Source organism: Hemiscyllium ocellatum, chromosome 2 (assembly GCF_020745735.1).
Source record: "Hemiscyllium ocellatum isolate sHemOce1 chromosome 2, sHemOce1.pat.X.cur, whole genome shotgun sequence".
Taxonomy (NCBI): domain Eukaryota; kingdom Metazoa; phylum Chordata; class Chondrichthyes; order Orectolobiformes; family Hemiscylliidae; genus Hemiscyllium; species Hemiscyllium ocellatum.
The window spans coordinates 139,808,496-140,385,211 of NC_083402.1; the positions used below are offsets into that span (position 1 = coordinate 139,808,496).

Here is a 576,716-nt window from a genome sequence, read left to right on the forward strand (position 1 = left end):
GAGTCTCTGGGATGAACCAAGAAAGGCTTACAGATTAAGTCCACAAGGGATTCCCTGGGCTGTCTCAAATCTGTACTTTCAAAATTATCCCTTTCATTGTCCAGGTCAGAGGCAATGCCTTTGTTTGCTTTTATTCTTATCTATCCAGTTGTAGTCAGAACAGTCCCAGAGATGTTTTCTCTTCCCAACTTTGTAGCATTAACCATGGAGTGCCCCAATATCTGTCCTCGACTCTCTCCTTGAACTCACCTGCCTGGTTTTATATCACAAATATTGCTCCACTTCCACATGTATACTGATAACACCTAACTCTTCCTCATGACCACCTCTGTTGCTCCGCCTCCCCTCATATCTTTATGTCAGATTGCCTATCTCGTATCAATTCCTACAATAGCTGTAACTTCCATGGTTAAATATCAGTCGGCCAAAGCCATTGTTTTCAGTCTCTGCTATGAACTGTTCACTACTAATTCCATCCTTCCTCCACTCACACTGTCTCAGGTGGAATAGACCTATTCACATCTTTTGCATGGTATTTGAATCTTAAATAAGCTTGGATCCTCATTCTTTTCATCACAAACAACATCAATTTCTTTCTCAGTTAACATTGCCTACATGCCATTAAACTCTTCATCCATCCATTTGTTACCTGCATACTTGATCAATACCAAACTGTTTTGTTTGTTCTTCTATAAATCTCATTGTCCTAATCTCTGCTGCCAATATCCTAATATCTACATCACCCCTAATCTTTTACTTCTGTACTCATGGACCTACATTTAATCCTATTCTCCAAATGGATCGAATTTAAGATTCTTATAGTTTTGTGTAAATCCGTTCTATAGTCTTGTTCTTCTAACCTACTTCACTCCTATAATGGTACTCTATCTCCAAAACCACGTACTTTTCTGACTCTGGTGTTTTGTTCACAACTCTCCCCTTCACTCTATCACCAGTACGTGCCTTCAGCCATCTAGGCCCTATATTCTGAAATTTGCTCCCTGATGCCCTCTGCCTCCCTCTCTGTCTTCAAGATGCTCGTTTACACCTACCTCTTTAACAAAGCCTTTGATCTTCTCATCTTGGGCTTGGGGTGTATTTTAGTTTGATAATGCCTCTGTGAGGTGCCATCTTGAAATGTTTTTCATCTGTTAATCAGAACCCTTTCTCTGTGATATAAATTGTTGTGAACATTTGAAATTTGGCATTCTTACATTTATCCTGAAAAATGAAAAGCGTCAGATCTTTTTTTTTAAATATTCGAATTGCATACTACCATACAGCCATTTTATAAATGCAAGTTGTTGCTAATATGTAAATGAGGTAACACAGTGCAGGGTGAGTAGTTTATCTTTAATACCAGGGTATTAAATTTTTTATTTGTTTGGGCCACATAGATCGATACAATTTAACATTAGAGACCAGATAAATGTTTAACTCCTAATTATTATATTGTACAAAAATCTCAAGATCAGCGTACAACATACAGATCCTGGGATTTTGATATAGGATTTATTAATAATATTAAAAGCCCTCTGGCAGGAATGGGGTTGCGCAGAAGGTAAAAATACCAACTGATCAACATACTGATTTTCCAATGCCATTTTCAGTGAGTGAATCATCAAGAAAAGGACAGGGTGGTCCCAAAATTCTGCCTGATCTGAACTTGTTGATGGACACATTCTGATTTTGATGGATGTGCAAAAGCTACACCAGCTGTATCCGTACAAACCAGGTGAATGCACATTGGTCACTGAGGAATTAGGTGGGCCCCTTGAGGTGTTGGGTAGTATGGGTGGGGTTTTAGCATTGATATGCAGCTACCATTGGATCAGTGGAAGCTGCTAGGAGAATCGGATGTAAGTGCTTGGTGTTGAGAAAGTTGTTACCCTTCTAGTATCACAGGGCAAAGAGAAAACAAGGCTGTGAAACAGAACTGAGAGGCCCCTCGAGCACAAAAAAAGCAGCTGCTGACAAGGACGGGGTCATGCCTCTCAGATTTCGGATTGGTAACGATAAGAAGGAAGGCCATAGCTCAAACATGAGGAGAGAAGCATTTGGAAGGTTTGGAGTCCACACCCCAGCAGAAAATTTACTAGGGTTGGAGGGTTTGAGCTATAGGGAGAGGCTAAATAGACTGGGGCTGTTTTCCCTGGAGCATCAGAGGCTGAGGGGTGACCTTATAGAAGTTTATAAAATCATAAGGGGCATGGATAGAGTAAATAGACAAGGTCTATTACTTGGGGTGGGGGAGTCCGGAACTAGAGAGCATAAGTTTAGGGCGAGAGGGGACAAATTTAAAAGGGACTTAAGGGACAACATTTTCATGCAGAGGATGAATGTGTTTGGAATGAGCTGCCAGAGGAAGTGGAAGAGGTTGGTATAATTACATTTAAGAGGCATCTGGATGGATTTATGAATAGGAAGGGTTTAGAGGGACATGGGCCAAGTGCTGGCAAATGGAATAAGATTAATTTAGGATATTTGATTGGCATGGACGAGGTAGACCAAAGAGTCTCTTTCCATACTATATATCTCTATGACTCTGTGTTGGAGACAAAGCTATCTCGTCAAGAATAGGAGACTGTGACTCTCCAAATCATGTTCAAAAAGATGAATAGGAAGGGTTTGGAGAGATATGGGCCAGGTGCTGGCAATGGGACTAGATTGGGTTGGGATATCTGGTCGTCATGGACGGGTTGGACCAAATGGTCTGTTTCTGTGCTGTACATCTCTAAGACTCTATAACTATATCCCATACCAAAAAGATTGCACCATGCAGCACTGCGCAACATAATCCCTGCAATAGCTGTCAAAATTACTGTGGCCTTTGCTTCTGCTTTTTTCTACAGATCATAACACCATCTCACAAATGGTGCATTTCACAGGTTAAAAGGAAATGTTTCAAAGACAGTCTTGAAGCCTCCAGGTTTGCTCTACTGACATCAATGCATGGAAACAGGTACAGAATCAGGAGTAAAATGGCTGAGATGCTGCCTAACCTGCTGTGCTTTAACCAGCAACACATTTTCAGCTGTGATCTCCAGCATCTGCAGACCTCATTTTTTACTCGAAGACATCATCAAAGGTGAGCTCTTCCAACAAGAGCAGTCACAGAGCACCAAGAGCTGCTCAAAACACTGCCACTTGATAGCTGATATTATCAAGTCATTACAGGAGGTCAACTTAGAATGGAAATGAGGAGACATTTCTTCAACCAGAGTGTGGTGGTCCTGTAGTATTCATTGCCACGGAGCGCAGTGGAGGCCGGGACGTTAAATGTTCTCAAGGCAGAGATTGATAAATTCTTAAGCTCGCAAGGAATGAAGGGGTACAGGGGGAGTGAGGGTAAGTGGCGTTGAAATGCCCATCAGCCTGAGTGGACTCGATGGGCCCAATGGCCTTCCTTCCACTCTTATGTCTTATGGCCTTATGATGTCCTCACTGAGGAACAGCCTGCAAGGCTAAGGTGGGGCTCACAGGCCATCAGTGAACCCGCAGCCTACACTGACACCTCACAGGGTCCAGCCATCAAAAGGTGACGAACTCGATGGTGAACCTCATTGAGATGGTCTCCGAGCAACCCGTCACCTAGCAACCGCCTTCCCCAGGCCTCTCCGAGGGCCGCCTGGCTCCGCGAAGTCGGGGGTCAGAGGTCAGAGTCGGCGGGTGATCACCGGAGGGGGTTTCTCGGTTCCTCTGGAGGTGAGTCCGGGGAGGGGGGAGAAGGAAACACCAAGGTCCTCAGGCCTTGGGGGTCCGGAGGTGTTTTTTAAACAGTTATTTCCGGGCCCAGGCTGTGGTGTGCGGGTGAAGGCCGCGGTCTGGCTGCTCCGTCTGTCTCCCGGGTGCCGCGGGAATCCCTGTCCCACCGGCCAAGGCGTCCTCACGGCGGTGTAATCCCCGCCGCACAGCCTGCCCTACCGGAGTTTGACTGCCCCCGACATCCCCTGACACCACCCGCCGTTCAGCCCGGAGCTGGCGGTGTGTAACTGCAGCTTGGGGAGGAAAGAAAAACATCCGTTAACTTCTCTCCTTGCTCAGGGAGTGACTGTCAAAGTCAAGGGAAGTGTGAGGAAGTAACCGCAGATCAGAATAAAGTGGACAGAACCCACTTAAGCTTGTGAAGTACAGTACATTATATCAAAATAAGTCATACTCAATGAGGGAATCCAACTCCCGCGATTAAAAACTGAAGTGTTTTACATGAGCGCGAGACGTTGGGATGCTCCCTAATGAATTCTAGAGATGAGTGACTGTAGATTATTATAATACATTGCGCAAGAGGAAGAGCAATCATTTAAGCCTAAAACTTGCAAAAAGGCATTGCCTTTTTGATTTGGCAATTAAATGACATCAGGTTTGATTGTAGGGACTATTTCATGGATCTTAATTGAATGACCAGTGAGAATTATTCTTCTTCCCATTTTGCATAATAACGTCTGGGCTCTTCTCCTCTTCCCTGGATGTGTTCTTGAAACCCGTCCTGACAGCATATCCGTATCGTCATGTGGGCTATCTATTTTTTACTCCTGTGGCATTGCACAACTCTGAATTGCTTGATTGGTGACTGGCTGATCAGCTTTCATTGTCTGAAGGTCTGCAATTCTCTTATTAAATCTTGTTGCCTTGTTTCTCCTCTTTCCTGTTAAGATGTTCCTTATAAGTTATATTTTTGACCAAGCTTTTTGCATAATGTGATCATTTTAAAAAATTATTTAATAATATAACCATTGTTTTCATTGTTAATGGTGCTATATAAATGCAAGTGGTTGTTGGAGTTGGATGCACAATTTAACATAAAAACTACTTATAATTTAATGGTTGTTTTTACAGTAAACACATTGAGAACAAGCAGCTTTTTCAGAAGAACTGGAAACATTTGGATCATGGATTATTACAGCCTTTGCACTTCTTAAGCATTTGTGGTGTTTGACTTGGTCTGCTATTGCTTTCAGCTGAAAATGTGTTGCTGGTCAAAGCACAGCAGGCCAGGCAGCATCTCAGGAATAGGGAATTCGACGTTTCGAGCATAAGCCCTTCATCAGGAATTGCTTTCTCCTTTTGAGTCTTAATACAAGTGCAAATCCACCAAATCTTTTGAGAAAATGGAGAGTCCTTCCTATATTAAGGAATGTTACAATCACTGTCAAGCAATTCTTCAGAAACTTTACGAACAGCGAGCTATAGGTTTATTTTGTGATATTGCAGTTGTTGTGGAGGGAAAGACTTTTCATGCTCATAAAAACATCTTGTCTGCATACAGCAGCTATTTCTATACAACCCTGAGCAAGAATAACCAGGAATGCACAGTTGTGCTAGATACAGTGAGCCTGGAGGGTTTTAGCCATTTGTTAGAATATTTTTATACTTCTAAGGTCCCAGGTTGTCACATGAATGACTTCCTTTCAGCTGCTCAGAGTTTGAATGTTTGTGTACCAGTAAAGCTTCACGTGGAGAATAGTGGAATTAATGGTAATGGCCAAATATCAGACAAGGAGATCTGTAAATTAAGGAATGTTCTTGTAAGAAACCAAGAAGTGGAAGACCTAGAACTGCTTAAGAGAGTGAAGGAAGATAATTCTGTGCGGGCGGCGAGTCCATCTTGCAAGACTGAATTGAACAATGAATCAATTGTTAACAAAAAGGTTCACAGACCATGCTTGGCCGAAATCAAAACTCGATTGCAGACTGCCAGATTAGCTAGAACAATTGTTTCTAGCAGAAACCCCAGATGTCTAAAGACCAGCCTAACTCGTGTGAATGGGAGAGAAGAGAATCAAGATATTATTGCCAAATCTGAAAATTGTAAGGTTCCATGTCAGTGGACGAAAGTGAGCTTAAGTGGATCTCAGAGAGAGGCTGGACCTGAAATACTAAATATTGCTGTGGGGGAGAGAGACTCAAAGAGTGGTATACATGATAGTGTCAAAAATAGCACCAGTGTTTTGCCATCTTTGAGTATGGAATCTTCGCTACTGATACATTGTGGGAGGCCAAAACGATCAAAGGGGAAACCACAGAAGGATTCTGTATTAATAACCAAGAACCTTTCAGGAGATGGAGATGACATTCTGGAAAGGAAACAACTGAGATGTGAAGGTTGTAATCTGCTGCTGCCATATACACTCTACCGCTCTCATCAGGTTTCTGCTGGTGAGGAGTTGTTCAGGTGTAACATGTGTGAGAAATTGTTCAGTTACAGGTGAGTTACTGCTTCTACAGAACTCTGGGTTATCTCCATTCATCAAGTAAGGAGAATTTTGTTGTGCAGCCAGTTAGTATTTTTTTTTAATACATGCTAGAATGTGGTTAGTACTGGTATTTTTTGCCAGAATGATGGTGGAACATTACCTTGAAACAGTTTGTTCCAACTGAATAACGTTTTAAATGATTCTTAATTATCTATGATATTGGCGTGGGGCTGGAGTCGCATGCAGAACAACTTAGCTGAGGATGCCAGGTTTCCTTCCCAAAAGGATATCAGTGAAATATTTGGATTTTCATAACAGTATGACATGTTCTGTGTCACTTTTACAGTTTCAGATTTTTGAAACAAGTAACAAAATTTAGTGTCTCAGACTAACGGCCACGATGGGATCTGAACTCGTGTTCTCTGAATGTTGGTTCAATAACATAGTCATTACCATTATTGTGGTGATCTTTAGTTCTGTTAGTGTACCCTAATTTTCCTGTTTAATTCTTTTCTGGATTTTGGTGCAATCCTTAGTCAACCCTGTGTTGCTTATAGAAAAAAAGAATGGAGTATTGGCCCAGGGTTATGTGCATGCACATACAAACACACAAGTACAGCGATGTGTTTCTCCTACAACTTCCAGTTTCAATCCTTCCAGTTAGGTTTGCATCCACCTTCCGGCACTAAAATGGTCCTAAATAAAGTTATGGATGAGATCCATGTAAAAGTGCTACATTACATTGCCTCATAGTTTCTTTGTGGTTTTTACACAGTTAGCTTAATCATTCTCCAATAGTTTTCTTTTATTGTTCAACTTGATTAGGTTGTCTTTCACTTGTTTAACAGAGGTTCTCCAGCAATGGCTTCTCTTCCCTTACCTGCACTGTCATCCTGGGTTTACGTCTCCTTATCCATATCTATATCCTATCATCCTATCTCATCGTAACATTAGGTCGTACGATTCCACATGTATGTTGATAACATCAAATTCTATTTCACCACCACTTCTCTCAATCACTTCACTGTCTGTGTTCTCAAAACTGCTTATTTGACCTGATTCTTGGAAAAGCTGCAGTAACCTCTAGCTAAGTGGTGGAAATACCAAAGCCAACACCGGTAAGCCTGGCCACTATCTCAAGCTGAATCAGACTGTTTGTTTGAAATCTCAATGTCCTGTTGTAGCTCCAGCTAAGCTTCTAACACCATATTCTTTCCATCAAAGAGATTATTTACTTTCATCTCTGTGCCATCATCCAGCTAGGACCCTACCTTTGAAAACCACATCAATGTCTGTTCCATCTTCTGATTTGACTATTCAATGAGCATCTGAAGATGCTATCCATGGACAGATGAAAAGGGTGGGCATGCAGGATTAATTAAATTGTTTTTCCAGTGAGTCGACGTGAACATGACAGGCAAAAGAACATTTTATTCCAATGCTCCGTTTGTCAATCTTCAAATTTCACCTTGTGCAAACCTTTGCTCATTCATTACTCTGCTTCCCATATTCTAACTTTAACTAAATCTTTCCCCACTTGCGCCATCACAATCAACATTGTTGACCTGTGTATTTCTATGTTAAATTTGCTGTATTGTTGCAAGCCAATGCGGGCATTATGCTATTAAAAGTGTTTTTTTAAATTCATTCATGGGATGAGGGCACTGCTGGCTCCCAGAGGGTTGTTAAGACTCAGTAACATTGCTGTGGGTCAGGAATCTCATGTGCAGAACCAGGTAAGGATGGCAGTTTCCTTCCCTAAAGGGTATTAGTGAACCTGATAGGTATAAACAGATAAAATAATTCAATGACAGATGTAGATTGATTAATTTTAATATTTATGAAGTTAACTTTGAGTAAAAGCAAAATAAATATATGGAAGAATGGAGAAATATTAGTGCACATTACCTTTTCTGGGAGAGAAAGAAATGGAAAGTAAATTGGGAAACTTGAATCATCAAGCTCTTATATCGTAGGATGTATATTTTCTCACAGCCTCTGGTATCCTGATAGATCACTTGTTCAAGAAATGCTTGGGCAAAGGCAGACACCAAGTTTGATGGCCCTGCTCTCCTTCCTTGTACCAGATACCAAGCATAGGAAGCTTGACCAGTCAGCTTGTTACATCTGTCAATTTTGACACCAAATGTTATGCCATTTTCTTCCCTACTCCTTCCTTTCATGCGCAAATCAGTAGATTTATTAGTAAGCAATTGATTTTGCACACTCAGTAAAGCATTCAGATTGTTTGGCGCCCTGAGCACCTGCAGTTTTATTTTTGGAAGATATTCTAGCAGTTAACAAAATGGATGATTGAAAGACGTTGTTTTTCCAGTTGTCAGCTTAGCCAACACCAGAAAACCCACCACAGCAAGAAATCCTATCAGTGTGACCAGTGTGGGAAACAACTCAAGTCCATGGAAAAGCTCCGCGACCATGTGGCATACCATGGGGATGCTAGGCCCCATCAGTGTAGCCTGTGTGACAAAGCATATAAAGTGAAAAGTAAGTATGGTTAAAATGTTTTTAGGTGAATGGGTTCTGTAATCATCTGGTGAACTTACCATTTTATTGAATAATTTAGTACATCACTATGGTGAAAATCCACCTAAATCATTTAGGAGCAAGATTCTATGTAATGGATAGATTGCTTGTCATTCACTGTGCCTCATTTCCTTTTTGTTAATGTCAATGGTAAAAAAGACTGAGCAGAGTTTGATAAAATGTCATAGATTTCAGAAAGATTTTGAGATTGTGTGTGCAATTCAGGACTTAAGGCCTTAACTCATGCCTTCAGTAGGATTCTAAAATCTACAAAACAAAATTGATAGATTCAGTGAAAATGCAAAACTGTAGCAAATAGAGTTTAAAAGAATAGAATTAGGTACGTTCTAAATGGTGGGAGAAAGTGAGGACTGCAGATGCTGGAGATCAGAGTCAAGAGTATGGTGCTGGAAAAGCACAGTGGGTCAGGCAGCATCCGAGGAGCAGAAGAGTCAGCATTTTGGGCATAAGCCTGATGAAGGGCTTATGTCTGAAACGTCGATTCTGCTGCTTCTTAGATGCTGCCTGACCCGCTGTGCTTTTCCAGCACCACACTCTCGACTTTCCAAAGAGATTTGGGCATCCATATAAGAAGAAAGGCGAATTAAGTGTTGGATTTTAAGAGGACTCAGACAAAATGGGTGAGTGTAGAAGTCATGTTAAAGCTTGTAAAGGTCTTGTTAGATCACATCTGAAATACTTTGCAGAGTCAGTATAGTTTTATAAAGGAGCAACAATGTTTGAAAGACATGTTAGAGTTTCTTGAGGATGTTTTTAATGGTAGATAAGGAGAAACTGATGGGATGTGGCATACTTGGATTTTGAGAAAGCTTCCAAGAATGCTGCTCACTGGTGCTTTATAGACAAAAAATTGGGATAATTACTGGCGTGGATGGAAGATTTGTCAATAGAACAAAAACAAAGTAGGAATAAATAAATTACTGTCTGGTGTTATTAGTGGGATACTATAAAACCATGAGATAGAGGAACAGAAATTAGGTCAAACAGCCCAACAAATCTGCTCTGCCATTCAATCATGGCTGATAAATTTCTCAACCCCATTCTTCTGCTTTCTCCCCATAACCTTTGATTCCTTTCATATTCAAGAACACGTCTATCTAATCTTAAATATACTTAATGACCTGGCCTCCACAGCCTTCTGTGGCTGAAGAAGTTTCTCCGTATCTCTGTCTCTAAAAGGTCTTTCCTTTATTCTAAGGCTAGGTCCTCGGGTCCTAGTCTCTCCTACCAATGGAAACATCTTCTCTGTCCAGCCCATTCAGTACTCTGTATGTTTCAATTCAATTCCCCCTCATCCTTCTAAATTTTGCCAAGTATTAACCCAGAGTCCTCAAACATTCCTTACTTGTTAAGCTTTTCAGTTCTGGGACCGTTCTCGGGAGCCTCCTCTGAATGCGCCCTAGGGCCAATACAATTTTCCTCAGACATGAGCCTAAAACTGCACACAATACTCCAAAACCAGTCCGATCAGAGCCTTATCGAGCCTCAGAAATACATTTCTGCTTTTATATTCAAGTCCTCTCAAAATAAATACAATCTTTGCATTTGCCTTCCTAACCACAGATTCAACCTGCAAGGTTACCTTGAGAGAATCCTGGACTAGAACTCCCAAGTCTCTTTGCTCTTCAGACTTCTGAATTTTCTCCCTATTTAGAAAATAGTCCATGCCTCTATTCTTGCTACCAAAGTACATGACCTTGCAGTTTCCAATGTGGTAGTCCATCTGCGCTACTTTGCCCGCTCTCCTAACTGTCCAAATCCTTCTGCAGCCTCCCTGCCTTCTCAACACTACCTGTCCTTCTACCTGTCTTTGCATGGTCTGCAAACTTAGCCAGAATGCCCTCAGTTCCTTCATCTAGATCGTTAACGTATAAAGTGAAAAAAGGATCAGTGCTTGGGGTCCCAGCTGTTTTTCAGTCATATCATGATTTGGATGTGGAGACCAAATGTCATATTTCCATGTTTGCAAATGACACAAAACTGAATGGGAATGAGCATTATGGGGATGATGTAAAGAGACTTCAATGGAAACTGGACTGGCTGAGTGGACAAGAACATGTCAGATGAAATGTGTGTGTGTGAAATTATCCATTTTGGAAGGAGGGTTGGAGTACAGAGTATTTTGTAAATGATTAAAGTTTGGAACTGTTAATTTCCAAAATGACCTGTATCCTTGTTCGTGAATCACTGAAAGCAAACGTGCAGTGAAGCAAGTAATTAGAAAGCCAAATGGTATGTTGGCCTGTTTATGCAAGAAGATTTGAGTACAGGAGTAAAACTTTGTTGCTTCATTTGTAAAAAATCTGATGTATAATGTACAGTTTTGATTCCCTTACCTGAGGATGTCTTTCATAGAGGGAATTCAAAAGAGATTCACCAGTGTAATTCCTAGGATGGTTGGACCGTCCTCTGAAGAGAGATTGAGAAGATTGTACTCTCTAGAGTTTGCTTAATAGGTTATTTAATAGAAATTCATAAAGAATTCATAATTTATAAAGGGCTAGACAGGGTATATGCAGAAAGGATGATTCCCTTGTTTGGAGGAGGGAGTTTGAATGAGGAAATTAGGGTAAGACTAAGCCATTTTGAACTGAGATGACACGCAATCTTTGGAATGTTTTAACCAAAGGGCTGCAGGAGCACAATTATTGAGTATGTTCAGGATAGAAGTTGATAGATTCAAGATACTAATGACATTGAGATATGGGGAATAGTTCAGGAATATGCCATTGAGGCAGATTATCAGCAATAATCTAGAATGGTTGTGCAGGTTCAAGCCACTGAATAGTCTGCTCCTGCTTCAGGACTCATCCTATGTCTAGTTCTGGACACTGTACCTTGGGAAGGATGTATTAGGCATGGAGGGAGTTTGTCATAGATTTACCAAAGCGATGCTGTGACTCTAAAGGTTAAATCATGAGAGATTAGACAAGCCCTTGCTTTATTTCTTGGAATTTAGATGTTTAAGGTATGCTTTTGATTGAAGTTTCCAAATTTTTAAGGGGACCTGATGGGGCAGTCAGAAAAAAACTAGTTCCACTGGTAGGGAAGTCTAAGACTAGGCAAATTAAGTTTTAAAAAAAAAAAATTAGATCTTGACCTTTCAGAAGTGAAGTTTGGAAATATTTCAGTATGTAAAGCGTGGCAGAAGTTTGGAATTTAACTCCGCAAATAACAAATGATAGATCACTTTTTGTATGGATTTCTGCTAAAAATGTAGTTAAATTGAACAAAGCCTCAAATGATGATTAGGAGTAATATGTAATTGTACCACTGAGGGTAGGAAGTAAATTCTGGGTTGGTTAGTGACACTCTCATTCCAACAATGGTGAATTAAAAATAAAATCTCCTGTGGGATGTTTATATAGACAGGCTAACCTTCTGTTACAGTGCTTTTTCTGGTCTAATAGCATACCAAAGTAAGATGTGAGAGATCATTTGGTAAAAGTGGCCACATGAGTGAGCTACTGGAAAATGGTTAGTATCTTTGACCAATATTGTAACGGACTTCAGCAACTGTGAGATGTTTGATATGTGCACAGAACCTGTAAAAATATGATTTGATTTTTGAAGTTCCTGTGTATTCAGCACTGGAAATGCACTGAAATCTAACTGGTGATACTTCATTAAACAGGAGTTAAAAATATATTTCAGATGATCTAACCCAGCACATCCGTGTGAAGCATATGGAAGCATCAAAGGGAAAACCACCCCTGGTGCAGTTGTGTGAATTCTGCGGTCAGGCTGTAAAACACTACAAGAGCCACAAGATTTTCTGCAGGTACAGTAAAAAGAACTGGGGTTCCTAGATGGTGGGCAGTTGATGAGTTGTACCAGCAACATCCAAGAAAATGTAAGGGAAACTAAACTTACAAAGGTTGTGAAAGATACTGCCTATGTCTCTCAATGCTTTTGAAGTATAGTTACTGTTGTGGAAATATGTACGCAAAATTCCACAAAAATGCTGTAATAAGTGGCCAGATAACCTATTCCAACAATATTGGTTGAGGGACAAATATTGACCAGATCTGTGAGAAAGAGATCCTTGCTTCAGGAACATTCATATCCACCCAAAACGGCAGCCAGGGCCTCAGTATAATGCCTTATTTTAAAAAAAAAGCATCTCCAAAAGTGACAAACCCCCTCTATATTGCACTGAAATATCAGCCGAGATTTTGTATTTGAGCATTGGGCACGAGACCTGAATCCCCAGACGTCTTAGTCAAGAATATGATTTCTACTGTTTAGCTACAACTAATACTTAAATTATTGCATTTTGAGGTCAGGTTTCATAAAGTTGGACTGTTATTCCTTTGAGCTTAGAAAGTTGAGGGTTGATCTGATTGACATCTATAAAAGTATACAGATTTTTTTTTAAAGTGCTGGAAATGAAATAACTATCTCCTTATGTGGGGGAAATCGAGAACAAGGGGCCACATCTTAAAACTGAACAAACACCATTAGAAGTGAAATCAAGAAGCACTATTTCGAAAAAGCATGACAGAAATCAATCCCACTGTGCAATGGATTCTGGATCAATTAGTATTCAATATTAACAGAATAATGGATATTTGTCAGCTTTGAGGAATATGTTAACCAGTTTTGTTCTAATGGGATAGACAGACGCATTCAGATAGTGAAATGGCATACTCCTGTTCCTGTTGCTTTGGCGTAATTTTTTAAATTTATAAATGATTGTGGCAAGACTGTGGGATTGCTGCTATACCTTTCTTTCCATTTTGGTTCACAGTGGCATTAAAAAGTTCCAGTGCAAGTTCTGTCTGCAGGCGTTTTATCGCTTGTCAGAGCTGAAGAGGCATACATGGACCCACACAGGGGAGCTGCCTTATCAGTGCCGTGTAAGTATTGCTCAGGATCAACAACTATGTAAAGGCAATGGTTTATTGTAGCCAAAATAGAAATTGCTGGAGAAACTCACCAAGTCTGGCAGTATTTGTGTTTGGGGGGGTGGGGGGGGTGGGAAAGTAGAGTTAATTTTTTTTCAAGTCCAGTGACTTCTTCAGAACTATTAGCAGCTAGGAAAAGCTGGTATTTATGAACAGAAGCTGAATAAATGATTGTAAGATCTAAGAATGAGAAAATGGGGTTGGTCTTGTTGGATGAATTGACCATGGGCCTAGGATTACATAGGAATGGGTGACTGTGCTAAAAGGAAAGTTAAAAATCACGCAACACCAGGTTATAGTCCAACAAGTTTATTTGGAAGCATTAGCTTTAAAAGCGCTGCTCCTTCATCAGGTGGTTGTGGAGTACAACGTTGTAAGACACAGAATTTATAACAAAAGTTTACAGCGTGATGTAACTAAAATTATACATTGAAAAGGACCTGGATTGTTTGTCAAGTCTCACATCTTTTAGAATGACCATGTTGGTTTCAATTCTTTCATGTGTAAATTGCAAAACCTTTTTTTAAAAGTTACATTCTCCAGTGAACTATAACAATTGGTGTCCCAGATAATGCAACAAGGTGTCCTGTCTGAGACTGTCTGTGCCACAATGGTCAGACTGATTCTAATCTTAAGAACGGATTTACAGAATCCTACATGGATTCATGCATTTTTGAGCAAAATAAAATGTAATTCTGCAAGTACAAATTCACCCCACAAACTTGTATGTGTGCATGTGTGTGGACAAGCACCAAACCTCAAACAGATTGTTCGTAGTGAACTGCCCGGCTTCCAGGGCAATACCATACAACCTTGTCACAGTAGATGCTGCAAGCCGTGTCAGAATGTCGATGTGGATACCACCATTACACGTGGGGACACCTCCCACCACGTACGTGACAGGTACTCATGCGACTCAGCCAACGTTGTCTATTTCATATGCTGCAGGCAAGGATGCCCTGAGGCATGGTACATTGGTGACATCAAGCAGAGGCTACAGCAACGGATGAATGAGCACCACACCACAATCAACAGACAGGAGTGTTCCTTCCCAGTCGGAGAACAATTCAGCGGTCCATGACGTTCGACCTCGGACCTCTGGGTGACTGTCCTACAAGGCGGATTTTGGAACAGGCAACAGCGAAAAGTGGCTGAGCAGAGGCTGATAGCTACGTTCGGTATCCATAGGGAGGGTCTCAACCGGGACCTTGGGTTCACGTCACACTAAAGGTGACCCCATTGCACTATATATACACACAGACAGATACACCTACAGACACACACTCACGCAGACCCTCTCTCATACGCTCACACACCCCCTCTCTCAGACTTAAACCTCTTTACACTCACACTCGCACACATACATACACTGTCACGTAACTCCCCCCAACACGTGCGTGTGCGCGCACACACATGCGCACATACACTTAAGTTTATGGGGTGAATTTGTACTTGCAGAATTACATTTTATTTTCTCAAAAACTGCATGAATCCATGTAAGATTCTGTAAATCCGCTTTTAAGATTAGAATTAGTCTGACCATTGTGGCATTGACAGTCTCACACAGGGCAGTCACACCTTCAATACCTTATCGGGGCCGATATGACATCAATTGTTAAAGTTCGCTCGAGAATGTAACTTTTAAAAATGTTTTGCCATTTACATATGAAAGAACTGAAACCAACATGGTCATTCCAACAGATGAGAGACTTAAACAATCAAAGTCTTTTATCAATATATAATTTCAGTTACATCACACTGTAAACCTTTGCTATAAATTCTGTGTCTTACAGTCTTATACTCCACAACCACCTGATGAAGGAGCAGTGCTCTGAAAGCTAGTGCTTCCAAACAAATCTGTTGGACTATAACCTGGTGTTGTGTGATTTTTAACTTTGTACACCCCAGTCCAACATGGGCATCTCGAAATTGTGCTAAAAGCAACTTATGTTGCAATAGTACTAGGTGTGAGTTGGATTAAAAGTACGGAAGGGTGGAATCAGGTCCCTAAACTTTGATCTCAATATTGAGTCCTAGAGGCTGCAGGTTACATCAGATGGTAAATGATGTTTTTTGATCTTGCACTGAGGCTTGCTGGAACAGCACAGCAAGCCTTGCCAGAAATATTAGCATTGGAACACCGCGGTGTGTTGAAATGACAGGCAGCTGGAAGCTCAGAGTCACTTCGGTGGACCCAGGCACTTTGGAAGGGTTGGGTTTGTACAAAGGCGATGGTTTATTGCAGGTTGGGTTTGCGTGTAAGCAAGTTTTTCACAAATGGGTTTTGTGCATGGGTTAATTGCGGGAGGGCTTTGTGTAAAGGTGATGATTTTTCACAAATGGTAATTGTGATGGTTAATTGCAGGTAGGGTTTATGTACGTATGATCAGGTGGTTGGTATTGTGTTAAAGTGATGTTTACTCACTTTGTTTTATAACAAACTGAGGTTATGTGTACCATATGCCATTATCAGGTAGCGTACACCTGGATCGGATTAATAATCCAGCTGCATCATGGGCCCCATCTCCAGCTGCCTAATAAGCAAAGTTTTATTTTGCATAACTATTAGTGTATATCCTTCAGCTGAGAGAAATTGCCAAGCCAATTGCAGCTGAATTGCCATGCTATTGTACTGTAGGCCTATGCTCATTCTAACCTGTCTAGAGCCTTTGTACCTACGTTTAATTTCTGCTGCTGTGTCTTATGGTCTTATAGCAGGAGAGTGAGGTTGAGAAACTTACCAGCCATGATTGAATGGCAGAGCAGACTGAACGGCCAAATTTCTGCTCCTATGCTAATGGTCTGTAGCATCTGATTTGGACTTGCAGAAAAGTTCGGTCTGAACCCATTTTTCAAGAAGTGAAATATCTCATTGTTTTTGGTCCAACTTACCCAAAATTTGTGGATATACCTGGGGCCATCTGAGTCTGGCCTGCCTGGCCTGTATAGCGTTTGCTACATCAGACCATTGAGTTTTTGGAGGAGTTATGAAGCTGAGTATTCTGAAATGTGGCTGCTATTTCTGAAGTTTCTTTTCCTCCTCTAGTGTCCACAGTATTTATATTTGGTTACAGAAGACCACACTCTCTTAATAGCACAGCAGTAGGTTTATTGTCTACTTAAAATCATGAGGCATAGTGATTGTGACATTTACACAAATTATATGAACATCTGCCAGTATATCGAGCCTTATCTGCAGCATTAAACAAGACTGGCATGCAATGATATTCATAGGAAGCACAACAGCCAGTAAAAGAATCCACAGCAGTGTGATCATCTGTTTTACTTGGCATTAATACGTATTGGGGGATAAATATTGGCCAAAGCACTGATCTTCTACCTCCATCTGAGAAGATGGGCCAGTCCTGCTCCTCTGATGCTGCCTGAACTGCTGTGCTTTTCCAGCACCACTCTACTCCAGAATCTGGTTTCCAACATCTACACTCAGTGTTTTTACCTAGTTGATTTTAACATCTCGTTGAAAGGCAGCACTCCCTCAGTCTTGAATCGGAGTGTCAGCCTAGATGTTTGTAGTAGAGTCTCTGGGGTGGAGTTTGAATCTTCCAGTTCAGGTGCAAATTGTACCATTGGCTACTGCAAGGGTTCAGACAATTGCCCCGAATTGGAACTGGGGAAAATGAGATCAGGGTTCCTGCTGCTAACTGCTGTCCTATTAACCTCTGTTGAAAAGTGCCTTTGTGAAGCTTCAGCAAGATCAAGTTTTATGATTTTCATTATGATATGCTATTTTTTATCATACAATGTTATTCCACAAGCCAATAAATTGAGAGGACGCTCAGCAAACAGGACCACAATTTTCACGTATGCGATCTTACCACCGTGAAGTGTAAAAACTCAACTTTACTGAGATGCAGATACCTCCCAGCTTTGTACGGAATATTATGTGATTACATGTTGCAATTGCTATATTGCTACAGTTTACTCTGCGTTAAAATTTGAATTTCACAAAGCCTGATGCTATCTTGCTGATAGTGCAGTGTCTGATTGTGTTTGTACATCTGTTATTCCTGTTGTATAAAAATGTAACCTTTTAACTTAGTGAAACTGATTGAACCCCTCATCAGTCTAGACTTCCAAAAGGTGCCTCATGGGAGGCTGCTGGGTAAGGTGAGGGCCCATGGTGTTTGAGGTGAGCTGCGGGTTTGCATTGGGGATTGGCTGTCTGACAGAGGTAGAGAGTTGGGATAAAAGGTTCTTTTTTTGGAATGGTGACAAGTGGGGTCCCACAGGGTTCAGTGTTGGTGCCATAGCTGTTCACTTTATATATAAAATGATCTGGATGAAGGGACTGGGGCATTCTGGCGAAGTTCGCCGATGATATGAAGTGAGGTGGACAGGTGGATAGTATTGAGGAAGTGGGGAGGCTGCAGAAAGATTTAGACAGTTTAGGGGAGTGATCCAGAAAATGGCTGATGAAAGTCAACGTGAGCAGGTGCAAGGTCTTGCACTTTGGAAAAAAGAATACATGCATGGACTATTTTTTTAAACGGTGAGAAAACTCATAAAGCCAAAGTACAAATGGATCTGGGAGTACTAGTCCAGGATTCTCTAGAGGTTGGTTTGCAGGTTGAGTCCGTGATTAAGAAAACGAATGTAATGTCATTTATCTCAAGAGGGTGGAATATAAAAGCAGCAATGTGCTTCTAAGAATTTATAAAGCTCTTGTTAGGCTCCATTTAGAATACCATGCCCAACTTTGGGCCCCACACCTCAGGAAGGACATACTGGCACTGGAGCGTGTCCAGTGGGGATTCACACGGATGATCCCTGGAATGGCAGGCCGAACATATGATGATCAGCTGAGGATCCTGGGATTATATTCATTAGAGTTTAGAAGGTTGAGGGGAAATCTAATAGAAACTTACAAGATAATGCAGGGCTTAGAAAGGGTTGGACGCTGGGAAGTTGTTTCCGTTAGGCAGGGAGACTAGAACCCATGAGTACAGCCTTAAAATTACAGGGGGTCAATTTAAAATGTAAATGAGGAGACATTTCTTCAGCCAGAGAGTGGTGGGCCTGTGGAAATCATTGCCACAGAGCTCAGTGGAGGCTGGGATGTTGGGTATCTTCAAGGCTGAGATTGATAAATTCTTGATCTCGCAAGGAATTAAGGGAGTGCGGGTAAGTGGAATTGGAAGGCCCATCAGCCATGATTAAATGGCAGAGTGGACTTTGGGCTGAATGGCCATGCTTCCACTCCAACATCTATCTATGTCGAAAAACAAACATTAAAAATGGATAGGGAAGCTCCAAGTGCTCCTTCAAAACTGTGCCATTCTCTCAATGGCCTAACAGCATAACTGTGCAGTTGGTATCTCATTACAGCCAGGTAATGTCGTGAGGGGACAATGAAAAAGCAGAATAACAACTTGGCCAATAAGAGTGAAAACCCAGTTGCAGTCACGTGCAAAAACTCTGGCGACTACCTCCTCTTCCTCCTTTTTCTAATTCCTCATCCCAAACCCGTGATTCTCCATTCATTTCCCAAGCTTCCTGTCACACTTCTCACAATGTGTCCCTAGTCTAGCTGAAATCGCTCACAAAGTTAAAAAAAAAAGTTAATCAAACTGAACTGTTCTGAAGAAAAATCATTAAAGGCTTATATTGTCCCAGCCAACACTGGTTGGTTGGCAGGTCTTCATTTTTGCTAGAGAAAAACCAATGTGGGAGGACCTCTTTATTGATAAGCAAATTAAATTCTGGTTTCCATGGTGGAGTAGACCTTTGTCAATAAGACCCGATGATACCACTTTGATTCAGGCTATTTGTATTTTATCTGTTATTTGAGCTATCCTGCCAGCCTTCATCTTCCCTCCATTTTATAATTCCTGAGACATCAATTTTGTTGTTCACTCGTACACCAATGCTGTTGGGATACCCTTGCCATTATATTGTAGGATAACCTGGTGACTAGGGCTATCTTTCACAATTGTAACAAGTAATGTCCAAAATAAGATAAAATAAACCCTATACAGAGCAACCTCGATTATCCAAACATCAATTATCTGAATTTCGGATTACCCGAACAAGATCTCAAGTTCCCAGTGTGGCTTCCTTTGTTTCCGTTTAGATCAGTTATCTGAGCAAAATACTCCCAGCCTGTCTTGTCTGGATAATCGAGGTTGTTCTGTACACCTATCAGTTAGAGAGGGAACAATGAAATAAAAAGAGTGAAAGTAATTTATTTGCTATTGTAGTAAGAATTAAAATAAAAAGCCAGTCAGGAACTATTCAAGTTGCAAGACCTTCATGGGGCAAATCATTTAGATAATGTATTTTTTTTCCCAAATATCTGGAATGTGTTGGTTGGAATAAAAGTAAACTAGTTTCTGATTGGTTAAATCCAACCAGCACACATTTTTGATTAGTGAAAACACTCTGACTTGAGACTTGAGCACATAACCTGAGATGAAACGTGAATGAATCATTCAGGTACTGACTCATTTCTGCCACATATGATATTAAACAGAGACCCAGTTTAGCTGTTGAGATGGGTATGAAGGATCCTATGGTAGTTTTTCAAAGAGGAAGGTGAAGTTCTCTGAATCTAACTAACATTTACCCATCTGCCAGCATCACTAAACATATTGGTTATTTGTTTTACTGCGCTTTCAAGGAAGGTGCAAGACACAAATTGGCTATTTATTTATCAACGTAACAGTGAATACATGTCAGAAGTACATAAGTGGTTAGAAAATGCTTTCTGCTGTTCTGAAAAGTTAATTTGGTGCTGTGAATAATATTTTAATTTGGACTTGACCATCTTTGTTTGAGACATAAGTTGATGTGCATAAAGTTCTGGTTGAAATGATCTGAATTGTCCAGACCGGAGGCCTGTGACCAGTGGAGTGCCACAAGGATTGGCGTTGGGTCCACTACTTTTCGTCATTAACATAAATGATTTGGATGTGAGCATAAGAGGTATAGTTAGTAAGTTTGCAAATGACACCAAAATTGGAGGTGTAGTGGACAGAACTAGAGGGCATAGGTTTAGAGGTGAGATGGGAAAGATATAAAAGAGACCTGAGGGGCAATCTTTTCACGCAGAGAGTGGTGTGTGTATGGAATAAACTGCCAGAGGAAGTGATGGAGGCTGGTACAATTGCAACATTTAAAAGGCATGTGGATGGGTATATGATTAGGAAGGGTTTGGAGGGATATGGGCCAGATGCTGGCAGGTGGGACTAGATTGGGTTTGGATATCTGGTCGGCATGAACTAGTCGGAACAAAGGGTCTATTTTCCATGCTAGACCACGCTGACTCGAATTGTCATTGTATGGCTTCAAGTGATATATTCTATTCTCTGGACTATCAGACTTATATAGACAACCAATGTTTCTTTTGTGACCTAGAGTTTCTGATTTCTAATGCTGACTCTTTCTAATTTTGTTGAACTGAATTTAATTGTTGTCAGCTTAGCAAGGGAATAATTGTCATCTATGAGGTAGCCTTGAGTTATGTCATGTGCTACGTTTGAGTCCAATTGGCCAGTTTGAACCTGTTTTCCCAGCACATCATTAAACAATGTGAGATAAAGTAAGATAAATATTTCCAATGTGAGTGATGTAATCAACCAGATAGAATGTTGCTGTGGAAATGCTTGTGTCCTTGTATGTCATATTTGAGGAGAGCAACTGAGTAGAGGAGCCCTGATAGAAGGCTCCACCTAGAGGAGCAGCTGAGCAGAGGATCCAAACATGGGCAGTTAGCAGCACTTAGAGGGATGGGTGAGAAGAAGACCCTGAGACAGGCATTCTGGAAGATAAAGTGAACAGAAAGATGATTGGCTTTCCTCTCACTCCCTGTTATGGTGAGGTTTGGAAATACAAAGGGAATGCTTGGTTATCAGAAGAGAACCAGACAAGTTGTACAGGACTCTGCTGAGGTCCTGCTCACTAATTGGATTTCCATTTTTATGAGGACATTAATTCCTCAGAGGAGTGCAGTCAGAGCCAAGTTCGTGGCACCAAGGATGGCTCACTTGTACAGCTGAGGAGGAAGAAGTAGAGAGGAGCAATAGTGATAGGGAATTTGTTAGTCAGGAAAATAGATGAGCGTTTCAGTGACCATGGATGCGACCAAGATGGAATGTTGCTTCCCTGAGCTAGGAGATAAGAATGTCATATTCTAGCTGCAGGACATTTTTCTAGGCATGAGTGAACAGCCAGTGATGATAGTACTTTTTGATTTTTATTCATTTGTCAGATGTGGGCATCACTTTGCTCACACCTAGTTACCCTCCAGAAGGTGGTGATGAGCTGCCTTTTGAAATATAGTAGTTATTTGCTGAAGGTAGATCTACATTGCCCTTGGGAAGGGAATTCCAGGATTTTGAGTCAGGGCCAATGAAGGAATGGTGAGTGGCTTGGAGGGGAACCTGCAGGTGATGGTGTTCTTATATATCTGCTATCTTGTACTTTCCAGATGGAAGTGGTTGTGGGTTTGGTATGTTGGTATTAATGACTTAGATGACCTCTCAAAACTGTATTTGATTATTTAACCAATAATCCCACATTTCAAAATTGCCTCAGTGACAGAATAATAGATGTTTTGGAAAGAAGTTTCCAGTGTTGTTTCACAGGCCTTAGTTGTTGACTCTCTTGCTTCTTTTTGTATTTATTAATGGTTTGCACTTAAATTTGTAGATGATTCAAAAATTAACCAGGTAGTTGATCGTGAAGTGGGTAGCTGTAGACTGCAGGAAGATATAAATGATTTGCTTGACTGGGCAGAAAAGTGACCAATGGAATTCAATCTGGAGAAATGTGAGATGATGCATTTAGAGACAACAAACGAAGCAAAGAAACACAACAAACGGGAGGATTTTGAGAGTGGTAGAGGAAGTCAGAAAGCATATCCCCATGTCTTTGAATGAAGTGAGGTGGTTTTAAAACAAAACACCTGGAGTGCATTCCTTTACAAGATAAAATATAGAATACAAAAGTAGGTATATATGCTGGAATTGTATAGAATGCTGGTTATGCCATAGCTAGTATTTTGTGTACATTTCTGGTCACTGAGAGGAAGGACATAATTGCTTTAGATGGGGAACAGAAGTGATGTGCAGGAATGTTGTCAGGGCTTGAAGATTGCAGCTATAAGGAAAGACTGGAAAGACTAGGTGTTTTTTTTAAAGAATAAAGGAGGCTGTAGAGTGATTTAGTTGCATATTTGTCATAATTTGGAGAAGAATTTGTACTGTTTCCCTGAAAAGTTCTCCCCATTTGTTTGCTTTCTCCAGTGATTAACATTCCTGGAGATTTGGGCTTATGAAGCATGAGTTTGCCTTAGATGGGATAAGCATTCCAGAGACTGGACATTTGTCTCTTTTCCTTTCATGGACCAAATGGGATCCCTGGATGCTTTCTTCCTGGACTTCACTGGCTTGAGTCAACGTTTATTGCCAGTTCCAATTTCCCTTGAGAAAATACTGGTGAGTCACCTTCCTGAACCATTGCAGTAGCTCTGATGTGGATACATCTACAGTGCTTTTATGGAAGGAGTTTGAGGATTTTGACCTGTGATGGTGAAGGAATAGTAATATGGCTCCAAGAGGAGGACTGTGAATGGAGGGAAGTGGTGATGCTCCCTGATGTCTGCTATCCCTGCTCCTCTAGTGGTGGAGGCTGTGGGATTGGAAGGTCCCATCAATGGAGCCATGGGGAACTAAAAAGGTTCATCTTGGAGATAGTGTATATACTGCAGTCACTGAATGCTGGAGGTGGAAGGCATTAATGTTTAATGTGATGGATAGGGTTTCAATCAAATGGGCTTTGTCCTGGGTGGTGTCCAAGAACTGCTTAAAGTGTTGATGGAGCTACACTCAGCTAGGATGTAGAGAATATTCCATTATTGTAGATGGTGGACAGGCTTTGAGGGGCTATTAGTTGCTGTCTGCAACATTCTCATCTTTTACCCCTTCCTGTGGCTGAGCGTTTAAATCTCTGGTCAATGGAAATCTCTGTGATGTTGGAAGATTCAATGATAGCAGTACAGTTAAATGTCAAGGAAGGATGCTTTGGATTCTCTCATGTTGGAGGAGGCCATTGTATGCACTTTGTGGCACAAGTGTTACTTGTCATTTAGGTGAAAACAATGACTGCAGATGCTGGAAACCAGATTCTGGATCAGTGGTGCTGGAAGAGCACAGCAGTTCAGGCAGCATCCAAGGAGCAGTGAAATCGACGTTTCGGGCAAAAGCCCTTAATCAGGAATAAAGGCAGTGAGCCTGAAGCCTGGAGGGATAAGCTAGTGGAGGGTGGGGGTGGGGAGAAAGTAGCATAGAGTACAGTGGGGGAGGGGATGAAGGTGATAGGTCAGGGAGGAGAGGGTGGAGTGGATAGATGGAAAAGGAGATAGGCAGGTAGGACAAGTCCGGACAAGTCATGGGGACAGTGAGCTGGAAGTTTGGAACTAAGATGAGGTGGGGGAAGGGGAAATGAGGAAACTGTTGAAGTCCACATTGATGTCCTGGGGTTGAAGTGTTCCGAGGTGGAAGATGAGGTGTTCTTCCTCCAGGCGTCTGGTGGTGAGGGAGCGGCGGTGAAGGAGGCCCAGGACCTCCATGTCCTCGGCAGAGTGGGAGGGGGAGTTGAAATGTTGGGCCATGGGGCAGTGCGGGTGTCCTGGAGATGTTCCCTAAAGCGCTCTACTAGGAGGTGCCCAGTCTCCCCAATGTAGAGGAGACCGCATCGGGAGCAACAGATACAATAAATGATATTAGTGGATGTGCAGGTAAAACTTTGATGGATGTGGAAGGCTTCTTTAGGGCCTTGGATAGAGGTGAGGGAGGAGGTGTGGGTGCAGGTTTTACAGTTCCTGTGGTGGCAGGGGAAAGTGCCAGGATGGGAGGGTGGGTCGTAGGGGGGCGTGGACCTGACTAGGTAGTCGCGGAGGGAACGGTCTTTGCGGAAGGCGGAAAGGGGTGGGGAGGGAAATATATCCCTGGTGGTGGGGTCTTTTTTGGAGTTGTGGAAATGTTGGCGGATGATTTGGTTTATGCGGGAGCACAAGGTGGCGCCAATGCAGTCATCAATGTAGTGGAAGAAGAAGTGGGGAGTGGTGCCAGTGTAATTATGGAAGATCAACTGTTCTACTTAGCCAACAAAGAAACCAGCATAGCTGGGGCCGATACATGTGCCCATGGCTACCCCTTTGGTCTGGAGGAAGTGGGAGGATTCAAAGGAGAAATTGTTAAGGGTGAGGACCAGTTCGGTCAAACGAATGAGAGTGTCAGTGGAAGGGTGCTGTTGGGGACGTCTGGAGAGGAAAAAACAGAGGGCTTGGAGGCCCTGGTCATAGCAGATGGAGGTGTTGAGGGATTGGATATCCATGGTGAAGATGAGGCATTGGGGGCCAGGGAAACGGAAGTCTTGGAGGAGGTGGCGGGCATGGGTGGTGTCTCGAACGTATGTGGGGAGCTCCTGGACTAGAGGGAGGATAGGACAGTGTCGAGGTAGGTAGGGATGAGTTCAGTGGGGCAGGAGCATGCTGAGACAATGGATCGGCCAGGGTGGTCAGGCTTGTGGATCTTGGGAAGGAGGTAGAACTGGGCAGTGCGGGGTTTCCCGACTATGAGGTTGGAAGCTGTGGGTGGGAGATCTCCTGAGGTGATGAGGTTCTGTATGGTCTGGGAGATGATGGTTTGGTGATGGGGCGGTGGGGTCATGGTCGAGGGGGCGGTAGGAAGAGGTGTCCTCGAGTTGGCGTTTGGCTTCAGCAGTGTAGAGTTCAGTGCGTCAGACTACCACTACACCCCCTTTATCCGCTAGCTTGATGGTGAGGTTGGGATTGGAGCAGAGGGATTGGAGGGCTGCGCATTGTGAGGGTGAGAGGTTGGAGTGGGGGAGGAGGGTAGACAGATTGAGGTGGTTAATGTCCCGGCAGCAGTTGGAAATGAAGAGGTCGAAGGCAGATTATAGGCCAGCGCGGGGTGTCCAGGTGGATGCTGTGTGTTGGAGGTGGGTGAAGGGGTCCTCGGAAGGTGGGCGGGAGTCCTGATTGTGAAAGTAAGCTCGGAGCCGGAGGCGATGGAAGAATTGTTCGACTTCACGGCGTGTACAAAATTCATTGATGTGTGGACGGAGGGGGATGAAGGTGAGTCCTTTGCTGAAGACTGATCGTTCGTCCTCAGTGAGGAGGAGGTCTGGGGAGATGGTGAAAACTCGGCAGGGCTGGGAGCTGGGATCTGGTGTGGATGTGGAGCTGGGAGTGGGGGCAGAACCTGTAACTGGAGTGGGTGTGGTGGTTGGGGGAATGGGGGTGGAGTCATGAGCAGGGGTAGTGTTCCCCTCGGGGTTCTGGGGATAGTGACAGTGGGGTCTGTGGGGGCCGTGTCAGCAGAATGTAGGTAAGTGGCGCTGGTGGGGGCGGAATTGGTGGTGACCAGTAGGGGTGGCGGAAGTCACTGAGCGTGTGGCATCAGTGATGATGTGAGGGGCAGAAGTGACGTCACGTGTGATGCATGGGGAATTGTGAGGGGTGGAATTGGTTGTGGGAGTGGCCATGATGGGGCAGAGGTGACATCATCAATCGGCATGTGGGTATCAGCTGCATGGCTAATGGCGTCTGAGTAGTTTCCGAGGCCAGGGGAATCTTCTGGAATGTTGAGGAGCACTGGTTATGGAGGTGGGCAGATAAAAGTTTATTGTACTTAACAGTTTTTGATGTTTGAGATGGAATTGAAATACTGTTTGTTGAGGGTATGAATTCTCCTGAGGATGTAGTACAGAGTGGGTCCTTTGCAATTCTGAGAGTGTGTGGCCCTCAGCTGAGGCAGGGCTGAATGTAGAGTGGTTAGGTGCCGGTGCATTGCTGCGAGTGTGGAGCGGATGATCTTGAAGGAGAACTGTTGCTGGTGTTTTTGAATCTGTTGTCTGTACTGTTTGTCTGAACTCTGCTGGTTTAAAGGTGGTCCGGAGTCCGTGTGGGATGAGTTGGTTATGGAGGCAGGCACTGAGGAAGCAAATGTGGCTGTGGTAGCGAGTTTGTTTCACGACATGGTTGAAGAGCTTCAGGGCAGAGGAAGCGACCTGGGAGTTGTGGTGGGAGAGGGACTCCCTGAGATACTCGTAGAGGGAGGAGGAAAACTTCTTCAAGGCAGGCATCCTTGCAAGAAGATTCGCAGTAGGGTTAAAATCAACGAGGTAAAAACGATGACTGCAGATGCTGGAAACCAGATTCGGGATTAGTGGTGCTGGAAGAGCACAGCAGTTCAGGCAGCATCATGCCTAGTGTTTTGGCTGCTTCAGTATCAGAGGGGTGGCAAATGGTCCTGAACGATGTGCAATCATGAGCAAACATTGCCACTTCTGACCTTTATGATGAAGGGAAGGTTCTTGATGAAGTAACTGAAGATGGCTGGGTGCAGGAAGCCAGCCTGAGGTGTAATACAGAGGTGTGCTGATCTGCAACAACCACAGCCATCTTCACTTTGTACTCAGCCTAACTCCAATCAGTTGCGAGGTTTCCTCCAGTTTTGCCAAAATAACTGGGACTAGATTACCTGGTTTAACAGGAAATAGTGTGCTTACAAGAGGCATTAAATGATTTAAAACCTTAAAATGATTAATTTCTTAAAAATGCAATTGCCCTTACTTAAAATTATATTAGTTATGATATCTACATTATTTTCAGCGTTCCTAGATCTCTGGTAATAACCTCTGAGCACAGATCTGCTTTGACTCCTTATCAAGAAGTGTCTTGATTTTAAAATTTTCATCTTTTCATGTTCTTTCCTGCCTTTGGTCTCCCCTACCTCAGTAATCTCTCTCAGCCCCACAACCCTCTGAGACAATTGTACTCCTGTAAATATAGATTGTTATGCACTCAATGCTAACTGCTTCACGTCGGTGGCCATGTATTTAGCTGCATTTCCCTAAGTCCTGGAATGCCCTTCCTTCACACCTCAGTCTCTCTATTCTGTTTTCCTCTTTTAATATGCTGCTTAAAGCTACTTGCTTTCTTTTTCAAGCTTTTCATCTTTGGAATGATTTTCTTGCATGTTTCTAATGTAAAAGATGTCACATGAATGTAAGTTGTTCACTGGCATTCAGCGATACTATTCCTGCATCACCTGTAACAATTTGGGTTCACATGCTGCAATCAAATAGCCCCCACAATATTCCTGCAGTAATATGTTCAGTTGCTGCTTTCCCATCTTCCCACTCTTTCCTATCATTTAGGTAATTTTCCTTCACACCCCAGCAGTAATCTTGCGTTCTGGTTATGCACTAGGTCTGTGGAAAGCGTTGCCGTCATCCAAGTAACCTCAAGAAACACATTAGAACAGTTCACAAAGAGGAAATCCGAGTGCAGATCGACAAGGAGCATGCCTCTCCGAAACTTCTCAAAGACTTTCTACCTCGAGAGATGGAGAGTGATTGCATGGTTAAGGGAAGCGGTAACTTCGTGGACAGGACTGATACTCGATTGAGTGGATCAACTAATTCTACGATATCCTCTTTTGGAAATGCCATAACAATCCCTGATGCAGTGTCTAGCATGCCACATGTGGTCTGCACTGCTCCTGATAATCATAATGCTATGATCCCGCCTATATATGCAACTGTCTCCACTGCTTCAGAACGACACCATGATAAGATGATTAGTCCACTTCCGTCTTTCAAGTCTCTCCTTACTAGCCCCCATGTAGATTTGCTGCAGAATCCATTTCACCAGACAGCAACCTTAGAGCAGAAGCACCAATAACTTTGGAGATTGAATGATGAACTGGGGGAAATGCACAAGAAATTATCTGCCAGGTCTATGCTTAATATATTCTTCCTTTTGACTTATGCAAACTGTGGCCTGCAAATTGATGGAACAGCTGAGACATTTGTTGCACTTTCATATAAAAGTTCTGCTACTGCATTATATTTATTTGCATTAAGTGTTTGTATTGCAAATACCGTGTTAAGATACTGAAAGCAACAAATGCTGATGATCACAGCGGGTCAGACAACATCCATGGAGAGAGAGCAAGCTAACGTTACGAGTCTGGATGACTCTTCATCAGAGCTGAAGTATAAAGGTGAAGGGACAGAATTTATGCTATTGTTTTCAGTGGCGGGGTGAGGGGGGGACGGGATAATGGGTGTAGGGTGTTGATGAAGAAAAGATGCTGATAGTTCAGATTAAGTGATCAGAATGTGAGAATGGCAGAACAATGGTGTGTCACCTGCCAGAATTGAAAGGACAGAAAGTGGAATGCTGGGAGGGGAAATAGGAGTTAGTTTACAATTTAAAGGTGTTGAACTCAATATTAAGTCTAGAAGGTTGTAAAGTGCCTAGTTTGAAGATGAGATGTTCCTCCAGTTTGCGCTATGATTCACTGGAACACTGCAACATCCTGAAGATAGACATGTGAGCAGGGCACTGTGTTAAAATGATCAGCTGCAGGAAGATCAGAGCCCTGCTTGCGCACAGACCAGAGGTGTTCTGCAAAACAGCCACCCAATCTGCACTTGGTTTCTCTAGTCTAGAGTAGACCACAATGGATGCAGTGAATACAATACACAAGATTGGAGGAGGTCCAGGTGAAATGCTCCTTCACCTGGAAAGACTGTTTAGGCCCTAGGATGGTGAGCAGGAAGGAGGTGAAGGGATAGGTATTGCATCTTCTGCGGTTACATGGGAAGATGCCATGGAGAGGTGTTGGTTGTAAAATGGACTAGGGTGTCCCGGAGGGAACGATCCCTGCGAAATGCAGATGGGGAGTGAGGGGAAGATGTTTTGTGGATGGTGTTCTACTGGAGTTGTCTGAAATGGCAGAGAACGATCCTTTGAGTGCGGAGGCTGGTGGGATGAAAAGTGAGGATAAAGGGAACCTGATCATGCTGTTATAAATGATGGGAAGGGGCAAGCGCAGAAACACAGGTGATAGGTCAGATTCGGTTGAGGTCCTGCCAACTACAGTGGGTGAGAAACCACAATCATGGAAGAAGGAAGCCATGTCAGCAGCATTGTTTTGGAAGGTGGTTTCATCTGAACAGATGTGAAGTAGGTGAAGGAACTGGGAGAATGGGATGGAGACCTTGAAGGAAGTAGGGTGTGACGAGCTGTCGTGAAGATAGCTATGGGAGTCAGTGGCTTTGGTCGGACAACATCCATGTAGAGAGAGCAAGCTGATGTTTCCCAATTCAGTTTCCAGCAACTGCAATATTTTGCTCCGATGCCTTTGTTAAGATAGTTTTCCTCCACATGGATCTTAAAAGGTTCGTTGAATTGCTGTCAGAGCTCAGTTCTAAAAGGAGATGGACAAGTGACTTAGTCTCAACAATCTTGCCTCTTGATCCTCTTTCCCTCTTAAGGTAAGGAAGTCTGGTAAAGTATTGTTTCAATTCTCCAGTGTAACATACAACAAAAATCCATCACTGTATTCTTGAAAACCTGCTGAGATATGGATTTCTTAGAAATCTGTCCATGTATTAAGAGCTATAATGGTGTGGTTATTTTGTTTGCTATCCTTTAAGGAGGTGATGGCCTAGTGGTATTATTGCTGGATTGTTATTCCAGACACCCAAGCAATGTTCTGGGGACCCAGGTTCAAATCCTGCAACGGCAGATGGTGGAATCTGAATTCAGTAAAAAATTGGAATTAAAAGTCTCACGATGACCATGAAACCAAAATCAATTGTCAGAAAAACCCACCTGACTCACTAACGTTCATTAGGAAAGGAAGCTGCCATCCTTACCTGGTCTGTACTACATGTGACTCCAGACCCACAGCAATGTGGTTGACTCTTAGCTGCCCTCTGGGTAATTAAGGATGGGCAATAAATGTGCCTAGCCAGTGATGTTGTCATCCCATTAATGGATAAAAACAAGAGTCATCATCTACTACAAGAAATGTGGGATACTGGATATTGTGAGCTGGGTATAAACAGTGGTTTTTTTTGATGGGATGTGGGCTGTGTTGGTATTTGTTCATCGCTACTTGCCCTGAGGACAGTAGCTGTAGATGTGAGTCACATGTGGGCAAGACCAGGTGGGCAAGACCAGGTAAAGATGGTAGGTATGGACACAGAGTCGAAATTGGATTTGTTTTTTTCTTTCCCAAGTTAGATTTTAAAATGCTTCTTCAAAGAGAATGTCAGGTATGTTCATTGCAGATTTTCCTGTTTTGAAGGTTAGTACTGACAATTAATTTGTCTTCCCAATGCCCTAAACAAGTTAATGTGCCTTTATTTCCAGCAATTGTTTTGAAATGTAGTGACTTTTACCCGTACAGTGAGGGAGGTACAGTATGCTGTACACAGGTCCAATTATAGTCTGAGGTTTTGAGTGTAATTTTCTTTTTAGAAATCATTGCTAGTTCTTTGGATACTGGCTGGACTGGGATATACTGCCCAACCCTAAATGCCCTGGAAAAACGGGGGAGGTGCTGCCTTCTTGAATTGCAACAGTTTGATATCGGGATACCAAGGGCAAAGCTGCTTTGCTGTTTTGTGGCTGAGCTGATTGACCTCAAAGAACTTTCCCCATCTTCGTAGCAGCAAATCTTTCAGCTGATTCCCATTGAACCTAGTTTTGCTATAGTTCCTTTATGCCATGTTTAGTCAAATGCTGCTGGATGTCAAGGTGAGACACTCTCTCTTGCCTCACTTCTGGAGATCAGATCACCTCAGTTCGCCATGTCGGGACCAAGACTGATATGAGGTGAGGAGCTGAGTGGCCCTTTTGAAATCCGAACTGAGCACCAATGAGAAACGTGCACATCCTCAGCAAGGGACACTTGAAAGCACTGTTGTCGAACCCATCCATCACTTTGGTATTGATTTAAGTGTTGATTGATAGGTAGCAATTGGCCAGGTTGGATTTGAGCTGCTTTTTCCACATTGCCACATAGAGATCAACAGTACTGGAACAGCTTAGCTAGGAACACCGCCAGTTCTAGGATTTGGGTCTTCAGTACTATTGCTGGAATGTTGTCAGGACCTATCGGCCATTTTTTTGATGTCACATGGAGTGAATCAAATTGGTTGAAGGCTTAACTTCATGATGCTCTTGGATGTCAGAAGCTTCTGCATTGTCTGATTTCATCACTAAAGACAGGGATATTTGTGGAGGCTCGTTCTCTTTTGTTTAACTGTCCACAGTTGTTTTTGACCAATGTGGCAGGATTGCAGAGCTTAGATCTGATCCTTTGGGTTGTGGGATCATTTAGCCCTGTCTATTTTCTTGCTGCTTGCTTTGTCTGACACATAGGTAGACCTATTTTGTAGATTCATGACATTAGGGCATCATTTTCAGGCAACTCTGGTGCTGCTCCTGGCATGAACCATGGTTGATCTCTGCCAAGTTTTTCATGGTAGAATGTGGGATAGATTAGGTTTATGAGATTACAGATTATAGGGCGGCACAGTGGCTCAGTGATTAGCACTGCAGCCTCACAGCGCAGCGACCTGGGTTCGATTCCAGCCTCGGGTGACTGTGTCTGTCTGTGGGGAGTTTGCACATTCTCCCCGTGTCTGCGTGGGTTTCCTCCGGGTGCTCCAGTTTTCTCCCACAGTCACAAAGATGTGTAGGTCAGGTGGATTGGCCATGCTAAACTGCCGATAGTGTTAGGTGCATTAGACAGAGGGAAATTGGTTTGGGTGGGTTCCTCTTCGGAGGGTCGGTGTGGACTTGGAATGAAGGGTCTGTTTCCACACTGTATGGAATCTATTCTAATCTAAACTAATTGTTGAATACATTTCTCCTGCTGCTGATGGTCACAGTGCCTTGTGGATGACCACTTTTGAGTTGCTAGATCTGTTTGAAGTTTGTTGTATTTTGCATGGATGTTATCCTCATTGTGAAGATGGGACTTTGACTCCACCGTGACTGTGCAGTGGTCATTCGTACTCCTATTGTCAAGGGCAGATGCTTTTCCCTCCTTGCTTGCTGCACAACCAGCCTCGGAGCTGGTGGAGGAGCTACTTCCTGAACAACTTGGCCAGCTCACTGGTGTGACCAAGCCACTTTTATTGAAGGACATTGAAATTTCTCACCCCGAGTACATTTTACAACCTTGCCACCCCCCGTACATACTGCAAATGGAGCTCACTATGGAGGAGCACTGATTGATAAACTGGGGGGGGGGGGGGAGTGTTACATGGTAATCAGCAGGAGGTTTCCTTGCCCATGTTTGACATGATCACATGAGATTTCTTGGGTTTTGAGACAGAGTTGAGGTCTTCCAGAGCAACCTTTCTGATTGCATACCGCTATGATACTATCACCACTGGGTCAGACGTGCCAAGTGTCTGGGCCATTATAAGGTCTGGGTCCATGAATATGGTTGTCAGGCTGTTATTTGACTGGATTTAAGTTTGCTTGCTGAGCTGCAAGGTTTGTTTTAAGATGTTTTGTCACCATACTAGGTAACATCAGTGAGCAACCGGAGGTTCACTGATGATGTTACCTAGTATGGTGACGCAATGTCTGAAAACAGACCTTCGAGCTCAGTGAGCCAACTTAAATCCAGAACCTTAACCTGAGCTACAAATCTTCTCAAAACTGGCTGTTACCTGACTAGTCTGTAAGAAGGCTGTCTCACTTTTGGAACAAACTTCATATATAAGTAAGGAGTACTTTACAGGGTTGTCAGGGCTGAGTTAGCTGTTTCTGCTATGTCGATTAATGCCAGATGGTCCATCCAATTTCATTCCTTTTGACGTAACTGAGTGGTGTGAATGCTATTTCAGAGGGCATTTAAAGTCAATCTGGAGTCATAAGTAGGCCAGACCAGGAAGGGATGACATATTTGCTTCCTTAAAGGGCATTAGTGAAACAATTGGAATTTTGTGACAATTGACTGACTCTTAGTACGCTGATTTTTGTTTTAATTGAATTCAACCATACGGTGACACGGTGGTTGTGTTTAGCACTGCTGCCTCACAGCACCAGAGATCCAGGTGCAATTCCATCCTTGGGTGACTGTGGAATTTGCACATTTTCCCCATGTTTGTGTAGGTTTCCTCCTCATGCTTCAGTTTCCCCTCTCTGTCCAAAGATCTGCAGGTCAGATGGAGTGGCCATGCTAACTTGCCCATAGTATCCATGGATATGTAGGTCGGTGGATTTTCCCTGGGAAATGCAGGGTTACCGGGATAAGGTCAGAGGGTGTGTCTGGGTGGGATGCTCTTTGGAGGGTTACTGTGCACTCTGTGGACCAAATGGTCTGTTTCTGCACTCTTCTATCTTCTGTGGTTACATTCTGACCAATGCCCCCTGAGCACTGGTGTGGGATCTCTGGATTACTGGACCTGTGTCGTTGCCACTCGCTACACCACTGCTACGCCAACATATTTATGTTGTAGAAACAAAATGGTATAATATTTAAAAATGAAGTAGCCTAGTAATGATCTTTGAGAGGCTGGTCACATTATTACAATAGCTTCATGGGCAATACTACCACATTATTGGAATTTTAAAGACATTCAGTTTTCAAAACTAAAATACTTACATTTTAGTAAAACCTCGATTGTAGTGAAGGCTTTTTTAAAATTGTAATTTAAATTTCTATAACACCTTTGATGTAAACCTTTACAAAGTGTTTTATTAAACAAACTTTTAACTTATTTATTTTGTCTACTTTTTAATCTAAGATTTTGTACTTGGGTACCTTGTAGCTAAGATGGTGCCATGAATGGTGACATTATAAACTTTTTACTGTACTCCCATATATTTGTACTTGAGTACACGTGAAAATAAAACCTAATTCTAATTTAAAGTTTGACATGTGTCAGAAGATGACAGACTGCGTATATCACTTCTGTATTGGTTTTCAGTGTTGTGGTGAGAGAGGCCTACTTGTGAGCAGCCGTTCCTTTTGTAACTGGTGTAGGTGTATGGCCTTGCCTTGAGGCCATTTTGACCTTAGGCAGACCTTTTCCACTCTGGTCATTTCTTTTCTTGACTGCTCATCTCCCAGCACTCCAGACACCAGCAAGGACTTTCCATTAATTAACTGACATCCAGCTAAACTTGTGTTCTCACAGATGTCCTTGTATCACAGATCTGGGTGACCCCTTGGTCTTGTGCCAACAGCAAGCTCATTATAGGTCTTTGAGGATGCAGCTAAATTCTATTCTGCGCACACTACCTAGTTATGAGCTCGCTAAAACTCGACAGCAAACATGGGGATCCATGCAAGATGGTCTACTTCTATATTCTGCATTCAACCTCACTGAGTTCCTATTCTTTGTTTTAAGCTGTTCAGCTGATTTTCTTGGCTTGTGTAGGTTCTCCACTCTGCTTTTTAAAGTTCATTCACGGATATGGGCATCACTGGATACGCCCGCATTTACTGTTCATCCCTAATTGCCCAGAGGGCAGTTGAGTCAACCATATTGCTGTGGGTCTGGAGTCACATGTAAACCAGACCAGGTGAGGATGGCAGATATCCTTCCCTGAAGGACATTAGTGAACGAGATGGGTTTTTCCCTGACAATTGGCAATGATGACATGGTCATACTCTTATTTCTAGAGTAGTACTGAATTCACAATGCACCATCTGCCATGGTAGCATTTGAATACAAGTCCCCAGAATACGAATAAGGTCTTTGGATTAATAACCTAGCGATAACACCGCTAGGCTACTGTGAAGGAACGCTTTCAGAATACCAACCTGATGAAAATGGAGTGTTATATTTTTGGTCTGCTGGTCCACACTTGATCTCTGAAAACTTTGATATGACAGCTTTGATACTGTTGGTGACGTCATCTGTCAACAACCTCTGGAGTGAAGTTGCGATGTTGATGCAAGGTCTTTAGACCTGGTTCATATCTTTGACCTTCCTGACATTGCAGGCCCAGGGAAATGATCAATTAATTGCTGCAAATGAGTTTCGGTATGGGCTGTTGGCAGTGTCATCAAACAGCAACTTGAGGACGTGATTGTTTAGTAGACATTTTTGTCTTGGTGTCTAAATTGCCAAGTTGAACAGTTGTCAGTTATGGGATGCAAATTGACACTGATTAAAATTTGACATGGTACTGCATGAGTTATAATGACAAGTGACCAAAAATCCTCATCAAAGAGGTACATTTTAAAATGCCTCTTGGAGGACTATAAGTGAAGTAATTTGGGAGGCTTAGGACCTGGGCAGGTGAAGGCAAAGCTGCTGGTGATGGAGTGGTTTTAAAATCAAGAATATGCAAGCTGCCAGGATTGGAGGGTTGTGGGAATAGAGGAGGATGCAGAGAAAAGTTAAAATGAGGCTGCAGTGATTGTAATGAGGTCAGCCACGTGGACCTCACTGAATGAGTTCCCTGATTGGGGCCTGTTAATCTATCAGCCAAGGCTCCCTGATTGGATCAGATATAAATACAAGTGTCAGATTTCCTGTTGACTCACTCTGAGAGCTGGATCAGTATCGAGGACTCTCCATCTGTACAGAAAGGGTGACTTGGTGACAGGATACTGGCCTCTCTGGAGTTATTTCAGAGGTCATGCATGGATTTGAAAATAAGGATAAGAATTTAAAAATTGCAGCATTTCTGAACAGTGAACATACAAATGATGTTGAATGGGACTTAGTGTTGCAGGATTTTTAAGGAACTCCAGTTTATGAAAGGTGAGAGATGGGCAGAAAATTGACTGTTCTGACAAAGGCACTGGTGATAATTTCAACAGCAGATGAACTGAAGTAAGAGCAGTTGGATGATGATCCGGAATGATAAAAGCTGGGAAGTCCAGTTACAGGATTCTGAGTAGAATGCCCTGGCAGTGTACAACGTGACTATGAACATCACATTTATTTCAAAGATGCTTGATATTTAATATTACTTGGAGCACTTAAGTTTTGAAGCATTGTGGAAAGTAGATTTATTTCATTTTGTGGAAATATCTGGACTTCTTTGAAAGTTTTTTTTTAAAATTCACCTTGGGCATTGAGAGTTTTTTGTTAATGTGCCCTGTGAATCCCATGACTGCTGATAATAGCTTGTGTTGCTTTAAATCCCTGTCCAGGCTGTTTTGAACAGTGATGGGCTTGAGGAGATTCTGGTTTTCTCTGGTTCAGTTGGAGGGCAGTCTGCTAAGAAGCTGCTGACTTGAAGAAAAGCAGGATTCCCAGCTGATGGCTTACAGTTCTGCAAAGTAAACCCTCTCGTCGAGTTTAGTATGCAACCTACTTGTTCTTTCGAAAGAACCTATGAAGATGGCATTTCCTGAGCAAGTTGTGTCTGTAGAATTTTTTAAAAATGATTTTTAATTGAAAAGATTTTTAAAAAATTACAACAAACACAAAACAAAACAATGCAAAACAGAACAAAGAAAAAAAACCTAGATCTACATATTTTTATAGATGTTGATTTTTTATATATGTGTGAAGAGGAGATACCAGGTCCATCTCCACCTCTGTCCCCAAGACCCTCTCTATATCGCCTACCACAGCACTCCAATATGTCCAGAGCATGTGGCAGGACCAAAGATAATGAGTGAGAGTACCTGTTACTCATTGTGCATTTGGGACATGTTGGAGATACTCCCACTTCAAATTTAGAGAAATGATTCAGAGTCAAGTGGACAATTGCAAGGATGAGTCCTATTGCAAATAGAGATCCTTCTTGCATTTTCCCAGATATCCTCCATGCCTCAGAGGAGATCTCAACGCCCAGCTCCCTCTCTCATACCTTACAACGCCGCTGAGTCTCATCCGAGGGGCCCTCTCCCAACAAGTGATTAGTGATTACCGACAGAGTGTGTTCCCAGCACTAAGCACCCTCTTCTCTGTGTCGGATCTGTAGGAAGCAGTTAAAAGTGCAGTCGTTTTTTTGAATGAAGTCCCTAAATCGAAACAAAAATCGAAGAGGTTCTTGCTGGGTAACTTGTATTTCTTAGCTAACTGCTCAAAAAACATCAACGTCTCCCCCTCACGTAAGTCACCCAGGCAAGACACACCCCTAGCTGCCATAGTTTAAACCCTGAGACCATCAGCCCTGGTTGAAAACCCAGTATACCAACTATGATTGTAAGAAATGACATTTTGGCAATGTTGCCTTCACTCTGCTGCACCCTCCATGCTTTAACAATATTAGTAACTATTGGGTTATGGTAATATTTCTTAACTGTCCTCTTGTTCTCCAAGAACAGTAAGTTAGTAAGGAGGCACTCTGCCTATCTATAGAATTTTAGAGATGATTGTGCATGGTTACTGACTTGACCAAAAGTCAGAAGGTCCAAACAACAGATTGCTGCACAACTCTATGCTTTATCCTTTTGCCTTCAATAATAATAGGTCAGAATGCCTCCTTTTCAGAAAGTCAGTCTCTGTAGGGAATTATTTTTCTATTTTCCTGAATTTGTGTGGTTTGGGCATATTTAGAGAGAGACCAGCATTTATACTTTTATACTACTGACACTTTTTAACATTAACCATGTGTGAAGAGGAGATACCAGGTCCATCTCCACCTCTGTCCCCAAGACCCTCTCTATATCGCCTACCACAGCACTCCAATATGTCCATTGCACCTTTATTTAGTAAATTTTGTTTTGGTAATTAACCAGTAATTGTTTAAGAAATCTGTGATTTATCAGAATTTAAACAGCAAAATATTTAATTGGTCACCTTGGTAATTTGAAGTTTTTATTTCCTGTAATAACATGTGAGGTGGTGAGACTAGCGAGGTAGTGAGCATGACCATTTGCACCTCCAACCTTGTATATTTAGAATTTTTTTTATACTGACTGCTAGTAGGATCAACTCATATTTTAAGGGTGTGCAGAGGTAACTCTGAGCATACTTCAAGTACAATAGCAGAGAAGATCTTTCCCTGAGAGCAAAGGTTGGAATTCCTTATTTTACCTTCATTCTTACAATTTAACTAATATTAACTTCAGTATAACTTGGAGGTAAGATTCTAAAATCTAGATGCAAATATTAGCTATACCTGTGCCTAAACAGGAGGAAACTGTTGCACACATTGAAATCAGGATTAAAATAGAAAGTACTGGAAACCCTTGTAGAGAAATAAACAGTTAACATTTCACATTTGATGTCTTTTCATTATAACTTCCTTTTGACTTTGGGCAATATTATAAACAGGCAATAATCGGATCAACTGCATGTTACACATCTATTCTGTTGACATTGTTCTGTGAAAAATTTCTGGATGATGTTTTGTACAAAATTCATTGAGGGAATTTAGTGTGTGTAACTTAGGAGAATTTATAAGCAAGTAATAAGTTTTGTGGGAGAGAAGTTAAAGTGGATTGACATCAGTAATGATCAGCAGAATGGTTTTGTTGTAAACTTGCTGAATGTGGTTCGACCAGAATGATCTTCACTGTATCTGCACTGCCTGCTCTCGTACTCCATTTCCTCACCTACCACTCATCATCTTCCCATCTGACTCCTCCTTGTAAGAGGATGAGCTTACAAGGATAATCTAGAGAATCGAGTAAGTTAATTTTTAAGGATTGGGGCACTTTCATAATGAAATAGTCCTTTTCTTTCCCCCCCCCCCCCCCCCCCCACTCCAAAACCAGCTAATCTGCAAAAATATACTGCTTCGGATGGTCTCCTGGTCCCTGGAAGGTGCAGTATCAAAGAGTGGCGTTTTTATTGAAATTTCTTTTATCACTATCCTTTATTCCACCGATCTAACAGAATGAGAATTATCTGTGGAAACGTGAGATACCTTAAAATTTCTTCAAGTAGAAGGTTCTTTTTGAATATCGTTTATTTTTAAGCTTTGCTATGTTGCAGTTTCATATGAGAATTGACAGTTTGAAGATTTACAACTTGATGTAGGTTTGCTCGCTGAGCTGAAAGGTTTGTTTACAGACATTTCGTCACCATACTAGGTAACATCATCGGTGAGCCTCCGGATGAAGCACTGATGGCAAGGCCCATTTTTTAATGTATGTTTAGGTTTCCTTGGGTTGGTGATGTCTTTCCTGTGGTGACATCATTGCTCGTGGTGATGTCATTTCCTGTTCTTTTTCTCAGGGGGTGGTAAATGGGATCCAAGTCAATGTGTGTGTTGATAGAGTTACAGTTGGAATGCCATGCTTCTAGGAATTCTCATGCGTGTCTCTCTTTGGCTTGTCCTAGAATGTGTTGTCTATCCACTTACAAGGCATGGGTCCTACTGCAAATCGGGATCCTCCTTGCATTTTCCCAGATATCCTCTCCTCCAACACATCCATTCCTGGGACAAGCCAACCAGAGACACGCACGACAATTTCTAGAAGCATGGCGTTCCAACTGGAACTCTGTCAACAAACACGTTGACTTGGATCCCATTTACCACCCCCTGAGAAAAAGAATACAAAATGATGTCACCAATCCAAGGAATCCTAAACAAACAAATAAAAAGTGGGCCATGCCACCAGTGCTTCAGCTGGAGGCTCACTGAAGATGTTACCTAGTATGGTGACTAAACATCTGAACATGAATCTTCCAGCTCAGTGAGCAAACCTACATCCAGAACCTCAACCTGAGCTGCAAATCCTCTCAATTTACTATTTGAGTTTTATTTCTCATTTGTTAGTTAGGGAAATGTGTGTTAAAATAGAGATATTACTAACAGTTGGCATCCTCTGGATCTAGCCTGCATTATTAACCATGGAAATGGAAAGGAACCACACAAAAAGCTTGTGCTGAGGTGAGAGAGCAGATAAGGAGATCCACTATCTCTGCTTGACCCTGGAAACTGCCGTGCATCTCATTGGATGTTCTGTTTGCTGAAGTTTTGTTGTTTTAGGGTATAAGATAGGTGGTTCTGGTGACTACACTTACATGAGTAGAAGGTAAAAATAATGACTGCCGATGCTGGAAACCAGAGTCTAGGTTAGAATGGTACTGGAAAAGCACAGCGGTTCAGGCAGCATCCTCGGCAGGTGGGAGGGGGAGTTGAAATGTTGGGCCACAGGGCGGTGTGGTTGATTGGTGCAGGTGTCCCAGAGATGTTCCCTAAAGCGCTCTGCTAGGAGACCGCATCGGGAGCAACAGATACAATAAATGATATTGGTGGATGTGCAGGTAAAACTTTGATGGATGTGAAGGCTCCTTTAGGGCCTTGAATGGAGGTGAGGGAGGTGGTGTGGGCGCAGGTTTTGCAATTCCTGCGGTGGCAAGGGAAGGTGCCAGGATGGGAGGGTGGGTTGTAAGGGGGTGTGGACATGACCAGGTAGTCACGGAAGGAATGGTCTTTGCAGAAGGCAGAAAGGGGTGGGGAGGGAAATATATCCCAGGTGGTGGGCTCCATTTGCAGGTGGCGGAAATTTCGGCAGATGATTTTGGTTTATGCAAAGGCTGGTAGAGTGGAAGGTGAGCACCAGGGGCGTTCTGTCCTTGTTACGCTTAGAGGGGTGGGGTCGGAGGGCGGGAGGTGTGGGATGTGGATGACATGCATTGGAGGGCATCTTTAACCACGTGGGAAGGGAAATACATGAGTAGAAGGAATAAGGAAAGGGCCAGATCTTTTTACTCAAACAATAACAGTGAGTAGTAGAGTTTTCAATTGTGCTTGGGTAATTTAGATATGCAAGCAAAAAATTATGAAGTCTCACTTACATGTAAATAAAATTTATGATTCATCAATTAGTCACTTTTGAAGACCTAATCCAGAGGAGCTTCAAAATTAATTACGAAGTCATCAGGCTCCCCTCATCTACTTCCGGAGTGGCAGCTTCATGTGGCTTCTAACCAAGATTCAAAGAGCACAGTGAGTCACGCTGACACAAGATCACTACTGAATGATCCAGACCTTGGGACCCTTGCTTCAGTACCAGTGTTGTCTCCTCTTACAGTGGAAAACATTAGAAATGTTGAAAATAAGAGAAGAACCCCATTTAGCTCATTGAAGCTGCTTTGCCATTAAATAGGATTATGGCTGATCATCCAATTCACTCCCCTGGTCTGACCTTCTTCCCCCTACCCTTTAAACTCTGTAGCCATAAGAGCTATAACTAATCCATTGAAATGATTTGGCCTCAACTGCTTTCTTGGCAGAAAATGCCATAAGCTGAAGATATTTCACCACTAGTTGAAAAAAATGACTCCTCCATATGTTTAAAAGCCTTCATGTTTTCCCTCACTTAGATAGGATAAACAAAGTGCATCGCTTCATACTAATCCAAATTGAATTCCATTTGCCATTGATCATCCCATCCGACCAGTCCATCAATGTCTAAGGCTATCCTCACTGTTTACAACCCCAATTTTTGTGTTATCTGCAAACTTACTGATCAGCCCTCCCACATTCAAGTCTAAATTTTTTTTTCATACCACAGACATCCTCTTGCTCCATGCACAAGTTTCCACTGTGATTTTTAATGGGCCCTAATTATCCTTAATATACTTGTTAAATAACTGAAGACCTTCCTTTATTTCGCCTGCTGTTATTCTTTCATGTCTCCTTTTCTTTTGCTCTCCTAACTTCCTACTTAAGTTTACCCTTTTACATTCTGTACTCGAGGGCTTCTGCTATTTTCAGCCATTGATATATGCAGTAAACCTCCTTTTTCTCTGTTCAATTCTATATATCCTTGATAGGCAGGGTTCACAGAATTTGTTGGTATCCGATCTCAGAACAGAATGAGGCCGATTGGCTGATCATGGATGTTAGATGTTAGAAAAAAAAGTTGAGTACAAAAACTTTCTTCAACTTCTATATCCCTTACAAAAAAAAAGTTACATGTGTAATCACTTACAACAGCAAGTACTGGAATTTATAATCCTACTTGAGAATCTATAATGACCAGCAGTAATCATTCAAACCATGTCCTTAACTGTGAAAGGTTGTGACATCATTCATTCAGAGCTCATTCAGTAATGGCAGTGCTCAGGTTTATGCCAATGTTCAAAAATTCTTTTAAACTGCAGTGTTCTTTCTCCTTATTTGCTTTGACATTTGTGACAGTTCCAATGAGCTTGACAATTAATGAGTTTATGCACTTTCAATGCATCATTTCATGCCTAATTTTAATAATTTCAAAGTGGTTTGCCTCTCCTGAAGGTGGTCTAGACCACATCCAAAACCTCTTCATAAGGTTACTCCAGCTATCCAAACAAATTCACAATTTTAGAACTGCTCCTACCTGTTCTGATCTATGATGTCGTATCTCACAAACCTTTATCAGCAAAATTAGGCATGAGTGGGGGCAACAGCTGATTTCTATAGGAACTGCTACTGAAAAATGCATGCACACAAACCTCAACCAGACATAACTCTCTTCCTCTCCCTCCACCGCATCCAAAAAAGGGTAGGTGCCTCATTTCCAGGCTCGTACCATTTTCTCAGTGATAGAGAGCCTCTTTTCTACCTTTCCTGCCAACTCCTACCTGGATCCTTTACAAACGATCTGTTGCTTGCCAGAATCCTATACATGAGTTATACTGATTTCCATCAGGACCCTAATACAACATTTCTGCAATTAGATATGCAAGGATAGTAAATACAAAGTCTTTTGTTTAAAGTCTGGTTGAAGAATTGTAGCTCGGGTGTCCGTTGTTGTGGTTCTGTTCGCCGAGCTGGAAGTTTTTGCTGCAAATGTTTCGTTCCCTGGCTAGGGAACATCATCAGTGCTATTGGAGCCTCCTGTGAAACGCTGCTTTGATGTTTCTTCCGGTATTTATAGTGGTTTGTTCTTTCCATGTCTGTGAGCTGTCTGTGGGAGAGGTTTTTAACCCAGGTTTTTGAAACCTGAAAGCAACAACACCCCCAGATTCTACGGACTACCCAAAGTACACAAACCAGACATCCCACTCAGACCCATGGTCAGCGGATCCAAACACTCCATACAATCAACACAGGAATTCTTGGACATCATCAGGAATACACACATAGACAAAGAAGAAACCATGGTATCATTCGACGTGACGGCACTGTTCACATCAATTGACAAAACCCTAGCCAGAGAAACAATAGCCAACCTACTGGACATACATAACAGAACACAGGAGGCCGAACCTATCAACAAGGACGGCATACTTAAACTACTAGACCTGTGCCTCACCACACACTTTACATTCAACAACCAGATATACGAACAAATCAACGGAACACCCATGGGATCACCAATCTCGGGACTCATAGCAGAGGCAGTTATGCAAAGGTTAGAACATACAGCCCTACCACAAATCCAACCCAAACTCTGGATCAGATACGTAGATGACACCTTTGTAATCATCAAAAACACAGAAATAGAAAAAACACACCGAATCATCAACGCCACACTCACAGGAATACGATTCACGAGAGAAGAGGAAAAGGATAGCCAACTCCCATTCCTAGACGTGTTAGTAGAGAGAACACCCAACGGAGAATTCACCACAAGGGTACACAGGAAACCAACACACACAGACCAAGTCCTAAACTATGAAAGTAACCACCCCAACACACACAAACGAAGCTGCATCAGGACACTATTCAAAAGAGCCACAACACACTGCAGTACACCAGAACTGCGAAAAGAGGAAGAGGAACACCTATACAAGGTATTCGCCAAAAACGGATACCCACGCAACTTTATCACCAGATGCCTAAGAGATAGACCACGGAACGAGGACATGCCACAACCAAAAGGACTAGCCACACTACCATACGTCAGGAGCGTCTCAGAACTGACAGCCAGACTACTGCGACCCTTAGGACTCATAACAGCACACAAGCCAACTTCCACACTCAGACAACAACTCACTAGAACAAAGGACCCAATAGCCAGCACGAGCCAAACTAATGTAGTTTATAAAATACCATGCAAGGACTGCACAAAACACTATATAGGACAAACAGGAAGACAGCTAACAATCCGCATCCATGAACATCAGCTAGCCACAAAACGACACGACCAGCTATCCCTAGTAGCCATACACTCAGACAACCAGGAACATGAATTTGACTGGGAAAACACTACCATCATAGGACAAGCCAGACAGAGAACAGCCAGGGAATTCCTAGAGGCATGGCATTCATCCACAAACTCCATTAACAGACACATGGACCTGGACCCAATATACAAACCACTACAGCTGAAACTGACACCCGGAAACGGCAAGAACATCCATCAACAGACACATCGACCTGGACCCCACATACAAACTACTACAGCTGAAACTGACACCCGGAAGCGGCAAGAACAAACCACTATAAATACCGGAAGAAACATCAAAGCAGCGCTTCACAGGAGGCTCCAATAGCACTGATGATGTTCCCTAGCCAGGGAACGAAACATTTGCAGCAAAAACTTCCAGCTCGGCGAACAGAACCACAACAAAGTCTTTTGTGTTTAATAGTTGATCAGATGAGCACAGAGATTTTTCCCTCATGTTCATTTATTAATTTGCAGTCACAGAGTAAAGAAATCTTTTTAAAAAATTAACAATCACTACTCTCTTATTAAAATATTTTACCTCATCAACTTTCATGTCCAGAATACAGATTACATCTATCCATGACTCAGTCATCTGTTGAAACCATCAACCACATCTTAATTACATCTAGACTCCTTTCAGGAACTTTTGGCTGATCCAAAATTCTGCTGCTTGTATTCCAAGGTGCACCATGTCTGGCTCCCCCATCACCTGAACGTGCTGAACAACAATGGGCTCCTGGTATACCAAAACCTCAATTTTAAAATTCTCATTCCTCCTCAGTCTTGTCCTTCTCTATCTCAAAAAAAATCCTTAACCATACAAACTCTCCAAGATGCTCTTCTAACTCTGGCTCTTGCTAATCTCTGATTATAATTGTTTCATCACTGGAGACTAGGTAAATATTGTCTCTTTCTCTTTCCACATACGCTACCAGACTTGAACTTTCCAAATTTGCTTTGTTTTTATTCCAACTGGCTTGCCTCCTATTTTCCAGTGTAATTGATCTGAAATTCTGTTACCCACATTCTAATTCTTATCAAATTCCACTTACTCCTTATCCCCATGATTACTGCCAGTACAGCATTAGCTCTCCTTTAAAATTCCTTATCTTCATGTTCAAATTCTTCCATAGCTTTGTCCTTTCCAATGGAAACTATTCCTGGTTGTTTAACAATAACTTGCATTTATATTGCAAACTTTAATGTGGAGAAATGGCTCAATTTGTGTATTCAACCTGAAATGTACACTTGAGACAAGAAAGACAACAGATGGAAAGTGAGAAAAGTTTGGTCTGAGATGAATTTAAAATAGGGACTATCTTTAGAAATAAATACAGGTCAAAGGACAAATTCCTTAGGATGTGGATGGGAGAAGGCATAACCGTCATCATAGGACAAAAGGACGGGTTGCTAGATTTGTAGATGTTTGGGGAAGTTTGTAGATCTTTTCAAACAACAGTCTCAGGAAGTGGAACACAAATACAGGCTTTCTGGGCCAGAGGTAATGACACTACCATTATGCCTCAAAATTGTTTCAGGGAAGGTTGCACAGTTGCAGGAGATACAGAGATAAGAAAGATTGAGATCATGAGGGGATTTCAGTTGTGGGCATGTGCATTTTGAGGCTTTATGGAACTGAGGACCTCTTTTGGTTGGCAAGACTTGGGGTGATGGTAGAATAGGACACAGGCAGTGATAGTTTAGATAAAATAAAGTTTATACAGCGGTCAAATCAAAGCAAAATACAGCGAACGCTTGAGATATGAAATAAGTGCAGAGAAACAATGTTAACATTTCAAGTCCGATCTGATCCCAGTCACAAGTGATTGGGGAGGGTGCGGACTGGTATCGCACTTGTACAGCTGAGGTAACAAATTAATGGATAAAGGCCCCTGTGCCAGATAGGTTGAGCTAGCCATGTAAAAAGGCAACATCACTGAGGTGGAAGAAAACACATCATGGAAAGTTCGTAGTTTGGAAGCTTAGCTTGGGATCAAATACGAAGGCAACATTGTAACCAGAGATAATGGTGAAAAGGGATTACACAACTGGATAGAAAGGATATGTGTTTCGTAGTGGGGTAAGTGAAGAGGTGGTTTGGCCTTCACACCATTTAATTGGAGAAGATCTGTGGCTCACGAGACTAGATGTCAGACAAACCTGTATAGAGCCTAAAGGGTATCGCCACTGTACATTTGCAGCCTGAACCTGATGCCTCGAGATTTGTTGATATGGTGCAGCAGGCAAATGATAGAGGAGACATCATTTACCGATTCTAGGTGTACACTAAGGACAGAAGTTTGTATCTCTCTATGTTACATTTTTGTGGTGGCGAGTATTTAATATCTGCCCACCTCCATGCTCATTAATTTTGTGGTGGAAAGGCAAATGGACAGCAGTTACTCCCTGCCTCTAGTCAATGCCCTTAGTTAATCCTACACAAGGGCGTCAGCCGTGCACTGCTGGTAGTAACCCAAAGCAAGGGAAAACATCATACAAGGAGGACAAGCTTTGTTTGCAGCCTCCCAGCAGCGGTCCTTCATTCAAATACACTCAAAGGCCAAATTGGGGATCTGGCATCAAAACGACAGAGGGACATGTGCACTGCTCTCTCATTAATATATGGCATCGCTAACCAGGCTGGCCTTTATTATCCTCCCTATTGAACTCAATAAGGTGATAGTGAACTACCTTGTTGAACTGCTGCAATCCATTTGGTGTAAGTACACATACACCACTGAGAGATGTGTGCCAGAAGTTTGACCCAGTGGCAATGAAGGGACGGTGATGTGTGGAGCAGAACTTACATGTGGCAGTGTTTCCATGTTTCTGCTGCCCTTGTTCTTCTAGATGGGAAAGGTTGACAGTTTGCAAGACGGTGTAGAAGGAACCTTGGTGAGTTTTGAGGTGTATCTTGTAGATGGTATGCACTTTTGCTGTTGTGTTTTGATGGTGAATGGCATGAACACTGAAATATTAAAATTAAGACGCTATATCATGGCTGGGTGGTGAGTGGTACTGCAACTCCACTAAGTTGGAGGTTATTCCATCATTTTCTGACTTGTGTCTTGAAGATAGTAGACAGGTATTGGAGAGAAGGTGGTGAGTTGCTCACAGAATCATTACACTGTAGGAATTCAGCCGGTTGTGTTGATGCTGGGCTCTGAATGAGAGATACAGGATCTCACCAGTCGCTGAAAGTCATGGACGAATGAATGTGCACTCTTTCTGATCTGTCACCTGAGAGTGTGGTAATTTGAGGGATAGATGGACAGAAATGTGGTGTTCCCCTATGTAAGATCAGGTTGGAGTGCCAAATCAAGACCAGGGAAGTTTCAGTGGGAGTGCTTGACAGAGTGTCAGTTCCAGGAATTCATTTTGTTCCTGGGAATGATTTGGCAGGATCCAAGGTGGGAGTGACCAAAACTCTTAAGATTCAAAACAGAAATATCCTGGTATTTTCCCAGACTATGGTAACAAAATCCCACTATTATAAGTCACAGCACAAAACAAAAAGATAAAGATGAAGGAGTTGAGGTTCAGTTAGTGGATACTCAATTTGACATAATGGTGCAGGAAAAACCTAAACAGGCAGAGGGTCAGACAGAAGTGTTTAATTCTGAAAGGTTAAGAGACATGCAACAGCAAGACAGGGCAATAAAAGATATATATGTGGATGCGTACTCAGAAAAGGAGGCAGAAAATATTCTGAGGATTATTAACTGAAACATAGAATCCCAAGACAGAAATGGAGACCATAGCAGGTTAGCGCAGAGGAGAAATGAGCCAAAGTGCACAGAATTGTGTTGCCGGTAGCATACAGACAGGAAGTGTTACAGGTAGCACATGAACTACCTGTAGAAGGTCACCTAGGGGTACAAAAGACTTAGCCTAAGGTACAAAAACATTGTTATTGGTCTGGAATGCACAAGGTGGTGGTTAACATTTGCTGAACATGCCAAATGCTAGGTAAGCCACAAGCAGTAATAAAACCAGCACCGATGTTGCCAATTCCTGCATTTCAGGAACCTTTCATGCGGGTTATAACTGATTGTGTAGGTCCCCTTTTGAGTACTTGTTAACCATAATGGAAGTGTTTACCTGATTTCTGGAGGCAATTCCATTATGGAGTATCAAGGCAAAAAAGGTAGTAGAGGAGTTAGTAGCTTTCTTCACACGGTATGGACTACCCAGAGAGATTCAGTTGCACGAAAGGTCAAATTTTACTGCTAGGCTGTTGAGGTGGTTATGGATAGCTTAGATATACAGTATCTAGTGCATATCATCCTGAATCCCAGGGATCTTTAGAAAGGTGGATTATATTAGATTAGATTATCTACAGTATGGAAACAGACGATTTGGCTCAACCAGTCCACACTGGCCCTCCGAAGAGTAACCCAACCAAACTCATTTCCCTCTGACTAATCCACCAGCACTATGGGCAATTTAGCATGGTCAATTTACCTGATTTGCACATCTTTTGGACTGTGGGAGGAAACTGGAGCACCTGGACGAAACCCATGCAGACACGGGGAGAACGTGCAAACTCCTTACAGACAGTTGCCTGAGACAGGAAGCAAACCTGGATCCCTGGCACTGTGAGGCAGCAGCACTAACCATTGAGCCATCGTGGCATTAGATGTTGAAGACCATGTTGAGAGCATTTTGTCAGGATTACCCGAATGATTGGGATAAAGGCATCCCATTCGTATTGTTTGCTGTTAGAGATGCCCCAAACTAATCTACTCAGTTCACTCACTTCCGAGTTAATATTCGGGGCATGAAGTGAGAGGCCCTTTGAAATTAATGACAGAAAAATTGACAGGACCAAAGTTGGAGATCTCACACTTAGATTATAAATCAGAGGTGAGGGAGAGATTAAATTGAGTAGGTGAGTCAGCTAAACAGCACCTAATGAGGGTACTGTGTAGAATGACGTAAGTGGCAGATGAAAGCTCTGAGACTTGGAAATTTTCCCGAAGGGCTGACATATTAGTACTGTCATCAGTGACAGGAGATCCCTTCAGGTTTAGTGGTCCCTATCAAATTAAGAAAAAGTTGAGTAAGGTGAACTATCTAGTAAAGATACCAGAAATTGTGTTATACTTGAGAGAAAGAACTGGAGAAACAGGTGCTAGTTACTGCACCACAGAGTGAGGATTCAAATCCAGATGATGCGGATTTTGACGTGCCTCAAAATAGATTAAAAATGAAGTAGTCCTTGAGGAGTGGAATTAGGTTAGTAAGCTATCTGTCTCAGGAGTATAGAACGCAGTTGAAAGATTTGTTACTGCAGTATAAGGACATAGTTAAGAATCAAATGGGGAGGTCTAATGCTGTTGTACATGAAGTAGACATAGGGAATACTGCTCCAATAAAACATCCCTATCGGCTTAGTCCTTTCAAAGCCAGACAGGTCCAGATGGAGGTGGAGGCCATGCTCAACAAGGACATCATCGAATCAAGCCAGAGAGTGTGGATTTGCCAATCGTCTTAGTTCTCAAACCAGATGGGACTCAATGATTCTGCGTGCATTATAAGAAGGTCAAAGCCATTAGACAAAATCGGACTCATATCCAATACCTAGATTGGAGGACTGTATTGAAAAAGTTGGACAAGCCAGTTACATAACAATGTTGGACTTGCTGCGTGGTTACTGGCAGGTACCTTTATCAGAGTCGACAAAAAAAATTTCTACGTTCGTAATCCTAAATGGGCTATATCAGTTTAAAGTAATACTCTTTGGAATGAAGAATGCACCCGTCACATTCCAAAAACTCATGAACAGAGTAGTGGCTGGGTTAACAAACTTTGCAGTCTATTTGCAGAGCTCTTTTAATGTCACCGAGAAGCAAAACTGGTGATAAATAAAACAGAATTCATGAAAGCAGAGGTGATGTATTTGGGGCATAACATTGGTCATGGAAGGTTGACCCCAGGGAATGCAAAGACGAAGGCCATTGAGGAATTTCCATGCCCAACATCTAAGAGGTGCTTTGATTCTTAGGACTCAGCGGATTCTATCAGAACTTTGTTCCAAACTGCAGCAGTGTAGTGGCACCATTAACTGATTTGCAGAAGAAGAACACAATGTTTCGATGGACAGAACCATGCCAGGAGGCATTTGACCATTTGAAATCAATATTAACCACCAAACCAGTTTTCGCTACCCCAAACTTTTCAAAATCTTTTAAAGTTGCCATCGATGCTAGTGACATAGGAGTTGGAGTTGTACTCCTACAGGATGATGATGATGGGATTGAACTGCCAGTTGGTTACTTTTCAAAGAAGATTAACATTCACCAGAGGAAATACTCAACGATCGATAAAGAACTACTGAGTTTGGTACTAGCCTGACAATGTTTTAATGTGTATATCACGAACAATGTGTCGGAGATAGTGGTGTACACGAATTGGAGTCCCCTTACATTTTTAGAACACTTCAAAGACAACAATACGAGACTATTTCATTGGCATCTTATGTTACAGACATTTAATTTAAAAATCATACATGTTGCAGATCATTAGAATGTAATCGCAGATGCGTTATAACGGATTTAACTGATGAAATTTAGATGAGATTTATCTGTAACATTATATACATATAATTTATATGGGAAGTAGTTAAGGTGAACTTAGATTAAAGTTATCGATATGTTAGGGTAATGTGTTTAAAGAATAGAAAAAAAAAGCCATCTTTTCATTATGATGATTCAATTTTTTAAGGGGGGAGGTGTTATGAAGATGTGGGTATACTGTACCTTTTGAGAGAGTTAAAAGCTAGCAGAACTACCTGACAGCACTAAGTATTCTCAATAAGATACAGTGTAACAGGTGGTCCAGCAGCTGGGGTAGCTGGTTGCTTGGAGACAAAAACAAAGATGAACTAGGACAATCAGTTTAAATTATACCCCCCAAAAAATCAAACTCCAATTAAGTTTGAATTGAGTATCTTGACAATATTAAAAGCCAATGACACAATCTGATTTTGGGGGTGTAAGACTGGGAAAAATTGAACAATTGTAAGAGAACTGCCAAAGACCAATAGATGTAGGCTGCTAGTGAGAACTCTCTGAAGAGGTACCTGTCCAGAGAAAAACATCAACACTGACCTAGAGAGCAACTCTACACAGGGAAATAAAGAGAAGATTCGACATCTGGCTCTTTTTAAAATTGAATTTTTCAGTAAACCTTATTCTGAGGTTTTATCGGACTGGTATTATAGAAGGGAAAGTAAAAGGTAGGTTTGAGGAAGGATTTGTAAATAGTTGTTAGTTAGTTATTCTCTGTTATACTTTAAGAAATAAAGTTGGTAATTTTTACTTTAAATAACTCTTGGTCTCTTGAATGTTCACAGATTACTGCATGGGATAAATCTTTTCTGTGTTGCTTTGTTTAAATTAAGCAGGAGAGTTTACCCCATGTCAGAACAGGTAGCACTCAAAATGTGCTACAACCACTCTGTGACATCACTGAACCTAGCACCAGGAAAACAACATGCTATCTGTGCAGTCATGTCTACCATGGTAAAAACACCCATTTGTTCCCCTAGCTACTGAAACTCCCATCACCAGTGCTCTCCCATACAGAGAAACCGCAGAAGTGGAAGTTGTTCAGCCATCTTTCTTGACTTGTGTAAGTTGTGAATGTCTCACTAGAATTAAGTAGAAAAAAAATTGATAAAACATGAGATGTTCATCATTTTACTAGATGATTGCCAGTGTGATGGAAAAGTGACCAGCTCTACATATTGCTTGAACAAATGTATAATGCAAAGATAAATGATGAAATATTTAATAATTTGTAAAGTGATAGTACAAGCAATGATAATCACTCTTTACTGGTTATAGGTAACCAAAGGAATAAACATATACGAACAATTAACTAACCAATTCACTTGCAAGCAAAAATGGCAAGTTGATCTTTTCCTTTACACTGTAGGACAGGGCTTGGTTTAGAGGCTGTACAGATACTCTGCACTCAGCTTTCCGTCCCCAGTGTGGCAAAGCGCAATCCAGGACAATACAAAATTTACTCACCCACCCTCCCTCCCTTTGGATAAAACCTAGCACTACCATTAGCACTACCTAATGGATTGCTGACATCTAGAGCTCTTTATATTGGTGAAAATTCATGAACTCCATATCATCGTGAATTACTACAATGATTTTTACATTAAAAATATTAAGTGTTGAACTGCTGCATAGCTGTCCTGTCCCTGGAAACAAAAGTAACTATTCAGTATTCCTACTGGATTGCAGATTCCTGAGATTTAATTTTAGAATGTTTCTGGCACTTTTTTTTCTTTTTCTCTACTAAAGTATTCTCCGGGACTGTCAGCATTCTGTCTCTGACGTGTACTTTTCCTTTCTTAGCCCTTTTGCTCTTTTTGCTCAACGGCTCGATAGTCTCTTCTCTGTGCTTTTTCCTTCTGTTCTTCCACTTTTTCTTTGTTGTATCTAAATGGCTATCATTTTGTGTGATATTACTACGCATAAACAACAGAGGGCTCTGCTGGGTTTTATAGTGCGAGGCATTAGTTTCTGCTGACTTGGCTGCAACTTCTCTTGGAAAGTCCTTTTCAGGACCTTGACTAAAGGTTTTGGGACAGAGGGCAGTCCGATAGCGATGCTTTGCTTTGTAATTGGCTGTCCTGCTATTTTGCATGAACTCTCTTTCCTCCTCCTTGACTCTTTCTTTCTTCGCGTTTCTCCCCTTTCTCTTGAAGCATGAATATCTGCTTGCAGTATCTTTGCACAATCTCTTGTTTGGAAAACTGGATTCAATGAACCCAGCATCTTTCAGTTCTGGAGAGAAAATAATCAAAATTGATGTTTGAGAAACCTGACTTCATTTTTTTTATATACATGTTATGATAATATCAAATTTACAAGGTATAAGGTGAAGGTTTAATTCTATTTCATGCATTTCAACCAGGTGTATAAATATGTATATTCTCAAAATGGGGTGACACTGATACTCATTGTCCACTCCTGGTATTCTTAAGGGTTTTGAGAATAGCATAGCATTGGGTTGGAGCCAAATCAGTTACAGAACAAAGTGACAACTTCTCTCCCCTTATAGGTAACTGCTGGACCCATTAGGTTTGTACAACAATCTAGCAGCTTCATTATATTTTTTGGGTGTCAGTCCACACCTGATCAGATCTATTGAACTTAGTTTCATCATCTGTCATAATGGGAATTCAACTTGTGACTTCAGAGTTGCAAGTCTGATTCAATATCAATAGACTATCATGTTACCAATACTAGGAATGCTAAGTTGTACCAACTTTGTTTGCATTCTCTCAAATATAAAAGATTGAAAGTGAACTAATTGAGATGGTTTTCTTTGAAGGGAGGAATCCAGAACATGCAGATAGAAACTTAGAGCTGGGCCATTCGTGAGTTAAATCAGGGATGAGTTTTAATTTTCTTTTCACAACCAAGTGGTTGAAATCTGGAAATCATCCGAAAAAGACTATGGATACTGGGTCAATTAAAATGTTTAATATCAAGAACAATAAAGTTTATAGATTTAAGGGTAAAATTGGCAAAGGAAGTACAGGAGACATGAGAAAAACTTTCTTACAGCTAGTAGTTTTTAAATTCATTCATGGGATGTGGGCATTATTGGCTGGGCCAGCATTTATTGTCCATTCCTACGTGCCCTCAAGTCGGTGGTGAGCTGCCTTCTTGAACTGGTGCAGCCCAGAATAATTGAAACCTGGAGTGTAGTGCAGGTGTGTTCAAATGAGGTGATTAAAAGAGAATTTTATTACAGTCTAATGAATTGCAGGGTTTTAGGGACTAGCTGAGGAAATAACATTAGGGTCATTGCTCATTTCGAAAGCAGTCATTAGTATTTTGAGCAATTGATCTCCTTCACTGTCATTCTGTAAAGTCACTCTGGTTTATACAGGCCCTCCTCTTCGGTCTCTTTTGATATTGTTCTTTAACCAGTTGTTTGCAGGCCCATGGCAGTGGCATGCTGTAGGTGCTTCTCAGATTATCTTCCATACATAATGCATTTGAGATTGTAAACTGAACCTGTGTACCTCCATTCCATAGTGCATGATTCGTAACGTAATTATAAAATAAAGAATTCACGACTGACCAGTTTATTTACAGAGATCGAAATACTTATATGTCCAACATGGAAAGAGACTAACCTTTAACTCTCTTCTTTATCCTCTGCTCTCTCAGCTTTATGTCATGCTTTGTATCATAGTAAGACACAAATGGTGATGTAGGAAAGATATGCCTCTGCATCAATTCGTTTGAACATTCCTGCAAATCACCAAAACGTTGTTCTTTAATAAAAGGATAAAGTCTGTGCAAAATTTCACTTCTCTCCTCCACAATTATTGTGCCAGTTCATTTGATGTAATTAGTAACTGGCAATTTCAGAGCTGCAAATGTGCAGTTACATCTGTATACATATACTTTGGTAAAAATTTCCCAAAACAGTAACAGTTTGGATTGTACTTTTGAGTTCACTGGATTTCTGGCAAGCAATTGGAATAATTTACAATTAGTGGGTTTGTTTCTGCAAAAAGACATAATTTGAAGCACTTAAATTATGGGATTTTAGATAATTCAATATTTGAAACTTACATGGCCATAATGTCCTCTTTTTGCACAATTATAGCAATATATGGATTTTTTTGCGATTGGCTGAGAAAATCCATTCACGATTGGTCCTTGGTTGATCTGGAACATTCAAAGTGACAATTTACAATCTGAAGAATCATTTAAAAACACTAACTGAAATACCTGCAATAAAGAGGCACTTAAACAAATAAAATGTCAAAATAAAAACACTTGTATTTTTGGTTCATCTACAGAACTTTTTTTAAAAAAACATTTTGGCTATCCAGCATTATCAATGTAAGTACACCACGATTAGATGCAGCATATGAACCCCTAAACAGCAAGATGCCTAAAATCCAATCTTGAAACAATGTTAAGAACTTGACTTCCTTGTTAATGGACAGCTTGCTGTGAACATAATATGGAAACCTGTGTGTTTTATAAATATTTGAAACAGACTCATTGAGTCACAAAGCATGAAAACAGACCCTTTGGTCCAACCAGACCATGCTGACCATAATCCCAAACTAAACCAGTCTCATCTGCCTGTGCTTGGCCCCATATCCCTCCAAACATTTTTCATGTCTTTATCCAAATGTCTTTTAAACACTATAACTGTACCTAGAACCATCAATTGCTCTGACAGTTCATTCCATACATGGACAACTCTGTAAAAAAAAGTTGCCCCTCATGTACTTTTTAAAATCTTTCTCCTCTCAGCTTAAAAATGTGCCCCCTTGTTTTGAACTCCCCCATCCTAGGGAATAGATCCTAGTCATTCAGCTTATCTTACCCCTCATGATATTATAAACCACTCAGCCCTCAACCTCCTCCACTCCAGTGGAAAAACATCTGTCTTTTGAGTCTATTTTTATACCTCAAACCCTCCATTCCTGGCAATATCCTGGGAAATCGTTTCTGAACCCTCTCCAGTTTAATACTATCCTCCGTATGGCGGGGCAACCAGAACTGCACACAGTGCTCCTGAAAAGGCCTCAACAATGTCCTGTGCAACCTCAACATAACATCCCAACTACTGTACTCAGAGGTCTGAGCAATGAAGGTCAACATCCTAAAGGCCTTGTCAACCATCCTATCCATTTGCGATGCAAACTTTAAAGAATTATGTACGTAAAACCCTAGGTCTTTCTGTTCTACAACACTACTCAGGGCCCCATTATAATTGTATAAGTCCTGACCTTGTTTTTTTACCAAAATACAATACTTCACATTTATCCAAATTTAACTCCATTTGTCACTCCTCAGGCCATTGATCCAATTGAGCAAGATCTTTTTGTAGAGGAAGGTGCAGGGCTGTGAAGAGCTTGATCAAACAGCCAGGAACATACATTGAGTTTTCGCTTTTAAACTATAAGTTAATGCTCCTAGTGCTTATTTTTGAAAGGGGCTTTCACTACAAGGACACGTGCAATAATTGTTAGATATATTCAATTTCTCCCCTACCAAATTTGTTGTTAAACGTAAGTCTTTTTCAGAGATAAGAGCAAACCAAATTTGGCCAGGTAATGAACTCCTTGCTCAACAGAAAAGGGATCGGTTATCTGTAAACATGATTCTTATTGGTCTTATGGAGTAGGGGGATTACTGCAAGGCTGTGTCACTGGCACTTCTACTGCTGTGAATTACATGAATACAAAGTTCACACAGTAGACCTAACAATGAGTTTACAAACAAAATAGTGAAACCTTTGACTTATTACTTGCATTTGCATAGGAGTGATAGTACTGATTTATTACATATTGTTTTTGAGCAGGTAGTGAACAAATTGGTATTCATCCCTTACTTGTTTTCATGGGATTGTGACATAATTGGTGACTGATACATGGCTTAGCAGTGAGATTATTTTGCTTCTCTTTAAATTCAGTACTTCAATTCCACATCATCAATGGTAAACCATTCAAAGCACTAGTAGTCACACCTCACAATACTATCTTTTGCTGACATCTTAGAAGTAGTCATGACTGCATTATCTGGTGAAAAGAATCAATGTCTGCATTTTTACCATCCTGGACGTGTATTCCACATTTCAGTCAACAAATTCATACATTACCCATGCCCAAAGAAGACACCTGCACAGCACCATTTTTCACCAACTGAGATGAACACTACCATTTACTTACATCAGAAGGTAAATTCACAGTATTCCTCTGCATTAACCAAAAGGAAAATGTAGCAACCAACAAGATATCTTTAATAAATCTCAGTTAGAAAAGCCTGGTTTATCACTTGTCAGAAATACGCTGCTGGGATCACACCCAAGGTATAAAGTTCTCAGTTATATTTAATTGTGGAGCTGAGTTAGGGGACTGGGTCAGTTTGGGTGGAGGTAAAGTTTGATTCACGCAAGCGCTTTCAAATTGTTAAATGAGCATCCTACCACTTGGAAGGGTATGGTTGTCCAACTCATTGCATCTTTGTTAAAACTGCAAGCGGGTGGGTTTGGACCGATTTGGATTCAGATCTGAGAACCCTCTTAATTATTGCATCCCAACGGATTTAAAGCCATCTACTTTTGAGGGGTTAAAGTTCCCCATGATAGCTACTTTTTTTCAATATTTAATTCAAGGAAACTTTTTCTCATCCAGTACTGGATGTTGACATGCCAGATTAGATGCAGTCAATGGGTTGAAAGAGTTGCTGTTAAGCTACAAATGGGTGTCAATTGTGTACCCATGGAACCTATTGTCAAATTATGCCTCAGAGGGGCAGAATGTAGATGAGAAAGTGGATAGGCCAAGGATAGATGATGGTACTGCTGAGAAAACAGTGTGGGAGCTAGAGGAGAAATGATTACAGGTGAATCTCTGGCTTTGGATTGGATTAATAAAACAGAAGTGGGGACAGTAGCTGAACGCAGATGGCATGGTCAACTTTATTAAAAGTTGCAAATATGTCAAATGGATAAGTAGTACTAGGCTGATACAGTACTGTAGTAAGGGAGAATCCTGATTAAGGAGAGGGTCAAACAGGGAGCTTTAGCAAAGATGGGCGTCGATCACAGGAGGAAGCAAAACTTCGAGAGGAGGTGGGGTGATGGTTTTGTAATGACCAAGTAGCTATTTTCAGGAAAAGGCAATTGATGATGGCAGCTTTGAATGCCAGTGGATACCAGCCTCAGTAATCGGTAATGGACTGCAAGGTATCATTATCAATATTGCTTAGCATTCGGGCCAGATGTGAAAGCTGCATTATTAACAGTTTGGATTAGATTCCCTACAGTGTGGAAATAGGCCCTTCAGCCCAACCAGTCTACACTGACCCTCCGAACAGTAACCTATTCAGACCCATTTCCCTCTGACTAATGCACCTAACACTATGGGCAATTTAGCATGGCCAATTCACCTAACCTGCACATCTTTCTGTGGGAGGAAAACCGGCGCAGACACTGGGAGAATGTGCAAACTCCACACAGACTGTTGCCCCAAGGCTGGAATTGAACCTGGGACCCTGGTGCTGCGAGGCTGCAATGCTAACCACTGAGCCACCATGCCGTCCTTAAACCTTTAATGGGATTAAGGTCAAGAGAACAGGAGGTGGGTCTCATAGACAAGATAAGCTTAGAAAGTATTTGAGGGCAAATGAGATACGGAAACAAAAAAGGTCAGGATTGCATGATCCCTGCCTGCGGAACAAACCTAGCTACATCATTATCTGCAAATTTCCTCCTAGCTTATTTTTGTTTTACTTTTTGGATACAAAGTCACTCAGTTTTCCATTACGAGCTTTACACAGGTGGCATTTGTGTATTTTCAGATGTACTAAACAGATAGATTTAAAAGGTTATAGTTACATTGAGCTGCCTCAGTTAATTCAGTGGCATCCTCCTAATTCCCTTGTGCCTGAAACCTTTCTCCACAGTAGTAATGGTGATAGGTTCATTATATTCTGCCATCGCAATTTAACTGCAGAAGTCGTCGTATTTTCTAAACTGAGCACACATCATCATACCAAAATAGAAGTGTCATATCTGGGAGTTAGTATTTTGACAGTGTTTAGATATTTAATAAGGATCAAATTAAGTGGAAAGATCTTAGATGACTTTATAAATTCATAATCACTTGTAATATCGTATGCACTTGAGATGCATCTCTACACTGGGGAAGCAAAAGCAATTTCCTGCCAATAAAGCACAAAATCATCATTTACTTTCTACTTGAAACAGCACACACTGGTTCCTACTCAAATCTAAATGTCATCTTTTGTGACAAAGGGTCAAGCTTGTTCAGTCTATCCTCAAAATATTGCTCCCTAATGGAACTTTATGAAATGTTTCAGTCAATTTCCGGATATTAATAACACTAAGAATTAATTTACTGTTCCTTAGGAACACAGGGGACGTAGTAGTGATTCTTCAACTGTAAGTGCAGGGTACGAATTTGTAAAGGAATGAGGGAACACTGAAATTAAATTAAAACTAATTACTTTATTGCAAATCAAAATATTTGACCACTGAAAAAATAAGCTGCTTTAATAAAACACAATTTGAAAGTATATCTTTCAAAATGTTTGTAGAAATTGTTCCAAATGCAATAGAGAAGTAACAACAAGATGAAAAGTACACCTGCATTTGGATATCAAGATTCAAACAAAGAGGAAATAGACAATGATTAATTAGTTGTATTGTCATCTACTAAACTAAATATTTCACGAATTTTAAAACCAAGATTAAAATCTGAAATAAAGGGTATTAAAACTAATTACTATTCCAAAAACAAAACAGATGAACAATATTTGCGGTGTCATGTAAGGTCTAGCCTGTTGTTACCTACTGAACATTTAGGAAGTGATCAGAGTAAAAATATAAAAATCAAAACATAAACTGTTTACTGAAACCTCTCTGATGAACATTAACTGCACAGGCTGGGGTAAACCAAAAGCTGAGATGAGCACAGTACTACAAAATGAAACAACGATGGTGAGTGTATTGAAACAGAAATGAGGGCTCTCTGAGGGTCTCGCAGAATATGAAAATGGTAGTGCAAAATTGGTCATTTGATGACTGGATATCTTAGTACAAAATACAATCTCAATTTGTTGTAAAATTCAACAATTTATTCCGAACATTCAGGGATAACCTGGTTTGAAAAACAGTTACAGATTTAACGCTCAATATGACATTAACTGATGTTTTATTTTATACATTTATAATTTGGTTAAGCAACTCTTGGAAGATTTTCACCATGAACTGAATGAGGACAAATGGTGTTAGGAAGTTATGATTATACTTCCTGTGTGCCTCACTGCATTGGCAATTTTGCCTGGCACTACTGTCCTACATCAATACTTTTCTGAGAAAACGGGTTATGAACGCTTGGCATAGCAAAGGGCTTGTGCCATTATAAACAAATGTGCATTTACAAAGCAGCTTTTGTATTCTCACGTTTCAATGTACTCCACAGTTAAATTATTTTGACTTTGAGCCACTGTCATCATGTGGGCAAATGCCTCGGACAATATTTTTAAAATTGGGTCCGATGGCAGTCGCGATTAGTGTCCTGATGACAAACTGAGCAAGACTGGAATGTAAACAGTGCAGGTGTTAGGATCATTAGAAATGTAAGTAGTAGGAGAACAACAACATTGGAACAATTTGAGCAGCAGGAAGAAAGCATTTCAGAAAGTTCAATCAGGCAGTGGAAACAGTCCAGGTAGAATCAAGAAACAGTGAGGGCTGCAAGACACTGGTGGAAGATGTCTGCAAACCTTCTGATAGTAGCAATATAATGGAGAATGTTTAAGGATACCCACAAATATCTAGTTTGTAGGTTGTCTAATTTTAGAGGTAATGTTTGAGTCTGGGATAATTATTAGTGTAAAGGTAAGGTAATTAAAATGTTGGTTTTAGGTAGTTGCCAGAAACACGGGGAAAAAGGGAGTTTAAAAGGTTTAGTAGGGTCAGATTGCAGAGATGTAGCTGCAAAACAAGAGACAGGCTTACAATCAGATGACTGGTAGGTTTGAGGATAGCCCAGATGTTATTATTGGAGATGGGTGGAGCTTAGAAATTCTCTCTGGTTTCAGTTTTTCTGGGTGCTTCAATGGAAGAGGTTTTTAGTTGCAGTTTGGAACTCATTCATTTCCAGCTCACAGAGAATTTAGCCAAAATAAATGGCAGGTAGACCTGCCCCATAAAGTAAAACATTAACTTCATCACTGACTGTGTGGAAGGCAGATGAAGCTTAATTTCAGTGAGGAACAGAATCTGGAAGCTAGACTGTTTTAAACTAACGAGAGATTCTACAATAGGTCTCTTAACTTCCCTTTCTTCTTTTTATTTTTGCTCTTTTTATAACTTTCTCTTCCTTCGTTTTCTTTTCCTTAAAGCCTGAAGAGCGGTGGGTAAAGGAGGCCTCCAGCAGCAGCGGTAGCAATGCTAGGGACACAGCTCCACCCTAGCCCTGAGTCTCCCAGCAAGTGAGGAGCAGGTGCTGGGCTGACTCTTTGCCTGGACTTGCAGGCTGAGCTGAGGCTCCGGGTCTGTAGCTAGGCCCAGGCGCCTGAAGGAGCGGAAGCATTGGCAAAAGGGTCAGACAGTGGACCAGTGGCAGCATCTGAAGGAGTGTAGGTTGGGAACAGAAGGTACAGAACAAGCAGTGAGAAAGATGAACTCTATTGCAGTTAAATCTTGCATTATATTCAGTGTTTTAAGATGGTGCTGGAGTGTGGTGAAACTTTGCAACTAAAAATATCCTTCACTATTGTTTTATATATATATATGTAACAGCTAATCTAAATCCAGTGTCATATACGTAACCAGATTATCTTGGAAATATTGGAAAAGTAGTCTGAAAAGGTGAGAGAGAGTTTTACCTCTGAGTATAGCTGAAGCTGAGGAATAATCTCCAGATGACAGTAGCACACAGATTGGTGATTCTGGGTGTTCCCTATAGGGGTAAATAACTTTGAGACTGATTTGTCACACAAAGGGATTTTTGGGGACATAAGAAATAAACTGGAGTGCATAACATATATGGTTATAAACCTTATTTTATAGTTAATGCTTATTTTACTAATTTATTTCACAAACAATAACATTTGTTTTGTTAAAACGTGAAATGTTGCGACATTATTCTACTGGTTAAAACAAGGTAGTTTTATTTCTCTCTAACTGTTGACAGTTCCTAACTGGATTGTAACAATGCAAAGATCAGGGAAGAATGTGGCGTAGAAAATGTGGTTTCAAGGGGAGAATTTAATTGTCACATAGATTGGAAGAAGCAAAACAGCTCACGTAGCAAAGGGATTGTATTTCTAGAATTGAACAAAATCAAGTTTTTGGAACAATATGTGTTACAGTCAACAAGGGAGTGTGTCATATTAAATTTAGCAATGAGTAACAAACCAGAATTAGATAAAAGAGTAGGGGAACATTCTGCAAGTAGTGAACTGAACATTGTGCAACCACCAGTGAACGTGCGCACTTCTGACCTTATGATGGAGGGAAGATCATGGATGGAGCAGCTGAAGATGTGTGGGCCTGGGACACGACCCTGAGGAACTCCTGCGAAGATGTTCTGGAGCTGAGATGACTGACTGCCAACAACCACAACCATCTTCCAATGTGCCAGGCGTGACTCTAATCAGTGGAGAGTTTGCCCCCTGATACCCACTGACTCCAGTTTTGCTAGGGCTCCTTGATGCCACACTCAGTTGAACGTGGTCTTGATGTCAAGGACTGACACTCTCACCTCACCCCCTAGAATTCAGCTCTTCTGTCTGTGTTTGAACCAAGGCTGTAATGAGATCAGGAGCTGCGTGGCCCTGACAGAACCCAAACTGGACATCACTGAGCAGAAGCTGCTTGATAGCACTGTTGATGACACCATCCATCACTTTACTAACGATTGAGAGTAGACTGAAGGGGCAGTAATTGACCTGGTTGAATTTGTCCTGTTTTGTGTATACAGGATGATTTAATTCAAATTAATTTATTGTGACACAGTTTACTGAATGAATTCTATATTGATATTTTAATCTTAATCAAAGCATTTAAAAATCTATCAAATTCATAGCCTTCAACAAAGAGTTGATAAATTTCAGTCTTTGGCACTGGCATCACAAGGATCCCACTCTGGATCAGATGTGACACTTTCAGTTTTATATTCATCCCTCCACAAGACAGTACTGTAATCTCAATCCATTTTTATTTTTTACATAATAAAAATGTAAAAAAAATAAATTATTTTTTATTTTAAATTTTATTTAATTAGTGAGATGCTGAGGAGCAGGAGATTTGATATTTCAGGCATAAGCCCTTAATCAGGTTTATGCCTGAAATGTCAATTCTCCTGCTCCTCAGATGCTGCCTGACCGGCTGTGCTTTTCCAGCACCACACTCTCGACACTGAACTCCAGTCTCTGTAGTCCATGCTTTCTCCTAGTGACACTCATATCCCAGGAGCTAAACAAGAAGAGGCTGAAGAAAAACCATGGAATATTGCACAGTGTCAAGGAAAGTTTGGACACCAACACTTCAAAGGGAGTGATGCCATTCAAAAATGAACTGCAATCTCCTGTGGGTTGTGTCCAAAACTGCAGTCATGATCAGAGTTGAAGGAAAGGTTGCTTGAGTGAAAGACACAGTTATGTTTTATCCTTTTGTGAATATACAGTTAAGAGGTTAAAAACCAAATGCACCCCCTAGTTCTGTATGTTTGTATGCTACTTTATGGTTCAGCTTCTTATGTGCTCATGTATGCCGGGAAGCTCCCACTCAACATTTCTCTCTCTGATAGCTAAAAACAAGTGGTCAGCAAAGTCACTGTTGAGGGAGACAGCTGCAAGCCTCCAAACACTCAACTGATAAATTTGACACTATCAGAATCATCAATCCGAATGCTGAAACTTTCAATCTATTCATCACGGTCAAGCAGAAACAGATTTGTATTTTCTTATAATTTTACATTTTAGACTCACCCCTCAATTCTTACAAATAGTAAATTAAATAAATAGCCAATTAATCTGTGAATAGGATGTTGCTTGATGAAATAGTAGTTGTGAGGTGAACACTTAAGGCTGACCATTGATGCAAATACAGCATTCTGTGACTAAAGAGAGGGAGGAATTAATAAGCCAAGTATATGCAAAAATATTACACTTGGGGCCGAAGATATGGGTTGTCCTATAAGGCAGGTCAATAATTTTGCCACATCATAGGTAGAAACTATTTACTTTGATGCAGCAATCCAGACCGTGTGGCTACAATCTAAAAAAACAGATCTAGGACATCTAGGAGTGAAATCAGAAAGCATTTTAATCATACAACTGGCAACAGAAATATTAAATTTATGGAGATTGAAACTGAAATTTCAAGACTATTGATAGATTTTTTAATTTGCAGCCATTTCAAGAAATATGGAACAAAAGGAGTTGAGTACAGATCAACCATTATCTAATTAAACTGAAACAGGCTAGGAGATAAATGTCCCAGTCCTGTTTCTTAGAAATAGTAAATTAGATAAATAGGCAATTACTCGGTTTAGAGGATGTTGCTTGACGGGTGAACATTGATCAAGACATAGGGAGAATTTCTAACTTTATTAACTTAATGCTATGGAATCTTGTACATTGCCATAACATGTAGCTGGGACCTTATTTTAACATTTAATTTGAAATTAAGCATCCAAGACAACACAGCATTCCTTCAGTTCTGTACAGAAATGGGAGCCTAAATTATATGGTTATGTAACTGGAATGGGGTTTGAACTTATTACCTTCTGTCTCAAGAGATGAGGGCACATTTAACTCAGTTGAGCTGATTACTCATAGACATCTGGAATGCTGCATTAAATATTTCCAAGAAATCCATTCTTCAAGGATCTCAGACTGAGAATAACCAAACCAATAAACATTTGATGACAGTTCAATGAAGTTACTGAGGTAATTCAATAGAGATAGATTATTTCAACTATATTTTTAAATGAAACCCAACTATTTGGAACAAATCAGTTTTATACAAGCAGGGATCCTTTACAAGATCCACACAACTGCAATCTTTAAAAGAATCATGCAGTACAAGAAATGGTCTCCACACAATGAAGGTAAATTATGGAGAACATTGGTCTTAGATGGAGAGAAATGGAATGATATAAAGGGCTTAATTTCCCACTAAGGCAATAACTGAATGATTTTCAGATAACACTTCTGTAGTACAATTCTTACTGTTTTATTGAAGCTAATACACACAATTAGAAAGGCTGTTTTCTAAAACATTTTATCATAGAATTTGGAATCAGCTTTTGTTTTTATCTTCCAACTCAGATGGCAACTTTGGATAAGATCATAAGATAACAAACTTTCAACATGAAGTACCAGCTGTTATTTAGTAAATAGCACTCTCACCTCAAAGTCAGTAAATAATAAAGTCCCACTCCAGAAATCTGACAATTAAAAACAAACTCCAGTGCAATACTGAGGGATGCTGTTGGAAATATCAGCTTTGGTTGAGGCCTTAACAGACAAAGCTCTATTGGCCAGCTCAGGTGGGGACACAGGATTGCATGTCATTATTTAGAAGACGACAGGGGTGTTCTCCCTTTGTCCTGGCAAATATTTATCATTCAACCAACACTCCATGAAATAACAAATTTAGTCAAAGTCGTATCAGTATTTGTGTAATCTTACTGTGCGCCGTTTGGTTGATGCTGTTCCCAAATTACAACAGGGCCTACACTTCCAAAGCATTATATTGGATGTAAAGGGCTGTTGAGAGGCCATGAAGGACACTATAAAATAGGGGGTGGGGGAGGGCTCTTTCTTTTAAAAACACTGGCAATACTATATGAAAACACAATAAAACGCCCAAATAAATGTGTGGATTTACAGTATACCATGAAAATTGCAAATTTACATGCATCCACATTCAATTCATCCATGACAAGATGTTAATAAAATTAAATTATCTGCTTTCTGTTTCTCATTGAAGAACAATATATTCCAAAATTTATCTGCAGGCACAGATAGAACAAGGGAAAACGATCTATTGGTGGAAAAGCTTCCATGTTACAATTTTAACAAACATTTAAATAATCTGGACTTGCAGACTGATATCTTGCAGATTACCACACTATCAAAATATAAAAGTAATAAGTCAGTAGATAGCAATACCTATGAACGATTCATCCTATCTGCTATCCTTGGTGAAAGCTTTTCATGCACCAGTAAACTCAGTAAATATCAGAAGATAAAGCGTAAGCCAACTACGCCATGGATTTGCTCCTAATGTCTCCTGAAAGTGCAGCCCGATGCGATTACAAATGATTTTCTCCTAATGTCATTTTACATAACCCTTTTTCTGCATGAGTAGTTACAACGGAATGAATGAATGTCATTAAAACAGTTAATCATTATCTTGCGACACTAGCCTCCCTCCCTCTCTCACATTGGAATCTCCATGACAAAGAACTAGGGGACAAAATGCATGGGCTGTCTGGGCAACCCATCTTCGCAAGTAATATTTTATGTAAATGTACTTGTCGGGCAGTTCCCTGGGTGACCTTGAGCTGTTCATATCAAAACTGACTTCAATCCGATAAGCATTCTCTTCAAATAAAACTCATGATTGCATGTGCTAGCAGGTACTTTTGACAACAGGCATACAATATACACAGTATCACGTAGGGATAATCATTTTACACTGAATCTGTTTTGGACATCAGTCAAGGTGCACCTGGCCAAGCTCCGTCACTCTTGAGACCAAAAATTTAAATCCCTTACATTGAATAAAAGGAGAATTTATATTGGGGCACTGTTTAATAAACAGTTTCAGAAATAACTGGACTTTGAATTCTTACATAATGTTGACGCACTGCTAGAAGAGTATTTTTACATGTTAAATGACTAATTATTTGATCAAATAAACATAATCTAAAGGAGAAAAGAGTAAGTTGTGATAGAGAAGGTTACAGTTAAAGTATGATTCACTGTAGGCATCAAATTTAATCTTAAAATTAGGATGTTTGTTTGAGCATAGAAAAAGCACAATCAAATCTTCAGCAGGGTTAAACCTTGCTATAAACTTTTAATGAACTATGTTGTAGGGAGACAATCAAATAATGCAGTAAGTAAAACCTGAAAACTTGAAATAAAACATACAGCAGGTCAATTATTATCTACCAAAACTTATGATGAACAGTCAACATCATTAATATAACAACTTGACTTGTCTTGACATGTGCTGACAGATCTGTGGTTCCCATATTCTTTGTTTAAATTAGTAATGTTGTTTCATTTAGGTTTAATGTCTCCTTAAGTCTTACTTTACTTAAGTATTTTTGTCATCTTAATCTGTGATTTCATACTGCACCTGTTTAAATTTCAAATGAAAGCATCAATTCCTCTTGCTCACTCACTTTCAATTCCAATTGCATACTGGGTGGTGAACATGTGCAAATCAGTCTATAGTTAATGTGGTTCTGTTCGCCGAGCTGTGAATTTGTGTTGCAGACGTTTTGTCCCCTGTCTAGGTGACATCCTCAGTGCTTGGGAAACTCCTGTGAAGCGCATCTGTGATCTTCCTCCGCCATTTGTAATGGTTTGAATCTGCCACTTCCGGTTGTCAGTTCCAGCTGTCCGTTGCAGTGGTCGGTATATTGGGTCCAGGTCAATGTGCTTATTGATTGAATCTGTGGATGAGTGCCATGCCTCTAGGAATTCCCTGGCTGTTCTCTGTTTGGCTTGTCCTATAATAGTAGTGTTGTCCCAGTCGAGTTCATGTTGCTTGTCATCTGCGTGTGTGGCTACTAAGGATAGCTGGTCGTGTCGTTTCATGGCTAGTCGGTGTTCATGGATGCAGATCGTTAGCTGTCTTCCTGTTTGTCCTATGTAGTGGTTTGTGCAGTCCTTGCATGGGATTTTGTACACTACATTGGTTTTACTCATGCTGGGTATCGGGTCCTTCGTTCTGGTGCGTTGTTGTCTGAGAGTGGCTGTTGGTTTGTGTGCTGTTATGAGTCCTAGTGGTCACAGTAGTCTGGCTGCCGGTTCGGAAATGCTCTTGATGTATGGTAATGTGGCTAGTTCTTTGGGTTGCGTCATGTCCTCGTTCTGTTGTCTTTCCCTTAGGCATTTGTTGATGAAATTGCGCGGGTATCTGTTTGAGGCGAATACATTGTATAGGTGTTCTTCTTCCTCTTTTTGCAGTTCTGGTGTGATGCAGTGTGTTGTGGCCCTTTTGAATAGTGTCTTGATGCAACTTCTTTTGTGTGTGTTGGGGTGGTTGCTTTCGTAGTTTAGGACTTGGTCTGTGTGTGTGGCTTTCCTGTATACCTTTGTGGTGAATTCTCCGTTAGGTGTTCTCTGTACCATCACGTCTAGGAATGGGAATTGGTTGTCCTTTGGTTGAATTCACTAGAGAGGACGAAAAGGACAACCAACTCCCATTCCTAGACGTGATGGTACAGAGAACACCTAACGGAGAATTCACCACAAAGGTTTAAAGGAAAGCCACACTCACAGACCAAGTCCTGAACTACGAAAGCAACTACCTCAACACGCACAAAAGAAGTTGCATCAAGACACAATTCAAAAGGGCCACAACACACTACAGCACACCAGAACTGCAAAAAGAGGAAGAAGAACACCTATACAATGTATTCACCAAAAATGGATACCCGCGCAATTTCATCAACAGATGCCTAAGGGAAAGACAACAGAACGAGGACATGCCACAACCCAAAGGACTAGTCATACTACCATACATCAACAGCATTTCCGAACTGACAGCCAGACTACTGTGACCACTAGGACTCATAACAGCACACAAACCAACAGCCACTCTCAGACAACAACTCACCAGAATGAAGGATCCGATACCCAGCATGAGCAAAACCAATGTAGTGTACAAAATCCCATGCAAGGACTGCACAAAACACTACATAGGACAAACAGGAAGACAGCTAACCATCCGCATCCATGAACACCAACTAGCCACGAAACGACACAACCAGATATCCTTAGTAGCCACACACGCAGATGACAAGCAACATGAATTCGACTGGGCCAACACTACTATTATAAGACAAGCCAAACAGAGAACAGCCAAGGAATTCCTAGAGGCATGGCACTCATTCACAGATTCAATCAATAAGCACATCGACCTGGACCCAATATACCGACCACTGCAGCGGACAGCTGGAACTGACAACCGGAAGTGGCAGATTCAAACCATTACAAATGGCGGAGGAAAGAACACAGAAGTGCTTCACAGGAGGCTCCCAAGCACTGAGGATGTCACCTAGACAGGGGATGAACGTCTGCAACACAAATTCCCAGCTCGGCGAACAGAACCACAAAAACGAGCACCCAAGCTACAAATCTTCTCACAAACTTTGAGTCTATAGTTACCTTAAACCAAACCATGCCATTTACATAAGTTGCTGACCAAATTTGCATTCAGTAACAGTTTCCACATTTAAGGTGTATTATTAGTAATCGCAAAATAAATATATCAGCATATCCACAAAGGGTTGCGATTACAATGATTTGCCATTTTCAACTAATTTGTAAAACATATCCACAATGCCAGGTACAGCAATGGAAGGTTGAGTCTCGGGAGGGCATCAGGTTGGGTCCTAGCTGGCATCTGTTGAGCTGGTCAGGTCAGCTCGGGGCCTTAGGACTTGTAAGGGTTCTGGGCAGAGGGTTTGTTTTGAATGTGTGCACTAACTATAGGATCATTTTAGTAGATACTCAGGAGTTATGGACTTGTAGGGCCAAAGGGCCTGTTTCTACACTGTAGGGAATCTAATCTAGTGAAGGGCTATAGTGACAAATTTACGTAAGGAGATTCTATTATACATGTGTGTGTAAGAAATTGAAAGGGTTTACAGAATGTGAATTTCAAACTTGAATCTTGGGGAACATTTGCAAACTAGGACAGTAGGAATAGGCAGGAATACAGGAACTGGCTTTTTTGATAAGCCAAAGTTTATTAAGACTGGAAATTGGAAGGCTAGCCAGAAGAATGCTGGAATAATAAATACTAAAGGTGATAAGAAAAATGAGAATTGTAGCAGAGGACAGACTGAGGCAGTTATGAAGTTGGGAACAGGGGATCTTTGAAAGAGAGAAGATTCGTTTCTGGAAGCTCAGTTTGAAGTTATTTCAGGAGTACAAGGTTGAAAATAGCCTAGCTCAGTTTGTAGAGTGATCAGAAATAGGAATAAAGCTGGAACAAAAAAAAGGCAATTTGTGGCGAGGGCCACAGGTAGTCCAGATATTATTGATGTAACTGGAAAGATTGAGAAATTTGAAAAAGGACCAGAACTGGGTATAAGTGATTGTGACCCTGGACATTTGAGAGTCATGTCAATTTTAGTATATTGCGCCCATAGGTATTAGCGAGTTTTGAGAAGATTTGTAGTTCAGGTTGAGGTTCTGGATGCAGGTTTGCTCGCTGGGCTGCAAGTTTGGTATCAGACGTTTCATTAGCATACTAGATAACATCACCAGTGAGCCATGTGTGTGTCATTTTTGAAGTTACTTTTTTTTGGATGCTGGCCTGGCTATATTTTAGTCTGCTGCTAATTATTCTGAAGTAGTGGAGGCAGATTTTCTTTGTTACAATGCTAATTTTCATAAAATCATCATATTTAATCTGTATTTTTAAATTTAGATAAATGAAGGGAGTCATGTGGCTTGAAGTAAGATTGACAATAAGCCTGGGTGAGTTGAATGTAAAAGACTTAGACTGACAGGAGGTTCAAGGTATTTAAGTTTGGAGACAATGGCACCAGCCTTTGGATTTGCAATAAGTGAACTGTGATACCTAGATTCTCACTTCCGAATCAAGTGGTGTCAATAAAAAAAATTCAAAGCTCACTCCACCATTCTCCAAAAACAGTGCACAGATTTTAAGGGAAGGGGTGGGTGGGTGGAAGGAAGGCTGGAATCATACCTACTACCCCACAAAAGCAAATCAGAGGTGCTGAATACAGAGGGAAGCCAGATATTTTCTTAACATTAGGGCATCCACCTCTCATCTTACACTAACTACTCCAATGCATTCCAGCTTACTTAACCCAATGGCTCCACACAACCTGCATACCATTTCATAGCTGACCCATCCCATGGCACCTTATAGCCCATACGCCAACTTCTGAACCTAATTCAACAGCCTTTGTTCTTGCACTCATTCTGCCAACTCAGTTTGTATCCATCACAGACCTTGGGAGTCTTGCTGAAAATATAAGACATCTTAAATATTGATTACAGCTTACACTATATAAAAACTAAGTCCTATTCATGAAAATCTGTTCAACACACAAACATTTGTAATCAGAATCCCACAAAGACAGCTAATCTTTTGAACTGCCAGTCACGTAGTGAACATATAACCCCACTTTGATGATAGATTGTGGAAAGCAGCCAAATATTAATAATGGTACAATGATAACACTTTGGGATATATCAGCAAACAACTACTGAAACTGCCAGAATAGATTTTTAATTTATAACTCAAACAGATGTGAGCAGTTTTTAAAATGGTATTAAAGGGCTAACAATTAAATAATTTGACAGCTTCACAGTTTGATAGACATATGCAGCTTTCAGGAGAATTTACAACCTCTCTAAAGATTTTTACGTCCCACAATGAGGTCTGTTTAAACTCAAAAGTGCATGCAATTGACCCTGCTGAGTTCAGGTTTTTCCCCACGTGCAAGTCACTTCCTACCTTCTTTCTTATACTGCCAAAGTAGAACCTGTTGGAAACAATTGCAGGGCTTCTGGAACAGGAGTAACACTTGTTGTCATGGAAAATTTGTGGAATTTTCATGGCTGCAGGAAAATCCAGGGCTTCTAGTTTCTCAAAGGTACACGAAGGTATTGAATGTTGTAGGGGAGGAGGGACTGAGTCATCAGAACAGACTTTATTGCTAGTAGTGGATTTAAGGAATTCTTCAAAGACTGAGGAAAGCATTTGGAGATGGCCACTCCAAGTTACCGTCGGTGAAAATGGAGGATATAGGAATCCACTGGATGCTGTGATCAAGCGTGACCCTTTATAATGGAATGTAATGCTATGGGGAGTACAATATGTGATAAGTATAAAAACAAAATGCTTCTTTCTTGTTTAAAGTGCACATTGCCCGCTAAAACAAAACCGTGCTTTTGATCATTTAAAATGTATTATTTCATGGGATATAGGTGCTGCAGGCTATGCCAGCATTTATTAGCATCCCCAAGGTATTGGAGAAGTTTTGGAGAGTTGCTGTTCTGCATTTTGTATAAACACTGTTGTCACTGTGCTTTAAAGGTGAAGTGAATGAATATTAAAGTTAGTGGCTGGGATGCTGATCAAGCGGGTTGCTTGATCCTGAATGTTCAGCTTCTTGACTACAGCTGTACTCACCCAGGCAAGAGGAGAGTATCCTTTCACCCTCCTGATTTGTGCCTTATAAATTATGCACAGATATGCAGAATACAGGTGAGTTACAACTGCAGAATTCCTAGCCTCAGCCTTGCTCTTGTAGCCATAGTATTTATATATCTGGCCTAGTTTAGCTTCTGGTGAACGGTAACCCACAATGTTGATAGTTTGGGATTCAGATGTTAATTGCATTGAATGTTCAGTGGAAAAGATTAGATTCTCTCTTGTTGGAGATGGTAGCTTCCTAACATTCATGTGACATGTATGTTACTTATCAATGATTGGCCCAATCCTAAATATTATCCAGGTCTTTGCTGCATATGGGCACGGACTGCTTTAGTATTGTGAGAAGTCAGAATGATACTGAAAGTTGTGTAAACATCCGTGAATATTATTACTTCTAATCTGATGGAGGACAGCAGGTCATTAATGAAGAAATTGAAGATGGTTGGATCTTGGACACTATCCTGAAGAACATATCTGTTGTTTTATTTGTACTCCATTTCCTTTGCAATAAAGGCCATTATGATACTTTCCATTCTAATTGCTTTCTGTGTTGAGACCATAAGATACAATAGCAGGATCAGGTCTATTGAGTCTTCTCTGCATTTTAAACTTGGCTGATGGGTTTCTCAACCCCACTCTCCTGCCTTCTTCCTGTATCCCTTGATCCCTTTACTATTCAAGAACCTGTCTGTCTTAAATACATTCAATGACTTGGCCTCCATAGACTTCTGTGACAATATATTCCACAGATTCACCAACCTCCGGCTGAAGAAATTCATCCTCGTCTCAATTCCAAAGAATAGTGTCTTCACCTAGAGGCTGTCCCCTTGGGTCCTGGTCCCTCTCCTTGTGGAAACATCTTCCCCATGTTTACTCTATTCAGGCCTCTCAGTATTCTGTACATTTCAGTCAGATTCCCCCCCCACCAATCCTTCTAAAATTCATCAAGTACAGATCCAGAACTGCTCCTCATTTCACAAACCCTTTCCTGGGATCATTCTTGCAAACCTCTGGACCCCCTCCAATGCCAGCACATGGTTCTTTAGATAAGGGGCCCAAAACTGCAATATTCCAAACGTGTCTGATCAGAGGCTTATACAGTGTCAGTGGCATATTCCTGATGTGCATTCTCCCCTTCTCAAGACAAATGCTAATGTTGCAATTGTTTTCGTAACTGCCAAATGAACCTGCATGTTAACCTTAAGAGAATCCTGAATCCCAAGTCCCTTTGTGCTTCGGTTTTCCAAAGCTTTTCCCCATTCAGTAAGTAGTCTACACCTTCATTCCTCCTACCAAAGTGCATAACCTCTCATGTTTCACATTGTATTCCATCTGCCACTTCTTTGTCCACTCCACTAGCCTGGTCATGTCATTCTCCAACCTTCCCATTTGTTCCAAACTACCTGTCCCTCCTCCCATCTTTGTCATTTGTAAAACTAGCAATAATGCTCTCACAGTTCCTTTGTCCAAATCATTAATATATAACATGAATAGTTGTAGTCCCAACACTGAACCATGTAGACCTCCACCAGTTATCAGCTTCCATGCTGAAAAATATTCCTTTATCCCTAATCCCTGCCTTCAGTCAGTCAGCCTTCTATCCATACTGATACCTTCACCCTAATACCATAGGCTCCTTTCTTAGTTAGCAGCCTCTTGTGTGGCACCTTGTTAAAGGCCTTCTTGAAATCCAAATACAGTAGATCATGCCCACCAGCTTTCCTTTGTCTAACTTGCTCGTTACCTCCTCAAAGAATTCTAACAGCTTTGTTAGAATAATGACTTCCCTTGAAGACGACATGCTGACTCAGCGCTATTTCACCATGCACATCCAAGGACTCTGCGATCTCATTCTTAATAATGGACTCTGAAACTCACTCTTGTACAAGTAACTGTAGCCTTCCTGAACATCAACATTCAAAGCTTCACACCTTTTACAAATATTCTGCTTTGCTATTTTTACCGTTAAAATGAGTGATCTCACATTTTTCCATATTACGTCCCATCTGACACCTCATTCCCCAGACACTTAACCTGACTATGTTTCTTAGTGTCCCCTTTATAGCTTATGTTACTATGTAGCTAAATTATCGTCAATAAACTTGGATGCACGAGTTACAGTCTTTTCAGCTAATTAAATCTAGATTGTGAATAACTAGGGCCCCAGCATGGGTCATTGAAGCATCCCAAACATTATTGCCTGCCAACTTGAAAATGCCCTGTTTATCTCTACTCTGCTGAAAATCTGTGAACCAATTCTCCATACCTCAAGGAAATTAATAAAGTAGTGAATCAAGGCCAATACTCACCCAAACTAGTTAAGCAAGATCGCTATAATGAAGAAAAAGACACAAATCCCCACGGCCAGATGGTTTGCACCACAAAGGACGTGGTTGAGAATGTCATAAGTATAAAATTCCTAATATCTCTTGGCTTGGACTGAGAAATTGTGCATGTTAGTTTGCTATTTACCATTTTGTGACTGAAGGAAACCAGGATGTTGTAGACCAATTAGCCTAACATGTGTTGTCAGAAAATTGTTGGAATCTGCAGTTAGAGTGTCAGAACACCTTGGAAATTTTCAGCTGATCAGAGACAGCCAATATGAATTTGTAAAAGTCAGGTCATGCCTGACAATTCTGAACCTTTTTTTTGAAAAAAAAGGTGACAAAAGTAGTAGAGGGGAGAATATGTAAGATTGTTATTTAAATGGACTGCCAGAAGGCATTTAATAAAATCCTTGTAAAAGCTATTAGCTAAAGTTGAATTTAACACAAATTCCTGGCCTGGTTAGGAAATTGCTCAAGTGGCAGGAGACAGGATGTAGGGATAATGGATGGCATTTTAATTTGCAGGTTGTGACTAATGGGGCTTTACTTTTAGGCTCCACAGGGGCTGGAAATGAAGGTTGGTCAGCTCTATAAAGAACACCTTCTCGTGGTGGACAAGAGGACCAACGCTCCCAGCACACCTAATGACACTCTCAGCCTGCTATAGACTGCCCTATAGAAGTGCTGTTTCCCACTGTAGTGACCTTGCTCCAAAAGCAATCTTTCAGTTTACAATTTTCAAAATAAAATGGTCAGAGAGAGGGTGCCTCCATTTTGAAGCTCTCTCCTTTACACAACTTTCAGTACAGTCTGCTGCTTCTTTGAACTGGAAAGCCTCTGTTTGGCTCTCTAACCTATTTTCCAATCAACCTGTTCGGAGATGCTGTTACACTTCTCTAGAACAGGTAGGAAACTCACCCTCTGGCCATTAACTAGCCAGACTGGGGAAAATGAGTGACTGTTTCTCCTATATTGCAGGCTAATGATCCATAATTCAGCCTAAGTTAGGGATAATCCTACCACAGTTGAGGGCTCATCATTCACTATAAACCTATAACAATTTAAATGGTGAAATAGAAAGCTACATATTGCTGGTGATACATTGTAAATGGAAGCATAATATATTGATGTCTCTTTAACTTTAAGGGGAAAAGCTGTGACAAATCATTTTAACGCAGTCAAATGTGAAGTCATTAACTTTGAACTGAAAATATACTATTGAGCACCCACATGGGCCCCAGCTATGCCAGTCTCTTTGTTGGCTACGTAGAACAGTCCATCTTCCGTAGTTACACCGGCACCACTCCCCACCTCTTCCTCTGCTACATTGATGACTGCATCAGCGCCACCTCGTGCTTCCGCAAGGAGATTTAGCAGTTCATCAACTTCACCAACACATTTCACCCCAACCTTAAATTCTCCTGGACTATCTCTGACACCAGCTGCTCCTTGGATGCTGCCTGAACTGCTGTGCTCTTCCAGCACCAATAATCCAGAATCTGGTTTCCAGCATCTACAGTCATTGTTTTTATCTCTGATACCTGCCTCCCCATCTCCATTAATAACGACCGACTCAACACTAACATTTTTCACAAATCACAGCTACCTGGTTTACACTTCTTCCCATCCTACCTCCTGCAAAAATGCTAACCCGTATTCCCAAGTCCTCAGCCTCCGCACTATCTTCTCCCAGGAGGACCAGTTCCACCAGAGAACACACCAGATGACCTCCTTCTTTAAAGGCCATAATTCCCCTTCCCATGTGGTTGAAGATGCCCTCCAACGCAGCTCATTCACGTCCTGCACCTCCGCCATGAAGCCCCACCCCCCAACCACAACAAGGACAGAACCCCCCAGTCCTCACCTTCCACCCCAGCAACCTCTGCATAAACCACATCATCTGCCGACATTTCCGATACCTAGAAACTGACCCCACCACCAGGGATATATTTCCCTCCCCACCCCTATCCGCAAAGACCGTTCCCTCCCTGACTACCTGGTCAGGTCCACGCCCCCCCCAACAACCCACCTTCCCCTCCTGGCAGTCTTCCCCTGCCACCGCAGGAATTGCAAAACCTGCGCCCACACCTCCCCCCTCACCTCCATCCAAGGCCTCAAAGGAACCTTCCACATCCAAAGTTCAACCTGCACTTCCACAAAAGTCATTTAATGTATCCGTTGCTCCTGATGCGGTCTCCTCTACACTGGGGACGTCTTCTTGCAGAGCAACACCCACACCAGTTAACCCCACTGTCCCGTGGCCGAACACTTCAACTCCCCCTCCCACTCTGCCAAGGACATGCAGGTCCTGGGACCCTCCATTACAGCCCGATGCCTGGAAGAAGAATGCCTCATCTTCCACCTGGGAACACTTCAACCCTAGGGCATCAATGTGGACTTCACCAGTTTCCTCATTTCTCCTCCCCCACCTTACCCAAGTTCCAACCTGCCAGCTCAGCACCATCCTCATGACCTGTCCTACCTGCCAATCTTCCTTCCCATCTATCCGCTCCACCCTCCTCTCCAGCCTATCACCTTTATCCCCACCTCCATCCACCTATTGCATTCTTAGCTACCTTCTCCCCAGTCCCACACACCCTCCCATTTACCTCTCCACCCCAGAGGCTCCCAGCCTCATGCCTGATGAAGGGCTCCTGTCAGAAATGTCGATTTTCCTGCTCCTCGGATGTTGCTTGACCTGCTGTGCTTTTCCAGCACCATTCTAATCTTGACAGGGATTTGAATTCAGGCCTCAGAATTTCTGATCCAGTAATATAACCTCCAAACCACTTTATCTGATACATATGCAAATCAAGGCCAGTACATTACTGGCCCTTGATTTTCATGGCTGCTTCCTCTCCTTTTCTTAACTACTGCTTCTCTTCCAAAAACTTCTCAGCACTCATTTCATGCATGAAGTCCCTTTCGTGTAATTCCCTGACCTCCACATTCCATTTGCTTGACCCCATGCAAGTTACCATCATCAGCATTCCTCTCTCCTTTATTAATGTATCAAGTTCTATTGAGACTGCTGTTACCACCCATTTCTTCAAGATATCCATCATAAGCTCTTCATTTTCTTCAATCTTCCCTTTCTTTCCAAATTCCTAGAGGGGTTTATTTGCCTGTGAACCAGACTCACAGTTCTGCCACCATTGAATATTCAAGATTCTAAAATGTGCTCCTGCCTGCTCATGTTTTCCAAACTCCCATTCTATACAACTGACTATAGCTTTCAATTCATCTTATATCTACTCATCTATGTCAAGTAGATCTATTTATCATCCACGACATTAACCTTTCTAACCTTTGCCGTCATATGGCACTGACCTTGCATAATTCTACTCATTTCTGATATGATGTGGACACTACATTGTCTCTGTCAACTTTTTCCCTTGCTGCCTTTAAGGTCATGTCAATCTGCACCTTGTTTACCATCTACTTGATCTGCTTTCTCAAATAATCTAGGAGCTCAATGTCACCTATCTCATGTATGCTGATAGAGCTAGCTTTACCATCTGTATTGCTGCAAATCCCATTTCCACCCACTCCATAACAAAACCTGCTTGATCCTTAAAGGTTCCTTCAACTTACTATTGGCAAAATGTACTTTTATTGCTGGCAACCTCATGCTTCCAACTCCACAACTGTCTCAGTTGCTACTTTAAGTTGTCTGAAGGTCATGCAGTGTCTTGACACACTGCTCAAAGCTGATGTCAGCTTCCTTGTTTTATCCTATTTGTTTACTATCATCCTTGCCATTACCTCTAACTCAACCATTACATGAAAACAAAATCCAAAATGTTGTCACCTTGAAAGGTGAAAATCACCTACACTCTTGCTGGAAGTACCTCGTCAACTCTGCATAAATTTCAGTTCATCCTAAATGCCACAGCCTGCATCCATAGCTACAAGAATCCCTCCCCCACCTAACACACTATCCAAAAAAAACACTTCCACAGAAACTCCAGTACCTAAGCTCCCCACAACCTGTGTTCTATGAACTGCAAAATTCTTATGACCAATCTGCTATTGGTAACCATTATTTCAGCTACTGTGTTGCTGCTCTGTCATATTACTGCCTAGTCTCCTCCTCTTTGCAATCTCATTCAGTTTTCAAAAACTTTCTCAAAATGTTGACTGTGTTCTTGGTCTTCTACCCTAATCCTATTTCTCTCCTCCCTTCCTGCTTCAGTTTCACTGGCCCAAATTTTTTGAGGAGTGGCAATTACTGGATTGCCATTCTTTCCCTATTTCCTGTGTTATGACCAAGTTTTGTGCTTCCACCTAGACCGGTGGCATTGGTAGCTAGCACTGTTGCCTCACAGCGCCAGGGACCCAGGTTCGATTCCAGCCAAAGGCAAATGTCTGTGTGGAGTTTGCACATTCTCCCCGTGTCTGTGTGAGTTTCCTCCAGCTCTCTCAGTCCAAAGATGTACAGTTTAGGTGGTATGGCCAGGGATGTGCAGGCTAGGTGGGCTAGCTAGGGGAAATGCAGGGTTACAGGGATCGGGTAGGGACATGTCTGGGTGAGGTGCTATTTTGAGAATTGGTGTGGACTTAATGGGCTTGTTTCCACATGGCAGAAATTCTATGATTTGTTCCCAGATTCTTCAGAAATGCACAGCCTATCTGAAATCCAATCATTGTGCAAGACAAGCCACTCCCTCTCTTCATGGTGTTACCAGTTATTCTGGTAAGAGCTTAAATATCTTAATATTAGTTTAAATTGTGCTATTTCCAATTCTGTTTCATAGCTGAAAATATTTTCAATAGTAACTACAATTATTAATTATCCCAGGGCCAGCATTTCTATATCTTCATGAGTTCCACCCTACACTCAAATTCTTGTCCTAGTTAAGAAATCAGTCAATCTAATACTATTGGAAACCTACCTTCACTGATAAACATTTTAGGGCTGCTACAATTCCATGCACTATAAGATTGGCCTTACTGACAACTTTGTAAAAAAAAAGGCCCTCTTGCCATTTGTTCAATTTATGACTTCTATGCTGAAACAGAGCACAAAGTCATCCTGCAGAATAACAAACATCCTGATAAGCTAATTTTGTGCTGTATATCACAGACTAATGAACTGCCCTGGGATAGTCACCTGCGGTCCTAAAAAGTACCCATTCTACTCTAGATTCACCTGGAAGGGTAAGGTAACTGAAGCGTCTGAGTTACAAGTTAAGCTAGTTATTTCACACTGTTACTGCGAATTGTGTTAGTCATAAATCAAATACTGCTTCTTATAAAAAGGTATTCTGTTTATCTCACAAATTAGTAAGGAGGTATATGAATTTCAGTACCAGTGTGATGCCAGGTATGTAGGCTGTACATTCCAAAGAACAGTGGATTGTATCAAATACCACATGTTCAGTTATTCACAACATAAAAGGAGTTGACATAGTCAACCAGTTCACATTTACAAAACTTGCAAAACAATGTCTGACATTAGATGAGAATCCACAACTAGACAATTTGCTGATAATCCTTAGGTGTGAAGGATTACATTGACAACCAATTTAGATGGTCATTCAGCCTCAGTGCAGCATACTGGTGTACACTGGAAGCTACATGTATTAACACACAAGGTCCAGGTCTTTGCAGACAGGAAGAACATGTACACATACTGTATCTGTTACAGCTCAATAAAATAGGTAAGAACCATTTGCTGGTCCATTCCTCAGGGCAATGCTTTGACCAAACAGACAGTCTGCATGGTTTAAAATTAAACAAACTGGCAGTTAAAAGTTAATCATTAATTGGTGCATTCTCCGTGGCAACGTGTCTGCCAGTCAGAGTGCATGTGCCAACCAGTCAGTGCTGACCTCTCAGACAGCAAAAAAATGTTGAATTTCCTCTTAAATTGGTATTATTGCACACTTTTGATGAGTGTGACAAATAGCTTGACAAAATGTATCTGCCATCAATACTGAATATGTTGGTTTACTGTTGACACTTCTCATTCCTAATTTTCAAACTCCTCATCCTCTGACAATGTTCAGCCTCCCTCCCTCACAGCCAAATGTTCAGAACCCCCCCCCCCCCCCCCCCCAGCAATGATCATATTTCCCTCAACACCAGTGCTGTTCTGCCTCTCTTTTTCCAATGGTTTTAACCTCATGTCCATACTCTTGACAGTGTACTGTTCCCTACTTCACGCCAACGATGTTCACCTGCTCCCTCACTCCTTAATGCCCACACCCCACAATCATCCCTTATAATGCTCCTTGACATCATCAGTGACAGTGTTCAATCTTCCTCCCTGACTTACTTTAGAGTTACCTTGACTTATTTTAGAGTTAAAGCCTGAGTTTATAAAGCTTCCTATGGAAAACTCCAAGCAAATCCATGTAAAAGCCAGGATGAGTAGAGTGTTTCTGTCCATCTGCAATCTCAGCAGGGTAAAACTGGCATTCAGAGCTTTCAACACCCCTTCCTCATCGATGTGCTTAGGATCCTAAGGCACATCAGCAACTTCAGTTGAATGGGATGCCTCTCACTATAATCGAAAGATATAGTCTTTGTAAACCCTATTAATTGTAACAGCACTTGCTTTATGTGAAGAACCTGAATTCCAATCTAGAGTTATGCATAACATAAATATCCTGAGCCTGCCTTAACTTAGGTATGACTGTATTTAAGTTTAGTGCGATTTAAGGAATACTCCGTCCTTGTTGTGACCATCATCTCAAAATAAAATCATTTAACCACCTTCCCAAGCACAGTTGCATAGTATCCCCTGTCCTAGGAAACAATAAAGACAGACTTGCATTTGCACTTGCATGAGTTAAGGATGTCTTAGTTCTTTATAGCCAATGACCCATTTTGAAGAGTAGTCACTGTTGATGAGGAAGAGGGATAAGTCAACTGTAGGTAATCAGGGAAGTTAAGGACAACATACAATTTGAAGGAAAATATATAATGTAGCAAAGATTAATGGTAAGCAAAGAATTGGGGAAGTTTTAAAAAGTAACAAAAAGATGACCAAAAATGATGAGGAAAAGCATAAACTTTGAGGGTATACTTGCAAATAATGTCAAGCTACACAACAAGAATTTCTTCAAGAAAGGATGGGACTGGAGAACTAGTAAGGGGGTGAAAATTATTGAGGGGTTAAATAAATACTTTGCATCAGTTTTCACAGTAAAAGACACTAACAGCATTACAAAATTACCAAACAATCGCTGGGAGTTGGGAGTAATAAACACGCTATCAAAGTACTAAGGAAACTAATGGCATAAAAGCCAACAATTCCCTTGCACTTGATGGGATGCATTCTAGGGTTTTAAGGGAAGCATCTAGGACATTTTAAGAGGAATAATCTTCAAAGATAGTGAATATACTGATAGAAATGTTCCAGAAATCTTGAGGTTCAGGAAAAGTCCACAAGGATTGGAAACCTGATAACGGAACACAATTATTCAAAATGGGAGGGAGACAGAAATGTTAAGTATAGGCCGGTTAGCTTAATATTTGTCTTGGATACGTTAAAGGCAATTATAACGGATGTAATAATAGAGCATTTAGAAATAGCTTATAGAATCAAGTGGCCATGGCTTCATGAATAAATTTGCTTTCCTTTCTTGGTCAGAGTATTGAGTACAGGAGTTGGGAAGTCATGTTACGGCTGCACAGGACATTGGTTAGGTCACTATTGGAATATTGCGTGCAATTCTGGTCTCCTTCCTATCGGAAAAGATGTTGTGAAACTTAAAAGGGTTCAGAAAAGATTTACAAGGATGTTGCCAAAACAGCTAGATTGGGTTGGGATATCTAGTCGGCATGGATGGGTTGGACTGAAGGGTCTGTTTCCATGCTGTACACCTCTATGACTGTATGATTCTATAAATAAAAAGCAGGATAGAAAAGGCAAACTGGCAATAGAGTTAAATTTCCAAAAGCACTGCACGAAAGGCTATTTAACAAGAGCCCATGGTGTTGGGAGAAGAATATTATCATTGATAAAGGATTGGCTAACCAATGGAAGACAGATAGTAGAGATAAAGGATAAATTCTCAAGATGGCAACCTGTAACCAGTGCAATGTCATAAGGATCAGTGTTGGTGCCACAATTATTTATGAAATATATTAATGACTACGGTGATGAAAGGGAACGTCCTACAAGTTTGAAGAGACACATAAATTTGGTTAGGGGTAAAGATGACACAAATAGGCTACAAAGAGCTATAAACCGGTCAAGTGGACAAAAGCTTGGCAAATGGTATATAATGTGGGAAAATGTGAGGTTACGCACTTTTGCAAGAATAGAGGAGCTGGAAATTATTTAAATGTAGAAAGTCTGCAGAAAGGTGCAACACAGAGATTTGAGGATCCTCATGCCTGAATCACAAACAGCTAGCATCCAAGCTCAGCAGGTAATAGGGAAGACGAATGGAAAATTGGCCTTTATTTCAAAGAGAATTAAGGTATAAAAATAGAGAAATCTTGCTAAAACTGTAGGAAAAATTAGTTAATCCACAGCTGGAGTACTGTGAACTGTTTTAGTCACTTTATCAAATAAATTATGCACTGACATTAGAGGCAGTCAAAAGGAAGGTTCATGAGTTGATTCCAGGAATGAAGGGACTTTGTTTTATAGACAATACAAGCAGGAGTAGGCCATTCTGCCCTTCGAGCCAGCACCACCATTCATTATGAACATGGCTGATCATCCTCAATCAGTATCCTGTTCCTGCCTTATCCCCATAACCCTTGATTCCACTATCCTTAAGAGCTCTATCCAACTCTTTCTTGAAAGTATCCTGAGACTTGGCCTCCACTGCCTTCTGGGGCAGAGCATTCCATACACCCACCACACTCTGGGTGAAGTTTCTCCTCAACTCTGTTCTAAGTGGCTTACACCTTATTTTTAAACTGTGTCCTCTGGTTCGGGACACACCCATCAGCGGAAACATGCTTCCTGCCTCCAGAGTGTCCAATCCTTTAATAATCTTACACGTCTCAATCAGATCCCCTCTCAGCCTTTTAAACTCAAGCGTATACAAGCCCAGTCACTCCAATCTTTCAGCATAAGATAGTCCTGCTATTCCAGGAATTGACCTCGTGAACCTATGCTGCACTCCCTCAATAGCCAGAATGTCTTTCCTCAAAATTGGAGCCCAAAACTGCGCACAATATTCCAGGTGCGGTCTCACCAGGACCATGTACAGCTGCAGAAGGACCTCTTTGCTTCTATACTCAATTCCTCTTGTTACGAAGGCCAGCATGCTATTAGCTTTCTTCACTGTCTGCTATACCTGCATGCTTGCTTTCATTGACTGATGTACAAGAACACCTAGATTTCGTTGTACTGCCCCTTTACATAACTTGACTCCATTTAGGTAGTAATCTGCCTTCCTGTTCTTGCCACCAAAGTGGATAACCACACCTTTATCCACATTAAACTGCATCTGTCATGCATCCATCCACTCACCTAGCCTGTTCAGGTCATCCTGTATTCTCCTAACATTCTCCTCACATTTCACCCTGCCACCCAGCTTTGTGTCATCAGCAAATTTGCAAATATTACTTTTAATACCTTCATCTATATCATTAACGTATATTGTGAAAACCTGCGATCCCAGCACTGATCCCTGCAGCACACCACTGGTCACCACCTGCCATTCCGAAAGGGAGCCATTTATCACTACTCTGTTTCCTGTCAGCCAACCAATTTTCAATTCATGTCACTATATTAGGCTCTCTGAAAGTCCAGGTATACCACACCCACTGGATCTCCCTTATCCATCTTCAGAGTTACATCCTCAAAAAATTCCAGAAGATAAGTCAAGCATAATTTCCCCTTCATAAATCCATGCTGACTCAGACCTATCCTGTTACTGCTATCCAGATGTGTCGTAATTTCATCCTTTATAATCGACTCCAGCATATTTCCCACCATTGAGGTCAGACTAACTGGTTTATAATTCTCTGTTTTCTCTCTCCCTCCTTTCTTAAAAAGTGGGACAACATTAGCCACCCACCAATCCGCAGGAACTGATCCTGAATCTATCGAACATTGGAAAATGATCACCAATGTATCCACGATTTCTAAAGCCACCTCCTTCAGTACCCTAGGATGCAGACCATCAGGTCCTGGGGACTTATCAGCCTTCAGACCTAATAGTCTCTCCACCATTTCCTTCAGTTTTAAATGAGGTCTGTACTAATTGGAGTTGAGTGTGTGGTGCTGGAAAAGCATGGCAAGTCAGGCAGCGTCCTTGACGTTTCGGGCAAAAGTCATTCATCAGGAATGAGGTTTGTGAGCCAAAGGGGGGGAGAAGGTAACTGAGAGTTGGATAGTAGATGATGATAGGTTTGGAGAGGGTGGTGGAAGTGGATAGATGGGAAGGAAGATGGACAGGTAGAACAGGTCATGAGGGCAGTGCCAAGTTGGAAGGTTGGATCTGGGATAAAGTGGAGGGAAGGGAAATGAGGAAACTGGTGAAATCCATATTGCTCCCGTGTCACAAGGCGGAAGATGAGGCGTTCTTCCTCCAGGTGTCGGGTGGTTAGGGTTTGGTGATAGAGGCAGCCCAGGACCCGCATGTGCTTGGCGAAGTGGGAGGGGGAGTTGATGTATTCAGCCCGGGGCCGTGGGGTTAGTTGGTGCGGGTGTCACCTCCATCGCCAAACCCTAACCACCCAACACCTGGAGGAAGAATGCCTCGTTTTCCATCTTGGGACCCTCCAACCACACGGGAGTAATGTGTATTTCATCTGTTTCCTCATTTCCCTTCCCTCCAGCTTATTCCAGATCCAACCTTCCAACTCGGCACTGCCCTCATGGTCTGTCCATCTTCCTTCCCATCCATCTGCTCCACCCTCCTCTCCAAACTATCATTACCCCATCTTCATCTACCTATTGCATTCTTAGCTACCTTCCTCCCAACCCCCACCCGTTTATGTCTCCACCCCCTTGGCTCACAAGCCTCATTCCTGATGAAGGGCTTTTGTGTGAAACGTCAATTCTCCTGCTCCTCGGATGCTGCCTGACCTGCTGTGCTTTTCCAGCACCACACTCTCAACTCTGATCTCCAGCATCTGCAGTCCTCACTTTCTCCTATACTAACTGGAGTTTAGAAGAATGAGAGGAGACCTTCTGAAGCATACATCTACATCTTGACAAGATAGATGCTGAGAATTTGTTCGCCCTTTTGGGAGAATCTCAGACCAAGGGGCATAATCCCAGTGTTAAGCATAGGTCATTTAAGACAGAGATTAGGAATTCCTTCTGAAAGTAATGAATTTGTGGAATTGATTATCGCAGAAGATGTTGAGGCTAGGTCATCAAGTTTACTTAAAGCTGCGATAGACCTTTAATCAGAAATGGGATTAAGGTTTATACAGATAAGGCAAGAAAGTGAAGCTGAAGTTGATCAGATAGTCATGAGCTCATTGATTGGCAGAGCAGATTTGATGGGCTGAATGGTCTACTTCTGCTCCAATGTATTCTGGTCTTATGGAAGCTAGATCTATATACTGATCAGAATTTTGATTTTAACATACATGAAAATTGAGATGGTGGTAGTGTATGGTAATATCATTGCTGTTGTGATCTATAACCTTAGGCTTTCACCATGGCAAAAAGTGAAATTTGATTTCAATAAAAACTGGAATAAAAAGCTAACTTAAATGAAAACTATGCCAATTATTCTAAAAACATGAATACTTCACTAATATGCTTTAGGAAAGGAAATCTGCCATCCTCACCTGATAGGGCCTACATGTGACTCCAGACCTGCAATGTAGTTAACTCTGGGTAATTAGAGATGCCCACACCAAGAGAAATTTTTTTAAAACGGCTTGTGTTAGCAAACAGGAGTGCTGCTTGGCTTTACTACAAAAAACATAGATGTGTTTACTTCAGACCAACAGTCACTTTAATTGCTTTTGTTTGTTCGATTTAAAAAGGTGTTAAAGAAGCTGTTTCTTATCAAAGAAGACTTTTTTTTTGCTATTTAGCTCTTGTGAGGACTAAAGACTCTTAGCATAGCCCCAAGTCCCTTAAGTAGTTTGTAACGTACCAGTATAACAAACAGCTTGTCCCTGACACATTAAATATTTGCACTCTGGTACATTGCTCTGGTTGCACACTCAGCCTTTGGCTGAATGAATAGCGAGACAAAGCTTTAGTCTTCGAAGAAGATGCCACAAACCCCTAACAGATGTTAAACACTTGAAGTTGTTGTTTTTGCTTCTGTGCATGAGTGGACTTTGCATGAGGAAAGCACATGTTCTTTGTCATTATTGTTTGTCCTTTGTTTCTTTGGTCCAATGCCTATATAATGCCAGCTTTAAAAGCATTACTTGGTCCCTGGAGCCTTTTGCTCTTCTTAAAAGGTCTGGGTGAATTCATAGTCCATTACTTTAGAGTGAAGTGGAAGACAAATATTATATGATGTGATTAATCAACTGTAACACAAAAGCAAAATTCTATGTAAAGTCAGAAAACCTGGAGTGATTTTGGAGTAAAACTTAAAGCTAAAAAGAGTCAGGCTTTTTCTTGCAGACTTTAAATATTTTGTCCAGCAAAAGAGCACAGAAGCTTTGCTCCTTCTGATTCACAGGAGGCTGCAGTAAGAATGAAAACTGGGCCAACTAAAGTAGATCAGAGTTTCCAACAGGAAAGCACCTTCAAATGATTAAACCAGTTTTCTTGACTACAACATATATCTTATTATCAGTAAGTGAAGTTTGACAAAGGAAGAATTATAACAAAGATGTGCTTCTAATGAAATCAGTCTCACAACATCATAGGATAATGTTTTAAGTTAACAGAGATAACCCTCTCAAATCTAAGACAGAATTTCAAAGATGTAAAATTCACTCGAGTTGAGTCAAAATCCAGGCTGACACTTTTAGCTAAGATGTCAAACCTAAGTATCATTTGTCTGGACAGAGTTGTAAATGTTGCATGACACTATTTCAAGACAATCAGGGGAAATTCTTAGAAATTCTGACCATTATTTGCAGTTTGCAGGATCTTGCTACGTACAAATGGCAGTGCAATAATGTGCCTTGCACTTAAAGAATAATTCATTGAATGTGAAATGGTTTGGAATCTCCCACAGATGGGATAGGTTGTTGTAAACAAATAACCAATTTCCCTCTCACCCATTAGAGTTAACAAATAATGTCCATTATTGATGACCCTTCAATCAAAAGCAGGAAAAAAGCTAGACTTTTCCAGCAATCTCTCTGTAGAAGATAGTACAAGTCATCAATATGTAATCCAATTTGAATAAACTCCTGGTAGGACCAGTAAAGCAGTTCAGTATCAAGTTGTATTAGCGATATTCTTGAACATTAAAGAAACTTATACAAATAGCATTTTTGAACTTTTTTTTCCCCAGTAGAAGTGAGCTGACTTGGCATGGTTTTGTTGCATATCTGTAATTGAAAAGTTAGTGGTGGGCTGCCTTTTTGAAACACTGTCTGCAGTCCATGTGGTGTAGGTATACCCACAGGACTTTTATGAAGGAAGATCACCATTTTGATCTTGTGACAGGCACAGCAATAACAGTTCAAAATCAGAATGGTATGTGGTTGGAGAGAAATTTCAGATGATGTTCTTTATCTGCTGCCTTTGCCTTTCTAAACATTTCAGGTTGCAGATTTGGAAGTGCTGTTAATGGAGGCTTGGTTTTTTTTTGGGAACACATTGCAGCTACTGTGCACTGACGGTGGAGTAATAACGCATTTAAGGTGGTGGATGGCATGTTGATCAAGCAGAATTTTTTCTATCACATTCCTGACTGGTGCCAAATAGATTGCTCAGTGCTTGCCTGGTATGAATGCAAATTGACCCAGACTTTAGAACAGCCCAGATCTTGCTTCATATGGTATGCACTGCTTCAGTATATGAGCTGCTGCAAATAGTACTGAAAATTGTACAATGATTGGTAAATACCCCTATTTCTGCCCTAAAAATGGAGGGAATGTCAGTGATGAAACAGCTGACGCTTTGGGTAGAAGACACAGGGGCATTTTTTAAAAAGGTGAGACAAGACAGATTTAAAAAGGAAATGAGAGAGGGTAGTTACTGTTTGGAATGAACTGCCACAGAAAGTGATGGATGCAGGTACAGCCACAATGTTAAAAGACATTTGGATAAGAACATGAATAGGGAAGATTTGGAGGAGTATGGGCTAAATGCAGGTAGGTGGGACTAGTTTGATTTGGGAACACGGTTGTCGTGGACTAGAGATTTACGAATTTTAGAGTTCAGGCAGGAAGGTTCAGTTAAGGCTACAAACAGGGGGGATCCAAGATGGCGGCGACCCAGCAAGACTGAGTCCACAGTGCTCTACCCAAAACTTGGGAAAAGTGGGCTATCCACCCCCACCACACTCACTAAACCATTTATAATAGTTGTTAACCTTAAATAGTTACCTATTAGTACATTTAAATAGTCTAATACTAGCTGGAAAATGAGTAAAGGGAAGGGAACGGGCGGCTCTAAGAAAGCAGGGACCCCTCCCCCACCCTCTCCCTCTTCAGCTGCAACAAAGGTGTCTTCAGCTACTTCAGGAGATTTACCAATGAAGATGAGCTTTGAGGAGATGTTTGCCAGGTGGGAGGCGAAGATTGATGCTTTTATCGATGAGTCTCGGCAGAGCAGAGAAGCACTATCAGCCGAGCTGCAGAAGCAGGGCAGAGACATTCAGGAATTGGAGTGCCGAGTCAGAGAGGTGGAGTCGAAGGCCGCAGCCTCAGAGACTGGGATAAAATCAACAACCGACCACATCCGTTTTCTCGAGAATCGAGTCCAGAACCTAGAAAACCACATTGATGACCTCGAAAATCGATGTCGTAGAAAAAATATTCGGTTGTTGGGCCTGCCTGAGCAGGAAGAGGGAGGTCAGCTAACAGCATTCTTAGAGCATTGGCTGCCACAACTTTTAAATCTGCATAATGGATCAGGCCAGGTAAGGGTAGAATGGGCTTACCGGGTCACAGTACGTGGGCCCGGCTCAACCCAGCGCCCACGCCCGGTCCTGTTCCAGCTGCAGAGCTATAGGGAGAGGCAGATGCTCCTGGAAGCCTCAAGAAATCTGGGAAAAGATCCCCAAGCTATGACCCACAAAGGATCCAGGATCATGCTGTTCCAGGACTTCTCACCAGCTTTGGTCCGAAAGAGGAAGGCATTCGATGAGGCGAAGAAGCGTTCAAGGGACTTAAATATCCAGTACTCCTTACGATATCCAGCGACGCTACGCCTTAGCCACGAAGGATCCATATATAACTTCGGATCACTGGAGAAGGCTAAGGAATTCTTGGACTCTCTTAAATAAACTGTAAGAGATTGTGGACGCTGGTCTGCCTTTCCCATTATTTTGGTTTACATCCCTTCATCTTTTCTTATCTTTCCCCCTATGTGTGTATGTATATATATATATGTTGGGGCGTTTGGTTAATGTTGATGGGGAGAGGTGGTTACCTTATTCTATTTTACTTCTGTTTTTAGGAGCGGGGTTGTTTTTCTTTCCCCTGTTATTTTGTGGTATTATATTTAAGTATTACATGTTGAGATTGTAATCTTATAGTTATATATGGTATTAATATTCCCAAATATATTTAGATGTGGGTGTGGGTGGGGGTGGGGTGCTCACTGTTAACTCTAGCTTTATATTATATTTGAATTCTCCTCATTTTATTGAGGAACACCTGGGTCAAGGGTGGGGCACTGGTTGGAAGAGGGTAAGATGGACTGTGGGAGAGGAAGTGACGCTCCCTGGGAACAAGGGAGAAAATCTCCAATTCGGAATGTTTTATATTTTTTATACTTAGAAAGAGTTTTTTGTTATATTGTTTTGAGTGTATCAGAGAGTCTTTACTTTTGTAAATCTTGTATGCTCCATGCTCGGGATGTTCTAGATAGGGTTTCCCCTCTCGAGGGGTCTCGGATCTGTCCAGATGATTATGGCTGAACAGTCGGTTAAGTGGTGCACCTGGAATGTCAGGGGGAGTAATTCGCCAGTTAAAAGGAAGAAAATATTATCAAATCTTAAGGAGGAGAGAGTTGATATAGCTCTCCTACAGGAGACACACCTGTCGGATAAAGAACACTTAAAATTACGACAGGGCGGATTTGATCAGGCCTTTTTTTCCTCTTTTAATTCAAAAAGCAGGGGAGTCGTTATCCTTGTCCGGAAGAACTTCCCTTTGAAAATTCTAAATCAGATAAAAGACGAATGTGGACGATATATTTTGATTAAAGCCCTCATAAATGGAGAGGAATATGGGATCTTAAATGTGTACTGCCCCCCAGCACACCCCTTTAAATTCATAACGGAAGCTTTTTCAAAACTGATGGCCTTTGGTGCCCGTCATACAATTATAGGGGGAGACTTTAATTGTATTATGGATCCGGAAATAGACAGGATTCCCAAGAGTGCTGCTGGAGTATCTCCCAGATCTAGACAACTGGCGGACCTGAATAAAGAATTAGGATTGGTAGATGTATGGAGATGTCTCCATCCACAGGGTAGAGATTTTTCTTTCTACTCTAATCCACATAAATGTCACACAAGAATTGATATGTTTTTTGCCCCATCGATTTTTCTAAACTCTATAGCAACCTGTAAAATAGGTACTATAGCAATCTCTGACCATGCCGCTGTATACATGGAAACTAAGGTAAAGAACAATGGGACATTTGCTCGGCATTGGCGTATGGACCCCTTCCTGATAAAAGATAGCAAATTTTTAAAGTACTTCTCCCAAGAACTTAAAACTTTTTTAGAAATTAATACTGGTACGGCTAGCAATCCGTCAATGATGTGGGAGACCATCAAAGCTTATGCACGAGGTTTGATCATCTCCTATTCAGCGACCCAGAGGAAAATGAAGGGAGAGCAACAGCGTCTGCTCGAAGCTCGCCTAAAAGCAGCCGAAACAGCATACGCTGATAGACCTTCTATCACAAAATTGCAGAGGATTACAGCTCTTAGGACAGCTTTAAACACCGCGCTTACTCAAACAGCTAAAAGGGAAATATTATTTGCGAAACAAAGATTATATGAATATGGCGACAAACCGGGTAGATACTTAGCATTTCTTGCAAAGAAAAAGAAAGCCCCTCAAACTATTCCGACCATCAAGGAAAGTACAGGTACCCTGACTCATGATCATAAAAAGATCAATGCGACCTTTAAAGAATTTTATTCTGAACTATATAGATCGCAGGATTGTGAAGATAGAATTAGGAGGATGCAGTCATTTTTTAAAAATTTGACCTTCCCGGGCCTGACTCCGGAACAGGTGTCGGCCCTAAATACCCCTTTAACAGTCCAAGAAATACTTGAGGCAATTAGGCAACTTCAGAGCGGAAAAGCACCGGGCCCGGATGGTTTTCAAGCTGAATTCTATAAAGAATTTACAGGAATATTGGTTGACCCACTTATGGATATGTATAATTTTGCGCATAGTCAGGTCTGTCTCCCGCCCACGCTGAAAGAAGCAAATATTTCTCTTATCCTCAAAAAAGGAAAAGACCCAGAAGATTGTGCATCTTACAGACCAATATCCTTACTAAATGTAGACTTTAAAATTCTCTCAAAAATGTTAGCACTAAGACTAGAAAGGGTACTGCCATATATTATAAAGGAGGACCAGACGGGATTTATTAAGGGCCGCAGATCATCCAATAATATCAGAAGAGTCTTGAATATGATCCAAGCCTGTCATCAGGGAAAGATACCAGGAGTAGTAATTTCATTGGATGCGGAAAAGGCATTTGATAGGGTTGAATGGTCATATTTATTTTACACATTGGAAAGGTTTGGCGTTGGACAGGTGTTTACCAAATGGGTTTCAACATTGTATAATGACCCCAAAGCAGCTGTTATTACTAATGGGTTAAGATCGGATGGCTTCAGTGTGGGTAGGGGCTGCCGTCAAGGATGTCCTCTCTCACCATTGTTGTTTACACTGATAATCGAACCATTAGCAGAAGCCATCCGGACTGATCCTAATATAACGGCCCCGAGGATTGGTACAGGTAAACACAAAATTACCCTCTATGCAGATGACGTTCTCTTATTCCTCAGTAATCCTTTAATGTCAGTGCCTCGTCTAATTCAAGTTATTAATACATTTAGTGCATTCTCAGGCTATAAAATTAATTTTTCAAAATCGGAAGCCATGCCAATGGGCGGTCTGGCTATGATACCCCACTTAATGGACGGATCCCCTTTTCCCTTCCGTTGGTCCCTGGAGGGCTTCTTATATTTAGGTATTTTTATCACGCCAGTATTTGATCAGCTGTATAGGGCTAATTTTGTACAATTAATGGAAAGGATAAGGCAGGACCTCCAGAGATGGAGAGACCTTCCGATTTTCTGGCTAGGGAGAATAGCATTAATTAAAATGAATGTTCTGCCCCGTCTCTTATATCCTATGAGAATGCTCCCGCTGATGCTGCCAAGGCTAGCCCTACGTAAATTATATGGCTGGTTGGGCTCCTTTATTTGGAACCATAGACGGCCCCTTATTAAGCTGAAGAAGCTACAGCTTCCACAGGCAAGGGGAGGACTGGACTTCCCAGACTTTAGGAAATATCAGTTAAGCTCCCTACTAAGTTACATAGCTGATTGGGTTTCATCTGATCCACAATCAATTTGGCTGGATATCGAAGCCTCCCAAGTAAAATACCCACTTATTAACCTTTTATTTTCAGATAAGAGGAAAATCATTACAGACCACTGTAAAAATCCCATAATATTAAACACAATTAAGGCCTGGAATATAATGCGGCAAAATGAGGGTAACTCACATAAAACATCCCCCCATGCACCAATAGTAGGCGCATGGGGATTCCAACCGGGGATTACAGATGCCACCTTTAAACTCTGGAGATCCAGGGGCATCTCATGCTTAGGGGACCTATTTAAAGATGGGATCCTGATGTCCTTTGAGCAGCTGCGTCTGAAATTCGGAATACCTAATGGGGATCTCTTTCGATACTTCCAAGTTCGAGATTATATACAGAGGAAGACTACATTAATAGATAGTCTTTATAAATCAGACAGAGAACGTAATGTCTTACGACCAGCGGGAGCATCCTCCGTTAGTACTATATACCATTTGCTACATGATGGAGTCTCAGGAGACATGGATGACCTGCTTAAAACATGGGAGCAGGACTTGGGGCTAGAAATCTCTGAGGATATGTGGAATGACATTTGGGAAAATGCTAGAAGAATTGCTATCTGTAACAGAACTCAGGCTATCCAACTAAAGATACTTCATAGGGCCCATATAGCTCCGGCTCGACTGGCAAAATTTAAGGCAGGAGCATCTCCAATGTGTCCTAAATGCAAAATAGAGGTGGGTACTCTTGTACATTGTCTGTGGACTTGTCAGAAAATCCACAGATACTGGACTAAAGTGGCAAATACCCTGACAGAAATTTTAGGAACGGAAATTAGGGTGGACCCTGTATCTCTCCTTTTGGGCTTTTCGAACCTCTCATCTCTGGATATGCATGGGAAGAGACTATTTTCTATTCTCTCTTTCTGTGCAAGGAAAAATATTTTGGTGAACTGGGTGGCTGAGGGCCCCCCTGGACTTTCAAATTGGCACAGATTAATTATGGAATATATCCCCCTTGACTTCCTCACAAATATGGTGCACCGAAAGACTGAATTATTTTATAAAATATGGCAGCCCTTTTTGAATTATATAAATGCAGATATTTCGGCTATCCTAACAAGGGCTTTTATTTAGTGAAGATTTCAGACCGGGCTGCTCCGGGGCCCCTTGGGAGAGGAATCCTGCGCGAATACGGGTTTTATTATATTTGATGTTTATACATTCCGAGCATGTAAGAGACTTAGGTGTACACCCTGGTTAGTTATAGGTTAGATTAGTAGAAAGTTGAGTTTTTTTTTCCTTTCTTTTTTCGTTTCTTTTTTTTGTTTTCTTTCTTTCTCTTTTCTTTGTTAAATTATGACTATTGTATATATGATTTAATTGTACATCAATGTTTGTATTTGAGAGTTTTGTTTATTTTTGTAAATTTGCAAAAATGTTAAATTTCAATAAAAATATCTACAAAAAAAAAAGGCTACAAACAGATTAGCCATAATTTTACTCATTGGTGGAAAATGTAAGGGGTTGAATGTCTTCTCCTGCTTCTATTTCTTTATGGCCTTATGCTTTTAGATTTCTGCACACGTTTAGTATCACCAACACCTTCCAATATAAATATGAATTGAATGGGGTTCCAAAACAACAAGAGGTTGCAAGGCTGAGTTTCACTCCAGAATTCAGTGCATAATTCAGGCTGCTCACTCCAACAATGAAAATGTGCTGCATTGTCAGAAATGCTGTCTTTTAGATAAGATGTTACCTATTGCCCCTCTTTAAGTGACGATAAAGAAAAGGCATGGAATTCTACAGTCCTGGCAAATTTCTTTGACACACCAAAAGCATAAACAAATTGTTCATGCATTTCTTGGACTTTTCACTGTACAGGTAGATGGCTGCATTTGTCTACACAGCAACAGTGAAAGGCAAAATTAATTCAAGGGCTGTGAAGTGTTTTGGAATGTAATAACAATGTGATGCTATGTAAATGCAACCAGACACTGGACTTAACAGAACCCATTTCAGGACCCTTCAAACCAAGTGGAAGCAAGCCATCCTCGGTCTTGACGGACTGCCAATGAGGAAAATATAAATGCAGTACCTTTTCCTGATACCTTCTGAAGCACAGAGTCCTCATTAGTCCAGCTGTTTGATATGCAGCTTTCAGAATTGTAGCTGCGAAACAATAAATTTTACATCATCCTTTAGATAGAGGGTACAAAGTAAGTATGCAAAACAGATTGAGACCTTAACATTAGCTTCCTACAGTCTGCTAACATCACAGCCCATTTGCTGTACTGGGACCTTCATTATGTTTTCAAAAATAAAACAAGGAAATTACTTTGGGAGGTTAGCATTTGATTGAATCTAAATATTTCAACTTAAGTAACAGCAGCTAAACTGGCTTTAATTCTATGCGAATTATGCAAATGACAGTGTTTGTGAACGTGTGTAAGTTCGAGTGTTACTGTTTGTGTGAGAGTGAGTGAATTTGTATTTGAACAGATGAGTGCATGGGTGTGCATGTATGTTTATTAACAGGGCTGTACTTAGGGGTGTGCCAGGTATCAAAATTAAAACAGCTAATTATTGTGACAATTGATGCAAGCATCAGTGTCCTTGCATTTTAACATATTTGAAACATTCTCAGACAGTCCAGTTGCACTGTTAATTTAAAGTGTTTTCTTTAAAAGATCAGCATTCTCCAATCAGGAAATTTTGCAATTAATCTGCGTGAGTTTTTCAAATCTCTTTGTGAAACTGTATTTTTTTTTGCTGATTTTCACAACATTTTTGCATCGTTTGAATTTTTTCCCCTCTATTTTGAGGGATAAAACCCAAAGTTTAAATTAAGTTGATTTGTTGTATTGTATTATGTATTGCATATTACCTAGTGCTGTACTGTACATCCTCACATTCACTGAATAATGTTTGGGAGATCAGCTAGTTTTGTAATCAGGTATGGCCTCTGCCAAAAACAAAGTAAACTGAGATTCTTATTTACAATAAAATTCCCTAAATGTCCACTGATACCACACTGTCAGCAAGAAAGGCATGGTATGAAATGGAACATCACCCTCTGACACAAGATAATCCCTTATTCTAGTGGTGTTCCATCTAATGGCACTGAAGTTCCAAAATGCGGTCAAGATGCTTGGTCCATTAGATTCACAGAAGTAGGTGGTGAGATGTTTGAGACACAACTTGGAGCCAGGTACACAGCAGTTAAAAACCCCTTATTACCCCACATGCGATCCTCATGCATTTTAAAATATGATATCCAATCATTTTATTGCAGGAAGAAATTAAAAGAGGACATTAAAGTATGTTCTCAAGAATGACAAGCACTGCAGTCATTTAAGAGGTAAAAAAAAGTGGAGACATGATTGAAATACTTATCTACCACTGTAACAGTCACATAAGCACAATAGCATTACAACAATGATATATGCTCTAATATACAGTAAACGCTGTCACCAACAGGGTGAATGACCTGAATGCTGAACTCATTGTCACTAGGGTGTTAAGGTCTGTCAATTGAAGAGTCTCGTGTCCCTCTAGATAATAGCTAACCCAGCAAGCAAGATACAGCACAAACATATCTCTAAAAATATGCAACTAGGTGGTTACATTCAATCATTTAATTTACGCAACTTAAGCTGACACAGTCAATCATTTACTTTGCAAACAGCTCATGAATTTGAAGTTACAAATGATCACTGCACAAGAAATTTATCCCATTCAGTAGGAATAACTGCAAAGTACAGATTTCTGTACCCAATCTGACTTGTAGTTTTCAATTAAGAACAATTGTTTTTGAAAAGGGAATAAAACACAAGAAAATAAAAACTTTTCAATGATATTGTTTAATAGATCAAAAAGTATTCTGTTTCTATATATTAATAAGATTTATCATTGTAAACACATCTTGGCCTTTGTGGCCTTGTTTGAGCTTGTGATTCCTTTTCACACTTACAGCAGCAGATGGACTGCATAAATAAGCACAGTGCTCTGAGGCTACAGACCAGCCGATAACCCTCTTCAATTTCCATGCCAGCTTCTTCCTTTGTAATTCAAATCTGGCCAGAAACTGGCAGCTATGAAAACTGAAACAAGCACTGCCACAAATACCTTGTAATGCTATCGACCTTGTCTGCCCATGCAGTAAGAAAAGCGAATGCATATGTGTCTGCAGTCATCCAGATAACACAACTAATTTTTGGATAACAGAAGCCTGGTCTGACTGTGCACCAAAGCAGTCATTACCAGGGAGAGCAGAAATAAGTCTCTTCAAATACAGGATGCATTTAAAACCACATACAGCAGCTCAGCCACTTTCAAGACTGCTTTCATTACCAATTTTAATTTGCTGCTTCAGTTTGCCGGCGAGATAAACTCTTTAGTGCTGTTTTTTAATCTGTTTGCCACATTTTATGTTTAAGATTATAGTAATATCAGAGAGTGGAAGGAATCCTTTTGTAGGAAATAAAGAAATAGATCCTCTTATCGGAAGCAATCAGAAAGTTCATTAATCACTGTGGCTTTGTGCCCTCTAAATTGAAAGGTTAAATAATCCTCTCAGGAATATTTCTCAGCACCTCTGCTGATTGTCCAGGAAGGAACAGCCATTCAAACACTCTGGATCACTGACAGAATATTTTTCACCATTTTGACCACAAACAATACTGGACAAATAGGCTGATTCTGACCGAATTCAATTGAGGTAAGTAGCAGGAGGTAGATTTTGTGCTTTAAACCAACAAAGTAGTCTAATACTGTAAAAAAAAAACAAATTTAAAGGTGAAGAAGAAATTCTTAAGTAACTCCATGGGAGATGACTGAAGGTTAAGCAGGTAGTTTTTGTTTTTAGCAAATACTGACTTTGTAATTACTGAATGCATGATTCTGTAAAGTCATTAAAAATATGAAAAATCTAATCGATTGAATTTCTTGGAATATCACTCAAGAGCATAACAGATATGTGGAACTGATTGAAATGGTTCAAATATAATGAAGTCTGATACTGAAGCGACAGTGGTTATAACAAGTCCTGAAGCTCAGTTTATAGGATTTAAAACATACTATTGCCCTTTTTTTGCTGAAAAATATTAAATGAGGGGTTCGTATTTTCAATGGATTCAATTAATTTGTTTAATTGTTGCTTTCTTATAGAACACCAAATTAAGCCAGGGATTGCTGCAAAGACACGGTCTCAAGAATTTGACCTTGCTACTTACTGGAAACAGTTGTATAGGCATATCTGACCACGGATTTTGCATTCTGAACACATAAACCAGCAACCCTAATTTAGCAACTGATAATCAACTCTGTGTTTGAACACTTGCCCCCTTTTATTGCCACCAATAATGCCACTTCTCAAACTTCATTGTGTGAAGGCTTGCAGATGCTACCTCACTTCCAGTACCTTGCCAAAATGACAAGTGATAATTATCCATATGCTCATCTTGAACAGAGCATTTAGTAGACTGTTCAAATCAGTTGTGATTCTGTCATACCTGGAAAGACCTGCTGGAAACAAGGGACATGTTTCCAGAACAAATGAGGTTTTAATAAAAAGGCAACATTATAGAGAGAAGAATTGCCATAAAAGTATGTTTTTAGTAAAATAACGCAAATGGTTCTCTAATTGTGCCTTAATAATTCACATCTATGTAACTAACTTTCATTCCCCCATCACCAGTGGACCAAATCACCACTTATTCAATACTTCACTTTCATTTTATGATGTCAGTCAGGCAACATTGATACATTAAAAATCAGACACCCAAACAGATGGCTTTTGAAGGCAAACCCTTACTCAATACCTACCCAATTAACGTAAGGAAGTTTAGTTGTTCCCATATTTTGTCTGAGAGTATTAATGAGTTTATACAAGTATAAGATTATCAATATGAAACATTCATAATAGTAAAAATATTTCTCAATCATACCTTTAATTAAAAAGAGGTACTGCGATCCCTTCCACTGACACCCTCCTTCGACTGACTGAACTGGGCCTCACTCGTAACTTCTCTTTCCAATCCTCCCACTTCCTCCAAACCAAAGGAGTAGCTATGGGCACCCGCATAGGCCCCAGCTATGCCTGCCTCTTCGCGCCTACTTGCGGAACGTTTCAGAGAACATCTCTGGGACACCTGGCCCAACCGACCAACCAACCCAACCACCCCGTGGCTCAACACTTCAACTCCCCCTCCCACTCCACCAAGGGCATGCAGGTCTTTTGACTCCTCCATTGCCAGACTCTAGCAACACAACAGCTGGAGGAAGAGCGCCTCATCTTCCACTTGGGAACCCTCCAACCACAAGGGATGAACTCAGATTTCTCCAGTTTCCTCATTTCCCCTCCCCCCACCTTGTCTCAGTCCCAACCCTCGAACTCAGCACCACCTTCCTAACCTGCAATCTCCTTCCTGACCTCTCCGCCCCCACCCCCACTCCGGCCTATCACCCTCACCTTAACCTCCTTCCACCTATCGCCCCTCCCCCAAGTCCCTCCTCCCTACCTTTTATCTTAGCCTGCTTGGCACACTTTCCTCATTCCTGAAGGGCTCATGCCCGAAACGTCGATTCTCCTGCTCCTTGGATGCTGCCTGACCTGCTGCGCTTTTCCAGCAACACATTTTCAGCTCTTGTGTAATCCCATAGCTATGTGAATCATGGCTCATCTGTTGCAGTCGTCACCTCCAGGTCTGAAGAATGAGAGTTTAAGTACTACTCCAGAATTTGAAAACAAACATCAGAGCTAACACTCCAGTACAGTACCGGTGAAGTGCTGCATTATCAGAAAGATTGCCTTTCGGATAGGACATTAAACTGAGGCACAATTTGTCCTTAAGTGATCATAAAATACCCCATGGCACAATTGTGAACAGCAGCAAGAATTATTGCTACTGCCCTGACCAATGTTCAGTCCAAGATCAATATGACAAAAACAGATCATCTGATCATTATCCCACATCCATCTGCTATTAGCTGCACTCCACAAGAAACCACAAAAAGACATACAACTTAACAACCATGGCATGAGCAACTGACAGACTACTGATGTGAAATGTGGATTTTGAATTTTAAAAAAGTTCTGTTTCTCCTTTTGCCTTTTACTTTCTTTACCTTTCACTGACTTCACCCCCATTTCTTAAAGCCTCCCTCTCTCTTTTATACCCTTCAATCTCTCTCATATATCCTCATTCTAGGACTCCATGGTTTGTCTCCTCCTTGTTATCACAAACCACCAAGAAACATAACAGTGACCAGATATCAAAATACTTCTCAGGCAGTAAAATGTCTTTGGGATGATGATGATGATTGTGAAAAATCCCCCTATTTGATAGTCCTCTTGATTTGTTCAGTAGCATGCTATGCAATCTTTCCTAATCGCTGTGATTCTTCAATATTCACTATATCTTTAAAGACCATCCTTAAAATTCATGTTTTGACCAAGACTTTTATCAGTTATAAAACTCACTTTCTTCAACTTATTGTCTTTTTCGTTTGAGTACCTTAGAATGCTTCTCCATGTTAAAGATGCTCTAAAAATGCAAACTGTCATTATTATTTTAAAGCCCTAGTTTTTAATAGATTATGTACTCTCACCAAGTCGTTTCTCTGGTAAGGCCTTCATCTCAACTTCTAAAGTTAAATGGATAGAAGTGTATTGTGGCCTGCTCTCATGTGCTGAAACTGTTCTCCATTCCAGGGTCATCCTGGAATGAAAAGACAACACCTAGCGCCTTTTCTCTACTGCAAGCAGTCTTTTTAAACCCTTCTATCCTGTCCCTCCACCCTTGCCATTTAAAATATAAAGAACTCCCTCTCCTTGTCCATGTCTGCACCCTTTAACAACAGTTGACCATCCTCATCAAATCCCTCTCCACTATCACTAAGCTGCTTTTACCTGGTTTCATTCTTATTTATTGAATCATAGCCAGAATATCAAATCTAGCCTTTTTCTTCCTGCTTCTGCACTATTACCTTCAGTATCACATAGAAAGGGGTCAAGACTTTTATTTCTCAACTACAAATTGCACTTTGATGATAATATCTGAAAGCACAGTTTAGTTTTCACACATGTGATCATGACACCCAGTTTTTCAGCATTACCTCACCCATCACATCATTCAACTCCTCAACTGCTGCTAACTATTGGACTGTTTGCTCAACATCCAGTGCTGGATCAGCAGAAATTTCCACCAATTAAATCATTCAAAGACTAAAGCTATTGTTTTCAATTCCCAATCAAAATCCCATTGCCCAGCTATCAATTTCATCCCTTTCCCTGGAAACCGTCTGAGATTATACTACATTGTTTACAAATTTGACACCATATTTGACCCCTAAGTAAGTCAATATCATATTTGTGCCAATACTGCAAAGGAGGATACCTCAGAGTACAATGGGATCTTGCTCAGATGGGCCAATGGGCTGAGGAGTGTCAGATGGAGTTTAAATTACATAAATGTGAGGTACTGCATTTTGGAAAAGCAAATCAGAGCAGGACTTATACACTTACTGGTAAGGTCCTGGGGAGTGTGGCTGAACAAAGAGACCTCGGAGTGCAGATTCATAGTTCCTTGAAAGTGGAGTCACAGGCAGATAGGACAGTGAAGGTGTTTGCTATGCTTTTCTTTATTAGTCAGAGCATTGAGTATAGGAGTTGGGAGGTCATGTTGTAGCTGCATAGGACATTTTTTGGAATATTGCATGCAATTCTGGTCTTCCGATAGGAAGGGGATTGTGAAACTTGAAATGGCTTAGAAAAGATTTACAAGATGTTGCCAGGTTTGGAGGATTTGATCTATATGGAGAGGGTGAATAGGCTAGGGCGGTTTTCCCTGGAGCTTCAGAGGCTGAGGGGTGATCTTTATAGTGGTTTATAAAATCATGAGGGGCATGGATAGGACAAGTAGACAAAGTCCTTTTCCTGGGGTGGGAGAGTCCAGAACTAGAGGGCATAGTTTTAAGGTGAGAAGGGAAAGATTTAAAAGGGACCTAAGGGGCAACTTTTTCATGCAGAGGGTGGTGCGTGTTTGGAATGAGTTGCCAGAGGAAATGGTGGAGGCTGGTACAATTACAACATTTAAAAAGCATCTGGATGGGTATATGAATAGGAAGGGTTTGGAGGGATATAGGCCAAGTGCTGGCAAATGGGACTAGATTCGGTTAGGATATCTAGTTGGCATGAACAAGTTGGACTGAAGGGTCTGTTTCTGTGCTGCACATCTCTATGACTCAGGACCACCTATTTTCATAGCCGTAGCACTGCCCTTCCCTTAGGCCATCTATTGCTGAAACACTCACTCATGCCTTTGTCATCTTGAGACTTGACTATTCCAGTATACTCCTGGCTGGTCTCCCACATTTTACCACCCATAAACTTTTACTTATCAAAAACACTCTGCAGCTCTGTTCCAAAAGTTAAAAGAAATCAATCTGCAGCAAATAATAAGCAAAATATATGCAAACCAAGAACTTTCATTTCTAATTAATGAATATTATATACATTTAGATACACTAAAAACACAAGACGTTTTATAACATGGGAGATATGTCTCAATGTCGGCAAAACCAAGGAACTCATTATTGACTTTCAGCGGGATATTACTCATGCCTCCCTATACATTAACAGCACAGAGGTGGAACAAACGGAGACTGTCAAGCTCCTGGGAGTGGTCATCCACAACAAGCTTTCTTGGACTCTTCACGTAGACGCACTGGTTACAAAGGCCCAACAATGTCTCTTCTTCCTCAGGCAGCTGAAGAAATTTGGCATGACGGCGAATACCCTTGCTAACTGTCATAGGTGCGCCATCGAGACCATTCTGTCTAGATGCATCACTACATGATATTGGAACTGTACCATTCCAGATCGGAGTCAGTTACAGAGAGCAGTGAACTCGGCCCAGACAATCACAAAGGCCAAACTCCCATCTACAGAATTCAGTTTCCATGCTGTGCATCTCTATGACTACTTACCAGGCCCGCTGTCAAGGAAAGGCAGGCAGCATTCTCAAAGATCCATCCCACTCTGGCAATGTATTTCTACAACCTCTACCATTGGGGAGAAGGTACAGAAGCCTGAATATACACACCAGCTGGTTTCGAAACAGTTTCTACCCTACTGTTATTAGAATACTGAATGGACTCACAAACTCTTAACATCTGCCTGTACCAGTGTTTTTGTTTTTATTGCTGTTTAACTATTGTTTACTATCTAAGCGAGTTAACTCTGTGATTGCCTGTATTGCTTGCAAGACAAAGCTTTTCACTGTGCCTCGGTACATGTGACAATAAATTCAATTCAATTCAAGATGGTTATGCTTTATACTGTCTCTTTTAAATTGAAACACAATGTCCTGGAAGGAGGATAGTGAAAATCAGCCCTGAGACAGACCCATGTATTTGGTTGCCATGGAATATGTGACCCTGCCAAAATATATAGAAAATTATGTGCCAGTTTTCACACATTGACATGAAAGTGGTTGCAGTAGGGGTATCGTCAGGTGGTTTTTCTGCACACACAGTGGAGATGAAAACTGCTGCTAGCAAAAACAGAGAAAATAGTTATTTTGTGTTAGCTTCGGAGAAAGATGCCAGGAGAAAATGCTTGTCGAGATTCAATGACTTCAATGCTGGAGTGGGCCTTGCTGCTGAAAATCAGTCTTTGGATTTTGTTTTTACTTGTTTATGATTATTTGCACTTTGCTGGTTAGGCCAGCATGTATTGCTCATCAGATTTGCCCTCAAAAAGGTGGTGGTGAGCTGCCTTCTTGAACTGCTGCTGTCCTTGGGTTATAGGTATACCTGTCGTGCTTTTGGAAAAGAAGTTCCAGTATTTTTACCCAGTAAGAGTGAAGGAAAGGTCAGCATGGTGTATGGCTTAGGGGGGAACTTGCATGTGGTGAGCTTCTCATACATCTGCTGCCCTTGCCTATCGAGGTGGTAGAGGTCACTGGTTTGGAAGGTGCTCTTAAAGTTTTCTTGGTGAGCTGCTGCTGTGCTACCACTGTGCATCAGTTATGAAGGGAAAGAAGGTGATGGATGGAGTGCTAATTAAGTTGGCTACTTTGTCCTGAACAGTGTCAATCTGAGGGGAGGGGGCAGTGGGTGGAAATCAAGCAGAAGGTGGTTTACTTGCACATGTTTGACTTGATACTATGAGACTTCATGGTGCCTGAAGCCAATATTGAGGATGCACAGGGCATCTTGCTCAGTAATATATAACACATGCTGCCACCTATGGTGGTCTGTCCTCTAATCAGACCGGACACATCAAGGAACAGTGATCTTGAAGCTTGGGGTATAGTCTGCAAGGTATGATTCAAAGAGTATGACCTTGTCAGGCTGTTGCTTGACTATTCTGTGGCAAATGTGAAAGCTTTCTATTGATCACTGGGCCTCGTGTATTCTAAAACATTATTGGCTCTAGATTGGCAGAAGAGATTTAGTTACTTCCAAGGCTGCCAGGAAACGAGGTGTACTGTCTCTCAGTGGCTTCAATTCTCCACATTAATTGATTTATCATCTAAACAAATTTCTCAAGGCCAATCCAAAATAACCATGGGTTCCAATGGTCAAAGTGCTATACATTACGATCTAAATTAATCAATGCAACTTTTGCTTACTTAAGAAATAATACATTGCTACCTCCTAAAGTTAACAATCCTGTCTGGAAGTAGCTAATTTCATTAGTTTTTGACCTAAAGACTTAGCCCCACTCTGATGAGTAAGTTAAAACTGGAATTTGTTCCTGCTGGCTGAGAAGGCAGCATTATCAACCGAAGCCGCTATGGCTTTAGACAGTATGATCTCTTAGCTACTAGAAACACTATAAGATGCTACAATGAAATAATTAACATTTGGATGTACTCATCAAATATATAATTCCTACACTGGGGTCTTGTGATACAGTGGCAGTATCCCTGCCTCTGGCTCAGAGTTCAAGCCCCACCTTGCTCCAGAGATGTGTCAATAACATGTCTGAAGAGGTTGATTAAAAATATCTGTATTCCTACAAAACAAGTTCATCCAGCAGCTTGTCCGAACAATTTCAGCTCTAATATAATCTGGCACCCTTTTCCTTGAAGGAATGTGAATAGAGAAATGGTCACCAATCGAGCATGTGCTGATGTCCTCATGCTTCCCATGTCTAAAACATTCAACAGATCAATCAATCATTTGTGTTTATTGAACGTGTCACTTTTGAGGGAAAATTACTTAAAAAGGGAGCAGGAAAAATCAGTTGATGTAGTATATTTCGATTTTCATTCAGCAGTAAGTTGAACTCGAGATTGTTATACGAGCACAGGACTTGTAGAATTTATAGGGAACAATGTACTGCATCAGTTGAGGATTAATTGAAAGGATCAAAAATGAAGAGTAGGAATAAATGATTGCTTTTCACAATGACAGTAGTTGATGTGAGGATCAATGCTTGGGCCTCAGCTCCCAGCTGATTATAACCTACATCAGAGACTTAGAATTAGGGGATCAAGTGTAATGCATAAAGTTTGCTGACACTTTAAAGCCAGGTAGCAAAGTAATCATTGAGGATGACAAAAAAAAAGACTGCCAAGAGGTATATTGAAATTGAATACTGCAAATGGTAAAAATCTGAAATAAAAACAATTACCACCAGAAATACTTAGTAGATTTGGAAGCATCTGTGGGGATAGCAACAGAGTTAATGATTCAAATCAACAACCTTCTTTAAGAATTCGGAAAATTTAGAGTATCATCAGGTTTTAAGCAAATTAAAAGGGAGGTGAAGGAAAAAAAAAGAGACAAAAAGCAGGTCTGTGATGGAGCAGAACTCAAGAAATATTAAAAGATATGATGGTGTAAGGCCAAACAGAGATGGGACAAGTAAAGATACAAAAAAAGTGTCTAGAGGTGGTGAGAATGGCAGCATCATGTACAGCTGCTGTTTGAAAGCAAGGCAGAAAAACCAAAAAGAGATGCAAAAGGTATGCCGAACAAGAACAGCATCACCTCTATCAGCAGGTTTGGTGTCAATGTTAGAGAACATAATGCTGTAAGTTCATAAGGAACCAGAAGGAAAGATGGAAGCACAGAAATTGAGGCAGCTAACTTCAAATGAACAGTTCTTAAATAAAAACAAAATTAAAGCATAAGAATGTGAGGTGAAGATCAAGGGAGAATATTGGAGACTAGGAAAATGATCCACTGTGCAGGGGAAGGGAACTGGCTAAAGAAGTGGTTGCAGAGGTGATAGGAGAACAATATTGTGTTGAACTCAAAATGAATGTGATGGGTGCTTAAAATGATGAGGCTGAGGCCTTCACTGCTCACAGATCTTCAGGGTCAGAAAGCAGAAGGTCAAAGATAATCTGAATACATAACAAGAGATGTCATTGGAACGAGGGACAGATGAGGTCAGGAAGGACGTGAAGGGAAAGAGGATCCAGAGGAGGGTGAGTATCCTCGAGTTGTTGAATCTTTCAATCCTTGACAGGAAGGGAACATGCTTTTAGATAGACTGTCAGACGAAATTAAGCTGGACAAAGGTAGTTTTATGGTAGTGCAAGTTAGTGCAACTCAGAGAGAGAGATTGAAATCATGCAGATTTTAAAAAATGTATTCACAGGATGTGGTTGTTGCTGCTTAGGCCACCACTTATTGGCCATAACTACTTGTGGTCATGGTAATGAACTGCCTTTTGAACATTGTAGGTACGCCCATAATTTTATTGGGGAGTGAGTTCTAGGATTTTGACACAGTGACACTAATGCAGTAGTAATATAGATCCAAGCCGAAACAACGTGCGGCAAGGAGGGAAACTTTGTTCTTGGGATATGCACTTTTGGCAAGGCCAACTTAAATTGCCCACCCCTAATTTCCAAGGGGCAGTTAGGAGTCAACCACACTGCTATGAATCTTGAATTACATGTAAGCCAGACCAGGTAAGGATAGCAGATTTCCTTCCCTGAAAGACATCAGTGAATCAGATTGGTTTTTATGACAATTACATGGTTATATGGTCATCCTCATTTATTCCAGCATATTTTTATTGAATTGGAATTTCACCATCTGCCATGTGGGATTCAAACTAATTTCTTCAGAATATGAGCTGGAGGTTCTGGATTGCTAGTCTAGTGACATTCCACTACATCACTAATTCTCTGGATGTGGAAGAATGAGATGAAATCTCATTAAAGCATGCAATTTCTCAAGGGCTTGACAGTGGAGATGCTGATAACTTGTTTGTCCAGGCTGGAGATTCCAGAGCTCGAGTTGATAGTCTCAAGTACAGGGGGCTTGATCATTTAAGACTGAGATGGGGTGAAGCTTCTTCTCTCAGAGGTTGTCAATCTTTGGTGTGCTCTATTCCACAAGGCAATGGATTCTCAGTTTGGAGAAAGTGAGGACTGTAGATGCTGGAGATCAGAGTCGAGAGTGTGGTGCTGGAAAATTACAGCCGGTCAGGCAGCATCCAAGGAGTAGGAGATCAGACATTGAGCATAAGCTCTTTATCAAAAAAAGTCAGCTTTGTAGAGAGAGTTTAAAACAGCCTTTCCAAGACAGCAAGTGACTAGAGTTAAGTGACTGGTAAGCTTCCTGAAGAAGAGCTTACGCTCGAAACGTCAATCCTCCTGCTCCTTGAATGCTGCCTGACTGGCTGTGCTTTTCTAGCATCATACTCTTCAAGTGGATTCTCAGTCAATGAGTGCATTCAAGACTGAGATTGGCAGAGTTTTGAATACTGAAAATGTTATGATCTCAGTTAATGGTAAAACTAGGCATTTCAGATTCCAGACAAAAATCAAAATTGAAAGATGATAAAGTTTAGATTTGCAATTTGGTTACAATGGTGGTCAGTCACTGTACAATTCACGGGTTTTTGCCCCCAGAGGTGATGCAAGTAGGAAAAATTTCTAAACGTTTAAACTCCTGAGGTTGTCCACAACTGATTCATTAGCACATCATCTTTGGGCTTTTCAATTAGTCTCCAACATAGAGTCATTGTTCCCACCTCCCTCACTGAGACATTACATAACCCAGCTGTTTCAGGGTTATTGTCAACATTTGCTACAAGCTCATGGCTAGAAGATAACGAACAGTCATTTCGGAACAAATACTTTCCGATCTTCTCTCCGCAAGGGAATCCGCTTGTGCTTTGTTTAGTGTCCTTTACAGCACAGCAGTTAACATCAGGAAGTTAACAATAGGAGGTGGAATAAACTTGTTATCTTCTTATTCATTATAGCACCAAATGTTAGAGTGCTGCATTGTATCAATGCTATTGGAAAGCCACTAGTGCTCATCTCATTTTACCATATCCTTATCCTATAGGCAAACTTGACAGCTTTCATTTTTACCCCACAGCAAGCATTTTCAACGTACAATGTACATGAAAAATAACAATATATGATTACTAACAATACCTTGCATATGAAATCAGGAATTTATTACTGATGCACTAGAATTTCAACTACAATTAGATTCTTGCAAGTGACTGGGGATTATCAACATGAAGCAGAAATCCTATACCGTTGGCCACCGCAGGCTGCAACGTGATCAGTTTTGAAACTACTGCTTTTGAGCATCATGATTCACAACGTAAACAACCATAGCCAACCTCAGTGGTGCTATGAAAAGCAAAACAGCAAGTTTGAGCAAGTTTTTCAATAAATTTAAAAGAACAAAGTCACCACCAATATCAACTCCAGTAAACAGCAGGATACAACTGTGTTCAACCAAATGCTATTGGGTTACAAACAATGATTGTCAGTATACAAACAATTGTCAATTCTATGTATACACATATTATGCATTATTACGAAGTGCACTGCAATCATTACATCCTCTTCACCAACAAATACAGATTGGGCATAAGCCCCACTACAATTGGCCCAAGAATTATGAAGTGCTCCCACAAATTGCTCCATGTGCATAAAACACACAGAATGCCACACTATATTTTCTATTCAAAACACATTTATTTTTAACTTCTTTTGTATAATTATGTCAAAACACATTCTTCACCTAACTAAAATAGAACATTTGAAATTAATTTTCATTTCACTAATCCTGCTTGTGCAATTTGCATCTTGAGGGGAGTGGAAAATCTAAAGAGTGGCAACCAATACAGCAATCTTTTCAGAATTATACCCTTTAGGTTATATGAACCATCCTAACTTTTTGTAGAACTTCATAGCAGGAGAAACAATTGGAAGTTTAATCACTGTGGAAAATGCAGCAACCAATTTGTACACAGCAAGGTCCCCAAAATACCATGAATTAGTCAGTTGATAATCTGTTTGCTTTGATATTGGCTCAGAGATAAATATTGGTCAGGACACAGATTCCACTGCACACTTTGTAATAATGCCATGGATATTTTACAATGATGCTAGGTGCATTGCTATATTGTCGCAGGGCTTAACTTAAAATTTCCATCTAAAAGATTGAGTCTCTGAAAGCACAGCACACAGTGTCAGCCTAGATTATGTACTCAAGACTCCACAGTGGGACTTGTGTGCACAACCTTCTAACTCAGTGGTGGGATGGCTATCCACTGAACCATGGTCAATACATAATCAACAATTTAAAAAAGCTGACCACACAATAACCCAGTTAAAAATTGAAAAATATGCAGCCAAGTGACAATGGATGGACACTCAGAAGACAGATCCTGGAACAAGCAGGTCATGGGTTCTCTCCTCAGATTTCACTGAATCACAAGGTCTCTAATTCATATGGGTTGAAAACTAAAGAGGTCCGTCAATCATAAAGAAGAGGGAAACGAATCAGTGAGTTGAAGTACAGCACTCACAATACTCCCAGCAATTAATAAGAGCGAAAGAAAAGTGACAAACGATTAGTCTACGATAAACAACAACTTCACATTTCAAAGAGATCAATCAAATTTGAGATTTGATGTCTTATTGCTTCACGCTGCCTCCAATCCTTAGTTGTCTATTACCATGGATTCATTCTAAATCTATCAGCTCAGAGAAGTGTCTCTGCAATGTGCTGTCCTTGCCCACCCAATAAATACTCAACGACAATCCCATCTCTCTAAGCACTTTTTCATTTACGCCTAATTCGACCACTTGCTTCTTCCCAGTTCCAACAATCTTGATCCCTTGTGTAGCACAGTTAGTATTTATATATTGTTGTATTAATGTAAAGGTAATAACTAGCCAAGAAGCAATTCAATTAAAAGCAAAGTATTGCACATGTTCATGCTAGACTTCTGAAATTAAAACAGGAAATGCTTAAGAAACTCAGTATGCCTGACAGCATGTGCAGTGATAGAAACTGAGTTACTGTTTCCGATCCAATGAAAAGTATATCTGAAGAAGAGTTTGAGTGATTTGAAATGGTAACTTTGCTTCTCTCACCACAGATGCTATCAGCCCTATTTGAGTTTTTACAGTGCTTTCTATTTTCATTATCCAAGAAGCAATTGTGATGTGTAGGTATTTCAGGAGGCCACATTCACAGCTGCACCTGAGAGTCTTCCCACATGTGACAGTACAGTGGCCTAAAGCTGAATTCTTTTCAGGCAGCATGGCAAGCCGTACGAAACATAAAGAGCTTCAAGCTTTGAAAGTCTGAAGTGTTTTTCATTTCTAACATATGGGAATTAGGAGACATAATAACTATGATGGCAGCAAATGTTTGAGACCAACTTTAAAACATTTTACATTAGTTTAAACCTCATTGGAAAACTGACCTAAATTAATTCAGGAATGTGAGAAAGAAAAACTGAGTGCCTCATGCAAAAACAACAAAAAAGGAATACTGACTGGCATAGCAATGAATGCATAGTCACAACCCACGATAAACTGGGAAACTGATTATATAGTCTGAAGAGTTTAAATTACATTGTATACTGACATTCAATAGTTTCCTAAAAGGCACTAGTAATGAACAGCTTGTCAGCTGCATCCTTTTCTGGGCAGGAATTGAAGGATTCTAGTTATTTAACTGTGAGCTTACTGAAAATGACGCAGGCAAAACATTTGAAAGATTCAGCGGTTAGCTCAGTTTGTGAAAGAGTTATGCCAATAGTGTATGTTCAATTCTCACACTTGCTGAGGTTATCATGAAGGACTCTCCTTCTCAACCTCTGAACTGAGATGTGGTGACCCTTGGGTTAAACCACCACCAATCAACTCACTCTAATGACAGAGTGATTCTATATTCTGGCTTTACTTCTTTTAAACTAGCCAAAATCAAAACATTCGGCTTATCAGTATGAATTTCAAGGCCTCAGGTATGAATTAGGTTAGCCAATTGATAATTGTAACAAGGTTGCAAAACGCAGCCAGAAAATGTAAGCTTAAGGATACAGATCAAAGGCAGATAAGATCAAATAAGTTGGACATCTGTGCACCCTGAGATACAGAAAGTTCGAATCGGAAAAAGGACAAGCTCACAATATTGCGTACTGTTGACAAAATCAGAGCACAAAGCCACGAGCAGACAAATGTCAATTTTGAATAACCAAGCAGGTTAGCCTTCAGTTCAGGCAAGAGAAAAGGTAGCAGGGTGAATGCAGTGAAATAACAACTGAATGCACACCAAATGGAGAAAAAGAAGCTCAAGAGCAGTGGATGACCGCAAATTTTAAAACTGAGGAATCAGTCCTACATAAGCTCACTCTGCAAAGATACTGGAAAGACCAAGCATGAGAGAAATAATGTACAAAATGAAGCATGAACATAATAGGTGACTCACTGGTGCTAGAGTAACATGATGTTTTTTTAAACATTCATGGGATATGGACATTGCTGGCTGAGCCACGGCCCATTGGGGTATAGGTATTGCTGGCTGGGTCACAATTTGTTGTCCACCCCTAGATGCTGTCAAGAAGCTGGCAGTGAGTTCCCTTCTTAAATTGTTGCAGTTTCATTGATGGAAGTACACCTACAATCCCGTGAGGAAGAGATTTCCAGGAGTTTGACCCAGCGAATGAAGAAACAGCAATATGTTTTGAGTGCGCAGTTTGGAAGGGAGCTTACAGGTTGTGATGTAATTTTGTCCTTGTCTTCAAGAAGGTAGTGGCCATGGGTTTGGAAAGTGCTGTCTAAGGCGCCTTGATGAGTTTCTGCAGTGCATCTTAACACTTGGCATTAGTGTTAAAGAGAGTGAATGATTGAGAATGTGGTTCCAATCTAACGCACTGCTTTGTCCTGGATGGTGTCCAACTTCTTGAGTTTAACTCATCTAGGTAAGTGGGGAGTATTCCATCAGACTCCTGACTTCTGCCTTGTAGATAGTAGACAGGGTTTGGGGGAAGTCAAGTGACGAGCTACTTGCTGTAGGATTCCTAGCCTCTGACCTCAGTATTTATGTGGCTAGCCCAATGGAGTTTCTGGTCAATGGAAAACCCCAGAATGTTGATAATAGGGTATACAGTGATGCCAATGTGATGTTAGATTAGTCTTGGAGATGGTCATTGCCAGCACTTGAGTGACATGAATGTTACTTGTCATTTTTCAGCCCAAACCTAGATATTGTCCTTTTCTTGCTGCATTTGGTCAGTTATAGTTTCAATATCTAAGAAGCTACAGATGATGCAGTCATTAGCAAGCAACCCAATTCTGACTTTACAATGCTGGGAAGGTAACTAATGAAGGTAGTTAGATCTAGGACACTATCCTGAGAAATGACAGCTCTAGTGATGTGATAGGACTGTTCCTACCTCTAGATCAGGAGGCCCAAGTTCAAGTCTGATCAACTCCAAAAGAAGTGAAAGAATATCTCTGAACTTGTTTGACTAGAAAATACATACCCTGAGATGTCCTGGAGCTGAAATGATTGATCTCAAACAACCAACTTCCTATGAGCTAGGTATAACTCCAACCAGTGGAGACGTTTCTCCCCAGTTCTCGTTGACTTCAGTTTTGCTAGAATTCCATTATGCTACACTTGGTCAAATGTGGCCTTGATGTCAATAGTAGGCAATCTTGCATTTCCCCTGGACTCCAGGGTGAATGGGTACAAAAGGAAACTAAAACATATACGGGCAAGGAGTATTTTGTTCCGTTAATCGAGTGCCAGATAACATAGTTAGCCAAACATCAGGATCTTGCGATCTTGTTCAGATAAACCGAGATTCAATTCATCAAATGCTGGATAATGGACATTCTTTTGTATACAGAAATATGCCACTAAGTCCGAGAACTCATTAGACATATGAACCATATAATTACATGAAAGGTTTGGATGCAATATTCCCCAGAGAAAAAAAAATTCAAACAACCACTCAGATGAAGGAGGTCAGAAATAAGCTCACAAAACCAGAGCACAATGTAACATCAGACTAAAATAGACTTTTCCGCAAAGTTTGGAAGAAAATATTTATCATAGAAAAGGTTTTCTGGAAGTGAACAATGTCATGTTAACAGCTTATGGGGGAACTTGGATTTCACATTTAGGAACAATGTGGCTGAGGGAGGCAAAGTAAAAGATGTTAACTGGATGTCTATGTCATTATAACAGTTCATAGAGTCACAGAGATGTACACCATGGAAACGGACCCTTCGGTCCAACCCGTCCATGCCGACCAGATATCCCAACCCAATCGAGTCCCACCTGCCAGCACCTGGCCCATATCCCTCCAAACACTTCCTATTCGTATACCCATCCAGCTGCCTTTTAAATGTTGCAATTGTACCAGCCTCCACCACTTCCTCTGGCAGCTCATTCCATACACATACCACTCTCTGTGAGAAAAAGTTGCCCCTCAGGTCCCTTTTATATCTTTCCCCTCTCACCCTAAACCTATGCCTCTAGTTCTAGGCTCCCTGACCGAAGGGAAAGACTCTGCCTATTTACCCTATCCATGCCCTTCATAATTTTGTAAACCTCTATAAGGTCACCCCTCAGCCTCCGACACTCCTGGGAAAACAGCACCAGCCTGTTCGGCCTCTCCCTGTAGCTCAAATCCTCTAACCCTGGCAACATCCTTGTAAATCTTTTCTGAACTCTTTCAAGTTTCACAACATCTTTCCAATAGAAAGGAGACCAGAATTGCACACAATATTCCAACAGTGGCCTAACCAATGTCCTGTACAGCCACAACATAACCTCCCAACTCCAGTACTCAATACTCTGACCAATAAAGGAAAGCATACCAAACGCCTTCTTCACTGTCCTATCAACCTGCAACTCCACTTTCAAGGAGCTATGAACCTGCACTCCAAGGTCTCTTTGTTCAGCAACACTCCCTAGGACCTTATCATTAAGTGTATAAGTCCTGCTAAGATTTGCTTTCCCAAAATGTAGCCACTTCTCAGACCATTAGCCCATCTGGTTGAGATCCTGTTGTAATCTGAGGTAACCCTCTTCGCTGTCCACTACACCTCCAATTTTGGTGCCATCTGCAAACTTACTAACTGTACCTCTTATGCTCGCATCCAAATCATTTATGTAAATGACAAAAAGTAGAGGGCCCAGCACCGATCCTTGTGGCATTTCACTGGTCACAGGCCTCCAGTCTGAAACAAAACCCTCCACCACCACCCTCTGTCTTCTACCTTTGAGCAAGTTCTGTATATAAATGGCTAATTCTCCGTGTATTCCATGAGATCTAACCTTGTTGATCAGTCTCCCATGGGGAACCTTGTCGAACGCCTTGCTTTGGTCCTACAATATTGGATTGAGCCTTTGTAGATTACTCTCATTAACCATAGGTGAGTGATGCAACACTTAGGGTTGAAGATAATTCAACAATGAAATGCACCCCCTGAATAGAAACAAATATACTCAAAGTGTTTCAATGCAACAACCGGAAAACGTTATACTCGAAATTGAAGATAACATACAGGAGAAAAGTCTGGCATTTTAGGACATAAAAAAAGTGTTACTCTGCTTCCACAAGAATTGGAAACATTCTTGGTGCAAGAAGCAAATTTAATAATGTCCATAACTCAAGTTCCACCTTCAGTTGAGTCTAAATATGCCAATATAGAGAGAGCGTGCTTTGGCAGTTGCATGTAGATAGGAGAAGTTCATACATGTCTCCATGGGAGGCAGTTCACAGTGGGGATTGATTGCTGTCCAGTAGCACAGATCTACAAGAAACATTTGTGCAATGCAGAGGCAAAACCAAAGAGGTTACTCTTGAGGTTTATAAAATATAATTTTATTCTGAAATTCATGACAAGAGGAATGGTGCTGGCAGATATTTCATCTTGGTTAATTGCCATAAGGGAAGCAAAAGATGAGAGATCTAGTCAGAAAAAAAATCACCACCTACAGGATGCAAAGAAAAGGAGCTACAGATACTCTTTTAGCGATTGATCTGGGATGCCCTCATAAGACACAGCTGGCAATATGGCTGTACTGCTTGATCAGATGACATGTCAACAGATCTAGAATAATCATTTCCAAAACAATGCAGGAAAATCGTCTCGAAAAGATACATGAAGGGCACATGGGAATGGAAAAATTAAAACTCACAGCTAAATCAGTTAAGCATTGAATAGATATCTACAAAGATATTGAAAACATGGTGACTACATGTACAGTGTGACAGACGTGAAAAGTATAGAAAACACAGCAAAAAGATGACAGATAGCTATTTAAGCGTCACATAGATCATGGCAGATGGGAGGAGCTGATTTGTTCATACACAGTTACGAATGGTGTCGAGAGTGGGTTGCTGGAAAAGCTCAGCAGGTCAGGCAGCATCCGAGGAGCAGGCTCTGATGCTGCCTGACCTGCCATGCTTTTCCAGCATCCCACTCTCGTCTCTGATCACCAGCATCTGGAGTCCTCACTTTCTCATAATCAAGAATGGTGCCTTATAGAAACAGACTGGTGCTCAAAGTTCGCTTTCATTCGTAAGATGAAAGACGTAGTTTTATCCAGAAGATGAAGGGCTTGAAAACCAAAACAATCAGAAGCTCTGTTTATTGAGCAAGGGAGTTCAGAAACATTAATATGTGACAATGCACCAAAACGTGCCTCCAGAAAATTGAACGAATTCACTGAACAGCAATATCATCACCTCATCACCATACTACTCTGAGACATGAGTTTATAGAAAGACGATCAAATGAATTTTTACGAAATGCCAAAAGACAATCCAAACCAAGATTTATTGTCATTCCCATGGCTCTCAAGGTTAAAATGAAATAACCTACAAAACTGCTGAATGGAATAAAATATAAAGCTACTCTTCCAAGCAAAGGTGACCAGGAACATTTCACTGAAGCACAAGAGAGAGGAGGTCAACACTTCAGCAACCATAGCAATTGTTCCCTGAAGGATTGAATGGACAAAATGTACATATTCAGGATCCAATTGAAAAGCCGGGAGCCCAGCAAAAGTTGATGCTGAAACAGAGACCTCCAAGGTCATACATAATTTAGACAAAAACCAGTATGCATATGAGAAGAGAATCCATATTTGACTTGCACTTGAGCTGGTAAACCAGATGACGACTAACAACAACATGGAAAACTTTACTATCCACGGAGACACATGAGCAACAGCAAGCAGGATTCCTGCAACACCAGCAGCAACATTCATAATGCTGTTTGTGCAGTATACCAACTCACCACTGAGAACAAACAGCAAATCAACAAAATGGAGATATAGGTTACCATCTAAACAATACTGTGAATAAAAGTTTAAGAAATTAATACATGCTATAAAGATGCAAAATTCTGTGAATGCTGGAAATGTGAAATAAAAACAGAAAATACTGGAAACATTCAGATCAGGAAGCATCTATGGAGATAAAAATTACCCTCTGAACTGAACAATGGATAATGATTTCATGTATTCTCCATTCCTATTTCATTTTCTTTCTCCTTGCAGATTGGATTTTGCTCTATATTTTCTCTCAGTTTAGCTTTAGTCAGCACCAGCAGGACCACACTTTCTGTAAACAAATCTTTTGTTTCTTTACTTTTCCTATTAGCATTCACTTTTGCTCTGCACCACATCACTTTTGTCCTGCCTTCTGCCTCATCACAGATATTCACTCCCTTCTTTTGCTGTCCTCTACCTTTCACTGGTATGAAGCCTGTAACATAGCAAACTTTTCCAATTTTAAAAAGTAATTGAACCGAAACATTTAACTTTGTTTCTCTGTCCATAGATGCTACCAGACTTGCTGAGTATTTCTAGCATTTACTGCTTTTAAAAAAAATTTCAGTGAAGCACATGCTTGAATTAATAGCAACAGTATAGGCAACAGTTCTCGTTCAAACTCTTTCTTCAGCTTTCCAAAAAATATTTTTAAAGACGGGTCACTTGTAGCAGCTGGGATTAGAGAATTATATCCACAATAATAATAGTTAAGGGAAAGAAACAAGGAAACAGAGTGACACAAAAAACTTATAGAAGTAGATGAACAGATAATTTTAGGCTGGGAAATAAATGTCCATTAAATATTAGCTGTTATAAAAGAAACAGACTTTACAGTTCCTTATTGCATTCCCATGAAACTCCCCTGAGCAGATTAATCGATGTGCATTCTCTTCAACACAAGGTTCCACATACAGCAACAGAAGAGATTGAAAAAATGTCTTATGTAATTTTTCTTCCAAGGAGCAAATCACTTTACAGCTAATGAAGTATTTCTGAAATCTAGTTACTGGTGTAATATAGGAACCACGGCAGTCTGTGCACAAACTCCCATAAACAGCAATATGATAATTATTGGACGGGATGTTTATGATATTGATTAGGGAAAAACACAGGTCAGGGAACTGGGGATAACTTCTTTACTGCTCTCTGAAATAGGGCCATTTCCATCCTCACAACTGGAGTGGTTGTGTGTCACGGAGGGGGAAGGGGGTGCGCATGTGTGGGAAATGCGCGTGTCTGTGAAGGGGCTATGGGCTGTGTGTGCGCATGTGGGGTGTGTGTTCTCTCTTTAACATTTCATCTGAAAGCTGGCAGCTCTTACAGTGCAGCACTCATCAGTACTGTACTGATGTAAACTGACTCAGATGAGATTGCTGCCAACTGAGCCATAGCTAATACAAATTCCATCTCTAAGTCCTGTGAAAAAGGTCACTTCTCATTGAGTACTAGCCTTTACTTGTGAATGACAAGAACTCTGGTGTATTCGGTCTAATCTCTTGAAGACAAAACACAAATACACTCCATATTTACTCCAAGATTAGAGATGAAAGTTACCATCAAAATTAAACAAATATGGCTAAAACGTATGAAAGGCTCAAATTATCAAAAATAAAACAAATTCCTCTCAAACAGAAGCAAAAGCATTTCACAAATGCTCAAAAGATACCCATCATAAAAACTACATGACCACATTACAATCCAGCATTTTACATATAATTTGATAGTTAGCTGTGGATTACTATTCTTTTTTATAGGTGAAAAAGAAAAGATTAACGTGAAACAGATATATTTTCTAAAGAAAAATTTAGGAATGCAGTCCCACCAAAACAAAATTTAGCCTTGGAATTCTTGACAATGATGCAAGGAATATTTTCACCAGTAGATGGCACTGTGGATCTTAATTACTGTACAAACCACTCATTTGTGTAAAGCGTAGTGTCTTTCCAGAAATTTCACATCTTTTTTGCTCAAAATAGAATTTAGTCCAGACAAATATTTAGTTTATCTTGGCTGATGCTCTCACAATCTCACCATTTGCATTTCCTTATCGCAATATCAAAGCTAACTACAAATCTTCTTTCAACAAATATGTGAAAAGAAAACATGCATCTGAACCAATTATGAAACAGTGCAGGTGATACAATAATTGACAAAGAAAAAAAATGGAGGAGTAGCAGCCATGATAGTGAAGGATTACATAAGGACAATAGTGTGGGAGGATCTAGGCTCTAGATCGAGAACTAGCACTAATATAGTTGGACATTAGGGACTAACAAGGTTCAAAAATATTGATGGGGCTAATTAATAGTCCCTTTAACAATATGTATAAATTGGACAAAGCATTAAGCAAGAAATAATAGTCATTTGTAACAAAGGCAATATAGTAAGTGGGAAGGTACTGACATAATGGTAATACCACTGGACCAGTAATCAAGAGGCCCAAGCTATTGCTGTGGGGACAAGATTTAGATCTCACCATGGCAGCTGGTGAAATTTAAATTCAACTAATAAATTGATATTAAAAGCTGGTACAATGAAGCCATTGTCAATTTTTGGAAAAACCGCACTTGTTTCACTAACGTTTTTAGAAAAATGAAATCTAAGTGGTGTGGCCTCCATATGATTCCAGACCCACTCTTCAATGCCCTCTGAAATGGCCTAGCAAGCCACTAGATATATCTAGTTTAGGAAAAGTGAATAAATCAGACTGACCACCCAACAACCTTGATGCTGAAAACAAGTAACAACAGCAAGCCCAACCTTGTCGATCCTCTTGATATCTAGGGGCCTGTGCCAAAGTTGAAAGATTTCATAATCAAGGGACTGTCTGATAAAGTCATACTCACCAAAACATACCTTACAGACAATGGCGCCAACACCACCATCAGCATACCTGGATAAAGAACATAGAACAATACAGCACAGACAGGCCCTTCGGCTCACAATGTTGTGCCGAACATTTGTCCTAGCTTAAGCACCTATCCATGTACCTATCCAATTGCCGCTTAAAGGTCACCAATGACCTGTCATTCGTACTCTGCCATTCCCACAGGCAGCGCATTCCATGCCCCCACCACTCTGGGTAAAGAACCAACCCCTGACATCCCCCCTATACCTTCCACCCTTCACGTTAAGTTTATGCCCCCTTGTAACACTCTGTTGTACCCGGGGAAAATGTCTCTGACTGTCTACTCTATCTACTCCCCTGATCATCTTATAAACCTCTATCAAGTCACCCCTCATCCTTTGCCGTTCCAATGAGAAAAGGCCTAGCAATCTCAACCCATCCTCGTACGACCTATTCTCCATTCCAGGCAACATCCTGGTAAATCTCCTCTGCACCCTCTCCAAAACTTTCACATCTTTCCTAAAATGAGGCGACCAGAACTGCATACAGTACTCCAAATGTGGCCTTACCAAGGTCCTATACCGCTGCAACATCACCTCACAACTCTTGAATTCAATCCCTCTGCTAATGAACACTAATACACCATAGGCCTTCTTACAAGCTCTATCCACCTGAGTGGCAACTTTCAAATGAACATAGTCCCCAAAATCCCTCTGCTTCTCCACCTTACTAAAAACCCTACCATTAACCTTGTATCTCGCATTCTTATTTGTCCTTCCAAAATGGACAACCTCACACTTGACAGAGTTGAATTCTATCTGCCACTCCTCAGCCCAGCTCTGCATCATATCTAATTCCCTTTGCAGCTGACATCAGCCCTCCTCACTATCCACAACTCCACCAATCTTCGTATCGTCTGCAAATTTACTGACCCACCCTTCTACTCCCACTTCAAAATGCCCAACACATCTTCCTTCCTAACAAATATCTCCTCTAGCTTACTAGTTCATTTCATACTCTCCTCTTCAACAATACGGTCCCTCTCATTTGTAAATACTGAAGAAAAGTACTCATTCAAGACCTCTCCTATCTCTTCCGACTCAATACACAGTCTCCCACTACTGTCCTTGATCGGACCTACCCTCGTTTTCGTCATTCTCATGTTTCTCATATATGCATAAAAGGCCTTGGGGTTATCCTTGATCCTACCTGCCAAAGATTTTTCATGCCCTCTCTTAGCTCTCCTAATCCCTTTCTTTAGCTCCCTCCAGGCTATCCTGTATCCCTCCAACACTCCGTCTGAACCTTGTTTCCTCAGCCTTATGTAAGCCGCCTTCTTCCTCCTTACAAGACATTCAACCTCCCTTGTCAACCAAGGCTCCCTCACATGACCATCTCTTTCCTGTCTGACAGGCACATACATATCAAGGACACGTCGTATCTGTTCCTTGAAAAAGTTCCACATTTCAACGACATCCTTCCCTGACAGCCTATGCTCCCAATTTATGCTTCTCAGATCCTGTCTTGCAGCATCGTGTTTACCCTTTCCCCAGTTGTAAAACCTGCCTGGTTGCACGCACCTCTCTCTCTCTCCATAATCAAGGTGAAGGTCACAGGATATGTCCTACACCACCAGGAAGACAGACTCACTGAAGGTGGCAATACATTCATTGTTATATAGTTGGGAGAGAGTTTCCCTGAGAGTTGTTACAGAATATCACTTGAAGCTATACAATGACAATTGACTCTGAACCCCATGTAGTCATAGGGCATCAGATCAAACACCCTGGGCCAGAGAACCAACTGCTGATTACCATCTATCCCTTCCATTTGTGTGATGAATCAGAGTTCCTCCATGTTGAGCACTGTTTGGAAGGGGCACAATGGATGGTAGCAGCACACCTGGTACTCTGGGAGACTTCAACGCTCATCATCAAGATTGCTCAGCAACACCACTACTGATCAAGCTGGCTGTGTCCTAAAGAATATAGTGGTCAGGCTGGATCTTTGGAAGATGGTGAGTGAATGAACAAGTACACGACTGTATTGATAGGAGGGACCACTGCATAATCCTTGAGCTGGCAAAGTTCCAAATTCACACTGAAGATACCATTCATTGTGATGTGTGGCACTACCATGATGCTAAATGGAACAGACTGCAAACAAATGTAGCAACTCAAATCTAGGCATCTATGAGGTGCTGTGGATTGTCATCAGTAGGAAAATTGTATTCAACCACAAGATGTAAACTCTTGAGCTGGCACTTCACCATTACCCTTGAGTTATGGGTCAACACTGATGAAATAATAACACAGGACAACTTGCATCCAGCAAGCAATAGACACAGCTAAGTGATCCCACAACCCATGGGTTAGCTTTATAGTCCAGCCATATTCAATCGTGAATGGAAGAGGACAGCTAAACAGATTATCTGCAACAAGTAGAATCATGAAGAGGAGATCAAATATGCTGCGGATTAGCGGATAAGCCATAATTTTATTTAACAACAAAGCACAGTCAATGGGTGAAAGGCCTACATCTCATAGCCTTTTGGTCATTAGCTTCAAAGATGTCAGTCTTCAGGCAATCTGATTCACTCCACATGATGTCAAGCAACAGCTAAAGGTAATAGATACTGCAAAGGTTAAGAGCACTGACAATATTTTGACAATAGCACTGAAGACATGTGCTCCTGAATTAGTTGCACCCATAGCCAAGCTCTTCAAGTCTGACTACAATATGACTACCCAGCAATGTGGAAAATGTGCACACAAAAAGCAGGATAAATCCAACCTGGCCAGTTCGTGTCCCAGTTTACTCTCAATCGTCAGCAAAATTAAACAGCATTCACAGCAACCTTCAGCTGTCAGTGCTGATTGGATAATTCATGTCTGCCCCCTCCAGTGATCCCCAGCGTCACAGATACCAGTCTTCAGCCAATTCAGTTTACTTGATGTGATATCATGAAATGGCTGGAGGCAATGGATACTACAAAGGCTATGAAGAAGTGAGGACTGCAGATGCTGGAGATCAGAGCTGAAAAATGTGTTGCTGGAAAAGTGCAGCAGGTGAGGCAGCATCCAAGGAGCAGGAGAATTGACGTTTCGGGCATAAGAAGGGCTGAAGAAGGGCTTATGCCCGAAACGTCAATTTGCCTGCTCCTTGGATGCTGCCTCACCTGCTGCGCTTTTCCAGCAACACATTTTTCAGCTTCTACAAAGGCTATGACAAATGGCTGACAACATTCCAGTAACAGTACTAAAGACGAGTGCTCCAGAACTTGCTGCTCTCCAAACCAAGGTGTTCCACGACATTAAATCTTGAATGAGCAGAAACATGACTGAAATTGTAAAAGCTTTATGGATATGCTTTCAGCCCCAAGTTAATATTATGTAGGAATAGGTACATTTTTAGTACGAGAGAACAAAGTGAAAAAGTGGGAGCAGGGGTAAGCCTGCTTCTTCTTTTAATATATTTCTGACTGATCTCATCTCAACTCTGTTCAACTCAACATTTCTTACCATTTCCCATAACCTTTTAACCCATTGCTAATGAAAAATCTGTCTATCTCCTCTTCAAAATTATTGAGTGCCCTGGTGTCCTGATATTGAATTCTACAGATTAACAATCCTTTGAGAGAAGTTATTCCTCTTCATCTCGGTTTTAAACCTACCACCCCTTATCCTAAAACTACGACTTCTTGTTCTAGATTACCCCACAAGGAAACACCTGCTTTACATCTACTTCGTCAATTCCCCCTTAGCATCTTATATACCTCAATGAAATCTCTCACCCTGCTAAATTCAAGCAAGTATGAGCCTAAACCACTCAATCTCTCCTCATAAAACAAACCTTTCATCTCTGGAATTAATCTTGTCATATCAAATATGCAATATCATTAACAAAGCTTGCAGAAACCTTCTAACTTGCATAGTTATAGGCTGAGCTAGTTAAGGACAGGACTATACGAGGGAAAAGGTGAAACGTGAAAGCATGCCTACTGATAGAAGACAAGCTCAGAAGAGTACTGACCTGTGCAGAAATGCTGAAGTTGTGAATCAACAGCTAAAGCATATTCATAGCAGAACTGAGCAAGTCTTGCAACATGATGATGGATACTCCAGACACAAAGGGCAGGAAACAAATATTGCACAAGACATCATGCAAAACAGACCACGTTATGTCCAGTGTAGGGAAACCACTGTTTTCACTGCAACAAGCTGAATCATTTTGCACATAAATGTACGGCTGAAAGGAAGCACAACAGGTACAGATGGCCAATGGAGAGATATTGGCTGAAAACTCTAATGAATTTACCATTCAATGGATTGGTTAAACCAAGTTGACAGGTGACATAGTTGGAATGAGGTTGGTGGAAGACAAAATGCCAGACAGACACTTGTGCGTCATAAAATATCACACCTTCACAGACATGTGCAAAGTGGGTCACAATATGGCAATCCAAAAATTAAATGCTCAAAAGTAAAGTTAGACTATATGATAGAACCATAGTTGCTCTGAGAAGACAAATTATTCCACGAGGCCATTGCAACAACATGAACGAGGATCTGAAGTTCCGGATACTAAATGGCAAGAAACTGCCACCATTATAGATGAAGCATGTCTAAAGCTTGGATTGGTAACTCTCAATGTACCAAAAAAGTGTCACAAAACATAATACTATTGGCCTTGGTACAGAAATCACAAATAGAAAGGTGTGTTCACAGGGTGAGGATGTTTTCCAGGAAATATCATCTTGAAGTTTGATATGAAGGCAAACCAATTCAACACCTTCCAAGCAAAGTAACCTGTTCCTCTCAAGGAAAAGCAAGACAGAAGAGCTAGAAAAATAGTGAGTAACTAAGTGACAACTTGAACAAAATGGATTAGCAGCATGGTAGCAGTGAAACAACTTAGAAAGTTGAGAAAAATATCAACAGACACCGTGAGATAGTTAGTGAACATTCTGGACTGGAGAACCTGCTAGTTTCTGGATGCAGAGACACAATGGAAGAAGTCATTTCTAGCCATGATCAAAATCTGGTGTGACTGCTTGCATGAGCTTGCCAGGTAAACCTTGAAGAAAACATTCCAATTTAAAATGTCCAAAACGAAGTGGATGTGCCACATACTGACAGCAGGTGGTGACAGCTAATGCAGCAACTAGCAGATCTAAAAGCAGTGCAGCAAGATTGTAAGATGTCAACTATTTCGCAAAATTCTTGCTCAATTTATCCTGAGTGTAACCAATATGCCAACTCATGGTCAAGGATGTGCAGTGGTACTGGAGTATGGAACAAGAAACAGCATTCACTAAAATTAAGCAGCTGGTGATGACAATGCCAGTGCTGAAATACTACAGTGTAAATGAATAAGACATTCGGCAGTGTGATGCAAGTAAGACAGGACTTGAAGCAACCCTAATGCAACAGTAAACTAGTCCTTTTGTATCCAGGGTACTAACACAAACTGAAAGACATTACATCCAGATCAAGAAACAGTGCCTAATTATTACCTTTACTTGTAACTACTTTCATCAATGACTACTTGGATGAGACAAAGCGGCACTCATGTCTGACTGCAACCACTTCAGTGCATTGTCCTCAAGCCACTAATGATAAAAGATATCCCAGACAGAACATGGATGAAGCTCGAGTAGATTTCTGGACTCTTGCAGGAACTGATCGTCACGTCACAGTAGACTCCTATCCTGATTATTGGGAGATTTGATTTAATTTAATTTATTACTATCATGTGTACCAAGGTACAGTGAAAACTGTTGTTTTACATGCTTTACCAGCAGATCGTACAATGCATCAGGTAACAGAACAAACTGCAGGATACAATGTTAAAGCTGCCGAGAAGATACAGAGAGAGATCAATATTAGTATTAGAGACGTCCACACAAAAGTCTGACAACAAACTGACCAGTGACTTCAATGTCTGCCCTTGAGACGGTCAAATGCCTAAAAGCACACTTCAGCTATTATGGTATCATTGACATTGTCACGAGCAACAATGGCCTTCGATTCATGAATGAAAAATTCAATACTACGCACCATCTCCAAAATATCACTGGTCAAATGGAAAGGAGACAGCAATGGTAAAAGTCATTAAAAATGTGGAATAAATCCCACATAGATGTATATAAGGCCTTGAGTGGAGGAAGACACCTACTGAAGGCATGGAAAGTAGCCCAGAAAGATGACTAACATTTTGCCATGCACAAATTATTCTTTCAATAGCAAAGAGGCAACCGAAGCCAAAAGTAGTAACAGGTGAGTGTATTTGGGGGTGGGGGTGGGGAGGGAAATCAAGGTTAAATAGTAGAAAGCCAAGTTTAATTTTGACAAGACTGCTAAACCATTGCCAGTGTGTTGGAGAGCAAGTCAGGACACAAACAATCAACAATTTTAACTGTGACCTTTACTGTACATGGTGCAAGTGAATGACTAGGTAAATGTCACAACTGCAGGTGCGAATGCTGAATGGCAGAAGCTCTTTCTCAACTGCAGATGGCTAAACAGGAAGAGGTGAATGCAGAACTGACGCAGAACACACATCAACCATCAGACCCAGAGGTCCACAGCAACCCTACACCAGAAACAGAACAAAGACTACCAAAGCAACTACAAATGACACAGGAACACCATCACCTGTTGAAATACTCAGATGTACAGGGAATGACAACAACACACAGATGCTCAGTTAAGAAACCAGCACAATTTAATGACTGTGCAGAGACTAATGGAAATAACAAGCTGCCAAAGCATGAGAACAGTATATATATTTGGAACCTTAGGTAACTAAAATTGTACATAACAAAGCATCCACTTTTTGTGTAAAAACAGAATGTTCGGATTGAAATGCAATCAAGTACAAATGCCACAGCCATGCTATCACTACCATGAGGCACACATCTTAAGCTTCACTTCAACATAGTCCGCATGTTGAACAGACTGCTGTGTTGTACACACAAAGAGGCAGGTAAAGATAGCTCAGATACAGAATGCTTATGTACTAGCAGAATGCTGGGTCATTAAATGGCCTGTTCCCATTATTACAAGCTTAAGTATTTGCATTAATGCATAATTTCTGTTCAAATACATAACAGCATGGAAAATCCATACACTATATTTGCAAGGTTTCATCGTGATGTGACTGTATCTCAGCATACAAAGATCTATACTTTAAGATACAAATGGTTTCTGCTAAGAGAAAGTGAGGACTGCAGTTGCTGGAGATCAGAGTCGAGAGTGTGGTGCTGGAAAAGCACAGCAGGTCAGGCAGCAGCCAAGGAACAGGAGAATCGATGTTTCGGGCATCCGCCCTTCGTCAGTGAAGTGTTTCTGCTGTACATATTTACATGGTACCAAAGATTTTCATTAGTGAATATATTTCAAAGTCCAAATTTATTGAACTGTGTTTCCCATGCAATCCATTATATATCCCAGAATAACCTACCACATACTATATATGTGTCTACACTGCAATACATTATGGTTATTTTAAGTTTTTTTTGGAAGTTTTAATTCCTATTGTCTTCTGTTGCTATGCGATAGTTGAATAGAGATAGAACAACATGAAATCCAGTAAACACAGTATACTCTTAAAAATGTGTAGAGTATATTACATTGAATCACAACTATATATTGCTTGTTTGGTGCAAATCAGAACAGGACTCATGAACAAGTAAGCAATCTTAATGCATATCATACTATCACTGGTACCTCAGTGATGTTTCAAAATAAACAGTTGGGTGATTTTCTGGTTAAATGCTCAACTTAAAGAAAGGTAGAGTATCAGAGTGACACTTTTTCATATTTCCCGCAGAAAACATTACACGTGTTGCATTTATTTTCAAATATTGATGAACTGAGTCTGGGAAAGCATACATAAAAATAGCTAAACTTGTTTAAATCTTGTTAGAAGAGTAAAATATTCATTTAGAACAGACTGTTTTCTTTGTTATGCAACTGGAGTTCAACTTTGACAGAGCTGTTTGAAAGTCAGTACTATGTTTTTATCATACCCAAAAATCAGCTTTTTTTCATTTTTTTAGTGCTTTGCATTGCGGGCCTGCTTATTTGATGAGGAATTCCAAATTCTACAATTTTTTTTCAGAAATACAATTACAGAAAATCTGATAGAAAAACAGATTTATCAGAAGCTGTTCAAGTCCTCCAGCTCCTCAGAATGTTAATTCAGACCCTGTCTTTTTAGAAAATGACACTAATGGAACATGTCCTGCAGTTAGATCTTTCTTATTATGACAGTGTAACCATCCCAGTCTCTTAAAATCTGACACTCTTCATGCTCACAATTTTGATTTCATTTACACACTCTTCAAGAAAATCGCTATTTTTTAAAGTGGGTCTGAGGGGCTTATTTGAGGACCTTTTCACCTGCTGCTGTAAGAATACAGACATACCCTGGGGTACATAGATCACAGAAACAATAGTGACGTAGAGTGATTATTGAGACATATCGACTGAGGAGGACATAACCAATTTTAAACCTTCATATATTGTGGGGGTGTTAATTTAATACACTACAATTTGCAGGGCGTTGTTTCCAAATGCAACTGACATAGTTGTTTTTCATGTCACCATGGCATTGAGTGTATAACTGTTTTGACATAGAGGATGCAACCAACAGCTATACTTTACCATCACTAATAAAAAGCATGCAAATCATTATTCATATGGTCTCCTCACGCAAATTAAAGTTTACAAATCACTTAATTAAAAAGAAATCAAAACATTGGAAGTTGGGGAGGTTACAGATACAGATTAAGATAAAAGAGAAGTAAAACAGATGACTTTATTTATGGGTCAATGTTACAGCCAAAAATGTTTAATGTTACATTGACTTTATTGGTCTAAGACTTGTCGTATGAATTGTGCTTTCCTGCAAAAAATCTCATATCTTTAGAACTAATTAAGGGAAGCTTCAGGAAATTCTTTAAGATGACATGTTCGAGAAATAAATTTTTTTTTAAAAGGGTCATGTTGCTTTGAGACTCAAGTCCATTCTGCATGCAGGTGAAATAACACTTTTGTTACATCCAGCAAAAATAAATCTAATGACCTCAGTGAGTAACAAAGGTATGCCTAATTTAGAAATCAAAAGCATTACTACAAAAGGTACTTGAATTGTGCATGAGAGATCATTAGTCATTTTAAAAGGATTTGACTGCATTAATTAAAAGCAATTATGGTCTTATGAAACAACTTTTAAGAGAATTTACTTCATATTGGTCTTTTGGCAAAGGCATGACATCAGTTGTTTGTGAAATTTGAAGTTACATTAATTAAATCAATCTAATGCTGCATGATATAGATCGTAAAATTCATCACCGCTATTGCATTAACTGAAATCCATGGGGATTTCCACATTTTCTTTAACATTTTAGCACAATAATAAATGGTATTCTTCAATATTGAGTTTAAGGTTTTTCTTGCAGAAGTGAGGATAGAAGAGAGTCGGAATGTCACTTGAGGTGTGTAATTGCAAATACCTGTAAAACCAAAAAGGTGGAAACAGAATTCTCCTTGAATATTCTGAATGGAACGAACTACACAAAGACATTCAGAGGTATACTGTCCTTTTCTTCACAAAAAAAAAATGAAATGAATGCAATCACAAAAGGACAGAGTCCCATCTATTTGTAACAGGTACATGTGCAGCCTTGGTATGTAATTACCAGTGCTAACAAATATCCATTTTATTCAACGGATTCTACCTGAACAAACATGACCAAAAAAAATCTGTAAAATGATACTGTATTTCCTACTCAACCAAAACACCACCACTTTTTTGACACACCAAAGTATCTGCACCAGCATTCACATACCAAATCACAGAATACAAAATTAAAATTACTGATTTGTCTGTGATGATTCATTAAGAAATTTAAAAAGAGGCAAATTTTACTTCTGTTAAATTAAACTGAAGTTTTAGTAAAATAAATTACCGTTAAATGATACTGTCTCCATATTTCAGGACAAGCCTGTAAGAAAAGGGAAAAAAAACATCAAATGTGATACATCAGCTTAAAAAGATGAATGTTTTGGTCTAATAAACATCTTTGTTTGAAAAGTAGTTAGAGTGGATTACATTAAAGCTTCATTCTATGACTCTATAAATGCAAACATTACCAGTCCAGTCAACAGTTCTAATAGCATCATAAAGGAACAAAATAACTAATTTTGAAAGTAAGTATTTTAAAACAAATCAGTGGAGTGTTCAGTATTTGGAATCATAGCAAAATTGCTATTGGTTAACAACCCACTAAGTACAGATAATTCCAATTTATCTCTCAAACTTTCTTTGAACTTAAAACAAGGAGATTTCATGAGAAATTCTCTGTTAACAAGTAACAAGTCCCTGCAAAGAAGAGAAAACTTTTTCATACAAGCACTTCAAACATTGCTACATCTGCAAAATAGTATCTTTATTTTCAAGCAAACTAGCTCGCTCAATGCTAATAAGTTTGCTGTTTCCTATTCATTAATTAAGGAATGCTGAAACTCAGGGATTTTTTGATCCAATTGCAAATACCACAATACACTTAAGTAAAAGTGCCATTGTGGGTACTCATATTCTTATATTCTTGTTTACATTGTAAAATGTAAAGAACTATTTGAAACATTTTTTTTTAAAGTTATGGAGTGACCAAAGCAATGTCCACTGATTGTATAATTTGTTGAATATTTATGGAAATACTGAAATTCCTATAGCAATAATTTTTACATTAAAATAATTATGTTGCTGAGAACAAGACTTTTTTTATGTGTGTCTTTAAAAGCAACAAATATTAAGAGAATAAAAGGTGGAAGAATTTGTTTGCTACAGTCAAGTAGATAGGAATTCAGCTTTTAAAAAAATAACATTCATTGTAAATAAAACTTCTGTTCTTATATGTTCAAATTTTTCTTCTCACAAATAGCAAAGGAAATGCCTTTGGACATTCCCTTATTTTTGCTTACTGGTAGTCTTTCAGGATGAAGTAATTAGGATTTTAAACACAAATAAAGTCATCCTTAGTGTACTAAAGACAACTACCATCTAAATTTTCGACACTGATTTTGCGTTTTAAATATTCAGAAAATAATTATTTCCTCCTGTTTGTATGTGGAGTTCCTAAAGTATAACTGGTGTTTAAAAAATACATGATCAGCAAGGCATGTGATAGTTTAACCAGGCTACATTTACACAAAAATGTGTAGCAGTTTAGCTGCAGGAACTCCAGGATTGCAGTGGAGGACGACGGATCCAGGCCCATGGCTGAACGAGAAGCTGGACCTGTTCCAAAGACAACCTCACTTTATTGAGATAAGACTATAAGATGAACATTATTATTTTATTTTTCTGGCTCTATATTGTGCGTTTTAAGAGATCAGAGAGAGGCGACCCTAAACAACACTTCTCACTGTATTTGGAGTAAATACACATTATAATAAATCAAATCAAATCACTGCAGGTCAACATTTAGAAGATACAAAGGATAAAATACTCTCTGGAACATTCATTCATTATCACTAAGCTTGTAGCAAATTGTACACAGTTTATTTCTCACTTTAATTTTGGGAAATTGGTTGATCTACTTTTTCTTGCTGTATGTTCATCTTAATACGTACTGGTATAATATTACAGTTACTAACAACATTTTCTTTCCATTCTTTTCCTATAGCGACAAGTGAACATTATAGTGGGATGACACAAATACATGAAATGAGTGATGCCGTCCACCATTTATTTAAGCTTCTTTACGTGCTCATGAAATTGGAATAGAATTGTTTATCTGCCTTTATGTTTAATTTTGCTTTCTTAAGGTTAGACTTCAGCATGCTTTTTGAAATTTTACTTTTCTATTTCTATTCTGTATACAAAATATATGAACCTGTAATATTGGCAGGAACTGCACACTTCTCAGCTTTCAATATTTCCACACAGAATATTTATTTCAATAGTTGCAGCATTGCATCGGCTTGTGCCCTTTCTTTGTATAATTCATCATGTGTAAACTACAGTTTTAAGATTAAAATATAGCTTTGTGCATCTGTTGTTTAATTCCTACTTCCCTATTCTCCAATGTGAACATCAAAGAAAATAAAACACTCGATTTTTAACAGGCCCCGACAGCTGACAGAGACTTGAGTGCTCAATAGACAGGGCCCTTGCCACCAGTTCTCATATTTCCACAACAATGAACAAACACAAAACACCACTAAACGGCCTTTCCTTCTTTCAGCTATCCTTAGACAGTTGTCTGTCTTGTACTAGAGGACCTTTATACAAATTCCTGCTGGGAACAGAACACATGAAATCTTAACCTACTGTTTTGTGACTTACAGGAAAAAAATTCCCAAAATGCATTTACACTGTATGTATATGCAACCACAGATAGGTAAATTAGCAAGAATTCTACTCTGCCAGGAGGTCTCTGGGAGAAAATGTAGCTGTGATGACTGACAGGGCTTTCAGAAAATATGTTCACAATCACAGACAGTGAAGGCCATGACCTAGATCGTTTAAGAGCTTGTCTTGTCAAATTATCAAAAGCTTCTTCCTTTCTGAATAAAGAGTGACATAAGTGAGTGTCAGGAAACTGCACACTGACAAGTAGAGCATACAATAACAGAATGCACGTCACATACATGCATAAGATTGGTACTGGTAATGGCAGGTCCTAATGAGTGAGCGGCTTGCCCAGGAGACTTGGGACCCTGCTGCTATATCCGTTCCACTCAGAAAGAGTCTTGCAGCACTAACTGATCTGTGGCCTGGCACCAGAACTACAATCACTGCAGACAACTTACATTTCTATTTTTACTGCAATCTCTGGTGTTTTGTCAGCTTTGTTTTTGTTAAGGATGCCCTGCTGCATGCTGTAAGTCAGCTCAACACAGCAAGGTCAAGCCCTCTGGAAGTTGCTTTATGGGAAACAGTGAATTTGTTTTACACTTCAGTGCAGTCACACATCTAATCAATATATACCCATAAAATCTAAATATCCTAAAAAAAGGTATTTTGAGATGGAGCTGGTGTTTATTTGTTATTAGAAGTAAAGTATGAAATAATAAATCTCAACCTAACAATGCATTTACATTAATTCATAAAATGGCAACTATAAACAAAAGAATTACAGCTATAAACACAAAGGAATACATATAATCTGATTCCTTAGTGATAGAATTTTAGGAGTTCACAAATGTTCACCTCACCTTAAATAGCAGTTATACCACTGATATTCTTTGTTTCTCTTACGAATAGAATACTCACATCAGCATTGTGCCCAGTCATCTGACAGCGACGACAATGTTTTTTCCAATGTGCCTTTTCAATACAGTTCCGAAACCTGTGCCCAGGCATGTTGCAGTTTGTACAATATTTCTCCAAACATTCTCTCTGATGATGACCTCTAACCGCACACAAACAACAAACTGGCAATTTCTGCAAGTAAAGAGTATTTAATATTTTTAACAAACTCTGCAGATTATAGAATATTGCCTTGTAACAGATATAATAGGACAGAACTGCCATTCAGTATTAGTTTTCTGTAGCTTTTGTTCTAATTACTTAGGGACAGTTCATGCAAATTCAGGTATGATAAGAGAGTTAAAAAGAATCTATAGGTATTGCAACATCATATTTATAATTTCAGCAAATAAAAACCGATGTAAAATGCAGTGAACTTGTTGGGTTCAATGTTAAAATTAAATCCAAGTTCCTTTAAAAGCTTTTGTTTGATTGTTTGATGGAAGTGCTTACCATTTCAATAGTGTAGTCCATTGTTTTGGGTTCTGACAAACTAGTAACTGATGGGATTAAATTCTGCTGTTGATCGGTCTGGTTCTTATTATATATACTTGACAGATGTAGTAGTCTATTATGACACTGGTGGATTGTCCATGTAGTTGCTCATAAGTCAAAGGATCTACTGTTCTAGAATAATCTATACATTACACTACATGAAAAATGTATTGAGATGACAATCAGAAGAAAACAGCTTCATGGTGCATACAACTGTACTGAACTTGAAAAGAAAATCAGTTCAGAAAAAATGATGAAACAGCCTGGCCAGAAATAGGGTTGAAATTAAGTGGAAAATAATTCAAGATAGGCAAAATACATTGAATTAGACATCACAGGAAAATTGGGCTATCCTGGGCTAGCTTTTCAGGAATAAATGAAAAAATGTATAGAAGCAAAAAAGGAGCTACATCAGTAAATAAAACTGCTGAAATAAGTGACAATCAACTAGAAGAGCAAGTTGCTCTTGCTTGAACATTTTTGTGCATTCATAAGAATTGAAAGGAAATAAAAAGACAAATCAAAAGTCCATTTCAAAACAGGCTAGTGTAAAACGCCATTGCAAGGAATATCAACTGTTTTGATTTGTCTACACAATTTGTTGTGACAATTGTCATGGGGTAAGAATAGTAATCCCAAAGGACAAGTGGGGTGAGTCAGATGCAAAGGTAATAATGTTTAATTCTCAAATATGATCACAATCTACCTATCACTGGATGTGAGTACCTATCACTAACAGAGATGAGTAAGGGGACAGGCAACCTCCTCTTAGGAACCGGGTACTAACATCTTTTAAGGATGGGTAAATGTCTTTATTGCACTGCTCGTGGGACAGGAGATGCAGCAGTGCTTTCCCAGATCCAAAAACCTATCTCCACGTGTTCCACCAATCCCTGGGATGGCAGATTCATTCCCATGATGCTCAAATTCCAAGGTGATGTTAAATTCACCATCCTCTACTCTAAGTTTCCTGTTATCTTAACCCCTTATTTTCAATGTTCATGTCATCCCCATGATGTCCATTTCTTTCTCCATTCATGATATTCAACCAAACTGTGATGCCAGATTTGCCAGAAAGCCGTTGCCAACTGCTTTCCAACCTGATTGACATATTGATTATTTGGTGAGAATTATTTTCAAATAAATGGCAGATGCTCTGCCATTAACTTTGGCACAATCTGTGGGAAACCTGTAATTTATATGGATGTAAATTAGGCTGCCTCAATAAAAAGATGGCTTTAAAAAGTCTTTGGATTATTTCCAAACTGCTGGAATATTTCCAACTTACTGGAACAACAATGTGGCAGTAACATAGCGATGTCAAAGTAAGATTGGGGACCTCATGGAATGTGCCCACTGGTTTAGCTTGTTCACCAAACAAAAATGTACAGAAATAAATAGAGAAAATAAGAGAGAAGGCAACAGACTTAAGGGAGATACAGATGAAGAAATTAAGTGCAGGAAATAGTGGATTTGGAGAACGAGGGAGGAAAAAGTACAAGAACGAAAATCATTCAAAACAGTGAACAGAAAAATACTGCAAACCAGTTCAGCTTGGGAATTACTGCATTCACCCTTGAGAAATTACTGAGTGAAGTTCAAGGATACGCATGAAAAATATACAAATGTTCTTGATCCATGAAGTAATAATCCAATATCATTTAGGTATACAGAATTTAAATATTGCTGAAAAGGGCACATTTTGTCTTCATCTTGCAGTCATCAGGACAATTTCCAAAAAAAAATCAAAGGGAAGACAATGTTTATAGTGTATGAAAGTACAGTGTTATGGTGAATTCTGATAGGTAGGGCATTACCACATAGCTGGTACCAGCTAATGATGACTGATGGTTAAACCAGACAGGTCAAGCTATTACCCTTGAAAAATGAGAAAAGATAAACTAAAGGTAGCTTGTGGTGTTCTACACACAACAGGTAGAGCTCTGGAATTGCATTATGTCAACATTCAAGAGCATTTTACATTCTACATTTTGGATACACAGACTGATATCTGTGGCAATTGTAAGAAGTTCCAAAGTCAGTATAAACAGTAACAGAGGAAAGTAGACATCCTTGTCATGTGCTCTTATTGACAATGCAAGACAAAAAAAAGCCATAGAATGCAACTAAAGTTAAAAGGCACATGCACAGAACCCTTTTCTCAAGAAATCAGAGTTGAAGTCAAACTACATCATAATTTTCAATTTGGTTGTGAACAAAAGATCTTCTCTTCATCCAAAGGGTAGGTGCACCTAAGTTTTCTTCATTTGAGAAAGTAGTAATTGCCTTTTACAATGGTCTTTAGCACCATCTGAAGCACTGATTCCATTCCAAAGGCAGTACTATCAACATTACTACTGAATTTCAATTGCAAGTAAAGTAGATCTATAGCTGACATAGTGACCAAAGAATTTATATTTTTTGAAATGAGTCCTCCTGCTTCTAGATGGAGTTGGAAGTCTTTTCGCATCAACTTCTGTGGAATGTATGAATTGGATATGCGTTCCTTTGCACATGTTTACTCATCTCTGGCACTTCAGCTACAGAATGTTCCAATTGTTGATACAGATTCATTTGAGCTCTGTAGAATCTGCTGTATGTAGCATTTCTTTTCCAATATTCTGATTGGTAGATATGCCTGGATAGGTCTACTATCCAATTTTAACGGAGGGTTCTGCATCACACTTGCCCAGGCCCTTACGGTCTATTCTTTTGCCATGCTTCAGTTTGTTTAATCTGCCCATCACAAACCTCTCTGATTTTGTTAATCATCAGTCAAAGAACTAGTAGATAATTAAAAACATTACAAATTCTGTTTGAAGAGATCTTAATAACAGTTAGCCTTTCGTAGATCTCTTTGTTCTGTTTTAAAGGAAAGTTCAGAGGTGAATTCCATGAGAGTTGATCTCAACCTTTGGTTTTCCTTTTGAGTTTTGGCATGAGCACTGTTTATGAAGTGCCCACCTAATTATCTTCAGGGATTCTCAATGGATGTTCCAGAGCCTCACAGGTCACTTTCACTACTTTGGTCTTTGAGTGCAAGTGGAAAGGGGGATTTCAAAAATCAAATTATTGTTCAATCTGCATTGCCTCGATTTCTTGCTTACAGCAAAACAAGTAAACATGAAGGAGACTAGATTGTGAGGGGAGATCGTAATTTTCTTATTGTTTATGAGCATAATAGAAAAAAAAAGCAGTGTTATATAACCTTTATATCTTTAAGACCATACACTTTATATACTAGAGTAAAAGACACAATCTCATGTAAAAGTCAACTCCCAGTTTTTGGCCAAAATATCTGGAATTTCCCATGTATCGCGTGTAAGAGTCGATCCTATGTTATTACAGCTTTGCTCTTGTTTTATGGCATAGTAAAATTTTTATGCCTTCGTTCCTTCATGCGGGATTCGATTGGATGTGCAGCTGTTGATAATTTTTCGTGGCTACAATAATCAGTGAGACTGTATGAGAGTCAAATGTCTGGTTAGCTTTTATTTCAGATAAAAAGTTAAAATATTATTTGAAAAACTAAAACAACAGTAGACAAGAGAAAATGGAGAGAATTGGAAGAATTTGGCATGAAAAATTAAGACGCATCACATCAGAGTCAGGTGACAATGTCCCTTTGCGTGTAGTTCTATTCGTTTAGAGATCAATTAGGCTTCTGCTCATAATAATTTGGACTGTAGCATGAATTTCAGCCCCTCAAAAATAGTACCCAAGTAAAAGTCGACCTCATAAATATAGCCTTAAGAAATTGTCTAAAGAATTCGATGTACACGAATATATACAGTAAATTGGGAACAGGAGTAAGCCATTCAGCTCTTGAGCTTGCTCCACTATTTAATCAGATCATGGCTGATCTGACATTTCTCAAATCCATTTAGCTGTGGTTTCTGTGTAACCCTTGATTCCCCTACTGATCAAAAATCTATCCAATGCAGACTTAAAGACAAACAAGGACTCTCACCTCACAGGTCCTTCTGGTAAGGAGTTCCAAAGACAATCAACTCTCAAAGCAATTCAGAGACTATGACCCTGGTCCTAGATTCGCCCATGAAAGGAAACATCCTCTCACAGCATTTACCCTGTCAAACCCCTTAAGAATATTATACTTTTCAACGAGATCACCTGTCATCCTTCCAAACTCCAGTGAGTAGGATCCTAGCCTGTAGCCTTTGTGCTTAAGACAATCCATCCATACCTGGGATCATCCTAGTGAATCTTTAATTTAATGTTTTTGCTCAACTCAAAGAGTTATCCTAAGTTGTCCTACTTTCCAAGAGAAAAATCTAACCTGCAATCAGAAGGAAGCCCTTGACTACAATCAATTGACGTTTGGCTACTTCTTTAAAGTTAACGAAGAATAATGCTAAGTATTTGTAATATATGCATGCAGGTTATTCACAATAACCCTTATCAGCCCAAAGGGATCATAACTTACTTTCTGTGATCCTTAAGATAGTTCCATTTTGAATAGAACAGATTAAATATCAGTGTTAGAAACTCATTAAAATTAGGATATTTTTATATATCCTATTATATATGTATGTATAGATACATCAGGATACTCCTCTAAATTTGTATTCCATAAAAAAAGGCGATTCCATCTTAATCCACTTAAGTGCTGCATAATTTTGAAGTGCTTGACTGAATTTGTGGTTTTCTTCACATTCCCAGAGAGGAGTTTAACACAGGGATCACTAGCAATTGCAACTCCGTTTTAACTCTGAATTTTCAAACTCTTAATTAATAAATCTAATCCACAACATTACAGTGATCAATATGATATTTAACATTTTCAATCAATGTAATGGTTTATGAATGGAAAGGTGCTGCTCAACAGCAAGCAAAGATTTGCACGAGTTGTTCATTGATATTGGCACCAGCACAGAGGAAGAGGAAGCCTGTTCTGATGGGATGGGCTACACTAAATCACACTGGGACCAGAGGCCTGGCAAACTGCATAAATAGGGCTGTTGGACTTTAAATTGCACAGTGTGTCGGGGTGGGGTGGCAATGTTGAGCAGAGTTACTCAAGTTTCCAGAACAAGTAGTAGAGCTGAGGGTATGGAAAAGGTCAGGAATCTAACTTCACACACAGCAGATAAGGTTACAGCTATGGGAAGGCTGCGGTCAACACAGAACTCGGTGTTGTACTTAAATGCACGCAGTATACGAAACAAAGTAAATTAGTTTGTTGCACAATTGAAATTGTGGTTATCACAGAGACATGGCCACAATACAAATTTAAAGGAGTATCCTGATATATCTATACACACATATATAATAGAATATATAAAAATATCCTAATTTTAAGGAGTTTCTAATGCTGATATTTAACCTGTTCCATTCATAGTGGAATTGTTTTAAGGATCAAAGAAAGAGTTATAATTCCTTTGGGCTGATTGGGGTTATTGTGAATAACCTGTATACATACATTGCAAATATTTAGCATTATTCTTCTTTAACTTTAAAGAGGTAGCCAAACGTCAATTGGATTGTAGAGTTGTGAACTAAATATCCAAGGATACACATTCTAACAGAAGGACAGGCAGAGGGGGCAGAAATGCCTTGCTAGCAAGAAATGAAACTGATTGATAGCAAGAAGTGATAATAGGGTCAGAAGGTGTAGAATCTGTGTGCGCACAGTTGAGAAAGGAAAGAAGACCCTGATGTACAGGTGCCCTAACAGTAGTCAGGATGTGGGGAAGAAAAGGCATGTAAGAAAGGCACCAGTACAATAATCAGGGGGTCTTCAAAGTGCAGATGGATTAGAAAAATCAGGTTAGTCGCAATCTCAAGAAAAGGAATGCCTACAAGTTGGGGTTTTTTTTGGAGCAGCTTGTGGTAGAACCCACTAGGAAACAGGCGATTCTGGGTTTGGCGATGTGTCCTGAGGCAGAATTGATTAGGGAGTTTAAAATAAAGGAACCCCTAGGTGGCAGTGATCATAATATGATGAATTTATCCTGCAGTTCGAGAGTGAGAAGCTGTAAGTGAGGGATCCGATTAAAAAAACATATAGAATACTGACAGGCCTGGATAGAGTGGATGTGGAGAATAGGTTTACATGAGCAGGAGGGACTAGGACCAGAGGTCATGCACTCAGAATGAAGGGGCAACCCTTTAGAATGGAGAGGAGGAGGAATTTCTTCAGCCAGAAAATGGTTAATCTGTGAAATTCATTTCTGCAGAGGGCTACGGACTTTAACATTGAGTGTATTTAAGACTAGATGGATAGGTTCTTGATTGGTAAGGGGATCAAGGGTTACGGGGAGGAGAAAGAGGAATGGGGTTGAGAAACATATGAGCCATAATTGAAAGGCAGAGCAGACTCAATGGGCCAGATGGCCTAATTCTGCTACTATATCTTCTGGTCTTATGGTTCACAGAAACTATAAGCTAATTCTTTTGATGTGAATGTCCCCCATAGAAGACTTAAAACTGGATAACAATTTCTATTGCTTTTTCCCACTGGTAATTAAAAATGGATAAATAAAGTTAAATATGTAGATTATTGCTTATTACTTAAGTTGATTACAGTTTTATATCTCAACTGATCAGAACCTACAAATGCAAAGTTTTCTAAATTATTGACATAATTTAATGATATTTTTGAGTAGATGCAATTATGGGAGGTAGATACAACGAAAAACAATATGATAATCCTTACTCTATAATTATAAAACTAATATTTCTACACTTACAAATTTACAATATTACATGAGATTCATAGTATGGAGACAGGCCATTGAACTCAATAGGTCCACACCAGATGTTTTTGCAACACTTGAGCCTCCCTAATCCTCCTTCATCTAACCTCAATATATACTTCCATTACTTGCTCCTTCGTCTAGCTTTGCCTTAAAATGAGTTCACCAATGAAAGCACACGCTGGAACGCCAAAGAAAATCCTGAATTACCTAATGAATTTATTAGCATCAATTTATATTAATTCTGACCTTGCCCATCAGTGGTAGCCTCTTCTTGATTTCTACCCTTTATATCCTATCATTATCATAAAATCTTTGGCTTCTCTTTCCTAGAGTCAAGAGTCCTAGCTTGGTCATACTTTTTCCTTTCAGGTATAACCTCTTAGTTTGGCATCATTCTGAAAAATTGTTACAACATCGCCAGTGCTATGATACTTTTCTTAGAATGTGGAAACCAGAACAGTACACAGTAGTCTAGATGTGGCCCTAACAAGGTTCTATGTTTAACATAATCTCAATCCTTTCCATTTTTATCCTTCAAGAAATGGCTTTTTTTTTTAAAACTCACATTGCTACTTTTAGTGATTTATGCATCCATACTCCCAGATCCACCTTGTTTAAATATGGTCTCTGTGTTCTTCCTATGAAAATATACCACATTACATTTATCTATACGGATATTCATTCTGGACAAATTGGCACTTTACTTACTCCCAGCCAGTCCAGCAACATTCTGCTGATAATTGCTGTGATATTTGCTATTTAGGAATGTAATCAACACGAGTTGGAGCTCAAACTCTACTCTGATGTCCCATCCCAAATCTCCTTAGGCTTGTGGTTCTCAATGCTGGGCACCTCAAACAACTAATCACTTTTCTGTTGTGTTGTGATGAAGGTGTTGATTTTATTCATGATTTGTTCTTGCCATGTTCGGTCTTCACTACTCCTTGTATTTCTACTGTGCATTTGGGCTTCCCACTGTTTTGGTGAGAATTATATTTCAAATGTAGAGAACAGTCAGAGTCAAGTCCATTGTGCCACAATTGGCTCTGCTATTAAGGGCAATAGGAGGAAGATGAGGAGTATTAATAGTGATAAGAGAATCTACGTTAGTGAAACATAAGGCATTTTTGTGACCAGACACCTTGGAAGCAATTTTCCCTTTCCCAGAGGTAGCTTAGAGAGGAAGTGAAATCACTGGATGAGTTGGCCTTAAGATATTCACCCATTTCTCGCCATCTCACCAATTAAGTGCCAGGCAAGAAGGTCCACTGGAGACTTTCTCAATTCACCAGCCACTAAGGCCTTAAGTTGTCAATTAATGGTTACTTAAAGGTCTCAACTTTCCAGCTTCCCAATTCTCTGCCTTCCCAAAATGCAAGAAAAGCGGTTGGTTTCCCAACTGAGTAACCAAGAGTAACCTGCCTACTGGGTTTAGGTCAGATCTCCATATGCCCCAATTTGGGAACAATGAGATACGTGGATGAGATGGCAAGGAATGGCCTCAAAGCCAACCCCTGTGCTTCTCAGTCACAACGTCTCATTTCCCAGCTCCCTGTCCATTAAGCATTCCTCGCCATGAGAGAAGCAAAAGACCAATACCCTCATCATTAGGTCCCCTAAAGAGTAAGTCTTGATCAATAATTGTAGGTCATAGAAGCTGCCAGCCTCTGTTCAGTAGATTCTGGTAAGCCACTAGACCACTGTTTAAGGCTACGATAGGTCAAGAAGCTCATTTATCATCTCTTAACAAGCTAATTGGGAAACAATCTGGCAAGCTCTCACGGCAGTGGCCACAGTGACTTAGTTGACATCTAATACACCCATCCCCAAAACAGGTCTGGAAAAGGGAAAATTGCAGCCATAATCCAATTGATAAATTGTCCCACTAGTGCCAAGATCAAGGATGTCACTGAGCATCTGTAAAGCACTCAGAGGTACAGGTGAACAGCTAATTCACTGTACAAAGCAGTAACAATGACATAAGTAAAAAATGGAATAAGATTCCGCAAGGTTATTTTAAGGAGTTAATAAAGAGACTAAGAAGCTGGCCTTCAAAGATAGTAATCGCTAAATTATTCCTAATGCCACCCACCAGTCAGTGCATAGAAAGGAAGACAGAATAGATTAATGCATGGCTGGACTGATGGAGAGAGATTCAATTTGATTTATTATTGTTTTACGTGCTCTACAGGCAGATCGTACCATATAAAGTACATCAAAGATAGGAATTTGGATCTTTGGGACATTGGGACCTATACAGGTTGGATGGGTTGCACCCAAATAGAACCTGATAAATGTCCTCATCTAGAGTTCTACTGGTGCTGTTGGGGAAGGTTACAAATGACCATTTACCATGTAAAAGTCAAATTTTTTAAGATTATTTTTTAAGGTTAAAGAAATGGGGTCTACTTTTACATGGATACTACTTTTGAGGGGCTGAAATGCATGCTACAGTCCAAAAGCAGAAGCCCAATTGATCTCCAAATGAATTTAAAAAATGAATTACAGTAATTTCACGAATGCTAGAGGAATTGAGCTCAGGTGAGCTGCACACAAAAGGTTGTCACCTGATTCTGATGCATTTAAAACCTTTTGCGCCAAATTCTTCCATTCCCTCAGTTTTCTCTCATCTACTGTTGCTTTAGTTTTTCAAATGAACATTTTAACATTTTTATCAGAAATAAAAGTTATCAGACATTTGACTCTCATTCAGACTCACCAATCAACATAGCCGTGAGAAATCATCAACAGCAACACAGTAATTATAGTGAAGTAAATTCATATACCAGTAGGACTATCTTGTACAGGAAATAATTGTGATAAACCTTGTAATTATAGTGCTTACTTGATAACGAATTTAAGAAATCCATAGTCTAACACTGGTGTGAATTGTGCATCAAAAAGAATTCATTTCCACATCATAATTTATGTACAGGATAATACCTTGACTGATAAATGTTGATCTGTTATCTGTGAAGAATTAGGGTTGACATTTACATGAGATATGGACATTTCCAGATTTTTTCGCCAAAAATAGGGGATCGACTTTTAAATGAAGTTGACTTTTATGTGAGTATACACAGTAACATGGTCAGGAGCTAGGAACTGGGGTCTAGCTTCAGGAAAGATAAACAAGGTGCACAAAAATCTGGAAGGGACAAACACCTCTCAAGTATTTTGTGTGTAGTAAAACTGTTGAGTAGCGTAGCAATATTAATATCAAGTTTACAATGCACACAGTAAATGCTCAAACTTGGTGACCTGCAGTTGCAAGTAGTCATGTGTAAATGTGATATAACTGCAACAATACAGAACTGGCTCAAAAAGAAAGGGGACCAGGTCATAAATATCCCAATGTCTTCAGGAAACGTAAGAAAGTGTCAGGTAATAGACTTGCCAGTAATGTTGAAGTCTTAAGAATAAAAGGGCAAGAGGGAACACAGCACTGTATGAAGTTGGTTACATGATAAGAGCGAGCGTGGTGGTGAATAGTTGCTTCCCAAACCAGAGGAAGGTATGCAGTTGGGACACTTAGGGATTGTACTAAATATGCTCAAAGTGAGTTCAAGGCACAATTTCAAAATTTTCAGACAGCATAAGCAACATTGTGAAGTGAGGATAATGATGATAAGACTCTGGCTAGACACTGAAACATAATTCCAGTCCCTCTTAATTTTTTTTTAATCTTCACATCCCTCAGTAATCTTGAATGGACCCACACTGATGGATTATAAAATTTAAGCATAGCTCATCTTCCCTGTATCAATTTTAGCTCATCCTGCATCTCACTGACCCCTCTCCAACTGAGCAGAAGGAAAAGAAAGAAAGCAAAAGGAAAGGGAAGGAAGGGAAAGCAAAAGAAAGGAAGGGTAGCACAGTAGGTAATTCCACCTGCAGCTCCTCTGCTCAGCCCATTCTTTTTCTTTTTATCTCTCATCCCTTCTTTTGACGTCTGACACCTGGCTCTGGCCTTCGACTCTCAGCCTCTGAGCTGGAGTTAGCAGTCAGTGGGGACCCCGGCAAACATCACCCTCAGCGGGGGTCATTGGCAACCAGCAGCCCAGCGCAGAGCATAATGGCAGTGGCCCAGTGTGGGAGCAGGAATGGTGGCCCAGACCAAATCGTGGCAGCAGCCAGCGGTCAGACTATATGGAGGCCCCCGCATTGATCTGCTGCAGACAGCCGTTGGAGAAAGATTGTGATGCCTGTCTTTTTAACTTTTTGTTTTGCTGACTGATGTTTATATAGTTATAGCTGTAATGTAACTTTTTCTATTATGTAACTAAGGATTGTACCATGTACCTTATACCTAAGACGGCGCTGTCAGTGGCAACCTATAAACTTTTCACTGTACTCATTTGAGTATGTCATAACAAAGCTAACTCAATTCAAGAAGGAAAAGCAAAAGGGAAAAGGGGAAGGAAGAAAGAAAGAAAGAAAAAAATGTTGGTCGAATGGTTGCGGGAGTCAACTGGAGGAAAAAAGCCATATGATAACAACTAAACATCAAAACAAAATGTGCATCACAGAACAGTAGATAAACTGTCTTCACCTCAGGTGAATAAGCCATGTAGTTAAAGCAGTTAAAGGAAAGAAAGGCAATACAGTGAGAGTGCTAAGGGGGCAAGGTTTAAAAACAGAAATATTGTCAGCACAAGTGGAATAATTGTAACAGAATGTGAATTAAGAAGAGATTATAATAAAAATCAGGTTGAGGCATTAATTAAAATCAACAGCTTAAACAAGCTATTAATCAGATTCAAAATAGGAGAATCTTTCTTTTGAAAATGGACTGACAGACAAGACATATTGCTTGCATTTCCTGCGCCATATAGAAACTTCAGGATACTTCATCAGTCACGGGAGAGTTTCTTCATGTCAGAATCATGAGCTTGAGGGGGAGTTGGAGTCAGGGCAGAACAGCAGGAAGGAGGAGAGTTTCTGGATTGTACATTTCACAAGGTAAGCAGCCCAGAGGCACAAGGAGTTCAGGATAGTAGGTGGATGGGCATTTGAAAGAGAAGGAAGACCTGGGAAGTGCAGAGGTCTCTGGGGTGTGTTACACTCTTCGTGTTAGAGACTGCTGGAGACAGGATACATTAGCAGAAAACAGAATATATAGGACAGAACAACAAAAAATGTAGCAAATGCTACAAAGCTGCCCCTTTTTTCTTAAAGCTGTTCCTTTTCTCAAGGATACACTGTGCCTGATTTTTTTCAGAGGGGTCATAAAACACTCGGGGCTCCGAAACAACTGGGTTTGGTACAGAGATAAAAGGGTACTGACGGCTTTTTTGTTTACACGTAAACAGATGAGACTTTAGGCCAAAGCCTTTATGTTTTAGAAGTAACTAGTATAAGTGAATCCAACTTGTAAATCCAAGGAAAGTGATGGGACCACACAGAGTACCAGGATGTGCACTCAGAGCACGTGCAGAACAACTTGCAGAGATCTTCTCGGACATCAACCTCTCCCTGCAGCAGGCCACTGTCCCGGCCTGTTTCAAGAGGGCCAACATCATCCCTGGGCCTAAGAAGGCTCATGCAGCATGTACCAACAATCACAGCCTAGTGGCCCTAATTTCAGTGGTCATGAAGTGCTTTGAAAGGCTGGTCATGGCATTAATCAACTCCAGCCTCCCCACTGCTCTTGACCCACTCCAATTTGCCTATCTGACCAACAGATCCATGTCAGATGCCATATCACTTGCCCGTCACTCCTCCCTAGATCATCTGGACACCAAGAACTGCTATGTAAGAATCCTACTCATTGAATGCTGAACTGTAGTCAACACTATTATCCCCTCGAGACTGATTAGTAAACTTAGTTTCCTGACCCACAGGACACAATCAGTGAAGACTGGGGACAATATTTCATCCTCACTAACACTCAACACTGGAGCCCCTCAGGGGTGCAATACTCAGCCCCCTACTGTACTCACTGTGTACCTATGACTGTGTTGCCAAATACCAGACTAATGCCATTTACAAGTTCGCTGATATCACCACCATAGTCGGTCAAATCTCAGATGGTGATGAAACAGACTATAGACGGGAGGAGGAAGACCTGGAAAAATGATGCACTGAGAACAACCTAGCTCTCAATGTTGGCAAAATTAAGGAACTCATTACTGACTTTCAGCAGGATGTTACTCGTGTCCCCCTATACATTAACAGCACGGAAGTGTAGAGTGTGTCAAGATCCTGGAAGTGGTCACCCACAACAAGCTTTCTCGGACTCTTCATGTGGATGCACTGGTTACAAAGGCCCAACAATGTCTCTTCTTCTTCAGGAAGCTGAGGAAACTTGGCATGATGGCGAATACCCTTGCCAACTTTTATAGGTGCGCCATTGAAAGCATTCTGTCTGGACGTATCACTACCTGGCCTGCTGCAGGGAGAAGTTGAAGGTGTCTGAGAAGACCTCTTCAACTGTACCATTCAACATCGGAGACAGTTAGAGAGAGTGGTGAACTTGGCCTGGCCAACCTCCCCACCCATAGAATCCATCTACCAGGCCCGCTGTCAGGAAGTTTATCTTCAAAAAGAACAATCAACATATGAAATGGGCTACTGATAAAATAGTGGAGGTAAAACCCTGGAATCACTTAGAACAATTGGATACTGAAGTGTAGGGGCTGTATGATCATTCTGGATGATGAAGCAAAATGGACTGAATGACGTTCCCTTACTTTAGCTATTTTATGAACCAAAATTGAATGATAAAGCAAGTTGAAAAATTAGAAGAGATTTTCCTGGGTGCAGAAAATAACAAAATTGGGCAGGTACTTTTTAAACCAGCACATGTTGTGCCTTATCTACCATATGAAACAAAAATGACCTCGCTCTCCACAGCAGTATGGAATCAGAGAAACAGTCAGAATGAAAATGGCAATTTACTGTAATGATCAGTAACATTTCTTCTAAGCCAGTGCTTCCCAAATATTTTCCTGTGAGACTCTATTTTAATGTTTCAGAACTTGTGAGACTCATAGCCAGATTGAGGGCATTAGCTCCTGAGCATGGTAGAAGTAGTTCATTATGGTGGAATTGCTTAATCATGAGCGTGCTCTTTGCACAAAAAAAACTACCTTTCAAAGACTTTTTTTGCAGTATCAATTGAGTGTCAGAGATCTGTTTGCTAGACCACACCCTCCAAGAGAAAAAAATGCAAATGTCAATGGATCACAATACTGTTAGCATTCAATCTTAGGGTTTTGTGATGCAGTGGTAATGCCCTTACCTCTGGATCAAAAGGTCTAGTTTCAAGTCCCTCCTGCCCCAGACATGTGTCACATGTGTAGAGCCATCACTGCTGGTCATCTATTGATAAGGCTGTCATCCCAAAATCTCATATTAAGGCCCACAGTTTGAGAAGGCCCTGTTCTAAGCTGTATGGGTGAACAGTCATGCAGCAATTCAGAAATTATTTTGCAGTGTGACAAACCAACTTTCTATTCACGATGTAACTGCACAACAATCTTAAAGGAACAGCACATTACTGTTGCACAAAGGGAAAACAAAATTAAAGAGAATGGCATTAGCAGAAAATTCTCAGCATTTTAAAAATCATGCATTAGAAAACAAGTTCATATTCTTCACTGATATTAATATAAAGGACAATCTGTTTCAAATATCAAGCTATTACCTTTTCAGACGGGCAGTTTTTGGATATGTGCCCCAGTTTACCACAGTTCCGGCAGTCCAAGGTTTTATTTGATGTATAGTAACGATTGTGATGTTTCCCAAATAATGGCTAAAAAGAATCAAAAAATAATTATTAATAAGACACGAAACATGGTAAAAATGTTAACATCTAATTTTATTCCATGATTATTCTCACAAGTCTTTATGTTTTTTTCTTCTCTGAAGTTCTTAATCTCAGAGGACCATGATTCCAAAGTGCCAATTCTTTATCTTTGAGCTTACAGAGCAAGTGCCAATAAGCCATTTGATCATAAAAGGTCACTACACTGGAACCCAATTCAACTTTTGTCCAGCATTGATAGGTAAGCACCAGACAGAGGCAACCACCCTTTCAGAATCAGCAACCTAAAATGTTGTCTCTGCTTCCCAATCAGAGACCAGCAGTAACACTCCAAATGCAGCTTCTCAGACACTGAAGCAGTCCATATTCAAATTCGCAAGTCAGGAGTGTGACGGAATATTTCCCACTTGCCTGGATGGGTGAAAACAAGAACAACAATCAAGAAGCTTGATTCCATCTAGGACAAAGCAGGCTGTTTGATTGGTACCATATCCATTCTCTCCACTATTGGCACTCAGTTTGTACTATTTACAAGATGTACTGCAGAAATTTACCAGAGATCCCTAGATAGTACCTTCCAAATCCACAACCACTTCCATTTGGAAGGACAAGGACAGTAGACATACGGAAACACAACACCGACAATTTCTCCTTCAAGCTGCTCACCAGCCTGATTTGGAAATACATGATCACTCTTTCACAGTCAGTAGGTCAAAATCGTGGAAATCCCTTCCCAAGAACATTGTGGGTCAACCTACAGCACGTTCAAGAAAACAGCTCACCATCAACCGCTCAAGGGCAGTCAGGACAGGCAATAAACACTGGTCAGTCATGCCATGACTGAATAAAAAAAATGCAGTCCTGGCTTAGATCAATCAACTCTTTACTGAAACTTGCCAGCTTTCTGGATTATAGATTTTGATTTCAGATTTATATAAACATAATTCATTGAAACATTATGTCCAGAAAAAATTTTTATTAATGCCTATCCAGTCATATAAGAGACAAGTACTTTCAGAGTAGTGTTATTAGGGCACTATTGCACAATGAGTTTTTACAGAAATACTTGAAAATTGGATTGGTTTATATTTGAAGGGTAGTCAAAACATTGATCTGTTTCACAATCAAAATGTGAATTCTTTACAAAAACTGTGGGATAGATGCATTCCCTCGCCAGCTATTTTCACATTTTATTAATCCTGTGTTCAGAAATCTTCGAACAAGAAGATAACATCTGTTTTATTGTGGGCTCACAGTTTTCTTTTTGATAATGCTCATCAGTTTCTTTGACTAGTTCCTCTTCAGTTACTGATGGTACCCAGTTTCCTATCTTTTATTCCCTCATCACATTGTTATTATCAAATAATTGTTTTCTTGGTAAGAATTCTTTTACCAGTTGCCACTGTTCTTGGTTTGGATCACCAATGAAACAAAAAAATACAAAAGGATTAAAAAGTGAAGAGAAGTAAAAGAAAATCAAAAAGAAAAGCAGCCTAAGGAAATGCTTGCAAAATGTAACGATACAAATAATTTTGTGGAGAGCTTATAAAAACCCAAGTGTGATAACAAAGACAGCAAAAAAGCTGAATAAATATATTATTAAATAAATATAAAAGAGACAGCAAGGCTGAGTGTACATCAAATCTGAAGAAAGCAAAAGCCAGAGAAAGCTCATTTGTTTAATTTTTAATTGAAGGATGCAGTTTGTTTTAAATGGGTTCTGAATTTATGCCATCACTCCGAAAAGTCAAAATTTTTCTAACATATGTTCCTCTGCAAACTTAAAAATCTAGAAAATAAAACTTTATTACAGCTCGGCTGGTGAATCTTCAATAGGAAGGGAAAGAGCTGCTTTTAGCAAAACCTAGGCTAAATACTTATTAACTGAAAATTACAATCACTATCGTTTTCTTAATCCACAAACTTATTCTTAAAACAGCATTTTTAAATTCTACCTAGCAAAGCATTTTAAAAAAGCTGCAGTCCAGCCTTCAATTTGCACTCATTAAGACACTTTATTTTTCTAACTAGTTGCTTGCCAAATGAGGATCTTAATGTATATCACAGATTTATCATTTCTCCATGTGAAAAGCAGGAGAAAATAGAAGAATACAGAATAGGTTGATTTTCATTACTATGGTAATTTAGTAAAGGTATAATTTTAAAAATCCTTATAAACAGGATTGATCAACTTACCTTTAGGTCTTTTTCACTGATGAACCACTGTTCATGAAGATCACCTAAAACAAAAACAATGGTTCATTAAAATTAAGCCCACAATTTGATTTTTAAAAATTGTTAGTATCCTTCACAACAATGATTCCAGAGACATCAAACTTGAAAATTTCTAGATTAAAATGACAATACTCACTGGAGGTTGGTACATAACATAATGGAGGCAGAAAACATTCACAAACTACAGTACAGAAATAATTTATCATCACCATATTACAAGTAAAAACTTTTCAAAGCTGCTTGTTTGTAATCATAAAATAACATTTGATTGAACAATCTACACCACAGAACTGAATTATTGCAGCTGTACTCATAGAAGACGACAGATTTTAAATGAAAGTGCAGATTACAGAAACAAGGTAATTTAAGACATTCCGTAAAGGAAGGACGGTTCGAAACAACACAAAGACAATTCTGATTACTTTTCACTTCAGAGTTTAGAACTCAAAATTTCAGCAGGAATATTTTAATATGGATTTGCTTTCGTAACTGTGGACAATTTCTGTATACAAGTCTATCTACATGCAACATGCCCAAAAAAAATAATATTTTTAATGTGGCATAATTACTACTGCTGGTTTTGTAATATACATACATAACTTAATAAATCAATTCATAAAAATACCATAGACAAGCATAAATTTTTTTTATTTTCTAAAATAAAATCAGTAAAATTACTCTCCAAACTGGACTCTTGAACAGTATGAACTGAAAGAAGATCCTTGTTTGGTGGTCGTCATACCTGGATTGGCTCCATATTTGTTACATTTTTGGGAGCTCAAATATCAATAGAAAAGCAACTCAACATGTAGTAAAAAAAATCATGAAATGATTGTGCTCTGCTAAAACAAAATCATAAATTCATCTTTGCTGTCAGCATTTACAGCATTTTGCAGGGTCAAAACTGCAAGAATCCCTGGAGCAGAATAGCACCTGAATATATGTGAACAGAAAATACATATCACACGTCTATTGGTGTTATAAATTGCTGTGAATGAAAAATGGCTATTATGAGTCAATGAAACTGAATCATTACAAACCAGAATTTCTTTCAGTGATTTCAATAATGAAAATTTATCAACACAGAAAATGTAACTTCTGCTAAAACTGACCATTTCTAACCACATATTTTAGCAACATATCAGAGTAAACAGTTTGCTAGCATGGGGAACAGGCTGGCAAGCGGGCATTAATAAGGTATGTTGTCACAGCCTCATTCAGTTGTATCCCAGACTGCTGAGATTCGCACACAATTGAAGTTGTACATTTTTCAATGAATATTTGACATATTTCTGTAAATGAACAAAAAGATGGCTAACAACATTAATAATGTACATTGATTAGGACTTCTCAAATAAACAGTATCTTCCAGATTTGTTGCAGCAAAATTTTATAACCAAATTACTGTTTTGAATATAAATATACTGTTTTGAAAACAATTTTCACAATTAAAAATCTAACATTCATACAGCTCTTTCGTCACCTTCTTTGGCAATAGCACAGTTTTGGTTTTAAACAAATTCATTCTCATTTTATATATTTATGAATAAACAAACTAAAAATGATAGAGACCCCAATTTAGCCTGTTATTAGTTCAGCTTCTCAAAAATTGGGAGACTCACAAAGAACTTCTTAGCTTTTCACCTTGTTCAAAAACACTTTACTAAAAAGATAACATTTAAAGAGAAAAAAATTGAAATGTAATGCTTTCACCAGTTTTCACAACAAACTTACAAAATATGGAATGAAGCAATATTTCTATGCAATAACACTTAAAACAAATGCTATCTCCATGGGCAAATACTATTCAGCCTCATTTCAAAGGACATCACAGAAAGGCAAAGGTGATTGCTGTTTCAGCAGTATGATATTCAACAATGTTTGAGCATCTGCCCTCTTTTGAAGCAAGATAGAAAGAAGTCACTGTTTCTATTAATTGCCCCCAGTAATTACAAGAATTGACAAAAAGTGCATTTTAATGACTTTTTATTTTGGGTTCTGGGATTTTTAAAATTCATATTTTATTATTTCAAGAGTGAAAACAGAACAGCTTTGAATACTTTAACATAACTTTCATATTTATTATCTAACAGCCAATGGGAGCTTACCTATTTTCATCACAAAGTAAACTTAAAGATAGCATTACACTACTGTAAATGTTATGTCCGAAACCATGTTTTGCGCGCACACACATATATACATATTCACAAAGGGTGATTATTTCCTCTCCAAATTGTTATGTTTCTCCTTTATAGCATTTAAGGAGACCCTGAACTCTTATCCTTGTTTCTGTCCCTCTTTTTGCTTGGTTGTCCATGAACTTGCGAGATGAATCTTCTGAGTGCTTAATGGGGGAGCAGGGGGACTTTCTTCCTCTCTTTGCATTTTAATATTCATATACGTAACTGCAGGGTTATGTAACACTAACCTTGCCTTGGAAAGAGGTTTAATTTTGGTCATTCTCACATCTGAAATTGCTAGCCTTCTAAACTTGCATACAACGTTCGCTCTGTATTATTGGAAACAACTGCAAATCAGAGGGAGACAAAGAAGTTCAGCGTTCAACTGTTTCTCCGGTCCAGTGGGCAAATATTCATCCTAAGGAGGCCTCAGAAGGACAGCTGATCTGTCACTTCTCAAGATTTCTGCAGAGCCTGGACTATGTATGAGACAAATATTTTCAACTTTGACATTATATCATCACATCTGTTAGGAGGATATCATGCTTCCTACCTGGATGAAATGTATGTCACTATACGGTTGATTACTTGGCAGTAATGGCCTCAATCTAATTCATCAAGAATTCCTTCAAACTACAACTTTTCTTTTCGGACAGTAAAAAATTATATTTCAAAACTGTGCAGCATCACCTGAATTAATATTGTAATTATTATGCCACGCAAAACATACATCACAACAAATCACGCAAATAAACAGTTGCACAAATATTCACTTCCCACTCCCAAGTTTCTTATCTTAGCTGCCATACTAATTCCACAAGCTCCTTATAGATACAGAAAATCGTCTTTTCTGCTCTTCTCATGGAACTGCTCAAGGTTAGGGCCAAGGTATAGGCACCTGGCTGTTTTTTTCCCAGTCACTAATGGAGAGATGAGAATGTCACAAATAGAGGGAAAGATTTTTTTTTAAGAATGCTTGCTGACAAAGTGGTTGTATGTCTTCAGTTATGAAAACATTTAATTTTATTTGGACACGAAGCACACCTGTGTTTTGTTGATAAACATTTCAAGAGTCCTGTTCATCACTGCATATGACTAATTTTTTTCAGAAGGTCCCACCCAATATGATTATATGTTTATTAAATACAGTTAATTTGTCAGCAGATCTCCAGTTAATGTAATTTGCTGCATCTGTAATGAAGCATGTAGCAAAATGCACCCTTGCCCTAACTAACTAGCAGTCTGTGTCCAGCATTTCTGAATATAAAAGGAAGTACTGCATGGCTTCTGCCAATCACACAAATGCTGCAGTTCAAAACATGACCTATTACATTCTATATTCCTGACCACTGCATTTAGCGAATGACCCAAATATTTTAGACTATTTGGTCCTTGCAGATCTGCATTCTGGATATTGAACAATGTCTCTTGAAGTGTCGCCATTATGTTCCATATTTCTTGCATTTGTTGAAAAGGTTCCTATTATTATTGCTTCAATGTTGTTTTTATTCTATTCATTCATATAATGTTAAACTGTTGTTAAGTATGCTGAATAAACAGAAATCATAAAGAGTAAAGAAAACACCTATTTTACATCACCCTGTATTTCTTTCCCATTGCTGTACAGAATGTTTAAGGTAGGGCAGCTACAAGAGGCCTACCTTGACATTGTCAAATTTCTAATCATTAGCCACAAACAATAATGTTGCTTATGATATAAGACCTCTACAGTTTGATGAAATAAAAAGGTATGAGTAAAACATCACTATGGTGATTAATTTAACTATCTAGAAACATTTGCACATTTTTAAAAATTATACCGCATTCGACGGCTCTACATCACACAAAATGGGCAGAAAATGACAGACATATGGAACAGGTCTCTGTCAAATCTTTTCAGAACCTATATTTGATCACTTAAAACTTGATGGTTTTTCCAAATGTGAAAATGGAAGTTGCACTATTTTTATCCATTTTCCAGCAATTTAATGTAAATTTGAACAAAAAACATACCACAATGTAGTCTACCTACTTTCTCCTAAATATTTTCAGGTATATTTTAGGGCAGTACCATACCAGGCACTGACTATATAATCCATGTTGCCAGCACTAATTCTGTACAGCTACTCTACAGTTTTAGTCTTTATAATAATATAGATTTCAGCCCACTTGAAAGTTATAATCTGAATTCAAATTCTGGTAAAGTAGTAAAATGCTACAGAACTTCCCCGATTAAACTTCTTACAGCAAACTGAAACCCTCACAGTGATTATGTATCTTTGTGTGCTGCAGAAAACAGCCAATTCCAATGACTAGCTAAGTTAGATTTTAAGGTTTAAATCTGGTTGGTCACAGTATGTTTTACAGTTACTGTGCATTATGCTTTGCTCTTTATTAAACTGAATGGAATTGATATATATCATGGTTATCCACCTAATGCTTCTTTTGATGTCAGCTTAAATAATTTTGGGAAGACTAAGATGACACTTTGATCCAATTTTCTGAATGGCATTTGCTAAGAATTGTAAAATAATTTAATTTTCTGCACAGCAGGATAAATTCAAGCCTTTCTAAATCATATTGAGGAAGAAGGGTCCTACCAAAAGCTTCCAAACAGAAATAGTTTTACCAGTTGCCAAATGAAGGAACTTGACAACTTCAAGGTAAACCTGTTCCATAACCTCCTATTACTTTGTTATGTTAAATATTTTGCATAGCAGACACATACGATGCCAAGGCATATTGTACTTATGGACACATGCAATAGCATTATTCCACCATATTAGGAACTAAGTTGCAACCTTTCATCTGGAACATCTATATTTACCAGAAAACCTTGCATGGATCCAGTATGTTTAAATGGATAAATATTTATAAAGTAACTATGACGATTTAGATTTCATGCTATAACATACCATAAAGTTACACAGTGTCTAAGGTGGCTAGATTTATTTCTGTAAAGGAACATGTTTCTCCAGAAGAGAAGTATGTCAATACAATATAATGGCTGGTGTTCCTTTATGGAGCTTTCAAAATGCAGCTTTGACAGGTGAAACAGGCCTATGGTCAAGTATTGGAAATCACCTCATGGTTCCTTCTTAGTTTAACTGATGAATGTGACAAAACCCTACTGGTATGATTTAGTGATCTGAACATTTAAGACTTCTGATTGACCAAGTCATTAACTCATGTCGGTCTGGCAGCATCTCCACAGATGTTGCCAGACCTGCTGGGTTTCTCCAGCATTTTCTGTTTTCATTTTAGATTTCAAGCAACCACAATGTTTTTGCTCTTAATTGACTCAGAGTTTGAGATTAGTGGTATGAGAATAAATAACAGTAGCTGAAAAAGGCACTACCACCAATAATGTGGATCAAACTAACAAAGGCACAAATTAAAATTAGTCAGTTATATGAATTGAATATTGATATTCAGAAATTGAGAAAAAAAGCTTACATACTGCAAAGTGGAAATGAAACTAGAAATGTACTTACACAGCAAATTTGCCCACATCTGAAGAGGAAAGTCCAATCATGTATACCTAGGATCTGCAGTGTTTATTTTTACATTCATACCATAAATATTTTCAGAGTAATGAGCTCAAATAATTTAGATTTTAAACAATTCATAACAATGGTGCTTTATGTTTAGCTGCATTTTGACCCAGATTACTCAATGTAACGGTAGAATACTGTGTTTACTTTGGATCATCATTTTAATCTGGTAGAGACAGAGTACTGTAATACCTACACTGAAATGGAGTGATTTCAGAACTTTGCACAACTGAGAGGGCCTTCCCATCAACATGTATAGGTTGGAAATTTGGGTGCTAATCATTAATGGTTGAAAAACTCTGTGCTTATTTCCAATATGCCCACTGGCAGGTGAGGTTTCTTGACTATAATCAATGTAATCTAAACAACTTAATCTTCCTTTTCGAAACAGGTTAAAATAATGCATCAATATCAACTGTACACTTAGGACTTAATATATTTAATGCTTGTTACATCACAAGTCCACTAAAATAAATTACAGTGTTCTAGTTGTTAAAGCATTTTTCCACAAATTGTTGACAGCTTTCTATATGAAATTTATAACTAGTAATCACTTATTGTTTCAATAAAACAGTACCTAAAAAGAGTAAATCATATTAACTGCTTTGCAACAGCATATCAGACCAGACTGTACAATATCATGTTTAGTGAGGAGTGGTAAGTAAAACCAAAATGGCATACTAATCTTTGCTCTTGGATTTAGTAGCATTAATTATTGCATAGAACAAATAGTTGTCTCAGCATTTTTAAAACCAAAAAGCTTTCTCTTCTTTTGTAAAGTTCCAATATATCTGGCTTTGATAATTATTTATATTACATGCCACCATATATTAACATATGAAATATTAACAAAGATATTGGTTTCTTCCAGAAACCAGAAGAGTTGACAATTGTGTTAGATTTTCAAAACTAGTGTTATGAATGGATAACTTTGAATAAAACATTGATTACCATTAAGATTAAAGCTGCACAATTAAAAGAACAAAGAAGTGTGCCACCATGAATAACGCACCTTTATTTCTTCTGGTCATGCAGACGTCATTTGACGTGACATATTTATGGGTTGCATATAAACAATGCAAGCCAACTCTTCATATGTACATTTCCTCTTCCACCTAAACCTTACCTTTGCTTAGCCTCTCTACAAGAGGTTCCAGCTGAAATATAAAATTTATGAAGTGAAAAATATTATGCCCAAAAATTAGAATTACCATTCAACATACAGCTTAACTGAATATTGGTGGAAACGAAAAACATTTTTACTGTTCCATACACAATTTACTTATCATTCTGATACAAAATTTTTCCCACCTACAAAATGCATTAGGATTATGAAAAGGGTTGGTTGGTGAAATAAGAAAATCAAAATGAGCAATCCAACCAATTGGTCAGAAAGCTATGTTTATTTGGAGTTTTCCTTTCGCTCAGTCAACCTATTTTTTTTGTCCAATTTGATTTCAATCTATCAAACTGGCAAGTTGCCACCAATATAGCTCAGTCAACAAGATAAAAACAACTCCTGACTAACCAGGGTTATTCCTCATTCATGAAATCACATCGCTGGTCAGATCCAAATTTTGACATTTAGAGAACATACTGTGTACAACATTACAAATCCATGCAGATAGACAGCAGCTAATGAACTTGAGAGACTTTTCTGCATGTGTACTGCTCAACTCTTAACGGTTTTGTTACTGCAAAGTAACACAAAAGCTATGGGGAAAACACTTAACTTCACAAAATCTTTTTAGCTAAACTTTACTCACTTTCAAATATCAGATTTTCTAAGTCCCCCGTACCTACCTCACTGTTAAACAAAATGTTGCCCTGATGATCCATTTTTCTGCAATTCTGTTAACAAGAATGGGTCTGTCCACTCACATCCACACCTGACAATCATATAAATGAGCTCCTTTACAAGAAGCTCCACGAAAAAAAAAGATGAAGACGATACCACCCTCCTGGTACAATGCAGTAATCCCCTAGCACTACTGAATGACACATGCACATGGGTAACTTCCTGAATCAGGGTCACACTGGTTGGATTTGATTCAATTCACTGACTCTCTGTAAAAGACAATGTAGTGCACTGTGTAAACAAGGACAATGTTCACTTTGGACCCACATAAATTAGTCCAGAATGAAATACTTTAAAATGCCATCCAGATGTGGATTTTGTCGATTCAGACACTCTACACATAGGATATAAAGCTTTTCAATCTTCAATATATTTATAAACATACCATTTTATTTCCCCTAAAACACCAATTCTCCTCTTAATGTGCAGTGAAAACAATATAAATTGTTTAGGAACATATTACTGGCATTTGATACTGGCATAAACCATTGAAATATATTTTGCACTTTGGTTAGAACAGCTAAAGAATTTGACTTGGCGGTGCAGTTTAAATTTGTAAATGTGAAGCCAAGGACACCAGAGCAAACTATAACTTTTGTATGTTAGAACAAGTACTATAAACTAGATGTAACATTTGTCTAAACTCAATGACATATTCAAAAAAAACGTTTTATAAAATATGGACGTAGAATGAAAGGGACCATGCATTCCCTACATTCCATGACAATCTTTCAAAACTTCATTGACCTTCAGTGTCAAAATCCAACAGTGATGTTCATGCAGACTGGCAAATTCAGAATCATACCAGAATGACAGGGTGGCCTTGGTCTCAAAGATCAATGTTACATTTAAAAAACAAAGCATCATCTTCACTACACATCACTACTTTAGAGACCACAGAAATGTGAAATGGTCAGTCCAACCATGTAGGCATGGGAATTCTTTACATAGCTCATGCACTCTTTATTTTAATGTGGGATCACCGAGTGCTGAATCATGCGTGTAGAAGCAGCAGAAAATCAAACTGATAGTCAGGAATGTAAGTCGTCACATAACATAAATAAGTTAATATTAGATTTATGCATTACGCACACGCACCTATCTGCCATGGCAGTGCATGGGGAATCAAAAACAAGAGTACTGAGTAAAACAGGTGGCAAAACTGAAGGTGAATTTGCACAGAGGTAAATCAGTTCTCATTCTTAAGTAATACATTGTCTTTATTTCATATATTCCATTACAAATTTCTTATGTCAACACATTATACTGGGATTTCTTATTTAAGTACATAATTTTGTAACCACATCCTCTCAAGTGGCAGCACTGTAACATCTGGGAGGACTGGATAATTTCAATGTGACAAAGCTTGCATTGGAAAGTGTAATTACAAATGTTGACAATGGATTCTTCATGAAGACTATTGTCCAGAAGTGTGCAAAGACCTAAGACTTACATGCTTACATACAGCATAACAATGAAATCTAACCAGAAATGAATATGCTACTTTTAACTCATTGAACTGAAAAGCAATAATGCACAAAAGAACGAGCCATATCAGTGCAAAAGAAAGAACGGTGGATGCTGTAAATTTGAATCAAACACAGAAAATGGAGAAATTCAGCATCAGTGGAGGGAGAAAGTGTTAACATTCTGAATCTGATATGGCTCTTATTCAGAACCACAAGAGATTGGAAAGTGGTGCTTTTGACAGGCAGAGGAGGGGCAAGGGGAACAGATGGTGTGGAGGCCGATTGCAAACAATAAAGGGCTTGCTGGCTGGTATAAAAAGAAATAGAGGTGTAAAATAGGTGTGAATTAAGGTGGGGAAAGAGTGAAAATGGGTCTTCTTGGCTGAGAGCAAAGTAAGAAAAACACAAGCAAGACATGGGGATAGGGAGAAGAATGTAAGAAAAATGGAAGGCATTAGATCACTGTCTGAAGTTGTTCAATATAATATTGAACCCTAGAGGATGTAAAGTGCCCAAGAGGGAAATGAAGTGTTGTTTCTTGAGCTTGCATTGTGCTTTGCTGGAACATTACAATAGGTCGAGGAAGAAATGTTAGAATGAGTGTGGAGTTGGGGGGGGGGGGGGGCGGCAAGGGTACTGAAATGGAAATCAATTGGAATGTCAGGGTCATTTCTATTGACATAGTGGAGGTGTTTTGCAAAGTGATCACCCAATCTGCATTTAGTCTTGCCAATGTAAAGGAGACTGCATTGTCAGTCGATAATGCAATAGACTACATTGAATGAGTATGAGTAAAACACTGTTTGGTGCCTTGGACAGTGAGGAGGGGGATAGTGAATGTATGTGTGTGTTACACCTTCTGCAATTGCACAGGAAGGTACCACAGGGAGTGAGGAAGTGTTCAGATTGATGAAGGAGTGAACCAGGATGTCATGGAGGGAACAGTCCTGGCAGAAGGCAGACAGTGATAGGGAGGGAAGATGTATTTGGTGGTGGAACTCTGCTCAAGGTGGTGAAAATGGCAGAGGATGATAATTTGAATGGGGGCACTGGTAGAGTGGACCATAGTTTTAGGCGATTATACTCATACACATCTGTGAAAGCTTTTATTCCAAAACTGTCCCAAATTAAATAGCGTGAACTGGACTTGCACAATTCTTAAAATATGCATTTTTATATAACTTGCTACTTGGCTAACTTATAATGAGGATGACAGTAAAATTTATGAAAAAGATTATAACAAAAATTACTCAAATTAGAACAACTACACTCCTCTTAATTTAAAGCATTATGATTACAGCATTTTACCAGATACCTAAGTATTATGATCATTTAATATATCAATGCAAGTTGGTTTCTTCCCCAGCAAGAGACAACTGAATCTTTAAATTTTTTTTTAATTTTAAAGGTTTTGAGAAGGCAACCCTTTTTTTAAGGTTGCTTGGCAAATCAGTGCGAAGGGTGCACATATTTAGGATTACTTGTGGAAGAATGAAGGGGGAAGTCAGGTTTAATTATCTCACCTAGAATATAGAGATAGGAATTGAGGTACTAAAATAACATTTAGAATTAAATTGTGTAACTATTCGAAAAGATACAAAATAAAATCTTTTGAAGAACAGTGAATGAGAAGAAACTGCTCCAGAATGTAAAGATAGAATAGGCAGAATAGATTTCATAGTACAGAAGGAAACTATGATTTGACAAATGGTTTTATAAAATAATATTACAAAGAAAAAACTAGATACACAACTTCAGTTACTTCAATTCAGGTGGAATTAAATACAAGGATAAAACAAAACCCATGTTAATACAATAACAGGCATACTATTAGCAGGGATGCAGTTTGTGAGCAATGAGCAATAACCAAATAAAAGTAAAACTCAAACTATTTGAACCTCTTAGTGAAGCTGACCTGAGTTTAAAGAATTCATGCAAAACATTTAGTATAACTACTTATAATTTGTAATTATATATTATAGGTAAAGATATGGTAGAATTGTCATCAATTTTGTCATGGTTTAGTGAGTCTGTTCAGTGGGCAGCAGCACCACACAGACTATGAAGAACACATTTTGATTCACAGTCTGTGCTAATTTCATTTAGCACAATGGTGAGGATGCTACAAGTGTCCTCAAATGCCACTGGGCTAGGGGTGAGAAAAAGATTCAGACAGACTACCTGCTCTTAATCTCTATTCAGTGACCCTGGCTGGACATATGAATGCACAGACATTGGGTATAAACAGGATCAGGCTAAGCTGTGATGTTGCTTGCCTCAGTCTCATACAATCAAACAGGAGGCAACACTCATTGTCAATGCTACTTGAGTGAGGTGCTCAAAGGCAGAATGCGTTTGGAACTGTACTGTTAAGGAGTCAACAACTTCAAGTGGGAGCAAATTGGCAAGAGGACAACTACTTCAATGAAGTAAATTTTTGAAAAAAGCAATAGTTACTGCTCCAGAATTCCATTATAATACTCATCTATGCTTGAATAAAATCTCATGTAGAATGACAAAACTAAATTAGGTCTATGTTGTGTTATTCTTGTATTTTGTTTACAATCAACCATGAGGAGAAATAAATGACAGATTGTATTAATTTAAATCTAATGCAAGCTCTTGAATTTATACATCCTTAAAATGTGATTTATATAGATTCCAGAAGTCCACTTATATATTATGTAGATATACAAACATACAAAAAAAGCAGTTTTGTGTTCTTATTTTACACAGGAAAAAATGAAAACAATGCAATGCACTCCACAATCCAGGCTTTTGGGATGGTACACACTAGTGATCACACAATACTGATACACTACAGTTACCCCTGGCAACCTTCCTCAACTGTAACAATGCTGCCGTACAATAGCTTTTGCTGGGCTGCTTTCTCTTCAGTTAGCTAAACGCTTGGGGACCATCTGCGTCGGCATGCTTCAAAGAACGGCCTGCCTGTGGGCCTGTCACTCCGAACACCACCTCTCTGACCCCGACTAAATAGAACTTTCAATCCATTTTTGTCTTCCCTGTTGACTTCTCCTATTAAGGCAACCTTTTGACAAAGAAAGCGGAAGAGTGGGCTAACTGCACCCAAGAAAGGTGGTGTCTGATACATCTGAACACAAGGATTAGCAAGCCAATACATAACAAAAGATAGCGAAGGAAACTGCAGTAGCACAGAAAAATATTGTTTAAGTCAGATCCTTTAAAATACAATGTGTACCTGTTTTAGAGTTGAGCAGACTGCAACTTTTAAAGAAATAAATGTTTTATGACAAAAAAACTCAGATTTTTGTAAGCCATTCAGAACCTTTTGAGGAGGAAGGGTGGGGTGGCAGTGATATGGAATGGAGAACTGGATGCATCTCTGCACAAAAAACTACTAGCTTGGTGCCCAAGTATGAACCCCACATTTGATTAATTTGACCTTTTCCTAACATGTTCTTTCACATCTGAGTCAGAAGGCTATGAGTCCTGAGCCCTAATCCGGGGCTTGTTGGAGGTACTGTCTTTTGAATGAAATGTTAGATTGATGTTCTGTCTGTCTGTTGAAATGGATGTAAAATATTCTGTGGCTTTATGCAAAAAACACAGCTCCGGCAAATATTCATCCCTCAAATAAAACCACGACAAAGCAGGTCAATGATCATTTATCGCATTTGTCTCTTATAAGAACTTGCTGTGTGAAAACCGGCTGCTGGGTTTACTTCTGGAATAACAAGGACAACACTTTGAAACTAATTCATTGGCTATAAACTGCTTAAGGATGTTAGAAACACTTTGAATGTTGATATTTTTCCCCTTCAATCATTTCTAAATAAATGCTGCCTGAGTGACAATTTTCTTTGAAATCAGATGGTTAAAAATGATCACTGCTTCATCCAATTTAAAGTTCACTTTTGTTTCCTTTTACTTATTGAACAAAGGAACGTTTTACATTTTCACTTGCTCTACACACAGTGGATTCATTTATTGGATACACTGACTCTGCATTTCACTCTTCTTTCCCCACTTACAGCAGCAGTGATCACAGCAGTCATCTCCAAATGTAACAGAGTTGAAAATACTGTTTCTTAAAAACCAAAGAAAATTAGATGAATACAAATTTCAGGTAATGAGTTCTACTACTAAAATTAGTTGCAAATTGCCCGGGGTTGCTCCGATGCTACAAATCAATGTTTTAACATTATTCTAAAATTTATAAACTTCATTAATACATTGGTTTGCTCTTCTCTTACAGACTCTTCCTGAAGATCAGAAAGGACTTCGAGGGAACCTTTAGCAACTTGTTAAAATGGATTTAACTTTGTAGCAAACATAGGGAGCAAGTGTCACCATATTTGACTGTTGGAAATATTACACTCAGGTCCAATTCAGTCTTCTTCCAATTTCAACATATGCATGCTTTCTAATAAAGGGGTATTGCTTCACTGGATCACAAGGAAGGCTCATTTTCTTCTCTTCTCAGCAGTTCAGGGGAAGCAAGGTCAATGAAGTCCCTCACCATTATCCTGATTGAGAGTACTATTGATGAAAACAGTAAAAATTAACTTTATTACTGTCTTACTTAATTAGTTTTCCAGTGGAAATCATTTTTTTCCCTCAAAAGTAAGTTACTAGAATTTTTGTGCTTCAATAAAGGGTAGGACTTTGAAAATTGTAAAGCAATTTCAGGAACTAAAAATATAATAAATGTGATATATAACTGAATATCCAATAGTTTCAAAAGTAAAGACAACTACTTGCAGCTTATATAATGTACAAATGCATATGGTTGACAAGAAACAATTCAATTGTAAAGATTACCCTGAGAGATACTCTTTTCATCCTTGAGCAATGTAAAATTCAGTCAGTTATGATTATTGCTACCTAGGGGCAACTATGAGGTCATTAATTAATCCTTTCTTGTTGAACAATACCTAGTCTAGGACAGTTTATGAACTCAAGGTTACCTTGATTTTTCCAGTCTATGTACATTAAAATCCTCAATTCACCAATCTTTCTGAAAAACTCCCACAACATTTTCCTGTGTACTCCATCCCACTGTTAGGTTACCGTTAAGGGGCCTGTACAACATACCCACATCTGACTTCCTGTCTTTATTATTTCTCATCTCTACCTAAAATGCTTCTCCATCCTGTTCTCTGAACTTGCTTCTTCCCTCTCTATTGTATTAATGTTATCATTAACAAACAAAGCCACATTACCATGTTTTCCTTACTTCCTACTGTTCCTAATTGTCATGTACTCTTCAATATTCAGCTCTCAATCTATGTCATTACACATCACTAATGGCTATAAGATTGTACTTATTTATTTTTATTTGCACTCAATTATTCTGTTTTATTTCAAATGCTAAGGACATTCAGTTTTTGTCTTTTTATTATTTTTGCAACCTCTAGCCTTATCTGTTAATTTACCTTTAGATTTCTGCTTTCTATTCTTTCCTCTTACTAGCGGTTTATCATTTCTCACATTAATATTCTTCTTTCTTGCCCTGTATTTACTCTTCAATTTAACATATCTTCCAAAATTTGATATCTTGCCCCCAGTATTTAGTTTTCAATTGTCTTTACTTCCCTGGTTCAGCAGCTTGCTAGAACACTGTGGATTTCAGTTCATGGCATACTGGCACAAGTACTGGCTCGTCTTGGAGTCATGCATTATTTTTTCAAATTCTAATTGCTCTATGCCAGTTTGCAAATGGCTTAGAGATCCAAAGATTATTACCTTTGAAGTTCTGCTTCTTAATTTGGTAGCTAGCTCCTCCTAATGACTATGTAGAGCCTCTTCCCTTGCCTGCTCAATGCCATAAAGTAGATAAGGACTGGATAATTTAAAGTAAGCATGTATTTCTGGTCTAAAATTTTTTTTCAGGTGACAAAGACAACATAGCAGGAGTTATAACAAGGCTTCAAAGTGCAGGAAAACCTTCATGACAGCCACCAGGTGTGGACAAACCTAGCCATAAAGAATGAAAAAAAACCTCAGTGCCAAATAGAGGAAAACCTGCTAGTAGCAACAAAGCCTGGGAGAACCTTCATTACTACAGAACAAATCTTTAAAGAAGGTAAAATACTTAATCACATTTGGAAGCAACAGCATCAGAAACACCATTGACCGGAAGATTTGATTTCAGAGATGTGCCAAATAGAACATCTGGAGAAGGCGATCTTTAAAGTATAGATTAGCAGTCAAACCAAATAGTAAGACAAAAATTGAATAAATAAATGACTTCTGTACATATGATGATATTATTGCTTGTCAAGGGTGAAGAGCTGAAAATGTGTTGCTGGAAAAGCGCAGCAGGTCAGGCAGCATCCAAGGAGCAGGAGAATCGACGTTTCGGGCATGAGCCCTTCTTCAAGGCGCATGCCCGAAACGTCGATTTTCCTGTTCCTTGGATGCTGCCTGACCTGCTGCGCTTTTCCAGCAACACATTTTCAGCTCTGATCTCCAGCATCTGCAGTCCTCACTTTCTCCTTGTCAAAGGTGAATGCTACATCAGACAAATTCAAAGAGGTATTGAAAACCTTTGACAATTATTTCAATTTCAGAACTAATAAATCTTGCCCTTTCAAGAACTTTATTAAATAATGCAACATCTAGGTGAATCCATAATGTTTTCGTTAATGATTTTTTACAGACTAGTGGAGAGATTACTGTAACTGTGGTGAGTTAAAGTCAGAATTTATTTGAGATCCGATTGTTTTAGATACTTTAGCAGAGTCTTTGTTTGATTTATCACTATCCAAAGAAGGCCTAAAACTAGAAGAAAAACATTCAAATGGTAAGTGAAGCAGATGAGATGTTAAAGGGTTACCCGAGCTCTTAGTGAGGAGTTTTGTGCGGATTGGAAGGACCCAGTAACTCTGGGATCTTCCCTTGGCTACAGGTTCCCTTGAAGGATCGATAGGAACAACAGCAGCAATGAACCCGAATTTCCTCAATTGTGGGTTAACCATCCTGAGAAACAATACAGTGAGAGGACTAGGTGCGATTAATCGGGAATTGGCGGAGTTAAATCTCGACGCACAAAACTAAACTAGATATGCAGTAGACTATCAATTGGCCCAACAAGGGGGAGTGTGTACAATAGGAAGAGACAAATGTATCACCCATGTTATAAACAAATTATACAACATAACCCATGCCATCCAGTCTATTAAGAACCAATTGGATAATTTCAGACAAGGCCTAAGAATGGAGATGGCTGGTTCGGGTGGCTACTGGGAGGATTCTGGGGATCCTATCTTCTTCATGGGCTAGTAATTCTTGTTGTTATGATCATTGAATGTCATGTGCCAGTAAAAGGAGGGAAAGAGATGTTAAAGGGTTAATTTATTCTGCTGATGTGAGAGAAATTGGATGCAGGTGGGTGGGGGCGCCTCTCTTGACAGGCTCCACAAGTCTCGCAAAGTGTATTAAGTGATCCTCTAAAGGCTTGTACTTGTTGAAATAAATTGTGGCTGTTCACAGAAGTTTGCATTTTGCAGTTGCATCAAGGGTGTAAGAATCTCAGGAAGAGAACCACTTGTTTTCTGAGCACACACAGAGATCCAGAAGCAAAACAGATCAATTTTAAGAGAAGATAAAACTTGGTTCGGGAGATCTACGGCTTCTATTTGTTTCTTAAGGTACAAAATTACAAATGACATACCAGATAGATCAGTGTAGCAAGTAGAACAGTATAACAGGCACCAGACACTACAAGTCCTTGCCAATACCGCACAGCAAAGAAACCTCACAAGCACAAGCAATGTCCAGCATTTAATATCATATGCTTTTATTGTAAGAATGTTGATCACTTTTAGGAAATGTTCCAAAGCAGGTCACAGCCATAGAAAAGCAAAAGACCAAAGAACTATCCATACAAAGAGTTAAATGAAGTAGACCAGTCTCCAGCTGAAGATAAAATCAAAGCTTTCCAAGGAGGATTAATGATCTCGGCTCAACATTTTGGTCTTTAGACAGCTAGTTCAATACGTACCTCATGAAGGTGTGGCACGGTGGCTCAGTGATCAGCACTGCTGCCTCACAGCACTAGGGTCCCAGGTTCAATTCCAGCCTCAGGTGACTGTCCGTGTGGAGTTTGCACATTCTCCCAGTGTCTGCGTGGGTTTCCTCCAGTTTCCTCCCACAGTCCAAAGATGTGCAGGTTAGGTGAATTGGCCATGATAAATTGCCCATAGTGTTAGGTGCATTAGTCAGAGGGAAATGGGATCGGGTGAGTTACTTATCGGAGGGTCGGTGTGGACTTGTTGGGCCAAAGGGCCTGTTTCCACACTGTAGGGAACCTAATCTAATCTAATCTAATTTCAAGTTAGACATGGATAGTGAGCTTTGGTTAGTAAGACCCTATTTGCAACTGACAGAAGTTCAACTATATGTATCATGGGCACTGAACTTATTAACATTAACAGTACGTTATATGCAACCCTCCAACATAGAGGACACCAAATTGAGGAACCTTGATTATCTGGCATTTGATATTCCAAATTTTGGATTATCTGGCAAGATTGCAAGGTCCCGACGTTTGGGTAAACTGTGTTATCCAGCATTAACTTTATTAAATCCAGCAATAACTGTATTATCTGACAAAATACTCTCCGCCCGTGTCATTTGGATAATTGAGGTTCCTCTGTAATAGAAAATCAATTTGTTCTATGCAATCAAAAATAAAAAGTTGCTTTATATTATAAGTGAGATGAAAGTGGTGACTATAGTGGTTTGGTTTAAATGTTTTTTTCACTATCAAAACTGATAAGAGTTAAAATTCCAAGTGCAATGAAACCCGAGAAGAAGTGCAAGCAGAAGAGGCAGCGATTGAACCTTTTACACCACTTAATGTGGTATATAGTGTCAGAAAAACAACAGAAGCAGAAGAAATCAATGGACAACTATTTACTCCAAATTCAAATCTAATATTAGAGGCTGAGGTTTTTAGAAAGCGACCATGTCAAGCAAAACATCTAACCTCCCACCTTCCAAAGAATAATCTGCAACAATAAATAATATCACATCAAGCAAGAATGAATTTCCAATTGAGCAGGTGAACAAGTTGGATTCACCCATAATTTAATAAGCGAGAAGAGGAAATTTGAAAATACTCAATACATTAAAGTACATTAGTTTGCCTATTTCAACATAAAGCTATGTGCAGAATGAGAAAACATTCCATCAACACAAATTCAAGATGTGTTGCACATCGCTCCACAGAATACATCATGAAAAGCCAAACAACATTTAAGGTTTAAGGTTTAAAAAAATGCATCACAACTACTGCAGGGATAACAGACAGTAATAAAGAACAAGTGTATATCATGAAGTCTTCCACAGAAGAAAAACCCTCCAGCTCAAGTCAGAAGTACAGACCTTAAACTGCTAGGAAGACAGTCCCAAATCAACTGTCTTCTGTCCACTAAACTACCTTTGTTCAGAGTTTGAAGATTGTGTGTTTAGGAAGAATAGTGAAATTTCCAAATTTTCTGTATTTGCAAAGTTGAAGAATTGTTTGAGGATTAGGTAGCGGTAAATATATAAACAAATAAAATAATATGAATGAACAACAACAGTTTCACAGGAGTTGTTGCACATGGGTCTAAAAGGATTAATAGTTGATTAAGGGCAGTAGGAACCATCCACTGAGAGACACTTTGGCAGAAAAAAGATCGAGCTGGTAGGAGACAGAGGCTAGTGTGTTCCTAACAGTCTGCTAGTAATGTAGATAGCTTTCCTGCAATCAGTAAATATTTGTAGTAATACAATAAATATTGTTTACTCAACAAGACTCCTCAATTAGCGCTGAAATTTGGCTGTCTGTGCCCACGCTAGACCACTTCAGACTTGATGGAACCCATAGACACAACAATCTACATACTCAACACTTCCCTCTATTGCAGAGCTACATCTGACCTACCTCCCTTTGTTCCAGATTAGGTGGCAAAACTTTCAGCCATCCCGGCCTAGGATCTAGAACTCACTCTAGATGAGTTGCAAAGAACAACAAACAGAGACAAAACAAGGATAAGCAGTTATAAAATGGGAAAATGAAAAGAAAGTGCAAGGAATACCAAAAATCAAGCACAAAGTGTTGCAAGATGGGCAGGTGCAATGCTGACCTTTTGAATACCAGTATAGACATGGCTGTCAGTGAAAATTAGGAAAGTGATAGATAATTTGAATAATTATCGTATTTCAGCATTTAAAATACAGGAAGGGGATAGAACCCCAGAAATCCCAAGGAAGTTGCACTAAAGGGTGACAAATAACCAGGACCAGATAGTCGCCTTTTCAAGGTTTCAACGTAGGCATGTATGAGGTAGATCTAAAAAAAGATAAAGGACTCTAAATGCTGGCAAGCTGAAGAAATGGTGGCAGTCGAGCATCTAGGGAGAGCACTGGTGCTCAGGTACACAAAATGTCATGAAAAGCTCCAGAAAAATAATTAAAATGTTAATGGAATGCTGACCTTAAGACATAAGTGCATGGAAAGAAGTCTGGTTTCTGCTGCATAAAGCTGTGCTTAGACCACACTTATGGTATTAAGAGCAGTTCTGGGCATTACACATTAGAAAGAATATAACATGTTGGAAATAATGTGATGCAGCTTTACCAAAATGTAATCTGAGCCCCCAAGGGTTAAGTTACAAAAATGATTGCACAAATTAGGTTATATTTTTGAGAATTTAGAAAGTTAACAGATAATTTGATCAAAATTTAAGATATTATGGGTAAAAGGACAGGAGAGAAAGACAGAAAGACAGACAGTGTGAGAGAACATGGAAACCAGAACTTTCAAGGCTGATTAAAAAAATTTCTGCACACAGCACTAAACACTTGAACGTTCTTTTGAAAGTAACAATACATGTTGGATCAAGTGTTAATTTTCATTCTGAAGGTTTCTATTCATTTAGGGGATGTGTATTTCCCATTTTCTTCCTTCCTCTTTTTAAAAAAAATACTATAATGAGTTACAATTGCCACCTCCAATGCATGCACTATTTCCATGCCTACGTCCTTTTTGTACACTGGGATGTAGATCATCAAACCCTGTGGACTTATGAATTTTCAGTCCTAGTAAGTTTACCAGCACTAGTTTTGTACTGATACTAATTACCTTTCATTTCTCTTTCCCACCAGACTCAGAGTTCCCTAGTGTTCCTGTGAAGCTGTTTGTATCTCCTTTTGTAAATTTGGAACTGAAGTGATTGTCTAGGTGTCCTGCCATTTCCTTGTCTCCATTATGAATTCTCCCATTTCAGACTGTAAAAGGCCTACACAAGTCTCTTACATTCATAGAAGTTTTTATAGTTTTCTTAATGTTCCTTGCAAGTTTACTCTTCTCTATTTCCCCTCCTAATCAATGTCTCAATCATTCTTTTGAATTCTAAATTGCTCCCAATCCTCAGGTTTCCAGTTTCTCTAGCAACTTTGACTGATCTGACTTTGGATCTAATACTATCTGTAATTTCTTATTTGCCAATGTTGGGCCACTTTTCCCGTTTCAATTTGGACTACTTCATTTTCCTTCCCAATGAAGAATTCTATCATGTTATGGTCACTCTTCCCTAAAAGATCCCACACAATTAGATTAACTAACTAACTCCTTCTTATTGTACAATATTACATCTCGGATATCCTGTTGCTTATTTGGTTCCTTACCATTCTAGTCTAAAACCCTACACTTAAAAAGAATCCATCTACAATGTTATTATCAGTGTGGTTAGCCCATTCTATATGTAGGTTAATGTTAGCAATGATTTCTGCATCATCATTGTTACAAGCTGCTTTAAATTTCTTACTTAATGCTGGCTTTTTATTTCATCATTGCTACTTGGAGGCCTATAAACAAGTCCAACTAATGGCTTCCACTACTTGTTGCTTTTTCAACCCAGACTGATTCTGCATCTAGATTTTCTGACCACTATCCTTTTTCACTACTGCACTGATTTCATCCTTTAAAAACTATATCACTCACCTCCTTTCCTCTTTTGCCTCTCCTTCCTAAATCTTGGACATTTAGTTCCCAGTCCTGTTCATCCAACAGCCATGCCTCTGTAATCACAATCGTGTTGCACCTGTTCACAGCTATTTGTGCTGTTTTTGTTTCTACTTCATGTGAATGCTCTGAGCATTCAGATACATTACCTTTCGATTTGTCTTTTTAAAATCTTTTCACTTTTGTTGACACTATGACCCTATTGGTTGCTAGCCCTTTGCCTTTTACTTTTGCTTTCTACTGCTTTTTTTTCATTTCTACCTTCGTTTCCTCTTATGTCTCCTCCTCTTCAGGTTCCCATTCCTTTATCACTAGTTTAAATCTTTTCCCACTGGAATAGCAAATGCCCTTGCTGGATGCAACAAATCCAGCTTGTAAAGGTTCATTCTAACCCAGAATCAATCCCAATTCCTCAGGCATCTAAAGTCCTCATTCTTACACCATCTCAATCTAACGTAAATTATCGTATTTACTCAGCTTTGTGAAACAAATTAGCTGGAGTGTACTTTGAAAGGCCAGACACTAAATATACAATTCTAACACCGGAGCAGGGAACTACAGAACAAAAAAGGGAATTTTTCATTATTTTCACCATGTAAAATAGTTTAAGCCATTAAATGCAATTTATGAACTAACTACATTGCTTGAGATTACTTTTTGCATCATTGAGGACAGATGCTTATGGCAAGGTCACAAGTGAATGATTATGAGTATTGAGATGCTAGAATTCTGAAAAAAAATGTTTTGAAATACTCAGCAGGCCTGACAGCTTTCAGGTAGCAGGAAACAATTAACATTTCAAGTGGGCAACCTTTCATCAGGACTGTGAAACATCAAAGATGTAATAGATTTTATATAAGTGAAAGAAGGGAAGGTGGGATAAAAAAATGAAAAAAATAATTTGAGGTTTAAGGTCACAGGGACTGCTAATGAGTCAAACAAAGATGTGTAGAGAGGAGATATGAATCAGAGTCACACAGCATGGAAACAGATCCTTTGGTCCCACTCATCTATGCCAACAAGATTTCCCAAACTTAGGTAATCTCATTTGCCCATTCTCAGCCCATGTTTCTCTAAACTCTTTCTAGTTATGTAAATGTGCAAATTTTTTAAAATGTTGTAACCATACCTCCATCTACCACTTCCTCTGGCAGTTCATTCCACATTCAAACCACCCTCTATGTGAAAACATTGACCCTCAGGTCCCTGATAAATCTTTCTCCTCTCACCTTAAACCTATGCACTTTAGTTTTGAACTCTCCTAATCTTGGGTAAAGAGCTTTGCTATCTATGCCCCTTATGATTTTGTAAATCTCTATAACCCCTCAACCTCCAAATGTTCCATGGAAAAAAAAATCCCAGCCTATTCAGCCTCTCCTTATAACTCAAACCCTCCAGACTCAGCCATATCTTTGTAAATCTTTTCTGCACCCTTTCCAACTTAATAATACCTTTTCCAGTGAATATTTTCTGGACTGCTTCCAACGTCAGTCTATGTTTTCTCAAATATGGGTCCCAAAATGGTTTACAGTATTCCAGCTAAATTATGGCAAAGTTATGAACAGCTGCCATCTGTGAACAAAAAAAGTGGAAAATACAAAATGTAAAAGTAGTAAACAAGAGTAAAACAAAGAGACAGCAATAAAAGTGGGTCGAGGTTATAACCCAAATTTGCTGAACATAGAGATTGGATGGGTGTAAAAATATCATATTGGAAGATGACATGCTATTCCTTGAGTTCTTGAGAGGTTTATTTGGAACATGCAGGAGGCCAATGGCATAAAGTTCCAAATGGGAGCAAGATGGAGAATTAATTGACAGGCAACTGAAAATTCAGCATCACATTTATGAACTGAACAGAGCTGCAGTGAAAGATGCTCATCAATCGGTGTTTGTTCTCCTTAGTGCAGAAGAGATCATATCATGGGTAATGAACTCAGTAGTATTAAATTGAAAGAAGGAGAAGGCATCTCATCCAGCAGTTGGAGTTTCAGATGATGAAATGGGAAGATGTTAGCAAACAGAAGGCACATCTCTTCTACTTGCACGGAAAGGTGCCATGGGAAGGGAGAGGATGACTGAGGAGTAAATCAGGGTATTACAGCAGAAATGTTCTATTTAGAACGGTGAAAAGGATGGTAAAGGGAACAGGTATATAGTGGTGATATAAAGTTGGTAATGGCAAAAATGGCAGAGTAATATGATTGGTGGGTTAGATGATGATGACTGGGGAACCCATCAGATTCTGTAAAAGGAGGGTAAGAGATGAGAGCAATGCTTGAAATGGCACAGACCCAGCTGAGGCCTGTCACAAACATGGTAGAGAGGGTAGCTTCAGTTGCAAGAAAAAGGAAGACAAAGCAGAAGCTAGTATGCAAGATTGCATCATCAGAACAACAGTGACCGTGATGGAAAATCACAGAGAATGAAATACAGAAATCAAGGAGTGGCAAGTGCAATCAAGGCATCTGTGAAGTTAATGGGCTTATGGTGAACATTGTTGATAGGTAGGCTGCTCTGGAAGGTTAGCTCATACAGAATCCAAGGGGAGCTGGCAAATTGGATACAGAATTGGCTTGATGGGAGGAAGCAGAGGGTAATAGTGGAATGATGCTCGTCAGAATGGCAGCCTGTGACTAGTCGAGTGCCTCAGAGGTTGGTGATGGACCCTTTGCTGTCTGTGACCTATACCAATGATTTGGATGAGAATGTACAAGTCATGATTGGTAAGTTTGCAGATGTCACTAAAATAGGTGGTATAGTGAGGAAAGTTATCAGAAATTGCAGCAGGACTTTGATCAGCTGGGAAAGTGGGCCAAGAAATGGCAAATGAAGTTTAATATAGATAAGTGTCAGGTTTTGCATTTTAGAAAGTCAAATAAAATCACACGGAGAAATGTGGATTGATTCAGAAGAATCAGAATGGATTTAAAGAAAAGCAATGCAGATTTAAAATTGGCTGAGAGATAAGAACCCAAGAGTAATGGTTAATTGATCATTTTTGGGATGTAAGAAAATTTGTACTGCAGTTCCCCAGGAATTTCCCCAGAAACTTTTCCTAGTTTCCAAATGACACAAAACATAGGAGAATTATTTAGATTTAGATTACTTCCAGTGTGGAAACAGGCCCTTCGGCCCAACAAGTCCACACCGACCCACCGAAGCGCAACCCACTTATTCCCCTATATTTACCCCTTTACCTAACACTACGGACAATTTAGCACGGCCAATCCACCTAACCTGCACATCTTTGGACTGTGGGAGGAAACCGGAGCACCCGGAGGAAACCCACGCAGACACGGGGAGAATGTGCAAACTCCACACAGTCAGTCGCCTGAGTCGGGAATTGAACCCGGGTCTCTAGCGCTGTGAGGCAGCAGTGCTAACCACTGTGCCAACGTGCCGCCCACTGAGGAGGGCAGTGAGGAACAACAAAAGGACATTGACATACTGTTGGAAAGGGTGGATAGTTGGCAGATGAGGTTCAATGTGGAAAAGTGTAAGGTGATTCACTTTGGCTAAAAGAACACTGAGACAGTTCAAAAGATGGACAGGAGCATAGAGACCTGTGTGTATACAGACATAAGTCATTAAAAGGTGGCAAGACAGAGAGATTTTAATAAAGCACTCAGTATTCGCAACTTCATAAATAGGGGTACAGAGTACAACAGCAGGGAGATAATGATGAACTTACATGACACCAGTTAGTCCTTCTTCTCCATTACAATTCTGTGAAAATGGATACTCTATAATTGAAGCAATGGCTATTGGACTAGGTGACAGCTATGGAATTTTGAAAAATGATAAGCCTACATGTCACTGAAGACTAACATGACATCAGTATTTTGATTTATTAAAGTACTTTAAAAGGAGTGAAGCACTTCAATTCCATAATGAAGTTATGAATTACGTGCATAAAGTCATAGAAATGTACAGCACAGAAACAGACCCTTCGGTCCAATATGTTCTTTTATTTCAATTTTATGGTACAATATGTGTCTGAGTTGTTGTTCAAGGTGGTTTATTTAGAATGACCTAGCAAGTAGGATTACATCTGGTATCATAAATATAGCTACTAGTGTTAGCCAAAGCTGAGATAGATCGGTTTTTTTTAAATCAGTAGGGTAACCAAGGATTATGGCAAAAATGCAGGAAAATGGATCTGAGAAATATGTCAGATCAGTCATGATCCTATTGAATGGCAGAGCAAGCTCCAGGGGCCAAATGATCAACTTCTGTTCCTATTTCTTAGGATCTTACGATTCATGTTTAGCAGTTAGGTTAAATCTTATGGGCAGATTAGAATATGCCATATTATCGTTTAGACAGAATAGAAGTTTTGGAGAAAGTATATTCTGAAATTCATGGCCATTTATGCATCACAGGAATCCATGAATGTAAATCTATTTTCAGTGTTCAGTTTGCTAATTATGTACTTGTTACTATCAATATTGGGGGTAACAATACCAACCCCAACCATATTTTAACAGATTATACCCCCTGATTTGAAGTGTGCTAAGGGTTCCACAAAACATATTATGTTAATGCACATGGCATCAAGAGGCAACTTGTGCAGGAAACCTCCAATTTCTTATGATCTGTTACTAAAAAAAATGTACAAATCATTTAACTCCACTTCCAAGCATTGGGAAATTAAAATGTAAACAATATCCAAAACTTAAGAACTACATGCAGGAATAGGACATTGAGCCCCTCAAGCCTGCACGTAATTCACACTTCATTACAGAACCAAAAGTGCTTCACTCCTTTTAAAGTACTTTAATAAATTAAAAGACTGATGTCATGTTAGTCTTCAGTGACATGTAGGTTTATCATTTTTCAAAATTCCATAGCTGTCGCCTAGTTTAGTGGCCATTGCTTCAATTACAGAGTATCTATTGTCACAGAATTATAATGGTGTAGAAGGACACTATTTGGCCAATCATCTATGCGCTGGCTCTCTGAGCATTTTAACTTGGCGCTTCTCCTGCCTTTTCACAGAAACACTATAAATACTGACCCGTTGCCCTACTGAATGCCTCAAGTGAACCTGCCTCTCCCATACCTCCAGGTAGTGTGTTCCACATCCTAATTACTCTCTATGTGGAAATGTTTCTCACCTCTCATTTGCTTCTTTTAGTATGATCATGGGGTTATGGCAGTCTCATCTCAACCTCAACTCCACTTTCCTGCCCACTTTAAAACATTAGTAATTAAAAATTTGTCTATCTCCTCCTCAAATTTATTCAGAATTCTGATATAGTGAATGCTACAGATTCACAAACCTTTGACAGAAGTCATTCCTCATCTCTGTTTTAAGTCTGTCACCCCTTAGCCTACCACTATAACCTGTTGTACTAGATTATACACAAGGGGAAACATCCACTCTATATCTATTTTGTCAATCCCCTTTAGCATCTTATATACCTTAATTAAATCTCATATCATTCTTCGAAACTCCAGGGAGAATAAGCCTAAACTGTTCAATCTTTCCCCAGAAGACAAACTTTTCATTTCTGGAAGTAATCTAGTGAACCTGTCTGAACGGCCTCCAATGCAATTACATCCTTTAAGTAAGGCAGCCAAAATTGTACTCGGTACAGGAAAAGAAACAAGGGGAAAAATCTCAAAAACATAAAACAAGGAAGAAACAATGCAACTACCTAAAATATTCTAAGGCAGACCTCCACAATGGGTTCAAATTGTTACTTTCTTGCCTTTCTGATCCCAACAACACAAAAAAGATTTAAAAAGGTAATATCATATTTTTCAATACTTGTTATAGATAATGCTTTTTTATGTTAATTCTCTTTCATAAATAATTCTCTAACCACAAGCAAACTTATTTTGCGGGGTGTATATTGCCCCTACCAAAAAGCCTTTTAATATTACTGTGTTTATTTAAAGCAGTAAAATCAATCATAAATGTTACCCATTTTGAAGCTGGCAATTTCATGACAAGAATCCTGTTTTGCTGTTTATTACTTAACATGTAGAATAAACTCCCCATAATTAACACAATAAATGGGCTGACCAACACTTCCAAGAATAAAACTTCTTATAAAAGAAATATATTTTTTCTAAATCAAATCCTCAAAGAAAGTTATAAAGTTCAAGTATTTGATAAACTGTGCATATTGACATATTAAGCTGTTAGCGTATTTTTTAATCAACCTGAGAGATATTATGACATACCTCCAGAAGCTGGTAGAACGTGAACCCAGCCCTTCCGACTCAGAGGCAGGGACACTACCACAAGAGTCCTATTACACTGTTTACATACTTAGACACTTTATCACTTAAGTTAATACTTAATGACTTCATAATATGGAGACTATTGTCTTAAACCTGCTACAGAAAACTGTGTCAAGATTCCGTGCATTAATAAAAAGCAGACATTCAACTTCTGAACAACTTTCTCATGAAATAAAGATGTATAAAATAAGCGTCAGGTTCTCAGTTTAAACTGGACATAAATATATTTATTTAAAGTGCATTGTAATAATGGGTCTATTATCAATAACTAAATTTAGATCTTACAAGGTGAACTGGATGGAGCCAATTATAAAGCTGTATTTTCAAGAAGTAAATCAATATGACAATAGAACAGTGGCACATGCAAGACAGCTAAATTCAAGACATTTGAGCCTGGGACCTAGAATAGATTCATGTGACAAGAGTTGTTGGCACTCCTGTTCTGCAGCAGAAGTTTATGAGGTCAATCATACCAGGACTTGCATTACAGAACAATGCTAGAAGGCCAACAAATTGCGAAGATGCTGCATTTAAGATGATATTTGAAGTTAGAATTCCTACCAGTTCACTCTGGTGAATACTAAATGATCTGCCCACCATCTATATGAATAAAAACAAATAGTTCGTCGAATCTCTTTAAGTAAAAAGTGAGGACTGCAGATGCTGGAGATCAGAGCTGAAAATGCGTTGCTGGTTAAAGCGCAGCAGGTCAGGCAGCATCCAAGGAACAGGAAATTCGACGTTTCGGACAAAAGCCCTTCAGATTCTTGATGAAGGGCTTTTGCCTGAAACGTCGAATTTCCTGTTCCTTGGATGCTGCCTGACCTGCTGCGCTTTAACCAGCAACGCATTTTCAGCGTCAAATCTCTTTGTCAATATCCTCCTTCAATCAATATCTTAAAAAAATTTATTTACCCCACAGTTGTTTATTTCACATATACAATGGAATGGTTGACAACATTCACTGAGATTCAAAAAGTAATTCTTTGCATTGAACCCTATATATCTCAATATTCAACAGAATTGTAAGTTTTAATGCAAAATGTAAAATAGTTGAGGAAAATTAAAATTCATTTTTCCTCAAGTCGTTTACAATTTAAGTTGATTGCTGGCACTATAAACACATTGTATCCTGCAGTGATACAATGTTGTAGAAACCTTTAGCAATTATACAAGAACCTTAAAAGTGTTGGATTTTCTTGGTATTTCTCCTACAAAGGTATACCAGTAGAGTAGGGAAACTTCTAGAAAATTCACTTCCAACTGTTTGACTAAATCATGTGTTAGAATCACAAGACAGGATTCCAGTTTAAATATACATGATCAACTATGTTGAGACCAAAATCATTTCCAGATTAGATTTTGCAGGATGACAGAATTAGTGCAAATATAATGTTGACTTGAGATTCAAACAATTTGATTTTCACAAATGAAGCAGATAGTCTGGATTCGGACAAACCTAATGACCCTATACCAACCATTATGGCAACAATGGGATGTTAGAAAAAAAGCTGAAAAAAAAATCCACTCAGAATATTTGAGATACAAACCCTGGCACTTCTACAATCCTATATAAGTGTCAAACAGGCCAATTAATTGTCAATAACAGAAGCTGCAAGACACCACTTACCCCTCCACAAATACATTGAGACAGTGACAAAAGAGATAACCAAAGACCAAAAGAAATTTAACATCCTAGAGATGTCTACAAAATCCAAAGATATTTTACAAGAATATTAGGGACAAGAGAATAACCAGGGAAAGAGAAGGGCCCTTTAGGTACCAAAGTGACACAATCCGTGTATGCAGGTGGAAGACATAGCTGAAGAAGTTTTAAATTTGTGCTTACATGTCGCATATAGAGAAATCAGCAGTGGTGGCTGGTGGTGGTTTTGGAAGGGGGGGGGCGGGGTGCGGGCAGTTGGGAGTGTGATATACTTGAACAAAATAGCACAGAGAGGAAGTGCCAAAGGTTTTCATAAGCTTGATCCCTGAAAGCAGATAAATATTCAGGTACAGATGAGGTGTACCTGACTGCTGTGGGAGGCATGGGAGGAGATTGCAGTCAGTCACTCTTAACATCTGTGTAGGGAAACTATTGAAAAACATTCCGAGGGGCAGAATTAATCCCCACTTGGACAGGTAAGGATCAATCAAGGATAGTTAAAATGGCGTTATAAAGGGGGAGATCATGTCTAACAAAATTTGATTTAATTTTTTGAGCAAGTGCATAGATGAGGGTTGTCTATGCATTTGTGACTTCAATAAGCCTCTTGACAAGGACTTGCATGGCAGACTGGTTAAGAAGCCAAGAGCTCATGGGATCTACACATGAATGTAAGAGGAATAATCAGTATCACTAAAATTGGTGGTGTGGTAAATAATGAGGTGGAAATCCTTAATAGACAGGCTGGTTAGAAGGACTGAACACTGAAATCTAAATGCAATTTAATCCTGACAAGTGTGGAGTGATGCATTTTAGGAGGACTTTCAAAGCAAGGGAGTACATATTGAAAGTAGAAGTTCCGAAATACAGAGGATCAGAGGGACCTTCGTGTGATTCTTAAAGGCAGCGGGACTGGTAGATAAGATGATTAAGGCGGCATTTGGGATACTTGCCTTCGTTAGTCAAGGCACTGAATACAAGAGCTAACCAATTACGATGGCGCTGTATAGAAGAATGGTTAGGCCACAGCTAGGATACTGTGTGCCATTCTGCTCACCACACTGCAGGAAGGGATGTGATTGCACTAGAGAGGGTGCAGAAGAGGATGTTACTTAGGCTGGAGCGATTCAGCGATAGAGAGAGATTACATAGGGAAACAACTCCAGTGTTCGAGCAAAGAAGGTCAAGAGGTAGATCTGATTGAGATGTACAAAGTTCTGAGGGGCATAAACATTTTCTTTTATTAAGGGGTCCATAACCAGGGGCACAATTTAAGCTAACACATTGAAAGGGGACTTGATGAAAATTGTTTTTACCCAGAAGATTGTAGGTACCTGAAACTCATTGCTTAAAAAATAAAGATGGCAGAGGCAGGAACCGTCAAAGTTAGGAAGTATTTAGATGAATATTTGAAATGGCCAATAGCATATAAAGCTATAGGCCAAGTGTTGGAAAATGAGATTAGAATACATGGATGTTTGATGATCATCATGGACAGAACAAGCCTCTTTCTGTGCTGTTAGAATTCCGGCTTTAAGGAAAGTCAATACTTCACTGCAATATATTCATGTAAACAGACTCACTAACAATTCTGCTATAATAATGTGGGCTCTCAGTAAAGGAATGGCTACAACATGGGGTTGAAAGGTCAAATAGTCCCTCCAATCCAGACTCTGTCGCAACATTGTAAGCCACAAGTGACTTGAAGCTGGCTTGACTCAACAAAAACTACCCCCAAAGCAGCCAATCAAATTGGTAGTACAGGACATGGGTGAAAAGTGAGCCAGTTTGCTCCTATGATAAGCAGCAACCTATATCAGATTACTTCGTTAAAATTGTTTTTTTTTTGTGTTTGCAGCCTAAAATCTTTGCATCAGAAATAAGATTTATTGGTTGAATCTCTGGTCCATTGCATGCAACTTCGGGGCACTGTTTATACTGCAGCACTGTCACTAGAATCCATATGACTGCTTTTGTGACCAATATAAAAGCAGTTTACAACACTTCAATCAAACAGCGAGAGCTTTCTTGCTAATTCATATTTACTCCATCTGTATCATTTATTTGAATCTAAATAGGTTTAAACTGACATTTCAAATTCTGTTTATTTCTCAGTAATATTTTCTCATAGAAATCAAATATATCTGTATTTCTCACAGTTTGAATTTGATTTGTGCTAAACTAGTACAGTGTAAATGTTGATTTGCAGCAGAGTCAGCAACACAAAAAAAGCCCAAGTAACATTGGCTTCTCTTTGCATAAGTGCAGCAGTTGACTGTCTGATACAGTAATGCTTGCAAATATTAGCAACACCAGCAAGGAGGGAGAGAATCCCTGTAACTGGTCCTCCCCACCACCATTAAATGGATCTGGAATCCAAGTTAGCAGAAATCGGGCCCCACAAGTGGTTTAATAGTACAAAATATAGATCTTACAATAACCTGTCAACTACAGATCTCAACACTAACTAAAAGCAAGCACCGTCTGTGGCACTACTTGAACATTAGCCTTCATGTCAACTTCCAAAGATTGCTGTGAATGTTTCAACCTTACCTTTTGAACTGATGTTCTGGGCTCCTGCATTATTGAGGATAGGGACCTTCCTTTTCCAATGAGTTATTTAACTAGCCACCATCATTTCAACTAGATGTGCTGGACCGCAGAACTTGGATTGCATTCATTGGTTGTGCAATAGCTTAGCTCTTTCAGTAGCTATTTATGGTGGATGACACACAAGTAGTCCTGTTTTGTAACTTCATAAGGTGAAATCTCATTTTTATGCATTCTTGGTGGTGCTCTTTGAACCCCCTATCTGCACTCTTTGTTGTTTTCATGACTTGATGATAATGGCAGAGTGGGAGAAATACTGTGAGGTTGCAGATTGTGTTGGGGTCCTAAACCGCTGATGGCTCACAGCATTCAGATACCCAGTCTTGAGTTGCTGGATCTGTTCAAAGTCAATGTAGCACAGTGATACCAAAGAGAGACATGATGGAGTGTACTCTCAATGTGAAGATGGAATTTCCATCTCTACCATGACTGAAAGCTGGTCACTCTAACCAATGTTATCATGGATATTTGCATCTGTACAAGGCACATTGTAGAAGATAAAGAATTTTCTTTCCTCTTATTAATTCCCTCACTACTTGCCACCGTCCCAGTCTATCAGCGTTATCCTTTAGGATTCAACCAGCTTGGACAATAGCAGTACTGCTGTGGTAATTAGCAATGTTTTCATGTTTGACCTGAGACATCAATGCTAATACTCCTAGGCTCCCTCCTGACTTTATACTATGTGTTTCCTGGGTCTCTCCTGCCATAACATATTCAGGGATGGTGCTGGTGTTGTCTGGTTTGCTGAGTATGACTACTTCAGGTTGTTGCTTGACTGAGACAGCTCTCCAAATTTTGGTATGAGCCATAGATATTACTAAGGGTCTGTCATTGCAGGGTCATTTCTGTGCCTTAGTTGATACCAAATGATCTATTCCTTTTAAGTCTCGCATTCAACACAACCAAATGGCTTGCTGGGCATTCATTTCAGATGGCAGTTGAACTGCATTGCTGTGGATTTGAAGCCAGAGACCAGTTGGGAGAAACAATTTTCTTTCCTAAAAGGCATGAGTGAACCAGATATATATTTGAAACAATCATTGATGGTTTCATGGTCATCAATAGACCTATAATTCTAGATTTGTTTTGACAAATTTCACCATCTGTCATGGAGGGATTCAAACCCAGATTCTCAGAACATTAACCAGGTCTCTGGATTACATGTCCAGCAACAATGCCACTAAGCTATCAGCTCCCTTATATGTGTAATGACAACAAGTAATCTGTGATTTTGTTCTAAAATGTTGCTTTGAGCTTCAAATTAAACATTGAAATGATCATCCTTAACAATTTCTTATGCACTGCATTTGGAGTCAATTTGTCCACACCAAAAAAATCCCCTGGGAACTGAACAGCGACTGCTTAAATTTATTTCAAATTGTCATAAAGAACAGATCTTTATATCATCTGTCTATACTGGATTCAAATCCACCAACTAAGTGATAAAAGTGTTCTAATACACTTAACTATGTCACTTAAAGCATCTTAGGGGATATATAAACTCAGAAATTGAAAATGAAGAATGATAATGTAAAATATTAAATAGTGCCATTATCTAACTTCAGCTTTCATAATACCAACAGCTTCATTTGAAGAGCAGCACAACTAACTCTCAACATTACAGAATCCTCACTGCAAGCTTAATTATTTTCTTTTCCTCTAATGGTACAGCAGAAAGTTGGACTGATCAGGTAATGTATCTTAGCGTTTAATATGACTTAGTATTAGACAGCAACATAATTATCTTCTAGTACAGTTCAATTTATCACCTTATTTCCAAATTTTGCTCTGGATTAAAAAACTTCATAAAAAACATTTTTACTTACAAAATTTTTTAAGCAAAATAAACAATTTTCCTAGATATTGAAAGGTGTTTAGAATTAACAATTACTATAATGGGAGTCTGCTGGCATAAAATTTTCCTCTGCTTTACGAAGCAGTTTGGATGAGGGGAATACTTGCCTAAGAGCTGATGAGCCAAAACGCTTCAACAACAATCATACTACACATGTGAAATAAATCTTCATATTTTAAGTCAAACAGATTTATTGACATATATAGAGAGACCAGGAAAATATAAGTTAGCTAATTATTGAGTCTTACTAACTCTTTACAATAACTGTTGTTATGGATATCAAATTTATCCTAAATTACTGCTCAAGAATTGCCAGTTTGAACTGGTAAAAGTTTGTCTGAATGTCACTGATGGATAATTCATTATTTTGTGATCCACTGGAATTTACTTCCAAAAACCTTACATAGCAAATATGGTGGCAAAATCAGCTACAGTTATTTTAATTAGCTAATGCTGTATTTAAAATTCTAAGCGTGTTTCAAAATTAGAGGGTGGTCAGAAACAGCCATCATTCAAACAAATGTTTTATAGAAGATACTGATTGAAAGTTCCAAATTCAGCTATACTTAAATAATTCAAGGATTTAGCAAGTATATTTCACAGAATGGTGCATGTAGGTATTTTGAAATCACAAATAAATAAATGCCCCTCTATTAAACTACAAACTTTAACAGTTCCCTCCGCATTGTGTGTAACTGCTGAAACCCTCCTGTCTCAGCACAATACATGAGCTGAGTGACAAAGATAAGGTCCATATCCATCTGAATGCCAGAGTATGTATTTCAAAAAATAAAAACAAAAGTTAAAATTCCATATATTAATATAACATTAATATTGAATCCAAGGTTAACTATTTATTTGACTAATAACTTCAATCATTTGTAAATTCTGAGAATGTTAGAGAAAATTAGGAGATGTTCTAAAAAAAACTTAGCTCTGTGTGTCACCCTAAATGTGTGTGTAAAAAGAAAGTGACTGAATATCTATTAATCTTTCTGCTTGTAATGTAAAGTTTCAAAAAAAATTCTGTTATACCATGAAAGAAAAACAAATAGGACCAAGCTGTTAATTAATGAACATTTAATGGGCAAACAACTATGTCACATATACTGCAGATGATTCAGATCAGAGTTCTGACTTCATCTTCAACTATGTTTTTCAGATCAACTTACTATCTTTTGTTGTTGAAGATGCACCTGTTTTCAATCCAACTGTTCTCCAATCAGCAAAACAACTAAACCAGAACTACGATAGAATTAATTAAAAACTAAAGGACAACTCTTTCTTGCAGCAGAGTAACTAGATATCTATGGAAAATGATGGGTTAAATTTGTCAATTTCTATGGTTATGGAAAATTATTTTCAAACAGGGAACAGAAGTGTGGGCAGGAAACCTTCATAAAGCAAATGTTTGCAATCATCGTAGTTTTGACCCTGTTTTCACAAGAAACAAGCAGGAAAAAAGATCAGACTATGGTTTCATAGATTTGAATGAATGCCACGAGGCTGAATGTGAGGGTCACCAGGGTCCACCATACGGATGTACAAGTCAACAAAGAATCACTGTAGGGCACAGACCAAAAGAATTACAACAAAGTAGCCAAAGGTTTGACAAAAGGAGAACCTTGTGAACAGCTCTACTCTAATGAGAATAAGCAAACATGCTGCGTCTGCTGTCAACGTTCTCCTTTCATCTCATTCTTTTTAATACCACCATCAGAGTCAAATTCAAAATTATCTTTTGACGAAGATGTACATTCACTCTCAATTTCAACATCATAAAACCACATGCATGGCTCAGAAACACTGCGAACCTTCAATTTAAATTTACAGTTGGAGTAAACCAAAGCAATATGCACTCAACAATTTTAATAACCTATTAAGTTGCGACTTCAATTTCATTTTATGAATATTTTCCTTGGGGAGCACTGCTATCACAAAGAAAGATAGAAAATTTTTAAAGATAAATAGCGTCATTAATCTGCAACATTTCTTTTCTATTATCTTTCAAAATGAGGAGTTATTTTTGTGCAGATCTTCATGTAATTAGCTCTTTATTCACCACCAAGAAATGACCGTGTTTTGAAAATTAAAAATTTGTCATTAAGTAGAATTTACCATAATGTCATTTATCTTTATATAATTTATCAGTGACAGCAATAGGACTGGGAATCCATCAGTTTTACCACGCTAAAGTTAACAAATTGAAAAATAGAAAAATCCAGATGACACTTACGAATTTAAGCTATTTGTGTACTTAAATGATACTTAAATTTTTAGTTTTGCATTATCCCCATTACATTGAAACCTGAATGAGATGATCATAATAATAAAACAGCGGTGAACTGTAAATTTTTATGAACGGCTGGGAGAAACCAGCAGTCAGAAACCACAAGACTATTTTTGCTGTGACTGTGCTATTACGTATTTCACCTACACAAATCCAGTTGATTAAGGTATTTCATAAATGTTCATAAGTGAAAAGTGAGTAAAACAATAAACAGTGACAAAACATTAAATTATATTGCTTCAAATTAAGCAAACATTCATTCACAGAAACAGATAAGTTACTCCATTAGCATTTAGAATCACTAGTAACTAAACACTCACTTCCAAAATAATGTACATGATGATCTGTGTTCTGATTAAGTACTCAAAAAGACTCATGCCATTTTGGATAACATAAAGGCACAGTGTGAAATATTTTTATATAACAGAAAATCTAAATTTTGGTAATGAAAAAAATTAAAGATGTGGAAGCTTCCTATAAAATTGTTAAAATGTGTTTTTCTCATGTGTTTGAATATCTCGGGTCACTAAAACCCGTTGCTGAAGGGATCAAATGCTAGATATTTCTGTTGTCTAAAAGTCTTAATTCTGAAATTTATATTCAATAAAAGGATGGTGAGCAAATTGTTTGCTTTGACAGTTTTGTTTAAGGAATACATTTGCAAGCGCTTCTAGTAAATCACAAAGAACAAAACAAAATTTTAAAAAGTGTTAATTTAATAAATACTGACTACAATGTCCAGCTAATAAATGACAGCTAATTTCTCAATTAGTCTGCAGCAACAACACTGTAATCATTAATCTTTTGTGTGATTATTTCCACTTGACGAGGGAACAAAGAAGTTGACAACTATAGCTGCACAAAAACTAAACGTTAAAAAAGGAACAAAATTTTAAAAATATAAAGATATAAGTGGCTTTTATCTGGGAATGATTTCAATTTTGTTAAACCTCAAGAGTAATATATAATCAAAAGAAATCAAGTTTCGCTCTTCAAATATATATCTTTGATCAAATAGATACTTTATAATTACTCCTAACATTCAGCATTTGCAATTGAGAGTTTGCTTCCCCTCCCCCGCCTCTGGTAGGTTGAATAAAGAGGATGCGATATTGTCCATAATGATGCATCAAATGATCAAAGGATCAAGTTGCATAACAGTAGAAATATTTATGAAGACCAAGTAGGATAAATTCTGTCGTTTAACAATCAAATCATGAAGTGAATCGGTAAATTCCATAGATTTTGCAATCAGCCATGGAATAATAAAAATGATAACTACATTGAGCTGCCATTTTAAGACCAGCAGCTTTACATAGCTTTTGCAGAAGATATCCGGACATTGGCTGTCTTATTTGTCTTGGAAAGTTGATGCTAAAAGGTATCGGAATAACCTGATTCCAACAAGCTAATTCAAAATAAAACCTTTTTCCTCCCGCCATTCCCACATCATGCACCATTCCCTGACTGGTTAAAAATTCGAAGAACATTTTAGCCAATTGCAAATGACAAATTTGGGAAGGGTGTCAGTGTTAGTTCATAGAGGAATGCTGTATCTAATTACAGAAAGACATTAAATAATCTTGCAGAGCAGGTGTACAAACAGTAAATGAACTTTGATATACACCAGCACATGGTAGGAAGATTAAGGAGGCCACAAATTCTTTGGAAAATAAGGTAGTGAAACATTTATTATTAAAAAGACTGGCGCAGGTTAGTAAGGCCATAAAAAAGCAAGCAAAACTCTGTGGCTAATTTTAGAACGATATAACAGAAAAGCAGTTACATCAAAGGTGTTAGGAACCTGAAATAAAAACAGTAAGTGCTGGAAACACACAGCACATTAGATAGCATCTGTGAAGACAGAAACAGAGTCAACATTTCAAACAGAATAGAACTCATCTTCAGAAGCTAAAGAAGAGTCATGTTGCCTGGCCTATATTTCCAGAATCTGCAGGATTTTGTTATTTAGATTAGATTAGATTACTTACAGTGTGGAAACAGACCCTTCAGCCCAACAAGTCCACACTGACCCGCCGAAGCGCAACCCACCCATACCCCTACATTTACCCCTTATCTAACACTACGGGCAATTTAGCATGGCCAATTCACCTGACCCGCACATCTTTGGACTGTGGGAGGAAACTGGAGCACCCGGAGGAAACCCACGCAGACACAGGGAGAACGTGCAAACTCCACACAGTCTGTCGCCTGAGTCAGGAATTGAACCCGGGTCTCTGGCGCCGTGAGGCAGCAGTGCTAACCACTGTGCTTGAAAGGGTTCAGAAAAGATTTACAAGGATGTTGCCAGAGTTGGAGGATTTGAGCTATAGGGAGAGGCTGAACAGGCTGGGGCTGTTTTCCCTGGAGCGTCGGAGGCTGAGGGGTGACCTTATAGAGGTTTACAATATTATGAGGGGCATGGATAGGATAAATAGACAAAGTCTTTGCCCTGGGATCGGGGAGTCCAGAACTAGAGGGCATAGGTTTAGGGTGAGAGGGTAAAGATATGAGAGAGACCCATGGGGCAACTTTTTCACGCAGAGCGTGGTACGTGTATGGAATGAGCTGCCAGAAGATGTGGTGGAGGCTGGTATAATTACAACAGTTAAGAGGCATTAGGGTGGGTATATGAATAGGAAGGGTTTGGAGGGATATGGGTCAGGTGCTGGCAGGTGGGACTAGATTAGGTTGGGATATTTGGTCAGCGTGAACAGGTTGGACCGAAGGGTCTGTTTCCATGCTGCACATCTCTATGACTCGAGTGTAAATAATTTGTGTGGATCACACTTGAGTACTGAAAACAGTTTCTAGTCTCTATACTATAAAAATTATATAAAGATACACCAGCACTTGAAAGCACAGTGGCACTGGTCAGCACTGCTACCTCAGAGCACCAGGGACCTGGGTTAAATTCTAGACTTGTGTGACTATATGGAGTTTGCATGTTCTCCCTGAATTTGCATGGGTAGAGATGTACAGCACGGAAACAGACCCTTCAGTCCAACTCGTCCATACCGACGATACTCGTCCATACTAATCTAGCCCCATTTTCCAACACTTGGCCCGTAATCCTCCAAACTTTTCCTTTTCATGTACCAATCCAGATAGTCCTCCGGTTTCCTCCCACAGTCCAAAGATGTGCAGGCTCGGAGGGTCAGCTATGGTAAATGTGGGGTTATGGGGATTTTCTGTGTGGGATGTTCTTTGGAGGATCAATGCAGACTTCATGGCTTGGATTGGAGGGGGGGGGGGGGGGGGGGAGGAGGTTGTGGTGGTTGGGGATCTGGATGAATGCTTTTGCAGGATTGGTGCAGATTTGATTGGGCAAATGGCCATTTTCCACACTACAGGGATTCTATGAGCAAGGGTGCAAAAAATATTTGCTGGAGAAATTATACCAAATCAGAAATAAGTTAAAAATCACAAAACACCAGGTTATAGTCCAACAGGTCCACCCACTCCTCCACATCAAATCAGAAATGACTGAACATGCTATTTTCTCCAGAAGAGATGGAGATTGACTTGAAAGAGATCTGTAGGTTTATCAAACGACTTGATTAAGTATTTTCATATCTGAAGAAATCAAAATTAGAGGCTTGAATTTTAAGTCCAGATAGGGAGCTCAAGAAACCTCTTTACTCAAGTAAGGATTAGAATGGTGACTGTCGCTATTACAAGTAGTAGTTAAAGCAATTAGGATAGATGCATTTACAGGGAAGTAAAAAGTGAGGTCTGCAGATGCTGGAGATCAGAGCTGAAAATGTGTTGCTGGTTAAAGTGCAGCAGGTCAGGCAGCATCCAAGGAACAGGAAATTCGACGTTTTGGGCACAAGCCCTTCACCATTCCTGATGAAGGGCTTGTTCCCGAAACGTCGAATTTCCTGTTCCTTGGATGCTGCCTGACCTGCTGCGCTTTAACCAGCAACACATTTTCAGCATTTACAGGGAAGTTGAGTGAACACAAGTGATTACTGAGTAGAATTATATGTTAATGGCACTAGGTAAAGAAAGTGGGAGGAGCATAAACATTGGCACGGGTTAACAACCTGTTTCTATGCTGCAAATGTAGCATAATACTCTCCATGAGAAGACTTATCCTCCAATTCGCCTCCCTCCAAGAAATCATCTCATTTGCACTCATTTAGAGTCAAACAGTCAGAGAGATGTACAGCATGGAAACAGACCCTTCGGTCCAACCCGTTCATGCCAACCAGATATCCCAACCCAATCTGTCTTCCTGAAAGAATGTCAGGCTACAATCAGTAAGCTTACCCAAACTTTATTTTAGTCATAAATAATCGCCAAAGCGTCAGTTGCTCTGCCAAGTGCTTGAGTTGCTCGTCTCTGACTGGCCAGCTGGCCTTAATGGCTGGACCTTTGTTGTTCTGGGTCCTAACACCAGTCAAAAGACAGGTGGCAACCAATTACCTGCCTGATTACCACGTGATTGTCACATCTTTACAAAACATGGGTTCCCTCCTCTAATCTCTCCCACTTTCAGGCCCGACCTGAAAATAGGGAGGAATGACAATGGTTTCACCTCTGTTAGTCTATTTGTTGTTACGATCCAAGCTGACAGTTACAGTGGACAAGTCATGCACCAGAACAAAATCTGTCTTGATAGACTGTATATTACATTTGCAGCTTGTTAATGTGGTAGTTAGTCACTGAACCAAATCCACAAATTCTTTAGGTTTATAGGTATACAACAGAAGAAAGAAAACAAACTATGTACTAATTTATTTTATACTACAGTTAGAAAGATCTGAATACAAACATAAAAACAGAGTTCCAACCAGTTTTCTAATATCATCAGCTATACAGAGTTAGTTCCAGAGAAATACGAGTTCTACATAATGCAAGGTGAGAGACTTGGGCGAGTGTTTTGGTCTGTTCGTGTCCATGGGTTTAATTATTGATTTGTAAAGGTTTCAGAATTCATGACCTGTTAAAGGAACATGAGAGAGTTTTAGATCTTGAGGCTGAGGGGAATTGGTTGACTTTGGGACAGTTTTTACAAGTGAACAATGTCATATATTAGGTTTTACTTAGAAGGATCTAGAATGTTTTTATTTAACTTCAGGAAATACCTCAAATTGAAAAAGATTTCTGCTTTTAGGATAGTTTTGCATTAGTCTTGGTTGAAGCTGGATGTGTAAAATAGGTTCCCCTGAAGCAGGGAGATAATTGGAATTGTTAAGGTTGACTGTTTAGGTTACCTCAGTGTTTGGAGTTGATTTCAAAAGTTCCAGTCCGTTCAGTAAAAGTTCAGTTAAAATACTGAAGATATCATTTGAAACTGAGGAAGTCTAAGATTAGTTGTATGAAAACTCAAAAGAGGAGACCATCAGATTCTCAAGACCAGGAATCGAGGCACTGGTTAAGTTACACCTTGCAGAAGTGATAGAGAACAAAATTGCCAAAGTGATAAAAGGAGGGGGGCTGGAACCAAAAAGAAATTAACATGCATCCATTCTACTAAGACTGGATGCCAAACCCAATGGTTGGAGGTTAAAAGGAAGGCCAACTACAGTAATGGAAATGGCTAAGAAATCTACAGAAAAGGATATATCAGGAAAGGAAGTAGGTATTAAAAGTGCAGTAGGGGTACAAAAAGATGATGTTTCCATAGAATATACTAAGGAAGAAATGGCTCAGGACTGACATGATTTATTTTTCCTGATGCTGATAGAGAGGATCAGACCATTGCAAGTTCTGAATATTTTCTTCTCAAAGGGGAAAATATTTCCTTCTGCTTAGAATCAAGGATGTAACCAACAAAGACATTGAAAGACAGTGTTAAGTCAATACTGATATTACCACTTATTTTTCAGAGGGGTTAATAAAGGAGAAAATATTAATTGGAGAGATACAAGATTATAAAATCACTCGCACTGGATTAAAGAGTGACTTGGGTAAATTGAGAAATTACAGTTGGAATAGTGAAACAAACAACTTCCTAATGACAGAACTGACTTTGATTTGGGAAATGACACGGCACATTCAAGAATATAGACCTCATTAAGGGTGGTGGAACAACCAGTGGAGATAGCAGAAACTGAAATGTTACAGAAAAAACATCCTGGATTGCTTCCTGACTTTGTTATGCCCAAATGTTCGGCCTATAGATAGGAAGAAAGAAGTTTTTGAGACAGGGAGATGATTTGGAAACTTGGAATCAGAAACAACTTTTTAAACTATAACTAAAAAGATTGAAAGTAAAGAGAATGAGACAAATATGTTTAGTCCATCTTTTTTAATAGAAAAGTAACAAATTAATTTGGAACTGAAAGTATTCTACCAGTCTACTCAGAAACGGAATCAGAAACAATACTTGAGAATTACACTTGAAAGACAATGTACTCATGTGAAAATGGAAACAATCTCAAATATCAGCCAATGAGGAAAGAGGAGTGATTCAGGTGATAGTTCCATCGGAGTATTTGAGTGAAACGTACAAGTGGCTCACAAAATCCTGATGCAGGTCACTTAGGTATTACGAAAACCCAAGCTAAAACATTTTTTTTTGTCCAGGATTACATAAAGACATAGTCAAAATTTGCCACAGATGAAATAAATATCAGGTAATGCTCAACACTATCATCAAATAAATCTCTGCCTTTAATTCCAAAATCTACTTTTGAAGAACTGTTCCGCAGGGTCTTAATAGATTGTGTAGGACTCCTACCTAAAACCAGGAATGGGGATGCTTTCACAAAAGTGTCTAATTTAGTGACTTTTCAGAAAAAAAATTACAGAAATGGTAGTAGAAAAATTAGTTCAATTTATTTTCAAGACATGGAATACACAAAAAAAAATCAGATCAAAGTTCAAATCTTATGCTTCAAAGAAATTATGACTACTTTGGAAATGAAGTAATTTACATCTTCTGCTTATCATTCAATCTAAAGATGCATTGGAAGGATGGTATCAAACTTTGAGGACCATGATTAGCATTAATCGCCAAGAATATCCCAATGACAGAGATAAGGCAATTCCTTTGTTACTATTTGCTATAGGGTTGAGGGATTTACTGTTACCTTAAAGGATCCACAAGACTTCGTCCTTTTTAACTAATATTTTGACATTAGGGATAAGAGGGCCATCAGATTTACTATAATTTAAGATGATTTTGATAAAATCAAAAGCAGAGTACCTATCTTTCAAATTTCAAAGTAAAATTTTGATTTGGTTGAAAAGCACTTGAGGGATGTTCAAAAAACAATAAAAACTAGAACTATTACAACGCCAAAGTTCAACATTTTGTTACGGATGACAATGTCTTTGTGTAGTTACCTGCCTCTGGGGAACCACTTGAACTTATCAAATTAAAAAGAAATTCAGTTATGTAGTGAGTTCTCTAGACAGGGGAAAGGGTTAGTGAGTGTGTCATGTTAACACGTTGAAATGATATCACAACAGGGATGACAGTCGTAAGAAAGGCATACTTGCAGTATTGAAAGAAGTAGTGAGTAAAATGAAAATCTCTGAACAATTGGCGAATGGAAAATTCAAGAGCAGATCCTCAAAATCAGACAGGAGAAAAAGTAGGTGGTGTTTACAAGATTAGATTGCATTATGTTTCATCTTTTAGAAAGGTATCGAGGTGATTTACAAAGGCTATTGTAGGAAAAGCAGTATTAGATGTTCACAAAAAATTTCTGTTCAAAGACGTTTCAGTGGATCTTAATTCTCTAATCCTATATTCTAAAAACTGTTCATACGCCTGGAAATGACGATGTTATAGCAAGACATTTTATTGAGAGCACTTATCAAGGTGAAGTGATTCCCATGGACTTATCCAAAATATGGTTGTATACATAACTTATTGCAATTTTAATATAATTATGTTGCTACTGCCACTGTGACAAAGGAATAGTGTTAAAACACTTTATGATATATAACGGAATTGTGAGAGATAAATTTTCATTCTTCTTTGAGGGGCAGACATGATTTAAAGTGTATGTTTTATATATTTTTTAATAAAATTTATTATCAAGTTGGGATTTTGAACCATTGGCATGAGAATTTAGGTCTGTGTACATGTGATGTGATTTAATAATTAACTTGTAAAGCTTTCTGAATCCATGGTTTGTTAGGAGGTGGTATAGTTCTTGGAGGCTGACAGAAATTTGTTCACAATGGGAGATTTTTACAAGTGAACAATGTAAACAATGTAAAGCCATAGGATTTCAATTAGAAGGATCCACAACAGTATTTGTTTTTGGCTAGGATAACATCCATAGCTTGAAGAAAGCTTTTGTTTTCAATTCAGTTTTCCAAATGTCCTGATTGAAGCTGGATATGTAAAAGGGGGTTCTTTTTCACTCTTGAAAGAAGATAACCTCTTAACAGAAACTATCACCATGTAAGACATTTAATCTCTAAGTTCCAGAGCAGCGGCGTTTAGTTAAAGACCCGATGGGGTTATTTAAAGATGAATATATCTAAATTTGTTGTATGATGTCTTGAGTAATAGGCTCAGTTTCTCAAGATCAGTAATTGGTTAAGATATACGCTACAGAAATGATAGTGCAGAAAACTCTTACTGTTGTGATTACTGTAAAGGGGCTTCTGAGTGAACAGGATTGCATTTCACTTTTTGTTAGGAAATCTTTAACCTTGCTTTACATGCAAATAGTTTTGTTAATTCTATTTAATCTTCATTGCTTTTGCAATGCTGAACTTCTATTTTGTTATTTCAACCAAATCTGCGGAATTGTGTGCTTATGTTTCAATGAAAGACCACTTCATTAAAACGAGAGAAAAAGTTTGGGATCCGACTTGTTCAGTAGTAATATCAGCTGGGATCAATGTACCTATCTTTATAATTTCAACCTTGACTTAACTGATTTTTTTTTACTGTAGAGATGATTTTACAATTCCTTGCTGGGTTTGATGACATGAACCTTTTGAACAATTATGATGGCCTTAACCTCCTTAGTTTTAACAAGTTTTATATCCAAACTCCCCTGTCTTAGAAGCTTCATAGGCTAGAAACCATGTCTAATGAAGTGACAGATTCCCCTGAAATGAACCAGGAACAAACTTGGTTATCCTGCTAGGACAAACCATTTTGCCTTCTGATGAAGGGTTTATGCTTGAAACGTCAACTCCCCTGCTCCTCAGATGCTGCCTGACCTGCTGTGCTTTTCCAGCACTGATCTCCAGCAACTGCAGTCCTCACTTTCTCCTATTCTGCGTTCTGAGCCAAATGCAACACAGAACGAAATAATTGGAGAAAAAATATACTTGGGTTAGTTAACAGTGATCATGCAGCCTGGAAAGAACTTGATGCATGAGAACAGAACAGTAAACATGACAGTTGGTAGATAATTTTGCATCCCAGCCTTTTGTAGCCAGTTTGGATCTCGATTCTGGTGAGATACATCCCTCCTATTCCAAGTTAACTCTCATCAAAACCATTTCCACACACTGGCATAAGACAAATGACTGGATAAGTCCTTTGCTCAGGTGGACATCCTTAATTTGTACATAATTGAGTTAGCTAACTATTGCTAGTTTTTGCGACTATACCAAGCTTTGGTTTCCTTTACAGAAAAGATCTGCCTACATCAGCATGACCATAAGAGTTTAAAAACAAAATCAATTACTTCATCACTGACTGCCTCTTGAAGCACTCTTCCCTGCTATTTTACCTTAATCTCTAACAACAAGCTCATGGTTTTATTGTTACCAAGATTTACTTTTACAGAGAGGTACTGCAGCATGTGGCATGCTGAAGTGCCTCTTTGAACTTATAATTATGTATTATATTTACAACTTACTTTTAGTGTCAAACATTCCCTGGGTAAATACATCCCAAATACTTTTCCCTATACCTTCTAGCTTCTCTACATTCGATAGCTGGTGGGTCTCAAGTCTGTGGCCTTGCCAGTGGAAGATTGTGGCTGATGCCCCACCTTTATGTCCTTAATTAAGTAGGCATGGACCTATGATTTTGCCAGTCTGCAACATAATCATTAACAGCTTTTCACACAGAAAGACCAATAATTTTCCATTAGACCAAACAACATCTTTCACGAAGTTTGTGATACTCCAGCAGCAGCTGTGATTCATCTTAATGAGTGCCCCTAGGAACAGCCTACAGAATTCTGAGTGTTTTTGCTCAAGATGATCCTTGACAAAAAAAAACTGTTGCATTCACCAAGATAAGAGACTGCTCAGCTGCCTTCATTTTTCAAGACCTGAACTTTTGTTGCTTTTTTAGTTATTTCCTTTCAACCGTTTTCAAGCTGATCTCATTCAGGAGATTCATTTCCTGCTTCCTTGAGTTAACTCCTCAATCAGTTTGCTAACCAACATTCTCTCCTATGCTACTTGACATAAAAATAATCTTACAGCAGGTACTATTTCACTCACCATTAAAACTAAACTCAACAAAACTCTCCTTCAATAAATACATCTGCATTCCCAGTGCTTTTTCTTATGTTACAGTTTGTCAGTGCCATGATCATTGCTTGTATAGCTCTACTGTAATCCTTCCAAATTGTTCCTGTGGTACTCAAAGCATCAAAAACAACACTAACCAAGATTTGGAGATGCCGGCATTGGACTGGGGTGTACAAAGTTAAAAATCACACAACACCAGGTTATAGTCCCAACAGGTTCAATTGGAAGCACTAGCTTTTGGAACGCCGTTCTTTCATCAGATGGTTGTGGAGTACACAATTGTAAAACACAGAATTTATAGCAAAAATTTAGAGTGTGATGCTACTGATATTATACATTGAAAAATACCTTGATTGTTTGTTGAGTCTTTCTTCTGTTAGAATGGCCATGATAATTTCATATGTAAATCACAAAATTCTTTTTAAAAGTTACATTCTCAGGTTAACTGTAACAATTGGTGTCAGCCAGATAATATCTTGAAGGTGTTAGCCCCGTGTCCCCTGTCTGTGCCATAATGTTTAGACTGATTCTAATCTAAAAAGTGAGATAACAGAGTCCTACATGGATTCATGCAGTTTTTGAGCAAAGTATAATACAACTCTGAAAGTACAAATTCACCCCACAAACGTATACGTGCGTATGTGGATTTGTGTGCGTGTAGGGCAATGGTGGTCACCTGTAGTGTGACTTGAACCCAAGGTCCCGGTTGAGGCTCTTCCCACGGGTACGGACCTTAGCTATCAGCCTCTGCTCGGCCACTTTTCGCTGCTGCCTGTCCCGAAGTCCGCCTTGGAGGATGGTCACCCGAAGGTCCGAGGTCGAATGCCCTGGATCGTTGAAGTGTTCCCCAACTGGGAGGGATCATACCTGTCTATTGATTGTTGTGCGGTGCCCATTCATCTGTTGATGTAGCCTTTGCTCGGTTTCACCAATGTACCATGCCTCAGGGTATCCTTGCCTGCAGCGTATATGACAGATAACGTTGGCTGAGTCACATGAGTACCTGCCATGTACATGGTGGGAGGTGACCCCATGTGTAATGGAGATGTGCATGTCCACACACTGTCACGTCTTGCAGCACCTACCGTGACAGGGTTATATAGAGTTGTCCTGAAAGCCGGGCAGCTTGCTATGAACAATGATCTTTTTGAGGTTTGGTTTAAACATTATGGCACGGACAGGGAACACAGGGGGTAACACCTTCAACATATTATCTGGCTGACACGAATGGTTACAGTTAATCTGTAAATGTAACCTAAAAAAAGTTTTGTGATTTACATATGAAAGTGAAACCATCATGGTCATTCTAACAGATGAAAGACTCAATAAACAATCAAGATAAATTTCAATGTATATCTTAAGTTACTTAACACTGTAAACGTTTGCTGTAAATTCTGTGTCTTACAATTGTGTACTCCACAACCACCTGATGAAAGACCGGCACTCTGAAAGCTAGTGTTTCCAATTAAACCGGTTGGTCTATAACCTGGTGTTGTGATTTAACTTTGAACACTAACCAAAATTGTAATAGATTAAGACAACCATTACCCATTATTCACACCACTTAAAGTCTGCCCCAACACTTCCTCCTTTATCTAGTTATTTGAAATTGCCTATGTTTGGTTCCATATCATTTATTCTGATCACTTCTGATTCTATGCTGTCCCCTTAGTGACTCTGCTGTCTCCATAGCTCTAATTTGTGAGATCAACAGACAAAGTGGGAGAATAACAGTGACAGAGAAAGAAATAGAGAAAAGCAAAGATAGGGGACAGATTGTCAGACATAAGCAAAGTATTAGATGCACATGAAAAAAAATGGGAACAGGTAAAAGTTACAGACACACTAACAAAACAAAATTTACAGTTAGCAACAGAAAAGCAGCATCACCCAGGGCAAGAAAATAATAGGAACACTACTGACCTACAAATTCCCATGAACAACACAAGTAATTTCCAAGTGAAATGACATTTTTATAAGTCTTATATTTTTATACATTTTGCAGCAATGCAAGCACATCTAATCAGTGGAAAAGGATCCCAAAACACTTTACTAAGCCTGCACATGCTTACTAAACAAAACAAAATTCTAAACCATTAATAAAAGCTGTTGTTCCCACATTTGGGATATCCAATGTTCTACTTACATATACAAGTACTGAGCTGACAACTGTTCCTAATGTTGAACTAGATTTTAAGGAACTCTGAAAATTTGCATGCTGTTAAGTTTTTTAATGATATAGTTGATCAATAAATTTAACAAACCATGCTACTTTATACTAACACTACAATCTAATATGCATGTGATGTCACAATTAAGTTAATTTACACCTCCACGTCATCAATTCTTGCATAATGAGATGACAACAGTTTACTTCGGAAATAGTTGTTTTCCATTTTGACGAAGCTGCTCCTTTAACAAGGTTATGCTGTCTTTGGCTTCTTTTTTCCCCCACAGACAGGTCGTAAAGGACATAGACTCTGAAAAGTCTGGAGATAAAGGGTGTTAGAAGGATGTTATGGCCAATTTGATTAGAGCTAACAGAGACTGCCTCAGGCAGAAGTCTTACAAGTTTAAAAAACTCGTACTATGAAAGAGGAGCGGCCAGATCTCCTGGCTCAGCTTTTCTGTTTTTTTTAAGTAGTGTAAAAAGGCGGCTGCTAGATCTACAGAAGCAGGTCGAGGCTGGCACTCTCTCTGACTTCTATCCTTGATTTTACCTTTTGTACCATGGGGTGCTTATGGGGATTGTTGCAAGCATTTGGAACAGCACCATTAAGTTGGGCAATCTGTTGGGTTTTCTGAGAGGTTAAATTATTTCGTATTCTGTTTTCTGTTGTTTGTGTTTCATTCACTAATTTTGTCAATAAATTCTCTTTTGTTTAAAAATAAGTTATTTGATCTGCAGTGTCCACTTTACATCTGCATAAAACAACTTGCAAATCTTCTTAAAACTCGCTACAACTTGCAAAGTTAGGGTCTGGGCTGCCTTCTTGAAATATTTTGAGGGGTCTGGCCTGGTTCATAACAGACTGGGAACTCTGCAGGATTTGTTCTGTAGTTCCAAATTGGGGTTAGAGTTGTTGGACTCAAAGGCAACGAGTGTTAGTGTCTTTCAGTCACCAAGAGTTTTCTGGGGGTGAAAGAAGTGACCTTGGGGGCTTTACAAAAGGTGAGTATGGCCAAGCTGCTGGAATTAGCAGACAAGCTGGAGTTGGGGCTGCCTCCTTCCATGAGGAAAGGAGAGATAATTATAAGAGTAGCTCAATGTTTAAATTTACTGGAAACACCATCAGAATCTTTAGAGATGGCTAAAATTCAATTAAAAATGAAGCAGCTTGAGTTAGAGGCAAAAGACAAGGAATTGTGGTTAAAAGCAACAGAGAGAGAAAAAGAACAGTTTGAACTTCAGAAATTGGCACTTAGACAGGAAAGTCAGCTTAAAAGGATGGAGGTGAAGGCTCAAGGTAAGCTTAGTGAGGAAGAGAGTGAGGATAAGCAAACCCATGGCAGCCAAATATCTGCTGAGAAATTGTTTAAATATATTCACACGTTGCCTACATTTGATGAGAAAGATGTGGAAAAGTGGCTAAACAAGTAAACAATAGGGTTTTATTGATCCAAACAGAACCTGTGGGTAGAGCTAGTGAGGCTTTCGCATCACTATCAGACGAGTACCTGGAACATATGAGGAGCTGAAGAAAGCCAACTTAAATGCATATGAGCTTGTGCCAGAAGCCAATGGACAACGTTTCAGGAATCTGAGGGGGGACCCTGGTCAAACCTCCATTGAATATGAAAGGATCAAAGTAACTTTGGTAGGTAGAAAAGGGCGTTAAAAATAGAGAAAACCTATGATGGCCTTAGAGAGGCCATTATTTTGGAGAAGTTCAAAAATTCACTTTCTGAAATAGTGACAACTCATGTGGAAGAGCAGAGTTAAAACAGTAAGATTAACTGCTGAAATGGCTGATGATGAGTTGGTCCATAAAGCAAAGTTTGGCTTCCAGAATCAATTTCAATCAGTGAGGTATAGAAATTGGGAAAAAGAGAAATCCTCACATGGAAAGGGAAAGGCACATATTGGTGAAAATCATAAGGATAACTTACCATATGTAAAAAGGAAACCCTTGAAGGGAAAAGAGAAGTTAAACAGTTCCGGTGTTTTCACTGCAATAAAGTAGGCCATATGAAATCACAGTGTTGGTTGGTTAGGAAAAGCACTAGGAAGCCAGATGTTGGAAAACAAGATATGCCAGCGAATTTTGTTGCAGTGGTAAGGCAAAGCACAGAAGAGGCTAGAAAGCTGCACCAGAATGTACAAGCTGGTCAGAGGTTGGTTTAGGAGGAAATGCCAAATCTTCTTAAACCATACATACCTGCATAGGTAAAGTTTATTCACATAGGCCAGGAGCAGCAGGTAAAGAGGTTACAATATTAAGAGACACATGATCCTCCCAACCTGTGATGCTGAAAGAAGAAATATGTACTTCTGAAGAACTATTGCCAGGAGAGGTACTTTTCTGGCAATAGGTCATGGTGAGACAAGAAATGCTCAGTTACGTAAAGTGAAGTTAAGAGTGTCCAGTGAAGAGTGGAGATTTCGTGGTAGGAGTACCGGACAAACTCTCAGCTCCAGGAATACAATTTGTCCTTGCTGATGATATAGTGATTCACCAGTAGAAGTGCTGCCTACTGTGGTTGAAAAGCCAGTGGAAACTCAGGCAACTGAACAATTGCAGGACACATCCTGAAATTTTTCCTGACTGTGGTAACAAGGTCACAAAAGTCACCAGTTGTAACAGGAGAAATCAGAGTACAGATGAGAAAGTTGAAATGGAATTGGCAGAGACCATGTTTGATCAGATGGTTGGCACAAATCAGGAGCAGATAGATGACAATGCAGACATCTTTAACTCAGATAAATTAACTGAGTTACAGCAGAAAGATGAAAACTTAAAGCAATTGCATCAAAAGACATACACTGAAAAGAAATCGAAATGTATCCTTGAATATCATTATCTTAAAACCCAGGTCTTAATGAGGAAATGGAGACCATTACATATTCAGGCAGATGAGAAATGGGAAGAAGTTCATCAAACCGTACTGCCAGTGGGGTACAGAAAAGGCATGTTGAAAGTGGTGCATGAGTTACCACTAAGGGGTCATTTAGGAGTGAGGAAAAGACAGGTCAAAATACAAAAACTTTTTTACCGGCCTGGACTGCACAAGGATATTTTTGCAAGGTTTGCAAGGACTGTATAAGGATGTACAGAGGAACCTGGATTATCTGGCATTCGATTATCTGAAAATTGGATTATCTGGCAAGATTGCAAGGCCCCAGTGTTTGGCTAAACTATGTTATTCAGCATTTGGTTAACCGAACGAAATACTCCCCACCGGTGTCCTTCGGATAATCAAGGTTCCTCTGTGGTTAAATTTTGCGTGATATCATTCACGTCAGGTAATTAGAAGACTACAGCCAGTAATAAAACCCGCACCTTTAATACCTATTCCTGCATCTGGAGGAACATTGAGTCTTAACTGATGGCGTAGGCCCCCCACCTCAAACAAAAAGTGGGAATCAGTATTTGTTAACAATAATGGATGTGTCGACTAGATTTGAAGGGGCTGTCCCATTACGCAATATCACAGGTAAAAAGGATTGTAGAGGAAATACTCATTTTTCACTAGATACGGACAATCAATAGACATACAATCAGATCAAGGGACAAACTTCACATCAAAATTATTCATGGAAGTTTTGAACAGCTTAGGAATAAAACAATTCAAATCTACTGCGTACCGTCCAGAATCACAGGGAGCACTAGAACGGTGGCATCAGACATTAAAGATCATGTTGAGGGCGTATAGTCAAGACTATCCAGATGATTGATATAGGGAATTCCGTTTGTGCTTTTTGCGATCAGAGATACATCAAATGAATTGACCAATTCAGTCCATTTGAATTAGTCTTTGGGTATGAAGTGAGAGGACCATTAAAAATTTAGGAAACAATTAAATAGAGCTGGAGAATTGGCTACACAGCATTAAGAGTATCGCAACATACAATGAAACAGGAGGCAGACAAGAAAACAAGAATTCGCAACTTTGCTGTTGGGGATAAGTTATTAGTGTTATGTTGAGAGTGATAGGTGAACCTTTGAAAGCAAGTTGAGTGGGCCTTCAGGGAGGAAACAGGGAGAAGGGAGACACAGAGAGAGAGGGGAGAGGGGGGACAAAGGGAGGGGAGTTGGGACCATCCTAATGGGTACCAGACTTGGCTAATCAGCCTCTGCTCAGCCTCTCTCCATTGCTGCGTAACCCAAAGTCCACCTTGGAGGACAGTCACCTGAAGATCCGAGGTCAAATGTCCCCGACTGCTGAAGTGTTCCCCAACTGGGACTCCTGCCTGGCAATTGTTGCACCATGGCGATTCATCTGTTGTCATAGCATCAGCTTGGTCTCGCCAGTGTATCATGCCTCAGGGCATCCTTGCCAGCAGTGTGCTGAGATAGACATTGCTGGCCAAGTCACATGAGTACCTGCTGTGTACATGGTGGGTGGTGTCCCCACGTGTAATGACAGTACCCATATCCACACTCTGACACGTCTTGGAGTGGTTGCCAATGACAGGGCTGTATGGCGCTGTGGTCGATAGTGGCCTGAAGGCCGGGCAGTTTGCTGTGAATAATGGTCTGTTTAAGGTTTAACAGTTGTTTAAAGGCGAGAAGTGCAGATTTAGGGAAGGTCTTGGCAAGGTGAGCATCCTCATCGTTAATGTGCTGCACGCTGTGAAGAACATGGCATAGTTTCTCCATTCCGGGGAAGTACTGGACAACGAAGGGTACCCTATCGGTTGTGTTTCATTTCCATCTCCTGAGGAGGTCATTAAGGTTTCTCGCTGTAGCACAGTGAAACTGGCAATCGATGAGTTGAGCATCATACCCTGTTCTTCTGAGGGCATCCTTGAGCACCTTCAGGTGTCTGTCACGTTTCTCCTCAAATGAAGAGATCCTGTGTACGCACAGGGCTTGTCTGCAGGGGCTGGCTGTTTTAATATGTTTAGGGTGCAAGCTCAAGAAGCGTAACATCATGAGATTATCAGTGGGCTTACGGTAGAGTGAGGTACAGAGGTGCCTGTACTTGGAGATGTGTGCATCCAAGAATGAGACAGATACTAAAAGAGTAGTCCATGGTAAGTCTGATGGTGGGATGAAATTTGTTGATATCATTGTTTAGTTGTTTCAGTGACTCCTCGCCATGGGTCCAGGGGAAGAAATTGTCGTCAATATATCTGCTGGTTGGCGGTTTTGTGCAGCAAAGAAGCCTTGCTTGAACTTGTGCATCAAAATGCTGACATATTGGAGTGCAAATTTGGTCCCCATGGCTGTTGTGTCTGGATGAAGAATTGGCTGTCAAACGTGAAAACATTGTGGTTGAGAATGAAGAGGATGAGTTGTAGAATGGTTGCTGGAAATTGGCAGTTGTTGGTATTGAGTACGGAGGCTGTTGTCGCAATGCCGTATTGTGGGGGATGTTGGTGTATAGTGCTGAAATGTTCACTGTGATGGGGAACATTCCCAGATTGAGTAATCTGTGGATGCTGAGTTTCTGTAAGAAATCTGTAGTGTCGTGACAGAAACTGAGGGTCCACTATATAATGGGTTTCAAGATGCCCTCGACATAGTCGCAGTGGTTTTCACACAGGATCCCATTGCCTGATACGAAGGGACGTCAAGGTGTGATGACTTTGTGTATCTTTGGAAGACAGTAGAAGTCCCAACACGAGAAGTATGTGGGCTGAGTGCGCATAGGCAACTCTGAAGGACTGGATCAAAAGTCTTGATCAATGTGTTTCGTTCCTGGGTATGTTCTTTGGTTGGATCGGCCGGTAGATCTCTGTAGTGTTCAGTTGTCGGTACACTTCCTTGCAGTAGTCTGTTCTATTCTGAATGATGATGGCTCCTCCTTTATCTGCTTGTTTGATAATAATGTTACGATTGGTTTTGACAGCATGGATGGCACTGTGTTATGTATGATCAGGTGATGTTTTGCTCTAACATGTTGGTGTGGCTGATGAATCTGGCATTTACACATTTCCTGATGGTTTGAGCATACAAATTAAATTAGACAATGAGGAAGTTGTCAAAAATTGGAATAAATTATGGAGTTACCTTCCAGAGGAAAATCGAAATGACCTGAAAGAGTTATTACTTTCACATGGGAAGATAAGTGGAAATAAGCTGGGAAGTACTAAACTAATTGTGCATGATATAGATATAGGAGTTGTTGTTCCGATTAGGCAATATTCTTATAGGCATGACCCTCTAAAGTTGGCACAGGTTCAAAAGGAGATTGAATGCATGTTCCAAAATGACATAATTGGAAGTGAGTTACAGTGAGTGGAGCTCACCCATAGTAATGGTGCCAAAATCAGATAGTATCCAATTATTATGCGTGGACTATCACAAAGTTAATGCAGTTACAAAGACTGATGTGTATCCGATTCCGCATTTGCAAGATTGTTGAGAAGGTAGGACAAGCAACTAATATTTCTAAGTTGGGCGTGCTCAGACGATACTGGCAGGTACCTTTGTCAGAAAGAGCAAAGGCAATTTCGGCTTTGTAACGCTGAATGGACAGTATCAGTTTAAAGTCGTGCCATTTGGCATGAAAAATACACCAGCCACATTTCAGAGTTAATCCATAAGGTCACTGCCGGATTAGCGAACTGTGTTGTATATATAGCTGACCTGGTGATTTTTAATTACACATGGAAGGAACATTTACAATATTTATCACCTTGATCGATCGATTTTGGAAGGCAGGCTTGGTGATAAACCTGGCTAAACATGATTTTGCCAAAGCCGAAGTCGCCTTCCTGGGCTATGTTACTGGACACTATAAAATGGCCCCAGGTGATGCAATAACTAATGTAATTGGCGAGTTTCCCATACCATTGACAAGAAGAGCAGTATTATGGTTCCTGGCATTGATGGATTTTATCGAAACTTTGCCTCAAACTTTAGCAATATGGTTGCTCCACTCATTGAACTCCATGAGACAGACAAGAGGTGTTAGTGGACAGTGGACTGTCAAAAGGCATTTTTACAGCTTGAAAGCTGTGTTAACCACGGCCCTTGCATTAGCCACACCTAATTACGCAAAGCCATTCAAGGTGGCTATTGATGCAAGTGACGTGGGTGTTGGTGCTGTGCTCTTGCAAGATGATGACGAGAAGATAGAAAGACGTATCTGTTATTTCTCCAGGAAGTTGAACACTCAGCAGAAATACTCGATAACTGAAAAGGAGACTTTGAGCTTGGTGTTGGATTACTACATTTCGATGTTTATGTTACCAGTAATGAATCTGAGACAATCATATAAACTGAGGTTTGTGGAGAAATTTAAGGACAAAAATTCCAGACTGTTTAGATGGAGCTTGTTGTTATAACCATTCAATTTCAAAACTGTGCACGTGGCAGGTCAAGAATATGTGGTTGCCGATGCATTGTTGAAAATTGAATGAGACACAGGTGTTTGGTGGCAGGAGTACAACAGACTGAAACAGAATGTAGTTGTTTGCATGTGTATAGTCAGCCGAATGTGTGTGTGTGTGTGTGTGTGTGTGTGTGTGTGTGTGTGTGTGTGTGTGTGTGTGTTTGTTATGGAGTACTAATAAGTTTTTTTTTAAAAAGGGGGTTTTAAAATGAAACCATCTTTGGATATTGAAAGTTCTTTTTTTTTTAAAAAGCGGGGAGATGTGATGAAGCTGCTCCTTTAAAAAGTTTATGCTGACCTTGGCTTTTTTCTCAGAGTAAATGACACAGATTCCAAAATGTCTGGAGGTGATGGGTTTTAGGGTGAATTTGATAATAGCCAACAGATACTGCCTTAGGCAGAAGACTTTCAAGTTTTAATAAATTATACTTGGACAATGAAAGGGGAACGGCCAGTTCTGTCAGCACAGCTTTTCTCCTTTTTTTAAGCAGTCGTGTGAAAAGGTGGCTACTGAACCCACAGAAGCAGGTCGAGACTGGTACTCTCGCTATGACTTCTATCCTGTAAGAGATTTTACCTTTTGTGCCATGGGGTGTTTTTGGGGATTTGTTGCAAGTATTTGGAACAGCACCATTAAGGTGGGATGAGCTGTTGGGTTTTCAGAATAGCTAGATTATTTGGTATTCTGTTTTCTGTTATAGAGTCATAAAGATGTACAGCACGGAAACAGACTCTTCAGTCCAACTTGTCCATGATGACCAGATATTCCAAACCAATCAAGTGGCACCTGTCAGCACCCAGCTCATATCCCTCCAAACCCTTCCTATTCATTTGGCTTTTAACTGTTGCAATTGTACCAGCCTCCACTACTTCCACTGGCAGCTCATTCCATACATGTAACACCCTCGGTGTGAAAACGCTGTCCCTTAGGTCTCTTTTACATCTTTCCCCTCTTACCCTAAACCTATACCCTGTAGTTCTGGACTCCCCCAACCTAGGGAAGAGACTGTGTCAATTTACTCTATCCATGCCCCTCTTGATTTTGTAAACCTCTATAAGGTCACCCTTTTGCCTCCGACGCTCCAGGGAAAACAGGCCTGTTCAGCCTCTCCCGATAGCTCAAATTCTCCAACCCTGGCAACATCCTTGTAAATCTTTTCTGAACCCTTTCAAGTTTCACAACATCCTTCTGATAGGAAGGAGACCAGAATGGCATGCAATATTCCAAAAGTGGTCTAACCCAATGTCCCTTACAGCTGCAACATGAGCTCCAACCCCTGTACTCAATACTCTGACCAATAAAGGAAAACATACCAAATGCTTTCTTCACTACTCTATCTACCTGCAACTCCACTTTCAAGGAGCTATGAACCTGCACTCCAAGGTGTCTCTGTTCAGCAAAACTCCCTAGGACCTTATCATTAAGTGTATAAGTCCTGCTTAGATTTGCTTTTCCAGAATGCAGCACCTCGCATTTATCTGAATTAAACTCCATCTGCCACTTCTCAGCCCATTGGCCCTTCTGATCAAGACCCCATTGTACTGAGGTAACCTGCTTCGCTGTCCACTACACCTCCAATTTTGGTGTTTCATTCAGCAATCTTGTAAATAAATTCTGTTTTGTTTAAACTAAGTGATTTGACCAGCTGATTCTCTCCTGGAGTATCCACTTTAAAACTGCTTAAAACAACTACCGAAGTTAGATTCTGGGCTACCTTCTTGAAATGTTTTGAGGGGTCTGGCCTAGTCCACAACAGCATAGCAAGATATACACTGTCATTATAGAACAGCAAAAGATTATTTGGCCCTTCAAGTCCATGTTAGATCTCTGCAAAGCAATCCAGTCCTTCTCATTTCTCTTATTCTATTCATCGAGCCTCCCAAGTGCCTATTTGATCTCCTTTTGAAATCATTGATTGTCTCTATTTCCACCACCCTTGCAGGCAGCACATTACAGATCATTACCATTCACTGCTTAAGGAAGGGGATATCTAAGAGATATCATGATGCACATAGCTCAGAAAATAAATTCGGAAACACCCGAGAGAGGTATGTTCAGTCATAGCAAAATGTGTGCGTTTTGCTTGATTGACTCAAGCGTCCTACAAACCAATCACATTTCATAATCTAAGATACCACTAGGTTGTGAGAAAAAGAAATAATAAACCATGTTTGTTCATGAATTTCTTCATGACACGATTAGCACATATGTAGAGGAGAAAATTGAACACACGGAGGGGATTGAAATCTGGTGGAAAATAGGCTTCAGGTGAGACACCTGGGGTGTGCCCAAGAGGATAAGCAACACATTCAGCTTTTTCAGCTGGCTGGCTATTTAAATATGCATGTTAGCACCTTGATTGTAACACAAAAAAAAACTTTGGTTGCAACATAGTTGATGAATACAGCATATTTTTGAAATAAAAAATCTGAAGTATGACCTCAGCCAAGTGTTGCAGCCGAGCACATTCCAAGCTCCAGGACTACGTGCTAAAGGATGCACTAAAGCTTGGGGCAGCTGCTGCCAAGGTAGAGTGGGGAAAGACCACGGTCCGAGGTCTTCCTGCTAAAGTTAAATGGGGGCCATTTCAGTTATCAGACCCTCTCAGTGCCTGAAATGCATGTAAACATAGTCTGGTTCAAGTGAGAAGTGCCTTTGGTTTGTTTATTGGACAGAGTCAAATTCCACTGTTTACTTGTTTTCTTCATACACTATTGCACAGAATTGAACTGTGCTTGTGAGAGAGATATTTTTATGAATAAAGCAAATTTTTGAAATTTAGAAAATTCCTTTCTGCTACACTCTTGTAACACTATGTAACCTCCGTGAATGGATAATCTTGTAGTTGAACATGATCAGTGAAGGGATGGAAAGAGATTTCCCTACAGAGAGTGAAATTTTGCTTGGTTCCTGAAAGACAAGTGGTATTTTTCATAATCTATTGCAGGTAGATACATAATAAATAAAAATACTATCACTGCATTATGAAATCTGGTGCATTATGGTGGCATTCACTGGACTTCTTTGTGCAGGGTAGTTGTTATGGGGGACATTTAAATTTCCAAATATTGACTGGAAACGCTACAGGTCGAGTACTTTATATGGGTTAGCTTTTGTCCAACATGTACAGGAGGGTTTCTACAGCATGTAAATAGGACAAGTGAGGCCACATTGGATGTGGTACTGTGTAATGGACTAAGGTGTTAGATTTGGTGGTAGGGGAGCACTTGGTGATAGTGACCACAATTTGGTTACATTTACTTTAGTGATGGGAAGAGATAGCTACATACCGCAGGGCAAGAGTTATAGCTGGGGAAAGACAATAGTGAAGGTGGCGTTTAGTATGCTTTCCTTTATCGGTCAGAGTATTGAGTACAGGAGTTGGGAGGTCATGTTGTGGCTGTACAGGACATTGGTTAGACCACTGTTAGAATATTGCGTGCAATTCTGGTCTCCTTCCTATCGGAAAGATGTTGCGAAACGTGAAAGGGTTCAGAAAAGATTTATAGTACAATGATGTTGCCAGGGCTGAAGGATTTGAGCTATAAGGAGAGGCTGAATAGGCTGGGGCTATTTTCCCTGGAGCGTTGGAGGCTGAGGGCAGACCTTATAGAGGTTTACAAAATTATGAGGGGCATGGATAGGGTAAATAGGCAAAGTCTTTTCCCTGGGGTCGGGGAGTCCAGAACCAGAGGGCATAGGTTTGAGGTGAAAGGGGAAAGATATAAAAGAGACCTATGGGGCAACTTTTTCATACAGAGTGTGGTACGTGTATGGAATGAGCTGCCAGAGGAAGTGGTGGAGGCTGGTACAATTGCAACATTTAAGAGGCATTTGGATGGGTATATGAACAGAAAGGGTTTGGAGGGATATGGGTTGGGTGCTGGCAGGTGGAACTAGATGGGGTTGGGATATCTGGTCGGCATGGACGGGTTGAACAGAAGGGTCTGTTTCCATGCTGTACATCTGTATGACTCTATGTAGAATGCATAGGATAGGCACAATTGGAATGTGGAACTTGGTCAAGGAACAGCTACTGCGTGTCCTTGGTAAGTATGTACCTGTCAGGCAGGTAGAAAATGGTTGAGTGAGGGAACCATGATTTACTAAAGAAGTTGAATCGTTTGTCAAGAGGAAGAAGGATGCTTACGTAAAGATGAGACGTGAAGGCTCAGTTAAGGTGCTTGAGAGTTATAAGTTAGCTAGGAAGGATTTAAAGACAGCCTAGGAGAGCCAGGAGGGCACATGAGAAGTCATTGGCAGGTAGGATCAAGGAAAACCCTAAAAGCTTTCTATAGGTCTGTCAGGAATACAAGAATGTCCAGTGTAAGGTTAGGCCAATCAAGGACACGAGTGGAAAGTTGTGCGTGGAGTCCAAAGAGGTAGGAGAGATACTAAAAAGAATATTTTTGGTCAGTATTTACATAGGAAAAAGACAATGTTGTTGAGGAGAATACCAAGATACAGGCGATTAGACTAGGCATGATTGCGGTTCATAAGGAGGTGGCGTTAGCAATTCTGGAAAGTGTGAAAATAGATAAAATCCCCTGGGCTGAACGGGATTATCCTTGGATTCCCTGGGAAGCTAGGGAGTAGTCTGCAGAGCCTTTGGCTTTGATCTTTATGTCATCATTGTCTACAGGAATAGTGCCAGAAGACTGGAGAATAACAAATGCTGTCCCCTTGTTCGATAAAAGGGGAGTAGAGGCAACCCTGATAATTATAAACTAGTGAGCCTTATTCTGTTGTGGGCAAAGTTTTTGAAAGGATTATAACAGATGGGATTTATAATCATCTGGAAAGGAATAATTTGATTAGGGATAGTGTTTTCTGAAGGGTAGGCCATGCCTCACAAACCTTACCGAGTTCTTTGAGAAGGTGACCAAACAGGTGGATGAGGGTAAAGCAGTTAATGTGGTGTATGTGGATTTCAATAAAGCCTTTGATAAGGATCCTCACAGTAGACTATTGGAGAAAATATGGAGGCATGGGATTGAGGGTGATTTAGCAGTTTGGATTAGAAATTGGCTAGCTGAAAGAAGACAGAAGATAGTGGTTGATGTGAGATGTTCATCCTGGAGTTCTGTCACTTGTAGTGAACTGCAAGGATTTGTTTTGGGGCCACTGCTGTTTGTCTTTTTTATAAATGGCCTGGATAAGGGCATAGAGGATGGGTTAGTAAATTTGCGGATGACACTGAAGTTAGTGGAGTTGTGGATAGTGCAGAAGGATGCTGCAGGTTACAGAGAGACATAGATAAGCTGCAGAGCTGGGCCAAGAGGTGGCAAATGGAGTTTAATGCTGAAAAGTAAGAGGTGATTCACTTTGGAAGGAGTAACAGGAATACAGAGTACTGGGCTAATGGTAAGATTCTTGGTAGTGTGGATGAGCAGTGTTGCTCTTCATGTGTATAGATTCCTGAAAGTTGCCACCTACGTTGATAGGGTTGTAAAGAGGCTGTTAAGATTAGTTTTTTGTTGGTAGAGGCATCGTGTTTCGGAGCCATGAAGTCATGCTGCAGCTGTACAAAACTCTGGTGTGCCTGCACTTGGTATATTGTGTACAGTTCTGGTCACTGCAATATAGGAAGGATGGCTACTTCATGGCAATATTTAAATCTATTCCTTTAGTCTGATACTATCTTTACCTCTTTTTGTTAGCCAAGGTTGGGTCATTTTTTCTGTGGGATCTTGTGTCTTAAAGAACTGTATACATATTAGAAAATATGTATTAATTATTTAAATGCAAGAGATTTCTCATGTACTGCCTTATTTTCAAATGTAGTTGCCCAACCTACTTAAATGAACTATATTCCTGAAAAAGGTTAAGTGGTTTCAGTTAGAAAGATCTTTTACCTTAAATAAGATGCAAGCAGAACAGAAGATTAGCAGATGTACTCTAGACAGGACGAGGAATAAGATTAAAGCAATTATCCAGCCAAAACAAATCAGCAGGAAAGTGCGACAGGGAGGAAAGGAAAGGAGGAAAGAGAGAGAGAGAGTGAGAGAGAGAGTGAGAGAGAGAGAGAGAGAGAGAGAGAGAGAGAGAGAGAGAGAGAGAGAGAGAGAGAGAGAGAGAGAGAGAGAGAGAGTGAGAGTGAGAGTGAGAGAGAGACGGAAGGAAGGATTCATGCTTGTGGATGGTGGAGAAGGCGGCAAGGTACTGGATTGTTAAGAACAATGCCTCATGTAATTTATCAATTTCCCAATAGTTAACACATCTGTTTAACAAACAACTGTAAATTGACCACATTAAAATAGAATACTAGATCCAAGATGTATACAAAACATGAAAACTTGTGGGTTTCTTCAGTCTTTACTCTTAGAATGTCCAAAGCTGGCTTCCATTGCGTACACTTGAACAATATTCAGAACATGTAACTAAGTGGTCTGGTTGCTTATCAAGTTATACCTTTACAAGACTTCTCATTACATAAACAAGAACCAAATAGTCTATTCTCTAGCTGGTAGTTGATGTACAGTATTATCTAGAAAACTATCTGGCATGCATTTTCAGAAATAGATCCTGCACACTATTAACATAAATTTGGTTTGATTAAGTGCTCCCTCATGATTGTTGTATTACTATTGTTGCAGACACCCCTAATTTTCTGATTTATGCTCTGCCCTGCACTACAACTACTTTTAGGAGTATAAACAACTCGACCTGATGTGACCTGTCCTTTTTGTTTCTTAGCTCCATGTGAACTGATTCACTTTTGAATTTTCTGACCCAACAGCCTTTCTCTGTATTCTGTATTTATCTCAGCCTTAATTATCAGGGCTAATTACCCTCCTTTTCCATTTTGACTATCTCTTTTAAAGGGGAAGTTTCCTGGGGTATTCAGCTCCCAATCCTGGTTACTTAGCAATCGCATCTCTGCGAAAATTAATAGACAGTAGACAATAGACAATAGGTGCAGGAGTAGGCCATTCGGTCCTTCGAGCCAACACCACCATTCATTATGATCATGGCTGATCATCCACAATCAATATCCTGTTCCTGCCTTATCCCAAAGCCCTTGATTCCACTATCTTTAAGAGCTCCACCCATCTCTTCAGAACATAGAACAGTACAGCACAGAACAGGCCCTTCAGCCCACAATGTTGTGCCGACCACTGATCCTCATGTATGCACCCTAAAATTTCTGTGACCATACGCATGTCCAGGAGTCTCTTAAATGTCCACAATTACTTTGCTTCCACAACTGTTGCTGGCAAGGCATTCCATGCTCTCACAACTCTCTGTGTAAAGAACCCGCCTCTGACATCCCCTCTATACTTTCCTCCAACTAGCTTAAAACTATGACCCCTCGTGTTAGTCATTTCTGCCATGGGAAATAGTCTCTGGCTATCGACTCTGTCTATGCCTCTCATTATCTTGTATACCTCAATTAGGTCCCCTCTCCTCCTCCTTTTCTCCAATGAAAAAAGTCTGAGCTCAGTCAACCTCTCTTCATAAGATAAGCCCTCCAGTTCAGACAGCATCCTGGTAAACCTCCTTTGAACCCTCCCCAAAGCATCCACATCTTTCTTATAATAGGGCGACCAGAACTGGACACAGTATTCCAAGTGTGGTCAAACCAAAGTTTTATGGAGCTGCAACAAGATCTCATGACTCTTAAACTCAATCCCCCTGTTAATGAAAGCCAAAACACCATATGCTTTCTTAACAACCCTGTCCACTTGGGTGGCCATTTTAAGGGATCTATGTACTTGCACCCCAAGATCCCTCTATTTCTCCACACTGCCAAGAATCCTATCCTTAATCCTGTATTCAGCTTTCAAATTCGACCTTCCAAAATGCATCACCTCGCATTTAACCAGGTTGAACTCCATCTGCCACCTCTCAGCCCATCTCTGCATCCTGTCAATGTCCCGCTGCAGCCTACATCGGCCTTCTATACTGTCAACGACACCTCCAACCTTGTGTCGCCTGCAAACTTGCTGACCCATCCTTCAATCCCCTCATCCAAGTCATTAATAAAAATTACAAACAGTAGAGGCTCAAGGACAGAGCCCTGTGGAACACCACTCACCACAGACTTCCAAGCAGAATATTTTCCTTCTACTATCACTCGCTGTCTTCTGTTGGCCAGCCAATTCTGTATCCAGACAGCTAAGTACCCCTGTATCCCATTCCTCCTGACCTTCTGAATGAGCCTACCATGGGGAATCTTATCAAATGCCTTGCTGAAGTCCATATACACCACATCCACAGCTTGACCCTCATCAACCTTTCTAGTCACATCCTCAAAGAACTCGATAAGGTTTGTGAGGCATGACCTGCCCCTCACAAAGCCGTGTTGACTGCATTTAATCAAGCCATGCTCTTCCAGATGGTCATAAATCCTATTCCTCAGAATTCTTTCTAACACCTTGCAGACGACAGACGTGAGACTTACTGGTCTGTAATTGCCGGGGATTTCCCTACTTCCTTTCTTGAACAGAGGAATTACATTTGCCTGTCTCCAGTCCTCAGGTACAACTCCAGTGGAGAATAAGGACGCAAAGATCTTGGCAAGTGGCGGAGCAATTGCATTTCTCGTTTCCAAAGGCAGCCAAGGACAAATCTGGTCCGGGCCTGGCAACTTGTCAATCTTAATGTTTGACAAAATTTTCAGCACATCAGCTTCCTCTATCTCTATCCATTCCAGCATGCACACCTGCTCTTCAAAGGTTTCATTCACTCCAAAGTTTGTTTCTTTCGTAAAGACAGAAGCAAAAAACTCATTTAGGGCTTCCTCTACCTCCTCAGACTCCACACATATATTCGCTATGCTATCCATGATCGGCCCTACTCTTTCTTTGACCATTCTCTTATTCCTCACATAAAAGTGTAAAATGCCTTCGTGCTCTCCCTAATCCGTTCTGCCAAGCTTTCTCGTGCCCCCTCCTGGCTCTCCTCGACCATTTTTGAGCTCCTTCCTCGCCTGCCTGTAGAGCTGAGCTTGACCCTAGCTTCCTCCATCTTATGGAAGATACCTTTTTCCTTTTGATGAGAAGCTCCACCGCTCTCATCATCCAAGGTTCCTTTATCTTACCACTTCTTGCCTGTCTCAGAGGGATACTTTCTTGAAAGTATCCAGAGACTTGGCCTCTGGGGCAGAGCATTCCATATATCCACCACTCTCTGGGTGAATAAGTTTCTCCTCAACTCTGTTCTAAGTCTTATTTTTAATTTATTTTTAAACTGTGTCTTCTGGTTCTGGACTCGCCCATCAGCGGAAACATGCTTCCTGCCTCCAGAGTATTCAATCCTTTAATAATCTTATGTCTCAATCAGATCCCCTCTCATCCTTCTGAACTCAAGTGTATACAAACCCAGTCACTCCAATCTTTCAACAAATGATAGTCCTGCTATTCCGGGAACTGACCTTGTGAACCTACGCTGCACTCCCTCAATAGCCAGAATGTCCTTCCTCAAATTTGGAGACCAAAACTGCACACAATACTCCAGGTGCGGTCTCACCATGGCACTGTACAGCTGCAGAAGGACCTCTTTGCTACTATACGCAATTCCTCTTGTTATAAAGACCAGCGTGCCATTAGCTTTCTTCACTGCCTGCTGTACCTGCATGCTTGCTTTCGTTGACTGATGTACAAGAACATCTAAATCTCATTGTACTGTCCCTTTACCTAACCTGATTCCATTTAGATAGCAATCTGCCTTCCTATTCTTGCCAAAGTGGATAACCACACATTTATCCACATCAAACTGCATCTGCCATGCATCTGACCACTCACCAACCTGTCCAAGTCACCCTGTATGCTCATAACATCGTCCTCTCATTTCACCCTGCCACCCAGCTTTGTATCATCAGCAAATTTGCTAATATTACTTTTAATGCTTTCATCTAAATCATTAATGTGTATTGTAAACAGCTGCGGTCCCAGCATCGAACCTTGTGGTACCGTACTGGTCACTGCCTGCCACTTCAAAAGGGACCAGTTTATCACTACTCTTTGCTTCCTGTCAGCCAGCCAATTTTCAATCCAAGTCAGTATTTTGCCCCCAATACCATGTGCCCTACTTTTGCTCACTAATCTCCTATGTGAGACTTTGTCAAAGGCTTTCTGAAAGTTCAGGTGCACTACATCCACTGACTCTCCCTTGTGCATCTTCATTGTTACATCCTCAAAAAAATTCCTGAAGCTTAATCAAGCACGATTTTCCCTTCGTAAATCCATGCTGATGCAGACCTATCCTATTACTGCTATCCAAATGAGTCATAATTTCACCTTTTATAATTGACTCCAGCATCTTTCCCACCACTGACATCAGGCTAACTGGTCAAGAATTGCCTGTTTTCTCTCTCCCTCCTTTCTTGAAAGGTGGGACAACATTAGCCAACCCGCAGGAACTGAGCCTGAATCGATAGAACATTGGAAAATGATTACCAATGCGGCCTCGATTTCTAGAGCCACCTCTTTAAGTACCCTGGGATGCAGACCATCAGGTCCCAGGGACTTATCAGCCTTCAGACCTAACAGTCTATCCAACACCATTTCCTGCCTAATATAAATTTCCTTCAGTTCATCCATTACCCGAGGTCCTTCAGCCACTATTACATCTGGGCGATTGCTTGTGTCTTCCCCAGCGAAGACTAATCCAAAGTACCTATTCAACTCTTCTGCCATTTCCTTGTTTCCCCATAATAAATTTACCCATTCCTGTCTTCAAAAGGGTCCAATGTTAATCTTTACCATTTATTTTTCTTTTTACATACCTAAAAAAGCTTTTTCTATCCTCCTTTATATTATTGGCCAGTTTGCCTTCGTACCTCATTTTTTCTCCACCTCTTACCTTTTTAATTATTCTCTGTTGCTCTTTAAAAGTTTCCCAGTCCTCCAGCTTCCCGCTCATCTTTGCTATATTATACTTCTTCTCTTTTATCTTTATACAGTCCTTAACTTCCCTCTGGTAAAAAATGAGGTCTGCAGATGCTGGAGATCACAGCTGCAAATGTGTTGCTGGTCAAAGCACAGCAGGTTAGGCAGCATCTCAGGAATAGAGAATTCGACGTTTCGAGCATAAGCCCTTCATCAGGAATAAGAGAGAGAGCCAAGCAGGCTGAGATAAAAGGTAGGGAGGAGGAACTAGGGGGAGGGGCGATGGAGGTGGGATAGGTGGAAGGAGGTCAAGGTGAGGGTGATAGGCCGGAGTGGGGTGGGGGCGGAGAGGTCAGGAAGAGGATTGCAGGTTAGGAGGGCGGTGCTGAGTTGAGGGAACCGACTGAGACAAGGTGGGGGGAGGGGAAATGAGGAAGCTGGAGAAATCTGAATTCATACCTTGTGGTTGGAGGGTTCCCAGGCGGAAGATGAGGCGCTCCTCCTCCAGCCGTCGTGTAGTTGTGTTCTGCCGGTGGAGGAGTCCAAGGACCTGCATGTCCTCGGTGGAGTGGGAGGGGGAGTTAAAGTGTTGAGCCACGGGGTGATTGGGTTGGTTGGTTCGGGCGGCCCAGAGGTGTTCTCTGAAGCGTTCCGCAAGTAAGCGGCCTGTCTCACCAATATAGAGGAGGCCACATCGGGTGCAGCGGATGCAATAGATGATGTGTGTGGAGGTACAGGTGAACTTGTGGCGGATATGGAAGGATCCCTTGGGGCCTTGGAGGGAAGTGAGTGTGGAGGTGTGGGCGTAAGTTTTACATTTCCTGCGGTTGCAGGGGAAGGTGCCGGGGGTGGAGGTTGGGTTGGTGGGGGGTGTGGATCTGACAAGGGAGTCACGAAGGGAGTGGTCCTTGCGGAACGCTGATAGGGGAGGGGAGGGAAATATATCCTTGGTGGTGGGGTCCGTTTGGAGGTGGCGGAAATGGCGGCGGATAATACGTTGTATGCGCAGGTTGGTGGGGTGGTAGGTGAGAACCAGTGGGGTTCTGTCTTGGTGGCGGTTGGAGGAGCGGGGCTCAAGGGCGGAGGAGCGGGAAGTGGAGGAGATGCGGTGGAGGGCATCGTCGATCACGTCTGGGGGGAATCTGCGGTCCTTGAAGAAGGAGGCCATCTGGGCTGTGCGGTGTTGGAATTGGTCCTCCTGGGAGCAGATGCGGCGGAGACGAAGGAATTGGGAATATGGGATGGCGTTTTTACAGGGGGCAGGGTGGGAGGAGGTGTAGTCCAGGTAGCTGTGGGAGTCAGTCGGTTTATAATAGATGTCTGTGTTGAGTCGGTCGCCCGAGATAGAAATGGAAAGGTCTAGGAAGGGGAGGGAGGAGTCTGAGACAGTCCAGGTGAATTTCAGGTCGGGATGGAAGGTGTTAGTAAAGTTGATGAACTGTTCAACCTCCTCGTGGGAGCACGAGGCAGCGCCGATACAGTCATCGATGTAGCGGAGGAAAAGGTGGGGGGTGGTGCCAGTGTAGTTGCGGAAGATGGACTGTTCCACATATCCTACGAAGAGGCAGGCATAGCTGGGGCCCATGCGGGTGCCCATGGCAACTCCTTTAGTTTGGAGGAAGTGGGAGGATTGAAAAGAGAAGTTATTCAGGGTGAGGACCAGTTCAGTCAGTCGAAGGAGGGTGTCAGTGGAAGGGTACTGGTTGGTGCGGCGGGAAAGGAAGAAGCGGAGGGCTTTGAGTCCTTCGTGATGGGGGATGGAGGTGTACCCGTCAGCCACAACCACCCCTACCTCCCCTTAGGATCTTTCTTCCTTTTTGGAATGAACCAATCCTGCACCTTCTGCATTATATCCAGAAATACCTGCCATTGATGTTCCACTGCCATCCCTCTAAGGTATTGAACCACTGAACTTTGGCCAGCTCCTCCCTTAAAGCTCCATAGTTCCCTTTGTTCAACCGCAATACTGACACTTCCGATTCTCCCTTCTCCCTCTCAAATTGCAGATTAAAACTTATCATATTATGGTCACTACCTCCTAATGGCTCCTTTACTTCAAGGTCCCTGATCAAATCCGGTTCATTGCACAACACCAGATCCGGAACTGCATTCTCCCTGGTAGGCACCAGTACAAGCTGTTCTAATAATCCATCTCAGAGGCGTTCCACAAACTCCCTTTCTTGGGGTCCAGTACCATCCTGATTCCCCACAGTCTACCTGCATGTTGAAATTCCCCATAACAACTGTAGTAATATCTTTGCGACAGGCCAATTTCAACTCCTTATTCAACTTACACCCTACAGTAGAACAGACCTGTTCAATTACTTTGTTATGAATGCATTGTGTATTCACGTATAGTGCTGTCAGCCTTCATTTTTTAAACTTTACTCAGATTTCACCTTAGTCATCTAGTCTTAGCTTGCATTTACTGTTTTTTCTTTAATTTTCAAGCTGTTCCTCTTCATGAAGTTGAAGGGTAAATGCTGGCTTGGCTATGGATCTCACTTCTAAATCAATGCTGTGAATCACAGCTTTTCATTTGGATTCAACCATCTGAATTCAGTTTCCGAAGTGGACAACAAACCAATTTCAAAAAATATCATCTGATCAGGTGGCACTAAGGTAGAAAAATTGCGACCCAACAATTTATCATCCTATCATGATTGGATTTTTGTTGCAAAACTGGTTCATCATTTGCTCATACTGTACAAAAAGCTCGGGAATCATGTCCTGCAAAATAATATGCAATGCCATGAAGTCATTGTAGTTGTAAGAATACAACTTTAAAAACTTTAAGTGTGTGACAGGTGCACTGTACAAGTTGCTCTGCTTAATGTTGGTGGACAATATATACCTAGTCTACTTTAACATATAGTCTGGCAGGATATTTCAGTTAGTTACACATATTCTGAACTAGACCATGGGTGCCACAACTTTATTTGAATATGAGCACAGCTCCTAAAGAATCTGTCCGTTCACTGATGATTTTGTTCAAAGAAGATAATCAAATGTGTCTTCTATCCTGAAGATGATGCCATATTTATCTTTCATACAGTCATTCTGTACAACAGAAGCATGTTTAATGGGATCAGTGAGAGTCTATTACTGTATGAATAAGGGTGGTTCTTTTGACTATGAACAGATTATAACTTACATGGAATTCAGTTCGGTCACAGATAACATCGACAATTCAGCACGGGAACAGTCAACGTGTCGCCGAGTCAACTTAAATCACTGCTATCCTTGCTGTTGGATTCAATACTTACAAATTTGGACTGGATGTTCACTGATGTCTAGTTAGTCATGGATACTTTTTTAAAAAGTTTATTGAGAAAAGGTGAGGACTGCAGATGCTGGAGATCAGAGTCAAAACTTATGGTGCTGGAAAAGCACAGCCGGTTAGGCAGCATCCAAGGAGGAGTGTCGACGTTTCGAGCAGAAGCTCAGCATCAGGAATGTGGATGTGTTGAGAGATAAATGGGAGGGGGGAGGGGGCTGGGGAGAAGGTAGCTTGTGATAGATAGATGAAGGTGGGGGTGATGGTGATAGGTCAGAGTGGAGGGTGGAGCAGATAGGTGGGAAGGAAGGAAGATGGACAGGTAGGAGAGTTCAAGAGGGCACAATGGCTCAGTGACTAACACTGCTGTCCCACAGTGCCAGGGACCCAGGTTCTATTCCAATGTTGTATGACTGTGTGGATTTGCACGTTTTCCCAGAATCTGCATGGTTTCCTCCCACAGTCCAAAGATGTGCTGGTTAGTTAGATTGGCCATTGAAAACTGCCCCATTCTGTCAGGAATGTGTAGATTAGGTGGATTAGCCATGGGAAATGCAGGGTTCCAGGGATATGGTAGGGTGGGTGGGAAGCTCTTCAGAGGGTTAATGTGGACTTGATGGGCCAAATGACCTGCTTCCACATTGTAGGGATTCTATGATTCCATTCCATCTTTTGAGAACAAAAGCTACCACCACCCTTACCTTCCTCTCTGTACTTTTGAAAAGTCACATACCCTTTAATATTTAGTTCCCAATTTTGATTCCTTTATAACAAACAGTGCAGCTATTTTTTACTTGTATCTTTCTTGAATCTGTGGCAAGCTTGGCAAATTCAAATTCAGGTATTAAAATTTACGTAACTGTTGCTCAGTTACACTGAATAGACATTTTGTACATTTAAAGTCCTGGCAAGTTGTTGGTGCACATATATTCCTCTAGCCATGAAGGTACTTAAAATTAATGTAAGCCATGTAATTTTCGATTTAGTTCGGATGGCCATTTCTCAGCCATACAGTTTCTTACTGGTTTACATCCTTTTTCGCTCATTTTTTTTGCCTGCTTTGCCTGGGAAGCAAATGATGGATTGACGGACTAGTGTCTTCAGAAGACTGCTGACACTAGTTATCATATGATAACTCCAGTTATTAATCTTAGGATGGTAAATAAGGACCTTTTGCTATTTTTCACCTTTGTCCTGTAAAAGACACCAGTGTTCACCCACTGCTATCACTTTAATATTCACTAACACATTTTAAAAATATCAGGCAGCTGTTACATGAATTAAGAGTTTCATACACTCAGTACAATCTAATACAACTGAACCCAACGAGAAGTTCAAGACAGCTGATGTGTCAAACAATGTGAAAGATCAGACAACTTTTACCTGGAAGAAAAGCGAACTGGTATAATAGAAGAGGTCCTGGTGACTGAGCAGACACAGACGTGAGAGGTCAAATTCTGCAATAGCGAGTTGCAATCTCAGATGATATTTTCAACAGTAGACAAAAGAAAGTTTTCTAAATTATAGGCTTACTGCAATCATATCTAATGCAGAAGGATGAAGTGGAATGAAGTAGGCATCTAAAGAACTCCAGTTATTCAATCAAATCTTAGTGTCAAGACCCAGAATAGATTTACGTAGTTAGGAGAAACTTTTGCAGAAAACCTGTCACAGCTTTAGGCAAATACTACAGTGGCAACTGAGGCAATGCTACTCTTCCAATTTGGTGACATTAATTAGATTGAAAACCACAGGAACCAAACTGAACACTGAAAATCACATCAATGCCACCCACTGTGTATTTAGCCAATTAGATTTCAACAAGTCTTTCAAAGATGAAGAGAGGAAAAAAAACACACGGAAATGCCATTTTAGCCTGGCAGTCAATTAAAGATTGGGGGGGGGGGGGGGGGGGGTCTGGAAAATCCACATGTCTTTGTCATATATTGTAACATGATAAAAAAGTATAGCATAGCATTGAATTTTTTTTTAATCTTTACAAACAGCTTAAAGATACAGTGAACAAACTATTTTGTCACAAATTGTGCAAGACAATTACATTTGCCACCAGAGGTCACTCCTGAGTGGGCTGGCCTAGCATGGATCTGACAGTAAACAATTCAGTCATAAACTGTGACTTCATAACAGTTTCTTTTTCATGCTTATTCCTAGCTAGAACTATTGTGCATGTTTATTGAGTGCAAAAATTGGAATGCTGATCCATTCTCTGTCAAAGCAACTTTAACAATGGAGTCCAAATTTTTTTTTATTATTTCTTCAGTATAACTGGATCTATTCCAGTTCCCAATACCATAGGATGCATCTCAGTTGTTCTTTATTTTTGTTTTATGATGCAGTTATGCTAATTCTTTCCTGCAGCACATGTGACACTATTATTCTGCCCAGTGTTATTAAGTGGGATAAGTGTTTGTAAGATAAATATTGATTCTTGTATTATAAATCATCCTCAGACACTAAGTTGCACATCTGAAGTAGTCACTTAAACATCTGGAGCAGTAGTTCTTCCATTTTGTGAGAAATGTTAACAATTCTCAAAATTAGACTTTGTTGCTATTCAAACCAAGGACCCCGACTACCTAGAGGACAAGAGCAACAAGTACATATGAATACTAATATCTGCAAATTCTCCTCCATGCCACACATTCTCCCAACTTGGAAGTAAACCTCAACTCCTTCAACTGGCATGAATCAAAATCCTGGAACTCAGTCGCTAACTGCAATGTGGCATTACCATCATCACATAGACTACAAGAATCTGGCTCATCTCCAACTTGTTTAGCAAGTTAGGGACAGGTAGTAAAAGTTGGCTTGCCAAATTGAGAGTGAGTGTGTGTGTATATACACACATGCGCGCGCACACACATGCGCGAGAGGGAAGAGGAGTATGTATGTGCGAGAGAGGTGTGCGCATATAAGATATGTATGTATCAGTGAGAGAGGTGCATGTGAGAGTGAGAAATGTATGTATGAGAGAGGGGGGCATATGCATGTGCGCACACATGTGTGAGACAAAATATACACCCCTAATCCACAACAGTCAATAGTCCTAAGAAGATGATTTATTTGCTGCCAGTGTAAGTGACAGAAACTAGACCACAGACATCAGTAGCATGTTTCATAAATATTTCTTTAGCCTTTGGAGATAATAATTGTTGCACAAACTCGCATTTTGTAGTTTTATATTACTAATCGATCCCAATCCATTCTGGCGAATAATGTACCTTGTTGCATTTATTTTTGTGTTATATTGCCCTCCACAGGCATAATTGTCACATTGTGTGTGTGTGTATGTGTGTGTGTGTGTGTGTGTGTGTGTGTGTGTGTGTGTGTGTGTGTGTGTGTGTGTGTGTGTGTGTGTGTGTGTGTATATATATTAACATAATTTTTTTTTAAAAAAGTGGTCAAGTCATAATGAAAGGAACATCGTAATTAAATATTTCTGCAGTAAACTGAAATGAACTTCACAATTTGCTCATTGATATTTTTAAAAAAGAAATTTGAAACGTTTATGAATTCTCCAGGCAGCTACAATGTCTGAGATTATGCAAAATGTGATTATGATATTGCATAGAACTGCTTTAGAGAACAGCCAGCGTGTGGAGGGGCAGGTTCTCCTGGCACAACTAGATTGCAATCTATGCACCCATATCATTTTAGATTAGATTAGATTACTTAGTGTGGAAACAGGCCCTTCGGCCCAACAAGTCCACACCGACCCACCGAAGCGCAACCCACCCATGCCCCTACATTTATCCCTTACCTAACACTACGGGCAATTTATCCTGGCCAATTCACCTAACCTGCACATCTTTGGACTGTGGGAGGAAACCGGAGCACCCGGAGGAAACCCACGCAGACACGGGGAGAACGTGCAAACTCCACACAGTCAGTCGCCTGAGTCGGGAATTGAACCTGGGTCTCCGGCGCTGTGAGGCAGCAGTGCTAACCACTGTGCCACCGTGCCGCCCACGTTCTATAGGATATATTTATACCCTACCTTTGTGGTTGAATAGAAGGGCCACGGCAAGATACAATTTATACCTCATTTATGATGTGGAGTATAAATCATTTGCAACTGTTTGGTTCAGCTTTATCAAAACACTGCATCATTCACAAATCATGTTTGCATATTCAATAGAATATTACCTCAGCCTCAGGACATCATTACAGGAACTTCTCAGGGTTGTATTCCAGACTGAACCATTGCCAACTATCCTCACTTCAAACCTTCCCTTTGACCTAAGGTTTGAAGTGAGGATAGTTGCTGATAATTGGACAGTGTGTGGTACTATTCACAACCTCTCAAATATTAAAGTAACCCATAGCGAAATACAGCAAGACAAGGATGGCATTCTGGCACAGGCTGATAACACCAGTGTCAGAGAGAGCCATTTCTAACAGAAGAAAATTTCATCATCGTTGATTGATGTTTAATGGTATTACTAACAAGAGACTCTTCTGTCAAAAAAAAAACTGTAACGAGTGTAGGCAGTTGGACCTCAGATTACGATTTTCCTGATTGGAGCTGTCAATCTGGTCCAATCAGGGAGCCCTGGCTGACAAACAGAACAGGACTGTCTTTAGGGAGAGGTGGGTACCGTGGGGAATGGAGCGTTTTATTTCCCCCTCCAATTCTGTTTTGAATTAGTTTCTCACCTTCACCTTCTCTTTCACGTAAGTACTGCTTGCTTGGGGCTTTGCTTTTCATTCGTTCCATGGCCACATGGGTGTTTTTTTTTCTTGATGACGGAAATACTAATAAAGTTATCAACACTTGTTTTCACTGTGTCTTGCACCTACACACAACATGGGCGCTGGGGAATATAAGCATTACTACTGTATGGCAGTAGGGGGGAAAAATATATAACCAAGAGATTTAGAACCTCCTCAGTTCAGGGGACTAACTCCTTAGAAAGAAATACATAAACAGGGGATTTAGAATCTCCTCAGATCAGGTTAAAAAAAGAACAGGAGTGTCAGACTTCCTTTGGAAAGCCAGGTCTGAGGGAGCTTCAAGGGCTTTCTACATATAAATGAAGGGCAACTTGGTGATGCAATACTGGCCTCTCAACTTATTTCAGAGGTGACGAGAGTAAAGCATATTCCTGAAGAAAAGATGACTTTTGCAAGAGAATTAAGTTGGGGTAAGCATATTTCTGGCATCATGTCACTACTTTGGAAGCTTGACACATTCAATCCTGAAGACAGTGCGCAGTATGTGGCAAGAATTCATTATTTTTTCCGGGCAAATGAAAAGCAATGAGCAATTCTCCTATCAGCTTGTGGACCTGCAGCTTCCTAGGTTATTGGGAGTTTAACTTATCATTAGACACCAGATAGTAAAACCTTTCAAGAATTAATGAATTTAGTTAAGGAATATTATGACCCTAAACCTCCTTTAATTCTGAGACGCTATCGATTTTATTTATCAATTCAAGAACCATGGAAACCCATATCAGGATTTTTGACTAGGTTAAGACAACTGTAACTTTGGTTTAATTCTTAATGCGATGCTGAGACACCATTTGGTATGTGGGATTAATGATGTAACCATGCAAAAGTGCCTACTGGCTGAAGCCCAACTAGGTTTCAAACAGGCATTTCAACGGGCTTTATCAATAGAAAATGTGGCAAGCGAAGTAGGAGTTCCAGAGTATCCCAATGGAAGTGAACACCCTCGTCAGTCCGACTGAGCTTGGGGAACACCACTTGTGTGAAAGAAATTGCATTGCCTCACTCAGGACATATCCTGAACAGAGGAACACAGAAAAACCCCAAAACAAAGCCAAACCTCAGCCAAAGGGTTAAAATTATCTTCAGGATTGGGGTGGAAAGCAATTTTAGTTGCTGCTGGTATGCAAACTCGAGACAGAAGAGTCCCACTATACTGAGTGAGAGAACTCTTAGGCGGGTATCTAGGAGAGTGCTCACCCTTTAAAGTATACCTACATCTGGTTTGGAACTGTTAAATTACTTAAGAACATCCAAATCAAAACTAATCACAATAAATGTCCGGTTAAACGGACACTCAGTTCTAATGGAGGTCAATACCAACACAGACATTTCAGTGATCACTAAACTAATAGAGGAACTTTGATTATCCGAATATTGGGATCTCAAGGTCCCGGTAAAAACATTACTTCAAAGAGCTGTTTCAACCCTGATCGCATCTTTTGTTTACAGGTACAATGATTAAAAACGAACTCAGCTCACTGAAATGCTGCCAAGGACAGTCCAGGCACAGTCTCTAAATGACTGATTCCCTCACACTTTCCCTGGAGTTCTAAATAGGGGCGAACCCTAAACCCCCCTTCCTCAGATAATTTGTCCAACATTGTCCTGTATAGGGCAAAGGTGGAACCTGTCAAAAAAGTTGCAGTAAAAAATTGTGTGCACATATATGCTATTTGGAGACTACCCCACAAAGGCAGCCACAGTCTTACTCTTGGTGTTCAGTCTGGCTGCCCCGGGGGCGCGGACGGGGTTTGGGGGGGGGGGGGGGGGGGGGAAGCGAGTGGGGCAGGCAGGTGTGGGTGGGACAGATAGGAAGGGTGGGGTTAGGTGCAGATGAATGCAGATGTGGGCACAAGATGTGGGCTCGTGCACGGTGTGCTGCTGCCTAGTCCCCTGAACTGGAGCAGACTTTGCAGAAAACTCCGAGCCCCAGAGGAAAACAATTAACCAAATAACAACTTATCCAAATGAAATAGTGCCGCCCATCTCGTTCAGATAAATGAGGTTCCTCTGCATTTAACAAACTTCACTCTGCATTCCAATCCTTAAGTTTGCCATACTGCAGAACGTTTAAAGATTGATTTCAGTTCTGGTCTCTTAAAAGCAGCAGCTGGTTTAGTTACCACTGATTGCAGGAAAAGGCTTGGGCTCAAGTTTTATGGGGCAAAATTGGTTGAGAAAGATTCACCTAGATTGCCTCAACATGTTTTAAACTGGCTGTGAATTCCTAATTAAAAGCCCAGAAGTCTTTCAGGAAAGTCTACGGATTATCAAAGGAGCCAAGACAAACTTTAATGTTGACCAGGCAGCAATTCCACAATTCTGCAAGGCCTGCCCAATGCCATTTGTCTTATGAGGAAAACTACAGGACCGAAATCAGAAGGCTGGACAGCAAAGGAATCATCAAACCAATTCAGTTTGTCAAAGGGGCAGTGCCAGTTGTACAAACTGTGAAGCCCGACGGCCCAATTCATCTTTGTGGAGATTTTAAACAAACAGTAAACCATTTTTCACAACTGGATGAATAGTCAATCCCTCTCAGACTATATATACACAAAGCTGGCAGGGATGCTATCCTTCAAGAAGCTGGGCATGAGCCACATGCACTTGCATATGTGGTTAGACGAGGATCCCCAGAAGTATGCTACAATTAACACCCATAAGGCTTTGCACCAATATACGAGACCTCCATTTGGGGTATCATCAGCCTGTGCAATTTTTCAGCAGATAACAGAACATTTTACAAGGTGTACCCGCCCTAGGCGCAATTTATCTAGATGACGTGCTAATGACAGGCAAGACCAATAAAGGAGCACTTTTGTGGGCGGCACGGTGGCACAGTGGTTGGCACTGCTGCCTCACAGCGCCTGAGACCCGGGTTCAATTCCCGACTCAGGCGACAGACTGTGTGGAGTTTGCACGTTCTCCCTGTGTCTGCGTGGGTTTCCTCCGGGTGCTCCGGTTTCCTCCCACAGTCCAAAGATGTGCGGGTCAGGTGAATTGGCCATGCTAAATTGCCCGTAGTGTTAGGTAAGGGGTCAAATGTAGGGGTATGGGTGGGTTGCGCTTCGGCGGGTTGGTGTGGACTTGTTGGGCTGAAGGGCCTGTTTCCACACTGTAAGTAATCTAATCTAAAAAAAAAGAGAACTTGAACATAGTCCTTAGATAGACTCAGATGTACAGCTCGGAAACAGAACCTGTGGTACAACTAGTCCATGCCGACCAGATATTTCAACCTAATCTAGTCCCATCTGCCAGCACCCGGCTCATATCCATCCAAACCCTTCCTATTCATATACCCATCCAGATGCCTTTTAAAAGTTGTAATAGTACTAGCCTCCACCACTTCCTCTGGCAGCTCATTCCATACACGTACCACCCTCTGCGTGAAAGAATTACTCCTTGGGTCTCTTTTATATCTTTCCCCTCTCATCCCAAACGTATGCCTTCTAGTTCTGACTCCCCCAAGCCAGGGAAAAGACTTTGTCTATTTATCCTATCCATGCCCCTCAGGATTTTATAAACCTCTATAAGGTCTGCCCTCAGCCTCCAAAGCTCCAGGCAAAAACAGCCCTCACCTATTCAATCTCTCCCTATAGCTCAAATCCTCCAACCCTGGCAAATTCTTGTAAATCTTTTCTGAACCCTTTCAAGTTTCGCAATATCCTTTCATAGGAAGGAGACCAGATTTGCACGCGATACTCTAAGTGGCCTAACCAATGTCTTGTACAGCTGCAACATGACCTCCCAACTCCTGTATTCAATACTCTGACCAATGGAGAAAAGCAAACCAAATGCTTTTTTCATTATCCTATCTACCTATGACTTCACTTTCAAGGAGTTATGAACCTGCACTCCAAGGTCTCTTTGTTCAGCAACACTCCCAGGACCTTACCATTAGGTGGGTAAGTCATGCTAAGATTTGCTTTCCCAAAATTCAGCACCCTGCATTTACCAAAATTAAACTCCATCTACCACTTCTCAGCCCATTGGCCCATCTGATCAAGATCCTGTTATAATCTGACATAACCTTCTTCGCTGACCACTACACCTCCAAGTGTGGTGTCATCTGATAACTTACTAACTAACTATCTGTCTTATGCTCACATCCAAATCATTTTATATAAATGATGAAAAGTAGCAGACCCAGTACCGATCCTTGTGGCACTCCACTGGTCACAGGCCTCCAGTCTGAAAAACAACTCTTCACCACCACTCTCTGTCTTCTACCTTTGAACCAGATCTTGCATCCAAATGGCCAGTTCGGCCTGTATTCCATGAGATCTAACCTTGCTAACTTGTCTCCCATGGTGAACCTTGTCTAACGCCTTACTGAAGTCCAAACAGACCATGTCCACCACTCTGCCCTCATCAATCCTCTTTTGTTATTTCTTCAAACATCCCAATCAAATTTATGAGACATGATTTCCCACGCACAAAGCCACATTGACTATCCTTAATCAATTCTTGCCTTTCCAAATACATGTACATCCAGTCCTTCAGGTTGCCAACTTGCCCACCACCGTCAGGCTCACTTGTCTATAGCTCACTGGCTTGTCCATACCACAGTGGCACCACATTAGCCAACCTCCAAGTGCTCCGGCACCTCACCTATGACTATTATCGATAGTCAAGGGGCCCAGGAATCACTTCCCCAGCTTCCCACAGAATGTCTGCATTCAGGCACCCCAAGTGACCTACTTGATCTACAGAGTTGTCATCACCAGGTTATACCCATTGCAAGACAAAGTGAAGGCAATCAAAGGTGCCCTGGCTCTCACGTCTATACTGGAGCTTTGGTATTTCCTTGAAATTATGATGGAAAGTTCAAACCTAACTTGGTCTCCATCCTGGCAACTTTGCATCAACACTTTTGATTAAAAAAAAGTTTGCCTTGGAAATGGTCATGTAGCCACGCCATAACTTTCAGGAATGTGAAGAATCAGCTATCATCCTCTAAAAAGTTGTCACTCAATGATCTCAAATGAGCTCTGGCATTGACATGTGATGCTTCCCGGTATGGGGTGGTTTCAGCTCATAGGTGACTCAATGCAGAGGAACTATGATAACATATGGATCCAGAACTTTGGCTAATGCAGACCGTAAATATGCCCAGATAGAGATGGTCATATTTGGAGTCAGGAAGTTCCACCAATCCCTTTATGGATGAGAGTTTGTAATAATAATGGACCACAAACCCCTGCTAGGTAAAGTTAAAGAGGACAAGGCAGTGCCACCCATAGTTCCAGGCTGAATTCAGCAGTGGGCTCTCATACTAAGTGTGTGAAGTTACTAAATGGAACACTGTTCAGGAAGCCATGCAGTGAATATAGATGCATCAGGAACACCAATACTGGACACAAGACTCCACTGAGCAAGATAATTTACTTCAGGCGATGAAGTTTGGTGTAGGAACCAGAGGAATGGCTCTGCATGGGTGAGAGGCATGGCTAAACTGAGGTCAGGTCCAATGATGTATAAAGTTCAGGTAGGTCCAACAGTCCTGACCAAGCATGTTGAACACATAAAAGCTGCAAACTCTCAAACAGGGTGGGAGCAAATGTGCCTGGCTCTTTGATAGCCTCTCCAACTGTTCCAAACCCGTAGGTTCTCCCTCAACCAGTGAAGAGACCATCAGAATCGGAGTTGGACACAGCAATGTCACCATCTCAACGTCTTTACTGCCTGAGTGGAATTAAATTCTTCTGATATGGTCTGGGTGCAAGAGGTGAGCTATTGTGCATTATACGCCACTCATATCAGGAGGCAGAGCTGGAGGAACCTGACCTAGTGCTAAAACACCTCAGGAGGAGCTACAGAACAATAAGAAACACCCTATATCCTTGGACTCAGCGGGGAAGGGATGTGGTGATTACAACGAGGTCAGCTGGGTGGATCTCAGAATGAGTTCCTTGAATGGAGCTGTTAATCTGGTCCAATCAGGGAGCCCTGACAGATAAGAACAGGAATGTCAGGATTTGAGGGTTGTCGTCATCTCCCTGAAAACTGGTTGTACGGTAAGGTTTGGGGCCTTGGCTTTGCTGTTCTTGTCCCTTGAAAAATTGCTGTTTCTTTGTATACAGCTGTTAAGGTTAACTGTTCTTTTGTACGTTGTGTATTGTTTAATAAAATACAGGACGGTCAGATAGTGGGCGGCACGGTGGCACAGTGGTTAGCACTGCTGCTCACAGTGCCTGAGACCCAGGTTCAATTCCCGTCTCAGGCGACTGACTGTGTGGAGTTTGCACGTTCTCCCCGTGTCTGCGTGGGTTTCCTCTGGGTGCTCCGGTTTCCTCCCACAGTCCAAAGATGTGCGGGTCAGGTGAATTGGCCATGCTAAATTGCCCGTAGTGTTAGGTAAGGGGTAAATGTAGGGGTATGGGTGAGTTGCGCTTCGGCGGGTCAGTGTGGACTTATTGGGCCGAAGGGCCTGTTTCCACACTGTAAGTAATCTAATCTAATCTAATATCCTGTTCACTCGGAGTTAGCTGGATCCATGTCAAGGACTCTCAAATGTGTAAATAAAGGGTGACTTGGTAACAGGATGCCCACCTATGTCAAATTATTTCAGTTCCAAGCAATAGATTTCTGGACTGGAGTGATTAGTATATTTAATTTTAATGTTAATTAATATATATTTATATTTATTATTATTTATTATATTAAATATTAGTTTATAATAATTTTAATTCAGTGACTGGAAATTCACTGAAACACTATAAATACATGCAAACTATAACTATGGTTAAAGTTACAGAGTTTCGCTACAAATTGAGCACATACTCTGGGCTGACACACCATTGTAGGAGTGAAAGAGTGTTGAGTTGTTGAAGGTGCACTTCGTCAGATACAATGCTCAAAGGAGGCAATGTTTTCCATTTGTGACAGGTTACTTACAAGTTCTATATTACATGTATGCAAAAGCAAATTCTTTCTTTGCCATTATTCATGAAAAGAGGAGGTTGGAGTGAAAAAAAAACTATAACCGGAGGTTGTTGTATATTTGATCAATATTAGTAGAGTGACCTCTCCAACTATTGTGCAGTGGTAATTTAAGTACCATATATACTCACTTATAGGTCGAATTTTTAAGACTATTTTTAATAGGTTCAATTTAGAGGGTCGACTAATCCACGGGCACAAGTTTTGAGGGGCTGAAATTCATGCTGCAATTCGAAATACTATTAGCAAAAGTCGATTTGATCGCACAAGTAAACCCGGGTAAAGAAGAAAAACACAATGAATTACAATAAAGGTAATTACCAGAAAAAAGAGAGAGACTGGCGGGAAAATTTAACATGTCAAAGATTCATGGAAATCCTGCAAAATCACACTATTCAACATCGTCATGGTCTGGTAAAATGGCACCCTTAAAATGATTAACTTTTTAATGATATTAAGTTTTGGATGTATAGTGAACAAAGTGTGATAAGTACCAATAGACTTCGTACCTTCCTGAATGAATTAATGAATCAAAACGTACTGTAGTAGAGTGACTGAGGGAGGAGCATGACTGAGGGAGGAGCGTGTGGATGGATAAATAAACAGAGACACAATTAGTAAACTAAGAGCGATGAGTAAAGTTACTGGTCTGAATGAATGTGATTTTGTTTAAGTGAGTTAATGGAAACACAGTTTCCTTTGTAAGAGGTTTATAATGCAACATAGTAGGGTTGACTTATACACAAGATATATGGAAAATGCAAGACTTTTTGGCATAGTGGCTCAGTGGTTAGCACTGCTGCCTTACAGCGCTAGGGTCCTGGGTTCAATTCCAGCCTCAGGCGACTACCTATTTGGAATTTGCACATTTTCCCCGTCTGCGTGGATTTCCTCCGGGTGCTCCGGTTTCCTCCCACAAATCCAAAGAGGTGCAGGTCAGGTGAATTGGCCATGCTAAATTGCCCGTAGTGTTAGACACATTAGTCAGGATAAATGTAGGGCAGGGGAATGGGTCTGGGTGGGTTACTCTTCGGAGGGTTGGTGTGACCTTGTTGGGCCAAAGGGCCTGTTTCCATACTGTAGGGAATCTAATCATAAATAAAAGATCTACATATAGAGGAGATTGACATACACGTGATTATATGGTAAATAAAAACATGATGTAACAATCTTAAAATGCAAATAAACCTACTGTAAAGTATTCTAAGCACACCTACAGGACACTATTGCAAGACAACCGGAATTAACTATATTTTTGATTGAAGATGCACACTTCTAACTTGATCACATGTACACTATGATCACATGCTGCCAATAATATAACTCTGGCACATAATGGATTCATAACATATATATGCAGCAGTTCTATATGAAATATCTCGGAACTGCAAATACTGAAGAATCCATCCTTATATGGTTAGTTTTGATGCACAAGACTAGTTTCAACAAATTAAGGACTTTATATTCAAAGGTTCATACAATTTGAAATTTCACAACCTTTGGTTAATTTACAACTATCATCTGAAGTGGTATAGGTAAACAGCGTGTTTATGCAATTCCATTAAAATCAATAAATCCTAGCATACTAGTGATGCCACATCATGAGAACCAATCTTGGAAATGGTTGCAAAGGAATTTGGAAGAGAGAGAGAGAAAGAGAGAGAGAGAGAAAGAGAGAGAAAGAGAGAGAGAGAGAGAAAGAGAGAGAGAAAGAGAGAGAGAGAGAGAGAGAGAGAGAGAGAGAGAGAGAGAGAGAGAGAGAGAGAGAAAGAAAGAGAGAGAGAGAGAGAGAGAGAGAGAGAGAGAGAGAGAGAGAGAGAGAGAGAGAGAGAGAGAGTGTGTGTGTGTGTGTGTGTGTGTATACACACACACACACACAGGGGTTTGCTCTTGCTTTTGAGGTGTAGGAAAATTAGATATTACGTGAATATAAACAGGTGTTATAAATAATCATGGGAAGATATTTATAGCAAACATTAAAATCAAGCTGTAAAAAATGTTCGCAGTACTCATTAGTGGTTCAACATTAAACCCGATATGAGCAACAATAATCTCTCTTTTGGAAATAGAATTTCAATTGAAGTTAGCTTTAAATAATTAAGTAACCACATATCAATATGGCATGCATTTCTACACATTTCAAAAACAACTTCCTCTTTCTCCACTTTAAAGGAAGTGAAACCAAAATCCCATGTGCGTCTTGTTGTGATGTCCATTTACAGCAACAAGTTCTTGAAAGATAAGAGGCTCTTTCCAGGACATTAGCTCCCACAGGACTTCACCAGCCACCTGGACTATATATCACATAGCGGCAACTATTTATAATTTGTATTTTTTATAAAGAATGCTAACTGTCAAATTTTTGTAAGTTGTACTCTTTGGAATGATGCTTACAACTATTGATAATCATATTCAATTTTCAGATTTGTCCTAGACATTGAAAATTAGATTTTATTTATGCATGGTTTGCACGGTGTGCATCAAAAAATAACTCGTTAATGGAAGTGCACTTTTCATTTACATGACTGAAGAGCAGGTATAGTTTGAGGTTGAGTTTAGCAATCTATTCACAGGCTTTAGCTGATGCAGTTTAAATAGCTGCGATGTCACCGGAAATAAAACTCTTTGGCCAGAAATTCAGTATTATGGTTTGAGTTGGATGGCCATTATTTGTTCCTTTTGTTCCACTAACCCATTCTCAAGCAATTGAGTGTTGCCCAGATTTCCAATGAAAGTGACATTCACTATTGAGGACAATAACCAGATTGTAGCTGTTGCCATCTAAGGTGTGGAATGCGTTCCAGTGAGAGTTATGAGATTTTAGAGGAGCGTGGGTACTTTTTTTTTAAAAATGTCCTATGTCAATGGCATGCCTTGTGGACTGGAAACCTATTGTAATCTTTGAGGAGGATGTTTCAGCTGCAGATATCAGGTGATTAAATGTATGCTAACACAAAAAGCCACTCAAGCTGTGTTGGTTTTAAAGTGGAAATAAAAAGGCTGGCACTTCTCATTATAATATCCAATGGATAGCAAATTTCTCTTCAATTTACACCATGGGCATGGATTCTTGTGGCACAAGTGGTAGTGTCTCTATCCCTAAGCCAGGAAGCCTGAGTTCAAGTCCCACTTACTCCAGAATAAGTGGAATCATTTTCCATTATCTTGGAAGTGAGGTCTAAGAAATTGAACCACTTTCTAAATGGTGATAAATTAGAAACTGTGGAGAAGGAACAAGAATTGGCTGTCTGTTTATGTTCGTTAGAAAAAGGAAATGAAGAGGTATTAAAAACACTGAAATATGGAGTAGAGCACGGTCAGACTGTGTGTGGAAGGGGCCGGAAACACCCACATCGGCACCAAAGGCACTGCCAGAATTAGAAAGGAGATCCTGGAATCTATGAAAGTTAAAAGCAGGACCTCAAAATATGGAAACTGCAGTTTGCAGCATTTATCAGTGACCACAGAAACAGGAAAATAGTACAAATGAATGCGTGGGTGCAGAAATGGTGGAGGAGGAAAAGTGTTACATTTTTGGAGGTTGGGACTAGTTTGGGGTGGGAGGAGGGAGTGGTGTAAGATCTACGTAAACAGACCGGTTGCACATCAAGACTAAGGTTAATATTGTAGTATTGATTAAAGAAAGAAATACTGGAATTATAGCAGCTCAGGTTGCATCTGAGGACACAGAATCAGAGTTTATGCTTCTGGTCAATGACCTTTAGCAAATCATTCAGGAGAAAGGTCATCAACCTGAAATGTCAACTCTCTCTCGACACATGTTGCCAAATGTACTGAGTATTTCGAGCAACTTGAGCTTTTATTTCAGATTTCCAGCAAATGTATTATTTTTGATTTTGCCCTCCACAATACCACTTTGATTGGCTTCTCTCTAAGCGTGGTCTCTTCTTTCTCCAGCCTTAGGATACTGTTGTATCCAGTTGAATACATAAACACTTTATATGAGAAAGCATAATCGATAAATATAAAATTATAATGGACCTATTGTTCATTTAACCTGCCATTGCTGGTGGCTATTCTAATTCACCTCCTTTATCTTATTCCAAAAATTAAATGAATAAACTTTCTCCGTCTAACTGGATTGAATATCCCGGGGGTGGAACAAGGGGAATCAGAAAACAAGGCATATTTGATGTACAGTATATGGACACGAGCAAGTATTTTGGCAAGACTCCTTAGTTAACTCATCAGAAAAGTAAAAATATAGGGGATGCCAGGAAAAGTCACAAGTTGGATCCAAAATTTGTCCAGTGGTAGACATCAAAAAGATATTGATCAATGAGTATTTCTATGACTGGAGGCTCAATTCCAGTTTGGTTCCATGACATTCAGTACTAAGTCCCTTATTCTTTGTATTACATACCAATGATTTAGACATAAATATAGTACACAAATAAAAATTTTGAAGTTAAAAATCACACAACACCACGTTATAGTCCAACAGGTTTATTCGGAAGCACCAGCTTTCAGAGCGCTGCTCCTTCTTCACGTGGTTGTGGAGAATAAGATCGTAAGACACAGAATTTATAGCATAAGTTTACAGTGCAATGTAACTGAAATTACATATTGAAAAATACCTGGATTGTTTGTTAAGTCTCTCATCTTTTAGAATGAACATATTGGGCTGAGAGGTGGCAGATGGAGTTCAACCTGGGTAAATGCGAGGTGATGCATTTTGGAAGGTCGAATTTGAAAGCTGAATACAGGATTAAGGATAGGATTCTTGGCAGTGTGGAGGAACAGAGGGATCTTGGGGTGCAGGTACATAGATCCCTTAAAATGGCCACCCAAGTGGACAGGGTTGTTAAGAAAGCATATGGTGTTTTGGCTTTCATTAACAGGGGTATTGGGTTTAAGAGTCATGAGATCTTGTTGCAGCTCTACAAAACTTTGGTTAGACCGCACTTGGAATACTGCGTCCTGTTCTGGTCGCCCTATTATAAGAAAGATGTGGATGCTTTGGAGAGAGTTCAGAGGAGGTTTACCAGGATGCTGCCTGGACTATCTTATGAGGAGAGGTTGACTGAGCTCGGACTTTTTTCATTGGAGAAAAGGAGGAGAAGAGGGGACCTACTAATTGAGGTATACAAGATAATGAGAGGCATAGATAGAGTCGATAGCCAGAGACTATTTCCCATGGCGGAAATGATTAACACGAGGGGTCATAGTTTTAAGCTAGTTGGAGGAAAGTATAGAGGGGATGTCAGAGGCGGGTTCTTTACACAGAGAGTTGAGAGAGCATGGAATGTGTTGCTAGCAGCAATTGTGGAGGCAGGGTCATTGGGGACATTTAAGAGACTCTTGGACATGCATATGGTCACAGAAATTTTAGGGTGCATACATGAGGATCAGTGGTCGGCACAACATTGTGGGCTGAAGGGCCTGTTCTGTGCTGCACGGTTTTATGTTCTATGTTGGCTTCATTTCTTTCATATGTAAATCACAGAACATTTAAAAGTTACATTCTCAAGTGAACTTTAGCAATTGGTGTCATATCCACCCAGATAATGCATTGAAGGTGTGAGCTGCCCTGCGTGAGACTGTCTGTGCCACAATGGTCAGACTGATTCTAATCTAAAAAATGTATTTACAGAATCTTACATGGATTCATGTAGCTTTTGAGCAAAGTAAAATGTAATTCTGCAAGTACAACTTCACCTCATAAATGTACATGCGTATGTGTGCATGTGGGTATGTGTGTTGGAGGGTGGGGGTTATGAGTGCCTGTGAGTGTATGTGTGAGAGTGTAAAGGGGTATAAATCTGTGCATGTGAGAGTGTGGGAGTGTATGTGTGAGCGAGTCTGCCTGTATCTGTCTGAACTACACCATGTACATGCACACTAAGAACAAGAAACTTGGCATCACCACCAGCAGTAGCCAAGCCCACCCTGGCACCACAGTGGAAAATGTTATCACCGCTGGAAAGTCGATCGTCAACTTATTGGTCCACACCCTTCAACCGGAAGAGACTGAAGTTCTTAGCAGGGGTCTCAATTTCTGCCCACCACCAAAATGGATCCCAAGGTTCTTGCAGCAGACATGATGCAATTCATCAGACAAATGAAACTCTGAAAATTCTTTCAGGATGCCAGCAATGATCCCAGTGAGCCCACCGAGGAACCGGAACAGTCATCACAGGGGTTCATGGAGGAGCAACCAAAGGAGGAGTCAACTTGGATCCCACCGGAGGGCCGCTGCCTGGGCTTGACATATATGCTCAAACCGTCAGGATATATATAAATGCCAGGCTTATCAGCCACACCCACAAGGTAGAGCAGAACAGCACCCAATCACAATGCAACACCATCCATGCTCTCAAAACCAATCACAACATTGTCATCAAACCAGCAAATAAAGGAGGAGTCATTGTCTTTCGGTATAGAACAGATTACTGCAAGGAAGTGTACTGACAACTGAACAACCAGGAAACTACCGGCCGATCCAACCGAACAGCACACAAGTGATCTAAACATAGTGATCAGGACTCTGGATCCAGTTCTTCAGAGTTCCCTGCGTGCCCTCATCTCATGTACTTCCCTCAGAGGCAACTTCTACTGTCTTTCGAAGATACACAAAGCCAACACTCAAGGACGTCCCATCGTATCAGGCAATGGGACCCTGCGTGAGAACCTCTCTGGTTAAGTCAAAGGCATTTTGAAACCCAGTGTGTACAGGGGACTCCCCCAGCTTCTGACACAACAGATTTCTTACAGAAACTCAGCACCCGCGGACCAGTCGTAGCAGGAACCGGGAACATTCCTCATCACAATGGATGTTTCAGCACTCTACACTAGCATCCCCCACAATGACGGCATCATGGCAACACCAACAACTGCCAATCTCCAAGCACTGCCCTCCAATTCATCCACTTTATCCTTGACTACAACATTTTCACTTTTGGCAACCAGTTCTTTATCCAGACACACAGAACAGCCTTTGGGATCAAAGTTACACCCCAAATACCAACATTTCCAGGCACAGGCTCGAACAAGGTGTATACTCCATGCAGGACCTCCAACCAACACCATATACCATGAACATTGACGACATTTTCTTCCTCTGGACCCACGGTGAGGAGTCACTGAAACTACAGAGTGATATCAAGGAGTTTCATCCCACCATCAAACTCACCATGGAGTACTCTCTACTATCTGTTTCATTCTTGGACACTTGCATCTCCATCAAGGATGGGCACCTGAGCACCTTATTCTACCGCAAATCCACAGATAACTTCACGATGCTACACCTCTCCAGCTTCCACCAGAAACATAATACGACAGCCGTCCCCTATGGACAAGCCCCACGCATACACAGGATCTGTTCGGATGAGGAGGAACGTGACAGGCACCTGGAAATACTCAAGGATGCCCTCATAAAAACAATGCTCAACACATCAACCGCTAATTCCTTTGTGCCATAGCAAGAAACCATTATGACCTCCTCAGGAGACAGACACAAGCTGCAACCGACAGGGTACCCTTCATTGTCAAGTACTTCCCAGGTGTTGAAAAACTACGCCAAGTTCTTTTCAGCCTGCAACATATTATCAATGAGGACAAGCACCTCGCCAAAACCTTCCCCATGCCTCCACTTCTCGCCTTTAAACAACCACTAAACCTCAAACAGATCATTGTTCGTAGCAAGCTGCCGGCTTTCAGGACAACACCATACAACCTTGTCAGTGGACGCTGCAAGATGTGTCAGATACTGATACCGCCATTACACATGGGTACACCTCCCACCATGTACTGTATGTGGCAGGTACTCATGCGACTCAGCCAACATTGTCTAGTTCAGACGCTGCAGGCAAGGATGCCCTGAGGCATGGTACATTGGCGAGACCAAGCAGAGGCTACAGCAAAGCATGAATGAACTGCACAACAATCAACAGAGTAGAGAGTTCCCTCCCAATCGGACAGCATTTCAGCAATCTAGGACATTCGACCTCAAATCTTCGGGTGACCGTCCTCCAAGGTGGACTTCAGGACAGACAACGAAAAGCGGCTGAACAGAGGCTGATAGCCAAGTTCAGTACCCATGGGGTTGGCCTCAACTGGGACCCTGGGGTCATGTTTGTCTCACTACAGGTGACCCCATTGCACTATATGCACACACAGGCATATGCAGACACTCCTACACACACACACACACTTACAGACTCATGCAGACCCTCTGTATTACGCTCACATGTACACTCCCACATGCATCCTCTCACAGACTTAACACTCCTTTACATTCGTAGCACACACATACACACTCACACAGACACTTATAACCCACCTCCCAACATGCAAACCCACATGCATACACACGTGTTTGTGGGGTGAATTTGTACTTGCAGAATTACATTTTACTTTGCTCAAAAACTACATGAATCCATGTAAGATTCTGTAAATACATTTTTTTTAGACTAGAATCAGTCTGACCACTGTGGCACAAACAGTTTCACACAGGACAGCTCACACCTTAAATACATTATCTGGGTGGATATGACACCAATTGTTAAAGTTCACTTGAGAATGTAACTTTTAAATGTTCTGTAATTTACATATGAAAGAACAGAAACTAACATGCTCATTCTAAAAGATGAGACACAAACAATCCAGGTCTTTTTCAATATGTAATTTCAATTACATCACACTAAACTTTTGCTATAAATTCTGTGTCTTATGATCTTGTACTCCACAACCACCTGAAGGATTAGTAGCGCTCCAAAAGCTAGTCCAGCCAAATAAACCTGGACTATAACCTGGTGTTGTGTGATTTTTAACTTTGTACACCCCAGTCCAACACATGCATCTCCAAATCAAGGATTTTGAAGATGATACAAAAATGGCTGTGTAGGTGATGAGGAGGAAAAGGCTGATGACTATATGAACATATTAGTGACTGGTCAGATGGGCAGAAAGTTTGAAAGTGTAATTCAATTCAGAGAAGTGAAATAATGCATTTGGCGAGAGAAATCATGACAAGGATACACAAATAAAAAAGCGGTGAGAAGCAAAGTGAAACGAGGGGCCCTAGAGTTCATGACCACATATATCTAAATGTTATAGAAGACAAAGTGATTAGAAGGGTATGCAGTAAACCTTATCAACTTTGGCACAGAAATAAAAAATAATTACACAACATTATGATGTAAATCTGTAAAATACTTATTTGTCTATAGCTACAAAACTTCATATTGTTCTGGTCACCACAATGTGTTCACATTAGAGAGGGTACACAAGAGACTTAATGAGCATATTACTAGGAATCAGAAAATTTTAGCTATGAAGGATTGGATAGCCTGTCAACTCAGGAGGCAATGGGAAGATTTAGTTGTGGTGCATAAAATTATGAGGTACAGAGTGTATAGCAGAGAAACGCAGAGACAGAGACCATGGGGCATAAATTTAAGAAATTTGCAGGATTGGAGGGTAGTTCAAGAAAATATTTTTCATCTGAAAGGGTGGCAGAGATAAATTTTCATAACATTTAAATAATAAATAGATAAGCATTTGAACTGCTATTATCTAAAGAGTTATGTCAAAAGGCTAAAAAAAAGTGGGATTATGCTGAATAGGGTTTTTTTTGGCCAGCGCATACATAATAAGTTAAATGGTTCCCTTCTACACCATTTTCTATGCTTGTATGAAGTACTGCTTCAGTTATGAGCATCTCAGGAAAGCCATAATTGGCTTTGGAGAAGGTACAGCAGATTCATCAGAATTGTAAGGTAAGGTGTCATCAACTGTCAAATATCAGTTTTCAAGCAGCACTTGCTTAGCAACAACCTGCTTACTGGTGCTTAGTTTGGACTCTGAAAGGGCCTCTGACCTCAGTCCAGCCTTGGAGTCATACCTGACACATATGAAGATGGTTGTGGAATTATAGAAAGCCAGTCATCTCATCTCCAAGACAGAGTTTGCAGAGTTTCTTAAAGTAGTGTCCCATGTCCAAAAATCTTCAGGTACTTCATCAATAATCTTCCCTCCACTACGTTTCCACGTATGGAGTCAGCTATTACGAGGGGGCATAGCTTTAAATTAAGGGGAGGTAGGTATAGGACAGATGTTAGGGGTAGATTCTTTACTCAGCGAGTTCAGAGTTCATGGAATGCCCTGCCAGTAGCAGTGGTGGACTCTCCCTCTTTGTGGGCATTTAAACGGACATTGGATAGGCATATGGAGGATAGTGGGCTAGTGTAGGTTACGTGGGCTTGGGTCGGCGCAACAACAAGGGCCAAAGGGCCTGTACTGCGCTGTATTTTGTTCTATGTTCACTATAAGGGCAGAAGTAGAATGTTTGCAGATATTACATAATATTCAGCACTATTCACAACTCGTCAAACACTGAAGTAGTCCACGTCCAAGTGCAGCAAAAACCTGAACAATATCCAAGCTTGCACTGGCAAAAAAGTAGCATTCATGCCACAAAAAGGCCAGACAATGACCATCTCCAACAAGAGGGAATCTAGCCATTGTCCTTGACAATCACTGGGAATTGCCCCCATCAACATCATAGGGACTACCACTGAGTTGAAACTTTACTGTACTAGCCATTTTTTAAAAAAAATTCATTCATGGGGTAAGGACTCCGCTGGCTAGGCCCGCATTTATTGCCTATCCCTAACTGCCCAGAAGGCAGGTGAGAGTAAATCACATTGCCAGGAGTCTGGAGTCACATGTAGGCCACACCAGGTAAGGACAGCAGCTTCCTTCCCTCAAGGACATTAGTGAACCAGACGTGTTTTTCCTGACAGATGACAATGGATTCTGGAATTAGCTTCCTAATGATAATCACGAGTTTTATTGAATTCAAATTCCACAATCTGCCTTGGAGGGATTTGAACTGGGGCCCCCAGAATAGTAATTCCTCCAAGCCATAATCTTCCGTAAACAGTGGCTACAAGAGCCATTTAGATGGTTGAAGTTATGCAGTGACTAACTCACCTAATTTTGCAAAGTCTGTCCACCACCAATAAATCAGGAATGTGATGGAATATTCCCCACTATCTGATGGGTGCACTTCCATCCAAGACAATGTAGATTCACTGGATAGCCATCACATACAGCACAAACAGTCACTCCATCCCATACCAAGACTTGACTGCAGCACCATGTACTATCAACAAGGCACACTGCAGAAATTAACAAATGTCCCTTTGATAACATCTTCTAACTCCACAACCACAAACATCGAGGAGGACCAGGACAAAAAATACATGGGAAGACCACCACCCAGCATGTTCCCCTTGGAGCCAAACACCACTATGACTTCATTGTCACTGGATCAAAATTCTGGAACTTCCTCTCCAACAGCTTCATGGATGTATCTACATTAAATGGACTGAATCAGCTCAAGATGATAGCTCAAGGACAACTCGAGATGGGCAATAAATGCCAGTGATGCCTAAATCCCAAGAAAATTGCATCTCTGTAGTTTCAGATTTTATTGTCACGTAATACTATGACATCTGAACCAAGTTCTAGACTGCATACTCGGGGCCATCAAATGCACTATATGCCATGATTCAGTAGTAGTTTGGCTAGAGGAAGAATATAAACAGGCAGATTTTTGAAGCACTATCTTAGATTAGATTACTTACAGTGTGGAAACAGGCCCTTCGGCCCAACAAGTCCACACCGACCCGCCGAAGCGACAACCCACCCATACCCCTTACCTAACACTACGGGCAATTTAGCATGGCCAATTCACCTGACCCGCACATCTTTGGACTGTGGGAGGAAACCGGAGCACCCGGAGGAAACCCACGCAGACACGGGGAGAACGTGCAAACTCCACACAGTCAGTCGCCTGAGGTGGGAATTGAACCCAGGTCCCTGGCGCTGTGAGGCAGCAGTGCTAAGCACTGTGCCACCGTGCCGCCCCTCTTATCTGAACCTTATAGGATACGTGAATTTCTATGACCATAATTGCCCATTGAGAATATTTGGCTGAGGAATCATGCCTATAGTGTCGTTTAGTTAGGCTGGTTGAACATATGCCAGTATAGCATTCTTATATATTCTCAAAATGATAAATATAGAGCCAGAAAGCAAAAGGAAAATGCTACTGTACCATAGCACCAACAGCAGTTTTGAAATTGAGATAGATTTCATTTTAGTTATATCAAATCCATCACAGTCTAACAATAAAAGCATGAAACCACAGTATGCTCTGTGTATCGTTTCACCTGCCCATCTCCACAAGAAACATTTTCTGATCCTCTGAAAGAGTTAAAGAGCTAACAGCTGGTTATGATTCCAACTTTAAACTATTAAAGAACGTACCAAATAAAGTCAGATTTTGAAGGCCAGAATCACTCAGTACAGTAAAGGTGGACCACAAACCACCGGTAGTATATACGAGGTACACACTGGGTGGTCCAGTGGATGGATCAATATGAAAATCGATGGTAAACAAAGACACAACCAAGGACACACTGTATGAAACAACAATCCAAACTTATCTCAACCACTTATAGTGTCTATAGAACATAGAAAAATACAGCCCTCGATGTTGTGCCGACCCAAGCCCACCTAACCTACACTAGCCCACTATCCTCCATATGCCTATCCAATGCCCGTTTAAATGTCCATAAAGAGGGAGTGTCCACCACTGCTACTGGCAGGGCATTCCATGAACTCATGACTCGCTGAGTAAAGAATCTACCCATAACATCTGTCCTATACCTACCTCCCCTTAATTTAAAACTATGCCCCCTTGTAATAGCTGACTCCATACGTGGAAAAAGGTTCTCATTGTCAACCCTATCTCAACCCCTAATCATCTTGTACACCTCTATCAAGTCACCCCTAAACTCCTAGGTACAGCACGGAAACAACCCCTTCAGTCCAACTCATCCATGCCAACCAGATATCATGAACTAATCTAGTCCCATTTGACAGCACTTGGCTCATATCCCTCCAAACCCTTCCTATTCATAAACCCAGCCCGATGCCTTTCAAATACTGCAATCGTATTGTAGTATTTAACCCTTCCCCCCCGCTCCCAACCCCAGGGAAAAGACTTTGGGTATTTACCCATGACCCTCATGATTTTGTAAACCTCTGAAAGGTCACCCCTCAGCCTCTAACATTCCAGGGAAAACAGCTCCAGCCTATTCAGCCTCTCCCAATAGCTCAAACTCTCCAACCCTGACACTTGCAAAACAACACACAACCTTACAAGTTCTCCCAAGCAGAAGCAACAATGCTAAGATCATGAGATGAAGTGAAGAAATGCACCATTCGCCCACTGAGTCTGCTGTGCCGTTCAAAACAATGTGTACACCTGAGGAAATTAACAGAGTAATTTAACAGGTGATTTGTGGAATTAAATATGCTGGAACAAATTACATTCATCTCTAATCTTTTCCTTCAAGTAGATGTTGAGGGTTTGATCAGTAAGTTCATTTGACTTACAAGGCAGTGGAGTTAACATGGAGACAATTACTATGCAAAATTATACAGAGCTGAAAGTCAGATTAAGAGACAGCAATATTTGGGGTCTTTCATGGAGAAAAATACCCACTGGTGTCATCATGTGATTTGTGAAAGCTTACTTTGACTCAACTTTTGTCCAAAAGAAAATAATCAAGCCTAAGTATTGCATCCACCTTGGATATATCCATTTGCTGGATTGCATATGACAACCAGCCTCAAACAACAACCCAGAATTCAAGGCACTGACAGAAAATGCAGTCATGCACGCCATACTGAGACTTGGGGAGTAGATGATAACATGAATAATTATATACATTTGGTTTTAAATTTATATAACACTAAAAATAAACTGTTTATTCCAGATTTTCTCTAGGGTAAATTCAAAAAGTGATCTTGTGCTTTAAAAAGATTGGAGACCACTGCTTTAGAACATTTCAAATCTCACACAGATGGCGGTTTCTTTGTGGAACGAACTGCCAGAGGAAGTGGTCGACACAGGTACAGTTACAACATCTGAAAGACATTTGGGCAGGTACCTGAACAAGAAAGGTTTAGAAATATATGGGCCAAACACAGACAAGTGTTTGCAGCAAGAAGCTGCTAGAAAATCTCAACAGGTCTGACAGTATCTGTGGAGGAAATCAGAGTTATGTTAAGTATTTAATAGTTTAGTATTAGTGTTTATAATATGGTAATGCAAATACTTTGCTTCTGGCAAATATTAAATTGCACCTACTAATAAAATTAATGCACAAATTCTATTCTATTTACATAGTGAAAAAGCAGTGGACTGTTCACATTTTTAAGTTCCCATTAATTCTGTTTGAAGTGATAAATGAAAGTGGAAGGGGTAGAACAGTAGGTGATCGGTGTAAACATTTTGGCCTGTCTAAGTGGCCCAAGAATGAAAACGTTTGAGAAGTCTTGAATAACAAGAGTGTCAAAAGGTTATCGGGGTTGGCAGGAATGTTGAATTGTGGCCACAGTCAGATTAGCTGTGATCTTCTCAAATAGAGGACTAAACTCAATGGCTGACTGGACTATTCCTGTTCCTCATTCATATTTTGCAACCACTATAGTACAGTGCTGCACTTAAAATCATTCATTCAACTAGCTACTGTTGTAGTCAATTAGCTCGCCACACATGGTTTCATTGTGCACTTTTCATTAAAATTCTTTTTTTGTCTTACTTAAACTTGGATGATTAGTTTGAAGCACCACAAAAAACTTTTAATGCTGAATATTTCTTAAGAAAGCATGTTACTCTGAAAACACTTTCTCACAAACAAAAGAGAAAATTTGAAATCAAAAGATTCTTAGCTTGGATCGATTAGGAAAATTTCAAGAGATCAAACAACAGATTTTAATTAGCAAAGGTCATCAAGAAATTTGGATTAAAAGTAAACAAAAGAGTTAGGTATAGATCAGCTTCAATCTCACAGAATAAGTGAGCGACCTACTCTTACAGTCAGAGTCAGACGCATCGGTCCAAAAAGCCTATGCTGAACATAATCCCAAACTAAACTAGTCCTACCTGCCTGCTCACGGCCCATAACCATCCAAAGCTTTCCTACTAATCTACTCATTCAAATGTCTTTTAAATGGAATTGTGCCTGCACTAACCACTTTCTCAGGCAGTTCATTCCATAAGCGAACCACCCTCTGTAAAAACAAAATCTGCCCCTCATGTCTTTAAATTTATCTCCTTGTTCCTGTTTTTTTTCTTTTCCATCGCTTCATCATGGCCCTGACTCCTTACTCGAGTTTCATAGAGTACTAGCACCTATTCAGTACACTCTCCCATTTTCCCATATCAACAAATTATTCTATTGCCAAAACAACACAACTGAGCTTGTCCTCAACCAATGTCCACACAAGCAGTAAGGATCACCAGACAACAAACAGCAACATATGATATGACCAAATATACCTAAATAGCATTGAAGCTAATGGCAGTGACCCTACTGCCCAAGCTAACTCAACATACATCAGGAGCGAAATGTGGGTTAACAAAGTATTAAAATGTTGAACACTATTTATCTTATGATGAGCTGGCGATAAAAGGCAACATCCATTTAATACTACCTATTTACAAATTGTACTTGAACAGATTCTCTTATAAATCTATTACTAAAATGTAAACTTAGCAAACTTACAAGATCATAAAACTACTTAATCCAAAAATACTGAGAAAATAAATGCTCACAATCACACTGACAGTTAAAATGCTAGCGTTTAAAGGCAAAATGTTACAATATTGAAACAATCTCCCGTAATCACATATTATGCTGTCAGACTACTCATAACTTTAACATTCCGACAGCAGTAAAACATACAACAGTTGAGCTTATAAGTGTTGCAAAAAACAGGAATAAAATGATGTCATGATATCACTCATTTAATATCTAAAGAAGCTCTGAAACATATTAAGATCCACAAAGGCCCAGTCTAAACTCTTTCATAAACAGCACTGAATTGTTGGTTTGGATGGTACTGTAAAGATAGATGGCAGGAAGGAAAAAAGGTAAGTTAGTAATTATGACAGTTCACACAAATGATCAGTCCATTTTATCTTGCATTATTTAACGACCACACATTTATATACAGTGTGAACGTATTCTACGACATTTCCTGTGTTTCTTGGGGTTGGGAGTAAAGAGAATGTGGTTTCTCTCTGTAGATAATTAGGGTGAAAGAAAGGAAATGAATCAAAATGCATTTTGGAAATCTAAAGTAAAAAAACAGAAGCTGCTGGAAATATTCAGCAGTTCAGAAACAATCTGTGGATAAAAGAACAGAGTTTAAATTTCAGGTTGTCAACATTTACGACAATCACTGCATTCGTCAGGAACATGATCTAGCCTTTAAAAAAAATTTATTTGAAATAAAAGATATTCCATTATTTTCAATTGAGAGGGGAAAATATTGGATGAAAAGTCCACTTGGCTCGTCAAACTTACTTCACAGATCAGAGCAACACTTAAACATTTAAAGCAAATCCACAGGAAACATACATGCCCAGATCGCACCTTAATTTTTCATGCAAAAACAGAACATTATACAGACAGTCTGTAATTCAGGAGTAACTGAGGCTTTGTAAATAGGGACATTCACAGCTTTACCTTTATAGCTACAAGATTGAATGCAAGAGGAGAAAGAGAGACTGCGATCCAACTGACTGAAAAATTGAGAATTGGTTTCACTTCACACCAAAGTTGAGATTGTACAGTGAAATCAGGACCTTATCCAATGCTGGAATTCAGTTGCTTTCTCTAACTCACACCAGAGAGCAGTCTGGCCTTGGATTCAAATAATATTTAAAACCTCCTAACATTAGTCCAGAACGAAATGGCTTCAAATTAATCTAGCACAAAACATACTCATCAAAATATCACCTTGGGAATTCACATTTTTGGAGTAATAAATAGGAAAATTTTTTTTAAATCATAATCTTGAAGCTCAGGCTGCAATGGCTGTGAAAAGAAACAAGGGCATACGGTAAACATTGAAATTGTAGGCTAGAAATGAAGTCTCCAGCATTTCATTATTACAGAAAAAGATAACCTTGGAAAGAATATCACCATAAATGGATATAAATATCCAAACTTTGAAAAATGAAGTAAAGCACATCAAAAACATAAGAAATTTAGAAGCAACATAATACTTGAATACTGAAGGGAAACCAGTTTTCCTATACAAATGTATATTTGAAACGTACATAAGTACATCAGTTACAGATCCCATGTCAAGTGTATTCAAATACAGACGTACAAGAGTACAGTGAAAAGTTTTACAATGTTGTCTCTTATGGTGCCATCTTATGTACAAGTACCTAGGTAAAAATCTTTGATACAAAAAGAGGAATAAAAAAGAAAAGTAGTTGAATTACTTTACAGAAATAAGACAGAGTTAAAAGGATAGTCATTACAGTCATATAAACAAATTACACATAAACATTACATTTCCAAACGTGGTCTGACCACCATGCCAGACCCCATTCCAACAACCATACCCCCTCCATACCAAGTCTCCAGTCCATTCTGCACCAGCTCTCCACTGCTCCAAGGTAACTTTTCTCTGGGATCCCATTCCTCTCACTGGTCTCCACACTGGGACTCCATTCCCCTTGCTGGCTTTGAGATTCATTTGGATAATCAAACACAAATGTTGTGGATAAAGTTACACCAAAATCCCTTTCATCTAGTTAATAAAACAGTGGAAGCTGTGCCACTGTTTATAAGCATTTAGATTCACAAGTCATTATGGTAAGGGTGACAATGACATTGGTTTTATTTTTTAATTTGGAGGTTTATTTACCTATCATTCATTTTCAAAAGAGAGTGGGCGGCATGGTGGCACAGTGGTTAGTACTGCTGCCTCACAGCGCCAGAGACCCAGGTTCAATTCCTGCTTCAGGCGATTGTGTGTGGAGTTTGCACATTCTCCCTGTGTCTGCGTGGGTTTCTTCCGGGTGCTCCGGTTTCCTCCCACAATCCAAAAATGTGCAGGTCAGGTGAATTGGCCCTGCTAAATTGCCCATAGTGGTAGGTGAAGGGGTAAATGTAGGGCAATGGGTCTAGGTGGGTTGTGCTTCGACGGGTTAGCGTGGACCTGTTGGGCCGAAGGGCCTGATCCACACTAAGTAATCTAACCTAATCTAATCCCCTTTAAAGAAATTACAAGAAACGTATGACTTAGAAAAATTCCTAATCACCGGAAAGGCCAAAAGTAGAACAAAGTGTTAAAACTGAATAGTTTATAGAGAAATGTAAACAGATAGTATCTTAAAATTTTAGCACAAGGCTTTTAATTTCAAGCTTGCGATCATTTAATAATGATATAGTCACAAGTGGTAATTTAATGGGTTCTCAGAAACCAAAATAAAGAATTTTTAAAAATGACAGAGAAAGGTAGTGCCACGGCAGGTCCTTGGCTGCGGCAGTGATGGTGCATAAAGTGTGGACTCTTGGCAGGGTCCATAAGACCACAAGACATAGGAGTGGAAGTAAGGCCATTCGGCCCATCGAGTCCACTCCGCCATTCAATCATGGCTGATGGGCATTTCAACTCCACTTACCCGCATTTTCCCCGTAGCTTTTAATGCTGTACCCAAAACAGGAACTCCTTGAAGCCCAGGACACTTTGTGGAAGCCCTGAAGCTGTATTTGAAGACCCCTTATACAGATGAACTCTATTTATGAAATTTCTTTCTTTTTGTAAATCAATGACACTGGATTGTGGTATCAAAACACTTTCATTGTATCTTTCTAGATAAGCATGACAATGAACAACCCACTAAAAAGCTCACTCACATCCAAAAGATTTTCCTCGTGACCCATTTAATGGCTCAGAATTCATGCAATTCCAATGAAAATTTGGGAAGAGGTATGAGAGCTGTTGAATTAGTAGGGGAATGGTAGGCTTCAGTTCTTGAGAAGGATTGAGGAGTGTGGAGTGGCAGCTTCAATTGCTTTCCTGAGAGGAAGGTGGAGGAAAGGAATTTAAATTTGCTGACATGGTGGCAGTGGAAAAAAAAGGTTTCAGTTCATCAGAAGAGGGGATACTGAAAGGCTTCAGCTATTGACTGGGGTGGATGATGAACAAGAATTGGGCATCTGATAGAGACAGGATTCTCCAAATTTAAAAAATATGCAGCTGCAATTGGGCTTTAAGAGTGGTCTACTAAGCTACACCCATCAATTGAAAACAACCAGCATTTAAAAAGGGATCTCAGAGTCCAAAATCAGTCCAAATTCAGGCACTGCTGTCTCAGGACTCATGCCCGCAAAACCTTTTGAGATTGCGATCCACAGTTTGGAAAGCCCTCATGTATATAATAAAATCAGTATTACTAAACTTACTATACACCCACTAACACAATAGTAGCAAAAGATATTAGTTCTGACAGTGTGGCATCTGATGGGTTGAGTTCAGAAATAACAAAGGGGCAAAAAACATTAGTGGGGGTCACATACAGACACCCAAACTGCAGAGGTGATGTTGGAACAGGAAATTGAAACAGGAAACAGATTAAACAGGAAATTAGATTGCATAATCGGTGATCATGGGTGATGTTAATCTGCACATAGATTAGGCAAATCAAATTAGCCACAATGTCGTACAGGAGGAATTTCTGGAGTGTATACAGGATGGTTTTCTTGACAAGCATGTGGAGGAACCAACTACAGGCCATCTTACATTGAGTAGAGGGAGACAACTCTATCTGAAATGCTCTAAATTCCAAAGGTTTTTTCCAAAGTTTTTTGGCATGCAAACAGTTAACCTAACTCCACACCTACTCGATGCATGTCACTCAGATGCGACATGGAGGGGCCTGGCCCAGCACTGGCAAATCTCAGTTGTGTCTCGGGGCCCATAGTACCCTGAGTCTGCTATGCGGTAAGATTTTTAAAAATTTCACGGTCAAACTGTCACTTATTCAGAAATTTGAAAATTTCCAAATTCAGAAAACCAGCTGGTCCTGAGCATTTCGGATAAAGGATTGTGTATCTGTACTGCGTAATGAGAAGGGAACCATTGCCAATCTAGCTGTGAGACACCCCTTGGGGATGAGCAACTATAACATATTAGAATTTTTTTTAAAATCAAGATGGAGAGTGGGGTAGCTGATTTGGAGACTAAAGGTGCTGAATCTTGATGAAGGAAACTGAAGATATGGGGCGTGGGTTGACCTTGAAAGATTGGGGAGAGTTACTTATAGGGATGACTTTAGATCGGCAATAGCAAATTTTTAAGGAACACTTGGGGGAACTGCAACAACTGTTCATTCCTGCCCGGCACAACAGCATAATGGGTAAGAGGGCCAATCCATGGATTACAAAGGAAAATTAGAGACAGTATCCAATCTAAGGAAGAAGCATATAGATTGGCCAAGAAAAATAATAGGTCTGGGGATTGAGAGCAGTTCAGAATTCAAAGGAGGATAAAGGCATTGATTAAGGGTAAAATACAGTACGAAAGAAATGCTTGCAGGGAATATAAAGACTGACACTAAGAGTTTCTATAAGTACGTAAGGAGAAATATTTATCTTCGTGTTATAGACTGAGCAATTGAATACATACTTTAGTTCTGTCTTCATAAAAGAAAACACAAATCTGATACCAGAAATGATGGAAAATGCAAGATTTAGTGACAGAGAAGAACTGAGGGAGATCAACATTAGTAGAAAGATAGTGCTAGGAAAACTGATGGGATTGAAGATGGATAAATCCCCAGGGCATGATAATCTACATCTCAGAGTACTTAAGGAAGTAGCTCTAGAAATAGTGGATGTATTGGTGGTCATCTTCCAGGAATCTACAGATTCAGGTACAATCCCTCCAGATTAGAAGGTAGCTAATGTTACTCCAATATTCAAAAAGGGTGGTAGAAAGAAACATGGAATTATAGACCAGTAAGCCTAAGATCGGTAATGGGGAAAATTCTCGAATCCATCATCAAGGACTTTATAGTGGAGCATTTAGAAAGCAGTGGCAGAATCAGATAGAGTCAGCATTGATTTATGAAGGGGAGATCATGCTTGGTAAACCTGTTGGAATTCTATGAAGATTTAACTAGTAGAGTTGACAAGGGGGAACCAGTCGATGTAGTATATTTGGACGTTCAGAAAGCATTTGACAAAGTCCTGTTTGAGAGATTATTGTGCAAGATTAAAACTTATGGGGTTGGGAGAAGTGTATGGAGATGGATAGAAAACTAGTTAGCAGAGTGTAAACAAAAAGAGTAGGAATTAATGGATCCTTTTCAAACTGGCAGGATCCTTTTCAAACAAGTGGGATCAGCCACAGGGATCTGTGAATAGCTGGGGCACTATCACCATATATATTAATGAGGGACCAAAACGTAACATCTCAAACTTTGCAGATGATATCAAATGGGGTGGGAGAGAACTGTGAAAAGGATGCAGAAATGCTTCAGCATGATCTGGATAGGTTGGGGGAGTTGGCAAGTCAATGGCAAGATGTAATATAATTTGGATAAATGCAAGGTTATTCACTTTGAAAGCAAAAGCAAGGCAGCAGATTACTACCTGAATGGCTGAGAATTGAAAGAGGGGCGTGTACAGCGCGACCTAGGTGTCTTTGTGCATCAGTTGCTGAAGGTAAGCATGCAGATGCAACAGGCCGTAAAGATGGCAAATGGTATGCTCGTGTTTGTTGCGAGAGGTTGTGTACAGGAGCAGGGTTGTGTTGTTGCTGTTATACAGGGCCTTGGTGAGACCACACCTAGAATATTCTGTACAGTTTTGGTCTCCTTTTCTGAGGAAGGATGCTCTTGCTCAAGGGAGCGCAGTGAAGGTTTACCAGGCTGATTCCGGGGATGGCGGACGGATGTGAGGAGAGATTGATTAGGTTAGAATGGTTTTCGCTGAATTTCAGATGAGTGTTGGGGTGGGGGGGGTGGAATTTCATATCTAAAAGGACTAGATAGGTCAATGCAGGGAGAATGTTCCCAATGGTGGGTGCGTCCGGAACCAGGGGTCATACACTGAAGATTCAGGGAAGACCATTTAAGACTGAGATGAGGAGACGCTTTTTCACCCAAAGAGTGGTGAGCCTGTGGAATTCATTACCACAGGAAATAGTTGATGCCAAAGCATTGAATGTATTCAAGAGGCAGCTAGATATAGCACTTGGGACGAATAGATCAAAGGTTATGGGGAGAAAACAGGATTAGGCTATTGAGTAGGCAGAGAGCCATGGTCGTGATGAATGGCGGAGCAGGCTCAAATGGCTAAACTGCCTTCCCCCTACTCCTATGTTTCACTACTGAGTTGACATAACAATTTATATAATAAATTTAAAATGATTATATTTGATATAGTAGATGGGTACTATCACAAATTTCACATTACTTTTTTTTTCGAATTTTAGCCTCTACTGTCTCAATGTCCTCCCTCAAAATTGGTGCCTTGTTCCTTGCTATTGTAATGTTGGCACTGTTTACATTCAACTGCATTTTTCCAGCCTCAATCTCTTGCTCATCTCTGACCAGCTTCCAGGTTACTAATGTGTGGTTTAGGATGTGATGCAATCAAGAAGAGATTACTGATGGAAAGGAACCTAGACAGGATAGATAGAGATAAGCTTTTTCCCAGGGTGAAGGATTCAATAACGAGAGGTCACACGTTCAAGGGGAGAGGTGAAAAGTTTAAGGGGGATATATGTGGTAAGTACTGTACACAGAGAGTGGTGGGTGTCTGGAGCGCGTTGCCAGCAGAGATGGTAGAGGCAGGCACGGTAGATTCATTTAAGATGCATCTGGACCGCTGCATGAGTAAGTGGGGAGCAGAGGGACACAGATGCTTAGGAATTGGGCAACAGGTTTAGACAGTAGATTTGAATCGGCTCATGATTGGAGGGCCTAAGGGCCTGTTCCTGGGCTGTAAATTTTCTTTGTTCTTTGTTACTGAAATTTCCAAGCATAGCCTTTGTTCCTTGCCAGCACAACATATATGGGATTGCAACTCAGAAAGGTAAGGGGTAGAGAACAGCAAATCAGTGTTGACGAATCTAGAACAGAGAGCAGTGGAACTTAGGATGGAGCAAATGACTGTGCTTCCTCAGAATAAGCTGCAATATCATCCAATTAACCCAATAATACTACTTTGTTCTTTAAAAACATAAGTCATTAAAAATGGTTTTATAGATCATTTATTTTACAAACAAGCCTGTAAAGTGATTCCGCTTACTATAAACATGGGAGAAAACGGCTATGGAAACCAGTATGTGGGTTGTTACGCAATTAACATAATCCTGTTCTTTGTATTGTAGGCTGCTTGAGAAACTGTTATGTTTGGATTAGATTAGATTCCCTACAGTGTGGAAACAGGTCCTTCGACCCAACCAGTCCACACCGATCCTCCGAAGAGTAACCCACCCAGACCTATTTCCCTCTGACGAAGGCACCTAACACTACGGGCAATTTAGCATGGTCAATTCACCTGACCTGCACGTCCTGCACGTCTTTGGACTGTGGGAAGAAACCAAAACAACCGGAAGAGACCCACGCAGGCACGGGGAAAATGTGCAAACTCCACACAGACAGTCGCCCCAGGCTAGAATCAAACCTGGGTCCCCGGTGCTGTGAAGTAGCAGTGCAACCATTGAGCCACCCCAGAGTTACTTAAAAAGTAGACTGAATCTGAGATGTAGTGTAGTTGTGAGGAATGATAGGAACAGTTTGAATTTGAACTCGGTTCTTTCCTTCAGCAATGGTTTAACATGTGAAAGAGAGGACTGAAAGGTTTTCAGACATTGCATTGCAGTGGAGGTCTTGGTAAAAGAGGTGGAAGAGAGGAGAGGAGAGATGTCCAATTAAAATGAGAGGGGCTGGAGGTTCACTGGATAGAAAGGGTAGATTGAGAGAAGCTATTTTCTTCTGTCTGGCAAGTATAGGGCTAGATGGCGAAGTCAAACATTTAAAGGCAGATCATTCAGGAGTGAAATTTGGAAATATTTCTTCAAGCACAGGATTCTAGAAGTTTGAAATTCTATTGCACGAATTTGATCAGCCCAGATCTTTTAAAAATTTTAAAACCGATTGTTAACAGTTTGCTAGCTGCTAACAGTCACCACTAACAGCTATACACCTGAGCAGCCAGATCATTATCCACTCGCTTGTCTGTCCAACTATTCTCCTCTCTCTTTGGGATCTATCCCCACCTATTGTTTACTCCTTACCTGCTCCTCAACCCATCTTCTGTATATAAACCAACATTTTCATGGCTACCATCAATTCTGAGGAAGGGTCACCAGACCTGCTGAGCTTTTCCAGCAATTTGTTTTTGAATCAGTGTTAATGTTTTGAATTCCTACTGTATCAGTTAGATCTCTTACAGCAACTATGCCAGGAGTTCACAAATCGTTTCTTACAGGGGACTGTTTTAAGGCTGGTAAAGTATCACTACTCTCCACAGTGCGAACTGTAAGAGCGAGGTGGAGGGCCAATCTGTAAGGGGAAGTTGGATGGAAAAGTGAGAGTTGAAAAAATTTAATTAATTATTACATGCAGACCCAGGCTTCAAGATTGAGTCATCACAGAGTTTGTAAAAACACGAGGAGTGAAAGCTGTCCACAGCTGTTCACTCGGTCAGAGCTCCATAGCACCATTAACGCCTCTGATCTCACAACCGCCAGTTTGGGAAGCCCTGAATTATGCTGCGATGTTTCTAATATCACAACTGTAACTTTTTTTGGGCTCAGTTGCAGCCTGACCTGTAGGTCTACAGTTTCAACTTTTGCATATCTATTTATCCTACTTGAAATTCCCAGTTTATTGCATGCACTGTGGCATTAAATTCTAGCATTATTCTTTGTGCTATTTATAGCTGGAGCATTATATCCAAGAATAAGAAAATTAAGATCAAAAGTTCAGAAAGTTTCTTTTTACACTAGTATTAGTGGGCGGCACGGTGGCAGTGGTTAGCACTGCTGTCTCACAGTGCCTGAGACCCAGGTTCAATTCCCGACTCAGGCGACTGACTGTGTGGAGTTTGCACGTTCTCCCAGTGTCTGCGTGGGTTTCCTCCAGGTGCTCTGGTTTCCTCCCACAGTCCAAAGATGTGCGGGTCAGGTGAATTGGCCATGCTAAATTGCCTGTAGTGTTAGATAAGGGGTAAATGTAGGGGTATGGGTGAGTTGCGCTTCGGCGGGTCGGTGTGGACTTGTTGGGCCGAAGGGCCTGTTTCCACACTGTAAGTAATCTAATCTAATCTATTTCCTGCAAATTGCCTTGATCCGTGCAAGATTAAAAAGCATTCAAAAATGCTGGCATTTTCTGGCAATATTAAAGTATAAACGGAATTAAAAATTTATACAACAGAAAAATAAAAAGAGAGAAAAGAAAGAATGGGGTAAGGAAAACGTCTTTGCTTATACCAAAGCTGGTGCTTATTTGTAAATAATCAGAAACTGTTCCCAGCAGTTACTGGAATATGAGATCCTTTAGGATAACTGAAGAGTTGTAAAAGATTCTACAAAAATACTTGATATGCCAATTTTTTTTAGTAATTTCTTCAATACTAAGTAGTGGTACAGAGTAACAGATACTTTATCTCAACCTGCTGGACTATAACCTGGTGTCATGCAATATTTGACTCTGCCCACCCTAGTCCAACACGGGCACCTCCACAACATTTTTTCAGGTCTAAAGTGGTGGCCATGGGTACTCGCATGTCCCCACAGTTATGCCTGTCTCTTTATGCATTATATGGAACATTCTCTGTTCCAGTCTAATCAGGCCCCCATCCACAACTCTTTCTCCAGTAAAATCGATGATATCATCAGTTCTGCTTCACTCTCATCCAGATCAATTTCGCTTTCAATTTCCAACCCATTCTCACCTTCACCTGGCCGATCTCTGACTCCTCCCTTCCCTTCCTCCACATGTCCATTTCCATTTCTGGGGTAGTATGGCCAACAACATTCACTACAAACCAAGTTGACTCCCATAGTTACCTTGTCTATACATCCTCACACCCTACTTCATGTAAAGACATTATTCCATTCTCCCAGTTCCTCCACCTTTGTCACATCTGAGGATGCCAATTTCAACAAGGAGGTCTCGGAAATGCCCACCTGCTTCCGCAACCAAGGATTCCTCAGCAACGTAGTTGACAGGGCCCTCAGCCAAGTTCAAGTCCAATACATCTCATGCACTTCAAGTCCTCAGTCCCTCTCTTCCCTCCCACACCAGCGACAGGGTCCTCCTTACCATCATCTGCCATCTCACCAGCATCCATATCCAAAGGATCATTAGCTGCCATTTCTGTCATCTCCAACAGGATGCTACCATCAGACACACATTTCCCTCCCTTGTCAGTCTTCTGTAAAATCCATGCCCCACCTGGACACCCTTGTCCACTCCTCCTTCAATCCCAACAATCCCCAGAGCTCTGCCCCCTGCAACCACAGAAGATATAACACTTGCTTATTTACTTCCTCCCTCCTCATAGCCTAGGGCCCAAACACACCTCCAAAGTGAAGCAGCACTTTACCTGCACTTTATTCAATCTAGTGTAATGTATTTGCTGCTCACAGTGGGGAAATAAAGCATATACTGGGTGACCGTTCTGTCCACAAAAAAGACCCTGAGTTTCCAGTTGCCTGCCACTTTAACACACCACCTTGTTCCTTAGCCAAGGTCTCAGGCTTGCTGCAGTGCTCCGGCAAAGCTCAACGCAACCTGGAAGAACAATACCTCATTTCCCACTTAGGAACTCCACAGCCTTCTGGACGTAATATAGAGTTCAACAATTTTAGGGCTTGAGGAACTTTCTCCCATGTCTTCACCCCAACCCCCACACACCAGATCTTTTGTATTACATTGTTAAAAATCACAATACCAGGTTATAGTCCAACAGGTTTAATTGGAAGCACTAGCTTTCGGAGCACTGCACCTTCATCCGAAAGCTAGTGCTTCCAATTAAACCTGTTGAACTATAACCTGATTTTTAACTTTGTACACGCTAGTCCAACACTAGTATCTTCAAACTATTGTTATCACATGGTCTGCTATCGCATACTACCAATTGTTAACTAATAGTCCACATGGGCAACCATTCATTCTCCTATATCATTATTCACTCCTTTGTCTGTCCAACTGTTCTTTTTGCTCTTTGAGTTCTACCCCCACCTATAATTTACTCCTTATCCCTTCCCTGTGACCCTATCATCTGCATAAAAAACCTTTTCTTTGCTACCATCAGTTCTGAAGAAGGATCACTGGACCTGAAATGTTGACTCTGATTTCTCTCCCTTAAACCTGCTGAGATTTTCCAGCAATATCTGTTTATGCTTTATCAAAATCCTGGCTACAATCACTGATCATCGAGTAACTAACTGTTTGGGCTTGTGGTCTTCAACCAAAATTTATTATCGACCCCTCCCCTAGATCATCGATCCATTTGGGCCATTTTATGTTAGCTAGTGAGATTACTTATTTGGCAGTAACCTCATCATACCTGTATGCTTCCTTAAAAATATAAGGTTGTTCTGATCTGTCAGCAATGCCAGTTTTTACTCTTTATAGTTAAATGCTGAGGATACTGGAAATACAAATTAAAACTGAAAATACCTTAACTACTCAATGCATTCTAATAACAATATAACAACCCGAATCTCTCTCCCTCTCCCTCTCCACACACCCTGCCAGACCTGCTGAATATTTCCAGGATTTTGTGTTTATTATACTTTTTAATATCCTGACCTTAAAACAATTAAAAATAAAAGCAACATTTGAAGTACTTAGCCTACATAACATGATTTGTTTCAGGAAGCTGCTATTGATTTAAATGGAAAAACTACATTTGTTTTCTTAATTCTGCAATGCAAAGTTAAATGCTTGTATAAGGACTTGGACTTCCAAATAAATCTGTTGGACTATAACCTGGTGTTGTGAGATTTTTAAACTTTGTGTACCCAGTCCAACACCAGGACCTCCACATCATATTTTTAGGCACTACATAACTTCCTGTTGTTAAAACTAAATGTGAAAATTTACGTGATACCACACAAATATTACCTGTCTCCTCCTCTATCTCCAATAACATACACGTGCATCTCTCTCAGTCACTTTCTAAAATCTACAGAACACCAAATTAAGATTACAAGCAGGTGCACAATTAGAAGTCTTATTTTTCTGTCTCTCTTGAGGTCTTTCACATTCATAGAGAGGTGCAGCATGGAAACAGACCTTTTGGTCCAACTTGTCCAAGCCAATCCTGTTTCCCAAACTAGTCCCACTTGCCTGCATTTGGTCATATCCCTCTAAACCTTTCCTATTCATGTATCTGTCCACATGTCTTTTAAAATGTTGCAACTGTACCTGCATTTACCACTTCCTCTGGCAGTTCATTTCAGTTATGAACCACCCTGTGAGAAAAAAATTGCTCCTCAGATCCATTTTAAATCTTTCTTCTCTCACCTTAAAAACATGGCCCCTGCCGTTGAACTCCCCACCCAAACCTTTGCTATTCTCACATTATCCGTGTTCCTCATAATTTTATAAACATCTACGTCCTACGGTCCAAGGAAAAAGATCCCAGGGTATCCAGCCTTTCCCTACAACTCAAACTTCCAGTCCTGGCAACATTCTGGTAAATCTTTTCTGAAATCTCTCCAACTTAATAATGCCTTTCCTATAGAAGGGAGACCAGAACTGGACACAGTACTCCAAAAGTGGCCTCACCAACATCTTGTGCAGCCTCAACATGACATCTCAACTCCTATACTCAACGGTCTGAACAATGAAGGCAAGCGTGCTAAACGCCACCATTAACATCCTGTCTACCTGCGACGCAATCATCAATAATCTATGTGTCTGAACGCTTTGATGTTGGTATGACAATACTACTCAAGACCCTACCATTAACTGTACAAGTCCTGCCTTTATTCATTTGACAAAATGCAAAATTTCACATTTATCTGCATTAAACTCTATCATTCCTCAGCCCATTGGCCCAAATGATCAAGACCCCTTTGTAATCTTAGATAACCTTCTTCACTAGCAACTATATCACTAATTTTGGTGTCATCCACAAACTTATTAACCACGTCTCCTAAATTCTCATCCAAATAGTTTATATAAATGACAGACAACAATGCACAGCCACAAAGGCCCCACTACTGAAACTAGAAGTGAGGTGGAATTCAGAGGGTGTAACCCGAAATCAAGGTCGGCAGGTTGAAAACTGGAATCACAACTAAACTGAATCAATAAATTTTAACTGTTTTGTTTTATGTCGTGTCACCAAATGATGCATGCACAGGTTGCATGATCCAAATGCTAATTAAAGGGACAATGTTGAACTGAAAATTGGAGGTGGCAAAATTGTTGCACAAAAAGAAAGACAGCACCTGGATTTATTGATGGAATTATTGCTGGATGCAGTCAGGAGTAGGAGTGAACATATTTGTTCCCTGCAATGAGCGGATGAAACCTATGATTACATTTGATCATACTTGATGGCAATCAACGAGATCAGATGCAGTAGCAATATTCCCGGTTGCTAACTGCAGTTCAGGAGCAGCCTTAAAAATGAATCCAGACCAGGAAAAAAAAAGTGTATTTGTTAATTCACCCATATCCTGTGAACGAGGTCCCCTCCCACACCCGTTCACAGCCAAGCATGATTCATCAGGTTCCCCTTTACATCAACTCAAACTTCAGTAGTACAGCCTTCAGTTTCTGTGTAGTCCATGAATTGCATGTGTGCAGCATTGTGTGGTACAGGGTGGTTTGAACAGGTGTCTCTCTGCATGTGTGTAAACGACAGATAACACCTGCAACCATGAATGGAAATTCTACACTCTGTCTGGGATACACTCATGAACATCTCAAACCTGCGTGACAGTGGAGGATCCAGTCACTGCAACTCTTGTTGGAACCAACACTTTAAAAGGAGAGTAGGTCAGAAGACATGCTTTGAGAGAACCAGCTCTTGCCAGCCCTATAATTTATTAGATGAAATTCTGTGTACTATCCTATTTATCCTAGTAATGAAGGTTTCACCATCTCAACCTTGTCCCTTGCCTTAGATGTGGTGACCCTCAGGTTAAAATTATCATCAGTTGTATCTCTCTAACGAGAGAGCAGCCCTATCATCCTCTGGGATGATATGGCAATAAGAGATAGCTATCAGCTGAAGGACAGATTAAAGTGTGTTGCCCAAATCATTATTCAAATGGAGTGCAATGAATAAATCAAAATGTATTAATGTCACAAACACAACTTGGAGGGAATGACATGGCACTTATTGCTAAGAGACAACAGTCAGCACTGGGAACCACATACAATAGGTTTATTATGATCTACAGAAAAGACATGCAAACTGGTGGAAGAAAAATAGCCTTAATTATTAAGGATGAAATCACTTCATCACAAGTGGACAGCAGAAACTTTATGATTAGAAATACAAAATAAAAATTATGTAAGACTAATGGGAGTCATGTATAGGCTACTGGTAGCAGCTCTAAAGTGCTAGTTGAATATTCAAATTATATACTGCCAAGCAACTATTTCTAAACTAATTTGTCAAACAAGATTTCCCTTTCACAAAATCTTAAAATGTTCTAAACATACTGTGCTTTCTAAGTACTTTGTTAAGACTACATTAATAGATTCCAGCAGTTGTCCAATGACTGATGTCAAGCTAATTGGCCTGTACTTCCACATTTTCTCTCTCTCCATTCTTGAAAAGCAGTGCTTAAATTGCCAGCTTCCAATCTAATAGGGACTGTTCATGAATCTAGGGAATTTTGGAAAATCATTGGAAAATCATCCATTATCTTTACAGCTATCTCTTTTAGATACTTCGTGCGTAGCTCAAGGGAATTATCAGATTTTAGTTTCATAATTTTCTCCAGTAATTTTTTTTGATGTTAATTACTTTAAGTTCCCCTCTCATTTTAGACCTTTATATTTCTGCTATGCAAATTGTGTATTCTATTATGAAGGCAGCCACAAAATATTTGTTCAATGCCTTTTCATTTCCTAATTCCCAGGACATTCCAAGGGACCACAATTTACCTATTCTCTGCCTTTCTGTATACCTGTACTTGTAAAACATTATATGATCTATCTGTATATCCCTGGATACTACATTTCTATGTTCTTCTCTTCTACCTTTGCTGCCAGGCAGCCAACAGAACCTTTGGAGCTTTCAGTGTGGCTGCAGAGAACAGTTTATATCTGCCTGACCATTCTAACCCTTACCACAGCCACATTGCTTTTTGCTCCCTTTATCCAAATGGCATCCTGCATTTTAAGTACAATGTGTTTAATACAAAGGAAGGGAGGATGTAGTGAATGGTGAAAGGAGCAGGTTAGAGAACTTTCTTGCACGCATCACCACTGGTTGAACAATCAAATTAGAACATCGCTGGCATCCCGAATGGCAGTGCATTCAATTGGATTGATAGTGCCCAATTTTCACATGGTTGCATCTAATGACTATAACAACACTAGCAGCACTTTCTGTACGTGTAGATATAGTTAGTGACATCAGATTCAATAAGCTCCTACCATCCGGTGTGCAGGATCATCAATATCTGAACACAGTTGCCACTGCTACAATAATAATGTAAATGCCATTTTCTTGCAACATGAAGCATCATTGTTTTCTGAAATCCCTATGGTGTTGCATCAGCTAATATTTCCAGCCATGTAATAATAACTGATAAAATGCTCTTCAACAATAAGTACAATCTGTAACCTTTTTTTAAATCAAGTTAATTGTGAACTCTACTGGTTTATCAGTAAATCAGAAGTATTTTAATTAATCCCTTTTTCCCTCCATAACGCTGAACTTTAAACAAAAATGGTCTTTCTCTGACAAGAGATTGCGCATGTCATATTCCACATAACTTCTGCATTTATGCTGTTAGCAATGGAAGAGTGAAAACATTGTAGGCAGGTCAGTGAATGGTGCAATTTTCTTTGACAATTAAACCTCCATTCTAGAGTTAGTGTCAAATTGTTCAAGCCTTATAATAGTAAGGAGAGCAAATGTCTGGCTTCTGAAATGCTACAGACGAGAGGTGATCAAAAGTGACCTGTATTTCATATGTGCAAATAAGATTTTCAGGCAGTCTTCTTTATAATGTTTCCATATTTCTCCTCTTCCAATGTTCTTCTTATCTGACGGCAAATAATGTGTGCTTTCAACCTCTGTCTGCAATCTTCTCTGCTGCACAACACTGTGTAGAAAGCAGCACACCATTTTAGACATCCTTAACGGTGTGTATTGAAAATGCCTCCAGAACTAAACAGACAGTAAAAAACATTTCAACATTACGATGGCTTGCACTATGTTAGAACTGGTTATTATGCGTTTTTCAGCATTGCTGTTTTTCACTGGGGGTGTCATTAGCAAAGTTTGAAAGGGGTAGCCCTAGCCAACCATTAAAATTGTACCCTTTAATCACCCTAGGAAGCAATGTTGAACTGCCATATTAAGGAAGTATCGAGACAGTTCCTAATAAATCTGGTTGTACCAACAGGAAATTCTTCCTATGGTTACAAACAGCAGCTAATTGATGGAAGAGCACTTTATTTATATATAATGAGTCCTGAATGCCACAATGATGTTCAGATTACCAAGTGTGCTGTGGATAGTACTCTGTTGCCATGAGAATCCAGTCAGAGAAGGAAATCCAAGGATCCATTCAGTCTGGTTCTTCCATTACTGATAATTATGCAACTCCAAGTCCTAGCAAACAATATACACCATCTAGATCATGTATTAATACGCAGTGGATGACAGACCCTCACCAAATGTTCAATTGTGCTCAGGAAAGTATCAGGAACAAAAATATTTTTTTCATGAGTGATTTTCACAGCCAGGGGGTTATTCCTGGACACCTTCCTGGAGACTATATGTCTTTCACCACCGGACCAGACAACCTATGCCTGCAGAAGTACTGTTCTTCAGAGATACCAATGAAATTGAGTTCTGAATGTATGCTATTGTATGGAGAATATCTCCAGTGACTTGGGCTTGTCTCCACTGCATCTTCTGGTTTCACCACAGCACATCACGAATTGCAATGGCCTTCCTCACCTAAGAATCAAATATATCCCACACACCTTCTACCCTGGCCTTGTCAGTTTGAAATACTCCAAAATTCTGAAAAAGTTTTATCAATTCAAGAATACAATATTAAATGATTCACCAAGGAGTTTTTATTATACGGAGCAATCCACAATCACAAAATGTTCATGAGAGCTGCTGCTCAATATCAGCTCCATTTCACTGACCATTGAGAGCAAAATGGCAAACTCATGCTGAAAATGTTTTATTTACCAGTCAGTGAATTGGTCTACAAAAATACCTCATTCACACCTCATACAAATATTAACTATGAGAATAAGTGATAGCCACTACACTGACTAAAAGTGTTGAGAAGGTCACTATCTCTGTAACTACTTCTTTTAATTTGATGCTTCCCATCAGGTGCTGGAGACCAACTGGCCTTCAGGACCATTAGTTTTTCTATCACTTTTTCTCGACTGATAGTATAGCATTTATTTGCTCTCCTTTTGCTGTTTGTTTAGTAATTTTGGAAAGCCATTAGTGTCTTCTACTGTGAAGCTGATGAAAAGTATTTATTCAACTCCTCTGACATTTCCTGATTACCATATTTTGCCAGCCTCATTCTCTAATGGGCCTGTGTTAACTTTGGCCTGTCTTTTCCTTCTACATATATTTAAAAGGAGCTTGTACTGTTCATGTTGATGTTACTTGCAAGTCACCTCAAAGTTTATCTTCTACTCCTCCATTACTGTTTTGGTTTTGTTTTTGGTGTTAAAATTCCCCCAACCTTCTGACTTACCACATTGTGTTTTTTTCCTCCAATTTGGTCCTATCCTCAATTTCCTTGGGTTAATCATGGCCAGTTTATTCTTTTCCTAAAATTTGTCTTTCACACTGGGATATATCTTCGCTGTGAGCCATGAACTATTTTCTTAAACATTTGCCACTACTCCTTAACCATGTTGACAGCTTAACTCCTTTCTGAGCCCACTCCAGCTAGCTCTGCCCTCATTCCTTTATAACTACCCTTATTAGAATTACAAGCATCCAGTCTCAGCTGTTAAACCCTTTGGCTCAAATAAAGCCAAACTGAGAGGATGATGGAAAAAAAAACAAGGTTTTAGAATGTAAAGCTATACATTACCCCATCCCCACAGTTTAAAACTCACCCGAGAACCAACCTCTTCTATATATCTGACAACAAGATACTTTACACCCTGCTCTCATTTCTTTCAAAACATACAAAATTGTATCAGGGATACACAGGGTAGTACAGAAAGGTCATTTCCCTGGATGAGGTCTCTTGAATTAGAGTCAGGGTCTTACAATAAAAGGGCAGACCATTCATGACTGGCATGAGGAATTTCTTCGCTCAGAAGTTCGTGAATCTTTGAAATTCTGTCAATCATTGTGCATGTTCAAGACTAAAATTAAAATAGCAAGGGATGTGGGCACAGAACAAAAAAAGTGATGTCAGAGAATGTCAGCCGTAATCTCATCCAATGACAGATCAGGCTTAAAAGATGAATGCCCTACTCTTGCTCCTATTTTGTATGATTTTGTTTTAGAATGACTCATTCAAATCAGAGAAAGACAGTGACTGTCTCAAAATATTTTGATGCTGCCAGATTTGCTGAGTTTTTCCAGCAATTTCTGTTTGCATTCCAAATACAACAAACTTATGCAAAACAGTCTCTGACTTTGTAAAAGCCACATGGAAAGACCAGAATGCTTTGTTTGTTGGCTTTTAAAAAAATAGCTAGGAGCTGTGCACAGGCATACCCACCAGGTCCATGAAAACCATCAGTTCAGCCAGTCTGAGAACCACACTCAGAAACTAACCCATTTATCAGGCAAAGCACCTAACCCTTTCCAGTTTAGAATTCACCTGAAAACCAACCTCTTCTACACCTGACCACAAGAAACTTCACAACCTATTGTAAACCCTTTGCTTTATGGCCCTCATTTCAACTTTAACCTTTAATTTGTGTCAAGAAACAGGTTGGCCATATGGTAAACTGAAAATTTTAAAAATGAGAAGCTGAGAAAACTAAGTGTAAATGAATACCACCATTACCTGAATCAAATCGCTGCTTATGTGAGTGTATGAGTGAAACAGTATACACAATGTTGTATTACGTTCAGAGCAAGGGTGCAAGAATAAATATACTTCATTATTTTTAAACTTATGAAAGGTTGCTGCTGAATTATTTAATTGGAATCCACACACTAAGGGTAGGAAAAGATCACTTCTTTCCATGCAAGATGGTCATGGGAAGTCAGAGAGCATGTGTGTTCTGTTGTGGTAGTTCAGTAACATATAAAACAGCCAATGTTAGTTGGCAGCCCCATTAAAATAGAATTACAAACACAATCAAAAAAAAACTAGCAGTGTAAAGTGGATAGTTTGTTCACTGACACCCACTTTACACTATCTCAATTTCAACATCTGTTTTCAAATAGGCATGAATTTTCTTTTTTCAAAAAAATGCCCATTATTTCTTAAAATAATTTTTAGAAGCTAACAGCAAAATATATTTAATATATATGGCTGAATGTACTTATGCACCTGAAGAAATAAGCTACTCCGCAGATGTCCAGACTATAGGATCCAAATTCAGTTATGTCACAACTTTAAGCTCTGGCTTTTGGCAGAAGCTGAAGCCTTCAAGCAAAAATACTAACAGAATTGTTAATGATTACAGAAGAGAATATACTTAATTAATCGCTAATATGAAATATGCATTTTTTTGCGTTAATCCGCATCTTGTGGACCAATAATTTCAACTACTGACAGAAAATACCAATGAAACAGTTTGGAAAGAATTTTGAGAACTGTGGCCTGATTGCAAGGCTGACAAATTTGCCTCGACATATTTCATTACAATAATGGCATAATAATGGAGAAAAATTGACACAAAGCAAGTGTAAAACACAACAAAAGCGTTTACTGCCATAAGTTTACATATAAAATGTGTTTATATCAGTGTATAATATATGTTTTGTATATATGTTTGTGTATATACATATAAATTAGATATAAAGAAAAGAAACTGATAGACTGAGAGAGGCTTGTACCGATCAATGACGACAATGCTTTTTCATAGATAGAACTTTCTTTTTAAAGAACAAAGCTAGTCTTTTAATGCTCTAGTCTTTCTACCTGTAACCTGACATTGACAATGCCTGTGAATGAGATTTTAAAACAAGCAATATTTCATAATGTGTCAGTATGTGGAAAGTCATGATTCAACAACAACCAAACAGCATTCCTTCCATAGCTACAATAACTCTATAACTTTTTCATCCTTAGCCACAGCCAGGAAAATTTGATGTAGGATCTGCGGAGTAGCTTATTTCTTCAGGTGCATAAGTACATTCAGCCATATATATTAAATATATTTTGCTGTTAGCTTCTAAAAATTATTTTAAGAAATAATGGGCATTTTTTTGAAAAAAGAAAATTCATGCCTATTTGAAAACAGATGTTGAAATTGAGATAGTGTAAAGTGGGTGTCAGTGAACAAACTATCCACTTTACACTGCTAGTTTTTTTTTGATTGTGTTTGTAATTCTATTTTAATGGGGCTGCCAACTAACATTGGCTGTTTTATATGTTACTGAACTACCACAACAGAACACACATGCTCTCTGACTTCCCATGACCATCTTGCATGGAAAGAAGTGATCTTTTCCTACCCTTAGTGTGTGGATTCCAATTAAATAATTCAGCAGCAACCTTTCATAAGTTTAAAAATAATGAAGTATATTTATTCTTGCACCCTTGCTCTGAACGTAATACAACATTGTGTTTTACACTTGCTTTGTGTCAATTTTTCTCCATTATTATGCCATTATTGTAATGAAATATGTCGAGGCAAACTTGCTCATGCTTTCAAACAAGAAGGAGAACAAAGAAAGACTAAAAATGAAAGGACATAGCTGAATCTCTCATTTAAATACAGTATCAGATTGTTACATGTAAAAGCCTAAGTTAGAATCTCATCAAATGAAATACAGCAAAGGGTATGTGGTGTTTCCTTGCATACTATTTTGAAGCATGCATCTTAAGATTCCTCAACAACCAACAACAGTCGCTCATATGAACCAGTTAGGCATTGCAACATTTTTTTATAAGGGATTATGATAATTAGATGCAACCGTGGCAAGCTATGCAACCTCCTCTCACAAATGTAAACACTCATATTTAAAGAGTGGAGATACAAGACCAGTACTTCCCAAACTGTGGGTCAGCGAAATCATGGTTGAGTGTGCAAGATTCCTTTTGTTAGAGATCACACCCAATGCAACATGCTGCTCCTCTCTCAGATTCTTTCATGAGGCCTGTGGAAGAGAGCAACAGATCTGACAGGTGGGCAGGAAGGCTCAATAAACACCAATTGTAGGCTTTAAACCTCAATAGATGACTGTCCCAAATTTTTCAATGAAAGGGCTTCTCCCAGTGAGAGTCCAAGATTAATGGCTACCATCTTTCTAAGATGTAAGGTGCAGCAAACTGCAGGTGTGGCTATGCAAGAAATAAGAGAGTCAGTGAATCTACTATTGACAGGGAAAACAGAGAACTTGAAATACATTAAAACACAGATTTGCATATTTATATGATGTCTTTTACATTGACCTGTATTGCATAAACTTTAATAATCATATACTGAAAGTTTCTATGCTGCTTAATAGCCAACTTGTTTGGGCTAGTATCTGGGGTCAATCATTTTTCTAGTATTAAAATTGAGTTGTATCAGAAATTAGTTTAGGAAGTACTACACTAGACACTTAATGGCTTTATCTCAAATGACTAATAACATCTTACATCTTTGCAATGAGTTGAAAAAAGCTTTTATGTTTAAGAGGAATTTTTCAGCTTCACAACCTAAACATTGCTGAGGATTCAAAATTAGTGCCATTCAGACCAATCCTGACTGCACTTCCAAGTGAGTCAGAGAAGAAAATTAGCAATTTATGAATGAATATCAATTGTGGAGCAGTGGTACTGCCTCTGTCTCAGGACCAGAAGGTCTGGCTGTCAGAGACTGTCATAACATACCTGAGCAGGTTGTTTTAAAATATCAAAAGTACTTTATCCATGCCAGAAGAAATCAGCCAGCCCTTCCAACCAAATAGTTGAGCAGAATTCTTAACCAGCACTGCAACACAATTGGTATTATATTGGCAACAGCATTATTATGGTACTAACTACTCACAACAGTGAAGTTACTGCCATAACAATGTGGCAGTTTTGTTACATTTTAGGTTGACAGCTGCGTGCTGTTCTCTGCCCAAATGCAAATACTGCAGTTGGAAGATTATATTGTTACCTTAGAGTTTTGAATTTCCTCAGCAAAATAAACTGCCCGAGAGAAACTATCAAAATCAAATTGTTGCTGCTCTACTGTTGTTCAGATACAATTAACAACAGCTTTCTAAAATAATTGTCATTCAATTTCTATTAATAGTAGTTCTGTAAAAATATTACCTGTTAATTGTGTATGAATGTCACAGTTTTCCAATATGCAAATGAGGGACTATTTATGAACACACTTTTACTTCCTGACAAAAGCCCCTCAGTTAGAACAGCTGTCATCATTGCCTAAACAGAATGTTACTGTTGCAAAAACCATGTTTAACTTACATTTCAAACATCATAGTAAGACATCTGTTTCAAGGTTTCTAATTATTTTCACCAATGCTTTCAGCCAAAATTTGCAGTGGTTCATTGATCAAAAACAAATAATTGCGGAGATATTGATTTAAATGGATATAATGCAACACACAACCAGCATGCCTCATTGTAAGTGACATGCTCTGCGTCCTGAAGAGTGTGCTTATCAAAAGGCAAGAATCTATAATGGAAGAATTTTTTTTAAAAACTTTTATCAATTTATCTCTAAATTCAAACAAATTCATATTCTTCAATTTTATTTGAGGGAAAAAATTTCAAATTTATTTAAGTTTGATCCAATTCTGATGAGCCTTTTCCCTTGGATAAAGTTATGCGCTCCTTGTCAAGGTTCTGTTTTTAGTCCATTTTGTTCATTATTTAGAAAGAGCAACCATCTGCATGTTTTGTAGGCGTATCATACTAGCCACCAGAAAGGACTAAGTATATGTAGCCTATTCATTTTTTTTTCCTTCTAGTTGTGCTTTCCATTCATCTGATTTTCACAACCACCCTATATAGCCAGACTGTCTGTTTCAATTTTCAGCCAGACAGCAGGTTGCGAAAAGTTAACCATCCACAGTGATCATTTCCCTAGATGTCTACAGGGCTGTCCAAGTGATCCACCCATTTCCGTAGTGGTCCAGTGATTCTATACATCAGAGACCGGAAACTCATTGGCTCTTCCCATTGATGTTACGTTAATAATCCCTGTTGCATTCAACTTGAAACTTGTATTGTCAGGTCAGTGGGTGTAAAATCATAGTTCAATATAATTTGAAGAAAAAGGTACTTAGCACTTTGTTCAGTTATAAAAAAAACCTTAATTTTTATTTAATTATTTGCTGAGTAACATATCATACCATATAAAAAGCAAATATAATATTGGAAGATACTAGCAACAGGCTATAAAGTAGTATATTTTTCAATGCAAGAGACTTTCCCATATACTGACATACACATTTTAACTAGGGGCCCAATTGACACCATGCTCCATCAATGTTTCTGCTGTAGGTAATCAAGTTCTTTTCATCTACCACCTACACAGTTGATAAATTCATCTGCAACTGTTTCCTCTCCTCGTTCCACAGGGACCTTTTGGTAAGTTAACTGGAGGGCAAATGGAAGATAGAAACCGACACTTGAGGCACTTGGCAAATGAGCTCAAGGATGCAAGAACAGTACAAATTTCAAGACTTTAAATTATAATATGGATGACAAGATTCTTTCCTCCTTTTATTCTTTTGCTACATTTTGCTATGGAAAAATGTTTTCCTTAGACATGTATTACACATATAATATATGCAGATATTAAAACTAATGTCTATTGAATTTTACATAATTACACCAAATATTTCAATTCAAACTCAACAGTTTGAAAGTATTCTTCAAACAAAACTAAAATTTCAAAACATGAACTTTTCTCCAATTCAAACTAATTTCATTTTAAATTGAAATGAAGACCACTCATCGGGCAACCCTGGAACAGGTGCCTTTCTCAAAATAGTGAGGCTTTCGAAAGCACAAATGAAATAAAGGAAAATGCTTTGCTTTTTAAAGTAACTGAATCACATCAGAAGTATGCTTTACAAATGACTTTCATTTTGTACTGGTGCAGACTTCAAATCCAGCAGTGTTTATCATTTTGTAAATCCTCAAAGCAGAAGTTCAAATTTTAGGATGACACTCTTATACCCTCAGATCAGATGGGTTTTTTTTGGTTGACTGTGAAACTAGAGGAACTCAACAATAAAATCAATTACTTCATGCATTTTTAAAAAGGAGTACTATTTCAAAATTCTCACTAATGTTTATAAGTATTAAATGTATATTTTTTATAAAGCATGAAGAACTTGGCAAATTACAGCAGGTTTCTGTTTTAGCCAGACTATCCACAAAAACTGATCCCTCACTGTGCAATAAATATGAAAGGAAATCAAGCTATGTCTCTCTTGCATATTTACAAATGGGCAGTTCCAGAATGTTACTGATACTTGTGTGGAACAAACTAACTGGTCAATCATGAAATACCAAATGAAGCAGAGAATCCAAAAAAAGTAATAACAATTATAAACATCAAACAAATAACAACACAACTGACACATTTTCTCAGGCCTGGCATGCAAAATTCCTTTAAGTTTAATTTAAATCTACACCGAATCCAAGATGATGATAACATTTCCCACAATTCAGTGCATATTAAATAATATATTTTCTGTAACAAATAGTCAAAAAATATTATTCAAAAGAAGCATATTCCAGGGTATACTCAGCTTGCTTGGAACATCTGAGCCAGTTCTGTAAAAGGGTCATTGGACCTGAAAAGCTCTCTCCAGAGATGCTGCAAAACCGGAGTTTTTCCAGCAATTTGTGTTTGCTTCTGACTTCCAGCATCTATAGCTCTGTATTTTTTTTACTCCAGATTTAACTCACTCACTACAATTCACACTTCTTTTGACTCTATTTCCTAAACCTTAATCTCATTTAGTAGCTTTCAGCTGCCCTTTTTCATTTGGGTCACGGATGTATAGATGCACCGATGCACTTTCACCAGCTTTGTAGATATGGGTTAAGGGTGCTGTAGCCTCAATAACAATATGAGATGTAGCAAAATCTATATTTCAACACTAACCTTTCAGAAATTCTCAAAGCAAAACTCCCAAGAGTTCTGTGGAGCAGTAGACATATTTAAATACGTGAGGTAAAAACAATGACTGCAGATGCTGGAAACCGGATTCTGGATTAGTGGTGCTGGAAGAGCACAGCAGTTCAGGCAGCATCCAAGGAGCAGCGAAAGCGACATTTCGGGCAAAAGCCCTTCATCAGGCATAAAGGCAGAGAGCCTGAAGCGTGGAGAGATAAGCTAGAGGAGGGTGGAGGTGGGGAAAAAGTAGCATAGAGTACAATAGGTGAGTGGGGAAGGGGATGAAGATGATAGGTCAGGGAGGAGAGGGTGGAGTGGATAGGTGAAAAAGGAGATAGACAGGTAGGACCTGACCTATCATCTTCATCCTCTTCCCCCACTCACCTATTGTACTCTATGCTACTTTCTCCCCACCCCCACCCTCCTCTAGCTTATCTCTCCACGCTTCAGGCTCTCTGCCCTTATTCCTGATGAAGGGCTTTTGCCTGAAATGTCGATTTCGCTGCTCCTTGGATATTTAAATATGTAGCTCACGATGACATTCCGGGATCAGAAGGCAAATTGTTTGACACTCATTTTTTCCAGTGGAAAAAACTATTTGAGGAAAGTTTTGGCTACATGCTATAAAGGTGTAGAAGAGAATGTTATTCCTGATTTCTCCTAAATTAAACCAACCCCAGACTGGTTTAATTTCAAGAGCGAGAATGATTCCTGTGTATCATCACCAATGTTAGAGATCCAAGAATATTTGGCAAATCCAGGTTCTCAGAAAACTCTTACATTATTACTACATGAGATCTTCAAGCATATCACTCTATTCTCATAATCAATGAATAATAACAATACAAAAAGAACACAATAATTCAAAAGTGAAGTTCAACAAGTTTGTTACAAATCAAAAAGTAGGAAATTCATCCAATATTTTTGTTGCTTATTGTTTGTAGTACGCCACTTATTTATTACAGCTAATCTCCAATCAAAAGTAAAAACCAAAAGAACTGCAAATGTTTTTGCTTCCATCAAAAGTGCTCTTGTAATTTTCCATCAGTCCTACCAAATGCATAATGGACAAGTATAATTCACACATATAATTACAAATCGGATCCATTCTAAAAAAAATTCTGCAATGCTCACATTAAAATCATACAAACTTTGCTGAATTACAAATCTTTTGTAGTAAAAATCATAAATAATATCAAGAGAAGACAGTGGTAATAATGTCACTGGAACAGCAATCTAGAGACCAAAGCTTTGGGATACGGGTTCAAATCTCATCATGATAGCTTAAAAAATTTGGATTTTATTCATAATTAAGGAATTAATAGTTAGTCTGGGTAACCATGGCCATGAAACCATTGTTGATTGCTGTAAAACTCATCTAATTCACAGTTGTTTAGGAATGGAATGGAAATCTGTTCCTACCTAGTTTGGTCTGCTTGAGACTTCAGGCCTACACAAAGTGGTTACTCTTGAATGTCCTAGCAAGCTACTCAGGTGTATTGAAACACCACAGAAAAATCACATGAGGGATTAAAGCCAGGCAAACAACCTAGCAATGATAACAAAGCTGCAGACCTACAGTCATTCTTACTAACTTTTGAGGCTTGTACTAAAGTTGGGAGAGCCATCCCAGCTGTCAGCAACAAGCTGACAGCCATCCCATGAATCGTACACTAAGGCAATGTTCCAAATACAGACATTCTTGGGCACACCATCTTATGTTCACAAGACAGACCCACCAGAGGAGACAGAACAGGGGCATGCTATTATAAGTTGATCTGGTAGTCCTCAACATTAATTCTAGATCTCTCAAAGTTTCATGATATCAGGTCAAATGTGGATTTGGAATTCTTCTGCTTCTTACCACCGAATACTCCACATACTATTCCTCCATAAGAATATAATCTGGGAGAGGCACCAAGGGTGGAATATACTCTGGGTGGAAGCCTAAAACACGCATCACTAAGAGAGTGAGTCAATCAGTAGCATTAATACTGACCAAGTCTAAAAGGAAACAGTTGCTGGATAGAGTTTGTGGCAAGTGGTGAACCAACCAAGAGGGAAAAAGTTACTTGAGCTCATCCTCAACAATTTACCTGCCACAGATGCCTCTGCCCATGACAGTATTGGTAAAATTGACTGCAGTATAGTCTTTATAGATAGAATGTCACGTTAAGGAGAGCAAATATGTACAAGCAATATATACTTGTCTAGTCACCAAGGCCGAAAATGTGTTGCTGGAAAAGCGCAGCAGGTCAGGCAGCATCCAAGGAGAAGGAGAATCGATGTTTTGGGCATAAGCCCTTCTTCAGGAAACCTGGTTCCTGAAGAAGAGCTCATGCCTGAAACGTCGATTCTCCTTCTCCTTGGATGCTGCCTGACCTGCTGCGCTTTTCCAGCAACACATTTTCAGCTCTGATCTCCGGCATCTGCAGTCCTCACTTTCTCCTAGTCACCAAGGCCTCCATTTTATATATACATGACAAAATTACCTCCATTTGCTGTGTGGTTTTAACATCATGCTAAAAAGAAACAGAAATAGCAACTCTTGAGTTGTGGACAATCAGCAGGATTGTATTCATTCACAATCTGCAACCTTACGCCTTAGCATACCTCTCATTCTACCATTAGCATGAAGTGGTCAAACTGGTTCAATGAAGAGTGCAGGACAGTATACCAGGAACATCAACAGGCATATTCTAAATTAAGACATCAACCCGGTAAAGCTACGACAGGACTAATTGCATGCCAATCAATGAAGGCAGCATGTAATAGAAAAACCTAAACATTCCCACAACTAAGGATCAGATCCAAGCTCTGCAGTCCTTCCACATCCAGCTGTGAATGGTGGTAAACAATTAAACAAATCTGCAAATATCACTATTTTTGATTATGAAATCCAGCAAATCAATGCAAAAGACAAAATTAAAACATCTGCAACAAACTTCAATCAGAAGTATAAATTAGATGATTCATGTTGACCTCATCCTGAAGTCATTAGCATCATAGATGCCTTTTTTCAGTCAATTTGATTCACTTCACATGATAGCAAGAAATGGCTGAAGGCACTAACGTTACAAACTATGAGTCCTGAGAATATCCTAACCACAGTACTGAAGACTTCTGCTCCAATAGTAACCAAGCCCCTGGCTAAAATACTTCAGTACAATTACAACAATGAAATCTACTCAACAATAGAATGTGAGATTACTTCATCAATACCCTCCTGGGAAGTACATCCACAAAGAAAATCTCTCTACAGTTTTCAGCTTTATGCATAATTTGGAAAGTAAAAATGGCTTTTCATTCTTCTCAACGATACACGATTTGTCTCGTTTTGCTGTTGACTTAATGAAAGGGGAGAAGCGGTGTAGCTCGTAAATGGCAAATAGAAATGAAAACTACATCAAATTCCATTACTCACTGTGAGCAAACTGCCCACCTAGACCTGTTGTTAGCAGTGGCTGTGGCAGCAAGTGCAGATCTATCCAATTAATTCATCCAGCACTACATAGTGGACAATTGTACAGGATTATTCTTTCCTATCAGGTTAAAAATAGAAGCCTGTGGCAACAGAGCAGATGGAGTCATTGGAAGGATTTTGCACAGAAATTGATTTTCAATAGCAATATTCTCAGTAAATTATCTTTAAAGAAATTGAATGTTTAAGCGTTTAGAAAACAAAAGGAACAGACAGTATAATTAAAATATTGCGAAAAGTTTTTGCATTGCCAGGTATCACAGCTACAGTATGTGCATTTAATTTCATAATTGTTCCTGTAATACAAATAGATAAATATATTTTTAGCACATGGCAAAATTCAACAAAACAAATCACAAGATCAAACATTATTTTCAAAATTAATACATGGTGACAGCAGACCTGAAATAAGGATCAGTGTCAGGATTGACGGTCCTCCTTCAGTCTGGTTTTATTTTTACTTCACATTGAAAGACTGATACCTTGCTCTTTTTGAGGCGGAAAAAAAAGTATCAGGACAACAGAGACATATTCAAGTGGTAAGTACTTCTAGAATATTTTATCAAAACAAATGTGTCTGTAGGGTACAGCAAATTAAACACTGTTTGCTTTTGGGACAGAATAGAAAGAGCAGGATTTATATACAGCCACCACAAGGGACGGAATCTGATGTTTTGCTGTAGAAAATTGCATAATTAAACTATTCCATAAAGGTAAGTTACTGGGGAGAGAATTACAAGGTTTTAATCCAATTGAAGGATTCAGAAAACAACCTAAATCATGAAAGAAAACCTCAAGTCTAGATATTGGATTACAGCTTTTCATTTCCTCCTCACCTGTGATATATCACAGAATTACACGAGTGTGCATGCATGTATGGTAGTGAAATAACAACTTAGATCTACGCAGTACCTTTAGCACAATAAATGTTTCTGGACACACCACAGTAACAATTAAATATGCTACCATATAAGTCCCAAGGGGTAAAACAGGCAGTCTTCAGTGATAGTACTAAGTGAAAATACAACAACAAACCTGCAAAACAAACTGGTTTAGTCTGAGAAAGATCATGGATGAATTGCTATGTAGGGAACACAGATTGTGACTGGGAATCAAAACAATTACTTGCATTTTCCCAATACAGCCAGTTCTGATATAGCACAATAGTTCAGTTCTTGTACGATCTCATGTTATAAGAAAATTGTGCAATCACTGTGCCATTTAAACTAATGGGGCCAGAATCATGTTATAGCCAACTCCATTTGCACACTACAACTAATAGTCTAAATTCTTCAATCGTGTTAAAGAAACACTGGTTAAAGCAGAACAGACTGTATTTAACTGAAGAAAATTTTAGGTCATCCAGTATTGCACGTCAGATAAGCAGTAAGACAGAGTCAAGATTGAAGTAAAGTAATGCTGGGACTCAATTAATAAAAACTATGGTTATGTTTTTGAATGATGTCAAGGAACAGAATGTCAAAAAGAAATAGTGTACTAATGTTAGATCCTTGGAAGACATACAGATGAAAAATAGGAAGCAACTAACAAAAGACAATAGGCAATAGCCAACTCCATGAAGATGATGTAAAACAATGAAAAGTCAACCAGAACCTCTTGCACATTAGAAATTAATAATTCTTTACAAAAAAGTTTCTATTTAACATAAAGGGAGGTCGTCAGTCATGAAAATCAGTGTTCATCTCACAGGTACAAAATTATAGCAAAATAATATATACAACATTGTAAAAATAGAAAATATCAAAAGCGTTTAGAAGAACGTGGTTAGAAAAACCAAGAGTTAAGATTTCAGATGGAACTTCCATCAGAAGTGGGAATAGAGATGCACCGTATTTAAAGCAACAAGGAAAAGATGATGGTGAAGGGAGGGGAAGGTCTGTGATTGAGTGGAAAATCAAGTGAGAAAACTGAAACACTACCAACTAAAGACATGTTCTGTAAACTGCACACTAAATTCAACAAAATGGCAGCGCAATTTAGATTATTAAAAGAAAAATATGAACCTTCTGATTAGAATAGATGCTGCAAATTTTATGATCATTCACATCTTCTAGTTCCTCAAAGAGCCAGCAACATTCTATCAGACTGCCTACTTCTACACTTGTATTATGGTGAATGAACATACAGGTAGTTCTCCTATAGTGTGATGGTTGCGTTCTTGGGCAACCCTACATTATTGAAAAATCGAGCTTTAGAAACAGTATCCCCAATTCGTCAATTGTATTACAGCAAATTTGCATTGACAAAATGCACGTTATAACAGAATGACCTATACCTAGCCTATTTGCTACTGAAACTTGACATCAATATATCTACCACCTCTATATTATTCTAATGCTCAGCCTATCATTCTCTGTACATTATTTCATCTAAAACATCACTCCCATGTCTTAAACTGAACCACTCACTTATCCCTACCATCCTGCTGGCCAACATTATTGGAGAGATAGGAACATATGTAAAGAAACATGTTCAAAGCACATGGCAGAAAAAAGGGAGGTTTGGAATAGTGCATTAATTAACCTGAAAAGAAGGATCCAGTTTTTTTTTTAAAGAACATGAGTTTCATAAATAAACTGATCCAAGAAAAGGACTTGGGAAACTATTGTGAATTGAGAGATAGAGTTCAGTTAGTGAGGTGATAAGATTTGGAAAGGAATGGGAGGAAAAAATATTAAATGGGTGGTCTGTGTCTTGGAAATGATGAAATCCATTAGCTCCACATACTTTTTCAAAGAGCAGAGGGGTACAGAGGGGCATGGAATGGGATTTAAGGAGGCACTTGCCAAAAGGATCTAAGATTATCATGCGTTTTGTTTTCAGGATTATTCACAACAGTATTATTTTGCACTGAAAACAGCGAGACAAGATTCACTCAGACTTGGAATAAAGGTGAGTGTTGGTGTTTGCTGCATCTGATTTTATGTCAATTTATTCTATCTCCTTCACTATTATTTAATGACAAACTACTCATCCCATTCATCAACAATCCTGATGCTCCTATGACTGTTATCAATCAACATGTGCTAGTGAAAAATAACTGGAAATGGAGAGGGTGGATATTCCACTGCCAGCACTCATCACAAGGTGCTGCTTCGCCAGCACACCCTGGGTCACTGTATCATTAAGCAGTCTCAATTGAATATATTTCATTAGTCAAGTCAATTTACACACATGGATAAGTCTCACTAATGGGTCTTGAGGCAGCATAGTGTCCTGACCTCTGGGCCAGAAGGCCCTGGTGCAAGTCCCACTTATGGTGGAGTTGTGTCATAACATGTAGATTCAAGATACTTTTTTCTAGATCAATTTAAATTTTACGACTTTAGAAATGCAACTTTCAAGTTACAATATTTCTTTTCCTTAAGCTTATTGCTGGATCCATAATTATGCAACTACTTCAACCTGATCAAGCCTAAAGACTTTGTTAATTTCAACTTTGCACTGAGGTAACAAGTCAAGATTTATGACTATAAAGGAAATTTGAGGTGATAAATTATTATTCATGGATTAGCTAGACAGACTGGCAGTTCCCAGCATGTCCATTTTAAAAAGTAACTCAAGTCGAAAGAAAGGAAGTTGCCCATCAAGTTCAGTGAAAATCAAAAGAAAGCATCTTGGGGTTACCAAGGTGATAAGGTGGCATTCACTTAGGAGATATCTTCTCAATTTCTAGCTACCAAGCATGCTGTTTTAAAATCGGTTGCAAGAGTGACCTAACAAGTAGATTAGAACTTAGGGAAGAAAAAAACCGATGACACACTAATTGTTTAGAAGTCCAATATCAATGATCCATGTAACAGAATATTCATTAACCCTGGTCTTCACTGAAAATTCAGCATTTTTGTCAAAATAATGGCAAAAATTAAACATCCTATTTTGGCTCTCAGAAAAATTGCTGGTGTTTTGATTTTGATACAATGTAACAAAAACATTATAAAACACAGATCCACTAATATACAATATTATATATAAAGTATCTAGCCAATTCATAAAGCATAATGCAAAAATAAAAAGAAAAGCCATGACATCAGAATATTATCCTTGCATTATTGGTGGATTATTTATGATAACTAAAATGCAATTAAAACTACAAATAAACAATTAAGGGGACATGGATAAGTCTTACAATTTGTATTATATAATGTATATCCACATTACACAGATAATACAGCCTCTCCAATCTGAACATAAAGTGGTTATACGAGTTCTTCCAGAAACAAATTGAAGGTGCGCAGTCTTTCTTAGTTGAAGATCTGACACTATCAGGCTTATCCATATACACCATCATGTTGGAAATGGCATACTTGCCTTTTTTGTGCAAATTTCAGACCTAACTTGTAAATAATGTACAGTAGAGTTGCGTCACACTCTGTTCCTTCTCTTTGTCCTGGGTGTGATTTAGGGAAACTTTAAGCCTTATACGTGATCACCAGCGATGGTGAGTTATGATTTTTCATTCAATCAGAACTGAAATGCATATCCTAAGCATTTTCGTATGAAGTCATTCATAGGAATGGGTGTTGCTGGTGTGACATCTAAGTGCCTTCAAGAAGCTGATTCAGTGTTACCTTCTTGAATACAGAGTAGCTTGCTAGGAATACGGCAGTTACAAATCATGGGTCACATTACACCAGACCAGAAAGGGCAGATCTCTTTCCCTAAAATATATTAGTGAGTTGGATTCTTTTAAAAAAAGAATCCAGTAGTTTTATGATCACTTTTTCTGATACAACCTGTTATAGATGTTTTTAATTAATGAATGTAAAACCTCTCGTTGGGATTTGAAGTAATGTCTTTGGATCATTGGTTCAGACTAGCCCAGTACCATAACCACTATCTGGATTAGTGGTGCTGGAAGAGCACAGCAGTTCAGGCAGCATCCAAGGAGCAGCGAAATCGACGTTTCGGGCAAAAGCCCTTCATCAGGAATCTGTGCTTGCATTCCTCTAAGATTATAACACAAATGTTTGAGCAAATAAAACTACAGGGTTTAATTCTAAAAAGAAATTTGCCCTTCTTGAAGTGATCAAGAGTTTGGGCTGAGTAAAATATGAATTTTGGAAAATGGCAATAAACAGAGTATGAAAAAACATAATTAAGAATTGTATAAATGATTTAGTTTTAAAAATTTGCTGAAAAATGTAATATAGGTTCACTATTTAAAGAAAGGTCAAGTAAATTAAACTTTATACATCCACTTCTCTTAGAATTTTTGCATGTCATTAACAGTATGGCAAAAAGAAACATGCTTAGTCTGCTAAAGATCTTGTCCTGATACTTCATGTAGCATTCACAACACTAACTTAAACAAAGAAAACACTTCAGACCAACTGATAACATCTCTTTAAAGAAAAATGACATCCTTGTTTTCCCAGTAATGCCATTATGTCTACAAGACAGCAAGCAAAGATAATAATGGCAAAAGATAGCAGGCAAAAGATCTATTACCGGACCTCTGCCAATGAGTGTTCACAACAACATACTAGGTGGCGTATAGGACTAAGTTATGTTGAATTGATCACTGACTTTCCTCCAATCTCTGCAGAGAATCAGAGACTGTTCACCATCCTTTCAATGTTCTAGGCTAATAAAACATTAATCTGATGCAGTGAACAGCCCTTGATAACAATGACTCTTGTTATTTGGTCTGCACTCTTGCCGCCAGTTTTACCTGGGACAGAGATCAGGGAAGTGGAATTCGAAATTGAGAAATCTAACAAGAACAGGGTTCTATCATTCCTTTCGTAATACTACGTATATATCCTCAAGGTCCTTTGGAGAGGGTTAATTGTGTAGGTAGATTTTCAAAATGAAAACCAAAATATATGAAATGATATATTATCTGGAGCCGAGCAATCAAAAAGGATGAAACTCCTTTAAAGTTGTTAATTTGAGATTGTTGAGGAATGGGTTCTTTTCTTGTTCTGAGTACTTTACACTGCCGTGAACAAAATGTAACATCTTGAATAAAGAAGTTTCAATATCTGCAAATAATAACCACAATGCAACTTTTTATGCTGTGGCATGATGAAAATATATTTGGATATAAAATAAAAGCAGAAAAAGTTACAAGAAATCTGAATTTGAAAGGTTATCCCATGTTTGATTCCTGAGGAACAGTTTCTGACTGGGCATCTTTCCAGCATGCAATAATAAGATCCAGTTATTTCATTATTCACCAACTGTGCCTGACTGAACAGCCATTTGAACCTAGAAGCAGCTTTGTTCATTCAACAACAATGTACAGTATCACTAGATGGCATGTCAGAGGTCGTCATTTTATTGTCACTGTTTAAGTGGGAAAAGATCATTGTTCTATAGAAACCTAATATCCTCTACGTGTACAAAGTTAAAAATCACAAAATACCAGGTTGCGGTTTTTAACTTTATACACCCCTGTCCAACACCGGCACTTCCAAATCATTGCTATCCTCGATGTGTTTTATGTGTGGCATCTGTCTGGCACAATCAATCTTAGTGCACTCGAAGAAAAAGAAATCTGCAGAATGTCAATTTCATACAATCTCTATAAAATCATGCCTGACAGTATACTTGAAAGCAGGTGGCCCAGCCACCAACAGCTGCAGTTATTTTGTAACCAGTAGATATTATAACCCTTAAATTTAAATGTTTAAAGGAGCTAAAAGACTGATCCAGACTGCCCCATTTTTAACAAATCACAAGTTGCCTATTCTGCTGAATTTCGCTAATCAGTACATATACATGTATTTGAGCAAGTAGACCTCCACCTCGACATGATATGACATGGTATTACAATTTGGCTGTTTGTTTGCATTTCATTTATAACTACCCTACCAATGGTATAACTGCAACAGTACATTACCAGGGTATGCAAATCAATCTTAGTTACACCAGATTCTTTTTAGATGTTTTAGTATAAATACTGTTATATTATGCTCACTTTTTGATAATGCTAGAAGGAAAGCAAAATACCTAAATCACTGAACAAAATATCAAGTTTTAGCATAAATGATCAATTGCTTCATCAGTTAAATAAATGTTTTGCTGGCAGAAATGTGAGGGGAAATGCAGGTATGGACATCAAACAAAAAGCAAAATATAACCACTATTTGTTCCACATATAACAGTAACATACAGCGTACTGCAAATTTAACTTGTGCTACCAAACTAAGACATATCACTAATTCATTTCATTACCAGCATAAAGATCAATAAAACTCATAACGTTGTTATAAATAGATTAAGGGAGCAATTACCCTAGGAGTAATAAAAACACAGTTTTATATTGCTCTGACTGGCATTGCTACAGTAGTGGGTCAGATAGTCACATCAAGTACTGCTTGAAGTGCGGGGTAGAAAGCGATGTAGACTGTGGCCCATCAGCCCAGTTTGGAAATAACTTATTTGCACTTGGATAACAAAGAGAGTCAACTAGCTTTTGATTAAACTCTTCAGCAGTTATTTACTTGCTATTTGTTCTAATCAATAAAATATTTAAAGACTTTGTAAATACATATGCAACTCAAACAGCGTCATATCAGTTAAGATATTGCAGTTGGTATGCAATGTTTCTGCACAAAATAATTTCGAAGAATTGTTCTTTACATTACCATTGCCCATGTCGAACTCTATATTATACTAACTTTATATTTTACATTTGCATCACAATTGTTTGACACCAAAATTTAAAACACTATTTTTGTATTCTATGTTGTAACCCCCATTCCATATTGTATTTTTCATTTAAAGTATTCCAAACTAAATCAGAACCTGATAAAATTGTTTTATTATTCTCAAAATTACTTGGGTTTTAATAAAACACTTGAAGAAACCTGTTAAACCATACAGCAAGTAGAAACAGGAAACTCTTCACATTACCTACAGGCATACAAATGAAAATCTCAAACATTCTTTGTGCCAAGTGACCAGTCTGTGCTGGTGGCCATCACTCTAGCTTATAGAAATAAATTGGTGATTGTAATTTTATAAACCAGTGGCACAAACAGAAACAATTTCAAAGGTAATTCTAAAACAAACCTATGGTAAGTCACTGTATCACTTCATTTACCCATGAACTTTTAATGAATTATAAAAAAAAGTCTTCATGTAAGAGACCCAGTCAATTTCATATTATCAAATTTAATGTTTATAAATGATTTGGAACCATTGTGAGATTGCTTTGTTCCTCATCAGTTTTGAAAATCAGAGTTCTGAAAACAGTAATTAGTCTGTGACGTCATAACAGCAATAGACACTGCAGCCCACGGCAAGAGTAATTTTGAACAGAGGCATGGACTGAAGTGTTTTTATTTTCATCAGAAAAACTGTATATCACCCAAGGAAAATCCAAACTTCTTTAACTGTATCAGGTTCCATTTTACAAACTTCTCCAGAATAAATACCTTAATTTTGATAATGCCATCCAACACCGTTTCATTTTTCAGATATGTTTCCAACACAAATTAGAAATTAAATTCATAAGCATAGGTGCGATTGCTTAAACTTGCTATCAACATTAACACTATACACTGCTCAGTGTATCGAAATATGGTTAAAAAGCAATCAAATTCTGCTACCACAGACTGCTTAATTTCTAGCATTTATGATTTGAAAACATGAAGCAGAAAAGAATTAAACATTCTAGAATACTTGCAAAAACAGAATATTACAGCGATTTAATGAAGCTGTGATCTGAAAAGGAGGCAAGATAAAAAAAACAGAATCAGCATAAACCTCCTTCCCTGTTAAATATTCCATTTGGAAAGTAGCTGGTAGCAGCCTCTTCTGAGGATATTTAAAAGTTCTGTCAGTTTTGCTTGCTGCTGGTAGACTTAAAATTCTGCTTATTCAAAGTAACACAGACTATAGAAAATAGGTAAGTGACAAGAAGACTACGGAACGGTGAATTTTAATTCTAATTTATTATTCCACGTAAAATCATGAAGCAAAGATGTGAAAGAGAGTTTTATTTAAAATTAACAATTTAAATTTTATGCATTTGTGGTTTGCAATGGCTTGGAAATAAGCCAAGGTATCATTAAAAAAAAGAAGTCAGCTTGTATGTTGGTCTGCAATGTTTTAACTTTTGTTAAAATTTGAACCTAGACCGAAGTCCGAGTAACTGCTTAAAAGTTGTAACTAGATCATTTTGAAAGTACTACATTGGTATTTTTGTTATCAGTAATATTACAATTAAATTTTGTTTAAATTTTTTTGCGGCTATTGAAGGTAAGGAATGTAACATCCGTCAAGTTAGCTGTTAGTCTGACAGCTGTTAGCACTTAGTCAGGTTGAAACGTTTTTTTAAAAGCAGAATGATAAACGTTATTATTCCATTAATTATGTAGTCTGGAAGAGGCCATATGGAGTATAAATATCAGGAATCCCTAAATATCAACCAACTTATGGTTATAAGATAATTTTTGCCCCTCCACAGGTAGTTGGAATATGGTTTGCATTACCATAATCTTATTAAAAACGGAATCAGTCAAATATTTGAAAGGGGTGAATATAAAATGATTCAGGACAGAAAGGACACTGTGGTTTAGAATTATAAATGTTATCAATAACAAAAATGTCAATAGTTAAAAGAGCACCAGTGTATGCTTGATTGGCCATAATCTTCCAACTGCCCACCATTATGCAGACTGTCCATTTTCTATCTCCGGAAACTCAGATTTTCTACTGCTGAAACCCTTACTTGTTACCTGTAGCCTTGATTATTCCAACACATTCATGGTCAGCTCCCATGTTCCACTGTTTATATACCTGATCTCATCAAAAATTCTCCTGTCCCTGTTTGAACTCACACCAAACCCCATTCATTCTCCTTCGCTGGACTCACTGTCCATAAGTGTCTTGACTGCAAAAATTCACATTCTTGTTTTCACATCCTCTCCATTACTAATCTCCCCCAGGCCTACTACCGAGATATCTGCACTTCTCCAGTTCTAGCCTCTTGAACATCCTTGATGTTAATCACTTCATCTTGGCCTTGTCTTCAACTGCTAAGATCTGAATTTTCCATCCCTAAATTTCTTGGCCTTCCTTTATCCTTTAGAATGTTCTTTAAAATTTACTTCTTTGACAATGCTTTTCAGTCTTCAGTGGATCAGATCGGGTGTCAGATTTTGTTTTAAAATGGTCCCTTGAAGTACTTTGGCATGTTCTACAATGATAAAGGCACTAAATTATTTTTGTCCTATTTTGCTTCAATTTGCTTGATTTTTATAATCTTATCTCTCCTGAATAGCTATTCAAGCATCAACCCAGTATTTCAAAGTTGCATGACTTGGAAAAACATTATTTCATTTCTCTGTTGAATTAAATACATATTATCTTTCATAATCTAAATATAAATGATTGGATGCCATTTTGAACCTGTTCATTATCTGACCCAAATTCTCTTCATGTGAACTTATTTATATGGCTCAGAAATAACATTTATTAATTCAATGTACCTTACTCAAAGTAATCCTCCTGCCTGCATAAATTTGAATGATAAAGATTCCTTTATAAGAGTTTGACATAAGTGAAAACATTATTTTACAAATATAGGGAAGGAAGGGAATTAATATGCATAGCCTTTTATCAAGGAAAATATATAGAATTTTATTAAAACTTATGGGTTATAGTTATTTTAAGCAGAATAAAAATTCAAGGTATTGATTCTAGAAAAACACAGGTTCAATAATTATAAATCTTATCTGTACCTTTGCACCCTCCATTTTAATTAAAACTTCATTAAACACATCTGATTAAAAACACTTATTTGCTGCGAGAATGCAAAATGCTTGGTTTGTATTTATTAGGTAAGGTGAAGAATACATCAGTGCAATTACCATTTGATTAATTTCTTAAAACATTCATATTTTAAAAATAGTATTTATATCTGGATTTTCTTAAACTGTCTAAATGTTCTTACTCTACTGTCACTGGATTGAAAGATAACCAAATAATAATAAAATTAAGAACATAATAAATACAATGGTATGGACTAAATCATTTCAACAAATTCTAGCAGACAGAAAGCTGATCTCAACCAGATCATCGAGGTGTCAAGATGGAAAGCCAAATCAGAAAATTGGTTATACTATCTCCATCCAAAGCGAGCAAAACAGTAGAAATTGGCAAAAAACCATAACTGTTAGCAATACAAAAAATGTTTCATGAATTATGAAAACTATTTTGACTGATAGCATAAAATATAGATCATACGCAGCTTTTATTTAGAAAATTGTAAATTTACTCTTCCCGGCACCCCGCCATAACACATAATACAGCTCTCCTGAAAAATATTTTCAAAATGGAATTGTATCCACAACCAAGTCTGAAACGACATGCCATGTAGAAAAGCGGAGTTATGTGGGCAACATACCTGCCCGATTTATTAAGAAATTACTAATTTCAATAAAAGCTAACACTCATTTACTACTAATCAAGCTTTTCCATCAGCTCAGTCATCAGAGTACAACAGAAAAATTAGGAAAGCTTTCTTTTAAGGAAGTTTCAAAATCATGTCTGAAATCTGTCAATAAAAAAACAATTTTTAAATTCAGAAAATTATTAATAGTCAATGCTAAGATGCAAACATTAATTTCAAATGTCAAAACACATACAATAAAACATTTATGTTAGGATACAAGAATCTTTGCATATTTTCATAATTTACTCAAGAATCCATCAGTACATTCTCTGCAACTCTACATTTAGGGGCTGTCTTACAAGAATATGGAATTTTTCAAGTAAAATCAGATATGCTCACAACCTCTATATAACTATTTTACCTATATGCTCAAGTTTTAGTTATCAGTCCAGATATTTGTTTTTATTTCGCTGTTAATCAAATCAAATCAAATATCTACAATATAGAAAACTGCAAAACAGAAATCCACGATCTACATATTAAGAGTTCAGTCACTGAAATAATGTTCTAACAATTTGTGACAGTAACTGAAATGGAACTTTGTACCTAATGCTTTGCACCAACTTGTAATTTAACAAGATCAAATTTCAACAAAATTGACGTATAATTTTTAGTGACTTCAACATTCAATAGCTATTACTATATGTCAAAAAGTAGTCATTCGAACATTTCAACTTGAAAGTAATTTATCAAAAATTATGACAATGTCTCCAAGCATAACTGAAGATGAACAGGTATCTGAAAAGCGTTTTTCCACATTTCATCTCAACACCTGTGGTAACATTCAGCGCACCAAGTTATGTTCATATATACTGACCCCATCATAATCTAAACACATTGAATCTTCCAGAGTATCTTTCACTTGGAAATTAGAAATATCCCATATTTTTGTTAAATGCACATTTTTATTATATATGAGCATTTTACATAAAAATGTCCCATACCAAAACCACACTCTCACAAGTTAGTTGCATTTGACAATGATGAGAGTGCTCATCAAAGTCAATGAGCAAAATAATAAGTTTTATGTTCTGTGGGACTTCAATTTTAGAATGTATTGAAATCCCAATAAAAAATGCAACAAAAAAAACTCATTAAGATAAGTTCATGTGCTACAGAATTCAATAAAGTCCAGCATGAGTTCAAGTGTAGAGGAAGAAAACAATCAAATAAAGCATTTATGGTAATTTGACTCAATATGCAGAACTGCTATAGTGATGCTATATTTTCAATGCATAGTCATTTAGATCACACCAGTCTTTAACATAGCATTCAACTGTAGAGTTTAGGCAAGTTCAGCCAAGAGTTGCATGAAATTTGGCAAATGGTTCTATTTCAAGACATTTGCATTGGTCACCCCAGTGTTAGTAAGTTAATAAATAAGATAACGAACAAAACTAAAGAGAACTATCTTGAATCAGTAGAAGCGATCTGTGCAAACTTTTGTACCTTACCTTTGCACCAGTCCTTGATAACTGAAACAACAACAATTAAAAGTCAGGAAACTAAGATGAGGTTTAAGGTTCACTTGCTTAATTAACAACTTGGTCAAGTATCAGGTTTTTCAAGACAGACCCAAAAAAAAAGTGGTTGTCATGACTTGTATTTTACAGTTGGCTGAGAACGCCCTGCAAAGAGTGGGAACACTCATCCATAAGCACTGCTCACATCAATGAGCTAAACTTGAAAGAAACTTTGAGCTGGGGGAGTAACAGCAAGGATTACATCAGCATAAAGTATTCATCTTCCAAAAAGACTTTAATCAATAAGCATACATTATGCTGTTGATAATTAGCTTTAAACTAAATGGGCATTATTTAAGTGGAATTCCTAGAAAAAATGCACAAGTACATATTGTATCTTTTAACAATATTCAAACATATGTGATAGTGAAATGATAGTGCACATGGACCAACTCAGGAAGCACGCCATTTTGTTCCTAATTATCAGTTTCATTTGTTTTAATTTTCTGAGTTGTTCAAGTTCTTGGAATACTCTGTGAACAATGTATCATTGAGCATAAGCTTAATAAACAACGTTTAAAGAATAGTTTCAAATAGCTATAATGAATGTTATTTTTCACAGATGCTATTGTTAGTACGACATATATTTAAAGGCAACTGTTTCAATGCATCAATATAAACACGTTAGTAATCCTACACATCAGAAGGGTAATCAAAAGGAACAATCATTTTATGCTCACCAAATGACCATCCTCCTCCCAACCTCACTTCATAAGGTTTTTGGCAATTAGGAAAACAATGATATTTTCAGTTTTAGAATGAGAGATAAAGTAGTAACTGCATGCTATGATATCAAAACAAGAAATGCTTATTTTACCAGAAGTAAAACGAACAATGAGGAAAAGTATTTCTGGTTAAATAAATTTAATCAACAAACACACAACACAAAGTAAAATGTTGCTGTTCCTTACTGATTATAATGGTAGAAAGGGGTTAAGGAATGGCAATAGTCAAACAGCAAATATGACCTCTAAGCATGGGCAATCTTGCAGAAAACTAGTCAGCAAATTAAAGCTATTGGGAGTTTAAATTCATACAACCCTACTTCACAAAGGGTTGAATAATCTTCAAAAAGGATGAAAGAGTCCGCTAAAGTTCCATTTTTAGCTAAAGCTTTAGTAATTGTAGAGAAAATGCCAAAGAGCTAGTCAACAATTTAAGAAAACTATTTAATAGGTCCAAAGTTCAGTTTACAAGCTTACACCTTAAACACAAGCCAAATTTGTTAAATAATGATCTTTTTCGGTTGCATCAAAAAAAAATGAAATTCGCGAATATTGCTAGGTTTTCAATTCATTGATGTGTTTTGCAATTATGGTTTGAACGCAGCTAATTATCAAATGAATATCTTAATGCAATTACAAAACAGTAATCGTATAAAATGGCGCAGATGACATTCAGAAATCTTACTGAAAGACCTTGAAACAATTTGGATGCCTTGCTTTTTAAATTTAAAAAGTAAGATATTTAAAAGCAAACAAAATGATGTTTGTTTTTTAACTGGTCTTTACTGGCTGTTGTATCGGTCATGTAGATATCAACAATCAAAATACTGTGTGCAATTGATGTATGATGTTACCAGGCTGGAAGGCTGACTGCTGTGATGCAATCAATGAAGTTCAGCGAGTCATTGCATTAGAAAGCCCACTAATTCCTTTCGGAAAAACATAGCTTTTTTTGTTATTTTACAAAGTTCAACATGTGTGTATAAACACACTGAAAGGTAATGCATCTATTATTGCCTAGAAGTGAATGATTTTCTTTGAACCGATAATATGAACCCAAACCAGAACAAAATTCTCACTTTGAAGTTCACAGTGCATTCAAGTACATTTAGCATTGATTACTCTTTCTTTCCTGTTAATTTTCATTGACAAAAGATGCATGCTAACAAGAAGTACAAAGTAGGTGGGATTAGTCTGGACTGCCAAATTCTCCATGCCCCGGTAGCAATCAGACAGCAGGAAACATGAATCAAGCAAAGTCAGTGTGTAACAGTCACTTTTAGTACTCTCCCAATGATATTTGAGAATTGAATGCCTGCTAGTGGCACAACATACAGCACTTGCATTCTTTCATGTATTCAATACTATTCAAAACATAAGAAAATAAAAGAATTGTGGGAAAAAAAAGTGAAATGCTTTGCTCTTTTTTTTAAAGAAGAAAGCTCTGCAGTTGGGATTTACATATGCTTGCAGCAACGTACACCTGAATGAGCCAAGAATGCCACTCCACATGTTCATGGTCTTGCACATTTACAGGTTAACATTGTGCTGAACAAACACTGATCAGAATGCACAAGTAACTGTTTCAAAAAGCTATTTAATTTAAAAATGAATCATTGCCCTTCAGCTGATTCGTACTGCAGTTAAGACTATGCCATTTGTTTCAAAATGCAGAGATGTATGAAAGTGAAGCAACAACAGTGTGCTAGGATTGCCAAATTGTTTGCAAACTGAAGGTGAACATTAAGACAATCATCCCTATGTTTCACAGTAGTCACAGAAATATTCACACATTAAACAGGGCTGCTATATAGTATGAAAATGTGAATAAGTAGTAAAGAATCTTTGATTTCATATACAGCTGCTTGCAAAAGTTTTTAAAAATCAGCATGGAAATGACTTACAGTCAACAAGTCACAGTAAGTTAGGGTAGAATTGTGTGTGTTTAAAATTCTAATCGTATTCCTTTGTAGAGATAAAATCTGGCAATGTATCTGAATTCACATGACAGACTGTACATTGAGAACTATTTTAATTGAATTTACTATATAATTTTTTAACATGCTGAAACACGCATGCATACAAGTACATATTTCAATTGCTTTCATTTCTACTGACAACTGCCTTTGAAAAACATTTTTTTTTTGCAAAGTAACTACTTCATTGTAACAATTAATATCGATTGCCTCTTAATTCAAAATCCTTCAATTACATCAGCTTATATCAACTATACCAATGAGGCCTCCAATTTACTTACCAAATTTGCAGATCATTCAAAATCTTGAAAATATTTTCTTTTGTTCAGTTGTATTGTCTCTGTGCATCTAGTTAAGTGTGTTGTATGTAGTTTCATACAACTTCCCCAGTATACAATCACAGAAAGAGGGTTACAAAATATATGAAGCCACACAGGAGTGAGCAGGAAGCTTCCTCCTACCTACATCAATAAATTCATTCAGGTATAACATGCATTTATCTTGTGAATAAGGCATTTACCTACCCTAACCTTCACAACATTTGAAAAGGAAAAATATGATTTTTAAAATCAAACGTTATTGACAGTTTCACGAACCTTGCGACAATTTGTTACACTTCCTGTAAAGGAATTCTGATTTATGTATTTAATAATTACAATTAGACATTAGCAATCTAAAATGCTTCCATTATTCCTATAATAAAGGTACCATAATAGATTTTAGTGGGTTATTGTACATAATAATCTTTCAATCAACCACTCATGATATAGTAGTTCTCAAACCACCCTAGGACTACAACTATCCTGGTGTTTGCAAACAAGACCATAAGATGTAGAAGCAGAAGCAAGCATTCAGCCTGTCAAATCTGCTCTGCCATTCAACAAGATCAAGGCTGATCTGATAATCCACTTTCCTTCCTTTTGCCCCATAGCACTTGATTCCCTAATTGATTAAAAGTCTGTCTTTCTCAGCCATGAATATACTTAACCACCTAGACTTGACAGTCCTCAAATGGTAAACCACTGCACAAATTCATTACCCTCAGAGAAGAAATTCCGCATTTATCTTAAATGGCCAATCCCTTATTCTCAGATAAAACCATCTGTACCGAAGGGCTCCCCAAATGTAAACAACCTTTCTGCATCTACCCGGTCAAGAACATGGAACACAGAACAATACAGCGCAGAACAGGCCCTTCAGCCCTCAATTTTGCACCAACTGTGAACTATTCTCAGCTTGTTTCCTTACAATATTCCATCATCCATGTGCTTATCCAAGGATGGTTTAAATCTTCCGAATGTGGCTGAGTTAACTACATTGGCAGGTCGGGCATTCCATGCCCTTGCCACTCTCTGAATAAAGAACCTGCCTCTGACATCTGTCTTAAATCCATCATCCCTCAATTTGTAGTTATGCCCCCTCATATAAGCTGACGTCATCACCCTAGGAAAAAGACGATCTAATCCTCTGATCATCTTGTATGTCTCTATCAAATCCCCTCTTAGCCTTCTTCTTTCCAATGAGAACAGACCCAAGTTTCTCAGCCTTTCCTCACAAGATCTTCCCTCCAGACCAGGCAACATCCTGGTAAATCTCCTCTGCACCTTTTCCAATGCTTCCACATCCTTCCCGAAATATGGCAACCAGAACTGTACACAATATTCCAAGTGCAGCCGCACTAGCGTTTTATATTGCTGCAGCATGATATTGTGGCTCCGGAACTCGATCCCTCTACCAATGAAACCTAACATATCGTATGCCTTCTTAACAGCACTGGGTGGCAACTTTCAGAGATCTATGTACATGGACTCCAAGATCACTCTGCATATCCACACTACCAAAAATCCTTCTATTGACCCAGTACTCTGCCTTCCTGTTATTCTTCCTAAAATGCATCACCTCACATTTAGCTGCATGAAACCCCACTTGCCACCTCTCAGCCCAACTCTGTAGTTTATCCAAGTCCCACTGCAACCTGTAACATTCTTCCAAACAGTCCACTACTCCACTGACTTTAGTGTCATCTGCAAATTTACTAATCCATCCACCTATGCCTGTGCCTAAATAGTTTATAAAAATGATGAACAGCAGTGGTTCCAAACCAGTCAAGTCCCTTAAGAATTTTGTATGTTTCAGTAAGGTAAACTTTCATCCTTCTAAACTCTCCAGGTCAACCACTCAACCTCAGGACAGTCCTCCTATACTTGGGAGTGATTTAGTGAACCATTTCCTTGATGACTTCCAATGCTATAAATTAGATAAGGAGCCCAAAACTGTCCACAATATTCCAGCTCTGATCTGACTAATGTCTAATATCATTACAGCAAGATTCACCAATTTTATGCACCATTCTCTTTGAAATAAGAGAAAATTTCCATTTATCTACCCTATTGAAATTGGATGCTAGCTTTCCATGACTTCTGCACAAGGGTTGCCAAATCCCTTTATGCAGTTGCTTTCTGCAGTCTTTTTCCATATAATATTCAGCTTCTCCATTCTTCTTGTCAAATCAATAACCTCACATTTGCCCACATTATATTCCATCTGCCGAGTTTTTTGCCTATTTGCTTAACCTGTCTATGTCCCTCTGCAGATTCTTTGAGTCCACCCTCACCACTTGCCTTCCCACCTACCTGCAAACTTGACTATTGTACACTCAATTTCTTCATCCAAGTCATTAATATGGATTGTAAATGTTGTAACTCCAGTACTGTTTCCTTGGGCACTCCACTAACAAAGACTGCCATCCTGAAAAATGTACCTCTTAACCCATCTCGCACTGGTTAGCTAATCCTCTAGCCATGCTAATACACTATCGCCAACACCTTGAGCTCTTAAGTAGCCTAATGTATGGTACCTTATCAAGCAATCTTCTAAAAATCAAAACATAATACAATCATTGCATTACTTTATATATCATACTTGCTACTTCCCCTTACAGAATTCTAATAAACTTTTACAGCATGATTTCCCCTTTGTGAAGAAATGCTGACTCTGTTTGATATTATACTTTGCTAAATGCTCTGCTACTACATTCTTTATAAACAACTCTTACAATTTTCCCCAATAACAAATGTTAAGCTATCTGGTCTATGGTTACTTGTGTTTTTGTCTCCTTTCCTTTTGAAATAAAGGTGTTTTCCAATGCTCTGGGAATTTTCCAGAATCTATGGATTCTTGGAAGACTTCTAGTGCACTCACTATACCAGTAGCTATTTCCCTTAGTATCTTAGGATGCATCCCATCAGGTCCAGGGGATTTCTCAGGTGTTTAATTTTATTACTTATCAGAGCACCTTTTCTTTATGATAGTTAATGCCTTTTCTCCTTCTGCTTCTTATTTCATATTTCTTAAAATTCACTCCTAGGACACGTGTATCATGGCTAGAGCAACATTCATCGCCTGACCCTAGCTGCTCTCGAGAAGGTAACATTGAGCTGCCTATATGAACCACTGCAGTCCACTTTGTGTAGATAGACCGATAATGCCATTAGGGAGGGAGTTCCAGGTGGGTGACCCAGTGATACCAAAAGAACGGAGATAGACTTTCAAGTCAGGATAGTGAGTAGCTTGGAGGGGAACTTGTAGGTGGTAATATTTTTATGCATTTGCTGCCCTTGCCCTTGTAGATTGAAGTGGTCACTGGTGTTGTCTAAAGAGTTCAGTGCATTTTAGAAGCTATAGTCTCTTCCACTGTGATGACTGATGTGAAGTATTTGTTCAATTCCTATCCCATTTCCTGGTTTCCCCATTATTATTTTGCCAGCCTTGTTCTTGGAGGGGCCTACGCAATTTTGACCTTTCTCTTCCATTTTATAAAATTGAAGTAGTTTTTGCTGCCCTTCTCGATATTACTTGCAAGTTTACTCTCAAAAGGTTTTCTTCGCCCTCTTTATTTTATTTTCAGTTGACTTCTGTTTGCTTTTAAAACTTTCCAATCCTCTGGCTTACCACTAGTCTTTGCCATTTGATTTGTTTTAAATTTTAACTTAACATTATCCTTAACTACTCCAATTAACCATAGTTAGTTTATCCTCTCCCCAGTATCCTTCTTTCTCACTGCTATATATCTTTTCTGTGAGCAACGAACTATTTTCTTAAACATCTGTTTTCCGGAGAAAAAGAATTAAAAAGTGTAGTTTGCCCAAACTCAGATTACTGTGCAAGTTCTGGTCTCTGTCAATGCCCCTGTATACTTATTGCAATATCACAATTTAAAATCATTTGGCCATGATTATATCAAAATAAAGATATTCTAATAATTAAGAATGTCTCAATAGATTGGGCACTTTGTTGCCCTGGAGAGAAGATGAGGTGCCTAATAAATGCCTTTCATTTGTGGACAAATTCAAAAGTAGAGGTTGTAATTAAAAGACAGTCACAAGGATTCAGGAGTTTCTTTACCTCGAGAGTAGCTTGAATATGAACCTGTTACGACAGGAAATAGATTAGATTAGATTAAATTCACTACTGTATGGAAACAGGCCCTCCGGCCCAACAAGTCCACGCCGACCCTCCGAAGAGTAACCCATCGAGACCCATTCCCCCTACCCTATATCTACCCCTGACTAATGCACCTGACACTATGGGCAATTTATCATGGTCAATTCACCTGACCTACACATCTTTGGAACTGTGGGAAGTAACCGGAGCACCCAGGCAGGCACAGGGAGAATGTGCGAACTCCACACAGATAGTTGCCCAAGGTATGAATCGAACCAGGATCCCTGGTGCTGTGAGGCAGCAGTGCTAACCACTGAGCCACTGTGCCGACCTACAAGTTAACATAATTAACAGAGAATAGCATTTAAGGGGATGCTAATTATGTGTCAGAATCTATTCTTTTCTGTTCAGATTTAATGAAGTAACATAGATGTAAACTGAAAAAGAGTATAAACAATTGTATTTCACAACTGAACCAAAATGGCCTGCTTCAGTGACGTTTTACATAATCACTACAAAATCATCACTTATCCATTTCTTCCAGATTTCATTCCCATTACGATTGGAATTATTCTCACTGTTCACTTCTACATCCCCTCTAACGTTTGCCAAAGTTATTATAGCAATGTAGTAACATGAATCCAATGCACAGCCTGAAATTTATGGTAAAAGAAACAGTGAGGCTAATGGCACTCACTGTTATTGAAGAATAAATCAATTTCCAACTTCTACTGACTAATATCCACAATTAAACATTGAAATTGTCTGTGTTCAAGATGACTTGTTCTTTAGAAGATGCGATGCATAATAATTCATTGAGACATTCAATACCTAGGTATGGAAACCACATAAAATTGGCATTATGACATGATAGATATCCACTTGTCTGCATGAGCGCAGCTGGAACAACAGAAGAAGCTTGACTCTATCCAGAACAAAGCAGCCCCCTTAATTTGCACAACATCCAGTTCCTCCACCACTGATGTTCTGTAGCAACAGTATGTAGTATCTATAAGACACACTGCAGTTATTCAATCAGGCTCCCTAGACAGCACCGTCCAAATCCATATCAACTACAAAACTGTAAAGGACAAAAGGCAGAAGATACTTGGGAACTCAGCCACGTGCAAGTTCCCCTCAAATCCACTTACCATCCAGACTGGAGCAGTGATATATTTCCTTCAGTTTTACTAGGTATAATCTTGGAAGAACTCTCTCTAACAACAACATTGCGGGTGTACTGACATACACAAAACAGACTGCAGCAGATCAAGGTAGAAGTTCACCACTATCTTCGAGGGCAGTTAGGAGTCAGTAATAAATGACCCAGCTAATAATGCCTCAGCCCATGAATGAATTTTTAAAAATGTTCAACTGATTCATGCAAATTTCTAACCCATGATAACTCTGGCGAAATAAGCTTCTCTAGCAGAAAATATTAACTTTTAGAAGGTTGGTTAGCTGGTTTCTCATGCAGAGTTACACCAACAACCTGGGTTGAATTCCTATTGAGATACCCAATAATTCTCCTTCTCAACCTCTCCTCACCTCAGGTTAAACCACCACCAGTTCTCAACTCTGATGAAAGAACAGCCCTATGGTCCACTGGGACAATGGTGATTTTATTAACTTTTTGAAGTCAGGCTCTCATTCCTTCAGAATTAAATAATGGCTGGGAGGTTATTTTTCCAAGAGTTAAATCATTTTTGTTTTTGTGCTTTCACTTTCATCTTGAGTCATATTCTTAGTGACATCTTTCTTTTGAATTATTTTACTTTCTGTACCTTATTTGGCATTGAATTAAATATGGAGTTACACTATCGGTTTAACACTCATTGTTTCAATAAGGATTTTTTCAGTCTGGTTAAGGAAATAGACAGTTACTTGATTAATTTACACAGGACTCAAATCCCTCTAAGAGGATGCTACAATGTTAGGATTTCTAATGACAATAAGTGGTTACGATTATGAAGTTCATAAAGAATGACATTTTAGAACTGTAGTTTAAAATTTAATGGCAAATAAGGAGATAGTGTGACCTGTCTTGAAGACTGTCTGACACAAGCCTGATGACTAGTGATCAAAGAAAGTTTCAGATTGTTTTACCGAGAAGTGCAAAGTATTTATATCTGCAACAGTGTCTGGGTTTGCAATGAGCAGCCTCAACCTCCAAAGGTTCCAGAAAGATATTGCATGCACTGAAATGTTAAGAGTTATGCTGTGTAATCTGCTGGATGGATAGAAAGTCAAATACGTGAATTAGAGGATGAATAGAATTTCAGAAGTTAAAGGGTTGCAAAGTACAGTTGGCGAGAGAAAGTTAGCCAAGAACTGACTCTAGAAAGAAAGACAATGACAGTATTGCCCTGGCTATAACAGGAGAAGAAAGTAAGTACTAAATAGAAGAGGCAGGAGAAAAATTGCATGTGGATAATATTGCCATAATCTGGGAGAGGTTTCAGAAAGCCAGAGAAGAAACAAGAGCCCTACTAAGGCCATAGGGGAATGACTGTGCTGCAAACTGTCCAATTACTTATAAATTGCAAGCAAGTTGGAAACAAGAACAGTTAGTAAGCATTTCTATCTGGAGTTCAAGACGACTACCATTTTGAGATCAAGTTACTGACTTCTGTACAAAATCAACACTTATCACAGACAGCAGCAGCTCGGAGGTTAGAGAGAAACTATTGCCTGATTTTCCAAGCTACCCCTAGCTGACTGCAAAGAAATGAGTCCTGCAATCTTCAGGAGAAAGAAACAAGAAAAGTGGCTTTACTGCTTGTTGCAAATTAAAGGAACTCTTCAAAACATGATTCAACTGCCCAAGATGGTCATTCAGCAAAACAGAACATCTAAACTCATTGCTATAAGGATTATAATTCTAAGGGCGACGTGAGATAACTCTAAGATAAAGGCAACTGTGGTTTAAATTATAAGTAGTCCATTAAATAAAAAGACTCATTTTCAGTCAAGTTATTTTTTAAATCAACTTTTCTAGCTATGAAACTGGGTTTAAACACTAACAGTCTGTGCAGAGTTCGCAATAGAAGTCCAGTGCAAACACCCATAGAACGTCTATGAGCAGGTTCAATTATCACAATGGTTAATGGCATTTGTTTGTTGGCGACTCCAAAATTTGGGACAATACTTTAAATACAATTTACCCTAATGCATTATAAAACCACTGACTCACCACTATGCTGGAGATCTCTTCAAGAGATGCATGTTGCATGCTGTTGATCCTTGGGACTGTATATTAAGTTTAAACCATAATTTTCATCAATTTGTATTTATTTTGAGCTGCTGATAAACAAATCTTGGTGTTATGATTTTGAAATTATTCATTAATAAAAAGGTACCAAAGTTCAGGAAAGTCCTTTCCAAACATCCAGTCAAATTTGAAGCAAAGGAAAGCATCCTATAATAAAAGTTTAGAACAGTTCAACTTCAGAATCAAAATCTGGATTACCAGGACTCAAGGGTTGCACATCCCTGTTCTAATGTTCTAGCTACAAGAGACACACAAACTTGGCACACCTACCTCACATCAAACAATCTCAAAAGATTTTCAAAAATTAATTGCTTTTTGAAATAATGTAACATGTTGGTAATGTTACATGTGACAAAAATCTATTTTTTTTAAGAAAATGTTTCCCTGCTTTGCCTAAACATTGCAAGTAGTAATCCAAATGATCAAATATGCCCTTTGAAGTCTCCCCATACTAAATTCAATCTTGTTTTATTAACTACTTCAGGACATTTTCCCTTGCTCTGTTCATTTTAAAGGATTTGCAACTTGTTTTATTTTCATACTGTGGTTGATGGGTTTAGCTACACATTTCTATAGGGAGTATATTATGTATTTACCTTCCAGCAGCATTTTATAATATCAGGGCTAAAAATTGACAGATTGTCCGAGAGTTTTCTCGGAGGCAGAATTCAGAGCAACAAGGACAATGCACTATATGGACTGAATCAGTTCTCAGCAGTGACTCCGGCCTACAATTCTGCAGAGTACCAGCCATTTGAGAAGCTTGGGAGCCAAGTGAATGCATTCATTTGAACTAGCTGCCATCACAATGTTAAACTCCTCAACTCTTGCTTATATATAGTGGTGATGGTGGATAGAGCTTGAGAATGCTAAGCCTCTTGCTGCCTATGAGAAGAGCAAGCCAAGGACGTGGAGATTCATATACATGGGATGCTGGAACTGCACTGGACTGCAATGGGAGAAGGGAGTGACTGCCCACACTAGAGCAGCTTCCAGAAGATTGCATAGCACATGTACATGTGTGTATGACACATCCTGAAATCAAAAACACAAGTCTCAACCCAGAAACACAGGACAACCATGTCAAATTTGAGGACAATCCTGTAAAATCCAGAAAAGTTGGTCACCCAGGTACAGCATAAAATTATAACAAGGCAGTTCCACATTTATTCACCATCCCTTCCACAATTTCGAGTCTGTTATTTTTCCCACCTTTGTTTGCATCTGAGAGTTACAGTTGACAATTTAACTTTGAACAGCAGCTTATTTGCTGTTGGGAACTGGCTTGGAAAGATAATGCCAGTTAAGCACCATTCTAAGAACGTTACAGATAAAGCAGCTTTACGATATCATTATGTTCAGGGACTGATTGCTGGCCGAATGTTGAATTGATCAATCAAGGGAGAAGTGCTGGTCAACCAAATCACAGAGATTGTTGAGAAAAAGAAACCATAGATGAATGGGTTTTAACTGAATTTTTGGGCTGGGATAGTGAGTGGCTGCGCAGGGTGATGGACTGTTACTTTTTTGATTTTGCTCTAATTATTCCCCAGTTAAAGGCTTGTTCAAAGTCCTGAGAAACGAACCTGTCTAGTAGAAATCAGGAAAAGACTCTGGACGTCTGCAGAAACTACTTGCATTTACTTTTAATTTTGGAATTCAAGCACAATGCAATCCTACATGTCTGTAAGCCTTTCTGATTTCATGTAGGGTTGATATTCATTATTAAAAAGATTATTGAATTGGCAACTTAAGTTTTTTAAAAAATATTTACCCCTTAACTGTTGCGTCTGTTAGTATGAGAATGGGGCTTAGTGATCACAGAAGATTGGGTTTAGATCATAGATATTAATTAGATTGCCTTATAGTTCATTTGTGTTTTGCTAATGTTATATTATTAATAACTGTTCGTTTTTGTCAAAGTTATAAACTTGGTGTCCAAGATCAATTATTTGTAAAGCTTGGTTAGGAATAGTTGAACAATTTGGAGGATCACTGAATGTTTTAATTTTACATGTTGTGAATCTAGTGATAGAGCAACTGATTTGGTCTGCTTGCTAACCCTGTGCTGCAACACAACAAACATCAACCATCCATTTGCTTTCTGAATTATTTACTGTGATTGCATGCAAACGTTTTGTGAAGGTTTGATATTCATTGTTGAAATGGTTATTGGATTTCAACATTTTGTGATTCATGTACAAGGACACTCGAAATCCCTTTGTACTGCAGTATTCTCTTGATTTAAACAGTATTCAACTTTTTGGTTCTTTCTGCCAAAATGGACAACCTCACATTGTCCCACAGTATGCAACATCTGCCAAATGTATGTCCACTCACACACCCATTTGGGTCAGCACGGTGGCTTGGTGGTTAGCAAAGTTGCCTCACAGGGCCAGGGACACTGGTTCGATTCCAGCTTCAGGTGACTATCTGGCAGAGTTTGCACATTCTCCCAGCATCTGCGTGGGTTTCCTCTGGGTGCTCCGGTTTCAGTCCAAAGATGTGCAGGTTAGGTGAATTGGCCATGGTAAATTGCCCATAGTGTTCAGAGTTTTATAGGTTAGGGAAGACTTAGGGGAATGGTTCTGAGTGAGTTACTCTTCCGAAAGTTGGCATGGACTAGTAGGGCCAAACGGCCTGTGTTTCCGCACGTAGGGGTTCTATGATCTATACCCCTTTGAAGACTCCTTGTATCTTCTTCACAACTTATTTTTCGATCATATTTGTAAGGTCAGCAAATTTGGCTACAATACACTAACCTTCATCAAATCATTAATCAAAATCGTTGAGGTCCCAGAATTGATCCCTGTGGCACTCACTCAGTTTGCTAACTTGAAAATGACCCATTTATGCTGATTCAGTGTTCATTAGTGGCTAATATACCATACCAACACCATGAGCTCTTGTGCAGTAATATTTTATGTGGCATCATATTAATGCCTTTTGGAAACTCAAATTTACTACATCTATTGGTTCCCCTTTATCTACCCTGCTTATTACCATTTTCAAATCAACACCAATATTTGTTAAACATGATTTCCCTTTCATAAAACTTAGTTGATTCTGCAAAATTGTACAATGCGGGATTGCTCCCATATCCTGCTATGAGCTCCTTAGTAATGCATTCTAGCAGTTTCCTAATGATAGATATTACGGTAACTGGCCTATAACTTTCTGCTTCCTGTTTTTCCCATTCCTTGAATAGAGGTATTACATTGGAAAATTACTAAACTACTCAGACATTTCCAGAAGCTAGAACATTTTGGAAGATGACAATCAATGCACACATTATCTCTGCAGCTATTTCTTTAAGATCCAAGGATGTAAGCCAAGCCAAAGGGTCTCATCAGTTTTTAGTCCAATTCACTTTCCTATCTTTTTCTCAACTAATTGTGATTGTTTGAAGATCCCCCACCTTGATTTTAAATTCTTGTTTTTTTTTGGTGTCTTCTGCTGTGAAGGCAGATATTAACACTCATCTGAAATTTCTGCCATTTTCTTATTTCCCATGATTAATTGCCCAGTGTCTCCCATTAAGGTGCCAAGGTCCGCTTTAACAAACACTTGCAGAAGCTTCTATTGGATAAATGTTGTATGCGATAGTCTCTTTAGGAATGAACCATGGCATTCTCTAGGGATAACAGATTTGTGATGCTCACGGGAGCATATGGTCCTCCCAGAGCTGGTTGGTAGCATGGTTCACAACAACAAAACCTTCAACCAGGTTGAAATCAAGACCAAAATGATTGGCCATTATCTCAGAGTTTTCTATCACCTATAAGTCTGTAAAGCACGGCAGACTTCCTATCAGTGTCACTCCTCCAGGTTCATCTATCTGAAATAGAAAGTTTATGATAGAAATGTGAAATAAAAATAGTTTCAGTGCACAAAGGAAAAGCAAAGGACTTTTTGGGGAAAAAGAGGAGACACAGGCTGGAATTTGTATTGAACTACAAAATAAAAATAAGTAATTGTGGAAGACAGACTAATTTGTGTTTCAATAAATAAATAACAAACAGTATAACATTTCTGTCCATTTTATATTCCTTGCCAATTTTCACTCATATTCCCACTTTATTTTAAAAATGATCCTCACTGGTTCCTAAAATGTCCCCAGAATTTGAGTTAACACTAATGTTTGCAGCATTATACATATTTTCCAGTCTATTTGATGCAATCCTTTACTTCTTTTGTTACCAAGAACAATGCATTCTTGTAAAGGCTTTCTTTGTCAGTGGGAATATACTTTATAATTCTCAAAATTGCCTCTTCAGGCAAACTATCTTCATATCTTTGTAACTGCTTTGAATTAAAAAGACTGGTGTTTCAGAGCCATGATTCTCACCCTCAAAATGATTATGAAATTCTACCATGTTACAACCAATCTTATCGAGAGAATCCTTTACCATGAAATCATTGATTAATCCTGTCTCATCACACATTACCAGATCTGAAATAGCTTACCCTCAAAAGGCTTTAGAAATTATGCTAAAGGAACTGCCCCAAACACACTGAATTCATCATCCAGGTTACCTTTGTCAATTTGATTCATGTAATCTATAAGATTATGAAAATTGCCGTATGCGTACCTTGTGACTGAAAGAGTTCAACTTGAGGGAATCTGCATGTTGTGGACACACCAGATTGAGACTCTGCCTGGCAGTTAGTCTGCAGTGGATTTGCAAGCTGCACACACAGAAATCAGTTCGTATTTATTTTTGCTTCATAACTAATGATGGTGTTTTACTGTTTTAAATAAACTAACGGGCAGCACGGTGGCACAGTGGTTAGCACTACTGCCTCACAGCGCCAGAGACCCGGGTTCAATTCCCGACTCAGGTGACTGACTGTGTGGAGTTTGCGCATTCTCCCCGTGTCTGTGTGGGTTTCCTCCGGGTGCTCCGGTTTCTCCCCCCCCCCAGTCACAAAGATGTGCAGGTCAGGTGAATTGGCCATATTAAATTGCCCGTAGTGATAGGTGTAGGGGAATAGATGGGTGGTGGGTTGGTGTGGACTTGTTGGGCGGAACAGCCTGTTTCCACACTAAGTAATCTAAGCTAATCTGTAAGTAATCTAATCTAACCTTTGTAGTGAAGAGTTCTTGCATTATTAGCATGATGTAATGTTAAAAGATTAAATGGGAATCTCTCTCTGCACATTAATTTAATATTAAACTACACGGAGTGAACTTTCTGGAAGTGGGTTGGGACATAAGTCAGGCAAGAATGCGAATGACCCCCACACCAATTAGACAGTTTTTTGCTACAACTCCAATTCTATTATCATATTAAACTATCATTCCATCTCTTCCATTCAGAAATGCTTTCTAGCCATCCCCTGAAGCTAGGTATGTCGTACCTGCATTGTCTTGGGGAATCACTGAGTCAGGAAATCTCTTGCATAACAATTTCCCAGGATTAGATCATTTACATTATCTCTGAACATGATCTCATCCTACCATTGTACCTGGGGTAACATGCAATTGTGAGGGAGTGACTGAGGGTTGTCGAGTGGCATGTGACTATGGGGGAGTGGCCAGAATATCTAAACATGGCAAACTGACCTGTATAAACCGGATGTGTTTTCTTTGTTCAGTGCCTCTTTTGATGTTGCATGCCTGCGAGGAAAGTTAAAGGGGTCACCTAGCTTGTACAAGCTTTAATAAAGGTTTAACTATTTGCAGAAGTTGGTGTGCGCAAATTGCATCCAGTGTGAGAAACCTCGGGAAAAGAACCTAATATGACATAATGAATAGCAGTGGAAAATATCATGCTTGAGGCCCAAAATGCTTGCACAGTTAACAAGTTAATTTACAGGTAAAACACATGTACACGTCATAAACCATGCTACAGTACATTAGACAAACTTCGACATCTTTGTTTGTTATAGCATAGCACAGTGCGAAAAGCATAGCTTGCTGGTAAGAAACAAAGTTTAACTCACTTGAGATACACAAGAGCACCCATCAGTGTGCGCAAATCAATAGGAAGCAAGGAAAAATCAAAGACATATCATTAGAGAATGTTCACAAAATTCTTTAAATTAGAATACAGCAAGTGGTCTAACAGAATTTTAAATGCTTAGGGGCATTTACAGGTATGGCTTCCAGATTTGGGAGCATGTAATGCAGGAAAACAAACCATTAAGATATGCTTAACAATTGTGAATGAAGCACTAAGTAGACTTTATGTTAGGATGAATAGCCAAAGAGTTACAAGTTGTGGGCGGCACGGTGGCACAGTGGTTAGCACTGCTGCCTCACAGCGCCTGTAGACCCGGGTTCAATTCCCGACTCAGGCGACTGACTGTGTGGAGTTTGCACGTTCTCCCCGTGTCTGCGTGGGTTTCCTCCGGGTGCTCCGGTTTCCTCCCACAGTCACAAAGATGTGCGGGTCAGGTGAATTGGCCATGCTAAATTGCCTGTAGTGTTAGGTAAGGGATAAATGTAGGGGTATGGGTGGGTTGCGCTTTGGCGGGTCGGTGTGGACTTGTTGGGCCGAAGGGCCTGTTTCCACACTGTAAGTCTAATCTAATCTAGTCTAATCTAATCTAATCTAAAAGTTCCCCACATTAGAAGACTGATTCAAAATCAGAATAAAACTTCCATATTAATCAACTAGAATTCATGTCATTGGGCAGAAGGCTGCTAAGAACAGCTGCAGAGAAAAGGCCTCGTTATGTAATTTTTCAGATGCAGAGCTAGTATATAGAATTGCTGCATTGGTGATCACATTGTTCCTATTGAAGCTTTCCAAATAGATTTGCAAGACAAACCAAAGGCTTACAGTGACAGAGAGCTACTGAAGGATAGATGTAAATGCAGAGCATTCCTTACAGGTTGATAAGTCTTACCAATCCCAAGCACAAGCTCAACAATTCAGCAGTCACTAGAACACAAATATGGCAAGGCATATGGAAAACGTGGCCATCTGCCTGTACAAAGGAAATGCCCAGCTTTTGGTTAATTTTGCAAGGCATGTGGCAGATAAAGCCAGAGGTTGCAAATTAAAGGCAGCTGCAGCTACAAAAAGCTGTCTGAAAAGGAGCATCTTCAAATTACAATAGTGTCTGATATCCCAATGTAGGCATTTTCATGAAACAATCCAAAAACCAGAATCTTATATTGTACACGAGAGAGGGGGGAAAAAATTGGTGAACATGCTGTCAATCTCATGGAAAACATCGATACGATCAGTGTCAGAAGCATTTGCAAAAATTCAAATATCTGTTTTCTGAAAACTGGTGCCTTATCATCGTGGACCAAGATTAACACATCGGGCCAATGTCCTACCACTATGAATTCTAAACAAAAATGTACCCATAGATATGAGAAGCCATAACAAACCCTGTAAGAGTAAAACGTTCAGCATATAACTGTCTACCAATTCCAAATGCAAAATTAATAGTCCAGTCAATTCACCTGGACATCATAGATTGTTTGCCATCGTACATATTATTGCATCAACAACTGCAGGTCCACCTGGATATCATGGAACCAGTCAGACTGCAAATCAAGCTCATAAACTTTGCTCATCACTTTCATTCACATCAAAACATCTAGAATGTTTTGATAAAGTTAGCAATTTCAAACTGCAACATTGTTACTGTAGTGACTGTAATGAGGTCAGCCAGCTGAACCTCAGAATAGGAGTTCCTTGATTGACCTAGGTTGACAGCTCCAATCAGGGAGCCTTGGCTGACAGATATAAACAGGAGTGTGTCACTGGCCACCCGGTGTTTTCCTATCTTCCTGGTGGTGGAAATTGAATAAAGATTCGTGCACTGTGTGTCTCACACCTGCACACACACACACCATGGGCGCTGGGGAAAAATAAGCACTACCGCAGTTAGGCGGTAGTGTGGGGGTTTTAAAATAATGAAAAAAAACAGGAGTATCAGATATTCTGACAATCTGGGTGCTGATTCATATAAGGTTGTGCCAGAGCCAAGGACTTTTCACATATAAGTGAAGGGTGACTTGGTGATGGGATACCAGCCTTGGAGTTATTTTAGTAGCGACAAGAGTAAAGCATGTTCCTGAAAAAACCTGCTCTCAACAGTGGTCTCCGAGTTGGGGTAAGCATTTCTTACATCATGCCATTATTTGGCGAGCTTGACTTGTTTGACCCTGCTGTCAAAGACTGGGCCCACTAGGCAGAAAGCATGTGTTATTTTTCTCCAAGCAAATGATACTGGGGCAGATGAAAAGCAACGAACTGAGGAGTGGCAGATGAAATTTAATACAAAATTCAAAGGATGCAAAATTCACTGTTGGCTCATCAACAATGGTGGCAGCACTGTGGCTCAGTGGGGAGCATCACTGCCTCATAGCACTTGGAACCCAAGTTTGAGGCAATCTTTGGGCATCTGCCTGTGTGGAGTTTGCACTTTCTTCTCACATCTGCATGGGTTTTCTCCAGGTCCTCCGGTTTCCTCCCACAGTCCAAACATATGCAGGTTAGGTGGACTGCACGGGCTAAATTGCCCTTAGCGTCCCAAGATTTGTAGGTTAGGTAGATTAACCATGGGAAATGTAAGATTACAGTGATAGGGTAAGAAAAGGAGGGTGGGTATGGAATCGATGGACCAAATGGCCTGCTTCCGCACTGTAGGGATGATACTATAACAACCTCTGACATTAAAGGGCAAAGTGAAAAAGTTAGAGCTCTTTGTGAAATGTAAAAGTGATAAAAGCGCAGAGCAGTGTAATATGCTTTTTATTCTTAAGGCTGGACTGAGCATGGTATGACTGATTTTCATTGAAGCAGTTGGAAGGTGCATGCATCTCTCAACTGAAGCGAATAGAAAAGGCAAAAGAATTTTTTAAGCAGATGAAAATCATGGAGTTGCATGCCATTTCTCGAGGATGCCTCACTCGCTTCAAAATACAACACGGAATCCAAAAGGCTGACAGATCGGGTCAACCAGAAATCAGTGGATATGAAAATAGTTGAAGATTTTTGTGAAAATTTAAACTTACAACTGGACATAACCTGACTGTCTCAGTGTTATAGATCTGCTCGACAATGTTAATGTGGTGATGCCTTCCAAGTAAAAAGCTTATGCTCGAAACGTCGAATTCTTTATTCCTGAGATGCTGCCTAACCTGCTGTGCTTTGACCAGCGACACATTTGCAGATGCTTTCCAAGAGCAGCCTGGGCTGGTGCTGAGGAAAAGATTGCTCATGGTTTTAAGCAAATAGACTGTATAACCATGCTTAAGTGTAAGAACTCATAAGGTGAAATTGACTGTTATTGGAAAATATACAAAACAAAGATGTCCCAAAGGCAGGATTCATGTTCCTATTGATTACAAAGGTCACGTAATGTATGGATGAACCGAGAAGTTTTTACATAGAGTCATAGAGAAGTACAACATGGAAACAGAGCCTTTGGTCCAACTCATCGAACCAAATGTCCTAAATTAATCTAGTCCCATTTGCCAACACTTTGGCCCATATCCCCCTCAACCCTTCCTATTCATATACCAATTAAGATGCCTTTTAAAATGTCTTAATTGTACCAGACTCCACCACTTCCTCTGGCAGCTCATTCTAAACATACATCAACCTTTGTGAGAAAAAGTTGCCCCTTAGGTCCCTTCTTTATCTTTCCCCCTCATCCTAAAGCTATGTCCTCTAGTTCTGAATTGCCCCATCCCACGGAAAGGGCCTTGTCTATTTCCCCTTTCCATGCCCCTCGTGATTTTACAAACCTCTATAAGATCACCCCTCAGCCTCCAACACACCAGGAAAAACAGCCCCAACATATTCAGCCTCTCCCTATAACTCAAACTCTCCTATTCTGGCAACATCCTTGTAAATCTTTTTTGAAGTTTCAAATTTCACAACACCCTTCCTATAGGAGGGAGACCAGAATTCCACACAATATTCCAAAAGTGGCCTAACCAATGTCCTGTAAAACTGCAACATGACCTCCCAAACTCCTATATTCAATACTCTGACCATTAAAGGAAAGCTTACCAAAAGTCTTCTTCACTATCCTGTCTACCTGTGACTCTATTTTCAAGAAACTATGAACCTGCACTCCAAAGTCTCTGTTCAGCCAACACTCCCCAGGACCTTACCATTAAGATTTGTAACTCCTGCTCTGATTTGACTTTCCAAAACGCAGCACCTCACATTTATCTAAATTAAACTCCATCTGCCACTCCTCAGTCCATTAGCTCATTTAATCAAAATCCCTTTGTACTCTGAGGTAACCTTCTTCACTGTGCCAATTTTGGTGTCAATTGCAAACTTACTAACTATACCTCCTAGATTCACATCCAATCATTTATATAAATGATGAAAAGCAGTGAACCCTGCACTAATCCTCGTGGCACACCACTGGTCACAAGACTCCAGTCTGAAAAGCAACCTTCCAAAACTATCCTCCGTCTTCTACCTTAAGACAGTTCTGTATCCAAATGGCTATTTCTCCCTGTATTCCACGAATTTCAATCTGATGCAAAATACTCGTTTAGTATCTCGACCAACTCAGGTGGTTCCATACATAGGCTGCCTTGCTGATCTTTGAGGAGCCCTATTCTCTCCCTAGTTACCCTTTTGTCCTTAATGTACTGATAAAATCTCTTTGGATTCTCCTTAACCCTATTTGCCAAAGCTATGTCATGTTTAATTTTTTCCCTCCTGATCTCCCTCTTAAGTATTCTACTACTGCCTTTATACTCTAATGCTTAACTCCATTTTAACTGTCTATACCCGACATATGCTTCCTTCTTTAGAGAAACTTGCAGTATTCCCTATACCTATCAGGCTCGTCTTTCACCCTAACAGAAACATACTGTCTCAAGACTCTTGTCATCTCAGTTTTGAAGGCTGCCCATTTCCCAGCTGTCCCATTACCTGTAAGCATCACTCCCCCGCGTTCAAAATCAACTTTTGAAAGTTCTTGCCTAATACTGTCAAAATTAGCCTTCCTCCAATTTAGAACTTCAACTTTTAGATCTGGTCTATTCTTTTCCATCACTATTTTAAAATTAATTGAATTATGGTTGCTGGCCCCCAAGTGCTCCCCCAGACAGCCCAGTCACCTGCCCTGCCTTATTTCTCAAGCGTAGGTCAAGTTTTGCACTCTCTCTAATAGACACATCCACATACTGAATCAGAAAAGTTTTTGTACACACTTAAATTCCTCTCCATCTAAACCCTTAACACTATGGCAGTCCCAGTCTATGTTTGGAAAGTTAAAATCCCCCACCATAACCACCCTCCTATTATTCTTATAAATAACTGATTTCCTTAGAAATTTCTCAATTTCCTGCTGATTATTGGGCAGTCTATATTACAATCCAAATAAGTTGATCATCCCTTTCTTATTTCTTAGCTCCACACAAATATCTTACCTGGATGTATTCCCAGGAATGTCTTGCCTAAGTACAGCCATAATGTTATCCTTTATCAAAAACATCACTCCCCCTCCTCTCGTCCCCATTTCTATCATTCCTTGATGGTTTCAAAATGGTTTTGCGCCTAGTGTGAATGAACATTTGCGAAAGAAAGGAATGCCTGAAGATAGCAAAGTCGTAGCTTTATTGAATAACTATCACACTTATTCCCCTGTAGAAGAATGTGTTAATGGCAATAGTTTTGTTTACTGCTTACTAATATGACATGTTTGATTCAGCCAATGGATTAGGGTGCAATCCAAAACTGGAAAACATTTTACCGCATAGTTTCATGAAAAAGCTGACCAATTTCAATTCAAGGACTCTATTGAAGATACTACTTTTTAAACATGCCATGTATATGGAACCAGGTGAAAAGTGAAACACTGCAAAGATGCTGCTGTGGGGCAGCATGGTGGCTCAGCAGTTAGCACTGCTGCCTCACAGCACCAGGGTCCCAGATTCGATTCCAGCCTCAGTCGCCTGCCTGTGCGGAGTTTGCACATTCTCCCAGTGTCTGCATGGGTTTCCTCCGGGTGCTCCGGTTTCGTCCCACAGTGCAAAGATGTGCAGATCAGGTGAATTGGCCATGCTAAATTGCCCCAAGTGTTAGGTTCATTCGTCAGAGGGAAATGGGTCTAGGTGGGTTGCTCTTCGGAGGGTCAGTGTGGACTTGTTGGGCTGAGGGGCCTGTTTCCACACTGCAGATAATCTAATCTAATCAAAATATAGAAACCTATGGCCTCTTGTCATGTTTGAAAAAGGATTGAGGAAGAAATTTTTGAAGGATGTCATATTCAAAAAAGCAAACAAATGAAAATTGTGAAGAAACCATGGAATTGATTGACTGTGTTATTCCAGTAAACCCAGTGAAAAACACTTCCAGAGATTAATTTGATGAATGTCTACATGTCAATAAGAATGCTCCTGTTACAATGACATTAAACACCAAAGAAATTATAGACACAGTGTTTTGAATCGTGACAAACCAAATGTTCAGTGGAGGACAGTGAGGAGGAGGGGAGCAGAAAGAGTTTCATGGTGCCCGAAGGGTCTGTTTCTGTGCTGTACATCTATGACTGCTACCAAAGGATCTGAAAATGTCCTGAAAACTTGTTGAGCAGCAAAACTGCCTTGCTGTACAAACTGTAATGCAGCTTCACCTCCTGCATTCCTAATTTTTTTCATAAGAAAGCATGAAAACAGGTAGATGTAAGAAATTTATTAAATAGGCCAAAATCCCCATCTCCTCAGCCCTCAACATCTGCTGCTGCTCAAGATACAAGTGCTAATGCTGCTATTGGCCCTAATGGAATACTCAGTTTCCAGAACCTAACAAATAAACTGCATAGTCCTTTTGACACTTAGTAACATGTTTTAAACAAATACTAGAGTATACTGTTTTAGATTTCTAGAAGAGTACTTCTCATGTAACTGGCAGCCCAATATTCGCTTTACATACCAGATAAGAAACACTTAAATGTTTCCTTCTTAATCATACTTAGCATCTGGGATATAGAATGCCTGTCCCTGAGCACCTAGTGTTTTTGAGGGCTTCAACCTTGATCAAAATTGTCAAGGATTGATATCAAAATCAATGATCTATTTTTGAAGCTCTATGGTTGTTATAATGTTGAAGAATACGGCAACTACCTGGACCCAAAAACATCAAGCAAATGATGAAATTAACTGTCTAATTTATTTAAGGTCCTATTGGAGGAAGTAGAAATGCTGTTGAGGACACCAGGAAGACTACTTATTCATTGTTGATCTGAAGAACCAGAACGTGTAGGGACCTAAGGGGCAACCTTTTCATTCAAAGGGTGGTCATTATTTGGAATGAGTTGCCAGAGGAAGTGGTGGAGGTTAGTATAATTAAACATTTAAAAGGCACTCAATGGGTACATGAATAGGATAGCTTTCGAGGGCCAAATGCTGGCAATGGGACTAGACTAAATTTAGGATAGCTGGTCAGCATGGATGAGTTGGAACGAAGGGTCTGCTTCCATGCTGTACAGCTTAATGACTATCTAGAATGGGCCTCTAATATTTCATCCGAAGATGAACTCAAATCATTCAAATTCCTTATTGTTCTGCACCAACACAGCCAAGATCTTTAGCGTAAATGCACAAATCGCATCTCCAAATCATAATTTGTCACAGTCCTACCATTGATCCCAGCAGATCCCATTAGTGACACCTTAGCGTGACTCCACTCAAGAATAGTACCTATATTCCATAGTTTAACCAATATTCAATCCATCTTTTTCTTAATATATTCGCAGGATATGGGTGCTGGCCATATCGCAGGCCAGCATTTATTGCCCATCAAATTGCCCAGAGAGCAGTTAAGCTGCAACCATATTGCTATGAATCTGGAGTCACATGTAAGCCAGAACAGATAAGGAGAGATTTCCTTTCCCAAAATATTAGTGAACTAGATTATGTTTTTACAACAATTGACCATTGTTATGCAGTCACCATTAGATCAGCTCTTTACTCCATATTTTACTGAATTTAAAATTTCACTATCTGCCATGGTAGGATTCGAACTTGTGTCCCCAGAACATTGGCCTGCATTCTTGATTGCTCGTCCAGTGACATTACAATACACCACCTCCCTTTTGTTGTAGAGGCTATCGCTCTAAGGTGAAGACTAATCTGACAGCATTGCTTAAGACTATTAACGATCACAATTTCCAACTGCAACAAGGTATATCACTTCATTTAAAATCTTCCAATAAATATACTGAACAAAAAACTGTATGTCATGTTTAAAAAAACTAACATCTTATTCCTGATTGGATGTTTCACTTCTTCCTATGTTACCTTCTTATACTTTACCACATTAGATAAGGCTTCTTAGACTTCATCAAGCATTACTTTATCCAAAATTCAAAAAGCTCTGAAATATTTTTCGTGGAGTGTGAAGCATCATTTTAGCATGCTAACAGGTGACCCAACTCCACACCCACTCGAACCACGTCACTCAGCGGTAACATGGCGGCATGGCCCAGCACTGGCAGGCATCAACTGTGTCTCAGCGCTCGTGCAATGTACACATGCATCTGCTGTTGGGTAATCTTTTATTCTACTGTAAAAACATCATTTATTCCAAAATACGAAAAATTTGGAATTCCGAAAATGAACTGGCCCAAGGATTTTGGATAAAAGATTGTGTACCGGCACCATTTTGAATAATTCTTTTGGTGCTTAACACAAATTATTTTGTTGGCCACTTCTTACTGGGATGTTTCCAGTGCTGATGCCATTTTCTTTTGTTGTTTTTATCTTCATAAGTTCACCATTGATCACATTACAGAAATTTCTGTTTCCAAAAACAGAAAAAAAAACATGGGTCTGCCATCAATTGCTTCATCACTTTGAAAATGGTTGGGGCAGAATTATAAATGGGAAATCCTCTCTGAAAGATCAGTACAAATGTGAGCAATTGCTTATTTCTAAATTCCATTGTTTATAATGTTCTTTTAGGTTTTCATTGAAATAAAAGTTTCTTCACACAGTTTCAGATATTTCACTCAACTGTAAGAGGATAAAGTTTAAAAATATCAAGTGCTCTTACTTTGGAGCTGCTATTGGACTAAGATGAAAATGCTTTACTCATTGTAATTTTCCCCAATGTAGTAAGTTATTACAATTGACACAGACAGCATCTTGAAAGCACAAGAGTTTAAATTCACCTACTAGTTTAAGATCATATGGAAAATCAAATTGAAACAATAAGTAACAGTGCAATTGATTTTCCACTAAGAAAACGGAATGCTCTCTGTACAGGTCACAGGCTGACATTTTGATATATAAACAATTAAAAACCATCCAATATCCACTTTAATTTTGGCTCAAGATATAACTAAGCATCTTTGTTGGTCATCTGAAGTAAACTAATTTAATGCAAAATACAATTTGTGGGCGGCACGGTGGCACAGTGGTTAATTCTGCTGCCTCACAGCGCCAGAGACCTGGGTTCAATCCCCGACTCAAGCAACCGACTGTGTGGAGTTTGCACATTCTCCCCGGGTCTGCGTGGGTTTCCTCCGGGTGTTCCGGTTTCCTCCCACAGTCACAAAGATGTGCAGGTCAGGTGAATTGGCCATGCTAAATTGCCCATAGTATTAGGTAAAGGGGTAAATGTAGGGGAATGGGTGAGTTGCGCTTCGGCGGGTCGCTGTGGACTTGTTGGGTCGAAGGGCCTGTTACACTGTAAGTAATCTAACAATGTGTTTGGTATTTAATAGTTACACCTAAATAAAAGTTGAAAATTCATTTTCTAGATTGTTTGGAATAAACAACAGTTCAGAAATCCTGATAGATGACGGAAGTAAGCCTTTTTGCTGGACTAAGAAATACACTAATATGAACCAGTGAATAACCACCTCTACATAAAAACACCATAATATCTCCTATCAGCTAACAAATGTTATAACTTCCTGAGACAACCCTCCTTTAAAATTGAAGGCTTTCAAGAGATGTTTACGCCATCAAGTAAAAATCATGAAAACAGCTTTCTTAAAGATGATTTTTGGTTTTTTTTTGAGAATTCCTCCCATGATTTTACATTAATACATTTAAACAGCCTTTAATAAATCTGAATCAAATTAAAAGAATGTTTAAGTTGAAGTAGGAAAATAAATCGATTTACGTGACCTAAACATTGAAACACAGTTCGAGGTAGTTCTACTACTATGCGTAGGCAGTTGTGTTCCAACAAAACTTCATTTAATAGAAAATTGTTAATAAAAATAAGGGGCCCATGGGAAAAGTAGGGGTGGGGCAGACCAGCAAAAAATACTCAATCGCTCAAAAATCATCAAAAAGCTTAACACAAAAATATAGCACAGCTGGAAATGAAGGTTTAACTCATATTTATTAATGAAACAAAAGTAAATTTAACACATTACATTGAAAAAATATTAATAAGGCAGCGACAGTGGGGCATTGTCACCACCTTCAGGTGTAGTTGTGGTTGCAGAAGTGAATAGCTATGGTTGACATCTTCTGACTACTTCTTGGGGATTGGTTTAAAAAAAATACAATTCAGTTTTGGCTTCTTGGCCTTTTTCTTCTATCTTGAAGAAGTCGTTCATCTTTTTGAATGAACTGCTAGACAGCTGCGTCTGCATTGTAATTAGAGTCAGAGAGATGAAACAGACCCTATGGTCCAACTTGCCATGCCAACCAGATGTCATAACCTAATCCACTCCCGTTTGCCAGCACTTGGCCCATATCTCCCTCAACCCTTTCTATTCGTACATCCATCCAGATGCTTTTTAAATGCTGTAATTGTACTGGCTTCCACCACTTCCCCTGGCAGCTCATTCCATACACACACCACCCTCTGCATGAAAAATGTTGCCCTTTAGGTCCCTTTTATATCTTTCCCCTCATTCTAAACCTATGCCCATTAGTTCTGGATTCCCCCACCCAAGGGAAAAGACCTTATCTATTTATCCTATGTTGTCCTCGAAGAGTTGCAACTGCATCTCAATTTCCCTCATGATAGAAGAGCAAAGAGAAGTAGAAAGCTCTCATGGTGCTGCATCTGGACTTCATCTTTTTCATCACCAGCTTCCACTTCCTCCTCAGCGACAAGCTGTTGTAGATCTGCTATACAGAGGTCTTCACAGTGGGACTGAAGCAGCTCTTCAATAGCCTCACTTTCCACTTCTTCAAAGCCAATCTGCTTTGCATGGACAACACAATGTTCTTTGATTTTTTGGGAGGTACTCTGATGTTCAGATCCTTTAAAATCTTGAAAAAAAAATCTAGGAGAAGGTACCGCCAAACCGCATGCAGGCAGTTCTTGCTGACTTTACCCCAGGCCTCCACAATAATGTCATTAGCATTCTTGATGTTAAAGCTCTTTCAAACTTGAAAAAGCACTGTCCTTATTATCCCAGTCAGTAAGTAGAATCAGCCTCTTGAATATGCGTCTTAAATAATAAGCTTAAAAAGCTGATATTGCACCATGGTCCATGGGTTGAATGACAAACGTTGGGTTTGGAAATAGAAATAGCACTATAATGTTTCCAGAAAGCTCACCAATGGCAGGATGGCTTGGCGGATTATCCAGGAGGAGAAGCAACTTAAGATCCAAATTTTTTTTGCCTGTAATGTCATTGAAAAACATCTTCCAAAACATAATGATAAGGTCAGAAAAAATTTGCCCCATCATCCAACCTTCTTTGCTTGACCTGAAGTAGATGCCCTTCCAAGTAACCCTTCCAAGTTCACAGACTGGCAGAATGGCACACCACCATAGGCGCAAGCTTTAAGTCATCACTGGCATTGGCACCCAGCAGCAGTCATATGATCCTTTGTCACCTTAGAGCCTGCAGCATGTGCTTCATTGAGAAATTTAGGTTTATACTGGAAGCGAATGCCAGCAAGAACCTGTCTGCGTAGAAGGTGTAGCCTTCGTCAATTTTTTTTACTATGGGAGGAAATGCATGCTCCTAATTCACCAATTAACTTTACATTATGGAATGTCTAGCAGTTCTTAAAACCAACAAATCGCTCACTGCTCATACTAAAAAGGCAGGCACATCTGCTGGATTTTGAGCTTTTTTCTTTAGATTTTTATAAATTGGTATAGCTCTTTTATGGTGAGAAACGTTGTCCCCGATTGCTTTTTTGTTTAATCTTCTATCCGAACACTTGGAAGGCTCTCCATCTCAAGTTCCTTTGGCTGTGACCTTTTAGATTTGCTGGCACTCGGACTTGTTCCATCAGTACATAATCTTTCAGTGTTGTCTGTAATGGTGTGCAAGGTGGAATCCCTCATTCCTGTTAAGCGCATTATATCACAAGTTCTCTCCTTATGATCAAAATGCTTTACAACATCTAACTTCTCTTCCAGCTAGATAGACTTTCTTTTGCATTCACCAATCACAATGTTATCACCAGGATGCTTCTTGCTAACATTCTTGTTGCTATCCTTATTTTTGCAAAAATTGGAGGGGCAAAGTCTCGGAGTAGATTGTGTGATATGCAGGTCCAAGCACAAATTAGAAAGGCAAATGGTAAGTATAAGAGTAACGCAGTACTGCAGGAATTACACAGGGTTTACATATGAATATTCACAGAAGGGACTTAAAATCAAAGGGATAGCAATGAGCATTCATTAGTTTTAATTTTTGAGTTGAAGCTGCACAATGCATCTCTCACATGCTCTGATGGCAGCCGACATTGGTGCATGCGCAGAACAGTGCGGAAACACTAACATCAGCGCATGCGCAGTGTGGGGCAGAGATTTTGGCGCATATGCAGAATGAAGCATGCAAAACAATTGTTGCTGGTATCGCACTATTGTGAACAGAGGTATAATATAGTTTGAAAATACTGTTCCCTAATTCATCAGCAACATTATACCAAATTGCGCTGCCAAAACACACTTTACACAAGAAATATCTGTATAGTGTCAAAATAATACAAGTAATGCTAAATAAAGTGAGAGACAGATGGGCCAAGTTTCTATACTGTATATTAAAATTTAGTTTCTATTACCTGAAGAGACATGCAATTTCTGATTTCAAATCACACTTAGATTCCATTTGTACCAGAAACACAGCACTGAAGCAAAGTAGTCTTCCTTTGAAAATACAATTGCAATATATTGATTCTAGGAAATTATAGTAAAGTCAAATCACTTCATATTTACCATATAGTTTGTGTAACTACGACATTAGATACATGATGGTATTTAATGTCTGGTGCAAGTTTTATTTTCCCCAATTCACTCCAGTTCAGAGCATCACTGGCATAATTTGCTATTTGCCCTTACTTGCCCTGAAAAGGCAAGAGAGGACCTCCTTCTTAAACCACTTGTAATGGTTGAAAAAACTGAATAACTTGATTGAATAGTTCAGCAATACTAGCATGGGACTGGAAGTGCAATAGGCTACGCTGAGTAAGGATGGTAAGTTCTCTCTCTTATGGAATATTCATGAATCAGTTCCATTAACTTCTCAGCTTTTTGTTCCAATTTTTTTTAAAAAACGGAAGTCAAATTCTTAAATTGAATTACAGTCCAGTTGTTTGATCATTAATGCACTAATAATCACTACACATCTGCCAAACAATGCAAGCACTCCTTGAATAATGCACTAAATTATATCATATACTCAAGTCTTAGAATGGGGTTCAACTTTTTTTACCACACATGAAAAAAATACCATAGCCTTGCATAAATGGTCGAGTGTGAAATACTTTCCATCTGTACCAAATATTTTAATCGATTGTGTCAAATATTTTAATAGTTGAGGTATTTTCTGGAGAGAAAATGAGGACTGCAGGTATTTTCTGTCTCAACCAAGTCAGTAAAATGGGTTCTGAACAACTGAGCAATTTTCTTCACATACCTGGAGCAGATGAACGCTCTTTCCCAAGTGTGAATTCACTGGTGTATGATAAGCTTTGGTGAACTGTTGAATCTTTTACCACAAAGTTAAAAAATCACAACACCAGGGTAAAGTCCAACAGATTTGTTTGGAAGTACTAGCTTTCACAGCGCTGCTCCTTCATCAGGTAGCTAGTGTTAAATAAACCTGTTGGACTATAAGCTGGTGTTGTGTGATTTTTAATTTTGTCTACCCCAGTCCAACACCATCACCTCCACATCCTGGCTTTTTAACCACAGAAAGTGCATCTGAATGGCCTCTCCTCAGTGTAAATTCCCTAGTCGGCAGTAAAGCTGGTGGAATGCTTGAACCCATAACACTTCAACACTTCGGGATATACTCAGCCAGAAATCTCAAATAGCCAAATAAATAGTGTCTTTAAAGGAATAGTCCAAATAAATACATTGGCAGTTAGCTGAGGCAATTGTCTAGGTCATTTAGTATTATTCATAGCTTGTAACATCTCATGCATTTTGTGCAGTTTAGCTTTATATATTCTGAAATATCAGATTTGAAAACATTTTCATTATTATTGTGTTTACCCATTATATCTAACTTGTAATTCAAATGTGACTTCTTATTGCTATGACCTGCAAACTCATATGCTCTGATACACTGTCAGAATTCCTACCTTCTTTGTTTGTCAGCGTTCCATAAGGTACAATGTTGATTTGGATCTCATCATCATCACCATCCTGATCATGACCCAGCACCATCCAACTCTCGATATTTTCATCCTCCTCCGTTTCTGAATTTTCACTCCCACTAATCACAGTGTCTTGGATCTGTGACAACTTTCTGCTCTGACTATTCCTGCTCTGAGACAATTTCTGCACTTCAGTCAGTCTACCCATACTTGGCTTCAGGTATTCAGCTGTTCCTTCTTCAGGCTGCCGAATGGATTGATCTTTTCCTCCAAAGACTTCACAATCTGAGGGTTTACCACCTTTGCAGGCATATATACTATCATCACCTTCAGTATCTGACAAAATAATGACATCTGGATCATCTGAAATTACTATGACATCATTATCGGAAGTAACTACTGCACTTTTTGTTTTTCGTGTCAATTTTCCATTGTCTCCAACTGAAGCAGATTTAAGATGGGCTGAGCCCATCTTTCTGTCCATCATTAGTCCACTGAGGTTGTTTGCATAGTGCACTTGACTGTACAGCTGGAACTCCAAATCACTATCTATCCCAGCATCACTGGAAGACTCCTCACGATACAGTTCATCTTCATATGCCTCGATATCTTCGTAATCAGCCAACATTGTCAAAGGAGAAAATGTTCTGCATAAAAACAAACAAAAAAAGATTTTAAAAACAAATAACACTCATTGTTTTCTCAAAAAGAACCTGTGAATTGAAGCTGCAATTAAAGGTGTTGAACACGACCTCATAGTGCTGATCCAACTCTTGTGATTTTATACTTTGTTGGGATATTTAAGCACAATCTACTCTCAAATTTCATAAAGCAATTTGAATCTTCCTAATCATGCACTTTTTCCAAACATTCACATTCTTTTTCCTGATGCTAAACTCAGTGGTCTATAGCTTGCTGGCTTAAACCTGCTTTGTTTTTTGTTGTAAGTAGACAAACAGGAGACTGGAAGAACACAACAAGCCAGGCGACATCAGGAGGAGGAAGAGAAGTCAACATGTTGGGCATTCTTCAGGCTTCCTGCTTGTCTGCTTTGGATTCCAGCATTTGCAAATTTTTTGCCTCGAACTTGCTTTTTTGAAAAATAGTAAAACATTTCCTACTTCCAATCTTCTTGTACTATCCTCAAGTCTTGAGTTTGCACATTCTCCCAGTGTCTGCGTGGATTTCCTCCGGGTGCTCCAGTTTCCTCGCACAGTCCAAAGATGTGCAGGTCAGATGAATTGGCCATGCTACATTGCCCACTGTCTTGGGTGCGTTAATCAGGGGTAAATGTCTGAAAATGGGTCTGGGTGGGTTACTCTTCAGAGAGTCAGTGTGAACTTGTTGGGATAAATGGCTTGTTTCCACACAATAGGGAATCTACTCATGTTTGCCCAATTTCTACATCAATTTCTTTAATACCTTCAAGTGGAAGCTATCTGGGCCTGGCTGTCTGTTTTTTTTTAACGGCAGCAACTAATGCAGAGGAAGAATAACCGGAACAGGGCTGACACAGTCATGGGAAGATTTGTTAACGCTGTTAAGGCAGATCTAAATCAGATTGGTGAGGGGGATAGGATACTGACAAGTAGCTCAGAGGGGTTAGAAGCTGAGATGGAATTAAAACATCAGTGAGTTTGAAAGGAAGAGGAAATGCAGGAAAACAGAAGAAAGAAGCAAGTTTGGAATACAGTTTAATGTAAGGACTTGGAGGAAATAGGATTAGTCAACTAAGGATAAGCCTGGGAACTATAGACCTGGCAGTCTGATTTCAGTGGATGGTAAATTGTTGTAAGTGATTTTGAAAGAGAGAATTTATATGCATTTTTTTTAGATTAGATTAGATTACTTACAGTGTAGAAACAGGCCCTTCGGCCCAACAAGTCCACACCGACCCGCCGAAGCGCAACCCACCCATTCCCCTACATTTACCCCTTTACCTAACACTATGGGCAATTTAGCATGGCCAACTCACCTGACCTGCACATCTTTGGACTGTGGGAGGAAACCGGAGCACCCGGAGGAAACCCATGCAGACACAGGGAGAATGTGCAAACTCCACACAGTCAGTCGCCTGAGTCGGGAATTGAACCCGGATCTCTGGCGCTGTGAGGCAGCAGTCCTAACCACTGTGCCACCGTGACACCCATTTGGAGCAGCAAGGAGCAATTAAGGATAATGGTTGTGTGTGGGGGAAATAGTGTCTCACAAACTTGATTGTTTTGAGAAAGTGACCAAGTAGATTGATGAGGGCAGAGCAGCATTGTTTACTTGGACTTTAGTGAAGCCTTTGACAAAGTTCCACGTGGTATACTAATTAGTAAAGTTAGATCACACAGGATTGAGGGTGAGTTTGCCAATTAGATACAAAATTGGCTTAATGGCAGGAGACAGTGATGGTGAGGGCTGTTTTTCAGACAGGAAGCCAGTGACCAGCGGTGCTCCACAGGGATCGATACTGGGTCTATTTTTGTTTATCATTTATACAAGCTATTTGGGTGAGAATTTAGGAGATATGGTTATTAAGTTTGCAGATGACACCAAAATTGGTGGTAATATGCAGTGAAAAAGGTTATCAAAGAGATCTTGATCAATTAGGTCAATGGTCTGAGGAGTGGTAGATGGAGTTTAATTTGGATAAATGCAAGGTATTGTATTTTGGCAAAACAAATAAGGGTACAGCTCTGGATAATGCTAACAAATAGAGCGAACCAAGGTTTCAGATACATAATTCTTTGTCTACATATGATGCAAATTTCAGAGCGGTTAAAAAGATGTTAACATGCTTTCCTTCACTGTTCAAATCCTTGAGTAAACGAGTTGGGACGTTATGTTGAGGTTGTACAGGACATTGATGAGGCCTCTTCTGGAGTACTGTGTATTGGTTGCCCTGCTATTGAAAGGATGTTATTAAATTGGAGGATTCAGAAGAGATTTATCAGGATGTTGCTGGGAATGGAGGGTTTGAGTTAGGAGAGGCTGGGTAAGCTGGGAGATTTTTCACTGGAGCGTAGGTGATGAAGAGGTGATCTTTTAGCCACTGATTCATGTGTAGTGTCAGAATAGCTGATGCATCAGTGTCTCTCATGACTTTATCCCACCTCATCACCATTTAGTGAATCTGAAGCTGATCACCTTTGTAGCCCATCAGACACAGGGATCCTGCAGAGGTAGTGACTGCCTAGTAGCCAAAGCATACCACTGGAGGTTGTTCAAACCTCAGGGACCAAACGCAGAAAGTTTCAAACTGCATACAAACCTACACCTCAGTATACAGATTCCCATACCTAAGTGGAGGACTCAGAACACAAGCAGAAACACAATATTAACTCTTGTCCCAGAGGGCTGGTTTATGAGGAGAGATTTAGTAGATTGAATTTCTACTCACTGGAATACAGAAAAATAAGAGATAACCTTATTGAAACACGCAAGATTCTTAGAGACCTTGATGTGTAGATGCATTTGTTTCTCTTTATGGGAAAGTTTAAGGCCAGAAGACAATCTCAGAAATAAGGAGTCACACATTCGAGACAGAAGATACAGGATACTTATTGAAAATAATAAGAATGGGCCAGGATTTACAAGGATGTTGTCAGAACTGAAGGGTTTGAATTTTAAGGAGAGGCTGCAAAGGCTGGGACTATTTTCCCTTGAGCAGAAGCTGAGGGGTGACCTTATAGAAGCTTATAAAATTCTAACAGCCATTGATAAGATAAATAAGCCAAGTTCCACCCCCCGCCCCCCCAACCCACCAAGGGTAGGGGTGTCCAAACCTAGAAGGCATTGGTTTAAGGTGAAAGGGGAAAGATCTAAAAAGGACCCGAGGGGCTACATTTTCACACAGAGGGTGACATACGTCCCACAGCACAGAAATAAACTCTTTGGCCCACTTTGTCCATACTACCCAGGTATCTCAAACTGAACTAGATTCTGGATTAATGGTGCTGGAAGAGCCTCACATACGTTCGAGACACCACCCACGCCTTCGACCTCCTCCAAGACTTCCGTTTCCTCGGCCCCCAATGCCTCATCTTCACCAATCCCTCTACACCTCCATCCACCATGCCCAGGGCCTCCAAGCCCTCCGTTTCTTCCTCTCCCGAGTACATCCCCAGTACTACCCTTCCACTGACACACTCATTCATTTGGCCGAACTGGTCCTCACCCTTAACAATTTCTCCTTCAAATCCTCCCACTTCCTCCAGACCAAAGGGGTAGCCATGGGCACCCTTATGGGCCCCAGCTATGCCTGTCTCTTTGTTGGCTAATTAGAACAGTTGATCTTCCGTAATTACACTGTCAACACTCCCCACCTTTTCCTCCGCTACATTGATGACTGCATTGGCGCCACCTCGTGCTCCTGCAAGGAGGTTGAGCAATTCATCAACTTCACTGACACATTCCACCCTGACCTTAAATTTACCTGGACCATCTCGGACACCTCCCTCCCCTTCCTGGACCTCTCCATCTCCATTAATGACGACCGACTTGACACCGACATTTTTTTATAAACCTACTGACTCCCCACAGCTACCTGGATTAGACCTCTTCCCACCCTACCTCCTGCAAAAATGCCATCCTGTATTCCCAATTCTTCCGCCTCCGCCGTTTCTGCTCCCAGGACCAGTTCCACCATAGAACACACCAGATGGCCTCCTTCTTTAGAGACCACAATTTCCCTTCCCAGGTGGTTAAAGATGCCCTCGAACGCATCTCGTCCACATCCCGCACCTCCGCCCTCAGACCCCACCCCTCCAACCATAACAAGGACAGAACTCCCCTGGTGCTCACCTTCCACCCTACCAACCTTCGCATAAACCAAATCATCCGCTGACATTTCCGCCACCTCCAAACGGAGCCCACCACCAGGAATGCATTTCCCACCCTTTCCGCCTTCCACAAAGACCGTTCCTTCCGTGACTACCTGGTCAGGTCCACACCCCCCTACAACCCACTCTCCCATCTGGCACCTTTCCCTGCCATTACAGGAATTGCAAAACCTGCACCCAAACCTCCTCCCTTCCCTCCATCCAAGGCCCTAAAGGAGCCTTCCACATCCAAAGTTTTACCTGCACATCCACCAATATCATTTATTGTATCCGTTGCTCCCGATGCGGTCTCCTCTACATTGGGGAGACTGGATGCCTCCTAGCAGAGCGCTTTAGGGAACGTCTCTGGGACACCCGCACCAATCAACCACACCACCCCGTGGCTCAACATTTCAACTCCCCCTCCCACTCTGCCGAGGACATGGAGGTCCTGAGCCTCCTTCACCACCGCTTCCTCACCACCAGGTGCTTGGAGGAAGAACGCCTCATCTTCCACCTCGCAACACTTCAACCCCAGGGCATCAGTGTAGACTTCAACAGTTTCCTCATTTTCCCTTCCCCTACCTCACCCCAGTTCCAAATTTCCAGCTCAGCACTGTCCCCTTGACTTGTCCGACCTGCCTATCTTCTTTTCCACCTATCCACTCCACCCTCCCATCACCTTCATCCCCACCCCCATCCCCACCCCCAGTCACCTATTGTACTCTATGCTACTTTCTCCCCACCCCCACCCTCCTCTCACTTATCTCTCCACCCTTCAGGCTTTCTGCCTGTATTCCTGATGAAGGGCTTTTGTCCGAAACGTTGATTTTACTGCTCCTCGGCTGCTGCCTGAACTGCTGTGCTCTTCCAGCACCACTAATCCAGAATCTGGTTTCCAGCGTTTGCAGTCATTGTTTTTACCTAAACTGAACTAGTCCAATTTGCCGGTGTTTGGCACAAGTCCCACTAAGCCACTTGTATTCATGTATCCATCCAAATGTCTTTTAAATATTGTTGTAACTGTGCCTGCATGTACCATTTTCTCTGGCAGTTCAGTCTGATATATAATTGACTACATATAAAGCATGAGCTGAAAATGCGTTGCTGGAAAAGCACAGCAGGTCAGGCAGCATCCAAGGAACAGGAGATTCGACATTTTGAGCATAAGTCCTTCTTCAGGAATTCTTCATTCCTGAAGAAGGGCTTATGCCCGAAACGTCAAATCTCCTGGTCTTTGGATGCTGCCTGACTTGCTGCGCTTTTCCAGCAACACATTTTCAGCTCTGATCTCCAGCATCTGCAGTCCTCACTTTCTCCTCCCTACATATAAAGCATTCCTAACACATTTTTTACTGAAACACATTTTGTCATTGTATGCCCAAGTCAAATCTAGGGAATCAAATTAAACCTGAATTCTACACTGGAGCACTGATCCAGCATGCCAGACACAGTCATACAATAAAACAAAGAAACGAGGACTTGAAAGCATGAAACACAAAAACATATGAAACTGCTGGAGAAACTCAGCTGGTCTTGCAGCATCTGAAGAGAGAGGGAAAAGAACTGTGGATGTTGGAAATCTGAAACAAAACAAATTGTCGGAGAAACTCAGTAGGTCTGGCAGCCTCTGTGCAGCGAAAGCAGAGTGACCTTTCCTCAGAACTGGGCTGGAAATGTCAGCTCTTGCTTTCTCTCCACAGACGCGACCTGACCCCCCCGCTGATTCTTCCCAACAGTTTCTGCTCATGCCGCCCAAGTCACCTCATCCAGGCGGGCAACTGACTCCAGGATGACTGACGGGGAAAAGGAGGCCATTCGGCCCGCCAGGCCTCGCGCCGGGCGGATAGCAGCGAGCACACCTGGCAGTGACAGCGACCCCGGGTGCAAAAGCAACCGTGCGGCACGCGGCCACCTCCACTAGGCTCCCTCTCCCCAGCAGGTGCCGGGGTTCCCAGCGCGTGCCCGCGGACGCACGTGGCAAGTCAGCACGTGCAGGCTCGCGGGGCGGCGGAAGGTGCCGGACAAAATTCAAAGAGCCCTCAGGGCCCCGGGAATCCAACGGCTCCCCGTTCGACCCAGCACCAGCACTCGCCACGTAACGTATCGTCCCCGGCACGGGCACACCGACTTTCAGTCACGAGTTTCCTCGTGTTTCGTTTTTAAAGCCCAATTTTGCGGAAGGGTTTTACACTACAGGCACCAACCTGTTTACATCAGGAAGAAACTGCCGGCAGCTCCTCGCTCAGACATTTGCACATTTCCAGCTGGCCGACTAAAACCTGCGACCGCCCCAGATTTTTGTGCCGACCGTAAAAAAGCTTCCGCAACTCTTTATGCAAACTGGCCGACTATGAATTTTCCCTTGGTTGAATCATTCACAAAATTTCTGTGAGCTTGGTAACATCCAGCACTTTAGGTGTCTAATTATTGTGCAGCACAATGTTTTTTACTCCTTCGAGAAAGAAAATTGCACAGTTTTTCATGCGTCAAATTGACACAGTATTTTTGGATTATCACAGATTAAGTTGTGGTTTCATATCCTATTCCAGTGAAAATTGATGTGGAGGTGCAGTATTGGACTGGGGTGGACAAAGTTAAAAGTCACACAACAGCAGGTTATCGTCCAACAGGTTTATTTGGAAGCACTAGCTTTCAGTGTGCTGCTCCTTCCTCAGTTAGCTGTGAAGCAGGCCCATTGGGCACAGAATTTATAGCAAAAGATTACAGTGTTATTAAATTAAATGATATTTGAACAATCCTAGGAGAAAGTTGAGGACTGCAGATGCTGGAGACCAGAATTGAAAAATGTGGTGCTGGAAAAACACAGCAGAGCAGACAGCATCTGAGGAGCAGGAGAATCGATGTTTTGGGCATAAGCCCTTCTTCAGGAATGCTCCACTGATGCTGTCTAACCTGCTGTGTTTTTTCCAGCACCACATATTTGAAAAATCCTAGTTGCTGTTGTCTTTTACCTTTTAGAATGGGTTGCAGATTTCAATCATTTAATATGTAAATTCCAGAACTCCTTTTAAGTTACATTTTCAAGATAACTTAAGGTTTCCTTTTAAAAAAAAGACTTCTCAGCTCAGTGAAAATTGAGTGAGCAATGTAAAGGAAGCAATGCTAAATTTGATTTATCAACAATTTTAGTCAGTATGTTGTGGTTCTGCTCGCCGAGCTGGAAGTTTTTGCTGCAAACGTTTCGTTCCCTGGCTAGGGAACATCATCAGTGCTGTTGGAGCCTCGTGTGAAGCGCTGCTTTGATGTTTCTTCCGGTATTTATATTGGTTTGTTCTTGCCGCTTCCGGGTGTCAGTTTCAGCTGCACTGATTTGTATGTGGGGTCCAGGTCGATGTGTCTGTTGGTGGATGCTCTTGCCGTTTCCGGGTGTCAGTTTCAGCTGTAGTGGTTTGTATATGGTGTCCAGGTCAATGTGTCTGTTGATGGAGTTTGGGGATGAATGCCATGCTTCTAGGAATTCTCTGGCTGTTCTCTGTCTGGCTTGTCCTATGATAGTGGTGTTTTCCCAGTCAAATTCATGTTGCTGGTTGTCTGAGTGTATGGCTACTAGAGATAGCTGGTCGTGTCGTTTTGTGGCTAGCTGATGTTCATGGATGCGGATTGTTAGCTGTCTTCCTGTTTGTCCTATATAGTGTTTTGTGCAGTCCTTGCATGGTATTTTGTAAACTACGTTAGTTTGGCTCATGCTGGGTATTGGGTCCTTTGTTCTAGTGAGTTGTTGTTTGAGCGTGGATGTTGGCTTGTGTGCTGTTATGAGTCCTAAGGGTCGCAGTAGTCTGGCTGTCAGTTCTGAGACGCTCCTGACGTATGGTAGAGTGGCTAGTCCTTTTGGTTGTGGCATGTCCTCGTTCCTCGGTCTATCTCTTAGGCATCTGGTGATAAAGTTGCGTGGGTATCCGTTTTTGGCGAATACCTTGTATAGATGTTCCTCTTCCTCTTTTCGCAGTTCTGGTGTACTGCAGTGTGTTGTGGCCCTTTTGAATAGTGTCCTGATGCAGCTTCGTTTGTGTGTGTTGGGGTGATTACTTTCATAGTTTAAGACTTGGTCTGTGTGTGTTGGTTTCCTGTGTACCCTTGTGGTGAATTCTCTGTTGGGTGTTCTCTCTACTAACACGTCTAGGAATGGGAGTTGGCTATCCTTTTCCTCTTCTCGTGTGAATCGGATTCCTGACACCCGGAAGCGGCAAGAACAAACCAATATAAATACCGGAAGAAACATCAAAGCAGCGCTTCACACGAGGCTCCAACAGCACTGATGATGTTCCCTAGCCAGGGAACGAAACGTTTGCAGCAAAAACTTCCAGCTCGGCGAGCAGAACCACAACAACGGATACCCGAGCTACAAATCTTCAATCAGATTTTAGTCAGTATGTTTGGATATGTTATTGCGCACTTTTGGAGCGAATAGGACATGAACCCAGGTCTTCTGGTGGGAAGAGAAAGCCTGAGAGCCAACAACATGCTTTCTGTCATGATATGCAAAGCTTTTTTAAAGCCACCAGGATTATCTATACACTGAGACAAATTTACAAACTCCTTTTCGTTTACAGGATGGTGCCTGTTTTCTCAAAGATGTCAATGACACTGACAAACAGTAGAAGGAACATTTCAACATCGCAACCATGAATCCAAAGTGTGTTGAGATACTCTCTAGGCTATCTGTTGGTACCCTGTATTCATGGGTGAATAACTATCAATTGTAAAGCTTCAGCAAGCAATTAAATAGATGAAAAACAACAAAACTGCAGTCCCCATGGTATTCCAGTGGAGGTCTTCAAAGCTGGTATGCTTTTGTTCACATCAAGACTCCAGTCATTGTTCCTATGAATTTGTCATAATCCCTCCTTCAAGGAAAGTGGCCCTTATAATTATTTTCAAGAAGGGAGGTAGATCATGCTGAGACAATTATCAAGGTATTCCCTATTGTCCATAGCAAGGAAAATCTTAACATGCCTGAAATATTGATGCTAACTTCTTGTGCCTGAGGAAATGCTCCCAGAGACACAGAAAGGCTTTAGACTGTCCAGGTGAACTTCTAACCTGTTTGTTTCTTACCAGACAGATCCAATAAAAATGTTGAACAAAATACAAGGAACTCTTCATCATGTTTATCAACCTGACTCAGCATTTGACTCAGTAAATCGCAAGAGTGTAGGTTTGAAGTTTTATTATCATGTGTACTCAATATAGGATGAAAGGTGCACAATGCCACCACACATGGCATCTTCTTAGGTATGAAGTACCTAGGTACACAATCTTAGTTACAGAAAGCATAAAGTAGAAAAAACAAAGACAACCTTAAATTGTCAAACATTACAGCCCTTTCTTGAGCCATGGGCCTGCAAATACCCTAAGCTGGTCTTCTCCAAGAGGCCTTGCTCTTCCCTGCACCCGGCTAAGTCCCACCCGGGCACACCAGGCCTTGCTCCCGTTCACAAGGCTTCAGCCCCGACTGTCAGCTCTTCACTGACCACTGCTGCCTCCATCCCTTGTGACCAACCATTGCTGCCACCATCTTTCACTGCTGCTGCTTTCACTCTGCTGCCATCTGGGCTCGCGGTGGGTCTCAGCCACTGCCACACTCCATTCCTTCTGCTGCTTGCTTGGCCTCCAAAAGGTGAGGAAGAAACTAAAAACTAAAGGAAAGAAGGAAAAGAAGTGAAAGTAAAAAAGGAAAACGGGCGGAATACATGGCATCCGGGCTCAGAAGGTGAGTGGACATAGTTTTAAGGTAAGAAGCAGGGGGTTTAGAAGGAATTTGAAGAAAAACAATTACCCAGAGATTGTGGATATCTGGAATTCACTGCCTAACTGGGTGGTGGAGGTGGAAAACCATTTATGAAGTATCTAAATGAGCATCACATCCATTCATTTATCAAATACTTGTACCTCATGATAGAAACTGTTACAAGAGCTTCCCTTCCATTAGTACCTTGCTTATCTGAAACCTTGGGTTGTTTACTGTGTCCTCCACTGATGTAAAATATTGGTATAAATTATCTGCCATTTCCTGTTCCCTGTTATCAGTTCCCCAGTCACATCCTCCAAGGGTCCCATAGTCATTTTAGTTACTGTTTTTATAATGCACTCAGAAACTAAAACAGTTTGTTTTTTTATTTCTGGCCAATTTATTTTTGTAATTAATTTCTTCTTTTGTAATAGATTTTTAATAATTCTTTGCCAGTTCCCAGAAAATTCCCAATCGTCTGGCCAACCACAAGGTTATGATGCTTTGTATGATGATTAATCCTTCTCATCGAGCCCTTCTTTTTGACTGGAATAAACTTTTGTTGAGCATTATGAGATATCTGCTTAAAAGGTTGCCGCTGCTCTTATATTGACCTTCTCCTCAGTCTATTTTCCCAGTTTGCTTCATAACTTTGTAATTGCTGTGTGATTCTATGACTCTGTGTGAAGAACTTCCTCCTGGCAGAGGATAGTTAATGTCTAGATTACTATACCTCAGAGACTTATAGGGGCTAGACCACTGAAAGTTTTTAAAAAGGAGATAGACAGAATTTTAAAATCTCATGGAATTGATGGCAAAAAAGAGGAGTTGGGGCCTGGGTTGGATCAGCCATGATCTTATAGAATAGTGGGGCTTGAAGGGATGAAGGCCCTACACGTGTTCATATTTCTTATATTTTATGTTCTTATGTCAAAAACATTTCCAACTGAAACATGGTTCTATATTAAATATGTAAGAAATGTATTTGTGTTTCAAATTGTTAGCAACTTACAATGACCTGATCTTGTGGAAGACATTGAGAAATGTTTAGAGTTAGTTCTGGAAGGACTCAGTAATCTTTTTCTGCTGAGCATACTGTCTCTAGACACTGCATGTTCCAAGATGGAGGACAGGAAAAAGTTGTGGCTACAAGAGCTGCTCCTTTTTTGAGGAATTTTAGGTGAATGGAGTGATTTCCTCGAATTCCAGGAGCAGTAATTACTGTTTTATACGCTGTTGCATTGTTTTGGAACTTTGGGGAAAAAAGATCAAAACAACAGGACTTCTAAAAGGAGAAAGACAGACAAAAGGCAGCGACCACACAGTCAGTGAGGGAGAGAGAGAGAAAAATCTACACTGCTGTCTGACACAGCAGTGAATCTGCACAGTTACTGCTTTTGCTGTTTGAGTTCAGGTATCCCTGGACATTGGAGTGCGTTTAGGAAAAATTAATGAACAGTGAAATTCACAGCTGACCTTGGAGGAACCTGTTTTGGAGAGGTCACAGCACAGGAACAGATAAGTGCATAATTTTTAAATGTAACCTTGCTGGAAGTCTACAGTAGTGAGAAGAGTGAGTACTTTCTTGATTATATACTTTATTGAGATCTGTTTCTTGATTAAATTTTAAAAATATAAACAATAAGTACTAAGTTAGCCTGGAGCACTTTTTTTAGAGCAAAAGACAGTTCTATATTTTGGGTCTGTAGATTGTGAAAGAGCAAGGATGGCCTCTAGTAGAGTGATATGCTCTTCCTGTCGAATGTGGAAGTTTAGGGAGAGTTTCTATGTTACTGATGATTATGTCTGCAGGAAATGTCTTTGGTTGTGAATCATATCAGATTGCAAGGATTGGTTAGAGGCAATCAGGAATTTACAAGAGCTAGGGGGTGTCGTGGATGGTAGTTATAGGAAGGGAAAAAAGTCGCAGTTACAGTCAGGTAGATGGGTTAACCCCAGGAAAGGTAGGAAGGGGGTAAGCAGGTAGTGCAAGAATGTTCTGTGGTTTCCCCACAAGTATGCTGTTATGGAAAATGTAGGGTGATGGACTCTCAAGGGAATGTAGCATGAGCAATCGAGTTTCTGATATCGAGACTGGCTCTGATGTAATGAGGAGTACGTCGGGTTTCAAACGATTGATTGTGATAGGGGACTGTCTAGTCAGAGACACAGACAGATGTTCCTGCGGCCAGCAGCGAAAAATCAGAATGATATGTTGCCTTCCCGGTGTCAGGATTAAGAATATCTCAGAGAGGGTGCAGAATGTTCTCAGTGGGTAGAGAAACCAACAGGACATCATTGCACACATTGGAACTAACGGCATAGGAAGGGAAAAAGATAAGATTCTGAAGGGAGAATATAGAACGTTAGGCAGGAATTTAAAAAGGAGATCCTTGAGGATAGTGATATCTGGATTACTCCCAGTGCTGAGAGCCAGTGAGAGTAGGAATAGGAGGATAGAGCAGATGAATGTGTGACTGAGGAGCTGATGCAGGGGAGAAGGGTTCCCATTTTTGGATCATTGGAATCGCTTCTGTGGTGGAAATGACCTGTACAAGAAGGATAAATTGCACCTGAATAGGAAGGGGATTAATATACTGATAAGGAAATTTCCTAGAGCTGATCAGGAGGAGCACTTGTGAGGTGATGGTGGTGTAGGGGTGTGGTCCCAGGGAAATAGTGAGGAAAGAGATCTATCTGAGATTGGTACAGATGGGAAAAGGAGCGAGTCAAACAGTCAGGACAGGCAGGAACAAAACAGAGAACAAGATAGGACTGATCAATTAAACTGCATTTACTCCAATGCAAGGGGCCAAACAGTGAAGGCAGATGAACTCAGGGCATGGTTAGGAACATGGGACTGGGATATAGCAATTACAGAACTGTGACTCAGGGATAGACAGGATTGGCAGCTTAATGTTCCAGGATACACATGCTATAGGAAGGATACAAAGTGGGGGGGGGGGGCAAGAGAGAAGGGGGAGTGACATTTTTGATAAGGGATTGCATTACAGCTGTACTTCGGGAGGATATTCCTGGGAATTCATCCAGGGAAGTTATTTCGGTGAAAGTGACAAATAAGAAAGGGATGATTACTGCATATCATAGACCCCCCCTAATAGTCAGAGGGAAATTGAGAAACAAATTTGTAAGGAGATTTGAGTTATCTGTAAGAATAATAGGGTGGTTATGAGTGGGGATTTTAACCTTCCAAACATCGGCTGGGACTGCCATAGTGTTAAGGGTTTAGATGGAGAGGATAGTTAAGTGTGTAAAGAAACTTTTTTCTGATTCAGTATGTAGATTTACCTGCGAGAGAAGGCGCAAACCTTGACCTACTCTTGGGAAATAAGGCAGGGCAGGTGACTGAGGAGTCAGCGGGGTTGCACTTTGGGGCCAGTGACCATAGTTCTATTAGTTTTAAAGTAGTGATGGAAAAGGATGGACCGGATCTAAAAGTTGAAGTTCTAAATTGGAGAAAGGCTAATTTTGACAGTATTAGGCAAGACCTTTCAAAAGCTGATTGGGGCAGATGTTCACAGGTAAAGGGACAGCTGGAAAATGGGAAGTCTTCAAAAATGAGATAATGAGTGTCCAGAGACAGTATGTTCCTGTTCGGATGAAAGGAAAGGCTGATAGGTGTAGGAAAAGCTGGATGATTAGAGAAATTGAGGATTTGATTAAGAAAAAGAGGGAAGTACATGTTAGGTATAGACAGGGTAGATTGAGTGAATCCTTAGAAGAGTATAAAGGCAGTAGGAGTATACTTAAGAGGGAAATCAGGAGGGAAAAAGGGACAGGATATAACTTTGGCAAATAGGGTTAAGGAGAAGCCAAAGAGATTTTATAAATATATTAAGGACAAAAGGGTAACTAGGGAGAGAATAGGGCCCCTCAAAGATCAGCAAGGCAGCCATTGTGTGGAGCCACAGGATATGGAAGAGATACTGAATGAGTATTTTGCATCAGTATTTACTGTGGAAAAGGTCATGGAAGACATAGAATGTGGGGAAATAGATGGTGACATCTTGAAAAATGTCCATATTACAGAGGAGGAAGTGCTAGATATCTTAAAATGTATAAAAATGGATAAATCCCCAGGACCTGATCAGGTGTCCCCTGGAACTCTGTGGGAAGCTCAGGAAGTGATTCCTGGACCCCTTGCTGAGATATTTGTATCCTCAATAGTTACAGGTGAAGTGCTGGAAGACTGGAAGTTGGCTAACATGGTGCCACTATTTAAGAAAGGTGATAAAGAAAAGCCAAGAAACTATAGACTGGTAAGCCTGACATCAGTAGTGGGCAAGTTGTTGGAGGGAATCCTAAGGGACAGGGTGCACATGTATTTGGAAAGGCAAGGATGGATTAGGGATAGTCAGTATAGCTTTGTGCGAGAAATCATGTCTAATGAACTTGATTGAGTTTTTTGAAGAAGTAATAAATAGGATTGATGAGGGTAGAGCGGTAGATGTGATCTTTATGGATTTCAGTAAGGCGTTCAACAGGGTTCCTCATGGAAGGTTAGCAAGGTTAGATCTCATGGAATACAGGGAGAACTAGCCATTTGGATACAGAGCTAACTCAAAAGTAGAAGACAGAGAGTGGTGGTGGAGTGTTGCTTTTCAGACTGGAAACCTGTGGCCTGTATCGAACCACAAACGTCGGTGCTGGATCCATTGCTTTTCATCATTTATATAAATGATTTGGATTTGAACGTAGGAGATATAGTTAGTAAGTTTGTAGATGACACCAAAATTGGAAGTGTAATGGATAGCGTAGAAAGTTACCTCAGGGTACCAAGGGACTTTGATCAGATGGGCAATTGGGCTGCGCTGTTGCAGATGGAGTTTAATTTAGATACATGAGAGGTGCTGCATTTTGGAAAAGCAAACCAGAGCAAGGCTTATCTATTTAATGGTAAGGTCTGAGGAAGTGTTGCTGAACAAACAGGCCTTGGAGTGCAGGTTCATAGTTCCTTGAAAGTAGAGTCACAGATAGATAGGATAGTGAAGAAGGCATTTGGTATGCTTTCCTTTATTAGTGAGAGCATTGTGTATAGGAGTTGGGAGGTCATGTTGCAGCTGTACAGGACATTGGTTAGGCCACCTTTGGAATATTGTGTGCAATTCTGGTCTCTCTCCTATAGGAAGGATGTTGTGAAAATTGAAAGGGTTCAAAAAAGATTTACAAGCTATAGGGAGAGGCTGAATAGGTTGGGGCAGTTTTCCCTGGAGTGTCAGAGGCTGAGGGGTGACATTATAGCGATTTATAAAATCATGAGGGGGATAGATAGTATAAATAGACAAGGTCTTTTCTCTGGGGTGGGGAAGTCCAGAACTAGAGGACACAGGTTTAGTGTGAGAGGGGAAAGATATAAAAAGGACCTAAGGGGCAACATTTTCACACAGAAGGTGATGCATGTATGGAATGAGCTGCCAGAGAAAGTGGGTGGAGGCTGGCACATTTACAGCATTTAAAAGGCATCAGGATGGGTATATGAATAGAAAGGATTTAGAGGGATATGGGCCAAGAGTTGGTAAACGGGAATAGATTAGGCTAGGATATCTTGAGGGCATGGATGAATTGGACCAAAGGGTCTGTTTTCATGCAGTACATCTCTATGACTCTAAGTGTGTTACAGCCTGCAATGTTATCAATGCAGTCAAAAATCTTTTCTGTGTTTTCATACTGCTAGTGAATCCTTAGGGTATAAAGGAAGCAGGAGTATACTTAAGAGGGAAATCAGGAGGGTACATGAGATAGCTTTGGCAAATAGAATTAAGGAGAATCCAAAGGGTTTTTACAAATATATTAAGTTCAAAAGGGTAACTAGGGAGAGAATAGGGCCCCTCAAAGATCAGCAAGGTGATCTTTGTGTGGAGCCACAGAAAATGGGGGAGACACTAAATGAATACTTTGCATCAGTATTTACTGTGGAAAAGGATATGGAAGATGTAGACTGTAGGGAAATGGATGGTGACATCTTGCAAAATGTCCAGATTACAGAGGAGAAAGTGCTGGATGTCTTGAAATGGTTAAAGGTGGATAAATCCCCAGGACCTGATCTGGTGTACCCGAGAACTCTGTGGGAAGCTAGAGAAGTGATTGCTGGGCCTCTTGTTGAGATATTTGAATCATCGATTGTCACAGGTGAGGTGCCGGAAGACTGGAGGTTGGCAAATGTGGTGCCACTGTTTAAGAAGGGTGGTAAAGACAAGCCAGGGAACTATAGACTGGTGAGCCTGACCTTGGTGGTGAGCAAGTTGTTGGAGGGAATCCTGAGGGACAGGATGTACATGTATTTGGAAAGGCAAGGACTGATTCAGGACAGTCAACATGGCTTTATGCATGGGAAATCATGTCTCACAAACTTGATTGAGTTTTTTGAAGAAGTAACAAAGAAGGTTGATGAGGGCAGAGTGGTAGATGTGATCTATATGGACTTCAGTAAGGCGTTCAATCAGGTTCCCCATGGGAAACTGATTAGCAAGGTTAGATCTCATGGAATACAGGGAGAACTAGCCATTTGAATACAGAATTGGCTCAAAAGTAGAAGACAGAGGGTGGTGGTAGAGGGTTGTTTTTCAGACTGGAGGCCCGTGACCAATGGAGTGCCGCAAGGATTGGTGCTGGGCCCTCTACTTTTTGTCATTTACATAAATGATTTGGATGCAAGCATAAGAGGTACAGTTAGTAAGTTTGCAGATGACACCAAAATTGGAGGTGTAATGGACAGCGAAGAAAGTTACATCAGGATCTTGATGAGATTGGCCAATGGGCTGAGAGGTGGCAGATGGAGTTTAATTTAGATAAATGTGGGAAAACACATCTTAGCAGGACTTATTCACTTAATGGTAAGGTCCTAGGGGATGTTGCTGAACAAAGAGACCTTGGAGTGCAGGTTCATAGCTCCTTGAAAGTGGAATCGCAGGTAGATAGGATACTGAAGATGGTGTTTGGTATGCTTTCCTTTATTGGTCAGAGTAATGAGTACAGGAGTTGGAGGTCATGTTGCGGCTGTACAGGTCATTGATTAGGCCACTGTTGGAATATTGTGTGCAATTCTGGTCTCTTCCTATCGGAAAGATGTTGTGAAACTTGAAAGGGTTCAGAAAAGATTTACAAGGATGTTGCCAGAGTTGGAGAATCTGAGCTACAGAATCTGTACAGAGGCTGAACAGGCTGGGGCTGTTTTCCCTGGAGCGTCGGAGGCTGAGGGGTGACCTTATAGAGGTTTACAAAATTATGAGGGGTATGGATCGGATAAATAAACAAAGTCTACTCCATGGGGTCGGGGAGGCCAGAACTAGAGGGCATAGTTTCAGGGTGAGAGGGGAAAGATATAAAAGGGACCTAACGGGGAACTTTTTCACACAGAGGGTGGTACGTGTATGGAATGAGCTGCCAGAGGATGTGGTGGAGGCTGGTACAATTGCAACATTTAAGAGGCATTTGTAAGGGTATATGAATAGGAAGGGTTTGGAGGGATATGGGCTGGGTGCTGGCAGGTGGTACTAGATTGGGTTGGGATGGCCGGGTTGGACCGAAGGGTCTGTTTTCATGCTGTACATCTCTATGACTCTATGAGAAACCAGCAATCACTTCATGGCCTTTATAGCTTGGATATCAGGCAGATAAGCGGTGGCTGTTCATGTGACTCTCCACCATCATTGGCATCTTCAGACTTCTGATTTAAAGAATGAACTACATCAGCAATGTTGTCCACCTTTGCGTAAGCTTGTCTCTGCTGGAATTCCCATGCCAATCTCAGCATGTGCGATAAGATTGGTTGGTCTCACATTGTTCCTTCCTTCTTCTCAGCCTCCAACTGAGTCACAACACATTTGAACTGGCATAGTGGAAGCAGTTGGCAGTTGTGGCTTCCATCACCATTTTCCACGTCTTCTTCATGAATGTGGCCCCTGGAACAACTGGCTTGTACTCCTACGTCTTAGCAATGAACAGAAACATTAGCTACTATTGGTGGTGGGTTTTCATGTTCCTACTCACCCACTAACCACTGCCTCAAGCTTTGCTGTGGCATTGGAATGCAAAGGGTATTCTGACTAAGGATAGTAAAACAGTCCAGTTTCACCCCTGTTAAAAACATCTCTTTCAGGACTTGTGTGAGATCATCGTGTTGCTAATCATTTGTCATTGCCACCACAATGATCTTGGACCAAGTTGTTAAATGTATGCTATGGTCTGTCCAGGGATCTATACTCTTTGTTTTTAAAGTGCTAAGAGAATAAACAAGATTCCTGTTTTTGAACAAACAACAATAAACTTTGCTGTGCAACATTGATTCAATAACACAATCTACAATTTATTTCTAACTCTCAGAATTAACATGTGGTAAATTTTGGTAATAGACTACAATTAAACTCTCCACAGCAAGCATCAAATAGCTAGTGCGCTCAACATAATTTCTCAACAGTTCCCCAAATGTTAACAATACAGTGGACCATCAAATTCCTTTAAGGGATTATAATTCTACATTTTTGCCAATCTGGCCTTGAAACTTTCTCTCAAGAACCATTCCATTATGAACTGCCTCAATGACTTTTACTCTTGAAGTGGTCATGCTCCTTTTTTTGGGCTAAGCTTCCCTGGACTCTGAAACTGCAATCACAAGCATAACTCCAGCTCTTCACTGACAACTTACATCACTGAGCCAATCCTGCCCCAGGTTCCTTCCCACTCCAAGTTCCAATCCTGCTCAGTTGCATTAAGGAAATACTACTTATGAGACTTTCACTCAACACTCACTGCACAGAAATAGGCTTCTTCCAAGCTGCTCAAAACTTCTCTTGGCAGAGACCCCATGACTTACCCACTTTCCCTGCTTTCCTGTACTTCTTCAGTGTCCTGACTGCAACACTCTGCTGTCTGCTAATTTATATAAGTTATTTCTCAATTCTAACAGCATAGAACCATCCGGTGCTCTTGAATTCTTACTGATTCCCCTAGATAGAATTTGTTTTGTTCAGCTGCCTTGCCAGCAGTACACTTAACTAAAGTACTCTTAACATAGATAGTCTTCAAAGTTTGTGCGCAGATTTGTAGCTCGGGTGCTTGTTGTAGTGGTTCTGTTCGCCGAGCTGGAAGTTTTGGTTGCAAACGTTTCGTCCCCTGGCTAGGAGACATCATCAGTGCTCTGGAGCCTCTTGCGAAGCGCTTCTTTGATGTTAACATCAAAGAAGCGCTTCGCAGGAGGCTCCAGAGCACTGATGATGTCTCCTAGCCAGGGGACGAAACGTTTGCAACCAAAATTTCCAGCTCGGCGAACAGAACCACTACAATAGATAGTCTTGGAGTCGTACCACGTGGAGACACACCCTTCAGTCCAACTCGTCCACACTAACCACATTCTCAAACTAAACTAATTCCACTTGCATGCATTTGGCCCATATCTCTCCAAACCTTTCATATTAACAAAATTACGTAATATCTTTTAAATGTTGTAACTGCACGCTGACTTTTTGTGAGTCATGGACTGGGCACCCAGATTTTCCTGCATCTCAGAGTTCTGCATTCTCGCACGATTGAACTTATATGCTTCTATTTTATTCTCCCTACCTAAATATACAACTTCACATTTCCCTACATTGTATTCCATGTGCCAAATCTTTGCCTACTCACTTTATCTATATCCCTTTGTAGGTTCAATATGCCATTTTCACAACTTAGTTCCCTTCTCATCCTTCTGTGTCACTCAGTTCTAATTGATTGGCATGTCTGTGTGACAGGCTTGCATGCTTTTAGCTAAATTAGTTACCACTGCTAATTTTGGCTAACTGCAGGCATCATCCTATTGGATTTATCATTTCATTGGTGGGAATGGCTGACAATTTCAACATGAGTGAAATTTTGGGTTATCTAAATTTAACTCCTAATGATTTCATTGTAATTCTGATAACAATGTTATCAGATCTCCTTGCAACTTCTGTTCTGATACAAAAAGCACTAGTTTCCTTCCATTTAAAACTGAAGTTTTACATTCCCATAGGAAAAAGTGAGGACTGCAGATACTGGATGTCAGAGCTGAAAAATGTGCTGCTGGAAACGCGCAGCAGGTCAGACAGCATCCAAGGAGCAGGAGAATCGACGTTTCAGGCATAAGCCCTTCTTCAGGAAGGCCTTATGCACGAAACGTCGATTCTCCTACTCCTTGGATGCTGCATGACCTGCTGCGCTTTTCCAGCAACACATTTTTCATCCCATAATCACAGAACCATACACAAGAAGAAGGCCATTTGGCCCATCATAATGGTGACAATTCTTTGGAAAGAGCTATCTAACTAGTTCCATTCCTTAAAGCCCTGCAACATTTTCTTGAAAATTTTTACTCAATTCCATTTGGAATCTTCTTTATACTTAACATTTTTTCAGTTAACTTAAATCTATATCCAATGGGAATCAATCCTTCTGCCTTGGATGTAGTTTCTGTTTGTTTACACTATTAAGACCATTCAGAGTTTGAACACCTCTACTCTAGGAATAGCAATCCCAACCTGTCCAAAATATCCATATGAATGAAGACCTGACAGTCCATCTTTTCTCCTGTCCTTGTTCCTGAGGGTTAGGTGATGGAATTTCATTTGTTTGGTCCATGCTGACAGGAAAATTACTGAAGTGGTTTGCCATTGACTTCTGTCGATGAATGACTAAGAGACTCTTCTCATCTTGCTTCTAGTGCATTGGAAAGATTTTTAGAGACTGACATTCAACCTGTTTGGCCACTTTACATCCTGCTTGGCTGGCTCCATATCCATAAATATCCATACCTCCATCTCCAAAGCTCAGTAGCAGCAGTGTGTACCGAATATAAGGTGCACTGTAGAAATTCTCCTTAGACAGCACCTTCCAAATTCACAATCATTACTATCTAGAGGCACATAGGCAGCATTTACAGGAGAACACCATTACCTACAAGATCTCCTCCAAGTCACTCAGCATCCTGACATGGATATTTATTGCCATTCCTTCAGTTTCACTGGGTCAATATCCTAGAGATCCTTGTCAAAAAGTGTGGTCCTGGAAAAGCACAGCTGGGTCTTTTCCCTAGGGTTGGGGTGTTCAAAACTAGATGGCAAATTTTATGGTGAAAGGAGAATGATTTAAAAGGGATCTGAGGGGCAACGTTTTCATACCGAGGATAGTTCATATATGGAATGAACTGCCAGAAGAAGTGGTAGATGCAGGTACAATTACAACATTTAAAAGACATTTGGACAGGTACATGAGTAGGAAAGGCTAAGAAGGATATGGGCCAAATGCAGGCAAATGGGACTAGTTTAGTTTGGGAAACTTGGTCAGCATGGATGAGTTGGACCAAAGGATCTGTTTCTCTGCTGAATGACTCTATGACTATATTACAACAACACCTTCCTTGACCAACAAATCTTGGTATGGGACTTGAATCGAGAGGTTGGGAAACAACACTAAGCCACAAAATCTCCTTATATTACGGGTACCATTTTAGTAGATCTCCCTGTTCTTTTTGTAAGGTCTAGACATTTCTTCTGAAATGTTGTGCCCAGGATTCTGTGTACTTAACATTCCTACTCATGTACCTGTCCAAATGTCTTTTAAATGTTGCAATTGTACCTGTATCTACTACTTCTTCTGGCAGTTCATTCCATATATGAGCCATCCTCGGTATGAAAACGTTGCCCCTCAGATCCCTTTTAAATCATTCTCCTTTCACCATAAAATTTGCCATCTAGTTTTGAACACCCCAACCCTAGGGAAAAGACACACAAAACTGCACACAGTATTCCAACTACAGTTGGTATTGCAGCACAATGACTGGACTAGTAATCCAAGAAATGTGAATGATGCAAATTCTTTTTTAATTTCTAATATCAATAAAGTGATCATTAATATAGAAATTAGTAGGCCACTCAGCCCTTTGAGTCTGATCTGCCAATCAATTTGACCGTAGGGATATGAAAGGATACTGGGAAATATAATGAAGGAAAACTCTAAGTTGTTTTACCGTTACATCAGAGGTAAGGATAATGAGGGAAAGAGTCAGGCCCATTAGGACCACAGTGGTAATTTGTGCACAGAACCAAAGAATACACGTAGGATTCTAAATGAATATTTTGGATAAATGTTCACTAGTGAGAAGGATGATTTGAGTATAGAAATCAGGGAGAAGGCCTGAGACACAGAGAAGGTTCTGAATGCATCTGGCAGGCTAAAATGTTGATAAATCTCCTGGGCTGGATGAAATGTATCCCGGGCTGTTGAGTGGGGCAATGGAAGAAATACCAAGGGTGCTTGCAAAATTTTCAATTCCTCTCTAGACACACGAGAGGTGCCAGAGGACTATGATACCCAATATGGTGTTGTTATTCAAGAAAGGAGTAAGGAATAAATAAAGAACTACAGACCGGTCAGTCTAAGGTTGGTGGTGGGGAAACAATTGGAAGCAATGCTGAGGGACAGAATTAATCTGCATTTGGAGAGGCAGGAGTTAATCAACAACAGTCAGCATGGTTTTATTAAGGGAGGTCATGTATGACCAACCTGATAGAATTTTCCAAAGAGGTGACCAGATGTGGAGTTGACACCGATGTTTTTGATGTTGTCTACTCAGACTTCAGCAAGATTTTTGATAGGATTCCATGTGGGAGACTGATAGCAAAGGAGGGGGCCCATGAGATCCAACAAAATTTAGCAAATTGTACCAACAAATAGCTGAGTGGCAGAATGCAGAAGGTGAAGAGTGTTTTTCCAACTGGGATCACACAGGCCCTTGCTGTTTGTGGTTTATATAAATGACCCAGACTTGAATATAAGAGGATTGATCAGTAAGTTTGCAAATGATACATAAATTGATACACTGATAAATAGTGAGAAGGATAGCCTTAGACTGCAAAAGGATATAGACAGAGTGGTCAGATAAGCTGGTCAGTGACGGATGAAATTCAATCTGGATAAATGTGAGATGGTGCACTTGGGCACGATAAACAAGGGAAGAGAATACATGATGAATGACAGGACCTTGGGAAACACTGAGGATCAGAGCGACTTAGTGTGCATGTACCCGAATCACTTTAGGTATCAGGGCAGGTGGATAAAGTGGTTAACAAGTGCCTTTAGTAGTCAAGGCACAAAGCTTAAGGGCAGGGAGGTTATGCTGGAACTGTATAAAATGTTGGCTAGGCCACAGTCAGAGGATTGTGTGCATTTCTGGAACCTACATAATACGAAGCTTGTGATTGCACTGGAGATGGTCCAGAGGAGATTTACCAGGATGTTGCCTGGGCTGGTGAATTTCAGTTATGAAGAGAGATGGGATAGGCTGAGGTTGTTTTTCTTAAAGCAGAGGAGATTGCAAGGGCACACGATTGAGATGTAAACTTATGAGAAGCATAGATAGGGTAGACAGGAAAAAAACCTTTTCTCCCTGATGGAAGGATCAATGACCAGGGAGCATAAAGTAAGGGTCAGAAGGTTTAGAGGAGGTGCAAGGAAAAATGTTTTTACCCAGAAAGTAGTGGGAATCTGGAATTCACTACTTGTAAGTGTAATAGGGACAGAAACCCTCATAACATTTAAGATATATTTTGATGTGCACTTGCGATGTCAATATACAGACGAGTGTGGACTAAGTGCTGGAAAATGGGATTAGAATCATCAATTGGATTTTTTGACCAGCATGCATACAATGAGCCAAAGGTTTCTTTTCTGTGCTATAAACTGCATGAGTCTGTGGCTGATCTGTGTTCCAACTCCTTAAGGACCACGTCCTACAAAAGTTCTGAAATATATAATTGACCTATCCAGGACCACAGTCCCAAATTTTGAGCTGCTAGAGCTCTAAGCTAATGTGTTGGCCAAATTATTCTCAGGAATGTTCCAAATCTCTACCAACCTTGTAGAAGCATTTCCTAATTTTACTCCTGAAGTATCTGGCTTATTTTTTTCAAGACTATGCACTCTAGTTGTGGACATCTCAACTAGTGGAAATAGTTTCTCTCTCTTTTGTCCCATAGGGACAGTTTAGAAGGAGTTTTACTTTGTTTCTTAATCATGGTGCAAGGTCGAAGATTGTATGATAGGATAATGTAGACTGCAGAAAGTTTGAAACACTAGAACACATGACCTACCATACAAACTTGTAATGTCCTACTCCAAGCTGAACTTCAAGCTCCATATTCTAGTGTCAACTGCATATATTCACCACAAAAGTAATAACCATGTCCATCCCTACCTTTTACCAATGTTATCCAAATCTTCATTCTCACTTTGTCATCTATTGATTCAACTGCTCCCTCCAACTGCACTGCCTGCGCCCTACCAAACAACACCTTACATAAACGCCAGTTCATCCAGACTCTTCTGCTCCCATCCTGTCACAGACATCTGTCTGTCAAACTGCACTAGCCAACCTCCAGTGACAATCTCCCAGCTCCCAGCTAACCTTAGTACATAAGCATTACTGAATATTGCTGAATGCCCCCAGCTAACCTTAGTACATAAGCATTACTGAATACGACTATCAGACTTAATGCTCAGCACAAGAAATAAGCTTCATCTTCAGTAAATAAAACAAAAATAATAGAAACATTTCACTGCATTTCACTTGTTTACAAAGTTAAAAAAATATTTCAACAGTAGAGGGGGCTCCAGAAGCAAAAGGTTCAGCACACTGCTGTCCAGACACCATCCTTCTCATCTTGTTTAATTGAACATGATTAACAAATTAATTGCTATAAATATGTTTCCCTTTACTTCCAGTATTTAGCAAAACAAAGACTGCTTCAAAGGCCTAATGTTTTGGAATGCTGACCAATGACTTGTTTAAAAACTGCCCCTGAGGTAACTCTCTATCCCAGATCTTTTAAAGCAAAGTCAAGAGCACATTATTATACTCTGCATTGTGTCATCATATCTAGATAGAGGTCTTTTTAAAGTTGTAAGATTGGACAACAGCTCTGAGAGATTCTTATTAATTGGATAATTCAATATTCTGTTAGCCTTTTCTTTGTATCTTTTGTATCTGCTGTTAGTGATTTTCAGTGCTTGGATCTCTAAACCTCTCTGCGCCTTTAACTTTCCTAGCTGCTAACGATTTAGAAAATGCTTTGAAATACTTTCTTGGGTCCAAACACAAATGCTCATTCTTTCTCACAATTAATTCTGTCTGCTCTCATTCTGCCTTCTTACTTACCTTGTCAATGTCCCATTGCAACCTACAGCTCCAATTCACATTTTATCTTATTTGGGTGCCTGCAGAAAACTTAGATAAATGACTCTTCATTCCTTTATTTAATGATTGTGAATAGAGTGAAATGCTAAGGCTCCATTGCAGATCAATGAAGTAAATACAATTTGAGTATGTACCCATTATGTCTACTCTCTGACTTCATGCACTTAATACATTCTCTACCTATGTCAATTGGTTGTCTATAATTGCGAGTACTCTCATTTTTGTTAACAATGTCTCATACGGAACATTATTGAAGCTCTCAGGTTCTTACAAAAAGAAATTGGTTGGCTGATATTCTTTGGGAAGGAAGTCCACTTTCTGTGTAACAACAGCTCCACATCAATATGATTGACTGTTGACTTTCCAAAAACCACTAATTTAAGAGGAAGCTTTTCATTTCTCTGCACAAAGTCAGGACTAACCCACAGTACTATGACCTCCATTATAGGTAGGCTAAGGAATCCAATCCAACACAGCCACGATGCAGAGTGAATCCAATGATGTTGGCAGCAATCAGATACATACCAGCAGCCCTGCCAACTGGCCACCAAAGGAGTCTGAGTTGTTGGAAAGCATATTTTTACATGCATGCTGTAGCTTCACCTATGAATAATGATGGGGACGCAAGGGGAGTTATGGAAGGGCAATATATACTTGCATTGCTAGTATTGCACATAACCAGGATTTTTTTTTCAAACTGAGATCTAAACACTCATTTAGAACAGATTTAGTATTACTTATGTTATACCCCGCATGCTGTATTTATGTAAGACACCAAAGCTTTCATCCTTCCCACATAAAAAGCATTAATTAATGATGACTGTCTATTTCCTGCCTTTTACGAACTTCCAAAAATATGGTGTCTCTATTCCTTAAGTAGAATTGTGTCCAGATGTTATCTACACATCTCCTATTAAGGACGATATTAAATGATTTTTGATGATGTACAATCTCGACTGCACTTCCTTTATCAATATTTCCTCAAACAATTCCAATAAATTTGTTCTTGAGCATTAGTTCTATTTCCCTCTTCACAAAAGCTACCTTTCCTGCTGATTTGAATCCAGTATTTTCAGTTGTTACCCCAATAAATTTTAAAAATGCAACTTTTTGTTAACCAATCAGGCTGCAGGACTCAAAAGTCAAATTGTTCAGCAAGCATTTACAAGGCTGACAGAAAAATAGAAGAAAACTATTCTGCTTATTGTGGCTACGCTGTGAGAAAAAGAGCTATCTAGTTTAATCCCAACTTCCAGCTCTACTTCTGTAGCCATGAAGGTTTCAGCACAACACATGCATTTCAAAATGCTTTGTTAAATATGATGGATGTTTTTGGTAATGAATTCCAGACAGTCACCACTCTCTATTTCAGTTCTCCTCTAACACTTCTTGGTTATTAATGTCTCTCCTAATGGAAATAAGTCCTTCCAGTCTAGGTCCTTAGCATTTAATACACCTCAATTAAATCTTCCATCAGACTGTCCTGTTTCAAATAAAACAAGGCATCCTATTAAATCCTTGCCCATAGCTAAAATTCTCCACTCCTCAAAACATCTTTTGTACCCTAAGACTTAAGACATTGGAGCAGAACTCTACTTTCCTGCCTTATCCCCATATCCTTTAAATAATTTTTATTATTTATTCATTCATGGAATGAGGCATCACTGGCTAGGCCAACATTTAACGGCCATCCCTAATTATCCAGAAAGCCGTTAAGAGTTCATCACATTGCTAGGGTCTGGAATCATATGTAGGCCAGACCAGGTAGGGATAGCAGATTCCTTCCCTAAAGGTCATCAGTGAACCAGATGGGTTTTTCTGACAATCAACGATGGATTCATAATCATCATTAGACTTTTAATTCCAAATTTTTATTGAATTCAAATTTCACCATCTGCCATGGCCAGTTTCCTAGAACATTATTGGGGTATCTGGATTAACAGTCCAGCAGTTATACTACTGGGTCATCACCTTCCCCTAATTAAACATCTGCCTATCTCAGCCTTAAATATACTTAATGACCCTGGACAACTCTCTGTAGTAAAAAATTCTACAAATTCACTACCCTCGAGAAAACAAAACCCCTCATCTCTGTCTCAAATGGGTGGCTCCCTACCCTGGTCCTAAACTTTCCATTACAAGAAAACCTTTCCACATATACCCAATAAAGCCCCCTAAAAATCTTATATAGTTCAACAAAGTCCTCTCATTCCGTTAAACTTCAATGTGTACAAGCTGACCCTACTCAACCTGCTTGTAAGAAAATCCCTCCATTCCCTGAATAGATCTAGTAAATCTTCTCTGTCCTGCCTCCAGGTCCTGTATATATTTCCTTACATAAGGGGACCAAATTGTCCACATTGTTCCAGGTGTAGTGTGATTAATGCCTTGTAAAGTTTTAGCAAAATTTCCTTATTTTGTACTCCATCCCCTTTGAAATAAAAGCCAACAGTCTGTTTATTTTCCCTATTACTAACTGAACTTGGATGCTAACTTTTTATGATTTATGCTTGAGAACCCCCAAATCCCTCTGTGCTGCAGCTTTCTGCAGTCTTTCTCTTTAAGTAATATTCAGCTCCTCTCTTATGCCTGCCAAAGTGCATGACCTCACATTTTCCTCAGTTATTCCATCTGCCAAGTTTTTGCCTATTTACTTAACAGGCTAGTAAATATCTCTCAGTAAACTCTTTGTATCATCCTTATGATTCTCCTTCCCACCTACTTGTGAGACATTTGCAAACTTGGTGATAATCCATTCATTTCTATCATCCACAGTGGTTCAATGGTTCACATTCCTGCTTCATAGTACCAAGGGATCCAGGTTTGATTCCAGTCTTGGGTGACTGTGTGGAGTTTGCACGTTCTCCTTATCTGTGTGGGTTTCCTCCTGCAGTCCAAAGATGTGCGGATTAGCCATGGTGAATACAGGGTAGGAGACTGTTTCTGGATGGGCAGCTCTTTGGAGGGTTGGTGCTGATGTCATAGGCTGAATGGCCTTTTTTCACACTGTGGGGATTCTATGATTTTATCCGACTCATTAATAAATGCTGTAAATCATCACAAAGTTAAAAATCACACAATACCAGGTTATAGTCCAACAGGTTTAATTGGATGCACACTAGCTTTGGAGCGACTATCACCTGATGAAGGAGCATCGCTCCGAAAGCTAGTGTGCTTCCAATTAAACCTGTTGGACTATAACCTAGTGTTGTGCGATTTTTAACTTTGTACACCCCAGTCCAACACCGGCATCTCCAAATCGTAAATAATCACCAGTGTGATTGCATCCCTTCTGTAATGTGGTGACCAGAACTGTGCACATATCGAAGGTATGATCTCATGATATGGTCTCAGTAGAGACCAACAAATTTTTTTATAATACAAAAACAGAGATAGTTATTAAAATTCTGAAGCCAAACTGTTCACTTAATAAAACAAAAGAATCTTCTTATACAGAAAGAAAACAACATGAACATTAATAGCTACATTCTACTTGACTACCAGTTAGATTAAAAATATCAAATTAACACAGTTATTTGTATACTAAAGTGAACTTTTAAACTTGAATTTCCTTCTACTCAAAGTTCACTTTTATCATATAATGCCACGATTGTCTTGGGCATTCCGCTTACTTCAAGTAAGATTAACTCTTCAAATCTTTTCCAATCATCCCACTGTTGTAGGCTCCTAATTCAACACAGTTGCTAAAATGTAGCAACCTTGGGTCAGAACTCTCCTGGTTCTAATATCCTTTAACTCTAGGATCTTAAATTTCGGAACTTTATCGTTTTCCTCAGCTTGAACTTTCAGTTCTGAAGAAGAGTCATATCTGACTTGAAACACTAAATTTTTCCCTCTCTCTGCAGATGCTTTCAGACCTGCTGAGTTTCTCTAGTATTCTTTTTGTTTATTTCAGCTTTACAGCATTTGGAGTATCTTACTTTTATTGATCTAAAGTAAATGGCTTGAAAACATCACTGAACATTGTAGTGTCGGACTGAGGTCAGCCGGGTGGACCTCACAGAATATGAGTTCCTGAATTGGGGGCTGTTAATCTAGTCCAATCAGGGAGCCCTGGCTAACAAATGTAACCAGGAGTGTCAGAGATACTGTTCAGTCTGAGGTAGCTAGACTAGTGTCAAGTCTACGCAGGTGTTAATAAAGGGTGACTTAGTGACAGGATACCAGCTTCTGTGACATTATTTCAGTAGCAGTGAGAGAAAAAAAACTCCTAAAGAAATTTGTGCGTAATAGTTGTCTCTCAGTTTGGTTCAGCAATTCTGGCATCATTACGATATTTGGGAAGCTTGACTCATTCAATCCTGCCGTCGAAGACTGGACCCAGTTTGTGGAAAGAATGTATTATTTTTTCCAGGCAAATGACATTGAGGCAGATGAAAAGAAATGAATACTTCTCCTGTAGACCCATGGCTTTGTTGGTTATTTGGAGCCTAACATTTCCTAAGGCAACAGATACTAAAACCTCTCAAGAGTTCAGAGCTTTAGTAAGGACCGCAAGCTCTTCTAATTCTGAGATGCTATCACTTTTACTTGGCATTTCAAGAATTAGTGAATTTGTGTTGGGATTTTTTTGTCAAGGTTAAGATGACTGGAAAAGGCATGTGACTTTGGTTTAATGCTTACTAAGATACCAAGGACCATTTAGTATGGGATTAATAATGTAACCATGCAAAAGTGCCTATTTGCTGAAGGCCAACTGGACTTCACACAGTCACTACTACTGACTTAATCATTGGAAAATGCTGCAAGTGGAGTTGCAGGGCATTCTGATGGAATGGGGCACACTTGCCAGTCCCACTGAGCTTGGGAAGCACTACTTGAGTGAAAGCAATTGCATAGCCTCATTCAGGACATATCCTGAATAAAGGGAATCTAAGTCAACCCACAACAAAACCTCAAAACAAAGCCAAGCCTCGGGCAAACTTAAAATTTTCTTTAGGATCCAGGCCAGCAAACCATTTTAGTTGCTGCCAGTATGCAGACTCGAGACAGCAAAAGAATCCTACAAGGCTTGAACTTAGTAAAATAACTCATCGGCCAGTATACAAGAGAGTGCAGACCATGGAAAGCCAACCTACATCTGGCTTGGAACAGTTAAATTTCTTAGCAACATCCAAATCAGAACCAATCAAAATAAACATCCGGTCATTAAATGGTCATCCAGTTTTCATGGAGGTTGATACTAGCACCCCTTAATCAGCAATTACGGAACCAGTCTTTAACAAAATTTGCTCTGGATTCCAGCCCTTGCAAAAGATCTCAACTGGACTGAGAACCTATACCAGGAACCTTTACAGACTAACTTTGATTCCAATTTCATATGAGAAGCGGTTGGTTCAGTTGCTACTGTTTGTAGTAAAAGGCTTAGCCCAATCCTGATAGGGCAAAATTGGTTGTGAAAGATTCACCTTGATTGGCTCAACATTTTTCAATTAGAAAATGGGTGCCTGTATGAAGTCCTAATTAAATACCCAGATGTTTTTCAGGAAAACCTGGGGACTATAAAAGCAGCCAAGACAACATTGCATGTTGACCAGGAAGAAATTCTACGATTCTCCCAAGGCCACCCAATGCCATTTGCCTTACATACAAACGTAGAGCCAGAAACCAGAAGGCTGGAAAACAAAGGAATCGTCAAACCAGTCCAATTTGCAGACTGATCAACGCTGGTTGTGAAGCCCAACTAATTGTTTCACGTTTGCGGTGATTTTAAACAAATGGTAAATCGCTTCTCACAGCTGGATAAATATCCAATCCCTCGCATAGAGGACTTACATGCAAACTGTATGACAGGAGAGCTATCCTTCACGAAGATGGGTTTGAACCATGTGTACCTGCATTTGTCGTTAGATGAGTATTCCCGGAAGTATGCTACAATTAATACCTATAGGGTTTTGTAATATATGAGATTGCCATATGGGGTATCTTCAGCCTGTTTAATGTTTTAGTGGACAATAGAGAACATTTTACAAGGTCTACCCCATTTACCTGGATGACATGCTAATAACAGGAAAGACCAATAAGGAGCACTTACCAAACTTGGAAATAATCCTTGGACATTTCTCCAAGGCAGGCATATGGCTTAGAAGGGAAAAATGTGTGATCTAGGCACCTTAAGTGACCTACTTGGGCTACAGAGTTGATAAGACTGGATTACACTTGTTGGAAGTTAAAGTGAGGATGATCAAAGGTGTCCCGGCTCCACGTCTATACCGGAGCTTAGGTCTTTCCTTGAGTTGGTGAACTATTACACAAAGTTCGTAAGTAACCTGGTCTCTTCACATCAGCTATTGACAAAGGATCAGCTTTGGAAAGTGTCTCATAGCTAACATGTCGCCTTTAGAGAAGCAAATAAGCAGCTATCATTGTCTCTGGTGTTGGCATATGTTGATCCCAAGTGAAATCTGGTGCTGACGTGCGATGTTTCCCCATACGGTATCAGGGTAGTGTTGCCTCACATATGGCCCAATGGAGAGGAACAGCCAATTACATATGCTTCTCAGACTTTGATAGAGAAGGAAGGTTTGATGGACATCTTTGGTATGAGAAACTTTCACCAATACCTTTACAGATGTAAATTTGATTAGATTACTTACAGTGTGGAAACATCAAGTCCACACCAACCCTCCAAAGAGCAAGCCACCCAGGCTCATTCCCCTACATTTACCCCTTCACCTAATACTACGGGCAATTTAGCATAGCCAATTCACCTAACATGCACAGTTTTGGACTGTGGGAAGAAACCGGAGCATCCGGAGGAAACCCACGCAGACATGGGGAGAATGTGCAAACTCCACATAGATAGTTGCCTGAGGCTGGAATTGAACCCACGTCTCTGGCGCTGTGAGGCAGCAGTGCTAACCACTTTGCCACCATGCTACCCACAATTTGCAATGGTAACAGACCACAAAACCCTTGCTAGGGCTATTCAAAGAGGACAAAGCCATGTGCCCACAGTTCAGGTTGAATTCAGTGGTGAGCTCTCATTCTAAATGCTTACAGTTAAAGGTTGGAAGATCATCCAGGAGGTCAAGTAGCACATGCGAATGCATTGAGTCACCATCCACTGGCAGATACATCATCAGAAGTGCTGCCACTGGAAACATCCGTAATGGTTTTTTCTGGATGCACTTCCAGTCACAGCTGGACACAGAACGATCTGGTCCTGGCAAAACAGAAACAACTGATGGGAGAAATAAAAAGGCCATCACAACCAGAATTGGAAAGTTTCTGGACCTGGACAGGTCAGGTCACGATAGAGATTGGCATTTTATTTCAGGGAGCAAGAGTTATTGTCCCAAGTCAAGGTCGTTGCCAGAGACTGGCTGAACACCACACAGGCCATCCAGAGGTGTCCAAAATGAAATTTTTAGTGAGAGGTTATGTCTCTTGTCCAGAAGTGAATGCATACATAGCTGCATTGGCGAGGCAGTGCCCAGAGTGCCAACAAGGACAAAAATTACTGCCAGCAAGCTCCCCAACATTCATGGGAATGACCAATTAAACCCTGGACTCAGTTGCATGCTAACTGTGCCAGTCCTTTCATAGGCTGAACATTCTTAGTTGTTGTGAATGCCCCACTCAAAGTGATTGGATATGCATTCATCAAAAATTGCGAGTATCTTTTGCAGTCCACGAGCTCCTGGAATTTTAGGTTACAGACAACAGGCTATCATTTACCAGCCAGGAATTTGAGTATTACTTACAGTTGAATGGCATTCAGCATATAAGGACAGCTCCATACCATCCGTTATCCAATGGTCTGTTGGATGGGGTAGTCTAAACTTTGAAGTCAAGCTTAATGAAACAGCCTGCAACTTCACTAGATACCAATCTGTCCCAGTTCCTATTTGATTGTAGAACTACCCCTCATGCAATCTGCAGGGATAGCTCCAGCAGAGTTGCTAATGGAGAGAAGACTCTGCACCAGGTTAAATCTGATCTTCCTGAACCTGAAGGGGGAGGTGAGATGGCATGATGAACGCCATTGCTGGACACAAATCTCCTGTAAGTGTGTTTACTTCAGGAGATAAAGTTTGGTGCCAAAAACAACAGAAATTACCCTTTATTTGTAAGAGGTGTGGTTGACATGAGGTCAGATCCCATGACATACGAAGTTAGAGGCAGTCCTGGGCAAATATGTGGACCATATAGAAGCTGCAAACTCACAAACATTGGGAAGGAGCAAAACAAACCCGGCCCCTCAGAACAGCCAGAAAGGCAGGCCTGAACCTGTGTGCAATGCACGTGTAAATAAAGAGTGACTTGGTGACGAGAAACCAGACTCTGTGGAATTATTTCAAACATAGTAATCCACTCCGCCCTGTATCTAACCACATGTTTGCCTATTTTTTAAAACTACTGTTTATCTCTCAAGCAGGTTGGTCAAATGATTTAGTTAATGGAAGCTATTTTTATGTTTTTGCAAAAAAATCATCTTTCAGTGAAACCTAGTTCTTAAAGGGACCATAACCTCAACATAAAATATAGATTTCTCCCCAAAAGCACAAGCCTCATCACACGCACTAGTGTTTTACAACCACAGTCCTGGTGTAGCTGCCTTACTCTTAGATTCTCGGCCTTAGCCAATAAGGGGAAGTAAGTCTTCTTGATAATTTTAGTTGTTTGTTCTGCTATTTCAGGGATGTTTAGCTATGTATTTCAAGACACTTGTTGTAATCAAGAATGCTACATAGTGAAGAATAGAACTGGAGGTAATCTTTGCTCACTTTTATAAGCATTTATAAAATATAAAATCTAACAACCACCATTTAAGTTTGTTGTTATTTATAGAGGCACAAGTGAATCCCCATTTAATGTCCACACTTGCAGCCAATTAAATGCAATTGCTATAGAATTCACAGATTCTTTTGTTTAAATAAAAAATAGAATTTATTTGTTCAATTAAAATTTCTAAGCAAATTAAATCAAAGAACTCAATTTACTACACAAAACATTGCAAGGTGCCCCTCCTCTAGGACATTTGCGATTTCTTCATACACCATTTTGCTTTTATAAACAATGGCCCAAGCCTTCTTGGTTGGAATCCCTATTTCTGACCCAGATCAGACAAAAGAGTAAAGAATTGTGGTGTTTCAGTCCCATCTTCTGATGGACAATCCCATCAATGTCTTTAAACAAGGAATGCTCATGGGGAAATGTGTCGGAAATCTTTCTGGAAGCCATACCCCTTCTTTATGGCATTAGCTATCATATTCATGTAGGTAAGCATCATTTGTGATGAAGCTGGTTGTTCTTTATCTGGTATCATAATACAAGCACCAAGCTCCCTCCAAATGTCAAATGTCCTTTGTTTTGTGTCTTTCATTAATTTGTCCTCTAGTTTCTTAGCAACCACCAAGGTTTCATGGTCGTGAGGATTTCTACTTCCAGTTCTATTCTGAAAATGGTCTGTGCTCTTTATTTCATTGTCTATTCTAATCAGGATGTGACGTTTCTTTCACTGTTGCTTCTATCGGAACTACAACTATTGAATCTCCTTCCTTTATTATTTGGAGGTTTGTTCATTTTCTGCTGCAAGAATCTCTTTCAAGGTCACTATCATAAGTTGCACTGTGTTTCTGTATATTCCATTCTTCTATGCCATTCTACCAGTCCGTGAAGCTCACTTCTTGATCATTATCCTGAGCAGTCAACAAAAATTTTAACTTACCAGTGTCTTTTCCTGCATGTCCCATAATTGTTGCATCTCTCCATTAACTCATTCACTTTGGAATATAGGTAATCCGAGTACACAATTGGGTCAATTAGCCTGTGAATGTGATAACTTTGTCCCATACATTATGGTCACTCACAGTATACATGTACCGCCCTCTGTATGAAAAATTGCCCCTTAGAACTCTTTTAAATCTTTCCCCTCTCACCCTAAACTTATGCCTTCTACTTCTGGACTCTCCCACCTCAGGGAAAAGACCTTGTCTACTTATCCTATCCATGCCCCTCATGATTTTATAAACCTTATGAGGTCTCCCCTCAGCCTCCGATACTCCAGGGAAAGGAACCCCAGCCTATTCAACTTCTCCCTATAGCTCGGATCGTCCACCTTGACAACATCCTTGTAAATCTTTTCTGAGCCCTTTCAAGTTTCACAACATCCTTCCGATAGGAAGGAGCCTGGAATTGCAAGCAATATTCAAAAAGTGGCCTAACCAATATCCTGTACAGCCGCAACATGACCTCCCAACTCCTATACTCAATACTCTGTCCAATAAAGGAGAGCATACTAAACACCTTCTTCACTATCCTATCGACCTGTGACTCTACTTTCAAGGAGTTATGAACCTGCACTCCAAGGTCTCTTTGTTCAGCAACTCCCTATGACTTTACCATTAAGTGTATAAGTCCTGCTAAGATTTGCTTTCCTAAAAATGCAGCACCTCCATTCATCTAAATTAAACTCCATCTGCTACTCCTCAGCCCATTGGCCCATCTGATCAAGATCCTGTTGTAATCTGAGGTAACCTTCTTCGCTGACCACTACATCTCCAATTTTGGTGTCATCTGCAAACTTACCAACACTACCTATTATGCTCACATCCAAATCATTTATAGAAATGACAAAAAGTTGTGAACTAGCACCAATCCTTGTGGCATTCCACTGGTCACAGACCTCCAGTCTGAAAAACAACCCTCCACCACTACCCTCTGTCTTCAATCTCAAGCCAGTTCTGTATCCAAATGGCTAGTTTTCCCTGTATTCCATGAGATCTAACCTTGCTGCCAGAAGAAATGGTGGAGGCTAACACAATTGCAGCATTTAAAAGGCATCTGGTTGGTATATGAACAGGAAGGGTTTGGAGGGATATGGACCAGGTGCTGGCAGGTGGGCCTGGATTCGGTTGGGATATCTGGTCGGCATGGATGAGTTGAACCGAAGGGTCTGTTTCCCTGCGATAATTCTCTATGATTCTATCACTGCTTCAGCCCTTGACTGTATTCTGTTCCAGAGAATCCATTTCACCTGAACATTTGAGGTTACCGTCTCTGATTTACTTCTCTTTGTTGCTTGGTTTAATCTAAACCATTTAAAACAAACCTTCTGTTTTGTGGAATCAGACTTGTATTGAACTCTCTTCAGCTCTTTCTTAAAAGCCTAACATTGCTGTGACAGTAACTTCTTTTCAAGTAGCTGTATCCATTCAACTCTTGCCAAATGACATCTCAAACGAGTGAATTGGAGTTAATACTGCTAATAAAGTTACAGATTGTAACAAATTCTATGAAAGTTATCTACTGGTTTGTCCTTTGACAAACGTCATGATGTTATATTTGTACTTCATTCATTGAAGATCCCTTTGTGAAACTACATGAAAGTCCTTAGTCATCAACAACTTGCAAGTTCCTTTGGTAACAAAGAAGGAACAAAAATAAAACAAAGCTTCTCCACTAACTCCACAATATATAGATATTAAAAATAAGTTATTTCAAAGACGTAACCTCATGTTATTTGTTAACTGCTCATATTTGTCAATTGTTGTTGATGGCACCAATAGAACCTAGGATGGGCCTTTAGCTTTGGACCATTTCCAAGGTGGAGGTAGACTTGATGAATAAAGATTAGTGCTCTGACACTGAATTCTGAGTTGACATCTAATTGGGATTCATGCCTCTGGTGCATGCAGATACCTCCCACCTCCCTCATTGTGTGGATTGTTAGTGTCTTTAAAATCCCTCTACCATGCAGGGATATTCACCATATTAACTGGTATATGAATAGTTATGGGTATGGAAGTAGCCTGTAAAATTGTTAATCATTTTGTGGATTCTTCTACTACATCAGGCCATTCTCCACCGAAAACTGCAAGAATATGAAAATAACAGTGTAATCATTTGATACATTTACTCAATTATTATTGGAACCGGTATTGGGAAAATGCGCTTTGTCTTCCAATGTGCAAAATAGTGTTGATCATCCTCGATTGACAATTTGTTCAATAGTCAATGTTAGTATTAAGTTTATAAATGATTGTTGGTATAGTGCAAACAAAAATGTGTTTCACTCACAGGTCAAAAGTTATCCACTGGAACTATTTTGATTTAGTTTCCCAGCCAATTGTGACATAAACCAAATTGTGTACAGAATATGCCGTGAAGTTAACAAAATACTTTTCCCAAAATAAATTCAAATCGGTTACATAATAAATATTTGTGGAATATACTTTCTGTGCTCATTGAAGCTTATAGGCTTGGGATGAATTCGTAGCACACTCCACTGAAATTCCTTGGTCGGTAAGATTTCAAAATGTTTATTTATTGGACTTTTTGTAAAGGGCAGAGACACTGGTCATACAGGATGATCTTGTGCGTACATGTGTGAATATTAATGACTTTACTGCTGAACTCAGAAAAATGTTACCTTTGTTCATTTCTCGTTACATTTTTTATTAAGATGTTATCATATTGAAACTGCAGGCAACACACGAGCATCAACACCATTGCTATGAAGTGGTGATCTATCACTTTGAGCCCACCATCCCCAATGCACTGTCTTGCCACAACACACTGCAGATGTTTAGCTACTTCATGCAGGAAAGGAGGAAAAAAATCAGAGGAAGGCCAGATTTGGGGAGTCTTGTCTATCTTCTTTTGGCAGGTTTAGAATAGCATTGGCATATATCTGGAATTAAATTTCCAACCCTACCACCCTGTGACCAACCACTTCAACTCCCCCTTACACTTTCCTAAGGACATACAAATCCTTGCCCTCCTTCACTGCCAAATCAAAACCACCCACCAATTGGAGTAATAACGCCTCGTCTTCTGCCTCAGAACCCTGCAACCACATGGCATCAACATCGACTTCACCATTTTCCATATCTCCCCAATCCCACCTCATGTAAGATCCAACACTCCAATTCGACACTGCCCTCTTGACCTGATCTACCTATTCATCTTCCCTCCCACTTATCCAATCCACCCTCCCCACCAACCTAACGCTATCACCACCCACATGCATCCACTTATTGCCGTCCTACCTACCCTGCCCCCAGCCACATCCCTAGCCCCCTATTTATCACTCAACCCCCTTCCCCCTCCACATTTGGGATGAAAAGCTTATGCCCAAAATTTCGACTCTCCAATTCCTCAAATGCTGCCTAACCTGCTGTGCTTTTTCCGTCATCACACTTTTCAACTTTTGGCCTCAGTGATGAGTTAAAGGGAATTCATGGAAGGAGAGAAACTGACTGAAAATGGAATTAGTATCAGATGATATAATGACATAGTATAATGCATCATACTATGTCATTATATGAAATATGCTGTAATAAAGGTACATTATATGATTGCTACTGCTTCACTCATAACACTATGTTTTATACCAGTGCCCATTATCGCATTGATCAGAAAATGTTCTCTTCAGGCATTACTTAGTTGTACTGGTCATTATTCCAGCACACTGCTAATAACATCATTTAAACTAAGTATCAAAGGATAACTAAGAAATCGTTCTATATACAATGTTCAAGGTAGAAAATATGTTCTGTAATCTGCTTATTTCAATTTTCCAGATCTTGCACCTTTTTCTCAGTGTCAATAATACTTGAAACAGCTCAAAGATATTGAGCATAATTTCAACAGGAAGATGGTTATTCTGAGAGACCTTGGGAATCCACATTATAAAAATAACATAAACTAAGAAGGGAAAATATTGCTTTTTGTTTAGGATAATTTTATTGATTAACTATTGCACAGCTCAAAGGAATGTGATAAAACCCCATGCTTGCTCTCATAATAACTTTTTATAATGTGGTTAAATCTGAGGTTATCCACTTTGGTAGCAAAAACAGAAAGGTAGATTATTATCTGAATGACAATAAGTTGGGGAAGGGGTGGCACAATGAGACTGGTTATCCTCGTGCAGAAGGTGGTGATGAAGGCAAATGGTATGTTAGCCTTCATGCTAAGAAGATTCAAGTGCAGGAGTTGGATATCTTGCTGCAGCTGTACATGGCATTTTGGTAAGATGACAGTTAGAGTATTGTGTGCAGTTTTAGTCTCCTTAGCTGCGGAAGGGTGCTCTAAATCTTGAAGGTGCACAAAGTAGGTTTACCAGACTGATTCCTGGGATGGAAAGGCTTACATATGGTGTGTGGGGGAGGGGAACTGGATCAGTTAGAATATATTCAACAGAGTTTAGAAGAATGATAGGGTGTTCTCATAGAAATCTTTAAAATTCTAATATGATTAGACAGAATAGATGTAGGAAGGATGCTCTGATCACCGGGAAGCCCAGAACAAGGTGTCACAATTTGATTATAAGGGTAAACCTTTTAGGACACTTTTGAGGGGAAATGTCTTCACCCAGAGTGTGGTGAACCTGTGGAATTCTCTGTCATAGGAAATTGTTAAGGCCAAAACGTTGAAGACTTCCAAGAAGGTTTTAGATATTGTTCTTAGGACTGAAGGGCTCAAGGGGAATGGGGAGAAAGCAAGACCAGGGTATTGAGCTGGATGGTCAGCTATGGTCCATATTGATTGGCGGAGCAGGCCCAAGTGGCCTATTCCTGCTCCTAGTCTATGTTTCTATGTTGAGTTATATAACAGCAGAGAGATACTCAACAGAGGTCAAGTGAGTCTGCACAAGGAAGAAGTAAATGAAATAATCATTAAAGAATCACAGGTCATTCTTGCACAGTTTCAGGGAACTTCTTGGTATGACCCTTTCAACAATGCAGGGGTTTTGCTTTTTGTGTTAAAAGCATTTGTGTTTGTTCATGATATTTGACCAGATGGATCAATCTCCCTGCTGTAGTTTACATCACAAAATTAAAACTCATCTTCTATCATCCTATCTCCTGTTTCTAAGCATTTTATTCTAGTCCATGTCATCATGCATTTTGTGAATTGCTGGACATCTCTCTGTCAGATGCTTTAATTTAAATATCCTTCCTCTGGTCTGTTTATTTAAAATCTATGTTAATCTTATTATTTGTCCATTCGCATATATACACACACATAAATCACATTTACTTTAAAGTTTTGTAGGAATGTCATTTAAGAGTGAATGACAATTTCCCTACATTTTACACTACAATTATGTTTGGTGAATGTTTAATCCCCTGTCAAATTGCTTTGTTTCTTCTGACTGTGATGGCCTGGCAAAATTGTATTTTTAAATGTTGTATCTGAATCTGAATTAATAGTTAGGCAGAGAGCAAATTGGTTCCATTTGTTGCCTCACGACAGAATGCAAGATTTCAGAGTCAGTTATAGAAGATCATTTCACTCTTTCACATTATAGCATCATGACATGTCTAATAAGTCAGCGAGTAGCCACCGTATATATGTTAATTCATGTTACCATGGAAAAATAAGAAATCCAAACATAATTATTTGATTTGACTCTTTTCCATTGATTCCTACATAATGAGTTCTTCATTTAGATTAACTGAGGAATGCATACCTTGTGAAAGCCATCTTTAGACTTGCATCAGCAGAGGACAGTGAATGGAATATCTAAATTACCTTTTTAAGAATGGATAGAATATAAGTTATAACGTGAATACCCAGAACTACAGATGTAAGAATGTAATTTTAATTTATGTTTGAAAATATCTTTGGAGAGTGTTAAGATGTTCAAAACTTAGCACAAAAATGTTGCTAGTGTTTGGAACTTCATTTCAATTCTGGTTCCAAAAAACATGCTGACTAATAATTACTTGATGCATTGTATTGATTATTAATGAAACAAATACAAGTATGTGCGCACTTCACATAACAAACATCCAATTACATAATAGAAGGGATATCAATCCATAACAAGAAAAAATTTCACAAGTTGCAGAAATAGCAAAAAAATTATGTCATGTCAACATGAACTAAAATTAATCAATAGCTATTAAGGAACATCATAAAGGAGAAGAAAGTGATGTGGATCCAGAGTAGGTGAGGAATGGAATTCCAAAGCTTAGAGCCAAGGTGGTAGAAAATATGGATGTCAACGGGAGATCTATAAAAATTGAGGATGCACAAGAAGCCAGAAGTGAAGAACAGAGATCTTAAAAGCCGGTAAGGGCTGGAGATGGTCACAGATGTAGGGAAAATGAAGCTATCTGGTTATTTTAAGGCAAGGATAATTGAGGTACTGTGCAGCTAGTGTAGCCAGCAATGTATGAAGTAAATTGCAAAATTAAACAAATTAAGATCACATGATCATAAGAAATCAAGATGAAATTAGGTTGATCAGCCCTTTGAGCTTGCTCCACTAGTTAACAGGATCGCAACTGATTTGACAATCCTCACGTCCACTTTTCTTTCCTTTCTCTTCCCTGTAACCCTTGATTTCACTACTGATCAAGAATCTATCAATCTCGGCCTTAAATAAACACAAGGAATCTTCTCCCACATCTCTCTGTGACAAGGAGTGCCAAAGGCTCACAACCCTCTGAGAAAAGAAATTTCTCCTCAACTCAGTTTTAACTTGTCACCTCTTTAATCTGAGCCAATGCCCTCTGTTCCTAAACTCTCCCATGAGGTGAAGCAACCTCTCAGCACCTACCATGTCAAGATTGCCCCTCACTCTTATAAACTCCAGGGGGTAGAGTCCCAATCTGTTTAGCTCATAAGACAATCTCTCCAAGCCAGGGATCATCAAAATGAATGTTCTCTGAAGTGTTTCTACTGAAATGATATCTTTCCTTACATAAGGGGTACAAAATTGCTCAGAGTACTCCAAATGTGTTCTCATCAGCACCTTGTACAGTTGAAATAAGAATTTCTATACTCCAACTCCTTAAAATAAGGGCAAACATTCCTTTGGCCTTCCTGATTGTCTGCTGCACCTGTTTGCTGGCTTTCTGTGCTTTATGTATAAGTACCCTCGAGTCCTTTTGGATTGTTGGTGTTTGCAGTTTTTCTCCATTTAAATAATATTCTGTTCCAAAATGAACAAATTCACATTTTCCTACCTATATTCCATTTGTCAAATTTTTTCTCCACTTAGTTAATTTATCAGTATCTCTCTGTAAACTGTTTGTATCCCTCTCACAACCTGCTATTTCTTCTATTTTTGTGTCATCTGCAAATTTGGCTACAACACATTCTTTCTGTCCTCCAAGTTACTAATATATATTATAAACAGTTGCAATCCCAGCACTGATCCTCGTGGAGCCCCACTGATCATGGGCCGCCAACCTGGTGTTATCCCTCCTTGCTGTTTCCTGCCCATTAACCAATTCTCTATCCATGCTAATGTACTACCTCCAACACCACTGTTCTTACCTTATGACTTAAGAACAACAAAACATAATTTAGTGTTGAAACACAACCACAGTAAGTGACAGTCAAATTCTTGTGAATTCTAAGGGATATAAATCACCTGCAGTAAATTGAATTTTAACATTTTTGCTCTTTGTGTATTTAATTTGGGTAAAATAAACATTTACACCTTCAGTGTGAATTTATTGATATTTGTTATGTTGATATATTTTATCATGAACCAGTGTTATGAAACTGTAAGGTCTGGAAATATCTCGAAATACTTGCTGACAGTGTAAAGTGAAGACATGCCAATACCTAAATATAAGGTGCAGAATTAAAACAGACTGAGAAAGTAACCACTACGAATGTGGCTGCCCTGTTTCTCTTGCTTCTGGATTAGTGGTGCTGGAAGAGCACAGCAGTTCAGGCAGCATCCGAGGAGCAGTAAAATCAACATTTCGGGCAAAAGCCCTTCATCAGGAGTTTCTTTTGCTGGTCATTGACGGTGCAAAAGATTCTTCCAACTATGCTCTCCAGGTGACTCTCGTTCATTTGTCTGCTTTTACAGGGTGATGTAAATCTATATATTTCAGTGTCGATTATTATCTCTGGTTCTGTTCCTCGACCCCCAACCCCGTCAAGAAAGATCCCTGTGGAAAAACTGTCGCAGATCAAAAGTCATATTACCAACTGGATCAGAGGACCAGATTTTCTTTAAAGCAATTGCATTTTCTCCAAAAAAAACTTTGTTCTAAAGCATCTTGTGACCAGTATAATCTTGTGAAAAGATTTGTGTGAGAGATGCGAATTCGGATCAGGTTGAACTGTTACATTTGAAGTGAACGACATTTATTGTCAACCCCAGAATTTTAGGACTTCACAAGACACACAATTCGAGCACGTTTTCCTAACAATTGCCTCCACGGGACCAGACCAATAGCCCTAACATTTCTTAATCCCGGTTACCTTTTTCCAAACCTCTCAACGAGAGCGTTGAATCATCAGCATTTGGATTAACGAACTCCATCAGGTAAAAGTGAAGTTTGGTGAGACTTAGGCTGCTATTTAGGTTTTAGTTTTATCTTCGGCACAGCGGGCAAAATGTAAACACAATTACATTTAAAAAACAATAAAAGTGCATTCCTGTATCCCTGTTATATGAACTGCCGTATGATGGAAAAGCAGATAGCCAAACTCACGCGGCTGGAGAGAAAAATCTGGATTAGTACCGGCGGCTACCTTCCTCACAATGTAAACAACTTATTGCAAATTATGATTATCATATGACCACTTGTGAAAAAGAAATCTAATCAAGCCACGGTGTGACCGGAATCATTGATTTTTGTGAAGCCTGTTTAAAGTTTCGAATAACCATTTGAGACTGTGAAGGTAGAAGGTGATGTGCTCTGGAAAAGTGCAGCTCCACTAAAACAAAAGCAGATATGTCAGATTGAGACTGTGCTTTGCTTCAGTATCATTGAAAGATTGATAAATGTCAATTGTATAGGTTAGTTCTAGAGGCAATAAAATATGGTAACAATTTTGACCCGCTTCATACAATTACCTGTTAATGGATAGACAGAAGCAGTGAGGGTAGCTAGGGCTTGTGTAATTACTGACATCAGTGAGGAAACGGACCATCACAATTTAATTCACTGTGCACGACTCACTATCGATCATATTTCAGGTACTTATTAATCAGTTATATATTTTCAATGCTTGTGTCAATAGGCGGACACAATTTATAGCGTTATACTCGCACGTTGCGTTTCAAAACACTAGTTAACTGCGAGGATCTTGGGATTTAGTGACTTGGTGTGTGCAAGAATATGTTTGACGTGTTTTACCAGTTGAGTGGATTTCCATGTTTTACGATCTTGAGCAAATCCAGGAATCTAGACACCGTTCAAGACGAATGAGAATGCTAAACAGTTGGTAAAAAAAAGAATTGATTCATAATTAAGATGACAGCAGGCATAATGATTTCTTTCTTAAGTTCGGGGTTAGCTTGGAAGGCTACAATACAACTTGGAAGAGAACTTGCATTATTTTGACCCTTCATTAAATTGCCCTTCTACTTACCAAGAAGAGAACTCCAGCGGTTGTGTTGGTTTTAGACGATTAACAGTATTGTTAAATGTGGATGACCTTAAGATAAAATGTCACGTATCTCCTTTTAAATATTTTAGGAAGGATTTTTCGGCTGTCAACATTGTAATCTTTATAAAGTTTCTCATTTGACAACATTTCCTGGTCAGTTTGTTATAAACCAAGCCCTGGACAGAATCTGAACGTGGTTCGGTCTGTTACATACGTTTTGCAGTCGATATCTAATTGGTTCAAAAACTTTCAAACACCCCGATTCTATGTCAATTGCTCAGTAATTACTTTCGATAATTCGATGCAGAGTGCAATCATTTTATTTAAGTTAAACCAAGATGGTCCAGATTTAAGCGGAGTCTAAGCATACCTGTTTTAGTTCATTAATGAGCTCTGACATTTAAATAAACAATTAAGATGCATCACCTTTTGGACTGGAACAAAGACAAGGTCCTCCCTATAGACTTTGCTCTTGAGCGTGGCTACTTCAGAACGAGTGTTTTTTTTCATCCCTTGGATTTTACCTTTAACCCGTGTGCATTTTAGAGACCGGTTGATTCAGTAAAGTCTGCCAGCAAATGTTTCCATAAAAGAAATTCTGTATTCTTAACTACACTGTTTTAGGATTGTTGGCGTTTATTTGATATAAAAAAAGAGGAGATATATTTTTTTGTCCATGAATATTCTTGGCATGAAATATCTGGCCTTTTTAAACAAGTCAGAAAAATATGAATTGAAAAGCGTTGATAGATTTGTCATTTAAAATTTGCTTTGAGGTTTCCCATGAGATTATATCCAGCTAAAATATGTTATCTCGGTATTATACGTATAAAGAGAGATGCTTTTGCGATGTGCAATTTGTTAAATGTGTAAAATACAGAGAACACGGGAAAATTGCGAGCACTGTCAAACTTACCCACGTTCCACTCACTTGAGTTTTTAATTTGACTGAAGTCAGTACCATTTGTCTTTCTGCAAAGCAATGTAAACATCTCTACTCCCACCCCGATAAATCCAGGTTTGTATTACAAAAGGCGACAAAATTATACGGAGGTCACAGTTTAATGTTGAAATGCAGTTGGAGCTGTGCATTAGTGGTATACCTGTCTCAGTTACTACTGCAACCCACTCTTATTCTCCGTACCTCAATATTGGCACCACCTCAGAAAGGGCTGAAGACAGAAGCGCGGCAAGTTGTTTATCTTCCTATCTGTAAGTGCAGCAAAATCTTGTTTTAATATTTCAAGAAAGTATCCGGTCCGAAACAAAGGGGCGGGGGAGGGCATGCAGTTGCTAGAGTATCTCTCACCACCACCAACCCCCACACCATGAAGAGCGAATCAATTCAGTGCAATTTGTAAACAATCTTCCCGCTACAATTAAGGAATAAACCGAAAGCAGGCAGGTGGGTGCACAGAGCCCACTGGATTTCGGGGGAAGGCTACGCTTTTTTTCCCCATTAGTGCTCCTGAGGTTTGGTAGAAAGTATTTGGTACGTTTCTCGAGGCAAATTCAAGGTGGGGAGGGGGAGGTGCGCTTATACAATGAGTGAAGTGATGGGGGAAAAAAAAGCTTTTCATTATTCAGAATGTTAGAGAACAATGCATTGGTCGGCTTGTGATGTAGCATTTCAGAATCCCTATCCTCAAACTGTGGAAAATATTTGCAGATGCTGTGCATTGTAATCGGACTGATTCGCAGGCCGAAACTAGGAGGATAGGAGGCGAGAGAGAGAGACAACGTCAAAGTTATCAAGAACCCCATAGGTGGGAGTGATTTGTCCGGCAGATGTAAGAGTTTTACTTTCTTTTCGCTTGTGTCGAGGGACTCTGCGATTTTTTTTCTCTCTCCCCCCCCTCTCTCTAAAGGCGAACAGGACATGATCTCACATGTAGCGAGCTCTTTTAGTTCCTTAATCATTTCACGGTTTGTTCAGAGTCTTTTCTCCACCTAAAACGTTTAGTTTCGGATCAATGGGCAGCACCAAAGACGCGACGGGGTAGCGGAAGAGTCAAATTATTCGGAGCCGACAAAAACACGCACACACACCGAAACGGGGCAACTTTTCTTCCAATCTTTTCACAAAGGATTCGAAATCCCAGAACTAGCATGGAAAAAAACAGCAGCGCGCTCAGGAGTGTCCGATCAGGTAGGTTTATTTTTTTTTGTAAATCTTTCTTCTTTCTGAAAAAAAGAATGTAAAAGCATGAAACGACTGCGTGACTGCCAGCCTCGTGTTTATTTTTTTTACAATTAATCAATATCCGTGTAAAACTATCTGGTGTTTAGACACTTGTTTAAAAGTCAAAGAATTTTAAATAATCAACTGATGGTGAGATGTCGTGCAGGTCTTGGGGAATATTCATGTACTTTGACAACTTAAACTGAATACTGAACGCAAACAAAGAGGAAATGTATTTCTGGGTGTGAATATCGGTGCATGCACTGTCTGTCTGAATTGAGCAGGTTAGTGGTTGATCATCTGGTTTGATACTGATTTGAGAGTAGTTTCCCCTTCACAACCTGAGCGTGGTAACTTTTTCACGCTTTGTGGCAAACTGTGGTGGTTAAAAACCAGCCCGCGATCTCACTGATCTCGAAAGATAATCAATGGTCGGCGCGCAGTTAGCAGTCACATCATTTAAAACAATGTTTAAGCTCAAAGAATAGTTTGGTTTCCATTGAATATTTACAAGGTGACGGCTGCCATCTGTACGCACGACGCAAAACTATTGAAACCAGGTCTGCAGCTGAGTGTACTGAGAGAAAAACACTTTGTTTAAAAAAAAGTCCTACGGTTCACCGCAATTTCTGCTGTCATGTGCGAGAAGGGCGCTGTTTGTGTGTGCCGATTGGGGGGGTTATTTGTAGATTTTATTTTGCTGTTTTTTTTCAACATTAAAATAGCTAAAACACGTGGAAGGTGCTGAACTGGGTGTCCCATTCTCGTTTTCTTTGCTCAGTTCATATCGATTGTGTTTTTTTTAAATAAGCATTTCGACGGTTCGATAGACATGCTGCGGGTGTAAGCGATACCGGACGTTCAGTTTCGGAGGTTAATAGAAAATATTTGTGACTGACATGTTGATTAAAAAAAAATTCCCCCCCAACCCTTATTCCGAATAGTTTTGAAATAACTGTCTCCCGTTCACAGTTTAAACGAGAGCTCCAAATGTGAAATCAGGATATAGGAGGCCTCTATAGCGAACCGAAATTGACCCACCTTATTCGGTTTGTTGATAAATATTGATTTAGAATTTGCCGGCGAAACTTGGCGTAGCAAGAAGAAACCCTGAGAAATTGTTAAAAATAGGTTTAAAAAAAACCCTCTTTTAGGATGTCACTTTGTCTCTATTCTTGAACACCTGCTCTTTGACCGAAAACAAAATCAATTGCACAGAACGGTTCATCGGCAAACTGAAACCAGCTTTCCACGCATTATTTTGTAAATGTAGGTTGGTACAGTGGGTGGGGGGAGGGGGGATGTTAGTTTTACTGTCACCAAAATGTCTCTGATTTGGGTTCGCCGGTAACTTTCTCCACAGCGCCCATTGAACCATCAAGGCAGGCTTCTGCAATCAGTCTGTCAACACAAGACCCATCAATTCCAATAAATCCCTACGATTTTGCTCGTCCACTTTCCAGATTAAAATGTAAGTCAAAATTGATTCGACGAGAGCAGTTTCAAAGTCGATTTAAACCCGATACCCGGATATAGTCTAGGGACTGGGAATTAAGTCTGCAAATGTGAAACTTTGATTGTATGTTCTCCAGTGTGAAATCTAGCATCCCGCTTTGTCTTGTATGGGCCTGCATTTCTTAACAGAACAACTTTGTAGCATCTGGCCACAAACAACACCTCCTTTTGATTTGCTTCATTTTGAAAGCCATGAGCTGTGAATGCACTGAACATGGTGGAACCGGGCGCTGAGATCATGCTTCTGAGAACTTCAGTGTGTGGAGAGGAAACAGGTTGTAAAGTAACCGGGGGCCTGGTGGCGGATGTCTCGGTGATTTTCTACGAATTTCAAACCACTGTTATTTTGCTTATGTGAAAATTAATTCAACAGGTCTGCTCAGCAGCCTGTTCGCCAATACCAATTAAAGCAGCCCGTGGCTTGTGTTGTGATGGTTGAGTTCAGCGGACTGTGTTTAGCGTTGCCTGCTCTCCACTCAGCACATCCCATCACCACCCATCCCCGCTCCTCACCCCCCCCCCCGCCCCTCTATACCGCTCTTTTAAAAACATTAAAGCCGGTTATAGATACTCGTTTATTTTGCAAGAAAGAAGTTATTCAATGAAACTCAATCCCGAGCTTCCAACGTTTATAAACGCTGGCGTTTATAGGGTAGTTTTTACCTTTTGTTTTGCTATTTAGGATAACACAGTCGCTTGCACTCCGGCTGCAGAGGCCGGGCGCTCTATCACCAGGGTGCTTCCTCTCAATGGCAACATGGGAAAAAAAAACATTAAAAGAAACAAGAACGAATAGGACCTCGAACAGATTTACTCCAAAGGAAAAGAAAGCATGCAGCATTTAACCTCAAGTGTTCTTCAACGTCTGAATCTGAAATTTCTCACATAATTCACGAGGAATCACTGAAAACAAAGAGTGGGTTCCTGTGCCCTTCAGTCCCTGACAGATTAACTGACCCCTCCGCCCTTCCCCAGTTCAGCTCGCGAAAGGATCCTGCCCAGTTATTGATCATAAAGGGCTCCAGTTGCCGAGGTTGACACCAGAATGAATTTGTGCCATTCTGGGACATTAACTGCTTTTCCTGTCTGTGACCCGTGAAATAATCTATATCATTGTTTACCTTCAGCTTCCGAGCTGACAGATGACAGGGTCGAAATCCTTTGTACCAGCACGTGCGAGCCACACTTGTTCGGTATGGCCTGGCCTGTTTTAAAATGCTGCCTTTGTTAATTAGTTGCCTTTCTGGTGATGAACTTTACATTGTCTGCCTGTACATTCATGTCAAATAAACCATCCAGACTGTGTGCCATCCTCTATTTATAGACACCTACACACACAGTTGAAACGGTGCAGAAGTTCAAGGGGCTGCGCTTCCTGGGTCAAAAAAAAACACTCGAAAGCAACTTAGCAACAATTACAAGTTACAGTCACCGCATTGTTGTTAGATTCTTGCCTTTGCTTAAAACTTTAGAGAAAAAAAGTACCAATATTTCCAAACGATACATTCACGCTTAAGGAGCAGCTTTTGAAAGTGTCCACTTAACAGGACAAACGCCTTTTGATTAGACCCCAGTCGAGTTTTACAATGATAGCTTTTAAATACGCTCCGAAAAGAGCCTCTTTGTGATTTAGAGCCTGACAAGACGCATTGGAGATCAATTCCTGTTAGAAGGTTTAGGATGATGGGCTGGGGCGCTTGTGGGTTGGGGGTGGTGTGGGGGAGGGGGGGGATGTGGTGGTGGAAAGTGAGGAAAAACATAGACCTCACATCTCTGTCAGACTGGTCTCACTGGGCTAGGGACTGGCGCGTTTCCGGTTCAGAAAACGTACAGCAGGAATGTCTCCCAGAGGATGTAAGGTGCACAGCCATGCACCGAAGTGAGGCCCTGTTCAGCGCAGGAGATGGCCCAAACAACAGCAAAGAAATTGGCAGCAGTTGCTTAAGATAGAAACGTATTGAACTTCCCCTCACCCCATCAAAGAGTGCAATTTCACTTTCTGCACCTGCAAGATGAAAACCGCCAGAATAGGGCGGAGAGATGAACAGAGAGGGAGGGAGAAGTGCAGTGTCCTTCAAGTGCAAATTATAAACTGTTCTCTCCCGTTTTGAATCGTTGTTTTAATCACAGGGAGATTCACATTTACTACAGTGAAGCAAAGCGAGAGTAAAGTCAGACTTGTGGACTGCACCAATATGTTGAGAGTTGGCGTTTTCAGCAAAGCTCTGTTCTCCATGGATTGACAACAATCACTTTTTTTTACCCACCTCATTCACAGATAATTTCAAACGCCGTCTGAATGTCTCCCTTAAATCAATGGCCTGATATGTTTCATGATGTAGAAAGATTAGATTTGCCAGGTCACAAATGTCAGTCACCTGTCAGGCTACAGGAAAACACAAGAGTAAGGCAGACCTTTAGTAGTACACTGTGTATTATACAAGGAGAATCGATAGATGTATTATCTTCCGTCACAATTCTCTCCATAATTCATCCTCTGTATCTGTTCCACTGAATCCCAATATGAAATATTGTAAATAGTAGGTGACTGATACCACAGTAGATCAGAGATCTAACATCAGACCTATAGAGTGCAGTGATTGTAGCGGTATGCAAAACTGACACAACGTATCGTTCACATCGTGCATTCTGTGTAGATTTGAGTGAAGTTACAGGACTGCTAGTGCCAAGATACACGGTCAAATCAGAGCGACCAGCCACTTGAAAAAAGACTTTTGTAATTTTCTCTGATAAAGTTGGGAAGTTACTGTGTCGTGATGATTTCCTTGTACGCAATATTATCAATTTGTTGGGAGATAATATCGTGCCAGGAAAAAATAAACAGGTGTCAACAGGCATGATTCCAAACCTCGGACAGAATTCTGAAATTGCCAGTAATAATTTTATTTTGGACTACATTTAGTCGGCAGCATCCGATTTCCTACTTTGATATTGGGATTATTTTAATGAAAATAAAGCTTCTTCTGAATTTCACGGACGATTTTCCTGCTAAAGAACATTACAGAAAGGAATGATAGGATACACTCATTGGACAATGTTGGCCATATTGGTCAATTAGCCTCATTCGGACTCGATAATTACTCAAATAATAATCTGTGCTTTAATTCAGTTATGGCATCATGTCAGTAAACGCGGATGTGCAAATAACAACAAACATCATATTTAAAACCAAATATGCTACATTTGTGGTCGCTCTGTGACTAACGAATCCGGCAACATTAGTTATTGAAACTTAGTACACTACTTCTGCACAGTATTTACACTTCATATTACTGTACTCGGCCCAATCATTGAACTTAACAATTTTCTTCAACCAACTCAAAATTATTGTGACTCGTCTGGTTGACAGTCGCCGTAGTTGTTTAGTCCCAGTGATACCACTCTATTTGACATTTACACCATTAACTGGAAGTGTAAGAAGCGAAATGTTCCTTGCATTAGGGTTCGGAATCCATCCCCAAAATAATAACGCTATCTAACTAGTAACACTAACTTCAGAGACAATCAGTTAAAACCAAATTAACGAAGAGCAATTATTAAAGACGTGGGAATGTAACTATTGGGTAAACATTATATGGTCAAATAGCGAATAGAAATGGAAGATAAATGTGAGAAATGGACTTCGAAGAATAGGTCATGTCCGAGGAAATAAGGAGAGGAAGTGGTGCTGGAAAAGGGGAAAGTGACAAGCAATAGTTTGCGATTTAGTGCCCTCTGTCGAACGTTCCAGTGTGTAACTCTGCACAAACACTGTAATCTTCACTTGGATCTCGTTCTGCCCTTCACCACTAAGACTGCTCTGAACACTTGCACATTTTAAAAAACAAAACTCGACAAGACCCGTTCGATCCTTGAATCCAAACTGGAAGCGCCAGGGGAGTAAGAATAATCCCTTTCATTTTGCAGGATGTTGACTGCCAAAGTTGCGCTTGGACTAAAACAAGTCCAGTTTAGCGGGGAGAACGACAGCAGCTTCCTTCCTTGAGCAGAGTATATTAAAATAAGTTTCTAAGGCGCCGCATCGGAAAATGGTACATGTGTAGCCCAGATCATAGTTCCAGGTTGCAGTTACGCTACCGACACTTGCTCAGACCGGCATGTTTACAGAGATAAAAAACTTCCAGATTTCAGACCCCAGTTATACCGCATCTGGAGGGGGCTTTAGGAACAGGTTGGGGGGAGGGGAATGGCGGGTTTTTGACCGCAGAGATCGAACTTTACAGGGAACTCATTTTAATACCACATGAGAGCACGGAGAATTATAGTGCTGTATTTAAAAGCCAATGATAAATTTGTAAAATTTCATAGTGTCCTAAATTGGTCGTGTGCACTTTAAAGATGTGGCTTTCTATCGAGCTGTATGTGCCTAATTTACTTGAGAGGGCCGCACGACTTTTACTTTAATAGAAATGTGTGGTTTATATATCAAAAAATAGGCTGAGTGTCTTCCTTCTTGAAACAATAGGGTGACCTTATACAGGGATTTTAAAAATAAAATCTGAAATATTTACGAGAGGGGATACAGAGAAAATGTTTCCTTATGTGGGAAACAGTTTAATAAGAGGTCAATAATATAGCATTGTGACCGAGAAATCCAAAAGGGAATTCAAATTAAACTTTTTTTTAACCTGGAGTGTTGACAGTATTAAATTCGGTACCACAGGGAGTGGGTAAAGCGAAGAGCATGGGTGCATGTAAGGGGAAAATAGACAGGCAAATGATGGCCAGGGGAATAGAAGGTCACCATGATGCATGTAGATGAGAAAAGACAGCAGAATAAGCACAAACATGAACTGGTTTTGCGTCATCAATCCCAGAAATCGGACATAGCAGGTAACAAGGTGGAGATCAGGTAACTACTGTGGAGAGATAAACGGAGGTTACTTCTCACGTGTATCTAATTCTGCCATCCAGCCCCAGTTGTTGTTTTCTTCACTTGTCCAACTTCCACTCCTTTTGATACAGCGACATCAACTTTCTGTCTGTTAATCTCTCCCACCCCGCACTCTATCATAGACGTTCCTTTCCCTCTCCGCCCCTTTCCACTTGCTGGAAGCGTTTAACTTTGAGGAAAGGTTATGGACCTGAAACATTAACTCGGGTTTTGACTCCACAGATGCTACCAAATCCCCGGAAGTTTTCCGTCATTTTCTGTTTTCATTTCAGATGTACAGCATCTGCAGTTTTGTTTTTGACTTGGTTTAGTGGAGTCGCTGTAACTCCTGAGTTATCCTTTAACTGACACTAGTTCCCAGCCAATGCCGAAAGCGATAACATAAATTGCTACCTCTGCTTCATTTCTCAACTGGCGATGCACGTACACTAAGCCGTTATTGGAGTCAAGTTATGCTGGAAGATGACTGAAATTGTTCTATCCATTTGTTCAAGTAAGACAAGTCGTATGGCAAACAAAATAAGTCTTCCTCGAGTTAATGCGGGCAGCTTTGGAAAACACAAATCGGTGTGGTGCCCTTCACTGGCTTGGTTTTCTCAGTAAAATTGTACCTTTTGTGAACTCCAACAATAATGAGACATTGCTGTTTACACGCAGTAAAAATGCAACCTGTGATTGTGAATGTTAAGAATTGCCATAGGTTTCAGGTTAGACAGTAAGAAGTGCAGTAGCTTAACTAATGGAGCCGTGTGGCAGAGGGCGGAGCAGGAATCCAAAGATCATGGATGTTTAGTACTTGAATTCAGTTTTAAATTATAAAAAAAGTGAAAGGTAATCAAAAGGCGTAACAGTATATAATAAAACCCCAATTGATTTGCTAATGTTCTTCAAAAGGAAGCTTGTAGCCCTGCGCTATATAACACAGGGCCAGCGCCACATTACAATGCTTGACGCTAAATTGTTCTTTGGAATGACTAAGAGAGCCATTCTATTGTTATGGCAGCAATAAATTTCGGCCTTGTCATGAGAATGTGTGTAAAAAAACTAACTCCCCCAAAGCAGATATCTTAACAAGTGATTCCTGCATTGACACTTCAGGAACATATCTAACCCCAAACTTCTGGCGCTTTTATTTAGAGACGAAAATGGTTCCATACTGACAGCACTGGCTGTTCTTGCTGCCTGTTCACTCCTTACCGACCTTTCGCCGTGGCTATCCTCTAGCACCGTCTTGCCACGAACCCCACATTGTTTTCCGGGTTAAATGTCATCCCGTGAATTTCTCTGCATACCTGAATTTCTCGCTAAAGCTCCCCTTTTGCTAACATTTCTGCCTCGTCTTCAGAAACAACATCTTGACCACGCTCCCCTTGTGAGCTCGGGCTCCATTGTGTGAATCCCTTGTAGTTAGCAACTCTCCAATAAACCAAGCTTTGTGGAATTTCTCCCATTGTGTTTCGAGGGCAGTCAGATGTCTGTGTGGAGTTTGCACATTCTCCCCATGTCTGGGTTTCCTCCGGGTTCCCCGATTTCCTCACACAATCCAAATATGTGCAGGTTAGGTGAATTGGCCATGTTAAATTGCCCATAGTTTTGAGGGATGTGTAGATTTGGTGCTTTAGTCAGGGGTAAATGTAGAGTGGTAGGAGACTGGGTCTGGGTGGGTTACTCTTCGGAGGGTCGATGTGGACTTGTTGGGCCAAATGGCCTGTTTCCAGACTGTAGGGATTCTATTCTATTCTATTCTATTCTAAGCTAATAAGTAAGTCTCTCTCCTGTTGGGGCTGAGATGTGTCAGTGAAAGGTGGAATGATCTATGTTTCATTTTAACATGACGCCCCTTAAATATCCCACATTATCCAAAATGCTTACTCATGGGAAATGATGAGTTATCGTCTAGTTAATGAGGTTACCTGGTTAGTGATCATTCTGCGGTTTGAGAGTGTGTTCACGACAAGGTAGCGGAGGCGAGAGGAAACACAAAGTTCATAAATATTGTTTAAATATATGCCAAAATTAAATAATTATTTTCGACCTGGCCCTTGACTTTTTTTTATTTTTGTGCAAATGTTTTCCAAAATATGAAAAGGTCAGTGATGCCTTTTATAAAGAGTTGATTTCTGCACTGCTTGAATTGGACCAGGAGGATGTCTAGGAATTTTCAGAGCCTCCTAAATTTGCATCGTTGCAATAATGCCCTCGGAAGTTATGATCAATAAAGTAATTTCCTTCAAATGAGAGATACAAATAAGAAGTACAACTAAAACATCATTTGGCTTCTCCATCCATTAGATCAAACAGGTCGTGGAACACCTGAGTCATTGCTTGACACAGCGCGGCCTCCCTTAGGACAAGTCCAGCCAGTCAGGACTGGAATCGTTCCTCGAAAGTGGAGTCGCAGACTGGTGAAGAAAACTTCTGTTACACTTGCCTTTATTTGTCGGTGTAAAGGAGAAAGTGAGGACGGCAGATGCTGCAGAGTCAGAGTTGATAAAGCGTGGCTCTGGGGAAAAGCGCAGCCGGTCAGGCAGCATCCGAGCAGCGAGAGAGTCGGTGTTTCGGGCATAAGCCCTTCTTCAGGAGTTTGGCCACTTTTAGGATATTTTTGGTCAGTTCTGGTCTCTCCACAATGAGAAAGATGTAGAGAAAGGGTTTAGAAAAGGTTTATAAGGATGTTGCCGGATGTGGAGGATTTCAGCTACAGAGGGAGGCTGAGTAGGCTGGGGCTTGTTTTTTTCTCCGGAGCGTCGGAGGCCGATGGCTGACCTTATGGGGGTTTATTAAAACCATGAGGGGCATGGATAGGGTGAATAGACAAGGTCTTTTTTTTGTTCCCCAGGGTAGGGAAGTCTAAAACTAGAGACCATACATTTAAGGTGAGAGACGAAAGATTTAAAAGAGACCTAAGGGGCACCTTTTTCACGTAGAGGGTGGTGCGTGTATGGAAGGAGCTACTAGAGGAAGTGGTAGAGGCTAGTACAATTACAACATTTAAAAGTCATCTGGGTGCATGAATAAGACAGATTTAGAGGGATATGGGTCAAATGTTGGCAAATGGGCCTAGATTATTTTAGGATATCTGGTCGGTATGGGTGATGCTGTATTTCTGTGCTGTACATCTCTATGACAATGACTATGATGAAGACCCCACTGGTAGTTCCTATGCGGTCTGAACCTATGGTGGGTATCTTTGGCTTGACCCTAGGGGAGGCCTGGGAAAGTTTATCCTGCCCCCTCCCCGGTATGTATTATTTAGCAAAGAACATGAGCACAGTGAACAAGTGAGGAGCTGCCTGTTTTTATATTGGAATGGGGCGACCGAACAAGGAATTTCTGCCAGAAAAAAGCAGGCCTTGGTTAGTTTTTGTTGCTATACAGGACATTACCCATTATCATTTGATACCGATATATCATTATCATCACCGGGATTAGAATACAGGAACATCAACATTGCAGAAAGGACTGGGCTGTTGTTGAACGGATCTTTCTAGGGTTTTTCCACGAAAAGTTTACAACAGTAAACCCTTTCAGAGTGTAGATAGAAAATAAAACTAGAAAAGGTGCTCTTTAATCGTCCCAGTTAAATGCACTGGAGAACAGGTTAATGAACAACGTTTCATACACGTTTTGTTTTAAGATCATTTGTGGGCTTGTTGGAAGAATTCGAAGATGGCATTCCGCCACATGAAACAGTTGTTTGCTCCGGTAACTCTCTACCCTCGGGTAGAGAAAGATTCCTCAATCCTTCAAAAAGTACAACTTCCGAGAAGTTCGAATTACCAGTGTCTGAGACAATATTTCGCCCCGAGAGGATACGCATTACTTACGTCAGGTAACTCTTAGACAGGAAACTGTGAACTTGCTGATGTGAAAACAAAGTCGGATTTGAGCAAACGTTTGGGTTCTTCCGCAGGTGAAAGCTAACCAGAGTGGTTCCCTAGCAGCTCTGAAATCAAATGAGGGCGGCACCAGGGAATTGAAATTTCTTGAAACCTAGGTTCGGAAACACTGGGCGAGATGAAGGAGAGGTTACTGATTTGTACTCGTAGATCTGCAGTTGCTGGGCACTTGGACTCAATGTCTCGCCAAAGGCATTTTATTCGGATTTAAGAAGTGCGTCCAACTAACATTTGTCCTCAGCTCGAAAATTCAGATCCTTAATAAATCCAATCAGACATATCCAAGACGCCATGTAATTTAGTCGTCAGACCAAGCCTCTGCTCTTTTCCTTTAGCCAAGGCTTTCCGTTGAAATAAAACAATTCGGATATGGATTTTCCCCTTTTTGTTAAGATCAATACCCCCAGGTTTATTAGAAATATGGAAAAAAAATTAAAAATAGTTACGAACAGGGTATTATAAACACTGGCGTGAAAGTTTGTTGTTATTGATTAAATCACGATTATCCACGAGATTAGCAGTGATATTTTAAATCTGTCATAAACATTCTTATAAAATGCAAACATTTGCTGAACTGTATTACCCTGTATCTATGTTCATTTCAATATATATATAGAAACCAGTTTACACCAAAAAGGATGAATTAATGGCATTTGGAATCCAAAGTAAATTCTGATGTGGATTTCTAATGTGTTTTAATTGTGATATTTGGCGAATTTAACTTTTAAAACTCTTTACTAATTGCTGATATTTGGAATAAAATAGCGAGAGTTTTTTTTATATATTTCTGGAAGACAAACTCGTCTCGGAGGTCACTTGATTAAATATTAGTGTTGATGTGGTATTGCAGTCTGTTTGAATTGCTGAATATCGCTCATATAACCATTATCGAATGTTAAATAGTCGCGGAGGATTACTATGTTATTGATTTGTATCAATTGTCAATGAGAATTGATAAGTGGTTTCTATGCAAATAGAGTGTGAACTCAAAACCAGAAAGTGTGTCCGTGCGTGTGCGCGCAAAATATGTGTATAGTGGGTATGCGGGTCAGCACTTTGAAGTCGCAGAGAGAAAAAAAAGCTTTAAGCAACCTGATGGTCTCCTAGAACAGATAGAGATTTAACAGTGAAAGTGAGACGAAATGACTTGCCCTTTAAGATATGACTGACCACAATTACAATTAATTAATCCTATGCATGCGATCACTGAGATTCTTTTAAATTAACAATGAGAGATCCATTTGGTTCAAGGGTCAACTCGTGGTGGACAGATTTTGTCTAATTATTTCAACATCGAAATGACGAGGTTAACAGTTTCTCATCACCCGACAAGTATTTGAGCTCAATTAGTAAAACACACTTAGCACGCTTTTATTTAACCCATTTCCCTAAACAGTAGTACTAAATAATATGTAAATTCAATTTCAATGATCAAATTGTGAACATTTGATACTTGTTAACTGACCAAAAATCGTTTTGGCTGCAGGGCCGTTAAACGCTGCAGCTAACCTGTCCTAAAATAACGTAAAATCATTAAGATTCTCTATGCATGGTCAACATATACTAAAATACAAGTCGACTCTTCATTATTAACAACCCTGCTTTTGGTCTTACCCAAGAACTGTTTTGTTAAACAATTTACCAATATCTTAATTTTGTTGTACTGTAATGTATGCCCCAACCAGCTAATATCTTTCATTGATTGGTGTCAATATCTGCATTTAAAACTGATATTTGCACTCAAGTTTGACGCTATAATGTGATACAGGCACTTTAAGTTATAGTCAAAAGTAAAGGATTTATTTATATAGTCAAAGAGTCGAAGGATTTTCTTTGAAAAAAATTATTGTCTAAAATTATTCAAATGAAAAATTAAATTCGTTTTTGAACATGTGAATGAATTCCTTGAATAAAGAAGCCCGTCTCTTGAGTTTAGCAGAATGAGCCAATCGAGATATTGCATGAATTAACCAATTAACAAGGAGACTGCCTCTTCCTTACAGAAGACTTTCGGATGATTGGTTAGTGCTCAAACGGATCTGCCTATGATTGGCCGCCTTTCACAGACGGGGGCGGATCATGCGTGAATGATGAATAACTCGACCGAGGATTGGCTCACCAGCAGAGCCCTTAAGCGTGGTTGGCTGCTGACGGGGAGGGCCACTCACTGATTGGCCAGTGCTGTTGTGATTGCCAGCGACTGGGGCTGAGCGGCGGGCGGAGCCTGGGGCGACTCACCGCGGGCTCAGCCACATTTAAACACTATGGAGGAGAGTGAGCGCCACTGAATACAGAGCAGGGGGCCAGCGCACTCCGGGGAAACGGGAAACCCGCCTTCACACACACACAGCGGACAAATTGCATAGGAAAACGCCAAAAAAAGCTGGAATTCATAAAGGAATTTTTTTTCCGGTTTCGAACGATTTCGAAGTTAAAATTCACTGCTGTCACTGGGTAGCAATTGGATCTCTTTTTTGGGGGCAATGAATTGCATTTGTCAAACTTAACTTTTACGTTCCTTGCACAATCCGTCCGAAACCTTGTGGATCACAAAGACATAGGACCTGCAATTAGTGGCTGGCATCGAGACCTTCTTCTGGGTTTGCGTGGGGTGATGTTCACCCCTCTTTTGTTTTTGGGAGTATAGGTGAAGGGGTTAAATCCAGACCAGGAAATCGAGGTGTTCTCCGAGTTGAAGACCGGCTGCGCCTTTTCATGGAAATCCACTGTAAGCACGACCCGTTTGCAGCAATGCATAGTAAGTAGGCAGCTCCTTCCCTGGCTTGTCTGGCGGTTCCTAGTGAGCGATAGTGTGTAGAGAGTGCTGGGAGACCCGGATCCACAAGCTGGTGATCAGATACTCCGAGACCCGGAGCAATGCGAAGTCTTTGAAAGGGGCTCTTTTTAACAGAAAGGCTCGATCGAGTCACACGTGCACGGTTCATTTTAATATCACCTCCGGGTTTTCCCGAATTAAAAAAGAAAACTGGTTAATGCAAAGATTTCTTAATTCTCACAGTTAAATCGAAAGCGACAGCACAGTTGGAATATTATCTTAAAGGCTTGTACTTTTTGCTACCAAAGGGCATGTGATACAGTTGCTTTCTAAGCATCGTTAGTTAAAGTCAATAGATGAATCATTAAAATTCGTGAACAAAACAAAATAATCTAGTTCCCAGTAATTTGCTAGCGAGCATTAACCTGCAGATTAAATAAAGTCGGCGTGTAACTGTATAATTTTGCTTTCTCCGATTGCAATTACTTTTGTGCTTAACCGGTGAAGATTAAGTTGATGTGAAGCAGTGAAAGTCCGTTCACGGAAAAATCTCCAGCACGTTAGTTTCGCTTGACAGAGTTGGCTGGGACTTGTCCATTTGGTCGGTGTTATATGAAATGACACATTCTATCACGGTGTGTTAAGAGTTATTATACCTACTGCTTGTAAACAGATGCTTTATCAACTCGAACTAATCATATTGTAGAGAGGGAACTAAACACACTTTAGGAATCGCACCTCCTTGACCAGTTTACCCGGTATAAAAGCAGGCAGGATTTTTTTCTGCCGCTGTATCGATTTAAGATTGTTGCTATACAGTGATTTGGAGTAAAGCGCGCACACAAAGTTCCAGATCGAATCAAATATTATCGATTTTAGGAAAACCGTTCAAAGTCGGGCGATTGTTACAATTCTATTCCGTATTTCTCCGCTCGCAGTAAACTTATTCGCGGAAGTAAATGGCTTTGGAAAGTGGACCAAAATCTCAAAATCAAACTTGGGAAATTTAAACGGATCCGGCGTGAAATCTGATGGCATCTATATATTTAAATAAAACCAAATGATCTTAATAGTCGCGATCTCTTCTTGTTCCATCGGGTAGAATCAAATGCCAGTTCAGAAGAGAAAAAAAAGGAAGTAGTGTGTCATTTCTGACTCATTAGCAAAACGTTGATTTCACTTAATGCTGAAAACAGTGAAAGGGACAGTGGAAGAGGTTAAGTAGCCCGCGGCGCCGATTACCCCTCTATTCCAGGTATTAGACTGTCCCCGTTTTAACTTTCGTCCCCCCTTGGCTGAAACAGATTCATAAAAAAAATTGAAACAGGCCGATTTTCTCAAACACACCCAGGTACTGAAGTGTAGAATCGCTTAACCGATCTAGATTCATCAATACTTGTCATAATGAGGGAAGGGTGTTGTTTTATTTCTGAAGGTGGATTCCATTTGCTTTGAATGCAATTTGGAGCCATGTTAGAGAAAAGGAAAAACGCTCTAATTTTGTGTTATGATTTTCCATTCACTTTCCCATTGGTTTTCTTGAAAGACTTGCAGAAATTTATCATCGCAGTAGGATTGAAAAAAAATGCCTTTTTTTGTTGGACAGACAACTCACAAACTGTCCCAAAAAGTCGAGCAAACCTCTAAAAATTCTCTTAGATTCGGTTTGAGAATTGAACGCTTTGCAGTCCTGCAGCCGATTACTCAATAGGAACATGCCTTGGTCCCATAAGGTTGGGAGTGCGACTAAAATCCGTCCGCAGATCTCCGAACGACCACTCTTTTTAACACAGGAAGCTGAACTGTCACCGAAAGGGGCTCATTTTCTGTTCCGAATTCAGTAGACCACTTTCACTTTCAGTAAACGACTGGTGTGCCTGTAATTCACAGCAACAACCATTCTGTTTTGTCTTTAAAAGCTGTTAACTGAAGCCAGTGTGGGTCCATATTGTAGACATCTCACAATACACTGGGGTATAAAATCCTTGTTCCTTGCCGGAGGTCCAGTTGCTGGCGGAGAGCGTGTGGCTGTGATCTGCTGATATGAAAAGTGTACCAGGAAGCTGCGGGCTCTCTGTCTTCCTGTGCAGTCTAATGCTGGGCCTATGTTTGAACACTGTTCCCCTCTTTTAAACATTGTCTTGTGTCCTCACTCTCCTGATCTCCCCACTCTCCAATGTGCCTGCAATGTCTTCCCACCCCATGTCTCCCCCTCCCCCATCTTTCCATGCAAGTAGACAGCTACTTAGTACAAGGGTGGCGGGGGGTAGTGGGGGGGGGGGGGAGGTGGAATGCTGCTGATGAGGGTGGGGGATGGGGGAGGTCACTCCTTCTCCTGCCCATGTTTCTGCTTGGGCCCTGTGTGCGGCCACTAGACTCGAGCTGGGAAATGCAGACTCGGTATTGGAAATCTACTGTAGAGCCTGCAGTGTTTCTCTTTCTCGTCTTGTATGTTGTATACAGGGCACGGCGGGGTGAATCAGCTCGGAGGGGTCTTTGTCAATGGTCGTCCTCTCCCCGATGTTGTCCGGCAGCGGATCGTCGAGCTGGCCCACCAAGGAGTGAGACCGTGTGACATCTCCAGGCAACTCCGGGTGAGCCACGGTTGCGTCAGCAAGATCCTGGGCAGGTAAGGGAACTAGAAGGGAAAGGAAAATATCAGTCCAGACTCACTGGAACAACAACTGGAACCAGCAAACTAACCCATTACAAATCCACAGCAACGACTTTGACATTGGATATAAGAAGCGAATGTAAACTCACACAGAGTCATTACGTTGAGTTTCAAAGCCAAAATTTCGAGTAGATTTCAAAAAGCCCGAAATAAATCAAAATTGACAGTGCAGACTGGAAAGCATTGATCATGAGACTGTGTGATAGCGCCTCATGCTAATATTGGAAACAATCTTAGAGGCAAGTGAGTGATAATGGGAAATAGTGTTAGAGGCAAGAGAATCGGTAGTAATTCAAACCTAGCATTGCAGATATGAGGAGCAGAAATAATCCAAGAGCGACATATCCCAGACAAAGCCTTTCCTGCAGGTAATCCATCAGAAGGGATATGACAACAAGGTAATCCTTAAATTAAGAAAATCAGATATCAGAGAATAGCAGAAAACGATTCACTAAAATCCCAGCTAATAAAAGGCACGCATAATGCAGAAAACATCCTTAGGTTATAAGAAAGCAAAATAATCCTTTAATGTATGTAGCCCCTTCCGGTACAAGCAGTGAACACCTGCTAGGTACATAGATAAACACTCAGAAAACCAGTGACTATAGACTCTGCTGCAGTTTCAGCGACGGTGTCTATCAGGATTTTTTTTAGCGGTTAGAGTTTTCTACTTCGTATCTGGGCACTTGGCACATTCTACCCCTCCAGACCTCAAATACCAGCCCTGACCGCTGTCATGACTTTCTACCAACCAGGATCCACACAGAGTACGGACAAGGGCAACAAAAAAGTTTCAGGGCCGTGTATCTGCAAAGCTAGACTTTTATGAGACATCACACGTATACACAGGTTTTTATCTGGGCTGTCTGCAGTAGGTTCCAACTGCACTAACATGAAACTGCGTCAAATGTAAATATCTTTACACATGTATAGGAGGTACCCAGCCCCATGTGAACACTAACAAGCTAAACAATGTATATTTGCATCAAGAAAAAGGAAGCTCTCACATACAGATTCACAACCGAGAGGGGTCAATCTAAACAAGGCCCTTCCTAATTTTTTTAACACACTGGCTCCCTCTCGGTTTAATTAGATACATTCAATTCATATTTCAAATATATCTGTGATGTCGCATCGTGTCACGGAAGATCGTCCACTTTGCGCGTAAAAATGACTTAATTCCTTTGGAAATTAACCGCTTTACAAACTGTGTTACAAAATAAAACAGTCAGAGCTGTGTTAAAAACAGGAGGTATAATCATCATATAGAGTTGGCCGTGTGACTATTGTAGAAGCTGCGAGGGACTGGGAGATTTTGATTGATGAAACCCTTTTTATTGGATTATAACCATAGGATTTATAATAGCAATGATGTGTGCCTGAACATTAGAGCTGGGGTACACAGGGGTGTTATTGCCCGTGTCGATTGCATATATCAAAACGCAGGCAGGAAATGAACTTTTTTATTGATACTTCACTAGTGTTGAACCAGGGAACATGTAAAAAGTTTTTTAAATTGAATTTAGTGAAACCTTCTTTCTCAATACATCTGGAGACGTTTCATGTTATTTCCGGGTATTCTCCGTGTTCCTGCTCTTTAGATGAGGACTCAGCCCTACACAGTGTGTCCCAGGCTGTGTGTGGATTTGCTTTACCGTGGCCGAGCGCAATTTTAAGGAAAGCAGGCCTGGTCCAGTAGCCGCTCGCTACATTTCTCTACATTGTGAAGAACCGCACAAGGGGACGTGTTCTTTTCTGTCCCAACAAAATAAACCGGGATAACCCTTCTCAGTCCCCGTGTCGGTTTAAAATTAATGAGCACAGCAGAGATTCGACAACTGGCTGGGTTCTAAAACGCAATATGTTTTGGTCATAAAATGGCTAAATTTTAGACAAAATAAACGAAATATTATCGAAATCTGCACCCGTCGTTTTTGGAAGTCATGGCAGTTGATAAATCGCTCTAGGTCCAAACTACAGTCGCAGATCAGAGTCCGGATAATTAATCACACATGGTGAAGGCGTTAGTTTCTGTTCCTATTTAAACCAGGTTGCAATGTCCCACTACACCGTCAAACCTTTTTGTATATTTTCTTTTTTTTTCTTATTATTAGTTTACAATTGGTGAAAAGTTAGTTCAATTGTTTATGTCTTATTTGACCCTCATGTCACGTTTGAAAGTTGTGCAAACGAATAACGAAACGCCTTCTAAACACGAAGGTTCCTAGTCACAGTAGAATGCTGTGATTCTGTTAGTATGGTCTCAGGGAATGTTTAAGCACACGGGCGCTAGAATAAATTCCAATTACATTGACAAATCATTACAACATCGCAATAGCTATGACCTCCCTTACATTTCCTATTGGCTTCATTTAAGTTATTAATTTCAATGAACCTGTCACGACTTCAGAAAAGCTGTCTTTACTAATTAATTTAATAATTAACTAATAGTCACCGATTGCCTTCGGTGTTAATAAAAACCTGACATGTTTGTAGCCACATTTCATGGTTCATCTGCAAAAGTAATCCGTTTGGACAAAACCTCGGCCAGTGCAGTGATTTTCCCGGCGCTAACTTCTACCGTTCGGACTCAGCAGTAATACTGAGCTCAGATTAGTCTCCCGCGGCAGTCGTAGGTTTAAGAGAAGGCAGAAAAGAAACGTAAAGAGAACCACACACACACAAAAAAAATCCAGCTAATGTCGAGAAGGGCGGTCGGAGAGTTGTGAAGCAGGGATTAACATTCTGGTCCCCACTGACTGAGCTTTCAACACGTCTAACAGACCACGGCCACCAGTCCCTCTGTGTTCCCCGCATTTCTGTCCAACAGAGAGTCATGATGCTGCTATTGCAGCCAAATTCCCTGCACTGAAAAGGATCGGTAAACTGCATTGATATGTCACAAAAACAAGAGCAGTGAGTGTTTTTGCTTCTTAGGGGTCTGTTTAGGCGGACACATCATTTGAAATTAAACGCTAATTGCCCTTCTATCCGAAATCTCTGCTGATTTATTGATCTCGTTCCCGCGTGAAGGGCACTGTGGTGAGCAGCTTAACGGTGCAAAACCGCTCTCGCCATGTAAAGCTTAATTTTTTCTAAATTAAAAACTCCTCACTTTGCTTGGGACACCCAGCAGTTTTGCTGCAAATCTCACAACGTCGTTGGGTGTCTAACGCGTTTATTTATTTCCAAGCTGAGGGTTTCCCAAAGATCATTTCAGTCCGAATTGTCATGCTTGGCCAGCCATAGGTCACCCACTCAGCGCTAATTTGTTTCATTTTGGGATCTGTCAGTGGGTTGGGAGTTTCAAAAAGATCCCACCTCCACCCTCAACCTCCCGTTCCACAGCAGGGGACTCAGTCAATACCTTCATTGTCGACGGTTTGCAAACAGTAAGGCAGAAGCCAATTTGCAGAAGTGAAATACCGGGGATACTGGAAACACTCAGTAGGGCAGTCAGCATTCGTGGGGCGGTAAACAGTTACTATTTCAGCTTCTGATGAAAGGTCATCGGTCTGAAACGTTAACTCTGTTTCTCTCTCTAATGCTGCCAGGCCGGCTAAGTATTTCCATCATTTTCTGTTTCATACCGAACTCCCTGTGCATTGCTTCATAGAGAATAGACCTCACCTTGAAAATTGAGAACGGGAAGAAAAGCTTGGAAAAATAACACCAGAGAAGTAAAGACAAAAAAAAAGAGATGGAAGAGGCCATTAGAGTGAGGACAGCCAAGGATGAGCGAAACAAATGCGGCGAGAAAAACGTCCAGCTAATGTTTAACCCCAGTTTGGAACGGGGCAAAGCTTTTTTTTTATCTCTCTCTCTGTCAGAAATGATGTCCTGTGCTGTTTTGCTGGACTCTCCCGGTTCCAAATCTCGTCTAGATTTGTATGCTCAGGCCCTTGTTTCTAACAGACACCTGGTTTAATTCTGAGGAGCTTTGACAGTGAGCATCCTGAAGGTGTCTCTGTTTGGTGAGTTGTCTCTTCAATCAGCCTTCAGACCTGAGGGATGTTTCAACGCCTTCTGGAGGTCCACAACTACTTTCACCGTTAGGAACGAAAATCCTTGGAGAGGAAAAAAAAAGCTTTATTTGGGACAGTGTAACTCCCATGTAACGTTATATACAATTGTATTGCTGCCTGGACATTGTGTGATTGGCTACATTATCAAATAATACTCTAACCCGTTGCCAAAGTGATTCATCTCAAGTTCTGAATGGGAAGGCGTAGACGACAGCCTGCATTGATTCATTTTCACCTTTGTCCTAAGCCCATCTCGCTTTCTCTATCCACCTTTGCCTCAATCTGTCTCCTTTTCCTTCACCTGCTTTGACTCTTCCACTCACTCTTTCACACTTTTGATCTGTCGAGGTCTCCCTTAATTCTTTTCCTAGTCTTTTATGCGACCTTTTGGGTCTGTTTCTACTCTCCTCCCTTTCATTTCGTCCGTTAGGTTCAGCACCAAGGACAGAAGCTGTTTTCACATATTACCGGTTCCGGATAATGGAGGTTTGGGTGATTTGTAGTAGCAATCCAGTGCACCCTGACGAGCCAAGATCAACAGGATCTTTCGGGCGGTTGCACAGATTGGCTCCACACTGCTGTCGACAGCTTCTCTCAAAGAACACGTAGAATAATGATTTTTTTAAAAAGTAGATTTTAAATTAAATTAATGAGAGCGAGAACATTAACCAGAGGTGACCGGATCCGGCAGGTCTGGTGTGATTAACCAGGGAGAGCTCGGAAAATCAAAGAGTGAGTTGAAGGGGACTGAAACAAAATGAGAAAGAAAGAGCCAGAAATGGAGGTGTGTGCAGTCAGGAAAATAGAAAAAAGCAAGTCGGAAAGTTTCAATGGATTATAACGATTTTGTCTCTCAATTTGGTGTAAATAATACACAGAAAGAATTTGTCTGTAGTTTACCATTGGGATCTGTTACTTTCTGTTGTTTCTTTAATTTTTCTGTTCACCGTCTCATCTTCCATTAAGTATGTCCCACTTTCTTATTCACCAGGTTTTCCATTTGATTCCACACCTTTAAACGGACTCTTTCAGTCTTCTGGATCAGATAGAATGTGAGCTTGAGGTTTGATGCTGAATCCAGAGAATAATTTACATTTAGAGAAATTAGAAGCATAAGGCAACTCTAAACGTCACCAGTACATTTGTTATAATAAAGCTCCTGGGGCACCTACAAAATGAGGAGTATGACAGGAACAAAAAGAAGTAACAAGTTAAAACGATGGGTGCGTGAGAATTGGCCTCAGATCCTGGACATGCTTAATTGAATATTTTTGCCAGAAGAATCGAAATGTCCACTCTCCCTATTTCCTCACCACCCTAGTGAACAATGCTCCAGTTGCAGCTCCAGGTTTTAGATATTTCGATCTAAATTGTAAGGTGTTTCTTCTCATCTCTGTCTCCTTTCATGTTTTCTGAATTCTTCGCTTCTTCCCTTCCGAACTACCATTTAAAAAAAATGTGTAAATCCAGAGTTTAGGAAAGCCGTACTAATGTGGCCTCACGCTTTCCCATTCGCACCACTAAATTGAAAGCTGTGTTTACAGACAACTCGAACTGAGACCAGGCCATGGATGAAATTGCGGTGGGAACCGCCACACTTCCACAGATTGGTCAATGAACCAGTGACAGCGCGGGTTGAACCTTCATACAAGTTGTTTACATGTTTTACTGAAGTTACATTGTGTCGAGGTGGTGATGCTCAGAATAAAATTCACTACTTTGATGATTTGAGGCTGAAACAGTAACATGTAGGAACGGGCCACTGCAGACTCTAACTATGGATTTTTAATAATTAGAATAACGCTAATCTTCTTCTGTCCCATTCCAGTAGTTAAATTATTTCTTTTTGAGACACGACGTTAAAGCTGAAATTGTCCACGTGATAGTGTTAAGCTTGACAATGGTTTCGCAAGGATTCCGTACTCTAGACATTTAATTGGTGCAACTGTCTATCTAGCACACCTGAAATGGCAGATTGATTTTCCCGATTTTATTTATGAAAATATATGATATATTCCAAACAAAAGTGAACTGTTAGAGCATGCATTTCCCTTTTAAGACCAAGTGTTCAGAGAGGAACACACTGATGCTATTGGGGTTAATTGTCAGAATTAGACTATGTACATTGACCCTAGGGATTGTATCAGTATTATTTTTGATATTTCTGTCAAAATTTCTAATAAATTGACAGACAAAAGCTGCACCACATTCACTGAAATTGAGGCCACACTAATGACCATCTGAGAGTCAATCGTCGTAAGTAGTCTTCTCTAAACCTACGAACAAAACAAAGACGTGATAACTTACATTTAGGCATCTCATTATAGCTCTCAAAAAATAAATTAATGTGCTTAAAACAATAAATTACGCTGAAGCATATTTGCTTTTGACATAGTGATAATGTTACCATACCTGACTTACTTGGTAATAGAAACATGAACATTTCCGTCAATATGTTCATCTACTAGCACTGTACCCGCATGAGTTAACTAAAAGCTGTCTGCCTGACTTTTATGGCTTTGTGATTTTTTTTTCCACGAACTCTGGAATAGATATGTGTTTTGTTCCTTTTTCATTGCCTCACTCACCCTCTTCATTCCATCTTCACGTAAGCTGGTTTTCCCTTTCCTTCTGCATTTATTATACTTTCTTTCTTCATCTACCTAACTTCTTCGCTAGCTGTTTTCTTTTTTTCTCTCTCCCTTTGTTGCACTTGCATTTTGTCTTTCTCCTGCTATCACAAAATTCTGTATCTCCTTTTCTCATTCTTTTTGGCCTTTGATATTTGTTATGTTAGAGACATGCAGCAAAGATTGACATATTGGAAAGGTTGACAACAAACAAAAGAAATATATGCATTAGACATCTTAAAACTTTAAATTACATATAAATAACAAAATAATTATAAAGTAAAAATGACAGCTCATGGAAGTACTTTAAAACAAAACTAATGATTGACATTCCTAATGAAGGGCTTTTGCTCGAAACGTCGATTTTCCTGCTCCTCGGATGCTGCCTGACCTGCTGTGCTTTTCCAGCACCACTCTAATCTAAACTCTGGTTTCCAGCATCTGCAGTCCTCACTTTTCCCTGAAATCAAAGTTAAAGCTGAGTCAAAATATAATGTGAAAAACTTTGAAATGTCTATTACATATTTAAGGCATTCCATGCAAAACATTTCATGATCAACTAGGTTTGATTGTTCATGCTGATAAACATCTGCTTACATAACTTCATAAGAGAGAAAATGTTTTAGCTCAGATATTTCCTTGCTAATGAAATTACAAATTAATCACTTATTAAGTGACCACTTCCGGCAAGCAGCAGGCTTCTTCAAAAATAAACTGCTACCATAACATAGAAAATTGCATCTTATTGCTCTTGAACTTTTATGATAAAAATGCAGAGGAAAAATGTGACATTAAGGATCATAGACCTTTCCGTATTATCACAAGTCATGAAACTGTTGTCTAACAGTATTTACACAATAAGTCTTTTTTCACGCTCAAGAAGCCTGCTGCATGCTGGAAGTGGTCACTTGGTAAGTGATTAATTTGTAATTTCATCAGCAAAGAAATCTTTGAGCTAAAACATTTTCCTTCTTATGCAATAAATATGCATAAACATACATTTACTCATGCATTATACACATCCAAGCATCAACCAATATACGTGTACACAAACGCACAATGTTTACACATTCAATTGCATGTATATACCCCACAGAATATATTTAAATTTGTTATGCACATCCAAACATACCTTTTAAAGATGACCAAAATAGAACAAATGTTTTATTACCTTTATAATTAAAATGCTTTGATACTACTTTAGCGCTAATGGGACATGAATCAGTCTCAGATATTAGAAATGTTTGATAGTAGCCCTATAAGTGAATTCTTTTTGCGGATTACTTTTGTTTTTAACCAAGGGAATGTCCAACCTCACGTAATGCCTTATAATTTCCTTCTCCTCTTCTTTTTAAAGGTATTATGAGACTGGAAGTATTAAGCCAGGAGTAATTGGAGGATCCAAACCAAAGGTCGCTACACCCAAAGTGGTAGATAAAATCGCCGACTACAAGCGCCAAAACCCCACCATGTTTGCCTGGGAGATTCGAGATAGACTGTTGGCAGAGAGAGTCTGTGACAATGATACAGTGCCTAGTGTCAGTTCTATTAACAGGTACTGACCCATAGGGGGTGCACTGTCCAACTTTAACTGACGTTATTCTCATACAGCAACTTTATTGTTTCAGTGATTTGTAAATTGGACTGGAGTAGATGGACAAAAGAAACAGAAAATAAAAAAAAGCTGATAGCACTAATTTTGAGAAATTTGGTCGCTTAAATATTAGTATGTAAATAACTTTAAAAATTATATTTCATTTTCCCAGATTCCTGTTTCATCTTCTGAAGAATTAGATCCTAATTGAGGTACAGCTCTACAGGTCCTAGGCCAGTCTGATGTCGTGCCCAAGTGATTATTCCTCATCCTGCAATTCTATACAGTGGCTTTCCATGGCACTACTTAAATCCTTCTAAACATTAATTACTACTTTCTGTCACCATGCAACTTTGTTGATTTTTTTCTTGTTTCATGTGTTTGCCTCCTTCTAATTAATCACTTTTGGCATAAACAACTGCTTTTCTTTAATTGAACAAATCTGGGTCATTATACCTCCATCTTCCTCCTGCCTTTCATTTTGGGATCCTCAAAATAATTTCAGTCTTTTAAAGTTATATTCTCCATGTCTGTCATAAATCTGAACTGGTCTAACCTTTGACTCCTCTCATAGCTTTTTGTATTTAGGGCTAAGTATCTGCCACAATGACGAATGTTACGCCCACTTTTCCATGGCTGATGGTGTTTTCTGGAAGCTTAATTTTTCCCTTTCATACCAACAGTCATTCACCAACAACTCATCACTTTCAGTTGCTCAAGTCAGTTAAAAGAACATGAGAAACACTTCTAAACTGTTCTAAAACCTCTTTCTTGTATCCTTAGGTAGACTGTAGTCCCTCTCTTACCTTTAGAATTCAATTTCTCTAATTCTTTCTATCATCTGTATTATTACAGCCACGTCTCTTAACTTTCTTACCTACATTTCTTCTAAGCTACAAATAGACCAAACTAAATTCCTTTCCACCTGCTTACATCAGTGGTGCATTAAAATTAAAAATCTTAACCGGTCCTACTGAGTCAACTTCTTCAAATGATCCTTTCTGGGGTCCTCAAAACTGAAGAAGAATCATATAATGGGGGCTATAGGCAAAAGGAGGTTGTTCTGCATTCATTCAGGAGTTCAGGCTTTTGCAAGAATAACCAAGTAGTCTCACACCACCAACTACATTGTTACTTCTGCAGTATTTTTTCTTTAATTTCATTTCCTTTGGAAAACTATTTTTGAATTTGACTCCACATCCTTTCTGGCAGTATATTCTAGATCACAGTCTCTTGCCACAAAGAAAGGCTTTTCCTCATGTCAGCTTTGGCTGTTTGATTTTGTAAAAATACTGTGTTGATATTTCATGTATCATGAAAAGCTGGTACTGACCCTGAGTATCCCACTGGATACCACCCTTCAGCCTGGAAGTAACTATTCACCACTACTCGCTATTTTCTACCATTTGGCCAATTCCATATCCCTATTGCCATTGCTCTTTTTGTGTTGATAAGCTTCAACTTTGCTGACAAGCCAGCTGTGTGGCACTTCATCCAATGCCATTTGTGAGTCCCTGTACTCTCGAACGACCGCATGACTCTCATCACATTGGTGGTATAGTGGACAGTGAAGAAGGTTATCTAAGATTACAAATAGATTTTGATCAATTGGCTGAGGAGTGGCAGATGGGGTTTAATTTGGATAAATACGAGGTATAGCATTTTGGTAAAACAACTAAGGACAGGGCTTACACAATTAATGATACGTCTCTGGCTGGCGTGGTAGAATAATTCTTTAAAATTTGCATCACAGAGACAGGGTGGTTAAGAAAGCATTTAGCACACTTGTCTTAATTGTTCAGACATTTGAGTAAAGGATGTAGGATGTCATGCTGAGATTGTACAGGACATTTGTGAGGCATCTTCGGGGATACTGTGTGTAATTCTAGTTGCCCCTGCTATGGGAAGAATATTGCTAAATCCAGGATGTTGCCAGGAATAGAGGGTTTGAGCTATAAAAATAGGCTGGATAGGCTGGGATGTTTTCACTGGAGCATAAGAGGTTGAGGGGTCACCTTACAGAAGTTTATAAAATCATGAGGGGTATAAATAAGGTGAATAGCAAGTGTCTTTTCCATAGGATGGGGGATTTCAAAACTAGGTGGCATATGTGAGAGGAGAACGCTTTAAAAAGGTCACGAGGAACAACTTCTTGACACAGAGTGGTTTGTGTGTGGAATGAATTGCCAGAGGAAATAGTGGATGCAGGTACAGTTACAACGTCTATAAGACATTTGGATAAATATATAAATAAGAAAGGCTTGGACGGATGTGGGCCAAGTGCAGGCAAGTTTAGTTTGGAAACATGGTCAACATGGACTAGTTGGAGTGAATATTTCCATGGACTTAAATCTCCGTTACCTTATCAATAAACCCATTCAAATGATTAAACATGATTTAGCTTTAACAACTCTCTACTACCTGTTCAGGTGGCTATTCATTTTGGCTGGATTAAAGTTTCTAAAAGCTTCAGCACAACTGACATCAAATTGATTAATCGAAAATTGCAAGATTATACTTATTCTATTTTAAGAACAAATGTGTAGCAATCACAATCTATAAGTGCTCTGGCACCACCTCCTTTTTATCTATCTTCTATCAAGTCAGCCAGTACCTTCTCTTTATCAATGTTCAATCCATTCAGCATTGTCAAGCCTCTGCTCTCTTACTCTGACTTTGGTAGTTATTCTTTTTAATAAAGACAAAGGCAAGAATTCTTCTCGTACCATGTTCATATCCTCTGCTTCCATCTGTATGTTTCATTTTTGGTCTGTAGTCTGACCTATCCCTCCTCCTATCATGTGTCAATTATTTATTTGCCTTTTTGAGAGGACTTGAGGACTTTTTGATTGTCTTTTATGATAGCCGTCAATCTTTCTCTCATATTCGCTTATCTCACTTTTGACATGCTCTCTGAATTTTTCCATATTTAGCCTGATTCTCTCTTGTGTTAGAAACATGACATCTATTATACATTACCTTTTTCTGCTTCAGTTTACTCTACTACTGTCATCATCCAGAGAGCTCTGATTTTGGTTGCTGTGCTTTCTACCCTCATTAGAATTTACCTCAACTGTGTTCAGATTACCTGTTCCTTAAAGGATGCTGATTAAAGGACACAGTTTTGTCCCTCAATTATTTATTCCAACTTGAGTCAGTTCCCTTTCCAACTCTCTGGAAATTCGCCAATTAAGCATTTTATTCTAGAATGCTTTTTGTCCTATTCTGTAGCCTCATTTATATCCTAGGATCTTTATATACTAGGTAATCTCCTACTGACATTTGCTTAACTTGACTACCTTGATCTCCACACAGATTCAGCAAAGTGTCCATCCTCTTTAAAAAATGATTTGCTGTAATATATAGCCCTCATAACATAATGCAAGTTTTAAATTTGAATTATCATTATAATTGGTATTAGTACACTGACGTAAACAGAGGAAAGGTGGAAATGATTAAAGTCACAAGAAAATCTTTGACCGTCAAGTGTCAATTTATAAACAAAATGTGAAAGCAGTTAGATACAAAGAGGAAGAATACGCATTTAACAATATCCTCCTTTTTGGACCACTGTTGAAGGCAGTAATGAGAATCATTATTGTAATTCTCAAGCTTTATTGCACTGTTTTATTGAACTGCAGCATTAATAGGTTATACCTTAGGTTGTGCTGATTTTAAAACTTGATTTGTTACTTCAAATTACATGTCTTCTGTGGCTCAATTTGTAGCATGTTTGTCTTCTGAATCCAAAGGTTGTGGATTCAAGCCTACTCCAATTCTTGGATACAAAAATTTATACTTGATGCTGCAGGGCAATAAATGTTTTACAATCTGTTAATAAGTAGAATAGCATATGTATAAAACTGGTTTTGTACTAACTTCCAGAAATAGATCAGGACCAGCATTCCTTAGCAGCAATAGTGGATGATACTTTGTGTTGTAATACTTTAAAAGACTGGATTATTTACCTGGATATAAATGGATTGTGTCTTCTGTGACTTACTGTGTAGCACATTTGCCTAAAGTGTCCCAATATTGTGGATTCAAACCCTCTCCAGTACTTGAGCATAGACATCTAGGCTGACAGTAAAATGCAATACTGAGGGAGAGCTACTCTGTAGGTGGTTCTGTCCTTCAGATGAACTATTAAACTGAAGTCTTGTCTTCTCTCCAAGTATAATTATTTTGAAGAAGGGTAGTGAGTTTTTCCTGGTATGCTGGCCAATATTTATTGCTCAGTCGACATCATAAAAACGATGATTTGGTTGTTGTTACATTGCTGTTTAGGGGACTGCTGTGTACATACTGCTGGCACTTTCTCTGCAGTATTACACTCCAAGAATTCTTCATAGGTTTTAGACTGCATTGGGATGTCCAGTGGTCAATATAAATATGAGCTTTATTTTACAATAAACAGATTAAGTTAAAGAAAAGTGACATCAGAAATATCTCAATCTATAAGATGAAGTCCCATTATTTACCTTACTTGTAGCAGAGTATTCCCAAAATTCCAGAAAAGGGAAAACTTAGGCAGAGATCAGACTGCCTCACCAGTGTATTACCGTTTTACAAACACAGTTACTTATCCTAGAAGACAGACAACAGTTCCACGCTCCAAAATGAAAGGTGGGGTGAGCAGCCTTGTTTCAACCTTGGTTCGAAGCTGGTGCTGTTATCTCTGAAGTAGAAAGTCAGAGATTAAAATACACACCAGGTTCAAGAGCACAATCTCTGCCGGCACTTAATTTAGTATTTTGCTATCAAAAATGTAGTCCTTTGGATGAGACAACTAAAAAAGATCAGCTTGCCTTTCAGGTAGACTTAGACAATCCATTGTACATTTTCTGAAGACCAGGACTCCTTCTGGTATTGTGGCTAATATTTATTTTTCAACACCATGAAACAAAAATATCTGCTCATTCATCTCACTTGTTGTTTGTGCAAACTGTGTACCAATGGACTGCTGTGTTTGCCTTCATTACAACAGTGACAGCATTTTAAAAGTAATTTATTGGTTGTGGATCGCTCTGTACCACTCTGAAAAGGTGGAAGATTCTTTCATAGTGGGTATTCAATTGTCGCACACCTCCTGATGTTTAGCTCTCTGGCTCCACAGCACTGTGGTCACAACTTGGGAGCTATTCCTCCATTGTTCTTGACTGGGATATGGGGCATGGTTACATAAGGTAAGAGTAGAGAAGTGCAAAGTAAATTCACTCCTTGAAACATGCATAGATTATTTATTTTACAAAAAAATTGTCATGTTTGGAATTTTACGTATAATTCTTAAGAGAAACATCGTATGAAAAGAATTAATAGAAAACTCCCAGTTTGGAGTTATTTAATTTTTTTTCTTTTTATCAATGTGTTCTTGAAAATTGATTTTCTTTAATTAATTTACCTTTATTCAGGATTATTCGAACAAAGGTGCAGCAACCTCCAAACCAGCAATCGCCGGTCACATCCCATACCATAGGTGAGAATCATTGCTATTTTGTCACTTCCCTTCCATTAGAATGATACTGCTTTAAATCTTTGAAAAATCTGATATTCTTTCTCAGGACTAAATGGTGTCTACAATGACTATTTACCTCTGTAGGAACTCATTCTTGCTCTCTGATCCAAATCCTTCCTGTATTGTTTCTTGTGACCTCCACCCCATGCATGCACCTCTTTTTCCTGACACCAGCACAATCAAGACGGTCATCTCATTTCCAGGGTGATATAGTATTTTTGGAGTATTGTTGTGGTTGAATTTATTCTGGTAACTGGAAAGTATTCCATCATATTCCTGACTTCTGCCTTGTAGATGATGGGTTAGTGGATTTGGGAAAACAAGAGGTGAATCACTGACCATATAACTTTCAGCTTTTGACTTGCTGTTGTAGCCAGAGGATTATTGTGGCTGGTTCAGTCCAAATTTTGGTTAATGGTGGCCTGCAGAGTTTTGATAATGGAGTATTTAACAATAGTAATTTCAATTAATGTCAAGGGAGGGGAATTACACTTTCTCTTGTTGAAGATGACCATTGCCTGATACTTGTGGAACATAAACGTTACTTGCTACTTATCAATCCATGTATGCGTATTGTAAGTCTTATTATGTGTAGGGAACGTCTGCTTCTTTATCTGAGGAGTTGAATGTGGAGATGAACACTACTCAATGATCAATGAAAATTTCAACACGACTTTGTGATAGAAGAAAGATCATTAAGAAAGAAGCTGAAAATGAGCTTACGATGATGTCTTGAGCAGTTCCTGTGGAAATGTCTTGGATCTCAGCTGATTGGCCTTTAACAAACAAAAACTATGCATGCCTCCCATTAGTAAAGGATTTTCCCCTGATTATCCTGCCTTTTGTGGACAGGTTATGCCCAGGCTATTTCCATATTGTCAGGTAGTGCTAATGTTGTAACTGCTGGAACAGTCAGGCTGAGGCTGGGACGTTGTCAGGATCACTGTCCTGTGCTGAAGCCAGTGTTCTCAGCTGTTCCTTGGTAACACATCAGGTGAGTGAAATTGATTGAACATAGGCTTCTGTTAATGGTGGGTACCTGAAGAAGGACCTTTGGCTGAAGATGGTTGTAAATACTGCAGCCTTATCTTTTGTAGTAAGGCAAAGGGCTCTGCCATCATTGAAGTTGCAAAACTGCACAAAAGGTTAGTTAATTGTCAACCACTGTTCATGACTGGATGTGATTCAGAGCTTTGACCTGATGCACCTGTTGTAAAATCACTTTGCTCTGTCTAACTCATGCTGCTTCTGCTGTTCTGCATGTATACAGATGTGTGCAGTAGCTTTGGCAGATTTACATCTAAAGTTTTGGTACATCCTTTCAAGCTCTTCTACATTCCTTTTTTAAACCATGTCTAGATTTCTGTATTGACAGGAATTACCTTTTAAAAAATATACTTTATTCAAAACAATTGCAGAAATTCAATAAATAATACATAAATAAGTGCATTTGACATTAAATTAAGTTTCTTTCAACATTGTACATTGGGTTCCTTCATAATCTTGACATGAAAGTTTATATTTACAATGTTTATTTATGTTTCCTATCAAACCTTCTTTTGTACAAACAACCTAAAGTTCTTTACAAGGTTCTCAATTCCTTATTATACTATGATGGAAGGGTTTTAATCAGTGGCTGTCCCATTTAGCCTTTGCAGCAGTTATCTCATGCTATAGTGCTTCTCTCAGCAAATAATCTTTTACCTTGAAATGTGCTAGTCTGCAACAGTCCGTCATCAACTGCTCTTTGCATTGGAAGACTAGCAGATCAGACCAAGCGTCACTCCGAAAGCTAGTGTGCTTCCAATTAAACCTGTTGGACTATAACCTGGTGTTGTGTGATTTTTAACTGTGTACACCCCAGTCCAACACCGGCATCTCCAAATCAAGACCAAGTCAAGTATTTCATTGAGTTGATTGTCTTCTAGTAGATATTGGCTCTATGTGCATCCCTGTGATGCTAGTAAAGATAGAATGAGGAATGTGCTGGGCTATGAAGCTACAGATTGTGATGAAATACATTTCTGCTACTGCTGATAGCCCACTGTATCTCATGAAAACTCATCTCCTGCACCTGGCCATGCCTAGCCTTGATATGAATACACATTAGGCCCCTATTGTATTCGTCCTTGATCAGACTGATCGCAAAACATGATATGAGGATTACCCTCTAATTAGTTACTACTCATTTGAGCAATAACTGAAACGTAACCTGATTGTTATTATGGTTGGGTTTCTCTGTTTAACAATCAAACTGCTCAAATTCTCAACTGCTTCTGTATTTCTAAGCAACTTAATACTTCAAATGAAATTTGCCAATATAACTTGGGTTTTGAAGTCTGACGATTATTATGATAAAAAGATTTCACATTGTAATACAAAATTGAAATCTAAAATTTAAAACAGCAATAGAATGTCCATTGAATGTGATGTAATTAAAGTAATAAATTCACAAAGGGGACTATTCATTACATTTTCTGCATCATTAGGTACTAAGGAGTTATGAAATTTTTTTTCTTTTCTTTTAATTTCTGTTCTCCTGTGCTGATTGTGTCTTTGCAGTTCTCAGCATGAGATTCAGGTTTCTATTAAAATTGAGCTTTTTTAATGTGTAACTTTTAAGCATAACTCTCTGCATTCCTGTATGTTTATGCTTTACAGCACTGGTGGACTATCAATTGCCAAGCTTTGCATTGACTGTGTTATAAAGTGGTTGTTTTAGGCACAATGGTACTTTTCAAAAACTGAGATTGTAAGAAATTAAGGATTCATTGAAGAACTCCAATTCCATTCTTAACATCTTTCCTCAAGACAGTGTCTCATATTGGGGAATGGTTTCACTGAAAGTGAGATCTTCAGTACCTCCACTGAGTGTCTTGATGTGCCAGATTAGACAGTGAACTTCAGCAGATGCTTTCCCTCCACACAATATTGTCTGTGGGTAAATTATTAAATGCAGTTCATTCCTTTCAATGGTATGACTAATTTAAAGACTGGTAAAGCCAACTCAAGTAAAGAAATTAATTTCATTGCCCAATATCCATAGGCTTCTTTTAGATTCAACAGACCACTATCCACAGTTTCTAATGGGTTCAATAGTTGAATGTACACATAGTTCTCAGAGTTTCAGTGGATTAATATCTGAATGTCTTCAAATCAGGATCTTTAGGTTGGAAATTTGGAGTTCAATTAATTAAGATAAGGCGACACAGAGACTGCTACATTGGTTAAACAGAACTAGTTGGGCTACAGAAAAACAACTACAAACTTCAAAATCAATTAAAAGGGACTGTCGAACCGATTGTGTTAAGTGTTTGACTTTCAGACATTTCCTGATCAGTGGCCTGGCTGCTCTTATGTTGAAATGAGAAAACTGGGGCTGGACACTCCATGGCCATGTCACAAGTGTTGGGATGCACGTGTGAATTCTAGAAAAAAATATTTTTATTAATGTCAACTTAATGATTAAGAAAGGCCAGAAATGTTGACAAAACTGTTTGATGAAACAATGTACATTTAGATTTGAGTTGAATTTACCACCATGGATGCAGATCAGGTTTGCATCTTTGGATGTCTACAATCCTAATCCTGGTTATCCTGAGTGTAGAAGGTTGCTTTATGTGCAATCATTTTGAAAGGCAGTCTTAGTTGGGAAACCACTATTGACTGTGCTGGATTGGTTTCAGGTCTGGGTAGTTTATTTATTCTATTCTGTCTAAACCCTTGCTGTTGTTGTTTCGGCACAGCACCAAGCACAGTGGCAGTGACTCCTGTTCCATCTGCTGCCACTGACCCTGCGGGATCCTCCTACTCTATCAGTGGCATTCTGGGAATCACACCTTCCAGTGCTGAGAATAACAAGAGAAAACGCGATGAAGGTAAGTGTAAGAACACCAGCTTGAAAAATAAAACTCCTTTCTGAGGAATTAATAAGAATGTTATCATGTCAAAGAGAGAAATGCAAACATTTTTTTCTTGTAGATACAGAATGTTCTGCTTTTGCCATTAAATCCAAATTCCTCACTGGTATGATTTGAAATGATAATGCATTGATATGGTTTGCACAGTGAATGATGAAAGAGCACAACCTTTGGCAGTTGGTGCTAAAGTTACAACGATATAACTTCAAATGGAATAAATAAATTCAAATTGATTATTATTTACACCAGACAAGCATGGTGTAACAATATACTTTTCAACTGCAGATAAAGGATCAGGCTATGATGTTACTTAAGCAGAAAGTAATGGCTGTTTTGAAATGTAAAAACATTTTCTGAATATCAAATTTTTGGAATTTAAAGTCATAATCATATGTTTTACGTTTTTTTAGTTGATATTCTTGAATTTTTATGGTTGGTTGTAGATAGAAGGCAGCATGAAATGTAACAGTTTTTCATTGCCTTGTTTATAACCTATGTACAAAACCAAATACTTCTCCAGGTACCATTTTTTTTATTGTCCCTGGTTGTGTTGTGTGAGCCTTTTTACAACACGTTAAGTTTGAAAAGTACGTATTTTGCTGTAACAGTGGTGTATGTGCAGACATTTACACAGAGACATTGTTTGCGCTGCCAGTTGATTGAAATGCTGCTATAGGCATGAGTTAATAGGGTGACGGTGATCATAGGACAGAGTTCTCCAGCTGTGGTCCTGTTTACTGAAATGTGAAAACTGGGAAAGGGAAGATGATATACTGTTCAATTCTGAACAATATTGGAGAGATGCGCACTTCATGCATTCTTGTAATTCACTGTTTTTCTAAAGTTCTATTTTTGCAGTTTTCTGAGCTGTGAAACCTAATTCAGGCTGTTGTGAGATGTGCCATGCACTCTGAATGAATATGAAGTACTGTTTAGCCCAAGATTTGTCACAAAGTGCAGTACATATTTTTCATTAATATTCCAACCCTATACTTGAAGTATCTGGTTTCTAGTATATGGTGTCCTAACTAGTTTATTTAACTTTGATTTGTCATCTTATATGCAGATATTATAATTTGCATAAATTTTAAGATATTAACATATTAAAACATGTTATTTAAAAAATGTAGCTTTCCAGTGGCACTTTAGCAAATTGGAAACTTTAATTTTTGAATGCGTGAAAGGGAAGGCATCAATAATCTTTCACTAATGCTTAGTTCAAATTATGTTGGAGTGTGGGCTAGGACCTTGACTCCATCCCAGTATCCTTAGTATTTCCACCGGCAATTAGGATTCTAGCTGACTGTTTGCTGTAGTTTTATTTGCAGAGCAATGCTATTTTAATAACAATGAAACAATACATTTGTGTGAAATATTCTCTCCAGAGCCCATAAATTGGGTCACTAAAAAGATAAATCATGCATAGATCAAATTAATTGTTTACCTTCTGAATTGCTTTATATGAGGTTTTGGCTTTTTCAAATGACACCATCTCTTTCAAGTTAGTGGGTGTTTGAGGTTGGCTAGACCAGGAATACCAACCAGAAGAGTATGGGAATCAAAATGAAGGTCAGATGGCATTTATTTTCCGGATACAGATCTAGGTTATGTTATTACCAATTTTGCACTAATCCTTTGTCTTAAAGATGTTGGATGCTACTGAGAACATTTCCATGGGTGCAGTTCAGCATCTGGCAGCCGATTGAAGTGGGCAGTTTTTGCTCAATGTACAGCTAGACAGTGGTTGAATCTGCCACTGTGGACTTTGCAGCAAAGTTCACTAATGGATATGATGCTTCTTATTTCCATGGATGCTGGGGGATGGCTATTTGTAGTATTGCCTCTCTCATTCAGACTGAAAGCAGTGCATTGGATGCCAATCCTGGCACCTTCTCTAGAATTCAGCTACACCTTCCTTTTACAAGCTGGACTTTTGTAGTTGTTATCCAAGTGTTTTAGCATAGAATCAAAGCTTTTGATTAAACTTACCCTTTCCTGGTATGTGAGCATTGCTGACATTAGATAAAAAAATTGATGCTACGCTGTCTTTAAAAGTTGCTGTTTTTCAAGGAGGAATTGTTTTGAAGTGAATCATGAACTATAATATTTTGAAGAACCCAGGAGTGTCACTGGTATGTAACTCTTGGGACTCATAAGTTCATACCATTGGCCCTGTGGTTTTTGCAGAACTGAATAAAAATAGTATAATTTCTTAATCAGACTGCTAATGTTGGATGGGATTGTGCTTTCATTGGCAATTTGAGAGGTTGAAATAGGTCTCAGTTGTGATGCTGCATTCAAACAAATTGCCTGAACAGATCCACGGTGTATGATATTTGAAGGATAGGTGATTGCATGATATACCAAATGATAGCTACCTTTATAGTTGTTCCCTAACAAGGGACTGTACCTTCAGGAAACATAAAAGCATATCAGCACGACTATACCACGCAGCCTCTGAGCCTGCTCTGCCAACTAGATCATGGCTGATCATCTACCTCACTACCACATTCCTGCACTAGCCTTGTTTCACTCGATGCCATTAATGACTACAAATCTATCGATCTCTGGAACTTACTTACTGAGCTTCCCTTGCTCTCTGGAATGGATAATTCTGATGATTCACCACACTCTGAGTGAAGAACTTCCACCTATCTCATTCCTAAATGACTTGCCTTTGGTGAAGGAGAAAGAGAGTTAACATTTTCACAGTGGGGAGAAAGTCAGCACCTATACAGTAGGATGGAGAGGAAAGAAAGAGAGACAATAATTTTCTTCAACACAGAAGAGAGTGAGAGAGCAAGAGAGAATACCTTCTGGAAGAAGGGAGAGAGTCAGAACCTTTGGAGAATAGACAGAGAAAAAGAATGAGAGCTAACAGCCTCAGGGTAGGATAGAGAGTCAGTACCTTCAGGGACAGAAACAATAACTCAGCACCTTCAGGGAGGGAGAAAGAAAAAAAAATCGCAGGTTGAAAAAGAATAACTAGCTTTCTGGTTGGAGATTTTAATGGACTGAGGTTGATGAGCAGTGAGAATTAAAACTCATGCTTGACCAAATGAGACGGTCTCGATTTATTCCAGCTCTGCTTTTCATATTAGGATTTCTAACTAACAACTTTCCTCATATGCACTTGACTTTATCAGAGGAAGCGTAAGATTTTAATGAACTTTGTTATCGCTGGCCAAGACAGCTTTACAATATCAGTAAGTAACATTTACAAACAGTGCAGGCATTCCGAGTCCAGGGTATTGTAAAAGCAGGCTGTAATCTAAATAACCTCAGGGACTCTGAAACTCCTGTACAATCTAATGAGCTCATAGCTCATTAACCACCACATATAAAATCTTTTCTTAAATTTGTGAAATGTGGACTCCAAGTGCCTATTTTCTAAAGAAGCAGCACAGGGACAAGAGTAGGCCATTCAGCCTCTTGGGTCTGCATCTTCATTCAATTAGATCATGGCTGATACGTACCTCAACTTCATATCCCTTGATAACTTTTACCCAAAATAAAACCTATCAAGCTGAGACTTATAAGTTCCAAGTGCTTCTATGTCCAATGCCTTTCAGTGCAGAGAATTGCAGATTTCTACTCTCTCTATTGTGTGAAGAAGTGCTTCCAGATTTCCCTCCTAAATGGCCTAGGTTGCATTTTAATGTTATGTCCCCTTGTTCTTGACTCCTTCATCAGGGGAAATATTTTTCCTTTAGATTCCTTTTAACATTTTAAATCCCTCACTGCCCTCAAAGAAATGCATATATTTAATTCCCAGTTGCATTCTGGTGAATCTCGCGAAACACCTTGCTACACCAATATATTTTCCTCAGGTATGTCATTCAAAATCAAACCACATGCAGAATTCTATATGGACTCTGATGAAGGCTATAATACCATTGAAGCAAACCTTCTGCCCTGTTGTATTTCCTCTGCCTGAGATAGAAGTCAGCATTTCATTAGCCTGTTTGAGCGTCTTTTTGTACCTGTCTTGTAGCTTTAAATGATTTGTGTACTTTGATGCCAAATCTCGTTGTTCTTCTGAAGTTCCTAATGCTTCAGCATTTGGAACATGTTCTGATTTATCTTTATCAGACTGAAGGTGAATGACCACACACTTGCAACATTAAACTCCATCTGTCACAGTTTTGCCAACTCACTTAATCTGTATTGCTTTGCAACTTTCTGCTTCCATTTGCAATATTCAATGTGCCTTCTAATTTAGGCCACATGCAACCTCAAATAAATAATTCTCTATTCCTTCATTCAAGTCATTAATAAATATGGTGAAATTAGGTCCCAGGACATTTGTTATAACCTAATGATTAGAGTTCTGAGGAAGGGTCCTTTTTATTTCCACATTGTGTTTTCTACCTTCTAATTAATTTTGAGCTTGAGTCAAAACCCATCTTGAATTCATGCACTCTCATTTTATTTCCAAATGGGTATGAACTATCCAATAATCTACATGAGCTAGTAAAATGGATTTATTATATCAATGAAAAATAAAAATAAATGTTTACTTTACAATGAATACAGATGGTTTAAAAAGAAAAAACTCAATATGTTTTACTATTTATATAGTCCCTTTCAGGCTAGGGTAAAAAATGAGGTCTGCAGATGCTGGAGATCACAGCTGCAAATGTGTTGCCGGTCAAAGCACAGCAGGCCAGGCAGCATCTCAGGAATAGAGAATTCGACGTTTCGAGCATAAGCCTGATGAAGGGCTTATGCTCGAAACGTCGAATTCTCTATTCCTGAGATGCTGCCTGGCCTGCTGTGCTTTGACCGGCAACACATTTGCAGCCTTTCAGGCTAGGGCTTACCAAAATATTTAGAAGACAATTGACTATTTCTTAATTGTATTCCCATCGTAATAATGGAAAGGCTTCATGATTGAACATGTAAGTAGAAGGTTAAATGCTCCACGTTGGCTAATTTCAGTCAGGGCAGAAATAGGGTTCACAATATTTCAACCCAGCCCCATTCCCAATTCCAGTTCACGTTTCAGTGGCTCCTTCCAAGACAGTGCATGCTTGCAGATGTCATATGAGGACAGGATCTGGGGCTGGGACCGTGATGCTTCCATGGTTAAATAGGCTATTAGTACTTCCATGAGGAACAGCTAACTGGAAGAGTTGCTGATGGAATAAAACAATAGCTCCGCAGAATTCGCCATCTCAGAGAGGGAAGAAAGGCAGGAGGGAAGTGGATGGATGCTTGTGAGTGAGAAGGTTTTACTTCAGTGTTTGGCAATTTCTGAATATCTCACATTACTGCTGGAAACTCCTTGGTTTTCCATTCTTTCTCAGACACCCTCTATTCATACATGTTTATTGTTTAATATTAGCTCTGCTTTCTCTGAAAGCTTGCTGCAGCTGTCAGTGTGCATGCCATATCCTTGATGTCTAGTGACATTCACAAAAGGTTAATAATGTCTTGTGATGCCCGTACTGTAGATTTATCATGGAATAATCTGCAACTGACTACAAAGAAATTCAACATCCCTTGTAGATATTCATTTATTCTAGATTACAAAAATAAAGCAAAAAATGTAGAGACCAAAATCCTAATCCTTTCATCAAATGAGAATGGAACAGAATATTTTGTGGTGAGACATTTGTAAGTAAGCTCACCAGTTTGATTTTATATTTAGTGCAGAATGGTTTTAGCCCTGTAACAATAATATCAGCTTGACTCAGCATTTGCTAGTTGCCTCTGAATTAAAAGGTTGTGAATTAAAGTTCTACTCGAGGAACTGAATGCATAATCCCGACTGATACTTTAGTCCAGTACAGGGTGAGTGTATCCGTGTTAGACATGTGGCTTTTTAGATGAGATATTAAAGCATATTCACCTGCTGTCTCAATGGAGTTAAAAGATCCCACGGTAGTATTTGAAGGAGGCCAGGCAGTCTCTTGGCCAATACTTGTAACACATGCAAATAATCTAGTCATTGTCACATTGCTGCTTAAACTTATGATGACCTCCTACTTTATAACAGTGACTATATTTTGAAACAAAAATAGAAATTGCTGGAAAAACTCAGCAGGTCTGGCAGCAACTGTGGAGAGAAATCAGAGTTAACGTTTTGGGTGTGACTGACCCTTCCTCAGAACTGAACCTGAAATATTAACTCTAATTTACCTCCACTGATGCTGCCAGGCCTGCTGATCTTTCACAGCAATTTCTATTTTTGTTTCTGATTTACAGCATCCACAGTCCTTTTGGTTTTTAACTATTTTTTGAAATGCACATAATTAACTGTAAGGCTTGTGCAGCAGCCTGCTTGTGAAAGGCATCACATAAACTCAGGCCTTTCATTCTCTCTCAGATGTTAACTGAGACTCACTCTTTCAAATAGTGCCATAAGATCTTTTAGCATTCATCTGAAAGATTAACACGTCATTTATCTATTTGATGTTTGAGAACTTACTGTGTGCAATTGATTGCTACACTTGCCCACAAAGCATACAATAAAAAAGCACCAATTCAGTGGCTGTCAAGGGTTTGGGAATGTGAAGGTGCATAGTGTAAATAGAAGGTCTTTCTATTTACAGAACTGAGATATAGTGCAGGAATGAAAATGCTTTACAATGGGGCAGCTGCGTCTTGATTCTGGACTTTGTACTTTTGACCCATTTAATAGTGCAATTCTTTTACAGTCACCTTCAGTGCTGCTGGCCCTATATATCAGAATATTCTTATTCATTTTTTTGCAGGTCACAGCTGACCCTCAGAATCTCAGTTTGCTCCTTTCCGAATGGCAATTGACCTGGAGGGGCTAAAATAATTTTTAAAAGTGTTTTGTTACTCTTTCTCTATTTTACTAGTGTTGTTAGATACCAGATTAGCTTCACATTAAAACCAGTGAGTCACGGAATATTTGTTGACGGGGGAAGGCAGTGTCTGTTGGGTTTCTGCATGAATTAAAGAGCAATTTTCCCCTCCTCTGTTTCCTGGAGTAAATGGACTTAGAGCAGATGTTGTGCCTTGGTGGGAGATCTGTTGCTGAGTCTCAGCACAAGGACATCTGTCGTGGATTGTTATACAATAGATGGGACTTTCGCTCCTCATTTCGATTTAAAGGGAGGAGGGACTTTGGTAGGGGCTTGATAGGTGTTATGGGCTGATTAATGCCGGTCATTTATCCTTGACAAACAGAGAGACGATGGGAGTTCTGTCTTTTACATTAATTAATATAACAGCGGGGCTGGAAGTAATTTGCTTCAATAAAACTACCTCACTTGCACAGTTCATCAACCGAGGCTGTAGACTCCATGCAAAGTTTATTTTTACAAAACTGATACAGAAAATGTCTTTGAGTTAGAATAAGGTCCCTGTCACAGGAGAAGCTGCATACACCTCGTGTTGGTAATGGTTCCTTACAGTTGTTTGAGTTCCAGTCAGGAGAGGACTTCTGCTGTCGTTCATCACGGTATGGCGCCAACATCACTGGTGATTCATTCACTGTTAAGGACCGTGAACAACCAGATAGTACACCAAGCTCCCCCACGTCGTCACGTTGCGGTTGCTTTGATCTCCCGGAGAGTTTCCAGTCATTGATATTGCCCGGAATAGTGAAGACCCGTCCACAGAGTGTTCAGAGGCCATTTGAACCCTCCACCCTCCTGAGGAACTTTCAAATCCATATTCTTGAGGCACAACCTATTATGGACCAGTATCTGAAATATTTAACTGCAGAGAGTCTGGCTGGGTTTGACTGGAATTGACATCCCTTTCTTGTTAGAGTTACAATTACAACAGGTGGCACAAAGCACTACAGCCTCACAGCGCCAGAGACCCGGTTCAATTCCCACCTCAGGCAACTATCTGTGTAGAGTTTGCACATCCTCCCTGTGTCTGCGTGGGTTTTCTCCGGGTGCTCCGGTTTCCTCCCACAGTCCAAAAACGTGCAGGTTAGGTGAATTGGCCATGCTAAATTGCCTGTAGTGTTAGGTATAGGGGAATGGGTCTGGGTGGGTTGCTCTTCGGAGCAGACTTGTTGGGCAGTAGGGCCTGTTTCCACACTGTAAGTTATCTAATCACTTTTTAACCGAAGTCTGGGCTCTAAAGAAACAGTGTTATTGTGGCTATTAATTGTTAGAAAGGTAGTATTGATAGAAATTGCCCAGAAAGGCCAATGATAAAGATCCTAAATTGGACAGCTGGAAGACCTGGCCATCATAACTCCAAGAAAGATTTGCATGTAATGAAATATTCAATTGAAATGGAGTGTAACAATATCATGCCCCAGAAACAACAAATGAGATAATGTCTAGACAGTCAAATTTCGAGATGGTAGTAGACGGATAAGTATTGATCAGGAGAATTTCTCAGTTGTTTCAATAAGTGCCATCAAAGTCTTTCATATTAGTCTGACGGAACGGATGGGTTCTTGGTTTAATTCCTCAACTGGAAATTAGTACCCATGACAATTCAGGACCAGTTCCACCACAGAACGCATCAGATGGCCTCCTTCTTTAAAGACCGCAATTTCCCTTCCATGTGTTTGATGATGCCCACCAGTGCATTTCAACCACATCCTGCACCTCTGCCCTCAAATCCCACTCCTCCAACTGCAACAAGCCCAGAACACCCCTGGTCCTCACCTTCCATCACACCAACCTCTGTATACATCGCATCATTCACCACCATTTAGATTAGATTAGATTCCCTACAGTTTGGAAACAGGCCCTTCAGCCCAACAAGTCCACACCGACCCACCGAAGAGTAACCCACCCAGACCCATTTCCCTCTGACTAATGCACCTAACACAATGGGCAATTTAGCATGGCCAATTCACCTGACCTGCACATTTTTGGACTGTGGGAGGAAACCGGAGCACCCGGAGGAAACGCAGCAGACATGGGAGAATGTGCAAACTCCACACAGACAGTTGCCCGAGGCTGGAATCGAACCTGGGACCCATCCGCCACCTACAAATGGACCCCACCATTGGAGATATATTTCCCTCCCAACGCCTATCTGCTTTCCATAAAGACCATTTCCTCCGCAACTACCTTGTCAGGTCCATGTCTCCCAGCAACTCACCCACCCCTCCTATTACCTTCCCTTGCCACAGGAATTGAAAAACCCTCACCTCCATCCAAAGCCCCAAAGGAGACTTCCCCATCCATCAAAGTTTCACCTGCCCTTCCACACATGTCATTTACTGTATCTGTTGCTCCTGATGTGGTCTCCTCTACATTGGCGAGATAGGACATCTACTCACAAAGTGCTTCAGAGAACATCTTTGGAATACCTGCACCAACCAACCCCACTGCCCTGTGGCTGAACACTTCAACTCCCTCTCCTACTCTGCCGGGGACATGCAGGTCCTGGGCCTCCTCCATTGCCACTCCCTCACCACCCAATGCCTGGAGGAAGAACGCCTCAAATTCCACCTCGGGACCCTCCAACCCATGGCATCAATGTGGATTTCACCTGTTTCCTCATTTCCCCTCCCCCCACCTTATCCCAGCTCCAAACTTCCAGCTCAGCTCCACCCTCATGACCTGTCCTACTTGTCCATCTTGCTTCCCATCTATCTGCTCCACCGTCCCCTCCGACCTATCGCCTTCACCCCCACCTCCATCCACCTATTACACTGTCAGCTACCTCCCCCCTATCCCCACACCCCCCTCCCATTTATCTCTCCAACCGAAGTAATGCTGTGAAATGCTGAAACAGACTACAGACCCAAGTCTCTGGAGTTGGTCTTGAACCTGCATCCTTCAAAAACTATTAATGAGCCAAAACTTGAGAAGAAAATTTTGCTTATTTTCTTTAGAAATTAAGGGATTTCATGTTTTTCAAGATTCTAAAAGGAGTTAACCAAATGAATCCCATCAAACCTCTCACCGTGTTCACAAATACAAAGCGATGGATTAAGGACAAATGAGGTGGAAGTCAGGAAGATTTTTTTTTGTGGGTAATAGTCTTGTGGGGATGACCATTAAAATTGACAGTATATACTGACTTCGGAAGCAACTGGATACTTTACTAGAGAAATAAGAGGAGAAAGTGAGGACTGCAGATGCTGGCGATCAGAACTGAAAATGTATTGCTGGAAAAGCGCAGCAGGTCAGGCAGCATCCGAGGATTCCTGAAGAAGGGCTCATGCCTGAAATGTCGATTTTCCTGCTCCTTGGATGTGCCTGACCTGCTGCGCTTTTCCAGTAACATATTTTCAGCTAGAGAAATAAGAGATCTGAGATAAGATGGCAATTCAGGTGAGACCATAGGCACTGAGGAAGGCCCTTTGATGCATTGACAGTCGTGCTGCCTCTTTGAGAGAGTTCCTCCTCCACTTTTTGTTTTGCTTTTAGCATTGTCATTTGTAAGGGCACCTTTTTTTCTTGTTTGAGGTCTGCAATAAATTTCAGTTGGCCTAACCAACTAAGAACTAAATTGGTTTTCAGAATCCCTTGATGACCAGCTTCCTCCTGCTGCTGGTCAGAATCAAGAACAGAGGAAAAATCTATAATGAGCCTTGTGCTTCATTTCCTGGTGTTGTTCCTTTTAGATCTGTTTGTAATACTACTGGTCCTTCTGTGCAGACAGGCCTTAGCAAAGTACATGCTGCAAGCTAACACGACCATTTCAGGCAAACATATTTATAGATACACCATCTCCACATTGACAACACAATCCATGATAATGTACAAAGCTGCAGATGTGGAATTACAATTGTGGCACCATAGGGTTGCACTGTGCTGTAACACTGAGGTGGGATGGGACAGGACCAGTTTCATTAATGGGTTATGTCAAGTGACAGCAAATTAAAAAAAGTAATTGGCACTGCATTCAGCTCCATCTGAACTGGCACTGCAGTTGGCAGCCAATAACCCCACTCTAGAGACGATGTAGTAATGGCAGAATGCCACACTTCACAGAATATTTTGCTAAAACATGCATTTCTGTCCCTGATGATATTGAAAACGTGAACAGTATATTCCACTACAAGCTTCAAATGTATTTTTTCGAATTTCTCACACAACAGTGTCTTCTTAAACTCCCTGTGCTGCACAAAAAAACACATCACTGAGAAACTTGAACCAAAGGTCTTCAATGTTAGAAGCATGAAAATTGACACAATGGTGTTTGTTTCCAACTTGTGTCTAATATTCAGTGCGAGTCTTCTGCTATTCACAATTGCTCTTAAAAACTATTCCTGGCATTGATTCCAATGCTGGTTCTGAAACATAGCCCTACACTCTTCAGGTTACTTTAATAAAATGGACTTAATAATTTGAGTTGAGGTGAAATATTTTGTCTTCAGTGAAACAATTCAACAAATAATGGAAATCTATTATTAGCAGAACATGGAATCAACGTAGTGTCCATTAGGACTACCCTTTCTTCTATCAGTACTTGTTAGTATATCATTTGAACATATATTTAAAAAATATGAGTGGGAGTGTTAAATTGGTTTTATTAAAAATGCAGGCTTAAGTCGAACCAGGCTTAAGTGGTACCATTTTATTCTTGAGTTGCTTCAGTTCCATATGCCTGTGGTACTGCTGTATGTACTGAAGCTAGAGCATCTGTTCAATTTTATATCTCTATGTAAACCAAACATTCTTTATTTCTAGATGAATCACAACATTAGATTTGATGTCATTGGTCCCTCTTACCATAATTCACATTCATGTCAGAAAGGGGAAAGAAATCTTTTAACTAAATATTCAGAAAATGACTGATCATAAGAAAAAAATTCAGTTTTTTGTACTTGTTTGCATAGGTATATTCTAGCTAATGGATTTATGACTCACAATTGCATGTGACAAATGTTGCCTTGGTTTCGCAACAACCATACTGTAAAAATTGCAGATTTTCCAATGTACATGTACACAACTTCATAATTTTTATTCTGTAAAATAATGTCAGTTTCCTTTCACACTAGGTAAATATTTAAGATATTTTCATTTTTAACTATTCAGTTCCAGCTTTCTCATTCACCTTGCATATTGCACAAAATTTTCTCCCTAATTACAATTTTTTTTTTGCATTGGACATTACCAAATCTGTTCTGCAGTTACATTGCAACAGAGTAATTTTTTAGATTGAGAACAATCTTCAGAAGAAACACATGAAGAAAGGTCAGCAGCACTCAGATAACAGATTTGTCTATGAATTTAGTTCCATAAAGTTCTTTACCTCACCTTTTCTCAGTAGAAAACTACATTGTGTGAAAATCCTTAGTTTTTGTTATCTGTATCCAGATATTTTGAACACCTATATTTGTAAATCTCCTGATGTAGACTGAAAATCCTGCATGTGCTTGAGTTTGGCACTGATGTAAAGCATTATAATTCTAATGAGTCGACATGCAGTCTTTCCATCTGTGCTCTTGGATTGTTACTCAATTATACAATATCTTGACTTGCTAAGACCCTAAGGTCTGGAATTCTGTTTTGAAGCCTCTCGGTTTCACTCTTTTCTTTTTAAGACACGTCTCAAAACATAATGGATTGACTAAGCATCTGATCCAATATGTCTTTACCTGGATTGCTGTTAACTTTTGTTTGATAACACTTCTGAGAAGCTCCTTGGGCTGTTTTTGTATATTTAAGTGCTAAACAAATGCAAGTTTTTGCTATTTTTCTGCCTGCTTCTTAAGGTTTGTTGATCCATTGCCCACAATCTGATTGTTGGCTCTATTGTCTGTTCTCTCAGACTGTTGACTCATTGCCATGAGCTGATTGTCTGCCCCTTAGCCTGTTCTTTCTGATTGCTTCTGATCTGCTGCCTTACCTCTTGGTTTGTCGATCCTTTGTCTGTTTTGATGGACTATTCTCCTGATGCGGCCACCTATTGTATTATAGTATTTTATGTTCTATTGTGCTGTTCTGTGGTACGCTTACTGAGGCTTAAAAAAAGTGTAAAAATTGAAAATCCAGCACAAAGGGAGAGAGAGAAAGCCAACAGGTGAGGGAAGTAAAACACAAGAATGACAAAGTGGAGGAGTGGGAAAGGAAAAGGATTAAAAGGGAAGAGAAGCAAATAAAGGACTTCAAATAAGAGAAATAAGGTCAAGGGAAACTGGGATTCAAAATAAGCAGGGAAGTGAAAGAAAATTAATAGAGAGGAAGGATGAGCAAGATGCATAAATCCAAATAATTGAGTACCAAGAAAAAAAATCAAAGGAGAGATTGAAAAATAGAATTGAAAGAGCAAGAATTGTTTCTGTAAATAAACCTATACAGTATCTTCACAGAAAAGAGCAGGAGTGAAGTCTGGATCATTGAAAATGTGCAGCTCTGTTCAAAATATTTGATTGCTGTAACCAGCAATGGCCTGTATATTCATTCTCAGTGGAGAAGAGGAAGCCGCTTGCAGCTGAAGGCAGGAAGATACCAACGATCTGACTGTATAAGATGGTGCCTTTATTGCATTGAAACGACATGAGAGACAGGTATCAGAGAGACTGAAACGTTATTCTTTCAAGTGGTTCTCAGAATGGTTATTGCTCCCACTTGAGAAAGGATCAACAATGAGAGACCACAGATTTAAAGTAATTGGTAAAATAGCAAAACAACATGAGAAAAAAAATCATTTCACGCATTGAGTGATCAAGATCTGGAGTGCACTGTCCAAGGTGTGATGGCAACTTCAATCGAAATATGCAAAGGGAATTAAATTGTTTACAATGAAGGAAGAATGTGCACGGTTTTGGGGAGAAGGCAGGTGTGTGGTAGTTAGTGAATTGTTCATTTGGAGAACTGCTGCAGACAGAATGGACCAAATGGCCTCATCTGCTCTGTAAAAATTGTCTTTTTTTTATTTGTAGTGCAGCTGCTGATAGAGATCTGCAAGGGAAGAAAAGTGACACAACTTAGGTTGTGACTGACAGGCTAGGGAGATCCCCAGAGTGAACACACATTCTAATAGGGATTTGAGAATAACAGGGAAATGATATGGAGATTGATGGTATTGTAAGAAAATTCAAAGGGATTTCCAGACAAACCAGACAGTGAGAAAAATTGTGAGGGTTAACTGTATGAGTAGAAAAAAAAGACTCTACAAACATTGCAGAGAAAGGAGAAAGAAAAAGAGTGATTTGGAGAGAAAGAATTATAGGAAACCATTTCTCACTATTTAACTAGTCAATAATAGGTATGGACATGTTACACAAGAAAATTCAAACTAGTCAGTCATGGACTTAACCTGTGTTATCATGTGATTATAAATGGTGGTACCTGAGCCTGGTAAATGTCGAAAGCTGCTGATGGGTGAATAACTTGGCCTCCAAGTGTCAATAATCTCAGGTGGATGTGCTTCCAGAGAAGGGTCCATTAGATTCTCAAGGAAGGAAACGTCATTGAAAGATGGATGGACTAGCCCCTGTTTTAACTGCAAGCTGTGGTGTAGTCACATCAAGAACAAGACAATGAGAGAGAGAGAGAGACTGTGGAGAGTCTCAAGCACATAACCCTTGGTCTTAAAGAGGAAGACATTCACAGAAGCTTCGAGAGTCGCCTAGTATGGGGATAATGATAAGAACATTTTGTTTCTTGGCATAATTTAAATGAGAAAAACATTTGACTGTTTATGGCACTTGTCTTGCTCAAGATCTTTCTGAAAATGGACCAGGGCAGGCGGAAGGGATTATTTTAATTTGGCGTTATGTTTGACACAACATTGTTGGGTGAAGGGCCCATTCCAGTGCTGTACTGTTGTGTGTTCTATGTTCTGTTTTCTAACTGGTATCCTGAATATCTGGCAACACTCTTTCCAGCAACATTTCATCCCTGGGAATGGGGAAAGAGATAGGTGTGCAGGGAAGACAAGGAAATAGATAAATAGATGAGCTCCCTGAATTGATGGAATTTTCTGTGCCAGGAATACATATTAAATCTATGTTCACTATAGAGAGATAAGCTTTAGTCCTCAAGTGGTTGGGCATGGAATAACACAAAATTGTTTCACTACATTTTAATAGAATCAATGCATTTTCTGCCCTGACTTCATTGTATGCGACAATGATGTTAGCAAATGCGGATTATTCACTTGGTAACATGTTTTGACATAAATTTGTCTCAGTGACTATTGATCACATTATAGAATAAGAGATATGAGCAAGTGAATTACAAGTAATAATCTAATCACAGGATCAGAGGGCAAATTACAAGGATGAAATGAGTCCCACTTATGAATATAACCTACACTTAAGGATATGATTACAATCTTGATGTGTTACATATTTCTGACTTGTGTGTTTAAAATAGTACCATGTAATTATTTATGGTTTTGTGTTATTTGATGCTGTTGGCGGCACGGTGGCACAGTGGTTAGCACTGCTGCCTCACAGCGCCAGAGACTTGGGTTCAATTTCCGCCTCAGTCAACTGTCTGTGTGGAGTTTGCACGTTCTCCCTGTGTCTGTGTGGGTTTCCTCCGGGTGCTCTGGTTTCCTCCCACGGTCCAAAGATGTGCAGGCTAGATGAATTGGCCATGCTAAATTGCCCGTAGTGTTAGGTGTAGGAGAATGGGTCTGGGTGGGGTGCTCTTTGGAGGGTCGGTGTGAACTTGTTGGGCTGAAGGGCCTGTTTCCACACTGTAAATCTAATCTACTGTGAAATGGGGCAAACCTTTGATTTCAACTGAAGATACCATGTGTGGTTAGAACATTATTGTCTTAAAGAGGTTTGTGTCCAATATAGTACAAATCATGATTACATTCCAAGCTACAGGTTGAATGATCTAACAGAAGTAGTTGAAAGGCCCAGTGAAGGCCATTGGCAAAGTTGAAAAAGAAACAGAGAGAAGATGAGGAAGGGCAAGAGATTATGATTAGGTAACTACAAATGTGGATTTAAAAACCGACAAACAATACTTTGCTTAGGAAAGATGTAACATCCATGGCTGAAGATAGGATCAAATTGAATGGAAAATGTATAGTTATGCAAAGAATCGTGGCATGTCAATAAAGCAAAGAATGACCAAAAGATGAATGAGAAGTAAATTAGAGTAAGAGAAAAAGCTAGCTAGAAATATAAAACAGTTAGAGTTTCTACTGGTATTTAAAAAGGAGAAATGTAAGTAAAGTAAGCATTGGTCCTCCAAAAAGTGTGTTTGGGAAATTAATAGTGGAAAATAAAGAAAGGGCAGATTAATTGCACAGATATTTTACATCTATCTGCACAGAAAAGGATACAAATAACCATCAGGAATAATTGTGAATCAAGACTTGTAAAGGACAGTGGAACTTGAAACATTAACAGTTGCCTGGAAATAGTGCTGATAAAATGCTTACAATTAAAAGCTGATAAACTTATTTCTAAGGTATTAAAAAAAAGTGGCTGCTGAGAGGCAGTTATATTGGCTTTCATAGTTTGAAGTTTCCTCAATTCTGGAAAGGTGACACCAGATTACAAAATAGCAGAAAAGAAAATCTTAGTACAATCAAGTAGAGCTAATATAGTTTTGCGAAAGGGAAATTGTGTTTGAAAGTTTATTTGAGTTCTTTGAGAAAGCCACATGAATAAAGGGGAAATTGTGGTTGTGGTTTACTTAGATTCCCAGAAGGCATTTGACAAGGTGTTACATCAAAGGTTCTTACACAAAAAGAGAATTCATGGTGTGGAAGATAATATTAGCGTGGGTAGAAGACTGGTTAGCTGACAGAAAGCAGAATGTAGGCATAAATGAGTCATTTTGAGGTTGGCAAGATGTAAGAAGTAGAATAGGACAAGAATCTGTATTGGGGCCTCAACCATTTTCAATCCAAGATAATAAGTTGGATGATGGGATCAAACATATGGTTGGTAAATTTGCTGATGACATAAGGTAGATAGGAAAATAAATTGCAAAGAGATCTTAAGGCATCCGTAAAGGGATATCAATAGGTTAAGTGAGTTGGCAAAACTTTGGCAGAAATGGTTTAGGGTAGGAAAATGTAAACTTGTCCACCTTGGGAGGAAGGATATAAAAGAAGCATTTCATTTAAATAGGGAGGGATTGCAGAACTCTGAGATATAGAGGGTTCTAGTTGTCCTTGTACATGAATTATAAAAAAAAGTTAATCTGCAGGTCCAGCAAGTGATTAGTGAGGTAAATGGAATAGCGATGTTTATTACACTACCTGCACACAGAGAGACTGCTAAAACAATGGATGACAATGCAGGGAAAATAGTTATTTGTCATCAATGTGATCAGTGCAAATAATTAGATGGTTCAAAGTGTGTTATAATTAAGCTGGCAGCCATCTCGGATTTCAAAATGCTATGGTTGCACAATGTAACATTAGTAGACACCAACTACTGGACTAATGGTAAACATGATTAATGAGCAAAAGCCAATATCCTCAAGTATTCAGTGATTTGAGTGAAAGTACTGAATTAGGCTTGACAAAGCAGTGCATTGTATCTCATAAGAATATAAAAATAGAAGGATTAGGAACAGGATAAGATTACTCATTGCATTGAATCTCTTTCACTATTTAGTATGATCATGGCTTCAATTTTACTTTCTTGCCTATTTCCCATAGCCTTTGATTCTTTGAGAGACCAAAGATCTGCCTATGCCAGCCTTAATTATATTCAAAATGGCATATCCACAATTCTGTGAGGTAAAAAAAATCCAAAGATTTTCAAACGTTTTAATAATACATTTCTCCTTATTTCAGACAGAACTGATCAGTGCCTGCTTGTTCTAGATTCCCCAGCTAGGAGAAATAAAGGTCCTATTCTGTTAACCCACTGTCACAAACTTTAATGTCTCACTGGGATCAAATCTTGTGCTTCTAAATTGCAGAGAATAGAGACTCAAATTATTCATTCCAGTAACCAAACTCATGAACCTTAACTGTTCTGCCTCAAATATGAATATAGACTTCTTGTAAATATGTAGACGAAAACTGCACACACTACTTCAGGTGTGAGCTCACCAAACCCATTCAACTGTAATGAAACTTCTTTATTCTTGTACTTCAACCCATATTATTATAAAGGCCACATATCTTTGTTTTCTGAGTTGATTGTTCTGCTTCCATGCTAATGATATGTGTTTGGTGTACAATACAGCAAAGTCTTTCTGAACATCGAGATTTACAAATTCATGCCTTAGAACAAAAAAGCTAATATCTTTTAATTGCCACCAAATAAATTCACCCAAATTTTTTTCCAATTTCCACATTGTTGTTCATTCACTTAACATATCCATATTTCTCTGCAGCCCTTTTGTGCCCTCCTCATAGCTTAATTTCTACCTCGCTTTGTCTTGTGATATGTACCCAGCAGCGTTTTAAAGGCTAAGGTGGAGCAAAGCCTTGATGGTCTGGTCAGACAGAAGATCATTGCTCCTGGAGTAATGTCAGTTTTATGGATTTAGTTTATGGCAGCTATACCTAACCAGAATGGTATGCTACATCTCTGCATAAAACCTAAACATCATCAAGTGAGACCATTATCCTTGACCAATAATTAAAGATGTAGCCGCACCTTTAGCTCAATCTCAAGTTTTCACGCTTATTGACGCCTGAAATGGATTTTGGCAAAAACATCTCAATGAATAGTTATACTATCTGACAAGATTCAACATGCTCGATGTGTATGCAATAAGGGGTTAGTTCAGTGCCATATGTTTTCCAACAAAAGATACATGAGCTGATCAAAGGGCTGCAAGTATTTGAAGATTTTGCCGAAGATTTTGTGACAGTTAGTTTCAGAGAAATGTTTGTAAATCAAAGACCACTATAAAATTAAATGCTTCCTTACATTGAGGAAGTAGGCTATAAGGCCCATCAAGTTAACATTAGCCCTCCAAAGAGCATCCTACTCCATCTCCACAACCTTCTATTTCCCATGGCTAATCCATCTAACCTAAACACTATGGGCAATTTAGCATCGCCAATCCACCCATCCTGCAAATTTTTAGATGCGGGAGGAAACTGAAACACACCTGCAGGGAGAATATGCAAACTGTCAACCCAAGGATGGAATTGAACCCAGGTCTCTGGTGCTGGGAGGCAACAGTGCTAATCACTGAGCCAACATGCCACTACCTGGCCGCAATAATCATGGTGTGGTGTTACAAACTGATAAAATGATATTTTATAAGAGGAAACACACCAATTTATAGGACACCTTGCTACAGGATAAGGATTATGTGGGGATCCAATCAAAGTTAAAGTTAAATGGAGCATCTTGAATACTTCAAAGAATCATGTTACGGCTTCAAAAACCTAATCTGAAAGTAACTTATCAGACATCAGAAAAGATGGTCCTAATGGATACTTTGTCAAAACCTACCAGAATTTGTCACCTGTGATTTTAATTTTAAAACCAGAAATTGATAAATGTGGATTACTTCCAGTTGGAGATTCACACTGGCAACAACTTTAATGAAGCTGCAATGGATGACTTGGTGCAGAAATAATTGTAAATTATTATTTGGCAAGGCAAGTCCTACATCACTTCAGAGATGCCTGAATTATTTATTCATTACTTTAACTTTCAAAATAAACTAACTCTTCAAGAGGATTGATATTCAAAGGACAACAATGTATATACCTGCTGCATTGCAAAAATAATTAATTTCAGTCGTTGATTCAGCAGGCTTAACCATAGAACAAACCTGCAGAGTCAGTGACTGTTGACTCAGGTTATCAGTCAAAGTTAAACAACCCATTCCAAAATATGATATCTGTTTGACTTATTAGAATTCTTTGTAAGGAACCCTAATTATGACACAAGATCATAGTTAAGCCTTTGTCAATAGTTGGAGCTGATCTTTGTGAATTACATCGCAATATCCTGCTTATCATATGTGATTATTCTCATCACTTTAAAGGTGAAGCTATCCTCACTTCTGTTCTGAGTCGAATGTTCCAAAAGATGTTCAAGAGACGGGCTCATGATTTGCTAGTAACTGATGAAAGTTCACAATTTGCAATGTTTGTCCTGAGATGGGGATATAGACAGAAAGCTTCATTATGTCACTACTTACAGCTCAATGATAAAGTTGAAAATGCTGTCACAATCGTTAAGTCACTCCTTGCGCAATGCAAGGATTCTGGTCAGAGCTTCTAAATCTACTATCTTGATGCAACTTGCTAAATGTAAGGGTAGCTACAAGTCCATCACTGAGAGAAATGGGTCAAAAGTGCAAGACACATTTTCACAGCCTAGCAATTCAATTGAGGAAGACACTTGGGTATTTATTGGTACAAAGTAATGTCAGCAGTGTTACTGCAATGGGAATGCTAAACCACTTAATGGTATAGATGGTATTCTGCTGTCAGATTGCTGGAACAGGACACATGGTGGTGTGTCCCAGAAGTTACGATGTAGATATCGGAGTCACCATGCCATAGGAATTGACATCAGTTGATTCATGCTGATGAATAACCTGTAACCAACTCCTGAGGCTGAGGACTTTGCCAAAATAAAAGTCACTTCTGCTCCTTCTGAGCTGTCCACAGTCTCCAAAGAAGCTAGCTGCAGATGGCAACACCTGAAATATCTTTCAGTCAAGCAGCAATAACTGAATTACGACACAAGCTTCTCTCTCTGTTTGAACCTATTCACAGTTAATGTTCCTGCTTGTAATTGTTTGTTCTGCTTTGGTTAAATTTCAAAGTTCCTTTATGTATTTAGTTTTGAAATCTGAAGCAGGGATATGGCTTCTTTTTGGGTGGGGGGTGGGGGGGGGAAGACTGCTATAGGTGCATAGCATTTGGATAATTAGCATAGAGTTCATTAGGTAATTTTTTTGTTTCCTGTGTACACGACCGATAAGTAGCATAACACTTGTAATTCCTGAAACCTCTGTAAATTAATTTATTTTATATTCATAAAGAGCTATCCAATTAGTTTCATACCTGCAATTTCCTATAGTTCTGATTTTTCAATGTTTTCAAATACATATTATCAATTTATTTTTGAATGTTACTATCAAATCTGTTTTCACCATTCTTTCAGGCAATGTGTTCTACATCATAACAATTGACTGTGCAAATGAAATTCTCTTCGTCTCCCGAATGGTTGTTTAGTCAGCTCCTTACATCTTACCATTGTAAAGTCACAAATTTCCTTATTAGCAAAGATAAGTTCTAGGAAAATGCCTGCACACAACATTGTATTGTATGGATAATCTTTAATCAATAAGCTTTAGTAATTTGAAAGAGAGCCTTTTAATACGAATTATTTAGAAGATAGGCCTATTATCAATTATATTGCAAACGCTTAGATTTCAGCTTCAGCTCACTTAATTGTATCTTCCCCATTGCAAAATGCTAAACCAAGAAAAAGGAAGAATTTTTTTCATTGAATTATAATGAAAATAGAATCCTAAATCCAACTAATGATGTTTCCATTTTCAGGATGAATAGACCATTTTTACTTGTCATATTCTGTTTTAATTGGATGACTGTTGGTGAAACAATTATGCAGTTCTTTGAAATTAAAGTCAAATTACTTTTTTCTCTGAGAAGTAAAAACTTTGTATCTTTGACACATAGAGCACATTGCATGGGGATGGAACAGTAAGACCCTCAGGAGCCTGTCTGCTCCTGCCTCGTTGCCACGGTACATTGAATGCAGTATTCCAAAACTAGCATGGTTCAATTTTACATCTCAATGCTTAATCATCCTGATTTCTGATATTTGTTACTCCTGGGCACAGATTGAGAGAAAAAAATCTTCTAAATTATTGCAGGATACTGGTTGAGAGCGCCAAGAGTCAGAAGCTTTTGGTTTGAGAAGTGGTTAACACTGTTGCCTCACAATATCAGGGAGCTGGGTTTGATTCCAGTCTTGGGTGACTGCCTGTGTGGAGTTGCATGTTTTCCTCGTGTCAGTGTGGGTTCTGCCAGATGCTCCCATTTCCTCCCACAGCCCAAAGATGTATCTGTAGAATTGCCCCGTAGTGTCCAGGGATGTGTAGGCTAAATGGATTAGCCATGGCAAATATGCCTTTATGAGTATAGGATTGGGGTAGGTCTGGGTGGAATGCTGTTTGGAGGCTTTGTGCAGAATTGATGAGCAGAATGGTCGCCTCCCAAGCTGTAGGGATGTGATGAGAGGTGACTAATGCTTATGTCACAATGAAGTTTCAATTAATTATGAGTGGTGATGCAAGATGGATGATAAATAATTAATAGCCAATAGTTATACTGACTTGATTTTTGTTTTCCAACAGATTTGAGGACATTGCTAATCAGTAAGAAATGTAATTATATGGTTTGTGAAAGTAGATTGAGTCAAGGCAGGGGGTGCTGCAAATGGGCAGAATAACAGAGGTTGGAAAAGCTATAGATAGGGAAGGATGGAACAGAAAAGTCCAGGATTTGAGCTATTTCATTAGACAATGGCTGCTTAAAATTGGACTGTGCTTTCTTTCTTTAGACTCATGAGTTTAGGTTAATTGTTCTTGTCTGTGCGAGAATAATATATAATAATGCAGAGTCTTGTGGGATCTGGAGAGTGGCACTTGTTTTAGATTAACAATGGAATACTGAGAGAGGGTCACTTGGACCAAACTGCCCTTAAGGTCTGACAGAATTGGGATATGTGCCTATATTGTGTGAGGAGAGACAAGTGTGTGCTCGTAATAACTCAGGATAATTGATTAAAGAATGGAGGTAATTTTCATGACATAGGAAGTATTCATAATTTGTAATGCACTGACTGACAATATGATGGAAGCAGATTCAATAGTAACTTTCAAAAGAGCACTAGTTATATATGTGAAAAGTAAAACTTGTACGGCCATGGGGAAAGAACAGGGGTGTAGGTCAAATTGGACATTTGTAACAGTACTAGCACAGGCACAAAGGGTCAAATGGCCTTGTCTGCATTTATAAACATATATTTCAATTAAAAAACATTACTTTTTTAAAATGATGGAACATGATTGGAAAATGGCAACATTTCGATAAAGGTTTTGCATAACAAGACTGGAAAACAAACTTGGAGAGTAACTGATTACAATATAATTTTGTTCCTATGTACAAAGCAGGAAGAACACGTAACAAGAAAGGTTTTATTTAGTGATTACTGAACATGAACAACAAATACATGAACTATTAAAAATATATCTAAAGGTAATTTGATGAGGTGCCTTGCTAGAGTACTAGCTGAGTATAAAAAGTCTTGATTGACTGACATTTTCATCGCGTGAGGCTCCAAGTTGCAGTGAATTTTAAAAATGTATCCTTATACAGTTAGGTATTATCTAGGAATTTATGTAGTTTTCCTGTAAAGATTTCCCTGTTTTTTTTCTTGACAGGTTTTCAAATTATATATGTTTTAAGCTACTAAATGCTCCAATTTCTAGTAACAGTGAAGCTTTAAAAATTAGGAAATGATAAGAAATGCTAAGCAGCCATGTTTCAGAGTAAAAAAATCAGACCCTGTTTGATGTAATGAATGGAACATTTACTATTATGTTGACTACAATACCCTAAGCAACTTGACAAGTTAGAAATGGCATTTTTTTTAAAAGTTGACATTTGCTTCCACCGGGAATACAGTTCCACTAGCTAATGTCAATAAACTGGTAGCACACGACAAACCAATTAGTAAACGCTTTTTGTTAGGAATGTGACTATAAAGGAGTTTTAAATAAAATGTCAACAGGACCATACTACATTACTGCTCTGGAAGAATTTGCAGTCCTTACTACTCATTTGTATCTGTACATGGTCATGATGTTATTCTGAGGTTTGAAGTTGTGGTTTAGTAACAGTTGACATATTATTGCTCATAATTGTCTGAGCCTAGAAGTTCTTCTGATAGGTTTGAAGCTTTGATAGGCAAAGTATTTTACATTGGTGACACTTAGTGATATATTTCGATTCACTGTGGTGATGTACTTTGGTGAATGGATAAGGTTAAAAGATACTGCCATGACTCTGTGTCAACGGTAAATAAAAAAAAACTTGCATTCATTCAACATCTTTTATGACCTAGACCTTTCAGTGAAGGACTTTGCCATCACTGTTGTACTGTTGAGAAATTCAGTGGCTAATTTATACAGCACAGGATTGCTGGAATAATGAGTTGATTGATCTATTTTGGTGATATCCTTTGAGGGATAAATATTGGCCAGGATGCCAGAAGAAGTTCCCTGATCATCTTAATGGGGCTGTAGAATCTTATATGCTCAACTGAGAGGCAGCAAGGGTAGGTTGAATACGTAATCAGAAAGATGGCTGCTCCAACAACGCCGCACTCCTTCAATAGTGTGCTAAAGTATTACCTCAGATTACATGCTCTGGAGTAGGCCTTGAACTCTCAAGTTTGTTTTGACTGTGAGGAACGTTGCTACTACTGAACCAGAGCTATAATAATTGACATATTCACATGGACTGAGCCATTAAGAACCATCTGTAATTGTGGCTCATTGTGTACATATGAATGTAACATTTCTGTGGCTGTGGAGGACAACACAAACACCAGTCACACTATATTTTGAGCACTGCTATTATTTGTATAAATATAGTTATTTTAATCAACCTGTTTCTACAGTCTGTGGCACATCTCTAGTTCTTAAGGTGGATATTCTCTTGCTGAGATGGGGACAATACCTATCAAAACCCTAAATCTGGTAACACTTTATAGCTACTATGGCTTTGATTTTATTTTTGGTAGTTATATATTGTTACATCTGTAAAACATATTGGGGACATTTACTGGCAAGAAATCAAAGATATTCTCAGGCATAAAGAGTATGGGGAAACACCAGTGCCAAAAATAACCATGCCCTGTTCAAATGGTTGAAGATTGCTGATCTATATGATACGCTAGTATTGGCTGTATTTGATGCTACATTGGAGACTGTAGATGATAACTCAATGGTGAATGTGTCTGAAGGTACAGATAGTAGAGTAGTGAGTGTTTAGAAAGGTATGGTAATAACTATATGATTGTTTTGTGACCTTGTATGACATATTAGTGTCTGTATATGATACTGTAGTTGCTGTCTGATGCTACATTTCTGACTATGTCACCAAGTCACAGAATTGTTGTAGTGCAGAAGATGGCCATTTGACTTATCATGTCTGCATTGGTTCCCTAACTGAGCTTCATGACTCAGAGCCAATCATCTACCCTTTCTCCATAACCCTGCAGTGTTATCTTTATTTAAACAACTACCAAATGCCTTCTTCTACTCAAAACTTATAATCATCACTATCCTTGAGATGTTCTGCCCACTGTCATTGACCTACTTGGCTCATCTCATTCCTAGGAACCAGGTCTAGAAGTGCCTCTTTTCTTGTTATACTTGACACATACTGCCAAAGAATATTTTTCCTGAACATAATCTCAGAATACTTGCCCCTCACTGCCCTTAACACTGCCAGCATGCTAGTTTATATTTATGTAATTTAAGTTCCCTGTTATAACTACTGTATGATGCTTGACCTTCCTGTAATTTCCCTGCAGATTTGAGCTTTTACATTGTCCCACAATTTAGGTATCTGTAAACTATACTGGGCAATATCATTGTGCCCTTATTGTTCCTTGATTCTAGTTAAATAGGTTCTGTGCTTGAACCCTCCAAGCCATCCTTTTTCTCCAGTACTGCAATGTTCCACTTAACCAACACCACACCCTTCCTCCTTTCCTTACTTTCTTATGTTTTCTGAAAGCCCTCACTTTCTCCTCTATGTTTTCTGAAAGCCCTGTAACATGCATATTTTCACACTCTGCCCTACCTTCAGCTGCTATTGCCACACTATCATCACTTTAAATGCAAGTGAATTTGCTAATCTTATTTAATCTTAGCAATTGTACAGGGGCATATTCCTGACTCTGTCATAGAGTAATAACTAAGTATACATTACAGTAATGACTATATGCTGGTTCATTCACAGCTAATGTATGATGATGGTGGTACACTGATGTTTCTGGCTTGTTGATGTCTTTCTCTCACTGGAGTGGCACGTTGAGCATTCATTCGATACTGACTCTGTAAGATCTGATTTTTGGAGGGTTCTATCACATCTGTTTTAGCACCTGTAACAATTGAAGTTTATGGAGGTTTACATTTTAAAAAAAATCTGACGATCACTGTCCATTCCTGGACCAAAATAAAAATGACACCTAATCTGTTTAACATCTAGAAAAGGCTTCAAGCTTGTTTACAAAACCAGACAAAAAAACATACCGAATCTTATTTTTGACTCCTTTTATCTATTCGCCACCCTTTCATGTCACTCAAGAAGAAAACATTCTTCTCCCATGAATGCAAAGGCTGAGCCACAATGAAAGCAGGTGACATCAGCATGTCACAGACGTCACGATAATTGACAGAGAGCTTTGCTTACAAAGTATTTCTGCCACATGTCAAGAATCTAATATCAGGGCAATGCTTTCAACATCACAAGAAATGACTGCATAAAAATGCATTATGTACAGAATGCAAGTTAAATAGATGACTATTTTCCCCTTTATTATAGTTTCAGCATTTCTAATATGTACAGTTTCAGGATGTTAGATCAGTGGTACCGTAAATTTCTATGTGTAGCAATGAGCGAGTACTCTTAAATTAATGGATTGACTCCTGAACTTCTGATTTTAGGTTGTGCATTGTTAAGCATTAAAAATAAAGCCAATAGGGATGTTTTAAATTATAAAAAAATTGAGGTGCATTTGTCACACCAGACTTCACAATTTGGGCAGTGCACTTCCACATTTACTGTGTTATGCTTAAATCAAAAAAGTAAATGCCAGTCAGTCATTTGGTAGGAACTGTAAATTTAAAGCTACATGCCAAACTTCCAAAACAAAAGCAAACATCCTCCAATAAACAGTGATAACATGGTGTGATTATATTTACTATTTTAGTTATTAAACCTGGAAATACACTGAGCTTTGATTTGCTCATTCATATATTAGGCGAGAGGGAAATATAAAAACGGGAGCTAAATATGTTTTTTGCTGATAAGACATGGCTGGAAGAAACGAATCACTCTTTTCCATATTTACATACAGTGCCGTCATTTTACTAAATGCTGATCAGTCTATTGTGCAAAAAGTGGTAGGAACCATATAGAGACATGGCCAAGGTAATAAACTCCTGTATTTTTACTCCCAGCTGCTAAAACTCTTGAGAAACTTGTGCATGCTTTGTCCCCTAAAGCTGCTACGTGTACCTGGAATGGACGGAGGAATTAACCAATGGGAATGGCTCTTTCAGAGAACCCCCCCCAAAGTCATGATGGAGGGATGAATACCAGTATAAAATTCCAGGGTTCTGAAAAATGGTGGGGGAGCTTTAAACGGTTAACGTTTTTAAGCATTTGCAGAGTTGCACAGACATCAATGAAAGTGCATTGTACAGGTATATGGTGTTTATTCAATAAATATAAAATTTGTGAAGAGGACTTCTCATGAAGTCCGTTAGTCCATGCTACGTTTGGGTTTGCTCTGCATGGATATAACAATTGCGCTTTAAGAGAAACATAAATCTCTATCAGTTTATTAAAAGGATCAACTCCGAACAGTTCACACCCAAAACCAATCTTTTCTCCACAGGTGCTGCTGGATCTTTGTATTGTACAGTATTTTCTTTTGAAATCTGGTTTGCAGATTTGATTGCCTTTTATTTGATTTAAGAAATGTTAGTGCTCATTTCCAAGGGATTTTACATTGAGGAATTTTCTCCAGTAATTGAAATCTCTCAACCGTTTAAGTGTGGGTAACATAAGGGGCTTGATGCTGTAGTTCATTTTGATGGTGTTTTCATAAAGGTAACACTTCATTCAGGAAGTTCCTTTTGCAATGACAGAGGGAAGCACAAGGTGTACCTGTTTGTGATTTTATCTATATACAAAAAAAATACTTGGACTTGAGATTATGGCTATGAGATAGGCCCAGCAGTTAAATGATAGAGAGGAACTGCACACATAAGCCTTCAGAAATTGGTGCTGAGTTGAGGTTTTAATGGGTTACTGATGGTGTTCAGTCAGAGAATGACTTTGCAGTGCACAAGTAAAAATCACTCTGCTACATGAACTTGTTTACTGTCAGTCTCTGCAGGTGATTCTGACAGAGATGTGCAATTGCTCTGAACTGAAGTAAAAGGTCTGCATCTTGCTTGCTCTGCCTAGAGTGCTGCTTCCAACTAAGGTCACAGAAGGAGCTTTCAAAGATGAACTGTGAAGTGTACTTTATATAAGACAGAGTTACGCGTTTGAAGTGTTGAAACAAAATTAAAGGGAATACAGACTTTTTAATCATATTACATTGCTCTTTAATCTGTGAGACAGTTCTGGTGCATTATAAAATGTATTTTGTAGGTCCAGCCCTACCACCTTGTTACATTTTCCAAAATCCAGGAAGAATGATTAAAAGTATTCAATGGATTGAATATTATCCTTTTTGGGGGACCATGAAAGTATGATGATGTTGGCAAGCCCAATATCACCATGACCATTCCATGACCCATTCTTCATAAAACAATAGGCAAAAATTGGCAACTCACCTCCATTTTTAAAAGCAAGTCAATTGAGGGTGTTAATTTTACAATTAACCATTGCCTTACGCAGGGTTGGAAGCCACATTTCTAAATGGCTAATATGGATGAACGGGGAAGGCATATCCTCTGAACGGTGCATTATGCAAACCTGAGGAAAGTCCCCTCCCCTGTAAAATGTCATCCATCACCCGTCAACCAGACAATCCCAATTCCCAAGGCTCTGCAGTCCCTCCCCCATCCAATATTCAGAGTTGTGATACTGCTGGGAACTGTTAAAGCAAGTGGGCAATCAGATTGGTTGGCGGCTCCCGAAGATGATATAATTCAAATCCCCTCCTCAAAAGCCATGCGCTGTGTGTTCGGGCTGCAATTTGCCATATTTGATATTGGTTCAAGAGTGAGTTTCGTTTTGGGGAGTACAAGCAGTGCTTTCTCTCCCCTCTCCCCAATAAAATTCAATACATTGAGTTTTCTGTATTAAATGCAATTTTAAGAAGCAAAGGAAATAATTAGAATAATAACATTTCTTTGGCCTCTTCTCCCACAGTGATCATACTTTAAAGGAACCTACATCAACCACAGTGCAGCTCAGATTCTTCATAATCCTTTAAAACTTGCCTCCTGAGGTAGAGATTTTATACACCCAGTTTGGAATACTTACAGAAGAACATGCCCAATGTATCAGAGAACAGAAGTATGGCTTGGTAGAAACCAAGCCTTGGGGCTCTGAGTGTTCTGAATGGTGTTGTAGTTTAATCAGGTAAATTTGCATATCTCAATGGCAGAAGGCCCTGGTTTAGTAATTGTACTTTACTGACAGTGACATTGAATTTACAAAGTTATCTGCAACTCAGTGGTAACATACCCAAGATTCTAGTGACTGGAGTGTCCCCTCAACAGAGGTGACATTAGCAATTTTGGCTGATTTTGTCAATCAACAGTGAAGCCTGGGATTAATGTATTATTGCCTATTAAATGGATCTGATGAACTGAATCTATCCCAGAACTTCAGCTTCATTCCTATCTATTATCTCCATAAAAATTCCATTGGAATTAGTCAAGCTTCCTGAAAGTCATCCAGCATTGTTGTGCTAAGACTTGTGAATACATTCTTCATGAATTGTATAAAGTACATTTCTCTTCTAACTGGTGGAAGAACCTAAATGGCCCGTTCAAAGGCCATGGATGTTCAAATCCAACAAAATACTTATTGGAAATTTAATCGTCATAAAATGAGCTTTTGCGATGTTGTTCCTCACCAACAGGTTCAGTGACACACTAGTCACTCTCCCAACAACTGTTTCCTATTTCTGCCATTTGGGGTATCGTCAGCCTATTCAATTTTTCAGCAGATGAAGGAGAACATTTACAAGGTCTATGCCAGGTCCCATTTATTGAGATAGCACGTGTTATGTATCAGGCCAGACTTCCTCAAAACTTTTCAAGAAGGTAAACCAGACCCTAACCTTTTTAATTGTTTTAAGCAGGTGTAAAGTGGATATTCCAGGAGTGATGCAGCTGGCTCAACCACTCAGTTTTAAACAAAACTGTTTATGCATTAGCAAAAGAAAACCGAATTTAGAACAATATAACTAGTTAAAAACTTAATCAACTCTATCACAACTTAATGATGCTGTTCCAAATACTTGCAACATCCCATAAACACTGCCTTGGCAAAAAAAGGTAAAATCAAACACAATTTTTTATTGGAGAGATGTCAAGGAGAGAGAGAGAGAGGATCAGCATGGAGCTATTTCTTTGACCAGCTGCCTCAAACACCCGACCAGCAGCTCTAAATAGCCAGACTGCTAAAACCAAAGAAAAGCTGAGCTGGGAGAACTGGCACTCTCCTTTCAATGTACAGATGTTCTTTTTAAATTTGAAAGCCTTGTTCCTGAGGCAGTATCTGATAGCTACAATCAAATTGACCCTAAAACGCATACAAACCAGACACATTGGAATCTATGCATTTACGACCCTATGAAATAAAACCAAGGACAACCTAACCTTGTTAAAGGAGCATCATCATCATACATGCTAATAACAGGGAAAACTAATACAGAGCACTTAGAGAACCTGGATATATTGCTTAGATATTTATCCAAGGTGTGTGTAGAAGCGAAAAGTATATGATCCAGGCACTCTGATCCACTGCGGCTACAGAGGTGACATGACTGGGTTACACTTGTTGGAAGGTGAAGTGAGAATGATCAAAGATGTCATGGCTCCCAAGTCTGTACCAGAGGATAGGGTTTTCCTTGGGCTGGTGAACTTTTATGGAAAAGTCATACATAACCTGGTCTCCTGGCACCTTTGCATCAACTCCTAAAGAAAGGTCAGCCTTGAAAATGGTCGTGTAGCCAAACCAAAGCTTTCAGGAAAGTGAAGAAACAATAATCATCCTCTAAGCAAGATCTGTTATTGACATACAATGCTTCCCATGTGGCATCAGCATGGAATTAGCTCAAAAGTGGCCCAATAGAGAGAAATGTCCAATAGCCTATATATTTCAGAGTTTGGCTATTGTAGAGCGTAAATACATCCAGATAGAGAAGGAAGGGAGTCAGGAAGTTCCACCAATACCTTTATGGGCATAAATTTGTAATAATAATGGACCACAAACCCCTGCCATGTCATTTTAAAATGGACAAGGCAGTGCCAGCCATCACTTCAGGCTAAATTCAGTGGTGAGCTCTATCACTAAATGCTTGGAATTACAAGTTGGAACACCTTCTGAGAAGCCAAGTAGCGAATGCGGATGCATTAAGCCACCTCCCACTGGCAGATACATTGCTGGTGGTACTGGAAGAATCTGCAATGGTTTTACATTTTCTGGCTACATTTCCAATCATAGCTGACAGTATTAAACCTTGGATGCCGAAAGATCTGGTCCTGGAAAAACTGAAACAACTGGTAGTGATGGGAAAACCAACGGGCCATCACAACCAGAATTGAAATGTTTTTGGACCATGACATACCAGCTGACAGTAGAGGACAGCATATTATTATGGGGAGCAAGAACAATTGACCCGAACAAAGATTGCTGCCTGCTAACACCACTAGGACATCCAGGGTTTCCAAAATGAAGATGTTGGTGAGATGTTATATCTGGTGGCCAGGATTGGAAGCAGACATAGCTGCGTTAGTGGGGCAGTGCCAGAGTACCAACAAGGACCAAAATTACCATCAGCAGCTCCCTCACATTCACGGGAAAGGCCGGGTAAACTGTGGACTCTGTTGCATGTTGACTATGCAGGTCCTTTTATAGCTTCAATGTTCTGAGGCATGGTGGATGCTCACTCAAGGTCGTGCATCGAGTTCATCTCTCAAACACAGGGATGGTGATAGGAAAGTTGCACACAACTTTTGCAAAACACAGACTCCCAGAAGTGTGGTCACAGATAAAGGGCCCCGCATTACCAGCAGAGAATTTGAGTATTTCCTAAAGTTGAATGGTATTCAACATATAAGGATAGCTCCGTACGATCCAACATCTAATGGCCTGGCAGAAAGAGCAGCTCCAACCCTTGGAGGCAAGCTTAAAGAAACAGTCTACAGCTTCGATCAAAATCAAATTATCCCAATTCCTATTTGATTATAGGACCACCCCTTGTGTAACTACAGGGAGAGGTCCAGCAGAGTTGCTAATGTGGAGAAGACTTCACAACAGGTTAAATCTGATCTTCCCAGACCTGGGAGGCTTGGTAAAACATCATCAGGAATGCCAATGCCAGACACAAGACTCTGCTAAGTGGAAGGGGACAATGTTTGGTGTAGGAATCAGTTGAATGGCCCTGCATGGGTGAGAGGCATGGTTGATGTGAGGTCAGGTTCAATGGTCCTGAGCAAGCACATGGACTGTATGAAAGCTGCAAACTCACAAATGGTGCATGAGCCAAACATGGTCAGGTCCTCAGAACAGTTAGAAATGTTGGCAGAACATATTTGGTCAGACCACATTTTGTGTATTGTGTGCAGTTTTGGGCCCGACATGTCAGGAAGGATGTGCTGACCCTGGAGAGTGATCAGAGGAGAATTATGAGTATGGTCCCAGGAACAAGCAGCTTAATGTATGAGGAATGTTTGATGACTCTGGGTCTATACTCGATGGAACTTAGAAGAATGAGGGGTGATCTAATTGAAACTTACAGAATACTGAATAACCTGGACAGAGTGGATGTTGGGAAGATGTTTCTGGAGGTAGGAGGGACTAGGAGCCGAGTCTTAGAATATAGGGGAATAGTTTTTAGAACAGAGATAAGGAGAAACTTCTTCAGCCAGAGAGTGGTGAGCCTGTGGAATTCACTGCCACAGAAGGCTGTGGAAGCCATTGGGAATGAAGAGCTTATACTTGAAACGTTGACTCTCCGGCTGGGATGCTGCCTGACTGGCTGTGCTTTTTCACCATCACACTTTTTGAATCTAATCTCCAGCATCTGCAGTCCTCACGTTCTGCTGAAACTCAGATCGTGCTTGCAGAGTGGATATTCCCAATAATTGCTTGAAGAAGGACCTTCCCCTCTGTTTGTTTCCCCTTACCCCCATTTCACCTCCTTAATGTATTTTTAACTTGTTCTAGATTTGCTGAAAGATAACAAACTGAAACATTGCCTCTGTGTTTCTCTCTCTGCAGATTGTTTAATATTTCCAATATTTTTTGTATTAATATATAACATATCTCCTTGTTTCCCAAAACATTCACCATGAGTTTTCTTAAGTTTTAAAATAACATCAGATGAAGATTACACTCAATGTCTAGCTGTCATCTTATGGGCATTCCTGCAACCATTTTAGGAAAGATCCTGTTCTTGTCTCCTATCTTTAAGTTTCATAGAATCCCTACAGTGTGGAAGCAGGTCATTTGACCCATCGAGTCTACACCAACCCTCCAAAGAGCATCCCACCAACTTTATTCCTTTAACCCTGGATTTCCCATGGCTAACCCACTTAACTTACAATTCCTGGTCACTGTGGCCCATTTTGCATGGCCAATTCACCTGACCTGCACATCTTTGGACTGTGGGAGGAAATCGGAGCAACTGGAGGAAACCTATGCAGACACGGGGAGAATGTGCAAACTCCACACAGTCAGTAACCTGAGGTGTTGTGAGGCAGCAGTGCTAACTACTGAGCCACCAATTTTGTTATGAACTTGAGAGGTTACAAAAATAACATGTATTTTCCACTGTGTAATAACGGGTTGTTAGTCCTTCTGGAAAATCATGAGCATCAACTCAGATCCTTTTAGAATTGGATCATTAGTGCATAATTAACAGAACCTCGTGGGATGATTTTGCCTTTTGCAAAGGAGATTTTCATCGGTTAGGGCAAGGACTGGCAGTAAGTTGATAAGTTGACATACTTATAGTAGGTTGGGTAAATTGTGAAGCTCATTTACTGCACTGATTTTGACCATTTTGGAAGAAATGTATTAAAACTCTGCACCAATTAGTTGGTATCAAGCAAATGTACTGTCTAAATTTTGCAGATATACCGAGAAATGGATTTGTGATTATATGGTCTTTTTATTCTTTCATGGGTTGTGGGTGTCACTGACAAGGTCAGCATTTATTGCCCATGTCTAACTGACTTTGTACTGCTAGAGCCATTGCAGGGGACAGCTACGACTTAACCACATCGCTATGGGTCTGGAGTCACAATTAAAGGCAGACTTTCTTTCCTAAATTGTAGCAGTGATCGAGATGAGATTTTATGACAATCAACAGTTGTCATGGTCACTTTTTCCGTGACTGTCTTGCAAATCCAGATTAATTTATGAATTAAATTTAAATTCCCCCAACTGCCTTACTGGGATTTGAACTTCTGTTCCCAATATATTAGCCTGAGCCTCTGGGTTACTGGTTCAGTGACATCACCAGTATATCCCCAATCCCCCCCCCCCCGCAATGATAATGACTTCTGACGTGTCTTTGGTGTGACTGTTGAACCAACTGTTTACCTTGGACTAAAGGGCCACAAGAAACCCTTAACATAATACAGCTATCCCTCATTTAGCAGTCCCAACGTGTACCTAATAAATGCTGGGATGAGTAAAAATATACAAAATGCAAATCACTGCAAAAAGACATACAATGAAAATCACTTCACCATTAAAAAGCATTAATAAGGTGGTTTACATTCCTAAAGACCATATGATGTAGTAGCATAACTAGACCATTCAGTCCATTGAACCTGCTTCTCTTTTCAATGAAATCATGACTAATCTGACCCTCACTACCTTTGTACAACCCTTGATTCCCTCACTGATTAAATACCTCTCAATTTCAGCCTTAGATACGCCCAATAACCCAACCACAGCAGCCTTCTGCAGTAAAGAATTCCACAGACTCACTAGCCTCTGAGAGAAAGAATTCCTCCTCATCTCTGTGCTAAATAGTAACTCCTTACTCAGAGGTTATTCCCTCTGGTCCCAGACTCTTCCACACGAGGAAACAATCTCTTCACATCTACCCTGACAAGTTCTTGGAGAGTCCTGTATGTTTCAGTAAGGTCTTCTCTCATTCTCCTTAACTCCATTGGCCACAAGCCAAACCTATGCAACCTTTTCTCACAAGGCAGTTCCTCTTTATCCAGGATCAACCTGGTGAATCTGCTCTAGATTGCCGCCATTGCCAGTATATCTTCATTTAGTTAAGGGAATCAAAACAGTTTACTGTGTGTTGGGCATGATCTAACTAGTGTTTTGTACCATCTTAGAAACTGCTCCCTATTTTTATACTCCATTTCTTTTGAAATAAAGGCCAATGTTCCATTTGCCTTCTTTATCGCCCGCTGAAATTGAATGTCAGCTTCTTGTGATACATGCACAACGACTCCTAGATGATCCTGCAGTCTTTCTCCAATTAAATAATATTCAGTTCTTCTATTCTTCCTGCCAAAATGCATAAACTCACATTTTTCCACATTATATTCAATGTACCAAATTTACGCCATTCACTCAACCTGTTTCTATCTGCCTGTAGACTCGTCTTGCCATCCTCACTACATGACAGCTGTAATTCCGATCTTAAAACATGTTGCCTGTGCTGAACTTTTATGGCCCAAATCTTTTTTTTCTCACTACTTCATACATTTACTAACAAACTACTACCCCTCCTATTTTCTTCAAGCTTGTTGTATCCCACCTCCCACCCATCTTTTCCCATTACATACTAACAGTCCTAATCACCTCCTCCCCTCACTTCCCTCTCCCTCACAGTCACTGCTTCTGTCTCAATGCCACTCACTATCTATTGCTCACTGCTTCCCTCTCTCTCACAATACTGCCCCTATCCTGATCACTTGAACTAGCAAGATGGCAAATTTGGCGCACCTGGAGAGTGGGAGAGGGAAGCAGTGAGTCAGAGGGTAAGCAGTGAGTTTATTTATTCGTAGAATCCCTACAATGTGGATGTAGACCATTCAGCCCATTGAGCCCACACCGACCCTTTGAAGACCATTCCAGTCAGACCAACGCCATACCTGTAACCCTGCATTTTCCATGGCCAATCCACCTAGCCTGCACATCTTTAGACTGTAGGAGGAAATCAGACCACCCAGTGGAAACCCATGCGGACACAGGGAGAATTTGCAAAGGTCACACAGACAGTCACCTGAGGCTGGGATTGAACACAGGTTCCTGGCACTGTGAGGCAGCGGTGCTAACCACTGAACCACCGTGCCAGCTTATTCTTTCATGGCGTGAAGGCATCACCTTCAGCAAGATCAGCATTAGTTGTTCATCCCTAGTTGCCCTTGAACTGAACATCTTGCCAGAGCCATTTCAAAAGGCAGTTGAGAGTCAAACACACTGCTGTGGAACTGGAGTCAGATGTAGGCCAGGTGAGATAAGGATGGCAGATTTCTTTCCCTAAAGTGCATTCATGAACAGGATGGGTTTTTGCAACAATCTATGGTCTTTTCATGGTCACCATTACTGAAACTAGTTTTCAATTTCTGATTTTTTGGAAAAAATTGAATTTAAATTTCGCCAAAAGCTACAGTGGGATTGGAATTTGTGTCTTTAGAACTGTAGCCTGGGTCTCGGGATTCTAGTTCAGTGAGTGAGTGAGTCTCCTTTTGGTCATGAGTGACCATGGGTTACATCCTCGTTGTTCTGGCTTACTGCTTCCCTGAAATAACGTCGCTTGTGACCCACGAGACCAGTGCTGGAGTGACAGTCCCAGTCACAGAGGTCACATCTGTATGTGGTCGTCGATCTGCTAGAACTGCTGCACTCCCTCCTTGTCCGCTTGTCTGCTGCAGTGCTCATCGGCATTTTTTTCCCCTGTTCTGAAGTGTTGGTTAAGGGTTCTTCTCCATCTCGTGTGATCAGTTGCAAGCCTTTCCCAGGACTCCATAACGATTTCAATTGGCTTCATGTCCCTTGTGCAGACATCTTTGTAGCACAGCTGGATAGTTCAGTGACAATACCAATATGTTATAATCTCCCCCTAAGAGTAGGAGGGAGTGAGCAGGAAGGTTGGGATAAAGAAGTCATGATTGAAATGAGGAGGTGGAACTGGACTCCTGTGCCTAGTTTATTGCTAGAATGTGAGAAGTCCATCAGTCAGTACCGAATGTGTGCCTTTCCACGCTCACTCTATATTGACATGAGTAGGCAGTATGGCCCTGGAGTATTAAATGCTCTCTGCACTGCAATAACAGCAGGAACACCTCCAAACATTTTCCAGCTGCAAGGTCTCTTTCATTTAGTTTAGTAAAGTTGAAGTACACATTTTCAGTAAAGTTTAACCCTGGGAAGCTGGGCATTCTGTTGTCCTGGGAAATAAGATGGTCCATCATTTCATGGAATTCTATTTTGTTAAAGAAGTGTTCATCACCATTAACAACAATCTTAGACGTGAAATAAAAGGAGAATGTAGGCCATTCAGCCCCTTGAATCTGCCCCACCATTCAGGAAGGTTGTGGTTGATATGTGAAGATGCAAAGAATTAACATTATATCTAGAATATTAAAACAAATACATATTGAAAATGACATGTTTAATAGCTCTGTATAATAAACTGTGTGGTGTGCAGCAGCAACCAGTCAGTTGTGTAGAAATGACAACAAAAAAGCAGGACCTTGGACCAATTGTTCTATGCTAGTCATAGTGCCTCACGTGAGCCTCCTCCAGCAGTACAGTTCTACCAGCTTATCAAGTTTGAGTCCTGGTGTTGTCACCGAGGGCACAATTGCCAACGTGTATGTGACACTGACTAGATTGCAGGTTGTACATTGTCCAAGGGAGCCATGAGAATGGACAACGCTCCTTATACTGTCATAACTGCTCCATGTGGAACTGACTAAATGAAATTCACTGTGCCAAGGACGTTTCAACATGCTAGGGTTGGCTTATGAGAACTTTTGCAATACAGCGACAAGAAATTGTTTGTAGAAAAGAATGCCAAGAATGCAAAGAAATTAAAATGCGACAAATTCTTTATTCCATCAATTCAGTGGAAACTGATTCATACCATTCACAACTTTATAGAAATCCTGAGACAAAAAGGAAAGGGCAGTGGGAATAAAACCTGCAGATTTTAAATCTGTTAGAAAATCTGTTCAAATAAAAATCAAAATTATTGCAGATACCGTAAAATAGAAACAAAAACAGAAATTGCCAAAAAATCTCTGCAGGTCTCGCAACATTTGTGGAGAGAAATCAGAGCTAACTTTTCGGGTCAAGTGACCCTTCGTCAGAGAATCTGTTCAACATGAAAACAAAGGCAAGAGGGAAATAATAATAATTGAAGGCAGAATAATCTTCTGAATCAAAACAAATGGTCACAGTGATGTGTTGAAGGAATGTTTCTGTTTGATAATATCTGACCATCAGTCCAGATTGTATAAGTTAGTAAAGTCTAAGTATAGGAACAACTGCTGCCATGACCTTCGAAAGATATAGATCTTCCTTTATGGTTTGGAAAGGAAAATAAATCAAATTATGTTGGAATAACAGTAAGGAGGGAGAAAAGGGTTGACCCTTTAAAAGACTTTTGCAATTTAATTGATTTTTGAAGGTAGGAAGTCAATCAGTATAAGTAAATTGACGTTATGAGATAAAAATGATCTCTTAATGTGATCCCTTCCCCACCTCGCAGTTTCAGTGCAAATAAATGTGGCTGAACCCCCAGGATCAGCGTGACAGCAGTTATTGTGCACGCCACAGCACTGTCGAGTCAGTGGGGTTCTGTTCATGTTGCAGTTTATTTTTCCTGCATGTGTCTGTGCTCCCTGAGAGAAGGCAATGAACAGTCTCACACTGATTGCTGTTTCAGCCAACAGCAGTTGAGAGAATGTAATTAATGACTCTATTTGCTTGAGCACGGCCGAGAACAATTGAGTTTGTTATGGCAACAACTGATGCCAGCTTCTCTGGGCTCAAGGGATGTGTTAAGTCTGCAACTACAGCTGGGCAAAGCACCAGATGATCCTCATGTATTGGGAGTGTTTGGCAAATGAAGTGTCAATAAAGTTAAGTGATTCAGTCCTACATTTTTAAATTGCAGTAGATGAGGAGGTGGAGTGATTTGATGGATTGCCTGTAGAGCAGCTCTCATGAACAGTATTTGACCTGTCCATAGAAAGCTGCATATAATAAATGAACAGTGCAAGTGATTGGAAAACAGCATCTTAAGGAGTTGTCGTGTTTTGCCTATATTGCAGTGACTTTAATTTCAGACTAAGGTGGCAAATTAATAATAAGCTCATATGGTAGAACAATGAATAAACTCATGTTAAGTAGCTTCTCCATAAGTAATGAAACCTTTGTTGTTAGCCCTTATTCAGTCCAGTGTTTGCTATGTCATGAGTTATACAATTATAAATGATGACAGGTTAATGGCGAAAACAGAGGGCTGTAGTTATGCAAACAACCAGCTTAGCCTGAAATTTACTTTGTTCTCAGGATTGATGAGAAGTCTGTCTGTTACATGCAATGTGAGAGAATTCCTGCTTTTCATTTTAAACCTGTCCTAATGTGACATACTCCTCCTTACATAGCTTCCTACAGAATGAATTATTCAAATTAAAGGAATTGGGACAGAAATATTGGCATTTCACGGCTTGGATAACAGATTTCTGTTGCTGTGTGGGTACATTCTATAGGTCCTTATGATTTTTCATTGTTTTTATCTCACAATAGGAACTTCACAACAGATGTGTTGATCTGTGTTTAGAGTTATCGAGTCATATAACATGGAAACAGACCCTTTGGTCTATATACTCCACGCTGATGTTGCCCCTCATGTCCTTTTTATATTTTTCTCCTCTCACCATAAAAATATGCTCTCATGTTTTGAACTCCCCCATCTGAGGGAAAATACCGTTGCTATTCACTTAGTCTTTGCCTGTCATGATTTTATAAATCACTATAAGGTCACCCCTCAATCTCCTACGCTCCAGTGACAAAAGTCCCAGCCTATCTTCATTCTCGGCAACATCCTGGTAAATGTTTCCTGAACCCTCTTCAGCTTAATAATATCCTTCCTATAACAGGGCACCCAGAACTGCACACAGTACTCCAGGAGAGGCTTCACCTCTTCTGTACAACCTCAACATGACGTGCCAACTCCTATACTCAAAGGCCTGAGCAATGAAGGCAAGTGTGCTGAGTGCCTTCTTAACCACCCTATCTACTTGTGACACAAATTTCAAAGAATTATGTACCTGAATCCCTGGAATGTACTGAAGCCTTAAAATCTGGATCTTTAGTATTTGGTCAATACACTGAACAAATAAGTGCTGTTCTTTAGGTTTGTCAGTTCAACAGCATTAACCAGGGCCCTACCATTAATTGTATAAGTCCTGCCCTAGTTTGTTGAACCAAAATGGAATACCTCACATTTATCCAAATTAAACTCTGTCTGTCATTCCTCAGCCCATTGTTTGTCAAAGACAATAGACAATAGGTGCAGGAGTAGGCCATTCAGCCCTTCGAGCCTGCACCGCCATTCAATATTATCATGGCTGATCATTCCTAATCAGTAACCGCTTCCTGCCTTATCTCCATAACTCTTGGTTCCACTATCTTTGAAGGAAGTGATTTAGCGCATTAGAATCTTTTCATGAAAGAAAGACTTGCATTTAGGTGATAACATCCAGGACATTGGGATGGCATAATTTGCATTGCAACCAAAGAAGAACTTATAAAGTGCATTCATTGCAATGTAGGAAAAATGTCAGTCAGTTAGTAAACAGCAAGATCCAATAAAACAGCAATGCGAGTTGAGTGGACAATTTGATTTCATGATGTTAGTTCAGGGATAATTGATGGACAGAGCATCGGAGAACTCTCATGCTCTTCTTTGAGTGGTGCAGTTGGAGATATTGCGACCACATGAGATGGCAAGTAGGACCTCCATTGAACAGTTTATCTGGAAACTTCACAAAGGCATTATCATTGCCCCAATATGGTAATTTTAATAATCATTGCATGGAATATGGGCTGCTCTGGCCAAGCCAACATTCATTGCCCTTAAGCAGATAGCCTTACTCCCCTTCTTGAAGCTGCAGCCCATGTGGTATATGCATTCCACAAAGCTGTTAGCAATAGGGTTCCAGGATCTTGACCCAGAGTGACAGTAAAGAAACAGTGATGTAGTTAAGTAAGATGAATGAGATGGGAACTGGGACTATTTCCAAGCTGGGACAAGTGTTCTTTAGCTGTTGTATCACAGTAAATGTAATACTGTTCATAATTTGAGCAAACCTGTGTTCAAACATGTACTAATAAAAAGCATTTATAATTTTGCTGAGGTGACCAACTTGGACAATTTCTCCACTACATTCAAAACGTTGCTAACAAACGGCGGTCAGATGAAATCTTCCTTTTGCTGTTGTTTGCTTGACAATGATGGTTCTTAGCTGTTTCATTGTAGTTTTTACCTATTTCTGAGGTGAAGTGAGTATCAAAAATCATGATCAATTCAATTCCCTATAGCTGTGACTGCACTTCAGTAGCACCTCAGTGACCATAAAGCACTTTGGAATGTACTGAAATCTTGAAGTTCAGATCTTTAATATTTGGCCAATACACTGAACGAATAAGTGCTCTTCTCTAACTGAGAATAATAGTGTTTTATTAGCTTGGACCTCTTCTTTAATGAACAGAAGATTTTTATTCTACTGATTGCCTTCCATTGATTTGCTTTAAACTCAACTCTTTCACAAATTAAGCACGCAGCCCAGTTTTCTACCAGTCTGTAGTGTACCACCATATTACACCAATATACTGCTACAATGTGCCACATTAAATTATAATTAAGAAGCTTGCTAGAGATGATATCTGCATGAATTATAAATTGAAAAAGTTAATTGTTTCATCCCACTTTATTGCCCTTATCATTAAAAACTTTCTGCTACAATGAAAAATATGCGATGGGAGACAGTGGACACCCTGCGGTTTTTGAAGCTCTTGAGTCTGAGCTCACCAGAGGTGTGGAGTGTTTCATTAAGTAGTTCGGTATGATTGAAGTGACTGGAAATGTAGAATGTCATATGCATGTGACTGTGCTAATCAGAAGTTTAAGTGCCGCACTCAATAGATCTATGTAACCTTGGCTGGACTCACGTTTGTATAATCAAATGTCTGATGAAGTGGTGTGACAGAGAGAGCAGAAAAATTCAGCACATCTTTATTTGGGAATAGTTTTGAAAGGCGATCCCTATTTGGAGTTGAGCTCCTGGATATTAGGATGTACACTGGCGACTGTGATCACCTGACTACAGGGTTCCTTTGAAAACACAACTGAAGAGAAAATGAAAACTAACTCATTATTTTATTAAAGTAAAAATGTGGAGGTAGTGTCTAAGGATCAGGCAGATCCAGCTGCTATACTGTAAATGGGCACGTGTATCATTAAAGGTGTGTATTGAAGTAGCTGATCTCTGTATATCCAAGGAGTATGGAGCTCGTCCAAATGTATCTTACAGGTCAAGCTTTGAAATGAAGAAGCAATAAGCCAGTGAAATGGTACTATCACCAAAACATGATTGATCAATTGAATTCTATCAAAGAGAGTGGACAGCCAGATTAAGTCAGGGCTGATAGGTTCAATGAGTTAAAGCATGATGTTCATTTCAGCTTCATTTCACCAGTCTTTGCTTGTGAAATTGGTCAATCAATAGAGGTTGAAGATCATATATCGGTGACCATCTTATAGGGAATATAATCTACTCTAGGCAGCCCCTGACTCCAGCTGTCTTCACTATAATGGAGACAGAGCTGAAACTCCATCAGTATGACTGAAATGGGCTGATATCTTGAACAAATGAAAAGTATTTTTGGAACTCTGTTGATTTATCTTTTAGTCAGGTTGATTTACAGAGAAACTGTAACCATCTTGAAGGAAATATAATGATTTTGCTTCAAAATTTGTGCAATAAATATATAGCTAAAATATAATCATAAATTTTTATTTTTATTCTACCTTTAGAAATTTTTTTTGTTCAGTGTTTGTGGGATGGATTGGGGAAGAGAAGGCTGTTTTGTTTGATAATGTGAAAAATTAGATCATTGGTTTTGTTTTTGTGCCTGAAGGCTTTTGAACAAAAAAGTGATGCGTTTAGCTGTATTTGGAGGCTGAAAAGAAAGGTGGAGATGTGAAATTTTATACAGATGAGAGAAATGAAGAACTGGAAATCAGAAAGTGAACGCCTTGTGTTCTGCTGGTTATTTTTATATTTGCATGTAAAGGAATAGTAATAGTATGGTGCCTTTAATTCATTCACTGTCAGTGTTAAGTCTCCTGTTGTTCCTCATATTTCTCTAACTGTGCTGTATAATATTTAGCAATAGAAATGATCTTTCCAGCTGCTAAATGCTTAAAAGCATTTGCATATTTGATACTGAAAATTAAACCTGCTGGATAGAAGATTCATTTCAATATTTTACAGACATGGTATAGAGCTCCTTCAAATGTTTCACTACCCACTTCATGTAGCTTAAATAAATCCTGTATGGGGCTCAAATTTTGTTTTGGCAGCATCTAAAGTAAAAATCTCTAATAGTCCATCAATGTGTCCAGCTCTGTTTTCTCCTGTGCCTTTTAACACATTATGCTAAATGCCTCTCTGTGTCTGTTTTGTCAAGGTGCTCAGGAAAACCCAATGCACAACGGACACTCCCATCCAAGCCGGGATTTTCTACGGAAACAGATGAGGGGCGAACTCTTCACACAGCAGCAGTTAGAAGTGTTAGACAGAGTCTTTGAAAGACAGCACTATTCAGACATCTTCACAACCACAGAACAGATCAAATCAGAGCAGGTGAGAATGAAAACACTTTCACACAACCTCCCTCATTAATGAACTGAGATGGGCCTTGCTACAGTGGACTTTGGAGGCCAGAAGTTTGAATCCCTCTTCTGTCAAAGGCGGCGATGCCAACTAATAGCCAGAAAAAGCCAAAGATCTCAAGTGAAATGAATTTGTCAGTTTGGATTGTAAGTGGGTTGAAAATCTCTATATTACATAGAAACAGAGCACAAGAGCATGAAAAATGTGGAAAAGCTTGTTTATCCCAGTTAGTCGTGGTGGAAGGATAGTGAGTGAGGTAGGCAGGGGGTGTTGAATTGAAAAGGATTGAATGAATAAAGGATGGGGACCTCAAAGCCTTGCCTAAAAGGTCAAGTTTGTCTTTTATATGGAGACACCATTAAAACAGGAACAGTGTAGAACGAAAGAGTGATTGATAAACATCCTTGAATGATAATTGGGTTTCATAGAAAATTTGGAATCAGAGTAGGCCATTCAGTTCCTTGAGCCTGTCCCTTGCTCAGCTTTGTTTACCAGATTTTGCTCATTCGCCTTGATACTTTTACCTAATAATAAAAACTAAATGGCTCGAATTTTCCCCTCCTGAAAAGTGGCAGGGAAGGGGGTAGAAGGGAAAGATAAGATGTGTTTGCTTTGGATGTGTTTGCCATCACAGAAATTAAATTCAGGGTAGGGAGACCCAAGTTCGACTTTCCTACCTTGCTACCAATTGGAGCTCTTAAGTACTCAATGAACACCATTGTCATGATTAACTCTAACCCCTGCAGGCAAGAACAGTGCCAGCCTTGCTGGGGAGTGAAACAAAGTGGCCTGCTTGCCGAGTTGACATAAGGACTGGATCTGACCCAATCTCAGGCTGAGTGGAGAGATAGATAGGCCCTTGTGTATGTTTGGCCCCTTGCCCCTACACACCCGTTCCCTGCGATCCCCACCTCCACTTGCGCAAAGTCACATATCTTGCCTTGCTGCTCCTGAATTTCACACTGTTGTACCAACAACACCATTGCTGCACCAGGAAATGACGAGCCAAAATCCAACTCAGTGATCGCATCGGTGCCTAATAGACACATGTCATGGCATCCACACTGAGAATACACATCGGAAATTCCCAGCCAATAAGCCTCAATCTTAAAAACTGCAGATGTCTCAGCCCCAATCTTAGAAACTGCAAATCCCTCAGCTTCCATAGTCCTTTGGTGGATGAGACTTGCAGATTTTCACTCCCTTTGATGAAGAAGTACTTCCTCATTTCAATTACAGATGAACTACCTTTATTTTTAAGATTATGTTTCCTGATTGTAGGTATTTTTGATCAGAGGAGATTATTTCTGTATTTTTTGAGATCTTAGTTCAAGAGAAGTCACATTCATTAAACTTACATTTGTAGAGTCGTTAAGCCCTATTATTATTTTGTGAGTTATGTTGACTTTCTCTTTAAAAAACTTAACTAATAATTAAATTAATTTGATCTTTAATAAGACAATTGGACCATAAGATATAGGAGCAGAATTAGGCCATTCTGCCAGTTGGTCATGACTGATATATTTCTCAACCCCATTCTCCTTCCTTCTCCCCGTAGCCCTTGGTCTACTTATTAATCAAGATGCTATCTATCTCTGTCTTAAATACACTCAATGATTTGTGCCTCACAGCCCTCTGTGGCAGTGAATTCCACAGATTAACCTCCTCAGGCAAAAGAAATGTTTATTCCTCTCAGTTCTTCAGAATTGTTCTTTTATTCTGAGTCTGTGCCATTGGGTCCTGATCTCCTTGACTGGTGGAAACATCTCCTCCACATCCAGTCTATCCAGGCCTCTCAGTAGTCTGCAAGTTTCAATGAGATTTCATCACCAGCACATCACCATGCACCACCCCCACACCCCCCAAATCATTCTAAACTCTATCGAGAACAGATGAGTCCTCACTCTCCTCGTATGACAAGCCCTTCATTCCCGGGATCATTCTTGTAAACCCTTTTTGGAATCCTTCCAGTGCCAGCACATCTTGCTTTAGATATGGATATGGAGCCCAAAACCACTCTCAATATTCCATGTGCCATCTGACCAGGGTCTTATGCAACCTCGGAGTACATCTGGTCTTCTAATCTAGCCCTTTTGAAATTAATGCTGACATTGCATTTGCTTTCCTAATCATTAACTGAACCAATACAAGCAGTTTTGCTTTTCTCTTGGAAGTAAAACATCAAACTTGGGATAAGTAATATAGAAAGCGAGAATTCTAGAAGATGAATTTTTATTTTCTCTAAATGTCTGCACACATCAATTGGTGGAAGTGCCACATCATTAATTTGCATTAAATAAAACTTGAATTTCTACTTGGTAATGAAGATATAATCACCTCACTTTGTTAATTTTAAAAATAATTTAAACTGATCATTTCAGGCAGCTTTGGCCTCCGTCATCCAATAGCATTAATTCACGATGCTGGCCACAGTCTGCTATCCTAACACAGGACATCCTGTCGGAGTTATCCCATACAAGTGTGAGGGTTGACAACTCTCCAGGACTGGAGTCTTCAAGAAATGAAAATTGACCTCCAGGACCCTACTGTGTCCAAACCTGCAGAAAATTCATAGGAATAATGAACTTTATTGTCACTTCCTTTGAACATTTCTCTTCACTTGATACAAAATTATTGAAAAACTAAAACAAGTGCCTATTTAGCTGACAAATAAATATCATCCACTTGGGTAGTGAGATTGTTCTGCTTTCCAATTGGCATAGGAAGGCAGTGCATCACAAAGAGGCCACTAGTGGCTGTAGTGTGGGGCAAGTTATGGGATGAAACTTCAGGAATAGAATTAATCACCGTTGCTGACAATAACAAGGGCCCAGTATTTGGAAGATTTCCTAAGAATCCATATACGTAAAGGTCCTGCTTCTCTGAATAGTCGGACCTTATTTTAAAAGTGCGCAGAAGTCTTGAGTAGTTTGAGTGCTTGATCAATTGTGGTTGGTTTGAAGGAAGGTTGCCTGACCCCAGTAATTTATTTTCTCTCCGACCTTTCTCCTGCTTTTGAGGGAGGAAGGGGTTAAACTTAAGTCAAGATGTCAGCTGCTAGATGATGTCCAAACAAAAATTTAAGTCATAGTGAATGCAATTAGAATAAGCCTCAGTAAAGACAGTTTAGCAACTTATCCTTTCTGCTCAACTGAGTGGAGGAATTCAGCAAGATTAGCATTGACTTTCCTCATTGGGGTACAATGTTTCCTGATTTGAAATGAATCCCTTCTTGGTCTAGGTGATCTTATTCCCAGACCTTGCTAAAGAGCACTATACTTGGCCCATGTAACCGCTGAATTTAGCCAGTCCCAAATTTATGTCTCTTCTACTCATGCTATAATGACAGTTAGAATGATTCCTTGTGGCATAGTGGTTTAAATTGACTGATTTTACTGGTTACTTGGACAACAGGCAACTAATCAGCAAGTTACTGGGGTGGGGTGGGGTGGGGAACTCTCCATGAGTAAGGCAAAGAGAGTTGAAATGGGGCATTCAACGTAAAGTTGGGTAACTGCAGATACAATGAGCCCAGTCACCTGGAAACCAGCATATCAGGAGGACCAGGATGGGATTTTGGAAAGCTGGCCAGAAGACAGCCCAATAGGTTTTGCCTTTGGCTTTATAGAGTCATACAGCACAGAAACAGACCCTTCGGCCCAACTCGTCCATGCTGACCAGGTTTCCTAAACTGAAGTAGTCCCATTTGCCTGCATTTGACTCATAGACTGCTAAATGTTTCCTATCCATGTACCTGTCTTTTCATTGTTGTAATGTATTTGCCTCTTTCACTTCATCTGGCAGCTTGTTCCATGCACACGACACCCTCTGTGCGAAAATGTTGCCCTTCATGTCCTTTTAAATCTTTTCTCTCTCACCAAGATCTTATGCTTTCTAGTTTTGGACTCCCCTACCCTTGAGAAAAGGCCTTCGCTACTACCAAGTCATAGAGATGTATAGTACGAAACAGACCCTTCGGTCCAATTTGTCCATGCTAACCAGATACCTGAAATTAACTTATTCCCATTTGCCAGCGTTTGGCCCATATCCTTCTAAACCCTTCCTATTCATATACCCATCTGAATGCCTTTTAATGCTGTAATTGTACCAGTCTCTGCTGCTTCCTCTGACAGATCATTCCATACACCTACCACCCTCTCGGTGTGAAAAAGTTGCCCCTTAGGTCTCTTTTAAATTTTTACACTCTCACTTTAAACCTATGTTCTGTCATTTTAGATTGCCCAGTGACTCTCATGACTTTATTAACCTTTATAAGGTCCCCTCTCAGTATCTGATGCTTGGGGGAAAATAGCCCCAGCCTATTCAGCCTCTCCCTATAGCTCAAAGCTTCACTCCATTGGCAGTTGCATAAATTATTGCACAAAATAAGATGGTGAGAGTCAGTTTGGCTCAGTGGGTAACATTCTTGTCTGAGTCTGAAGATGTGGGTTTAAGACCATTCCAGAGACAAGAGCCAATAATTCAGGCTAACACTTAAGCGAAGTACTAAGGTAATGTTTCATCTTCTGGATGAGACTTAAAAGCAAGGTCCCTTCTTCCCTCACAGGTGGATAGAGCAGGTTCTGGTGTCCTCCTGAATTATTTATACTTGAACAAACATCACAAAATCGTAAAACATGGACCACCAGATACTGAAAATCTGAAACAAAAACAGAAACTGCTGGAGAAACTCAGCAGGTCTGGCAGTGTCTGTTGAGAGAAAGCTGAATTAACATTTCATCTCCAGTGACCCTTCTTCAGATCATATCAAATTACCTGCTCCCTATTTGCTTGCTCTGTGCGAATTAGTTGCCTTCTTTTCATTACAACCGCCCTTCAAAACATTTTAAAGAACTGAAGCCACAAAATCATGAGGTGCTATATCAATGCAAGTATTTATTTATTCTAACTACTATTAAATGATAATTACTTAGGAAGGTAGTGACAGGGTGAAAAGAAGAAAAAACTTGCCTTTCGTACTGACAGCCGAAGCAATATTAAATAGTTGTGGTTTTTAAGAAACGTCACTGAAAGTGTGGCAGCCAGTTTCTGCAGAGCGAGATTCCAATAGAGGTAATACGACAATGATTAAATGATGTTTGTAGAGCAATAACTACTTATTAACATTTGTGTGAGCAATTCTATTGCAAGATTGTCAGTGTATTAGTAAGATTGTGATTGTAGAATAGAGTGATGCTAGTGATCACACCAAAAGCAGGTCATTGTCAAGTAAGCTTTTGAAAGCAACTTTACATTAAAATGATGTCAGTGATTTTACTGGAAGGTGATAGCAATTATGCATTTAAAATAATATTTGTTATATAGTGGTTATTGTTTAATGAGGGAAAGTGGTTGTACAGGAAGATGATGCCAAGTACTCTGTAAATTATGGTTTTTTTTGCAATAAGTTAATCGTTTGATTTTAAAGCAAACTGATGGCAAATCAGATGAAACAAGTAAGCATATTATGAAGTGGTAACCAAATAAGATAACATGTCAGGAGGTGTTTCACAGGAGTGAATATCAAATTAATTTTAACATTGGCCCATATAAGGCTGTATTTGGATACTTTGTCAAAGAAGTAGGTTTTAAGGGAGATTTTAAAGGAGAGAGAACTAGAAAAGTAGACAGCGAATTCCAGAGCTAAAAGCTGAAGACACGACCACCAATGCTGAAATAATTAAAGTTGGGGATGCTCAAATAGCCAGTGTTAGAGGACCGCAGGGATTTGAGGGTTATAGAGCTGAAGGTGACCGCAGATGTATGGAAAGGGTGAAGGCAAGAATGTAAACGAGGATGAGAATTCGAAAGCCAAGGCATTGCTGGAGCAGGAACTGATGTAGCTCCACAAGCACAGGGGTATTGCATGAAGAGGACGAGGCGCAAGTTAGGTCAAAATAAGAGTTTGGTGATTTATACAATGAGCTGAAACAAGTAATGTACTGCAAGATTGTACTATACAATGTACAAAGTTAATAATCACACAACACCAGGTTATAATCCAACAGGTTTATTTGGAAGCACCAGCTTTCAGAGCTCTGCTCCTTCATCAGGTGGTTGTCCTGATGACCACAACCACCTGATGAAGGAGCAGCGCTTCGAAAGCCAGTGCTTCCAAATAAACCTGTTGGACTATAACCTGGTGTTGTGTGATTATTAACTTTGTCTACCCAGTCCAACACCGGCATCTCCAAATTATGAAATGCACAATATTGTACTGTAGGTTTGTGGTTATTGTACAATAAATAGTTGGAACTGAGTACAAAATGATTATTTAGCTATTGTACTGTAAGGTGCTGCAAATAACCAGCAAGAGAATGAAGTGATTTTTACAGTATCACTGTGTTGTTATATAGTTATATATTCAAATATGGGGATTTTCCAGTAAGATGGCGGTGTGGCAATGTGTTTAAGTGATTTGCATGGTATGATGGTTGACAGTAATAAGCTAGTGATTATATCATTACAATGATGTAATGATTGTACACTAAGAATATTTTTAGGTTATACAGCCTGGTTGCAATGTAAGACAATGCTACCCACACCAAAACTTGGCTTTCATTCTGGCAGCACCTGTTTTAAATTTCCCATCTTTATTATTAACTTCCTCTATGACTTAACCCTTTTTATGTTTGTAACATCATTTATGGCCCTTTGAGATATCTGGGCTCTGCATACTCTCCTTTTTTGCTGTCCCACCTTTGACAACCTTCAGTACTTTGAAACCAAAAGAGAAAATGCTGGAAAATCTCAGCAGGTCTGGCAGCATCTGTAAGGAGAGAAAAGAGCTGACGTTTCGAGTTGAACTGACCTTATGTCAAAGCTGGGTCAGTTAGACTTGAAACGTCAGCTCTTTTCTCTCCTTACAGATGCTGCTAGACCTGCTGAGATTTTCCAGCATTTTCACTTGTGGTTTCAGATTCCAGTATCCGCAGTAATTTGCTTTTATTCAGTACTTTGAGCTGCTGAGATGCTAACCTCTGGAACTTCTTACCAAGACCTCTCTGCCTCTCTATCTCCGTCTTACCTCTTTTTAGGTACACGCAGTGCTGTTAGGGAGGGCATTCAAGATGTTGACCTGGTGACAGTGAAAGAACAGTAATACAGTTCCAAATAAGGATGGTGTGTAGCTTGGAGGGGAACTTACAGGTGATGGTATTCTCATATATTTACTGCCCTTGTCCTTCTAGGTTGTAGAGGTCATGGGTTTAGAAGGTGCCATCGAAGGAGTCTTGGTGAGTTGCTACAATGCATCTTGTAGATGGTATATACTGCTGCACTGTACGTTGGTGATAAAGAGAGTGAATGTTGAAAGTGGTGGATGGAGTGTCTGCCAATGTCCCAGATGGTGTAGAGCTTCTTGAATGTTTTTGGAGCTGCAACCATTCAGGGAACTGGAGCCTGGTGCTGCTTTTGTTTGATGTTCCTTTGAAATGCCTTATAACATTTTATTACATGAAAGGTGTTATATTAAATGTTTAAAGCTTTTTTTAAACAGAAAAGCAAAGTAGCCATAGTCCTACGTGACTGTAGGGTTGATCTCTCATTATATAGAGAGAGCTGACTGGTAATGGTTTGACCTGAGCATCACCTCAGGTGAGGAAAGAATTAGAATTAGAATGACCTTTATTGTAACACTTACTCAAATGAATGCAGTGAAAAGTTTACAAGTCACCGCCTATGGTGCCATCTTAGGTATAAAAGGGCCTAGGTGTAGATTCTTAAATTCAAATTCTTAAGGTGAAAAGTACATTTTTAAAAATGAGAAAGTCCAGCATTATTGATCATAAGAATAAATTAGAAAAATAAAGAAGTAAAAAGTTCAGAATACCAGTCCTTCCAACCCAGTCTACACCAATACCTAGCCTCTAGTCCACACCAGGCCTTGATTCCAGACTTCACAGGGCTTCGCCTTGGGGTTCACAAGTTTGGGAGAGGTCTCTGGAGTCATCTTGAGGCAAGAAGTTCACACTGAGGCCACGCTGGGCCAGGACACTGTCACACCGGGCCTGCACTCAGCCAGGGAGTTTGAGTCCCCACTGAAGCTGGGAGTTCAGGACATCACTGTGAAGAAAGAAGGAAAAAAAGAAATGAGGAAGTAAAAACAGGAAAAAAAAAGAAACAGAAGCAGCAGAGGAGTGCCAGTTGAAGATTCCGACTGTGTCACCATCTGGAGAGTCTTTCATGGTAACCTCAGCTGGTGTGGGAATTTAACCCATGCTGTTTTTGTCATCGCTATGCACCACACACACTCTACATCTCAGTTATATAGCCCACTGAGCTGATCACCCCCATTACTTTTGCCTGTGTGCCTCCAGTGCTAACTCATTTTTAAAGCAATATCATAATCCATAGAAACCTCCTCTAACATTGATGCATAAGTTTCATGTACTGTACCTGTCAACTTGTTCTTCACAAACATTATCCAGTTTTCCTTCAGTTACTCTATTTGTTTTGCCATTTTCTCAAATATCATTAGTATACCTGTATTCCATTTTCCTCCTTTGAGTAGTCCTCTACAAATTTAAATATTTTTATACTGGACTTTAGATCATAACTAAGATTTTCCTCATCATAGCTGCTTTTGACCCCTGAAGCATTTTTTAAACCTTCATCCTCCTAATTTGGCATTCTTTTTTCAATTTCATCTCTTTATCCTTTTCTCTCTTTTATCTTTAGTTCCAGCCTCATGAATGCTCTCCCATCATATTTCTACCTTTCTCTGATGTTCAAGTCTTTTACGTTCCATTTCCCTTTTCATTTCAGGCTGCGTGAGTTATTTCTTATGTTCAAGCTGCTTTAACTGCAGAATGTTTGCTAACTGAAGTGATTCGCCAGTTGGGGTACTTCTCCCCCCTTGTATTTCTTCTATTCAATGATACTTTGCCAATATTTCCATTAATTCGGCTTTCTTAGCCATGACAGGAAATTGCACTTCTAACCTATTTGCCAACTCTATCAGGTTGGCTTCTGTTGAGTCTTATAAATCCAACAGAATACCTTTTCAATTGTAGGATGGTTTTAGCTGTTACCAATACCATCTTGTACAGTATAAGAAACCAGGTATCTGTGCTCTTATCCTTTGCTGCTTACCCTTACTCCATATCCAATCTTGTGTTGTTCTTATTCAAATGATCCGACTCTGACCATCCAAACTTCTGTCATGGATCAAATTGGGAAGAGTGCATTGATAATAAAAATTCTACGATTACACAAGACATCAAAAATGTATAACTACCCAATTAAACAACCAAAGTGTTTGATTTCCTTGATGGACTGTTTGATGGAATGCTATTCAAAACTCACACGAAGGGTATGAGTCTGTCTTACAGCATCCACCCCACTACTGTGAAAAGTAACAATCTTGTACAGCTATATATACCACACAACCTCATCTGATCTTCAGCTTGCAAACAAAAACACGCTGCTGGTACCTTTCAGCTATATAGCAGTTTTCAACTTGCATTTTCCAGTTTAAAGTCAAATGGAAGTATAGATATGTGGCCCCTTCCAACAACAGGTAAAGTTAGATGGGCAAAGGTAACCTAAATGAGGAATCCATGGAATATTTTCAAGATAGTTTCTGAGGACAGCATGTTATAGAACTGGCCAGAAAGCAGGGTATACTAGACCTCATATTGTGCAACGAGACCGGATTAATTAACAATCTCATAGTGAAGATGCTGTTAGTTAGCAGTGACCATAACATGATTAAATTTAATGTTCAGTTTGAGGGAAAGAAGAATAGATTCAAGCTACATTTAAAAAAAAGGGGAAATGAGGGAATGACTGCAGATCTGGTTAAAGTGAATCAGCAAATTAATTTAAAGGATAGGTCAATAAAGATACAATGGCAGACATTTAAGGGGGCATTTCAGAATATATGGAATGAATACTTGCCAGTGAGTAAGAAAAAATCCTTGGTATAGCTCCACCATTTGTGGTAAACTGGAAAGGCAAAGAAAAAGCATATAATTGTTCAAAGGTGGGTAGCAGGTCAAAAGATTGGACAGTGTGTATATATAAATAAAGCAATGGTGTAAGGGGCAACATATTGGTATGGGTAGAAAATTGGCTAGCTCACAAGGAGCAGGCAGTAGGTATAAATGGGTGATTTTCAGTTTGGCAAGGTGCAGTGAATGTTGTGTCAAAGAGAAGGGTGCTGGAACTTCATGTGTTTATAAATATGACTTGGATGAAGGGGTGGAAAGCATGATTTACAAATTTGCTAACAATTCAACGATAGGTAGAAAAATAAGTTTTGAAGGGGACACAAGGAAATGATAAAAACTATTGAGATTTTATATTTGTGGGGGAAGATGTGACTAATAGAAATTAATCTGGGAAAATGTGAAATAGTCTATTTGACAGAAAGAGAATAAAAGGGAAGATTCTTGTCTAAATATTGAGAAACTGCTGAGTTATGAGATAGATAGGGATCTGGGTGTCCTTGTGCATGAATCACAAAACACTAGTCTGCAGTTACAGCAGATAATTGAGAAAGCGAACATAGAGTCATAGAGATGTACAGCATGGAACCAGACCCTTTGGTCTAACCCGTCCATGCCAACCAGATATCTCAACCCAATCTAGTCCTGCCTGCCAGCACCCGGCCCATATCCCTTCAAATCCTTCCTATTCATATACCCATCCAAATGCCTCTTAAATGTTGCAATTGTACCAGCCTCCATCACTTCCTCTGGCAGCTCATTCCATACTCGTACTACCCACTGCATGAAAAAGTTGCCCCTTAGGTCTCTTTTATATCTTTCCCCTCTCACCCTAGACCTATGTCCTCTAGGTCTGGACTCCCCGACCCCAGGGAAAAGACTTTGCCTATTTATTCTATCCATGCCCCTCATAATTTTGTAAACCTCTATAAGGTCACCCCTCAGCCTCCGATGTTCCAGGGAAAACAGCCCCAGCTTGTTCAGCCTCTTCCTATAGCTCAGATCCTCCAACCCTGGCAACATCCTTGTAAATCTTTTCTGAACCCTTTCAAGTTTCACAACATCTTTCTGATAGGAAGTAGACCAGAATTGCACGCAATATTCCAACAGTGGCCTAACCAATGTCCTGTACAGTCGCAACATGACCTCCCAACTCCTGTATTCAATACTCTGACCAATAAAGGAAAGCATACCAAACACCTTCTTCACTATCCTATCTACCTGCGACTCCACGTTCAATGAGCTATGAACCTGCACTCCAAGGTCTCTTTGTTCAGCAACACTCCCTCGGACCTTACCATTAAGCGTATAAGTCCTACTAAGATTTGCTTTCCTAAAATGCAGCACCTCGCATTTATCTGAATTAAACTCCTTTGCCCCTTCTCAGCCCATTGGCCCATCTGGTCCTTATCCTGTTGTAATCTGAGGTGACCCTCATCGCTGTCCACCACACCTCCAATTTTGGTGTCATCTGCAAACTTACTAACTGTACCTCTTATGCTCACATCCAAATCATTTCTGTACATGACATAACATTACCTTTTATTTTGTGAGGGGAATTGAATACCAAAGGACAGAGGGTTATGCTTCATATGCACACCACCCTCTTTGTGGAAAAAGATTGCCCCTCAGATTCCACTTAAATCTTTTCCCTGTGCCTCTAGTTTTGGACCTCTCTATCCTGGGAAAAGACTTTGGCTATTCACCTTATATATGCCCGTCATAGAGTCGTACAGCATGGAAATACAGTTTTGTCCAACAAGTCCATGTCAAACATAATCCCAACTAAACTAGTCCCCAACTGCCTGCTCCCGGTCCATATTCATCCAAACTTTTCCTATTCGTGTCCTTTAAACATTGTAACTGTGCCTACATCCACCATTTCCTCAGGAAGTTCATTCCACATACAAACCATCCTGTGTAAAAGATTTGCCCCTCATGCCTTTTTAAAATCTCTTTCCTCTCACCTTAAGAATGGCCCCCAATCTTAAAATCCCCCACCCTACAGAAAAGACAATTACCATTAATCCTTTTTGTACCCCTCCTTATTTTATAAACCCCTATAAAGTCAACCCTCAGCCTCCTACGCCAAATGCCTATTTCACCATCCTGTCTACTTTCAAGGAACTATGTACCTGCACTTCTCGTTCGCCAATACTCCCCAGGCCCTACCATTAACTGTGTTGCTGTTAAAATGTTGGTGATACTACAGAACAATAGTGTGATTAACAATAGTGATGAATACAATACAATGTGTTCATTATATAATTCTGATTATGCAATTGGATTCTCATGACTTCTTTCTTTAGGATGCTTTGGAGTAGAATGGTGTTGATTTTGCAATAAGATTATGTTGATTATATAGTCAGATTCCATTTGGTGTACAGTAAGATGTTGCTAATTAAATATAAAGTTACTGTCAATTGTACAGTAGGAGATCAAGTGGACTTGGATGGTGATTACATGTTTCTATATAGTAAGAAGCTGGTGATTTTATAGCATTTTGTATTGAATGTAGCATCAGAATGTTGATTTTGCAGTCAGATGTTGATTTTGCAGTCAGCTGATGATTATATTGTAGAAAATGTGTGCTCATTAAACAGGAAAATGCTGTTTTACTGTAAAGGTACTTAGAGTAGCATAATGTTGATTTTACAATGATGCAGCAGGCCAGGATGATGCAGGTAATTGTATGCTGGATTACTTGTGATTTTACAGTAAGATGTTGGTGATTGTATGGTAGAAAACTGGGAACATAGGAACAAGCAGTCATGAACACTCACCGAGAGGAAGCTGGAAATGTTTCCTTTATGATACCAATAAAGCCCTACATCAGGAAGGGCTTTTGCCCGAAGCATTGATTCTCCTGCTCCTTGGATGCTGCCTGACCTGCTGTGCTTTTCCAGCACTACCCTCTCGACTCTGATCTCCAGCAGCTGTAGTCCTTACTTTCCTGCAGATTCTGTTTTTGGTTGACACAACCTAATTTTCAACAAAACTGATCTCACAGAAAAATATCTTCCTTGGAAATATCATTCAAGCATTTTCTTAGCTTACATAGATTACTTTGTGCATTTGTTGTCTCTTCAGGCAATTTCAGAAACACTTTTTTGTCTGAAAAGCTTCATTCCACAAATTGATCTACACTGCCATGATTTTGTGGCCATAAGAGTTAAAAAGGTTTTTAAAATTAACTCTCTAACTGTGAGAGAAGTCAGAAAATCTTCAAAAGATCTAGCAAACCAATCCTGTTTTAGATTTGAGTCCTAAATTCCATTATCTATCCACCTATGTGCAAAGACTCATTGCTTCTTATTTGGTACTCTGAAAACTCTGTCCAACTATCCACCACATTGTATTTTGTCTCTTATTAGTTCATACTTCGGTTTATTGTCAGTCGTCATAATGTTCAAAATCATGAAGACGTGCGTTCCTGGTTCAATTTCAAGACCGTCCTGTGACCTCCATGTTATTATCTATGCTATTTTTCACTACAGCCTCTTCTACATTTATATCTGCCAGGACTGCTATTCCAAGCTCTCTCTCTCTCTTTTCTCCTTTTTCTTTTTCTTTTCTTTCTTTCCTTTTTCTTTTCTTTTTCTCTCAGTATTTGGTGGCTTTTTCTCCAGACTTAATTTTATTTTGATGTAGCAGTCACTTCTGAATTATTAGTATTTGCAACGCACTTTCTTATTTTCCACCCCATTTGGCTAGTTGGTGCAGCTCACTTCTTGATCATTTGACCAATAGTTAAACTTGTATGAACTTTTTCTGTGTGGCACATGATTGTTGCATCCCTTCAATCATTACATCCCTCTGGAGTATATATCATCTGAGTACACACCCGAGCTATTTGGTGGTGGATGGAATAACTCCACCCTTTGTGTCATGATCACTCCTACATTACAATCATCCAGCTGATGCATCACAGTCTTCACCTCTGAACCTTCATCTCAAAGCACATGAGCATCTGAGATGCCTTGTTTACTTCTATCCTGTGTTTAGAGCCTGAGATAATGTAATTAGGATCATTATCCTGCAACCATCTGGAGTGAAGTCTGAGCATGAACTACCCATCCATTTCAGGGTGGCTGTCAACTTGTTGTCTGGTTGATCAGTCAAAATTTCATTCAACACTTCATCAATCATTATGATACCCCACAGAGTACATTGCTGAAAAGACTTTCACTGCAGTTTTCATGATCACGATGTTCATGTTTTCATGGTTTTTTCTGAAACTGTTACTGGCAAATTGCCCTCCAACCTTGTGAGAGTTCCAAGTCCAGTCCCTATTCATTTCTACAGACTTTTGACCATAAGACTCCTCTAGACCTTATGTATTAATGTAGAAAGGCTAAGTACAATTTTAGCCAATCTGTTTTGGAAGTTGTAGAAGTGGAATCACTATCTTATCTTGCATTAATTAAAGGAATCTGCAACTAGCACATGATTGAAACATTTTGTTACCAGTATAATTTATTTAGATTTATTGTTACCTTCTTGTCTTCCTCATCATGTCATTTTGCTTTGAGCAGCTCATTGTATGATAAACACATGAAAGCATTGATTGCTCCTTGGGCATTTGTGGGATTAATTTGCCTAATGTTACATTTTAAATTTTGTCTGCTACTGTAATATCCAAATGGGCAAGAGGTGCTTTAATCTTTCCACTATATTGACCCCTGTGTCCAATTCCTGGAGTATTTTGAAACCTGGCAACCATTATAACTTATATTCTTTGCATCATTGTAGAATATTTTATATGTTCACCCATAAAGGAAGTGTATTTTCTTCAGGAATTCTTTAAAGTGAGCAGACCTCTAACCTAACAGGGCCACAACTTGAACGCAAGTTAGAATGAGCAGCTTATTTATTTGAGATGTCTTAGCATAGTTCAGCAAATTAAGTGATATACTTGTGCAGGAATCCCCAAATTGTATAAACGGTTGACAAAAGTTCAGAACTTCCAGCCCTCCTGCTCAGCTGGGTTTAAATTGCTCTGACATTGGGACTGGTTTCTGTGGTAGATATACCCAGGATAACTTGCACTTCAATAGTGTTGGGATCAATACCAGGACTGTTTGATAGGTTGGAAAGGATTTAAACTAACCAAGCAGGAAGATGGAAACAAAAACAGAAAAAAAAAATTGGAGAAACTCAGCAGGTCTGGCAGCCCTCAACACTGAGAAAGCAGAGTCATTGTTTTGGGGTCCAGCCATCCTTCTTCCGAACTGACAGTAGTTCGGAAAAGGTTGGGTGTATATATGCTGAGCACAGGAGGTGCAGGGAGGTGGAAAGAGTTAACAATAGGTGAAGATAGAGTCCAGTGAAAGAGAACAACAGTTGGGGCAGACCAAGGAAGGATAATGATGAGCATGGAAGAAAGAATAGCTGCTAAGGGGAATCATTAATGGGTAGAAATGGATTGGCTGTGATAAAAGCAGCCCATATGACAACAAGGCCTGGTGTATGGGTGTGAGGGAAGGAGGTGGAGAGAGATGCAAAGGCCCTAAAATTATTAAAGTCAATATTGAGTCCTGAAGCCTGCAGGGTCCCCAAGGAGGACGTGACGTTAGGAAGAGGCAATGTAGCAATGAACTTTTATTTAAAAAAAATGCTTCTGTGGCTCACACTACCCATCAATTATTTCATCCCAATTTTGGGATTTAATTCTTGCTGTATTTAAGTCCAGCCAATATGCCACAATGGGAATAACTATAGATTATGGTGATTCTGTCAGGGATGTAAGCAATTGCAGAGTGAGGTGGCAGTGAGTGTGTAGTACAGCAACAAATTATATTCCTATAGAACCTTTGTAATTTAATAAAACTCTCCATCAACCTTCATAAGGGACAATAGAAAACACAATATTAGGATGTGAGTGGCCCTAGAGTGGGATCTAGTCACTAGTGCAGTTGAATGAATACAGAAAGTTAAAGGGCACCCTACAAGAAATTAATATTAATGATTGTAGAGTAAAATGGAAGTGATTGTATTGTAAGATGGCCACAGAACCACAAGATAATAGCAATAATTGTAAACAAAAAGGTTGTAGATAATTATAAAACCAAGTGATTTTCACGGGAGGATCTGTGTACTGCACGGAATCATTTCCAGCAGGACTTGCATATTTCTACAGTAAAATGTTTATGTTGGGTGGATAATCTTGTAAATTGGTGCTTATTTTAAAATTAGATGTGTGTGCAGCAAAACATTTTAAAATGTTTTAATAACAGCAGTGTTGAAGGAGAGTGATTTTGTAGTAAAAATTCTGTATGTGATTAAACAACAAGATATCAATGTACTTGTTTAGAATGTAAGATAATTGTGCTGCAAGATGATGGTGACTACATTATAGAAAGGTGACCATGATTGTCTAACTGTTTTAGATGATTGACGGTTGTACCTTACTGTGTGATGGTGGAACATTGAAAGGCAGAGATGGACATGTCATCAGAATTTGGCAAACATACATGTGCTGGAGGATTTTACCAGGCTGGCTTTTGCTTTTAAAGTTGTGTTCAAATCCCTCAAAGTGCAGCCAGCCTGGGAGCCAATGTGAAGTTGATAATGAATGACCAGAACTTCATGCAAGTTAGGTCACCAGGCGGCAGAGTTCAAATCAGCCAATGTTACAGGGGGAGTCAGAGTGAGAGGATGTTCAGGAGCACATTGGAATATTTAAATCAGAGTGAGCTGAGGTAAGGCAGAGACAGACATTGTTACAGAGATGAAGTAGGTGGTCTTCATGATGGGGGAGATTATGCAGCTGAAAGTGCACCTCTGATTCACATTAAACATCAAAGTATGGTTTGATGATTTCAGCTGAACACAGTGGTTAGAGAGAAAAATACAATAGTTGGGGAACAGTTTTATGGAGTGGGCCAAAATGACCAAGTTGTAGGCAGTATGGGAGGCAGATGGGATTATACCGTGAACTGATGTGCCTGTACCATTAATTCTGAGTAGTTATACTGTGGCTTTGGTGAAAGTACTGAGAGATGTGGTTGAGTGTACACTGTGCTTGCTGTAGATTGTACTGTCAGATTCTAGTGATTGTACAGTAAGATTAAGAAACTGCAAAACTGAAAGATTTCCAGGATTGATTAGCTTTTGGTAAGTTGTTGCATTTCTATTATTTTATTACACGTATTGATAATAACGGAAATGTCCATTATCAGTGAGCTTGGCTTCATCTTTCACCCTTGATTATCTGTCTGCATCGATTCATCAATTGATTGCTACACCATTTTTGCTCACTGTCTTTCAGAAAGCCATGGTGCTGTTAAACAAGAAACAAAAATCTGAGGGAACTACAGCTTTTTTTATGTTCCCTGTTAAACTTTAAGTTGAAATAATTGCTTTGAAAAGAACTAAACTGGTAAATAATGCAATTACTTCTATCTGGACAAAGTCTGGTATGCTGCGAGATGTGGGTTCAAGAATTAATTTCAGATTTAAGAGAAATTAAGATAAACCATTGAGGTCAAGAATGTTGCTCTTATCTCCAAGAACTGCTAGTTCATGTTGTGATTTGGGTAACCTTGTTGATTAACTTCCAGTTAGTTCTGTGGGAAGTTGGAGCTCAAACATGATTTTCCATTGGTGTCAAGTATAGCACTTTAGTTTGCAGTGAATATTAGACTACTTTACAGTGTGGAAACAGGCCCTTCGGCCCAACAAGTCCACACCGACCCGCCGAAGTACAATCCACTCAGACCCATTGCCCTACATTTACCCCTTCACCTAATGCTACGGGCAATTTAGCATGGCCAATTCACTTAATCTGCACATTTTTGCACTGTGAGAGGAAACCCACGCAGACATGGGGGGAATGTGCAAACTCCACACAGTCAGTCGCCTGAGGTGGGAAATGAACCCGGGTCTCTGGTGCTGTGAGGCAGCAGTGCTAACCACTATGCCACCGCATGATGGGCCTGTCTGAGGTAAACATGTTTTCCCCTCTATACCTCACTCTTTGACTGACTGTTCAGGTTCTACGGAGGAGCTACAATAATTTCTGAAATAAATCCATGAAGGCCAGTATCCCATCACCAAGTTATCCTTTATATATACATACATAGTACATGACACGGATGAGCCAGCACAGAGCCAGCTCCGAGAGTGGGCAGAACTCTTGATACTCCTGTTTATATCTGTCAGCCAAGGCTCCCTGATTGGATCAGATTAACAGCCCCAATTAGAATTCCTATTCTATGAAGTCCACCTGGCTGACACTGTTCCAATCATTACAGTTTCCTTCCCCTATCACTTCTAAATTCTGACACTGGAGTGACCTCTGCTTCCTCGCTTGAATTGTGAATGTGCAACACTGAGACATAGCTTTCTCACCTAACTCACCTTAACAGCTGATGGCTGAAAGTGTAGAACATTCTCTCTCTCTCTCTCTATTTAATACTCAATATTAGCAAACCGAGGAAAAATGTCATTTTAGGAGCCGCACAACAATTGTATGTATTAAAGCATTTTCACTGGAGGGCAAAGTAGATGTGCTGAAGCATTTATTACTTACTGTGTGTTTGGGTCAAAGATTAAATATTTTGGTGCATATTTTATCAATTAAATTAAGAGACGACTAGTTGAGACATAAGTGTTAATTATATTTTTACATGAACAGTTAATGCATTTAAGTACATAGATCAATAACTCCTATTTAAGAAAACAGATAGAAAAATACAACAAACCTAATATTCCAGCCATTTCCCAGGTTATGCCATTTAACAATAAGAGGCTTGCACTCATGTTAGCAAACTCAAAACTGAGAAATGGACCACATTAGAATATGAAGATTGCAGTAACTTTTGCTTAAAGAGGAAAAATACAATCCAGGGTGAGCACAGATAATGAATGTGAGAAAAAGCTTTTCTGCAGACCCTGTGACTCCACCATCAGTAACATAAAAACATAGTTAAAAGAAAGATTTGCATTTACAGTATGCGGTGTTTTTCACAATCTCCAGATATCTGAAATCTCAAACTGTCAATAATTTTGTTGTTACAATGTTACAAATATTTCCTGACAATTTCCACACAAAACACCCACAGTGTGATAATTAGCATATTTTCTGTTTATTTGTGATGCTCATTTGAGGGATAAATATTGCCCAGGTCAACCTCCATGCTCCTTTACAAAATAGCGCTACTGGATTTTTTACATCCATCCAAACAGGCAGCTAGAGCCTTGACTTAATACCTCACCTGAAAGTCAGCCTTCCACAGTACTGCCCTTTTGTATTGGTGCTCAGGCCCTGCTGTGTGACATGCCTCTGAATCAGGAGATTCCAGGTTCAAGAGTGCGACCAATTAGGCCCCAGCTGAAGTGCGAAGGATTTCCCAGCCCAAACAGGCAACTGTGAGTGAAGACCAATCATGTTAAATTATCTTCCTCCTGACTAAGCCTATCTTTTGTAACATCTTCAGGAGCAGTTTCTATTCTATTGTTCTTCTCACCGTTGAACTGATGATAAGTCAAGATATCAATAAGATGGCAACTCTTGTCCGAACCTCTAGCTTCAAAGAAATCAAATAGGACAATTCTGCCAGCAATATATACAGGAAATTCACTGATGTTAAGATTCCAGTGCGAAGCAGCACACAGAGCATTTGCTCAAAAAAAGGATTCTGATCATTGCATTGAGTACAGGAGTTGGGAGGTCATGTTGTGGCTGCACACAACATTTATTCGGCCACTGTTGGAATATTGTGTGCAGTTCTGGTCTCCCTCCTATTGGAAGGATGTTGTGAAACTTGAAAGAGTTTAGAAAAGATTTACAAGAATGTTGCCAGAGTTGGAGGATTTGAGCTACAACGAGAGGCTGAACAGGCTGGGGCTGTTTTCACTGGAGCATCAGATGCTGAGGGTTGACCTTATAGAGGTTTATAAAATCATGAGGGGCATGGATAAGGTAAATAGACAAAGTCTTTTCCCTGGGGTGGGGGAGTCCAGAACTAGAGGGCATAGGTTTAAGGTGAGAGGGGAAACATTTAAAAGTGACCTACGAGGTAACTTTTTCACCCAGACGTTGGTGCGTGTATGGATCGAGCTGCCAGAGGAGGTGGTGGAGGCTAGTACAACTACAACATTTAAAAGGCATCTGGATGGGTACAGAAATAGGAAGGGTTTGGAGGGAAATGGGCCAAGTGCTGGCAAATGGGACTAGATTAGGTTAGGATATCTGTTTGGCATGGATGAGTTGGACCGAAGGGTCTGTTTCTGAGCTGTACATCGCTATGATTCATAAATATGTACTTTGAAGAACACTCCCCAGTTGGAGTATGGTATCAGTGAGTATATCTGTACAACTACGTCTGGAACAGAATTGTTAGCTCCGTGTGGCTGCTGAACAGTGCATGTAGCCATGAAGTGGTAATTGAACTTCCAGTTTTGGCAGTGGCGCTTTGGTGACCTACTGTACACCCTAGCTTTGGGATCTTATCTCTCCTGTTAATCCTCTACCACCCACATTTTCAGTTTGTGGACAGTTAATGTCCAACCTCCCTGCCATTTTAACAAATTTTCAGCTTAAAGAATGTAAAATATAACTGACTCCACACTGTTCACCCATCAGAAATCATCAGTTCAGGAGACTGTGCTTCTTCCATTCCTCTCTGAAATATCCCAGAACAAATAGTGTAGAATAGCAGGAAACCATGTTGATGCAGGTTTCTGATAGACTAGACTGGGCTAACTGCTACCAGGAAACTCAGTGTAAGCAAAGGTCATTTCTTGGGCGGGAATATATATGCTTATTCTGTATTTGTTTGAGATCAACCATGGACACTGACTTCACTTTCATTTAAGTGTAAAGCTGGTTTCCAGCAAAAGGGTTAATTGAGCTCCTCCTCCTTGGCTATAACATGAGACTAATGCTTAGTTAAGAGCCAGTGATTGAACAATTTAATTGAAAAACCTATTTTATAATATTATTTTAATCTATACTAGTTTATCTACCAATATGTCTACTTACCTATCTGTCTGCCACAACTATCTGTCCCACATAATTTGTACATTTTCTACTACTGTCTCAATCTGTTCACCTTTCCTCCTGTACTATCTTTTTTTAAATACTTTGATTAACCTTTTTTTTTTACTTATCAAGATAACCCAAGATCTTTTTAAAGCTAGCTGCCTATTCCTTCAGTTCTTCTTGCCATTTACTACAAATTATATTTATAAATTTTCTGTTTCCTCTTTTAGTTCTCTATTTTTGTTGGTTTTAATCTATTTTCTAACTATTTCCTGTGTCTACCTTTTTTTAGTTTCTGTCTCTACATATTTATGCCTGGCTACTACAGTCAGTTCATCTATAACACGATGGCTATGTTTTTGTGCAACCCCATGTTATAGAAAAATCGCACTTTAGGAACAGCGCTTAAAGTGTTGGCAATGTAATCACGTTACAGCCAACACACATTTTAAAATTTCGCGCTTTAGAAACAGTGTCCCAGGTCTTCAGTTGTGTTACAGTGAATTTGTGTTGACGAAACACACATTATAGCAGAACGACCTGTATATTCAATTTTCCATTATTTCTAACTCCAGCCTGTTTCTAATCTGTAAATGCTTTTAACTGTCATGTCTCCCATCTGGTTAGGTAGAATTCTATATACCATATTCTATATACTTTATATATACTGTTTACATCACAATTATTATGCCCAAGGGGATTAAATTTATTTCATGTTTTGATCTTTTACAGTCTCTAGTCATCTATATGCTTATATATTAAAATATTTCTTTGATCATTTCATTCATCTAAAATATCCAGCAGATTATAAGTTTCAGTCATTTTTATTATCTTTTACCTATAATTTTCCTAGTTGTTGGCTCTATTCAAATGCTGTGCCTGTCTATATATCTGCAATAGCTCTGTCTCATCTGTCCATATTTCCCGAGATTAATTTTAAAATATGAAGATTTGTTACCGTGGGACTTGGACTTTATCCACTGTCGGATACTATCCCTGAACCTAGTTTGATTTGAGACAGATTTATTAAGTGAGGTAAAATGTAAACCAAGCACCGGAGCATGCAGAATGGCTTCCAGCAGGAGAAGCCTGCTCCATATTTACCTTCAGCAGACTATTAAACAACATGAGGCTATTAATTTGGATTCTGACTCTTCACTAAAACCCATAAAATCACACAGTTGTCAAATAGAGTTCATTTTAATTTCCTTTCAATCACAGTAAATTATTCAGGTGATAAATCAGCTGGGCAAGTCATCCCTGTGTAATAGAAACCCTAATTTCTGGCTAATTACCCAGCCCATTGCTGCCAAAAGATCAATACCAAAACAAAATGAAAAGGCCTAGAAATCCAGAGTGAGGGCTGGCTAAACGAAGCTCTGGTACTGTGATAAGAGCAGTTGCTATTTACTGTGTCCATGCTCAGGGTTCAGAGGGCATGTGAGAGCGTTAACCCCACAGAAGGTCGTTCGAGAGAAAAGTTACCCTCAATAGGAACTGTCTTCCTTTAAAGAATTGTATTTCATTGCATTCTTACAGCAATCAAATCTACTTCACCATTTCAAAATTTATTTCAGTTGGAAAGGCAATTTTTTTCAAAACTAAAGACTTTTTTTTAACCAAAATTACAATTGGGATGGGGCACTGCCACTGTTATCTCACTGACATAGCAATATTATCAACAGTAATAATCTCTTTCTCAAATTTATTGTCAGAACCGCCACTTTCTCAAGATCCATCCTGTTCTCACAGTTTTGCATTGTAAATGATACAAAACTTTTCATGGCACTGAAAAGCAAAATAAATCAAAAACATTTATTTTTAGGCTGTGCAGAAATTAAGTACATCCACTTTCAAAGAGTCTTCACACTCTCCCAAAAGCTTCAGAACTGCAGGGGAGTCAGCAGCATTTCTGTTTGGAATATACATCCGTCAGTATTTAATCAACAAAACGCATGCTGCCTACCCTGGTATCTGTGGTGGGCAACATATTTTCAAATGGATGGTAGACCTCCTTGAAGCCTGGAATTAAAATAAAGAGGATGTTGGTGAATGGTGGGGAGGAAGAGATTTCTCCCTGTCAGGAGGACAGGGATGTTAGTTTATCACAGATAGGTTCCCTCTCAAAAAGCAATTATCGAGGAACTGACAGACTCATCATGTATATGATTGCAGCCCAACGCTGACCTCCTCAAGACTCTGGGCTGCAACCACCAAACTACACAGGAACTGAAGGTATAGGAAGTACAAAAAGCTTTCATTGTGTATCTGCAGTTGAAAGTGCACCCACAGTTACTTGTTCTGCTCTTTTCCAAATATATACTAAAACATAACTGCGCTTATTCTAAAATAAGAGTTAAGGTTTTTTGTGTTATATTATTGTATATAAAATTTTATTTAATTTTGATATTATTATTTTCTGATCAATTGATGAATATTATAATACACTCGAATCGTAGCTGAATTGAGTCCAGAGGAATAAACTGGGCACACATCTTTAGAGTTATAGCCCCATTTTCCAATGAAATAATTTCTACAAGAGCAACTCCTATTACTGAGAAGAGAACACAGACATTGCGATTTATTATTATTTATGGTCCCATGACTTGTTTATGTGCAACCATGTTTGGTGTGTGAGATGGAAATGTCATTATGCAAATGACATTGAATGTCCTTACTGAGGCTAAATAATTTTTGTATTGGACGATTAAACCTCATCTGTTATCGGTATGGGCTGCAGTGGGCTATTAAACAGTCCCAGCAGTATTTACTCCCCGTAATAGGAAAATGGGAAAGGAAAAGGCAAAAAACAATTGCTGCAACTAGACTGTGATTGTCCTGTGGAAATTTATCTTAGAGGTGCAGATAGCCATCTTGTACAGCAGCGAGAAGTAAATAAAAGAAAATATATTCTCTCGCAGAGACCCATTTGAATCAGTTTGCTTGAAATTAGCTCAATCTTATCAGAAATAAATTGGCAAGATTTCAGATACTATCAAAGGGGATTGGAGGCCAATAGACTCGAGGAAACGTTGCACGTCATTCTTTACGCAGCTGGAGAGTCACATTTGTATCAGTGTTGATAGCTTATGAATTCCAAAATTGACAGAATTTACAGAAAAATGAGGATAATCCATCTTCCTTAGTGGCCTGTCAAAACCTGGTCATACTTCATAATCTTCAATTACCGCTGCTATTTTCAGACATTTACATGTCGGCATTACAGAGAGATGGAAATGAGAAAAGAAAGGAAGAAGGCTACAGGAAAAAAAATACAGTTGTTTATGTGGCAGAGAATAAAGGAGAAAAATAACATACTATATTTGAGCTTAAAAGTCAGAGAGGGAGAGAGAAAAAATACTTTTCTTTCTGCTCCATTGCTCTTAAGCAGAAGAATATATTGTTGTGTGTCCTTTAGTTTCAAATGATTTCTCTACTGGTTGCTGCAGATAAATATCGGAGATTATTATGCTGTGATCTTGACATAAGGGTTATATAGACATACCTTGCGGAGAGTGTACCGTGCAGTGGGACGGTGTGGCAGTAAATCACTCTGCTCACACATCAGGGAGCAGAGATTGGTATAAATTGCACAGGCCAGGGTCAGCCTGCAGTCACCTGTGTGATGAGTTTGGTTCGCTCAAAGCTGGTTGCTGATCGAGCTAGGCCACCCTGCGGCAAAAAAAACCTCTGCCCTGACACAGGAGCACACTCCTGTAATCTGCGCTAACGAGTTTGATTAATCAGGCAGTGGAATGATACCAGCCCAGGCTTCTCCACAGGACAGAAGGAAAGCAGGGCCTAGTATCCTGCTACACTCCACAACTCCAACATTCCCTCCCCCCACCATGGGCCATAATGTAAACAAAAATAATGGCATTAGGAGATCCATCAATTCCATCACCCCTATTATCAGCAACTCAGTTTACATTTTCTCCTCTGCTAGTCTTGTTCCAGATTCTCTTCCCCAAGAGAAATGGCTGAGGGAACAGGAGCCTACTGTCATATCAAGTGGCCATTCCCAAACTCTAATTTGTCAATAAAGGGAAACAAAAGATAGAGGGTATGCAGTCTGAACAGTTCTGGAGAGGCTGTGCATTATTCTGCCCGGTGACTGAAAGCCGTTCCTCATTAACTGGTAGCCTCTATGTAGTGAAGCTGATGCTAAAGACATTGAAAGCTGTAATCTTACAGGAAATACCTCTGACCCCTGATTTTCAGTGCTGTCTTTCATAATTAGAAAAGAAATGTTAATTCTAACTGGCCAATGTCTTAGGACTGGGCAGGGAGGTTGCAGATACTTGGTCTGGAACCCAGATCATTCAAAATTTTGCTCTGTTTACTCCCTGGCCTGAAGAGCAATGGTTCTGTCACTCTTCCCCTGATCTATTTCCTTGGCCAACTCTGGCAGTATAATCTGAGATACTGCTGGGCGAACACACACGCACACACGTTAATGTTGAGGGAAACGTGGTTTGCTCAGAGACCATGTAGGTTCTGAATGGCCTTAGAGGCCCCAGGTATCAAGAGGAAACAAGGCCTGTAATCCCAGGATATCAGTTATTTCACTGTGCCAAAATTCTTATCCCCTGTTAGACGTTTATTAAAACATTCCAGTCATTTAAATGCCATTCTGATAACTTGGAGTTTCTGTAGGCATGGGGTTATTGCTCCCATTATACTCGATGGGCCGAATGACCTTACTTCCACTCCTATGTCTTATGGTCTTATACAAATTACTCCAGTATTGAGCTTTGAGATGGGACAGTAGTCCTTTAGAGTCAGCAATGATGTTCTTTCCAAAATGAGGAACTGAAGATTCCTGTGCTGACTATGTACAAATGCTTCCCTCTCTAAGTTGCTGCACATGATACTCTTGGAAAAATACTTTAATGGACACATTGACTTAAACAAATCAAGAGTGCACAACAAAAGAAACTAGAGAATATGTTGGTCAGCACTCAAGTGCCCAAAGATTTACAGTGGGAACAATAATCTCAGAATTTCAATCCCCTTTCCCTCTTTGTTCCTGACTGATTTAAATAATCAAGGACATCACAGATAAAATAATTTTGCAGAGAAAAGTTTGAGTGAACATTTCAATGGCATTTAAAAGTGAATCTGATGATGCTGTGAGGGTGATTAGATATGTGCCTCAGGCCGATCATCATCTGACAACAGCTCCTTGAAGAGATGCTTCAATGTGAAGATGTTTGACATGGAAATCTAGGTTTTGCTCTCAGGGGCCCTTCCGCTGTGAGCTATAGCAGGAGCTGGTATTCTGGGCAGAGGCAGAAATATTTACAGGAGAAAAAAATGTATTAGAGAGTATTTTAAAAGTCTGACTTTAGCAGGAGTTATCCTTCAGTTCATCTCATAGGTTAATTTTGAAACCTACCTTAAAGGGACAGACACCAAAGGAGCTGTGTTTATTAAATAGTGAGTGATTGGAATTCATGAAGTATTTTCATTAACCAAGACTCACTTGACTCATTACAGAGCAGGCAGATTGCTACGTAAAGCCATTACCAAGGTATTTATTGGTGCAGGATTTTCTGTTTGCTAGTTAATCTAGTTGAGTAGTTATCAACAATAATTCATAAGAATGCATGTTTTCCCACCTTTGCAGCAAAAGTCAACTAATCAAAAGGGAGAGGCAATACAAGCTCAGTGTTACAATTCTGAGGGGAGTACAGGAGCAGAGGGATCTTGGAATTCAAATGCACAATTCCCTGAAGGTGGCCAGGCAGGTTGAAACAGTTGTTAAAAAGGCTTAAAAGATCCTTGGATTTATAAATAGAGGCATAGAGTATAAAAGCAAGGAAGTGATGCTACACCTGTACAAATCATTGGTCTGACCACATTTGGAACATTGTGTTGAGTTCTGGACACCTTATTTAAGGAAAGATGTTAAAGCCTTGGAGAGAAAGCAAAAGAGATTTACTAGAATAATACTAGGAATGAGGGATTTTATATCCAAGGAAGATTAGAGAGATTGGGTATATTCTCCCTGTGGCAGGAAATATCAAGACCTTAATGAGATGTTCAAATTATGAACAATTTTACCAGGGTAAAGAAGGATATTCTGTTTCCTGTAGTTGGTGTGTCAGTAACTAGGAGTCATAATTTTAAGATTGTCGGCAAGAGGGCTAGGAGTGAGATGAGGAGAAACCTCTTTACTCAGAGAAACATAAGAATTTGGAATGTGCTGCCATGAGTGTGGTGGAGGTGGATTCCAAAGAGAGTTAGATATATATTTGAAAGTAATGAATTTAGAGGACCACAGAGACAGGGCTGGAGAATGGGATTACCTGGGAAGCTTTTTCAGGAGTCAACATTATGGACCAAACCAAACCCCCTCAAAATATGTTGTCTCAACCCTAACCTTTGCTTATTTTAAAGGTGTCTAAGTGCAATTTGATTGGTCAAACTACTAGGCTTGAAACAAAACATACATTATTCAAACACTACAATTAAAATATAGACAAATAAAAATGAGAAAAGTATTGGCCTAACCATAACTCTATCAAAATGCTTTCCAAAATAATATATATTAACTACCGCAAATTAACTGTTCCAATATAATAACTTCCCAGAAAAACACATCCTTAGCAAAGGCAAATTCAGTAAAATAGATTGTCTCTCATGGATGAACTTGGATATAGACTTACCTTTTAGATGGGACTGAGAGCTGTGTGCTTTGTTTTAGGATGACATGGTTCAGTCCTACTATACCTGACTGTGCCTTGCAAGCTGAGAGTTTCTCTATATGCTGAATGGGCCACTCAGTGTCCTTGGAAAAGATAAAGGGCGGTGAGGTATGCCTCCGAATCAAACGACCTGGTGCTCAGATGTGGTGATCCTGGTAAATTACTTTCCCCCAGACCTAGAATATCTAATAGTGAAATGCTGACTCTACTACATGCTGCATGAGTTCACCTTTGCTATCCTGACATCAGTCTATACACCACCCCAGGTTGAAGTGAAGCAGTTTACACTGTACAAATTCTCTAGAGACAAAATTCCTCAAGGCCTTATACATTGTGGCTGGCAACTTCAACCAGGCCATCCTCAAGAAGATGCGACCAAATTACCACCAACATGGATCTTGCCCCACCAGGGGACAAAACATCCTTGACCACTGCTACTCAACCATCAAAGATGTCTACTGCTCCATGACCTGTCCGAAAATTGGAAAATCAGATCACAATGCCATGTTCCTCTTCCCTGCTTGCAAACAGAGATTGGAAGGGGGAGATCTATCAGAAGAAGTAGTACAGTGCTGGTCTGGGACAGCAGTAGAGCATCACCAGGACTGCTTGGAATCAGTGGCCTGGACTATATTCAAGAATTCAACAGACAAACTACATGAGTACGCCACTGCTGTCACAGACTTCATGAGCAAGTGCTAGAGGGTTGTGTGCCAGAGAAGTTGATCAATGTGTTCCCCAAATGGAAACCTTGGATGGACCAGGAAATCCACTGCCTACTGAAGACCAGGCAAGCCAGATGAGTAAGACTTATACATAAAATCCGGATATAACTTCTGCAAAGCTAATAGGGATGACAAGAGGCAGTACTGGACCAAGTCAGAGGCCAAACCTAACTATACAGAGACCAGCTGCCTGTGACAAGGCCCACGCAGTGTAATGGGCCACAAAATGTAGCAGAAACAAATAGCAGACAAAGACACATCCCTCCCTGATGTGCTCATTGCTTTCTATGCTTGGTTTGAGCAGAATACCAGCAGTATGGTGTCACCTGCCCTGACAGCCCCAGATGCACCTGTTCTGTCTGTTACCGTTGCAGACGTCAGATGGATCTTGCTGGGAGTAAACCTGAGGAAAGTGACTGGCCCAGATGGAATGCCCTGTAATGCATCAGACACTGTGTGGATCAGCTGGCAGAGGTATTCACTGACATCTTCATCTGCTCCTTGCTACAACCTGAACTCCCGACCTGCTTCAAGAAGATCACTATCATCCCAATACCAAAGAAGACACGCAATTCTAGCAGTAGGAAGAGAATCCAGTTTTTTTAAATCTGTAACAGAGAGAGGAATAAGTGCTTCCACATCCAGCTTCAAGATCCCAGCAACTGCTACTGAAGGCTAAATCCCACCCATTCAGGCTGCTTTTATTGTTCCAACTTAACAAAAAACAAAACCAAGGTCCCTCAAGCTGTTTGGCTTTACAGCAGACTGCTCGGTACCTCTGTCTCAACCATTCTTCATAAAAAAACAAACCCACGACAAAATAGACCCCTTAAAGTTATGGTATTGTTTCAATAGTACATAACGAATGGCTAAATGGCCTCCTTTTGTACTGTGAGATTCTGCAATTTTAATAATGTGGCAAATTTCATTATAATTTTTTGAGTGATGCCACTTTAAGAATCCCATCATTGGTCTCTGGTCACATGATGGTTTCAAGGTACAGTCTGAGCCCTAAATTATTCCACACTGTAGCACCTGCTGTATACAAGATAAACTGCAAGTTGCGTTACGTAATGTGATATCACTCCTAATGTAGTAAGAGAACAGAAAGCATATCTAAAGTCAAAAGCTACTGCAAATAATCCCCAAAGTACAAATGAGAGAACTACTTTAAGTGTATGTTTTGAATGGTGGATATTGAGATGGGGTCATTTTGGACTTTGATGTTGGGTAGCAAAGAGCAGCGTAGGATTTGCTAAGCATTGTAGAATCCACCTGATTTTGCTTCCTTTTTTGATCATTGCATGGGTTTTATGAAAGATGAACAATTGGCTCTACCTGAAGTGCAATTCGGGGCAAAATGAAAATGATCCTTGTAGTTTGTTCCTATCATTTATCTACCAATAGGTGAATTAATTCACAGTTAAGGGATTTAGATACCAGGGGTTGATATTCCTCTGACCCGTTCCCAAATAATGAGTAATGTGGCAGAGGAATGGGGCTACTCCTTCATTTTGATATTTCTGTTGCATATAAACATCCTCTGCATTCCCGTACCTTATTGCCTCGAGTCAGAAACATCAAATTTCTTCCAGCAAGAATCCACTTGACCAACGCTAATCAACTTGCTGGAGTTTTTCATGAGATAGAAATAGCTGTTTCTTTCCCATAGAATAAGAATTCTAGCCCCCTCTCCCAACTTCCTGACACATGAATTACAAATGGAAGTCCCAGTTTCTTTTTAAAGGTATATTTTATTGAAAAATGGATTTTTAAAATCACATTAAACCAAATACAATACAAATCAAAACATTACAAATAGAACAGAACTACACTCATATACATTTACGTATGAATAAATAAATAATATAGTTCTGTGTGACAAAACAATAACTCTCAAGCATCGAAAGTGTTAACTTGCACATATTCATATGTTCATAGTGCTTCCTCTCAGGGTGTTAGGTTCATTAAACATGACTGTCATTGCTATATAAGAGACCTTATTATTGTGGTAGATGAGTCTGCGTCCAGGTAATCCAAAAAGGGCTGCCATGTCTTATAAAAGTTCTCAGCTTTTTGGTGTACCATATTTATAAGAAAATCTAGAGGAATATGCTCCATGACTGACTTCCCGGTGGTGGGTTTTCAGACATCCAACATAGCAAAATGTTTTTCCTCGTGCAGAAAACTAGGATATTAAAAATGTTTTCCTATGACCCTCTTCTCTGTGTCAGATCTGTAAGGGTCGGTTAGAAGTCTAGTTCTTTTTTGGATGGGATCCCTGATTTGGAAAAAAATGGAAGAGGTCTCTGCTGGGTAGTTCATACTTCTGAGTTAATTGATCAAAGGGCATCAGTGTTTCCCCTCAAATAAGTCACTCAGGCAAAATACACCACTAGCTGCGCAGAGTTCAAACCTGGAATCCATTGTCTCCTGTTGAAAGCCTAGTATGCCAGTTATAGGGGTAAGAAATTATGTTTTAGTTATGTTGCCCTCACTCTGCCGCATTGTCCTCCATGCTTTACCAGTATTAATAATTATTGGATTATGGTTTAACTGTCTTCATTTCATCCAGGAATAGGAGACTGATGAGGGAGCGCTTTGCCTGAGAAGTTTCAATGTTCAGCCATATTGAAGCAGAGTCTTTGCAAGACCAGTCACTCACATAAGATAAGGCAGAGCTGAATTGGTAATTTTTAATATCCAGGATGTCCACTCCCCCCAGTGTGTGGGGCAGTTTCAATTTGGTTAGTTTGATAAGGGGTCGTTTACGGTGCCAGATGGAAGAGCTGAGCCAGCCATTCAGTCTCCTGAAAGTTTGTCTAGTGAAGATTAAAGAAAGCATTCGCATCGGGTATAATAGGCAAGGGAGAATATACATCTTAATAAGGGCTATCCGGCTGTTAGGATCTTGGAAGTGCCTCCTATCTTCGGAGGTCTTGTTTGATTTTGCCAAATAAGCGGGTAAAGTTTGCTTTAAGTAGCTGATCAAAGAGACGACTGATAAATACATCTAGATAAAGGACCCCCCCCACTTCCCGTGACCACCTTAAAGGAAATTGAGATCCATCCGCAACATCAGGTATTTTTTGAAGGCATGGCTTCTGATTTTGCAAAGTTGATCTTGAAAAGGCACCAAATGAATTGATACATTGTATCAGATGAGATACTGAAACTGCTGGGTTTGACAGAAAGATAAGGATTTCGTCCGCATACAATGTAATCTTGTGTGACTTTAACCCCACTTCTGGGGCTGATATGTTGTGGTCCCTACAAATGCCCTCTGCCAGCGACTCAATCACCAATGTAAAAAGCAGTAGCAAGGGGGGTCAGCCTTGTCGATGGCCCCTAACGATATTGAAATTACTTGATTGAACACCCTAGGTGAGAACCGCGGCCAGAGGGCCACTATAAAGGACCTTTGCCCACTTGATAAAGGTTTTGCCTAAACCAAACCGTTCTAGAGTATAGAAGAGGTATGGCCACTCAACCCTATCAAATGCCTCCTCTGTGTCTTGAGAGATCACTAATCCCTGTACAGCTTGCATTTGGCACGATATGGATCATATTGAGCAATCTCCTAACATTGTTGGAAGACCTGTGGCCCTTTATAAAGCCCATCTGGTCCTCTTTGACAATGGAGGGCAGCACAGTTTCCAGCCTTAGTGCAAGGGTCTTGGACAGGATTTTGGAATCGACATTTAAAAGTGAGATGGGCCTATTGGAGGCACAATTGTCTGGGGTCTTCACTTTCTTAAAAATAAGAGAGATATTAGCCTCTCTTAAGGATAGTGGGAGGGGGTCATGACTGTACAAGTAATTGAACGTATTAAGCATCAGCCCTGACAGTATGTTTATAAAGTCTTTATAAAATTTGCTAGTAAGTCCGTCAGGACTGGACACCTTTTCACTCTGAAGCTGCTTCACAGCCTCCTGCACCTCCTGCACTGATAATAGGATGTTAAGGGGTTACACCTGGAAGATCCAGGTTCTTAAAAAAATACTTCATCCTAACCTGTGCATCCTCACCACATTCAGATTGGTATAATTCAGAGTAAAATCTCCGACATGCTGTGTTAATCTTTTTAGAGTCGCAGGTAAGGGTTCCCATCCCTTCCCTGATCGAGGCAATGGCTTGGTGGGGGGGGAGTGGGGGGCACTTTTATTCCTGTTAAGGTATGCTATGTACTTGCCTGGCTTATTGCCAAAACCTTTGTTTTGCAAAAGTGAGTTCTTTCTTGGCTGTCTGTGTGAGCATGGAGTTCAGTGTAGACCGAAGCACTGTGACCCTGGTAGCCTAGTCACCGAGGAACGATTAAAGTATACCTTCTCTGCTTCCTTCAACCACATTTCAAGCAAGCACCATTGTTCTTCCTTCTGTCATTTCTTACTGGCAGAGTAGGAAATAATTATCCCCCTGGCATAAGCTTTAGCAGTTTCCCAGAGAATGGATGGGTTGCAGGCCGTGTCTGAGTTAATAGCTAGGAAAGCTCTGAATTCTTTGGAGAAATACTCAGTGAGCTTAAGAATGAAGGGATCCATTCGCCAGTGTCCCAAACCTGTTATATTGCCCTTAATCTTAACCAATAAGTATATTGCTGCATGATCACAGATGGTAATATTCCCAATTGTTCAGGATGCCACTGAATCCAGGAGTATCGCAGGGGTTAGAAAGAAATCAGTCTTGGTGTGGCACCTGTGTGGGTTGGAGAAGAATGTAAAATTCCTGTGTGTGGGGTGGAGACACCTCCAAACATCCCCCAGCCCTGGTTCAACACACAGATCATCTAATTGGTTAGATTGTAAAGAGGGTATTGGGGGCATTTAGGCATTCTGTCTACCGTGAGGTCCATAAGACAGTTAAAATCCCCCCCATGATAATGTGTCGGGATGTAAGGTTAATGAGTTTGCAAAATACATCTACCGAGAATTTAAGAGGGTGGGGACCAGAGGACAGTAAGCATTTAAAATACCGTATTCTTCTCCATAGAGAATTGAGAATTATGAACCTTCTGTACATGTCTTTAATACAATCCAGTAAATTAAATGGGAGATCCTTCCGCACAAGTATGGACACTCCCCTATTCTTAGTGTTGAAAGATGAGAAATAAACCCGATCAAACCCACTCTGTTGTAATTTCAACTGCTCTTTATCATCAGGTGCATTTCCTGCATAGGGCAATATCTATTCTCTCCCTTTTAAGACTTGGAAGTACCTTTTTCCTCTTGACTAGCGAGTGGCTCCCCTTGATGTTCCAGGTACACATTTAAGCATGTCATTAGCTATAACTCTCTGTAGTAAAATTTGGACTCCAGAGAGGAAGAGCTTGAATCATAAGTTGCTGAGCCTCAATGAAAGTAAATCCATAGAACATAAAAAATACAAAGACTAAAACAACTACAATTACCAAACCTTCAAAACATACAAAAGCTACATACAACAAGAACCAAAATACAAAACAAAACACAAAGCGCCAATGGCGCTGAATAGGGGAGCTGACTGTCTGTCTAAAGAGGGTATCTAAACATCCCAAAAACTTATCTCTGCCCTGTTGCCAATATGGCAACCAGAGCAGTTGAATACAAAAACTGGGCATGACCTACCCTTAGATAGTTAAAAATCACACAACACCATGTTAACTTTGTACACCCCAGTCCAACACCAGCATCTCCAAATCATACCCTTAGGTAGGCATCTAGCTTTGTAAACACCTTTCTAACTCATGCGAGCTAGAGCCGCATCACAGACACAAGCAAAAAGTAAAAGGATAGTACAGTTAACATCTCCATGTATAACTTAATGTTGGTTAGTACCAGGAATAGAAAAAAACAAAATTTTCTTTGAAAAAACCATTATTATCTGTATCCATTAAATCGTTCAGTCTAATTTAATGTGTCCACAAAATGTTTTGCACTTTGGAGAGTCAAAGGAATATGTGGATACATTGAAAGTAAACAGAAACACGTTAAAGCACGTTGGATCCTGAGCTCCCTTCATCGTCTCTTAATATCATCATAAGATTTTCTTTCTCGCTGCTGAGAAGTCCTGAAGAAGCATGATCCTAGAGCCCTCATGAGCCAAAGCCTTTGGATCTTTTCCCTAGATATTTGAGGCTTCCATTACTCTTTGTTTGTCCCTGTAGCTGTGAAACGCACGCGCAGACAGGGCGAAGGCGCTGGTCTGGACCTGACTTTTGCGCCATAACCCAGTGAGCTCTTTCAATTTCAATTCTTACCCGCCCCGTTTTGACTCTAATGTGAGGAATCGCGGCAGCCAATCACTGGCTGATCGTCTTCCATCCCCTCCGGTACGCCGATGATATAAACATTTTTCCTCCTGCCCCTATTCTCGATCATCAACTTGATCGGTTAAGTTACGGACCTGCTTTTCAAGGGTTTGGTTCCGATCTTTGGATGAATCAATGGTGGTCTCTGGTGTTGTGGTTCAGCATGTGACATCATCTGCTCTCCTCCTGAGGTCTCCAAGCTACTGACTATGTTTTCGAATTATGGCAGAGAGCGGGTCCAACTTACTGTTCAACTTTACTTTGATCTTGCACCCAAGCTTTTCATGCATTTTTGTGAGCTCCGCGATCAGAGCCTAGTGAGTAATCAGGTCCATCGGATCGGTAGGGAACAATCTCGATGCCTCCAGTGAGTACCCCACATGTTGGCACTTACTTGACTTTTTCTACTTTTTGGCATTTCCATTCGACAAAAATGCAATTGATAAAGATTCAATGGCTATTTCAGTATTTAGATATAGTGAAATGGTTTGAGTGGGGTGGGTTAAATCGCTGCTTTGCTTGTGCCGTGGTGCAGAGTCCAGCAAAGCAGTCTGTTCCGATCTCCGCCATCTTGTATCCCCCTGGAGGTCTCAGTTAAAAGAACTGGGTGGAAAGAAGTGGAAGTTCTCCATACAATGGGTAATTAAGATCCATTAAGAGGGTGATTGATTCTGATTTGATAGGAACCTTTAAGTAGCAATTGATTTTTTGTTGAAGGGAATTGGATTGTTCTTTTGAAGAGCTGGAAGCGCCATGACAGGCCAAATGGCCTCTTTCCATTCTCTAAGATTCTGTAGTCACCTGGTGAAGAAAGAAGTCTCATTTTGTCTTTGGAATTTAACAGCACTTCCTCCTTTTAGAGCGATTTTAGTGATGCCATACATTCCCACACTTCCTGTAGTAATTGGAACAAGGGCCAAGTGGATCTCATTGAGTATGAGATCATTGGTTGGGATTGTTCTCATGGGTCAATCAGGGAGCCCTGGCTGATACACATAAAGAGGAGAGTTAGAGAGTGTCCTCACTCTAGGGATTGGCTGTGAGCTAGCTGGTTACAACACATGTACTGTACTCATGTAAATAAAAGGTGATTTAGTGTTGGGATACCAGCCTCTATGCAGTTATTTCACTTGCTATTCTGACAGTATGGCATGTTGCTCTGGTACATTCCTTTTATATAAACAAGGCTTGGCTACAAGCATAGGGACTTCGCTCTTGGACTGAGAGAAAAACAGCAAGTGACCCTTGTCTTTCAATACTTTGAAAAGTTCATATCTAGTTATAGAAATGTGATGTTGATACTCTTGTGAGTTAACATGAACAGACTGTATCTACAAGGCATGGTAAGAGAGGATGTGTTGCTGAAATTTTACAGATTCGAGCTCCAATTCCATAAAATCTGATGTTATTACATCCCAGCTCCTTCTGCATATACTTAGTTGTTATTTTAAGAGCAGAGAATAATTAACCCCTTAATCCACACTGGTGTACCTCTATAGTGTTTTGCCTCTCAGATGCCATGTGTCCAAGGAGAAAATATTGTCACTGGTTGAAATAACAGCTGTCTATAAAGTTGATAGTGCTGATTTACTGGCATTTAATCAGTCAAGTCAATTAAAATAAAATAAACCAACAATACAGATTTCTGACTTTTTTTCATTAGTTTCCCAATCAACAATCAACAACTTTATAAATTACTAAATTACCCATAACTTTTTTGCAGAGATCATGCAACAATTTACTGGAGTTTGATCTATGGCTGTCACCTGTCATGGATCCAGGTTGGCATTTGTTCCAATCTGTGACTTGGCCTGTTTTCCTTGGGCTTTGAGCAGTTTTTGAGGGCTACCAGCCAATTTCTATCCATGATATAAACACACATAGTCACTTGGTTGAACTTTCATTTGGTATATAGAGTCATAGAGTAATAGAGATGTACAGCATGGAAACAGACCCTTTGGACCAACTCATCCATGCTGATCAGATATCCCAACCCAATCCAGTCCCACCTGCCAGCACCTGGCCCCTCTAAACCCTTCTTATTCATATATCCATCTAGATGCCTTTTAAATGTTGCAATTGTACAAGCCTCCACTGCTTCCTCTAGCAACTCATTCCATACACATACCACTCTCTGTGTGAAAAAGTTGCCGTGCAGGTCTCTTTTATATTTTTCCCCTCTCACCCTAAACTTATGCCCTCTAGTTCTGGACTCCCCCCACCACAGGGAAAATACTTTGTCTATTTATCCTATCCATGCCCCTCATAATTTTATAAACCTCGATAAGGTCACCCCTCAACCTTCGATGCTCCTGGGAAAACAGCCCTAACCTATTCAACCTCTCCCTACTGCACAAATCCTCCAAGCCTGGCAACATCCTTGTAAATCTTTTCTGAACCCCTTTCAAGTTGCACAACATTTTTCCGATAGGAAGGAGACAAGAATTGCATGCAATATTTCAACAGTGGCCTAACCAATGTCCTGTACAGTTGCAACATGACCTCCTAACTCTGACCAATAAAGGAAAGCATGCCAAATGCCTTCTTCACTATCCTATCTACTTACGACTCTATTTTCAAGGAGCTATGAACCTGCACTCCAAAATCTCTTTGTTCAGCAACATTCCTCAGGACCTTACCATTAAGTGTACAAGTCCTGCTAAGATTTGCTTTCCCAAACTGCAGCACCTTATCTGAATTAAGCTCCATCTGCCACTTCTCAGCCCATCGACCCATCTGATCAAGATCACGTTGTAATCTGAGATCACCTTCTGTCAATGGTCAGCTGAGTCAGCAATGACCTACGTCATTAGCAGTTGTAATTGTTTTAAAATTTGATTGAGTTAATGTATTTCAATGTGGCTCAGCTAGTAACATATTTGAGAGTCCGAAGATTGGAGGTATAAGACTTACTTCAGCTTTTGGACATCAAGACTAACAGTCCAGTACTGCACTGTATGTTGTGTTTTCTTTTGGCTGAGATGCTAAACTTGAGGCCATGATTTCACTCTCAGTTGGATGCAAAAGATCGCAGGACATTATTTTGAAGCAAAGCAAGAGAATGATCCCTGACATCTTTGACAATATTTATTCCTAATTAACATTGCAAAAATGTGTGAGCTGGTCATTGTCAGCTTGTTATTTGTGTGGGTTTGATCTGCAATTGGCTGCCACATTTCCTATAGTGATTGTAACAAGTTCAGCCAGGTGGACCTCCGAGATTAAGTTCCTGGTCCAATCAGGAAGCCCTGGCTGATAGATATAAACAGGAGTATCAGAGATTCTGTTCACTCTGAGAGATGGCTCCAAGGGAGCTGAATTAGTGTCAAGGCCTCTCCATGTGTAAATAAAGGGTGACTTGGTGACGTTAAATGTCTTCCTGCACAACAAAAATGATAGCTTCAAATGTACTTTGTTGGCTGTGAAGCACTTTGGGATGCCCAGAAGGCATGAAAGGTGTTACAAATTTTTCATTTTGCTTGACATTCACAGCTATGAGATAATGTGCTGCACTGTGACACCAATGCACTTATTAAAATCATATACATACCTGGATGTTCATGTGCCCTCCCCTCACACCTCCCCTAGTGTGGTATCAATACTTTTGGAACTGGAAAACGTTAGGTTCATTCCCTGTACTGTGCTTCGTTGACATTAGTTAACATCTACAACTATTTCTTTTTCCCGTGATTTGCAATTTTACCCTCCTGTTTCACAGCTTCCTAGTTTATTATGGTCCAATTATAGTCCGGGAGTGCTCGTCCAGGATTCTCTAAAGGTTGATTTGCAGGTTGAATACAGGGTTAAGAAAGCAAATGTCATGTTGTCATTTATCTCAAGAGAGTTGGAATGTTAAAACAGAGATGTGCTACTGAAACTTTATAAAGCTCTTGGTTAGGCCCCATTTAAAAAACTGTGTCCAGTTTTGGGCCCCACACCTCAGGAAGGACATGCTGGCACTGGACCGTGTCCAGTGGGGACTCACACGGATGATCCCTGGAATGGTAGACCTAACATATAATGAACAGCTTAGGATCTGGGAATTGTATTCAGTAGAGTTTAGAAGGTTGAGGGGAGATCTAATAGAAACTTACAAGATAATTCATGGCTTTGAAAAGGTGAACACCGGGAATTTGTTTGCGTCAGCCAGGGGTACTGGGACCTGTAAGTACAGCCTTAGAATTAGAGGGGGTCAATTCAAAATGGAAATGAGGAGACATTTCTTCAGCCAGAGAGTGGTGGGCCTGTGGAATTCATTGCCACAGAGCGCAGTGGAGGCCGGGATGTTAAATGTCTTCAAGGCAGAGGTTGATAAATTCTTAATCTCGCAAGGAATTAAGGGCTACAGGGAGAGTGTGTGTAAGTTGCATTGAAATGCCCGTCAGCCATGATTGAATGGCAGAGTGGCCTTGATGGGCCAAATGGCCTTACTTCCACTCCTGTGTTTTATGGTCTTAATATTGATGATTCTTTTGAACAGTCTAATATTCCGAGTAGTGTTATTGGGATTGTATTGAGGAAACAAATACTTGCCTGATAAGTTGTTTTTGTCTTTCCAGAGTGCAGACTATTCCACCATGGCATCATTGGCTGGGGGACTGGAAGATATGAAGTCGAGTCTAACAAATTCAGCTGACATTGGGACCAGTGTCCCAGGACCGCAGTCTTACCCCATTATAACAGGTAAGAGGGTTTACTCTTGGTATGAACTTTGCCTTTGTCTCTAGGTGACTGCACAGCAATGGGCTATCCAGACGGATACTGCCCTGTGGCTACTGTAAACATTTGGAAACATTCCTTCAATTTGCAAGAAGTATTTCAGAAAAAGAATTACAGCCTTATTTTCCTCTTTCTACTGCCCACTCCCACACACCTTGATTGTGCTCTCCAACTGTGTGCACTGAGCTGTGTACAGTTATGGACAGATTGCATCTACAGTTGTCTGCTGCAATGTACAATGTGCAATTTCTTCATTTCAACATTAAAATACAATAGCTCCATCGTGAAAATTCTCACACTGGTGGGCATTTTGTGATTGATTATTAATCCTGGTTATTCTGCTGTTCTTTCATGGCAAGGAGGATGAGAAATAGGAAATTCTACCTTCCGGGAGTGATCTCAAACTAGGGAGTACCAAAATAAGGAGTCTTCCATTAAATAGGAGAATTTTCTTCTCTCAGAGGATGGTTGGTATTGAAAATTCCAGTTTGTCGGCCTCAGTGGAAGTTGGGATATCGAATGGATTCAGCATTGAAGGGGTTAGAGGCAACGAGGAATTTGCAGGGGCTGGGGTGTGTGATTGATGACAGTTACAGGAAGGGAGTAAACAGAAGATACAGTCAGTAGCTGGGTTACTGTCAGGAAAAGTAGGGGAGGGAGGCAGGTCGTGCAGGACTATCCCCATCTCAAACAAGTATGCTGTTTGAAGGGATGATGGACTCTCAGGGGAATGTAGCACTGACAGCCAGGTTTCTGGTAATGAAAATGGCTCTAATATAACAAGGGATGTGTCAGGTTCCAAGTGATCGATTGTATTAAGGGACTCTCTAGTTAGAGGCACTGATGGACAATTCTGTGGCCAACAATGAGACGTCAGAGTAGTATGTTACCTCCCTGGTGCCAGAATCAAGGATATTTGGGAAAGGGTGCAGAATCTTCTCAAAGGGGAGCGGGACCAGCTGGAGGTCATTATACACATTGGAATTTATGACAGAGGAAGAGAAAAGGATGAGATTCTGACAAGAGAATATAGGAAATTTGGGAAGAATTTATAAACAAGGTCCTAATATCTGAATTATTCCTGGAGACACATCCCGGTGAGGGTAGGAATAGAAGGATAGAGCAGATAAATGCTTGGTTGAGGACCTGGTGCACGGGAGAAAGATTCACATTTTTGGATCATTGGAATGTCTTCTGGTGTAGAAGTGACCTGAGTAAGAAGGATGGATTGCACCTAAATTGGAAGGAGACTAATATACTGGTGGGGAGCTTTGCTGCTTGAGAGGATATAACCTCGCAAGTTGGTGGGGGGGACCCAGGGAGATAGTGAGGAAAGACATCAGTCTGAGACTGGGAGAAAGTGAGGACTGCAGATGTTGGAGAGTCAGAGTTGAAAAGTGTGACATTGGAAAAAGCACAGCAGGTCAGGCAGCAGCCGAGCAACAGGAGAGTTGATGTTTCTGGCATAAGCTCTTCATCAGAGACTTGTACAGTTGGGAAAAGGAGCAAGTCAAACAGTCAGGGCAGGCAGGAGCAAAGCAGAGAGCAAGGTAAGACTGAGAAATTAAACTGCATTTATCTTAATGCAAGAGGCCTGGCAGGTAAACTCAGGACATGGTTGGGAACATGGGATTGGGACATCATAGCAATTCCAGAGATGTGGCTCAGGGATGGATAGGACTGACAGCTTAATGTTCCAGGGTAAACATGCTATTGGAATGATAGAATGGAAGTGGGGGTGGGGGGAGGGGAGTGGGGGGTGGGGCTGGGGGCATGAGAGGAGGTGGGGAGAGGGAGTGACAGTTGGCTGTACTTAGGGAGGATATTCCTGAGAATGCATGCAGGGAAGTTATTTGGGTGGAACTGAGAAATAAGAAAGGGATGATCACCATATTGGGATTGTACTATAGACCTCCCCAATAATTAGCAGGAACTTGAGAAACAAATTTGTCAGGAGATCTCAGTTATCTGTAGAATAATAGGGTGGTTATGGTAGAGGATTTTAACTTTTTAAATATTAGACTGGGACTGCTTTGGTGTTAAGGGTTTGGATGAAGAGGAATTTGTTAAGTGTGTACAAGAAAATTTTCTGATTCAGTATGTGGATGTACCTACTAGAGAAGGTGCAAAACTTGACCTCTTCTTGTGAAATAAGGCAGTGCAGGCGACTGAGGTGTCAGTGGGGGAGCACTTTGGGGCCAGCGACCATAATTCTATTAGTTTTAAAATAGTGATGCAAGAGGATAGACTGGATCTAAAAGTTGAAGTTCTAAATTGGAGGAAGGCCAATTTTAATGGTATTAGGCAAGAACTTTCAAAAGGTGATTGGGGGCAGATGTTCACAGGTAAAGGAACGGCTGGAAAATTGGAAACCTGCAAAAAATGAGATAATGAGAGTCTAGAGACAGCATGTTCCTTTTAGGGTGAAAGTCAAGGCTGGTAAGTGTAGGGAATGCTGGATGATGAGAGAAATTAAGATTTTGGTCAAGAAAAAGAAGGAAGCAAATGTTAAGTGTTGACATCAGGTAGCGAGTGAATCCCTAGAAGAATACAAAGGCAGTAGAAGTATACTTAAGAGGGAAATCAGGAGGGCAAAAAGGGGACATGAGATAGCTCTGGCAAATAGGATTAAGGAGAATCCAGAGGGATTCTACAAATACATTAAGGACAAAGGGGTAACTAGTGAGAGAATAGGCTTCCTTAAAGATCAGCAAGGCCACCATATGTGTGGAGCCGCAGGAGATGGGGGAAATACTAAATGAGTATTTTGTATCAGTGTTTACTGTGGACTAGGGTATGGAAGATATAGAACATAGGGAAATAAATAGCAGCATCTCGAAAAATGTCCATATTATAGAGGAGGAGTTGCTGGACGTCTTACAATTCATAAAGGTGAGTAAATCCCCAGGACCTGATCAGGTGTACCCTATAACTCTGTGGGAAGCTAGAGAAGTGATTTCCGAGCGTCTTGCTGAGATATTTGTATCATCGATAGTCACAGGTGAAGTGCCAGAAGACTGGAGGTTGGTTAACATGGTGCCACTATTTAAGAAAGGTGGTAAGGAAAAGCCAGGGAACTGTAGACCAGTGAGCCTGACATCAGTGGTGGACAGGTTGTTGAAGAGAATCCTGAGGGACAGGATTTACATGTATTTGGAAAGGCAAGGACTGATTAGGGATAGTCAACATGGCTTTGTGCATGAGAAAACATGTCTCACTTATTGAATTAAGTTTTTTGAAGAAGTAACAAAGAAGATTGATGAGGACAGAGTAGTAGATGTGATCTATATAGACCTCAGTAAGGCTTTCGACAAGGTTCCCCATGGGAGACTGATTAGCAAGATTAGATCTCATGGAATACAGGGAGAACTAGCCATTTGAATACGGAACTGGCTCAAAGGCAAAAGACAGAGGGTGGTGGTGGAGGGTTGCTTTTCAGACTGGAGACCTGTGACCAGCGGAGTGCCACAAGGATTGGTGCTGGTTCCACTGCTTTTTGTGATTTATATCAATGCTTTGGATGTAAACATAGGGGGTATAGTTAGTAAGTTTGCAGATGACACCAAAATTGGAGGTGTAGTGGACAGCAAAGAAGATTACCTCAGATTACAACAGGACCTTGGTCAGATGAGCCCATGGGCTGAGGAGTCGCAGATGGAGTTAATTTAGATAAATATGAGGTGCTGCATTATGGAAGGCAAATCAGGTTAGGACTTATACACTATATGGTAAGGTCCTGGGGAGTGTTGCTGAACGAAGAGACCTTGGAGTGTAGATTCATAACTCCTTGAAAGTGGAATTGTAGGTAGATAGGATAGTGAAGAAGGCGTTTGGTACACTTGCCTTTATTGATCATTGCATTGAGTACAGGAATTGGGACGTCATGTTGCGACTGTATTGGACATTGGTTAGGCCACATTTGGAATACTGCATGCAATTCTGGTCTCCCAGCTATGGGAAGGATGCTTTGAAATTTGAAAGGGTTCAGAAAAGATTTACAAGGATATTGTCAGGGTTGGAGGATTTGAGCTATAGGGAGAGGCTGAGTAGGCTGGGGCTATTTTCCTTGGAGCGTTGGAGGCTGAGAGGTGAACTTATAGAGGTTTATGAAATAATGATGGGCATGGATAGGGTAAATTGACAAGGTCTTGTCTCTGGGGTGGAGGAACCCAAAACGAGAGTGCATATGTTTAAGGAGAGAGGGGAAAGATTTTTAATGGACCAAAGGGACAAATGTTTTCACGCAGAGGGTGGTACGTGTATGGAATGAGCAGCCAGAGGAAGTGGTGGAGGCTGGTACAATTACAACATCTAATAGTCATCTGAATGGGTATATGAGTAGGAAGGGTTCACAGGAATATGGGCCAAATGCTGGTAAATGGGACTAGATTAATTTAGGATATCTGTTTAGCATGGACAAATTGGATCGAAGGGTCTATTTCCGTGCTGTACATCTCTGACTCTATGACTTTTCCTAGAATCTCCACCTGGATCAATCTAACAGAAAAATTATTGGGACAGAAATTGTGTCCTTCTTACATTTTCTTTGAACAGTTTAGTTTATTTGGGGGAAAAGTTTTGAAAATGGGCAATAGGATATTTGACTGAGCTGGGCAATTGGAAATGGGAGGTCATGTGATGGAACTTCCAAGGTTATACACAACTAGAGTTAGAAACCATAACACTCTCTCTCTCTCTCTCTCTCTCACACACACATACTCTCTCAGACACACATACATGCACACACATTTATACAAACAGATGCACAGGACACATTTATGCAAAGGCACACAGGGTAGATAGTATGGTCTCTATTGTCACATGTACTTGAATGGATGCAGTGAAAAGTTTGTAATTTTACCTCTTAGCACTATCTTAGGTACTGGGTACCCAGGTACAGACACTTTATGTATTGTTATAGAATTGGAAAGTTTTAAAAAAGATTAGCATGGGAATAAAGAGTTCAAAAGTCCAGAATAAAAATAGGAAATGTCTTTAAAGTGTTCAGGTTAAATCCTTTTCACTGAGTCTGCACCCACCGGGCTTCAGAACATTAAACCCTGTTGACTCCATACACTGGCCTCAGTTCATGATTCGCTCTGCTGTCTGCTCTGGGACTAGACCTGTGACTCCCTCTGCTCTGGGACTAGACCTGTGACTCCCTCTGTTCCCTGCTCCCTGCTCCCTGCTCCAGGCCCCGATTCGCAACTCCACCTGCTCCCTTCTCCAGGACTCTACTTGAGACTCCCTCTCCTCCCTGCTCCAGGACATGATCCGCGATTCACCCTGCTCCCTGCTCCGGGACTCGACCTGTGACTCCCGTCTGCTCCATGTTCCACGCTCCAGGACCTGACCCGTGACTTGCTCTGCTACTGCTCTGACCACGATTTGCTCTGCTCCCATTGCAGGACTCTGTCCATATGCTCTGCTCTCGCCCGGGCTCAGGCCATGACTTGTCTCTCTCCATCTCACCTCCATTCACCAGGTAGATTAGGGCAGTTTAAGAAGTTTGGGGGTGGTGGGGGAAGAAAAACTGCTACAAAGAGAAGAGAAAAAGAAAGGAAAAGGAACTGGTGAGGAGAGGACCTCTGACTGAAGGGTCTTGCTCTGCACCCATCTTGATCAATTTGCAATAGACACATGTACAGACATTGCTGATGCACACAGACATGTGATCAGCCAGAAAAAAATAAATCATACGAAGTTAGACAATCATACGAACAGGTAAAAACAAGGACTGCAGATGCTGGAAACCAGAGTCTAGATTAGAGTGGTGCTGGAAAAGCACAGCAGGTCAGGCAGCAACTGAGGAGCAGGAAAATCGATGTTTCGGGCAAAAGCCTTTCATCAGGAATAGAGGCAGGGTGCCTGCAGAGTGGAGAGATAAATGAGAGGAGGGTGGGTGGAGGGGGTGGGTGAGAAAGTAGCATAGAGTACAATAGGTGAATGGGGGTGGGGATGAAGGTGGTAGGTCAGAGAAGAGGGTGGAGTGGATAGGTGGAAAGGAAGATAGGCAGGTCATGAGGGCGGTGCTGAGCTGGAAGGTTGGAGCTGGGGTGAGGTGGGGAAGGAGAAATGAGGAAACTGGTGAAATCCACATTGATGCCATGGGGTTGAAATGTTCCGAGGCGGAAGATGAGGCGTTCTTCCTCCAGGCGTCAGATGGTGAGGGAATGGTGATGGAGGAGGTCCAGGACCTGCATGTCCTCGGCAGAGTGGGAGGGGGAGTTGAAATGTTGAGCCACAGGGCGGTGGGGTTGATTGATGTGGGTGTCCCCCGAGATGTTCCCTTAAGCGCTTCTTCCATCTTCTGTCGATTTTCCTGTTCCTTGAATGCTGCCTGACTTGCTGTGCTTTTCCAGCACCACTCTAATCATACAAGTGTAAATATACATCCCTCTGACTTCACACAGATAAACACAGACATGCACACACGGGCAAGTACACTGGGACATGGGAATTTGTTTACATTTATACTGTTTGTTCACAGTCTGTTTGTTCTCAGACATATGGGTAGATTTCTATGGAGGAAACAGGAAGGTCAAGACAAACTCACAGTTGCAAAAAGGGTAGGTAGTCTAGAAACCACTCATTTGTTTACTGGAATATCAACTCAATTGCAGTGACAAATCCCAGACCCTCAAATGCTCCAAGTGTTCCCATGCCTCCAAGGCCTCACACACCTGTCCCAGACTCTTCAGAGCTTAATGGGTCCTCCATGCTCCCAATGACCACCCTATATCTTCCATCTAGTCTCCATAGCCAGTTGTCCGGTATCACGAGCCATGTCTGAAGTAGACATTATTAGATTGTTAGAAGTTTTGTTTAAGAGTCTCACTAAACACTCCGTATGCTGAAAAAGAACCCAAAGAAGAAGCCATTTCAAAAAGGTTTAATGCCCCTCAAGTGATCACTCTGTTGCAAAAATGAGCAAACATCTATTCAGTAACTAAACCAAATCAAAGTAAGTCTTTATCCTTTCGTAATTTCTTAAAACTATTGATTAAATTGTCTGCATCACTCTTTGATTCATTAAGTGCTGGTGAAGCTTTTGATCTTAAAATCATAGAAACCCTACAGTGCAGAAAGAGGGTATTCACCCATCAAGTCTGCACTAACCTTCAGGACAGAATCCCACCCTGTCCTTATAACTATACATTTACCTAGCCTACCTATCCCTGGACATTATGCAACAATTTAGCATGGCCAATCCACCTAACCTGCCCATCTTTGGACTTTGAGAGGAAACTGGAGGAAACATACAAACTCCAAACAGACAATCACTGGAGGGTGGAATCAAACCCAGGTCCCTGGTGCTGTGAGGCAGCACTGCTAACCTCTGAGCCACTGTGCTGCCCCATTTAGCCTGACATTTGTGGTAATGAAAACAAGCCCTTCAAATTGAAACAATATACTGCAAAAACAAATGTATATGTTTTAATTTTCTGATAAACTGGACTTGTCAATCCTGTCAATCAAGGCAGTCCAAGAACAGACGCTTTTTTTACTACAACTGCCTACTGGTCTTATGAAATCTTTTGGATATTTGACTCACTACAGATAATGACAATAGAGTTCCAAAGCAACATTTTCCTAAATTTAGAATGCATAATAAGGAAGAGTGCTTCACTGTAACTCAACTCCGTGTCAACTTATTTTTGCAGGATAGAACTCTATAATCAATCATTTCTGTAAAATCACGTCTAACATACAGTACAGCATCTAACTACTAAATACTAAGAACAGAATTTGTTGTGTTCCAAAACCCATCAGGATCAGGGTGTTTTTTTGCCATTCAGGATGGGTTTTCCCCTGTGGTTTATGAACATTCTGAGGTGCGTGGACTTTGTACATTTATGGAAGGGGTTTTACTCCAAAACACTTGTGGGAAGGTTTAGAGGGGACTGCTGAGGGGTTAGTGGTAAGGATTTTCACTTCTGTAATATTGTCAGCTCAACTCAATGAAAATTCAGTCACCAATCATTGTTTAAAGACTAAAAAGCAAATTCTGCAAACTATATGAAGTGTTGGCACGAGATCCCACTGATGTCTGAGCTTGTGAATGGTAAGATTATCTCACCCTATTACAGAATCTGGAATTACATTATTATCAAATTTCAGTTATACAACTTTGAATAGACCAAGTGGCAGTGGCACATAGGAATAAGATACATCATGGTATGCTACTTGCAGACTGATAAAAATAATTGTCACAGGGCAAATGTATATGTTTCTGTAATAAAGCGACAACCCATAAGTTTGACTTGAAAATGTATACAGCAGTGATTCAGTATGTTCACAATATTTCCTACTGGTCAAAAGTTTGGGTGTACAGTAGGTTCAGTATATGACAGAATGCTAAGTAATAATAGAACTGTTGGGTTTTATGTATGTTTCAAGATTTTGCACCTTTAAGTTACTCAGAGAAGGAACAGTCCAATCAGAATGTAATGGTATTGGCTAGGGTCTCTATGTTGCACTCTTGTCGGTAACAGATGTGATTAGTACTTTGTTTCTCTATTTGAGGCCTCTATATATATACTATGCTGCTTGCCCCAAAATTGGCAGCCATGCCTTTGAATGTCTAGGTTTTAGGATCTGAAATTCTTCCTTTGCCTCTCTGTTATTGTAAAACTATGTCTTAGAGGAAGCTTTGACCAACTCCCTTAATACTTCCTTTGTGCTGCTGTCAATGTTTATCTGATTATTCTCCTGTGAGGCTCCTGAGGATGTCCAGGCATGCTGCATTCACTTCTGATTCCAATGTGAAAGGAGAAAACCTAAGACAAGTGTAAGGTTGAAGATCCTGTGTCTTTAGTTCCTTTAGAATTCTGGGAAAAACCACAATCTATTTGCGGAATATTAAGAAGTGGTTTTTACCCTGTTGTTTGTCTGGCTAGTTACAGTGATGGTGGACTGTACTAGAATGGCAGGCTTGTTGTCATGGTCTTCAAACTGACAGCTTGTTAAGAATGACTGATGCCATAGGTAAGAATGCACAAAAAATGCTGCTTGTGGAGTTATCTGTATTGCATTGGGAACCTATTCCCTTCAGAGAATGTGACATAAAGAAGAGTTTATAAAAACCTATTTGCCAATGTGCTGGGATATACTTGACATGATTTGAAGAAAAGAATGAGAAAAATGTTCAATTTTCTTTGTGAACGATGACCTTGACGTGACATGAATAACGAATTTGAAAACAGAGGGCTCATGCAAACACATTTGTATTAGTGGAAATGAAAACTAGCAGCAACTGTGAATCACCTGTAACAGTGAACCTTCTGAATGCTCTTCAAGCAGTTAATGAGATTTGTAAGCAGCATGTGAGTCAAAGTTCTTTAAACAGATATGGAGATTCATGGCATACTGAAGTAGGTGCAAAAACTAATTTAGAGAGGAGCCCTGTAACACGGCATAACTGCTGATTCTCGGTGGGTAATGAGAGTCCCCAAAACATGTAAAGGAAGTGATCAGAATGTCAACTTGCCTCGGAAAGAGTGAGACGACTGTTTAAGATCAGGAGGATCTGGCAGAAGTTTGCAAGAAGTCATGTAAACTGTTTCAGAGGAATGCATTAGCATCTCTGAACAGGTTGTTTAGAAAATATCTGAAAAAGTCAAGAATATGGAGTAGCGGCAGAGGACATGAACAAAAAAATTCATGGTTGCCAGAAATGTGGATCAACAATGTTTCATGAACACACAGACAAATGTAAGCAATGTTACCAAGTAAGCTGGTAGCAATTTAAGTGCACTGTAATAGGAAAGAAAATGTATTGTATGAAGGAATTTATATGTTTCTATTATCCATTGCTCCTATGTTTAAAGGTAAAGCATTTGGATGATGATCACCAGATGCTGGGTGACATGAGCAGAAACACTCATTTCTTATGAGGAGGGAGTTGCTGAATTATTTGGAAGGTGATGTGCCAAAATCAAATGTGTATGCTGAGGTATTGGAAGTGCAATAGCAATATAGACTATGACATGAACTCTGAGCTATAATGATTTTACAGTGTGCGTTGGATAACATATCTCCAATTGTTCTGATCACTTGTATAACCTGCAATATAGAAAATTTCAAAGTGCAGACATAGGAAGAGAAATAAGTAATGTGTAACCTATGGTACGATGAAGTCAAATAAACCTAGATGTTGAGAGACTAAATGGAACAGTTGAATGGATTATTGGTGAAACCATACCTGGGGGACTGCATGCAGTTTTTTAGTCTCTTTATCTAAGAAAGGATATTTCCACAATGGTAGTAGTTCAGAAAAGGTCCACTTAGTCGAATCTTGGGATGAAAAGTTTGTCTTATGAAGAATGTTTGAACAGGTTGATCCAATAGTCATTGGCATTTAGCGGACATAGAACATAGAACAATACAGCGCAGAACAGGTCCTTCGGCCCTTGATGTTGCACTGACCTATACACTTTTCTCAGCTCGTCCCCCTACACTATCCCATCATCATCCATGTGCTTATCCAAGGATTGTTTAAATCTCCCTAATGTGGCCGAGTTGACTACATTGGTAGGCAGGGCATTCCACGCCCTTACCACTCTCTGCGTAAAGAACCTGCCTCTGACATCTGTCTTAAATCTATCACTCCTCAATTTGTAGTTATGCCTTCTTGTACAAGCTACGTCATCATCCTAGGAAAAAGGCTTTCACTGTCTACCCTATCTAATCCTCTGATCATCTTGTATGTCTCTATCAAATCCCCTCTTGACCTTCTTCTTTCCAATGAGAACAGACCTAAGTCTCTCAGCCTTTCCTCATAAGAACTTCCCTCCAGACCGGGCAATATCCTGATAAATTTCCGCTGCACCTTTTCCAATGCTTCCACATCCTTCCTGAAATATGGCGACCAGAACTGCACACAATATTCCAAATGTGGCCGCACTAGCGTTTTGTATAGTTGCAGCATAATATTGTGCCTCCAGAACTCAATCCTCTGTGAATGAAACTTAACACACTGTATGCCTTCTTAACAGCACTATTAACCTGGGTGGCAACTTTCAGGGATCTATGTACATGGACTCCAAGATCCCTCTGCACATCCACACAACCAAGAATCTTTCCATTGACCCAGTACTCTGCCTTCCTGTTATTCTTCCCAAAGTGCATCAACTCACATTTAGCTACATTGAACTCCATTTGCCACCTCTCAGCCCAATTCTGCAGTTTATCCAAGTCCCCCTGCAACCTGTAACAGTCTTCCAAAGAGTCCACTACTCCACCAACTTTAGTGTTGTCTGCAAATTTACTAATCCATCCACCTATGCTGCGTCTAAGTCATTTATAAAAATGACAAACAGCAGTGGTCCCAAAACAGATCCTTGTGGCACACCACTAGTAACCGGACTCCAGGCTGAATATTTTCCATCAACCACTACTTGCTGCCTTCTTTCAGAAAGCCAGTTTCTATTCCAAACTGCTAAATCACCCTCAATTCAATGCCTCTGCATTTTCAACAATAGCCTACCATGTGGAAACTTATCAAAGACTTTACTGAAGTTCAAGTATACCACGAATAAAATGTGAGGTCTGCAGATGCTGGCGATCAGAGCTGAAAATGTATTGCTAGTTAAAGTGCAGCAGGTCAGGCAGCATCCAAGGAACAGGAAATTCGAATGAATGAAGGGCTTGTGCCCGAAACGTTGAATTTCCTGTTCCTTGGATGCTGCCTGACCTGCTGCGCTTTAACCAGCAACACATTTTCAGCTTCATGTATACCACGTCAACTGCCCTACCCTCATCTACCTCTTAATCCTCGAGGTAATTTATTGAAACCTGTAATATTCTGAGGATATTTGTCAGGGTAGATGCTGAGATGATGATTCCCTTTGTGAGGGAATCTAGAACTGGAGGTTACAGTTTAGAAACAAAGGGTCTCCCATATAAGGTGAAAATAATGAAGTTTTTCTCTTTAATCTCTAAAATTCTCTTCTACCAAGAGCAGCACAGTCTGGGTTGTTATTTCAGGGCTAAATTAGACAGATTTCTGATATATAGGGAAGGCACATTGCAGGAAAGTGGAATCCAGGCCATGATCGGCATGAATATTGGAGCAAATTAAACAGACTGAATATCCTGCTCCTGCTCTGATTTCCTGAGCTAAAGATATTGAGTTACATACAGTACAATTAAAGTTAGAAAAGGTAATGCCAAACTGTATAGTTCTCTGGTCAGGTTTTATCTGGAGCACTGGGTTTGGCTCTTGTCACCATGTCACATGGGAAGCAGTAAGACATCGAGATACAGAGCAATAATAAAACCAAAAGATTGATCCGTAGTGTCAGGACTCTGAGTTTCAGTGAAAGACTGACGAATTCTTTAAAAAGAATTCTTTTGGGATGTGTATGTGTTGGAAAGATTGGCATTTATTGCTAATCTCCAGTTTCCATTGAGACGAGTGTTCAGTTTTATTATGATTCAATGTACAGTAACTGAATGGTTTTCCCAGAGCACTTCAGAGCCAACCCTTTGTGGAATTGGAATTTCGTTAAGGTTAGACCAATTAAGGAATCCTAAACATTAATGGTTGTGTAAACTGATACCAGATTCTGTTTTCAGACTTGCTTAGATCTTATGAATATGTCCATGTATAAATGTACATACCGTGCATTATTTATTTACAGTGCGCAACTAAATGTTTGCTTATGCAAACATGAGGCTGAATTTCAATCCTCAAGGGAGGTTGCAGGAATTGGAAAATTTCCTAGGTTGGTGTATCTATCACAGGAGAAAATGCCAGCAAGTATGTGGATAGGAGATGAGCTGTAGATGGCCCCATCAAATGTTTGGAGACACAGCTGTCTGCCTGCTGCAGGTGGAAGGGGACAGTGGGACATTGTCCCAATTATAATAAGAAAGAGAGACCTCCAATCTTCAACTTCACACCCCTCACTCCCCATACACTCCCTATGCACCACCCATGCCACCTTTCAGCCAAGAACACACAATAGGGCTTGGCTGAAAGCTGAGATATTCATTACTCTATTGAAACAGCTGAACCCCTGCTTGTCTGATCTCTGCTATCAATTGTTTTTTTTCACGGGGTTGAGAGGTTTCAAATGTTTATAGCTTCAATTATTGAAACTTTAAAGGGCTTGGATAATAGCTATTTTTATTGGCTAATGTGAAAAGAGTTTTTTTTAACATAGTGGAAAGTTATCATCGAATAAATATTTACAGTATTTAAATATTTTGTTGAACACTCTCAAATGTAATTCTCAGGTTCATTGCCTCTATACAGCGTACAGTGCGTAAATTGTTTTGCCATAATCTGGCAGGATGGGCCATGGAGAGTCAGCAGAAAGACATAGTTTGGCATGGGGCTTTGAGAGGCCATTGGAATTGCATGAACAGTGGAGGGTGTTTGCCCTGGTGTGGTGGGCATCAGGAGGGCACCATGAATCAACCTTACATAATGTTCCCTCTTGCAGACTATGCTTCACAACATCTTTGAGATGCTGTGAATCATGAGCCTTCTAAAGACCTGGGCTGAGTCTATCAGAATTGTGAGAGGTGGGGGGAGGGCAGGTCATGTTTATCGTCAAAATGGATCTGACCAGCTTGGGAGTGCCAGGTGACACATGGGACCCGAATCAGCCCACACTTTTTTAAAGGTCCGGCCAAACTTAGAATCAGGGAAAGGATCGGGAATCTTGAAATTGGGAGTACCTGTCATTTTTTAAAACAGCTTCTGAGTCATCCTGACTTGTTGAAAATTCAGCTCTTGGTATCTAATGTCCTCTTGTATCATAGAGTTAGGAACTGCCTTGTTAAATATAGCACACACCCAGAGCACTACTAACTGACCACAAACCACTTAGAGCACAAATACACAGTGAGAGACAGCACAGTGAACTGGAAATCCATGGGAAGGGTCACTGGACCTGAAATGTTATCTGTGTTTTCTCTCCACAAATGCTGCCAGACCTGCTGAGTTCCTCCAACAATTTCTGTTTTGTTTCTGATTTCCAGGATCTGTAGTTCTTTGTTTTTTTTTGGTAAAGTGTAGTCATGGATCCTCCTGATCCTATTGGGAATTTTTTTTTCTTGAGGTGAATTTCTAACAAACCGGTTTAACACCAACCCACACTTGGAGAGCTTGAGGCTGGATGAACCATTGCCTCCAATCTGTACGTTTAAAAACTTGGCAGCCATGATTTTTTTTTACTGAGAAAACTTCAATTTTGTAGGCATCTGTGTTCAATGATATGAGCATACATATGAGAGGTTTGAAATGAAGCTGCAAAATGCAGTCAAATCTGGGTACAGCATTCATGATCAGGCCTTAGGCTAGGAGTTAGCAATTGCTCAATGCACCATGATCTAGGTCCATAAAGATGGATAGGTGTCTGGAGCTTTACCTTCCTGCATTTGTAAATGTGGAGCAGTGGGGGACCATTTCCAGGGTGACATTCACACAAGGAGCAGTTGTGATTCATCACTTAGTTGTCCACAAGTGCCACTAAGTGCAGCCTCTGAAAACAATGATCCCATTGCCATTGCAACAAACCATCAGTACTGTTCCAGGGTCAGGTATGGTCTCAGATGCAGACTGTGGACTGAAGCATCCCTGGATTTAACTCTTCAATCATCAAGCCTTTGTTACCTCCCCAGGTCAAGAAACATCAGCAACAGTAAACATCAGTGAGAAAATAGAGACAGAAATTAATGCACCCTAATGTGAAGTTTGTGATTGACACAAAAATAGTGGGGGGTGAGGTACAAATAGTGAGGATAACACACCATCTACTGAAGGATGTAGACAGGTTAAGTGAGTGGGGAAAAAATTGCAGATGGAATATAATGTGAGACAATGTGAGGTCATGCACTTTGGCAGGATGAATAGAAGAGCTGAATATTATTTAAATGGAGGGACACTGCAGAAGGTTACATGACAGAGGGATCTGGGGGTCCTCAAGCATGAGTTGCAAAAAACGAATATCCAGGTTCAATGGGTAATAAGGAAAGGAAATAGAATGTTGCCCTTTTTTTCAAATAAAATATTGTGAACAGTTTTTCCTTATTTCTCTTATCTAATGAAAGATGCATTGGCATTGGAGGCAGTCCAGAGAAGATTCACAAAGTTGGCCCTGAGTATGGATTGATTCTATTATGAGGAGAAATTGAATAGGCTTAGTCTGTTCTCATTAAAGAATTAAGAAGAATGAGAGAATTTATTGAAACACAAAAGATTCTTAGTGGACTTGACAGGGTCAATGCAGAAAGCTGTTCATCCCTGTTGGAGAATATAGGATCAAAAGGCATCATCTCAGTTTCAGAGATTGTCAATTTGAGACAGATGAGGAGGAATTTCTTCTTTTAGAGACTAACAAATCTGTGGAATTCTTTACCTTGGAAAGCTGTAGCGGCTGTGTCATTAAATATATTCAAGGCTGGCATAGACAAATTTTTAATCAGTAAAGGATTCAAAGGTTATGGGGATAAGGCAGGAAATTGGAGTTGACGATCAGATCAGTCATGATCTTGAATGGTGGAACAGAATTGATGGACTGAATGGACTACTTCTCCTGTGGCCTTACGCTAGGGGCTGAGAAAACAATTGAGTTTGGGAAATTCAAAATGCATTCATTCTCAATTACTTTATATCGTTTTATTTTATCATAGTGTGGATAAAATAGGGACTGTTGTCCAAGAGATATAGGGAGGGAATTTAACTCATCAGTGCCTGTTTTTTTTGGCATGATATATGACTCTGGAGCTCCAAAACGCAGTCCTATGTACATTTTCTGGGCAGCAGCAGTTCAATTATTTATTATTTACTTTTCATGGGATCTCTTCAGTTCTATTACCACTAGGGTGTCATGGTTACACTAGTTCTGCACTAAGCACTCAATCAGGGTTCCATGTACATTATAGAACTCCACTTTGCATTGTAAAATATGTTTTTAGGCATGCAGTCCTTTGTGCAGGAGAAGGGTTCCTGTGAACCTGACAGGCAAAACATTCAACTTCGAAAAACAAGCATCAGTAGATCAACCATCTGCTCCCAACCCACCATGATTCTCTCATCCATCCTCAATGTCAAAGAAAATCAGATGGAATGTATGGGTGCTGACCCGATTATTGTCAATTTCACCCTGGCATACTTATCCATTTGAGGATGGTACCTCTTGATGCCAATTTCAGCATGCTAATATCAACCCCAAAATAACATGACATAAAGTTGTATTATGGTAAACAAAGCAAGGTTCAAATGATCACAAACACATGAAGTATAGTAACGGCACAGATACTGTAAACTTTATGCTTAAGGGCTGAGTCAGTATTAAGGTTGTGAAAATTGTTAATATTTGACTTATAAATTTGGCCATGCTTTCATGCAAGATGAAAAATCTTAAATAGAGCAATGCTACATTATTTTGCTTCAACATTTTCTCTGTAAATGACCAAATGTTTCAATTTGTGCTATTGTCTATGCATAAAAATAATGAACAAACATTTGAAATCAGAATAATTCTTCGTTCCTGCTGCATCCATAAGCCTTACTTTCATTCGTAAGGCAATGACACCTGCAGGCTGTGTAAATGCTGCAGTCAGCACTCTCCTAGCTCCTTGATTGTTACTAATTACTGCCAGATACAGTTCCCTGGCTCAGTGTGCTGACTTCAGCTTCGTCCCGTCAATTTGAAAGGACAAAGTGACAATGAAATTGACACTTCAGCAGTGTTCTCCAATACAGTGCCGGGGAAATTGACAACCCCACAGCCAGCTAGGAGTTTAACTGGCCTAGGAGTCAGTTTGCATTAAGAACCAGGGACCAACCAGATCAAACTGTCGACTGGCTGCTAAGAGAGGCACAGAACAAACTTCTGAATTAAGTGAAATCTGACATAAGAGCTTTATGGTTTGAAAATAGAGGCATAGCTTGTTGATAGTTGTTCGATCTTCTGAACTCTTTCCATTGACCTGCTGAGTGAAACATTCAGAGTTGGCTGGGAATTCAGAATACATCTACACCAGAGCACTGCTAACACCAATACAATATATGTGCATCACCCAGACATCTATCTGATTTATGGAGTAATCTTTGGAAGTTATAATAGCTGTGCAATGGAATAGTACTTTTAATAGATTACATTTACCCATCTATTTCATTTGAAACTTTTTAATGACAAATAAAGACACAGACATTAGCTCACATTTACAACAAATGCATAAGTGAAAAAGTTGTCCCCTAACCTTGTTTTTTGGGCACTATTAACTTGCAATATAGATGTTTGTCCTCTGTACCTACAATCAAATTACCATTTGTTATCATGCATCAATTTGCAGGATAAAATTTAAGCAAAACTTCTATCAATTGTATATATGAAATTATCTGTTACTTTGTGTTTTGCCTCTTCATCCAGTCCTACTACAAAGTCTGGGACATCTCAGATTCTTGTACCACTTACGAGTGAAGAATAGTTGAAGTGGTTTGTGATCGTTTTTCTGATATTTTTTTCCTCATCATAATACCTTTCACTAAGTAGGTTATGAGTCCTTTGCTGGAGATGACACGTACTTATTAATTCATGCGATGTCAACATTTTTGGCTGGACCAGTATTTATTGCTGATGAGAAAGGTGCTGGTGAACTGCCTACTTGAACTGCTGCAATCCACATGCTGTAGGTTACCCGCACTGCCCTCATGGAGGGAATTCCAGGATTTTGCTCCAGCAATAGTGAAGAAATTATGATTATATTTCCAAGTCAGGACGGTGAGTGACTTGGAGGGGAACTGCCGATGGTGATAGTCTTATGTGTCTGCTGCCCTTATCCTTTTAGATGGAAGAGATTGAGAGTTTGGAAAGTGCTGTCTGAGGACCTTTGGTGAATTTCTGCAGTGCACCTTATAGATATTGCAAATTGCTGCTACTGAATGTCGGTGGTAGAGAGAATGCATGTTTGTGAATGTGATTCCCATCAAGGGGGCTGCTTTGTCCTGGACGGTATCAAGCTTCTTAAGTATTGTTGAAGCTGCACCCATCCAGGAAAGTGGGGAGCATTCCATTACACTCCTGATCTGTGCATGGTAGATGACAATCAGGCTTTGGGAGTCAGAAGGTGATTTAGCAATAGAGGGAATTACCTCTGCTGGACATCAATCTAATCTTCAGAGCCAACACGCCAACTGATGCAGTTGACTGGAATAGGACCCAAACTAAGTCCTTCTGACTGTTCTGATACTCGTACCTTGAGCCAGTGATCGTTCCAACTGGATGTGCGTGCCCCACTGGACATCAGTCTAAAATTTAGAGATCATGTTCCAGTCTCCATTTTCTAGGACTGGTTGGTATATGGCTTGAAGCATTCATTCTTGTAGAAGTGGAATGCTACCACTGATCCTTGCTCCATACACTCTGCCATCAGTGAAGGTTTCATTTGGTTCTTCACCATAGCTGTACAGGTTTGTCGATGGGTCATTAGTTTGAGTTTTTACATGTACAGTGTTGACAATTTAGAACTTATTGCCACTTAGAGTGGCTAGCCCATGTCAAAAGGATACTTTTAAGGGAGGGCACAGTGGGGAAGTAGGTTGATGAATACACAAAGATGAAAGGATATTCAGATAGACTGGATGAGGTACTTACACTTGGAGGAGGTGAATGAGAAACGTAAACATTGACCTAACCGTGTTGGTTTGAATGCCCTTTTTCTATGCTAAGATTAAATGCAATTGACATCTCAGGATATTATGTTTAAAACCGCCTGAAGAATTTTTAAAAAAGCAAAGAAAGTCATCAATTGATGTTTTCCTGACTTTATTTGTAAGCTAGGATTTTATAAGCAGCTGCTAATCAATAGAGAGCTTTTACTATTGTACAGACCAGAAGATACAGTGCCAGGGACCTGGGTTTCATTCCACTGTTGGGTGACTGTCTGTGTGGAGTTTGCCTGTTTTCCCAGTGTCTGCATGGGTTTTCTCCAGGTGCTCCGGTTTCGTCCCATAGTCCAAAGATGCGCAGTTAGGTGGATTGGCGATGCTAAATTGACCATAGTGTCCAAGGATGTATAGGTTGGGTGGATGAGCCATGTGAAGTGCAGGGATAGGGAAGGAGGGTGGGTCTGAGTGGAATGCTCTTTGGAAGGTCATGAGTGGATTTGATGGGCTGAATGGCCTGCTTCCACACTGTCGGGATTCTATGGTTCTATATGTTCATGTCCATGTGCCTTCTGTTATCTGACACTGATATCCGCATCTTCTCCATTTTTCCCTCTCTCCATTCACTGTCACCTCTTCCAAAATGTCACTTGGCTGCATCCATAACAAAGTTCTGAGCCACCTTTGTTAACACCTTCTTTGGTTTGGTGCCACATTTTGTCTGATTACATTGTTTGTCATGTTAAAAGCAGGTTCTAGCTGTTAAGTATCCATGGCCTTAAGGTAATAGCCTGATTACTCACACATCTACCTTTACAGCAGAATAATGTTGGTGTCTTGAATACATATTACTCTTGCCATTATGGAGGACAGTTTTCTCTACACTGCTGGGAGGTAATTGTTACAGTAATGATACTGATTTGAGAGTTTTGTGGCAGGAATGGTAAAAGCCCTACAGTTAGAACTAACACTTCAAATGTTAATTTACTTAAAGCAAAACATTTAAAATATTTTAGTTCTTCCTACTTTATGTTTCTGCTCGTCTCTCATTTCCTCTTTCTGTACTGTGTCCTTTTTTTAATGTTTTAATCATTTTTATCCTAACCTATCGCATGACTTTTTTCCTTTTGTCCTCACCAATTTCCTGGCCATCGCCTTCTCCCGAGGTTTTGCTGAGGGTGGCCAGTATGTATAGTGGTGAAAAATGTGTTGCTGGAAAAGCACAGCAGGTCAAGCAGCATCCAAGGAGCAGGAGAATCGATGTTTCGGGCATAAGCCCTTCTCAGGAACCTTCTTGAAGAAGGGCTTATGCCCGAAACATCGATTCCCCTGCTCCTTGGATGCTGCCTGAACAGCTGCGCTTTTCCAGCAACACATTTTTCAGCTCTGATCTCCAGCATCTGCAGTCCTCACTTTCTCCTAGTATGTATAGTGGGGCAAGTTGCTGCCATCTGCTCATTTTGTGGGCAGTATTGAAGGATCTATCGCAAAGCCTTTTATATCAGGGAAAGCTGTAGCACATAGTATGGGCAGAATCAACTAGTTCCAGTGGTCATAATGGCAGGTGAGCATCTGCTGGTGGCCTCACCCATGCCTGATTGATGTTAGATGCAGTGGGCTAGCCCTGGAACTGGTACACTGCCAGCTCACCAGCTGACAAAACCCATTTCTCAAACAAGATGCCATTCTGTATGGAGTATGCCTACTTTTTAATTTTAGAGATACAATGGAGGGTGTACCAAATCAAAGAGGTCCCAGACTATTGCCAAAATCTTAATCATGCCTGCAGGTAAAAAAATCGTAGGTGTGACATTAGGAGCTGATGCTGGAAAAGAGCTTGACAAAACCTCACTCTCTGATCACACAATTAAATGGGTAATTGATGTCATGATATTGAGGAGGTGCTGCCAAGTGAGGTTAGCTACTAGTGGGAATTTCGCTTTGCACATCAGATTAATCCACCGATTTATAAATGGATACTGCCGACTGCTGGCCAACATTCGAAATGTTGATGGGAACTCCATTCAGGTGAAGACAATATTTCCTTGAGAAAGGAGCTATTGAGTCATGTGACCTTGAAGAAATGTTTTGGGTGACAGATGCCAACTTTAGGGAAAACAAATTTACCTGGGCCACGTCTGCACTGACAGAGCAGCCTCCAGGATGGGGAAAGTCAAAAGATTTGTCATTAAGGTGAAAGAGCACAAGCCTGATCACCCATTACATCCTCCACAAGGAAACTTATGGAGCTAAAAGAATGCCACCAGAGTTAGCTGCAATATTATAGCAAGCCATGAAAATAATGAGTTACATAAAATCACAACCATTCAGATCACCTTTGTTCACCATATCTTGTGTTTAGAGATGGGAGGCTGAGCATCAGCGTTTACTGTTACACACTAAAGTGCTTTGTTTACGCAGGAAGGTTCAGTGTTATGTTCATGAACTGCAGGGAGAACAGTTTTTAACAATATATGAACTGTGTCTTAAAAATCTGATGAAGACTGGTGGGCTAATTTCTCACAGACATTAAAGAGACGATCCTAACCATCACAGATACTTCAGGGGTTCAGGTCAAAACCTTGGGCCTTTGGCAAGAGACAGTGGCAGGGAGTTCACTTCTGATGTTTCCACCAGCATTGTCAGTGGTAGACACAGCTGTCAAGATGCACAACTTCATATCCAAACGTCACAAAGCACCGCAACAGAAGCTTAAATTCTACATCTCCTCAATAAATGTGGAAGACCTGATCTGTTCAGTTCGCTGTCTTCTGATTTATCACAAAAACTGATGTGAAAAGAAATGGAGGAATACACAGAACTATGGATGATTGCACAATGGAACGGAGGTTTTTGGAGAGGAGTCTGTAGTTTGGCTGACATGAATATTCAATAATCTCTGGCCATGCTATTGCTGTACTCTTGCCATTTGCTACCACATACCTCTGTGAGTTAAATTTTCAAAACTGGTGTAACCAGGAAACAATAGGAGGGAGCACTTGTCAATGGCTATAACCATAGTAAATGCAAGTAAATGTGATGGTTATGAACAATCCGTTCAAAAACTGGAAAAAGTGGATGTGCATTTCTGTCTCATTGAAATGTGCCATTATCCCACACTAGTTTGATAGGGTCTGAAATGCCTGGTAAGTCTAAAATTGACAGACTGCCATGTGTGAGGCACGTGGTGTTTGATATGCTGGGTAAATAGTTTATTTGATAGTTTGTGCATTCACTCCAAAACTTTTGATGTTTCTGACAAAGTGCCTCAGTATGTTTGATGCCTTCCTAAATTAGTTTTCTCCATCTTAATTGCTCACAAACCAGGGTCTCCCATGAGTTGGTGGGAATATTTAACAGGGATTCTTTGAGAACACAGGGCGGCAGTGGCATTGTGGTATTGTCACTGGAATAGTAATTCAACGACTCTGGCTATGTTGGAGGTCCTGGGTTTGAATCCACTGTAGAGGATAGGGAAATTTGAGTTGAATAAAAATCTGGAAATCAATGTCTAAAGGTGACCATTGTCAATTAACTTAAAAACTCATCTGGTCACTAGTGTCCTTTCTCTGGAAGAAAGCTTGCTGTCCTTACCTGATCCAGCTTCCATATGATTCCAGACCCTTAACTAGCCTCTGGAATGTCCTCACAAGACACTCAGTATATCAACAGTCAGGACGTCTCAAAAAGGAATGAAAGCGTACAAAAATCATCTGGTGTCAATGAAGGCATCTGAAACGACAAATGGCAAACCCAGCCCTGTTAACCCAAGTGGATCTCATTGACTGAGATTCTTAACTGGCCCAGGTTTATAACCTCAATCATGGAGCCTTGGCTGACAGATATATCTCCTGCTTCTAGAGTCTGGCTCTGAGCTGCCTGGTCAGAGCCTGTGCACTGTGCACATGTAAATAAAGGGTGACCTGGTAAATAAAGGGGATACTGGCCTCTTTGCAGTTATTTCAGCCTCCTTTTCAAAGGCCACTAGGAATGGGCAATACGTTGGTCCAGTCAGCAATACCCACTCCCATCAATGGATAAGATTACATACAACCTTCACACTGGAGGTGTATATGACAATTCAGACTCTGAATGCAGCTGGCTGCACAGGTTATTTTGTTCACTCATGGACTCCATCCTAATGAGCCTACTGATGTCCCCAGTCAAATTGTTGATCTCTTGGACTTGTTAAAATATGTGCTATCATGTAGAGTGAACAGCTTCATGGGTTTCTCTTATTCCATGCAGCCGTCTGTATTGTGCAAATCTCCAAATGTTGAAATTTGTTTCTACAAGCCTTGCTTCTAATAGTCATGACAAATCTTACAAACACAAAACCACCCATTTGATTCTGACATGTCAACAGTCACAATGTAGCTATAGGACTTGGCCACTAGCTGGCACCTTAGAGCAAGTTTCTCAAATATCCCAAGTCTTTTTTTAAATATAAAAAAAAGACTTATTTATTAACTAACTGTAGTCAACACCACAGGCAATTTACTAGTAGCTGTAATGTTTATAAGAGAGCACTATTAAGTAGTTACTTTGGATGGCTTGTAGCAGATCATTGTAACCTGATAACAGAAATGACAAATCAGACGAACTTTTGCGTAGTCTTCATTACGAGTTGCTTCTAAATGCGGCAGCAATAAATTCCAATTGTACTACGTGCTTTCAGCAGTAACCTCTACTGCACTTTGATTAAAAGCTTGACCTTCAATATTTAATTAACAAAACAGAAAGAGATATTTTCTCAAACTAACTGCCCGTCACTCTGTATATTTTCACTAATCATGCCTTGATTCAAAGTCACCTTCTGCAAAATGTCACACCCTTTCCTATTTCTAAAATATTAGGAAGAAAAATCTCTTCACTAACCCGTGGAAAGTAAAAACCAGATAAAAAGGTAATTATGCTCACAAAGTTACTGTGCTTAGAGCTGGCTTTGCATCTGGGATCCATGCCAACGTGGTTGCAGTGAGACCATTTATCTTGAAGCAGTAACTCCTCTGGTGACCTACCTTTTGACCCATTTCTCCTTCGACATGCTTCATCCAATGAACTCTGTCTGTTATTCCCACTGGCCCTTTGCTCTGTTCCTCCAACATCCTTTTGAGCTTCATTAGAAAGTTTTCATTTTCACTCGTTTTTATGGTTTTAATGAGAAAATTGGAGATATTTTATATCGCCCCTTTTAAAAAAAAATTTAATATTTCAGCAAAAGGAATGTTGTGTTTTGGGGCATTTCAAAAAAAAATCTGCCCTCCAAATGTTCTGTTTTGTGATGGTTATTTCATTATGTTTTTAACTGTCTGAAATGGTTTCTATGGCAATCACTACCAACAACTCAGAGATTCCCCTCCTTAGCTCATTGCCACTGGTCAAGTGGAGAATTAGAAGTGTAGATAATGGACTGGTAACATATGATCATTTGAATAGGTTAGAATGTATAATATCCATGATGCAAACTGCAACAATGTCACAAAGATAGATGACACTGCATTTCATTTACTGAGAGAAAACAAAGAGACAAAACATATTGGTTGGAAAGGACAGAGAAACAGTAATTATTTTGATAAAACCAATCATGGGGGAAGGCCGTGCCAGGAGATGTGTGGAAACATTCATTGTTTCTATCCTTCCTGTTAGTTCATGTGCAGTTAGTTCATATGCTTGGAATTACGTGTGAAAATGAGTAAAGAAAATGCAAACATAAAAGAAAGCAGAAGAGATGATCACAAAATTAGTTTGCCTTGTTCCAGCTGGTCTCAGAGCACTTCACAGTCATTGAAACATTTGTTGAAGTATAGCTGCTGTTGACATGTAGGAATCATAACAGACAATTTGTGTAGGGCAAGATCTCATAAACAGCTGAATTAATGACTAATGTTATTCTGATGTTGGTTGCAATCAGTAATTTGAAGATTGTGGGGACCCAGCCTTGTTGAATATTATTTTTCTATCAGCCTGTTTAATTATTTAGAATGGAGCCCGGCCCTGTTTTCAAGCAAGTGCATTTTCCAGAATTAACAGGTTAGCAGAAATTCTAGTTGATATTTAGCTCGCTGGCTCCCTGAAATCTGTTGCAGCCCTACTTGGGATAAACCAACTCAGTCCAGACTAGAGGACAGAATGTAGGTTTTCAGGTGTCTAATTATTTATTGCATTGGCTGCTGGTACAACAATTTACTGATCCAGCCAAATCAGAACACCTCAGTACATGGCATTTGCTCATCTCCCTCCACAGAGAAAAATCAGGGCTCATGGCCTTCCCACTTCCAGCCAGATTTAAGCTGTAGCTTGGATGGCCTTCCTTCCTGATGAAGGGCTTTTGCCCGAGACGTCAAATTTCCTGTTCCTTGGATGCTGCCTGACCTGCTGCGCTTTAACCAGCAACACATTTTCAGCTCTTCCTTCCCCACTGCCAACTAAATGGCCTGCGATGGCCAAGTAATGACTACTCAAAGGCTTCAAACCATACCACTGATTTTATCCAAATGGTAGATACCATGGCTCTGGGGTGGTGGGTGGGTTTGGGGGCAGGTGTGGTAGGAGACTGAGGGAGGTTTGTTATGCTTTCTTCATTCAAAGGCACACAATACCTGATTGCAGGAGTCGCTGTCTCCTGCCATCACTCAACTGTGGCCTTGAAACATTCTACATTCAACGGGGGCGGCACGGTGGCTCAGTGGTTAACATTGCTGCCTCACAGCACCAGGATCCCAGGTTCAATTCCAGCATTGGGTTACTGTGTGGAGTTTGCACATTCTCCCCGTGTCTGCGTGGGTTTCCTTTCACAATCCAAAGATGTGCAGGTCAGGTGAATTGGAAAAGCTAAATTGCCCTTAGTGTTTAGGTGCATTAGTCAGAGGGAAGTGGGTGTGGGTGTGTTACTCTTCGGAGGGTCGGTGTGGACTTGTTTCCACACTGTCGGGAATCTATTCTAATCTAATCTAAAGCATCTCTGTGCCTTGGCCTTGGTCTTGCTTAAATTGTCAGAGGATGTTGTACCAGCACCAACTCCACTTCCCCATTTCACAACCATTTGATAGAGCAGATAGACTGAGAGTGGGTGGCAGCCTTGTGTGGGCAGAATGTCTTCACCTCCAGCATCCTTGCCCCTGAGGAAGGCCCATCGTCATCAAGTTAAGTTTTTGGATGGGTCTTTATCCTAATACAAATACCACAAAATCTCCATCAGCTCTCCAAATATTATGATACGAAATTAAGTGGGTATGTATGTTGTGACGATGTTGTAAAATGGCTTCAGGAGGATTTAGACATGTTTTCTGAATGGGTAAGATGGAATAAAATGCGGAAAAATGTAAGGTTTTCCACTTTTGTAGAGAAAAAAACGGGCATGCAGAGTTTTTCTGAAATGGTAAGAGTTGGAAAGTATAGATGCACAGAGGGATCTAGATGTCATTGTTGATAAGAGTACTAACATGCAGTTGCAACAAGCTATTAAGAAACAGAATTTTAGCCTTTTATTACAAGTGGATTCGCATATGGGATTAGTGAAGTCTTGTTTCAATTGTGTAGAAACATGGGTAGACTGCACCTGGAGTAGTGTGCACAGTTTTATCTCCTTATCACATGGAATAGATTCCTGCCATGAATTGAATGTAACAAAGGTTCACCAGACTTGTTCCTGCAATAGTGGGACTACTATGAAGAGAGATCTGGGCCCCTGTTCTTTAGGGTTTTGAAAAAATTGCAAAATACTAGACAAGGTAGATGCAGATGTTTCCCTTAATTGTCCCCAGAACCAGGGTACACAATGTAAAAATAAGGATTGCCATTTAGGAGTGAGATATGAAATTTATTTCCACAAAGGATTGTTAAACTTTGAAGACAGTAACCCCAGCGGCTACTGTCTATATCAGTGTGTGTAACCCCTTTTGTTTCACTGCATATCTCCATAAACCATGCACTGTTTATCCAGCATCTCCTACCACACAGGCAACATGGAAGGATGTCATTAGACTGGGCATTAGCATTTAGGAGAAAATGAGGACTGCAGATACTGGAGATTAGAGTCGAGAATGTGGTGCTGGAAAAGCACAGCAGGTCAGACAGCATCCGAGGAGCAGGAAAATCGACGCTTCGGGCAAAAGCCCTTCACCATTAGCTTTTAGGTTCCTACCACCACTACTGTGACTGACTGCCAGAAGTCTTCTCCATCTCAGTCTCTGACAGCCTGTGATGTCACTCAGATGTGTTCTCACTAGATTGTGTCCCTCTTATAGCCAGGAGATGTAACCCCGTATACCTGAGCTGCTGCTGCTGGCTGATGATCAAGAATGTGATGGTCCTTTGGGGTTATTGTCAGCCATCAACTGATGTTGTATCTATGGGGGAAAACAAAAAAGCGATTTAGTGACACCATCTTTCACGGTGGGTTTTCGGATTTGATCCTGAAGGGGCACATTTGGTCCCTTGAATTTCCTTGATTGGGATTGCAGTACAATGAGTTGTTAGATGACTAGGTTTAATCACAATAACAGAGCAAATTAAAGAAGAATTCATTCTGACATGGAGTCTTTGTTCAACCTTTTTCTGTCTCCATAGATACAGCCAGATCTCTGCATTTTCTCTCTGAGTTTCAAGTTGCCAGTATCCACCTGTTTTAATTCAAAAGAAAGTTGGGTCAAAGAAAGAGATTTTAGGAGGCATTGAGAAAAGTTCGGTACGGGAAATGGATTCTAAGGAGGGGAGGGAGGTGAGAGAGAGAGAGAGAAATAGACTGGCAAATTGATGGAGGGTCATGGACAGAGAATTCCTGAGTATAGGCTGAAGATATAGTGCCTGCAGGAGATGGAAATAGGACAGGATACACAGGAGCTCAGAGTCTGAGGAATGGGAATTTTGAGCTGGGCAATATTATCGGGGTAGGTAAGGGCATACTCATGAAGGCTTTGAAATAGTGCAATGTCAAGCACAAAGATTGCAATAAGTAATCCAACATGCATTGAGTACAAGAGATAAGGGAATGTGCAACTTCAAGTGTTTTCAGCAGCAAAATGGATTTTCCCCCGATCCCTCTTTTGATGACAAGAATAGTCTACTCATCATCTTAGCTTTCTTTAGTCTTCTGACAATACGGACCCTAGGCACACAATGTAACTGACTGTAATAGCTGATGAGGAGTGAATGTTTTTCAGTCAGTCTTCTGGAACATGCTCTCATTAGTGAATTGCTGGGCATGTTCAGAATGGTTTGTACATGTTCTAAGTACTGGCACTGACAGGGTGTGATTAGATTCTGGTGCTTCTCAGTATGTAGATTATTGTCGGGTATTATATATTATTACAGATGATGTCTGAATTATCCCCATTGTTAGTTTCAGAAGACAGTATATGTGTGCCAATTAAGAAATCGAGTTAAGTCCTTACAGCCTTGTCATCAGGAAAGGCACTGAGTTAGAAGACAGGATGAGAGAAATTGAAGAATGTTGGCACTGTACACATGAAAGGCCAAATGAAGAGTCTAATAGGAAAGTCGCAGATTAGATTGCTGAAGATAGACAAATTACAATTGGAATGTCTATTTATTTGTGAACTTTAGGCCTTTTTATTCTTTTTGATGTCTGTGTGTTAATATTAGTGCTAGCATGCTGCAATGTAAGTGTTAGACTGAACTGAAGCAGTTCATCAATTTTGCCCACAACTTCCAACCCGTCCTCAAATTCACTTGGTCCATCTCGGACACCACCTCTTCCTTTTCTGACCTCACTATTTTCATCTGCGGTGACAGTCTCCGGATGGATGTCTACTACAAACCTACAGACTCCCATAACTACCTGGACTACATCTCCTCCCACCCTTGCAGAACTCCATCCCATTCTCCCATTTCCTTTGCCTCCGCTGCATTAGCTTGGATGAGGAGACAGTCCACTCGTGAGCATCCCAGATGTCCACCTATTTTGAACAATGTGCTTTTTCTCCCTTTGTCATCCAGATAGCCCTCCAATGCACCACCTCTATTCTCTGCTCCACTGCCCTAAACCCCCCCAAAGACAGAACCGCCCTTGTCCTCACCTACCACCCCACCAGTCTCCGCATCCAATGCATCATCCTCAAACACTTCTGCCAACTCCACATAGACCCACAGCCAAGAATGTCTTCCTCTCCCAACCTGTCCCTGCCTTCCACAAGGACTGTTCCCTCCGACAATCCTTGGTTCATGCCACCCCTGCCAGCAAACCTCCAGGTCCCTTCCCCTGCAACCTGAAAAGATGCAAAACCTGCTGGTACACCACCCCCACTCACCTCCATCCAGGCCCCAAACAGCCCTTCCAGGTGAGACAGAGGTTCACCTGCCTCTCGTCCAACCTAGTTTACTGCATCAGGTGCTCCCGATGTGGTCTTCTCTACATTGGGGGAGACCAAACGTAAACTTAGGGAACGGCTCACTGAGCATTGCAACTGGGTCTGCAAGGGCTGACTGGACCTCCTGCACCATCCACTTCAATTCCCCCAATCACTCCCTTTCCAACTTGACCATCCTTTGCCTCTTCCATTGCCAAAACAAACCACAGCTCCTATTGTGGAACAGCACCTCATCTTCCACCTGGGCACCTTCAGCTTGGAGGACTCAACATTGAGTTCATCAATTTTAAATAGCCTCCTTCCCCATCCCCCGACTCCCTTCTCAGCCCCTCCCCCTCCCTTCCACTGCTCACTGCCACCAAACGGATTCAGTCTTCCCATTGGCCAACCAGGTCGTACCCTCGACCTGTCTTCACCTATCCCCGCTTCATCACTCTGCCCCCACCTCCCCAGCTCCCCCCACACCCACCCACTGTCCTGAAGCAGAGTTACACCCGAAAGTTTGATGTCTGTACCTCCTGATGCTGCCTGGTTTGCTGTGTTCTTCCAGCCTCCTGCCTGTCTGCATTGCAAGAGTGACATTTGTAAAAATTGAAACTGTTTTCAAAAGATAAATACTATAGATTAGATTACTTACAGTGTGGAAACAGGTCCTTCGGCCCAACAAGTCCACACCGACCCACCGAAACGCAACCCACCCATACCCCTACATATACCCAACACTACGGGCAATTTAGCATGGCCAATTCACCTGACCTGCACATCTTTGGACTGTGGGAGGAAACCGAAGCACCCAGAGGAAACCCACGCAGAACGTGCAAACTCCACACAGTCAGTCGCCTGAGGCGGGAATTGAACCCGGGTCTCTGGCACCGTGAGGCAGCAGTGCTAACCACTGTGCCACTGTGCCGCCCAAAGCCTGCTCAAGATCCACTGGGAGTGAATTTATTTAACTCCTGTCTAGTGAGGTGGGAGGATTGGTAGTCAAAGTTTACAGATTTCATGAATGATGACAACCTATGGGAAATAGGAAAGCTTTGTTGACTCTGGTCTAGTGACATTATGATCCTATAGAATGATAATTGAATGCGGTTGAATGCGAGGTTTCCTTGAACGTGCCAGTGAAGCTGGAATATATCACGCAGTGCAAATGGCCAATAAACAGCAGATGTTCCCTTTCAGATTCGCAACTGCACAGCAAACTGAAAAGGATTGTGTAATTCAATAAACAGGCTGTGTGCAACAAAGGCATATTAGAGAGGCCATTTGCTGAACGACCAATTTCTGTTTCTCTTTTCTTGTGTATAACCACCAATAGGACGCATCTGCATCACGTGGCCCCATCTAGGCTCAAGATATACTATCTAACTAGTCTGAATGCCAAATATTACTGAGGCTGGATTTTTTAAATATCAACAGGAAATGCTAAAAATGCTCAGTGGGTCTGACAGCATGTGCAGAGTGAGATAGAGTTAATGTATCAGAGCAATGACCTTCTGTCTGGACATCAATCTACAATGTTAACTAATCTTCTCTTTCCACAGACTTTGTCAGGTCTTTTGAGTATCTCTAGCACTCTTTATTCTGATTTCATTAGAGTGAGGCAATGACCATGTGCTAGGCTATTAATCCAGAGACCCAGGTAATGTTCTGGGGATACATGGAGAAGGTGGAATTTGAATTCAGTAAAAGTCTGGCATGATTGATGGTAAATTATTGGGGGAGAAAAACCCATCCGGTTCATTTTAAGGAAGGAAATTACTGCATGTGACACTAGACCTGCAGCAATATGGCTGACTCTTAACTAGGGGTGGGCAATAAATGCTGGTCTAGCTGTGAATAAATCAAAGATTGTCGTATTATGATTTCTCCATTGTAGCACAGCATTGTTGTGATCACAGAATTCTGCTAACTAATAGATGCTGTTCCTTTGACCTGCTTTATTAATGGAATTCAGCTATGGACAATAGCAGAGGTAGGATCTGTGTCTCCCTACGAGCCCTAGTTAAATTGTTGATCCCCCGTCATTGTCCTGGAGTTCCAGAATTTAGATATTAATTTAAGTCCTCAGCAGTGGAAATAAATCTGGTGTCGTTACTGCCCCCACATCCTTAGACATTTTAAAACCAAAGGTGATATATTGTAGCACACATGGGTTAAAAGCATAGAATTTATATTTATCCCTTTCTTGGGTTACAGTGTGTGGCTTTAGAAACCAAATGGTGTAAGTAATTTCTGCCAGCATTTTTTGAAGTTGATCCCAAAGGGGCACTTTGGGTACCTTGAATTTCCAAAATTGAGAATGCGGTATATCGAGTTGTTAGGTGACTCAGTTTAATCCCAATAACAGACATAATTAAAACACCAGAACAGAAAATGATAAGGGGTAATGGGGAGGCATGGCTTTGTGGTATTGTCACTGAACCAGTCACCTAGTACCCCAGTTAATGTTCTGGGGAAATGGGTTCAAATCCCATCATGGCAGGTGGTGAAATTTAAATTGAATAAAAACATGAAATGAAAAGCTAGCCAATGGCAATGCCATCATGGATTGTCATAAAAACCCACCTGGTTCACAAATGCCCATCAGGGAGCACAATTAGTTGTCCTTACCTAGACTGGCCCTCACTCTCTCCAGATCCACACCAATGTGCTTGAGTCTTAACAGTTCAGTGAACAGTTAGTGATAGGTATCGGCCTAACGGGTGACACCCACAACCTGCGAATGATTAAAAAAAACTTGCTTTCTATGAACACTTTCATTGCTAACAAAACATGAGAAAGTGGACGTGTTTAAGTAGGAAAGTCTTCCGAGGTGGGAGTTCATTTGACAGAATCTCCAGGGATATGCTCAATATGAGTTCCCCAACCCAGCACAAATAGGCAAGGGGTAGTTGGATAAAGCCAAAGCTCTTCATTAACGGCTATCCCATTAATTGCCCTAGGGATCGGGACATTTTCCAATATTCTCCTCACTGTCCAGTGTTGTTTTTTGCCTACCCTCATGTTTTAGAGACGAGTAAAGTAAATATACCAGTCCTAAATGCTTTTGGTCTTTCATGTTGTAGTGTACGTTGAAGATGATGCTTGGCCTTGGCCCCTAGCTTGTCGAAAACAGTACTCCATACAAGAACCTCAGCTGAGCACTTGTGCTTGCTAAATCTAATTCTGCCTAACAAGTGGGAAGACTTGTGATATGCATTTAATTACAGTTTTGAGTGGAATTAATGACCATAGCCTGCCTCTGTGTGTGTGTGCCTGTATGACTGATGTCTTTTGTAAATAAGGTCATTTATCATGCATAGACAGAAGTAATCATTTTCCCTCTCTAATATGAAAACAATTCACGACTTTTTTTTCAAACCACAGAATTTTTTTTGCTCGCAAATGATCAACATTCAGTTTCAGAATTTATCAAGTAGAATTATTGTTGAGTACAGGTTTATGTTCAAGTATCTTTTGTTTTAGCAGCATATTAAAATAGAAAGCATATGAACAAATAGGCAAGAGTGAAAAACTGCAAAATTCACCTGTATATTTATTATATTTGCTTTCTAATTGAAGGTCAATAAATGGCATAGAAAATATCTACCTGCAATTTTTGAATGAGAATACTTATTCAATATAATATTACTATTAATTGATGCTATTTTTGTGCAAATGGCATTTTTACATTCTCAGTATGCTACATTTTAAAGAGATCGCAGGGCATCTCAAAATGCCCTGCAACCAAAGAATATATCATGGACAAATGCAGAACCAATTTGTGCACAGGAATGTAGCAATCAGCCTAGATGCTGAGTTGGATTTTACGGCTACTGCTCCCTCAGCTAAAATGTTGGTCAGGAACACACCCGAGAAAAACATACTACCCCACAGCCATTTTCCATTCCGAGTGGTGTTGGCTCATACTGAGATGTCTGCCCCCATGTAGGGAGGAAGTCCTATTTTGAGCATTGCTAACCAATCAGATTGGCTAGCAGCTCTGCTGGGAGCAAGTGAGGACTGCAGATGCTGGAGATTAGAGTCGAAGAGTGTGGTGCTGGAAAAGCACAGCAGGTCAGCAGTATCTGAGGAGCAGGAGAATCGATGTTTCGAGCGTAAGGCCTTCATCAGGGACAGCAACTTTGAGCAATGGCTTGCTACTGGTCCCGACTGAAGAGATGATTTTGGAAGCCAGAGAGAGAAGGAAGGTTCAGGGTGAAGGAGAATCTGGCTAGAAGGCTCCAGTGAGGGGTTTGGAGGGTAGTGTTTGAGAGGGCAAAGAGGTGGGCATTACCTTGAGGAAGTAGTGACTTCACTAGGCACAGGGTGTCCCTACAGAGACCCTCCCCTCAACCAACAGCAGTCTACCCTGTTAACAAAATCTTATAGGCTAAGTGTTGATGATGAATCTTCCCTTGCTATGGGTAAAATAGCAAGCAGGGACCAATGAGGCACTTAAGTGGTCAATTAATGTCAATTTTGGACTTATATTTTTTTATGTGCTAATTTCACAGAGATAAATCCAAACGAGGTCAGTTAAAACTAAAATTAATATTTGTCAGAGTATACTCAAAATTACAGATTGTCTGTATTGCTGAAGGCTTCAGTTAATATTGGATTCTGATTTCCAGTGATATAGCCATTATAGATTAAAAAATGCTGAGGCGTTTCCATAACCTGATCTTCACTCCTCCATCTACTGAATGGTTTGAAAGGCTCACAGGGCTCTATAGAGATGTGAAATTCTTCTCACTAACCCAAAGAGAGTCGTTTTGTTCAGGCACATTAATACTTATGCTCATTTCTAATTAATCTGTTCACTGTAACTTCTGTTAATACCTAAGATAATGAGCAAAACCCTACCAATTTATGGTTTCCAGGACAGGTATTTTTAAAAATTAGATTGGCAGATGAGAACTGTTAATTTATGTTATGATCTCAGACCAGACCTCTGGTCTGACGAGGGACCAGTAACCTTTTTGTTTAAAGGAGAATGGAATTTGAAATCTGAGATATTGACTAAGATAATAAAGCTGCAAAATTCCACATTTTTAAAATAAGCAAAATAAGCTTTATTAGACTAGAAGATTATAAAAATAAAATGTACTTATATGTATGACTTTTAGACTCGCACTCAACATTGAGGTAAATTTAGATAAACAGGCAAACCATGGTTGAACAGTCCGTAGAGCACATCAAATAGGAAATGCATTCAAGACAGATTCCATAGATTTCTCAGCAACACAGCCCCATGTTAGGAACATTGTGGGACATCAAATCCCATCAAAACTTTCTCTCCTTCAAAACAGATTCTAATTGTTCACTTAGGAAGATACAGCCTTGGAACTCCTTCAGTGCTATTCTCTCACAACTTCTCACGTTATGGTCATTCAATCTCTTCTCCCAAGATTGCATTCCCTACAATTCCTGAAACTGCTTGCAACTACCTAATTATTGACACAATTTCAACTTTTTACCAAACAGTGAGACCCTTTCCCTGGAGCGTCAGAAGCTGCAGGGTGACTTTATAGAAGTTTATATAATCATGAGGGGCATGATTAGGGTGAATAGCTAAGGTCATTTCCCCAGGGTAAGGGAGTCCAAAACTGGAGGGCATACATTTAAGGTGAGAGGGGAAATATTTAAAAGGGACCCAATGGGCAACTTTTTCATGCAGTAGATGGTGCATGTATGGAATGAGCTACCAGATGAGGTGGTGGAAACTGGGACAAATACTACATTTAAAAGAGATTTGAATGTTTATATGAATAGGAAGCGTTTAGAGGGGTATGGGCCAAATGCTGGTAAATTAATTTAGGATATCTGGTCAGCATGGATGAGTTGGCCCGCAGGGGCTGTTTCCATGCTGTCAATCTCTATGATTCTATGAAATTGCCTTGAATATCTGAGAGTTCCAGTATTTCTCAGATGGAACAAACAAATGTTGCCAGTGGACCCCCCTTCTCTCACTCTCAGCTGCACTGAACTATCAATGTTTCCCCTGGATTCTCTTTAGACCTAACTTTTACCACAGCACAGCCAAGAAAAGGGTCCAGGGATTTCGCCTGAGCTTCAGCTGCACAGCTCGATAACAGCAGCTCTCGATACTTTTCCTGAGCACCAGCCAAAGAGCCAGCTAGCAGCAACTGTCCAGCTACATTGGAGACTTCTGATAAACTCAAACTGACTCTTGAACTGCTCTTCAGTGACTTTTGAATGCTCCATTAAAATACTCTCATAGTGTCCTGCCCATATTACTAAGCAGAATCAAATGTAATCAGCAGTCAAAATATCCTGAGCTTGAGTGCTACAGTCTTCATCAAATTTCAGAGGAATACAGAAAATGAATTTCATCTCACAATTAATGATGGAAATCTGGCTCAAAGGTGACAGCTTTCCTCAACAATTGTAAAATGGTTAGCTGCTCTTGCAAATGCCAATGCCTCCAACATTGTATCCTACATTATCACTTCAGTATAGTGCTGAGAATGTGTTACACCTTTGGAGATAATAGTAGGTTGAACTTTCTTGAGATATTTTGCAGTGTTAAAGATATGGTGTAAATGCAAGTTGTTGTTATTAAATCAAAACTACTTTTGATGTATATTTGAAAAGACAAATATCTAGATTGGTTCATAACTGATTTTGAAATCATTCCCATTTCAACTGGAAAAAAAATATATTTGCAGTTGCTGTATCTGATTATATATAGACGATAACATTCTGTAAAACATAATTTGCAACGTGTCTGAACATTGCACATCTTAGAGTAGATTGTGAATTACTTTTTCAAATACCTGGAATCGCACCATGGCAAGTTATAAAACTGAATCTGATAAACCTGAAAATGTGGATTGCCTGCAGAAAATGCCTGCAAAAAGTCTTGATTGATCATTAAAAGAAAATATAGCAGATTCATAAAGGTTCCTCACCTCTAAGAAGGCAACTGTCAGCCCTCCCCTGTCTCATTTACATCTGATTCCCACATCTGGACTAACTGATTTACTTTGGGTGCCCTAAAGATAATTAAATGTACAATAAGCAATAGCTTTGTGGAAAGACCACTGTAGTTTCTTAAGGCTTGGGATGGTGGATTAGATAATTTGTTCTTGTTTGAAGGAAGAACACACTTTCAGAGTTGAGACTTCAACAGAAAAATGATTTTCTCAGATATTATTATATGTTGTTATGGGTTTTTTACCTTTTCTACATCTTGCAGAAATGAGCTTGGACTATCCCAATCCAGTTTCATGTGCACTTTACAGTTATAATAATTATAATGTCCGATTACAACAACATATTGATACCAACTTGCACAAAGTTGCTGGATTCAGTCAGATTTACATGAGAGTGGTTTGGTATAGTTATTCAAAGTTCTGCCTGGTACGATAGGATTGTAATTTTGAAGCAAATTGATGTAACAGTCAAGGGTACTTAGGTGTATTTGATATTGCTGCCTACTATGAATTGATGTATTTTTTTTATTACCAATACCTCAACATGATGTCACAAATGTTTAAATTTATAAATGGAACTTATTTCTACATAAGCTTACAAGATTCAAAGATAAAGGAAATAAATTGCATAGCTTCCATTCTATGGAATGAATCATCATCAGCCAGGATAAGAACTGAAAATAAAACGAAGAACTAGTGATGATGAAGTTCTGAAACAAACACAACAGAAATTGCTGGAGAAACTCAGCAGATCTGGTAGCATCTACGGAGAGAGGCAACAGAGTTAATGTTTTGAGTCCAGTGATCTTTCTTCAGAACTTCTCCAAACAGGCTACCAGACCTGTCAGGAGATGAACCAAAACGTGACTAAGGCCTTAGAGGTTGATGAACCAGTTTAATGAAACTTAGTGACTCCTCCTTCCTAACACCCCCCTTGATTGCTGCAGCCCAACAAGACAGTTGCTGTGACAATCCAAATAAAAAGTGCTGGACATACTCAACAGCTATACTGAGAGTAAGAAACAGAGGTATGTGACCTTTCTACAACAGGGGAATGTTTAGAATATAATAGACTTTGAGCAACTGAAAAATTGTGTTAAAAAAATCCCTGATAGGGTGGAGGGGAGAAAAGATTAAAGACTTTATGGTGCAAGGCCCGGGGAGGAGTAACAAGTAAAGAAACAAATGGTGTGTCTACAGGATGTATAAATCACAGGATCATGTGCAGCTGTGCAAAAGTAAAAATAGAAAGGAAAACAAAAGCGAAAAATAAACAAGGAAGCATAAGTTACATATAGATTAGATTAGACTTACAGTGTGGAAACAGGCCCTTCGGCCCAACAAGTCCACACCGACCCGCCGAAGCGCAACCCACCCATGCCCCTACATTCACCCCCCACCTAACACTACGGGCAATTTAGCTTGGCCAATTCACCTGACCTGCACATCTTTGTGACTGTGGGAGGAAACCGGAGCACCCGGAGGAAACCCACGCAGACACGGGGAGAACGTGCAAACTCCACACAGTCAGTCGCCTGAGTCGGGAATTGAACCCGGGTCTACAGGCGCTGTGAGGCAGCAGTGCTAACCACTGTGCCACCGTGCCGCCCACCAATCTTGAAATTGTCAATCTTGAAATTCAGTCCAGAAGGGCGGCACGGTGGCACAGTTGGTTAGCACTGCTGCCTCACAGCATCTGAGACCCAGGTTCAATTCCTGACTTAGGCGACTGATTGTGTGGAGTTTGCACGTTATCCCTGTGTCTGCGTGGGTTTCCTCTGGGTGCTCCAGTTTCCTCCCACAGTCCAAAGATGTGTGGGTCAGGTGAATTGGCCATGCTAAATTGCCCGTAGTGTTAGGTAAGGGGTAAATGTAGGGGTATGGGTGGGTTGCGCTTTGGCGGGTCGGTGTGGATGTGTTGGGCCGAAGGGCCTGTTTCCACACTGTAAGGAATCTAACCTAAAGACTTTAATGAAGGGCCTGTTGAAACATAAGTTGCAGTTCCTCAGGCTTACGTGATTTCATGGGAACACTGATAGGAGGCTAAGGACTGGAAACTTGGACTTGTGAGCAAGGTAGACAACTAAATTGACGAGCAACTGGAAGCTGGGGACCATGATTAAAGATGGAATGGATATTTTCCCCAAGGCCATCACCCACTCTATTTGAATACATCCCATTAAGGTGCACACATGATGAATAGTCTCTTTAGAAAATCTTGGAAAGTTGGTGTGATCCAAGAATTGGCCTTCTTTAGAAAAATAGGGTCAGAGAGAAAACTAGAGGGAAGGTTGTGGAGATGGGGCAAGATGAGGACAGCATTATTTAACTTCATTGAATAATTGCCCTGGACCATTTACTTGGTTATATCCTGGAAAAGGGAATGTTCCAGGGTTGAGTGGGTTTTGTAGCATTCTAAGATAACTCACAGCATTAGTGCAAGTAAAAAAACAAATGGTGTGTCTACATTTTATTTTGATTATCACTAATGCACTAAATTAGTGCAAGATAAAATTAAGTGTGGCAAGCCAATTAAAGGGCAAGAACATGAATGAAGACAGTGGAATGGAATTGGTTAAGCACATTGAGCTGATTTATCATTGCATGGTTTGTAACATATCATCATTATATTTGTTATTAACTGCTCAGCCTTATTGTTTCAAGGAAGTCTTTCTTTGGTTTTCATTCACTGCACTGGATGTGATTGATTAATGCTAAATGCTTACCTTTCATTTGTTTGTACTGGTCTGTGCAATGACAGAAGTCTGCTGGAATACTCATTATTACATACCTCCTGTCTGGGTCATAACAGTACCACTGTAATGCTCATAGTTAATGTTAACTTCTCCCCCCCATCCCCCCCATCTTCAGCTGGTAATTCCAGGCAACTAGTAACGTGATCGATAATTGTGTCTACCTTATCAACATTTAATGTGCAGAGGTATTAATTTTGCCCTCTCAGTCCTTGGGTCAGCACTGTTCTCACTACTGATTTCATTTAGTACCTGTAGTGCCATCCTGTGTAGATAAAGTGCAGACCTCTTGTCAGAAAGAATAATCTAGCCATCGAAAGCAGTCCAGTTGAATGTACGTTAATGTTATTTTATCCAACACTAATGAGATAATGTGTGGAGGAACTCAACATGAACACTGAAAATGTAGAAACAGCAGCAGAGCTGCTGGGCAACTGTTCTTCCACACACAGATGGAAAGCCTTACTGAAGACTTTATTGATGCTATCTTCTATCATGCTAGATTTTTCAGGACTTTCTGCTGCTGTCTTTTTCCCTGCTTGCGGCACACAAGGTGACACCTTCCTGCCACTGTTTATGGATCCAACCGATTGAGCTGTAGTTATTTTGCTCTAACAAAGGCTCTGTTAAGCAGGCAGGTCATTATCCTAACTCAGAGTCCCTGGGAGGAGGTCAGCAGGAGGCCCAGCTAAATGTGATGAGGACATTGTCACTCCATTCCCATTGGACGGGAGTATGAATAGTCCAGTGCGCCCATAAATAGGGATTCTGATACGGTTCTGCTGCTCTTTATTCACATACTTATTGAAATAAAGATTTTCCAGTTGTCAGTAAGCTGGCACAATGTTAACCAATCATATTCTGGCTGACTGATAACTTAATTAGGCCCAAACATTTCCCTTTTGTGCTTTCTTTAAAGGTGATGGCTGACAATAGTATTACGCTACCTCACTCACATGGAAGACCAGACTGTTCAAGCTATTTAACAATGGAGGGCACCACAGTTGACTATTCCTTACTTGCATTTCCCTGCGTAGAACACATTTAATAGTGAACCAGTAACCCTGATTTCAAGTGTAACAGTGGCTGTTCCCAATGAGTGCATTTTGGGAATTTTCAGGCACATGGACGATGTATTAAATGAATGAACAGGAAGTTGTAGAAAAGGATATAGGCTAGTGGAACGGGCAAGCATGTGACAGATGAAATTTAGTCCAGAAATTTGTAAAAATAATGAGGAGAGACAATATGAACCGCATGGTATAATTCTAAAGAGGTTGCAAGAAGAGACTGCGACCTGAGAGTACATGTGCACAAATCATTGAAGGTGCTGGGGCAGTCAGAAAAAGTAGTTGAAAAGACATATAACACACTCTACTGATTGTAGGTTGTATCAGTAGAGGCTTGGAACGTGAAAATTAAGGAATGTTGATGAATTTTGATAAAACATGGGCTCAGTTTCATTTGGAATATTATATCCAATTCCGGCCATCACTGTTTGGGGAGGATGTCAAGATTTTAGAGAAAAAACTTATAAGACTGGATCCAGGGACAAGCAACTGATTAATGTGGATATGTTGGACAGGCTGGAGTTACTCTCAGGTGAGAAGAGAAGATTAAGAGGAAATTATGATAGATCTAGACATAGTATGTAGAGAGAACCATTCCACTGGGAGAAGGATCAGAGCAGATCCAAAGCGACTGGTAAAAGAACAAAAGACGAAGTAAGGGAAAGCTTTTTTTTGTTTAATGAATGATTTAGCTTACGTCGTCTGAGAGTATGTGAAAGACAGATTCAGTTGTGGCATTCAAAGGAAATGAGAGAAGTAATGCAATGGAAAAATTGTGCAGGGTTGGAGGAGTGTTGGACTAGCTGAATTGCTGTTTGTAGAGCATCACAATGGACCAAATAACCACCTCCTGTGCTATATGGAATGAAATAGTTGCATTTCAAACATGACCATTTGGCCCATCATGACAATGTTGCCTCTTTGAAAGATCTCTCCAATCAATCCTAGGCCTTTTCCCCATAGTTCTATGAAATTCTTCCTTTTAATGTGTTTATTTAACTCTTTTTTTGAAATTTGATTGAATCTATATTTACTACAGCCCATTTAGACAATGTATTTCATGTTGCATCATACAATTCTCCTCATTTGCCACTGGTTCTTTTGTCAATTATCTTAAATCTGCGTTTTCAGGTTGCTGACCCATCTACCAATAGAAACCATTTCTCATTAGTTACCCTTTCAAACATCATGATCTAGATGCCAGCAATTTCCCAGGACACATCTTGTGTAAAAATCTGCTCCTTGTTAGAAACGGAGAAACAAATTCCTGTATTTATTTGGTGTCTTGTATGATTTCAGGACATCACAAAACATTTACAACCAATGACGTTCGTTTGAAGTGCATCACTATTGTAATGTAGGAACTATTGGAATGCATTAATAGATAATGCATGCCCTATCTGTGTCAGAACATAAAGTTCTATCAACTGGGTACAGATCAGGGGTAGATACTTTCTAATTAACCTATTCAGAAATGTTATGACACACCTGCAGAGCAGGTGGAACTTGAACGTAAGTCTCCTGGCTCAGAGATAGGGGCACTATCACTGCACCAGATGACCCTTAGGTCAGGTATAGAAGCTAGGATTAATATGGGTCAGTATCACAGCACATGACGCAGTTTAATTGTTGACCAATCCAAGGTAAGTAAAGTGGACAACTTGATGAAAACCAATTTGGATAAGTATATGCTATTGTTTTCCTTAGGGGAGAGAGGAGAAAATGCCAATGAAACCAACCGCTGTTATATTTTATTGCAACAAACACAGAAGAGATATTAATCATCCAGCAAAGTGAGATAATTTTCATTGTTCCCCTTTCTGCTCAAGTATTATGAGGCTTTAATGGTCAAACCAAGTGAAAGATTAGTCATAGATATTTACTGAGGCATTGCTAATGCCAGAATGGAGACAGATTGATGCCAATCTCTTTCTGTGTATATATTTGTATGTGTGGCTACACCACTCTCCTGGCCTATAAGCAACCACGTATATACTATAGAAGAGCTTTCTGTAGACTTCTGCAGATTTGTAGAGCTTTCCGTTCCCCAGATGCTCTTTTGCTTGTTTTTAGCCCAATGAGTTAACCGGGTGGAATTCAATAAATGACATTTGAAATTTAAGTCTGCAGAAGCACATTTCCTTGTGCCGATTGTCAGTGTCCATTCTAATTTGTCTGTGGCACTCTTAAACTGTCTCCTGTGAATTTCTGCTACACAAAATCCTCTGAGGGCTTTGTAGAGAATCCTTGATTAAGCTGCCAAAAGTGTGTAAAACAGAATCCTAGGGTCATAAAAATACATCCGTTAAGCTTTCTTCACAGGCAGAACAGAGAAATATTTCCCAATCTAACAATAGGCAAATAAAACGAGTGATCAAACTCAAAGTGACACTCATCAGATATTTGAATAGATGACAGCAATCCAAGAAGGAGCTTTGTCACCATCTTCTCAAGGGCATTTAGAGTGAGCAACATCCTAACTTACCTCAATGCCACATTCCATGAAAGAAGAAAAGAAAATTAGTTTTTTCCTCCACTCTGGACGGATTCTGAAGTGTTACTAATTGAAGGGCACTTGTGTTGTTATTTGAATGAAATTATTTTTATTTTACTGGAGAAGGCTAAAACAAATTAAACTGAAAAACAAAAGAAGGGGTTCAAATTTCTGTCAGGAATGTGGACAATTTAATTCAAAAAGAGGGATGAAAAGAATTCCTGCAGCTTTAATTGTAGCAATGGATATATATTAATATGCAACTAAAAAAACAGCTTTACTAAAGCTGTTAATAAGTGGACCCAGTGATTATTGGCTTTTGTGCTTGCAGGTCATACAAGAATTCAGAGTTTGGATTCTTCTAATAGCTGTGTGAAGGACTAAGTGGGAAAAAATGTCCATGGTATATTAGCAATTTAGTCATCATGCATATATTGTCCCAGCTAGCACATCATCAATAAGCCCTGACAAAGCTTCCCGCAGCCCAGGCAATCATTACTAGTCATCACATTAGTAATTGCTTCACTTGCCATCCTATTAACTTGGCAAGTGCATTGTTCATTGTACTGTGTCATACAGATACTGGTGGTGTCGACTGGTAACTGGTGATTCAAGGCATAGGCAACCACAGCTTTGAGAACCCATCACACAGTACCAGCAGAGTTGGAAACTCACGTTACACGAAGATACATCTCGCTTAGGCCTGAGTCACAATCGTGCCCAGGATCACCAGTTCACCTTAGGTTTTCTTGAAATGAAAAGGAAACAACTGGTAAATGTTGGAAACGAAGAATCTGCAGAGAAAGTACAGCCAGAGATATTTTAATTATGCTTCTTCATAGAAAGAAGCATTTTGAGTATGCATCACTTTGTAATGGCAAGTATGTTAAGGTTTCACAGTTTTGTAATGCAATGTAAACTGTGTGCTATTTAATAGATGATGGATGAGAGATATTTTCGCCAGACTATAAATCCAGAGGCCCAGTAATGTCCTGGGGACTTGGGTTTGAATCATGCCTTCATGGATGGTGGAATTTGAATTCAGTAATAATCTGGAAATAAGAGTCTAGAATGATCGTGAAGCCATTGTCAATTGTTAGGGAGAAACCCATTTGATTCATTAATGTACTTTAGGGAAGAAACTCTGCTATTTATACCTGGTCTGGCCTGCAAGTGACTCCAGATTCACAGCAATGTGGATGCCTCTTAACTGCCTCTGGGCAATTAGGGATGGTTAAGAAATGCTGTTACAGCCAGTGATATTCAGATCCATGAATGGATTGAAGAGAAATTACTATTGCAAGTGTGTTCCTGGAATTCTGGGTTAGGGAGAATCGTGGGTTTTGAGGTTTGTCTGAAATTAATCATTAACTTGTAAGTCTCTCTGTAGCCACAGTGATTCCTTTTAAAACAGTTTTGAGACCTAGCTTTGGAAATAATGAGATTTTGTGTACATTAGTTGGGTTTTATGGCCGAACAAGATAGGTAAGCTCCAGTGTAGAAGGTCAAGAGAGGTTTCAAAGCTTAATGAAAACATCTATAACTTAGAGAGAGAGTATGTTTTTGCTTTACCTTGAATTATTAGCAGTCCTGTGAAGTTCTTGGATGAAAGTGGCTATGTAGATCAATGTTCCTAAGGTGGGAAGAATATAGTAAAACTTGATTACTTTAGAACAAAGTATCAGTTAGTCCCAGTCAAAAGGTGTTCTGATAATACCTTGAAGAGCTGAATATGGATACTTGATAGCTTTGGAATGAAGTTATCTGCAGTTCCAGTCTATTAGTTAAAGTTGAAAATACCTTTAAACCTATTGAGGTTTTAGATACAGAATTCTAGTGTGAGTAGTGGGAGTGGGGTTTTTTGGCTACTATGTAAGGTTTTTGGATACAGTACTGGGGATGCGTTTTGACTATGATATAAAAGCTTTCCTTTTCAATTTATAAAGGAGAGCTTAATGATTAATGGGATTATATTTCTACTGTATGCTTTAAAATCTTTGAATTCGTGTTATAAATAATATTGTTTTATTCTATTTTACCTTAATTTATTTTCTTAATTGTTGAATTATTGTTGAAGCAAAATCTGCAGCATGGAACGCGTTAAGTCTCAGCGAGAGACTACTTTGTTAAAATAAAAACAAATCACAATATGATCTGTCTAGCTCTGTTTCAGTCTGGGATCTGACCTGGCCAGTAATAAGATCAGCTGGATCATACCAATGACCAGTATGTCAGATTTATGTCCCTTCATAATAACAGGCATCAGAAATGCATATTCTTTCATATCCTCACCTGGTCTTCACATGTGACTCCAGACCCATTGCAAAGTGGTTGACTCTCACTGACTTCTGCAATGGCTTAGTAAACCACTCAGTTCAAGGGCAGCTAGGAACAGGCAATAAATTTTGGCCAGCTAGCGATGCCAATGTCTCACGAGTGAATTAAAAAAAAAGCAACAGGAATCTCAAATGGGTGTTTCTGCATAATGACAAATATTGTTTCACAATATTATACATCTTGGAGTCAGATGTATGGAGTTTGAACTGTTTAATGATAGCAGGCATTTGGATGTGCACCTCAGGTTACCAAGCATCCATTTTATTATAAACTTCTCAATAACAATAGATCACCTGGGGGTGTACTCTTCATAAACGGCGTTTTGACTATGACCCTTACACACCATCCAGTGTCTCCGATGTGCATGCTTTGAAAACAACTGGAATCATGGTGTGATTCCAGCTTTCCTCAAAACAGATACCTCATTTTTATATCCGCTTATCGTAAAGTTTTCTCATGTCTATGTCCCATCATGACAAAAGAAATCTTGGGAATTAATCTTTTCATCGAACACATGTCTTAGATGGATACGACTTGGTGAAAACTTTTGGGGAGTTCAGGTGTACATTACTTTCCAGCAATGGGCATTCTGAACTGTACCACCGTTGTCCAAAGACTAACCGAATCCCCTTTGTCTATAACCTCAATGTATCTCATCTATCAGTGATCTAAATATATCCCTTGCCTATAATCTAATTATACCCACTCTGCATAGAGTCTCACTGTGTCCCCTCAATATGTGGTCTCAATATATCCCTCTGACAGGGTAACGCATTTAGTAGACTTCTTCATTTCTCTGCGGTGAATACCTGGTGTCAATCTCAATGATAAGTCAATGGATGAACCTGCGTTAAGAGACCACCTGCCTGGATTGATCACCTGATGTCTGTCCCAGACGTTGTCATTACAGGCAGGTTTCACAGCGTTGGTATGGATGATCTGATCACAGCAGGACCTGCAGGCACTAATGTCACAGACATTCCTAAGACCTTGTTTTAGCTTCATTTATTTTGTTTTGTTTTCCAGGTCGTGATTTGGCCAGCACGACTCTTCCTGGCTACCCTCCGCATGTGCCCCCTGCTGCTCAGGGCAGTTACCCAGCCCCAACACTGACAGGAATGGTGCCCGGTGAGTGTGGATTCCAGCTTTTGGAGTAGGGCATTGGGCTGAGGTGAACCCTCTGAAATGTTTCGGTTTCTGTGTGCGTCAGTAGAGAAAAGGATATCTGAAGCAGTTACTGGCTGAAAAAGCGCTGGGAAAAGGAACGAAGACACTGGTCTCATTAACCTCTATGCAGTTAGACACTTCTCCACAGGGATAAAACACTTAGATACATCTCTAATATTTCTTCTTTCACTTAACTGTCAGATTTAGTAATCTCCTGGGATGTTCAACATTCAGCGACAGAAAAGGGTTTGGTGTTCAAGATTGTGATGTGGGTAGAAAATCTGGTCATTAAACAGGACTCAGAAGCCCAGCTGTCCTTTAAGAAGACCGGTAATTTGTTTTTAATGAAAACATGCATTTTATTTTTAAATGACCCTTAACAAATTAGTTTTCAGTGCTATTTATTAATGATATAGCTCAGTATTACATGAACAATAATAAGCCAAACACCAGTTTACTGACTGACTGCAAAACCAGTGTCTGCAGCAAAATAAGGAGGTCACATTTTTGAAAATAAGAACTTAAATGGGCTAAAGGAACAAAGGAGCCTGGGAGTACAAATACACAAATTACATTACACAACTTATAAGACCATGAAAAATGAATCACAGAATTGTTTGAGCATGTTTATTTGTAGAAGGATAGAATTTGAAAAGTAGAGAAGCTATGTTAGATGTGTATCAAGCCTTGATTATCTCACATTTTAGATACTGTGCACAATTGTAGTTGTCATATCATATAAAGGATATGAAGGTATTAGACAGACTGTTGAGAAGGATTTTTTAAAAGCAGTGATGGCATGGGAATATAAAGTTATACCTATCAGAAAAGAATGAAGTAGTTGAATCTCTTTTCCTTCATGATAAGGCTGACTGATGACCTATTGTAGGTATTTAAAATATGAAAGGTTCTGATAGATTAGACTCCAAGAGAGCACTTCCATTGCAGGGGAGGAGCAAAATTAAAAGTCATCAATGTAAGATAGTCACCAGCAAATCAAGTAGGAAAATCTGGAGAAATGTATTCACCCATGTGAAACCCAGTACTGTAAGGATAGGCATATGAGATAGAAAGGAAATGTTAGGTGAGGAAGATAAATGTTAGGTGAGGAAGAATGGAGAAGAAGGAGTAAGTGGAGCTTAAATATTGGCATTAGCTGAATTGCTTGTTCTTGTATTATATATTCTACTTACTTTCTGTATCTGATGTTCTCTTTATTTGTGTCTCAATTCTGTAGGTCTCTCCCTGTACATTTTTTCCTTGTTTTTCTTCCTTTCTTCTTGTGGTTTCTCTCTACAATGCCTATCTATCTTCCATTTAGTCTTTGATGCTGACAGGCCCAGAATTAGTGGTGATAGAAAATAATGATCAACAAACAATAAAAAAACATAATAATGTCTCTAAAGTTTGTGACAAATACAAACCTTGAAAATTTGTCCTGAATAGTCCTGAGGGCAGCAGACACTATTGCAGTGCTAATCATTAATACTTTACAAGCTGAAATTGTGCTTTGTATTTTCACGAAGCTTTTAATTGAGAGTCTTTTCATTTTGCTCATACATGGGATATGGGCAACATTGGCTTTGCCAGGAATTTTTGATCATCCTGAATTTTCCTTGAATTTGTGTTAACATAATGAATTGAAATGAAATCACTCTGCAGAATTCACATCTCACTTCCACTTTAAGGCAGGCAGAAATTATTCATTAAAACTTGCTTGTTTGAATCCCATTGTCCTTTCTCTGTCTACCTTGTAGTATACAAGGGCAGATCTTACATATGTGTTCTCCCTCTCTGGAGTCTTACTCATATGTGTCAAGAATTAATTTTTGCCCATAACTTTCAATATGTTATGGGGCAGTCCATTTACAATTCATTGTAGGTGCCACCTACAATTCCTCACTTGCACAGCACATTGGTGAAGCACAAGGCTACAGAGACTGAAGGTAGAATTATTCACAGGAATCCAGTCTGCTTTAAAACTGTGCCCACTTTTCACAATTTGACGATTTCAATTGGAAAAGGAAATCAGAATCAGAGCTAAGAAGATGCTCAATTTGCTGTGAGTTTGTCTGACATTATTGAGATGAATTTCACTTGCATTCGATCCAAATGCTTTTACTGTGTGCTGTCAATTAACAGATTTGTTTTTTTTCACCAACGAAACCTCTTTTCTTTTAAAAGAAAGTCACTTTAAGATGAGAAAAACATTACAACCAAAGGCAATCAATGGAATGTAAGTGTTCATCAAATTAGGAATAAATCGTTTTAGAAATTTCTGTGCATTTGTAATAACAAAATTACTATAATTTACTCATTAATAGAGTTAGATCAGTCAAGCATTTTTTTCAAAATGTGCGAGAACTCAGTGCTACAGTCTGCTGGCAAGTTAAGCAATGTGAAAATTAGCATGCAAATGGTTCCAGTTCCACAGTTGAGCTGTCAGTTCCACATTTGCTAGCCTGGTTCATTTGAAATCCTTGTCAGATTTCCCATTCTGAAGTATTTATGTCCAGAAGAGGCATTTTTAGGGCACTTCATGAAAGACAGTTTGGTTAGTTTCAGTCAAACAAATCAGTCACATCAACTTGTACCGTGGTACAGTTTGTTGACAGGGGCTAGATTGTGGGGATTTGAGGGGAAAGAACCTTTGAGTCTCTCCACCAAACTTGACTGGAATGACAATGATGGTGTTTAGGAAAAGGTGACTGGTCAATGACTTATTAAAGCTGCACGACAATAAGAAGAATCTCTGTGAAGAGGATCATCAATGGCTACATTGATGTTTTTATCAAATTAACCACCAATAAAATGCACTCATTAAATATTCTAGCCTTGTCCTGCACCTCTAAATGTATATTACCTTCTTTGTATCCCACTGCTCACTGTTCACATGCTGGAAGACAATGTTGGGGTTCCCTTTTGTATTGAATGCCACTCTATCTTCATATTATTTCTTTGCTTGTCATCTTTTCCTTTCAACCTATTGTATTTTACATGGTGCTCACTTCAAGCATTCACCAGACATGCATCATATGCATTTTTTTTCAGCCATTATAATCTTTCTCCCTTATCATGTAAGGGATGCTCAAGAAGGCTTGTTCAAGAAAGGGAGTAGGGATAGCCCTAGTAACTATAGGCCAGTGAGTCTGACTTCAGTGGTGGGCAAAGTCTTAGAGAGAATGGTAAGGGATAAGATTTATGAACATCTGGGTAGGAATAACGTGATCAGGGATAGCCAGCATGGTTTTGTGAAGGGCAGGTCGTGCCTCACAAACCTTATTGAGTTCTTTGAGAAGGTGACTAAGGAAGTGGATGAGGGTAAAGCAGTAGATGTTGTGTATATGGATTTTAGTAAGGCGTTCGATAAGGTTCCCCATGGTAGGCTAATGCTAAAACTTCGGAGGTATGGCATTGAGGATACATTAGAGGTTTGGATTAGGAATTGGCTGGCTGGAAGGAGACAGAGGGTAGTAGTTGATGGATTATGTTCATCTTGGAGCGCAGTTACTAGCGGTGTACCACAAGGATCTGTTTTGGGACCATTGCTTTTTGTTATCTTTATAAATGATCTAGAGGAAGGACTTGAAAGCTGGGTAAGCAAGTTTGCGGATGACACAAAAGTCGGTGGAGTTGTGGATAGTGAGGAAGGAAGTGGTAGGTTACAGCGGGATATAGATAAGTTGCAGAGCTGGGCGGAAATGTGGCAAATGGAATTCAATGTAGCTAAGTGCGAAGTCGTTCACTTTGGTAGGAATAACAAGATGATGGATTACTGGGCTAATGGTAGGCTACTTGGTAGTGTGGATGAGCAGAGGGATCTTGGTGTCTATGTACACAGATCTCTGAAAGTTGCCACCCAGGTAAATAGTGCTGTGAGGAAGGCATATGGTGTACTGGGCTTTATTGGCAGAGGAATTGAGTTCCGGAGTCCTGAGGTCATGTTGCAGTTGTATAAGACTCTGGTGAGGCCTCATCTGGAGTATTGTGTGCAGTTTTGGTCGGCATACTATAGGAAGGATGTGGAAGCTTTAGAACGAGTGCAGAGGAGGTTTACCAGGATGTTGCCTGGAATGGTAGGAAGATCGTATGAGGAAAGGCTGAGGCACTTGGGGCTGTTCTCATTGGAGAAGAGAAGGTTTAGGGGAGATCTGATAGAAGTGTATAAGATGATTAGGGGTTTAGATAGGGTAGATACTAAGAACCTTTTACCGCTAATGGAGTCAGGTGTTACTAGGGGACATAGCTTTAAATTAAGGGGTGGTAGGTATAGGACAGATGTTAGGGGTAGATTCTTCACACAGCGGGTTGTGAGTTCATGGAATGCCCTGCCCGTATCAGTGGTGAACTCTCCTTCTTTATGTTCATTTAAGCGGGCATTGGATAGGCATTTGGAAGTTATTGGGCTAGTATAGGTTAGGTAGGACTCGGTCGGCGCAACATCGAGGGCCGAAGGGCCTGTACTGCGCTGTATCCTTCTATGTTCTATGATCCCTGTTTTTGGTTTCCTTCACTTTTGTGCGTGTTGGTATGAACTTCGCTTGAATTTGAAGCATCTCTTCCTTTTTAAGATCACGGCTGGATCCCTTCTCACTGCAACAAAATTAGTTGGCTTCTAATCTAAATATTCTACTTTCTGTAGTTTCCTTTTTTCTCTTTTATCAATCTAATGATATAATGATAACTTTTACACAAATGTTTCCCCACAGGTACCTAGTTTACCTCATTTCCCAGTACCATATTCAGCAATGCTTCTTTTTTGGGTGGTCTGGGAGATATTGACCAAGGATATTCTCCTGAAATTAAAGTCTCCCACTGTCATACAGTTCTTGCACATTCCTGATGAAGAGCTTATGCTCGAAATATTGACACCCCTGCTCCTCCGATGCTGCCTGACCGGCTGTGCTTTTCCTGCACCACACTTTTTGACTGTGATCTCTGGTGTGTGCAGTGCTCACTTTCTCCTTTCTGTGATTTCCCTGCCAATTTGCTCCTCTAGCTTTGTCAGGTTTTTTTTTTGGAGCCTGACATAGTACTTGTGATCAACCTACTTTATTTCTCATCTCTAACCAAATGGGTCTGTCCTTGTCTCCACATGGTCTTTCCCTTTCCAACACTTATCAGTACTTCTTCCTCAACCTCCTTTTCTTCTTGTCAATCTGTTCTGAACACTTTATATCCTTGAATAATAGGCACCAGATACTCACCACTTTAAGCCATGCTTCTTTAATGGTTTTACATTATCTTCTCATGTGGCTATTTGTGTTTTAAGTCATCAAACTTATTTATCACACTTTTCTGTGTGTATGTATGTGCATGTTAAACCTGTTGTGGTATACTGCATAGTCATTCTTGGTCTGTTCCTGTTTGATATGGAACTATTCTCTTCAATAGCACTGCCTGACACACTCACTTTATGCACCTTATTCCTTTCCTACTTGTGTAGCTAGTGCCCATTCTCTGTCAATTTAGTTTAAACCCTCCCAAAGCACATGTGAACCACTCCATGAAGACAATGGTCCCAGTCCTGTTGAGGTACAACCTGACTTCCTTGGAAAGATGCCTGTTGTCTCCAAGATCTGAAACTTTCCCTTGTGGGCCATGCTCAGCTCTACTTTCATGTCAGCACCCTATAATCCTTGACTTCCTTGTCTATCAAAAATTTATCTAACACAGTCTTTAATAAATTTAGACATCCAGCCTCCACCACCTTCTGGGGAAGAGAATTCCACGAATAGCAACACTTTGAAAGAAAGAAATTCTCCTCATCTCTGTCTTATAAGGGAGTCCTCTTATTCTTAAACAATGTCTCGTAGCTTAAGCCTCCTCCACATGAAGAAATGTCATCCAGATCCATCCTATCCAAACTTCTCAAGAAATTATTTATTTCAGGAGGATCAACTCCTATTCTCCAAAATTCCAATGTCAAAGGTGCAACTTATCCTGCCTTTCTTGTTAAGGTAAGCCTTTCATCCCAGGAATGATTCAAATTTTTGAACTGCTTCTAAGGCAATAATATCTTTTACCATCCAATGCTCCAGATATGGAATCACCAATGTCCTATCCTCTGCATTAAAGCTTTTCTAATTTATATTCCTTTTCCCATTGGACTGAAGTGCACCACAATTTTTGGCTTACTGCCTTCCCTCTGCACCCCTGAAGGGTGTCACGGTGGCTCAGTGGGGTTAGCACAGCTGCCTCACAGTGCCACAGACCCTCGTTTTGATTCCCACTTTGGGCAATTGTCTGTGTGGCTGTCATTCTCCACGTGTCTGTGTGGTTTCCTCAGGGTGCTCCGGTTTCCTCCTGCAATCCAAAGATGTGCAGGTTAGGTGAATTGGCCATGCTGAATTGCCCATAGTGTTAGGTGCATTAATCAGGGTAGGGGAATGGGTCCTGGTGGGTTACTCTTTGGTGGATTGGTGTGGATTTGTTGGGCCAAATTTGTCGTGCCTGTTTCCATACTGTAGGGAATCTAATCCAAAAATATTCAGCACCCTCTCTATGGTACCTTTTAGGCTGGTACTGAGAATAAAACACACTATATGGCATACACAAACACAGAAGTATCTGTGTGATCTCCTGAAGTATGGAATTTGTTGTGTGATAAATCCTCACCTCTGCTCACTATGTTGTGTGAGAAAGCTAGATTCATGGTTACCATAAGATGGTTTTACTGTCACTGTCCAACTTTCAAGTTTGGATTTACAAGGCCCACTTAGTCTAGTGTGATAAAGGAAAATCAGAAGGTAGTGTCATGAGGCAGGCTCTTATCTTAAACATCATGTAGTTTATTGCATGATAATGATTAGGTATGAGTTACTTTGGTATAATAGACCTTGTTACTAAGACCATGAGGGGACCTAGATGGCATGTCGATTTCATTTGTCATCCAGAGCTGATTTCCCACCAAATCCTTCTAATGTTCCACAGAATTAACACTTTCGGAAGCAAATACCTTATACAACTGAATTAGCTTTCACAATTGCAGTTGCATCTTTGCTGTTTCATTCTGTTTAGTCTCTTGCCCACTGGTGCCATTCTCTGGACTGGCCTCTTTCAGGTCATCACCATTGCAAGTTGTCTCTAATACTGAGTATCTGTTTGTGAGTGACCCACATCCTCATACTTACCTACTGCCTCCTGCTATTCTGGATGGCCATCAGCTAATATCTTGACCTCCCAATGCCCTGTAGGTTCCTGGAACACATGATACATGAACATTTGATCATTCCAGATGCTCCGTAGTGACACTGGCTATATGTCAAATTTGGAAATCCTGAGTTTGAGGTTAAGTTCCTGGAGACATTTCGTACCCATGTGGTCCCCCAACATATGTGAAATATCCTGAAACTTTACGCAGTGCATGAATTGCAAGCAACAGCATTCAGATTCCCTTACATGATGTAAAAACTTTCTCTATTCCCTTTTTGTCAATTGGTTCATAACCTTTTTAAACAATCAATATCAGTTAATACCTCTAGACTTGCTCCATGTGTTTACTCTTACAAATGTAGACCTGATTGAAGTGTTTAATTTCCAGCACCTAATCTGACCTCAGCTTAGAAAGCAAAAAGAGGAAGGTGCTTACCAACACACGACTTATTTTCTTCACTGTAAGGTCACACTTGCATTTTCTTTTGAATGATGTCTGAGGACTATAAAGCCATGCATTCACCACACAATCTTTTATAGCTGCTGCAAGTCCCTCTCTGCTCTCTCCTAAGCTTGCTTCCAGAAGGGTAAGAGTGAGGGGCAGTAACCAAGAGGTCCATCACACTTCCTCCAGCTTTCATTTCATGCCAGATAGCAGAATGAGGGTATGCAGGAAGTTGAGAAGGCTGGAGCTGCTGTCATCTTTGAAGACCTTGATAATAACCAAATACCATGGCCAATTTGTGATCAATCCAAGGATTTTGAGCACAATTTCTGCAAAGGAGTATGGGACAAAGTTGGGTTTGGCTGATTGTCTTTCTCTCTCGCTCTCTCTTTCTCTCTATCCCTTGTGACATGTGGCTGCTACTTGCCAGAGAGAGAGAGAAGAATGCTATGAATTGGGTGCGCTGTATCTGGGTGATGGTTATTTATCTGGAGGAATGTGAAGCCAGTTGGTGTAAGGCTGGCAGAATTGGAAGGTGTGAGAGTGAGCTGGAATATTTGTGTGTTAAGGTTGAGTCTTGGGTGGGTAGTGGAAGCGTGGTATCATTGGATTGTGTGAGAAATTGGTGATCTGGTGGCTATTCATTGACGTTGATCACATCTGTGAGGTCATGAACATCTTCGAGCACAAATCCAGGTCCTCGTGACTACATACTGGGCATTCATTTCCTTTGCCACCTGCTTTAGCTGTTTAGCAATGACAGCCTCCTGTTTCCACAGTGGCCTCTCTTTTGGAATGTACATCTGTGACGAGTGCCTCCAGAGTGTGATCACCTCATCTCGAAGGCCTCTCCTTGAGTTGGTGCTCTGGTTTCCCTCAGAATCACTCACTGACAGCTTTTAGAAGTGCAGCTGCTCTTACGAAGAACAGAAGACTGGTTATACTGAGGAGTCAACAGCATGGGGAATGCTCAGCCCCATGCTATGTTCATTTAAATTACATAGCAACAAAACAATTGTGTGCTGTCAAACTACAATAAAAATGATGAGGGCCAGGTCACTGATCAGACTCCGACCCTTGCCCCCCCATCTCACATTTGCAGGGTAAACCAATTTTTAGCCAAGTAGTTCTAATTTTTTTTGGTGTTGCCTACAAAACATTAACCACAAATATTGCTGCAATGAAACAAGGTCCAATACTATTACAGTTTTTATTCATTTTTACTTAAAATTCTTCGGATAATCATAATATAGTAACAGCCTTGACCTGAGCTGAAGTGTGCAAAATTAATTGAGAAAGATGGCATATCAGGCTGGCAACAAAACAGTGCCAACTAATCTGGTCATGAAAAGAATCTCACATATGTACAAATAATATAAAATAAGGTGTTTGAAACTTATTGGAGATATTTTTAGTTTAACTGTTGGGTTAATTTCTATTGAAATCTGCAGCATCTGTCTTTCCCACTGTAGAGATTGTAACGAGGTCAGCCAGGTGACCTCATAGAATATGAGTTCCCTGATTGGGGCTGTTAATCTGGTCCAGTCAGTGAGCTCTGGCTGACTGGCATAAACAGGAGTCAGACAGCCTGATCACTCTGAGAGCTAGTTCTGAGGGAGTGGATCAGTGTCAAGGACTCTCCATGTATAAAATAAAGGGTGACTTGGAGATACTGGCCTCTGCGGATTTATTTCAGTGGTGACAGGAGAAAAACTTGCTCCTGAAGAAATTTGCTTGTAACAGTTGACTTTGAGTTGGGGCAAGCATTTCTGGCATCGTGCTGTTGTTTCAGAAGCCTGACTCATTCGATCCTGCCATCAAAGATTAGGCATGGTATGATATGTTATTTTTTATGTTGCTGCTGTTAAGTGGATTCAAGACAGCAAAGACCTACTAGACCTAAATTGAATAAGGAAACTCATTAGTCAGGACCCAGGAGACTGCACACCCTGCAAAGTTCACATACATCTGGTTTGGAACAGTTAAATTGCTTAGCAACATCCAAATCCGAACCAATCAAAATAAATGTCTAGTTAAATGGTCACCTGGTTCACATGAAGTCAACACGGTGCGGCCGTGTCAGTGATCACAGAACCAGCCTTTAACAAAATTCATCTGGATTCTAACCCTTAGGTTTGCACAAAGCCGCAGCCACTTTGAGAACCTATATGGGGGAACCTTTATAGTTTAAGGGTACAACTTAAGGGTTCTGGTCTCTTTGGTTCAGTTACCAACGTTTGTAGTAAAAGGCTTGGGCCTGAGCTTAATGGGGTGAAATTGGTTGAGAAAGATTCAGCTTGTGGATGATGGTGAACTTTTTACAAAGCCTACCCCAGGTCGCCATTTATCTAATGATGTGCTAATAACAGGGCAGACCAATAAGGAGTACTTAGAGAACTTGGACATAGTGATTAGATGTTTTTCTTAGGCAAGCATGTACCTTAGAAAGAAAAGATGTGTGTTCCAAGCACCCCAAGAGACCTACTTGGACTACAGAGTCAACAAGATTGTATTACACCTGTTGGAAGATAAAGGGAAGGTAATCAAAGGTGCCCCACCACCCATGTCTGTACCAGAGCTTAGGTGGGCTGGTAAATTATGACGGGAAGTTCACACATAACTTGGCATCCATTCTGGCAGCTTTGCATCAACTTTTTTAAAAAACAGGGTTAGCCTTGGAAATGGTTGTATAGCCAAACAAGGCTTTCAGCCTCTAAGATGGTGACACTCTGTGATCCTAAGCGAGATCTGGTATTGACATACGATGCCTCCCTGTATGGCAGCAAGGTAGTATTAGCTCATAGGTTGCCCAATGGAGAGACACTCCCAATAATATTTGCATCCAGGGCTTTGGCTAATGCAGAGCGTAAAATACTTCCAGATAGAGAAAGAAAGTTTAACAATCATATTTGGAGTCAGGAAGTTCCACCAATACCTTTACAGACATAAATTTGTTGTAATAACGAACCAAAAGCCCCTGCTAGGTCTATGTAAAGAGGAAAATGCAGTGCCATCCATAGCTTCAGGCCGAATTCATGGGTGGGTTCTAATTCTAAGTGCGGACAATTATAAGTTGGAGCATCATGATCCAATGGTCTGGTAGAAAGAACAGTTCAAACTCTGAAGGTGGGTATAAAGAAACAGCCTACAGCTTCACTAGACACCAAACTGTCCTGGTTCCTGTTTGATTATAAGCTCTAAGAAAGATGTACCAGTGCCAAGGACTGTCCAGGTGTGAATAAGGGGTGACTCGGTGATAGGATACCAGCCTCTGTGAAGTTACTTCACCCACTCTGTGGCTTAGGAAAACATTACTCTCATTAACTAAAACAGGATCTAAATAACCTCAAAAACAATAACAACCATCTAATGGATGACAAATAACTGAGAGTCACACAACTTTATCACATCATAGAATCATACATCAATGGAGTATAGAAGGAAGTCATCATGACTGTGTTGGTTCTTTGTAAGTGCCACTCAATTGCTTCCACTCCTCTCTTCTGTTTTATAATCTTGCAAATTTCTCCTTATCCAGTATGTACCAATTCCTTGTTGAAAATTGTAGGTCAATCTTCTTCAATGCCCTTTCAGCCAGTGCATTCCTGTAATGGAGACACTTCGTGGGGCCCAAAGACAACTTCAAGGGGTTTGTAGGGCCATTCACTGTTTCATTTGACTGAAACTACTGCAAGTGTGTTCAGTGTTTTATATTTGTTAATTGGAAATCATTCTCTGCATAGTCTATAAAAGAATTAAGAAAGAATCATAGATGCTCTGCAGTGTGGCCCATTGAGTCCACACCAACCATACTGCATTTCCCATGGACAATCCACCTAACCTACACATCTTTTGGCTGTGGGAGGAAACTGGAGCACCCCAAGGAAATCTGCATAGACACAGAAAAAACATGCAAACTCCACACAGCCAGTCACCCAAGGCTGGAATCAAACCTGGATCACTGGAGCTGTGAGGTAGCAATGCTAACCACTGAGCCACCATGCCACCCCACAAAGAACTTACATTTTTAATAATTCCCTTCATGGGCATAGACGTAAGTTGCATCATAGCCAAGAAGACTTTAAAATGCAGTCACTGTTGAAATGTAAGACATTTTGACAGAATGTATCTATGTATAAAGGCTAAGCTTCTCTTGACAAGTCTGACTAGTTGGGAATGTGGGTCAGGGATGAAGCTTCAGCACTACTCTGATCTGAGACCCTCTTCAAATGTGCACTTGTCTCCTGGCAACCTCAACTAAAAACACAGATGTAAAGGCTTGCAATCCCACCATAGCCAGCTGTGAATCTGCATCCAAATAAATCTAGTGATATATTGGTTGTAACTAAGAAAATGACTATGAAAGCTTTTGAGTTTTTGTAAAAAAACAAATTGATTCACAGGATCTCCTTGACAATGGTGCCTTTTGGGAGCGTTGGCAGCAAAATATGGGAAGTGCTCAAGATGAAGTCCCTCCCACGACAAATATAAGATGTTGTATTTGCCTCTGGCTAGACGTGAGTCCATAGGTGTTTTGTTTTGGCAACGTCTAAGAATAAGGCAAGTTTCTTGTGTGCAAATTGAAGGAATCCAGAGTCACTTGGAAATCATGGAGCAGCATGTGTACAGATTCTGCAGTCATCCACAAATCGGAGAACATTTATGGCCAGTTCAGTTTTGGTCTGGAGGCAACCGAGGTTAAAGAGCTTTATGTCTAGGAGGTATTTAATATGCGCATGAGAAGGCAGTTGACCTTTCATAAGGTGAATCAGAGTTGTTATGGTGCAGAAAGAGGCCATCCAACCCATAATGCTTGCACTCGTTCTCTGAGTATTTTAACATTTTGTCAAACTCCTATATTTTCTGTTTCTATTTAAATAATTATACACTGCCCGCTTGAATGCCTCAATTGAACTAACCTCCATGCCATTTCTAGCCACTGTATTTCAGACCCCAGCCACTTGCTGTGTGGAAAATATTTTTTTCTTGCTTAAAATTTACCTGTTTTGTAAAATACTTTAAAACAGTGCCTGGTGGTTCTCGATCCATTTCCAAATGGAAGTTGTTTCTCTCTATCCACTGTCTAGACAATTTATGATTTTGAAAACTTTAATCAAATCTCCCTGTGGCTTTCCCTCTCCTAAAAAGAAGTCTCAACTTCTCCACAATCTCCAGTATTTCCTCATCCCTGGAACCATTCTCATAAATCTCTTTCCAACACGTTCACATCCTTCTAATAGTATGGCACTCCGAAATGTACACGATATTCCAGCTGAGGTTTAACCATTGCCAGATGTAATTTCATCATAACCTCCCTGTTTTCATACTCTATACTTATAATAATGAGGCCTATAATGTTGCATGCTTTAAAATCAGCTGTCTTTCTCTCCTGCCACTTTTAATGATTCATGTAGATATACAGCCAGGCCTTTCTGCTCCTGCACGCTCTTTAGAATAGTACCTTTTAGATATTTTCCAATCAACCTGCTCAGTGATGTTATTACACAACTTTAGAGCAGATGGGACTTAAAATCAAGTCTCCTAGCCCTGAGGTAGGGACTCTACAACTGTCTCTCCATGTTCTTTGCATCAAAGTATATCAGCTCCCACTGCTCTGCCTTGAATTGCCCATTCTGCCAATGTGTCAATGATTTCTTGAAGTTCTATGGTGTCCTCCCAAGTTTTATTGTCCACAAACTTTGAAATTGTCCACTGCACACAAAGGTAGATAACAGATAAAGCAAGGATCCAAGAACTGATCCCTGGAAAACTCCATGACAAACCTTCTTCCAGCCCTATAAATGCCATTGACCATTTCTGCCTGTTTCGTATTGCATCAGAGAGTCATACAGCATAGAAATAGTCCCTGCAGTCTAATTAATCCATGCTGACCATGTTCCCAAACTAAACTAGTCTCACTTGACTACATTTGGATCTTTTCCCTCCAAACCTTTCCTATTCATGAATTTAGCTGAAAATGTGTTGCTGGAAAAGCGCAGCAGGTCAGGCAGCATCCAAGGAGCAGGAGAATTGACGTTTCGGGCATGAGCCATTCTTCAGGAATGCCCGAAACGTCGATTCTCCTGCTCCTTGGATGCTGCCTGACCTGCTGCGCTTTTCTAGCAACACATTTTCAGCTCTGATCTCCAGCATCTGCAGTCCTCACTTTCTCCTCCATGAATTTATCCAAATATCTTTTAAATGTTGTAACTGAACCTGCACCCACCACATTCTCTAGCAGTTCATTCCACACATGAACCACTCTCTGTGTAAAATAAAAAGTTACCCTGCATGTTCTTTTTAAATCTATCTTCTCTCACCTTAGGAAAAACAGCCCCTAGTTTTGGACTCCCTGACTCTAGGGAAAAGACCTTTGTTATTCATCTTATCTATCCCCCTCATGTTTTTATAAACCTCTATAGGGTCACCCCTTAACCTCCTATGCTCCAGTGAAAAAAATACCAGCCTACCAGTGAAAAAAGGTATCAGCAACATCTTGTTATATCCCTTCTGAACCTTCTCCAATTTAATAATATCGTTCCTATAGCAGAATAGCCAGAATTGTAAACAATACTCCAGAAGAGGCCTCACCAACATCCTGTACAGTCTCAACTTGGCATCCCGACTCCTATGGTCAAAGGTCTGAGCAATGAAGGCAAGCATGCTCAATGTCTTTTAACCACCCTATCCATATGTGTTGCAAAATTCAAAGAATTATGTACCTGAACCCCCTCGGTCTCTATTCTACAAATCTACTATTAATTGTACAAGTCTTGTCCATAGTTGTTTTACCAAAATGTAGATTGTCTCATTTATCCAAATTAAACTCCATCTGCCCTCCTCAGCCCACTGACCCAAATGATCAAGATCTCTTTGTAATCTTAGATAACCTTCTTCACTGTCCACTATACCACCAATATTGGTGTCATCAGCAAACGTACTAATCATGTCTCCTAAATTCTCATTCAAATCATTAATATAAATAACAAACAAAAGTGGACCCAGTACCAAACATTGGTTACAGGCCTCTCGTTGAAAAAACAACCCTCCACCACCACCCTCTGTCTCCTACCATCAACCCAATTTTGTATACAATTGGCAAACTCTCCCTGAATCCCACGTGATCTAATTTTACTAATTAGTCTACCAACTACTTTTTGTCATTTACAGAAATGATTTGGATATGAGCACAAGAGGTACAGTTAGTAGGTTTGCAGATGACACCAAAATTGGAGGTGTAGTGGACAGTGAAGAGGGTTACCTCAAATTACACCAGGATCTTGACCAGATGGGCCAATGGGCTGAGAAGTGGCAGATGGAGTTTAATTCAAATAAATGCGAAGTGCTGCATTTTGGGAAAGCAAATCTTAGCAGGACTTATACACTGAATGGTAAGGTCCTGGGGAGTGTTGCTGAACAAAGAGACCTTAGATTGCAGGTTCATAGCTCCTTGAAAGTGGAGTCACAGGTAGATAGGATCATGAAGAAGGTGTTTGGTATGCTTTCCTTTATTGGTATTGAGTACAGGAGTTGGGAGATCATGTTGCAGCTGTACAGGTCATTGATTAGGCTACTGTTTGAATATTGTGTGCCATTCTGGTCTCCTACCTATCGGAAAGATGTTGTGAAACTTGAAAGGGTTCAGAAAATATTTACAAGGATGTTGCCAGGGTTGAAGGACTTGAGCTATAGGGATAGGCTGAACGGGCTGGAGCTGTGTTCCCTACAGCGTCGGAGGCTGAGGGGTGACCTTATAGAAGATTACAAAATTATGAGGTGCATGGATAAGGTAAATAGGCAAAGTCTTTTCCCTGGGGTTTGGGTGTCCAGAACTAAAGGGCATAGGTTTAGGGTGAGAGGGGAAAGATCTAAAGGAGACCTATGGGGCAACCTTTTCACGCAGAGGGTGGCACATGTATGGAATGAGCTGCAGAGGAAGTGGTGGAGGCTGATACAATTGCAACATTTAAGAGGCATTTGGATGCGTATATTAATAGGAAGGGTTTGGAGTGATATGGGCCAGGTCCTGGCAGGTGGGACTAGATTGTGTTGGGGTATCTGGTTGGCATGGACGGTTTGGACCAAACGGTCTGTTTCCATGCTGTACATCTCTACGACTCTATGTGGAACCTTGTCAAAGGCTTTACTAAAGTCCATGTAAACAACGTCTACCACTTTGCCCTCAACAATCTTTTTGGTTTCCTTTCCAGCCAATTTTGTAGGCATGTGCCTTTTATTCTATGACATACAGCTTTCCTCGTAAAGATCTGTTGCATGGCACTGCATACTTTTTGGAAATACATGTACACCACATGAACAGTCTCGTTCTCATCATCCTCTATCTTGCCTGTTTGAGACTAGGACCCGTGGACACAGCCTTAGAATTAGAGGGGGTAAATTCAGAACAGAAATGTGGAGACATTTCTTCAGCCAGAGAGTGGTGGGCCTGTGGAATTCATTGCCACAGAGTGCAGTGGAGGCCGGGATGCTAAATGTCTTCAAGGCAGAGATTGATAGATTCTTGTTGTCTCGAGGAATTAAGGGCTACGGGGAGAATGCAGGTAAGTGGAGTTGAAATGCCCATCAGCCATGATTGAATGGCGGAGTGGACTCGATGGGCCAAATGGCCTTACTTCCACTCCTATGTCTTATGGTCTTAATACTCCAGCAAGTTTGACATGATTTTCCCTTGATCAAGCCATGCTGACTCTTCTGAATCAATCCACATTTTTACAAGTGACGATTCATTTTACCCTGAATAGCTGTTTCCAGAAGTAACCCCATCACTAATTTAAAGCTAACTTGTTTGTAATTGCTGGAACAGTCTTTATAACCTTTGTTGAACAGGAACATAATGTTTGCAACTCACTGGACACCAGCCCCGAATCAATTAAAATTGAAAGATTGTGGCCAGTATCTCAGCAATCTCCATTCTCTTTCCTTCAAAATCCTTGAATGCAACTCATCTCATCCTTTATCAACTTTAAGCATCCATAGCTAATCCAGTACCACTTCCTTATCTGTTTTAAATCCTTCTAATGACAGAGTTTCCTCCTCAGTCTCAATTACCTGGATAGCATCTGCTTCATTGGTAAAGACAGAATACAAGTATTTATTTAAGACCTCAGCCATGGCTGTTGCCTCCATGTGTAAATCCCTTTTTTAGTCACAAGTTGACCCTGAGTCCTCTTACCAACCTTTTACTATTGATGCGTTTCTAGAAGACTTAGAGATTTCCCATTGTGTTAGCCACCAGTTTTTTTTTCATATTCCCTTACCGCTTTCCTTATTTACTTTCCCACTTCACTTTTGAACCTTCTTTATTGAGCTTAGTTCTCAACTTCGTATTTATTACCTTGTCTTAAGCACACAATTTCTTCTTTAACTTAATTTCTATTTCCTTTATAATCAAGGAGCTCTTGATTTATTTGTCCCATCTTTCCCTTTAGAGGGAATATATCTTGACTGTGGCCAAACCATCCCTTTTTGAAGGTAGCTCAGTATTCAGCTACTGCTTCTCCAGCCAGCCTTTGGGACTCTATCCAGTCCAGCTCTGTTTATGTCCCTTTGAAGTCTCCCTTCTGCCAGTTGAAGATGTGTGACTGGTTAATACCTTTGCGTGAGTCATTGAACCAGAGAACGGAATGATGCTATTTTCAAACATGTGCCAGCTTGGCTCAGTGGTGGCATAATTATTGAGCACAGATGATCCAGACAGAATCTGTCTCCTGGATCTGATTTCCAATCAATGATTTGTGTTTGAGAGAAGTTTATGACTGTGTGAACAGATGAAAAGTGACCTGAATGTTAAGCACTACATTTTTTTGCTGATTAATATGAAGACTGGAAATTCATGAGGAAGTAAGGCCAACTTTTCTGCAATTAATATTAGACTTGATGTTAACTTGTAGCCTCAAGCTGAATTCTAGGGAATTTAATCCATCAGACTGTGCATATAGTGGTATCAGTACTTTGTTGTAGTCCATCAGTGTGACATGATGGAATGACAGTGGTGCATTTTGGGAGTTTAGTCCATCAGTGTGACATGCAGTGAATGAAGCTCATGTAGTTTGGGAGTTGTAATCTATCACTGTGACATGTACTGAGTGAAGCTGGTGGACTTTGGGAATTCACCATTTGACGAGCCATTGATTACAGTCAAGGAACAGGCGGCCAATACAAGCTAAATGTTATAGTTTTTAAAAATTATCCATGGGATGTTGCCATTGCTGGCAAAGGCAGCATTTGTTGCTCAGCCATGACGACTCTTGAAGCAAAGCTTTCCAGGTTTCACATGATAAGTCAGTATTTACAAGGAACTGAACTGGGCTAACCAGATAAATGCAGTGGCTACAAGACCAGGCCAAAGAATAGGAATCCTGCATTGAATAACTCATCTCCTGGCTCACCAAAACCAGTCCACCAGCTACAAGGCACGAATCAGGAGTATGATGAATAACTGTAGTTCTGACAACACTCAAAAAGCTTGATACCATCCAGGACAAAGCAGCCCATTTGGTTGGTACGCTATTCATAAACATTCACTCCCTCAACCACTGACACTGAGGAGCTGTATAGTGAACCATTTACAAGATGCGCTACAGAAATTCACCAAGACTCCTTGGACAGTACCTTCTAAACTCATGACCACTATCATCTAGGAAGGCAGCAAGTAAGTGGGACACCATCACCTGCAAGATTCCAGAGAAACCATTTATCATCCTTACCTGGAAATATCCTTGTTATATCGAAGTCTTGCCTCCCTGCCAGCATTGAGAGTATATCTATGTCAAATGGACTGTAGTGGTTCAAGAATTTAGTCTAACACCACCTCTTAAGGGCCACAAAAATGGTCAATAAATGTTGGCTGAGATAATGACACCCAACTACCCTGAATGAATTAAAAACTGGCTCCCACAGACTGCACACAAAGGAACTTTCAATAGAGGTAGAGGTCATATCTCTATAGCAAGCTAGTGATTACACCAAGGATGCAATTACATTTCTCTGTTAGTATGAGTAAAAAACATACACCATCATTTAAAATTACAACTTATGCAAGCCAGTCAATACATGCAGAAGATCACAAAGAAAAATTATCATTCACTGGCAAAGACAATGTGTTAACTCAAGTCAGTTTCATTTTTCCTCAGTCTCTGCACATGCACTTCATGCATAGTCTTTAAGTTGTGCAGTTGTCCTGTTGACATACTTGTGCATTGTTGTTGGCTGTTCCTGTGATATCTGTTCACTCCTAGGGTGATGTTTCTTCCTTGTTTTCATGGTGAGCGCTGTTACTGTGCTAACTCTTGTTGCTGATCCATTTCTGTTGCTGTGATACAGTGGACCTCTGGGATTTATATTGTTCTGTACTCTGTGCACTATAAGAGCACTTGTTCCTGATTCACTTGTTGCCTGCAGTGAACATGCAGCTTCTCTAGTTGTATGTAGGTGTTTGCAGTACAACAATGTATCTGTTATAATATGTAAATGAGCGAGATGACAACTGTTCTCCATAGACCGCGAGTGGATTGAACATTTGCTCTATGACTGGTTAGCCAATGTTCCATTCTGGCAATGACTTGGCAGCCTTATCAAAGTGAAATTTGGCTTTCTGTCATGTCATTTTGATTTTTGCCACCCATGCCTGTTACTATTCCTGGTTGCAGCAGTTGTACAGTTTTTTATACAGTAGTGTGGGTGACCACCACACTAGTCGTTGGACTGCCTCACCTTTCATGCTTTTATGAGGTGTATTTCTCCAATGGAGGATTGTGTTCAAGCCGATGCTGTGATGCTTGATTTCTTTATGATTCTTGGTGATTTTTTTTCACTGCTACCTCAATCTTCTCATTTGGATGGGGAGGATTTGGAAATTATTGGTGATGAATTTTCCAATCATTTATGGAGCAGCTAAATTTTTCACTTGTTCCTTAGTTTAGTTCAGAATTTCTTTTCAACTGCCTCCAATGCCTATGTATCCTTTTTGAAATACAGGAACCAAAAGTATACATAATCCTCCAAGTTCAACTTAGACTCACCAGCTTTAAGGGTATTTAAATAATCATTGGATAAATATATGGATGATAATGGAATAGTGTAGATTAGATGGGCCTCAGATTGGTTTCACAGGTTAGTGCAACATTGAGGGCTGAAAGGCCTGCACTGTGCTGTAATGTTTATGTTCTATGGTTTACACCTTGTTCTATTGTAACACATCTCTCTTATTTTCAAAATTCCACCCTCTAGCAATAAAGACTTGATTCCAATTGTCGTTTTAGTCACTTACTGCACCTGCAAGCTACTCTTTTGTGTTTCATGGACAAGAACACCCAGATCCATCTTGCTCTTTTTTGGACTCTGTCTCTATTTAATAATGATCAGCCTTTTGATTCTTCCTACCACTTTCCCACATTTAACTCCCATCTATAACTCATTCAGTTTATCTACATTCCTTTCTGATTCCTTATGTCTTCGTCACAACATGCACTCCCACCTATTTTCTTATCATCAACAAATTTGAAAACATTAAACTCTGCCTCTTTCTCCTATCATTAATATAGATCATAAATAATTGAGGTCTTAGGACGGATCCTTGTAGCACTCCACAAGTCACATTTTTCTAATCTGAAAAAGACCCAGTAATCTAACAGTGTCTTCTATGTGTTGGTAAATCCTTAATCCATGTTAACACATCAACCCCAAATACCTTGAACTTCTATCTTCTGTAATAACCTTTATATGTAACCTTCTAGATATATAAATGCATCACATCTACTAGTTCCCTTGATCAACTCTGTTCAAAGAATTCTAGCAAGTTTGTCAAACATGATTTCCCTTTCATACAACCATATTCATTCTGGTTTATTGTATTAAGTGTTTCTTAATATTCTATTACTATTTCCTTAATAATAGAACATACTATTTTCCCCAGTGACAAACATTAGCCTAGCTGTCCTTTAGTGTCCTGCTTTCTGTCCCCCTCCTTCTGGAACAGTACTGTCACATTAGCAGTTTTCCAATCTGTTGGAACCTTCCCAGAATTTGAGTCCTGGAATATTTTGACTAATGTCTCTGGGTAGTCACTTCCTTTCAAACACTTGGATACACACCATCAGGTCCTGGCAACTTGTTTGTGTTTAGTCCCAATAGTTTGTCAAATACTTTGGCCTTCGTGGTTGAAACTGATACATGATATTTTGTCCTTTTAGTGCTTCGCTAATCTATTATTTTTGGGATGTTTACAGTATCCCCCACTGATAAGCCCAATGCAAAACATCAATTTAATTTAACTGTAATTTCTTGTTCCTCATTATTAATTTAAGGGTCACTTTAGCTACTCTCCTTTTTTTAAAGGACCGCTTGCTGTTTGTATTTATATATCTTGCCAATTTACTTTCATAACCTTTTCTTTTAGCTTGTTAGTCATCCATCGCTGGTTCCTTTAAAAAGAAATCCCAGTCTTTTGCCTGACCAGTAGTATTTGCTGCTTTTTATGCCCTAGTTTTTGAATGTGTACACTCCTTGACTACATGGACATCAAAATAGCTCATAGTAGTCAGCTGTGACATTATAATAGCTCCTGAGAGTTAAAGAGGTTTTCTCCAAGATTCATCCACGGTCTGATCGTGATGCCATGTGGCATAAGTAATTCTTTAGTATGCTCAGCTTGGTGTTTGTTACAAGTACTGAACTGGTCGGCATGATCTCCCGATCCCATTGCTCATCTTTGGCCACTAGAGCACGCCTCTTGTCTTCCTAAAACTAGACTCCATTCCCTGATGGCTTCATGGAAGTGCTTCAGCATCTCTTTGTAATTTTTTGGAAGGATTATGACTCTCTTTTATTTGTGCAAGATGCAATCTTTGGCTCATGCTTCATCACTGATGCATAAATTTCATCCTTTCACCACAACTTGGAAAAATGCATCGTGTTGCATAATTTACTTGATTTGAACAAGCCAGATTCAATAGTTCTGCTGCATCAGTAATTTTACACAGCCTGTTGAACTATTACTTCAATAAATCTAGAACATTTTACACTCTGCCTTAACATCCTCAACTTGCTTCATAGGAGTTTCTGCTCTTGACAGCATGTCATCGATTATTTCCCTTACTTGTTTACCATGTTGGGTTTTTACCTCTGCAAACAAAATAATTCTTTGCAGACACTTTGGAGCAGGTAGAATGAGTACTTTTACGTGGCTTGTCATCAGACTTCTCTGTCTCTTTGCCTTTCCTCAGCAGATATTGTTTAAAATACACTCAAACAAATATAACAGCCAGACACACTTTCCCTGTATGAACATAGCATTGTTCGGTGTGCAGTTTGCAGTTAACATCCTGGATGCAATGCAACTGTTTATCCTTGTTGCATAAGATTGTTCCAAGTGCGGTCTAGTTGGCATCACACTGTAAGGTGACCTCCTCATTCACATTGTAGTACCTTCACAATGGTGTTGTCATCATTAGTTTTTTTGTCAATTGCAGTGAAACTGCTCCTTCCTCTGTTCCCCAATATCAACGGATGCCCTTAGCAGTGAAGTTGCAGAGAAGTTAATCCTCTGATGACAAATTAAGCAAGAACTTTGCTAAATTAGTTCACAGTTTCAACAATTTCACTGAATGCTCCCATTTGCAGAATAAAAGAAGAGGGTAATGAAGACTCCATTCTACATATCTCTGCTGAAATCCTCTAAATTGAACATTCACTCATTATAAGTGAGAAAAGAAAGATAGCACTGAAGTTAACCAAAACATATCAACACTTTATTTTGTACTGCCAATTGTCAGGATTTAATACGGTCGACAAGGGAAATTGAGATAATTCCATTGCGCAATACTAAGACCTCTCATCCAGGTGAGCACAGACTAATTAGGTACAAGTCTGAGGAATCGGTTAAAATTTTAAAGGATGTAGTAAAACTTTGAGATTCACCTGCTCCTTAAAAGCAGCTCAAATTTCACAGGTACCATGTGAACTCAAAAATGAGAAGTAGGTAGCTTTCAAATCCATAGGTCATTACTGTTGCCTATCTATAACAGTACAACCTTGATTTTCAATTAATGCATCCTATCCACACCAATGGTGATACATTGAGAGAGTTAGACCTGAATAATGCAAAACTCATCAACTTTATTTCTGACTATTAACATCTCAAGTTGTACTTTTAATGCATAGGGTGCAACTTCATGTGGAACCTTGCATATGTTTCTATGAATCTCTCCTGTTCATATTGGGCCCTATTCAAGTTGGGTATTAGAGTCATAGAGTCATTGAATCATACAGCATGGAAACAGACCCATCAGTCCAAGAGGTCCATGCCAATCAAATTTCCCAAACTAAACTAGTTCCACTTGCCTGTGTCTGGTCCATATCTCTCTATTCGTGTACCTGTCCAAATTGTCTTTTAAATGTTGAACCTGTACCTGCAACTCTCATTTTCTCTGATAGTTTGTTCCACATATGAACTACCCCCGTGTGAAAAGTTGCCCCTCAGGTCCCTTTTAAATCCTTCTCATTTCACCTTAAAAGCATATCCCCTAGTTTTGTATTCCATAACTTTAGGGAAACACCATGCCTCTCATGATTTTACAAACATCTATAAGGTCACCCCTCAACCTCCGATGCTTCAGCCTATCCAGCTTCTCCTTATGATTCAAACCTTCCAGTCTCAGCAACATTCCGGAAAATATTTTCCGAATCCTCTCCAATTTAATAAGATCCTTCCTATAGCAGGGTGACCAGAACTATATGCAGTACTCCAAAAGTGGCCTAACCAACGTCCTGTAAAATCTCAACATGATGTCTGACCAATGAAGACAAGTGTACTAAATGCCTTCTTAACTACCCTGTCTGCCTATGATGCAACTTTCAAAGAACTATGTTTTAGAACCCTAGGTCTCTCTATTCAACAGCAGTACCCAGTTCCCTTGTTTGTTTTACCAAAATGCAATATGTCACATTTATCCAAACACCATCTGCTACTCCTCAGCCCATTGGCCCAGTTGATCAAGATCCCTTTGTACTCTTAGGTAACCATCTTTACTACCAATTTTGATGTCACCCGCAAACTTACTAACCATGTATCTTGAATTTTCATCCAAATCTTTGCGTACAATGAACATTTAGAACAGGGGTAGGACATTCAGTTCCTCCTCATGGCTGACCCATCTTTTGGTTCCATCAAGACTGTACCTCAGTTCCTAATTACCCATCTTTGCTCTATATCTCTTGATACTCTGACCAAAGAAAAATCTATTAATCTCAATCTTAAAGAAATGCCAGAAAGTGATCTCCAAATTTAGGTGATGTTGTAAATTAATTGATTTAATGCATGTGAAGTCCAGGAATTTGTGCATTAGCAAGAAAGTGATCTCTGCTTCATGCTGTTGTTCTTGCCTTTTCTATTAAACCTGGACAAGTGATGGGAGGTGAAAACAGCATGGAAAAGATTTTATTGTTTCTTTTATTTTGCTCCCATGGGTGTCTTTATACTTGACATGAAATTTAATTTGACTGCTTACAAATGCAATTCATTGAAAATTGGAAGTGATAAATTCTCGCAAGTAATTATTTTCTATTTTAGCAATTACTATTTGAAATATTTCATAAAATGTGTTGGGGGGAGCATTAAATTTTCATGGATGCTACTTCAGGCCCAGAGTGGAACAATTACTTCACTGCAAGATGTGCCCACCTGAACTTAAGATTCATCACTCAGTTATGGAATATTAATGTCATGTGACTGTTAATGACAAACACTGTGGTTGTGGAGCTGATTTGGAGTTTGGGGATGTTTCTCAAGGGCTCTTCTGTTTATTAAACACGTGTTTGCTCTAGCATTAAATTCCGCCTTCTGCTGTGATAAATATGGAGAGGGCAGATTGCTTAGTTAAATTTTATTTTAATCAGTGATACTAGTTGCTACTTGACGGATGAAAGAAATAGAAATTAGCATTTCAAATGTTTGAGGGCAATTGTTCAGCTTCACCTTGTACCTCCCAGAGGCCTGTGTTGCACCTAGAGTGTGTGTTCAACTTTTGAAACACTGATGCTCCCCACCTTAAATTAAAAGTTCCTCCCTTACCCACCTTACAGATTAGCTTGCAATGTTTATTGGGAAACTGGCATGATGCCACAGGCTGCTGGGGAGATATACTTGAAATGCTCTTTCACTCTTTTCAATAAATAAAAGGTACTCAAGTCTCCATCGCTCCCGACCTGTGACTGGTATTGTTCTTTCACAAGACAAGCCATTACTGGAATATTATTTTAAAATAAAATACAATTGCGCAGCAAACCTCAGTACTGCTATCTGAGATACTGCAGGCATCTTGTTTAAACCCAGCTATAGGTTCCTGCTGCAGAAAAGGTTTAGGGAGCTCCCTGATGATCGTCCTAAAATAATACAGCCCATAAAATGTTACGATAGGGAGTTTTGCATGAATATTCGTGCCTTCATTATTCTTTAAACAGTGGTACAAAAGTATTCATTTGCTTGAATCCCAATATTCCAGTTAGAGATTCAGCAATAAGAAATAACCAATTATTTTCCAATGCTACTGATTAAAATCAGTGATCTTAATTGATTTTTTAATGGAAAATAATTTGGTCAATCACCATTTTATTCATTTTTTAAAATAAAGTACATTCAAGTACTGAAAAACAATTTAGTTCAGAAAATAGAGTGCAATGCACATGCACCTCAAACTCCCTGCACAGGGTACTGTTCACTGAGCTGCACAAGACCCTGGGCTTAAATTATTTCTATTCTTGGAAAGTAACAGAAGACTGTCAAACTATAGGACCCACTGTGAACTTGTGGAGTTGACCTGCTTAGAATTGTATTTCAGAATATTTTGTAGTTTTGTACCAGCAGAGAGGCTGCAGTATGTCAGTATGTGATTGAAAGACAGTGTAATTACTGATGCAGATTCCAATGCTGACTTGTTGCCTTGGCTAGTGATTTCCATATGTGCACTTGGGATTCTCCTTTCAACCTCTCTCACTATCCCATTCATTTGAAAAAGATTGGAATATCACCAGCTAACTGAAAGAAATAATTGAATTTATGCTTAACCTTTCATGTCATCAGAATATCCAAAGCATTTTGCTGTAAATGATGTACTATATGTTTGAAATATTGTCATCCCTATGAAGTGAGAAACACTCCAGCCAATCGACACAAAGCTCCATCAGCAATACGAGGATGATAAGATAAATCTGTTTTAGCAGTGTTTTTAAATGACAAATATCAGTGAGGACACAAGTAAACTTCTTCAAATTGTGTCATGGAACCTTTACCTGGGCAGACAGTCAAACTCTGGAACAATCAAGGTGCAGAATTCCTTTGGTAATGCACTGAAGTATCTGCTTAGATTATGGGCTCAGTTGCTAGACACTAACTTGAAGCTATAACTCCTTGACTCAGAATTGAGAGGATGACTATGTTAGCAAAGCCAAGTCCAAATGCATTTGTGTTATTTCATTTCTTTAAGGCTGCATTTTATTTCCTTCTTGTAAAAAAAAACTATTCCTGCTAATTACTGTTAATGCTGTTAAACTAAATGGTTTTCACTGCTATTATGATAAAGCATGGACTATATACAGATATTCACTTACTCAGTTAATTCCTGTTTCTAATCTATTCTGTCTGAAGCAAATTAGAATTTTTTATTGCATTTTTCATTTTAAATTTTTTAAATGCAAATTCAGGCAGGTTTTAATTAATTCATATGGAAAGCAAAATTGTTAAAATAAGAAATTAAGTTAAATTAAATTAAATTGAGGTTTATTTTATTTTCTCCTCCTGAGAGTTTAATCCTACTAGGTATCATGGTGATGCTCTGCTCTTTATTTGATCTGTTTCATACAGACTCACTTGTACTGATTCTATTGCCTACAGTCTTTATGTTAATTTCAACCATATTCTGCCCCTGTGGACCTATGATCCTGATATTTTAAAATGTATGCTGTGTCCTATGACTGTACTATATTCAGGATGTGCAGTGGGAGATTGTCAACGTATTCCCACCAGGAATCTTTGGAATTCACCCGTGGGTTGTCCCATCTCCTATCTCTTGGGTAACGGATTATCCCACTTGTTGTTCTATATTTTGTTTGTGGATCTGGCGTAAAGATGTTAATAATCGTATGTTACCAAATGATATATGCTTGTGACTCATCTTTCAACTCTCTGCAGATATCATACTGGTCATCGTGATACTTCCTTAAATGTTTGATTTTAAGCTCACTAGGCTTTGTAACTGATTAAAATGCTATTTACTTCAGAGGGAAATCAGGAAGCTTCTGTAAATGTAACCACAATTCAATAAAAGACACAATGATAAATGGGAGTTACAATCCAGTGGGATAAACAATGGTCTTTCAACTAGGCTCAAATCCAGCAGAGATTGACGAGATGAAAGTCTCCCCACTCTGCTGGCTGTGAGTTGGACAATGTCAATCCAGTTTCTAATAGTCCCATAGCAGATAGCAGCTACTAATGACCATAATTTGGCAATCTCATTCAGAGGGGCTCCAGAATGGCCAGGCCAGGAAATGGAAAATCCTTGCATTTGTATCAGACAGAGGGGCTCCTCTGGGACATGAACAGAAACATGTGCTGGGACAAGGCTGGGGAGATTTATAGATTTTTAATGAAACTGTACCAGACTTGAATGCATGGAGCTGGCATAGGCTGAAGAGAATACCTCCATGTCCATTAATGAGATGAGCCCCAAACTTTCAATTAAAAAGGAAGGTGAATGAAATAGGCATCATCTCATAATCACAGTGAGGTTCTGCTGAAAACACAAATTCTCAATTGTTTTTAAATTCAGGAAAGGTTTCATACTGTATGAGGTTATGGTGCAGACAATCAGCATCAAAAACTATGATTCCAAACTCCCAGGAGGGAGCTACATCCTAAAGGAGTAGTGCATAATGGAGATTATGCTGTAAGATACGTATCCGAGTCCTCCCAGTTGTGTTTCTGTGGCACTTCGCCTCCTGTTGAGATGTTGAGATTGTGGAACTGGTCCTCTGGAAATTGTAACACAGAAGACCATTCAACTTATGCCTGTTACAGTGAGATCTCCTTAACTGAAGCTCTCTCCTTCAATCATATATCACTGTCCTTTCACCATATCCTTGCATAGTCTTCAATTGCAAACACATTTCCTATTGCATTCTAAATTATGTTAGAGTCTCTGTCTCATTAAGTCCTTGGGTTAAACCATTTTATGTTCTAATAATTTCTTGTGTGATAAATATATGTCAGACCTCCCAATCTCTCTTTCCAGTCTTAATTCTTATTATTTGTGTACCTATTATTAACTTGTCAACCAGTAGGAACAATCCTCATAGTTTTGCCTCTCCACTTCATGAGTTTGTAAACCTTAATTTGCTTCCCCCCCCCACCCCCCACCAAGTGAATCGTAGATACAATGCAGGTGTAATATAATATGGATGTCCCTATTTCAGTGGCGATGGGCATGGGGGTTGATGATGGCTGGCATTCTCCTCTGATAAAAAGGCTTAGGTTGAGCAATGATGGTATATCAAAGGTTAGTCTGGCACCTGGTATGGATAAGGTCTATTTGGTGAAGTGCCTTTGGGTATTGACGTAGGTAGTGGTAGAAAGAATCCAAGGTAACAGCAATAAAGCAGAGAAGTAAAAAAAAACAAGTATTTATATACAGCAAACCTTTTATTAACTAGCACCCATGGGATCAGGAATGTGTCTGTTGATAAAATATTCTGTTTGATCAAGAGATTCACATAATCAATATGAAAACACAAGTAAAGTAATAAAAACATAATGCAGAGGGTATACAGACCACTGTTATGCCTTATTTAAAGCATAAATCACTTGAATAATTATACAACGCTGCCTTAGATAAAACTTAGCAACATAGGACCATCTCAGTCGCACCCTCAACTGACTATTCAGATGTTACGATAATATAGTAAACTTTGCAGTATTTGAGGTATATAATATTTGCTGGTTTATTGACAGTACCAGTTCAAAAGTGCTGTTTTAAAACAAAGTTGTTGTGGTATCTTATTGTATTCTCAGGCATCCCGAAACATCGCATAACCAAAAGACTTATTTTGAAATATAGTCACTATTATTAAATAGGCAAATGCAATAACCAATTTATGTTCAGCAAAGTGCTATGAAATGAATGATAATGTTGTTTTCTTTTGTTTGTGTTGGTTGAAAATGAAATGCTGCCTTAGGACCATCTATTCCTCTTCAGATAGTGTGATAGGGTATTTTTCATTTAGGGACTCAGTTTCATACCTCGTTCTGAGACAGCACTGCATGTCCCTCAGCATTTGGTCAAATAATGGTAAGGGACTTTTAAACCAAAGCTCTTTGGTGTCTGAGATAAGAGTGCTGCCATTGAACCACAGCTGATATAGAGTAGCGTAGAATCAGCTTTGTTGTCACATGTAGTCAAATGAGCACAGTGAAAAGTTTAAAGTTGCCACATTATACCACCATAATGGAGGGAGAAACAGAACACCAGGGCTTGATCCAGATACTAAAAAGCCCACTTACAACAAAAGCAGAAATGTGACTAACAACCCGCTGAACACATGAACTAATCAAATAGGAAGTAATCAGATCCTATTTGGAATAATAATATGGACTAACCTGAAACCCATAATGGTAATTTCAGAATTCAAAATCAGAAGCTGCTTCTGTGCAGAGATGACATCAACTAAAATAAAAGGTTGGTTCTGGCCTGTCAGTATTCATGCAGAGAGTGTGTTCTGATCCTTGTTAACAAAACTGAAGGCCTTTTTCTGATGAAGGTTACAGAGGAAACATGGGCCTCTCTTTTGCCTTTGTCGATCTTTGCTACTTGTGAATGACTCCAGTATTTTTGACTATTGGTGTAGATTTTCAGAATTAATTAGTATAGCCCTGATTTTATGTTATTTGTCATAATCTTCAGTGGAGAGTAAAACTTGGAGAGGGTGTAGGTAGGAGAAAGTGAGGACTGCAGATGCTGGGGATCAGAGCTGAAAAATGTATTGCTAGAAAAGCCAGCAGGTCAGGCAGCATCAAAGGAGCAGGAGAATCAATGTTTCGGGCATAAGCCCTTCTTCAGGAATGAGGAGAGTGTGCCAAGCAGGCTAAGATAAAAGGTAGGGAGGAGGGACTTGGGGGAGGGGTGTTGGGAATGCAATAGGTGGAAGGAGGTTAAAGTGAGGGTGATAGGTCGGAGAGGGGTTGGGAGTGGAGAGGTCGGGAAGAAGTTTGCAGGTCAAGAAGGCGGTGCTGAGTCCGAGGGTTGGGACTGAGATAAGGTGGGGGGAGGGGAAATGAGAAAGGTGGAGAAATCTGCATTCATCCCTTGTGGTTGGAGAATTCCTAAGCGGAAGATGAGGTGCTCTTCCTCCAGGTGTCGTGTTGCCATGGTCTGGCGATGGAGGAGGCCAAGGACCTGCATGTCCTTGGCGGAGTGGGAAGGGGAATTAAAGGGGAGAGAGTGTAAGTACCTGAGCAGGTTAGATTCAAATCTAAGTCTGCTTGGAATTTGAGTGGAGCTTCTAACCACACCTCCACATCATACGTAAAATCAATTTTTCCACCTCCATAATATTCCCAAATTCCATCCTGACCTCAGCTTGTCAATTGCTGAAATCTTTATTCAAGGCTTTTTTACTCTGAGACTTTAAGACTTCTAGCAGTGCTCACTGGTCTCCTTCTTCAATCCTCCTTTGACCTGAGGTCATCCAGAATTCTGTTGTCCTGGTCCTAATATGCACCATGTTCTGTTCACTCTCCATTTTAAAATTCTCAACCTTGTTTCTGCATCCCTCCCTATCTTTATCCTTTAATCATTGAACCATTGATGGATGTTCCTTTAGCTGCTGAGTCCCTAAGCTCTGGAATTTATCTCTAAACATCTCTGCTCCTCTCTATTCTCTATGGTGTTCCTTATTCACCTACCTTTTTCACTGTTTTACATTGCCTTTTCTAATAGTTTATCAAGTTGCATATTGAGTATGAGAATATTCCTATGATTGGGATGTGCAGTATTTAAACTGGATGCTTTACTATATTAAAAGCTTTATATAAAAATAAATTTGTGCATTACAGTTATTTTGGTGATAGGGATGTGCAGTATTTAAAGTGGACGTCCTAGGGCTAGTCTTCCATTTGATTCCTTTAGTGTGTGTCTAGAATGAATGGTGTTTGTAGGGCTGTTCGGCCGAACAGACATCTCATCTGGAGTGCACAACCACAGAGGCTTTATTTGTGGAACTTAAGGACCTTTGGACCCCTTAAAAACCCGATCCTTCATTTCACTGTTAATTGGGATCTTTGTTTATTATTTGTCATGTTCATTCGATGTGATTAGCCAGAGTTTTATTTCCAAAGAGCCATACAGACTGCTATTAAGTTACAAACTGCAGCACCTCTGATACCCATTGGGAAGATTTTACAGCTGAAACACAAAGAGTTCACTTGAGGCTAATTAATCAGTAATCATTAAACATTTTGTGTTGTTAGGCAGGTAGTGGACTGGGATGCAGAATTGGTGCCCCTTAAAATTCTAATCTTTGATATTTATTAAGGTGTTTTTATCTCTCTCTGGGACTCCTCATCACCGTTCATGATTGAACAGTTCAGCTGTCAAGAATTACCACTGATGGACGGTAGTATTTCCATAAAGGGGCTAGCAGGCTGTTTAGATGTGCATTGATCTGCTCTAGTTTTACTCAGCTCCTGCCACATCTCCAGCACAGCCTGGCTCCTGCTCGATATGCAGAATATTTCTGGATGAAGTGAGCGATTCTGTCATTGAGCTGATGGTGCTCAGTGACTCTTGCAGCTCTCCGCTGGTCTGTACTGCAGGAGCCTGACACCCTGACCACTGAGGCATAAAAAGAAGAGAATTGGAAGTCTGAGCCTGTCAGGCCCTGGCGCATCCCCCTGAGAGCAAGGAGGGGGGAACGGAGGGAATCGCATCGCAAAGTGTCGGCTTGCTTCAAATCATTTGAGCAGGAGTGCAGCTGATGAGTTTTAAATCTCCCATCGCCTGCTGATTAATATGCAGAGCAACGCAGAGTGCCTTCACCTCATCCTCAGTTAAGGGCTGAAGAAGGCAGAGGTACTCCTGTCAGTACTGAGGTGTGAGGCAAAGTTTGGCAAGCAAAGGAAACAGACTGTCAGATTCTGAGTGAAAACAAGAAATACTTTAATGAAGTCACTTAGCTAAGCAAGGAATGGATTTTATTGGTGTGACGAGTTATCGTTTTTATTACATGTGTACTAAAATGTATTAATTATTTTGTGGACCATAGGAGAAGGCCATTTGCATTGGGTTAATGTCCAGAACTCTCAAAATAAAGCTGGTGATAATCATCACGTGACCTCAGTTCTTGATATTTAACATCCTACCTGTGTGGGGGAGAAAGCACTAATGATTGAAGAGAGCAGCTAAGACGCAGAGAGATAGAAACCTGGTTTTAAAAAAAACTGCCACATTGCCAGAAAACTTCAATTAATTAGTGTACTTGGTTAGTTGATCTTGTTATTAAATCTCAATTTATTTTACAGCATGTTCCTTGTACCAACAAGTACAAGATGTTACATATGATACAGTTAAATTAGTGAAGGTTTGAGTTTCACAAGAAGTGAAGTGCAAAGTGTGACTACATGCAAGTTATAATTGTTTGATTCATAATGTTGACCTATGACTTCATAGTTTTTTTCAGTTGTAGGACAACCTAGATTAATTAATTTGAGGATCTTTCTAACGTTTCACTTTCTTTTTTTTTAGGAGGTGATTTTTCTGGGAGTCCATATTCCCATCCGCAGTACACGACTTATAATGACTCCTGGAGATTTCCCAATGCTGGATTATTAAGTAAGTGCATCTTCAGACTATGGTGTTTGATAAATCTGTTTGTGCAATAAAAGCTCCATGAATATTTGTGTAGCCATTTTTGATGGCCATATGATGATTTGTCATTATGGGGAAGATGAAGGATGACCCTCTCCTTCAGGCCAATGAAGAGGGTGCCTAATCAACTATATTTAAGTTAGTTACTTTTAATTCCACCTCTAAATCTCAAAAATCTTGAGACCTACTTTATCATTGTTGTTTTGGATCTGCTCATGAGGAGGTTCAAAAGGTTTCTCCGACGTTGGTTCCTTCAGTTCCACCAGTGAGCTGACTGAAAATAGGAGATCACACTTGGCATTCAATACCCTCGTGGTGACATAGTGGTAATGTCAGTGGATAGTATTCCAGACTTGAAGAGTGTGGAGCAGGAAAAGCACAGCGGGTCAGGCAGCATCCAAGAAGCAGGAGAATAAATGTTTCAGGCATAAGGCCTTCATCAGGAATGAGAAAGGGTTTATGCCCAAAATGTCGATTCTCCTGCTCTTCAGATGCTGCCTGACTTGCTGTGCTTTTCCAGCGCCATATTTTTCGATTCGGATCTCCAGCATCTGCAGTCCTCACTTTCTTCTAGTATTCCAGAGTCCTGGGCTATTGCTCTGGTGGCTTGGGTTCAAATACCCACCACGTTGGCTAGTGGAATTTGGATTCAGTTAACAAGTCTGGAATGTTAAGGTAGTCCCAAATGATTGTTGTAAAAATCCATCTGGTTAACTAATGTCCTCTAGGAAAGAAAATTGGCCATCTTTACCTGGTGTGGCATACATATGACTCCAGATCCACTGAGTAACTGATTCGCAATTACCCAAGGAAATTGCCTAGCAAGCCACTAGGTAAGGGTAATTAGGGAAGAGCAATAAATGCAGGTTAAAATGAAGAATATAGAAAACAAAACTTCATAGCACAGCTCTAGATTTATAATCAATTTTTTTATTAATCCCCAGTTTTCTATATTGCTTTGTGGCTGGGAATGTGTTGATCAAGTATTTCATTAAATATGAAGACAGAATTTATTTTAAATAGTGTAGTGTGATGGCTAGATACGATTTAATAAGATGTGATCTGAGTAGGTTAATGACATAGTACGGTAAATGGAGTCAAGGTATGTGCAGATATAGCACATGAAGCAAGTGATGTGTTATGCCACAATTTGTATATCATTCCCTACCTATCATTGCATCTTATTTATGTTTTACCTAAAATTATATGTTTTTTTTTCTTTTCTGTGTCTGTTAATTGTGGTTATGGCTGGATCTGACAATCCCTTGATTTTGCTAATAACAGTTTTCTTTACAAAAAACCCTTTTTCACATGTCACTAACGTTGCATTCTTTATTTTTCTGCCTTCCTCACCATTCCCACCTCACCAAATTTGGTGCCATATCAGTTACTGAACATTGTTTCTTGGTTCTAGACTTGTATATCTATTGATTGAGGATCAATTCATGCTGATTTAATACTTCCATTTTTGGTCATTTAAGTGGTGTTTGTTAAAGAGCTATCAATTACAGACTGCACCATCTCTCCATAAAGAAAAGATGGAAAAGGGTAAATAGGAGTGTATAGTCACTCAGATTACCTGTCATAGCTCCAAGTGCGAGGGTTGAGTTCAGAGAGGACTTGAATGTCCAGAGAATAGCTGCAGCTCCAGGGTGTTTCCAGTCAGTGGGGGTTTTACTGAAATCTGACCATCAGTCCATGAAGACTGAGAGAACAGTATCAGTGGTCCCCATGTCCCCACCGTAAACAATGTGACATCCATGCTTCCATCAGAATCCATCTGTCAAACTCTCTGCGATAGAAAATTGGTGATGGGACAAGGGTGTAAAACTGGGAGTACCGAGTCAAGAATCTACACACAGACAACATGGATGAAGGTCATTGAGCACCTATATTGGGACAGAGTTGTCCTTGGGATGGAGCACTTTTGGCTGAGCAATCCTCTATTTTACTAAAGTTGGTTTAAATCCCAGGTGTGTGAAGACTGAGGGGCATGTAACCAATTACATTTCTATTTCAAATACAATTGATAGTGTGTCCAGTTGTTTCCTTTTCTTTATAGCATTAACTGCTGTGACAGGTAATGTATAGCTTTCCACACAATGATAATTGAACACTGTTGACCATTTCAGAGTGTCTTTCAGTGAGTTGTTTCATCACTTAGCACTGGTGAGGTGTGTTTATTTTGAGTGTTGAGGGAATATGTGCAGTGCAAATGTTGGTAGGACTGAAAATTCAAATAAAATGTTTAAAACAAAGTGGAAGCGAATGAAGGGGAAGAGTTCAAATTGATACTTTAAAAGAACACTAAATACAAGTAACAAAATCTAATGAAGAAAAATGATCCAATTTCATGCTCTTTGAATGTGATAACTCCTGTGCCATTTTAGCTCATTACTTTTAACTTGACGTAGATCAAGATAAATTTCTTTTGATGCATTGTTCCTATCTCCTTTTTGACACCGATCTGTGTATACTGCAGAATTTAACTCGAGCTGACAGAATCCCTATTCTAATACACCCAGCTAGTTAAGCATTTATTTTTTACTGGGATATGGGGTCAGTATATGATTGTTTGCTCCACAATTGTTAAATAATTAGGGCATTTCCGGCGATTAGGTTCTCTCGAGGTGACTTGGCAAATGAAACTATTCCTCAGTGTTCCTGAGATGCTGTGAGAATGATGGATATGTTACTGCCTTCCATTCTAACTGATCAATTTTAGCATAAATGCTGTTGGATTTATTCAACGACCTCTGTAACCTATACCTGCCTCACAAAAAACATACACCTGCTAGTGTTTTTAACTTGTGCTTGCAAATGTGTGTCTTTCACAATCAGACTGTTCATCCATGGAGTGGATATTTAGGACCACCAAAAATTTTGATCTGTTGTTTTCAATTGCACTGAAGCATATTTAGATATTTTTCTGTCCAATTTGCACTAATTTCCTTTATTTCAACCCATTCTCCCCACTTAGTATTACATACTTGAAGACCCAACAGGGTTGTTTTTGATGTCACCTGATTTGTTTCTTCTTTGCACCATCACAGCTATGGTTCTCTTTCCATTCCTGCACCATTACTTCACAGATTCCCACGAATTAATCCCTCCTCCTTCCTCCTCCTCAGTTGCATCCTACTGCTTGATGTTATCATCCAAAAACGCACTGTTGTGCTCCACAGCTGCAACACCCAGCTGTGTCCCACCATCACTTCATATAATCCCAACAATGTGGAAGCAGGCCATTTAGCCTATTGAGTCCACACACCGACCCTCTGAAGAGCATCTCACTCAGACCCACCTCACTACCCTATCTCTGTAACCCTGTCTTTTCCATGGCCAATCCACCTAACCTGACATTTTTGGACTATGGGAGGAAACTGGAGCACTCAGAGGAAACCCACACAGAATGTGCCAACTCCACACAGACAGTTGCCCAAGGGTGGAATCAAACCCAGGTTTCTGATGCTGTGAGGCAGCAGTGCTAACTACTAAGTGACTGTGCCACTCACTTCTCTCGGCATCTCCACTGCCTATGATGTAATACCTTGCTTGTCAGACATTCAAGGCCTAACAGTGATAAAGTGAAAGAAAAGTCTCTCTTTCTTTTTTTTGCATTCTTTTTCCAAAGTCACAGTCAGCCAAATTGTCAGGCTGGCAATGAGGAACAGTCCTTAGGGATAGTCTGCGGCCCTCGAATGTCACAGCCTGAGGAAGTGTTGCGTGTGAGTGCGTCAGCTGTGATTTTGAGAAGTAAGGTAGGGGAGAGAAAGGTCGTTAATTGATCAGGAGTAGTTTGGCGATTGCAGCAGGAGTTATAGAGGGGGAAGGATGAGTGCCCTCCGTGTTTTTTCTGGCTAACAGGCTGTGGCCTGTTCTGTCAGAGCCATCCAGCATAGAAACAGGCCCTTCAGCCAACCATGTCAAAGCTGACTAACAAACACCAAATTACATTAATCCCATTTACCTGCCATCTACCAAATGAGGACTCTGGCAATTTCCTCAGTGCCAGATGGTAGGCTATCGGGCTTTTAGTTATCTGTTATCTGTTTTCTCTTCCTCTCTCTCTCTCTCTCTCTCTCTCTCTCTCTCTCTCTCTCTCTGTTTGAACAGCCACATCACATTAGGAGTCTTCCAAAACTCTGGAATCCTCCTGGAATTCTGTGAGTTCTGGAAACTTTTTGATTAATACCTCTATGATCGCTGCAACTACTTCTTTTGATGCAGGCCACTAGGTCCTGGTGACCTGTCTGCTTTCATTTGTCAATTACTTTGACTCTTTTAGTAGAAATTGTTGCATGATCTTTCCCCCCATTAGCACCTTGCTTATCTGTTATCTTTTGGATATTTATAGTTTCCTCTACTGTGATGATGGAGCTATTGGTTTAAATTACCTGCCATTCTCTGTCCTAATATTAATGCCCCATTTGCATTCTCCAAAGATTCCAGTTAATTTAGCTACACTCTTTTTTAATATCCCTATAGGAGCTATTGCCATTTGTATTTTACTTTTTTGACAATTTACTTTCATAGTTAACTTTCTCTTTATCAACCTTTTGGTCATCCACTGCTCGTTCTTAAAAGAGCTCCTAATCTGCTGGCCTACCACTTGTTTTTCGCCACTTTGTGTGCTTTAGTTTTTAACCGGATACTTTCCTTAACCTGCTTTGTTAACCATAGGTAATTTATCCTTCTTATGGAATCTTTCTTTTTGACCAGAATAATTTTTTCCTGAATGTTATGAAATATCATCTTAAATATTTGCCATTGCTCACCGCTGATCTTCCTTTTATTCTGTTTTCCCAGCATGCTTTATACAGCACTTCCTCCATGCCTCTGTAATTGGCCTTATTTAAATTGAGGATGCTGGTTTGAAGCTCAAATTACTCTCCCTTAAACTGAATTTAATATTCTGCCATATTTTGATCTCTACTCCTGAAAAAATCCTTAACTGCGAGATCTCCTCTTTACTAGATCTAAAATAGCCTCTTCCTGGGTAGGCCCTGCAATGTATTGGTTCAATGGACAATTCCTAACTCACCGCACAAATTTGCCTTCCATGTTACTCTTGTCCGTCTGACTTGTCCGGTCTATAGCAGATTAAAACCACCCGTGAAAAGTGTGCTTATTACACACCTCCACTGTTTACCAATGTATTTTTGCTTTGTCTTGCAGTCAGGTAACTCTTTGTGGGCCTATTGATGACTCCCACTCCTTTCCCTTACTATTGCTATTTCCACCCAAACTGATACCATATCACCATCTATTACACCCAACTACCACTGCATCTTCTTTTATTAAAAATGCTATCCCCACATCCTTTATCCTTTTACCTGTTTTCAAGAGCATCAAAAACTCTTGAATATTGAGTTTCCAGTTCTGAACACACTGCCACCAGCTCTCTGTAATAGCTATCAAGTCATTTTTGTTTATTTCTATTTATGATTGCAACTCATCCTTCTTCTTATAAATGCTGCATGCATTTTGATAGAGTTTTAAGCTTTGACTTGTTACCATTATTACTTACGCTGCATGACTGCTGCAATATTCTGTCGATTTTTCTCATCTTTCTGTCAGACCTTATCGTTCACTCCTTCACCATCTCTGCTCTGATCTCTATTGTTTCCTCTCGATTTTTTTTTACTTTTGATTGAACCCAAATAGTTTAGAGATTTACTTATAACTACAGTTATATGACTTGCTAGGTCGCTGGTTCCAATATACAAGCTGGCCCCAATGGAGGATTGTTGTCTTTCCCCAGTACTAGTGCCAGTGCCCCATGAATCAGAACCTACTTCTCCCATGCCAATTTTTGAGCCATGCATATACCTCACCAATTTTATTTATCCTTTACCAATTTGCATGTGGCTCAGGTAATTAGTAATCCTGAGATTAGTACCTTTCTGTGGTTTTGCTTTTCAATTTAACCACAAAGTTGCTTGTAATTCCTCAGCAGAATCTCTTTCCTAGTCCTTCCTATGTCATTGGTGCGTAGGTGGATCATGGTAACTTTATCTTTTCCTCTCACTCTCTTCAGCTTTGGAGAGGTGTCCTGAACCTTGGCACCAAGTAGGCAACACAGTCATCAGGACATTCTGTCTTAGCTGCAGACATCAGTATTTATTCCCCTATTTATGCGAGACCTATTACTACTACAGTTCTTTTTTTCCCCCACACTCTCAGGCTGCTCTGAACCACACTACTGTGGTCAGATCATTTATCTCTATCAGTCTGTGCTGTGGGAGCAATAACCTTGTACATATTGGACATGGGCAGTGGCTATGCTTCAAAGCTAAATTATATATTCAACACCTGCCTCACTTGCAGTCACACCCTCCTGTCCCTAACTATGGACCAAATTGCATTTGAATTCATTTAAGATGTGTGACTGGTTCCTCAAACAGTATCCAGGCACCTTTTCCACCTCCCTTTTATGTCACATTACCCATGGCTCATGTTGAGCCAAGATCCCTCAAACAGCCAATAATAACTGCAGCGACAAAAACAGAAACAGCTGGAAAAGCTTAGCAGGTCTGGAAACATCTATGGAGAGAAATCAGAGTTAATGTTTCAGGTCCAGTGAGACTTCCTCAGTATTCTGCAGAACTTACTACAGGTTACGGTCACTGTAGGTCACCCTGGTGTCCACTAGATCCCACAAAATACCGCTGCAACACATCACCTGCCCAGCCATCGCTATCCTAGTTCATTAATTTATTTGGATGTTAAATATATCAAATGAATTTCCCAACTGTATCTTCAGCTATAATAATACCTCTTTATTACAACCACTTGACCAATTAAAAGAGACATGGAAGAAATACCTACTAATTACATCCCCATTTTGCTGTGATGCCACATTTCGGCTCTGATGGGTAAGATCAGGTTGAAAGAGCTCTGTGGTCCTGGGTTCTATCTCCAACTGCGGTCATTCTCGAATTGTCTGCAGTCTCTCAGCTTATGCATCCTGTCGTGAGCACATCAATACTTAGGGAGGGCATATATTCAGGTGGCAAATTACATTTGAAAGCTTTGTCAGACCCATATGTTCTGCAGACTTTTTTGGGCAAGCATGGTAAATGTTAATAGGAACTGGGATGAACTTTAGATTGGGTACATGGCAGTCACTAATGACCTACTGTGCTTAGGAAGCATAGTAATACTGTGACATTGGGAGGTTATGTACCACTGTTCAGTAGGAAAGGAAGTGAAGATACAAAATGTTTTGTTTCAAGTTTCTGACTTCTCTGTGGATGTCACAATGACTGATGTTATGGTGTTAGCTCTTAGTCATTGACAAGCACCACATGGGAGGGTAGTGGGGCATCTGAGTGGCACTTTGCCTACAAGGGGGCATGTTGCAGATGTCAAAGTTCTGAGCCTGGTGGGAATTTAAAATAATAGCAAAAACCACTAGAATTACTCAGCAGAGCTGACAGCATCTATGAAGAGAGAAAAGTAGTTTGCATATTTCAGGTCAATGACCTTTTCTTTAAAATTGGAGAAATTCAGCAAGGTAAACGTGATGGGGGTCTGGTAGAAAAATGGAGCAAAAAGGTAAAGTCAGTGCTGGGGTAAAAGATACAAGGATGGAATGACAAAAGGATCGATGGTGCAAGGTCAAAAGAAACAATAATGAGACAGAGAATCAAGAGCTATCTTGAAGTGTGATGGCAGAAAAATGAACAGCTGCCAGCTGAGATGAAAAACATCAAAGTGGATCAGAAACCTACAAAGAAAAAGAAACATAGACCTAGAAACTAGGAGCAGGAGTAGGCCCTTTGTTCTTTGAGCCTGCTCCATCATTCAATATGACCATGGCTGACAGGCGACTGACTGTGTGGAGTTTGCGCGTTCTCCCCGTGTCTGCGTGGGTTTCCTCCGGGTGCTCCGGTTTCCTCCCACAGTCCAAAGATGTGCGGGTCAGGTGTATTGGCCATGCTAAATTGCCCGTAGTGTTAGGTAAGGGGTAAATGTAGGGGTATGGGTGGGTTGCGCTTCGGCGGGTCGGTGTGGACTTGTTGGGGCCTGTAAGTAATCTAATCTAATATGATTGTCTACCTCAGATGGCAACAGGGGTCAGAGTGTGAAATTGTTGAACTCACTGTCAAGTTCAGAAGGCTATAAAGTAGCTAATCAAAAGAGAAGATGCTATTCTTTGAGTTTGTTCAGTTTCATTGGAGCACTGCGGGAGGCTGAGGACACATAGGTCAAGGTGTAAGGGTGAGATGGATATCCAAGAGCATAAAGCCATGTTTACACACTGACAGCAAAGTGATGATGTAATCTGCATTTGAGCTCCCCTTTGTACAGCAGGTTTTATTGGGGAAAGCTACTCCAGTAATTGTCTGTATGAATGCAGCCCAGCGGAAGACACTGGGACTCGGTTAGAAACTGAGCTTCTCTTGTTAGAACTCCCCATTTTCCCTAAGGGGTTGTTGGGAACAAAGAGGTGATGGTTTGGACCAGGAATCTGGAAATCGTTAAAACAATGGCAAGCCGTGAAAGAATCATAGATATAGGTGGGAGGAGAGTGGACCAAGGAAGAAAAGGTAGTTAAAACAAACCAAATTGGTTCAGTACTGTGGGAACAGGCTGAAATGGTAATTCCATCAGAGCGGTTGTGTTTGTGAATCTTGGAAAGAAAATGGAAACTGGGCCGATCAAGGTAACGAGACTTTGAGTTTGGAGGTCATTACTGCTTCTTCCAGAGGAGAAAGTGAGGACTGCAGATGCTGGAGATCAGAGTGGAGAGTGTGGTGCTGGAAAAGCACAGCAGGTCAGGCACATTCCGAGTAGGAGGAGAATCGAACTTTCAGGCATTCCTGATGAAGGACTTATGCCTGAAATGTCGATTGTCCGGCTCCTTGGGAGCTGCCTGACCTGCTGTGCTTTTCCAGCACCACACTCTTGGCCCTGCTTCTTCCAGAGATCCTACCAGCTTCTTGTATTCAATATATCATCCATTAGCATTCCTGCCTAATCCAGTGCGATACCACCACCACATACATGTTTCCCCTCCTCTCTGATTTCAGCATTCAGGAGAGACTGTTAGATCCCTGGCACCCAGGGCCATCCCCAAGATCCCCCCCGTCTAACCGTGGCACTTAAGAGGAAATGTGAAACAATTTCTTCCACCTCCTCCCTCCTCACCATCATAGGAATGCCTGAGTTGGGAGCAGAAAAAGGCCATTTGGCCCTTCAAGCCTTGGCTGTCATTCAAGAAGATCATGGCTGATTTTTTTTTGTGTTCCTAATTCCATATCCCCATCCAGCCCAGATAATTTATAATTCCCCTGTTTAACATGAATATTCAGTGACTCTGTGTCTCCACAGTTTTTTTTGTCATAGAGTCATAGAGATGTGCAGCATGGAAACAGACCCTTCGGTCCAACCCGTCCATGCCGACCAGATATCCCAATCCAATCTAGTCCCATCTGCCCATATCCCTTCAAACCCTTCCTATTCATTTACCCATCCAAATGCCTTTTAACTCTTGCAATTGTACCAGCCTCCACCACTTCTTCTGGCAGCTCATTCCATACACATACCACCCTCTGTGTGAAAAGGTTGCCCCTTGGGTCTCTTTTATTTTTCCCCTCTCACCCTAAATCTATGCCCTCTAGTTCTGGACTCCCTGCCCCAGGGAAAAGACTTTGCCCCTTGTGATTTTGTAAACCTCTATAAGGTCACAGCTCAACCTCCCAACGCTCCAGGGAAAACAGCCCCAGCCTCTCCCTGTAGCTCACATCCTTCAACCCTGACAACATCCTTGTAAATCTTTTGTGAACCCTTTCAAGTTTCACAGCATCTTTCCGATAGGAAGGAGACCAGAATTGTATGCAATATTCCAACAGTGGCCTAACCAATGTCCTGTACAGCTGCAACATGACCTCCCAACTCCTGTACTCAATACTCTGACCAATAAAGGAAAGCATACCAAACGCCACCTTCACTATCCTATCTACCTGCGACTCCACTTTCAACCTGCAACCTATGAACCTGCACTCCAAGATCTCTTTGTTCAGCAACACTCCCTAGGACCTTACTATTAAGTGTATAAGTTCTGCTAAGATTTGCTTTCCCAAAATGTAGCACCTTGCATTTATCTGAATTAAACTCCATCTGCCACTCCTCAGCCCATTGGCCCATCTGATCAAGATCCTGTTGTAATCTGATGTAACCTTCTTTGCTGTCCACTACAACTCCATTTATGGTGTCATTTGCAAACTTACTAACTGTACCTTTTATGCTCACATCCAAATCATTTATGTAAATGTCAAAAAGTAGTGGACACAGCACCAATCCTAGTGGCACTCCACTGATTACAGGCCTCCAGTCTGAAAAACAACCCTTCACCACCACCCTCTGTCTTCTACCTTTCAGCCAGTTCTGTATCCAAATGGCTAGTTCTCCCTGTAGTCCATGAGATCTAACCTTGCTAATCAGTCTCCCATGGGGAACCTTGTCAAACGCCTTACTGAAGTCCATATAGATCACATCTATGCTCTGCCCTCATCAATCCTCTTTGTTACTTCTTCAAAAAACTCAATCAAGTTCGTGCACTTCTTTCAGTACAGCATACTATATTTGCTACTCAGTAAGCAGTCAACTGTATATAGGGAAGACCAAACTTAAACTGTTTGATAGTTTTGTGAGACACCACCTTCAATCTGCAAATGTGGCACTGAGCGTCTGGTTTCAGATTGTATTATTTTTACCAAATGCTTGATATTATTTTCAGACAAAGTTAAAGACATCTTGGGATGTTTAACCCAGGACTCCAGTCATGTTCACCACTTTAACATCTTGAATCCAATATTGCACTCTTGGGGTTTTGGATATCGATGTCTTAATTGAAGATGGTTCTACCTGTCTTCAACAGACACAAATCTTAAGACTTCAATCTATTTCCATGGTGACAAAAATGCAATATTATTCACCAACCGCCATAACATATTCAGCAACAGCTGTGGCTAACACAGCCCATCTTATTAATTAAAGGATGTGAGCATTACTGGCAAGACCAGCACTTACTGCCCATCCCCAATTGCCCAGAGGTCAGTTGAGAGTCAACCACATTGCTGTGGGTCTGGGTAAGGATAGTGGTTTCCTTCCCTAAAGGGCATTAGTAAGCCAGATGTTTTTGTTTTCCTGGCAATCAACAACAGTTTCATGATCATCATTGGACTTTGGTCCCACATTTTATTGAATTCAAACCCCATGATCTACCATATTGGAATTGGAACCCAGCTCCCCAGAACATTGCCTGGGTCTCTGGATTAATAGTTTTGTGATAACATGGCTAGGCCATCACCTCCCAGTACTTAATGAACAGGATACAGGTTCATTAAAACTTAGCTTTAATGAAATTACTGAAGAACATTATTGTGTATTGTCACTTTGGGTATTTCTCTTCAAATTATACTCTTTTTATGGTTATCTCTATTTATGGTACATTCCTTAAATGGCAAACAGAACTTGGACTTACAGCCTCAGGATGTCCAAAACCATTCCACAGTTAATACTTGAATTTCAAAGCATAGTCACTGTCGTAAGGTAGGAACAATATATATACAGTAAGATCCAACAAACACTATATTATCTAGAACAAAATTTGCTATTGAAAGAACAGTGAGGCAAATTACACTTGTCTTTCTGAAGAAAAGTCTTATCAAACTCAAAACATTAACTTTGTTTAAATCTCCACAGATGTTGCCACACCTGCTGAGTTTCTCCAGTGTTGTGATTTTTTCAGACTGCCAAAAATATATTAGATAGAAACTTTTGTTAATAAGCAAAAAGGAGTTCAGATACAAATATGTAAAAGCTGCTGTCTGAGTTGTGGTACTGCACTGTTAGATCTGCTAAGATTGTTTATTGATTTATTCTTTTATAGGATTTGTTGCTTAACTGAGTAAATTTAACTGACTGATTTCCTGAAAAGTCATTAGTGAACCAGATGGGTTTTTACAACAGTTGGCAGTGGCTGCATTGTCTCCACCAGGCTAGTATTTTATTCTAGAGTTTTGTTAAATATAAGCTGCAGATCTGCTATGATGAAATTTGACCCCATGTTCCCAGGGCACCAGCCTGATTACAGGCCAGATGCATTACCACTAAGCTGTCACCTCTCCACAGTTAATTAGAAGGTTGTGGATTCATGAATTTCCATCCAGCGCTGACTGCAAACAATTTTCTTAACAGGGATATGTCCATTTCGAGAATCAGTTGGGAATGTTGTTAATGAACAATGCTGCAAGGGGATCAGTGTTATTTCTTAACATGATTGAACTCTTTCTGCAAATTGGTCGCACCTACTTTCTGAATGCAAACATAGCACGATGTTTCCTGGCCAACATCTGTCTTCAGCCTGCTACAGTACTCCAGCAAAACTCATTGCAAGCAGGAAGAGTAACACCTCATTTTTAGCTTGGGAACCTTGCAACTTCCTGAACTCAATGTCAAATTCAATCATTTTGGGCCTGAGTAACCTCCTCCAAGTGCTTACTCGAATCCACACACTAGGTCTTGTCTTGACAAGGCAAAAGTGAGGACTGCTGATGCTAGAAATCGGAGTTTAGATCAGAGTGGTGCTGGAAAAGCACAGCAGGTCAGGCAGCATCCGAGGAGCAGGAAAATCGACGTCTTGGGCAGAAGCCCTTCATCAGGAATAGAGACCTCTTTTGCCCGAAAAGTCGATTTTTCCTGCTCCTCGGATGCTGCCTGACCTGCTGTGCTTTTCCAGCACCACTCTGATCTAAAAACTTGTCTTGACATGGGCTGCTACCACACATAATCCATTATCAGCCATTAATGGTCCCTCTTAGCAGCTATTCCTTCTCCCAGGCTGACCTTTATACAGTCTTTGTCTGCCCAGCTGTCTCTCTCTCTCGCTCGCTCGCTCCATCTCCACCTATCCTTTACTCCTTTCTCCTCCCTCCACTCCTCTACCTCGTATATACTAATCTTTTCTAAGCCATGATTATTCTGAAGAAGGGTCACTGGACCTCAATCATTAACTCTGCTTTCTTTCCACAGACACTGCCAGACCTGCTAAGCTTTACTAACAATTTCTGATTTTGTTTCTGATTTCCAACATTGGTAGGTCTTTGGGGGTTTTTTTGTTTAATGTTATTTCTTGGTGTGCTTCAGTGATGCTATAGGTTTCAACTTAATGTCTTCTAATACCAAGTGAATGAGTAGCTGGCCAATTAGCCCAAATTATTCCAAAGTGTAGTTGTTCCCAAACGATCTGGTCTGATGAATTATCCTGACTGGATGGAAATTGGTATGTGGTCAACATGGTCCTTTTTTAGCATGAACTTATTTTTTTCATAGTGCAAATTTTTCTAACCCTGGTGTCGTTCTTTTTTCAGGTTCCCCTTATTATTACAGCACAGCAACCCGAGGGTCAGCACCAGCGGCTGCTGCTACAGCCTATGATCGCCACTAGCTGGTGGGGGTGGGGTGGGGTGGAGGCATGACCTGCAGGTAGTGAAGAAATTGTGCACTTACAACACATATCAATCAGGTCTGAGACAACAGGAAATGTGTGAAGCTCAGAAGGTCAAATGTGAACTTCCTGCAGGATAATCAAACTGGCTTTCGAAAGACTGCTGCAAAACATTTGTTGTAGTCATTGCAGAATGACTGAAACTACTGACTTTGGACCCACACCAATAGTTAACCAGGCAATCGATGGAGTGTATCCAGTTAGTAACAAAGAAAGACTGTTCAAGTTTCTTTTTGAATTAGGGTAATGTGGTTTTCAAAATGAGGGTAATATTTTATTCCATGTCATTTTTTTTCTGAGAATTGATTTCAAAGTGAGAAGCAGCAAAGAGCTGTCTATATTTAAAGATCATGATTTGGATTACTGAATCACTGCACTTGCAAGTATTTGAAGACTGATATGGGGAAGAAACAAACTGTAGAATAATTACACACTGCATCATATCACAGGAGCCTCAACTTTAATCCTTTGTGTCCTAGAACAGCATCTGCTTTTTAAAAAGAAGCTTCTTAAAATGTTGATGACTTCTGAAATATTTCAGAAAA

General features: G+C 39.9%; 3 protein-coding genes across 3 annotated transcripts; 2 read left to right on the forward strand and 1 right to left on the reverse strand.

The window, feature by feature from the left end:
* The first annotated feature begins 3,627 nt into the window (after positions 1–3,627).
* Positions 3,628–28,753, forward strand: LOC132825438 (zinc finger and BTB domain-containing protein 41-like). Its single transcript, XM_060840713.1, has 6 exons — positions 3,628–3,705; positions 4,837–6,205; positions 8,530–8,699; positions 12,414–12,540; positions 13,510–13,618; positions 27,924–28,753. The coding sequence occupies exons 2-6, from the start codon at positions 5,109–5,111 to the stop codon at positions 28,395–28,397; spliced, it is 1,977 nt and encodes a 658-aa protein (XP_060696696.1). The 5' UTR covers positions 3,628–3,705; positions 4,837–5,108; the 3' UTR covers positions 28,398–28,753.
* Positions 28,754–52,548: 23,795 nt separating this feature from the next.
* zcchc7 (zinc finger, CCHC domain containing 7) lies at positions 52,549–327,598 on the reverse strand. Its single transcript, XM_060846565.1, has 9 exons — positions 327,538–327,598; positions 320,508–321,169; positions 150,364–150,407; positions 148,048–148,155; positions 133,150–133,320; positions 129,839–129,874; positions 55,116–55,211; positions 54,671–54,788; positions 52,549–53,306 (listed from the first exon to the last, which is right to left on the reverse strand). The coding sequence occupies exons 2-9, from the start codon at positions 321,148–321,150 to the stop codon at positions 52,747–52,749; spliced, it is 1,776 nt and encodes a 591-aa protein (XP_060702548.1). The 5' UTR covers positions 321,151–321,169; positions 327,538–327,598; the 3' UTR covers positions 52,549–52,746.
* A 53,277-nt stretch (positions 327,599–380,875) lies between these two features.
* pax5 (paired box 5) lies at positions 380,876–576,323 on the forward strand. Its single transcript, XM_060846575.1, has 10 exons — positions 380,876–380,918; positions 383,400–383,565; positions 391,623–391,820; positions 397,271–397,335; positions 401,121–401,252; positions 444,819–444,994; positions 484,243–484,366; positions 529,980–530,081; positions 562,530–562,616; positions 576,035–576,323. Exons 1-10 carry the CDS (start codon positions 380,876–380,878, stop codon positions 576,109–576,111), a joined length of 1,170 nt encoding a protein of 389 aa, XP_060702558.1. The 3' UTR covers positions 576,112–576,323.
* Positions 576,324–576,716: the final 393 nt, after the last annotated feature.

Coding starts and splice junctions, on each gene's coding strand:
- zcchc7 (XM_060846565.1), bottom strand. CDS start 321,150: ATGTTGGCTGATTACGAAGATATCGAGGCATATGAAGATGAACTGTAT. Junction 150,408..320,507: donor AACGCTGACAAACAAAGAAG/GTAGGAATTCTG, acceptor TTTTTGTTTTAG/GTGATCTTCATGAACAGTGG. Junction 129,875..133,149: donor TGACTGGGCACAATGCTGAT/GTGAGTATTCTA, acceptor CTTTTCTTACAG/GCTTGTCCTGAAATATGGAG.
- LOC132825438 (XM_060840713.1), top strand. CDS start 5,109: ATGGAGAGTCCTTCCTATATTAAGGAATGTTACAATCACTGTCAAGCA. Junction 6,206..8,529: donor GAGAAATTGTTCAGTTACAG/GTGAGTTACTGC, acceptor TTGTTTTTCCAG/TTGTCAGCTTAGCCAACACC. Junction 8,700..12,413: donor CAAAGCATATAAAGTGAAAA/GTAAGTATGGTT, acceptor AATATATTTCAG/ATGATCTAACCCAGCACATC.
- pax5 (XM_060846575.1), top strand. CDS start 380,876: ATGGAAATCCACTGTAAGCACGACCCGTTTGCAGCAATGCATA. Junction 391,821..397,270: donor AGTGTCAGTTCTATTAACAG/GTACTGACCCAT, acceptor ACCTTTATTCAG/GATTATTCGAACAAAGGTGC. Junction 484,367..529,979: donor GTCTTACCCCATTATAACAG/GTAAGAGGGTTT, acceptor TTTGTTTTCCAG/GTCGTGATTTGGCCAGCACG.